This window comes from Artibeus jamaicensis, unplaced genomic scaffold, assembly GCF_021234435.1.
Source record: "Artibeus jamaicensis isolate MK-2021 breed Jamaican fruit bat unplaced genomic scaffold, CSHL_Jam_final contig_1015, whole genome shotgun sequence".
NCBI classification, from domain to species: Eukaryota; Metazoa; Chordata; class Mammalia; order Chiroptera; family Phyllostomidae; genus Artibeus; species Artibeus jamaicensis.
In genome coordinates, this window is record NW_026521194.1 from 20239457 (window position 1) to 20788528 (window position 549072).

A 549072-nucleotide genomic window follows, 5' to 3' on the forward strand; every position below is an offset into this window, starting at 1 on the left:
GAGACCTAGCCCAGAAGTTTCGACGGTCACTCCCGCTCACATTCCTTTGGCCAGGACTCTCATGTGGCCACATCCACGTGCCAGGGAGGCTGGGAAATCTAGACCCTGGCTCAGCAGCCATGTTCCAGCAACAGATATAACCATGAAAAGAAGGGATTTTGGTGGCCAGCTGTCCATCTCTGCCACAGAACTTGAAAACAGTTTTAAAAACATATTTAATCTTAATTCAGACTTCTCATAAAATTCAATTTTCACTCTCTTCAGTACCATAAGTGTACTTTGCAAAAATACTGTAAAATTATTTTAAGATTCTTTTTTAAAATAAATTTTGTTTGCTTTTGTTACATCCTTAAATTCTAAATATCATACCTTCAAATGGGATTTTAAATGATTCAAGAATCACAGAATTCATTTCTAGACTCTAAAACATCAAGAAACATTCAACATTGACAAAAATGGCCTCCAATATTTTTTCTAGATATAAAAACTTACTATTATATACCATGTCCACAGCATATGTTGAATGTACAGCAGGAAGAATGTCAATCAAATTCCAGTTTAATTCATATGGAACACTCACTTATTCAAACTTCTGCTCTTAACTTTCATTTAGAATTCATAATGCAGATTCATAATCAAATAATTTTCTAATAAAAAGAGTCACTTTAAACAATATTTTAAAAATCATTTAGTCAGGAATTAAAAGAGAAAGGAAAAACTCCTGAGTTGGCATTAGAAGTGAGTTCCTAAGGAGTAAAAAGTAAAGGAGAAAGGGCATCATAAATGTGTGGAGGGATACATCGGGTTTCAACTTCTTATTTTAGAAAGAGATTGAAACAACAATTTGGGTGAATCATCTGAATTTGCACATCTCGTGTGGTCATACGCACTTTTGCATTATCATCATTATTACAATTATTAGAAATAATAACCAGCAATGATTAAATAATAGCTTACTATGGGAACCTGGAACTATTCCATCTGGAATGAGACTGCTTTCTGGTGAAGTTGGACACAATTAAATCACACACACACACACACACACACACATACACTTAATCTTGTACATAATGAGAAGTGTGCATTGTGTGACTCAAAAGCAATATTCTTGTGTGGGATAAATGACATTTGCCTCTAGAATCCCCATCTCTCCCTTTTTGAAAAAGACTCATCTGAATCTTTCTGCTCGATGCAGGCCTCTCTCCACCTCATCACCCACTTCAAGAACCCAGTAGCTTTCCCTAAATTAGTCTCTTAGGTTCATTGATTAACTGGCCTATTAACCTGCTATGAATGAGTTTCTGTCAATGAATCTCTTCAACTAAGCATTTGTTTTTGTTTTTGTTTTTAATCTCTAATTGCCCATGAAAGGAGTTGTAAAGAAGAGGAATTTCAGGCATTGACAAGCAGATAAAGAGGTCTTTGTGGAGCTAAGGGTGCTCTGGAATTCCCTGCCAAGGGGATCTAACCTGTAGCCCATGGGCCACATGTGGCCCAGGATGGCTCTGAACGCAGCCCAACACAAAATCGTAAACTTATTTAAAAACTTTTTTGTTCATCAGTTTTTATTAGTGTTTTTGTATTTAAAGTGTGGCCCAAGATGATTCTTCTTCTTACAGTGTAGCCCAAAGATGCCAAAAGTTTGGACACCCATACAGAATGCTCAGTCTGAAAAAATTACTTATTTTTCTGTCTTTTAAGTGGGGATAGTCTTTTCTGGGCTGTGTCCTTCTTCCTGGCCTTGAATAAACAACAGTTTTTGACTGAGAAGAATTCCCCTGATATGCGGAGCACAGGTCTCCTCAACTATCTTACTCAATGGGCCCAACAAGGGGTCACTTCTATGTGGCCCCAAACTGGGCCAGAAACTGAGGCCTCCTGTTTATTCATATCCCTGATCAGATTTCTTGGAGGGTCAACCATCTGATCAATTGGCTGAAAAGCTCTTGGGGAAACAAAACAATCCCGGGAAACAAGTCTGAAATCAAAGAGTAAAGTCTTTTGAACAGCTAAGTGTCTTTGTATAGATGCAAAGTCAATAAGGTCAGGCTTTCTAGGAATGAGACCTCAGTAGGACCTTATATTTTGTTAAAGGCAATTCACACCCCAGGCTCCGTCCAGTGGATCAAACTCTTTCTGGGTTTGGTATGAAACCCAATAGACCAGAGCTTTCTTTAGGTGGGCCTGGAACTTTGATATCAGGAATATCAGGTCAGTGAGCACATATCTGCCTTAAACCGCAGTTCAACTCTAAAGCCACCACCATATCCAAACCATACCTGGCCTGACTTCAGGTAGACCTTTTTGCCTCTAGCTGCCTCACCTCATGCCTGTCCTCACCCTTAGATGCTACTGCTGTGTTCCAATCTGCAAAACTATGCCTGGTACATTATCCTAGCTACTTTCTTGCCAGTCAGAGAGTAGGGAGATGTCAGCAATGACTACTGCCTTACCCCTTGGATGGCTTTCTGCTCTTCTGGGAAAGAATGCTAGACTCTGGCTCCCAGAGTTCTATTCCCAGAACATAATAGGGTCATAGGAGAGAGAATCTCATTTTTACCATTAATCACCAGGATGGAGCCCAATCTGTCCTCAGGGCCCCCCTGCCTCCTGGTACTTCTCCCTGCTCCCTCCAGCTCAGCTGTGTCCTTACCTTTCAACCCCTGATACACCCCTTCCCTTCTTTTTCCCAAGATTCCCAGGTATAGATTGTGGATTCCCAGAATGTTGTCTTTAATTCCAATTAGAGTTTAATTATGTATTCAGATGACAGCTTCATTTTTTCACATGTTATATTTTCTATGCTGTTTTCTACTTTTTAGTAATAAAGGATTTAAGCAAATTTAAATGTGATTCATTTCATTTGCTAATTAATACTACATTTATAGTATTACTATATTTTTTTAAACTGAAAAAAAAAGTCTTCATAGGAGTTAGTCCTATAACATAGGCTTCATAGGTTTTGGACCTCATGACTCTCACCTTTGTAATTTGGATCAATCATTTTAATCAACTTATCAATGGGAAAATAAACCAAGACTTTCCGAGAATTCCAAAAAAAAGTAGTGTTTACTTTTTTGGTTTCGTGAACATTATTTTGGAGCTTTTTAACAATGGGATGATATTTCAAGGGGAATTTGACAATGAAAGACATAGACTTTGATACTTTTCTGACTTCTCTGGCCTCAAAACTCTCTATGCCCTAAACTAAACCCTTTGTCTTCTAGGTTCTGAGTCCAATCCTGTTCAGGACACGAGGGTTTTAAGAAGCCTTGAAAACTCAACCTGCCGGTTATGCTCTGTCTGGACACCTCCACTGGTTCTAATCCCTGAGTTTTGACCTCGTTCCCTATAACCTATCTCCCATTTCTAACTCTCCCTTCAGTAGCTAAATTCTGATCTCTACCCTTATTTTTTATGTTTCTATCCTGGTGTTTTGTGTTTTTTTTTTCTCAGTTAGGAATGTATTTGACTATAAGCAACAGAAATCCCAAGAGTGGTTTTACCAAGCAGGTGTTTCTTTCTTTCTCTCTTTCTTTCTTTTTCCTTTTTTTTTTTAACCAGAAATCTGGAGGCAGGGTATTTAGGACCGGGATAGGGCTGCACTGTGTTGAGGACCAGCCTTATTTTCTTTTCTTGTTCTACCACCCTTAGTGTGTTTGTTGCCTTTGATCACTATGTACTGAGGTAGCATGCAGCCTGCTTGTATTCAAGGTTGAAAAACAAAAAAGAGGAGAAAAGGTTCTTTCCTATAATATTTATCCCTATTTACCAGTAAAGCAAAATATTTCCTAAAAGTCTGCTCCTTACTCCCACAGACATCCCTTAATGTTAGAATTGGATCACATGGCCACCCCTGACTGCCAGGAAGGGAAGCTGGGGATGATTTTGGGTAACAAGCAGCAATATCTTTTGTAGTTCCCACTATAGTTATTCTAAGCTTGGGATCCTTCTTGCTCTTGTTCTCCTTGGAACTAAAACAGTGCTATGAAGCCCAGACCCACAACCAGAGCAATGCTACCCATTTCCAGTCCTTTCTACTGCTGACTACTGGCCCACGGTTTTCTACTCATTGCTCTGACGCGACTGCATGGCTGTTTATGCTCAGGAGACTGACTGAACAGCCCTCCATCACTTTAGCTGGTTGCATCCTCACAGCACCCACTCTGCCGGGTGCTTGGTGTGAAACTTGGAGACTCCCACCCCCACCCTTTCAGCCAAACCAGTCAGGGCTGAGCCTCCACACTCACACTCAGAGACAATTCGGCATTACCATCTCAGACTGCCTTTGCTCTTACGTTTCTGGGAGTATATGTGATTTGTGATAAGCCCTCAAAAAAGTGTTCATATTTTAATGAATGATGAATGTCTTTGTCTACCTGATCGACACTGAGTGAGAGACAGTTGGACAAAGTTAGAAATCTCGAGGGAATTATCCACGGTCATTCTTTGTTCTGTATGACACTCTGAGTACTGCTTCTATGTGACAAAAATTTGCATGTAGATGATTTGTTCTTCAGTTGCTACGCTGCTTAGAGAATGCTGGTGGAAAAATATTTCTCTCCCCTTTCTTGGAAACTTAAGGAAAGAATCAAGCACACATCCTCACATTACATTGAAGCTAATAAGTTTTTTTGTTGGCCTTCCATGCATGCAGTTTTAATGTCTCTGATGTTATGAGCCATGATATATAGACATGGATAATCGGTGGCAGATGTACATATCTTCTCTTCCAGAATAAGTTTAAGGAAATATGACCTAACTAAGGAACAGTAAAAAACGCACTGATATTTAAAGGCCACAATCCCTTTGGATAACGCTTAAATGAAAGGGAGTTTTTGTTATACAAATAAAAGCATAAAATATAAATTTAAAAGATGATAAAAATATTTAGGAAAAGCTTTTTTTCACTTAGAGTTTTGACAAATATTCTACATAGACAGACCTTCAAAGAGAAAAATGCAGAAGAGACCCTTGTGGTTTCTCATTATTTGTTGTGGTAACAGCAAAGAAGCTCTGTTAATATGTGTAGATATTACTCATCCTACAGTACCATGATATTCTAATTATAACTGTTACTTAGCATCACCATCACATGAGTACATGTATCCAGGACTGAGGCAGAGAAACAGAGAATACAAAATCTTCCGACGACATGGAAAGTCCTGTGTTTCCCTTTGTCAACTCGGGTGCTTCGAGGGATGAAAATACAACAACAATTATACAGCAAAATTTATTACCAAAATTACAAATACCGTATGTCACTGAAGAAACTGCTGGTAGTGACTTGCCTTGCTGTTTACTAAGTTATTTCAGAGGGAAAAAGTCGGTGAATGAGTTAGACAAGTACATGAAGGAATTTGATAAAAATCATCTAGCGGGCATCTTCTCGCACCTTAACTGTAATGATGTAAATTACATTCTCATCAACATTCGTGAAAGGAGAATCAGACCCTCAAAAGACAGAGTCACTAGAGAAATTTTCTAACTTTATTTACTGACCCATATTATAGGTGCTCATACTTCTAACATTTTATCTGCCGGAATTAATCTTGTATTAATAAATGTGAACTGTGGAAATAATTCCATGCGCCCATTTTCCTCATGTCTCTTGATCTTTGATTTTTTTCTTCTCAGTCAGAATTTCTGCCTGAATTTGTAGAAAAGGTTAGGTATCAAGTAGCTTACTAGAGATTGACCCTTTTGTTTTTTCGTTTGTTTTTTAGTAGTTAATACACATATGGTAAAAAATATTTTTAGTGTAGTTTTTGCATTATCATTTATCCCCCTTATACCTATCCTCCTTACACCTATGACCCTTATACTCGCTCAATCACCACACTGTTGCCCGTGTCCATGAGCTCTTTTGCAATAAAGCTTCCAGCACAAGACTCTCATCCAGCTGCAGGAGCTTGGGCAATCGGACTGTGTGGGAGGATGCTTTTTGGAGATAGGCATTTATGGGCACCTCCCGTATTTTAGTAGTCCTCATGCTTCTTTGCCTCGGGAGAGTGTTAACACGTCACAGGAGAAAAGCAGAAGTTGACTGCAGGATACTTCCCTTCTTGGTTTTTATTCCAAATCCTAAACCACCCCCACTCTCAGAAGTCTCTGCTGGATTCCCTGAAGCAAAAAGAGAACTGGGTTTGCCTCTGAGGGAAAAGGGTGCACTGTGAAGAAAATGAGAGATGTCTGTGCACTTTGCATTCTCCTGCCCTCTCTTTCCTGGTAATGACCTTGCAGACTGGCCAAGCATTTCTAGCTCAGAAAGACTTCTGTACCTACCAGTTGCATGAAAGCAGCAGGGTCCTGGACCTGAGGTAGTCGGAGAACTAAGACGGTGGGCACCTCCACAGAACCCAGAGTGGGTGGATGACTCAAGGGACCTCCCCAGTGCCTGGAGGCTACGTGAAGTCTCTGTACTTCCCTGACATGAGGTGTGGACAACAGGGGAGGGGAGCCTCAGGTATGATTGAGGTTGAGTTTCTGGTCTACCTTGTAGATGGGAGAGTCCACGTCAAAATTAATTCAAGAAAACAGGGAATGTAAGGTGTTTTGCACATTAGAGTTGGAGGATTGAGATTGATAGACAGAACAACTAAATGTAGATGCTAAAAAAACACAGACAGGATGATCTACCTCCTTCCTGTACTGAAAAAAGAGTGGTAGTCCCTTCCACCACCAACTGATATTCCTCAGGTCAAAATCCACTTTCGTTTACTACAGGGAACCACATAAAAGAACTAGCAGAGTTCATTTGAGAATGTGATCTTGAAATACATATGAAGCATTTGGTTTACCAGTGTGCATTCAAATATACATTCCTACCACGGCTCAAACCTCCCTGTTCATATAAGCCATCATTTCATTCCTCCCATTCATTCTTTCTCTGAGCTCACACACAACATTCATTTCCTGAGCATATTCCATTGCCTTTAGTATTGTAATGATACTCCGTGTCCAGCTTCTGCACCAGGCTGCACAGCCCATAAGAGAAGGGGCTTTGAAAGGAATTATTCTTTCTAAAGCATTGGTGTACCCATTATTTGTTCGAGTTCTAAAATGCAGTGTGATAACAAGAACTGGGAATAAAAATAGTAACTAGTTTCTATCCAGGATGAGCCTGCATTAATATCAATATGTTTCTCCCCTCTTAAAAGAAAGGTTAAAATGGATACTAAGTTATTGCTGAGGTAGAAAGGAAAAGAGAAAGTTTGTCACAAGTACTTTCCATTTTTTATGGAGGACAATTACATATTATTCTTAATATTGGCCTATAGTGAGTAGGCAAAGCCACAACAAAAAAAAAATCATGACTTCAACTTATTTATTTTCAATGGGACTCTGATCATTAGAGCAACAGGGCTCTCCTGGGTGTTTAAAAAAATTGGGGAGACAGTCTATTATAGAAGGATATTCATTATATGTAATATTCTTAACAAAAGGTAGCACTATAGCTGTTTTATGCTTAATTTCTTTTCCCTAATTAAAGGCTAATTCATGTGTTTGGAGACACTTTCTTAAACTTTTTTAAGGTTTTAGGTTTACAGAAAAATTGAACAGAAATTACAGTTTCTGTTCATCCCCTACACTACCACCATGTCCCCAAAGTTGCCCCCATTAGTAACTCTTGCATTAGTGTTACATTTGTTATAATTCATAAGACAGTATTGATACATTATTGTTAACTGAAGTCCATAGTTTACATTAGGATTGACTCTTTGTGTTCTATATCTATCTTATGGGATTTGACAAACCCATATATAACGGTATGTATCCATCGCTATTGTATCACATAGAATAGTTTTACTCCCCTAAAAGTGCCCCCTGCACCCCCTGCCCCCTCCTCCCCCTGGAATCACTTTCTAGCCTGGTGATAGGCATGTCCCTGGTGCTCTGTTGGTCCTGACGGACAGAACTGTACAGAACTGGGCTCTGTTTTGTGCTCAGGTTAGAATTACTGGAAGAAAGGTGTCATTGCCCAGGTATGGAACATATTTTAGTGGTTTTAGTACCTGACTTGGTCTTTAAATTTATACTTTCACTTGATGCAAAAAAAAAAAAAAAACCCAGGAGAAATAGTGTTACATCTGAACACAGATAAGTTTTCCCTTGGAAGGGAGCGGATGAATAAATCAGACAAAGGTTTTTATTTTATTCCTGTATGTATTTAGAACAAGACATTCTCCTTTCATGGAGAAAGCAATAGAAGCACCTGTATAGGTAGCTATAATATTTAAATGTCATTTAAAATATTTTTCTTCTCTGTATAAAATTTTATAATACATCCTTACAGTTAGTAAGTTTTTGTGGTCATCTTATTCAACTCCTTGCCTTTAGGTAGAAACACCCAGAAGACATTTTCAGAAGTTGTTTTTCTTTCTTTTGAGAACTACTATACATAGACATTCTACAAAGTTCCAAATTAATTTCATTGCTTGATACCCTTATGGTAAAAAAATCTATCTTAAATACACCTAAATTTCGTTATGGGATTATATGCTTATTTCTGACTTCAATCTTAATTTCCAGGGGGAAAGAACCCTATCTTCTATATAACAATTTTCACGGATGTTAAGATGGTTGATAGGTTTATTTTTTTTTCTCAAAAAAATGATCAAATGGATAAATGATTCTGGCTTCTTCATCTTCTCCCATCAGGTTTTACTTTCTATTCTTAAATTATCTTTATGGAAATGATGAGAAATGACAGCAAAGGATGCAGCATAAGAACGACAAGGAAGCATCGCGAGACTGTCCTCCAGGTCACTTCTAACGCGTGAACTCCCAAAGTGGCCACTGTGTTTTCTTCCAAGGAGGACTCTACCTCACAATCTCTGAGTTTCTGCTAAACATATAATTTAATCAATCAGCTTGAACAACTACCTCTATGAGGGCAATTTGTAAAACATGATATGGGTTTTTGTCTTATGAGACTGACCATTTATTGAGAGTGACTCAAACCATAAAAAAAGTGGAGATACTTGTTTGTAACGGGGAGACCTTGCAGATAACAGACTTTCAGAGAAGGAAGCCTTCTCTTATTGACTTGGGGGGCATTTCAGAGAGTGTCCTGGAAGTAGCTGGGAAGGTGAAACAGGACTTGGATGGGCAGGGAGGGGAAGTGAAGATAGTCCAGACAGTGAGAACAGCAAGAAAGAGCAATGCCGCAAAAGTGAATGCCATACAGCAAGGAAGGAAAGATGAAAAGGCAGCCAGAGTGAAGCAATGTTGAGAAGTGGGGGCAGAGAAGGCGGGGGCTGAGAAAAGCTCTGAAGCCAGTTAGAGGAGCTAATTTGAGACAGTAACAGACAACAGGGCATCACTGCAGGCTTTAAAACATTCCTAACTATTTTCACCCGCCTCTTACTGCAGATGATAGAAATAGCCAGTTTGGGCAGAAAGAGTAATCTTTAGGTTTATGTATCCAAACCTAGGGAAAGAAAGAAAAATAGCTGGCTGGTTCTCAGACAACCACAACCAAGGATGCAAATACCACTAGGAATCTACCCCTCTGTTTTTTTTAATCTGTACTTTGCTTTCATATTTTGTATGATATTAGAACCATAGTCACCAATATTTTATGGTTTATCTTTCCCTGAGTGTCCTGTCAGAGAAGAATTGACTCTTTCTCCTAATTCTAGTTAAAAGAAAGGAAAAACAAAATGCTGGGAATGTTTCTGGTTACCCCAGTGGGGAACACATGCTCTCAACTGTATCGGGGTGAAGAGGTACCATAGTTAGCAACAGCCCTTAGAACCACATGGATGAGCTGGAGGCTGGGCCAAGAGGAGCAATTCCAGAGGAAACATACAGTCTCCAGAAGAGAAGAGAACAGGGCAAAGGAAATAGCAAATGTCCTCTACAGTGACGTTTATTGATTCTGTTATTGTCATTCTCTATGCATAAAAAATAATGCAAAGTCATTTTTGAAGACTGGGAATATTGATTAAACACAAAGAAGTAAAAATTAAAATTGCCTAAATCTCTTAATCTAGAGAGAATCAACCTGTTACTATTTGGCATGCTATTTTCTTTCAGTTTTTCACACATTAGGACATCAAGATATCCATGTCCTAATTTCTGGAACCGTGAATATGTTACTTTATACAACCGAAGGCACTTGAAGTTGTAATTAAGTTAAGGCATTTGAGATGGAAAGGTCAAGTTGGTCCGAAGGTTGTGGGTTATTGTTAAGCTGAGATGGAAAGGTCATTCTTATTTATCTGGGCATGTCCGATATAATCATAATGGTGCCTCTAGGAGGTGGATGGGGGTTTGAGTCTGTGAGAGAGACCCGGAGGTGCTGTGCTGCTCGCTTTGCAGATGGAAGAGGGAGCCATGAGCCCAGGAATGTTGGCAATCACGAGAAGCTAGAAAAGGGTAAAAACAGATCCTCCCCAGAGCTTCCAGAAGGAACGCAGCTCTGGTGACACCTTGATTTCAGTCAGCTGAGACTGATTTTGGACTTCTGACCTTCAGAACTATTAGATAATAACTAAGTGGGTCTTTTTTTTCCCAATCCTTACCCAAGGATATGTTTGTCGATTTTAGAGAAAGAGGAAAGGGGTAGAGAGAGAGAGAGAGAGAGAGAAATACTGATGTGAGAAACATCAGTCAGTTGCCTCCTGCATGCACGCCCACCGGGGATCAAACCCACGACCTAAGTGCGCACACTGACTGGGAACTGAAACCATAGCCTTTTGCTGCATGGGACAATGTTCCAACCTACTGAGCCACCCAGCCACCGCATAACTTTGTGTTGTTTTAATTAGCTGAGTTTATGCTGATTTGTTATAGCAGCCACACGAAGCTAATGCAATGGATATAGATCTATGTTTGTGGCTTTGGGTTTGTTTTTTATTTTTTTCAACAAAATCAGGATCATACTGTATTTAATATTTTGTAATGTGTGTTTTTTCAAAATAAAAACATAGTAATTTTTTGTTTTGTTTTAAACAGAAAAATTATATGGTGAAAGTGATCCTGGGACTACGAAAAGTTGGCTAGGAATATTTTGCAGGGTATGCCAAAGGGAGAAGAGAGAGGCTAGCAGGAGATAAGCCCCCAGGCTTTTGCAAGTCCCTTGTTCCAGACGGTGAAGATCTTGAGATCAGTGGTAGCAGAGAGAGCAATGAAGGAGTGACAATAAGGAGCATTTGAAGAGCATGACTGATGGGACTCAGTGACAGCACGTTGGTGATGTCATGTTTTTGGCATACTCTCGTCTCAAAGCACATAACTGAACAGAAGTTCTAGTGATCAGCTATTCATCTGTTTACTTTGTTTTTCCATGACATATTTTTCGAATGACGTCTTGCAATCAGTTCAGAGAATCCTACAAATGGCCATGAGGCGACAAAGGGAGAGAATCATTTCTTAATTCTCTCATCAGTCCCCTAGATGAACTACAGACTTTAAAAAATATATATAATAAGAGAATCTAAAATTGTTTTTGGTAAAATAATGGACTTTGAAAGTTCTAATTGGTCTCATAAAGCACATTTTACCTATACATTGCAATATACATTCGGACCATAAAGCCTGGAAACTAGATTATGTTCTACTTTTTTATAAATTGAAAACGCTTGATTACTGATTCTTCTGGGGTATGCTAAAGAGATTCATGTTTATGCAATGAAAATCTGAGACACAAATCATCTGAAGCAAAGAATCACAGACGGCCGTGCAGGAGTCCATGGAAAGACTGCCTTAATGCACCCCCTTTGTTGCAGTTATACACAGTGCATTGAATTATATGTTGCTGATAAGGAACAGTACATTAAACATATCATGTAATGTATATGTCATTGAATATATCATGTATCATAATACCAGTAAATAATTTGTTATATATATATATAATATACGGGGTCTGGCAGAAGAAAGGCCTACTTATTACCCTGGTAGGGTAATAAGATAGGTGTAATAATTTATAGTTTTAATTTGAACATTCCACCAAAATATGATATGGTGTGCTTGAGTACGATATTGTTATGTTACAGAACTACATGCTTGTGATTTTGTAATAAAAGATGTTGTAGCTGGGATGGGAGTAAAAGACATAAAACTGTATTTGAACAATAGTTAAATTTAAAAAATTAAAAAAAGAATTGCTTATATAAAAAAGATTTTGTAATAAAAAGGGGGTGTTATTTGTGCTGGACCGTGTGTGTGTGTGTGTGTATGTGTGTGTGTGTGTGTGTGTTCAGTCTTTATGGCCACAAGGTGCGTATTTACACCTTCAGCCTTGGGTGATGTCCCTTCAATTCAACAAATATTTATTAGGCAGCTGTTATGGACTGAATTATATCCCCCTCCTGACCAATTCCTATGTTGAAGCCCTGACCATCCCTTCACTAAAGCAATACTTGATGGAAGTTCACAATCTTACCTCTTCTTTCCCATTGTAGACAGTCAATTTGGGGGATGGATAGGGTCTTTAAAGAGGCAGTTGACTTAAAATGAGATTGTTAGGGTGGGACTGAATCCAATATTAGTGGTGTCCTTATAAGAAGAGGGAATTAGGACACAGAAAGAGATGACCATGTGAAGACACAGCAAAGAGGTGGCCATCTGCAAAATAAGGAAGGGTCTCATAAGAAACCAAGCCTGTTGACACCTAGCACTCAGCCTCCTGGACCTCTAGCCTCCTCCAGATCTGTGAGAAAAAAAATAAGTATCTGGGGCCTCCCTGTCATTCAGCCCAGTGCCTTGAATGGAGGGGCACTCCATATCTGTTTGTTGATTTAGCAGTGGTATCAGTCTTCTGCTTTCAGCATTCTTTCAGCCTTGAAACCTGGACTTTCTCTCCTTCATGCCATTGTTCAGTTTGTTACCTATGCCATCAGTTTTTCCAAGTGTGTTTCAGTCCCCCTCCTTTCTCATCACTGCGTACCTGGATTAACAAAACCAGCCTTCCAGTTACTTCCCTTACTCTGACCTATTCTTCAGAATGTTGTCAGACGTTTCTTAATTTTGTCTCTTATCATCCTTTAATTTGACAAATATCACTGAACTTTGCTATGTACAAGACACCACCCATGGAGGAGTCAGACACACATACATACACACACAAAGTTATAATACCAATGTGCAAATTTAGGGGCGCACATAGGCGCAGCAAATAACTTTATCCAGAGGACCTGGGGATAAAAGAGGAGGCAGTGGAACCGTAATGTATAGGAGCAGACCAGACAGAGAAGGGCAAAGGACATGCTAGACAGAAGGAATGGTAATTGCAAAGGCTTGGAGTTGGAAAAATAGCTGGTACATTCAAGAATAAACTTCATCATGTATTCTATTGCATTGTTTCCCAAAACTACAGCTTCGCCTCCAAAGGCCTTCATAATCTTTTTTTTTCATCTCACTATTCTTCAACAGACCTCTTCAACTCTAGTAAAACCATTTTACCCATTGTTTACTAAAAGTAGCCTGCTACTTTCTGCTTGCTACATTTGCTACACTATCCCTTCTATGCCTGGCAATACCCCACTCTGAAGGAATACTTGATATAAGTTCACATTCTGTCCTGTTCTTTCCCACTGCAGACATTTTTGAGATAGGCATAACCTTTTTAGTTTCTTACTTGGCACTGAACATACGTCATTCACTTGTCCACTTAATATGTATAGCTAATGTCATTATTAGTAGTTTAGTTATTGAGTTCAAAAGCAGACTTAAAAGTAACACTCTGTAATATGTATGCAGAGGATTGCTGAGTTCTGATTGGTTAAATTCCTTCATGGTCTGATTGGGAACGTCAGAACACTCACAAGGTTGTGATAACGGCTCTTGCACAACAGTTGGTGTTTGTTCTAAGTCAATATCTGGAGATGTCCAGTTCTACAGATTTTTTTTAAAAATGCCCCCACCAAAGGCTTACTTATAAGTCATCTACTATAACTTAAAAATATATATTACAAAGAATATGTAATACTCTACTTACTACATATTTATATTACATACAGCATGCAATCCCGCTTGTGTGAAAGAAGCAGAAATACCTTTATAGTCAAAGATCAAGTGTTCTGTAGTTAAAATTCGACTGGGAGGGGTGAGGTGTGTGTAGGATGGGTCATACCAGGCCCTTGCCTCACCTTATATTACCGCACTTAACTCTATTTCTCTCCATGGCATTCAGATGCCAAGTGCCAGCTAAGTCGCATTTCTTTCATGAAGTCGCCTTAACCTGCTCCAACAAATAGTCAAATTCTCTCTTAACTCTTACTGTATTTAGTTTGTATCAGAGCCGAGTATTTTGTTGTTCTCTGGTTATTTCATGTTCCTCTACCATCAACAGTTTCTTGAATGCAGAGGTCCCTTTTTCAATTAAAATTAACTTAATTTTTTAATTAAATAATGAATGCTCTGTGTGTTGTTTTCCTCAACATTTTATTTAGAGGGTTATTTAACTACATAAATATTGATTTAGTTCATTAAATTTAATTGCCAATTAAAAAATACAAAATCATCATTTAAAAATAAAAAAAATTAAAGAATGCACCATAATCACACCACTTTGCAATAGACATGTTTGTATTCTTGTATTTCTTTCTAGATTTTCCTACATGATGTTTTTTCATGAGTTCATATTGTACATGTTTATAATTTTAAAAGATTTTATGTATTCATCTTTAGAAAGAGGGGAAGGGAGAGAGAAAGAGAGGGAGAAAAACATCAATGTCAGAGAGAAACATTGGTTGCCTCACCCACACACCCCAACCAGAAAGAACCAGAACCCAGGCATGTGCCCTGACCAGGAATTGAACTGGTGACCTTTTGCTTTGTGGGGTCGCACCCAACCAAGTGAACCACACCTGGCAGGGCATGTTTATAATTTTTTATTGGTTAACATATTATGAATATCTTTTCATATAAAAAATGATTTTCTAGAAATTATCATTTTCTTAATCTCATCGCTGTATATTTAGGGGATTTCTAATTATTTACCATCATCCCACAATATCCTAGCTAATGTTTTATTATTACTCCTTGGAATAAACTCATAGAAGAGAAATTGCCTAATCAAAGAAATGCCTATTTTTAAGGCTTAATGTCTGTTGCTAAACTCTCTTCCATGATTTATACTTCAACCTGGAGGATATGAGGTGTGTTTCCCTCCTTGCCAATAAATGGATGGGGTCATTTTTAAAAATTAGAGACTCTTTCTAAGTGATTCAACAGAACTGCAGACACAGTAGACACTAAAAACATAGTTTTGATAGATTAATTAATAAGTAGTATTCTTTCCACTATTTATGACTACTGATTTTTAAAAATATTTTATTTATTTTATTTTCAGAGAGAGGGAAAGAGAAGGAGAGAACATCGATGTGAGAGAGAAACACCCATCGCCCCGACCTGGACTGCACTCACAACCCAAGCATATGCCCCGACTGGGAATTGAACCAGTGACCATTGGCTTCATAGAATAGTGCCCGACCAACAGAGCCACATGAGTTAAAGCACTACTGATTCTTTTTAAGTTAATAATTATTCATTTAGTCAACATATTTATATTATATGTAGTGATCCTTGGTCTGCTTGCTGAAAATGAATATAGCATTTAGAAATGAAACAGATATTTTATAAATTACTGAATCATAAATTAAGACAGTGATAACTAGTTTTAAAGGTAATGTGAATAGAAGCTCTCTTAAAACGAAAGCTATAATGTAATTCTAAGAGGTCTCTTGGGAACAAACAATTTGTCTCATTTTTCTAAAAATAGGAAGTACTAAAAATTTCTCCTCTGGGGAATAGAACTATGAATTTAGGATATGAAACCTTCCCGTCCTTTAGCTGTTAGAGTATTCAAAATCTGGGAACTTGTACCAGAGATGAAGTCAAAACCGGGTGTGGATTTTCATAGTCTCAGAACATTTTATAACCTGTTTTCTCATTTTGTATGAACAGGGAAAAATCAACACTAAAATTTCTGGGAAGAGTTTTAATGTTTCTATCCATTCCTGAAAGTTTGTTTTGTTCAAAGCTACCTCAGGGCTAGGTGCCTAGATGGATGTCCCAGTCTGTTAATTTAATTTACAAGGCTCCTGTTCAATTATCAAAAGATCATACTAAGGTATTAGTGTATAAATCTTTTCACCTATGTAAATAGTATTCATTAAAAATTAGCATAGCTTCAAAAGTTACCGATTTGAAACTTCATTTAAAAGAATATATCCCATGATTCTTTTATAATGTTTTTCTCCCCATGATTACTGATGGAGTTAGAATGAGTTTGTAGCTCATAAAGCATTATGTAGTGGAAAGAGCATGTGAGTGGGGTTCGAATTTATAGATTCTAGTCCACTATCTTCCAGTAGTAGTGGCTTTTTAACTTTAGGCAGGTCATTTCATCTCCAGGGGCTGTAGTTTTCTCCTCTATAAACCAAAAATCTGGCTCAGGTCAGCATTTCTCAAAGTATATTCTGCGGAAAATGTATCTTGAAAGAAGTTCAATTAGAAAAAGCATTTCTAATTGCTTTTGGACTGGACTCCATATTGTAATAGTGACTTTCTTGTCTCCTTTATCCACTAGGCCATATGCTTTCTGAGGGCAGGAACCACCTCCCATGTCTTTCTTGTGTTTGTATTTCTAGGCCTTAGCTGGAGCTCAATAAATCCTTGTGGAATGAATGAATAATTTCATAATATAAAGGAACCAATGAGAATATGCTTAGGTACTTTCTCAATGACTACAAGTTACTTTGTTGTTTCCTTTTCTAATTAGCTTAGACTAACCTAACCACTGAGAGGCGAGAGGGTTGGCTAAGAGCTATCTAAAAATCACTGGTCTATTCTTAAAGGAGATTCAATGAAGTCAAGTTATCTTCTTTGTACTGTAGTATCACAGCCTAATAATAGCATTTGATGACAATAGGGATTTATTAGGTTTGGCACGGAGGTGTGCCTAATCTCAACAAACCTGGTCATAAAGGAAATAGGATAAAAGGCTCTAGACAGATGTGTATAATCCACTTATGAAAGTAGTTTCATTTATTAATTTAATGATATTTATTGTGCAAGGTACTATGATAAATAGTACCTTTTGGTATCATTTATGGAAGATATAAGGATGAATATATTGTATTACTTTTATTGAGGAAGCTGACAACTTACTGAAATAATTATAGTTAGAGGTAATGAATGATGAATTCCACAAGAAAGGAACAGAGGCTACGGTAATGGGTCAGCAGCATCATCTTCATATAGAAGAAATAACATTATTCTGCACAAGAATATTAAAGCACCAACCCACTTATACAAAAGTGGCTATGTTTCTTAAGTAGATAGCTCAAGTGTGAAATGTATCTCGTGACTGTATTATGTGGCTCTAAATACCAGTTTTGAAATAGACTGTACCAATTTGGAACAGATTGTGCAAAAAAAGGACCAAAACCATTTGAAAGTCCTCAAGAATATCAGAAAAAATCAATGTAATTAGCAAAACCAAGATTTGGCCTCAGGAGAGAGAAATGAACACCCTGGTTCATACAAAGAAAGCCAAGATCTCAGAAATATACATTCAATTCTTTATTTGGGAAAATTCACGATACAGGTACTTTTACTTAGCAAGCAGATGGGAAAACGTGAAAAAGGAGTACTTACTAAAACCAATTCCAGGTCACACTCCTGACTTTTCAATTGATTTAATGCTGTCAACAAAGTTGTTTTGCATGTAGTGGGACTAAGTGATTTAATTCTTCTTTCTTCCTTTAATAAACTTTAGAATAAGGTCAAAATAAAGATATATATTAATTTTTACAAGTCAAACCTGCATCAAAATAAGCAGTAATGAGTAATTTAGAGCTTGGCGATAAGGAAACATACCTACACCTTATTTCTAAAGAATTTCAGTGAGGAGGTGGCAGCTATTAAGAAAGCAAGACAAACAAATGTCAAAGTTTAAAAGTACTTCAAGATAATTGACATGTCCAATTTTTAAAAGCTTCCCAATATAGTTCATTAAACTGCAGAGAATTGTTGGCCAAAATGGAATTTCCTAAAAAAATTTAAAAGGCCTCACAGACTGCAACGACAATGGTCCTTTACGTGCCTAAGACAACATCTGCTGTGCTGCTGGAGTCCTTGAACACTCCTGTATAAAGGTGCACCCCTGTAGGTCCGGGACAGACCGCTCAAAGCCTCAGTGCGTCCCAGGGTCTTCGGAAAGAGGCTGCTGGGCCTGCTTCCGAGGGAAGGCGATTAGGGGGTGGGACAGTGCCGGGATTTTCCGTCCTCACTCATTCATTCTCTGATTCACGGGCTAGCGAGGTGACTCCCAGGGAAGCGCAGAGGAAAGGCGGAGCACCTAGGACCGCCCGGGCTGGGTGCGGTCCGGCGCCCGAGGGGAAGGTGAGCAGGCGGGGCTAGGGGCTCGGGCCGGGGGCGCGGGTAGTGGGCCGGGGCCGGGGAAGGGAGGGCGCTGCCGCCTGCGCCGGAAGTGAGTGCTTGGCGGTGGGTGGGGGCCGCGAGCGGCCGGGCACCAGTCGGTCAGCCTGAGCGCCGCCCGGCCCGCAGCCCCGCCTTCTGTGCCTCCGCCGGACGCGGCCGCACAGGGATCCGCCGCGGCTGGGCTCTGCGGCCGCCCCGCCCGGCGCGCGCTCCCGCCCCCGCCGCCGCCGCCCGGTCCGTCGGTCAGTCAGTCACGGAGCGCGCGGCGCGGGAGCTGCGGGCGCTCACGGTGTGTCTCGGGAAGGAGCGCCGCGCCTGGGGAGGAGGCGGTGGCGGCGGCTGGAGGAGCGCGAGCGGCGGCTGCCCGGCCCGGGGCCGCTACAGTAGCCGGGGCCGGCGGAGGAGCGAACGGCTGGAGCGGTGAGTGTCCAGCCTCACCCTCGGGGCTGGCGGAGGGAACCCGCCGGGCGCGGGGCTCTGAGGCACTGCCGCCGCTCCCGTCTCCATTTTCCCGGCGCCCGGCCCCGCCATCCGGGCGCGGTGCGGCTCGCCGAACCTGGGGCGGGGTCGTGGCCGGGGCTGGTTGGACCTCGCTCGGCGAGGGCAGCCGGCCGACCAGTGAACGGGAGTCGGCGGGGCCTGGGCAGCACCCTGCGCCCCTGGGGGCCGCGACAGTGGGAGACAATGAGATTTAGGGCCGCCTTGGAGGGTGCGGCTGGGCTCCTCCGAGCGGTAAGGGGAGCTGGTGGCCCGGGACCGCGGGGAGGAGAGGACTCTCCCCCGACTAGCTGCGGAAGGCGGTGATTCGGGATCCGGGGCTCCTCAGGTTGGGTGCCCCCCCCCACCCCGTCTTTCGCATTGGAGTTCAGTGCGGAGACTTAAAAAGGTGGGGCGCCTTCTATGTCTTCTTTCTAATTAGGCAGGCTGAGAAGTAATTGCTCCGTTGCTTTTGAGCCCCATTTCATCTTTCTGTGTGTATTCCCGCCGGAAATCCAAACTGCAATTCATGGGTGGGGGTGGGGGGAGAAGAGTCGGTGTGGTCGCATGGGGATACCTTCCTTCCAAGCTGGTTTGAAGATGTGGTTTTCTCATTCAGGCAGTGTCTTAGGGTGTCCCCACAGCGGGAGCTGGAAGCCGCATAAGCCTTATTGCGTGTAAGCACGAAGACGTGGGTCAGTGTGAATCAAGAGCTCTTTGGAAGACTACAGGCGTTTTATATCAGCTGTGCGCGGTGTGTGCATTTCTTACATTCTGTGGGAAGAACAGTTGGGGAAATCCGGGAGAACTGGAAGGTCTTCGCTTTGCCTCCCAGTGAGGGTTGATGTCTGCAGCGTTTCCCTGTGGAAATGTGGAGAGCTGTCTGTGTCTGTCAAGTCCACGGTAAAGGAACAAACAGTAAAGGTGACGGGTCAGGGGTGGGGCGGAATCATGTTATTAAACGGGTGGGACCGAGTCCATAGGGGTATTGCATTCAGCAAATATTTGTGAAATACCAGCTGTCTGTTAGGCAAGGAGGGGGACACAAGTTAGCAAGACCTGCGGCTCACCGTGGTGGAAGGAGCTCTTGGAAGCCGGGGAAGCCGGCGGTTGCCTGGAGCACGGTAATTGGCTTGGCAGAGTGACGTCGGATAAGCGATTGAACTCTCGACAGCGCGTTCCCCGTGGGAGCAACACCACCTGCTCCCCTCCCCAGATGGTCGTCAAGCAGATTAAACGAGATAACGTGTGCAAAGTGCCTAGCACCTTGCTTGGCACTGGGGTTTTAACAAATGTTCATTCCTTTCTTCCTTCACCCACTGCTCTTGGGATTCTCATAGGAGAAGGAGGGGGAAGAAGTAAACGTTAAGTAATTGTAATGCAGTGAATTATGTAATAAAATGTTGAATTAGAGGTGCGAAGTAGGGGAATGTAGAGAAAAGAACTTCAAGATTGGCAGCGCCGGGGGGAAATTGGTGGAAACTGCAGCATTGAAGTGGGACCTTTAAGGATGGGTAGGATTTCAGCTGATGTAGGTTTGGAGGGGGAGGACATTCCAAGCAAAGGTGGTGCTCTTCTTGAGAGACTGTCTGTGGAGGAAGAGCAATGGGAGGAGGGCAAAACAGACGCTCCAAAGGTTTTTAGCTCTTGTTGAGTCTGACCTTCAAAGATTGTCTCTGTTATTTTGCTTTTTGGGTTGTGAATTTCCCAGAAACCAGATCTAGCCTATTCACTTGAAGTACAGAGAGATGTCTACAAAGCTTACTTAGCACAAGGGGTTTTCTTTGGATTAGAGATTTTGTATTACTTGGATTACTGCTATCTTCTGTTTGGATTTAATAAAGATTTATTTGTAGATAAATCCTGTATTTGGTAGAAAAAGCATCTGGTTTTTCAGATTTTAAGATCTCACCAAGACTATATATAAATAACTGGCTGAAGGGAGTGGAGTAGTGGGCACATGTTGGGTGTGTCTCAAGCTTTTAATCCATATCACTTTTTCACAAATATTTTAACAATTTTCAACAAGGGTGTTTTTAACTTTTGTCTTTGAAAATAATTAAAATGGCTTTCTTTTGCTTTTGATACCTTTGGTTCACAGTCATGTGTAATTATTTATTAGATTAGTGTGACAGGTGACTATCTAGCTATTCATAGACTTAGACACGACTCTCATGGCTTTCCCTTCATTCTCAAGTAGTTGAATGTCAGTGTTAGTATTATTAACCCCAACCTCTTATTTTAGGAAAATTAATGTTAGTGAAACAAGATATGTGACTCTCCATTTCTTTACCTATAAAATGAGAAATATAAATTAATTAGTTAAATGATTTTCAACCTTTTTCATCTCATGGCACATATAAACTAATTACTAAAATTCTGCGGCACACCAAAAATGTGGATTTTTGCCGATCTGACAGAAAAGTTGGTATAATTTTGATTCATTCACACCAGATAGCTATCGTTGAGTTGGCTGTTGTCATTTTTTTTTTATTTGACAGTCTAAGGAAAAAGAGGTCAGTGCCCCCGATTAAATAAATAGTCAGCTATTGCATATTTTTAAAATTCTTGCAGCACACCAGTTGCAAATTGCTGGATTAGATCACTGTTTTTCAATGTGTTTTACTGAAATTTTGGAATTTTTGAGTACCTCTGAAATTCCTGTGGAATTTTGAGGACCTTCAGAAGTTCTGCAGGTGTTTGACTTAAATCTCATGAAAAATATACTTTAAACCCATAATAATCAAAAAGTCACTATTATATGACATGCACTGTTTTAAGTGCTTTGCATGTATTAACTTACTTAATTCTTGCAATAATACTAATAAATTCTGTTAATATCTAAGAAAACCGGTAAAGAATATTACAAAGTGGTAGAGCTTTATAGCATAATTCTTTTTTTTAGTTGTTCATTTTATTTTATTTTATTTTAATTTTTTTATTGATTATGCTGTTACAGTTGTTCTATTCCCCCTTTCATTCCCCTCCACCCTACCCCCCCATCCCCACCATTACCCCCTTTAGTTTATGATCATGTGTCTCAAGTCCTTTAGATTCTATATTTCCCATGTTATTCTTGCCCCCCCATCTATTTTCTATCTACTGTCTATGCTACTTATTTTCTGTACCTTCTCCCCCCTTCTCCTCCTCCCACTCCCCTGTTGCTAACCCTCCTTGAGATCTTCATTTCTATGTTTCCACTCCTGATCTAGCTGTCCTTTTAGTTTGCTTTTGTTTTAGGTGTGGTTGTTAATAACTGTGAGTTTGTTGTCCTTTCACTGTTCATGTTTCTTTAACTTCTTTTTCTTAGATAAGTCCCTTTAACATTTCATATAATAAGGGCTTGGTGATGATGAACTCCTTGAATTTGATCTTATCTGAGAAGCACCTTTATAGCATAATTCTTGAGCTTGTATATTTAACCATATTCTTACACTGCCACCATAGTAAGACAACTCACAAGTATTTTTTATTGTGGTAAAATATAATATTTACCATCTACTCAACATATTTACCATTCTAACCATTTTTAAATGTACTTAAGTGATATTAAGTATATTCACGTGGTTGTGTAACCATCATCATGATCCATTTCCAGAATTTTTCATCATCTCAAACTGAAACTCTACTCATTAACGAGCAGTTTTCTACCCACTCTCGCCTTACAGCTCCTGGTAACCACTTTTCTACTTTCTGTTTCTGTGATTTTAACTACTGTAGGTACTACTTGAGTAGAATCATGCAGTATTTGTTGTTGTTGTATCTGGCTTCTTTCATGTAGCATAATGTCTTCCAATTTCATCCATGTTGTAGCACGAATTAGAATTTCATTCCTTTTTAAGGCTGAATAATATTCCATTGTATGTATGTACCACCTTTTGTTTATTCATCTATGGGTAGACATTTGCTTGTTTCCACCTTTTAGCTATTGTCAATAACCCTGCTCTTAACATTGGTGTGTACATATCTGTTTGAACTTCTGATTTCAGTTCTTTTGGGTATATACCCAAGAGTGGAATGGCTGGATCATGTAGTAATTGTTTGATTTTTTTAGAAACTGCCATACTTTTTCTACAGCAGCAGTAGCATTTTACATTCCCATCAGCAATGCACAAGGGTTCCAATTCCTCCGCATCCTAACCAGCACTTGATATGTTCTGGGTGTGGGGGGTTTTTGTTTTGTTTTATTTTAATAATAGCCATCCTAATGAGTGGGAAGTGTTGTGTCATTGTGGTTTTGGTTTACATTTTTCTAATAATTAATGATGTTGAACATCTTTTCATGTCCTTATTGGCCATTTGTGTACCTTTGTAAAAATATCTATTCAAGCCCTTTGCCCATTTTTTAAATTGGTTAGTTTGTTTTTTATTGTTGAGTTGTAAGAATTCTTTATATATTCTGGATGTTAATCTCATATCAGATCCATGATTTACAAATATTTGCTCCCATTCTGTGGGTTACCTTTTCACTCTGTGGATAACGTCCTTTGATACTCATTTTTCATTTAATGAAGTCCACTTTATTTTTGTCTTTTGTTGCTTGTCCCTTTGGTGTCATGTCTAAGAAATCATTGCCAAATCCAATGTCATGAAACTTTTCTTCTGTGTTTTCTCATAAGAGTTTTTTATTTGGTTGGCTAAAAAGTTCATTTGATTTTTTTCCATAAGATTGTTCTAGTAGCACTTAGTTGTCTTTAAATCTCATTCGAAACAATTTTCTTAGATTATATTGTGACAGCTGTTGTATCAATGTGCATTGTTTAAAAAGTTATCAAAATTGGTGAATTTTTGTGTATACATTTTAATATTGAAGATGGAAGAAAATACCTAACATTTTTGGGTATTCTGCTTTACCCAAAAATGGGTAACATTTTGGGTAACATTTTTGGCTTACCATGCTTTATTATTTTAGGAAAGGTAAAAATAAGTGAAATGCTAAAAAAGATTTGTGCAGTGTGTAGAGAGTGTGCTGTGACTGATCAAAACTGTTAAAAGTGGTTTGCTTAATTTTATGCTGGAGATTTCTCTCTGACAGATGCTCCACAGTCCGGTAGACCTGTTGAAGTTGATAGCGATCAAGACATTAATTGAGAACAATCAATGTTCTCCTACACAGGAGCTAGCCAACATACTCAAAATATCCAAATCTATAAAGTTATTGGTGAAAATGAAAAATGTGTCTTTTATTTTACAGAAAAAACTAAACAGACTTTTTGGCTAATCCCGCAGTTTAGCCCTGAGGTCTTTGATCCATTTGAGTTACATTTACATATGAAGAGTCCAACCTCATCATTTTGCTTGTGAATATCCAGTTTTCCCAACACCATTTGTTGAAAGGACTGTACTGCAATTGAACGGTCTTGGCACCCTCATGTACATGTATATAAAAGTTTAACACATTGAAAATGATAGTGCTACATGACTATACATGGTTAATTTTTTGTGTGGAGGGAGGGCAAGCATTTCTTAGTATAAAGCTTCCCTTACTGTCTCTGCTTATTCGTGACTTTAAATGGGTTAATAATAAGGAAAGTTGTAGTTTGCAGTAGATTTTTTAGGTAGCATGTTGCCAACATTATCACAAAAAATAGCAAATTTACCCTTCTTTTCGTAAAAGATATGTGTTTAACTCACCTTGAAATTTGGCAACACTTTTTAAGTACAGTACTTTGCCATGAGACAACCAGTAAACCTGTTTGGTGTAACATACACGGTCATTCCACAACCACGTCAATAACATCCTATAGTGCTTGGCACTCTTTTTGCTTCAACTTCTGTTTGCTGCGGTAGTTACTTTTGAAATTAAACCTCACCTCCCTTGCCCTCAACTTTCTTTTGTTGAGATCAAAAGCAGCTGCTTCATGAAGGATTATATAATACAGTTTTTCCACAAAGTATTGTTCCTGTTAAGGAAATTTATTTCTTTATAACTGAGAATGTATGTTCTGTGGAACACTAGTCTCCTATACCAGGTTATTAAAAGATGAGTACTTTATTTCATTATTGAAAAAGAATCTAGCAAATGCTTTTACTCTTAGAATACTTAGAATCACTTAGTACCAGAATACATAGGTTACTGTATAGAGTGTGTGACTGTATGACAGGTGTCCATAATGAAGATGCCAGTGTCACTTTATATTACATTAAAAGTACCTGTGTATTAAGATAAAGATTAAATATAAATAGAGCTAACATGTTCTTATGTCTTGGTAGTTTCTTCAGACCTCCTAGGGTATGGTCACCTCCATTTAGGAAACCATTGTACAAGCTCTATCAATCAAATTACTGTTGTTAATAATGAGCTTTTCATAGTGTATACTGTTTTTATATGAAAATTACAACATTTGTTGTAATCATATTGAATGCCTACTTCAATATGGGGAGATTCAACATAACATTACTGCATCTTCTCATCCATTCACATGGTATGTCTGTCTGTTCATATATTTAGATATCTAATTTCAGCAATATTTTTTTTCAGTTGTCGTAGAGCATATTATATAAACACTGCATGCTGTCCTATTTGTATCATTTCTTAGAGCCAGATCATTTACACATCCTCATTTTTATAATATAAATTATGATTTGGTATGTTTCTCCATACGATATCCTTATCTAATGCATGGATGAAGGAGCCATGTCTTCTGATGTGACAGTGCTAGAAACAGAGGAGACTGAAACATGTCTTTATAAACATGAAGGCAGAAGTTTATAACTATAGTTATTGACATAACTCTTTTGCCTTGTTGGGTTGTAGATATTAATATTTCAAGAGCCTTAACTTGATTTAACATAGTCCAATATGTTTAGAATCAGAAGTAAAACAAAATCTTACCAGTTTAATCAGGGTTAAATTTATACCAGAGGATTTTGAATTTGCTTTTCATAGTTTGCCTTCTTCCCCCCTCCAACCATTTTATCAACATTAATGCAAATATGTAACCCGTAGAAATGTATAAAAGTGAAATAAAATCCTATTATCCACAAATCTTTGCAGTTAAGCTTTTGGGTATATTTTCTTATATGTGTGTGTATATGTATTTATGTAACTCATAACTCATAAGCTCATTTAAACTTACATCACTAGCATTTTCGTTTGCATTAAATGTTTTATGAATAATGTACAACATCTGCATTATAATCCAGGATAGTCATAACACACTCAAATTTATATAGTTTTTCTTGTAGAATATTTAGTTGTTTTCCCCCTCCCTGCTTTTTTTTAATGTTTGCCTTTGATGAGCATACTTGTTTACATACTTTGTCCATACTTTGAATTTATTTTTAAAATAAATTTGTTTTTAATGTAAAATTTTTTAAAGTATAAAACATGATAGACATCTACATACTCAACACCTATAATAATCAGTTCTTTACATTTTTGCTTCAAATAATTTGTTGAAGAAGTAAGGCACAATAAAAATCCTACCCCAGGTAATAATTTATGTTGTTCTAATTCATGTTTTAGTGATATATGTGTATATATCCCCATAAAATTTTCCTTATTGCTATTAGTACTTTTGACTTTTATATAAAGGATGAACTATTGAATATCCATCATTCTTTTAAACTTTGCATTTTTACCTCAACCATATGGTTCAACATTATTCATACTGGTTCTTGTAGATCTAGGTCATTCTTTTTATACAAATAGGGCAGTTTTTCTATTTCCCTTTTGAAAGGTAGATAGGATGCCACAATGAGGATGCTTTTACATTTCTCCTGGTGCTTGTCTCTTAAGTACCTGGACACTGGATGGTGGTATTGTGGGATCATAAACTGTATAATCTCCAAATGGGTCTCTAAAGCAATGAGTTATATATGTCCCTAACCACCAGTGAGCATTACTCCACATCCTCCCCAGCTTTTGGTTTTATCACACTTACTATTTTTATTTTTGCAGTCTTAATCAGGATGAAATGGATAGTATTTTTTCTTTAGTATGTATTTTAGAAATATATTTATTAGGATAAGGAATATGAGGTTCTGTAGCATATTCAGTAAAAACTTTTTATCCATGAAACTTGTATTGTTTCAAATGTCCGTTAAGAAGTGTTTTCAAATACAAATTAAAGCTTTTAAAGAATTTTGATATCAGAGAATTGCCTAAAATGCATTAACTCTTATTTTGTGGTATCTGCCTGGGTAATTTAGATTAGCGATTTTCAGCCAGTGTGCTGCAAGAGTCTTTAAAATGTGCAATAATTGACAGTTTAGTCAGGGGCACTAATATCCCTTAGGTTGTCAATGAGAAAATGACATAGCCAAACACACCAATAGCCATGTGGTGTGAATGCCCTGTCTTGAAACATAAATATATATATAGGTCATATGATAAGAGTTGCATCATGTTGGTCACTTTGCATGATAAGTTTGCCCAGAAATCCATATATACAAGTATAAGCACCTGATTTTTTAAAAAAGCATAGGTAATTACCACTATTATCAAAGTTATACCTACTTTTTTGCCAGTTGGCAAAAAATACTTTTTGGTGCATCGCAGAATTTTAATAATTACTTTATTTGTGCCATGAAATGAATAAGGTTGAAAATCACTGATTTAGATGATTATTTGGCAAACAAAACCTGCGACTGATTTTACTTCCTGTCAGCATATTTGGGGAACATTTAATTTTTTGTAATCATGTGTAATCAAGTAGAAATATACTTTATTTTAACAGTGGCAATTTGATGAGTGCTTATGATATGAATAGATATTGTTTACTCTGGGAATGGTGAATGTATCATCTTTACAAAATGTCTTCTTTAACCCCCTGACCTCTGTATGTGAGAGAGATGAAAAACACTTTAGATTCAAAATATTTTAACACATTAATTTTAAAAGTAAAGAGTAAAAAGTAAACAGTTAATTCTCTCTAAATCTAGAATTCTGCTATAGTGTTATAGCTTTAGTCTTAGTCGTCTTTGTAGAGAAGCATGCAGGTAACAGCCATCCTTAAGTGTTATTTTTATTATGGAGAAATGCAACTCTGGATTTATTTTTAATTGGAAAGGAAAGCTAACTTTTTTTTTTAAGATTTTATTTATTTATCTTTATAGCGGAAGGGAAGGAGAGAGGGAGAGAAACATCAGTGTATGGTTGCCTTTCATGCGTCCCGTGCTGGGAACTGGCCTGCAGGGAACCGGCCTGCAACCCCGGTATGTGCCCTGACTGGGAATCAAACCGCGATTGTCTGGTTTGCAGGCCCGCACTCAATCCACTGAGCTACACCAGCCAGGGCTGGAAAGCTAACTTTTTAACCTAAGAATTCATGTGGAGCCCCCTGCATAATTTAGTTGTATTTAGCCTGTGGGTGTCCAGTTTCCTCTCCATGATTTCTGATTCGACTTGTTTACAGTCTCATCTCTCTCTGTTCTTATGTCTTTTCCCCTAAACCGTATAGGCACAAAGTTCTATTTTTTATGAACCAAGGGTCTCATAAATTTAGTGACTTTATTGACAATTCAAAGGTTTACAAGGAACAGATCACATGATGTATATAGCATTTTACTATCTTACAGCCTCTGCACCTCTTCTGTATCTGCTTTCCCCAGCCAGTGCTTCAGACCTGCCACCCTTTTTGTCCTGTACATCTTTCAGAACCATAGTCTCCCCCTTTCAGTGTGTGTTTGATCAGGAGTAGCATTATGTTGCATTATCTGTTGTTGTGTAATGGATCACCCCAGAACTTAGTGGCCAAAGACAGCAACAATCATTTTATTAGTATCTTCAATGGTTGTAGTCATCCACCCAGTTTAGGGTCTAACTGGGAGTGGTTCTTGCAGTTGCAGTCAGATTTTAAGCCTTCTATTCACTCCACATGCACTGACTGCACCACTACCCTCCTGTTGATTCACTAATGTTTTGAAGTTTCTCTCCCCTCTTTGTATTCAAAATATATATCCGCCTTGCTGAGTAGCTCAGTTGATTAGAGCATTGTCTCAATAGATCAAGGTCATGGGTTTTATCCCATGTCAGAAGACATACTAGAATCAACCAATGAATGCATAAACACTGAAATTTAGAAGAAGGAATATGATAATTTTTTAGTTGCTCTGGGGCGAAAATGAGAACCGTGTCTCTTTCCAGAAGCCTGTTACCTAGTTGGGTGTGGAGGGTGATAAGGCAAGTACGTAAATAATCACCACGTAATACAAAGCTGATTAGCTATAAATGCCAAAGAGAGGTTCAAGGTTCATGGGCCTCTCAGGAAGTTCACATTCACTCTTTTACACGTGAAATTCAGTGGGTTTTAATATATTCATCATCAGGTTGTGCAACTTCACCACTATCTAATTCCAGAATAAACTTTAAAAATTTGAATGTGTTTAGCTAAGGTTTTGCCCTCTAGTTCACCGGCTCTTCTACTCCCTATTGTTTACATCTGTCTACCAGTGGCATTTGTATTGGCCACCTGACCACAGAAGGCATTTAAATTTGCTACCAAACTTAAGAGAGTTGTTTTTTTAATTTTAATTTTTATTTTTTAAACTTTTCTTAACCTTGGAAGCAAATGCCAAAAATACTTTCTGCACGCCCCTGTGGGGAATACTGGTTGCTGTTCTGCCGAACCTCCTTTATCCCACCTCTGTTCCTTTTCAGACTACTGTCTGTCTCCTTGCAGAATGGCCCCCACTTTTCCTACACCCTTTTGTGAGAGATAACTTCCCATTGCCCGCAAGAAGGCTTCCTTAGAATAAATCCAAGCTCTTTTTCTTTAGAAATATTTGCATGATCTTGCTCTCAGTTCTCATCAGATTAATCTTTCTATTCCATGGCATACCAAACTTATATCCTCTACCTGGAGTATTCTCTCTGATCTTTGCACTTCTGATTTTTTCTCATCATTCATATCTCCCTTTAAACATTCCTACTCATGGCCTGGCTGGTGTGTCTCAATGGATTGAGTGCCAGTCTGCAAACTGAAAGGTGGCCAGTTGGATTCCCAATCTGCTCACATGCCTAGGTTGCAGGCTGGGTCCCCAGTTGGCGGTATAAAAGAGTTAGCCGATTAATGTATCTCACACATCAATGTTTCTCTTCCTCTCTTTCTCTCTTCCTTTCCCCCTCTCTATAAATAAATAAATAAATACATACATACATACATACATACATACATAAATAAATAAATAAATAAATATTACTATTCAGACCTTCTCTGTTCATCAAATATAAAGCAGCTACTTGGTCTCTTTCTACGCAGTCCTCATTTAATTATCACTACACTTGTCTTGGGTCTGATTTGTTTTGTTTTTATTTAATATTTTTCTCCCTTGTTTGGCATGTAGTGTGTGCTTACTACATATTTATTGAGTAAATGTTGAATGCAAAATGCTTGCTTTGAGCTATAGCTCCTTCTCTGGTTCATCTGGTTATATAATTCTACCTTTTTCTTCCAGAAATTTACCAGAATCTCTGATGTTTTGATCCCTTTGCCATCTTCAGCTCTCCCTGCCTTTATGAGTTTATTCCCTTTTGTAATCGTTTACTGTCATTTCAATGAGGTGTTAGGGAAGGAGAGAAATGTAATCTGTCACATTTTTAACAGGCTGAGATGTTGCTCTCAGGTTGAAGACATGAACAAAGGCCTAGTTAAGAAAGCATGGGGATTCCGGCCAAGATGGAGGCTTAGGTAGAAACCTTGCGCTTCCTTCCACAGCCAAAAGGAGGCTATCAACCAATCTAAAACCAATAAACAACCAGAAGTGCCAGAAAAATCAAACTTCATGGAACTCTAACAACCAAGGAATTAAAGAAACGGACAGCACAACCAGACCAGTAAGATGGGCGGATGGAGAGAATCAGAGGTGAAGCAGCGGACCAGACTGGCTCGGCAGGCCTGGCTGAGAGAACCCAGCACAAGGCGGCAAGACTGCATAGCAGGGCTGGCTGAATGGGAAACAGACTCAGAGCTGACTGTGGACTATGGTGGGGGTTGCCACGGTAGGAGAAACTCACAGTCTCACATGAGAGTTCGTTGGAAAGGGGTTAGAGCTGAGTAACTGAGCTGCATTGTTCCCTCTCTGATCCCTACTACACAGACAGTGGCACAGCACAGCAAAAAAATTCTTCCTGCCCTGGAGAATACCTAAGGCCCTGCCCCCTTACTACTTAACAGGTGCACCAAGGCAAAGGACTAGGGCCCAAATGAAAGAACAGAACAAAACTCCAGAAAGAGCTAAGCAATGAGGAGAAAGCCAACCTCTCTGATGGAAAGTTCAAAGCCCTGGTAATCAAAATGCTCACAGAACTGATGGAGCTTGGTTGCAAAATGAAAGAACAAATGAAGGATACCCAAAGTGAAATAAAGCAAAATATTCAGGGAACCAGCAGTGACAGGAAGAAAACCAGGATTCAAAGCAGCAATTTGGAACAAAAGGAAGAAATAAACATCCAACTGGCATGGAATGAGGAAACAAGAATTCAAAAAAATGAAGAGAGGCTTAAGAACCTCTGAGACAACTTTAAACATTCCAATATCTGAGTTATAGGGGTGCCAGAAGGAGAAGAACAAGAGCAAGAAATTGAAAACTTATTTGAACAAATAATGAAGGAAAACTTCCCCAATCTGGCAAAGGAAATAGACTTCCAGGAAGTCCAGGAAGCCCAGAGGGTCCCAAAGAAGTTGGATCCAAGAGGAACATACCAAGACACATCATCATTAAGTTCCCCAAGATTAAACATAAAGAGAGAATCTTAAAAGTATCAAGAGGAAAGTAGAGAGTTACCTACAAAGGAGTTCCAAATACTGTTAGCTCATTTCTCAAAAGAAACCTTATAGGCAGGAAGGGGCCCGAAAGAAGTATTTAAAATCATGAAAGGCAAGGACCCACATCCAAGATTACTCTATCCAGCAAAGCTATTACTTAGAATGGAAGAGCAGATAAAGTGCTTCCCAGATAAGGTCAAGTTAAAGGAGTTCATCATCACCAAGCCCGTATTATAAGAAATGTTAAAGGGATTTAACCAAGAAAAAGAAGATCAAAACTTTGAACAGTAAAATGACAACAAACTCATAACCAGCAACAACCAAACCAAAAAAAAGAAAACAAAAACTAAGCACACAACTAGAACAGGGACAGGAACAGAATCAGAGAAATGGAGATCACATGGAGGGTTTTCAGTGGCATGGGGGGAGGATGGGGTGAAAAGGTACAGGGAATAAGACGCATAATTAGAAGGCATAAAATAGACAGGGAGAGGTTAAGAATGGTATAGGAAACAGAATTCAAAGAACTTACATGTACAACCTATGGACATTAACTAAGGGGGGAATGCTGGAGGGTTGGGGGGTGCAGGGTGAAGGGGTGATAAAGGGGGAGAAATTGGGAAAACTGTAATAGCATAATCAATAAAGTATACTTAAAAAAAGGAGAAGAAAGAAAAAGAAAGCATGGCTTGGCCCTGGCCAGGTAGCTCAGTTGATTACAGCATTGTTCCAATATGCCAGCAATGCAGGTTCAATCTTCAGTCAGGGCACATAAAAAGAGCAACCAGTGAATGCATAAATAAGTGGGACAGCACATATGTTTTTCTCTCTCATCAATAAATAACTTTTAATAAAATGGCTTGTTTTCTGAGCATAATAATTAGCTTTGTATATTGAAGAGTAGAAAATAAGGTTGAAAATTTAGGTTGAGGCCATGTCAGAGAGGTTCTGAAATCATTTGATAAAGAGTTTATACTTAATTCATAAGGAATCCTTTTGGGTATTTAAGCAGAATCCTGATATGAAGTGTTTTTAAGGAAGATTAAGCTGACTGTGGTAGATTAAAGAAGAGTGTTAGGAGGTTGCTAGAATAATCTTGAGTATGTTGATATAAGTATGGGTCTGAACTAAGATAGTAGTCATCAAATTGAAAAACAAAATAAGGAGTCAGAAAAATAGATGAGCTTCCTGGTACCAAAACTGATAAATTGCTCTATGTAATTACAGTTTAGCCATGTGGATTAGTTGATTGTACATGGGACTATACTGAATGTATCATCTGTCAGTAATGTGTTGTAAATGCCTTTCCTAGGATTTTACATTTACCAGATAGATGAAACAGAAAGCAGACATCCAGCTTTATTGGACAGAGGATGTTTGGTCAGCTTGGACACTTCCTTTCCAAATCCATAAATGTTGGCAAGAAGTCAGGAATATGTAATGAGTACAAGTGTTTTACTATTTAATTCCCTTTGTTCTCATATTTAGTAACAAAGTTTTAAAAATCAAAGCATCTTTAAAAACCCCAAAGCCTTATTATTTGATTAAATACTATTCTTTGTTTAGAACTGCTTTATTTCTTCACAACATACTTGTGACATTAACCTACTTTATTTTAAATTAGTTATTACTTGTTTTTTTTCATCGAAAGGTTAGAAATGATCATCTTTTGCCTCTGTGAAAGAATTATCTGATAAGTATTTTTTAAGATGTTGAGCTTTTACTTGCATTAAGTAAAATTAATTTTATGATGGCTAAAAAAGTTAACTGAGTAAGCCAGGTAAATGCAATTTAGGAAAGGTAACATAGTAACAGTCATGTGTTGGAGAAATATACCATCGTTTCCAGGGTCTTTAGGTTAAAGTGCATTATTTAATTTGTTAAAAATGTTTTTCAGCCTATATGATTTTTTCCTTAAGTTTATTTCTGAATTTTAAAGGATCTGTTAGTTGTCATACTCTGTGTCTCTAACTGAAGGACAACTTCCTGAAGGCAGAGACTGTTTTTTTTTAATCTCCCCTTTATTCCTTTCTTTCTCTTTTCCTTAATTTATTTTGTTATAATTTCAAGTTACCGAAAAGTTGTAAGAGGTGTACAATGAACTCCCATATTCCCTTTACCCAGAGTCACCTGTTGTTTATATCTTGCCTAAATATCATTCCTTTCTCCCTGTCTACATATATGCATATACTAACATATGAGAGGGACTGCAAAAAAACTGGAATTATCTTCTGGACAGCAGGCGCCTGATAGATCAGTGTTCTAGGAACCCATCTGTGTCAATGCACTAGCTGGCACTGTTGTGAGAGGCTGTGTTCGGCTTCAGTGGATTTTTTTTAAGGCTCTTTCAGTGTGTTTGCCCATTTTGTGATGGGTGATTTATGAGTGCACCTGCTCACAGCACGCTTGAATGTTCAGCAATTTTTGACCAAAACAGCATGACCACTGTGCCCTACCATCCCTGTTCACCAATCTCACCCCAAGTGACTTTTTGTTTGTTCGTTTGTTTCCCTGGGTAAAAAATAATAAATAAATAAATAAGTCCTCAAAGGGAAATGTTTTGCTGATGTGGGAAAGCACTAAAAGGCATCAAAATCAACAAGTTCAAAAACTGTTTTGAGCAATGGAAAAAAATGTCTTGATAGGTATATTACATCAAATGGCGAGTACTTTGAAGGTGACTGAAGTTCAAACATGTAAGAATAATATACAGTTTTTAATAAATAAATTCCATGAATTTTGTGGTTTCTCCCTCATCCATGTATACACATCTTTTTTTCTGAGCCATTTGAAAATAGTTGTAGGCATTGTGCCCTTTATGGCTAAGTTCTTTAATATTTGTTTCCTTAGAGCAAAGAAGTTCTGTTACATACCTGCAGTACTATTATCAAAATCAGAAAGTGTAATATTGATATAATATTGTGATCTAATCCACAGTCCATACTCAACTTTCGTCAGTTCTTCCAATATGGTCCTTTATATACTTACATATTTTCTCTGGGTTAGGATCAACCATTGCATTTATTTGTCATGTCTCTTAGGTGCCCTTTAATCTAGAACGTATCTTCAGCCTGCCTTTGGGCAGGGTGTATTCCTGACCTTTACATTTTTTAATTTTATAGGCCAATTATTTTACAAAATGTTTCCTGTGATTTGATTCAGGTTGTGTATTTTTTTGTGTGAGGAATGCCACAAAATGGTAATGTCTTCTCAGCGTATCATTACACAGAGCATAAGTCCCAATATTGATGATTTTAACTTTGATCAAGTGGTTAAGGCAGTGTCCCTCATTACTCTGTGGGGAGATATTTTAAAAATACATAGTCTCATAAAATTTTCACTCACTAATTGTAGCATCTATTGATGATTCTTACCTGAACCAGTTGTTACTACAATGGTTGCAAAAGGGTGATCATCCGTCATTTCTTCTGTATTAATTTGTTGACATTATACTGTAAGGAAGAGCTTTCTTCCTCATGTATTTATTTATATCAATATGAATTAATGGGCTCTTATTTTAGTCAGTGGGTTAGAGTTTGTTTATATGTTAAGTTATTTTGATCCTTAAATTGTCCCAGATTAGGGACCCCCTTCAAGCTTGGCTCCTATGTCCTTATGACGGTCTTTAATGAGCACTTTCTGGCGCAAGAAGATGTTGTAGGGTTTTATCTTTTTTTCCCACCTATCCCAGCCCTGAAACTATTACTCTGATGATCATTGTTACTGTTTGGGTAGAATATGTAATCAGAAAGCAGGTGTCATGGCTATGAGGTCCTTTCAGTAGTCATAACCTACAAACACACACACACACACATCTATCTTTATTTATACTCTTTCCTTTACCTCTGTTTGAAACCTTGAGTTCATACTAATGATCAAAAATTTAATTTAGATAGCTTGTATGGCACACTGCCCCCACCCTCCCCAAAACATGAGCTGCACGAGGGGCTAGATTTCCTGCTGTGCATTTGGCCATCTTGTAGGGGAATAGGGCAAAAGTGAAGAAAAGCAGTAGTCACTTGTCTGCCTAATGAGGCTTTCAAGAATTTCAAGACAGTTTCTCCTACCCAAGATAATAAAGTCAGAGCATGTACAATATCCACTGTTTTCAAAGATGTTAACTGCATACTTAGGTAAGTTCATCAGGAAAGGTCCCAAGTGTAGAGCAGAATGACCAAGATGAGCATCTCTGGAAGCAGTAGTGGAAGCTCCATTTCTACAGATACAGTGACCATATTAGTTTCCTAGAACTGCTGTAACAAACCACCACACACTGCATGGCTTAAAAAAAATTTACTCTCATAGTTTTTGAAATGAACTTGGAAGGCTAGAATAAAAACAAAGAAGTTTTACAGTTATTTTTGTTTATTTTTTAGTTGCTCAGTGATTTCAGATTATGGTTTATGATATACTGTGTAATTACTAATAATAACATGGATTATTAGACCTTATTTATAGGAGTGTTAAGAGTTTCTTTAGAGCATTGAACTAAGATTAGCTTTCTTTTTTTTTTTTGCACTTTGAGGAGTTCTTGTTTGAGGTTTAGTAGATTAAGTATTTCTATTCCAGTGTTATAGAAATCAAGTGTAAATAAAGGAATGAATATGATTCATCATTCTGTAAAAGGAGTTCCTTTACTAGGGGGTGCATTTAAGTACTCAATAAATAAAACATTATATTAACAGAATTACCTTTAATTTGATTTATAGCTCCTAGGCATCATAATCTCTTTCAGCTGTTAAAACAGTTGTTTTTATGCATCCTTATTTGATCTTTAGTTACTTAGCAGTTAATGTTCATGAGGATATGTTAGTTATGTTCTGGGTTGTCAAAAACAGAGACATACAGGAGAAGGCATAAGGGTATGAATTACCTTCTATGTCCTCTGGGTAAGGAGCCTTATATTAGGGGGGTACAGTTCCATGTGGAAATTTTACAAGAGCACCATGACGGCTAAGGGGTGGGAGAGGTTAGAGGGTAGAGTGACTGAGTAAAAAGGAAAAAGGACTTGTGGACATGGACACCAGTATGGTGACTGCAGTGGTGAGCGGGTGTAAGGGGACTAAATGGTAATGGAAAAAAATATAATAAAAACATTTTTAAGTGTTTGTTGATAGGTAAAAGAGAGAGAAAAAGAAAAGAGAAAGAAAGAAAGAGAGAGAGAAGAAAGAAAAAGAGAGAGAGAGAAAGAAAGAAAAGAAAAAAGAAACTTAGTTCATGTAAATTCCCTTATAGCCAAATTTACTGTGCTTGCTACTGCGAAGCCTTTGAATAACACAGTACATTGCCTCTTTCTTAGTCCCTTTCAATCCTTAGGAGATCATGGCTTCCTTTAAATTTGCTTCATGTGCAGGCCTACAAAAGGAAGGAACTTTGTTCTTACAGAATTTGTTAATCAAGATACTTCTGTGTTTACCATATCCCCACAGTTAGGATTAATATTCTTTGAAGTCATGGAAGGTATTTTTTGCTTCCTTTGTATCCTTCCTATTCATGTAATGCTGTTTATAGGCAAAGTATAAACCCTAAGTTTTATACTTTGAAGTATTAGACCCTAAGGAGAACTTGGGCCTTTTCTTTTGAGGGCCACAAACCTGGAGAGAATAGTGGTGTATATGTGAAAAGCCAATTTTGACATTTTTTCTTTAACTCATCTGCTTTATGAATTAATGACAGGAGCTATACAATGATGTTTTCTGATTTGGGTTTTGTTTTGTTTTTTTTTTTAAAGACCAGGCACACACTACAAGAGGATCCTCAAAAAAAGAACCCTGATGTAGGCAGAGAACAGATCTATAAATAAAAGAAATGTACCAAAGATGTAATATTTTAAATTTAGGGAAAATTCAGTTTAGGTTCTCATATTCAACATTATGTATCAAACTAAGCTACTTAAGTAGTGTACTTAATTACATAAAAGAATGAATAGTAAACTAAAAATTCACATAAATATTGATTGCTGGATAGAGAAGAATTTACTGAACTAAATAGTGTAAGAATTCAAAAGGAATAGACTTTGTATCTCTGATAACTTTAAAAAAATAAAACATTTAGCAGTGTCTTTAAAAAAAAGTTTATTTTGCAAAATAAAAGGTAAAACCTAAGGGAAATGTTGCCACATATACCACATAGGTAATATCTGAGTCTGTAAAGAGCCCGTGTAAATTCAGTTGGTTTATTAAATTCCCATTTCCCATTTGGTCAGTTTACAGATGATACCATTTAGTTCACAGCAGAACTAATGGTCCTGTGTTGTAGGTTAAAAGAGAAACATACCCCAGTGCCTTATTTAGATGAGCAGCTAATGGCCCTTCATTCCCTATAACTGTCACTTTGTTTTACATTATGTTGTGTCCATTTCTCTCCTTTTCCTTCTCAGCTCTGACTTCCTCCCTCTTCCTTTTGATGGGTTCTCTTCCTCTTTTGTGCCTTACTAAATTTAACAGAGGTTTTTCCCCCTTACTCTCTCCCCCGCCTCTTCTGATTTAGATTTCCTTCCTCTTGCTTTTATTTTGCAAGAGTTTTATCTTACACAGTTGGAGGCAGTCCTTGAACCTGGGAGTCTTCGTAGCCCCTCTTCTCTAGTGCCTGTTTTTCTTTGGAATTATTTATGGAATTAGAACACCATAGGAAGTGTTTAAAAAACCTCTTTTTGTGTGAGTGTGGTAGAGTTACTGAAACATAACTGGATGTAAGGAACTAAAACTTGTTTCTAAATGAATAATTCACAGAAGCATGGAATTATGGTTATAGAGGAGGAATAATTGCAGTATGTTAATTAGGGAATCTTCATGCTGCCTGATTGCTCCTTGGTCTTAGGTAGTACTCCTTCTAGGTTCTTCTGCCTTTAACCAAATTGTAGTTATGCAAAACTCCATCGCTTTTGTCTGGCAGGTCCTCTCAGTAACTGTAACACAACACACTACAGCAGTCTTCAGACTTAGAGAGCATAAGAAATACCTGTGGGAACTTGGTAAAAATGTCCTAGTCTTTGGAAATTAGTATTGAGTAGATCTTGAGTAGACCATTTAAAACTGACTTTAAAAGAAACACCCCAGGTAATTTTGATGCAAGTCATTAATTAGCAGACCACAATTAGAAAATCATTGCTGGCAGTATCATGGCCAAATTCTTTGGTAGGGCTTATAATTTTGCCCCTACCTTCTCTCCAGCCCCATTTTCCATAGGTCTACACCACACATGTTGCAGAGGTGCTTACACTTCATAGGCTTTTGGTGATTTAAGATACCATGGACCCAAGCACATGTGGGTTGGGCCCACACCCTGCGAGGGCAGTGGTAAATCACTGCTGCATTTTTCCCTCAATCTTATCTTTCTTACCTAAAAACCCTATAGTGAGACAGCTCACTCCTTCACAGGGTCACCAGGAGTCAGAGCCCATTTGATGGCATGTACCACCATACAACCAGTGCTTCAGAAATGTAAGGCACCTTAAGAGTTCTCATTTGTCTTACTTTCTCATACCTTTATATCCTTGCACATGCTGGACCCTGTGCTCAAAACTCTCTTCCTCTTACTTGCTTTGCATAGTCATTCTTCAGATCTTGCCTGAAGCATCATACCTTTCCTATTTTCTTCTCAAATTGAGTTAAACTACACTCATGTAACATATCTGTGTTATAGCACCTAACACAGCGTTTCATCATTGTTTGTTTTCCTTATTAGATTATATTCCTTCAGGACAGAGGCTTCATGTTCATTTCTGTTCTTCCAGGGTCTAGCACATAGTATAGATATATAGTAAATATCACAATCAAATCTTTTTTCGCCTCTTTGGGACATTGAGCATGCTAGATTTAGAGATGTGCTATAGTGGCACTCTTCCTGTATTCTGGGAGTTTTCACATGGTTTTAAGTATAGGGTACTTATTTTTACAAAAAGCAATTATTTTTGATTTATTAAGGGGACGAAAAGAGGGACGCTAGCTATACTTACTCCCCAGCTATACACCATATATTGTTCTTGTCACTCTCTCAGTATTTGATTTATGTAAGTTTATTTCCTCTCAGGACTTCAGTTTCCCCGTCCATAATATCTCTACCTAATATATACAGTGGTCTTCTCTAGTAACTCTTATACTGGCACCATGTCCTTTGAGTAAAGTGCCCCTTTCCATTTCTATGTTTGAGAATCCAGTTGTAGTGGGGGTAGGGCTTAGTTTTCATGATTCTATATGACCAGGTCCTGCCTTAGTCCTTGGCTTTTAAATCTCACTCTTGTTTGCAGTGTACTTATTCAAACTTTTAAACCCTAATGTAAGCCCAGCCTTCTTGATAAAGATTATTATTCCATCTCACAGTAAGGAAATTGAATAGTAAACAAAAATATATTCCAAGAGGAAGGTTAATAAGGAAAATATGCTCGAATAATTAACTTCATGGAAAATTTAGTGGGACTAATATTGTTTCATATTAAGGCATACTAAATAGATGGTTTCATTATGTGTAGTAGAGCTTACTAATATTATAAGCTTTAACTAATAATAAATGAAGCATGATTATTCACTATTTATGAAACCAACCAACATATAAGCAATGGTTGTATTTCCCCATTGTTTCTACTTTTACTTCATGAAATAAATGTAAATTAGTTTAAATTATTAGTTAAGTCATTATTACTATACTGTGAATTTCTGTAAAAAACATGATTTTGAAATAATATTCAAACAAACTAAACCTTCTCATTAACTTAACTCTTCCCCATTTTTTCCAGTTGGATGTTTGCCAGACATCTTCAGAACAGAGTCCACACCCAATGTGGCTGGAGTGGAGAGTAGTAGGAAGAGAGGTCAGAGAGGTTCCTAAAGGCCAGACTACACAGGCCTGTTGACCGGCCAGCAGCTTTGGATTTTAGTCTGTATTCAATATGTCTGCAACTTGGGGAGCGTAAACCTTTTCATTTATGTAGGATACACTTATTCTTTCAGGAAACTGGTATAATGGAACAGGGAATTTAAGTAAAACTTTAATATTTCCCCCAAAGTACCTAATCTAATAATCACAGAACAATAAGATTTGTTCTAGTATAATGATAGTTTCCTCAGACCTGTTTGCATACCATTAAGGAAAAACATCATATTAGAAGCTATTCATTTAAATCCACATTATTTTTTTTTTAATTTATAAGCTCTGTTTTCTTTTACTTATTCTCCCTTTTGTTTGGAGTGACAGTTGACTGACTGACTATTGTATTATGTTATTTGCATTTTATGCTGCTATCATTTCCATTAAGGGCATTATGTTGAGAAATTCAGGTTTAGTATTGTGATTTAATTGGAGGCAGGCCTCAAAATATAACAAAGAATGAATTTCCTTACTAGATTTGCTGACTTTAGACAGTGCAGAAACTATAAAAAAACTTACTGGGGGGTTCTTCACTTAGTGTGTGAAATAAACAGACATGATGCCATAGTGGAGATAAGAGAATAAAGGTCAATATCAGCTTCTAAGGAATGGAGAGTGCTGTTTTAGAGTATAGATCCTTAAATGTTGCAAAACCTAAATTTTTATTGGAAAAGTCTCTGAATAAATGTCTGAAGTTAATTTTTATAAAAGTAACTCAAGTGGTAATAGGAATTCAAGAATACTGCAATTGACAAGTTATGTAAATGGCAAGAGTTGAACAGTTGCCTCAAAATTTCCCTATTCCATAATTCTACTTGAGTCTATAGTAGTCTAGGTAAACAAAACTATTAATGAAAATATTTAAAGAGATTTTTTAATGTAAATAATTATTAGGTGTGAATTACAAGAAACTCACAAAACACAACAGACTTCCATGTGTAGTCTGTAGTTCTCTTTGGTTCTGTGGTCATTTAAAATACTAAAATTCATTTTGAACTGTGTTGTGTTTACTCTGTAAAATTATATTCCTGTTGTTTCCCTTTTTTAAAAATAGAGTCTTATAGGCAGTTACAGTGGGTGTTCAGACGGGAAGTGCAGACATAAGTATCATCCCAAAGCAGAATTCCTCCTAATATTTTAGTTTCTGGGTTATTCCACTGTGTTTAGTTTTGAAAATTGGGGAGGAAGAGGAAGTTGACCATTACTTTTCCCAGTTTGGTTGCTTGTTGGCCCACATTATGAAAACTCAGTGTTACTACTCCTAGATATTTTCAAACGAGCATCTGTTATATAAATAAGTTACCTGATCACATGAGGTTTTACTTTGCACTAATATTTTATGTTTGATGAGTAGATAATTCAACGAGGAATGATATAAATTGAGATCGATCTGTGGATTATTCAATAATGAATAAAAATCTTAGAGATAGTATTAACACAAGTGAATTTCAAAACCAAATGTCTTTAAGAGCCACATTTATGAATTGGAAGATTAGTGGATTCATTTTCATTTGTCAAGGTACAATGCCCTGATTTATACATGGTTAGAGTAGTAACATTAAGAAATTAGAACAATTATTTCTGTTAGAGATATTGATAAGCTTTTTTCCTTTGTAGTTATTAAGTTTAAGAAAATTATTTCAGTGATTAAAATGAGATATGGTCTGATTTTTAACATTGTTAGAACTAATTTTGATTGATTTTTCAACATTATTTGACCCTTTCTGCAAATTTTTATGCAGCAAAATAAGGTTTAAATTTTAACTTCAGGACATCTCATCAGCTAATTAGCTTCTTTATACATAACCACATTTAAGGATCACAGAGGTAATTTTGTTGATTGCTTCTTTGGAGGTGTAAGATAGTACAAATTCTTATTTGAGATTAAGGATATCATTAATTTCTGAAGAATTTTAAAACTATTTGATAGGTTGTATCCCAAATATTTCCTAGATCCAGTAGAACAAAATATGTGTTTCAGAAATGTGAGTCAAGAACATAGAATGCACAATGATGATATTCATTGTGTCCCTATGTTTATATGTATTACTCCAAGTTGAAGGAAAAAGATTTGTGGTCAGATGAATTTTGAATATATAGAGTATGTTGTTTTAAACAAAACTCAGCTTTACTGAAGAGTTTTCTGAGCTTTTAATATTGAAATATTTTTTAATTAGATTAATTTTACTTTAAAGACTTTATGTGTCTGGTCAGTCATTGATTTTATTTTGTGTAAACTTTTTCTCCCTTCACAAAATAATATGCAAGTTCCATGTCAGATACCACATTATTTTATTCTTTTAGAGATTTTATTTACTTCTTAGAAAGGGAAAGGGAGGGAGAAACAAAGGAACAGAAACATCGATCAGTTGCCTCTTGCCCCTCAACCAGGGAACCTGGCCCACGACCCAAACCCTGACTGGGAAATGAACCGGCAACCTTCTGGTTCCCAGGCCAAGCACTCAACCCACTGAGCAGCACCAGCCAGGGCTGTCACACTGTGTTATTAATGGGAAAAAGCAAAATACCTTTTTGTGCAAGGCACTATATACTTAAAAAGTCACTACATGTGGGAAATGTTGTATACTAAATTCTAGTTTTCTGTTTCAAATCTAGTCCCTTGGATTTTGCAGGAACAAATGGGGAAATAAGGTAAACGATAGATGGGGTAGAAAGTGAGACTAGGATAGGAGGAACTAATTCAACAAACTAGATTAGATTAAAATTTTGGTTTTGTATTTTCTCTGAAATGCTTGTTGGACTAAGTTTTTGCAAGATAAATACTTATTTGTATTTAAACAAATTTTTACAAAAAATACCTTGTTGCATTAAAGTCTTCTGGAATTGTTTCTCTGTGGCATTTGGGGTGTTATAAAATTAGTGGAGAGAACTGTTCTCATATCCTTTAATTAATGGGAGTAATCTGCAATTTTTAGATTATTTCTACTTGTGATTTTGGTCATAACCTAATACAGTTCACTTTTTCACAGTTTTCTAAAAATTTGACCCTTAATTGTTCATTTCTACTCACTTGTCAACCCTGACTCCAGAATGACTTCTAATTTTCTTTTATAATATAAACTCTGTAGTTGTGAAGATTTGACTCCACAGAGTTGCATTATATATCAGAACATACACTGCATACTTTCTGAAGATTAACCTGTAACTGTCTGTTCTACACAAATGTGTTTCAGATGGAGCAGCTGTCAGATGAAGAGATCGACCATGGTGCCGAAGAAGATAGTGACAAAGAAGATCAAGACCTGGACAAAATGTTTGGAGCTTGGCTGGGGGAGCTAGACAAACTCACTCAGGTTAGAAAATGTGCTTGAAAAACTGGTCAAGAATTTTAAGTTATGACCGTGTGCTAGAAGTTGATAAGTATATGGATAGAGGTTGCATTTCCCCCTGTAAGGGGAAATGTCCAAAGCATTAAAAAGTAAACGAACAGTGCTGTAAGACAAGATATTCTCTGGTTATTTGAAGGAGTCTAAAAAAAAAATACTTGTGACAGAGGTTCCGTTCATCTACAGGGATTAATTAAAATCTGTTTCATAAATTGAGATTGCTGGCTAAAATGTTTTAAAGCCTAAAATTTTAAAATCTAAATTTTAGCAAATCCTATTTCACAACTGAATTTGAAAACATTTTACAACATAAATAATATCTTTACATGCAAATATTTTCTATTACATGATTCCAGAATACTGACAAAATTCCATTCCCAGCTGCATTTTAAAACAGTGGCAAAGCTTTCTCATTTGGTTTTATTGTATCTTGGGGCTTATTTATCTGTTTTTAAAGAACAGTCTTACCTCTAAAACAGGTCACTTTTAGAATAAAGGGTACATTGTTACTATCCCAGTTAATACATTATGTTTAACACCTGAAAATGGTTGTATTTATTAAAACAACTTTAACTTTATGGCAATGAGAATAGTAGAACAAAAATTACTTTCATTCCTTAATATCTCTGGGAAGAACTTTTATGTAAAATTGCTTAAATATGCAATTCCTTAATTAGTAGAAAAGATGGTAAGGTATAAACTTAAAGTACTGGTTTGTTTCTTTCCATAATAGTCTATAATTAACTGATACACTCTTTACATAATTCTTAGATCATTTTGAAAAGCACACATTTCTGACCATAATCTGTTATTGCTGAATTTTGAGGAGAATGCTTTTAATTCCACAAGGATCTCATAAGAATCATTCATTTCATCTCCAATCAGGAGAAATAACATTGCTTATTGAGAGAAAGGTCTTATATTTGTAATTGTGAAACCATATCAGTTTAATTCTTAATTTTTTACAAAAGGTGATTTTGGCCTAGAGATGATGACTAGGCTATGCAATTCTATGCTGAGGAGAAAAAGGAAAGGGGAAATAAAGTAGAAGAAATAGAAAATAATGCATGAAGGAATGTATGTGAGGGTAAGCTGACATGTGTGGGGTTTCCTCAGCTGTATGGTTTCAATGGTCATACCTGGGAAGGAGGCCAAGAAGAGAAAAGACAGGTGGGTATCACTCCAGCTGCTCTAGGTGTAGTACTCCATGCTCCTCCACTGCAGATGGCATTTCTGCTGGTCCAGTACCTTGTTTTCTTCTTCATATTTTAAATCCCCTGACATCTATATGTAAAGAGCGACTCACCAAAAAAGTCAGCTCCTAAACTAGTGCTGTGACCGTTCTTTTCATTATACAAATCTGTCTTTAGAGAGAAGGAGTTTTAAAAACCATGTAATGTGGTTCACTGCTAGCAAATTGCTTTTTAGCACTTGGGAATTTTCAAAAATTTTACTAGTTAGGGGCTTTAAAACCACAGGGTTTTTGTTTATTATTTTAGTTCACTACAAAGTGTCATTTGTGCACCTATATCACACATGCAGTGTTAATAGATTTTCACTTTTATATTAAATCAGGTTTAATTTTTAAGTGGTCTGTGAATCTCCTGAAATTTTGTGTAAAATTGAGTGTGTACTTTTATCTTTTTCTGGAAGGTGCATAGCTTTTTTCAAATTCTCAGTGAAACCCCAATCCCTACCCTCCAAAAGATTAAAAACCACCCTACTAAGTTACCAGTTTCTTCGTATCAAGGAGTATTTCTTGCTCTTTCCTTTGTTGTCCCAGCACCATGAACATAGCAAATAATTATAAGTATCTGTTTAAACTGGTAAGTAGACTGACTTTTAATATGCCCTCAATTATATTCAAGTTACTTTACAGAAAGCATTATCTACCTATTAGTCTTTATTTCCACTGAGAAAAGGTTATTAAATTGCAGCAAAAGACTTAGGTTTGAGGTTCAAGGAGAATTTCCTGGCTGCTTTGTGAAATTTTGAACTAAGGCACTAAAATGGTCATAAATCTCCTTCATATGATAGTTTTAAAAACTGGATGGACACTTGCTGAATGGATTTGTTTTATCTTGAGATAAATTAAATAAAGATAATAGCAGTCTAATCTAATTCCATGATTCTACTATCTAGCATTCTTTTTTATTTGAAATCTATTTAATAATTATAGATAGGAATTCAAGTTTTGAAAGACTAATCTCAATATTTGGAAATTATTTAAATAAAAGCTAAATAACTAATGGCCCTTACTCTGAATTTCTCTGTTGTGAACATCTTACTTTCCTTATTTTAGAAAAAGTGTCATTTTAAGACACAGTGAGATAACTTACTAGATGCCCTGCCGCGAAGTGCAGTGTAGCTCTAGACTTAGCACAAACAGTGTGGCTGAGTTACAGTGTGCCCTCACAGAACGTGGAAAGAACACTGATATTCCATTATAATTGTAGCCGCTCCATTAAGATCTTGGGTCTCACTAATTCTGAGTCCAGAATTGTACCTTATTTCAGGGTACTTCATGCCAAGAGTGATGCTGTGCTGGACCAAAAACAAACTACTTTTGAGGAAAGAGATAACAGAATTATCTGCATCATTTCTTCCTATTTATCTTACCATGCTCATATTTATGTACCTAGTTTATTTTATAGTAAATTGATGTAAAATGAATTGTGGCTATATTTGATGCATTTGGAAGGATATTTACTCTTAACTATGACAGTCTCAAGTGCCTTAAGTAAGATTATTATCTAAAAAATAAAAATATACTCTCACCAAAATAATATGAAAACCAATTATACTTAAGGCTGTTACCTAGAAAAACTAAAGGTTTTATTGGCTGTTCTATAACAATTTACTTCATCATAAAACAAACTAACTTATTATATAATTGAGACATGAATATAATGACTTAACAAAATTTTCTTCTTTAAAGAGTTTGGATTCTGACAAGCCGATGGAACCAGTAAAAAGATCTCCTCTTCGCCAGGAAACAAACATTGCCAATTTTTCTTATCGCTTCTCCATATACAACTTGAATGGTAAGATGTAATTGGAAATAAAATGTAAAATTGTATACTAAGTTATATAATGTAGAATCAGTACAGCTGCAGTTTCAGATATCTCAATATAAAAATTATGTACATAACTTGACTGAGTTCTTATAGTTATTTGTGTATTTCTTTACTGATACAAATGATCACAGAAAAAAACAAACTGGAACATAGCTAAAATAGTGTTCTGGTTGAGTTATTAGTAATTGACAAGGTACATACTCAGGTGGAACCTCACAAAAAGTAATAAAAGTCCAGTGAAGTTACTTGTTAGTAATTTTATAATCAGCCCATTTGGCCTTTATTAATGTCCTCTACCTAGTTAACTTTATAGTATTTGACTGATATTCCAATCTGTAGTTGTTTTAGGCTTTACATTTCTCTTTATGCCCTCAACTCTAGGTAACATCTCTACCAGGGCACTGATCATATTAACAACTTAGAGCCTCTGGTAAAAAATTGCATTTGGGATACGGTTAAAACTAGGGACGGTGCACAGGTTTTGTATTATTTTCTCTTCTGATTGCTTAAATCTTAAAAGATGGAGTGTTTGCTTCTAAAATTTCTCTTGGAATATAAAACACAAAACTTAGAAATATTATACTTGAGAGGCTTTAGGTCCAATAAAGATGACTTTTTTGGTTTCTTCCCCTAAATTCATTAACTGATTTACAGTAAAATGTATACATTCTGATTCAGTTTTATGGAAACATGATATATGTTGTTCATTGCAGAAGCTCTGAATCAGGGAGAAACCGTGGATCTGGATGCCCTAATGGCCGATCTTTGCTCTATAGAGCAGGAGCTCAGCAGTATCAGTGCAGGAAATAGTAAGCGTCAAACCACAGAAACAAAAGCCACTCAGAAAGTACCTCCTAGCCGACATATATCGAAACATGGCACCTTGAAAGGACTGTCTTCATCAACTAATAGGATAACAAAACCATCACATGCCAACTACTCCCTGGATGACATTACTGCACAGTTAGAGCAGGCCTCCTTGAGCATGGATGAGGCTGCTCAGCAGTCTGTACTAGAAGATGCTAAGCCCTTAGTAACTAATCAGCACAGAAGAACGGCATCGGCAGGCACAGTGAGTGATGCTGAAGTACGCTCGATTAGTAACTCCTCTCGCTCTAGCGTCACTTCTGCAGCTTCCAGCATGGACTCTTTGGATATTGACAAAGTAACACGCCCTCAAGAACTGGATTTGACACATCAGGGGCAGCCAATTACTGAGGTAAGCAAATTGAATTTTTTTCCTGGTATTTTAGTATTAAAGTAGAAAACAATATTTTTTTATGTAAAGTTTTAAATAACTTTATTTTTTCTGCATTTAAAATTTATCAAGGATACCTCTGAGCAAAGCTTTACAGTCACCACAAAAATAATATATTACCAGCTATGGCAGTGTCACAAAAACGATTAAGAAAAGATTTAGGCTGCGCCAATGGTACAGAGGAGCTGTGCAAGGCTGGCACTTTCAGCCCACCCTGCTGGGTTTGGAGCCCATGTGTGGGGCTGAGACTTTGGTCCTGCTCTGCTGCAACCAGCTGCCCAGAGCTAAGATTTTCAGAGTGTGACCCCAAGGAGGCTTTGGTCTGCCGGCCAGATGGGCAAGTGCTGTGCTGTGTGGCTATACTGTGGGGATGCAAATCCAAGCTCTCCTGCAAGTTCTGTCCGCAATACCCTGTGAAGGAAAAGAAGTGCCCATCTTCTCCTACAGACTTACAGGTACCACCGCAGTGCAAGATTGTTTCAGTCGGCCTTGCCAAGTCCCAGTTACCTGTGCTGGGTGCAATTCTGTGGGTGAGAAGGGAGAGTGTCTCAGAGCAGGGACATTCAGAGTGTGAGACTCTCAGAGGCTATTCTTTGGGACTGGGACGAAGTGCTCAGTGTCTTCCTGTGGGTTGGGTTGGTATCATCTCCAATGGGAGACTATTTTGATCTATCCCCCTGAGCCCACGGTGGCTGAGCTTGCTCTTACATAGGGGACAGCTGGCTGTACTGACCCTGAATCTGCAGCAAGCCCGCCTAGGGCAAACTAGAGATGGAGACTCTGGCAGAGACTAAGGGGGGTGGCTTTGAAGCAGGGGTTGCTTTCCCTTAATTGAGTGCCTGACTGCTTGATCCCAAAGTAGGGGTCCCACAAGCCCAATCTTGGCTATCCTGGGCTCATCGTACAGTCTCTCTTTTGGAGGCTCTGTAGAAAAACCAGGCAGCCTCAGAGGAAGGCAGAGTAGATGAAAGGTGAAGGCAGACCTCAGGGCACCTTGGTCCTTTTACAGAGCCTCTCCCAGGTATGAACAGGGAGGAGCTGACTCTTTTACACAGATTGGCCCCTCACATGAACATCCATGTCCTGGAGACACAGACCAAACAGTGAACAATGTGGTAGCTACACATAGGTAGCCCAAAGCCAGTTACACACAACATATGACAATGACATGTATCTGAAGTCAACCCAAGTGGACCCAAACCAACAAAACCAGTGGTGGGGCTTCAGACCACACCAGAGCTCAACCCAGCTAGCCACACAACTGGCCCACCCAAAGGAGGACTCCTGCAGGCAACAGACCCAGCTAGGAACAGCACTGTCTCAAGGGACAGCCCTTGTACAGCTTCTCACACATGATAGTCAAGATTTAACATTACAGTCTCACAGCCTGAAGGGTTAAATCGATCCACAAAAGTGCCAACAGCATTCAAGATTCAACTACAACAGGGGTACACATAAGCCACAAGAAATACTCCTGCAGCATGGAGCTCAGGTGATCTGGAAGACTGTGCCTCTGAGCCCAAAAAGACATCTTCAGCATAAAACTATCAAAACAAATTTGGGAGACACAGTACATCTACCTAACACAGACACCAAATGGGGAGGCAAAGAAAAATGTCCTGAACAACAACAACAAAAAAAACCCAAGAGAGATCCTCAGAAAAAAGAATGAAAAGAAACAGATGAAGCAGAAGCAACCCAAATATTAGATGCAGAGTTTAAAGTTAACGGTTGTAAAGATGCTCAGGGATCTTAGGGGAAAAATGGATGATCTCAGCGAGAACATAAAGAGATAGCATTAAAAAGGACATAGAAACCACCTTCTGCAGGTGGTTCAGTTCCTTGGAGTGTCATGCTCCACTAAAACATTGCAGGTTTGATCCCCAGTTGGGGTGTGTACAGGAGGCAACTGATCGATATTTCCTCACATCAGCATTTCTCTCTCTTGCCTACTTCCTCTCTCAAAATTCAGTAAAAACATATTCTTGGGTGAGGATTTAAAAAGAAAAGGACATAAAAACCATAAAAAAAAAGAACCAGTCAGAAATCAAGAACACAATATCTGAAATGACGAATACACTGAAAAGAATTTAAGGCAGGTTATGTGAAGCTGAGAGTCAAATCAGTGAATGAGAGGACAAAGTAACAGTAAGTAACCAAGTAGAGCATCAAAAAGAAGAGAGAATTAAGAGAAATGAGGCAAGTCTAAGGATTTCTGGGACAGCGTCAAACTTAACATCTGCATCACAGGGTTACCAGAAGAGAAGGCAGTGAGTAAGGGATAGAGAACCTGTTTGAAGAAGTAATGACTGGAAACTTTCCTAACCTGGTGAAGATAAAGTTATAAAGTTCAGGACGCACAGTGTCCCAATCAAGTATGAACCCAAAGAAATCCACAGCAAGACCCATCATAATTAAAGTAGCAAAGGTTAAAGACAGAGTTTTAAAGGCAGCGAAAGAGACAGTTACCTAAGAGAGTTCCCATAAGGCAGTCAGCTGATTTCTCAACAGAAACACTTCAGGCCAGAAGGGGTTGGCATGAAGTATTCAAAGTGATGCAAAACAAAGGAACTGCAACAAAGACTAGTCTACCCAGCAAGGCTGTCATTTAAAATTGAAGGTGAAATAGCTTCCCAGACCGCAACCCCACCAAAAACAACAACAACAAAACAGCTAAAGAACTTTATTACCACCACACCAGTATTGCAAGAAATGATTAAAGGACTCCTCTAAGAAGAAGAGAGGCAGAGAAATGAACATATGTATAAAGAAAAAAATGGCAATAAATAAGTATATCAATAATAACCTTAAATGTAGATGGATTAATGCTCTAATCAAAAGATACAGGATAGCTGAATGGATAAGAAAACATGACCCATGTATATATGCTGTCTACAAGAGACCCACCTCAGAACATAAGATTCACACAGGCTGAAAGGGAAGGAATGGAAAAAATATTCCATGCAGATGGAAACTAAAAAACAAAAAAGCTAGCATGGCGCTACTTATATTTGACAAAATAGACTTTAAAACAAGGGCCGTAACAAGAGACAAAGAAGTTCACTACATAATATTAAAGGGATCAATCTAACAAGAAGATATAATCCTCTTCTACATACATGCACCCTATATAGGAGACATAAATACATAAAATCTGGGTGGACTTTATGGAAGAGATTGGTAGCATTGCAGTCATAGTAGGGGATTTTAACACCCTACTATCATCACTGGATAGATTTTCCAGACAAAAAAATCAACAAGGACACAGTGAACTTAACACAATAGATCAGATGGATTTGTAAAAAAAGAACTGATTGATTGATTTGTATAGGAATAGGAAAGGAGAGAGAGAGAAACATTGATCAGCTACTTCCCACACGCACTCCTTCCCCAGGTTGAACTCATAACCTAGGCATGTTCTTTGAATGGGAATCAAACCCCAGACCTCTTGGTGAACAGGATGATGCTTCAACCAAACTACACCAGCCAGCCAGGGCTAGATCAAATGGATTTAATTACTATTTATAGAACATTTTATCTCAAAACAGTAGAATATACATTCTTCTCAAGTGCACATAGAACTTCTCAAAGATAGACCGCATGTTAGGACACAAAATAAGTCTTAACAGATTCAAGATTAAAATCATCTCGCATCTTCTCAGATCACGATGGCATGAAACTAGAAATCAACAATAATAAAAACTCAAAAACAATCAAACAGATGAAGGCTAAATAGCATGTAATTAAACAGTAATGGATTATCAATGAGATCAAGGAAGAGATGAAAAAGTAACTGGAAACATGAACACACAGGTGTACCTCAAGAAGCAGAAAAAGATCAAACAAACAATCTAATGCTACACCTAAAGAACAAAGAACAACAAATAAAGCCTAGAGTAGGTAGAAGGAAGGAAATAATAAAGATCAGGATGGAAATAAATGACATAGAGACTAAAAACACAGTACAAAAAAATATATCAATGAAACAAAGAGCTTGTTCTTTTGGAAAGATAAACAAGATTGATGAACGAGACTCATCAAATAAAATAAAAGAGAAAGGACCCAAATAAATAAAATCAGAAATGAATGAGGAATAGTAACAACTGATATTACAGAAATACAAAGCAAAGAATTATAAGAAAATGCTATGAACAACTACATGCCAACAAATTGGACAACCCGGGCAAAATGGTTACATTTCTAGAAACATACAAACTTCCAAAACTATCAGGAAGAATCAGACCTGAATAGACATCATGGTTACAACTAATGAAATTGAAGCAGTATTTAAAACACTTTCAACAAACAAAAGTCAGACCAGGTGGCTCACAGGAGAATTTTACCATATATTCACATAAGAACTACGTGTATCCTCCTCAAGTTATTCCAGAAAATACAAGAGAAGGGAAGACTTCCAATCTCTTTTAAAAGGCCAGCATTCTCCTAATTCTAAAAGCAGATAAAGACACTACAAAGAAAGAAAATTGTAGGCCAATATGCCTGATAGACAAAGATATTAAAATCCTCAACAAAATATTAGCAAACCAGATCCAACAATATATTAATAAGATCATATATCATAATCAAGTGGGATTTATCCCAGGGATGCAAGGTTGTTGTAATATTTGCAAATCAATAAATGTGATATGTTACATAAGCAAAATGAAAGATAAAAATCATATGTTCATATCAACAGTTGTAGAAAATGCATTCAATAAAATATAGCACCCATTTATGATTAAAAATAACCTTGCAAAGTGGGAATAGAGTTATCATACCTCAACGTAATACAGGCCATATATGAAAAACCTATAGCCAGCTTTATACTCACTGGACAAAAACAAGTGTTTCCCTTAAGATCAGGGACAAGACAAGGATGTGTGCTCTCAGCACTTTTATTCAACACAGTACTGCAAGTCCTAGCCATAGCAATCAGACAAGAGGAAGAAATAAAAGGCATCCAAATTGGAAAGGAAGTAAAACTGTCATTATATGCAGATGACATGATACTGTATGTAGAGAATTCCAAAGATTCCAACAGGAAACTATTTGAACTGATAAATGAATCGGTGTTCTAAGAGAACCTAAGACAGAAGTTACTTGCAGCTGAGGTTTAGTGACACAAAAAGCAGTTAGAAAAATCAGTTTGAGATTGGTTTTATTTCTCATATTGGAGATATGGATATTCAAACTGCCCATCTACAAATAAATAATACTGGAGCTTTGCTTTCTGCCTCCGTGGCCTCTCAAAGCCAACAGGCATCGATAGGCACAGTACAGTTTCTCATGAGAGAGTACGTTTCTTTTCTCTGAGTTTCTTTTTCCTGACTCTTATTGAAATACTGTGTTCACAGGCACTTCACAGGTTATCTCACTTAAGCCTCCCAACTATCCCTTTGGTAGGGGCTTTATTCCAAAGAAGAGATTAAGTAGGTGGGAAAAACTGAGAAATCTGTATTTGAATTTCAAAACTAAACATTCGCCTTTCAATTTTTATTAATTTCTTAAAAGTAAATTGAAGCTGATTGTTAAAAACCTTTATTTTCAGAACATTAAAGAATGTTTTAGCATAAAAATATTTTCCATGGATAAACGTAAAAATAAATTGTTATTTTAGTCAGTATTCTTATGCTACCCATAGTAATGTTTATTTGCTAACTTTTTAAATTAAATTTTGTTTTACTTGAAATAAATTCTAATAGGGACTCCTTAAATCTTAACCAATGTAAAATAAATGTTGCAGATAATTTTCTGTCATCTGTGGTATTTTCATATTAACTGGATTAAAACAATTGAAACAAACTGCTGTCTTATTGAAGAGTAAGACATCAGTTTGCAAATTTAAATAGCAGTTGCATGTTATAAACTTTATATAAGATAATGTTTACCGATAAAAGTTAATGCTCAAATATACCTTCATATTTGTGTTCTGGTGGGATTTAAATTTAATAATTCGTCTGAATTTGAAATTTTATATATGAAAAGGTATTTTTAAAATGAAAATGATTTTAAAAGCTGTCACTTTAGTTTATGGCAGATTTTTTGCCTAATCTTAAGAATACTTGAGGATTGTATTATATATATAAAATAATAGGAAAATCTAAGCTACTCAGACTTTTGATATTATTGTTTTCTTCATATGTATATGCATTATTGTTAAGTAAAATCTTTCATGGATACACTGTTATAACTCATAAATATGCAACACAGAGCATCATAGCTTCAAAGTAATTCCTTCACTTCCTTCACTTTTCAGAACTATTTCAAGAATTAATGTGTTCAGAAATTTTGAGGTATTGGGAAGAAAACAGCAGTTGCATTTGTAGCATTGGTGGAAACCCCACTGGCATTGAAGCCCATTGAATTATCCTTAGCAGACAGTCCTTTGATCTGGAGTATTAACTGGGTAGGAGGGAAGCACAGGGCTTCCTAAAACTTTGTGACCTGCATATCTAAAAGATTGGAGTTATTGATTGATTTTTCAGTTGTTGCAGCTACATTTTTAAAAAATTCTAATGGCTATGTTGCTACATCTTACAGAAATTTATTTACATGTACCAACTTGGTGTTTTAATTCTAGATTTTGCAGATGTAACCTAGTTAAGTTAATAGTATAAAGAATATGTACCAAGTGAAAGAACAAGCTATAGATTTGGCAAAAGCCAAGGGAAATGTCTAGTTCTCACTCACAAACCTGTTTCAAACCCTCTGATTATCCCAATCAACTCTGGCATAAATGCTGTGATTTCTTTCTGTGTGTATTTCTTAGAAATCTGCCATTTTTCTTCTCTGAAGAGGTAAAAAAGGAACCTTCATTTGGTTTTATTTTTAGGGCTTGTTTTGTTTTTCTTTTTTGTTTTATATGTTATGTTGTGGAGGGGTAGTAAAAGACTTTTTCTTAAAACAAGAATAGAAATATATCTTTTAAAAATTAATAGACTATAAAATATAAAAGAAATAGTTTTAAAAACCCTCAAATATTCATTGACCAGTAATATATAATGTTCTGTAAAGGGAGAGGAATAAAAAGAAAAGGGGAAACAACAGCAGCTACTATATTGAGTGTTTATTCTGTGGTGAGTTTTGTGCTGTACATGTCTTAACACAGTCTGCCAGGGACCTTGTGAAATAGTAAGGTAAAAACATTGCTTCTGTTTTACAGTGGAAGAACTAAGGCAGGGAGTGACTAAATAACTTTACCAGGGATTTGAACCCAGACATTCTGATTGTCGAGCTCATACTGCAATACCATGCTGCTTCATCATGGAATTAACGGAGAATCAAGACAAAGCTAGATTGGCCAGCACTCTCAGATCCACGCTTTAGAGACAGAATGTACATGGGTGGGAGGGGAAAAAAAGGCAAAGAGATTTATATAGTAACATCCCCATCTTGTGGTGGTATTTAGTATATCTCTGAATATAGTTAAAATTTAACAACTCTAAGCTCTCATCTAAATGCATTGAAGCTTATAAAATTTAGATAAGGGCTAAAATCTTATTCTAACAGAATCCTATTTCTGGCAACCTTTGTAGATAAATGCTATTATAACCCCATTTTACAGTTGGGGAAACAGGTTAAATAAGCTCAGAGTCACATTGCCAGTAAATAGCCCAGCTGGGGCTTAAACCCTAGCACTCCAGCCCCAGGGTCAACATCCTCAACCATCATGCTATGCTTCCTTTTTTTAAATATTTGTGGAAGGCTCATACACATGTCAATAAAAAAGAAACATAAATATGCTTTTGAAACACCAATGGGTATTCCAACTTCCAGTTGTAATCTAAGGTGTTAGCTATCAAAAGGAAGTGCTTACTTTGTAACCATGACTTTGGTACAAGACTGTTTCTTGATTTATGGTTTGGCTCCTATGTTCAGATCAATGCTTTTTTATATATTCCCCTTCCCACCCCACCCCACTCCACCCCACCTAAGATTCTGGCTCATTAATCATACTTAATTTTAACATGTTTCAGATTCAGTTCAAAAAAGTAGTGATCCGTTACTTTGCAGAGATTTGTGGAGAGGTTTTTTCATAGACTGATGGAAAATTTGATAGTTTTATAACAAATGGAAGATTTAGAACTGAGAATGTTTAGAGCAAAATTTATGTGGAAAATTGACTCCCAAATTTCAATTTTATTATGTGTTTTGAGCATAGCTTTCACATTTAAAGTAGTGATGAAGAACAGATAAAAATTAGATTGGGGGAGACAGTTTTTTTGTAGGAAAGTAAATGTTTTATGGAAATGGACTCTAATTAACATTAAATAAATTGTTTTTATCATTCCACAGTCCCTTTTTCATCTTTATTAATGTAACAGCATTTAATCTTTGTTTGCATATGTACTATTTTCTATTGTTTTTGTCACTTTGCATATATATATTTATTATTGGTAAGGATGTGTTGAATTTTAATAATTGCAATATTCAATCATACTGTTTAACATGGTACACAAGCAGTTATTTCTTTTTGAACACTTCAGATTTAGATTTTTTAAAAATTAACTAATAAATATGTGAGCTTGTGTGACAATCTAGAAAGAATAGATTTTTTAAAACTTTATTTTGAAATGTCAAGCTTACAAAAACATGAAAGAATAGTACAAAGAACTCATGAAACTCATTACTCAAATTCACTAATTTATAACATTTTGCCATATTTACTTTATTACTTTTTTTACACATACATTTTTTCCTGAACTATTTGGTGATAATGCATGTATCATGCCACTTTAGCCATTGATGCGTCAGTTTTTGTTCCCTAAGAATGAGGATACTGGCAGTATAGATTTGATAGTCCTCCCAGTGATGTAGTGATTGACACAGTGCTATAGAATATGTTTAGTGAGACAATGGAGAGGCAGGAAAGCAAAAACAGTCTTCATCTGGCCAAGCAGTGGCATTAAGACCAAAAAATAGCTTATTCATATATTCCCAGATATAGCACTTAGCTCTAAGGGATAAAACGGAACATAAAACACAACGTCCTTATGAGGTTGTAATTTATTGTATGAGTAGATGGTGTCAATACAGATAAGCAAACAGGTGGTTTCAGTACAGCATGGTGTGAGCACTAATAGGAAAGACAGAAAACCTTCTTGGTTAAAAGGTCATTGGTGACTTCAAAAATGAATTACAGAATACATCACAACTACAAGGATAAAGACTTTGGAAAAAAATAGGTGTATGCTAGATTGTGGGGAATTGGGTAAATGGAGGAGGTACACTATAGCTGAATTCAAGAAATTTGACAGTGAAAATGAGAAAATAACACTTTAAGAAGAGGAGGGTACCCAGAAGACTTGATTGTTTTCTGTCCTTCCTGCCACCACCAATAAGCTGGTTTAGTTCAGTGTCAGAGACTGGGATACAAGAGGGGAAATGAGTGGGATCTGGCATATGCTTAGCTTTGGAGACATATTAGTGATGAAGATCCTCAAAATACATGGATGTGACTTGCTTACTAATGGAGGGAAGTGAGATTCTGTGAAGAGGTGGAAGGGTGAAATTAGAAGCTTGAAGAACTTGGAGACTACTTTAAACAAGCTTAGAGTGAGTGACGAGGATATACCCAGTGTGGTCCTACAGCAATTGAGGCCCAGTTGAGGTTCAGAGCATGAATTGTTAATGGACAGTGTTTCTGCATAGTTCACTCACAGAGCTCTACTGTCCAGAAATACAGTGAGGTTATCCTTAAGTTATTAAAGGCCAGGATCACCTGGCTCTTACCTTCTTTACTTTTTCATAATATGAAAGGTATGTGCAACTTTTCATTACCATTTTGTTTCAACTGTTCATCTCAGTGATCTTTTCTCTTCCTGCATGATAATGAAAACTGCCCTTTTCCACCTCCTTTACCTGTCATTTTCTTCTTCCTGCATTTTTCACAGCATGCTATTTCTCTGAGATGTCCCAGCAAGCAGGCCAAGCATCATATTGACTTCACAGAAGAACAGGCTGAGCTGACACCTGTAAGTTCTATAAACATGTCCATAGGACTATTAAATATCAGTGAAGAGAAATGCATTCTTTAGAACTTTTGATGATGAAACCCTGTCATATACCTCAATTTCTCAATTAGAAGTTAAAACAAACTTAAAAATAAATGAGCAAAAGCAAAGAAGCAACTCTGTGATATGGCACTATTGAATAGTAATACTCATGGTAAAAATGTATAGGTTATGGCATATGTAGTATAGAGAGGTTCTGTATTGGAACCTGAAACCATATGCTTTATTTTTTATCCTGAAGCTAAAGTCTTTTGTAAATTTCTTAAGATACTAACAAATATAGTTGTTTTTCAGAATGGAGATATCAAATAGAATGATTCTCTTGCACTAATACTTACCTGAAAACCTTATTTTTTTTTTTTATCAAAAATGTATCCTTTGGTCAGTAGATACCTGGTCAGTGTGTGCTTCAGAGCTACACTGTTCTATATGGTAGCCACATGTGGCTACTAAGCACTTGAAATGTGTTTAATCCAAATTGAGATGTGCTATAAAGATAAAATATATACTAGATTTCAAAGACTTGATATTTTTAAAAAATGTAAAATATCGCTAATATTTTTGTATTGATTACTTACTGAAATTATAATATTATGAATATTTTCAGGTAAATAAAAATACTGATATTAATTCACCATTTTCTTTTTACTTGTTAAAAAATGTGGTTACTAGAACATTTTAACTGCATTTGTAGCTCCTGTTATATTTACATTGGTCAGCACTGCATAGGCAAAAACGCTTCTCCAACCTCACCTGCAGCCCCTGCCCCACACTCATCACACTTACTGCAGCATTTGTTTGCATCGTCATCTCCTTGTTTCTCCCACTGAAGCAGCAGTTTTCAGTGGTTTTGGTTCCAGTACCCTCATTTTATAACTAGTAATTCATAATACTATTTTTACTGTTCCAAATGAAATTGATAGATAGTGTAACTTACATACCTATTTTTAATGAATTTAATGTCCTCGTGCCTAGTATGAAGGAAAAATAACAAAAAATTAATTTATAGTACAATAATATATCTATTTTAGTTTTCAAAATTTTTTACAGAAAATTTTTTACAGGAAAAAGAAAGCTGAAGTGTAGGGTGGACCCAGAATTAAGACTTGTTGTGATAGGTAATAGCAGGTACACAAACCATCCTAGGGTAATAGGAAGCAGTAGATAACCTTGACTGCAGTAACAGAGATAATGTGCTGAGACAGTTTATAGACTATCAAAGAAAACAAAATGGAGAAGTGCCAAATTCTTGCAAATGATCTTGCTTATAATTATATAATGACAAAAATCATTCCCTGCCTTATAACATTAGAATGAGGTAGTGATAATATGATTTCAATATTTGGTTTCTTATAATATAGATTTGTCATTGTGCTATATTTTAAATAAGAAAAGTACTATGAAATATTTTAAACAATGTTTATTAATGAAGCCCAGTGAAATTCCTGCATTTTATCTTTTTATTGATATACTAATAATTTGTTATTAATGCTGTTAAAGGGAATTTCAAGTAGATTCTGCTACAATATTTGTATCTTAGATAGAGGGAACATGGGAACCTGGCCTCCCTCCCTGCTAGTGATTAACCAGTGAATAGCTATATATGACTGTCTCAAACACAAAGTAATTTATGATCATTCCCACCTATTGTTTGTGGTTTCATTTAAAAAATTTTTTAAAAAATTTTATTTATTTTCAGAGAGAGGGGAAGGGAAGGAGAAAAAGAGGGAGGGTAACATCAATATGCGAGAGATACATCAATAGGTTGCCTCTTGCACATCCCCAACAGGGGACCTGGCCTGCAACCCAGGCACGCCCTGACTGGGAATTTAACTGGCGACCTTTAGGTTCATAGGCTGGCGCTCAGTCCACTGAGCCACACCATCCAGGGCAGTGGTCTCATTTTTTAGATGTGGCATATGTTGGTGTCACCAACTATAATGACTATATCCCTTTTTTATTTTAAGCTATGTAAACCTTGTAAAATTTTTTAATGGATAACTTCTACTTTAGAGTCTTCAAATATTCAAGTTTAAACTTGAATTTAAGATCTGGAATTATATTTACCAAGTAATAGTTTGTTCTGATAGGCTGAAGCAGATTAATATTTTAAATTTAAAATAGAATTTTCTAAACATTGATGTTTACTCATTTTGGGAATCTTTTCCTGAGGAAGAATAAGATAAATAGGAGTTTTCAATAAATTATTTTCTGTGTGTTTTACATAGTTGTATAAGGATATGTTTTTTCCCCAATTACATGTGAATAACAAAAAAAAATGAATGGGAGTAAAAGCAATAAAAGTTATAGTTGCTCTTTTTTAAAATATATTTTATTGATTATGCTATTACTGTTATCCCATTTTCCCCTCCCCTTTTCTCCCCTCTGCCCTGTAACCACTGGCCCCACCATCATTCCCCCACCTTACCGCATGGCCATGGGTCATCCATTTAAATTCTTTGGCTTCTCCATTTCCCATAGTTTTCTCCTTGGTCCTGATTTTTAACCTCAAATTAAATTAAATTTTTGGAAATTTCTGCTCACCTAGTATCTGTATCTTCAGGAGAATCATATCATGTAGGTGAATGATGACCTAGGGATAATTGTCTCTGTTTTTGTTGTCTGACCTTGTTAGTGCTAGTCTTGAAGAATATATCCAGTATTTTTTAAGATTTTATTTATGTTTTATTTTTAGAGAGGAGGAAGGGAAAGAGAAAGAAAGGGAGAGAAATATCAATGTGTAAGAGAAACATTGATTGGTAGTCTCTCACACAACCTGGCCCCTAACCCAGGCATGTACCTGATGGGGAATTGAACTGGCAACCTCTTGCTTCACAGGCTTGAGCTCAATCCACTGAACCATGCCTATATCCAGTATTTTTTAACCTTAGGTTTCTTTTTCTTTCCAGGAGGGGGTGAAAGGGGCAGGTGTTCTTGTAAGGTTCATCCTGAATTAAAACAAAACTGAAAAAAAAAAAAGGCAGTGAAATCTATATGAGAAGCCTAATTCAACATAATGAGACATGAGTAAATATTAAGTTAATATTATGTTTTGTAACTATTTCTAATCTTGAAGTAGTGTGTTTTATTATCTGTGACAAAGAACTTTATGATAGTGGATGCTGCTATAGTTTTTATGAAAGTTAAAAGAATTTCTCAAGAATAACAGTTGATACACATTTAGATTTATAAAATATAATATTAAACAGTGTTTTCTATAACTCCACTTAGCTGTGCCATGTATCGTTTTAAATGGTAGTTAGTAAGTACATAGCATTAAAATTGGAATTATTTAGGCCAGGCAAGTCTGAATTACATATATATGAAAACAGCTGTAATTTATAGTACATGAGTTTAAATGCAGTTACATAAACTTACAACATGTTACTAAGAAGTTATTAATAGGGAAAAGGATAGTTAGGGACTATGTTATTCACAGTCAATTTAGTGAAAATATCTTAATTGTTTTAATTAAGTTAACCAATTTAAGGGAACAATACTTCTTAATATTTTATTCATATTCATTTGCTATGCAAGTCCTTTACTGTGTAACATAGTTTGTTAGTATCCTAATATAAGGCATTGATAAAATTTTGCTGAAAATAGGTGACATTCACCAGGCAAAATATTTATGGACATGTTCTCTATTAGTGTGGCTGTCATTGAATTTTGGTCAGAAATACTTGCCGAAGTTTTAGAAATGATGTAGTCTTATTTTGTTTTCATGAAAATATGCTATTTAAAGCTGCGTGGGTCTTTATGTAGACTTTACAAAAGGAAGGAATATGTCATTGGTCCTCGACGCCTGTGTATTTGTGCTGTGTGCACAGCGTCCACAAACACTGCCCTGGTGGGCAGATGGCTCTGCGATCTCTGCAGTGTGCACTCCACGGTCCCCGAGTGAGGGGCAGCCTGAGTCGGCTAGGATATGCCTGTGGGCTTCAGTGGTGTCTGTACTTTCCCCTCCTTTTCTTCCTTTTTAATTTTTTTTCTTTCTTTTTTTTTGGACACATTTCAGCGAGTTTAGGGAAAAGATACAAGATTAATAACAGAAAATCATTCTTGTTTTGTATTTTAAACACAAGAAAAACCTCTATTGACTTCTATTGCCTTTTTTGTTTGTTTGTTTTTCTCTCTTTCTGCACAAGCACTCCTATCTGGACAGGGAAACCTCCCTTCTTCTGAGAAACATTGCAGGAAAACCTTCTCATTTGCTGACCAAGGTGATACTTCTTCTTTCCACCTGTATGTAAATATTTATTGCCTTGTAGGTAGAATATAATTTCTGGTTTTGATTGTGATCTCAGATTTTTAAGGTTGTACTTTTTTGTATCAGCATCTTTGTACTGAATAGAGGTATTTTTTCTCTTACCGAAGGTAATTATTTATTGACTTTAATGACTATCAGAATATATTGAGAGTAGAAAATATTTTCAGTAAATTTTCACTAGTTTTTAACTGTCATAAATACCTAACAGTCCTCCCAATTATGTTTCACTTTCTCTAGTTTAACAGTCTTTCACTTTAAAGTCTAAAAATCATTACTTTAACTTTTACTACTTATGGTTATCCATGCTGTGAGTTGCTTTTAGCAGACTTTGCTTTCTAATTCTTGTTTATATTACCAGCACCTCATTTGTATAAGCAGAATCTTACTTTACATTAGCTTCATCAGATTGAAAGAAAATGTTGAGTTTTAATTTCTCAGTTCGTCGCTTTCAGAATGGTTTGAATCAGTCCAGCTAGATTTTTAAGGGGCTGGTATTTTACATCAATTTTAAATCTTTTAGCCATTGTCATCATTAACTGAGGGTAACAGAATAAGCTGATAGGATGGCTTTCTACCTCTTCTCAAGTCATGTTTTTATTTCATTATTTAAATAATGTTAAATTCCAGAATGTCAGACTTGGTTTCTAAATGGTATGCATATTAATTATAGGTAATGTGACTAAGTTTTATTGTATCAGAAGTGTTTTTTTAATTTTTTCATTTCTTAGCTTTATAAACTTGTGAAAGAAAATGATAAATCTAAAATTAAAATCTCAATGAGAAGCAGCTCAAAGAGAAGACCCAAGAGTCAGCAGTGAAGCCCTTTCTTTTGTTCCTTAAAAGTAGTTCTGGGAGTGGGTTAGAAGTAGCCTAAAAGTCAGGGAAATGTAGAATCTAAGCAGATAAGACATGTACTTTATAACCATAGCTAAGTTCTTTCCTTTTCTTCAGCTCTGCTCTATTTACTCTCTCTCTAGCTGGAGTTCACACTTATAGCTTCAACTAACATCTCTGTTCTAGGTCATACTCTCAACCTGAGAGCAACAAATTTCCACGTAGCCAACAGGCATTTCCTGGGAGATGACCAGCAGTCTGAATCCCACAGGTCTTTAGCCTCCTTACCTTTGGGCCTCACAATTTATATTCATCTTTTTCTTTTGACATTTCTGTTTCTGTTCAGAATGCTGCCATTCTCCCAATTGCCCAGGTCTAAGCTCTTTACCATTCTTGGTACCTTTCTTTTCAGTTATGATCTCAAAACTCTGGTTTAGCTTGTGGTAATCTGCAGGATTTATTTTCACCCACCCGTTTCATCCCCATCGCCACCACCGTAAAGCAGGCTTCGATCTCTTACCAGAACCAATACACTAGTCCCTTTTTCTTTGCCTGTCCCTCCTCCAGTCCATTTTGTACACTGCTCACAGATAAAGTGTAATTTTTCCATTTCCATTGCTTATTTATTCATTCAACAAATACTTGTTGAGTCATGTACTGTGCCAGCTACTGGGATATAACACTGTATAAAATGGCCATATGCCCCCCTGCACCACGCCCCTAGGAGATCACAGTCTATTTATGAAGATAAATTTAAAACTTTGTCTACAAGCAAGCATGTAGACAAATTCTAATGTTATGTGCTATGATGGAAGGTTGCATTTCCTTTAGATGGTAAAATCAGAAAAGATCCTTCTAAGGGGGTAACACTTAATCTAAAGCTTAAAGTATGAAAAGAATCCATCTCGAGGGTGGAGGGAGTGGTCTGTGTGATGGGACCAGAGAGAACAGAGCCTGGCATGTTTGAGAAGCTGAAAAAAGGATCTGTTGCTGGAGCCACAATTATTGAAAGAAGATATGAGTGTCTGAATTTGGATTTGGAGAGGTATGCAGGAACCAAATCATTCAAGGCATGCTAAGGAGTCCCCCTACCCCCAGATACAGTGGGAAGCTGTTGAAGAGAATAATGACTCTATCCATTCAACAGATATTTACTCAGTACCTACTATGTGCTGCACAGCATTTACAATCCAATATGCTAGTGAACAAAATAGTTGATACCACAGGGAGAGTAGTTCTTTGCAAGTTTTGCATAAATGCAGTCGATAACTTCTCATCTTCCTCTGCCCAAGAGATGGTGATACCTACTGCAGCATCAGAGCCATTCCCTACTCAGATCATGCCGTCTTCTGTTACCCAAGTAATGGTGCTACTGATGTGTATAATTAACACCTGGCTATATAACAGTCTGCTTACATACAGTAAGAAATTTGAGTAGGAATGTTCATAGAACCTAAACATTCAGGGCAAAGAGGGGAATGGAATCAGGGATGAAGTGGCAGAACTTCCAAGATAACCTGAGCCATAGGGTCTCTCAATGTCAGTGTCCTCTCTTCCAGAGCATCTGGTTGTTTGGAAGCTAAAATGAGCTTATACCTCTTGGATGTCTCCTGTGTGGCAGTCTGGTTCTCTATCCAAAGAGTATGTGCCCAGGTTATTGACACACCTCTGACCAGCACTCTGTCATTCCAGAACATAGTAACACCCCATAGTTAGTACACAGCAGGATGAACACAGCAGCTGTGTTTAGGCCAGAGCAACAAAAAGTATGTGTGTGTGTTTGCTTGTTTGTTTTGTCCACCAATCCAGTTGTAACTAGACCACTGTTAATGAGATAACTATTTCACATGGAGTTCTGTGCTGGGAGACTGCAAAAAATTGTGCTAACCAGTTTCTTCCAGGGGTGGCATTAGTGTCAACACAGGACTATTTTGCCGTCAGTTAGAGCAGTGGGCAAAGGACATCGCCAATCCAGTGGCCTTAACTGTCTGGATACCATTTTAAAGGCCTCCCTGACCTCCTAGCTAGTAATGCATATTCGTCACTCTTACCCTGCTTTATTGTATTTTTCCCCCATGGGCCTTATCAATAACTAACTTATCACATGTGTATTTTGTTTTGTTTTCTCTCTTATTAAATGTACACTTACAAGCTAGGACTCTGCATCCCCTGCACTCACACCCAAGCCTGCTCAGTCTCAACAGACATCTGTCAAATGAAAGAACAGTTGTTTAGTGACTATCAGGGTTCTAAGAACTGCTGTAATGTTGATCACCATTATCCGTGTTTCATGTTTGACAAGCAGTTTTTATTAAATAACTGCTATCCCCAAAATTTATGTTACAGCTCTTAGGACAAAAGGGACTGTCTCATTGTAGTGGAAAGAGCAAGTAGTCACTTGGAGCCTGTATGATCTTAGAAAGATTAGTTTTTATGGACCTTAGTTAATCAGTACAAAGGAAATAATAATAATAATAGCTACATTATTAAAAATTAAATGAGATGCTGTGTGTAGCATGCCAATTAGTGTGTGACTTGTTTTAGGTTGTTCAGTTAATGTTAGTTCTCTTCTCAGTGAGAGTCTATCAATTTCATGATTACTTTAAGGGAAGTAAACTAGTTGTTCCTATTATTATTTTCGCTCCAAGCAGTTTTATTGAATGGACCATTTCATGGATATTAAATTGCTCATAATTCCAAGTTTTCTTTGAATTCTTTTAATTCCCTAACTTTTTTATTGTTGTAATCTGTGAAATAAACTAGATCCCAAAGAAACTAGGTACTCTTTAGCCCCTTAATTTCAACTGAATTTGTTCTGACCCCACAAAGCCTTAATAATTTGTAGTTGAAGGAATTCCCTAGCCATCTCTTAGCAACTGCAACTCCTTCTCTAAGTATTCTGATTTTTACACTGAAGACAATGTTGTAACATTTTGTAGCCACAGCATTGGCTTTCATTTAATCATAAGATCTTCACCAAGTTTTTGTCTTTTATGTAAATTTGAGGAGGCTTGGCATTTGATGATTATTGATAGCCACACAGGAGTTTTTCAGGTAGAAAATGGGTTGTCTCTTGCTCTTTTAAGAGAAGGGGTAGGAGAGAAAGTTAAGTTGTTATATGTGTGAGGTATCTTTTACTTATATTTAGGATAGTTGTGGGACAAACAGCATGAAGAAAGGGATAGTCAAAAGATAAGGGGCAGAAGATTTAAGACCTGAGTTTGTCAGCTTTAACCAAAAGAGAACAGGAGATGAATAAAGCTTTGTTCTTTGTATTAAGTTTGGGCTGCAGCCATTAAACATAGAATTGCGTTTCCTTTATAAATAAACTATGAGATATCTTCTAAGTGTACGAACTAAATGTATCAGTAAAGATTTATTGATCTTCCCTATATTGGATAATACTCTATAAGCTTACAACTGTTTTTTCCTCTCTTAGATTGTTATGGTTGAAAGATATGATTATGGCTTATATATAGTAGGTGAAAATCAAACTTTCTGAGGAAGAGCTTTTATTCTCCACCAGAAGAATAAAATAGTGTGAATTTTGCAGTTTGATGTAAATCTTTTATTTCCACTTTGCTCTAGCAATGATACTCAGACCCTAACAGAGGTATCTTTATCAATCGTTTCTTTTAAAAATCTCCTGGCAAGGATATCCTTGTTAATAAACTGGAGAAGAATGAACTACAAATTGCCAAGGTTGAAATAAAGCATATAGCTCTTGAATTTGAATTTGATACAGTTTTAAACAGACCAATTTATATAAAGAGTAGTATTTTAAGCAAATGGAAGAATTGCTGACTTTGGATGTTTAAATAGCCCCCACCTCACTGTTTTACCTAAAAATGGTTTCTTATTGATGGCTAGGAAACCTAATTGGTTTAGTGTATGTTTACTGGTTGCATGTATCTCCTGTTTCTTTTTCTGTTTTTAACTGAGTTTATTGGGGTTTCTTGTTTCTTTAAACCTTTCTTCCACTGTTAGCTTTTTTCCTGTTAGCCTGTGGAGCAGAAACTGATTTGGGGGCTTAAGCTAATCTTCCAATTGAATGACTTTTTATGGCAGTTCTTCCAAAGATAGCATTGATTGTGTTTTCAGTAATATACTAAAATAAGAGTTATGAAAATAAATTGTTGTAATAAAATTTATAACCAATATCAGATGTAATATTTAAATTCTTCGACTCCTTTTTTGAATAGACTTTATATTTTATAGCAGTTTTAGGTTCACAGTAAAATTAAAGGAAGGTGAAGGGAAGTCCCATGTGCCACTTACCCCCACAGGTACATGGCCTGTGTTATCACCATCCCCCCAGAATGGTCTGTTCATTACAATCGATTAGCTTGTATTATCACCCAGAGATGGCTATGTTATTAGCTATCATAATCACCCACAGTCCATAATTTAGGGTTCACTCTTGGTGTTGCACATTCTATAAGTTTGGACAAATGTATAACGACACATATCTACCATTACAGTATCATACAGCATAGTTTCACTCCCACAAAAATTGTCCGGGCTTCACCTGTTCATCTCTCCCTCACGCAACCCCTGACAACCAGTAATCTTTTTACTGTAGTCATGGTTTTGCCTTTTTAAGAATGTCATACAGTTGGAATCACAGTATGTAGCCTTTTCAGATTGGCTTCTTTCACTGAGTAATGTTCTTTAAGTTTTCTCCATGTCTTTTCATAGCTTGATAGCTCATTTCTTTTTACAGTAGCACTGAATAGTATTTCATTGTCTGGATGCAGTGCAGTTTATCCATTCATCTACAGATGAATGTTTTGGCATTTTATGAATAAGGCTGCCATAAACATCTATGTTCAGGTTTTGGGGAGAAGGTAAGTTTTCAGCTCATTTAGGTAGATATTAAGGGGCGTGATTGGTGTGTCATATCATAAGAGCATGTTTAGTTTTATACGAAACCACCAATGTCTTCCAAAGTGGCTGTACCATTTTCCTTTCCCACCGGCAATGAATGCAAGTTCTAATTGCTCTACAACCTCACCAGCATTTGGTGTTTTCAGTGTTTTGGATTCTGGCCTTTCTAATAGATGTGCAGTAGTATCTCATTGTTTTAAATTGTAATTCCCTAATGGCATATGATCTTTGAGCATTTATTTCATAGTTTAATTTGACATCTGTGTATCTTCTTTGGTGAGTTGTCTGTTAAGGTCTATTGCCCGTTTTTAAATTGGGTTGTGCACTTTCTTGTTGGTTTTAAGAATTCTTTGTATAGTTCAAATAAGTCTTTTATCAAATGTCTGATAAATATTTTGCAAATATTTTTTCTAGTTTATGACTTGCTTGTCATCTCATTCCCTTGAATGTATTTTTTTCCTGAAAATGTTTTATGGCTTTGAGGACATAAAAGTTTTTTGTTTACTTCTCCATTTTAATTATAAAATATGAATTTGGCCTTTTAGAAATTCATGTTCATATTCCAAGTACACAAAGCATTAATTCTATATATCAGTTTTTTCTCATCAGATTTTGAGATTTAATTGATAGTAATTTAGTTTTCTCACTTTATAACGTGCCATAAAAAATAATTATGTTAAAATACACAGTCAACATATTTATAATTCTGTTACTGTGTACTTGCATAAAGGGGGACTAGGATGATGTGATCTTTTTAATCAAATGAATATATCTGTAATAGTCTAAAAATCAAGTCTTATCTGACTCCCTTCCATTGTTAAAATAAAGTTCTTTGTTCTCTGTCTAATTGGGTGTACAGATAGTATTTCCAGACCTTGGTTATTATGTTAATTCCCTGGCTCCTTTCATTGAAAAGGATCAGATTTCTGACAAACAAGTTTACTGTCTTCCCTAACCACTGTTTGCTTCTCTGTGCCACGGAGTCGTAAATACTAAGCTTGAAATGAAGGGGACAGTCTAGAAAGCGAAGTGGAAAGAGAAGCGGTTCAGAAACAGGAGAGGCAATGAAATTTAGAAAACAAGGAATAACTTTATTAATGAATTGAGTTTTTGGTGTATATGCCCTGAATTCATTAGGTTTTTAATGAATTGTGGTTTTTAGTCGGAATCCAGAGCAGATTAAGTGGCTGATATAATTAGGTTTTTCTTTTGTCTTCATCTCTTTTTTAGTTTTATATTAAAGAAATCTACAAGATGGCAATTTATATTTTCTTAGTTATTTTTCAAAGAAATAAAAGTTTAGAGTTAGAAAGTAATCCTTTATAGGCAAAGGTTTACTTACATGATTTTTCCAACTGGAGATTAATGCTGCAGTGTACTATGGCCTATTGCTGGAAAGTGCAAGTAAGTACTGGTATCATAGTACTACATGTTTTAGGAAAAATAGGCAAATGGTTTAAGTATAGTTTTAGTTCTTGATAATTTTATTACTACTTACCTAAGTTTTATAAAATTGAAGTTACTAGAAATTAAATATATGGAAAATTATATTTGACTTTGTAAAAATTTATCAGTGAATTAATGGAAATAAATTTGAGTTTATTGACATGAGACATTAATTACATTGTGTTGTTTTCCAAAGCAGAGTAGAAACCTAGATTATAACACAGCTTCCTCTGTTTGTATTGGTATGTTAATGAAGTTGTACCTGTATTTTTTATTGAGGAGTTTTATGTGGTTGTAAACAAATCAGTGCTGGGGTTGTTTGTTTGGTTTTGTTTTTACTATTTTTATGATGATGATACATTTTCAGTGTACCATAACAAAACATTATTAGTACGCAAAAGATTGCCCATGCTTTGGAAAGGGGGTATAAATTCAGAGTTAGGGATCGTACAGGTATAATAAATTGGCAGGCCCATAATAAGCTCATACACACTCAGTGTTTCCCGAACCCTAGAACCTGAAATCCATATGCTTCAGATTGACAAAATCAAACTCGTAATTTACTAAATCGCCAACTTCTTTTTCTCTAGAATATGGAATCTGGTCTTATAAAGAGATCTTTAAGTCTGCATCTGTAAAAAAGTGTTTTTTGTAATATGCAAGCTCTTTGTGAACAGGGTTACTTTTTAAATATGCTCTATATAAATGCGTGCAGTCATATCCTTCCTGAAACTCAATGCTAGTAGCAATATCCTTGAGAATAAAAAGACTTCTGAAATATTCCCATGATTTTAGCACTAGTTTATCTGAAGTGCTTTTGTTCACAGGAAGAACAAGCTGCAAAATTGAAAGCTGAGAAGATCAGAATTGCCCTGGAGAAAATTAAAGAGGCACAAGTGAAAAAGGTAATATTTGGGCTTTTTTCTGGTCTGGGAGTTTTATCAGTTTTACGGATTTATAAAGAATTGGCCTTGTGTATATAATGTATCTAAGATATGGAGAGGTAGAAGGTTATTTCTTCCTAATATATTTTCACATGTATTTTTTATGAATAAAATGCATTTAAAAGAACTAACTTTCTGGTTTTACATGATTCTAACAGAGTACAACAAAATACTGGTATTATAATCTTACCTGGTATTATAATTTTAAGAAGGCTTTAAATTCGTTAAGGTATGTTATTTGATACCTAATTTTAAAAGTATTTTTACATAATAAAGTTGTTTAATTTATATTTAACTAAGAATATTACTGACAACATTGCCCAATATTTAGAGGATTTTCTAAAATGTCTCATTTTTTATTTGTGTTTAATTTTCTTTTTGCCTGTTGTAGCTGGTGATTAGAGTCCACATGTCTGATGATAGCTCTAAAACAATGATGGTGGATGAGAGGCAGACAGTGAGACAAGTGCTGGACAACCTGATGGACAAATCCCACTGCGGTTACAGTTCAGACTGGTCACTGGTGGAAACCATCTCTGAGTTACAGATGGGTTAGTAATCCCATTGCTTCAGTTACTTTTTAATTTCTATGTAATTCCAGCAGTTTTTGTGTTGACCAAAGCACCTTGAGACACACACACATATATATATATATTCCCTATAATAATATAACTGTGGCTTTTTACATTATCTTTTTTTCAAGTATTTTGAGATTCTTTGGAATATGAGATTTCTAGTTCACTCCAGATTTTTTTTTTTTTACATAAAATGTTTGACATTTTTAATAGAGACAAATATTTCAAACACAGGGAAAAAAAGGAGTAAGATAAAAGATTTTTGTATTACATCCAAGTCCATGAACTTTTTTACCAAACAGGAAAACATTTAGGGATTACTAAGGAAGCTATGATTTAAAAGTTTATGGAATATTGCATCAATATTTAAATCAACAAAAAAAATAACATGTAACTCAAGGAAACACACTGATATATGAGTAAAACTCGTTTTTTTTTTCTTTTCTTTTTTGTCTTTAGTAAAATCTCACTATAACAAACTTTTTTTTAAGGTAACAAAATAGTATTTCCCTTCAAATAAGAACTACATAGATTAGCACACTTACTAAAGCCCAGTTTATTATTCCCATTTTTATTGAAGTCTTTATACCAGCATTTGACTCTCATGGGAAACAAAAAGCACAAATTTCTTATTTTTGGCTAGGTGTACTAAGTCTTAGTTTCTTAAGATATGGTGTTCGTTAAGGTGTTTTCTAATTATAAACATTCTAATTTTTTATATCATCAGTAACTTTTAAAATGTGTTTTATGATTACAGAAACCTAGCAATAATTATTTTATTACACTTTATTGAATCCATTATTAATTTTAACTTGCTGTTTTATTTAAAATATTTATTTGTATTTCTCATTACTTATTATTTTTAAATATTCAAAGCAATTTCCAGAGAAATAAAAATTGAATTATTAACCCATTCTCTCAGAACATATGTACACAACTCCCAAAACGAAATCAGAAGTTATTAGAACTTCATTAACATGTATAAAAATATATTCTCAATATTCATATTTGTTCTTAATAAACTAGAAAATTTGTTTAGTTCACAAAGGTAGTAGTATCATGATACACTGAAAATGTGTGTATTTCCATGGCCAGAGCTTGAAAACTTATATTTCTGTATTACCTTTTATATAATTGACCATGGTGTCTTATTTAATCATATGTGCCACAGTACTTCAAGTACAGCATGCGGTCAACTCATAGACACAGAGATAAATCTGATTGGTTGCTAGAGACGAGGGGTATACAGGGTAAAGGGATTAAGAACTATAAATTAGTAGTCACAAAATATGTAGTCACGGGGATGTGAAGTACAGCATAGGGGATATAGTCAATTAACATTGTAACAGGTCTGTACAGAGCCAGGCGAGTACTTAAATTATCAGGGGGACCACACTGTAAAGTATTTGGTTGTGGATCCACTATGCTGTGTACCTGAAACTAATAAATAATAATAATAATAAATGTAAACTAAATTGAAAAATAAAAAAATTATAGTATGTGGTTATTCAGAATTTGTTGAATGAAATAAAAGAAAACAAGGGACTACTAAAGAGCCCGAAATAAGATGGTGTAAACACATTATACATGTAAACTACCCAATTAAACAACAGAGATTATTAGAAAGGATGAGTAAACAAAATGCAGTTGTTTGCTGTTCAGACAAGACCTATTACCTAAAGACACATAAAGGTTGAAAATAAAAGGAATGTGAAAAGACACTAACCAAAAGAAAGATAATTAACTATATTAATATCAGATAAAATAGACTTCAAGCAAAATGCATTACTAGAGATGAAGAAAACACACATATTCACCAAAAAGAGACCATCTTCTAAGTTTTAGCTAATAGTACTAAAATGTATAAAGCAAAAATTGATGACTAGCAGGAGAAATTCACAAGTCAGCCTTCGTAGTAGAACCTTTTCAGTGATAAGGATAATCAAGCAGACAGAAAAAGATATAGGAGATTTGAAAAGTAATTTTTTTATCTACCAATGTTTAGATCAATAACAGAAAAATACATATTCTGTTCAAACAGAAATGGAATATTCCAAAAATTAAGTATGAGGCCATAAACAACTCTCAAGAAATTTCAAAGAATTGTCTAGAATATGTTCTTTGAATATATGTTCAGTCTAAAGGACTTGTACTTTGACTCCTATTTCCAAATTAGAAAATATGTCTATGTTTAAAATTAAACAAAACCCATGGATCAAAAATGTAATCTTGAAAGTTTTAAAAATTAATAAGAACTGAACACTATCGGAAATGCTTAACATCAGAATTTATGAAAATGCAATCAACTTTTTTTTTAAACAATGGAATGGGAAAAGGCTGAAAGCTGAAGGAAACCTAGAAGTTAGAAGACCTAGCTCTAGTCCTCATTCTGCGTAGCAGCTGTGTGACCTTGCTGAAGTCATTTACCACTGTTAGGACATGTTCCCTTCTTTGAAAATAGATGGAAAACCAAGGACTTCTAAGGGCCCAAGGTTGTGGTGTCAGTAAAGATTCTATATTTCTGCTGTGAATCACTTTCCAAGGATTCATATCTTTGATGCAGTTCTGGTAAATACTAACAAAATATTGATATTTTATTTTGGGACAGAGAGAATCTTTGAAGACCATGAAAACTTGGTTGAAAATCTTCTTAATTGGACAAGAGATAGTCAAAACAAGCTTATATTTATGGAGCGTATAGAAAAATATGCACTTTTCAAAAACCCACAGGTAAGACTCAGTAACTTGTAGAGGTTGGGATTATTTTTTTAATCCTCACCTGAGGGTATGTTTATTGATCTTAGAGAGAGAGGAAGAGAGAAAGAGAAACATCAACATAATTGAGAAACATTGATCGGTTGCCTCCCATATGTGCCCCAACTGGGGATCAAACCCACAACCTAGTTATTATGCCCTGACCTGGGATTGAACCTGCAACCCTTTGGTCTACAGGACAATGCTCCAACCAACTGAGCCACCCAGCCAGGACGAGGTTAGGGTTCTTAACCTCCTATTGTTGTATTACTTCTTAGTACTATTCTTGTATTACTCTATTACTGCTAAGTTAATAGAGTTAAAAGACTGGAATCCACCTGATTGGAACACTGTGGTTGTAAACCCCCATGGGAGTACTCACTACTGCTGAGGAGGAAGGACTTCTGGGCCCAGGTGTCAAGGCTCAGAGAAGTTACCAACCCAAAGAGCCAGATAGGGTTGGAGAAATGGAAGTAACTCCGGAGAGTTACCAGGTTTCTGCTCTCTCTGATCCAGATCTGTGTTCAGTAGCTGTTCGTTTGGTTTGTTTCTCATCCATCAAAGAAAAGTACTTACATATTACATATTTAAGTTTTTCTACTTAAGCCATTTATCCAGGTTACACTTTCTTTGATTTCTTATTTTTTTTGGTCACGGCAACCTTGATGATAAATAGTTCCACATTCTGGTATATGTTACCTCGATTTATTTGGCATCTTTGTTTATTCTAGGATAACATTTGAGTTAATACTTCTATTGCCCACATATTTTATAAAAAGGTGAGAGAACAACCCCCATTATAAAAAGTAGTAATGAGGAAAAATAGTAGCAGTGTTAAAGGTACACAGTAGTTATCTTTCAGGTGGATATGTAACCATGTGACATCCCCACTGGATATTTTAATGGAGATTACACATCTGGGAATACCAACAGATCTTTATTATGGATGATTGTGAAAATTTTTCATAAGGCTTATCATAAGGCTTTATAGTTTAGTTGAGTGACCCAAATGAGATTATGATAGCCTCAGAGAATTTTGGTTTTCTTCTGTAAAAGCCAAGAACATAGACTAAATTTTCTGCATTTGGATCAGTTAAGCTCAGCATATTTTAAGGAAATTTGCCACCTTTGTTATACTTAATAATTTGTGAACCTGTCAGGTCTTATACAAGTAGCTTTCATTAGACACATGGAAACACATTTACCAGCTGTTGCACGTACTGTCACCTCAGGGTTTGAGGCAGAGGAGTTTATAGAGTAGTTCAAGGTACGTAGATAGAGGTGAGGAGGAGGCCAATGCTAACCATTCAGTGGTGATGTCCACACACAGGTTGCTTTTCAAAGAGTGTTCCTTCTCATTCTGCACAGGTGGAAGTTGACGCACAGTTACTATGTCTCTAGAAGAAATCACATATGCACTTGTGCCAAGAGAATAATAGAATGCATGTATCCTTTAACCTTCATTTATTCATTCTTCCAGAACTATCTTCTGGGGAAAAAGGAAACCGCTGAGATGGCTGACAGAAATAAAGAAGTGCTGTTGGAGGTACAATTCTCCACTCCCCCATCATTCTTTTTCTTTGCACTTTACCATATTAAAATATTAAGCACACTTTTTTTGAAATATGTCAGTGCAGTATATTTATTTTTGCAGTTGTAGCTAGAGAACACTATATTCTTCTATAGCCTCGTGGACAGGGTTCAACTGTATGAATGTTGGGCCACTGAAGAAGCTTTTAAAGACTCTTATTTTGCCATGCAGTGTACGGGTGTACTAAAAGGAGCAGGAGCTGTCGGGCCGGCGAGTGAGAGAAAAGGTTGATCAGTGAAGCACGTGATGGTGCTGTTTTATGGTGCTGTAAATGTAATTAGCTGTTTACAAAATATTTCAAGCCTTAGTCTTATATTACTGAATTTTTTAAAACAATCATTTCTAAAAATACATACATTTTCTCATTTTGAAAAGCAATAACACAAATTCAAATATAATTAAATTTTTGGCTTTTTAGCTTTTGCTGATACAAGGGAATGTTTGAAAATCTGAATAAATTTCTTTCTTAGCAACAAGGCAATTAGGAAAACGAAGATCATCACTCAGCTTTTCATATGCACACTATAATTAAGAAAAATCCTCTATAATTCGTAATTTTTCAATTACGAATTACTTTCCTCCGAGTACTTTGGGGAGAGAAATTAATTTAGGCTCAAAATATGTTATATTAATGTTTAGTGGACATTTCTAAAAATCTTTTACCAAATACATGATTGCTTTTTATTTTAAAATTAAAATTGTTTCTAAGTATAAGCAGAATTCAAAATTTTGAGTTTGTTTACATTTATTTTAATTTAATATTTTTAAAAATATTTTATTTATTTATTTTTAGAGAGGAAGGAAAAGAGGGAGAAAGACAGGGAGAGAAATATCAATGTGTGGTTGCCTCTCTCTGCCCCCTACTGAGGGACCCAGTCTGCAACCCAGGCATATGCTCTGACCTGGATTAGAACTGGCAACTCTGGTTTGCAGGCTGGCACTCAGTCAACTGAGCCACACCAGCCAGGGCTCGTTGAGTATTAAATATTTTTAAACTAAATGCCCTTTTTGTTTTAGAGTGACATAAATTGACAGAGTTTTTAAATTCTGAAAATTTAATCATTAACTTAGCATGTTGCTTTCTTTTAAAGTATATTCCTACTTAGCTTGACAGCTAATTTGAATGTGTTAATAATTTAATGAAAAACAAAGTTCAGTGCTTATGTTAGCTCTGACACTTTTATTAAATTTATTACAAGTATGTCGTTTACAAATTCATTTAAATGCTATTGTATTCAACTCAGTTAACATTTCATCTCAGTTTCTTCAAAAAAGTTTTTAGGCCCTGGCTGGTGTAGCTCAGTGGATTGAGCGAGGGCCTGTGAACCAGAGGATTGCAGTTCAATTCCCAGTCAGGGCACATGCCTGGGTTGCAGGCCAGTTCCCAGCAGGGGATGCGCAAGAGACAACCATGCATTGATATTTCTCTCCCTCTCTCCTTCCCTTCCCCTCTAAAGATAAATAAATAAAATCTTTAAAAAGAATTTTTAGGTAAAAGTTCATAGGGATTGCCATAGTAGTTCCACAATAAATCCATATTATGTTTAGAATAGAAAATTCTAACTGAGGTAAAATTAGCATTGCGGTTTTATTACAAAGTTATTTTGGTTTAATTACATTGTCATGCATTTCACAGGTGTAAACACAACTTTGTTATGAGAATCCAAGGATCATATAAGCCTTTCTAACTTATTTTCATATTTTAGGAATGTTTTTGTGGAAGTTCTGTAACTGTACCAGAAATTGAAGGAGTCCTTTGGTTGAAAGATGATGGCAAGAAGTCCTGGAAAAAACGTTATTTTCTCTTACGAGCGTCTGGTATTTACTATGTCCCTAAAGGAAAAGCAAAGGTGTGTCCCCCTTCTTCTGGCTTTTGAGTTTCTTCATTATGCTAGTTGATTTTAATTTGTAGTGAGTGTGTTGACAAGGCGAATCTAGACTTTGATTTGTTTCAAATACTGTAGGACACATAAAACATTGCTTTGCTTTTCTGATATGTTATAAAGAAGAAGAAACCTGAAAACGTTCTCTCTGTGGTCAGTCATTTGGCCCATCTTGATCCACTTGCCAAATTTGAACCATACTTTTACTTATTATTTTTTGGAACTTCTAGGAGAGTGGTTTTTTGCTTGTTGTTGTTTGGGGAGAATAGCTGTGTGGGATTATAGCTGTTTCAGCCTTGCTTGGGGAATATGCTTCTTCCGAGGGTCCCCTTGGTACCTGTTACTTCTGTGCTCACTGAGGGCCAGCACTGTTTAAACTCCTTACAGTATCACTTCTTCCAACCTGTATTGCCATCCTGAGAGGTTGACCCTATTTAACTGGTGAGGAAACCCTGACTTGAGAAATGCTGTACTCGGTATATGGGTGTACAGACACTGAACTACGTTCTTTTCTTGCTCTTTCCAAAGAGCTCTATTATACTGTATTGTATATAATATACTATCCAGCGGTCCCTAACCTTTTTGGCACCAGGGACTGGTTTTGTGGAAAACAGTGTTTCTAGGAATGGAGGGTTTGGGGGGAGGGTTTCAGGATGGATTCTATGGCATTACGTTCAACCTCACCTCCTGTTGTGCAGCATAGTTCCTAACAGGCATGGACTGGTGTTGGTCCATGGCCTGGAGTTTGGGACCCCTGTTATACCATATGAGGGGGCACCCCCCAGAACTGGAATTATCTTTGGGGGGGCGGGCCCTTGTAGTACAGGCTTCTCCCACCAGGTGATCTAGGAACACATCTGTATCAGTGTACCAGCTGATATTGTTGTGAGGGGCTGCATTTGGCTTCGATGATTTTTTTTAGAAGGGACTTTCAGTGAGTTTGCCCATTTCTTGATGGGTGATGTACAAGCACACATCCCACACTGCACCAAGTGTGCCCCACCCTCCCGATTCATGTAGTCTCACCTGAAGTGACTTTTTTTTTTTTGTTTCCCTGGATGAAAAAGTCCTCAAACAAAAACGTTTTACCATCATGGACAAGGGGAAACAAAAAAATGGCAGAAGCACTGAAATGCATCAAAATTGACAAGTTCAAAAGCTTTTTTAAGCAGTGGGAAAACGTCTCAATAGGTGTATTACATCAAATGGAGAGTACTTGTGAAAGTGACTGAAGTTTAAAGATGTAACAATAAATACAATTTTTTAATAAATAAATTCTGTTCTCTTTTGGGGTCCCCCCGTACTTAAAGTTTCTTTAAAATGCCACTTTTTTCCCAAGCAAGTCAGTGTTCATTATAAACGGCAAGATGGCCTTTTTTGTTGCGTTATGGATTAAAAAAGAAACATTTCTAGGAAATCTCACTATCTTCTGCAAAAGAGCAGTAATTTCTACTTGGTAAAGTTTTGATTTTTCTACTAGAAACTGTTACTAGTTATGATATTTGCTTGCTTACACATTATTGTTAAATCTCCCATCTGGGTGTTTTTTATCTTAGGTCTCTCGGGAGCTGGTCTGCTTTCTCCAGCTGGATCATGTGAATGTTTATTACGGACAGGACTATCGGAACAAATACAAAGCCCCCACAGACTACTGTCTGGTGCTAAAGGTAAACATGTATCTCTTTTTAGTAATTTTAATACGATGTTAGACATAGAGCAGGTTATTGGACACATTTTAGAGTAGTTTGGATCTTCAGTGAGTATATTGTTCTTGCTTTTTTTCCTATAGATTTTTAAAGGAATGGTGAAGGATAATGAAAAGAATTGTGTGCTATATACCACAGCTGGCTGGCCCTTACCTAAGTAGCCTTTATTAGATTGATGTTGCTAAGAAATGAATGCTAGGTTGTAAGCTTCAAGCCATAACATATAAAATAGATTGGATTATAAAATTGAGACTTTCATTGAATAACAGGCTTAATTTAGGAAATCTTAGATCAGAGCCAAATGTGAGACACAGGAATTTTGTGTGCTTTAGTTTTTCTCCTGTACTCTCACTCAGAACCATCAGAGGGTACTGTGCCCAAGGTCAGAGTGGACTGGTTCTCATCTGGTCCAGTAATAGTTTTTGTCTCCCAACCCCCAAATACTACCCTGATAACTCGTGCATGTCTGAACTGATTTTAGGGATTTTTTTTTTCCTTCTTAATCCAAATATGTGCGCTCAAAGCAGTTATACCTGTACTTTGAGAACTGACATTTTTAATGAACTTTTAGTGATCTTTTGGGACACTGATAAAAACAACTTTTAGCCCTAGCTGGTGCAGCTCAGTGGATTGAGCACTGGCCTGCAGACTGAAAGGTCACTGGTTTGATTCCTGGTCAGGGCACAGGCCTGGGTTGCGGGCCAGGTCCCCTATTGGGGTGTGCAAGAGTTAACCAATCACGCATTGTGTTTCTCTTCCTTTCTCCATCCCTTCCCTTCTCTCTCAAAATAAATAAATAAAATCTTTTGTTTTTTAAATCCAACTTTTAAAAATCCAGGATAATTACAGAGATGGTTATGTCTTTCTCATTGGCTCCGTCATAGTAACCCCATGGTATCTATTTAGGCTCCTTGTTCATGTCATTGTTTGCTTCTGCTTTCCTGGGAATTAGCAGTTGGGTTTGGGGCAGCAGTGTTTTAGGGCTTGGGGATAGAATTTTTACTGCTTTGATAAAATTAGGTGTATTATAATGATAACCCCTTATTAGGTGTATTATAATGATAACCCCTTCTCTAAGAAAGGTAATCCTTTCTTAGAGAATACCATCACATCATTTAAATTACAGCAACAAATAATTTTTTTAAAGTCAGTAGAAATTAGCTTAATTCAGTAGTTTCAAAATGAGACCCAACATCCTTGGGGAGTCCCTGGGAACCTATAAAGGGGTCCATGATGTCAAAATCACTCTTTAGATGATGCTAAGATTTGCCTTTTAGACTCTCATTCTCTCACAAATGTATAATGGAGTTTTCAAAGAGGTTACATGACATGTGATGATATCTTTGCTCTCTTGGGTAGTGGAATGTATATTTGCATATTCTTATCTTTTAATTTTTTCTAAGTTTTAATTTCTTATAAGGTAAATATCAGTAAACAGAGCCCCTATAAATGTAAGCTATTTGGGGATCTCATAACATGAGGACAATAAGAGTTGTTTATTGTAATGGCTCAAGATTGTCAGAGAACCCAAATTCTTTCCATTGTTCCCTATTCCATCCGGTGCATGTCACAGACGGCCACTGCAGTTCCAGGCATCACGTGGGGACCTAGAAAATCCACTTATCTGTCGATGAACACTTAGGTTGTTCCATATCTCGGCTACTGTAAAAAAGTGCTACAGCGAACATAGGGGTGCATACATCTTTTAAAATTAGTGTTTTCATGCTCTTCTAGAAATACCCACCAGAGGGATTGCTGGATCACATGATAGTTCTATCCTTAAATTTTTGAGGAACCTCCATACTGTTTTCCATAATGGCTACACCAATATACAATCCAACCAACAATATATAAGGATTCCTTTTTTCCACATCATCGCCAACACTTGTTATTTCTTGCAGTATTGTGTTAATCCCTTTTGCAGCATACATAAAATTCCTAGGTTAAGAATATATTTCTTCTAAGGGTCTTTTTTTGAGGTTTAGAAAGATCAAAAGTTTTTGAGTGGGTGCAGTGTTACATATTTTTATTTTTTAACTTCTTGCAAATTACTTGAGGGAACTAATTTTAAAGCCTTTATATGTTTGCAAAGTAATAAATGTTAGTATACATGTTGTGGTTTTTCATTAGCACTTGGACTGTGATTTTAGAGCATCACTTTTAGTTATAAAGTTTTAGAAAGTATCAGTCTCATCTAATTTTTGACATAAACAGAGAAAAATCACCTAATAGCACAATAGTAATCCAGAATTTCGTGATCTGGCCAAGATGAAGACATAGGCAGAAACACTTCATTTACTTGTACAGCCAAAAGGACAACAACCAATTTTAAAACAACCAGAATTGCCAGAAAATTAAACTCCATGGAAGTCCAACAACCAAGGAGTTAAAGAAGAGACTTTCATCCAGACTGGTAGGAGCGGCAGAGACGGGCAGCTGGGACGGAGAGGATGCAAGGCAAGGTGGCAGCTAGTGGATAAACGGGGAGGAACAACTGCGGAGCAAGACAGACTGTACAACCCAGGGTTCCAGCACAGGGAAATAAAGCCTCAAAACCTGCGCCTGTAAAAGTCTCTGAAGATTGTGGCAGTGGGAGAAGCTCCCAGTCTCACAGGAGAGTCTGTTGGAGACTCTCACAGCATCCTAGAATGTATACAAGCCACCACCTGGGATCAGCACCTGAAAGGGCATAATCCACTTGTGGGAAGTGATGGAAAGTGGGGAGAGGGCTGAGAAGCTAGCAAGTGGCATTGTTCCCTCTCTGACCCCTCCCCCACAGACAGCACCACAACCCAGCAAAATGGGTTGCCCCTCTCTGAGGAGTACCTAAGGCTCTGGTCCTTGTAACATAACAAGTGCACCAAGACAAAGAAATATGGCTCAAATGAAAGAACAGATCAAAACTCCAGAAAAAGAACTACGTGACAAGGAGATAGCCAACCTATCAGATGCAGAGTTCAAAACACTGTTAAATCAGGATGGTCACAGAAACAATTGAGTTCAGTCACAAAATGGAGGAAGAAATGAAGACTATACAAAGTAAAATAAAGGGAAATATACAGAGAACCAATAGTGAAGGGAAGGAAACTGGGACTCAAATCAAGATTTTGATCAAAAGGAAGAAGTAAACATCCAACTGGAATAGAACAAAGAAACAAGTCAGAAAAAATTAGGAGAGGCTTAGGGCAAGTTGTCTGGCACAACTTTAAACATTCCAACATCCAAATCATAGGGTGCCAGTAGGAGAAGAGGAAGACCAGGAAATTGAAAACTTCTTTGAAAATATGATGGAGGAAAACTTCCCCAGTCTGGCGAAGGAACTAGACGTGCAAGTCCAGGAAGCCCAGACAGTCCCAAAGTTGGATCCAAGAAGAAACACACCAAGACACATCATAATTAAGTTACCCAAGATTAAATATAAGGAGAGAATCTTAAAAGCAGTAAGAGAAAAGGAGAGTTACTTACAAAGGACTGTCAGCTGATTTCTCAAAAGAAACCTTACAGGCAAGAAGGGCTGCAAAGACATTCTCAGTCATGTAAGACAAGGACCTGCACCCAAGATTACTCTATCCAGCAAAGGTATCATTTAGAATGGGGGGGGGGGGGCAGAAAAAGTGTTTCCCAGATAAGGTCAAGTTCAAGGAGTTCACAATTACCAAGCCCTTATTATATGAAATGTTAAAGGAACTTATCTAAGAAAAAGAAGATCAAAGCTGTGAACAGTAAAAATGACAACAAACTCACAACTACTAACAACTGAACCTAAAAACAAAACCAGAAAAACTAAGTAAATAACTAGAACAGGAACAGAATCGCAGGAATGGAGATCACATGGAGGGATATCAGTGGGGAGGGTAAGAATGGGCAGAAAAGGTACAGGGAATAAGAAGCATAATTGGTAGGCACAAAATAGACAAGGGGAAGGTTAAAAATAGTATAGGAAATAGAGAAGCCAAAGAACTTACAAGTACAACCCATGGACATGAACCTTTAAGGCCTTGGGAGGAAGGCTGGAGGGTGGGAGGATGCAGGATGGAGGGGGATAAAGGGGAGGAAAATTTAGAAAACTTTCCTCCCCTTGCAATAGCATTATCAATAAAATATACTTAAAAATAGTAATCAAGAATTTCATATTCTTAAATGCTTTTATTCTCAAAACTTTTGCCTTTATTATTAAACAATACAAACTTTCCAAATCAACTAAATCATTTTAGGAATGAAATAATAGCCTTTCTGTATAGCTCTTCATTTGTTTTGGAGGGCAGTTCCATTATATATTCTCTTTGGAGTGTTTAAGAATTTAATGCAAAGCTTCTAATTTTAGCAAGAACATCTCCTCTATACTTGTTTTTATCTCATGTGTGATTTTATTTATTTTTTAATATAGTTTATTGATTATGCTATTACAGTTGTCCCATTTCCCCCCTTCACTCCCCTCTGCCCCACACACCCCCTCCCACCCACATCCCCCCCCTTTAGTTCATGTCCATGGGTTATACATAAAAGTTCCTCAGCTTCTACATTTCTTATATTATTCTTACTCTCCCCCTATTTCCTACCTACCATTTATTCTGCTTATTCTTTGTGCCTTCCCCCCCTACCCCTCCCACCCCCCTGTTCCTAACCCTCCATGTGATCTCAACCTCTGTGGTTCTGTTCCTGTTCTAGTTGTTTGCTTAGTTTGCTTTTGTTTTTGTTTTAGGTGTGGTTGTTAATGATTGTGAGTTTGCTGTCATTTTACTATTCATATTTTTTATCTTCATTTTCTTACATAAGTCCCTTTAACATTTCATATAATAAGGGCTTGGTGATGATGAACTCCTTGAACTTGACCTTATCTGAGAAGCGCTTTATCTGCCCTTCCATTCTAAATGAAAGCTTTGCTGGATAGAGTAATCTTGGATGTAGTTCCTTGCCTTTCATGACTTGGAATACTTCTTTCCAGCCCCTTCTTGGCAGCAAGGTCTCTTGAGAAATCACCTGACAATCTGATGGGAACTCCTTCGTAGGTAACTGTCTCCTTTTCTCTTGCTGCTTCTAAGATTCTCCTTATTTTCAATCTTGGGTAATGTAATTATGATGTGCCTTGGTGTGTGCTTCTTTGGATCTAGCTTCTTTGGGGCTCTCTGAGCTTCCTGGATTTCCTGAAAGTCTATTTCCTTTGCCAGATTGGGGGAGTTCTCCTTCATTATTCAAATACATTTTCAATTTGTGGCTCTTTTTTTCTCCTTCTGGTTCCCGTATAATTCGAATGTTGGAACATTTAAAGATGTCCTGGAGGTTCCTAAGCCTCTCCTCAATTTTTTGAATTCTTGTTTCTTGATTCTTTTCTGGCTGGATGTTTCTTTCTTCCTTCTGGTCCACACCATTGATTTGAGTCTCAGTTTCCTTCCCATCACTGTTGGTTCCTGTACATTTCCCTTTATTTATCTTGGCATAGCCTTCATTTTTTCATCTAATATGTGACCATACTCAACCAATTCTGTGAGCATCCTGATTACCAGTGTTTTGAACTGTGCATCTGATAGGTTGACTATCTCTTCATCGCTTAATTGTATTTTTTCTGGAGCTTTGATCTGGTTTTTTTTTTGGGGGGGGGGCTTTATTTTTGTCCTGGAATGCCTGTCACCCCTGTGGCATGCCAGGTGTGGAGCCTTAGGTATTCACCGTGGCAGGGTGATCCTCGTCACTGCATTGTTGTGCTGTATGTGGGGAAGGGGTCTGAGAGGGAACAATGGCACTTGTTCAATTCTCTGCCAGATTTCAGTCACTTCCCCTGCTACCCACGAGCAAAGTGAACCCTTCTGGTGCTAAATCCCGGGTGGGTGGGTTTGTGTATGTTCTAGGACCCTGTGGGTCTCTCCAACAAACTCACATGTGAGGCTGGGAGTTTGTCCCACTGCCGCCCCAACCCCCACAGGTATTTTCAATCAGGTTTTGAGGCTTTATTTCCCTGCACTGGAACCCTGGGTTGTGTGGTCTGTCTCACTCCCCAGTTGTTCCCCCTGGTTTGTCCACGTGCAAATGTGGGACCTGTTCCACCAGCCACTGCCTCACAGGTCCACCAGCTGCCACATGTCCTCTCCACCTGGCTGCCAGTCTCTGCCCCTCCTACCGGTCTGGATGGATGTTTCTTCTTTAACTCCTTGGCTGTCGGGCTTCCATACAGTTCCGGTTGTTCCATGTCAGTTCTGGTTGTTTTTTGTTTTTAAATTGTTGTCCTTCTTTTGGTTGTGTGAGGAGGCAGTGTGTCTACCTACACCTCCATCTTGGCCAGAAGTCCTGCTTCGTGTGTGATTTTAAAAGTGGTGGAATAATATTTGGCTAACAGAGAAGAGAGGCAGTAAATTTGAAAGACGATTTTACACTTACAAGGCAATAATATGACACAGTATTTGACAGCATGGGCCCTGAAATGAGATCACATTATGTCAAGTCCTGGTTCTATCACTTGTTGACCAGTAACTTCAAAAACAGTATGAACTTCTCTGTGCTTCCATTTCTTCTCAGATCGTGGGAGTAGTAATATGTAGCTCATAGGATTTGATGGCATGAGCTAATACATGTGAACATACTAAGTGCTCAAAAAATGCCAATTTTAATAAAATAACAGGATATCAGCAGAACAGGCATTCTCCTGAGGTGTTGGCACAGAGCCTAAATGACCATAATGAAGGCTATAAAATGAATGTTTTTATTATGTGGGAGGTTGAAAAAAGAATCTTGGGGGTCCTAAAATGAAAAATTTAAACTAGCAGGTAATCTGCAAATACTCAAATAGTGGTATCATAGTACTCTTTGGGGTGGTGTTTGGAATCTCAGGTTAGAGAGAGATAAGAGAAGGTTAAAAGTTAATTTCTCTTTGATTTTCTTTGATGCTGTATTGACTGAAAAAATACTCCCTTGTGTAGAGGTGTCTCTCTCTCTCTCTCTCTTTCTCAGGCAGGGTCACTGCTACAGTTGAACACGTATTCTGGTAACCCTTAAAATATAAGAAATCAGCCAGAAATAGTTTATAAATCACTGTAAAGGAAGGTGTGGTGATAAGAGCTGAGAGCCATCCTGTAGCCCCTTGTTCATGTGTCTGAACCGCATCCAGTGGGCAGTGTTTCAAGAAGCAGGAGGTGGAGAAGAGCTCTTCTGCCCTAACTGGCGATGCTGAAGAGCGCTCTTCTTCAGTCAGCCCATTCGATCTTCTGCTCAGCCCGGGTGTGGCCCCTTCTGTTTTGTTAACGTGGTATCACAAGAGCTGCTTGAAGCAGCTGGCAAATAGTTCTTACTCAACAATAATTTGTCATGAATGAATGCAGTAAAATCCCTCTCTCTCTTACAGAACAATACATACTCCTCTGTCTGTCCTCCTTTGCTCTTTCAGGATTGCCATGGTGGTTTATTGTGTGGTTTAATGAGGACAAGGGCATATATTCCAAGAGAAGGCTGTGGAGCCTATATTATCAGGAGAAAAAATCATTTGGTATTATTTTGCTAACCTCTTATTGTGGAGTTGTGGTTAAAACTGATTGTAGCTCTCAACACCAAAATTGGTTTTGTATTAAATGTTTTATCATAGGAGCTGAGCTCTGTAAAGCAATATATAGAGTAGGGTAAGTAAATGAATTTACATTTCTCTCATTGTAACGCAGTGAGATCGATCTTTAATTTACATAATTTATAATGGTGGCCACCTATTCCTGCTACATCGAGAATGTATTCATATTGTTTATTGATTTCATGGGTTTCCACAACAAATGAATATGGTTAAAAAAGTTTTAAGCCTCTTACAAGATTGGATATAAATTTAAATACTTCAGGTAAAGTATAGCCATTAAAAAATGTATTTTTAGAATAACTAAAAAGAGAAGTAGTAATTAACAATCATTACACCCCAAAACAACTGTGAGTTAGAGTTTTTCTTCCCAGGGAACGAGTGGCGATGGCCCAGTAGAGTTAAAATGTCTTGAGTCTATAGCCCTGGCTGGGTCTTTCAGTTGGTCGGAGAGGTTGCAGTTTTGATTTCTGGTCAGGGCACCTCCCGAGGTTGCAGGGTCAATCCCTGATGGGGGTGTGTAGGGGAGGCAATGGATTGATGTTTCTGTCTCTTCCCCTCTCCCCTGCCTCCCTCCCTCCCTTCCTCTCTTTCTAAAATCAGTAAACAAATCCTCAGGTGAGGATTAAAAAAATACCTTGAGTCTGTGGAAGTGGAATACACTTCCACTTTGGTACTCAAGGTCAAGTCAGTCATCTCCCATCCAGCTCTCAACTAAGCACATTGGGTCGTGAAAACTAAATTAGGTGAGGCTGTTGATAAGCTGCTCATTCCCTGGAAGGGCTGTGCTGCGTGGGGGTGCAGGGGCCTGTGGAGCAGGGCTTGGTCCACAGAGAGCGCCCTGCAGTGGTGGGAGTACCCCTCATGCCCCAGGGGCTGTGCCCACCCCCCCCAGTTGTTCACCTCCAGAAGAGCACTGGAAGCTTTCCCCAAGACTCCAGTTTGGAGTCTTCTGAGTGCTTTTTTGTGGGTCCAAAGTAAAATCGAACATTATTTTCTTGTTTCATAGTCTTACAGATAAAGAATTCTGATGACTTTGTTCATGGACATTGTTTTTTCGAAATGTAGAAGGGGTATTTGGGAATTTTCCATATGTGAAGGTATTTTTTTAATTTGGATATCTTGACTAAAATTCAGCATGTTTTTCTCATTTATTTTGTAAATATATTTATGGGCCATTTTATTTGGCCTATGGCCATATGAGAGATATAAATTACTAGGTCATTACTCTGATGCCCTGTAATTTGTCAGGATATATTGAAACTTTGGTAGAGTTTATTTTTCTTTAGTTCTCCAGCAGACTTCACTGGACTTTGCCTTTAATCTTCCAGCACCCACAGATCCAGAAGAAATCTCAGTACATCAAGTATCTTTGTTGTGATGATGTGAGGACCCTGCACCAGTGGATCAATGGTATACGCATCGCCAAGGTACATGTTCTCTGGGTTTGATAGCAGAATAATGAGGTAGTTAATGATAAGGTTGTGACTGTCATGACAGTTACTCTGGTTGTTTCATGTTCGTGATTTTGCCAATGTCTAGTTTTCTCAGGCCTTATGTTTTAATTTTAAATGTCTTTTTCTTTGGTCATAAGCATATACTTTTAACAGGTGCTATTTATGGAGTAATACTGCTGGTAAAAGCTTGTGTAACATCAAAGTGATTATTTTGGCTTTGGAGTGCTATATCACGCTCACATAGCAGAGTTTGAAAATTAAGTTGCCTTGAGGTAGGGGAACGATGAATAAGCAGAGTACAGGATTTTTAGGGCAGTGAAAATATTCATAATCTGTATGATACTGTAATAGTGGATACATATTATTATTCATGTGTCTACATCCATAGAATACATAACACCAAGAGTGAACCGCTGATAAACTGCGAGCTTTGGGTAACGCTGACATGTTAATGCAGGTTCACTGACTGTAACGACAGACGGACCTACCGCTCCGGTGGGTGACGCTGGTCACGGAGGAAGCTGTGCATGTTTGCAAGCTGGTGGTGTCTCCTGACCTTCCTTATAATTCCGCTGTGAACCTAAAACTGCTCTGTAAAAAAGCAAGTCTTAAAAAACATATTTTAAAGGACATCTTAAAGATGACTGTACAAAATACTTGAAGAAATATTTATGCCAAGAATTAGAAATAAAATTTCATTATAGATAGCTATAAAATCAAAGGGGCTTGAGGAATAACTGGAAAAAAATCTTTATGTTGATAATGAACCCAATCAAGTGTTAACTTCTTGCTGCCTTTGTAAAAATGGGGGAAAATAAGGGTAGATTATAATTTACTGGTGTTAAAATAACTTTTGAAGGATCGTGGGTATTAATTTTAATACAAACTATGAATCAGAAAACAGAAAGGTATCAGTCACCCTTTCCTACCTCACCGATCGTGTCATGCCCTATAAGGCTCAGATGTCATCATTTACTGCCTTCTGTTTAGTATGGGAAGCAGCTCTACGTGAACTATCAAGAAGCCTTGAAGAGGACAGAGTCTGCTTATGATTGGACTTCCTTATCCAGCTCCAGCATTAAGTCAGGATCCAGTTCTTCCAGCATCCCAGGTAGTTTGAAATGCCCAAAGCACTGTTTACTAGCAATATGAATGTGTCTCTACAGGCTGCTAGTGGACCTGGTTACTTCAGCATGATTCTTAAAAATCAGAGCAATCCCTAATTTCTGAATTATATTCAGTAGGTATATGAGCTTTTTTTATTGCTAGAGGGCACAATATCTTGGGCAATCTAATAATACCCATCTCTCACAGAGTGATTGGATAGAACTAACTTTAACACTTAAGCCTCCCCCAGATGTCAGGCATTAGACTAGGTGCTTCTGCATGACTCTCCTACCTGACTTGGAGTCCAGTGAAGTGACCTTCCTGGTTCCCTCACTTTGGGGGTCAAATTACACCCTATCCTCAGCCATTCCCTGCTCCCTTAAAGGCTTGTCTTCATGCCTTGCCCAGGAGGCCAGGCTCAACAGAGCAGCGGCTGCCTTGTGATGCCTGAATCTCTAGGAAACACACTTCTCACTTGGGGGGCAGATTCTGAGTCCTGTTCACTGCTGGGAAGAGGATGCAGTCATCATGTGTGAAGAGGATGCAGTCATCATGTGTATATCCGAACTCATAAGTGAGAGCTCTGTGGGATGGCCCGGAGCAGTGATATGTAAAAAGGTTTAATCTCAATGTAATGAAGACACAATTGAAAAAAATTCACTCCTTTATTGTTGGTTCATTAATTTTTTTATTTGCCATGAGTTCTTCCAAGACAGATTATCGGGATACCAATATGTATGTGAACCTCTCATTGTAATTATCATTCTCTCATGGTGAATGAACTGTTTTAAATGAATCAAGATTTCCTATTAGCTCCTAAGGCAAGGGAATTTTCCTAGTGGAATATACAGGCTGTGCTTTATATGAAATGAGTAAAGGTAACTTGTTGCTGTTCTGTATAGCACTTAGTTTTTGTAAAAGATCTACCTGAACATAAATAGTTATACTGTCAGAACACTGACTTGTGTGACCTTGTTTTTGAAAATTTATTTCGAACAGAGTCTCAGTCAAACCACTCGAATCAGTCTGACAGCGGAGTGTCCGACACCCAGCCGGCAGGGCACGCCCGCTCCCAGAGCATCGTGAGCTCCATCTTCTCTGAAGCCTGGAAGCGAGGCACTCAGCTGGAGGAGTGCAGCAAGGTAACACACTTGTGATCATCGCTAGAGAGAAATCTGGGGCGTTCTGTGGGGTAGCTTGTTGCTCTTCCATTCCTTTATTAGGGATCTTTCTTGGCTGTATTTCTTTATTCTTTGATTTCTCCTCAGAAATGAGTATTTGTGAATGTGCTGTAGTGACCTAAGATCTCAAAAAGCAAGCAAACAAACACAAAACCCTGGCAGTGTAACTCTTTTTTGGTGGCTCAGATTTTTAAGAAGTAACAGTTTTCTTCCTCCTCCTTAATCAGTTTGGATGGAGCAAGACCACTTAGTGCCAGTGCTCAAATTCTGTCCCAGAAAAGCTGCTAGTGGCTGATTATTTCTTTGCTATTAATTTATTCAGACTCCTTCCTTTATCTTTTCTTGTATGCCTCTTGGTATTTCTCTGAGCATTGATGAATTTTTTCAAATTAAGGCCTATAGGGAAGGTTACATTCAAATTTATCCCCTTAAAGTTTTGGATCCCTGAGCCTTGCTTAGTAGCTTCTTCAGTGACACTGAGGACAAGTGTAATTATTGCTGGACTATTTAGAAACGTGGAGCGGTTCTTTAGACAGTTGGGAAACACCATCTGGCTTTCTGTGGGTGAAGGAGCTTCCCAGCTGCACTCACCCCTCAGGAGGTGAGCACGCGCCCATCCCTGAGGACCATTTCGTTTTTACTCGACAACCGTTTTTATTTATTTATTTTTCTTCCTTTGGTCTTAATCACTTAGGCAAGTATATTCTTCAGTGGGAATTAAGTGGATATTTTCCTTGCTTTATTACTTGATTTGCATATCTAGTTAACTGGCCCTCAGGAGGGTGGAGGGATAGTAACCCAATGTGGGGGTCTCTTAGAAGTAAATACTTGAAAATTGGTTCTAATGACCTGAATTCTCAAAACACTGATAGTTTGCTTAACTCCCTACGTAATTTAGGTGGAGCACCCCCCCCCCCCGTGTCTGGTACTAATAACTCGATGTACATGGTAGAGAAGCAGGTTGACACAATTCAGACACGTGAAGAAAAGCCTTTCCCTTACTGAATTTTTCATGGTGTTTTCTACGTGCATTTTACATGAAAGGCCAAGGAAAACAAAGGTTTCCATGCTCTGGTTAAACAGAGTAGTCCCACTGCAGTTTCAGAAAGAGCGGGAGCCCTGCCGTGCAGCAGTGACTGTGTCTGAGTCTTGACCCCTGTGTGTTTCTTGTGTTACCTCAGTCTCAGGTGCCAAATGAGAAGGCCAGCACAGCTAAGCTCTGCACCCCTGCAGCATCCAAGACAGGGTCAAGTTAAGGTCAGGGGCTGTTCTGTGGAAACAAATTAACCTGGGTGACTCCTGTAACCAAGTCTTGCAGACTAATGCTTTTACTTTGATGTGTAGTTTTTAAAGAAACATTCCAGTGTCCTAATGAGCATTAGAATTCAGCCCTGTAATGAGTCTTCTAGTTCACTAACCTAAGTTTTCTCCATGCTAATTAGATGTCATTCATAATTGGAAACAAATGGTTTTATCTCGGATCCTCATAGGATGTTCAAAAGACCTAAAAGATGCACCCTGAGTTACTAAGCCAAGGGTTCTTCTTTGCTCTTTTCAAAAGTGCTCGAGTCACATCCACGCATGAGGAGTTCCATGAGGTGCACGGCCAGGTGTGGTCTGGGCAGCACTGAGAGGTGCTCGGCGGGTTGTTGGCCAACTCGAGCTCCCCTTTCTGGATACGTTTCCTTTGTCCTACCTAGACTTCTAGTTTCCTCTCGCTTTCTTTTGGCTTTTTCTGTATGATATTGTTATGACCTTTTGCTTTAATGTTTATGAAGCATTTCTTTATGTATTTTCCAGTAAAACAAATGTAAAGAATGCCCCCTCTTTACCTGCATTGCTGGACTTCTGTGCATGTTGGATGCAAGTGTCTCATACGGACACAAGTGTGTGTGTCAAGCTCATTCATTCCTGTGTGACTGTGCACGCCTGCTAAACACTCTCATACTCTCATGTGGAGGCTTACTAGCACCAAAAAGCCATCCTCACTCCTCAGGAGGCCCCCCACCAGCACCCTACACCAGTTACAGCATCTGCCCGAGGCAGATGCATCATGGACTGAAATTTGAACTTGAGCCACCACATGTCCCCTTGCCACAGAGTCAGGGTGGGTCCAGTGCCCGGAGGCTCTCCCACAGAGGGCTCCCGTGTGGCACAGCCCGGCACCATTCACACGGCTTTTGCTACGGGAAATTGTTTCTAGGTTATCAGGCAGTCCGTTTATTTCAAAATATCACCAGGTAAACAAATTTCCCCTGTGCCAGTGCTCTCCAGGGCGCCCCCTTCCCGCCATTGTCCGTCACTGCGATCACCAGCTTCTGCATCTTTCCGTGCATGTCCCTGAGTCTTCGCTTTTACTTTCACCCACTCAGAGTTCACTTCTGTAATTGTTTTAATTGTGTTTTCTCTCCCCCCCTGCCACCTTTTATACTCCTTCTAGGCCAGAATGGACTCTCTGAATCGATCCTACACCTCACTTATGCCCCCTTTATCCCCACAACCTAAATTAGTCAGTCCCTACACTGCCTCCCAGCCCTCGCCTCCTCTACCGCCCCCGCCCCCACCCCCTCCTCCGCCACCCCCTCCTCCGCCCCCACCTCCCCCTCCCCTGCCCAGCCAGTCTGCACCTTCTGGGGGCTCAGCAGCCACAATGTTTGTCAAGTACAGCACGATAACCAGGCTGCAAAACGCTTCTCAGCATTCAGGACCCCTATTTAAACCTCCACCACCCTCAGTGATGCAGCCTCTGTCTACGACCTCACAGCCAGCAAAGCCTCAGGTCCCCGTGCCCCCCAATGGAGTGGTGCCCCCACCCCCTCCCCCACCTCCCGCCCCCACTCCTGGCTCAGCTATGGCCCAGCTAAAACCTGCACCTTGCACCCAGTCCCTTCCACAGTTCAGTCCCCCTCCTCCCCCACTGAAAATTCATCATGTTCAGCATGTTATTCAAGCAGCTCCTCCAACACCCCCACCCCCTCCCCCTGTCCCTCCCCAAGCCCCTCCCAAACCTCTTGTGACCATGCCAACCAGCACCAAAACTGTGCCTGCCATTGGGACACAGGCTGTGCCACCTACACCTATTCCTCCAGTCCCCCCAGCAAAAAAGCAGCCGGCTTTTCCTCCCATTCCACCTTCCCCCGCTGCTCCTCCTGGTCCAGTCCCCCCACCCACGTTACCTAAGCATCAGAGTTTCAGCGTCAAGCCACCTCCCTCTCCTCTATCTCCAGTGCCCTCGGTAGTGAAGCAGATAGCCAGCCAGTTCCCCCCACCTCCAACCCCTCCTCCTGTGGAGTCACAGCCCTTAAAGCCAGTCACAGCAAATGTAGCCCCGCAGTCCCCTCCTGCTGTGAAAGCAAAACCCAAGTGGCAGCCCAGCTCCATCCCCGTCCCTTCTCCAGATTTCCCTCCCCCTCCCCCTGAAAGCAGCCTGGCCTTTCCTCCTCCTCCTCCTCCTCCTCCACCGCCGCCTGTCCCAGCCCCGCCACCGCTGCCAGCCACTCCCACAGCTTCTCCTGCCCCTGACAGAAGTGGCTCTCCAGGCAAAAAGACGAGTAAGACAGCCAGCCCCGGGGGGAAGAAACCTCCCCCGACCCCACAGCGCAACTCCAGCATCAAGTCCAGCAGTTGTGCGGAGCACCCTGAGCCTAAGAGGCCCTCGGTGGACAGCCTGGTCAGCAAGTTCGCGGCGCCAGCCGAACCCTCTGGGTCTCCGAACAAGGAGACCGCACCACCTCCTGCAGCGCCCCCCAAACCTGGAAAACTAAACCTTTCTGGAGTTAACCTTCCTGGAGTTCTCCAACAGGGGGGCGTGGCAGCAAAAGCATCTGTCCTGAGTGGGCGTGGAAAGGACTCCGTGGCAGAATTTCCTTCTCCTCCATCGGACTCGGACTTTCCACCCCCTCCACCTGAAATAGAGCTTCCTCCGCCCCCCGTAGAGATCCCAGCAGCGTTCTTGGGAAACGTTTCTCCGAAAGTGGCAGTTGTCAGTCCTCAGCCACAGCAGTGGTCCAGAACATCCGTGAAGAAGGCCCCTCCGCCCACACGCCCCAAACGGAATGACAGCACGCGCCTCACTCAGGCGGAGGCCTCTGAGCAGCCAGCCGCACCCACAGTTGTGCCACAAGTGCCCACCTCTCCCAAGACCAGCCTTAGTGTCCAGCCCGGGTTCCTGGCAGACCTCAACAGGACACTGCAGCGGAAGTCCATCACCCGGCATGGCTCGCTCTCCTCCTCCCGCATGTCCAGAGCAGAACCCACAGCCACCATGGATGACATGGCATTGCCCCCGCCGCCCCCCGAATTGCTCTCTGATCAACAGAAAGCTGGTTATGGAGGAAGTCATATATCGGGCTACGCGACGTTACGGAGAGGACCTCCCCCGGCTCCTCCCAAGAGAGACCAGAACACCAAGCTCTCAAGAGACTGGTAGTTAACATAGGACTTTATTTTTGTGGTATCTGTGATGAGTTCTACAATCAGCTCACCTGATCATCCCCGAATTCAGGTGTTCAGAGCCTTCTGGTATGTTATTCAGGTAGTGTCCAGCTGTGTGTGTGTGTGTGTACACGTGTACACAGTTATATTGTGTATATGTATATATGTATACATGTATGTGTGTATGTACATATATAACTGGGAATGATTGTTTATTCCTTATTTCTTCTAGTCTGAAAGTGGATTCTGTGTATTTTGGGCAGAAGAGGCACAGGAGGGGGCGTGTCCTGTCCCTCATGATACCTGGTATCTGTCATGTGGGTTGGACCCAAACAACTTCTGATGACGTAGTTAGAAGGTATTTTAGTACAGTCTCCAGATGCGGCCTCTCTGTGCATGTTGTGTGTTATATATTAAGGAGTAGATGTCTGATGGCTGTTTCTCAGTTTGAGAAGACAACCGGAATGTTTGGTGTCATCTGTAGGGCTTGTGTTTCTTACCCCAGTCGGCTGAAGTCAGAGCTGTTTGACACTTCATTACTGTACGTGAAGGAGCACTTTAATCAGGAAAGTCTCTCAGCTTCACTGAATGGGTGAATAGGGCGCTAGGGGGAGTTTCAGACACTGTCTGCACGCAGTTTTGTGTCTGAGGTCAACCGACAGCATCACGCTGGCTGCAGTGACCACCTGTATCTAGGGCGCGCTGCCCCAGGTAAGCTCTTTGCCTACAATACGTGGACAATTTAGTACTATAACCTTGGATGGTTCTTTTAATCCTGCTGGAATCTTTCCATGGGCTTTGTGAAGCTTCATCAACCTTGGCTTCACAGTCCTTGCTTTGACTTTAAGAGAATATCCAACACAGTATCCTGGAATGTTTAGTCCCAGTATGTTTTTGGGTCACGAGTTACCTTCTTTTAAGTGTGTGCTTTAGGTAGATGTTGATCCTAGGTATCTAGACAGTTGCTATATCAAACATACCCGTCCTGTTGTCTAATAAGCTGCATCATTATGAAAAACAAAGTCCCCTTCTGAAATGTCTTCGTGTCTTCATCTCTGGGAGGTTGGAGTGACTACAAAAGTGACCAAAGTGGCCCCTGTGCAGGTGTCATTCATCAGGTTGCATGTGGACTGTACCGTGTAATACCAACAACTTCCTTTCGGCGCAGGGCTGTCACAGAGGGGAGAACAAAGGAGGTTCTGGCGCGGCAGCACGCTCGGGTCCTCGGTCCTTGCAGCCTGCTTGTGGGGCCCGGTCTGGGGGTCTGGGAGCGTGGTGCGGTCCAAGGACAGTGAGTGGCATCACATGTTGTGCACGTGCAGTTTGGCATCACATGAAATCATCACGCTATTGGCACAGTTGCCCCACACTGCAATTAATATGTTTTTTCCCTGTAAATTTTCCTTTATTACTGAAATAATGTGATGATAAACTGACCATTAGGAATAAAATGCAGTCTCAGAGCTGCTCTTAAATGAAACAAAAGAAAACAAGCCATCCCAAGAGTGATAAATGAGCACATCTTATAATGAAAGTCTCTGCCTGTGGAGACTGAGGATTCCCAGTGCAGACTGCAGACGTCTGTGACGCTGCCCCACAGGAGAAGATGTGAGGTGTGCGCCTGATGTCCACGTAACCGACTCTCCAACAGCGTCGCATCCCAGAAAGAAGAGGCGCATTGCTCAGTGTACTCGTGCGGTTGTAGAGCAGTAGGAACACACATACCATGGTGCATTTTTGTAAAGCCCTGCTTCTTTAAAAGATAACTTTTTGGATCTTTTCAGTTGTCCACAAGGTTTGTGTGCATTGATATGCTTATGAGGTGGCCTTGAACACATCTGCATTGTTAATTTAAGCACACGCAGCAATCTGTGTAACATATAGGTACAGGTTGCCAAGCTCCAGTGTGAATTATGAGTGAAGTGATCATCCCACAGTCTCTGCCTAGTTTTACATTCCAAGAATCGCCCTTATTTGTGAGGCAAAGAGTTGAGAATATGAATCCAGTGATACATCTGTCACTAGGGTTTTTTGTTGTGATGGTTGTCTCTTTTTACAACTTCATCTTTAAATCACCTACCCTCAACCTTCCTTCACCCATGATTTGAACCCGAAGATACAGCCTGGTTTTTCAGTGTGGGCTTTCCTGGGACTTCTGGCTGTGTCCGTCCTGAGGACAGCCACCCTGGACTGGCGCTTCTGAAGGAGCAGACATCTTTTAGAGCAACACTAGGGACACCAAGAAGAGAGCTGGCTCCGAGAAGGAGCTCACATTTTAACCCAGCCCACTGGCTTGTCTGACAACAGTTGTTTTTGGAAAAGGCTGTTAATCGATTTTTATTTTATGTGTAAAACAACTAAATTTTTTTTAAAAGAATGATACTTTAAATTATGACACCCTAGTGGGTTTTTGTTGGCATGTAGCTTAGTGGGGCTTGGGGAGGTGGCTTTTTTTTGTTTTTTTTGAGATTACTCGTTTTTGTAATTGTTCCTTTCCCCTGGTGTGTTAATGGTGAGCACCGACTGCCAGATGACACCAGCTCTGTGCCTTCTCCACTGCCTTCTGCTGAGCAGCTCTAAGTCAACCGAGCATCTTCAAGTCGAAGAACACCTGGACTGTTGACTTGGCTGTACTGACAAGTGCACGGCGTGGAGGCGCACATCCTGCTGTCCGGGGCGGTGTGGACAGGTGCCTGTCGGAGCTAGTGACACCCTGATCCATGGATGATTGCCAAGTTGGTCACCCTCTGCCTAAAGGAAGTTCTGGCACCAACCGGGAAGGTCAGCAACAAGTACGTCAGGTTTATAGGTATATATATTATATATAAACGTCAGGCTATTCTCTATTGAAATTTTATCAGCTTTGCTTTTACTACTTGAATAAATACATGCATTTTTTTCCCTTGGTTACTGTAACTCTCACTTGGGAAAAGTAAATATTCTTAAGGTCTTTACCTTAAATTTTTAAAATTTGAGACTTTTTAAAATGAGAAAGATTGTGGACTCCTGAAAGTTATAGGACACCATTTTCATTAGATTTCAAACCAAGTAATGCAGACATGGTGTTTTCCAGTCCTCTGAAATCACGGTGCTCTGGCCACTGATGGCATCTTCTGCTAAGGGCTGTGAACTCTTTGAGAAATCCCTTCTCCCTGTAAGTTGAATTGCCACTGAAAAGAATGCTGAGTTTATCCAGAAAGTTTAAACAAAGTTAGGGGATTGTGAATGATTCTAGTAGAGTGACAACTCAGATCAAGGTTAATAGGAGCTGTGCATCCAATTAAGAGTTTCAAAAGCTGCTATTCTGGGAAAATATAGTTGTTAATAAGCTTGTGTCAAAAATGTAAAGCTGTAAATTAGCATGAGAAGAATTGTCAGGTAATGCTGTGGACTGGTTTCATTTGACTGTCAGGTCTCCAGTGGAACCTTGTGTCACCTTTTCCCTCTGCTGCTAAAAGCAATTTTGTGTTATTCCAAACACAAGGTAATTTTAAACAAAACTGTTTTCCTAGTTTTAGATATTACCAAATGTTTTAATATGAAGAGCTAACAAATTATAACTAATGTCATCTCACATATTTTATTCAAGCATAGACCAATTAAACCTAAATGACCCAGACTTGCTTTCAATGAAGTAGGAGTAATAATTTGGGTTTATACACTTGATAAGAGGATTCTGTCTCTTTACTAAAAATCACTTTAGGTTGTAAGTCCCTTTTGGCACTTTGAGTTTTATTTTATATACTTTACATCATGTGTATAAAGCAGGATATCCCTAATCCTGCAAGAATACATGACACTCAAAGTTGAGATTTGATCCACAGAGAGATGCAAGTAGAGCAGAATAAAATACCCCACTACCTTTTAACATTTATTTTCCTTTAAAAATCAAGAGAACAGCATTTCTACACCTTACCAGTCTGTCCCCCAAACTACACAAGTGCTCTGTTATTGTTATACCCTTGGAAGGTCTATATTGTGTGTAAAAGAAATCTGACATTTAGTTGTAAAATAAACTTGCTAAATAAAAATCAGCCAACAATATACTAGATAAGCAATTGAAGGACAAAATAAAATCTCCACTTGGTTTGCTCTTTGCTTGTTGAAATAATAAAACCATTTTGAGGAGAAAACAGGATCTGCTACAATCCCCAGTGCCTTGAACTCTTGGAGGAAGAGCATAAAAAAAAAATCTAACAAGCAAACTTTGAGGTGCTAATGAAAGAGAAGGAAGGTGAGTATTTCTAGTTTACGCAAAAATAGAAAAAGTGACTATCTCCCAAGAGATGGCTTCATCTACCTAAACGGGGACTGGCTGCTTTCTACCAAAGACATTGAGAGAAGCGAGTTGAGTCAGGGTAACAGTAAACACGACACAGTTAAAAAGATGGTGACGTGCAGAAGTGAGATGCTGATCACAGGTGGCTGTGAACACCAAGCTCCAAGTGTTGAAGCCTCAGCCTCCTCACAGGTAGAATATACTTGCAGCACTCAAAGGGAAAAAATCTTTGTATTTTGGGAATGTCCATTGTTTGTTAAATGTATTGTAACCTAATACCAAAAACTGCCATTTTCCACAATTGCCGTCTCCTATATTTTTTCTCTACTTGTAAATAATCTCTCCTAGAAAATATGCATTAACTGGAACGTTTCGAATGATTTTGCTTAATTTTATTATCAGCCACTAGTGAACTTTTATAGAAATGTACATGTAAAACAAAATATCATTAGCTTGTGTTAAATGGTGTAAAAACATTGTTTACTATTTTAAAGGAAAATTGCACATTATATTTTACTGGGATTGCTCCTTCTCTTCACATTTCTTCAAAAAAAATTGAGTCAATGCTCACACTGACGTGTAGGCTGTGAGAGCTTTGCTATAAATACGTGAATAGATACAATGTAGGAATATACTTTTTTAAAGCATGAAAAAGAAGGCAAAAGGAGCTGCATTATAAAGTACCCGATAGAGGACACTATTCAAATGATTGTGCACAGCTCGGTAAAGATGAAGTTACCATTTTTCTTTCACCGTTCTTTTCTTCTGCTTAAATGTACGCTCTCATTTCATTATGTGCCTTGCTCCCTGATTGTGCAAACCTATATATATATATAGATAGAGATATATGAGAGAGATCTATTCAGTACTACTGAGGATGTTTTTTGTTCTACTGCTGGATTAAGTTATTTTACAAGTTACTCTTGCCAGTTACTGTCAGTGAACTATTGTAATGGCTTAGGACAGTAGTCATACAGTCAGTGTAAATTTGTTTCTCAATTACATGTTTTCACTATGTCAGCTTACCCAATCCTTAATAAAAAAGAATAGATTTCATTTAAATATGGAGGTTTTACTTGACTGTGGACTGGCACCATTAAAGAACCTGGTTTTGCTATTTATGTTGGGGTATCCAACAACAGGTAAGCGTTCCTTTTTGTATTAAAAGAATTACATGTATTTGGAGGGAGTGATGAAAACTTCTATCCCTATTTTTGCAAGTAAACCTAACTATTTAGAACCGCTGTCTTCAAATTCCACAGAGATGAAAACTATCTTAAGGCAACATTTAAAATATTTCAAATTCTTAAGCCTTAATAGGAGCTGCCTTGTTTAGAGCAACAGGAAAGGATTTTTCTTCCACACTTAAACTTACCACCTTAGAAAGAAAACAGGTTACTTGCATAAATATATTCACAAGACACTTACACTTCATGGGACTTTATTTAGGTCAAGGTCTTAGTACATAGCAACAATTCCACATACAATTTCAAAATTAAAAAGTGAATGCTCCCCCACGCATGGAGGTGGTTTAATGGCACACACAAGACACATTCCTGGCAACAGACTGCTCCCTCAGGTTTTCTTGCATGTTTTTTGGTTGGACCACCAATCCTCACTCCTGGGAGCTAAAAAGTACACCTGGCCAGATCACAAATTGTTTATGTTCTCTTTGTAAACCACCCTGTTGTGAAGGAGAAAGATGCATGGACACAAAATATGATAAAAACTGCTTTATCATAGAATTCTGAAGTTGCAAAGGTGTTTTTATTTTAATGTGAAAAGAAGGTTTTTGGCTTTGGTGGGGTTGTTTTGTTTTTGTAAAACAAAACAAAACAAAAACCTCAGGATACTTAGCAAGGATTATCATACACAAGCTAGGCCCTGTCGTTTCATTTGTCAGTTTTTTTCAAAGAACTATGCGACTGTCAATGAGCAATAGGAACGAAGAGCAGCATAAAGGAAACTTATGTAATGAGTGTGATGCCCCAGTGTAACAAAAGAAATGCTTTATAAGGCTCACAAATAAGGCTGTTTGCTGTGCTCCTGCCAGTGCTGAAATGTTTCTGTTACATACACCTAATGGAAAAGAACATTCGTATTGTGTGTAGTTTTGGAAGGGTTAAAATGAAGATTTCCCTAATTAAGGTTGCACTTAGTATACTCCTTTAAACCAATTTGAATACTCCGGTGGTATTTATTGGAACATAGCATATCTTTTCAAGTATCTTCCTGAGGACATCAAGTATTAACAAATTTTAAAGAAACATACGGCACATTTAATTAAGACAATTGTAGAAAGAGTACCAAGTGGCACTGAGTCATAAACTTGACCATTATTAGCTGTTACCTGAAATAAAACATCTACATCATCAGTAAAGTGAGATTGAACTAAAACCTCATCTAGCGCTAAAATTCTATGATTCTAAGTAAATCCTGTGAGGGAACTCATCACCGTGACATCACTCGAGAGTTCCTAGCCAAAACAGCTGTGAATTCAGATCCCCATTCTTTCAAAAACCTGTCATTTCCTCCATCAAATGCTTTTCAACAGGAAAGGTGGCCTTGCTCTCCACCGAGCAGAAATGGTAAGAAAAATAAAAGAACAGTTCCTAATGCAGAAGGGTCACCTACTAAAAGAAAATGAACACAAAAGGATAAAACCAAACTATCATCACTTTGATGCCCCTCAGACAACTCAAGTAAATCATCTTCAATCAACCTAAGACTGCCAAGGAGCAGCTACTTTACAGAAATCACTGAAGGCGAGTAAAATTCTAGTTGGGTAATAAAACAGAAGCAGGAGGGGGGAAAGGAGAGAGAAAACATCTCACCTGGTGAGTTCCAGGAACCCTGCAAAAGTACCAGACTGCTGCCAACCCTCACGTGCCCCTGAGGGAGATAGAAGCCAACAGCCAACAGGTGGAAAATACTGAGCCACAAAAGCTTCGTACTTCTAACAGCAGGCTGGATCTCTCCGGTCTCGGTTTTGACAAGTTGACACTTTCTGGTTTACTGCCTTGGCCATAAGGTCAATGGCAACAAATATATTTTCATTCATACCACCATGGCCTTTCAAACAGTAATAGAAAAAAAGGAACAACTGTTGGGTCACTCCTTTTTACATTTTATTTTTTTTAAAGGAAATAGGGAGTGAACAGCAAGTCAAAAAGACATTTCAGAAGGAAAAATAAATCCCTCTCCCATTAGATTCTCTCTATCCTGATAGTATGGTTGCTTGGCGGTCAGCACATTTTAAACTTAGATGGCCTTTGCCACAATACTATGTAGCATGTAAGATTTCCACATTCATTTGGAATTCCTACTGCCCACCGTTTCATCTGGTTTATAAAAAGATAAATGGGGAAACTTACACTAAAACAAGAAATACTACCCTCACAGACTATTAGTAGCATGCAATCTATGAAATATTACACACATAAAAGTCTCCAATCACTGTAGGCCTGGCCCATCATTACATAGTATCCTTCCAAGACTATACAGAATTCAAAACTGTACAAAAATTTGAAGTATGTGGAAAATCCAACATATATTTTTTTAAAACAAAAAATCACACATTAGTACTAAATAATATAGAAAAAATCAGCTGACCCGTGGGTCCCCCGCTGCAGGTTTCCAGCACGAAGGACGTGAGCGGTGTCTTCCACGCTCCGCAGTCCAGCCGCCCGACAGGCGGCCGACCACCACCGACTCCTGCACGGTCACCTGCTGGCGGTGTGAGCTGTGGAACTATTTGTTGGGTTCCAGAATCCCTCTGCCTTATTAAATCCACTAAGCTTTCTCAGCAAAAGGTATTTAAATAAATAATTGGAACATCTAATTTTAAATTTCCTAAATACTCCAACAATAAGAGTTTAATCTATATACACATAGGCTAGGGCTGGGTCCATAATGAAGCTGAAGGTTCGGAGGACACTCAGGGCTTTTACTTTAAAGAACAGAACAATGGATGTTGAGGTGACACAAAAGCACAGAGGCAAAGGTAAAGTGTTGAAGAGACCTAAAGGCAAAATCTCTGACATGTGCGCGTGTGTGTGTGTGTGCTGGGTTGGGGAGGGCAGACTGCAACTTCACAACAAAGTCTTGATAAGGGAGCTCTGTATCTGGGTTTCAGTTAAATAAATGGTGATGAAGTTTTGTGCTCAGATTCACAAGTAGAATATTAACTTCTGCCTTCATCGACTGAATTCCCTCACACACTGCTGCACACATTCATTTTTTGTCAAGTTCCTCTATCTGCACTATCTCACGTGCAAGGCCTGCATGTGCATTACAGTTGATCTTTGAACAACACAGGAATTAGGGGCACTGAGACCTGTGCAACTGAAAATCCACCTATAACTTGACTCTCCCAAACTCAACTATAGTCAGTCCTCTGTATCCATAGGGGATTGGTCCAGACCCAATACCTCACCTCCCCCACCCCACAGATACCAAAAACCCTGGACGCTCAAGTCCCTTATACAAAATGACATAAAATAATTCTGTATAGTTGGTCCTCCACATCTTTGGGTTCCCAACTGCAGATTGAAAATACTGTTTTTAATAGTAACTGGTTGAATCTGCAGATGCAAAACCCAGAGGTTTGGAGTGACTGTATTGATTGATTTAAAAGTCCACATGTAAGTGGACCTGTGCAATTCAAACCCATGTTGTTCAAGGGTCAACTGTATAGGCAGCTATTGCCTCTTCCCTTTGACCCAGCACAGGGAAGTCACCTGACAGAGCTCTCTGCAGGATAAGTCACTGGGACAGCGGTGGGCCTGACCATGAGCTAGTTCATCACCAGGTGTTCACCTGCTGAGCAGCAAAGCCCTCCTGGATTTTTTTCAGTATTTCTTATACTGATTACAGAAATGATTAAAGCCATCAACCTACCATCTGCACTGAACTTGAAGCTATAATGGGGCAGATTAAAAAATACTGTTTCTTTCAAAGTTGTATCAGTTTTTAATCTATGTAATTGGATAAGTATTTAGCCTTATCCCACTATTCTTAGTCTGAGAAACCAGGTTCAAATTCTTACTAAAGGAAGCTACTTCAAAAACCAACCACAAAATCAGGAGAGTATTTACCTTTTCTAGAGTTAAGTGAGTAAACAACTCAGCAGCAGCTAACACTGGCCATTAATAACATTCCAAGATTACAGTAGCAAGCCTTTTATACCCAGTGACTATCAAGAAACGAAAATAACTATTTTCGTAAAAAGAACGTTTTTCTAAATAGTGAAAGTAAAGAGATAGTTGGTTTGACTTTCAAAATCCTATTCCTCAAACCAACCCGAGGCAAGGATTTAGGATGCCTACTGGGCAGCACATTTGTACAGTTCAACCTCTTCTGGAACGTTAAGAACCTTCCTGTCTAGCTTCGAAGGCCTACTTCAGCACATGAACCAGGCTCCCAAGCTTCACTCATCTGGGTGCACTGGCCATTAGTGGCAATGCAGTCTCATGCAACAGCAGCACATTAAACTGAAACTGGCAATTCAACCACCCTCAGAATGTTTGGAGACTCATTTCATCAAAATCCACAAACTGAGAAACATGAAGGGATGCAAATCAGTTCAGCATTAACCCTGATGCACCCAAGTGCTGAGAGAATGCAGAATTTACAGTGTTAAAATGAGCCACCTGAAACAACTACAAATGGTTAAGTACGGTATTCAAATATCGGTTCCCTCCTCACAGAAGTGGAAGAGAGTGCAGGGGACGCAGTAGCCACAGGGCTGGCTAACCCTTTAGCACAGGCACTGAAGAACATCCAATGCAATGCTGGGTTCTGCAGGAGGAGAAATCCCACAGGTGTACAGTATTCCTGAGAAAGATCCCAGATTTTTGTTCTGAATCAGTCTTAACCTGATTTGTTTTACATAGTTTTGCTGTTATACCTCCCACATATTCAGAAATCGTCACTTTATTTCAATCCAGACAGCTTAGCATAGTACAAATGATGTCAGAAAAATTAATTTGTTCACACTCAGCTTGCTTTGTTGTTTTAATACTGGGGGATAAATGGAGTAAAAAACACGTAAGTAGTTTTTATCATTCGTATCCTTCATTCACTTCACTGGAGGGAATCCCAGGGCCTTGGGGTGACCTGGGAAGTCCCGACTATTTCTGTGAGGGAAACAGCCCTGCTGAGCTTTACTCGGAGTAATGCATGATAGACTCAACATAGTTCCCAGGGAAGAGCCCAGTCACTCCATTCATAACTCCCTCATACCAACCATCGTCGTTCTTCTTGATGACATAAATAATGGCTCCTTCCTGAAAAGACAGCTCATCTTCCTTGTCTTTTGTATAATCATAAATTGCCACAACTAGAGGGGAAAAAAAATAGGATGTGAAAAGGGTAATATTCCTACAAAGACAGAACCAAAAGAATATCCGTCCTTTCCAAAATTCTGTAGCAATGCAAATACAGTGACTTTCTGAGCACAGACTAAAAAAATTTTTTCCTAGTACCCAGTCTTATACAATGCGACTCCATCTTCTTGGGGAGGTTAGGTTCCAAACCACATAAATGGCAAAGAAAAATTGCAGTCAAATTACCCTTCAACAGCCTATGGGAAAATACCTCATGGAAGGGAGACACCATCCCAGACCTGGGAAAGACAACTGTTCAGCTGAACCTGCACTGGAGCGCTGTGCGGTGTAGAAACACGCATCTTCAAACGTCAGAATCACACTAGTGCACTGAGGTCCACCATGAGAAGTGAGAAAGTGAGATGGGCCAAAGGAACAGCAAGCAGATTTATGTCTCTCTGCTTTCTGGAGCCCCCATGTCCAGTCACTGACTAGGATAATGGTTGAATTCCCACAGGGTTTTTCTTTTTAAGATTATTTTTTTTAAATGTTTTATTTACTTTTTAGAGAGAGGGGAAGGGAGGGAGAAACACTGCCCCCACCTGGGGACCTGGCCTATAACCCAGGCATGTGCCTTGACCAAGAATCAAACTGGTGACGTTCTGGTTTGCAGGGCAGCCCTCAACCCACTGAGCCACACCAGTCAGGGCTGAATTCCCACATGTTTTATGTGCAAATGATGGGAGTCCACTAAACACAGTCTTTCAAAATACATGCTGTATTATGCTACCAATTTAACATCCCCCCATAATAGACTAAACATGTTATGAAAACCAAGATGCCCATAAGGTCTCCTAAGATTTTTATTGCTTAAATAATTTGGTAACTGGGGCCTTTCAAAGATATCTGGGACAATCTCCTGTTCCTAGGTATTACATCTACCTGAACAGTTTAGTTAACTTGGCAGAGCCTGTAGCTTGCTCGAATCCACTTGAAGATTTACCTTTCTTCACAAAAAGATCTTATGTATTTTTTTATCACTTTGAGTTTCACTCCATAACAATCTCCTATACTGAGAAGCCTATACTGACTGTTAATGTCTCATGCAACTTTAATTCTCATATTAGTAAGTAAGAAACAATTTACAGTAGGAATTTTTTAATGCAGTGCAACTTGCCCCAGTTAACATCTGTTTCTGGTCTGCTTTAGTATAATTAAATGGCTTTCTTAAACTTTGAATGTTTGCTGTTATAGCAACCTGTAAATACTTCAGAGGAGCCTAGGAAGAGTTTAGTGCGTATTTCTCAAAGTACAACCAAACCCCTAAACATAAATACATAATTAAATGACAAACTAGTTCAAGAATAAATGTAAAGCAAGATATTTACTATTTCTAGCCAACCTAATACTTTTTTAGCATCCTTCTTAGTTAATAACATTCTTGATGCTTACAGAAAAGAGACACCCATTGAAAAGTAATTCACAAGAGAAAACCCCTGAGTACTGTTACCCCACCCCGGGGGCTCTCCAATCCAGCGCTTCCCCATCATCAAGGTCCCCGCCCCCAGGCCAGTGCAGCAGCCTTTAAACTGGAATACACACACCGCTGGGGGGACCTGAGGGTTTCCCATGCAGTTGGGGGAGACTAAATACTGCTTCCAAAAACTGATGTGTTTGAGATGATACCTTCAGTCAGGCATCGGTCATAAATGTTCTCGTTTCCTGTTTATCATTCTCCTACTTAAAGTTCAGTGGAGCACCGTCTCAACACAAATCACCTCTGGGTGCCAAAGAAACAATTCAAAATATTGGTGTGGTTTTGTATAAGTGGCTCCCTTCCATTACTTTGAACAAAAACTAAGGTTTTCTTGGAGATATCATAGAACATTTTCAAAAACAGAACATTACTTGACTTTTGGCAAATAACCCTGAAGGAGTTGAAAGCACTGAGCCACAGCACCACGTGAAAAACACTTCTGCCTGCATCTGCTTACTACCGTGAACTAGGTCTGCAGCAGCCCCACCGCCTCAGTTGAAGCCCATCTCTCCCTTAGAAAGGTATCCAACCTGGTCTTCCCAACTCCTATTTTCCTTTTTAATGTACTCTACACTATTATTATCAGGTAGCTTTTAAAAAGTTACAATGTGTGTACATGGGAATTTACCATTGACCCTGCTTTAAAATCTGCCATGATTTTCTTCTACCATCAGATTTTTTAAAAAGGAAAAAGATACAACAAACATCTCGGCATGGTATTCAAGGCCGTCCATCACTAATTCTGACTTCCAACACTCACGCCCCAGCCACTCTCCCCACAGGAATCCCCCTCCTTGCAGACAGCACCCCTCACCAGGCCCCAAGAGGCCCCTTCACTCGGAGGACCACCCCCTGACACCGGGATGGCCCTTCCTAGCTCTCTTCCCTGCCTGAGAAATTCCACTCAGCAGTCAAGGCACATCACAAATGCCACGTCCTCTGCAAAGCTTTCTGGACAGAATTAATGCAACTATTCTTTTTTTTTTTTTTTTGAATTACTAATGAAGAATCCATGCTGATTTTTAGAGAAACAAAGATGAACAGGATAAGTTGTTGTCATCTTGTGAGGACGGAAATGTTGTCTGATAAACTACCACACATTGTTGATATTTATTCCAGGAAGTTACATCACAAGCTGAAAGAACAGAAGAACAGGTGGCTTGACAGAATTTAACGATGTAAACTGCAGGGCCGAGACTCCATCAACCCCACGTCTGCCAGAGCTCCAGCTTTGGGCGATGGTTAATAATGTGGGCTCTGGAGTTATAAAGCCTAGTTCAAATCCCAGCTCTACCAGTTATTAGTTCACAAAGCACAATTTCTTTTTACTCAACTGTATAGTGGGAACTAACTTTTTACTTAGCTGCAGAGTAGAAACTATAATAGTGCCAACACTTCAAAGCACTGTTCTATTAAATGAGGTAATATACAGACAATACACAGTAGAGGGTAAACAGTCCGTATAAATGTTAGCTTCTTTTATTATTATTCATAACTATTATGATATACTGCCTATTCTGCAACACTAACATATTCTGTTACATTCTGTAACAAATTATTTTGAACCTGATTTCCTAGCTTTGCAAGATGGGGAAACTGTCTTACATATGTAGTAAGTCTTATACTGTAATAAGTCTTACATTATATTATGCCAGGCACAAAATAAATACATGAAAATATGTTTTCTACCCAAGTTAAATCAAGATACATATATATATTATCTTCTCTTGACTAGTATGGGCAGTAATCAATGGTTAAAATAAACCTTCCCTTTGGGCAGTAGTTTTCAGTCTTGGAACTGAGGGACTTTTACAAATTCTGACACAATCCCACAACCAGATTCTCATTTAACAGGTCTGGAGGTGCAGACATGAACCCTCTCTAGGTGACTCTGATGTGCAGGCAGGATTAAGAACCAAGTCCTAAATTCTGCCCTGGCCAGTGTAGCTCAGTGGATTGAGTGCTGGCCTGTGAACCAAAGGGTCACCAGTTCAATTCCTAGTCAGGGCACATGCCTGGGTTGTGCATGAGGCAACAGATCGATGTATCTCTCATACATTGATGTTTCTCTCCCTCTCTTTCTCCCTCCCCTTCCCTCTCTCTAAAAATAAATAAATATTCTTTTCTAAATAAGAACCAACTCCTAAGGTCTAAGATAGCAACATGAGTCATTAGGCAACAGCCTTAACATTTACACACACACAAACCAAAAAGCAATCATAAGCTGAACACAGTTGGTTGTTTCTGTTTTGCCAGAAAGAGTTAAGGAAGAGCTTATTTGGTGTTCATGTTTTAAGACCTGAATTTCAAGGAAATAAACTAAACCTTGAAAAACATCTTAGGAAACAATTTAGGCATATTCTTTTAAACTTTAAAGTTATCTGGACTAAAAACAAACTTTCCTCTTAGAAATCAAATCTCTCCATATTTTTATAACACGTTCACTGAAGAATCAATTTTTAGAAAGCAAAACTTACTGTGCTTTTCACTTAATAATGGAGCTAGTTTTGCACAGCTGAAAACTTACCACTTGGTCTAGGACAGCGTTAGAATCAGCTAAGCTGTTTGTAAAACAAGTCAATGCCCAAGGCCACACCCCAGTATACTACCTTGGGCTCCTCTTCCCCCTAAATACAACTCTAGTGAGGTATGATTTAGACACAAAACACAGCATTTAAATGTTGAGTTCAATGAGTGTTGACAAACATATGCACCTGTCTACACGATAAATGTATAAAGACTACCAAGTGATCACATACAACATGCTATCACCCCCAAACTTCCTCATGCCCCCATGTCACCTCCTTTACCCACCAGTACTGGTCCCTGAAAATCACTTATCTAGAGTCACTGAGATGGAATCATAAAGTCTGACTTTTGTGTCAGGTTCCATGTTGTTGCTTGTAACAGAACTTTGGTTCCTTTCCACTGCTGAACAGTATTTCACTGACTAGATGGGTATTGGAGAATTAGTTTATTCATCAGTTGAAGAAACTCATGCTGTTTCCACGTTTTGGCTACTATGAATAAAGCAGCTAGGGGCATTCAGGTCTGTGTGAACACACATCCTCATTCCTCTTAAGTAAACACCATAGGAAGGGACTGCCAAATCAGAAGGTCGGTGTATGTCTAACTTCATAAGAAACTACCAACTGTTTTCCAAAGCGGCTGAAACACGTTGCAATCCTATTAGAAATGTGTAAGAGGAGCTCCAGTTTCTCCCCACTTTCTCCAACACTTGATATTATCAGTGTTTTTAATTGTAGCCATTCTAGAGGGTGTGTAGTGGTACTGAGTTTTTCCTCAGTGTCTTTAATTTACATTTCCCTAATGACTAATAATACTGAGCATCTTTCATGTGCTTCTTTGCAATTCATATATCTGGTAAAATGTAGTCCTACAAATTATTTTTCATATTAACATATTACTTTGCAAATATGTGAAGAAAAGTTTAATTTACCAATTTTTTTCTTTTAAGCTTCATATTTTTTCTGTGCTTTCTACAAGATATTTTTTCCCAACCCAGAACATAAGAAATTGCATATGGTTATCCAATCGTTCCATCACTACCTGTTGAAAACAGGTGTGATGTTCTTCCTCATCAAATTACCTTGGCAACTTTATCAAACAATTCGTGTGGGTCATATTTCTGGATTCTACATCCTATCCCACTGACTTCTATTCCTACACTTACATCAGTACGACACTGTCTGGAACACTGTAGCTTCTCACTAGAACTCTGAAATCAAGCAGTTGAAATCCTCCAACATTAGACTTCTTTTCCAAATTGTTTTGACTATATTAAGGAGTTGGGTTTTTTTGTATTTCCATATAACTTTTAGAAAACCCTTGTCAATTTCTATAAGATTGACTTCTGGAATTTTTATTGGGAATGCATTCAACTTATAGATGAATTTGGGGAAAACGGATCTCTTAATAATAATGATCAAGGAGCATAATTTATCTCTCAATATAAGGCCTTTATTAATTTCTCTTAATGTTTTAGTTTTCATCATGCAGTTCATTAATATATTCCATTAAATTTATCCCTAGGAATTTCATATTTTACATTATTACAAAAGTTGTTGTTTTAGAAGTTTCTATCTCCAACTACTTGTTGCTAGTATATAAAAATGTAATTAATTATGCACACTGACCTTGTGGCTTCAACCTTGCAAAGTTCAGTTTTTAGTTCTACCTGCTTTTGGTAGATTCCTTAAGATTTTCTACATGCTATCACATCTTCTGCAAAAAAAGACTATTTGATACCATCCCACATATCTGTTGTTCTGTTTTTAGTTTCTGTTTTTTCCCATGCTTCATTTTGCAGTTTCTACTGTCATATCATCAAGGTTGCTGATCTTTTCTTCCAAAGTATCACTTGAGATACTATATTTTTCACATCCAGAAATTCAGTGTGGACTTTTAAAATGTATGTATATTCCAATTCTCTCTGGTGTTCACGTTTCCTTTGCCTTCTTGAACCTATGTGGCATTTACAGCAATTATGTCACACTCCTGCCTGGTAATTCTACCACCTTAGTCATTTCTGGGGCTGTTTCTACTGACTGACTTTTCTTTTACTTATGAGTTATATTTTCCTGTTTTACATGCCTTGTAATTTTTGATTGGCTGCTGGACACTGTGATTCTGACTTTTTGGTGCAGTGGATTTTGTTGAACAGTGCTGAGTTTGTCCTGGAGCTCAGTTAGGTTACTTGCATCAGTTGGATGCTTTCAAGCTTTGCATTTAAGCATTTGTTAGGGCAGTCCAGAGCAAACTTGAGTCTAGGGCTAAGGGGGCCCAGTCCTAAACTTTTGAGGCCTCTTCTCAATGCCTTGTATATTACAAGTTTTTCTACTCTAACTGGTTTGGGAGCATGAACTCATTCCAGGCCTGTCATTTCCAGTAGTTTTTCTGCCTACTGCTTTCTAGTTTTCTTTCTCCAGTACCAGCAGTTTATTCACACACACACACAACCCAGTACTCAGTCGAAGACTCAAGGGCACCCTTCTACAGATCTCCAGAGCTCTGTCCTCTCAGTGTAGCTACCGTGTCCCTGTGGCCTCCCAAAACTCCGCCTTCTATCTTCTCTATGCAGTGAAACCCCCAGGCTCTGTTTCTCCATTTGGTTTCCACTTCCTCCCACTACGGCCTGTAAACTGCATCAAGGTACCAAGCCAGGACAACCAAAGGCTCGCCCCGAGTTCCTGCTCTCTGGGGTCATCATCTACCACTGCCTGTTGTCCAATGTCTCAAACCCATTATTTTTTTGTATTTCTTTCTGGATTCCTGTTTTAGGAAAGGGGATATATTTGATAGCTGTTGCTCTATTTTGACCAAAGGTGGCAGTCCATAATTTCTTAACATACGTTCCCCAGATGATTCAAAATGTGGGGTCAGTTTTAAGACCTAGTGAGTAGCTTTAATTTCCTTAACAAAAAACTACCTGGAAGATGACACACTTTTTCCCTGAGCTGATCAGCCCTGATAAGATTTGGAAGCTTGTATCACATAAGTGCCATGCCATAGTTAGCTAATGTATTCAGAGAAATTTTTCAATAAAAGAAACACCCAACAAAACTCTGTAAAGAAACTAACAAACCATTATTCTTTGGAAGGAAGTTTGATATGGAGATATTTAAACTAAAACATCTAATGTAAGATGTCACAAAAGAATGCTTTGTAAACCATCAGGGTAGGAATAACTAATAATTTGGAAAAATCATCCTTTTCCTAAGGCATCCTAAAAAAGCCCTCCTTTTACTTTTGTCTTACAGAAACCACTCATAAAAAGCATGTTGAACAGAAAAAATACACAAACATCAATAAAAAACAAAGTCACAGAATTTTACTAGCATGGCTTTCAAAACCATTTAAAACTTGTAAATTAAATAAGAACATGTACTAAAAGAAAAATTTTACTTATCATTAAAAAATAAGTAAACAAAGTCCTCTTCAATACCAGTAAATTTCATTTCTACGTACAGATTTCTTCCCATCCCTCCTGATATCCCTCTGAAACTTACCCTTCTCCAAATATGACCTTGGGGCCCACGGCGGGTCCTCTTCAGCATAAGGATCACTATACTCAACCACGGCGGCCTCCTCCTCTTCATAATCTTCTGGGGGAGGAGGTGGAGGGGGGGATTCATCGAAGACTGGTTCTTCCACAGGTGGCGGTGGTGGTGGCGTATCTGAAACTAAGAATGTACAAGCTGATACAACTACACCTAATGCAAAGTTCAGTATTTCCTATCTAAGCTTCTATGTTCATGGACCATAAACCTGGACTTGAAAATAACAATCTCTCAAAAAATGAGTGGGCAAAAGAACTCCCCCACCAACCATAATGTTCCCAGTCTCCAAGCATGACTTTCTCCTCCCAATGGGCTAGGATTATGGATGCTGAATAAAGTTTGACCAAAGTAAGTATTAACCAAGCCTCTGGAACCTGTTTAGGCTAATACATAATCCTCTTTTCAGAGATCAATACAATATAGTTTGGTTTTAGATGGTATCCAACAATGAGTGGTTATCAGAAATATTAATAATTTAGATATTTATATCTATACTTGATTTATAAAAAGCTAGAATGAGTCCAGTGAATGGTCAAATTTTTAAATCTACCTCCTCTTAATGAATTTTTTAATTAGCATTTTACCAAATTAACAGCGCAGAAATCACAAGCAAATTTGGATAACTTTTATTTTTTTTTATATACAGAATTTCAACTAATTCAGACCAATTTATGATACAGAATTTCTCCAAGGTAAATATACAAGAATTAAAATATTTAAAATGTCTATTTAATGAGATCTGCTTCCACAGCTCAAGTATCAACAAAGAAATGTCTAAAATATTATCTATAAACTCAGGAACTCAAAGCTTCTTAAATGCTTGGTACATACTTGAGCACAGTTCAACAAAATAGACTGAGTAAAGAATGATGAACCCTGAGCGGGTAGCTCAGCTGGTTGGAGCATCATCCTGAATTGCTAAGAATAAGGCTTCAATCCCTGGTCTAGGCACATACAAGAATCAACCAATGAATGCATAAATAAGTAGAACAACTAAATGGGTGTTTTGTTTTCCACTCCTCTTCTTCCCTCTCTGGAAAACCAATAAATTTATTTTTAAAAATTAAATAAGCTGCATGTATCAGTTGTCCAATTTTAATGGACAGCACAAATTCTTTTTTTAAAAAGAATTTTATTTATTTATTTAAGAGAGATGGTGAGGGATGGAGAAAGAAAGGAAGAGAAACATCGATGAGCAAGAGATACATCATTGGTTGCCTCTCACATGCGCCCAAATCCAGGCATGTTCCCTGATCAGGAATCAAACCTGTGATGTTTTGGTTCACAGGCCGGCGCTCAGTCCACAAATTCCTATTTATCAGACACCAGTACTGTTTCCGTGAAATTCTCTAAGCCATCTGTTTATTTCCCATTTTTTATCTAACCCCGCAGAGGGAATCAAAGGGATTTCAGAAGACTGCTAGTGCCCGGTGAGCACCAGTCACCTCAGCTGCACACCCCGCGCCATTCCAGTCTCTTCCCGTCTGCTGTGCCACTCTGCACTCAGCAGTGTACCCACTCTACGTACTTTGAAACTTTACCCATTAACAAATAGTTCTTGTGGTCCTAATGCGTTTGTAATGAACAAAATGGATAGCTATGTGACTTTGGCATATACTTTATGACAAATTATATATGGTTGTAGTAAGAATCAACAATATATCCTATTTATATTTATAAGGTAGACTGCTTTTAAACAATTCCAAAAAATATACATCCAAAGGAACTTGTCTTTCAAAACAATCACCTTGACAAATTATGTGATACAATTATTCAAAGATGCTGCCGCTGCTTGTTTTTGCATTTTCAAATAACTGTCTGAGAGCCAGTTGAATAAGACTAACAAAAGGCTACCATTTTTTTACTTAAAATATTCCAATTATTCAGCTAACATTTTAGAATACATTATTTCATTTAACCTTTACCTTGGGAGGTGGTGTTTTTAATCTTCATTTTTATGGATATGGAAGCTGGCTTTTCAAGATTAAAGTAGCCCACAGTACGTGGAAGAGCAGAAACTGGAAAACCAATGTTCATTATCTACACTACCTTTAAAGTAATGTTTCATTATTATTCACTCAATAAATATCCACTGAAAGCCTACTCTGGGTAGGCACTACGCTCAGCACTGGGAATGGCACAGTGGGCAAAATCCTGGAGACATAACAACCAAACTTTCATTTTGATTAAGTGCAGCAGGTGCTTTAAGTCATTAAGGAAAATACAGAAGGAGACCAAACCTCTTACATGGGTTTCTGAAACCTGAAAGATGAGTAAAAGTTAATGGCCAGGGGGTGGGATGGAGTGGAGGTGGACATTTCATATCAGATGTAAAGAAAAAAACAAAGGCAAAGTAAGAAAGCAGGACTCCTTCAAAGAACTGACCAAAGTGCAGCAGAAAGAGACCTGAGGAGCTGAAGAGGACTAAGCAGGAAGGGCCTTGCAACAGTCTGAACTCAATTCAAGGAGTGATGGGGAGCCATAGAAGGTTTTGGGGAAGAATTATGGGATCATAGCTATACTACTTAGCACAGTATAACTGGTTCCAAATAATTCCAGACTTCTTCCAAACATCAATCTTAATGCAGAGTGATTATCTGCTATCATACAGTACCTTCAAAATAATGTATTTGAAAGCTATGAAGATAATCCCAGAAGACATATCTTTCCAAGGTGAATGTTTTGAACAGGACAACATTCATTTGAATGTATTAAGTCCTACTATGTCTTTAAAATCAGCCACAGCACACCTCATACAGTTCCTTATTTTATACATTTTGTAGGTGAGAAATGTTTATGGCTATGGAAAGAAATGAGAAAATATAACCCAAAAGGCAATCAAACTGTGGTAAACATTGGAGGTGGCTATTTTCAGAAATGAGCAAATAGAGATGCAATGGCCCCTGAAAGAGGGACTGAGCCCTCAGTCCAGTAAGACTGGATTATAATCAGTTAAAATACAAGAAAGAAATGTGTCAATAAAAAGAGGGCATACAGTCAGCTAGGGAAGCACAAAAAGGAGGGACCAAAAGTGTCTGCTATGTGTTGAATGCTTTCCTAAGTGCTGGGGAAACAGCCTGTGAACAAAACAGGCAAAAATCCCTACTCTCCCAGAGCTTACAATCTTGTATTGGCAATCCCCATCTCTGAAGGAGCAAGAATCCTAAGCAACAGAGTGCAATCATCTGTATCCCGTTGGTGAGGCCCCCTTTATTATGAGATGCGTACACTGGGCTACTTCAGCCTGGTAACATTAAACCTTTCATTAAAGTCATTCCCTTGCTCAGATTCCATGCCCATCAAGCAACTTTATGATGATATAGTTCCTCATGTAGACGGCTTACAAGAGAATTCATCCACTGTATAGACTGTTCACTGGTGTCTGTGACAGCCATTTGTCAGTGAATGTTGACACAGGCCTCCTCCTATGCAGACATCAGTCTCCTGAACATCCTTAATACGTCCACAGGAGAAGACGTATTTATTGTCAATAAAATTAGTTATGTGATCCTGCATGGCTCAACACCAGACCATATGTCAACGTGAATTCATTGCCAATCTATGAGTCCTCTTGGGAAACAGTGGCAATTTGGTGCCCTGGGGCCTACCTTGACATTTTTATAACTGGAATCACAGGACCAGAGAAAGATTCTCAGCCCAGCCACAAAACCTAAAAAGTCCAGTGACAGGAAACTGGACTATACTTGTCTGAGCATCCCAGAGGTGGGACAGCTGGTGACTAAAGAGCATATCCTCAGATGTGATCTTTCTTTTCTTACATGTGCCTCATGTTATTTTGTCTCCTCTTCAGTACAAGATTTTCAGTTATCTGAAAGCAGACAATTTCATCTTTATTATCTTATCCCTACCAGCTGTTCATATAGTGACTTGTTCATAATGTTCAATGCTTGAAGTATCAGTGAAAGAATGACTATTTAGCCAATCATCTATAATGACATTTTATGCCTACAATCTGATCTACAGCATAAAGAAGATATAAACTTACTATTTTCTTGGACTCTGGCCACAAATCCCATTAAAGGTAACTGAGGAGTTACCTGTAGGATGGAGGGAGGAGGAGGAGCAAGAGATACTGTAAAAACAAAAAAGGTGTGGAGGATAAGGGGTAAGGGCAAGTTACATTAAAAGAAAAGGATAATACAATAAAACATGTAAGGAGGGAAACTACTATGCACAAACATTTATCAGATGTAGTAAGGATCCTCTTTTGAGGGATAATTCATTACACACAAAACAATGTATTAGAGGAGTTTCAAGAAAGTTTTTAAAATTACAACAGGAAGCATTCATCATATACAGGTTTCCCTAATATAAAATGTCAAATTGATTTTTTCATATCAATAACAACATATCTTCTAAAAGAATTTCTTCAGACTACCATAAATAATTTGGGTTTTTAAATTTTACCCTGATGGTTACAAGTTTAAATAATTGTCAGTACAAGAGAAAAAAACCACTATATCCCAACATCCTAATTTAGACTTTCTATTACAGTAACAGGCTAGTTAACTGGTTCTTCATTCATTAATTAAATAAATGTTTACTGACTTCCTACTAAGTGGCAAGAAGCACTCTGCTGAGACCAATATCAAAACCATTCTCTGACCATCGGATCTGTGTTATTACAATTTTTCATAATCCCAATTTAGACCACCTGCTCAAGCAGGTTCACTTTCTCTATGACCCCACACTAAAATGCTGGCCTCATTCTAATCATCCTCCTCTCCTCCTCAAGTCTTAATAGACGGTACCTTTCCGTCTATTTCTAACACCAGGTACAATGTCTAGTGTTAGTAAGCCTTCAACAATTGTTTAATGTATGTGAGTAGACAAGCCAGGTATGTGCCAAACAATTTCCCAAGATTAACTCTACAGTTACAGTTTCCTTCAGGATGGATATAAAGTATGGCATGTATCTTCTTATAAAGACAGAACACCTTCATTAGCTCCAAACTATAATTAAGACTAATAGAACTAAAACAACAAATAAGAGTCTCTACTTCTCAAAGTGATCACATTCTAGCTGGAAATATTAAACAAAACAGTAACATTAGCCCAGCAATATCTGTAGCAATGCCCCGGAGGTAGGAATGGTACGGTGTGGTGGTGGCAGTGTTAGTGGGAATGGTAACAGTGAGGAAAACTACACAGACATGACTTGAAGAAATGGAGTCTGATCAAGAGAAAGACAAGCTGAGAACCGAGTGAGGAGAGAGACTCAGCAGTGACCAGCTCACAGGACTAGAAATGTTTCCTATGTCTAGCATAAGGCACCCCAGAGAGAGAAGTACAGAACCCAGAAAGGTGAGTGGGTGGGTAAATAGGGACGGTTCTTACACTTAGGTGAAAGAGTACTTACTGGAAAGAGACTGGACTTTTTAGTCAGCCACCATCAAATAACCTGATTCATTATTTTTTTGATGTTGGAACAACTTAACTTCTTTGTGCCTACTCCAGTACCATAAATGTGATATAAGAAAAGAGATAATGCAACCTACTTTACAGACTTGTTGCAAATTAAAAAGGACAAAAACCCCACAATGCATGCAAAAAGCCTAAGCCAGGGCCTAGCACAAAAAAATGAAGGCAGTAGAAAGAGCAAGAAAACAATTTAGTAACTGTGAGAAAAGAGTACTTCGTAACTAAGTATTTGGCCAATACATGAAGGAGAGCAAGAGCTACAGATAATTCTTCGATTTTTAGTTTTCATAACTATGAAAGTGGAAGTGCCATTAACCACATTAACCTTGGTAGGTAATACAAGGAAACAAGCTGCTGAATGGCAAGGCAGGGGGAAAGAACGATACAATAAACAGGATGTATGAAAGTGACTTAGGCATAAACCTGGGAGGCAACTGGAAAGTTTGGGTTAAGTCTGTGAGAAAACCTGAAAGGTACAGAGCTAGTAATGATCAGTAGAGAGGTAACAGCTGTGTTGTGAGTAAAAGCAGGGAGAAGATCTATAACGAGTAGATAAGAGTTAAGCAGATAACCCTGAAGAATATCTAGATTTAAGGGACAGAGAAGAATAAGCCTAAAAATTGACATCTTCCTTCAAAAGACACATTTTGGTGAGGCTTTTCCCAAAAGTCATACGTGTTGGTAATAAATCCTTAGGGTTGTATGTCTGTCTCCTACTCATTGAAGCCTGAAATAATTGTTGATATGTTCACGATACCGTTTCCCAACTGGGGTAAGAAGAAGACTGAACGAACAGAGAAGGGAGCACAGACAAAGTAGATCAAACTGAGAAGCAGCAGAAGACGGCAAATGGCAATAGGAAAGTGGCAATGCCACGAATGTTCATTACGGAACAAGATGAAAAGCTCCTCTTCTGTTGGCAGCCATCCGAACCTCCCCTGTAACAGAAAAGCAGACACTGCCCACTTCAGTCATTATTTCTCATCCATACTTTTTTTAAAAAGAAGGCTCCTGATAATCCAATAAATGAATGATTAGGTGCCTTAACTTAAAGGAGTCTTTTTGAAATAATTGTAATAAATATGTTTAGTGCCAGGTGAGTACTTGAATTATCAGGGGGAACACTTTGTAAATTATATAAATGTCTAATCACCACACTGTACACCTGAAACTAATATAAAAATAATATTGAATGACAACTGCCCCCTCAAAGTCTTTTTGTAGGTAGGCTGTTTATTATTTTTTTTAAAAGATGAGTATATGTTTTATTTCTTTTCTAGTTCTGAAAGTGAAAATACGAAATCATGGGAATTTTAAGAAGGCAGAGATTGCTGGAAAGCAAGGGGCCCCATTCAGACAGAGGACCCTGAGTCCGGCACAGAAGCTCTCCTCATCGTGCCTGGGAAGGCTGGGGGACAGGGAGAGCTGCCAAGGCGGCAGATGACAAGCACCATGCCTTGTCCAAGGCAGGGAGGAGCCAACAGAGAAGAAGGCGCAGTGCTCAAAGCACACTGCCTAACAAACGTGATACAACCAGCTATGCCTACCCAGCAGGGGCTGCCAGAGAAGACTCTTGGTTAGTAGTCTTGCAGGAGTTGGGGCAAAGGCAAACATGGCCAACATTAGCCCTCCTTTGTTGGAAAACTGGACACTCCCACTGGCTTCTGGATCACGTGGGATTCCTAGAGAAAGGATCTTTCAAAAAGGACACCGGGAGAAGCTAACTTGCTCTCTGGGCTCTCTCTTGGCTCTTGGCGCTCTGGCTTGGGGCTTTTGGTTGCAGGTGAGCTTGGATGCTCTGGGTCTGTGGCCCTTGCCTCCTGCAAGGACAGAGCAGTTATATGATGGGTGGGCGAATGCTGGGCCCACCAGGGGCTTAGGCCCCACATGACTGGAAGCCCACTCACTCCTAGAGGCAGAGTCCCGCTCTGGGCTGTGTGCCTCAATGGGCTCCAGCATCTGGGTCACTACGATGCAGTGCAGCATGGCACACAGGTCCTGGACTGCTACTTGGAAACAGATCAGTGCACCCAGATCCTGAAGGAGAGCTGCTGCAAGAAGACAGCAACTCTGAAACCCATGAACGCACATTCCAGAAGGGATGGAGATCTATCTGTGTGGCCAGCTTCAGCTCTAGAAAGGACAGATGAGGAAATGGGAAACTTCCAGGTATGGTTTTGGCTTGTAACTTTTGGGAGAGCAAGTTCTGGGTCTCATAAGAGAGAAGGACTCAGAGCAGGAGTGCTCTCAGTACCGCCCACCAAACTGGAACCTTGTTAATAAAAACCAGTTTCCTTCAATACATTACTTCAATTTTCAAGTAATGTATCAAGGCAACTAGAGGCTGAACACCATGGTGCGTGGTTACAGCAACCCCAGATTTTCCTTAAAAAGAATTATTTTATAACAAAACAATTTACGAGTTTTTTTTTTTCAGAGCCAGCCCCAGGGCATGTTTAAAATTAAATTCCAATGGAGTTTACAAAGATCGCCTGAAATTCTGCTTTTTTTGCCCAGCACCAAACCTTTTCCATGACAGTTCATATCAATTCAGATACTATAGCATTTTCTCTCTGGACCATCTAAGTAAGAATTCAGCTGACCAGAACTCTTGTGAACCAAAACATCCTACTTGAGAACAGATTTACCTTCTTTAGAGTTTAGCTGACAATAAACTATTCTAGCAGTATTTAAGCAGAATTATAATGCAAAGATTTATTTGCTATATTCAGTTTTAGTCAGGCATTTCATTAATAGGCAAAAACAGGAAGTAACTACAAATTGTTTTCACTTCATTTAGCTAAGATGATTCCTCATAGTAAAAGATCCTTTCCCTATGACCACTAAAAGATCTCCAAATATAGATTCAGTAATATTATGTTCACAGTACACAATTATAAAGTTAATATGAAGATACAAGCTCACCAAGTGACTGAAGTTTACACAGATATCTTAAGTAGAACAGCTGTAAGAACTATAGCTTATCTGTATAAAGAAACATGTAGGTACAGAAACAGTAAAAGGTTTTGCAAGCAAACCAAACTTAGAAGATGAGTTTGTGCTGAAAAAAAATAGTCTTTCCAAGCATGACCTTCCTGGTTATTTATAAAATCCTGTATAGCATAACCTTTGAGACTTAAGTATTTTAAAATGTCCAGTTCACAGTTTTGAAAACAGGCTTTTGTATTTTATTTTTACAGTTTTAGAAATGCTGAGTCAATTAAACAAAACAAACATTCTAAATACTACTTCTAAAACTATTAATCACTTTTAGAATATTACTGTTAAGAGGCCATGTAGATTTGATAGCCCATTCAAATTTAGTTGCTTATATTTTATACTCCAGTGAAGAAAATAATTAGAGCAATTTACTTTAAGAGTGACGTATTTTTTAAACATGAATAGGAACTTAGAACAAGGAGTATTTAAAAGTGAACTTAGTTAATCATACTCAGTAAGGGGGACTTTTCTGGTGAAAAAGAATATGGTTCCCAAATATCATCGGTACTGTCACTCCAGAAGGGTTAAAAGAACTGGAGCATTTTTGTTATTCCTTTTCAACTAAAATAAAAGTCACCATATACTGTTATGCCACGAAAAGTAGCAAATTAGGACACAGTTTAGAAACACAGCTTATGTTTGATAATCAGTGTAAAGGCTCTATCTGGTTTATTCGATCATTTAGAAATCTACTGACACCTTTCAGTTGCTATCTTGCTCTTTTGTTCTCCTTAACCGTTTTCTAACAAACCCTAAAGAATGGCCAAAATGAGGATTTAAAAATAGCTTTTTACTACTGCTCTTAACTCATACTGTGCTTAAGCCCTTCCACATCTGTATTCTTCTTTATATTTTTTAATGTATTTTATTGATTATGCCATTACAGTTGTTCTATTCCCCCCTTCATTCCCTTCCACCCTGCACATCCCTCCCCCACCATTCCCCCCTTTAGTTTATGACCATGTGTCTCAAGTTCTTTAGATTCCATATCTCCCCTACTATTCTTGCCCTTCCCCTATCTATTTTCTACCTACCATCTATGCTACTTATTTTCTGTACCTTCTCCCCCCTTCTCCCACTCCCCTGTTGCTAACCCTCCATGAGATCTTCATTTCTATGATTCTGCTCCTGATCTAGCTGTCCTTTTAGTTTGCTTTTGTTTTAGGTGTGGTTGTTAATAACTCTGAGTTTGCTGTCCTTTCACTGTTCATCTTTTTTCTCTTCTTTTTCTTAGATAAGTCCCTTTAACATTTCATATAATAAGGGCTTGGTGATGATGAACTCCTTGAACTTGATTTTATCTGAGAAACACTTTATCTGTCCTTCCACTCTAAATGAAAGCTTTGCTGGATAGATCAATCTTGGTTGTAGGTCTTTCGTTTTTATGGTTTGGAATACTTCTTTCCAGCCCCTTCTTGCCTGTAAGGTCTCTTTTGAGAAATCAACTGGCAGTCTGATGGGAACTCCTTTGTAGGTGACTGTCCCCTTATCTCTTGCTGCTTCTAGGATTCTCTCCTTCATTTTAATCTTGGCTAATGTAATGATGATGTGTCTTGCTGTGTTTCTTCTTGGGTCCAACTTCTTTGGGACTCTCTGAGCTTCCTGGATTTCCTGGAAGTCTATTTCCTTTGCCAGATTGGGGAAGTTCTCCTTTATTATTTGTTCAAATAAGTTTTCCACTGGTGGCTGTTCCTCTTCCCCTTCTGGTACCCCTATAATTTGGATGTTGGAGCATTTAAAGATGTCCTGAAGGTTCCTAAGCGTCTCCTCATTTTTTTGGACTTTTGTTTCTTCATCCTTTTCTGTTTGGTCATTTTTTTTCTTCCTTCTGGTCCACTCCCTTGATTTGAGTCCCAGTTTCCTTTCCATCACTATTGCTTTCCTGTGCATTTCCCTTCGTTTCAATTAGTTTGGCCTTCATATGTTCCTCTAATTTGTAGCCAAAATCAACCAGTTCTGTGAGTATCCTGATCACCAGTGTTTTGAACTGTGCCTCTGATAGGTTGGCAATTTCTTGTTCGCTTAGATTTATTGGCTCTGGGGCTCTGAGTTGTTCTTGAGCCATGTTTTGATCTGTTCAGGCCTGTTACGCATGAGGAGAGGAGCCTTAGATGTTCAACAGGGCAGGGCCACCCAGGTGGCTGGTTTGTGACACTGTATGAGGGCAGGGTCAGAGAGGGAGCAATAGTGATCCCCTCTGCTGCTTCCTGCTGCTGGGGCCTGCGGGGTCTGTCTCACTGCTCGCTCCTTCACTGGTTTATCTGTGCTGGAATGTGTGACCGCAGTCAGCCTGCTGCCTTGCACCTTCACTGGGTCCACCCATTGCTACCCCACACCTGGGATCCTCCCTCGGCTGCCTGTGCCTGGGTCAGGGGATCTTTTTTGCCCGACCCGCTCCACTGCTGGCTTCGCCCCTCTTACCGTCTGGCTGAATGGTTCGTTGTTGTCGGATTTCTGTATAGATCAATTTTCTGTAGTTTGGCTGCATTTTTTGTTGCTAAAACTTTGTTGTTTTTAAACTTGGTTGTACAAGAAGGTACAGTGTTTCCACCTATGCCTCCATCTTGGCAGAAGTCCTCTTCTTGATATTTTTGATAATTCTGTAACTTAACTATCATTTTAATGTGATATGGCTTTTCTTTTGCAATTTTACCAACCCAATATTGTTTTTCACTGTTTTTTAATTTTTAGTTGTTTTTAATAATATTCGGGGGTTATAGCATGACATTTTCCCTGTGTTAAAATAACATTCAGAAATTTCTCTATCTCATATAACTGTATACAGTCACAGTTCTTGGAACCAACATTCTACTTTATGAATTACAAGGTTTTTTTGAGGTTTTGTTGTTAGAAAATATGAACAATAAAATATAGAATATCTTTTACCAAAGCCTTACTATTTAAATACCACATAATTGATTCTTTACAATTATAGACTGAAGGTTTGCGTCTTCCCAAAATTCATATGCTTGAAATCTTAATTCCCAATGTGTTGGTATAGGAGGTAGGGCCTTGGGGAGGGGATTAGCCCATGAGGGTGGAGCTCTCATGAAAGGGATCAGTGCCCTTGTAAAAGAAACCCCACAGAGCTCGCTCTCTCTTCTTCTACCATGTGAGGCCTCAACATGAAGGTGGTAGTTTGCAGCCCAGAAATGGGTTCTCACCAGAACTCGGACCATGTTAACACACTGATCTCCGACTTCCAGGCTCCAGAACTGTGAGATGTTTCTGTTGTTTATCAGCATCCAGTCTGTGGAACTTTGTTATAGAAGCCCAACTGAGACACTTACCAAACTAGGTTTATATATGTATTATTTGTGTGTGTGTATTCTTTTTTCACTGCCAAGGTGCTTCGTATTTATATTTAAACACTGTTAACTTGTGATTAGTCCTATGTTTTGATGACCCTCCTCTTAGTGTTGACAAGATGAATGATAAACTGATGCTGTAATTTCTTTGGCTGGATTAGGTTAAGAAACAATAAGAACCAAAGTGTTCCTTTCATCATTGTGCTCCCAGGACTTGGCTCTAGACACCTGTGTTCTGCATTTTACTTCCTATGTTATAATAGCCTTTCAAACTCAAACCAGGTCTAGCAACAGTGCGGCTAGATTTACGTCTCAAAGAAACCCCAAGTGAACTACATCCAGATGAATCTCAGCCTGTTAGCTCACTTCTTCAGAAGCACACATCCATGTCAAGCCCCCAACTGCCAAAAATATGCTCATAAAGCATACCTGGGGTCATTTTGTTAAATCAGGTTATTAGCTACTTGAAAATGCACAAATTTTCTCACTTTAAATATGAAAAAACAGGGACCACTGTAAGACCAGTGGAGTAATACATGAGGCTTATATGATATTATAAAGCAAATAAAATAAAGGTGCATTTAATAGCTTTAATATACTGATTTGTAAGGCATTAAGTCTTGTAAAAGAAGAAAAAACTTCAAAGAACATGTTTTAGTAAAAAACATTTTTAGTTTAGAACAAGCACTCTGATTAATCAACTAAAAAGGCTGCAGTTACACTCTATAAGCAAGCAGTTACCAAATCCCTGGAGTGGAAAAGCAGAACTTAATAGACAGGAACGAACGAACACACACACACACACACACACACACACACACACACACACACACACTAAACACCTAACTAAACTGCCTCACACATTACATTGAAGGCTCACAATTTCAATTCACTGTACTTTCATGAGCATAAAAAATACTTTTACTAAAATGATTCCAAAGAGTAAGATATTTTTCTACTTTAATATATACTTTCAAGTATGTTAAAATTAGATTTATAAAGAAAGAAGTACTGAAATAAGTATTAAAACATTTAAATATGTGCCTAAACAGCCTTCAAATAATTTCCACTAACCGGGTTCTCATAAGATCAATACTTTGTACATGTACATGGCATGAAGTGTCCTTGAATACATTGAGTTAGCCAAAAAGTTCATTTAGTTTTTTCTGCATGATGGCTCTAGTAGTGTTTAGTTGTCTTTAAACTTCATTTGAAACAATTTTGTTATACTGTATTGTGACAGCTGTCATAGCAGCATGCACTTTAGAAAACTTACCAAAATTGGTGGATTTTTGTGTAGCCATTTTAATATTGAAGACAGAAGATGACAGGCAACATTTTCAGCGTCTTATGCTTTATTATTTCAAGAAAGGTGAAAATGCAACTGAAATGCAGAACAAGATTTGTGCAGTATATGGAGAAGGTGCTGTGACTGATCGAACATGTGAAAAGTGGTTTATGAAGTTTCTTGGTACTATTGACATTTTGGCCAAATAATTCTTTTCTGTGGGGCTGTCTTATTCATTGGAAGATGTTTAGCAGCACCCCTGGCCTCTACTCACTAGAAGCCAATAGTGGGAGACAGCTGACATACTCAAAATATTCCAATCAGCAATTGCATTGGTGAAATGGAAAAATGTGTCTTTTACACAAAAAACTAAATGGACTTTGTGGCCAACTCATTATGTTCTGTATATTATGTAGAGTTGGTCCCAAGCTGTAACAGTGAAGCATCTCAACTCCAGAACCACCCCATTTGGGGTTGACATCATTCTTCCAACATTCTTCCAAAGATAAGAAAGGGCATAAGGGCCCTAAGCTATAACTATCTAGATTTCCAAGATGGCCAGAGAGAGAGAACTATGAAATAATCCATATATAACAAACAGAAATTTAAAAATAAAAATGCATTTAGGTACAAGATAACTCCTATTCAAATATGGGTTTGGAACACATGATTTAATAGAAAGAATAAAAAGGCAGATTTGTCAAAATTACGCTCAAAATGAGTTAAAAAGAATGGCACAGCCAACATTACTAAGTGTGATCAAAGATAGCAGGAAGAAATATATTTCAAGTAAGGCATGACAGGGTGCACTGAATAGAATATAAATCCAGCATTTAATTTGAAGAGAGACCCAAAACACTGAAGGGATCTGAATAAAGGAAAAAGGGGTTCATTCCATATTCAACAAATAGTTATTGAGCACAATTCCCAAATTATAACTGTGTAAATGAATGGCAATGTCTCAGGGGCTCATGCACTTTACCATCCAATGTGGACTTCCTCCTCCCAACAAAACAGAACACATGAGAGAATAAGAAAAATACATATTTTTTAAATGTGAAGGTAGGTAACAAAGTATAATAGAAAGAATATGAAGTCAGATAACCTAAGTTCAAATCCTAATTTGACCATCACCTCAGTCTCAGTTTCCTGAGTCTCAGTTTCCTCACCCATAAAATACAGATGAAAATGATCACATAATTGTAAGAATCAAATAAGATAATAAATATAAACGCATTCTTTAAACTGTGTTCAAGAAAAGGGTTCAGCCCTGGCTGGTGTGGCTCAGTGGACTGAGTGCCGGTCTGCAAACCAAAGGGTTGCTAGTTTAATTCCCAGTCAGGGCACATGCCTGGCACATGCGGGCCAGGTCCCCAGCTGGGGGCGTGTGAGAGGCAACCCATCGATATATCTCTCGTATATCAGTGTTTCTCTCTCTCTCTTTCTCCCTCTTCTCCCTCTCTCTATATAAGTAAAATCTTTAAAAAAAAGAGTTCAAATTTCTTCTACACAATTCCAAAGAATAAAACAAGGTCTCACCAAAAGGTAGCAGCCACAGCATACAGATTCGAACTCCATAAAATTAAGGGTATATCAAATATAAAATGGGCTATCTCCTAATATTACAGGCAATCACATACAAACTTACTGGCCTCTTGACAAAAATCCAGAAAAACATAGTAAGTTGGCATACCATATCTACAATAATATCATATCTACATAAATTCTAAGGTTTTTCTCTTACCCTTTCTGGAAAATCAAAAATATTATATAATAAATATGTGCCAGATTAAGTTTTCTGTATGCATGATGCAACTGAATGATGTTATATCTGAAACAATCTGTTCAAGTCCCAGTATTCCCATCACAGGTTTGGTATTTTCATTAAATAAGATAGTATAACTCCCTAGCACAAAGCAACTTCAAAAATGTCCCCTTTACTTTGCTACTTATAAACTCTGGTCATATATATTTGATTGTCATTATTTGCTATTCATAGAGTAAGTATATCTGATTAAATAGGAAGAAAATATTGTTTAACACAATATACTATTTTTAAAAGCAAATAATCACTAGCATATTCAAAAAGATTCTATTCAGGAAAATTAAGTTCTACAACTTTATATAAAAACCATATATTGATGTTTTTTAAAAAAGAAAAAGAACTGGAAAATACAGTATTAGGAACCTTGTATTCATTCTTCCATTTATTAAAAAAATATAGTACTGACCACCTATCATGTGCTAATTAATCATTTGTAATTAAAGGGTTTTTTTCCTTTGTCACTGAAGGATATTAACCAGGTACATTCCATAGAATGCAATAAATATCTAACCTGGATTCTGGCTATAAAAAGGTCCTCCATTCATCTGATTCTGAAGGCTTGTTTGTGAAGTTATAGAAGGAGGGCGTCTATAGGGCAATGAGCCCCCTACTGTTGGGGGAGTGTGGCGAGAGGCAGGTCTATTCATGCTGTAGAACTGAACAGGATGACCTGGAAGAGGAAGCAAACATAAATTTGCCATTAAAAGAAAATTATCTCAGACAATGAAATACTTTGGGTACAAAGCCTAAATCTTAATAAGATTATGAAAAATGACAATGTTAGCTAATTAAATTAGTTATCAGGCAAAACATGATGCAAGGTGACAATTATCGCTCAGCAGACATTATATTCAATATAAAAACAGAAAAACAGATTCATGATTAGGTCTAGAAAAGCTACATCTAAATAGACTACTAATTAATATTAAGATTTTAGTATGTAAATAATCTGATAGGCTTTCCAAATCATCACAATTAGCGAGGACTCACTTCCCCAGCTCCACCCCACAAACTCACTAACCACTAAAAGTAAACTAAACAAGTAAGAATGACATTTGGGAGAGTAAAAGAAGAAAATGTTTGCTATACAGCCTTATTCCAAATTAATACTAATAATAGTAAACTTAAGGTAGCAAAGCAACTTAAAAACTATTTCCAGCAAAAGGTCAAGTGAGATAAGTCAAACATATCTTTATTGGATCAAAGATATCTATCTCTAAAACCAGGTTATTTTGTCTTAAAATTAGAGTTCAAGAAATTTACAATTATGAAAAAAGCTACGACACAAAAAGTGAATCAAAATATATCTTATTTTAAGTATCATCCCTGAATCTGTATACACTTATCAGCCATTCACTGTGTTCTGATCACTGGGAGTACTTCACTAACTAATACCAACTGAAAACACTATTTCTTAACTATCCAATTCTTAAATTTTATCTTAATTCCACTCCCACTCAAAATCATTCCACTGGGGGCCTACTGTTACAATCAGACAAAGCACTAGGCAGGGGTGTCCAACCTTTTGGTGTCTCTGGGCCACACTGAAAGAAGAGTTGTCTTGGGCCACACATTAAATACATTGCAACATATAATCACACAAAAAAAATCTCATAATGTATTAGTAAATTTACGATTTTGTGTTGGGCCACATTCACAGCCATCCTGAGCTGCATGCGGTCTGTGGGCTACAAGTTGGATGCCCCTGCAAGAGCATCCCAGAGAACACTTCAGCAGGCAGGAGAGGAAGAGAGGGAAAGGAAGAGGAGGGAGAAGACAGAGGGAGAGAAGGAGTAAAGAAAAGTATCAGGGGAAGAAAAGAGGAGAGAAGGAGGAAGGATAAGGTGAAAGGGAGGATAAGGTGAAAGGGAGGAAGGAAAAGGAAATGAGAAAGGGCAAAAGAGGAAGGAAGGAAAGGTGAGAGGAGGAAAAAGAGAACTTGTAACATTTTTCATGTTATTCATGACTAAAATTGGTCTTCAGGAACTTCGATAAACTTATCAAACCTTGACTTCTACAAAGATTATAAAAGCACTCAAGAACCACCATATCATTTTATCTTCTTGTATATAACAATATCAAAACCTAAACAGCAATTCTGTTATATACAAATCTTAAGTAGTAAAGCTTACACATAATCCACTGTCAAGACATTATAATCATGGTTGAAAATATAAAAACAGTTCCAGCCAAGATAGAGGCAAAGATAGATACCTTTGCTTCCTCACACAACCAAAAGAAGTATAACGACCAATTTAAAATAAAAAAACAACCCAAACTGCCAGAAAAATCAAACTGTATGAAGTCCAACAACCAAGGAGTTAAAGACAAAACATTCATCCAAACTGGTAAGAGGAGAGGAGACAGGCAGCTGGGGCAGAGAGGACACACAGCAAGGCAGTGGCCGGAGGACCAGGTGGACAGGCTGGAGACTGGCAGACCAGGCAATCTCACTTTCACACGTGGATAAATCAGGAGGAACAACTGGGAAGTGAGACAGACCTTGCAATCCAGGGTTCCAGCACTAGAAATGAAACCTCAAAACCTCAGGCTATGAAAATCTGTGGGGGTGGCGGTAGCAAAAGAAACCCCCAGTCTCACAGGAGAGTCTTTTGGAGGGGTCCACTGTGTACAAGAACGTACATAAACCCACCCACCCAGGAATCAGCAACAGGGCAGCACCTGGAAGGGTGCTGCTTCTCACAACAAATTCAGTTGTGGGAAGCAGGGGAAGTGACTGAAAGCAGGGTGAGAGCCAAACAAGCAGCATTGTTCCCTCTCTGAACCCTCCCCACATGCAGCGCCACAACCCAGCAAAGTAGGTGCCCCACCCTGCAGAATGCCTAGGCTCCACCCCTTACTATGTAACAGATGTGCAAAGACAAAGAAATATGAGCCAATTGAAAGAATAAAGCAAAACTCCAGAAAAAGAATTGACAAGGAAGTAGCCAAACTATCACATGCACAGTATAAAACACTGCTAATCAAAATACTCACAGAAATGACTGAATTCAATCACTAAACAAAGGAAGAAATAAAGGCTATACAAAGTGAAATAAAAGAAAATATACAGGGAATCAACAGTGAAGGGAAGGAAACCAGCACTCAAATCAATGATTTGGAGCAGATGTAAGAAATAAACATTCAACCAGAACAGAATAAAGAAACAAAAATTCAGAAAAATGAGGAGAGGTTTAGGAACCTCTGAGACAACTTTAAATGTTCCAACATCCAAATCATAGGGGTGCCAGAAGGAGAAGAGGAAGAGCAAGAAATTGAAAACTTATGTGAAAAAATAATGAAGAAAAACTTCCCCAATCTAGCAAAGGAAATTGATATGCAAGTCCAGGAAGCACAGAGAGTCCCAAAGAAGTTGGATCCAAGGAGGAACACACCAAGACATATTATAAAAAGAAAAGAAGCGAGTTCCAATAAGACTATCAGCTGATTTCTCAAAGGAAACATTGCAGGCAAGAAGCAGCTGGAAAGAAGTATTTCAAGTCATGAAAGGCAAGGCCTACATCTAAGACTGCTCTATCCAGCAAAGCTTTCATTTAGAATGGAAGGACAGATAAAGTGCTTCCCAGATAAGGTCAAGTTAAAGAATTTCATCATCACTAAGCCCTTATTATATGAAATGTTAAAGGGAATTACCTAAGAAAAAGAAGATAAAAAAGATGAACAGTAAAATGACAACAAACTCACAACTATCAATGACTGAACCTAAAACAAACAAAACTAAGCAAGTAACTAGAACAGGAACAGAATCACAGAAGTGGAGATCACATGTAAGGTTATCAGCGGGGAGGAGGAAGAGAAAGAATGGAAGAAAAGGTACAGGGACTAAGAAGCATAAATGGTAGGAAGAAAATAGACAGGGGCAGGTTGAGAATAGTATAAGAAATGGAGGACTTCCGCCAAGATGGAGGCATAGGTGGAGACGCCGTGCTTTCTCCCACAACCAAGTTGAGAGACAACAAAATATTAGCAACAGAAAACACAGCCAGAACACAGAAAATTGAACTTTTCGGAAGTCTGATAACAACGAATACTTCAGCCTGACCGGTAAGAGAGGCGAAACCAGCAGCTGGTGGAGCAGGGTTGCACAGGAAAACTTGGTCAGATGGACTCAGGCGCAGGGATCCCAGGCGTGGGGCTGCAAAGGGCAGACCCAGTGAGTGACCCAGTGAGCTACCAATGGATCCGGCGAGGGTGAAGGTCTGTGGGTTGACTGTGCTGGCGCATTCCTGCACAGATAGACCAGTGAGGGAGTGGGCAGTGAGAAGGGACCAAGCGGGTCCCAGCGACGGGAGGCAGCAGAGAGGGCCATTTCCCAATTCTGACCCCGCCCCCACATAGAGTGTCACAACCCAGCGACCCTGCCCTGGAGGCCCTGCCCCTAAGGCTCCGCTCCTCACACTTAATGGGTGGGAACAGACTATAAATGGCTCAAGATCTAAAAGCCCCAGAGCCCCTAAATCTAAGTGACGAAGAAATAGCCAAACTTTCAGATGCACAGTTCAAAACACTGCTGATCAGGATGCTCACAGAACTGGTTGATTTTAGTCACAAATTAGAGGAACATATGAAGGCTAAACTAATTGAAATGAATGGCAATGCACAGGAAAGCAATAGTGATGGAAAGGAAACTGGGACTCAAATCAAAGGAGTGGACCAGAAGGAGGAAAAAAATGACCAACCAGAAAAGAATGAAGAAACAAGAATTCAAAAAAAATGAGGAGAGACTTAGGAACCTCCAGGACATCTTTAAATGCTCCAACATCCAAATTATAGGGGTACCAGAAGGGGGAAAGGAACAGCCAGACACCAGTGGAAAACTTATTTGAACAAATAATAATGAAGGACTTCCCCAATCTGGCAAAGGAAATAGACTTCCAGGAAATCCAAAAAGCTCAGAGAGTCCCAAAGAAGTTGGACCCAAGAAGGAACACACCAAGGCACATCATCATTACATTAGCCAAGATTAAAATGAAGGAGAGAATCCTAGAAGCAGCAAGAGCTAAGGGGACAGTCACCTACAAAGGAGTTCCCATCAGACTTCCAGTTGATTTCTCAAAAGAGACCTTACAGGCAAGAAGGGGCTGGAAAGAAGTATTCCAAACCATAAAAACGAAAGACCTACAACCAAGATTGATCTATCCAGCAAAGCTTTCATTTAGAGTGGAAGGACAGATAAAGTGTTTCTCAGATAAGATCAAATTCAAGGAGTTCATCATCACCAAGCTCTTATTATATGAAATGTTAAAGGGACTTACCCAAGAAAAAGAAGATAAAAAAGATGAACAGTGAAAGGACAGCAAACTCACAGTTATTAACAACCATACCTAAAACAAAAGCAAACTAAAAGGACAGCTAGATCAGGAGCAGAACCATAGAAATGAAGATCTCATGGAGGGTTAGCAACAGGAGAGTGGGAGAAGGAGAAGGGGGGAGAAGGTACAGAAAATAAGTAGCATAGACGGTAGGTAGAAAATAGATGGGGGGCAAGAATAGTAGGGGAAATACAGAATCTAAAGAACTTGAGACACATGGTCATAAACTAAAGGGGGGGAATTGTAGGGGTGGGGGGTGCAGGGTGGAGGGGAAGAGGGGACTAGAACAACTATAATGGTATAATCAATAAAATAAAAATAAAAATTAAAAAAGAAATAGAGAAGCCAAAGAACTTATATGTACAACCCATGGACATGAATTAAGTTGGGAGGAATGCTGGAGGGAATAGGGGTACTGGGCAGAGGGTGATAAAGGGGAGAAAGAATGGGACAACTGAAATAGTATAATAAAATATACTTAAAAATATAAAAACACAAGCTATCATTTAAAAGGTGTATCTTGTCATTTAAATCACCAGATCCAGCCCTAGCTGGTGTGGCTCAGTTAACTGCAGCATCATCCCACAGACCAAGGGGTCACAGGTTCTATTCCTGGTCAGGGCACATGCCTAGGTTTCAGATTGGTGCCTGACCAGAGCACATGCAGGAGGCAACCAATAGATGTTTCTCACATCTGTGTTGCTCTCCCTCTCCACTCCCTCCCTTCCCCACTCTATAAAATAAATAAACGTGTCCTCGGGTGAGGATTAAAAAAAAAAAGATAAATCACTAGATACAAATAAATTATTGGCATTTTAGTAATAAATTAAATTTGTCTTAACAAAGTTAACAAATTTAATTTGTTACTCTGTAACAAATTAAAACAAACCAAGGATCATCAAGTTAAAAACATGTGATAATTAACAGCATTGTGAATTTTATATAGTTAGATCTAGTCTAAAATCTCACATGTAAGTCCTCAGTGATTCAGAGACACTACATAAAAGAAACAGACTATTCTTATCATTAATAAGGCATTTACTTTGCATTTGGTTGAAAACCAAAACAAAACTAGTTTCACTATCACATATCTAATTATAAAACCTAAAATAAATAACTTCTAGAAGAAAACAGGACAAAATCTTTATGACCATATGCAAGGCAAAGAGCTTGTAAATATGACACCAAAATCACAATCCACAAAAGAAATAAAATCAATGAACTATCCAAATTCTGAAATGAAAACCTAAACCTACACAAAAGTCTGTGTACAAATGTTTATGGTAGTTTAGTCATAACCACCCCATAAAGGAAATAATCCAAATGTCCCTCCCCTGGGAAAGTGACAAACAAACTGTGTATATCCATACAGAACACTACTCAGAATAATAAAAAGGAACAAAATAATGAAACATGAAACAACACAGATAAATATCCAATGCATCATGCTAAAAGACTATACACCATATTCTTCCATTTGCATGATAGTCTCACAAAGGCAAAACTTAAAAGACTAACACCAGACTTGCCAGGGGCTAGGAGTGAAAGGCAGGACTGCCTACAAAGGAAGCTGGGAGGCAGTTGGGGGACGTTAAGACTGTTACAGGTCTTGACTGTAGCTGTCATGACATCACTGTATAAAATTCAAAACTCAAAGTAATACACATTAAAAAGGGTAAATTTTACCGTACATAAATTATACCTTAATAAAAAGAAAAATACATGGTGATTCAAAGACAATGTATAAAAAAGATTATGTCCACGTAAATTGTTACTGAGGCATTCACTGACTTGCTTTTTGTTTAAAAAACCTAACTATAATTATCCACTCATACAATAAATGTTTATTCAGTGTTTATGAACCAGCACTTGTTATTAAATTATAAAAATGCTGACTTGCACATGGGGGTGATTTGTCCTTTGTGGACTTAAAATGATTTCAAGATGTATCCTTTACTGACACAGGAGCGTAGCAAAATTCCTTTATTTAACTAGTCTGGCCAAACAGAGCTGCATGGAGATCAAAGAACAGCCCATGTTTACATTTACCCACTGTAGAAAGCTTTTCTTAAAAAGTGCTTTTATAGAAGCTATCCCATAAAACACCATCCCAAATCCTATTACATAAAAGTGTCTTTTAATACCTTTCAATGTCTGGTTATATAGCAGGAGTGCTGAATATAAATTCTAGGATGTATTTGGGAAGCTATGATGATGTGTGTCCAAAAATACACATTTTCATAATAGACAACTTATTTACTAACCAGCATCACTATTATCTTTGCAAATATATTTTGTGGCAATTGAACCTTTTTCTCCTTCCCCATCAAAAAAATAAATTTTAGGCTATAATTTCAGTCAACCTTAAATAACAAGTAAATCTGAAATTCTTTAAAAATCCATTCATTGTCTATGTGTTTCCAGTGCTGCTATAGCAAACAACAGGTTCCATTAAAATATAGAGACTTTTAAACAGCTATATCAGATATTTCCTATAAAATATACCTTAGAATTAGTCAGACTTTTCATTAATAACCTGTAACAAACATTTCTAATGACAAATTTTCAAAACTATATAAAGAAAGCGCCACATTAAATTCACAAACCTCTAGTAAATGAAATCCAAGCAATAAAAAAAAATATATTTGTGTTGCTCTATTGGAAAAATGTATGAGAAACTTCACCCTGATTTCCTCAGTATATTTTAGTTTGATCACATGTCATTTTCCAGTTAGTAAATTATTCTTCATATTTATATATACATACATACACACACACACACACACACAAAGCACAAATAAACAAAAATCATAAAGCCAGAGTTCCAGGTAATAGAAGAGCCAGATGACTGGATTTTGCCTGCCAAGGAATAAGCCAATACTCACCTGTAGGGGGAGTAGAAGAAACAACAGGGGGAGTTGGAGAAGTGAAGCCATCAGCAAGGGTCTGGGCGCCCCCAGCAGCTGCTTCAGGGGCAGTGGAAGAAGGGACAGTAGCAGGAACTAGAGGGGCAGGGGCAGATGCAGAAGTAGCAGGAAGGGGAGGAGTACCAGCAGAGCCAGCAGGGGCTGAGGGGAAAGAGGAGTGAGAGGCAGCATTAACGAGGCAATCCCAGTAGGCAGGACTAGAAAAGGCATTAGAGAAGTTAATGTTAGATATGCAGTGCTCAACACTAACCAAAGAATAGAAGAGAGTGGTAAAAAGCAAAAAAAAAAAAAGCTTATGTTAAGGGATTATTAGGTGTAAAGCAAATAATTCAAGATGCCAGGGTAGAGATTTTTTAATTCACTAAAAACAAGCATTCTTTTTTATCTGAAAGCCACTATTCTGTAAGAAAAGTACCCCATTTATATTATAATCTTTAGCATAACACTTTGTAAATAATATACAAAAGTAGGTCTTGGCTGGGTACTCGGATGGTTAAAGCATTGTCCTGATATGCCAAGATTGAAGGTTCAATCCCCAGCCATAGAAGAATCGACCAATGAATGCATAAATAAGTGGAACAACAAACTGATGTTTCTCTCTAATTAATTAATTACAAAACTAAACACTGGAAAACAACACCATTCCATTCTGAAATACACAAATCAGAAAAAAAGCATATACGTTCCAGCCATAAATATCTTACTAGGTAGAAAAAACATTAGGCAAAATACAAATCTTCTCTTTTCAATGATTTTTGAAGAGGTACTATCTGTTTATTAGAATAAATAAAGTATGTAATATCTATCCCTTTGTCTTTTGTGTCCTGCTTTTAAAACTAAATTTTAACTTTGGTATCCTCAGATTAAATAAATACATTTTTCTGTATCAGAGAGAAGAGGATAGCATTTCAGAGACTATTAGGCTCCGACAGTCCATTAAACTGAACAGTGAGAACTACTGTAATACTGTCTTTTAACACACTTAAACATTTAACACGTTTGTCCAATCCTTTGTTATACATATAATTTTTACACTGAGTGCCCTGTCTGTCCCAAGGCATGCACTGTCGTACCGTTAGCTGGAATTAAACATACCGCATAACAGTGCGGTACCTGAAACCTCAAAGCATCAACAGCTACAGCATCGAAAACATAAACCAAATTATAGAGAAGTGTGTGAGCATAAACTTACAAATCAGTTGGTTAAAAATCACAAATGCATAATAAAGATTTCCCAACATATATGGAGACCTAAAGGAAAATAAATCCTGATCATGAAGAAAGCCCGCTGTAATTAAATCAGAAATTGAATTCAAATTCAGAAAGGACAAGTGAAGGTGAAGCAGCATTCATGATTTACCTGGGAAGACACTGGGAGGAGAGGGAGTAGGAACAGCAATGGGAACTCCCACACTCCCACTTCCACTGTTCTCACGACTGCTGCTCCGACTACTTGGGTGGCTTCCTCCACTACTCCCACTGCTGCTAAAGAAACAGGAACCACCAAAACATGAGTATTATATACAGTAAGATCTCCAGCATTCCCCAACATTTTCCAAAATGAATATAGCTAAAATAAAGACAATTCAAGCCATGCACTTCAAATATGAATATATTAGTAGGGGGAAAAGCTGACTTGAAGAACCTTGTTTTGACCACATTTTAATAAGCCTATATTAAAGAAATTAAGAAAGAAAAAAATTGATGAACATAAATGATAAATGATGGGCTCAACACATAAAAATAATACTACTTTCTTTTACTTCAGTTTAATACTTGTCTGAAGAAACTCCTTTTATGATAAAACATAGTTTTCCTGAACAGATTAATTTTATTTATAATATTCTGATATACTATCCCATATCAATGTTTTATTGCATATAGTTTTTCATCTGTAAAGTTCCACCAAAAAACAACTTGAAATTTCCCATATCTGGTCCACAATTTTTTTAAGGTCAACTATAACTTAATTTTGCAGAGAAGTTTGTACTTGAACATGTCTTTTTCCCCCAGCTTCCTGACTGCTCAGAGTTGTATCAGAACAGGAGGAGAGAGAGGTGGAATCAGATGAGGTTTGGGAGAGTAGAGTGAGGAAAAGAACTTAGTGCTTGGAAAATGAGAGAAATTTAACTGAAGTTATCTGAACAAATTATGGTACTATGACCATCACATTTTGCACTGAGGCAGAGAAAATACCTGTAAGTTCGATTTCTTTGATTCACAGAAGCTGTCCTCACAGGGCTCTGCTGCGAGGGAGCCATATTACGGGTTGGGCTAGGTACGTAATCATTTGGTACCACTGGAGGACGCACTGGCTCCAGTGTGCGATAGGGGGAGTGCCGCCTACAAAAAGAAGAGCGTATGTATTGTGTGATTAGCAAGTTCCGGCACAATCAATTCAAAGAGTTGCCAGTAGTGAAATACGATTTGTACTCAGAGATAGAAAGATGTGTTTTTATATAACCCAGTTACCAATTTCAGTCTTTCCTTAAGTATCATTCTCTGTCATTAGGGTTTTTGATGAGTTATTTTTTTAGTGTCCAACCTCATTTCCCTGTGCAAATGCAATTTTGTTCATTCAATCTCATTGAACATAAAAATTCTCCCACCAGGTAAGCCGATGTTTCCCAGACTCTTTTTTTTTTGGTTGAGTTCAAGTTGTTTTAGTACCATGTCAAAGTCTCCCAACTGCATTCCATAAATGCACTAATTATCTTCCTCACCCCTCTCTCCCTAACCAAAGATACTCAAAGACAGGCTCCACAACCCCCACACTGAAGATCATAGCAATGATAACCCTGTAATTCTTTTTCTACATACTAAATACATAAAAATTAAACTATATCCACACAAAAATAATTTAATCTCATCTTCCATGCTCACCTTACTTCCTCCTTTAACTTTCACCTTGATCTCTCTTGCCTTTTACCCTCCCTCAGAGTTCAACATTTAAAAGAAAAATAAGACAAAGACCACCTAAGTCTTTCTAAATGAGGTTTTATTAACTTATTTCTTTTTTGTTCAAATTTCCTTTTAAAGGAAGAGAACAAGAGTTAGAAAGAAAATATGGTTTCCAAATTCTTTTTTTGTGTGTTAACATTTAGATAATTTTAAATTTTTATTTATTTTTTTTCAATTAGTTTACATTCAGTGTTATTTTGTATTAGTTTCAGGTGTACAACACATGGTTTCCAGATTCTTTATGACAGTAATAAACACTGAACTGACATTTTGTAGATGAGAGTCTGGTTTTTAAAAGAATAAAAATTGGGGTCTCATATTGTGAAATTAAAAAGCTTTCTTTTCCTGAAATGATACTGTTCACTTAACTTCAAATTTCTCAATAACTCACTCCCTCAAAGCTTCCAAGTTTTCTTTAAATACTACTCTACTGGGTTATTCAAATTATGGTTCACCAATTTTGGGTGAGATCACTTTGCATGGACTCATCCACTCTACTACCCTCAAAATCTCCTTGCGTAAATACATATATACATTAGTAATTACGAACAGCCCTGGCTGGTGTGGCTCAGTGGATTGAGCGCTGGCCCACAAATGGAAGAGTCACTGGTTCCATCCTCAGTCGAAGCACAGGCCTAGGTTGCGGGCTGGGTCCCCAGTGGAGGGTATACAAGAGGCAACCAATCATGTATCTCTTTGCACACTGATGTTTCTCTCCCTTTCTTCCCTTCTTTCCTCTGAGTCAATAAATAAAATCTTTAAAAATAACTAAATAAACAAATGAATAAATAAATAAGGGGCACTAGATGAGACACTGGGCAAAGGAAGAAGGAGGAATGACAGGACGCTGCATTTAAAACACTAAAAAGAAGTTTTGGCATCTCTGAAACTATGACGTAAATATTAAAAAAAAACATAAAATAGAAACCAATTAATTTTCTAAACATCTGCTTTCCAGACAATTCTTCCCAGACAACAAAAATATTCTGTGTTTCAATGTTCTGTTTCAAGCCAAGAAAAAACCCTTTGCTGGCTGAGAACTATACAGTGAGGAAAATGATAAATATAAGGTAAAAAATAAGGGACACAGTAACAAAATATGGTGGCTAGGCAGAAACTGCAAAAAAGGCCAGGCTATGATCATCAACCAGCATGTGGTACTCAGAGACTCTGAGGACCCTGCAAAACCCTTGCTACTACACAAGGAAAACAAATACTGGTATATGAGGAAATCTTCAAAATTTGAGAGTAATGGAAAGTTTTATTTTATTAGAGACTACAGTGGGTTAGCTTGCTAACAACCCTGATTTAAGAATCCATTAGGTATGATATATAATAAAATTATAGATGTTTCCAGGAAAAGAAGGCAAATTCTTCCTCTTAATCTCTCTACTCTTACTGCTGCAAAATTATAGCCTACCACGTCATCTATATTCTACCCTGAAGTTTAAATTTTATTTGATTTACTATATTCATTCCTCTCTAAGCAGAAATATTTTGTCCACCCCAAATAAAATCCTATTCCTGGCTGGAATTCATTTTTATTCTTTTGTTTCCCACTGCCTTTACTATACATCCTCTTCCAACATTATCCTCCTTTTTACCCCTACTCATCTTTGTCTTGTTCTGATCCACAGCACTTGATTAGGTTTTTTTGTTTTCATTTATATCTGATTTTTTTTTTTTTGGTGAGGGGGCCAAAAACAAGTTTGTCAATTAGAAATTTCTAAGCATAAATCATAAAGCCAATGGTTGTTCCAGCATTTTGTCTTTGTTTTATACATTTTTTTAAAAATCCAATTCATGGTAGTGACTCTGAAAAGTTGATAGATGACAGATATTACCCCCTTTTACAGATGAAAAAACCGAACTGCTAAGAGGCTGACTATGTAAGACCAAAGAACGGGAGCAGAGCTGGACCACAATCTGGCCATCTAGCTTCTGGGGTACATTATGCCCATCTGATCACAAATCTCCACGATCAACCCAGTTTTTATATTAAAATGCTACAGAAGAAAAGGCAATCTTTTCTATTAATTGACCATTTCTGCCAAAAGTCAAATCCAGAGCCCACTCCTGTAGATCCAAATTAAGGCTCATATTTTCTTAAAGTGAAATTACCAAATTTTGTAATCTATACAATGCTCTTCAGAGGAAGTCTAAATAATGGCCAACTATAATACAAAAGACTAAAACTTTCATAAAAATAAAAATTAAGAGTACCATTTATATAAACCATGACCTTGGACTAGTATTTTACCTTAAATGTAAAATTCAGTAGAAAAATATTTTCTAAACAAAATCTTTTTAAAGTATAAAAATGTTTCCCAGGAAAAGGGAAAATTACACACAAAAAAGATAATCCTAGGAAGAAAATGTTCTCTTTTCAAATATTAAAAAATAATTTAACTATAAGTAGTGTTTAGTTTTCAATAACATTACATGAAATGGTTTCCAGTTATTACTTAGTTATATACTCACCCAAGGGTCCCTTTCCCTGACATAGGGGGGCTGGGGGGTTTCTGAGTTGGAGGAGTTGTACGCGGCAGCCCACCCATCTTCATATTCTGGGTACTCACCTAAAAAATTGTTAAGGAAAACTCAACTTGTATGCAGTGAAACAAAGTGCCACTCTGGGGAAATAACACTGTGCTATTCAACAAAGAAAGGGAAGGTTTAAACAGGAAGAAAACTAGAGGCCATGCATTTCATATGCAGTATCTACTCTATATTATTCTACAGTTGTACTCAAAGGACTCTTCCTAACATGAAATTTCAAATAATTATAAACTTGTATGCAAAGACTTTATTTGCCATTAGGCCATCACACCAACAGATCACTGGTTGGACTATTTGATACTATATTCAACTGAAATTAAATAGGACAACTATAAAATCCTTAAATAATAAACTTAATCAGACTCAATGATGCCCTTAAGCAAGTCCTTGTCTTTTTAGATAGTAAGTATATCATACAAAACAAAATACATGTTTCTCAAATAAAATAAGCAATTATGGTGTTGCTCCACTGTAACTAGAGAATAAAAATAAAGTTAAATTGCATGATATGCCTATAAAATTTTAGTTTTTTAAATAGCAAATCAGCCTTACAATTCAGATTTCTTTAATGTTCTAGGATGAAGGAATCACCTACCTGTAAACTGCCAGAAGTTAAGTCCTGTTCCTATAAACATCTGCACTGGAAGGTTATGGCTGAGCTATCCGAGCTATCCCATTCACCTGTGAACAGTACAGGGACCACAGGCAATGTCCTAGTTCCAATGGGATTAAACCCATTTTGGCCCCAAATGAAGATTCATTCAATCACAGGAAAGGTATAAGCAACAAATCAGAGCTGGGCCTTACTTCTCACTACTCTAACCCCAACTGAAAGTGCAAATGTAGAAAAGTTGGGAGATAGGGAACAACGGATGCCACAAAAGAAGTATGTCAGCACTTACGCTGAAAGCCCTAAAAATCTGGATATTTTAAGGAGCTATGAAAAGTCTTTCACAAAGAAAATTCAAATGCAATCTCAAATTGTTTGAGATTACCAATGGGTTAGAGTTAATGTTCACCATCTAGGTTTATACCTGACTGTATTTTCAGCCCCTCATATTTCGGAATGTCAAACACGTCAAAAAAAATCTTAACTTTTGTAATAAGAATGTGTACTGTATTCAAATTATACTTGTAAAATGAAATTTCAAGACAGTGCACCAATGAAATCAGAATACATTTCTATATGTAATTTCAAAAATAAAACTTCAAGAAAACAAATCATAATTGTATACAGAATACTGAGACTATCAAAACCAAACTGAATTTTTTAAATCCTAAAATATTACTTGTCATCTGAATAGGTAAGAAATAATGATATTAAGAAACAAACTCTTCAAGTGAACAGCCCAGTGAGCAAGTTGTGTGTGATGATAAAACAATTTTTAATGACAAATGATACCTTTGAAATGTCAGTATTTTTCAAGCAAAACATTTATTGGTAGCCCTTTTGTTGTTGCTTTTTAGCAACAAATATAAAACAAACTGGTTATCAAGTAAGAATAAAGATTAACTTATCCTTGATCTCCCCCTCATTTATAAGCAGAGAGGTATACTAATCATATCTTAAAATGAAAATGTCAGAAGATTTTTTAAAAAATCAATCCACATTTGGGGAAAATTTTAGGAGTAATATGACAAATAACCAATAGCTTTTAAAATGATAATTTTAATTTATGACAACAGAAGATTTTTTAAATTAGTAACCAAAGTCCTTTAAGCTCAACCTTAAACAATATAAATTCCAAGGTTACTTCAAGTGATGAAGGGAGAAGTAGGTGAATCAAACACTAAACTACATCAATTTGCTATAAAGGAAGGAAGAGGATCAGGAATAGAAAAAAAGTAGAAGAGAATTTTATTCTATACGTGGAATAGCTAAAATACTTGAAAACAGCTTTCCAACTCTGATTTAAGGTTTTGGTATATAAGGTGTTTTTGTTTAAATTGCAGTATCTTCTTTTTTAAGTCTTTTAATCTAACCCTCAAAATATAACATACACAATTTATAAATTAAAATATGGTGGACATTTCTATAAATAAAACTTGCTGCATTTTGTATCTGTAGAATCATTATATGACTGTATTTGTTTGGTAAATGAGGTTTGGATGAATAACTTAAATCACTGAAGAAACCAGAGTCCCTATAGAAGGTTGAGAAAAATCTATAATTATACTTCACGAATACTGTGCTACCTTTATATTAAGCAAAAAGGTTTTTTCACTAATTCTTAAATAGCTTCCTTTTGTGTAAACTGCTTCTATGGTAAGTAAAATAATAAATATGCTACACAGAATGTAACCTGCCATCTAGTTTGAGGAAAAGGGAAGAGAATAGGAATAATTTCCAAACAAAATTTAATTTTTTTAATCAGAGGTGGAATTTGTATTAAAATCAAAGAAACTATATTTTAAGTCTAAAATATTTTTATAAAAATATTTCCTGGATAGTCATCATGGTTCTAAAAACTATTTTGAGAAAAATTTATAGAGGAAAATAATATTTCCTAACAAGTAGCAAAACACACAACTAAATTGCGTGTGTGGTGAAGAGGAACAGAGAGGAATGAAGAGGGAGAAAGACGTGGGAGGAAAGAGGGAGGGGGAGAAACGTCTGGGGGGAGGGAGGAAAGAAGAAACAATGAGAGGGAATAAGAACACATGTACCATAAACACAGAAGAAAACAAAATAATTCTGCACTTAGCTCAGTAAAGCAATTCCACATGAAACTTAAAAAATTACAAACATAAGCAGAACTATCTATCTGGCACTTAAATGTGTAGTTAATAGTCCTGAATCATGAGTGCAAGTGCCCATTACAATCTTTACAGTTTTATTTGAGAATTGAAAGAATGAAACTTTGGTAGCTGATTACAACAATAATTTGATTATGTGGGTATTTTTTGATTCCATAAAGGGGAAAGTCATCACTAAGAGCTAAGTAAAGCAGGTGCCTGGGGTTTTTTTCCCTACTGGAGAGAAACCCTCAAAACAGAAAAAATACTCATTTAGGTGATGAAGATTAATGCACGGCCACAGCTCAAATACTTTCCCACTAGCCCATGACTAAGGAGTACATATAATACAGAAGGTAGCAGCAATTTCTTTATGATCCAAGAATGGTCTGGTCTCCCAGGCTTTGGAAAGAAATCTCTACACCTAGCACTAACCATCAGGCCTTACTATTTTTTCTACAGTGCCCCTCCCTTTCCTGCTCTAACCTTTTTTGGGGGTACATTCAATACCTCCTTGAACCCTGACATGTAATACAATGCTCATTACAAACCTCAGTGCTTTCAAGTACCCTGCGAACTTCAGAATTTCTTATAAAGCTGGCCAGCCAGGTTCAATAAGGACATCACCTCTGCTACCAAAAACAAAAACAAAACACAACAATGACAAAAAACAAACAAACAAATCCCCTCTCTGACAGGTGACCTGCTGTGATGTTAACAGTGGCACACACATTTTTAATGATACCTGTGGTATATCCCTCATTTTTCCATCATGTACCCCCTACCAGATGACTCGGTACAGGGGTAAGTGATTATTAAAAATAAGTGGGACATTAGAGGGAACACAAAGGTCTATAAAATGATTTCTCTACTTCTAAAAAACTTATAATATTTTGAAATTTGTGACTCATATGTTTCAAATGAAAAGGACTGTCTACAAATTATATAGAAATCCCCCCCAAAAGTATCAATGTGAGGAGAAATAGCTACAGAAGGTTTCATAGGGAAAAATCTGAGTGGGACTACTAAATAAAAAAGAACAGGATTTAATGTATAAAGAGGAGTCTTCGCCTACAGAGGAGTGTGTCTGGATGTGGAGTGGTGAAGATGGGCAGAAGGAAGCTATGGTCAAGCACCCCTGACCTTCATCACTGTCTGGTATTATTTCCCTTTAGTCCCACCCAGGAACAGAATCTCTATCCCTCTCCTCAGAGAATGTATGTTCCTACTTCAATTCTCATGGCTGGCAGGAAAAAGGCCAGGAGATCCTCTACAGGAAATTAACACTGAAATCAGGAATTCGAGTATGAATTCCGGAGAGAGGTAAAATCTTTACTGAGTTAGACAAAAAGTCTAAGGTGACAAGACTCCAGAAATAACCCAAGATAGAGATGAGAATAAGAGATCAGGAGTAAAGATGGACAAACTCCTGCTTGACTTTGAAAATTGTTTCTGACAACTGACTTTTGCCAAATAGAATTGGTGGCTCACGACTGGAACAGACAAAACCAGATAGGTCTACCAGGGGTTGTTGTTAATACAGTTTTTCTTCCAAATGTTGTACTAAATAAATCTTGTTATCTGAAAACTAGAAATATAAGGAGCATTTTATCATCATCTGTAGGTAATAACCAACACTTGCTAAAAAACTACACTCAAGTGAAAACTAAACCCGTATTTTACACAGAGTTAAGTTATGGACCTTCAATATGCCAAGAAAAATTTTCAAGTGTTATATTCTTAACATGTTAGTTATAAAATAAACCTGTAACCACTTCCTTGTTAATTATGTAGAATTGGCTTGTGCAATGTTCAACTGAAATACTACATTAACAGATAAGTCTTTACTATTTTTGATTAAACTAATACGCTTAAAAGGTACTTAAGTTTAGCTTCATTGACAACTTTACTGCTTTCAAAAGCAGAAAAATCCATTTGAAATACATTAGTGACAGAGTCTTAAAATTCTTTTTACTATAAAAATAAAGGGTAGCCCTGCCTGGTGTGGCTCAGTAGCTTGAGTGCTGGCGTGTGAACTGAAGGGTTGCTGGTTCAATTCCCAGTAAGGACATGTGCCTGGATAGCACATGCCAGGTCCCCATGTGGGCGTGCTCAAGAGGCAACTGATTGATGTTTCTCTCCCTCTCTTCCTCCCTCCCCTCTCTAAAAATAAACAAATAAAATATTTAAAAAATAAAAATAAAGGGGGGAAATGGGACAACTGTAATAACACAATCAATAAAATATATTAAAAAACAAAACAAATAAAGTAAATTAAAGGGTAGGGAAAGGGTACCCACTTCAAGGTACATTACATTTTAACATGGCCTCTGGTACCTATTAAAACATTTCCAATATGGCATTCTATCCGTTGGCTTTTTAGGCCTGTTGTAAAAATATCACCACATTGTGTTCAAAGGTCTTATGAATTAAACTCTACAATTTGTTTTCCTTGGTCAACTCAAGAAAAAACAACCCAAATATCAGATTAAAAAAACCATTAAACACCACCAGAATATGAGGTATAAAATGTTAGAAATTCAACTTTTAAGCATGGAGGTCTCTTCTGAGTCAACTCTCATATGTCTGATCCTAAAGTAAAAACTTTGTTTAGTGTCTGTCCCAAAGGCATCAAATCTGACAGCAATGAGAGCAAAAGCAAAGCTCATTGAGGAAATCAAAGTAGCAGAAAACCCTACCAAACATCAGGCGGCTTCTAGGGCACCTGATGTAGTAATCTACAGGTCACCAGGAAGCTCAGTTGAAAAACTACTGGACTAGTTTGTTATTTGCAGTCCCTGACGACTTTAACTTTTTTTTCTTTAGTTCTATTTTATACCTTAATATATTCAATCATTCCATTAATCACCCTTGCCAAACCACTAATCTTTTTTTCCCAGCATAAAAGGAGAAATGATTTGCTATATGTGGACTAGTTTTTTCACTCTACTTTGTTCTGATTTATCCCAAATTATGAATGTGCCCCAAGTTTATAGAGAGACAGACAAATTCACAAAGAGAAACAGGAAGGAAGGAAGGAAGGAAGGAAGGAAGGAAGGAAGGAAGGAAGGAAGGAAGGAAGGAAGGAAGGAAGACAGAGCATTGGCACAGTTTAGCTTCTAGGATGAACTCGGGGTACCCTTCCCACCCTGTCCACTCCACTCAGGTATAGCAGAAACACCTACACTGGACAGAGCCACTCTACTCAAGAATAGAGCTTGGTACACAGAGTAAAGATGTTAAGTAGTCTTATCCCAGATCTTTCTTTCGAGGACCCTGCCACTTCCCACTCCTTTTGGCCTATCTCCTACATGGAGATCCTGAATCCAGGATGATCAAGAAGGAATCATAGCAGGATTTGGAGGAAATTAGCATAGAATAGTAGTAGCTTAGGCAAGCTGGTCTAAACTTTCAGGGAAAAGAACTGGTCCATTTTTGTGCTTTTCCTTCAGTTAATCTCTGTGTACTTCATTCACTTTGGAGGTAACCCATAATTTGGCTAACCACATCAATAGCCATAATTTGAATATAGGCTTTAGAGGAAAAGAGCCAAGGCAGCCACACAGTTTTAGGTTTAGTTTTACCTATTTTATGCAAAAGGAACATCCTCACTATTCCACACGCTTCATTCACCAAAAGTAGGGCATTGAGCCAATACTCTTCCAGGTGTGTCCAACCTTTTGGCATCTCTGGGCCACACTGGAAGAAGAACTGTCGTCTTGGGTCACACATTAAATACACTGTGACATGCAATCACAAAAAAAATCTCACAATGTTTTAAGTAAATGTATGATTTTGTGTTGGGCCAAATTCATAACCACCCTGGGCTGCATATGGCCCGCAGGCCATGGTTGGACACCCCTGGGAGAATCAATCACACAAGAAGGGCATTAGCCTGGGCTTCTCTAGTCATGTCTCCCTGCCACAGAAATTTCTGTGACCCCATGGTTAGTAGCTAGTTATAATTCAGATCTCAGTTATCCTGTCTTCTTGTTATCACTTTCTACATTGAAGACATGGCAAACAACTGAATACTAAAAAGGCATTGTATTTAAAAAGAAATCATAAAATTCACCTAAGGGGGGAAAAAACCCAAAAAGGAAATGTAGGGTCAGTTTGGTGAAAATTTTAGTGACATACTATTTGACAGATTTCTTGAATATACTATAATGTCTTTTACTGTTAAACCTCCAAAATATTACAATAAAATGTTACTGAAACAAATAACAAAAGGAAATTATTTCTCTAATTCTTAACTTGTATTTTGTGAAACATTATCAAGTTTTGATGTTTTGCATATAATACTCAGTTTGAAAACTATTAAAGTGATTTTACACTGAACCACATATTTTATATGGCAATTTGAGAAAAAAGACTAATTTTGTTTTTTTCAAAATACATGATACTGCAACTTAAAAAAAAAATTCTGTAACAATATTTTCTGCTTCTCAATTTCTTTACATTAAGAGTCAAGAGATAATGATATAATGGCCACAAGATATATAATGAAGCACACCATTTATAGAATAAAAAAGCTATTACACAGGGGGAGGGTTAAATAAAGCACATTCGTTGGCTCTCCAATACATAGCAAAGTGTCTACGTTTACAAAATCCAGCTAATTTTATTTCATAATGACATTTTATGATAGGATAACTTACATTTCAGCTTTGAAAAATATATTAGCATTGCAGAATAACCACTTATTGAATAAATATTTGCTAAGCACCTAATGAACAGTCAGGCACTGTTCAAGGCACACACGATGGGGCAGTGAACAGACAAAGTAATAGCCCTCACGGAACATGAAGACACCACAAAACTGCACAACAAGAATAAAAAATAAATAGAGAGAGGAATTACCCTTTGGTTTTAAAAGGCCAACTGCCAAATATCTCTATACTCCCCATATGTAATATTCTACATAAGAACAAAGAATGGAAATCCAGCCCTGGAATCTCTTACCTTAAATCTAAGCAACCACTTAATGCATAAATGGAGCAAATAAAAGAGGTAAGGAAAAAAAGCATTGAAAGGTTAGTTGGAACTTCAGGATGTGAAGAGAAAGGAAAAAAAGAAAAAACAAGTTTAGCATTCAGCATTAAAAAATAATGTTTCAGTAGATCATAGAAAGAGTGGTTAAAGCAGAATGTGTCATGAACAAGAGTTTTTTGATGAAATTATATGACATTGTTTTATTCAAAAACTTAACTTTATCAAAGATTTCTTCAAATTAGTGACCTCTAAACACTAAAAGTTCAAACAATGAAAAGGACTACAGAGTCCCAAAACAATAACATTTTACTTGAGAATTAAATAAGAATTGGAATGGAAAAATCACCTTTTTTAATTTTATGTAATTTAAGAGGGGAAGCACAGATATGATGTGTGCTTTCCCTCTTACACATTCTAAGTGCCTCTTAGTCATTAGATTCCGGCAGTACCCTAAAATTTTCTATTAGCAGTTGCTAGCCTTGAATAAATTTCAAAAGGTTTTCCAAGTTAGAATAAATTTCGGTTATTAATTATCCATCTAATTACACATCTTATTTTAACATGCTTTAATACAGTAATCTAAATGCATGTAGGTGTTCATTATAAAATTAAATATCAAATTCCAGTTAATAGTGACTTATCAAAACTCTGAGGAAAAAAATATTTTTAAAAACTTTACACTGTACATTTTCATTCACCTAAATCTAAATTAAAGTTAGATTTAACTGATATTTAGCCATATTAGTGTAGGATATTTTTTCAATTTAAATTTGCTTACAGAGTTATAAATCAACTGCATAAACTAGTTTCACTTATAAGCATATATATTTACTCAAAGTCACATTTGATAAGTCATTTTATTATCTTTAAAATCATTGATGAAATGCAAACATTTAAGTAACTTAATACTTAACTGAAATACCAAATACTTTATTAAGTACAAATACCAATTTAAATAAAATTTGTATGCCCATCAAATTTTGATCATGGTATTTTGTATACATAGCAGGCACTCAAATACATCTTAGAAGATAGTCAAAAAGTATAATGACTATATATGCAAGAGCAGCAGGAATATTAATTCACATACTACTTTTATCTACACTATTTTTACTCAAAATATTAAAATTATTTTAGAAAAATCAAAGTACATTTTTATTTAATTATGTTCTTTCTGAAAACTAATGCCAAAAGTTTGCTGACAAACTAAGATAAATACTTGAATAACACACTGAATGACTTTTAATCAATTATATTAAAAAATTAGAAAGATTATATCTCACTTATCATATATGTGAGGTGTTATCATAAATAATTAAGCAAATGCAATTCATTCAAAGATAACTATTTAAAACTGGAGAACACAGCACTAAGCAGCAGCAACTAAAGATAAAACCAGTTTATAGCAGTAGGGAATCTTCAGAACCATAACTGGGCCAAGACTTGGCTCTCTAGGGAAGGAAAGATAATAGCTTAATTTTCTAAAAAGTTAGTTCCAATTTGGGCTATTGTTTTAAACAACCTGACAAAAATTATACTTACCTTTACTCCATGTCCAATATCATCTAGAATTGTATAGTCAATAGGTTTTCTAATATAACGAACTGGTCGTTCAAGGTTGGCTGGAGCAATAATCTTATGTGTCCTTGAAGTGTTTTTATTGGTAGTCAAAATACCAATTTCTCTTCGTGCAACTTTCTCTTTATGAATATCAACAGTCTGAAAAATATAAACATAACACAAAAATGTATACCCACATTTTCCTGAATATTTTCTAATATCCAGAAAAATCAAGATATAAATGTTCAACATATTTAACATCATTATTCATATTCTTAACCACAACTGCTCAGTCTTCTCCTTTTTGGCCCATTACCAACTTTCTCTAATTTTAGACTAAAACAAGGGTTGGCAAACCATGGCTGGCAGATGAAGTATGGCCCACCACCTGTTTTTCACAACCCAAAAGCTCAAAGTCATGTTTACATTTGTAATGGCTGAAAAAATAGAAAAAAAAATAATGCTGTTACGTGTAAAAATTACATGGAATTCAAATTTCATATGGAAGCTAAACTAATTGAAATGAATGGAAATACACAGGAAACCTTCCTTTCTGGAAAGGAAAACTGGGACTCAAGTCAAAGGAGTGGACCTGAAGGAGAAAAAAAATGACCAACCAGAAAAGAATGAAGAAACAAGAATTCAAAAAAATGAGGAGAGGCTTAGGAACCTTCAGGACATCTTTAAACATTCCAACATCTGAATTATAGGGGTACCAGAAGGGGAAGAGAAAGAGGGACAAGTGGAAAACTTATTTGAACAAATAATAAAGGAGAACCTCCCCAATCTAGCAAAGGAAATAGACGTCAAGGAAATCCAGGAAGTTCAGAGAGTCCCAAAGAAGTTGGACCCAGGAAGGAACACACCAAGGCACATCATCATTACATTAGCCAAGATTAAAATGAAGGAGAGAATCCTAGAAGCAGCAAGAGATAAGGGGACAGTCACCTACAAAGGAGTTCCCATCAAACTGTCAGCTGACTTCTCAAAAGAGACCTTACAGGCAAGAAGGGGCTGGAAAGAAGTATTCCAAGTCATGAAATCCAAAGACCTACATCCAAGATTGCTCTATTTAGCAAAGCTTTCATTTAAAATGGAAGGACAGTTAAAGTGGTTTGCAGATAAGATCAAACTCAAGGAGTTCATCATCACCAAGCCCTTATTATATGAAATGTTAAAGGGACTTATCTAAGAAAAAGAAGATAAAAAATATGAACAGTGAAATGACAGTAAACTCACAGTTATTAACAACCACACCTAAAACAAAAGAAAACTAAGAGGACAGCTAGATCAGGAGCAGAACCATAGAAATGAAGATCACATGGAGGGTTAGCAACAGGGGAATGGGAGGAGGAGAAGGGGGGAGAAGGTACAGAAAATAAGTAGCATAGATGGTAGGTAGAAAGTAGATAGGGGGGAGGGCAAGAATAGTAGGGAAAATATAGAATCTAAAGAACTTGAGACACGTGGTCATAAACTAAAGGGGGGATGGTGGGGGAGCGGGTGTGCAGGGTGGAGAGGAATGAAGGGGGGAAATAGAACAACTGTAATGGCATAATTAATAAAATATATATTAAAAATAAAAAAGAACTAATAAATATCTAAATAAAGCATCAAATCAACCACTAGCTGAGGTAGTATAACCTTATCACTTTAAGTATTTCTTTTTAAGACAAAAATAACCTGAGCTTTTTCTGTGCATGTTGGGTAAATTATGAAATCTGCTTTCTTTTTCAATGACTTGGGGGAGCTATAACAGAGAAAAGAAGTATGAGTTATCAGTGACAATACTGGAATTTACTTATTTTTATCTTCAGAGAAATGGAAAGAAATCTCATTCTGAATTAATTTTTAATGAGTTATCCTGAATCATTAACAATATAGACTGGGAAGACTTTATACTTAAGTATGCTTCAAAATAAACAAAAAACAAATAAAATATGCACTTATTTTTATGAAACTGGTCTTTGTCATATTAATAAAAGATTATCAGAATGCAGTCCTTGAAACACTGTTTCTACTACACTTAATTTTTAGAAATGTAATTATCTTATTTACAAATAAAAACATAAGAATGGAAACCCAAAGAACCATAATAAAACTCTTGAGATTATAGCAAATTGGAACTTTAATTTCAAATTCTTATGCTGGAAATATTAATAAATCTCTGGAAAATTAAAAGGAAGCAGCAACTTTCCACTTATTGCTTACACCAATACACAGGTAGCCCCAAACAACAGACCTTTACGGTAAAAATAAAAGTAGGACCAACATAGCAAAGGAGAAGATCTCAAAACTATAAGCCTAAGTAAGGGATAGCTACTATAATAGGGCATAAGACTGGCCTCTTAGCTTCCTGGGAGAGAAAGCAAAGTAGAAACATGAGTTGCAAGAAAATATACCCCTTTATCAAGAAACTGAAAGTTTTTCAGCATTAAACTCTAAAAGGAAATGGCTGAAGGAACTACAAGGAGAAAAATGTTCTTTGCTGCTTATATTAATTCTCAGTAAAAAAAAAAAATGAAGGCATATTTTAAAATAATTCTCAAGACGTATGTCTACAGAAAGTCAAAATATGTTAGTTTGGCTATATAATGTTTCTAGCTGTCTACTTTAGAAGAGTAACTACATATTTAAAAAATTAGAGTAAGATTTCTGGACATAGACATTACTGACATTTTGGGACATAAATTCTTTGTTGTGGGGGGCTGGGAATGAAACAGCATCCCAGTAAATACCTCTAGTACGCCCCCGCTCCAAGTTGTGAACAAGCAACTGACACTGCCAAATGTTCCCCTGGAGGTAAAATTGCCCTGGTTGAGAGACAATGAACTAGAGGATGGACTAATTTGCTGGGCCCCTATGTTATCATTTTTAACTCTCAAATATCAATTGTTTCCAAACTTTGAACAAGCACTGACTCAAGATTAATGCATATAATGAATGCCTAAGTACAGATATTTGGTGTCATTAACTTTTAAAAAATATCTACAGTAATAAAAATAATGTATGATTAAGAAAATCAAAGAATGTAATTTGTATTCTTGCCATCCCACTAATACACTGGGTTAAACTATAGGATTTCCTTGGATAGAATCAACATGCCTTTAGAAAATAGCTACAGTTTTAGTCTACAGCCATACCACCCTGAATGCACCCGATCTCGTCGGATCTTTGAAGCTAAGCAGGATAGGGCCTGGTTAGTACTTGGATGGGAGAAAATAGCTATGGTTTTATTTGGAGTCTGAATAACAACTTAATGGAGAATAAATCTAGTCCATAAATAAGAAGAAAGTTTGGTCTAGAAGTTTCTGAAGTTTTTAGCAATCACCTGTGTCAAATTTTTCAAAGCCTTCTCTTGCGTAAAATATTGAGTCAGCCAATAAGTTCATTTGGTTTTTACTGTAAGATGGCTCTAGTAGTGCATAGTTGTCTTTAACTTCATTTGAAATAATTTTCTTTGGTTGTATTGTGACAGCTGTCAAAGCAGCATGTATTTAAAAACAACTTATCAAAATTGATGAATTTTTGTATAGTGATTTTAATACTGAAGATAGAATACACATTTTGGCATATTAACTTTTATTTCAAGACACGTGAAAAAGCAACTGACACACACACACACACACACACACACACACACACACACAAGATTTGTGCAGTGCTGTGACTAATCAAACGTGTCAAAAGTGGTTTGTGAACTTTCAGGCTGGAGATTCCTTGCCAGACGATGCTCCCCAGTCAAACAGACCAGCTGAAGTTGACAGTGATCAAATTGAGACATTAATTGAGAACAATCAACATGGGAGCTAGCCAACATACTCAAAATATCCAAATCAATAGTTATTGGTGAAAATAAAAAATGTGTCTTTTATTTTACAGGAAAAAATTACAGACTTTTTGGCCAATGCAATAAGCGTATTCAAATTAGACAGAATAATATAATGAACACCCCAACATTTACCTAAAATCCTGCTTTAACATTCATGAACTCAGGACGGTTAGTTTTAAAAGACCTTTTGTAGAGCTCCTACAATGTATATTTAACAAAAATGTGATTACTATGTTTTTCCAAAATCAAACTCATAGCTTTCAGTAATCATTGTTTTTGCCTTTAATAATATTTGACATTACTCTAAAATGCATTAAGTTAAATTCAACACTGATACTTATAGAGAATTTTAATAAGAAAAAAGTATTTCAATTTCATCCTGGTTTTCTTTTTTTCCCCCTTTTCATCCTGGTTTTCTAAAGTTACTACAGGCATACTTTGGTTTATTACACTTAGCTTTATCGTGCTTCACAGGTGTTGGCGTTTTTTTATACATACTGAAGGCAAGACACTCCACCACCAGCAAAAAGATTACATAACCAGCTTTACTGCAGTGGTCTGTAACCAAAACCATAAAATTGCCAAGGTATGACTGCAGTTATATGACAATAAACTTACTTTTATTTAGAAGAGGCTCAATTATAGCACCCACCTATGGCAAGTAAAAAACGTGTTTAGCTAGCAAAGAAGATCAAACTAATGCAAGTATACTGCTATTAATGCTATTATTGTTTGCCACTTGTTAAGCAACTGTGCAGGACTTAAACATCTATTATTATGAACACAGACTTAATTTGCTTCTCCATCCTTCTCACTGCTATTGCCAAGCTGGTCTTGCATGCTGTGCTGCAGGCTCCCCCCATGACACATCAGCAACACAGAGCCAAACCCAGGTTCCTCCAGGATACCTTTTATTACCTTGAGCTAATCTACTGAGTCCCAATTCCCTTGCAAGCCTGAGACCCAACCCCACATCTCCATCCTGGGATCCAAGCATGTGCTCAGGCCACAGCAGATGACGGGAGGGTACTAGACAGTATTTTGTTTTAGGTTTACCCACGCATTGTTGTTTCCCATTACCACAGACAATCGAGAGCTGAGTGTACTGGACAGCACTACCTCAGTTAGCTGCCCATCAGTGTGGGAAAACACCTGCAATCATACGGTTACAGTTGATTAACTCAACTGAGCTGGGTGTTTTTAAATATATCTCAATGTTTTCATCAGTAAGTTAATGTTTTGAATAAGCATTTAATCATTCAAATTACAGCATGCTTTAAATTATTCTCCTTTCATGAAACAAATCAGTAACAAACTGAACTAGGTAATTTTCAGTTATTCATTTTTTATGAAATGATATAAACTATACATATGAAATTCATTAGGAACTACAGAAATCCTCCTTTCCATGCATAATTACAAATTGATAACCTTTGGTGGGATTTCCTTAATTTGGAAATTTTTAAACAAAGATATACGTGTGTGTGTATATGTATGCATATATGTGAAGATATATATACAAGATAGACAGATCTCAAAGATTTTTTTCAAAACAAAAAATTATCTTACATATTAAGTTTCTCAGAGTTTAGATTTTCCACTTTTAATACCTAACTCTTCAGAAGAATTACTTCCATTCTTCTATTATTTTATAATCATTCTTTTGTATCTCCTTTACTTGCTACCTGCTAACTACCTGAACACCTGGCCCAATCTAGCCAGCACTTAGGAGGATGGGAGAAACACTACCCTTTCTTCCTACTGCCTTTTGACCTCTCATGATCTTCTGCATCATGATAAACTAAACAGGCAGTACTGACTGTTTTCAGTAGTTGAGAAAAGAGATGGGACTAGCTTTAACAAATTTTATTTTACAAATGTATTAAGAATTTTAGTTTGAAGGATGTTTTATAAGCCTTGTTTTAAACTTACCATAAAGGGACACAAACTTATGGACACAGTAAATAGCATTCATTCTTACACATAATGATATACTGACTAAAAAGTTGTTATGTATGCTTGTACAAGTATTCAGTAAAATTAAACATGTGCTCTGATAACTACATTTTCTTGAAAATATTTAATATTAATTTAACTTCTAATCTCAGTTGAAGATTAAAATTTCAGTTAACTTTTTAAAATATGCTTCTAAAGAACTGATGTAACAGCAAGAAAGCTAGAGACAGAATTTCTTTAAAATAATGACCCTTAAAATATCCAAAGGAAACCACCTCAAGAACCTGTCCTGATACAGGCACACCTCAGAGACATTGCAGGTTCAGTTCCAGACCAGCGCAAAAAGCGAATTTATAATAAAGCGAGTCACATGAATTTTTTGGTTTCCCAGTGCATATATAAAGTTATGTTTACACTATACTGCAGTCTATTAAATGTGTGACAGCATTATGTCTACAAACAATGTACATACCTTAGTTAAAAAAACACTGTATTACTTTAAAAAATACTAGTAATCATCTGAGCCTACTGGAAAAATAACACCAATAGACTTGCATGATACAAGTTTGCCACAGACCTTCAATTTTTTAAGTAATAAAAATGCAATAAAATAAGATATGCCTGTAATTCTTTATGGATATGATGAGAATGGTATAAATTAGTACAATACTAATTACTATTGTACTAGTAATTTAATACTATATTGTTCTTTTGGGAAAAAAGTATCTTATACTAAATACTCATAATCAACTGTCTTGTATTTCAAAATTCTGACATTTGGAGAATGGTCTATTACTTTGTTGGTTTTTTTGAAGTATTTCCTCCTAATACCTAGCTGATAAAGTCATGAAATTCCCATCCTTAGATTCAAATTCAGGGAAACAGTTCTGTTACAGCATAATGATAGATGGTTGAGGTCAGGGGGGCACAGACTGAAGTGAAGAGCGGAGCCAACAGAGCAGGAAGAAAAAAAGTAAATTCGAATCAAGTATTATTTTTGGCAATCTCAGAAGAATAAAGATTCAAGATAGAAGATAGCTCAGAAACCATCTAATCAGTCCTATCATTTTACAGATAAGTGAAGTTCAAAGAAGCCAAATGTCACCCAAGTCAGCTGAAGAACCAAGGTGAAACCTAGATCCCCCACCTTCCTCCCTCCCAGTCCTACTCAGTGTTCATTTCCCCTACAATGGAGAAAAGAGCTAGAGCACTAGGAGGCTGAAATGTGATCAGGTCTTAACCCAGCAGATGGGAAGAGGATACTGAGGAGAAAAGGAATCAAATAGCTCAGATATATAATATTGACTGGTCCTGAACCAGTCTTCCAGACAAACATTATGGTAACTCTTGATACCTACTACCACTCCAAAAAGCATGTGATCTTATCTTTGACCTGACTGAACCTCCACTCCTTTGTTTCTTCAATTCGATCTCCTCTCCAAATTCTCCTAATTTAGTACTTTTGCCCAAATTGAAAAAAAAAAAAAAGCTAACCTCAAGATATCTTAAGAACCTTCTGGATCCCACTAAATACGTAATAATATTTTTTAATAAAGTATAATAATAATAAATTTTTAATACCAAGCATTTGGGAACAAGACAGTATTTTAAAGCAAGAACCTGCTAACTACAGCCTACATGCCGAATCTGGCCCAAGCCTGCTTTTATATAGCCCACAAGCCAAGAATGGTTTTTAAACAGTTGTTTAAAAACATATACATACAAAGAACAATATGTGACCCAGAAAGCCTAAAATATTATCTGTGCCTTTATTTTTTTTAAGATTTTAACTTATTTATTTTAGAGAGAGGGGAAGAGAGAGAGAAAGGAAAAAAACATCAGTGTGTGAAACATGGATCAGTTGCTTCTCACATGCCCCCACCAGGGACCTGGCCTACAACCTTGGCATATGCCCTGACTGAAAATAAAACCAGTGACCTTTCGGTTTGCAGGACAACACCCAATCCCCTCAGCCATACCAGGAAGGGCTTATCTGTCCCTTTACAGAAAAAGTTTTCCAATCCTTGCTTTAGAGTATTTATTGAGTATTTGCTTTATAAACAGAAAATATTTTCTCTTAAACTATAGAATAATCTTTCATTCTAAAAAGCACCAAATAGTTTTGATGTTCAATTGACTTTTAAAACAAAGAACTTGCCCTGGCTAGGTGGCTTGGTGGGTTGGGCGTCATCCTGCAAACCAAGGAGTCTCCATCACCAGTTTGATTCCCATTCAGGGCATATGCCTGGGTTGCAGGCCAGGTCCCCATTAGGCATGTGCAAGAGGCAGCAGATCAATGTTTCTCTCACATATCGATTTTTCTTTTTCTTTTTCCTTCCCTTCCCCTCTCTATAAAAAATAAAACTTTAAAAAATCTTTAAAAATAAAACAACTATCTGTGCATTAAATATAATTGAAAATTCTCAATCATTAAGACAAATGCTAAAAATACATGTTTTAAAAATTTACTCTTTATTTCATAAATGTAGCCTTCATCTGCTCATTTTCCCTATTCAGTCCCTCACCCAACATACTGTTTTGCATAAACTTAACAGCTGTCGTACAATTACAGATCTCTCACCTCTTCAGACACTGCCTTCCCAACACTCAGTGCAGAGGAAGATGGTTCAACATACATGTATACTTGCCAGCTCTAAGGCCCCTGTTATTTCTGACCTACTAATCCCTATGCATTCATCTCTACTATGCTTTATTTATTCCCTTACAATAGCTTTACAAGCTAGTATTCATTAAACCATGCAAATTATAAATTTATGATACTCAAAACAAAAATTCTCATTTAATGAACAGACAAAATTACAACCTAAAGTAGACTTATTCACCGTCCTCCTTAACGCTGCTACACTTCTCTACCAAAGAACTACAGAATTCTAATCAGAAAATACACAATTATCTTTCATTGTCATTTGCTTGTTGTCATCATCCACCCTCACAATCTCTCCTACTCCTACAAAGTATAAAAAGTTGCCCCTCCATTTTAGAAACTATTATATATTATTTCTCTTCTGCATTTGCAGTTCCTTCTTATTATCTTTTTGGGTCCTCTGACTTTAAACATGCAGAAACTTTAAGTTTCTGAAGTATAACTTAAAATTCTATATCAAATTATCAATCAACATCCCTCCTTCTATAGAAAAACATTTAATAATATTCTTAATCATTTAAAATTCCACTTATTATTTCCACTAGAAGGTCTTTTCAGAATGAATTTTACCTGTGATTAACACTCACCAATTCTTTGTTGTTGTTTTCTGGGTTTTGTTTTGCATTGTTTCATTTCAGTGACACAGCAATACAACATGCAATAAATCACTCAATGTCTACGGAAGTTTATATGGGACAGAAGACACCCTTATAGTGGCAACTTCAGATTTAAGGTTAAATAATATTCAATAGGAAATTCCTCTAAATCAATCTGATGAATTTTCTAATAACAGAAATATAACTGAAATCTCTAACAGATTCGATTATCTGGCTTCTTTTTTCTAAGACTTTATTTATTTATTTTTAGAGAGACAGGAAGGGAGGGAGAAAGAGAGGGAGAGAAATATCAATGTGTGGTTGCCTTTAGTGTGCCCCCTACTGGGGACTTGGCCAGCAACCCAGGCATGTGACCTAGACTAGGAATGGAACTGGCAACCTTTTGGTTTGCAGGCCAGCACTCAATCCACTGAGCCACACCAGCCAGGGCCAATTATCTGGCTTCTAGTTGATTTAATTTCAGAAATTAAACTTTAGAATCTGAAAACTTGTTGGATTAGTCAATGTCAGAAGCACCTTAAACTCTATGTATTTTAAAAGATATTTAAAAGATAATATGCCCATTTTAGAACTTCTGGGTCTAAAAAGGGTGCTGGCCCTGGCCCGGTGGCTAGGTTGCTTGGAACACCATCTTCTACACCAAAAGATTGCAGGTTCAATTCTTGGTCAGGGCACATACCTAGACTGCAAGTACTGGAGACAACTGATCGATGTCTGTCTGCCTCTCTCTTTCTCCCCCCTACTTCACCCCTTTCCTCTCTCTAAAAAAAAAATTACTAAAAACATATCCTTGGGTGAGGATTATAAAGGGTGTTGAATACTACCCACATTATTCAAATGACGAGTGCTAAAATAGAAAAGCTGAAAAGATCCCATAAAAGAGAAGCAGACAGGTCAAAATCTTTATTTTCTGAATGTTATGAAAAGTGCATTTTGCAATTATAAATTTGCTTTTGATTGTGAAATTATTTTAAATGGTCTCCAAATATAGAAATGGTTAGCAAAGCTATATATACATGCAACAGTAGACAGCCACCGAAAATATTTATGAAGAGCTTACGAAATCATAGAAAGATGTCCATTGTAAAAGACCAGAACCCAAAATTCTACACATAACATAATCACAACTACACTTTAAAAACTATTTTTAAAAAAAGTACTGGAAAAAATCTATCAAAACAGTTATAGTGAAAAGCTTGAGCAGTAAGGAAATGGTTTGTTTTTCCATCTATTTCTCTTTCTATACTCATGAGCATGACTTTTACAATAAAAATGTAGAGTACTGATTTTTTTTAAGTTCTATGTAAAAATAATTTTATAAGGTCACTGATTATTTTAGGTATGGTACCATGCTCGTAAACAAAAATCCTACTAACAGGTATCACATTTATATTTTTAAAAAGATAATAAAAAGTGCAATTGGCTAAAAGTCAGAAGAAACAAGAAAAATCTTCCTCCCAGAGCTGATTTTTTTAATTCCCACTTAAAGATATGTTCATTGATTTTTAGAAAGGGGGAGAAAGAGAAACATCTATTGATTGCCTCCCATATGCACCCCGACCGGGGATGGAACATGCAACCTAGGTATGTGCCCTGACTAGGAATCCAACCTGCCACCTTTTGTTGTACAGGACAACACTCCAAACAAGTGAATCACCCAGCTAAGCTGATTATTTTAGCAGGATACCTGGTAATAGAAACCATTAAAATTTACTTCCCTATCAAAATCCGAGAAGATAATCACTCCACAAAAAGATAAAATTTAAAAAAACACCGATTTTGTAATACTGAGCTTGTATTTTCCAGCTCATACATGAGTTAACTCACATAATAAAGACTGCCAGCATCACAGATTGCCTGTGTTTATTAAGTGTTTTCCCAAAACAAAGTAGGAAAATAGTGTGGTCTCACTTGTGAAATATGATTGATTGATGATTCCATCCTTCGTAGCTGGGATGCCTGGATATCCAGCATCTGCAGTACATTGTTGGCCAAGGTGTTTATCAGATAGGCAACACTTGCTAAGGACTGGGTGGTATAGGCTTTGGTTTCTTCTAGGGCTCGCTGCTTATCTGCTGACTAGGAGAAAAAAAACAATCATTAATTAAAAAATAACCCATTCTATCAAACTAATCAACAATCATACTCATAAAAACAATTCTACTATTGAACCTACACACACTAGCTAAAAATGTTCTGAAAACTAATTATCAGTATGATGTAAATCCAACAACTAAACGGTTCACTAATGTTTTCATGTTGAATAAATACATCTTCCACATTGAAGATACACCTATCTGTACAGATGCAAGTAAAATCATGAAGCAATTACTTAAAATACAAGATCCAATGGATACTTTGAGCGATGACAGCTAGTATATATAGCTTCTCAATGCTACCACTGTTTAGAAAGGTGCTAGCATTGATCTGAATGTATAAATTCAGGCCTACTTTTTTTATCTTCCTGAATTCCTCCTTTCCTTCCATTCTAATATGTGAAATGTGAAATTGGCTTTAATGTAATGTCTGATTAAAATAAAAATGATATAGCCCTTGCTGATATGGCTCAATAGATTGAGTGCAGACCTGTGAACCAAATGGTCACTAGTCTGATTCTCAGTCAGGGCACATGCCTAAGTGGCAGGCCAGGTCCCCAGCTAGGGGCGTGCAAGAGGCAACCAACTGATGTCTCTCTTTGCACAACAGTGTTTCTCTCCCTCTCTTTCTCCCTCCCTTCCCCCCCTCTCTCTAAAGAAATACATAACATCTTTTAAAAAATAATAAGATAATGATGATAAACAAAAATGATAAAGTACATTAAAATGGCAATAACCATAATAAAAATTAAAATAATGAAAGGACCCATTCTTCCAAAGCATTTTAAGTGTTATGACACTATGGGAGATAAACTGCCAAGTCTCTAAAATCTACTTGGAAAACCAGAGAGTACGCAGTAAAAAGTGGTTACTTCCAAAGTTACAATTCAAAGCAATGGTAAAGACATATGCTATGCTGCTAACACCAGCTTCTTGCCCTAGAGTTCTGTAGAAAGCTACGGTTCAGCAGAACGTACACAAGCCTCTGAACCAGAAATCTTTTTTCTTAATGGCAGCTCTACTATTTACTAAAACATGTCAACTTGGCCCTGGCTCATGTGGTAAGTAGATAGAATGCAGCCTGCAAACCAAGGGGTTGCTGGTTTGATTCCCAGGCAGGGCACCCACCTGGGTTGCAGGCCAGAGCCCCAGTAAAAGGTGCACAAGGGGTAACCACACAATGATGTTTCTCTCCCTCCCTTCCCCTCTCTAAAAATAAATATTAAAATCTTAAAACACTAAAAATAAAAAAAAAATGTCTATGCAGACAACAGTTTCTCATTTGTCTCAAGAGCAAACCTCTGTATCAATCATTCTAAGTAGCTGTGAAACTCTAAGATAATGAATATAAACCCACTTTCTAAAACTACAAATCATTATCTGTAACAAGTCATTATCTCTCTGAGTGGTTATTAACTATTCAAAGTCCAGCCCGTCCCAGTTTCCTCTCTCCCACACACTTCAGAAGTCAGAATCAACAACCCTAGATAACAAGTTTTTCCAGGGGGAGAAAAACTGAAGAAGCAGCAGTTAACAAAATGGTCAAATAATATCACTTTAATTTGAAAAGAGTTAAGAATCACTGTATTAGCTTTTTATCTTTTCTCTTCTAATCCTCCATAACCTCAGTCTTATCAAAGCTCAAATTAACCATAGAGTTGAAACCAAATTTGGTTGAAGATAAACACTTTCAAAAAACACTATACAGACTTTCAGTCTCTGGTTATGTATATAGGGAGCTGGGAAGCTGGCACTCCATCATCACAGGTAAAAAGCTAAACACACTGGAAACGATCAACAACTTTTCTTAAATTCACAGTACAAAATAGTAATTCATTAACATTTTGTACACATTATTCTAAATCAGAGTATTTATTATACAGAATAATCTAAAATTAAAACAATTTATTAGTATGCTTCAAGGGATCAAAGGGACGAATATCTGGACAGATAGAATTATTTTCAATGTGTCCTTTTTTATATTGGCAGTACTTCAGATTGTTTGAAAACCAAACATTAATATTAATCCCTTCATACTATGCCATCCTCCCACTTGCCTGTTGCTAACCCTCTGTGTGATCTCAACTTCTGTGGTTCTGTTCCTGTTCTACCTGTTTATTTAGTTTGTTTTTGTTTTTGTTTTAGGTGTGATTGTTAATAATCGTGAGTTTGCTGTCATTTTAATGTGCATTTTTTTTATCTTCTTTTTCTTAAATAAGTCTCTTTAACATTTCATATAATAAGGGCTGGGTGATGATGAACTCCTTTAACTTGACCTTATCTGGGAAGCACTTTATTTGCCCTTCCATTCTAAATGAAAGCTCTGCTGGATAGAACAATCTTGGATGTAGGTCCCTGCCTTTCATGACTTGGAATACTTCTTTCCAGCTCCTTCTTGCCTGCAAGGCCTCTTTTGAGAAATCAGCTGACAGTGTTATGGAACTCCTTTGTAGGTAACTGTCTCCTCTTCTCTTGCTGCTCCTAAGATTCTCTCCTTATCTTTATTCTTGGATAAAGTAATTATGATGTACCTTGGTGTGTTCCTATTTGGGTCCACCTTCTTTGGGACTCTCTGAGCTTCCTAGACTTCCTGAAAGTCTATTTCCTTTGCCAGATTGGGGAAGTTCTCTTTTATTATTTGTTCAAATAACTTTTCCACCTGTTGCTCTTCCTCTTCCCCTCTGGTACCCCTATAATTCGGATGTTGGAACATTTAAAGATGTTCTGGAGGTTCCTAAGCCTCTCCTCATTTTTTTGAATTCCTGTTTCTTCCTCCTTTTCTCTTTGGTTGTTTCTTTCTTCTTTCTGGTCCACATCATTGATTTCAGTCCCAATTTTCTTTCCATCACTATTGGTTCCCTGTACATTTTCTTTCATTTCGCTTAGTGTAGCCTTCATTTTTTCATCTAATTTGTGACCAAATTCAACCAAGTCTGTGAGCAACATAATCACCAGTGTTTTGAACTGTGCATCTGATAAGCTGGCTATCTCTTCGTTGCTTAGTTGTATTTGCTCTGGAGCTTTGATCTGTTCTTCTGTTTGGGCCATTTTTCATTTGTTTGTTTTGATGGGCCTGTTATGTAGTGAGGGGCAGAGCCTTAGGTGTTCACTAGGGCGGGGCAACCCAGTCCCGCTGGATTGTGATGCTGTATATGGGAGCAGGGTCTGAGAGGGAACAATGGCGCTTGCTCCACTCTCTATGGGATTTCAGTCCCTTCTGCCACTTTCCCCAGGCAAACTGGGCCTTTCTGGTGCTGATTCCCGTGTGGCTGGTTTGTGTACATTCTAGGACCCTGTGGGTCTGTCTACCAAACTATCTTATGAGGCTGGGAGTCTCACCCAGCATCTCAGCCCTCACAGGAGTTTTCAACCGATGTTTTGAGGCTTTATTTCCCTGCACTTGAACTCTGGGTTGTGCACTCTGTCTCACTCCCCAGTTTCACCAGCCTTATCTGCACGTGAATATGCAAACGCCCAGTCAGCCACCCACCCTGCGCACTGTGGCCCAACTCACAGTCGCTGCCTCACTGGGTCTGCTCATTGCAACCCCACACCCGGTGTTTGTCAGCTGCTTCCTTGTGCACCCAGTGCCTCCGCTTTTATTTTTGGCCTCCGCTTTATTTTTTTGGCTGTGACCCCTCTCAGCCCAGCCACCCGACTCCACCCCTCCTACCAGTCTGGATGAATATATCTATTTTAACTTCTTGGTAGTTGGACTTCCATACAGTTCAATTTTCTGTCAATTCTGATTGCTATTTTGTTCCTAAATTGTTGTTGTCCTTATTTTGGTTGTGTGAGGAGGTACAGTATGTCAACCGACACCTTCATCTTGGTCAGAAGTCCTTCCTCACAGTTTTCCACCACACAATGTGATTGATTTGGAGAGGCTTTACTAATAAATTTAAGATGTCGCTCATAGAAAGTCAAGTGAAAATGTAATAAAAGAAAATTCATCTTCTAACTTGAGAATCTGAAGATGTTATAAGCTTATTTGGAACTGAGGGAAATATAAAGCCATATGTAAAAAGACTGATAGTGATCTTTACAAAAATTATTTTACCTGACATACTAGATCACATTTTTATCTGAGAAGCATTCCTTCATTTTGATTAAAAAGAGAAAATAAACAACGCTTCCCCACCACACACCCAACATCTGACCTACACTAGGCCAATTCTGACACTTTTGCCCACTCTACGCCACAGTGAGTTTGTTCAAGAAACAGGACCATGACACAGAAACCTCCCTGGACTTTTCAAACTAATTCCAAAAGAGAGAACTTTCTTTTTCTCTTATCTCAAATATATGAAGTCTGAAACACATGTAAGTTTGTCACAGAGCATGGAGTATGCCTATATGGAAGGATGAAGCCAGCATGTGGAAAGAAGCAGAAATGAGAGTCCTCAATTCCAGTCATTCCTGATTTTTTACATGGTTTAATTAGTACTAGTAAATTCACATTTTTGTTAAGTTTGTTCAAATTGAGTTTTTGTCATTTGAAGTCAAAAAATCCTAAAACACTTAAAAGTGTTCCTTCTAATAGCTTAATGTATACTAACTTCAGTTCTCAATAACATGGCACCTTTAAAATAGTCAAGGTGCTATGTCATCTGCCTAGACAAACCATGTATAGGCTAACTACAGACAACCGAGGCAAGTAAACTTGACAGTCGCCTCCACAACTAAAGCATCAGAGGAAAGCCAGAGAAGGTTACTTTAGATATAAGACAAGCGATCACAGACTAATTTGTTTAAGATTCTGAAAATAAAATTATTTGCTGAGACTATGGCTAACTACTTTGGGAGAACATACAACTAAAGACAAAGAGGAGTTTTTAGAAAATAATGAGAATAGAAAAGATAGAGCATTTGAGTTCTTCTTCAAGCTCTGCTCCTATATCACTGTCAATAAATCAGATACTCTCAAGGACTCATTTACTACTTGTTACTTTGAAAAGACTAGATATGATGTCAGTTTCAGCTATTAAAACACCATGATTCTCTTTTGGAACATATTTGGAAGTAGGTCATTTTAGACTGAACTACATACATGCTTATCTAAAAAGTGACAGATCACAAGTTTTATGATAGTATTGATTTTAGATTAGGAAAAAATTAAGTCTGTATGTCATGAAATTTGCTTTTTAAAAATAGACGAGCTCACCTTTACTCATTTGCCTTTTAAAAACATTCCAGATGCCTGCTCCTCCCCCAAAAGACAGGCAGAATGTAATCATAGAAAGTAGTGCTATCCTACTACCTGACAAAAAAAGATTAGAATTTTTAAAAATAATTATATTTTAAAATATGTTATAAAACATAGATTAATCACAGCTGTGCTTAGGTTAACCCCCTCCAGCCCCATTAAATAACAATAAAGAGACACTTTAAAAGAAAACAAAACCACAAAAAAAAACTTTTAGAGGCTCAATCCAAATCTGACTAATAAAAATACAAGATAAAACAGAACAGAAACAACCAAGAAAAAATTACAAGTTAATTTTCCAGAGCTAAAGTGTATAAAGAGTACTAAATGTACTCATCAAACGGTTACTAGTACAATTAATGAAAAAGAGACCCATAGCAAAGAATAACATGAGGAGTACATGATTCTACAAGGCTTCCAGAGAAGAAAAGGGGGGAAAAATAATATAGAAAAATCTGGAATCAAAATGGCACTTGACTTTTCAAAAGCAACACCAAAAGCTAGTAGAAAATGAGGAAATTTGAAGAATGCCTTGACAATATGAGAGAATTATTTCCAACATATATCTAGTCAAACTATTCATCTGGTGAAAGTTGAATAAGATTTTCAGCACACAAAAGGTCAATTTTTAAAAACTATCAATGTATTTTTTTTCCTCAGGAAGTACTAGAGGATGTGCATACTCAAAATAGAAAGCTAAGGAAAAAGGAAGCATGGGAAACAGAAAGAAAGGATCTACATCAAAGAATCAGAGGGAAGGGAAAATCTGAAAGCACAGGAAATTTCTGAATTAACAGCTGTGCTGCAGGACTAAAATGTTAGTAATCCAGATTGGAGAAGATGGCAAAAAACTCCAAGAAATATTTCTTCTGGAGGTAGAAAAGAAACTAATATTGAGACAATTCTCCATGGGTGTTTTGCATTTCTGTACATGTGGAAGCAGAGGCACTGGTTGCCTTGTGCCACCAAGTGCCTTGTGCTATCTGTTCAAGGATGTCTGCACAGAAAACAGCCTTAGAAGACAGAAAGTTCACGTCTCTCTGGAGCAAAGGGAAGGCATGCTTACTAACCAAACTAAAAGATACAGGTCCCCTAAAGTCAGGTTTCCTCCCAATCCCAATATATATGTAAGTACCACCCAGCACCCTTTCATATCACACTGAAAATTGGGACTGGGGGTACTCTTAAAGTGCAAGAAAATGCTGGTATTCTGGCTAATACAATTCCAGTGAGTAATAAAGTCCTATATCTCTGAGCCAGGTGTCTCGTGTCTTCTGCCACACCAGCCATAAAACTGTGGCTAACCTGTTAGTCCCAGACAGGGTCCAATCTCACTCTTCACAGTTCCTGACAACTGATAGATTATTGATATGTTTTAGTATGTTGGCATAAGATTTATACATCCAAGAGGAAGTTTAGAGATTTATTACAGATATAGACATAATTAATTAAGCCAGCCAATACTGAGGTAATTATTAGCTCTTAAGAGAAAAAAACCTTGATTAAGAAGTATAATCACAGTCCACTGGATGCTTCATTTGTGAATATTTACATGCATATAATGAACACACTTAAATACAAAATTGGTAAAAGTTATGTTGAAGATGAGAAGTGTAAGAAAGCAAAGTCACCATTTATCATAGTAGTAATATCCAAAAAATTTGGACATGAGCATGAACATGAGATAAACATCACAAGAGATACAAGGTGAAAGTGCTTCTGGACATCCAGAAGTAATGAAGTAAAGGGGTACTCCTGAGAAAGGCTTTTTTTTTAATTGGACAGCCAACAGAACTGCAATGTTAGAAAAAATCAAATCTGTGCTATCCAACATGATAGTCACTAAGCACATGTAGGCATGGAGCAGGTGAAAAGTAGGTAGAAGAAATATAACACTGAATTTTAAATTTAATTTCAATTAATTTAAATTTAAGTAAACAGTCCCAGCCACTGTGGCTCAGTTGATTGGGCATTATGCCCAAAACCAAAAGGTCACCAATCAGAGAAATATTAATTCTGATCAATGTTTCTCTCTCACATCAATGTTCCTCTCCCTTCCTTCCCCTCTCTCTAAAAAATAAATAAAATTTTAAAAATTAAGTAAATTTAGGTAACTATATGAAATCAATATACAAAATCAACTATATTTTAATAAAATAGCAATAAAAGTCCATAAACTAAATTAAGAATCAACTCTATTCACAATATAGTAAAAAAATAAAATACTTAAGAATAATTTTTAGAATAGAATTGTAGGACTTATACACTGAAAATTATAAATCATTACAAGAAATTAATGATCTGATTAAATGGAAAGACACACCATGTTCGGGGACCAGAAAACTTAGTATCTGATGGATCCCAAGTTTATCTACAGAGTCAACACAATCCCTATCAAAATTCCAGCAGCTTTCTGGTCAGAAATTAACAAGTGATCCTAAAATTCATAGAGATTCCAGGAATTCAGAGTAGCCAAAATAATCTTGAGGAAAAAACAATGTTGAAGGATATATAAATTTTAAAATTACGTAAGTGCAGTAATCAAAACTTTGTACTACTGGCATAAGAACAGACATAAGAATCTATGGAATAGGACTTCAGCCAAGATGGAGGTGTGGGCAGATACACCTCTGTCTCCTCACACAACCAAAAAGGACAACAACAAATTTAAAAATGAAAAACAACCAGAACTACCAGAAAATTGAACTGTATGGAAGTCCAACCACCAAGCAGTTAAAGAGGAAACATTCATCTAGACCAATAGGAGGGGCTGAAATGGGTAGCCCAGGTGAAGAGCATGCACGGTAAGGCCACAGACTAGGTGGGCGAGGCATGGCTGGCAGATGGGTGGCCCCATAAAAAACAACTGAGGAGTAAAACAGACTGCACAACCCAGGGTTCCAACGTGGAAAACTAAAGCCTCAAAACCCCTGGCTATTAAAACCTGTGGGGATTGTGGCAGTGGGAGAAACTGCCAGTCTCACAGGAGAGCTCACTGGAGAGACCCACAGGGTCCTAGAATGACCACAAACCCACTCACCCAGGAATCAGCACCAGAAGGGCCCAATTTGCTTGTGACTAGCAGAAGTGACTGAAAGTGGGGGAGGGAGGGAGCCAAAGAAACAACATTGTTCCTTCTCTGACCCCTTCTCCACAAACAGCACCACAAACTAGTGATGTGGGTTGCCCAGTGCTGCCAAATATCTAAGGCTCTACCCCTTACAATGTAGTAAGTGCACCGAGACAAAGAAATATGGCACAAATAAAAGAAGAGATCAAAACTCCAGAAAAAGAATTAACTGACAACCTAGCAGATGCAGAGTTCAAAACACTGGTAATCAGGATGCTCACAGAAATGATTGAGTACAGCCGCAAAATAAAGGAAGAAGTAAAGTTTATACAAAGTGAAATAAAGGAAAATATACACGTAGCCAACAATTAAGGGAAGGAAGCTAGGATTGAAATCAATGATTTGGACTTCCGCCAAGATGGAGGATTAAGGTGGATGTGCCTGCCTCCTCTCACAACCAAGTTTAAGGACAACTAAATATTAGCATCAGAAAACACAACCAGAACACGGAAAACTGAACTTTTCGGAAGTCCGCAAACAACAAATTCTCCGGCCCGGCCGGTAAGAGGCAAACCGGCGGCGGCGGGTTGAGGAGTTACAAAGGAGAACTCGTTCGACCCGGGCGCGGGCGCGGGACCCAGACGCGCGACTTTTCGGAAGTCCGCAAACAGCAAATTCTCCGGCCCGGCCGGTAAGAGGCAAACCCGCGGCCGGCGGGTGGAGGAGTTACAAAGGAGAACTCGTTCGACCCGGGCGCGGGCGCGGGACCCAGACGCGCGACTTTTCGGAAGTCCGCAAACAGCAAATTCTCCGGCCCGGCCGGTAAGAGGCAAACCGGCGGCGGCGGGCTGAGGAGTTACAAAGGAGAACTCGTTCGACCCGGGCGCGGGCGCGGGACCCAGACGCGCGACTTTTCGGAAGTCCGCAAACAGCAAATTCTCCGGCCCGGCCGGTAAGAGGCAAACCGGCGGCGGCGGGCTGAGGAGTTACAAAGGAGAACTCGTTCGACCCGGGCGCGGGCGCGGGACCCAGACGCGCGACTTTTCGGAAGTCCGCAAACAGCAAATTCTCCGGCCCAGCCGGTAAGAGGCAAAACGGCGGCGGCGGGTTGAGGAGTTACAAAGGAGAACTTGTTCGACCCGGGCGCGGGCGCGGAACCCAAACGCGCGAATCCAGACGCACGGGTTCCAAACCCAGGATTGGACCTAGTGAGCAGCCCACCGGGTGAGTGACTACGGAGGAGTCAGTGGGGAGGCAGTGGCAGCGAGTTGACTGTGGGTGCCCGGTTACGCGCGGGTGAGGGAGTGAGCGGGGGACCGGCGGCGGCGCCATTTCCCCCCCCCCCCCCCCGCTCTGACCACGCCCCCACATACAGCGTCACAACCAAGCGACCTGGGACTCCAAGGCGCCGCTTCTCTCACTTAAAGGGCCAGAACAGACCAAAAATGTCGCAGGGGGACCTCAAAGTCCCGGAGATAAATCTAAGTGACGAAGAAATAGCAAATCTCTCAGACGCACAGTTTAAAACACTGGTCGTCAGCTTCCTCACAGATCTGGTGGACTATAGCCACAAATTAGAGAAACATATGAAGGCTAAATTAAGGGAAATGAATGGAATTCCACAGGAAACCCATAGAGATGAAAAAAAAACTGGGACTCAACTCAATGGAGTAAACCAGAAGGAAGAAAAAAAATGATCAATCAGAAAGGAATGAAGAAATAAGAATTCAGAAAAAATGAGGAGAAGCTTAGGAACTTCCAGGACATCTATAAACGCTCCAATATCCGAATTATAGGGGTACCAGAAGGGGGAAAGACACAACCACCAGTGGAAAAATTATTTGAACAAATAATAAAAGAAAATTTCCCCAATCTGGCAAAGGAAACAGACTTCCAAGAAATCCAAGAAGCCCAGAGAGTACCAAAAAAAGTTGGACTCAAGAAGGAACACACCAAGGCATATCATAATTACATTAGCCAAAATTAAAACGAAGGAGAGAATCCTGGAAGCAGCAAGAGCTAAGGGGACAATCACCTACAAAGGAGTCCCCATCAGGCTATCAGCAGATTTCTCAAAAGAGACCTTACAGGCAAGAAGGGGCTGGAAAGAAATATTCCAAGTCATGAAAACTAAAGACCTACAACCAAGATTGCTCTACCCAGCAAAACTTTCATTTAGAACGGAAGGTCAGATAAGGTGCTTCTCAGATAAGACCAAATTCAAGGAGTTCATCATCACCAAGCCCTTATTATATGAAATGTTAAAGGGACTTATCTAAGAAAAAGAAGTTAAAGAAACATGAACAGTGAAAGGACAACAAGCTCACAGTTATCAACAACCACACCTAAAACGAAAGCAAACTAAAAGGACAGCTAGATCAGGAGTGGAAACATAGAAATGAAGAGCTCAAGTAGGGTTAGCAACAGGGGAGTGGGAGTAGAAGACGGGGAGAGAAGGTACAGAAAACAAGTAGCATAGACAGTAGATAGAAAATAGATGGGGGGGGAAGAATAGTATGGGAAATACAGAACCTAAAGGACTTGAGACACATGGACATAAGCTAAAGGGGGGGTAATCGGGGGCTCGGGGGGGCAGGGTGGAGGGGAATGAAGGGGGAATAGAACAACTGTAACAGCATAAACAATTCAAAATAAAATAAAAAAAAAAAAAAAAAAAAAGAAAAAAAAAAAAAAAAGAAATCAATGATTTGGAGAAGGAAAAAATAAACATTCGACCAGAACATAAAGAAGAAACAAGAATTTTTTTAAAATGAGGAGAGGCTTAGGAACCTCAAGGACAACTTTAAACAAACATTCCAACATCCAAATCATAGGGGTGCCAGAAGGAGAGTAAGTAGAACAACAAATTGAAAACTTATTTGAACAAATAATGAAGAGAAACTTCCCCACATAAACCTCCCCTTTGGTTACTGTCAGATTGTTCTTAATTTCAATGTCTCTGGTTATGTCTGGCTTGCTTTTTTCTTCTGTTGATTATGTTCCTGTTAAAGGTGAGAGCATATGGTATTTGTCCCTCACCACCTGGCTTATTTCACTCAGCATAATGTTGTCTAGTTCCACCAATGCTTTTGCAAATGGTAGGAGCTCCTTCTTTCTCTCTGCTGCATAGTATTCCATTGTGTGAATGTAACGTGGTTTTTTGATCCACTCATTTAATGATGGGCACTTAGGGTTACTTCCAGCACTTGGCTATTATAAATTGTGCTGCTATGAACATTGAGGTGCATAGGTTCTTTTGGATTGGTGTTGCAGGATATAATCCCAGCAATGGAACTGTTTGGTCAAAAGGTAGTTCCATTTTTAGTTTTCTGGGGAAATTCCACACTGTTTTCCACAGTGGCTGCATCAGTCTGCATTCCCACCAAGAGTGTACTAGGGTTCCCCTTTCTCCACATCCTCTCCAACACTTGTTGTTTGTTGATTTGTTTATGATGGCCATTCTAACCAGTGTGAAGTGGTGTCTCATTGTGGTTGTAATTGGCATCTCTCTGATGGCTAGTGATACTAAGCATCTTTTCATATGTCTCTGGGTCTTCTGTATGTCCCCCTCGGAGAAATGTCTGTTCAAGTCTTTTGCCCATTTTTTAAATGGGTTTTTTGTCTTCCTGGAGTGAAGTCTTATAAGTTCTTTATATATTTTGGAGATCAATAAAATGTATTTAAAACCAAAGAATTTAACTTAAACTAAGACAAAAAAAAGGAGACAGGAATCAAAGACTTTAAAAATTAAGAAAATAAAAAATATGTGATTATGATTAAACAGCTCCAATAATGTATAAACCTGAAATATGGCAGATTACTGTTTCTGAATTCCTTGCTTTGCTTGTTATAGCTGATATTTTCCATTCAGCCAGTAACATGGTATCATACACACTGGGCGAAGACATGCTTACTAGTCTCTATTTCCACAAACTGAAATATTTTCCTGAAAGATACAAGCAAGTATCCTTTTTTTATTAGCACAAACCTGAAAAAGATGCCAAATACAAAAATAACATTTGGCAGATTGCTCTGAGTTGATCATGCCAGCAACACTAAATTTCTCAAAGATTTAAGTAGTTGGAAAAGAATTTATTCTGAAATCTTATTTGAAAAAGTCCATACATAGTTATATTACAAGCAAACTTACCACAAGCAATCCCCTCTCATTAAAACAGAAAATTATAAAAAATTATATTGTTCTTTTGTTTTCATTGGAATACAGTTTTACTATTTAAAAGCAATTACTGGCATAGTTAGATGTTTTAATTATCACTGAAGATTAAGTTCACTTTCTCTGAATGTTAATATAAACAGCAGTCTTAACTTGTGAATACAAGATGATAACTTTATGCTCCTAGGTAAGATTCATTCTAAACAAACCTTAAGCACATCTGGAAAAGTATGAATCAACAGTAACATTTGGCATTTCAAAACACAGGAAATTAAAAATACCTCTACATTCTTGACTTTATTTGTAGATTAACAAAAACCTGCTCTTCCCATAGCAACCTGAGGAGACCTCTGAATATGGTCCTGACCCAGAAAACAAAACTCCCAAAAAACCATGCAAATCAAAAAGGTTCAAACCTTTGTGTTCACTTTAAGAACAACTGTGAAACTGCCCAAGCCATCAGGGTATGCAAATCCAAACAGCCACCAAGTACCTGAAGGTTGTCATTTTACAAAAGCAATGTGTGCCATTCCGTCCTTACAATGGTGGCGAGTTTGGCAGGTGTGCCTAGGCCAAACAGTGGGACTGGTCACAGGGTCAGTGGCCCAAAAACAGTGCTGAATTTCTGCTGCACATGCTTAAAAATGCAGAGAGTAATACTGACCATGATGGTTTAGATGTACATTCTCTCGTCCTTGAGCACATCCAAGTGAAAAAGCTCCCAAGATGCACCTCAAAACTTACAGAGCCATGAGCAGACAGACTTAGCCACTCATGAGCCCTCCCTGCCACTCTGAGATGACCCTACCAAGGAAGAGCAGACTGTTCCTAACCTGGAAAAGGAGGTTGCAGAGAAGAAAAAGATATCCCATAAGAAACAGAAAAAACAAAAATTTAGGGCCCAGAAGAAAATTTAGCATCAAATAGATGCTAATAAAAGCAGGAAAAAAATCTGAAAATATTAAACTCTGAAATCTTAACAAATTAAGGCCAGGAATCTGTGTTTTCTCCACAATTCTGAAATAATTTTAACTATACCTACAAACACTGGAAAAGCTACTTATAGACTGACATCCCTTTCCAATTTATATTTTTCTCCATATAAGTAAAGCATAATGAGGAAAAGTGTTAAAGCACAGATGGTCATACATGTAAATAAAAATTCAAGTTAGAAATCCCAACAGGCTAGGTAAGAGATCAGAGGGGCCTTTTGACTATGTTCCTACACCTCTGCCTTATAGAGGAAAGAAACCAAATGACAGTATAATTCACGGGCATGAGATACTGGAGTTTTAATAAGCAGCAGCACATATAACTCATGATGATGTACAAAAGTACACAGCATGGCAACTATAGTTAATAATACTGTACTACCTATATGAAAGTTGCTAAAACAGTAGGTCTTAAAACTTCTTATTTCAAGAGGCCCTAGCCAGGTACCTAAGTTGGTTAGAGTGTTGTCCTGATACGCCGAAATTGCAGGTTGCATCTCTGGTCAGGGCATGTAAGAAAATACACCGATGAATGTGTGAATGAGTGGAGCAGCAAATCAATGTCTGTCTGTCTGTCTGTCTGTCTCTCCCTGCCCCTTCTCGATAACCAATAAATTTTAAAAAAATAATTTAAAAATTTAAAAACTCTTATCACAAGAAAAATTCTATAACTGTGTGGTGACACACATTAATTAATTTCTCATAGTGATAATTTTGCAATATATACAAATATCAAGTCACTATGTTGTACACCTGAAGTACCATAATATTGTGTCAATTATACTTCAATAAAAAAATGAGCAGTAGTACATAAAGTATCATAGCTTCTCTCTATACCCAAATGGCTTAACAGTAACATAAGAATTACAACATGTGCAAAGCCAAGGATAAAAACACAACAAAGAGTCAATCAAATGATGTAACATACTATGCTAATAGTTCCCTTGGGGACCAGGGTGCACTAGTCAAAATTCAGTAATAAAAAATAGTGCCACATTTTTGACAGAAATAAAAAAGCCTGTAATTTTCATGAAACCATAAAAGACCCCAAAAACCATATCCAAGGAAGGACAAAGATGATGCTATCACACCTCATGATTTTAAGCTGCATTACAAAGCCATAGTAATTAAAACAGTATGGAATTTTAGAAGGCAGACAATGGAACAGAATTACAACCAGTTCATAAATAAATCTTCACATATATTCAACTATTATTTGACAAGGGAGTCAAGAATACTCAGTGAGGAGAAGACAGTCTCTCCCATAAATACTGCTGAGAAAACTGAATAATCACATGCAGAAGAATAAAACTGGACCCCTATCTCACACCATTCACAAAAATTAACTCAAAATTGATTAGATTAGAGACTTAAGCATAAGACCTGAAACCATAAAATTCCCAGGAAAAATCACAGGCAAAAAACTCCTTGATGCAGGTTTTAACAACTATTTTTAGACAGGCACCAAAAGCACAAGCTATAAAAGCAAAAACAAACAAGTGAGACTACATCAAATTAAAAATCTACACAGCAAAAGAAACCATCAACAAAATGAAAAGACAACCTTACAGAAGAAAATATATGCAAACCATATTTAAGGAACTTGTCTAACTTAAGAGCAAAATAAAAATATCTAGATTAAAAAAATGGGCAGAGGAATTGAATATACATTTTTCCAAAGATACACAAATAGCCAACAGGTACATGAAAAGGTACTCAACATCATTAAGTATCAGGAAAATGCAAATCAAACCGCAATGAGATATCACCTCACACCTGTTAGAAGGCTATCATCAAAAAGAAAGGAAATCACAAGTGCTGGTGCAGTTGTGGAGAAAAGGAAATCTTGTGCACGGTTGGTGGGAATGTAAATTCGTATAGCCACTGAGGAAAACAGGATAGATGTTCCTCAAAAAGTTAAAAAGAGAACTACCATACAATCCAGCAATCCCACTTCTGGATATATATCCAAAGGAAACAAAATCCTATTTCAAAGAAATCACTGCAGCATTATTCACAACAGCCAAGATATGGAAACGACCTAAACGTCCATCTACAGATGAGTGAAAAATAGTATGTGACATGGAGGTATATACATACACACGCCAACAGAATGTTACTCAGCCATGAGAATGAAGGAAATCCTCCCGTTTGCAACAACATGGAGTGCATTATGCTAAGTGAAATAAGCCAGACGCAGAAAAACAAATACTGTGTGATCTAAAAAAGCCAAACTTGTAAAACACAAAACGGTGGTGGTCAGGGGCTAGGGGAGGGGGCTGGAGGAAATGGAAAGATGTTGGTCAAAGAGTACAAACTTCCAGTTATAAGTAAGTGCTGGTAATCTGTGTACACCATGTTGACTAAAGTTAAAATACTGTAGTATATGCTTGAAAGTTGCTAAGAAAATAAATCTTAAATGTTCTGTGTACCCTCCAAAAATAAGTATTTTGTGAAGTGATGGAGGTGTTACCTAACGCTATTGTAGTAATAATTTCATACATACATGTATCAAATTATCAAGTTATAAACCTTAAACTTACACAGTGTTACAAATCAATTACCTATCTCTCAGTAAAGCTGGGAAAAAATAAGCTACTGCCACACGCACTTTGAAAATTTATACAAGGCACTGAGTATTTACCCAGGAAACACCAGAGGATTAAGCTCTAAGATTTGCCTCCAAAGAGCATGTCCATAACAAAATCACAGAATTGGTCCATCAGTAGCAGAATCAGAGCAGTGGGGAACACTCACAAGGCAACCACTGTAACTCTTAATATGAGAAATGTACTACTGTATTATGCTGTAATCAGGAAATTGCCACATAATTACTACTAGTCCTAGAACCTACCATGCCAAGAAAATGTACATCATCTAAAAAATACATGTGCCACATCTCAGCACTCACAAAGCTAGTAACTGGACAGTGCTACACTACCACAGAAAAACTCAATGTTTCCACACTATTCCAGCCAGCATAAACCACAGCTAGAGCAGATATGCAATCTCCCACTCATTTCCCCCTCCAAATGACAAAGAAGCACATCAAGAAATGAGATAGCACCCTGGCTGGTATAGCTCAAGTGGATTGAGCACAGGCCTGTGAAGCAAAGGGTTGCCGGTTCGATTTCCAGTCAGGGCACATGCCTGGGTTGCAGGCCAGGTCCCCAGTACGGGACACATCAGAGGCAACCACATAATGATGTTTCTCTCCCCCTCTTTTTCCTTCCCTTCCCCTCTCTCTAAAAATAAATAAATAAAATATTTAAAATGAAAAAAAAGAAGAAATGAGATAGTTAGAAAATCATCACTTTACAACCACCACAGCAATAACTGTTTCAGGCAAAAATCATAAATAGATATGAAAATCAATGTGAGAAAATTAATCATTATAAAAAGGAGAAATGTTCTTTATATAACAGAAATGTGGCAAACACTATTTGAAACAAGTAGTCAAACTTAGTATCACGAATGATGGGACACACTCCTAATATGATGCACTGCACTAAGAATGTATCACTTGTTTCCTGCCAAACATGCAAAATTGCATAAACTAAATATAATCATAAGGAAACTATCAGAAACTCAAATTAAGAAATATTCTAAAGGAAAAAGCAAACAAAACACATAAATTCTTTAAAGTATCAGTATAATGGAAAATTTTTTAAAGCTAAGGAATTGTTCTAAAAGTGGCATGATAAATAAGTGCAATAATCCTGAATTGGAAGGAGAAAAAATTCTACTAAAAAGAGTATTATTATGATACAGTTGGCAGGGATTAGAGTTCAGAAGTCAGAGGTAAGAGGCTGAGAAGACCAAGCCCATCACAGTTCCCAAAGCATCAGAAAGTTGCAGAGAGAGAGAAATCCAGAGATTTGCGAGTCTCCCTTTAATACTGAGCAGAGTATTGATCAGTGCATGCATACGAGAAAACTACCCAAGGATGGGGAAAGAGTCACCCAAGAGGATTATAAAGAAGAGTGCCTGATGCTCATACAGGACAGGGAATGGTGCATGTTTCTAACAGAGAAATGGAAAACCTCACCACTCATGAGGCACTGGTTAGATTACACAGAAGGGTCTTACCTTCTGATCAGTGGAGAATAACACTCCACTGGCCCACCAAACAAACCTTAAAAGACTCCAACAGTTTCCAAATAACTTAATTGCATTCAAGAACAAACCTCAGAACATTAATAAAAATATTTTTAAAAATCCAGCACCCAGTTAAGTAGTAATCACAGTGACAAGTATTCATCCAATCAAAGATTACCAGTCATGCAACCAACTGTATGGGAAAACATATTTGCCAATGATACCTCAGACAAAGGTTTAATCTCCAAAATATACAAAGAACTTACACGACTCCACTCTAGGAAGACATCGAACCCAATTAAAAAATGGGAAAAGGACTTGAACAGACACTTCTCTAAAGAGGACATACAGAATATCCAGAGACACATGAAGAGATGCTCAATATCGTTAGCTATCAGAGAGATGCAAATTAAAACCACAATGAGATACCACTTTACACCAGTCAGGATGGCTATAATAGACAAAGCAACAAACAACAAATGCTGGAGAGGGTGTGGGGAAAAGGGGACCTTAGTTCACTGTTGGTGGGATTGCAGACTGGTACAACCATTATGGAAAACAGTATGGAATTTTCTCAGAAAAATAAAAATTGACCTGCCTTTCGACCCAGCAATTCCACTGCTAGGATTATACCCCAAGAATCCTAAAACATCAATTTCAAAGAACCTATGCACCACAATGTTCATAGCAGCACAATTTACAATAGCCAAGAGTTGGAAGCAACCTAGGTGCCCATCAGTAAACGAATGGATCAAAAAATTGTGGTACATATACACCATGGAATTCTATGCAGCAGAGAGAAAGAAGGAGCTACTACCCTTTGCAACAACATGGATGGAACTGGAAAGCATTATGCTGAGTGAAATAGGCCAGGCATTGAAGGACAAATACCATATGATCTCACCTTTGACAGGAAGCTAAAGAATAAAACAAACAAGCAAACAGAATAAAAACAAAGACGCTGAAATAGAAAACAAGGGGGCAGCGACCAGAGGGGAGAGGGAAGGGAACTTAAGGGGAAAAAGGGGGAGGGATTTTGAGGAACAAGTATGAAAGACACAGAGATGAGGACTGGGGGGGGAATGGGAGGGAGGGGGGAGACCGGGTGGGGGGGTGGGGTGGGATGGGAGAAATAGATTAAAAAAAAAATGTACTTGAAAAGTAACTAAATAAAATTTAATATTAAAAAAAATAAATAAATAAATAAAATAAAAATAAATTATGCATTAAAAAAAAAGATTACCAGTCATGTAAAGAAAGAAAAAAATATCACCAATAATGAAAAGAAAAATTCATTGAAACACAACAAGAGTATATATAAATGTTAAAATTAACAATGGCATTAAAATGTTATTATAATAGTATTTCTGTGCATATACAAAGTTAAGTAGACTCCCAGATGACATAAAAAAAACCTATATATAACTCCTAGGGATGAAATCTATAATGTCTGAGATAAAGAATATAGCAAGTGGAATTAATAAAAGAAAACATTACAAAAATCAAGAAGACAAAAGAACATAATTTCTCCAAAATGAAATGAAGAGAAAAAAGAGATTTTTAAAAATGAGAAGCTGTGGCCCTGGCTGGTGTGGCTCAGTGGACTGAATGCCGGCCTGTGAACCAAAAGGTTCCTGGTTCCATTCCCAGTCAGGGCACATGCCTGGGTTGCGGGCCAGGTCCCGAGTTGGGGGCATGGCGAAAGGCAACCTATCAATGTACCTCTCACACACTGATGTTTCCCCCCTCCTTTCCCCACTCTCTAAAAGGAAATAAATAAAGTCTAATTTAAAAACAATGAGAAGCTGTGGAACTTCAAGTGCCATAATATACAGGTTATTGAGGTTTCAAAGGGGTTTCAATAGAAAAAATATTTGACAAAATAATGCATGAAAATTTTTCAAATTTGACAAAAGATCATTACATTCACAGATCAAAGAAATCCAATGAGCCCAGACCAGTGTAGCTCAGTTGGTTGGGCATCATCTAGCAAAGTGAAAGGTTGCAGGTTCAATTCCCAGTCAAGGCACGTGCCTGAGTTGTGGGCCATGTGTAAGAAGACAACAGACTGATGTTTCTCTCTCCCTCTTTCTCCCTGCCTTCCTCTCTACCCAAGAATAAACAGAAAGATCATTAAAAAAAATGTTTAAGGAAGAACAATGAAACCCAAACACAAAGCAAGAAAAAAACTACACAAGGCATATCAAAATCAAATAGCTAAAAAAATAAAAAAGAAAGAAAAAGAAGCAGTGATGGAAAGGAAATCTTCCAAGCAACTTTTCACTTGAACAATGTAAACCAGAGAATAGTAAGGAACCATCTTTAAAATACTGAAAGTAAAAAACTATATACCAAGAAAGCTATACCCAACAAAATAATTATCTTTCTCTTTTTTACTTTTTTAGTGATTTATTTATTTTTAGAGAGACAGGAAGGGAGAGAGAAAGAGATACATCAATTGGTTGCCTCTCACATGTCCCCAACTGGGGACCTGTTCCAAAACCCAGGCTCGTGCCCTGACCCAGAATCAAACCGGCAACCTTTCATTTCACAGGCCCACTCAGTACTGAGCCACAGCAGCCAGGGCCAAATTACCTTTCAAAACAAGGACAAAGAAAAGATATCTCCAAATATACACAAGTTAAAAGAAAAACTTATCACCGACATATCTGCACAAGATTGTTAAAGGAAGTCCTACAGACAGAAGAAAAACAACAGAAAAAAATACAGGTCTACACAAAGGAATGAAAAATACCAGTAGTGGTAATTATATGGGTAAATATACGATTTTTAACATTATTCAATTTTTTAAAAAAGATAACTAGCTGTTTAAACAACAATGAAAAAGAATACATTGCAGGATTTATAACACATATATACATAAAATGTATGACAATAATAGTGTAAGGATGAAAAGGGAGACATGGAAGTATAAAACTGTAAGGTTCACATACTACGCAAAAAGTGGTGACCTGGCTGGTGTGGCTCAGTGAACTGAGTGCCGGCCTACCAACCAAAGGGTTACCAGTTCAATTCCCAGTAAGGGCACACACCTGGATTTCAGGCCAGGTCCCCAGTAGGGGGCACATGAAAGGCAACCACACACTGATGTTTCTCTCCCTCCCTACTCCTCTTTAAAAATAAAATTTTGAAAAATCTTTTAAAAGAAAGTGGTATATTTGAAAGATTTGAGATAAACCTTAAAGCAACCATTAAAATTACAAAACAAAGTTGTATCTAATAAGCCAAAGGAAATATACTAGAAATATGAGAGCTACTCACACCAAAAGAAGGTAGAAAAGGGGAATAAAGATGGACGAGGCAGAAAATAGTAAGATGACAGCATTAAATCTAAACATATTAATAATCATACAAAATGTAAATAATCTAAACATGACAACAAAAAGAAAAAGGTTGTTAGAGCATAATCATATATATGTACATCCCTTAGAAATATGCTTTACAGACATAAAGATACAACTAGAATAAAAGAAAAACAGATATATTTGCTAAAACTAATCAAAAGAAAACAAAACTGATTATATATCAAAGTAGACTGTAGAGGAAAAATAGAACTACTGTATTTTTTGGACTATAAGACACATCTTTCCCCCCAAAATTTAGGAGGAACATGGGAGTGTGTCTTATAGTCCGAATGCAGCTTACCTGGCTACAGGTAGGTGCCCCTACTACCTGGCAGTGGCGGACAGGGGTGGAACAGGGTTATTAAATATTTTACCACATTTCTTGCTTCAAAAATTCTTTTGTATTTCCCTCCTCTAAACCTAAATACGTCTTATAGTCCTAAAAATGTAGTAGTTATTTCAAAAAGATGGTTTTTAAAGATGCCAATTCATAAAAAATAAATAACTGTAAACATTTAAATACTAATAACAGAGCTGCAAAATACATGATGTAAAATCTGAAAAAATTACAAGATATAGGTAAATTCAATGGTATACTCAAGTATAATAATATCCTCTCTTAATAACTGATAGACAGAAAGTAACACCACCATTAACCACTTTGAACTAATTGGTATTTAAAGAACACTCTACCCAAGAGCAGAAGATACGTCCAAGAGCACAGAAAATATTTACCAAATTAAACCCTACTACAGACCTTTAAACGTCTCAAAAAATACCTTAAAAATTCAAGTCAAAGTATGTTTTCTAAAAACAGTAACATCAGAATAGAAGTCAATTATCAAAAAGAGCCATGAAAAATCTCCAAACTGGAAATATTTCCAAACAACCCACTGCTTAAAACAGAAACAAAAAACCATTAAAAGATAAGTTAGAAAGTGTTCTGAAATGTATAAAAATAAAAACTGAATTGTGAGATGTCACTAAAGCAGCTACGTAAGAGAAACTTTATAACACTAAATGTCTATTAGAATATCACCTTATACTTCAAAGAAAAAAAAGCACAAATTAAATCCAAAAAAGCAGAAAAAAATGTGTGAGCCCAAATCAATTTAAAAAACTAACTGAAGAAAATACCTGAAAATCAAGTTACTTCTTTGAGATCAATAAAACTAATAACCTCCTAGCCAGAACTAATCAGTATAAAAAGAGTATATACAATGTAACTAGTATCAAGATCTAGAAAGGTAAAATCACTAAAGAGTCTATAAACATTTAAAAGATATTAATGTCAGACTTCCAGCCAAGATGGAGGCATAGGTGGACACACTGTGCCTCCTCACACAACCAAAAGGAGGACAACAACAATTTAAAAACAAAAAACAATTAGAACTGACAGAGGAAAAAAAACAAAAACTGTATGGAAGCCTGACAACCAAGGAGTTAAAAAAGAAACATTCATCCAGACCAGTAGGAGGGGCAGAGACCAGCAGCTGGGTGGAGAGAATACGTGGCTTGAAGACCCAGTGAGGCGATGGATTGTGGAGCTGGATTGTGGAGCGGGCAAGCAAGACTGCAGCTGGCCAGCAGGACAGAAGCTGGTGAACTGGCCAGGCAGCTGGTAGTCCCACATCTGAGGTCTCACATTTGCATGCAGATAAACCAGGAAGAACAACTGGGGAGCAAGACAGACCGCTCAAACCAGGGTTCCAGCATGGGAAACTAAAGCCTCAGACCTCTAAGCAAAATACCAGTGGGGGTTGGGGTGCCAGCAGGAGAAACTCCAGCATCAGAAGAGAGTTCATTGGAGAAACCCACAGAGTCCTAGAACATACACAAACCAACCCACCCACCCAGGAATCAGCACCAGAAAGGCCCAATTTGTTTGTGGGAAGCAGGGGAAGTGACTGAAAACCAAGAGCAGAGCAAACCCCACTGTTCCCTCTTGGACCCCTCCCTCACATACAGCATCACAACCCAACAATGTGGGTTGCCCCACCCTGGTGAACACCTAAGGCTCCACCCCTTTCTACATAACTAGTATGCTGAGACCAAAAAAAAAAAAAAGGCCCAAATGAAAGAACAGATCAAAGCTCCAGAAAAAATACAACTAAGTGACGAAGAGATAGTCAACCTATCAGATGCACAGTTCAAAACACTGGTGAACGGATCTGGTTGAGCATGGTCACAAAATAGAGGAAGAAGTGAAGGCTATGAAATGCAAAATGAAGGAAAACGTACTGGGAACCAACACTGAAGAGAAGTAAACTGGGACTCAAATTAGCAATTTGGAGCAGAAGGAAGAAATAAATGTTCAACCAGAACAGAATGAAGAAACAAGAATTCAAAAAAATGAGGAGAGGCTTAGGAACCTCCAGGACACCTTTAAACGTTCCAACATCTGAATCATAGGGATACCAGAAGGGGCAGAGGAAGAGCAACAAATTGAAAACTTATTTGAAAACATAATGAAGGAGAACTTCCCCAATCTGGTAAAGGAAATAGACTTCCAGGAAGTCCAGGAAGCTCAGAGAATCCCAAAGTTGGACCCAAATAGGAACACACCAAGGTACATCATAATTACATTAGCCAAGATTAAAGATAAGGAGAGAATCTTCGGAGCAGCAAGAGAAAAGGAGACAGTTACCTACAAAGGAGTTCCATAACACCGTCAGCTGATTTCTCAAAAGAGACTTTGCAGGCAAGAAGGAGCTGGAAAGAAGTATTCCAAGTCATGAAAGGCAGGGACCTATATCCAAGATTGTTCTATCCAGCAGAACTTTCATTTAGAATGGAAGGGCAGATAAAGTGCTTCCCAGATAAGGTCAAGTTAAAGGAGTTCATCATCACCAAGCCCTTGTAATATGAAATGTTAAAGGGATTTATCTAAGAAAAAGAAGATAAAAAATAGGAACAGTAGCCCTGGCTGGTGTAGCTCAGTGGACTGAGCACGGGCCTGTGAATCAAAGGATCAAGGTTCGATTTCCAGTCAGGGCACATGCCTGGGCTTCAGGCCAGTTCCCAGCAGGGAACACACAAGAGGCAACCATACATTGATATTTCTCTCCCTCTCTCCTTCCCTTCCCCTCTAAAAATAAATAAATAAAATCTTTTAAAAAACATGAACAATAAATAAATAAAATAAAAAATATTAACAGCACTGTAGAAAGCTGCAAATAAATGAGATAACTTAGACGAAGTCTGAATAACCATGTCTATTAAAGAAATTAAAATTTTTGTTTAAAACAACCTCACAAAGAATAATTAGGTTCAGATAGTACCACTGGTAAATTCTACAAGTAAGAAATACCAATTCTATATAAACTCTTCCACAAAACTTGAAAAGAAATGCTTCTCAAGTCATCCTATTCTATTCCTTCCAACATTTCTCTAACTATGAACCCAAAGACATAAGAGAACTACAAACCAATATCCCTTACCACAAAATCCTCTGTAAAATACTAGCCAGCCAAATCTAGCATCATACTAAAAGGATTATAACCTGTGACAAGTGGGATTTATCCCAGGAATGTAAGAATGGTTCAACATAGGAAAATCAATCAATGTATCAATCTATTAACACATCATATTAACAGAATAAAGGGGAAAAACACATGACCAGCTCAACAAATATAGAGAAGTGATTTGACAAATTCACTACCCTTTCATTATAAAAACACAAAGTAAGAACGGAAGGGAATATGCTCATCCTGGTAAAGGACACCTATGATGAAACCCACAGCTAACATCATGCAGGCACACCTTGGAGATAACAGCAGGGCTGGTCCAGACCATCATAACAAAGCAAGTATCTCAAAGCAGCAAATCAAACTGGAGGGTGTGGCCTTCAGGTTTTCAGGTTGTAAAAAACATGAAGTGTGAAACACAGTAAAGTGAAGCATAATAAAACGAGGTGTGCCTGTACTTAATGGTAAAAAGACTAAAAGCTTTTCCCCTAACATCAGAAACAAACAAAGATAAGTAATTCAAATTCATTCTGTGAACATGGCCTGCTCTTCCATATTTGGAATAAAAACTTTCAAGGGAGAAGAAAAAGTATCGTTATTCAAGATCTATCTTCTGGTTGAAGACTTGGGGGACGAAGTGTTGGGAAAGGCTGGCATCCCTTGTTGGCTTCCCCTATTTAATCTTGTTCTGCAGTTTCTGGAAGTTCCTAACAATGCATCTATTCACCTCCATCCAAAGTTGTCCACAGACAAACAGACACAGCCAAATAATGGTCAGCAAAACAACAAAAGAAAAATCGTCCCATGTTATAGTCAGTTCAAACCCAACTAATTCACAATTTACAAAAGAGGCTCACCACAGGAATTAAGATGATTAATAGAACTAGACAGTTAAATCCATGAGTTACCACTGATTCCCGGCATAGACAAAAGCTCAATAAATATTTTTTGAATGAATAAGAAAAAATATATACTAAAAAATTTTTTAAAGCGTGAGTCCTAAGCTCAATCGTTTTACTCAACAAAACACAGAGGACACAGGGGAGAAGACCACTACTGCTATGTTAACTGAATTTTAGTTTACAGAATCAAAGGTTAAGTTTGAGTTTACTTACCTGGTTTTTTAAATATAGGAGTATCTCCCTTGATTATTTCCCAAGAAGCTATAGATCAGCTCAGACAATTCATGAGCATCCACTATAAAATAAGCCCTGAGCTAAGTGAAAGTAACTGAACTGCTGAATTTACTCAGCAGTTCAGTTCCAAAGCACGTGCCATGTCTGAAATAGCACTGTTGATTGTCCATCACACCTACATCGAATATGCTGAACTAATGAAAACTATTCAACAACTTCATTTACCTGCACATAAATCTACAAACTCTCCAACCTTGGAAAACTATTTCACAGCTCTCAAACAGGTATTTTCTACTGCTTACTAGGAAAGACCTAATTTATTCATTTAACAAATATTTACTGAATACCTATTTTGTCCCAGGCACTGTTCCAGATGCTGACAATGAAAGAGACAAAACTCCCTGCCCTCATGGGCTCACATACCAGGGGAGGCAGACAGGCATAGAAATAAATAAGATACGTCATGTTACATGAGTAAGGTTAAGAAAAATAAAGCCTGGAAAGAAAAGTACAAGCGGAGAGTGAACACAGGGCAGGAGTATGTTATAATTTTATACAGATCAAAAAGGGGTTATCAAGAAGATGACATTTGAGCAAAAGCCTGAAGAATGTAAAAGATTCAGTCATACAACTACTTACTATCTGGGGGATGAGAACTCCTGGCAGAAGGCATAGTAAATGTAAAGTAACCAGGTTCCAAGGCAGAAGTATGCCTGGTATGTTCAAGAAAAGTGGCTGCAGTAGAGTGAGCACTGGGGAGGAAAGGAGTGTAACAGGAGATGATTCAAGACTAATTTGCAGTCTATAGGTAATTTTAAAGACTAGTTCTTACACTGAGTGAGATGGGAAATCTGAGTGTTATGAACAGAGGAGTGACATGATCTGATTTACCTATATTTTTAAGATTACTCTGGCTGCCGTTCTAAGACTAGCTAAAAGGTTAATGCCACAATCCATATGGCAATATAGGGGCAATAGAGGGATGGTGGTGGCTTGGACTAGGTTGGTAACAGGGGTGGGTGGTGGTGACTCAGATCCAGACATGTGAAGATAAAGCCTTTTATTATCCAATAGAGTCAATGATGGTACCAAGGGTTTTGGCTTAAGTATCAAGGAGGTTAGAGCTGCCACTTACTGATATAGCAACGACTACAGGAAAAGCTATGCCCAGGTACGATGGCAGGCTTAAGGGAGGTCCCCCACTCTCACAAATGATTACATCCTATGCCTGCAAACTGTGCGTATGTTACCTCACATGGCAAAAGAAACCGCAGATGTGATAAAGATCCTGAGATGGGGAGATTATCCAAGTGGGCCCAATAAAATCAATCCTAAGGGTCTTTATGAGAGACAGAGTGTCAGAGTCAGAGATGGCAATGTGACAACAGAAGCAGGAGAGAAGAGGATGTGATGACAGAAGCAGAGGGACAGAAAGAGAAGTGAAAACAGAAGAAACCAGGGTGATGCCTCTGCTGGCTTAGAAGTTGAAAGAGGACCATGAGCTAAAGAATGTTGAAGTGGCCTATAGAAGCTGGAAAAGGCAAAGAAACTGATTTTCCCCTAGAGGCTCCAGAGAGAACACAGTTGTGTGGCTCCTTTTTGTCTTCTAACCTTCAGAACAGTAAAATGATTATAAGGTCATGTTGACTTAAGATGCTAAATTTGTGGTAATGTTACAATAGCAATGGAAAAATAACATAGAAAATAACAGACTGAATATTTACAAATTAAGAAGTAAATACATCAGAGTTTTGTATTCTTACAAAATCTCCTTCTGGATTTGAAAATAACACCATCAAGACTATAAGGTTGTATATGCAAAAGGTACTGTGTCAGTTTAAACAAATGGCTTAGCATTTTAAATAATTTCCTTATATATAGAGTTCAAAATGGAAGCTAAAGTAGTCATAAGGTTAATGATAATATTTGGTCACATGTGATCTGAAGACTTATCTCTAAACCTCTGGACTCTGCAGATTCTGTCACCCTAATAGATATAAACTCTAGCAGACCTACCCCATGTAAGTCCTTCCATCTTGGCAAACTGTTGGAAAGGGTGAAAGTTATAGTGCCTATGGCCAAAGTCAACACAGAACCATAAAATGGAAATAATAGCACTGGGTAAATTGGTTTTTACATTTATCATAAGAGGGACTGAAGTATAAAAAGTTAAGAAATATCAGGCCAAAGTTTCAGGATAAAGCCCAACCCGAACCCAGGATATCCATAATTAGTATGTCGCTATTTGTAAAAAATTAAAATACAACTCTGCATGTCTGTGAATTACAGTCTGTGAGTAAAAGAGAATTTTCCCAACCTGACAAAAGGCATTCAAAAAAAAAACCTACAGCCAATTCATACTCAATGGTGAAAGACTACCTGTTTTCCTAAAACTGAGAACAAGTGAAGGACACAGGCTCTCGCCACTCCTACCCAACATCATGTTGGAGGTTCTAGTTAGTGTCATAAGGCAAGAAAGGGAAATAAAAAGAAAAAATACTAGAAAGGATGAAATAAAACCATCTTTATTTGCTGATGACATGATTGTTTACACTTAAAATCCAAAAATATCTTCAAAAAACACTACTGTGTTTGATACATATGTAGCAAGGTCACATATTAAAGAGTCAATATGTAAAAGTCAATTCTTTTGGTACCCTAGTAATGAACAAATGGAAACTGCTGTCAAAAATGATTAAATAATTAGGGATAAATATAAAATGTGCAAAATTTGTGTGTATTCTAAGGACTACAATAACAGGAGACATCAAAGATAACCTAAATAAACAGAGAGAAGTAGCAAACCCATAGATTAGAACACTCTATATTTTACAAATGTCAATTTGTCCCCAAATGATCTACGGATTCAATGCCATTTCCCAGAAAGTCTGCAGAAATTAACAAGCCAACAACAAAAAAGCAAAGGACCTAGAATAGCCAAAACAATTCTGACAAAGAGCAAGGTAAAAGATGCACACTACTTTGACTTCAAGACTTACTGTAACACTACCGCATGGTAAGGGCAAAGAGTACCTACATACACATCAAAGAAACAAAAGACAGACCAAAACAGACCCAAACACATTGGTCAATTGATTTTCAGCCAAGGGAATTCAATGGAGGAAGGAGTCTTGCCTACAAATGGATAACAATCAAATAGTCATTTGCAAAACAAAACAAAAACAACCTTGACCCATACCTTCACACCATGTAGAAAAATTATTTCTAAATGGATCATAGACTTAACTGTAATCCTAAAACTATAAAAATGTCTAAAAGAAAAAACAGAACATCTTTGTGACTTTAGGTTAAATATTTCTTAGCTATAACACCAAAAATATGAACAAAAAGGAAAAAGATATATTAGACTCCGTAAAAACTTAAAACTTCTGCTCTGTGAAAGGAATCTTAAAATGTAAAGACAAATCACATACTGGGAGAAAATATTCATGAAATATATATCTAAAAAGTTATTTGTATTCAGAATATACAAAAAACTAGAAATGCAACAATAAGCAAACAATTTTTTAAAATGCACAAAGGAGCCCTGGCTGATGTGGCTCAGTGGACTGAGCACTGGCCTGCAAACCAAAGTGTCATTGGTTTGATTCCCAGTCAGAGCATATGCCTGGGTTGCCATCCAGGTCAGGTCCCCAATATAGGGCATGGGAGTGGCGACCACACACTGATATTTCTCTCCATCTCCTTTCCCCTCTGTCTAAAATAAATAAATAAAATATTTTAAAATAATGCACAAAAGGTCAAACAAGCTTCACCAAAGAGGATAGGGAGATGGCAAATAAACATATAAACAAACATGCTTAAATTCATTAGTCATTAAAAAATGCAAAACAAAACCAGTGAGAGATCACTAATGTCTATCAAAATTGCTAAAAGCTTAAAACCTGACAAAACCAAGTGCTGACAAGGATGAAGAGCAACTGGAACTTTGCTGCTGGGAACATAAAATAGTACCATCATTTCAGGAAAAAGGTTCAGCACTTCCTATAACCCACGTAACCCAATGACCCTATTGTTAAATATATATTGTCAATGCAAAGATAAGGCAAGACCTAACACCTTTGCTCAAGCTCTAACAGAAAGTCTACTATTCAGAGAGCTAAAGGAAGGACTAAAAGCTGAGGCCCCGGTGCAGAGAAATACCAAAATAAAAGGTGCCATATGATTGCAACAAGGATGTTTAACGCTCTGCTGAGGAGTCAATGCCACATAGCAGCTAAACCCTAAAAGGGTACAACAGAAGGTCACACATCATCAGAAGCAGGAGGTGATGATAAAATGTATCGTCTCCTTTGTAAACAGGGAAGTCAATGAGAAAAAGCCTTATAATGGCTCCTCATATAACCTCATATTCCAAGAGAATCACAAGTGTTCTGCCAAGACTCTGATCACCTGCAGTTCAAGCCTTGCCTATGTGTTCTATATGAATACATGCAACATAATCACGTTGAGGTACCTTGATTACCTATCACTTTACCAAGTGAGGTCCCACCAACATTTATTTGCAAATGTTCACAGGTATATTCATCATTAGCTAAAACTAGAAAGTTTTATATTATGGTGGTTAAATAACAGAATAAATTTGTCAAAAATCATAGACCTAAAAAGGGTGACCTGTATTATATGTGTATTATACCTCAATAAACCTGACTACAAAAATCAAAGGAGAAAAAAAAATCTGTGTTGTAACATAAACTGTTCTGTGGTCCAAAATTTCTACATCAAAGTCTATTACTTGCATTAAAAATAAAATAAAATAAAAAGTACCCTGGTGAGGTGACTCAGTTGTTGGGAACATTCACCAAAAGAATGCAGGTTCGATCCCCAGTCAAGGCACATACAGGAGGCAAAATTAATGTTTCTCTCTCTCTCTTAAATCAATAAACAAATCTTCAGGTGAGGATTAAAAGTAAAAGAAATAAAAAGTAAAATTCTGTTCCTGGCAAAGTAATGATTGCAATATGAATGATGCTTTCTATATCATAAGAAAGGAAAAGCTTGCAAAGGAAATTTAGAGGTAATTACATCCAGTCTATAAAATAATTCAGTGCACTGTCTCAAATAAGTCAAGAATGTATTTCTGACATTCAGCAACTACTTAATTAGTGTCTACTATATGCACAACATCATATGCCTAATGGATATTAAAAATTTTAAGATATGACTCTTATCTTCTACCAGTTTTGTATGTGGAAAAGGAATACCAAGTAAATGAAAAATTCAAAGTAGCAGGTGTTGGCCCACATACTACTTCAAAAAGCCAATCTATTAAAGTCCCATAAAAATTAAATCATAAGCTATCAAAAGTCTATAAATAGTATAATATAACTTTCAGGATACTTCCATTCATCCACCAAAAGATCATACTTATACTTACTTCCACTTAGTCTATTAAAATTCCTTGAGTTTTAAAAGGAAAATAATGCCAAAGGATCTCATTCTTTAAAATATCTGAAATACATATCCTACACATGAGAAAACCAATTTGGTTATAAACCATTCTTTGGGAGAAAATAGGCCACCCTGAATAAAGGAAACCTATCACACATTCATACATTAATCAAACCAAGCTAAGAAGACAAAGAAAGAGTTCATGACCTGTTTGACTAAAGGGCAATTTCTAAACAAGCTTTTCAAAGTAGGGCAAAAAAGAAGTGCAGCTGAAGTCCTTGGATCAATGAAGGGAATTAAGAGGCCAATTAAGTACCTTGGAGAAGGTGTAGAAAATGCACAATGACAAAATTACAAAAAATATTTTTATTTTTTAAAGATTTTATTTATTTATTTTTAGATTGGGGAAGGGAGGGAAAAAAAGAGGGAGAGATACATCGATGTGTGGTTGCCTCTAATGTGCCCCCTACTGGGGTCCTGGCCTGCAACACAAGCATGTGCCCTAGATAGGGAGGGAATTGAACTGGCAACCATTTGGTTCACAGGCTGGCACTCAATCCACGGAGCCACACCAGCCAGAGCCAAAAATTATTTTTAAAATTAAATTTAAATGTTTTAATTATAAAAAGAATAGGCTCAGAATATAATTTAGTATGTTTTCCAATCTTGTCAAATTTCTTGATATTGACTGGTTTGTCTTTTTCACTGAAAATCCAAACACCAAATGTCTCTGCTGGGAAGTCAGGACCAATTTTGTTAAGGATGATAAACCTTGATCAAATCCTGGTAAATTAAATCACCTCAATCTATAGAAATTGAGTTTCCCTAATTCAGTCCACATATGTGGTTTACTCTTGTCTGTGGAAGTAAAAGACAAAAATCACAGGGAAGGACCTTAAGTTTCTACTCTCAAATGATGGATGTTCTTTCTTTCTTTTGTGATTCTAGGTACTTGTAATACTCTTCTATTTGTGAGAACAGACAGAACTCAAACACATTAACACGAACCTCCTTTCTATATATTCTATGACACCCATAATAAGCCTAATACCATTAAGTTTCTTTTTAAAGAATGGCAGAAAGGTACTACAGAGTAGGAACCCACTTTTGTAAAAAAATATGATATACTATATGTTACTTATATCAAAAAGATTTAAAAGTATAAATACTAGATATACGTTCAAAATTATTAGACAATTTGTATTTTCTAATAATCTTCAACAATAAGTATGCATTCTATGGCTTTTATTAAATAAGAATTTCAAATATCTGTATCTTTTAGTAATTACTTTTTTATGAAATTGCCTGGGAAAAAGACATAATTTTATTATCTCTTTATAAACATTTCATGCAATTTTTAATGAACTTGGAGTATCCTTGTTACTAAAAAGAAAAAAAGGAGAGCTTTTAACGATAGCTCTCCTGTTATTAAAAAGAGAATTCAAATAAAATATTAAGATAAATTCATAATTTCTGTTCTTCTGAGCAAATTCATTTTATTGGATACTTTTGTTCCACATCCAAATAATGAACAATGATAAATATCAGCAAATTGCAATTATAACTTTCTATCATCACATTTTAGAAAAATTTTCTAGAGGCTGAAGTAATAAAACAAAAATCATCTAAAATCTTACTACAGATTATTTTTAAATGTCTGTTTCACTGCATTAGTAACATAGAAAACTACTACTTATAACCCTGCCCTGCTCTACCTGTGGATTTTGTTGGTGTTCACTTCTAATGCTGATAATATATCTGAAGGATACTTTTATAACAGAAATAATTTAAAGAGTACAACTGTTTTCAGGACAACACAATAATTTTCCCTCCTTTGTCAATTTCACACATTAGAAGTTACATTTAGAATGTTCCTACTTACCTTAAATTTTTGGATATTCCTATGCATAAAACCAGCTATTTAAGAACACTGAGGCCCTGGCTGGTGTGGCTTTGTGAACGGAGTGCCAGCCTGCAAACCAAAGGGTCAAGGGTTCGATTCCCAGTCAGAACATATGCCTGGGTTGTGGGCCAGGTCCCCAGTAGGGAGTGTGCAAGAGGCAACCACACACTGATGTTCCTCTCCCTCTTTCTTCCTCCCTTCCCCTCTCTAAAAATAAATAAAATCTTAAAAAAAAACACTGAGGGAAAAAAACACCTTACCTTTTGTTACATATGATCAACAGATCTGTCCTTTTTCTGCTTTACAAGCAAAAATTACATTTTCACACAAAATTGAGTGTTCAGTTAGTTAGCTTGAGCTAGTGTTTCGGGCGTGATGCTATAATAAAGCTAAATTGACCATTTGGTCACTGATCCCACCAATTAACTTTTATCTATTGCAGGGCCAGAGGCAGCATCAAAACCCCTGCTGGTCAATTCTTTGGATTGCAAGGAGAGCCTGCGGACTGTGGAGCTAGGTCAGCACAAATCACTATCACCACATTCTATTTATCAACTTTACTACAGACAAATCGTGTAAGAGGAGAACACCAAAAATATACCCAGTGGATCCTCAAACTGATGATAATCTAAGTTAAAAAAATACAATCTGTTTTGTTTTAGATGCTAAACTGAATCCATTTCTATTAATCAGTATTTATTCTTTGAATTTCAAAATGCCACCACTAAATTGAGACCCGCTGCTACGACAGTGTGTAAATATATTAAAAAAAACAACAATCACTGATCCCTTTAACCTCTCAGCTTTATTAATCCATGTACTTTCACCTTTATGTAACATTATAATCTAAGGAGTACTATACCTTGAAATTACAATAACAATTCCAAAGAGAGACAAATCTGTTTGTTTTCTTTACTCCCTGGTAGTAAGTGCAACATAATCATTTGTTCACCCTCAATTTCTCTTCTGACCTGTAACTCTCTTCTGACCTGTAACTGCACAAGGCAATAAAATTACTACTTCAGTCCTTCAGCTGCCCCTCCTAGAGAAGGTGAACTCCCTGAGATAGCACAGCTGCTTCCAGTCCTTCCCACCTGAAGTCCATTACACAGTATAAATTGACACAGTATATATTATCATTGGCTCACAGAGCACTTCCTAGTAACTGCACTATGAAATTCTGTAGATACTAGATGGATATTATCAAACCTTGACACAGTATGAGGATATAGGCCACAAAAGACTTTTGAATGTACTTAGTGGAAAATTGAGCAAGTGAACCTTTCAATCTCTCCTATCCCACGCAGTGTCAGAAAAGCATCCCACAGCCCTGGCCAAGGTGCTCAGTTGGCTGGAGCCACGTCCCCTACTCCCAAGGCTGTAGGATCCGTCAGAGCAAATACAAGAATCAACCAATGAATACATAAATCAGTGGGACAACAAGTCGATATTTCTCTTTCCTCCCTCCTTTCCTTCTTTTCTCTCTCCCCTTGCCCTCCCTCCCTTCCTCTCTCTCTAAAATCAATCGATAAATAAATAACTTTTTAGAAAAAGAAAGGCACCCTACAAATATGGACAACTATATTTTTGCACAAAATCTTTGACCCAAGACAGTCTTTCTTTTCCTACCAGCCATATACTTTTAACTGCCTCTTTGGAGAGAAAAGCCTTGGATTATATCTGGTTCATTCTCCACTACAAATATTCCCTACAAGATAATAAATAGTTCAATATATATCAAATCAAGTAAAATATAACAATACCATCCTTGACTAACTATGTGCTCCTTACAAAATTTATGAACCTATACATTTTAATACCCTTTTTTTAGTTTAAACTATGACTTGAGAATGCTCCCCAATACCCGATGTTAAGAAGGATGCCTGACAGATAGATATGGGAGCAGAAGAAAAAAAGACCCTAGTGAAGGAACAATTTAACATACTTCTTCCATTTCCACCTTTATCCCAAGAGAATTCAAATGATAAGAGAAAAAAAATGGAGGTAGGACCTGTGATTCGGAATCAGCCATAAGAAAACAAAACATGCTGAATTTGCAAACTGCGTTTTAACTTATTCTTTCAAACAATTTTTTAAAGAAGAATTGTTTAACCAACAAAATCTTTCGCTTCACCCAGGCGCAGCTGAATCTCATCTCATCCAATATCCCGCGCCTCCATACACATATACCCAGCACTACCACTTTGAGTCCCTGTGCCAAACCAACCATCACGGGAAAAAGTAAACCATGAGGATCATTTCCTAATGTTCTCTAAAAAATAGTCACAACTGTTTTTCCCACGGGAAAATAAATCATTTATTATATCGGGTTGGGAGAGGGGAAAGCTTATTATCATGCAGCTTTTCATTCTCCATAGAGAGGAAAACAGCAGTAACTTCCAAAAAGAGACAACTGCATGTATCCCCAGTTAGAATCTAAAACACCAGCCAAAAAACAAAAACACCCACACACTCAAGTAACAGACTCCTGAGGCATTCACATGAATAGAAACTGAGGCACTTCACTTTGCAGCAACACTGTCCCTTAAACAAAAATCCCCCAGAGCGTGGGGGAAGGGGATGATCCATGCTTCCCCTACGCCCCTGCCACACAGGGGGAGCATGATTCTGTCAAACAGAAAACGCCACTCTCCACCTCCCCCGCCATCCAGAACACTGACTGGCACCGGGAGCGGGGGCGACCGAGGGCAGGAGAAGCGAAGAGGCGGGGACACCACACACCGCCTGATTCACGGCTTTTAAAGATGTTTTAAAGCTACGATTTCCTCCGCCCGGAGAATTCTCATCCATTCACCATCCCCAACTCCCACCCTGCCCCACCCCCAACCGCGGGCGCCGCAGGGCCGGTCACGGCCGGGCCTCAGCCCCAGCGCCCAGCGCCCCCAGCCCGCGGTGGGGGTCCCACGCGCGCCGCTCACCACCCCGAAGCCCCGCGCGCCGGGGCCAGGAGACGCGTCTCACCTGGATGTAGTTGTTCTCGCAGTAATCGGCCACCCGTTCCAGATTCGTGTAGCTGTCGAAGAGAGCCCGGCGCCCCCCCGGGATTTCCTCCTCGAGCAGCATCTGCAGCTCCGCCATCTTCACATCCTCCTCCTCCTCCTCCTCATACAGTCCGCAGAGGCAGCGGCGGCCGCGGCGCCAGGGAAACCCAAGCTCGGGAGAGGAGGAGTAGCGGCCACGGCGGCCGCAACTCGGAAGGAGCGAGAAACACCCCCGCGCGCGACAGGGGAGGGGTCAGCAGGGACGGGGGCGGGGCGCGAGCCGATGGACTCGAGGACAGTCACCGCGGCGACAGCCGGCCAGGCGCGCGCACGCGCGCTCCTCTCCCTCCCTCCGCCCAGGGCGCTCGAGAGCGATTCCCACCCTCCGCCCCGCGCTCGCCCCTCCCCCACTTCCGGCGTCTCCAAGCGACGAACCGAGTGGGGGCCGGGATGCGCGCGGGAGTCGGGCGCGCAGTTAACCCTTCGGACCCCGCCGGCTGCGCGTTGTGGGAAATCCCACCCCCGGCGGCCTTTGTTAGTCCGACGTCGCCGCTCAGGCCCCGGCGTCTTCCCGCCCGCGCCCCCCGCGATGCCCCCGCCGCGTGATGCTCAGCCTGGGGTCCAAGGCCTTGCTGTGGTCATTGGCCTGAGGGACATGTCAGCCCAAGGAAACTTCCATGCAGCTTTAAGTGCCGCGTTACTTTTCATTTTTCTCTTCATCTTGGACCACATCAGTACATTCCAGTTTCCTGATCCTCAATTTCCTGCACCCTGGCTTTTTTTTTTTTTTGCATTGACTTGCCCCGTTCCCTGGACCTCAGCTTGATGTGCCTGCCCCGCTTCCTCACTGACAACCTTTTCTGTCATTTCTCTGGCTATATCGTCTTCGCTATCTTTTCTTCGTGATTCAGTAAAGTTTCTGAAACGATTTTGCTGGTACTAATTTCCTTCCCTACAGGGCTGTTACATGGGGAAAATAAAAGTTTATGTGAGGGCACCTTCAGAAATGTTAAATTCAAGGTAGAGCATTTTGATCTTGCAATTCTGTTCTTATTCCCCAAATGTATCTTTTTGCTAGATGTGACTGTTCCACACAATGTAATCTTAAAAAACCAAGACCCCTGACACCCGCTGAGATACAGTCTGTGACCTTTTCTGTACTGTGATAGTTAAAGTTGGCTACATTTGTAGTTTAGAACAGGATCCATTATTTCAACTTGTTCTTGCTTTTGTGATCTCTTGTTCCTCCTACAGTGATTCTCTGCCCCCCCTTTCCCAAATGATAAGAAAACTATATTATACTTTCTCAAAAAAATCATTTCGATGCTGTTCCATTACAAATTTCTGGAGCAATCTCTGATGTTATGACATTGATTTTATGATAAGCGTATTAGCAAATTGTTTTGAGTCTTTACTGTGGAACCTAAATAAAAAGACATTGAAAATGTTGGTCCAGTTCAACCAGTTTTACTCTTAACCACTTTAAACATCTATATTAGTGATTCTCAAACTTACGTGTGATGAGCTTGTTAAAAAAAAATGAATGCTTCAGGGTCACTCCAGAGATTAATTAGAGACCAGCAGTGATGGAATGGGGTAGTAGTTATATGGCTCGTAAAACTTGCCTCAGGGAATAAGACATTTATAATCAAGTGATTAATACATATTAGATGCAGCAAACTTTTGTTTTAGACTGAAGTTCAATGTATCAAAGGGCTAGTGTTGATTTGCAAGAAGCAAACCGGAGAGTTAAATGGTAGGCTCTTCTCCCGTTACACTATTCTCACCTAGCATTCTTTGGAATACTGCTTAGCGATTATCCTCTATAAACACATCTCCCTATGGGGTGATTCATCAACCTAGGAATCGCTCTGTGAGGATTCCAGCATTGTACTTTCTCAAATCAATTTGTGACATTCCATATGGATCTTAACTTCCTTATCTGAAAAAGCAAAGCATTAAACTCAGGTCAGTTCTCAAACTTCAGTGTGGATTGGAGTTATCTGGAGGGCTTGTTAAAACACAGATTGTTAGGTCCCACCCCCAGATATTCTCATTCAGATAGTCTAGTCCAATTTATAGTTCTAGGGAGTGTCCAGGTGATGTAGATGAAACTGCCTCTCTGGCTCTGAAGGTCCATGATTTCAATGTCTGAAGCTGGGAATCTCCTCTAAGAGGAGCTTTAATACTCAGCAGAACCTAAGGACTCCAAGACATAAATACTTCTCCTGCCTCGGAGGTAATTTAAGCAAAAAGGAAGACAACTAACTACAAGAGCTCTAAGAATACATGTGATTTGAGTGGTGAGATTGCAGGGCTTTTTGGGGTTACTAACCCTAATTTTATAAAATGAACATGGATTATTTTTCCAAGAATCCAATGAGACTATTGTCTCCCAAAATCAGAGAGAATACTTTCATTAATGCTGCCCCAGGTGACTTTTTAAAGCAATTTTACCATCAACCTGATTCAAAGTGAGCATTAAAAACTCCTAATTTTTTATATATTAGCTGCCATGCCAAGTACAGTTTATTTTTTTAAGTGTAATTGCAATTCTTTATATTTATTTCCAATAAATTACACTTTGGCTTTGTCCCAAGTTTGAGTAAGCATGTTGAATAAGTCAAGGTAAGCCTCACCCAATTGTTAAGAGCCACTATTAATATACCAGTACCTACTTCCGGCCAAGATGGAGGTGTAGGTGGAAACACTGCACCTCTTTGCACAACCAAGTTTAAAGACAACAAACTTAATAACAAAAACACAGCCAAAACACAGAAAATTGAACTATACAGAAGTCCAACAACGAACTATTTAGCCAGACCAGTTAGAGGGGCAGAGTCAGTGGCGGAGCAAGGTCAGGCAGGAAAGATCACTGGACCGACCCAGGAGCATAAGCGGATTGGCGGTTGGCGGATCCCAGGCATAGGGTGGCAACAGGTGGATCCAGTGAGGGCACAGGGCGGCTGGCTGGCTGCCTACAGTCAGACATTTGAGCGCAGATAAACCAAGCAAAGAGGCAAAAGAAAGACAGACCGCTCAGGCCAGGGCCCCAGTGACAGGAATTAGAGCCTGAAAGCACCAATTGGAAAGACTTTTGGGGTCAAGGTACCGGAAGAGTTTGTTGGAGAGACTGACAGGGTCCTGGAGGGTACACAAGCCCACAAACCCGGGAACCAGCACCAGAAGGGCCCAATTTGCTTGTGGGAAGCAGCAGAGGGGACAGAAATCTGAGAGAGAGCAGAACAAACACCATTGCCCCTCTCTGACCCTGCCCCCACATACAGCGTCACAAACCAGCAAACTGGGTAGCCCTACCCTGGTGAACATCTAAGGCTCTGCCCCTCATATATAACAGGTGTGAACAGACCAAAACATTATGGCTCAAGAATAGCTCAAAGCCCCAGAGCCAATAATTTTAAGCAACCTAGAGATAGCCAAACTTTCAGATGCACAGTTCAAAACACTGGTGATCAGGATGCTCACAGAACTGGTTGATTTTAGTCACAAATTAGAGAAACAAATGAAGGCTAACCTAACTGAAATGAAGGGAAGTGCACAGGAAACCAATAGTAATGGAAATGAAACTAGGACTCAAATCAAGGGAGTGGACCAGAAGGGAGAAAGAAACAACCAAACAGAAAAGAATGAAGAAACAAGAATTCAAAAAAATGAGGAGAGGCTTAGGAACCTCCAGGACATCTTTAAATGTTCCAACATCCAAATTATAGGGGTACCAGAAGGGGAAGAGGAAGAGGGACAAGTGGAAAACTTATTTGAACAAATAATAAAGGAGAATTTCCCCAATCTGGCAAGGAAATAGACTTCCAGGAAATCCAGGAAGCTCAGAGAGTCCCAAAGAAGTTGGACCCAAGAAGGAACACACCAAGGCACATCATCATTACATTAGCCAAGATTAAAATGAAGGAGAGAATCCTAGAAGCAGCAAGAGCTAAGGGGACAGTCACCTACAAAGGAGTTCCCATCAGACTGTCAGCTGATTTCTCAAAAGAGACCTTACAGGTAAGAAGGGGCTGGAAAGAGGTATTCCAAGTCATGAAATCCAAAGACCTACAACCAAGATTGCTCTATCCAGCAAAACTTTCATTTAGAATAGAAGGACAGATAAAGTGCTTCTCAGATAAGATCAAATTCAAGGAGTTCATCATCACCAAGCCCTTATTATATGAAATGTTAAAGGGACTTATCTAAGAAAAAGAAGTTAAAAAATATGAACAGTGAAATGATAACAGTGAAATAAAAACAGTGAAATGATATATCAGGCAATACCAAATTGGGTATATATGTATATAATTTTATATACACATAAAATATATTTCAATGAATGAATATGTATGTGAATATATATTTCCACGAAATTTAAAAGAACTCTTTTTTGCACAGTTAAGTTCCCTATTAGAAATATCATACAGTACTCAGGAGAAATGCAAGCAGAGCTTCTTATTCAAACAATGAAATGGTTAACTGGCTTCCCATTCTCACTCCAAACAAGAAAAACAATTATCAGTGATTCATATTTTATAGTATTTATACACATTTGTGGGTTTTAGTCAGATTTAAGATAATCAGGAAATTTAAATATCCAGTGCATATAGTTAGAACACACTAAGTCTTTGAAAAACAAAAATGTTCTGTCTGTGATCAAAAGATAAATTCCTGGAGCCCTGGCTGAGTGGCGCAGGTGATTGGAGACTGGTCCTGTGCACCGAAAGCTTGCTGTCTCCATTCCAGGTCAGGGTGCATACCTAGATTGCAGGTTGGATCTCCAACGGGTCAGATGCATCGGGAGGCAGCTGATTGATGTGTGTCTCTCTCTCCCTTCCCCTCCCTCTGAAATCAGTTTCCATGTACTTGGATGAGGATTAAAAGAAAAGATAAATGGCTGGAATCTAAGATTTATATTTTTGGGCAAGCTTTATCATCTGAAACTTTGGTTTCGGTTTTAATAATATAAACTTTGGTCTCAATTTTAGGGATATTTATTTAATGGCTAAAAATGTACCAAACTATTTTTTAAAAGGCTTTTCGTACAATAGAGCGTTCCATGCTATATAGCTATATGAATATAGAATACACATTTTTAGGAAATAAGTTAAGATTTTAGTCTCTATTATGGAAATTACAAACATACAGTATGGACAATGATACAATGAATACACAAAATACTCATTGATTAGATGTAACAATAGCTTCTACTTTACATTATTTTCTCATATTAGTATTATGCTAAAGATTTTTAAGGAAGATTATACTAATCATGACATTTAACCTCTAAATACTTTTGGATATATCTCTAAAAAATAAGGACATTTTTGCCACATAAGCATAATATTGTTAGCACATCCAACAAAATCAACCATAATCCCTTTATACTATCCAATATCCAATAAAATCACTCTTCAAGAAGAAATTACTCTTATGAAGAGAGGAAATACCATATACCCAACCTACAACCTGGAGGAATTATATTTACTTATTTAGTAATATGTAATAGTTTCCTGTGAGAGACAACAAAATAGCTCCCTTTCTTGAAAATGAAAAGAAACAAGTTTTTCCATTAAACCATGAAAGTGAACAATAAAAACCTGAAATTATTCATGATAATATATCAGTGTGTAAAGGTATAACAATGGGATAGACATATGCCTTGAAAGGTATGTGATTTTTAAGAATAATAATTCTTTAGTTCCCACTAAAATTGGCTTTACACATTCCTCCCTCCAAAAAACACTGAGTTTCAGAACTAATGAATAAAACAGATAATGGTTTCCACACAGCAGACAGGTCACCAATCAGTTCGCAAAAACTGGATTTCTCAACTCAGCTACTTTTGTTTTAAATTATGTTAAAGATTTTATAAAACTTCAAGCCTCAAAATGTATTAACTAGACTTTTATTACTGAAAACCATACTGACCTTCATTTAATAACAGGAATTACTAAGTTTGAAATGCATCAGTTTTTTCTGAGTGTGCATTAATGCCATTAGAATTTACATGCTGAATATTAACTTACAGCACGCATAATTTCCAAAGCTGCCAACTTTTTAAAAAATTAACCCTCGCCCAAGAATATGTTTATTGATTTTTAGAGAGAGGAGAAGGGGGAGAGAGAGGGAGAAACATCGACTGGTTGCCTCCCATAAGTGCCCCGGCAGGAGATGAAAGCACAAGCTAGACACATGCCCTGACCGGGGATCCAATGGCAACCTTTTGGTGTACAGGAGACTGCTCCAAGCAACTGAGCCACCCTTCCAGGGCCTGCCAACTTTTTTTTTTCATAATAATCTGTTTCTTGCCACTTTGGGTAATATTGCAAAAAGGTTACACTTGGACAAGATGGCTAACTAAACCCCATAGTGCATGGTAATAAGTTTCACTTGTGTATTAAATACAAGGTTGATAAGAATAAGTATACTGGTTGCTATGTTCATGAAATGAAACACAGGAGAGGTTATTAGAAAAAAAGATTCATGATTTTCTTTGTCAAAGTCATTTTATGTGGCGTCTTGGAAAGAAAGGAGCAGAACAGAATAATTTTGGTTATTTAAAAATGGCAGGGAACACTGAATTTAACTACACTTAAAAATACATCTGTAGGATATCTTCCTTCCTCCTCCACAGGAATTAACAATATATTTCTCACAGATTTCTGTTAGCTACTTCTATTAGCTAAATGTCTACCCAGATGAATAAGTAAATGACTCATATCACTGAAATATTTCATAAGATTTTATGATGATATTTCAGGGGAAAGTACCATTTTACCTTCCAGTGGAAAAATATTTGGGTATTAGGATTAAAATACAGGAAAGTAAAAGTCCGTCCGATCAGTGAAATAGGGACTAGGATGAGATTTTGAGTGTACTAGAGCACTTTTGCAACTTTAATAAATCTGTGTACTGTGAAATAGCTTTTATTTTTTAAAAAAGCTTGGCATCTACTTACTATCTCATAAATAATTTTAAGATATCCTGGAGAGGTTTAAACAACTAAATGATAAATCATATATAAGACATTAGCAGGAAGTATAGCCCTCCAAACCACTGAGGCATAGCACCACGCCAAGTAAGGTAAGATGCATTCCAAAGCCATCTTCGTGGGTTGCAGCCAGTGCAACTCCAGAGAGACTCGCTGCTCAGGAGGGCCCTATGCTAGGGGATTAATGCTGTGAGGACAACATAGTAAATTCTTCAAAATTTTAGTTTTGCATTTGTGTTTTGCAACTGAATTCCAGCGGGACCATGGAGCATACACTAGGGGCTTGGAGCCTATTTCCTTGCCTTGCACACAGTTTCCCAGCGACCAGCTCCTCCCTCCTGGTGCCCCAGCTGGCCTTCCTCTCCCCACCCCTGAAGGTGACCACTGCTGTGTTCTTCCTAGGGCAGCAATAGGACTACATTAGCAGGGAGTTGGTGACTGTCAGTTGGAGCACATTTTCACTTTCTACTGGGCTCCATAAATTATGTAGTCAGAGCTGATTGTGCCTCCTCCAAAAAACTCAAAAATGTTTATAAACATCATAGCATAGTCTACGGGACATCTTTTTTCAAGCACTTGTTTTTAGGAGACTATTATCCTATCTCTATAGTATACTAATTTAGCCAGAAGGTTTTGTTTATTTGTGTTTTGTTTTTTGTTTTTACTTAAGGGGTCCTTTCTTTGTTTTAAATTTTTCCTCTAGAGAATAAGATGAAATCAAAAGGAAATCACATTCTGAACAAGTTTTAAAAAAAAGAACTGTATGAATCTGAGCACGTCCCCATACAAAACAAAGTCTTCCAGTATAAATTTCACTTATATAAGGGGATTGGATTAGAAAGTATCCATAGGTTTCTTAAATGTAACATAGTATTCCAAAATCTACTAACACTAAAGTAAACCGAAGCTAATAAATGAATAGATCATATTTCTGACTTCAACTTAGTTAATTAACTGTCTTCAGGGGTTCTTAAGTTATTATAAAACATTAATTTTTAAAGACCGCACCATAGTGCAGTTGAAGGTATCAAGTGTAAATAATTGGTATCATGAGATTTCTGGCCAACATGGAGGCATAGGTAGATACACTTTGTCTCCTCACACAATCAAAAGAAGGACAACAAAATTCAAAAACAAATATAACCAGAACTGCCAGGAAATCAAACCATATGAAATTCCAACAACCAAGGAGTTAAAGAAGAAACATTCATCCAGACCAGCAGGAGGTGCAGAGACAGACAGCCGCAGAGGAGAGGACTCTCGGCAAGGTGGCAGCTGAGAGACTGGGTGGTCCCACATTTGCATGTGGTTAAACTGGGAGGAACAACAGGGGATGAAACAGACCACACAAACCCAGGGTTCCCACCATGGGGAAATAAAGCTTTAAAACCTCTAGTGTTAAAAATCTGTGGGGGTTGTGAGAGCAGGAAAACTCCAGCCTCACAGGAGAGTTCACTGGAGAGACACACAGGGTCCTAGAATGCACACAAATCCACCCACCCAGGAATCAGGACCAGAAGGACCCAATTTGCTTATGTGTTGTGAGGGAGGTGACTGAAAGCTGAGAGCAAGCAAGCGGCACTATTCCCTCTCAGACCCCTCTGCCACCTACAATGCCGATGCTGCCCTGCCCTGGTGAAGATCTAAGGCTCCGCCCCTTACAGTAACAGGTGTACTGAGAAAAAAAAAAAAATATATGGCCCTAAGGAAAGAACAGATCAAAGTTCCAAAAATAGAACTAAACAATGAAGAGATGCCCAACCTATCAGATGCAGAGTTCCAAACTCTGGTAATCAGGATGCTCACAGAAATGGTTGAATATGGTCACAAAATAGAGGAAAAAGTGAAGGCTAGGAAAAGGGAAATAAAGAAAAATATACAGGGAACCAACAGTGAAGGGAAGTAAACTGGGACTCAAATCGGCAATTTGGAGCAGAAGGAAGAAATAAATGTTCAACCAGAACAGAATGAAGAAACAAAAATTCAAAAAAATTAGGAGAGGTTTAGAAACCTCCAGGACAACTTTAAATGTTCCAACACCCAAATTAGAGGGAGTGCTCAAAGGAAAAGAGGAAGAGGAAGAAATTGAAAACTTATTTGAAACAATAAATGTAGGAGAACTTCCCCAATCTAGCAAAGGAAACAGACTTCCAGGAAGTCCAGGAAGCTCAGAAAGTCCCAAAGAAGATGGACTCAAGGAAGCACACACCAAGGCACAACATAATCACATTAGCCAAGATTAAAGATATGGAGAGAATCATAAAAGTAGCAAGAGAAGAGGAGACAGCACCTCTAAAGGAGTTCCCATAAGACTGTCATCAACTGATTTCTCAAAAGAAACCTTACAGGCAAGAAGGGACTGGAAAGATGTATTCAAAGTCATGAAAGGCAAGGACCTACATCCAAGATTGTTCTATCCAGCAAAACTTTTATTTAGAATGGAAGGGCAGATAAAGTGCTTCTCAAATAAGGTCAAGTTCAAGGAGTTCATCACCAAGCCCTTATTATATGAAATGTTAAAGGAACGTATTTAAGAAAAAGAATATGATCAAAACTATGAATAGTAAAATGACAACAAACACAACTATCTACAACTAAACCTAAAAAAACACAAAAAACAAAAATAAGAACAAACTAAGCAAACAACTAGAACAGGAATAGAATCACAGAAATGGAGATCACATGGAGGATTATCAGTGGGGAAGTAGAGGAGTGAGAATGGGGTAAAAAGTACAAGGAATAAGAAGCATAAATAGTAGGTACAAAATAAACAGGGTGAGGTTAAGAGTGATATAGGAAGTATAGAGGCAAAGAACTTATATGTATAACCCATGGACATGAACCAAGGGGCAGGAATGTAGGTGAGGGGGAGTGCAGGGCAGAGGGGAATAAAGGGGGGGATGGGACAACTATAATAGCATAATCAATAAAATATATTAATAAAAATCATAAAAACTGCACTACAAAGGAACTGAAATATAAAACACAAACACCACTTTTTAACAAGCATCTCAAAATTTTAGGCACCCATGGTCTTAAGTAAAAGTCATGGGTACTATTACTAAAAGGTACCAGTGCTAAATAAATTCGTATTTCCAGAATTGAGGACGAGGGTTCCTTCATTGCAAACTTTGGGTCTCCCAAATCCTGGCCCCTGATATGCAAAACAGAGGTTGGTAGACAAGGGTATCTGAAGTCGGGTGAAAGAAGAAGTCTGGGGATGCTCTCACTTCAGTGTTGCTGGATTGGAGTTCAGGCTACGTGCACCTGCCGGGCCATCATAGAGAACGTTAGATTAGTTTTAGATGACCCTGGGGCGGCTGGATCAGTCTGGGGGCTGACCGAGAGATTTGACCTAGAATTTCCCAAATTTCCTATAGCCCTCCTGTAATTCCTCTGAATAAGAAAAAAACAGAAACTCAGAACAAACTCATGGTTCTACTTCTATCTAAAATTTCATCTGGGGTTTGAAATCAGATCACTTTCTCATCATGGAGGAAACAAAGTGACGTTTATCTTGGTGGAATCACTGTGCTATATAGAGCTGCCCTACTGCTTGATTTGCATTTTCTGAAGTGATTTAATTCCAACAGGGCACCATGCAGATAGAAATATGAGTATACCACAGTGCCCAGTTCTTGTGATTAAACTCTGTATTGGGAAAGATGAAAACCTCAGAGACAGACATAAAATTTATACACACATTAAGAAGGTTGTCATGGCAACTTTGCTTGCAGTTATGTATTTTTAAATCTAAGTAAATTTAACATTCAAAACACATTTGCATCTCCCTCAAAGGTTCTGTATCAAGAATATATATATATTTTTTTAATTTCCCAACTCCTTCTGAATCTACATCTTCTTGAAAGCTTAACAAAAATCCTATGAATATAATAGCAACATAGACTTAAACACATATTTTCGGAAGGACATGAGAAAAATCAAAGGGAAACCCTAATAACATTACTACTCCCAGAAGTCCTAGGCTTCTCTAAATTTTTAGATAGCTAGCAGGCCATACCATATAATCTTTACCTGGTCCTTTTAAGCTTTAAAAATCAATTATTTACCAGCTGATGACCTTGCCAACACAAAGTAACAAAACATAAAAGTTGAGCACCCCTAGTGTTGCTGTATAATTAAGCAACAATTCATACAAATGACAGTAACAAACACTGCTCTTTAACACAGTAAACCAATTCTTAGTTTTATTTCTTCTCGCTCTGAAAGTTCTCCAATATTCTACTTAGTGTCAACGTTGACAGTTATCCTTGATAAGATACCTAGTTTAACTCTCTTGCTCATACACTAAAAATAACACAAATAATGGTTCTTCTGCTTCTTCCCCCACTACCGCCTATAACAGAAGCCTCCGTGTTCTTTGTGGTGTAGTCAACTACAAGTCCTTCCTTACTGGCCACTAACCTAAAGGGTCTTTGAGCTGTTTCCAAACCCCAGACCGAAAGAGCTCCAAGTGCTATTAAGCTTCAGGACATGAAAATTTCTAGGTCTCCCTCCTGGTGAAGCTCACCCAGAAGATGTAGATGGTACTTGTGTTTTAGACCAGTGATTTTCAATCTTTTTCATCAATCGTATATACAAACAAACTAATTATTAAAATTCTGAAGCACACCAAAACATGTATTTTTTTTTTTTGCCAATCTGACAAAAATAGGTAAAATTTTGATTCATTCACACTGACAGCTATTGTGCTGGCTGTTGTCTTTTTATTTGACAGTCTAATGGAAAAGAGGCCCCTGACTAAATAGTCAGTTATTGCACGGTTTAAAAATTCTTGCAGCACATGGGTTGAAAACTGCTGTGCTAGAACATTACTTCTATGAGATACTGGTTGTGTAATAGGTATGCCTGGGAGAGGGGATACTTTCATCAAATACATTTGGAACATTAAGTGTTAGACCAAGGTAAAATAGGTTCTTTAGAGTAGAACTTCTCAGCACTTCCACTGTATTAACATGTATTACATATATATGAGAAAGAACTTAGTATGGAGAATCTGAGTATGAATGAATATGATCCAGCAATCTTTTTCTCAGAGTACCCCACAGGGTAGTTTTCCATGAGACACAATGTGGGAAAGAATGTTCTCGCTAATGTAATAAAAAGACTCAGATCCTTAAACTTTTCCTGGTTTAATAATGATCTCATGATACAGAAGGAACAAAGGAGTGCTTATTACCAACTATTTTGGTTGATATTTTATGGAAGTACTGGCTATTATAAACCTATGTTCACACCTAATACAGGCATCACTGAAAGGCATCCATACATCTTCTTAAAAACTTCCAGTAACAAGGTGCTTAGCATGTCACAAAATACTATTAGCATTAGAGGTAGTTTGGCTACCTGGAAAGCTTTCAACTATTTAGTAACTTCAATAATTTCCTTTACTTTATTCTACATGCACAGAAAACCTCAATGAAGATTTCATTAATTTACATTCATTTACTCAAACATATTTATTGCCCTTTTGGAGACTGGAACTTTACAATTTTATCTATTTATAGTTACAATGGGGAGGTAGCACGGTTTCATTCACTATTATCATGTGTTAAAAATTGAAACAAGAATTTGCAAGTATTTTATTTTATTTTAAAGATTTTACTCTTTTCCTAGAGAGGAAAAAGAAGGGAGAAGGAGAGGGAGAGAAACATCTATTGGTTGTCTCTCACATTCCCCCCACTGGGGACCTGGCTCACAACCCAGGCATGTGCCCTGACTGGGAATCAAACCAGGACCTTTTGGTTTGCAGGCCAGTGTTCAATCCACTGAGTCACACCAGCCAGGTCTGAAAGTGTTTTAAATGTAAATAAATGTGTGTCTTTTGTAATTACTCAACAAGATATATTTGTGACTTATTTGCTCATGGCATTTTATCACATGCTCTAACAAGATCCACTCCCAATCTCTGGAAGGACAGCCACCAAACTGTAAACCCATTAATTGGAGAGTGCAACTAGAAAAAGAAATATCATTTTCCAGCTTTTGTTTATTGCCTGGATATTTTACAAAATGGCTCCCAATTCAAATTTTACAATTATCTATTCATTCAGTGTCATAAAATTCTATAAATCAAACATTAAATTGATTTCAATTTTAAAAGTCTATTCATGCCCCCCAAAAACATCTATTCCCTGAAGCCCTTACAAAAAAGTAACAAAAGAAAATGGTTAAAATTCATTAAGTGAAAAGGAACCACATTGTTATAATTGCAATAGGTAAAAATACATGTGTAAGCAGGAAAAAATTTAAACAGTTGTATAGATGGTTGACAGCATTAGTTCACTTTTTAATGACTTCTTTTAATACTGCTGTTACAATACTACTAATAATTTTCTTTAGCTATTATGAACAGTATATCATGTGAAACTATTGTTTGATTCCCTTTTAAATAAGAAGAAACATACCAATAAACCCCACTGAAGACATTAAGATAATTTAAAGTTTAGGTCTTTTACTTGCTGTTTCTTAGCATCTACTATCTTCAATTATTCTAGCAGGAGTGAAAAACTATTTTAGTCTGACACTGAACCTACTGTTACGCTCTAAGGACTAAATGAGATAGGTATATAAAGTACGCACTTGGTTTGTAACAAATGCCCGTGCCAGTCCCTTGTTCTACTTTCAGCTGAACTGTTACTGCAAGTTTCAGTCTCACTCCTTTTTATCACTGCAGGTCACTCACAACAGTTCAAAACAACATTGTATTATTCAGCCTTTTTGGCTGTGCTGATTTCCTCTGACTTTTGTAGTAACAGTAACTGCTTTGTTGTCATATCCTCCCTCCCCAACTCCTCCCCTTCTACCTCAATCATTGGTTTTAGAAACTTAGGAAACGGGCAGAGGACTGGCTGAGAAGAAAAATAAGGTCACTGGTATCAATTTGTTGACACTGTATAAAACCTGACCTTGAAAATAGTGTCCATGTCTCACAGCCATCTTCTCGAGGCTGCTAAACTACTCCTTGATGCTACTGGTCCTGTCCTCAGTCTCACACATGGTAGAATCGTGTTTTTAGGTGGTTTTCAATCTGTCAATATATTCACATGGGGAAAAAATTTATAGGTTAACAGTGCTTTTAATGGATCTGGAGAAAAAAAATAAAGATGCCTTCAGGGAAGAATCTTAATTTGTTTGCCCCAGAATCCAGAAACAATAAGAAAGATTCTTAAGATTTCCTCTTAAAAGTTGAAATGCCATGTCAATTTGAACTTAATGATATTGAAGATTTCCTTCAGGATAGTAATTTCTTTTTTTAATTGTTCATTTTACACTGTTCTATAACTTTAGCAACCTAGATGTACAAATATATAACTGTTTTATTAGCACAGATGGAGAAATAAGAATATTTTTAAAGTTGAAAAGAATAAAAAGATTAGCTGTGAAGGGAGAGAAAAGAATGCCAAAAATCTGGGCTTACTTTCTCTGTGAGAAGAATACTAATGTTCTAGTTGTAGAAAATGCTATTGTTCATAATATACTAAATGAAGAGAACAGTATATATAGTGTGTCTATAGAAATATGTGCATACAAAATACAGAAGGATTTATCTCAAAGCTTAACACTGACTAACTTTAAGTAGTGGGACTATCATTGACTAAGTTTGCTATTTTTGTATTTCTATTATTTCCTAGATTTTTCTACAACAAACTTATATAACTTTCATAATAAAAAACAGAATGCTTGTTTTTAAGAATATAAACTATTTTAAGATAAATAAAACAAATTTTGACATAGGATCTATAATTGAAATATAATCTATATATATAAAAATGAAACTGCACATCTGTGGGCCAAATAAACACCATATGAGGTTTTTATTTTTCCCAAACACATGTACAGAATTAATTTGGACTTGAATTTTATGAGCACATATGGAAAAGCCTTTTCATTCCATAAAAATGTGTTGTGCTGATGTTTTTAACAATAAACTGCTGAACTATCTATCAAAAAGAATGCACATCACAATCAGTGAACAAATAGTTTTAAAAAACCCAAAAGCTACAAAACTTAAGAGCCCTGCTAGAGTTATGCTACAAACCATCAGTGACACTGTGGCTGCTAAAATATCAGTCATTTGATAAACACAAAGGGCCAAGTAAGAATAACAGGGAATGAACAACTTATTTTATACGTAATTAATAGTATTTTATCTTTTAAATCCTTTTGAAGATGATCTTTTAATGTTTTAAGTTAGTCATGTAACTATGAATAAAATGTGCTGGTTTAGTTGATTCTTCTGGCCTCTGCCTCCTTGATTCCAATCATCATTAGAACTGTACAGGGAAGGCCTTACTTGTTGGCAACATGCCAGCTCTTTCTCGGCCGCCCTGTTTCTGCCTTGACCATGGCTGACAAGGTCTCACTTACTTTGAAATCTCACCTGATTTTACTAACACTTGGTTTACGTATCAATTGCCTACTCTCTACTTTTACTGCCAATTTCCAAACCACTGAAGGTACTTGGACAACAAAAGAAGATGTGCTACAACCACAAAACCATGATACCTGGGTGGGAATAAATGTAACAATTTATATTGAACCATACCTTTTAGAAACAACATGATGCTGGGAACTATGAATACATTTGACTTAAAGTTTCTGAATATAAATTATTCCATAAGTTAAATATTTTTGTCAGAAATAAAGCCAGCATCTAATTAAATTCTAAGTTAACCACTCATAACGAGGTCTAAAATGTTAGCTCTTTAAGCACAAACACAGCATAAAAGAATAATTAAGAACTAGGGTACATTCTTGAAATTAAATTTACAAGTTAAATTCACAAATTAAATTCAGCAGCTTCAAAAATAAGCTCACTTGCAACATTTTTCATTTTTCTCCCTTTCCTCTCTATCTGCACTTGGCATTATTTCCCTCAGCTGTAGTGTTTAAAAAATGTATTTTTAAAAAAGAAGTCTTTAAGAACAGCATAACCAAAAAAAAAAAAGTGAACTAAAATACAGTGCTTCAATAAAAAAGTATTAAATACAAAACTTATCAGTACTAAAATGTGACTGTTATAAGCTACTTAAAATATTTTTAAATAGCCCCAATATTTTTTTTGCTTACTAGTGAGACTGACCATTTTTTCTGGAAGTTTACTAGTTATGTTCTCCTGTAAAAGCTGCTATTCATGTCTTTTATTCATTTATCAATTGTATGTTTTCATACCAATATGTATGAGCTCTTTATACATAATATGGTTATTAAACCTTTCTGTCCAATATTTTGCAATTATTTTCACCCATCTTTGTTTTCTTTTTAATTTGGGGATTTGGGGTTTTTTTGGGGGGGATTGGTTAGTGCTTTCTCATTTCTTAATAATAAATTCAGCCCTGGCTGGTGTGACTCAGTGGATTGAGTGCCACCCTGAGAACCAAGGGGTCACTGGTTTGATTCCCAGTCAGTGCACATGCTTGGGTTGTGGGCCAGGTCCCCAGCAGCGGGTAGAGGCAATGACACATCGATGTTTCTCTCTCTCTCTTTCTCCCTCACTACCCCTCTCACTAAAAATAAGAAAATCTTCAAAAAAATAAATTCATTATGTTAACTATATGACATAATAAATAAATTTAGGGATTCTGTTTTTTCCACAATGAGAATTAGTGGAATAATTTAGTGCTAATATGATTTGCAGCAAAACAGAAGGACCAAAAAGACTCAATTTTATTTTCTCTCTTCGGCATTAAAAACCAACTGTATTATTTTCCAAATGATCAGAACATTTCAACAAGACAAGACTTGTGTAATTCACGAAATGAACACTATTGTCTGGGGAGGCATAAAAATAGCAAATATAAGACAGGCTACCCATTGAATTATGAAATCCAATAGTAATGATTAAACACAAAGTAATTTATACTCAGAAAATAAAAATATTAATCCAAGAAATAAAATTCTGAAAAATCCTTTTTCCCTCCCTTTAAGGTGATTTATTGGAAGTATGAAAACAAATAGGCTTTTGTTTCTCTTTTATGAATATTCAGAAAAAACATGTTCTCCAAATTCTACGCAATAAGTTCTCTTTTCAAGAATATTAATTTTAGAGATAAACTAAGAAAAGTATATGCAAAGAATGGCATAGAAAGAGATAAGACAAATGTACATCATACATTAAGAAAATCTAATATACAAAACTCCAAATTTACTTACTAAAGTACTAATATGTGTTTACACTACACAGTTAGGTTTATAAAAGGATTCAATACAGATTTCTTAAATGGCCGTTTTCCTCAACAAAGGCAAATGTAAAACATGTTAATGTCTCTTTGAGACACTGATCCACGCTTCTTCCTTGGCGGATGTCACCAGTTCATACTTGGCTTCAACAGCCTGCCCCTCCACAGGGAGGAGGTGCAGGCTCCTCACCAACACACTCAGCAGTACTGTGCTCACCGTGTATGCAAACCTAGTCGGGAAGAGAGTTGACTGGTCACTAAAGATGAACAATCGCACTTTACTTATGCAGACTGCTCGTTCCTCATCAGCTTTATCAGTATGAGGTCTGACGCCTCTCCTTTCACTTCACTCGCTCTATCATCTCACCTCAACTCGGGGCACTCCTGTGTGCCTGAGAACCCAAGCAAGGAGAAAGTTTTCCTTATCGATGCATCATCAAATCGGTCTGGATCAAACCTAAAAAGAAGATTGGGATTTAGTTTTCAAAAAGTCACCTCAATATATCTAATTCATTAATTTATTTTATTTTATTTATTTATTTTTAGAGAGAGGGGAAGGGAAGGAGAAAGAGTGGGAGAGAAACATCAATGTGTGGTTGCCTCTCACACATCCCCCACTGGGGACCTGGCCTGCAACGCAGGCATGTGCCCTGACTGGGAATCGAACCAGCCACCCTTTGCTTCACAGGCCCGTGCTCAATGCACTGAGCTACACCAGCCAGGGCAATATATTTAATGTATTAAAAAAAGAAGTTTGACAAGGGGACAGTGACCAGAGGGGAGAGGGAAGGGAATTTAAGGGGAAAAAGGGGGAAGGATTTGGAGGAACAAATAGGAAGGACACAGGGATGAGAACTAAGGGGGGTGGAAATGGGAGGAAGGTGGGGAGCATGGGGCGGGGGGGGGGCTGGGATGGGAAAAATAGACAAAAAACTGTACTTGAAAAATAACTAAATAAAATTAAAAAATATATATTCTGGCATAACAAATTTAAACAATGTGAAACACAAGAGATTAAAAATGTGGTGCAGTCATATCACCAACCTCGTCTGGCACTGAAAATGCAGATGTTAGAGGAAACGCTAGAAAGTATTCCATTTGAATATAACAGCTCTGAATTTTTCTCATGTATCTTTGTTCTAACTCTCACAATATTCATATGCCAATGAGATCTTTGTGATTTTTATTTTTGGAGTTATTAACTTGTCAGATTGCACTGCTTTTTTCTAGGTCTAAAATCATAACTTCTGTTTTAGAAGAATACAAGAGTTACTGTTTTGTGATTAAAATCACCACTTTCAAATTAAAAAAAAAAGTTTGAGGGCTAATCACAATAGAGCTCCATTGGTGATTTACATATTTACACTGTAAGAACACAGGAATGCAATAAACTTTAAAATCTACTTAAAATAAAAACTGCTGTCGCATTACACTTATATTTTACTTATTATTATGTTCCCAAATTATTCAACATAGTCTCTTTCTGTTTATTTTATTAGCCTAAATAATAGATGCAAAATACATTTCTCTAGAACTAGCAATGAATAAAATTTTAACACGGTTTATACATCATTATATGAGACATAAGGATAAATCATACAAAAGCATGTAATAAATATTTAAATTTAAGTGTTCAAAATATCTGTTACATGAAACCATCTGATCAATATGCAAGGCATTCTACATTGCCTCATCAATTAAATTTATTTCCTAAAATCAAAGACACCTGGCTTAAAATTATATTCATCTATTACATTACATGAAAATTTGCTAATAAGTGACAAAAATAAAGAAACAAAGTTTTTTTATTGTACAGAACTTCCTCCTGTAAAACACTGCAGAAAAAAGAATATATTAAAACAAAACAAATAAACCACCCGCTATGAAGCATAAAATTTCACCTCCAAAACAGTTGTTTCTTTGAAAAGATAAACCAAATTGATAAACATTTAACCAGACTCATCAAGAAAAGAAGAGAGAGGACCATAATAAATGAAATCAGAAATAAAGCTACTTGCTCCCCAAACCTGGACTGGTCTCCGACTGCTAAATCCGAGAGCAATCAACTTGAAGAACCAGCAGAGGGTGAGTGACAGCACATGTCAGTGTGTACCTGGATGAGAAACCAGGGAATGTGTGTGAGCGGGCAAGAGCCTGGCCGACTGTCTGCAGGGCACTTGTGAGCAGGAGGCCCTGGTTCTTCTAGTGGAGCAACTGCCCCTGCCACTGCGCAACCCAGCTCCTCTGGTTGTGCAGATTCGGGGCAACTGTGGATGGGCTCAGGAGCCAGGAGCTCCAGGGGCAGAGAGAGAGAGAGAGAGCGCACGGCTGAGGAGGTGCTGAATGCAAAAACAGCACAGCGAGAGCAGGCCCACCCAAGGCTGAGAATCACTGGAGGGAGCAAGCAGAGCACCCTGCCACTGTCCTGTGTTATAGCATTGCTGCGGGACTATAACTCACCATGCCAGCCAGGAGAGATCCAGAGAGAAGCCTTACCTGAAACTGTCGGAGGCTCTGGAAGGCTGTGGGCAACTGAGAGAGACTGAGAGAGACTTTGTGATTTGGGGGAAGGAGGAGCACATGGAAAGCAGGTCCCCCAGGGCTAGGTGGTGCAGCGTGGGGGGGTCACACAGCAACTGTTTGAAAAGAGGAGCTGAAGCAAGACTCGAGACTCGGCAGGGACCCAGAGATCATGTGTGTGTATGTGTGCACAGAGCGCATGTGTATACACAGAGGTTCTGACAACAAAGAACTCAGAGGGACAGTCATAGAGTCAAGCTGGAGGGACTGTGGGACCCAACCCAGCATGGATAGTGTGCAGGCGACTATACAGAGGGTAGAGTCTGGGGACTGGATGTATGGGAGCTGAATGCCTGAGATACACTGCAGCCAGACAGGTCCCCTCACAGGCAGCCAAACCCAACAGGCACCTGTGGGATTATAGGCTCTGCAGATCAGCGAGGCTAGGCTCAGGAGGCCCCTGCTGGGTGCATTTCCAACGGGGAAAGACACAAAAGCTGTGGAAGGGCTCTTTTTACCAGACCCTAAGAGCTACACTGTTCCTTGGGCTCTGATCCACTGAAACCACAGAGCAGAGAGATCAAAGACAGCTGCAACAAGGGGTGTTCAGGGCCCTGCCCAGCATCCGCACCTAGACAGAGCTGTTGCCAGCCCCAAGCAGGAAAGAGAAACCCCTTTTACAGACTGGTCCCTCACAGGAAATGGACAGCTAATTCACCAGAAACCATACATTATTGGAAAGAATCTGGGACAGACCAAGATGTATGGCAAGAGAATGGGGAAATACTCCCACCATCTTCCTTGAAGACTGAACGGTGTGCCCCAGGGGTGACTCAGGGTTCCCAACTGCCTGATCGCACCTGAGGCCCTCTCTAGGGGCAAATGGAGAAGGTACTGGCAGTCCTCGTGGGTCATTAAATGAAGGAATGCCGGCAAGGCAGAACAGTGGTAACCAGCCAAATCTGAAGGAGACAACCACAGACCGTGGATTGCTCGTAGTTGAAGAGGATGCCTAGAGCCAGACTGGGACACCATCTAACAGGGGCAGATCCAGAAAGAGAAGACAGTGGTAAACACGAGATTCTACTGAGATAGAGTCCGCCATGGTCTTCTTCATTATTTGCATTATTTTTTCTACTGTGTAGCTTTTTTAACATTCATTCCTTTTCCTTCAAGTTTGTGCCTATTATTTTACAAAATTTTATATTTTACTTTAATTCAAATCTCATACATTGTTCCTCCCTCCTCTTATTCTATTTTTACCTTCTTCCTTCCTCTTCTTATTTTGATTTAATTTTTTTCTCTTGCTACAAACTGTTTCTATTCTGCACTCTTACTGTTTCTCCTTCTTCCAACCTTCATTTTTCATGTCATTAGTCATCTCACACCCCAGTTTTAAAATATCCTTATTCTCTCACCACCTTTATCAATCTTTACTTCTTTGTTGTTGCATGATAGTTGTTGTTGCATTTTTTAAACTTTATTTCTAGATCTTCCCTATTTTTGTATTTCAAATCTCAAATTTTACCATTCCCCTCTCCAAATCTATTTGCCTTCCTTCTGCCATTTCTTTTTTTTGTTTTAAATTTTAATTTTTTCCTGTCTTAGCCTGTTTTCATTCTTCATTCTTAATATTTCTTCTCTCTCTAACCTCTCAAAATATTTTTTCTTTCCTTTAGAAGTCTCTTAAGCTTTTCTTTCTTCCTTTTTTCCTTTTTACTCCCATTTCACCTATATTAATGTTTGATCATTTGTTGTTGATATTACTGAGGTGGCTTTAATTTGGTTCCTGTTTTTTGCACTATATATTTTCTAAATTTTTGTTTAAACCTCATACTATGCTCTTCACTTTTCTTACTTTTTATTTTCTTTCCTTCTTCGCCTTATTTCTATTCCCTACTCTTATTATATTTCCTCTCTCTACCCTCTCAAAATCATTTTTCTTTGTTAGTCATCTCATATTCATTTTTCCTTTCTTATAATAGTCTTAATCTCTTTACACCTTTATTAGAATTTGCTCATTTGCTGTTAGTGTGATTGTGGGTGGGGGTTCTTTTCACCGGTGTGGGTTTGTTTCCTGGGTTGTTCAGTTTAGTCTAGAAGCACCTGTACAACAGCATTCAAGATGTGGTAGGCAGTGTGACTCTCAGTCGGCCAGCCAGAGGGAAGGACCCGTCAATGAACATCCCAACAATCAAACCCAATTAAAACTGGAAACCTCAAAAATGGCATAAGGGACATTCCAAGGGCATCCAGCTAAGGAGATCAAGGAGACTGCATCACTGAGTCCCACAGGTCTCCTACGACAGAAAGTCACACCATAAAGATAAGAAGTCAAAGCAGATCAACCTAAGAAGCAAAAACAAACAAGAAGAGTCACCTAAAATGGGCAGACAAAGAAATAACACCCCAGAAAGAGCGCTAAATGAAATTGAGGCAAGAAAACTAGCAGACACTTAATTCAAAATAATGGTTATAAGAATGTTCAAGGAGCTTAGTGAAAACTACAAGGAACTTACTAGGAACTATACCAGCATGAAAAAGGACACAGAAACTATCTATGCGAGCCAGAAGGAAATGAAGAATATAATATCTGAAATGAAGAATATATAAGAAAGAATTAAAAGCAGTCAAGATGAAGCAGAAGACTGAATCAGCAAGCTAGGGTACAAGGTAGGAAAAAACTCCCAGACAGAGCAACAAAATGAAAAAAGACTCAAAAAGAATGAAGAGGAAGATACAATAAATGGAAGTATATACTGTGTTCGTGGATTGAAAGCATTAACATCATTAAAATGTCCATACTACCCAAAGCAATCTACAGATTCAACACAATCCCTATTAAAATACCAATGACATATTTCACAGATCTCTAACAAATATTTAAAAAATTTGTATGGAACCAAAAACTATTCCAAAAAGCCTCAGCAATCTTGAGAAAGAAGAACTAGGAGGGATCACAATACCTGATATCAAACTATACTACAAGGCCACTGTAATCAAAACAGCATGGTACTGGCATAAAAACAGACATATTGCTCAATGGAATAGAATAGAGAGCCCAGAAATAAACCCACACCTATACTGTCAATTAATATTTGACAAAGGAGGCAAGAACATCAATGGGGTAAAGATAGTCTATTGAATAAATGGTGTTGGGAAAATTGGACAGATACATGCAAGAAAATGAAACTAGATCACCTTCTTATACCATACATTAAAGACTTAAATGTAAGAAAACATAGTAAAATCTCTGAAATTTCTCTTAGCAATATTTTTTCTGACATATCTCCTTGGATAAGGAGAAAAAAGAAAAAAAACAAACAAATGAGACTACATCAAACTAAAAAGTTTTTGAAAGCAAAGGAAAACCATCAACAGAACAAAAAGACAACATACTGAATGAAAGAAGATATTCACCAATGATACATCTGATAAAGGGTTAATATCTAAAATTTATGAAGAACTCATAATATAACACTGAAAACAAAACAAAACAAATAATCCAATTTAAAAAATGGTCAGTGGACCCCAACAGACACTTCTCCATAGAGGACACACAGAGGGCCAGTAGACATATCAAAAGATGCTCAATGTTACCAGTCATACAAGGAGTGCAAACTGTTTGGTATGTTTTAATATTTCCTCTTTATTGAAATTCTCACTTTGTTCATGGACTGCTCTCCTGATCTCCTGAGCATCATTATGATTATTATATTGAATTCTCTATTGTATAGATCACTTATATCCATTTCCTTAAGATCAGTTTCTGAGGATTTATCTTGCTCTTTTCTTTGGAATGTATTCCCTTGTTTCTTCATTTTGGATGGCTTTCCGTGTTGGTTCCTTCACATTACATAAGACAGCCACCTCTTCCAGTCCTGACAGAAGTCTTGTGTAGGAGATAAATCTAACTAATTAGCGCAGCCTGAGCTCCTGACTGCCTGTCAAACTTCTGTGATTATTCAAGTTGCTGTCTTCATTTTGTAGTAGCTCCCAGTAGTTGAGGGCACACCAAGTCCTGTCTGTGTCTAAATGAAGAGGGCCACAGTCAGCACCTAGATGCAGACTGATTCTGGACCATCAGACAGCAGCTGAGAGAGTATGTAGCCAAACTTCTTCCAAGGAGAAATTGGGATATAGGAATTTTTGTCTGTTTTCTCTGTGTGGGACTCAGGGGTATAGCCACAGGGGTGCTCCTGTACCCATTTAAAAATGGTTTCTTTCTTTGCTATATAGTCTTGTGGGACTTATGAATGCCAAGTCCCACTGGCTAACTAGCTAGTAATAAAGGCCTATCCGTAAAAGCTGAACTGCTAGATGTGCGGACAAGTTCCTTCTTGGAGATATTGGCAAGTTGGCTTTATTGTTGTAGCAAGAAGACAGCAGAAGTGCCCATCAGCTATTTCAAGCATGAGGGAAGATGACAGTTAGCACCTAGATGTGTAGTGATTAGAGGCCAGACCCTCAGCCAGCAGCTTGTGAGGTATGCAGTCTAATCTCCTCCAGAGAAAGACGGGGGAGATGGCCATTTTTGCCTGTTCCTTCTGCATGAACCTTGGGGGCGAGACACTGCAAGTACCTGCATGCATGTTAACACTGCTTCTTTGTTTGCTATAGTCCTGTGAGACTCATGAACACAAGCCCCAGTCAGTAGCTATCAGAGCTAAGTGATTTGTGGCATGACCCTCAGATAGCAGCTGGAAAAGCTGGGGAACTAGATGTGCACACAAAGGAGACGCTGGTGACTCAGTTTTGCTGTTGGAGTGAGCCAGGGGAAGAAGCTGCCCACTGGCTCCTTCCAGCTCAGAGATCACAGCCAGTAATTAGATGTGTGCTAATTAGAAGCTGGACTCTCAGGCAGCAGCTTGTAAAGTATGCAGTCAACCTTCTTCCAGGGAAAGAAAGACTGGCATGGATGTTTTCGCCTTTTCTCTCTGCACCGAACCTGGGGCACAGCTCGGTGAGTGCTTTCATCGTGCCTTCACTAAGAACTGCTGCTGTTTGCTACAGTCCTGTGGCACTCCCACACAATACCGACAGCTTTCAGAGCCAGGTGTTTTGGGAGCCCATCTCTCAGAGGCGAGAGTCTTCAAAGTTGGGGCACTAAATGTACGGTCCAAACCCTTTTCCTCAGGAAAAAGCTGGGAATTGAGGGTTGCTGACTAATTGTATGGCCCTGTACTATGGTGGGATTTATGGCAAGATTTGTCTTAGCTTTTCCTACGTGTTTCAATGAGGGCATTTTCTCACTTGTCCACTGTATAGAAGTCACTCAGCTACTTTGTGGATTTCTCTAAGAAGGAACTGCTTGTGCACAGCTGTACATCCAGTGTGTCAGGGGGAAGAGACTCAGGAGCCTGCTGTGCACGTCACCACCTTGTCCCAGTCCACTCTGAGAGGTTTCTCACGTTGCCTTCATTCTTTTCAGTTGAGAATTTTAGTTTATTTGGTTTTTTAAAGATTTTATTTATTTATTTTTAGACAGAGGGGAAGGGAGGGAGAAAGAGAGGGAGAGAAACATCAATGGGTTGCCTCTGTTTGCACCCCAAAGAAATGAAACCCTGTGTTCACATAAAATCTGCACATGAATAATCATAGAAATTTCATTCTGAATAGCAAAATCCTAGAAAGAACCCACACGCCCTTCAGTGGGTGAAAGGATGAACAAACCCTGGTGCATACATACAAGAGAATACCACTCAGCCGTAAAAAGATATGCAACACCTACGCTGCCCTCAGGAGCATTAAGTTTAGTAAAAAAGTCAATCTCTTCATTCTCCTCTGTGTGACAAATATATTTAAACTGTAATTAGTTGTCTCCACAAGGTCTATCTCAGTCCCATGTACATTTTTGTTAGTGTGAATTGTCTCTCAGGATCATCTCAAAGTGCTGATAAGAATGAAACTCTAGATCTTCTAAAAGGGATGGGAAAGGAGGTACCTAACTTCAGAAAGCTTTTCCATATCATACAACATAATTACTAATACGTTCTAAATTTGATTACATTTGGTTCCTAAAAATGATTTCCACATTTTAACATATATTCTTTTCAGATTTTTCAACTTGCAACCTAAATTTTCTGATCCACAAATGCCTATCTTTAATTGTGCTATAAAAGCTACCTGCAATATAAATATACTCAATTTTCACTTATAACATATTTTGAAGGATTGCTATTTCATTTATGAATAGACTTCCTTTACTATCATTACAATATTAAAAGCTAAAATGACAGGCACACTTAATAGGTCCCATGCTTATCCTCCAGAAGTAGGTTTCTAGCACCTCAGCCACGCCACTAGCCCTGCCCCCTGCATTATACGTGGCTGTCCTACCCTTAATCAACTCAATGCATAACCTTCTTCCAGGACAGTACATCTTAATCCATGTCCCTAAGATGTTACTAGATGCTTACCTAGGAGGCAAACAAAAGCAGCTCTGTTCTTCAATTTTTTTCCCTCCTTGCCATTCTCACACACAACACTTATACACACAAAACCTACTGTATGAATTTGATTAAAGCACTTAATAATTGAAACCAATAGTAGGAAAACAAAGAAACTATGTAAGTTATATCTATTTAACCCTCCCAAAAAAAGAATTCCAAAATTCCACTAAAATTAAAAAGTAGTTGTAGAGATCAGGTAGTTAAACAGACCTTGGGTTAGAAGCAGTAATAAGAGAGACAAAGAGGAGCAGACAGCAGGTTCATAGAAAAAGGAGTGAGAAGATTTAAAGGGAAGATACAACTGTACCTTTGACACATATTAAACTTTCTCCTCAAAACTTAGAAAAGGAATGCAAAACATAAAACACATAAGAATCAATAATCACAATGACAGTGATGGATATTTCATACTTGTATGGTGATGGCCAAGTACTGGGGTCCTGAAGTACCACACCAAGGGCGTAAAGAACAAGGGTCTGCAAAACAATAAGTACTCTAGTTAGTGAAGGCCTCACAGACACAAAATGACTCCAGAAAGTCAGCTCATCCTAAACGCTCATTTCATATAAAAATATATACAAAGTAAAAATATAAAATAATAAAAGAAGACAGAGGCTTATTATTTTGGTAATCTTGTAGTGGGGAAGGCATCTGTGAGCATATCACAAAAGCCATAAAGTAATAGCAGAATAAACTACACAAAAATTTAAAAAACTGCATCTAGTTAAAACAAAACAAAACATACCATAAACATCAGTAAGAGTAAATAATATCAAGAAAAATATTTGCCATATAACTGACAGTATGTGTAATATGTAAAAAGACCTATAAGTTCACTAGAAAGAATAGTGACTTAGAAGCAGATAATTCACAAAGGAAAAAAGAAAAAATACAAACTGGTAATACAGATATAAAAAGCTGCTCGATCTCTCCAATGATTAGGGAGTAGCAAATTAAAATCATAAGACAGTTTTATATAAACTTCACAAAACATGTAATAAGGTTCATAAAGCTAGTGGTGAGGATATGGAGAGAAAGTTCACACATTATTGATAAAAATAAAAAATGCCTATTAGATGATAATTTATTTATTTTTTAAATATATTTTATTGATTATGCCATTACAGTTGTCCCATTTCCCCCCTTCATTCCCCTCTACCCTGCACACACCCTTCCCCACAATTCGCCCCCTTTAGTTCATGTCCATGGGTCATACATACAAGTTCCCTAGCTTCTACATTTCCTATATTATTCTTACTCTCTCCCTATCTATTTTCTACCTACCATTCCCTCCCCTCCTCTCCCACTCCCCTGTTGCTAACCCTCCAGGTGATCTTCATTTCTGTGGTTCTGTTCCTGTTCTAGTTGTTTGCTTAGTTTGCTTTTACACTAAACTATTTTTTAAAGATTTTATTTATTTATTTTAGATAGATGGGAAAAGAGAGAGAAAGAAAGGGGGAAAATATTGATATGTGAGAGAGGTACATCAATTGGTTGCCTCTTAAAGGCCCAACTGGGGACCTGGCCCACAACTCAGGCACGTGCCCTGACCAGGAATCAAACCTGTGATGTTTTGGTTCACAGGCCAGCACTCAATCCACTAAGCCACACCAGCCAGGGCAACACTAAATTATTAAGAGCAGTACGCATGGGAAAGGGGGTTTTCCTTTATATTGAACATTAAAACAAGCATAAGAGGTATGTCTAAAAAAAGTCCAGCCATTATTAATATACCATATTTTGCCATGTATAATGTGTACTTTTTGCCCAAATTTTTTAGGGAAAAATAAGAATGCACATTATACATGGATAGTACTAATTCCAAATCTATATAAATATTTTTAATTCATTTATTTATGCTTATGTGTTAAAAGTGTAACTCTAGAAAGCAATAACGATATCCATATGCAAAACAATACCCTGGAATATGATAACTGGTTTTGTTTCTAAATATAAATAAATAAATAATTGAATTAAAAAATTAAAACAAAGGTTTTTTTTTCTTGAAAGTTTGGCCAAAAACATGGGTGCACATTAAACATGGCAAAATATAGTAACAAGAATGGTTTGCACAACATTGATATAACCTGGCAGCCAAGGGGAGTGGACTGGGATGAGCATGAATGAACAATGATGACTTCACTGTACTAGTCGGTGGAGGCAGCAGACACCATTGAGTGAACACGTGTACTGTGTGGCAATCGCATTCAGAATAATCAAGCAAGTAGAGAAACAAATCTGCATCAAATTTTGCATTAAGCTTGAACATTCCTCCAAGGAAACTATTTGGATAATTCAGAAAGCTGCGACTGTGGGCTACTGGTGATTGGCAGCTTCATCATGAAAACACACCTGCTCATGCATCACATCTCATGCAGAGTTTTTTAGCTAAACATCAAATCACCCAGGTGACTCAGCCCCAGAACACCCCAGATCTGGCACCCTGCAACTTCTGTTTTTTTCCAAAATTAATCACCTTTAAAAGGGAAGAGATTTCAGACCATCAGTGAAATTCAGCAAAATACAACAGAGAAGCTGATGGAGATTGGGAGAACTGTGTGAAGTCCCAAGGTGCCTACTCTGAAGGGGACAGAGGCATCATTATCCTATTGTACAATCCTTCTTGTGTCTTCTTCAGTAAATGTCTCTTATTTTTCATATTATATACCTGGATACTTCTAAACAGACCTTGTATATTATTTTGTCATTTAAAATTATTGTTTTTCTTTGCCTCCTCACACAACCAAAATAAGGACAACAACAAATTTGAAAAAAGAAACAAAAACTGCCAGAAAAATCAAACTGTATGGAAGTCCGACAATCAAAAAGTTAAAGAAACATCCATCTAGACCAGTATGAGGGGTGGAGACAGGCAGCCGGGGTGGAGAGGACTTGCTGCAAGGCTGTGGCTGTAGGACCAGGGCGGGGAAGGCAGCAGCTGGCAGAGTGGGTGAGGCTGGGGCTGGTGGAGCAGGCAGTCCCACATGTGCATGCAGATAAATTGAGAGGAACAACTAGGGAATGCGACAGACCATGGGCTCCAGTGCAGGGAAAGAAAGCCTCAAAACCTTTGACTAAAAAATATCTGTGGGGGTTGAGACAGCAGGAGATACTCCCAGCCTCACAGGAAAGTTCACTGGAGAGATCCACAGGGTCCTAGAAAGTATACAAAACCACTCACCTGGGAATCAGCACCAGAAAGGCCCAATTTGCTAGCGGGTAGCAGAGGAAGTGACTGAAAAGTGGCAGAGAGCTGAGCAAGTGGCATTGTTTGCTCTCAAACCCCTCCCCCACTTACAGCACCACAGCACATCAATGTGGTTTGCTCCACTCTGGCAAATACCTAAAGCTCCGCCCCTTAATACATAACAGGTGCACCGAGACAAAATAATATGGCCCAAATGAAAGAACAGATCAAAATTCTAGAAAAAATACAACTAAGTGATGAAGAGATGCCCAACCTATCAGATGCAGAGTTCAAAATACTGGAAATGAGAATGCTCACAGAAATGGTTGAGTATGGTCGTAAAATAGAGGCAAAAGTGAAGGTTATGCAAAGTGAAATAAAGAAAAATATACAGAGAACCAACAGTGAAGGGAAGGAAACCAGGACTCAAATCAACGATTTGGAGCAGAAGGAAAAAATAAACATCCAACCAGAACAGAATGAAGAAACAAGAATTCAGAAAAATGAGGAGAGGCTTAGGAGCCTCCAGGACAACTTTAAACATTCCAACATCCGAATCAGAGGGGTGCCAGAAGGAAAAGAGGAAGAACAACAAATTAAAAACTTATTTGAAAACATAATAAAGGAGAACTTCCCTAATCTGGCAAAGAAAATAGACTTCTAGGAAGTCCAGGAAGCTCAGAGAGTCCCAAAGAAGGTGGACACAAGGAAGAACACACCAAGCTATATCATAATTACATTAGCCAAGATTAAAATGAAGGAGAGAATTCTAGAAGCGGCAAGAGAGAAGAAGAGGGTTACCTACAAAGGAGTTTCCATAAAACTATCAGCTGATTTCTCAAAAGAAATCTTACAGGAAAAAAGAGGCTAGAAAGAAGTATTCCAAGTCATGAAAGGCAAGGACCTACATCCAAGATTACTCTATCCAGCAAAGCTTTCATTTAGAATAAAAGGACAGATAAAGTGCTTCCTAGATAAGGTCAAGTTAAAGGATTTCATCATCACTAAGCCCTTATTATATGAAATGTTAAAGGGAATTACCTAAGAAAAAGTAGATAATCAAAACTATGAACAGTAAAATGACAACAAACTCGCAACTATCAACAACTGAACTAAAACAAAAACAAAAACTAATCAAACAACTAGAACAGGAAATGGAGATCACATGGGGATTATCAGCTTGGAAGAGGGGGGATAATGGGGAAAAGGTACAGGGTAATAAGCAGCATAATGGGTAGGTACAAAATAGACACAGGAAGGTTAAGAACAGTATGGGAAATGGAGAAGCCAAAGAAATTCTGTGTATAAACCACTGACATGAACTAAGGTAGGGAATCCTGGTGGGAGGGGGATACGAAGCTGAAGGGAATATAGTGGAGGAGAAAATGGGACAACTGTAATAGCATAATTAATAATATGTATTTAAAAATAAAATGACTGTGTCTTAGATTTAATAATAGGTAGCATTCACTGGACACTTTATTTTATTTATTTTTTTTTCAGTGTTAAATTTGTCTACATGCTCATTTCAGGTCAGACACATGATCAACATTACAATACTGGACACTTTAAAAAATAAAATTTAAAAATATAGACTAAATAAATTGAAGAGAATAACTGAATGAGTTAAGTATATCAAATGTTTCCTACCTCTCTAGGAATAACAAATTTGTCAATCTTTCCTTCAGTTACTTGAAGCCGGGCAGAAACTGGAGTCAGTTTGGCAGTTCGAACAGTTTCACAAAGTACCTGCCGACAATATCTGTTTAAAAAAATTTTATTTGAAGATTTACTTTGGGAGAAGCCATTTGAAAGGTACGTACATTGCAAAATGTTATTCAACAACTTTCGTAACCTTCCTAATTTGAAACAGTCACATGATAATTCTTTCTTGTTTGAAGATATGCTATACATTAGAAGTACATTAAGTCTAGCTGAGTAAAGATTTAAACAAATAAAAACATCTTTAAAAGTACCAGAAGAGCCCTGGCTGGTGTGGCTCAGTGGATTGAGTGCTGGCCTATGAACCAAAGTGTGGCTGGTTCGATTCCCAACCAGGGTACATGCCTGGGTTGTGGACCAGGTCAGGTCCCCAGTGTGGGGTACACGGAAGGCCCCCACACACTGATGTTTCTCTCCCTTTCTTTCTCCCTCCCTTCCACTCTGCCTAAAATAAATAAATGAAATCTTTTTTAAAAAGCACTAGAAGAAAACTCAAAACAACATTTATATAATTTTTGAGTAGAAAAGTCCTTTATTTTTAATATGGGATTTAGTAAAAATTTTTATAAAGGACTCTTCTAATCAAAAATTATATAAATATTGATACAATGATAGAAAACAAAGAAAAATACAGACAATCTGATTATGGAATTATAAAAAATATATTTTGCAATCATATGTAAAATTAAAAAACAACTAGAAAAAATATTTACAATAAATATTTAATGTAGCAAAGCTCTTTAAAAACCCATAATTAAAATAATCAAACATTCCAACAGATATATGGACAGAGAAAAAGCAATTAACAAAATAATACAAATGGCCTACAAACATACGAAATGATACTCAACCTCACTAACAATGGAAAGACTGCCAATCAAAGCATTGTTTTTACTTGCTGGATTAAGAAAGATGAAAAAGAATGACAATAGACAACACTTCCCCATATTTAATAAAAAATGGGGAAAAAGCCCTGGCTGGTGTGGCTCAGTAGATTGAGCGTGGGCCTCTGAACCAAAGGGTAGCTGGTTCGATTCCCAGCCGGGGCACATGCCTGGGTTGTTTCTCTCCCTCTCTTTCTCCTTACCTTCTCCTTTCTAAAAATAAATAAATAAAATCTTTTTTTAAATGGGAAAAAATACATACATAGTGAATGTATGCAATACATTCATATTTAGAAATATAAATTGGTATAATCTTTCTGAAGGGTAATTTGGCGATTTATAGTATAAAAATACTAAGTATGCATCACAAGTGAAGAATAAAACTAAAATATATTGAAATCTTGCCATAAGCCAGTTCTGTCAGTTTCCATGCAGTATCTTTTTTAATCCTTAAAAGAACCTCATAGATCTTATTATTTTAATTTTACAGATTAAAAAATGAGGAATTATAGTATTGCATATATCCTTAAATAACAACCTCATTATTATTTATTAATAGAAACAATTACTGTATTTTGTTGTGTATAATGTGCTCCCATGTATAATACATAGCCACGTTCTGTGTGCGTTATACACAGGATTATTATACCCATGGTATGTAATCAGACCCATGTATAATGTGCATACTTATTTTTCCCTAAAAAATTCGGCCAAAAAAGTGTGCATTATACATGGCAAAATACGGTAGAAATGTTAGCAAAGATGCAAGCATAGGAATACTGATTGTTTATAATATCTAAAAACAACAAAAACCAAACAGGAAATATTCTTCCTTTACTCATTGAACAAATATTTATTAAGTATGTACTACATTAGGACCACTGTGTTAGATACTCAGCCACGGCAATGAACAAGACAGATACCCTCAAAGGAAGTCAAAGTCTAGTTGACAGGGAGGGGAGAAAAGCAAGAAAATCAAGGACAAACAATTACCAAAGCACAGTAACTGTTACAATACAGAAAGTTCTAGTAGGAACCACATGGAAGGAGCACCTAACTAGAGAAAGAACTATGCAGAAAAATAAACACTTAGACTGAGACCTGCAGAAAAAAAGGGAGGAAAAGAGAATCTAGACAAAGAAATAGTTTGCCAAAGCCAGAAGATATAAGAGTATTTGGAGAAACAAAAGAATTTCAGTAGAGCTGAATCCAAGGCTATGAACAGGCATGAGTAAGAAGAAATAAAATAGGAGAAGAATGCAAAGCTTAGCTGTTGAAATGCCTGCCTCATAAGCTATGTTAGTTTAAGATTATCTTAATGGCAACCAGAAGTCACTGAAGGGTTTTAAGCTGGAAAGTTATCTAATCAGATGTGACTCCCAGATATATAAAGATTACTCCAGCATAGTGACTCTCAACTTTGGCTACATAGTAGAATCATCTGGGAAGCTTTTGAAAACCTCCGATGCTACAAATTATTGGTTTGGGATTGCTCCCAGGTTATCTGTATTTTTAAAGCACCTGAAGTGATAACAGTATACAGTCACAGGCTCCAGTAGCAATTTGGAGAAATGAACTGGAAGGGAGCAAGATGCAAAACTGTTGAAGTATCCCAGACAAGATGATTGTGGTCTGAATAAAACGGGCACAACGGAAAGAACTAAAATAAACTTCCCACTAAAAGTTGTTTAGAAAGTAGAATCAACAAAACTAGATCATTGACTGGTTGTGCTGGAATTACTACTTATACGAATACTGTCCATAAAATATTTAGGAAAAATGGAATTCACAAGAGAGTTATATATTACATATTTTTGGTAATGTTTTTAAATTTTTTGTTGCAAATATATATGTGTATATGCACAGAAAAATCTGGAAAAGTAGTAAAATAGTTAACAATTTTTATCCCTAAGGGTACATGTACCTCTGCTTTGGCTGGGTGGCTCATTTGGTTGGAGCATGGTCCTGTCCACCAAAAAGTTGTGGGATCGATCCCTGGTCAGGGCACATATCTAGGCTGTGGGTTCGATCCCAGGTCAGGGTGCATACGGGAGGCAACCAATCAATTTCTCATTCTCGTATCGATCTTTTTCTCTCTCTTTCTCTAGCTTCCTCTTTCTCCAAAGTCAATAAACACATTCTTGGGTGTGGATTAAATAAATTTTTTTTAAAGAACAAATAATGTACCTTCTACACCTTCTACTTCATACAATTCTGTATTATAAAAATTTCAAAGAACAACTATGTACTACTTTTAAAATTAAAGGTAGTTATATTAATATAATAAACAACACTTCCAACCTTTTGAAAAATTTGCAACAGAAGCCTCCCATGAAACCCATGGCTTCAAGTTTTTTCCAATGGCTATATCCCGATCTTCATTTTTTGTAGTTGAAAGATGCTCCAAATTAGGGTTGCTTGTTACCCAGTCTCAGGCTCCAATTTGCTAAGCAGTCACAGCTGCTATTTTAAAAAATCTTTTCAAATATTACTTACATATAAAAAGTCATCTATATTTTAGCCCTGGCTGGTGGGGATCGGTGGATCGAGTGCCAGCCTGTAAACCAAAGAGTCACTGGTTCAATTCCCAGTCAGGGCACATGCCTGGGTTGCAGGCCAGGTCCCCCGTAGGAGGCATGCAAGAGGCAACCACATTAATATTTTTCTCACTCTCTTTCTCCTTCCCTATCCCTCTCTTTAAAAATAAGTAAAATTTTTTTTAAAAGTCATCTAGTACTTCAAAATAATTTTTATTTTTAAATTATAGTTGACATACAGCATTGTTAGTTTCTGGTTTCACATATATGTGAAGTCTTTAAAAATTCATTTATTTTAGCTGTATATTTTATACTTCTTAGTAATTGCACACAATTGTGTAACCACTAAACAAGAAAGACATAGAAGAACACTCCCTCATCCTGAACCTTTACTCGTGCCCCTTTGTAGTTGACCCCTCTGCATTCCTTGCCCCCGAGAAGCACTGATCTGCTTTCTGTCACAAGTTCTGCCTCTTCTATCATCTCACCCAAACAGAATCACAGTGTAGGCAATCTCTGTGTCTGACTTCTTCCTCTTAGCACGAGATTTTCCATGTTGTTGTGTGTATTGATAACACTCTGTTTTTTATTTTAAAAACATTATTTTCCTTACATCATTTAAGAAAAGTAATTCTATGTTGTACTCAACTACATTATAAGTAGATTTAATGGAGAAGTATTATTTTATGGCCTTTTGCCTATAAATATAAAAATAAGACAACAATGTAAGTCATACATTTCTTCAAGGTGACCCCTCCGTCTGTTTTCGGCAGTTAGAGGAGGGGAGGGCAGGCTTCTCTGTGCCTCCCCTGGTGTTTCTTGAGCCCTGGCAGCGATGTTTTCTGTAATTGGTTTTCCACATTTGCCAAGAGTCTGTTCCGTCAACATTCAACATGTTTATCAGAAGTCTTGTAATAGTTCCAAAACTAATAAAACAGGTCCCAAGCATAAAAATGACAGACACAAAACACACTGGGTTTTTTTTTTGTTGTTGTGGCTTTGGTTCTTTTAAACAGATTTTTTAAATCTTTTATTTAAAAAAGTTTTTTTAAAGATTTTGTTTATTTATCTCTAGAGGGGAAGGAGAGAGGGAGAGAAACATCAGTGTATGGTTGCCTCTGGTGAGCCCCCTGCTGGGAACTGGCCCACAACCCAGGCATATGCCCTGACTGGGAATTGAACCGTGATCCTGTGGTTCACAGGCCCGCGCTCAATCCACTGAGCTACACCAGCCAGGGTAAAAAAAATTTTATTGATTGATTTTAGAGAGGGTGAGGAGGAGAGAGAGAAACATTGATTTGTTGTTTTACTTATTTATACACTCACTGGTTGCTACTTGTTTGGCCCCTGACTGGGGATCAAACCTGCAACCTTGGTGTATCTGGATGACACTCTAACCAACTGAGCTACATAGCCAGGGCTCCTTTAATAATTTTTAATGTCAAATCATGTGGCAGAAATAAATTTTTCTTCATAGTAATAAAACCCACTAAAGGAATGCAGTCAATGCCTCATGCAGAGGGTGAGAACCATCTGCAGGGGCCAGCGCAAGACAGTGGCCACCTCAAGGGACAAGACCTTGCATCAGTGGTGAGTGAGAGGTTTGGTTAACATCAATACTGCATCCTCAGGAGGACAAAAGCTCACTGAAGGCATGTGCTTCGACATAGTGTCTGTAAGGCTGTTCTTCATCTGATGAAATCCACTTCTCACGTTGTCAAACACTGACATGAAATGGCAACACTAGGTTTCATTTTATCCAAACCTCCCATCAGTCTAAGACAGTAAAGTGTCCCAACAATTGATTTCCCTGCTTTAATAATTACATGTTTGACAAGTGAAACATTTACACTTCTTTTTTAAAATTTATTATTTTAGAGAGAGAGAGGAAGGGAGAAAGAGAGAGAAACATTGATTTATTCTTCCACTTATTTATGCATTCGTTGGTTGATTCTTGTACGTGCCCTGACCAGATTGAACCTGCAAACTCTGGCGTATTGGGAGAATGCTCTAACCCAGCAGACCTCAACCTTTTTGGCACCAGGGACCAGTTTTGTGGAAGATGGGGTGGAAGGTGGGGGGAGACAGGAGGTCAAGCTCAGGCGAGCCGCACTCATGGCCCAGGGGTTGGGGCCCCTTCCTCTAATCAACTGAACTACCTGGCCAGGGCTCAGACTTCCTTTTTCACTACTATAATACAATTTGTTTATTCACCAGTTGATAAATACCTGGACTGCTTCCAGTTTTTTTGCTGTTAGAAATAATATTGCTGTTCACATTTGCATACAGGTTTGTGTGACCATTTGTTTTTATTTCTCTTGGATGATACATAGGAATAAAATTGCTGGGTCATATCATATGGCAGGTGTATGTTTACCTTCACACATTCCTGCCACACTGTGTTCCTACAGGACTGTACCACATGCCATTCCCGCCATCAAGGTGTGAATGTTCCACTTACATAGCATCACTGATACTGTTTTACACAGGCTAATGTGAGGCTTTCCCAGAACTACCATATGGTTCTAAAAAGTGAATTAAGTTATCTATTAAAATCTTAAGTAAATGTTTTAAGTCCTATATGGTTGTATAGCTTTCCTAGATATTAGCATTAGTTTTAAATGACACAGTCAAACCAGTTCAAATGTACCTTTTAATGATTTTCTTTTGTTTTTCTTGTATTCTTACCTGAGCTGCTCAATTTTCTCTGGGGTAACAGGATCCTTCCCCAAAACTTGGTCTATCTCTTCACACAGTTTTTTCTGTACTTCTTCAGAGGTGGTTAAAAAACAGATTGCCCAGGTGCACACTAAGTGAAAATTTATATTAATAACAATGAAAATAGCTAATTCATGGTTTGGGTACAGAACAAGAGAAAAACTTGTGTTTTCTTATTTCCTTTTTTTCTGATACAAAAGATAAAGGCTACCAAAGAATAAAACAAAGTGTTCACAAGATTTATATTTCATTGATGAGAACAAAAATATTTACAGAACACCCCCCAAAAAGATGGTACAGTCTAGAAGATTCCTTCTTCCTTGGTTTCTCTATATCCCTGCCCTCACTCCTTTCCCCTCTCTCTTTCTTAATCCTCACCTAAGGATATGTTTATATTTTTTATAGAAAGAGGAAGGAAGAGAGAGAGCAACACTGATGTGAGAGAGAAACATCGATCGATTGCCTCCCATACACGCCCCAACCAGGGATGGACCCTCAACCTAAGTATGTGCCTTGATGGGGAATCAAATTTGCACTCCACTCCTTCTCTGTACGGGACAACATGCCAACCACCTGAGCCACCTGGCCAGGGCTGGAAGATTTATTTCTTAAAATGGCAAGTAATTGAAGCAACTTAAGGCATTATACCTGGATAAAATAGTAATGATAAATATACTTCACATCTGGGGGAATGTTGATAACTTTGATGGATTGTCTAGTTCACTCAATCTTATAAAATCAAAAACTGAGTTATCAGATCACTCAGGAGCCCAAAGAAAATGATTCATACGAATCAAAGTGGCAGGAGATTTACCTACAAATCAATGTTTTAAATTTTTACTTGTAATGGTAGATACACTGGCTCAGTGACTGGAACTGGTTCCATTGCTTAGGACAGTGGTTCTCAAAAATCACCTGGAAGTTGGTTGATGGAACAATCTCACATCTAAAGATCCTGATTTATTGGGTTTAAGGTAGGATCTAAGCATCTGTACTTATAACAAATACCACAATTATTTTGATAAATAACAAAATGCAAAGTCACCAGCTTATGGTTTACTTTTGATTAAAACTGCTTATGGATTATATTCACTATGGAAATGAAAAGGTAAGAAAATTACATGATAAGCTTAAAAGAGAGAAAATAAAGTAGTTACATGTCCTTTAGCAATCCAATGGAATTGCAACTATTCAAAGAATTAAACCATCCACATGTATATAATATTTTACCATGTATCATGCACCCTTTTTTCCCCAAATTTTTGAGGGAAAAATAAAGGAGCACATTATACATAAGTAGTACTAATTCTGTATCTATATAAATGTTTTTAATTCTTTCATTTATGCTTATATGTTAAAAATACAAATCTAGAAAGCAATAATGATATTTGTGTGCAAAATAATAATGAAATATGATAATGAGTTTTGTTTATAAATATAATAAATAATTGAATTAAAATTAAAACAACCTCTGGCTGGTGTGACTCAGTGAATTGAGTGCCATAATGCAAACCAAAGGGTCTCCGTTTTGATTCCCAGTAAGGACACATGTCTGGGTTGCAGGCCAGCTCCTCAATAGAGTTAGCTACACACTGATGTTTCTCTCCCTCTCTTTCTCCCTCCCTTCCCCTCTCTCTAAAAAAAAAGGTAAATATAAACTTTAAAATTAAAACAAGAGATTTTTTTCCTAAAACTTTGGGCCAAAATCGCGGGTACACAGTATACATGTGAGTGCATTATACATGGCAAAATACAGTAGTACATCTTTCCCTAGATTATGCTTGAGATGACTATCTGCAGGTACTTTTTCTATGTCAAGTACTTTAAAAAATGTTTACTAATTTCTACCTCTGCTTATAATCTCCTTCCTGAGCTAATAAGGGCTGATGTAAATTTGTCTCAAAGTTAATTTTTTTCCTTGACAATTTCACAGATAGAAGATTTTTTTAAAATATTTGATTTATTTTTAGAGAGAAAGGAAGGGAGGGAGAAAGAGGACAGAAACATCAATACCTGGTTGCCTCTCATACGCCCTCTACTGGGGACCTGGCCTGCAACCCAGGCATGTGCCCCAACTAGGAATCAAACTGGAGACCCTTTGCTTTTCAGTCCGGCACTCAATCCATTGAACCACACCAGTGAGGGCTCAAAGTTAAATTTTTTAAATATTTACCTAACTCACGTATTATCCAATTCCTAAAGATATAATTCACAGTCTACATTAAATATTATTAATACAATCAATAGCTTCCTGGTTCTCAATTATTTTGATGATTTACTGACATCTAGAGTTCAACAAAGGCACATGATGAGTAACTACATGTCCTTAACTTTTTCCTACATGTTTCTTTAATATGGCTTTTTAGTGAACTGCACAATTTTTGTTAAATGAACAAATAAAACAGAAACAGACTCAAGGGGCGAGAACATTTTGACAACTGCCAGAAGGAAAAGGGGTTGGGGGGTAGATGAAAAAGTAGAAGGGATTAAGAACAATTGGTTGTCTCAGAATAGTCACAGGGATGTAAAGAACAGCATAGGAAACACAGTCAATAATATTCTAATAACTATGTATGGTATCAGATGGGTTTAAGATTTATCAAAACAATCACTTAGTAAGTTATGTCATATCTAATTACTAGGGTATATACCTGAAACTAATATAATAATGCCTGTCAACTTTAACTGAAAAACAAAAATGATTTTAAAAAGAAAAAAGTGACATGAAAACAAGTACAGAGACTATACAAATGTATATATAGGCAATGTATACAATACTGAAAGAGGAAACACAAAGATTTGAATATAGTAGGTATTTGTATACCTGCTTGACCAAATAATCACTTAAAATTAATGAAGAGTAAGCTTAATAATCTCAAACACTGGGAACTTCCAGCCAAGATGGAGGCTTAGGTACATATACTTTGCCTCCTTGCACAACCAAAAGAAGGACAACAACAAATTTAAAAACAAAAAAAAAACCAGAACTGCCCCCAAATCAAACTGTATGGAGGTCTGACAACCAAGGGGTTGAAGAAGAAACATTCATTCAGACAGGTAGGAGGGGTGGAGATGGGCACCCAGGGTGGAGAGAATATGTGGCAAGGCAGCAGCTGGCAGACTGAAGGAGCAAGGTAATGGTTGGCAGACTGGGTGGTCCCACATTTGCAGACAGATAACCGGGAGGAATAACAGAGGAGCTAGACAGACTGCATAGCCTAGGGTTCCAGTATGGGGGAAATAAAGCATCAAAATCTCCGGTGGTAAAGACCTGTGGTAGTTGCAGTGGAGGGAGAGACTCCCAGCCCCACAGGAGAGTTTGTTGGAGAGACCCACAGGGTCCAAGAATGACCACAAACACACCCACCTGGGAATTAGCACCAGAAGGGCCCAATTTGCTAGTGGGTAGTGGGGGAATGACTGAAAGCTGACAGAAAGATGAGCAAGTGCCATTGTTCCCTCTCAGACCCCTTTCCCACATACAGCACCACCACGCAGCAATGTGGGTGCCCTGCCCTGCCAAACACCTAAGGCTCCACCACTTACAACATAATAGGTGTGCCCAGACAAAAAAAAATATGGCCCAAATGAAAAAACAGATAAAAGCTCTAGAAAAAATACAAATAAACAACAAAGAGATAGCCAACCTATCAGATGCACAGTTCAAAACTCTGGTAATCAGGATGCTCACAGAAATGGTTGAGTATGGTCACAAAATAGAGGAAAAAGTGAAGGCTATGCAAAGTGAAATAAAGAAAAATATACAGGGAACCAACAGTGAAGAGAAGGAAACCAGGGCTCAAGTCAATGATTTGGAGCAGAAGGAAGAAATAAACATCCAACCAGAACAAAATGAAGAAACAAGAATTCAGAAAAATGAGGAGAGGCTTAGAAACCTCCAGGACATCTTTAAATGTTCCAACATCTGAATCATAGGGGTACCAGAAAGAGAAGAGGAAGAACAACAAATTGAAAACTTATTTGAAAATATAATGAAGGAAAACTTCCCTAATCTGGCACAGAAAATAGACTTCTAGGAAGTCCAGGAAGCTGAGAGAGTCCCAAAGAAGTTGGACCTAGGGAAGTACACACCAAGGTACATCATAATTACATTAGCCAAGATTAAAGATAAGAGGAGAATCTTAAAAGCAGCAAAAAAAAAAAAGGACAGTTACCTACAAAGGAGTTCCCATAAAACTAGCAGCTGATTTCTCAAAAGGGATTTGTAGGCCAGAAGGGGCTGGAAAGAAGTATTTCAAGTCATGAAAGGAAAGGACCTTCATCCAAGATTACTCTGTCCAGAAAACCTATCATTTAGAATGGAAGGGCAGATAAAATTCTTTCCAGATAAGGTAAAGTTAAAGGAGTTCATCATCACTAAGCCCTTATTATATGAAATGTTAAAAGGACTTACCTAAGAAAAAGTAGATGATCAAAACTATGAACCATAAAATGACAACAAACTCACAACTATCAATAACTGAACAAAAACTAAAACAAAAACTAATTAAACAACTAGAACAGGAACAGCCTAACAGAAATGGAGATCACATTGGGGGTTATCAGCTTGGAAGAGGAGGAGGTAATGGGGGAAAGGTATAGGGGAACAAGAAGCACAAATGATAGGTACAAAATAGACAGGGGGATGTTAAAAATAGTATAGGAAATGCAGAAAACAAAGAACTTATATGTATGACCCATGAACAAGAACTAAGGGGGGCAATGCTGGTGGAAGAGGGGTGCAGGACAGAGGGGAATAAAGGGAGAGATGGAAATGGAACAACTGTAATAGCATAATCAATAAAATATATTTTTAAAAATCTCAAACACTGGTTCTTTTGTAGAACTCTATTAAAAATAAAGTATGACTGGGGATAACTTTAAATTGTTATTTTAAGCCACTGAACGTTCTTTAATTACACTATTAAACTAAGATACAATTGTCCTGCTGGAAGATACCATGGAGGTTATCTTCAGCTAAATCCTTATTTTAGAAAAGGAGAAAATGCAGAGGTAAGTACCTTGTTCAAGGCTAATTAGCGGTGGGGGAGGAACTTTAATTAAGGTTTCCTACCTATCTTACCTCTCAAAAACTTCAGAGATGACAAAAAATAACCAATCAACATGCAAAGAAATAATGATACTCTGAAAAGTTCCCCTGAAAACAGCAAATTAGATTAAAATATTGACTCAACCTTGGAAAATGGTTACCTTTTGTGTTATCTAGAGCATGACTGATTCAGATTTTTTTGAAGGTCTTTATCAAAAATACATTTTAATGTAATAAATAAAGTTTTAAAACAAGTTAAGCATTTAAAAAAAAGATTTGATACATTATGTTTGACACATGTTTACTGAAATTCCATTTAATTTATAATATCTGGACATCTCTGTCAAAAATTTTACAACAAGCCCTGGCTGGTGTGGCTCAGTGGATTGAGCACCAGCCTGCGAAGTGAAAGGTCACTGGGTTGATTCCCAGTCAGGGCACATGCCTGGGTTGTGGGCCAGGTCCCCTGCTGGGGGCATATGAAAGGCAACCGATAGGTTTATCTCTTGCACATTGATGTTTCTCTCACTCTCTTTTTTCCTCCCTTTCCCTCTCTTTAAAAGTAAATAAATAATATATTTTTTAAAAATTTACAACAAGAAAAATTTACAGAAATTTTACATTCATAATCATTGTTTTTAAGAAAATTTCCTTCAACAGAAATATCTGTAAATGAAATCCTTCAGGTGAACATACATTTTTTAGATTTTAAACTGATGTTTTAATACTTTCTTTGGTATTCCTTTAGTATATTTTTATAGATACACATAAATTTCTGTAAATACTGTATGAATGAATGGTAACTCTGCTAAACTCAAAACCAGTAAGGAAACTAAGTAACATATCACACATTTTAGATTTTTAAATAAAAATTACCTCCAATACCAACAAAAGAGTTCTTTTAAATCATAGTCTCTGTGGCCTATCTCTTCTGTTGGCAGACCTTAATAATAGCGGACTCAATTGGAGTCAAAGTGAACTGTCTCAGCAGAAATTGAAAAGCTCATTGCTTGGTTGGAAAGGTGTCACTAACAGTTCATTTTAAAAGCACTAACTAGAATTCACAATCCACAAACTGTGTCAAAAATTTTATGGCAATGCTCAGAGGTGGCACAGAACACCTGAGGTTAAAAAAAGAAAAAAGTATCTGTGTGAATGAAGCCTTTCAAACAAGAGTTAAAAAGAGGGAATGGAAATCATAAAAATTTACAAACTGTGTTCCCTTTATTTCAGAAGAGCTTTACCTTAGTATATTTTATACTCTTTCTCAAGAAGGAATTCAAGTTATACTTACATTTTGCAGTTATTATGCAACTGGCCAGAGAAAATATCATGCTGTCTTCTAGGATCTAGAAAGCAAAACTAAGTTTAGAAAGTATGAAATGCAAGGTGGCCTGTATCCCCTACTAAAATAACCTAGAGTATGGAATTGAGAGTCAAGGAAAGAAGAAAAAGTATGTTATTTGTTAGTTTCACTTAAAAAAATCTATATAATGTAAACACCAACTAAATTACAGTACTGCCGGCGGTGAAGCACGAGTCCAGGCCAGCCGGAGGGGACGCTAAAAAAAAAAAAAAAATTACATTATCTTTTTTCTTTTGGTAAATATTTATCAATAATATTACTGGCTCATGATACATTTCTGCAAACAAACTGGCTCAGTCCTGTCTTTCTGGCTTGGCCTGGTGCAGCAGTGAAGCCTCAGGAACAGTGGGAAGAGCCTGCCACTCACTGTCCAGGATTCAATCTCTGCACTCACACACACACCAGGAAACCACTTCTGTCTACAAAGACGTTCACATGTAGAATGGGGCTGAGGATTCCTACTATAAAAGAGTGTGGCAATAACAGGTTTACTCTCCGTTGCCTGACCACACCGCACAGGGGTGTGCTGTGGGGAAACAGACACGCACTAGTACAAGCCATGCTGCCACAGCTGGTCACATGGGCAGAGCAGCTTAGTCGATGAAGACCTACAGAAGTCCTCCTATTTTATGATCAGAGAATTTGGGCTCAATATTTGCTTACCCAAATACTAAATAATGTACAGCTGCTTCAAAGAGCTAAATAATAGGAGACTAAATACTTACATTGTTTATGAATAATGTACATTAAAGAAAAGAAAGCCATTGAATTTTGAAGGAATTTTGAGTTAAATTGATAAAAAAACACACTCTATATATGTGTGATTATCTTTTATTTGATAAATATTTGACAATTATTTTACCTGTTGGTCATTAAGGTTCCCCTGTACTAAGGAGTCAATGAAAATATATTGACTGAAGTTCCTTCCTTTTCGTTCTTTTATGATTTTCTTCAAAATAGATTCCAGTTGCATAAGGGCTTAGAGTAGAAAAACAAAAAAGATTTTAGAATATAAACATGTATAAAAATTAAACTTTTAAAATATTTCTGTACAATGCTACCACTGCAGAATCAAATTTCAAAGGTAAAATAGTAAACAATAACTTTTTAAAAAGCTAATTTATGTTTAAATTCATCTACTTTCATTTCCTTCTTTTTACTAACTTCTGTGTATGTACAAAAAAGTATATAGAGATATATATATATATATATATATATATATATATATATATATATACAGTCTAAGAAGTAATTGTAAAGCAAACACTTATGATGTCACCACCCAGGCAAAGAAGTAGAACAATACCAGCACCTTCAGGGCCTCCACACACATATTACTCTCCCCTGATATTATCCACCTTCTTTCCAAATTTTATCCTCTTAACTTCATTCTTCTCTGAAATCAGGCATCACTCATTTAGGGACAGAAACAGATGTGAATTAAGCATAAAAGTAAATTTCTATAATTTAAAAGATACAGAATAAATAACTGATACCCAACAATCAACAAAATGATCCAAAGGTCATTTCTCAGTCCCCATCTTACTTGCCCTATCACAGCATTTGATGATGTTGGTCGCTGACTCTCCAGGAAACATTTTCTCATTTAGCTTCCAGATTTCAACACTCTCCTGACTGCACACTTTGCCCCCACCTTACTACCTGTTCATTCATGGTATCCTTTGTTGATTCCCTCTCATCTCTAGAATTGTTTCACAACAGAAGGTCCAAGGTCAGGACTCAGTGTTTGGACCACTTCTCTTTTTCTATGTACATTCATTAGACTAGTGATCACCAGTCTCAAGGCTTTAAATACAATTTCTGTAGTTAATACTCCCAAGTTTATTATCTCCAGCCAGGACCTCTTTCCCCCTGAACTCCAGACTCATATATTTTATAACCATCTCAGCATCTCCACTTGGATGCCTGAAGCATATTAAACATACATATCCAATACCGAATTCCTAATCTTTCTCCCCAAAGTTGGATCTTCCTAGTCTGTCCTATATTAACCCCAAGACTTTATTTTCCAGTACTCAGGTATAGAACCTTGGTGTCTCACTCCCTCTTATACCACACATCTAATCTTTCAGCCAGTGCTGGTGGCTCTATCTTCAGAATACAGAATTATTTTACTCTACTTTTTTTTTCGTTCTATGTTTTCTGCTGCCTGTCACCTAGTCCCTACCACATTATTCCTGTTGCTTGGTTCACTGTAACGGCTCCATAAGTAGTCTTCCCACTTCTGCTCTGGACACCTATGATCTACCACAGCAGCCAGAGTGATCCTTTGAAAACATAACGCAGATCACAGCTTTGTTCAAAACCTTACGGTGGCTTCTATCTCATAGTAACAACCAATTCACACAATGATCTATCAACCAGACAAAATCTGTCCCTCTCCCCAGTCTTTCTGGCCTCATCTCCTTCTCCTCTCTGATTCACTTGACTCCAGCCATAACCTGTTATACTTCAAATGCATCAGGGAGAATCCCACCTCGAGGACTTTGTAGTTACTTTTCCTCTACATGGACTATCTTTCCCTTGGACATGAGGATATCCACATGCTCTGCACTGACTTGTTGCCTTATCTCTTAGAAGTATTTGCTCAAAAGTCACCTAATCTTGGTGAGGCCATTTCTAATAACCTTATTTAAAACTGCAGTCTCCCCAATTCTCGCACCCCCTACTCACCCTCCTGATTTAATATTCTCCACAGCACTTTTCATATTTTAACATACTATTCAGTTTACTATTTTGATTATCACCTGCCTCTTCCCAGTAGAATGTACTGCCACAAGAACAGAAATTTTTTATTTGTTTTATAATTTTATTTAAAATAGAAAATTATAAATTACTAATTTTTAGTCATAGTAATTGAACCAATTTTTGTGAACTACGATTGTTATTAAGGGAATTACTCTAAATGCATCCATGAAGATAGTCAGAATGGGCCCTGGCTGGTGCAGCTCAGTGGAATGAGTACTGGCCTGCAAACCGAAGGGTTGCCGGTTCCATTCCCACTTGGGGCACATGCCTGGGTTGTGGGCCATGTCCCTGCTGGGGGTGTGTGCAAGAGGCAACCAATCGATGTTTTGCTCCCTCTCCTTCTCCCCCATTCCCCTCTCTCTAAAAGTAAATAAATCTTTTTTTTTTTAAAGATAATCAGAATGGTAACAAAAAAACAGATAGCTTAAAATGTGTCAGTTAAATTGGCTTTGCTGGACTTACGCTGGACATCAAGGGAATCACCAGAATGGTATGCCCCGTGAGGACAGGGACTGTTGTCTTCTATACAGAGAAGAATGCCTAGCACATATGGGCCCGAAGAAATATTTGTTGAAATAACTGAGGAAGAGAATCCTGGGAAGCAATACTATTATATATGGGAAATAATTCAATGTATTACTTCAATGTATTTTATGTATTTTAATTTACCCAGCCTACTTCTAAAAAACAAAATGAAGCAGCTCAGAATAAAGGTATTAAAGCATTACATTCATTAAACTACTGACAAATACATAGAATAAAATAACAAAGGAGAGAATAATTGGGAAGCCGTCTTAAACTAAAATCGCTATTTTTCTGTGTAGAGTTTACAAAGTTTTAATCAATGCCAAACAATTTTGAAAATATTTTCACTCAGTATTATAATGGTAAGAATCTTCTATGTTGCTACATTCTTTACAAATATCTACAAAATATTGAATCATGGTGATATTATTTCCTTAGCAGTTCCTATATTGTTGGACATTTAGACTCTTTCTGGTTTTCTACTTGCAGAAATAGTAGGAACAGAAATACTGAGGGAATATTTTTCTTCTGGGTAACTTCAGCCATCGTTTACAACTCAACACGGGTCATCAAATTGCCTTCCCAGGGCTGTGCTTTCCATGAATCCTACAGGCTATGCCAACTCTACCGAGTTCTCATTCTGCAGTGTGCTGGAGTTTCATTTACTAATTCACTGCCTTTTCCTTTTTTGTCTAAGAAGAACTTTCATTACAGGAAATGTAGAAAAAAACAAAGAGAGAAACAAATACATGACAAAAAAGAGCACATATCTTTTTGTTCTAACTAAAAATTAAAAGTGGCAAAACTTACCATCTTCATATTGTTTTTTCCGAGTTGTACTTTTATCAAGTGATCCATCTAGAAACCCTTTTCCAATCTCTGACCAAACCTGAAAATAGGAAGACATACCTATTATCTAATAAGGAGATTTTCTAAACAATCCCAAGCAATCTAAGCTAATAATTAAGAAACTCCTGTCTGACTAACCAAACTGATAATTAAGCTCTCCCTTTTAAATTAGCTACATAATCATTTATTCCATGGTCTCTGAAAATAGAGCAAATATATTTTAACAATTTCAGTCAAGACATTTTCAAACTAATTATAACTGAAAAGTCAAAAGTTCCTTTTCTCTAAAAGGTGTATGTATGGGGAGTAAAAGAATATGGCAGTAGAGTCAATTCTCAATTTTTTATTATAATGGTACTAGTGGATAAATAAATGCATAGGGAAATTCATTGGAAATTCCAACTTTTACTTCACCTGGGATATTGATAAGACTGAGATCCAGAAAAAGGTTAAAAGTAGTCTAAAATTTGAAGACAGCAAACAACAGAAAAGGCTTCCAATTATTTCAAAATTGGTTAATTAATCCCTGAAAAAACTTCAACTTGTTTATAATTCAAAAGTTCTTAAAGAACTTACGGGGAAAACACACCACTTATATTAATCAGTACTAAATATTTAGAGTTAAGAGTTCTCAACTATAACCTTAAAAGACACACCTTACAGGTTATTTAAATGTAAAAAATTAAACTATTAAAAGCATTATAAAGATATATAGTAAATTTTTACATTAGGAATACCCTTAAAGTGAGAAAGGAATTTTCTAAGCATGACACAGAGAACAGAGCAAAACTTTATCATGAAAGAGTTAAATTCATTTAGCTACTCCATCCCAACAACCAAAAGCTGAAGAGACAGAAAAATCAACAACTCTTCTTGGATCCCTAAGACACAGGAAGATACAGGGCAAACTGAGGCCTCCAAGATTAGAGACAAACGAAAATTGGAAGTCACATCTTACTGAACAGAATCACAAGTAGAAACCACCCCAGGAGCCAGTGCAAAGGTAGGGAAACTGTTAATTACCGGAACTGTAATTGACAAACTGCTTGAGGTTCAATATATACAACTCTGAGAGTTAAAAAATCTCATGGGAGACTCGCAAAATATTGTGAGATTTACCTCTAGAAGCTTGGTCAGGTTCCCACAGTAAATGCTGCTAAAAACCTCCTTGGGCTCCCAGCCGGGAGCAACCAAATCTGAAATAAGCCAGAGCACTCCATTCATCTTAATGAGGCCTATTCTCTTATGAAACTACTCAGTCTAACCTAGTCGGGTATTATCAAGAGCCTAACTGACCTGGGGAAGGGAAATACCCAAATCCAGTCAGAGCTAAGCTTCCACATGGGAGAAGGGAAATACCAAACTCCAGCCCACTATGGCCTTCCTGTTCCACCTAAAGGGGGAGAAAAAAACTGAAAAACACTTGTGAAGTTCACAGCACAGAGGAACAGGCTCACTAAAAGACTGTTAAGACCTAATTATAGAACTATAGAATGCTTCCCCTTTCCCCACATCTCACCAAAGTCCTATTTACACAAGTGTCTTTTAAACAGTATATCGTGTCTAGCTACCAAAAAAAATATTACAAAAGGCAAAAACACAATTTGAACAAACAGAACAAGCATCAGAACAACTATGGCAGGGATGTTGGAATCATCAGACCAGGAATTTAAAATAACTATGATTAATATGCCAAGGGCTCTAAAGGATAATATCCAAAAATGCTCTAAAAGATCCTCAGGCAAAGGATAAAGTATACAGCATGCAAGACAAGACAGTCAGTGTAAGCAGAGATGGAAATCCTAAGAAAGAACTGAAAAGAAGTGCTAGAGATCAAACACACTGTAACAGAAATGAAGAACCCCTTTGCTAGACTTATTAGTACACTGGTCACAGCTTAGAAACAGTCTCTGAGCTATAGGATATATCAACAGAATCCTAAAAAGCAGTTTGTTATAAAACAAGACATAATCTTCTTATATAATCCATCAATCCCAACCTTTAGTACTTACCCAAAGGAGCTGGAAACATGCCCACACAAAACCTGCACACAGATGTTTATAGCAGCTTTATTCACAATTGGCAAAACTTGGAAACACCAAAATGTGCTTTAGTAGGTAAATGGATAAACTGATACATCCAGACAATGGAATAGTATCCAAGGCTAAAAGAAATGAGCTACGAAGCCATGAAAAAACAAGGAGGAAGATCAAATGCCAATTTCTAAGTGAAAGAAGTCAATCTGAGAAGGCTACATACGGCATAATTCCAACTATGTGGCATTCTGGAAAAGTCAAAAGTGTGGATACAGTAAAAAGATCAGTGGTTGTCAGAAGCTGGGAGAGGAGGGGAAAGATGAAAAGGCAGAGCACAGAGCATTTATTAAGGAAGTGAGATACTCTGCATGACGTGATAATGGATTAATGTCATTATACATTTGTTAAAAAGCCATTAATATACAACACTGAGCCTAAATCCTTAGGTCAACGTCGGGTGATTATAATGTGTCAATATAGGTTCATTGCTGGCAAAAAAAGTATCCTTCCAGCGAGTGATGTTGATGATGGGCGAGGCTGTGCAGGTGCAGAAGCAAAGGGTGTAAGGGCAATCTCTGTACTTGCCTCTCATTTTATTATAAACCTAAAAATTATTTTAAAAGTAAAGGCTTTTTTTAAAAGCACTATAAATAAAAGTAAAAGCAAAAGAAAACTGAGAAAAGAATAAAGAGCTCTTTCAGATTAAAAAAAAAAGAAACATATCAGTAGAAATATGGGCAGAGTATATGAGAAAGAATCCCACAAAAGAAGGAACACAAGCTTTCAACAAAATATTAAATAATGCTTAACCTCCCAAATAATAAATTATACATTTTAATCATGAAATATCATTTTTGAATGATTAGGTAGGCAAATATTTGAAGGACAAATAATTCTAAATGTCGAAAGCACAAAGAAAGAGCACACTGATGTTGGTGAGAAAATAACTGGGGTGATGTGTTTATGCAACTGAATGTGAAGTGCACATTTTTACATCCTATGTAAAACCCTATTTTTACATCCCATTTTCACAGATGTTAATCCGCTTCTTACAACTGATGGTCTCTCCCAGCTGTCATCAGTCAATTGGTTATTATTCCTTATGACCTAAATCCCTTTTAATGTGTCTCAGACATTAACAGATCACTTGAGGAAGACTTCAATATATGTTTATAGTCTAAAAACTTTCCTTTGACAATTTCTAGTAATGTTAAAAAATATCAGATTCCTTCTAAAACACATAACTTGAATCTGCTCAAATCCAAATTGAGGAACATTCGACATAATAATTGGCCTGTATTTTTTAAAGTGTCCACGTCAAAGAAAACAAAGAAAAAACTGAGAAACTGTTTCACATGAAAGAGGTTTGACCACTAAAGTGAAGAAATTTGAATATAGGCTGTGGTTAATAGTATTGTACAGTATGAATGTTAAATTTCCCAAGTTTGAAAACTATGTTTTCCCTATATAAGAGAGTATCCTTGTCTTTAGGAAATCCAACCCAAAGAATTTAGGGAGAAAGAAGCAAAATGTCTACTTGACACTCCAATGGTTCTGGTAAGGGGGTGGAATGAATTGGTAGATAGATAGATAGATAGATAGATAGACAGATAGATAGATGCAATCACAAATATGGCAAAATGCAAACCACTGGTGAACCTGAATAAATAATACATTGGAGTTCTTTGTACTAACTGCAACTTTTCAGTAGGTTTGAAATTATTTCTACTTTGAAATTATGCCAGTACAAAAACATGCAGAATGGGTTAGAAGAAAATCCTAGAAATAACAGTGGAGTTTCTTTTTAAAAATATTTTCTAGTCAATATGCAAAAAATCAGACAGCCCTGGCAGGTGTGACTCAATTGGTTGGGCATTGTCCTGCAAACTGAAAGGTCGCAGGTTTGATTCCTGGTCAGGGCACATGCCTGTGTTGTGGGTACAATCCCCTGTCTGAGTGTGTGTAAAAGGCAACTGATGTTTCTCCCTCACTTCGATGTTTCTCCCTCACTTCGATGTTTCTCTCTCTTTCTCCCTCCATCCTCGTCTTGCTAGAATCAATAAAAGAAACATTAAAAAAAAATAAACCTCCCATTAAAAAAAAACAGACAAAAACTGAGTAAAAAATTCATTCTTCATTAAAATATGAAAACATTTTAGGAATTCCTTAACTAATTTACTTTGCCTGGGTACACAGAGTAGTTTACTCTATCTAGAAAGTGAAATTTAGAGTGATTTTCCCATTTCTAATGCTCTGGAATGTTTTATTTAAAAAAGTGTGTTTTTAGCCCTGGCTGGTGTAGCTCAGTGGTTTGAGTGTGGGCCTGAGAACCAAAGGATCCTGGTTCGCTTCCCAGTCAGGGCACATGCCTGGGTTACAGCCCAGTCCCCTGCAAGGGACTCACAAGAGGCAACCATACATTGATGTTTCTCTCCTTCTCTCCTTCCCCTCTAAAGATAAATAAATAAAAAAATAAAAAAAAATTTTAAGTGTGTTTTTTAATCTTCAAACAAAAGTAATAGGACTTCAGCCAAGATGGAGGTGTAGGTGGAAGCACTGTAGCTTCTCACACAACCAAGTTGAAAAACAAAGTTTTAGCAACAAAAACACAGCCAAACCACAGAAAATTGAACTATACGGAAATCTGACAACAATGAACCCTTCAGCCAAACCGGTAAGAGGGGCAGAGCCAGCAGCAGAGCAGGGTCGGGCAGGAAAGATCCACCAGACCAACTGGGGCGCGTGACCCAGGTGCGCCAGCAGCTGTGAACGGATCCCAGGTTTGGAGTAGCGGGCGGACCCACTGAGGGCTGGACCACAGTCACACATTCGAGCGCAGATAAACTGGTGAAGGAGCGAAGAAGTGAGACAGACTGTGCAGGCCCCAGTGGCGGAAAGTGGCAGAGGAGACCGCCATTGTCCCTCTCTGACCCTGCCCCCACATACAGCGTCACAAACCTGCAACCTGGGTGGCCCCACCCTGGTGAATACCTCCTCGTACCTAACAGCCACAAACAGATCAAAACATGGGTCAAACATGGATCAAAACATGGATCAAACTTTCAGATGCACAGTTCAAAACACTGGTGATCAGGATGCTCACAGAACTGGTTGATTTTAGTCACAAATTAGAGGAACATATGAAGGCTAAACTAATTGAAATGAAGGGAAATGCACAGGAAACCAATAGTAATGGAAATGAAACTGGGACTCAAATCAAAGGAGTGGACCAGAAGGAGGGAAAAAAATGACCAAACAGAAAAGGATGAAGAAACAAGAATTCAAAAAAAAAAAAAAAAAAAAAAAGAGAGAGGAGAGGCTTAGGAACCTCCAGGACATCTTTAAACCTTCCAACATCTGAATTATAGGGGTACCAGAAGGGGCAGAGGAACAGCCACAAGTGGAAAACTTATTTGAACAAACAATAAAGGAGAACTTCCCCAATCTGGCAAAGGAAATAGACTTCCAGGAAATCCAGGAAGCACAGAGAGTCCCAAAGAAGTTGGACCAAGATGGAACATACCAAGGCACATCATAATTACATTAGCCAAGATTAAAATGAAAGAGAGAATTCTAGAAGCAGCAAGAGATAAGGGGACAGTCACCTACAAAGGAGTTCCCATCAGACTGTCAGAGGATTTCTCAAAAGAGACCTTACAAGCAAGAAGGGGCTGGAAAGAAGTATTCCAAGTCATGAAATCCAAAGACCTACATCCAAGATTGCTCTATGCAGCAAAACTTTCACTTAGAATGGAAGGACAGATAAAGTGCTGCTCAGATAAGGTCAAGTTAAAGGAGTTCATCATCACCAAGCCCTTATTACATGAAATGTTAAAGGGACTTACCTAAGAAAAAGAACATAAAAAAGATGAACAGTGAAAGGACAGCAAACTCACAGTTACTAAGAACCACACCTAAAACAAAAACAAACTAAGAGGACAGCTAGATCAGGAGCAGAACCATAGAAATGAAGATCACATGGAGGGTTAGCAACAGGGGAGTGGGAGAAGGAGAAGGGGAGAGAAGGTACAAAAAATAAGTAGCATAGATGGTAGGTAGAAAATAGATGGGGGAAGGGTAAGAATAGTAGGGGAAATATAGAATCTAAAGAACTTGAGACACGTGGTCATAAACTAAAGGGGGGATGGTGGGGGAGGGGGTGTGTAGGGTGGAGGGGAATGAAGGGGGAAATAGAACAGTAATGGCATAATCAATAAAATATATTTAAAAAAAATAAAGAAAACAAAAGTAATAAAACTATTTTAATGTAAAAAGTGCAACACTAAATAGTGAGAAACTGTTAAGCATAGTTACTAGTGATTATTGTTTTAAACACATTATCTTGATTATATAACCAGTTTTATAGATTTGAAAACAATAAGGAATAATCTCTCAGATATCCAACATGCTATAAATGACCTAAATATAATTTGAACCAAAAAAATTAATGTTGAGTTTGATAAAAGAGATTATTTATTCTAGTTCAGTGATGAATGCTATACAGATGGCCACCAGATATATGAAAAGATGTTCAACATCACTAATCATCAGGGAAATGCAAATGAAAAAAAACACAATGAGATACCATCTCATTCCCATCAGAATGGCTATTATCAAAAAGTCAACAAATAAAGTGTTAGCAAGGACGTGGAGAAAAGGGAACCCATGTGCACTGTTGGTGAGATGGTAAATTAGTGCGGCCACTATAGAAAACAGTATGGAGATTCATGAAAAAATAAAAAATAGGTTGCCATATGGCCTATATTTATCTGAAGAAAATCGGAACAAGAGAATGAGAAAATGAGAAAGTTATAAAAGATATACAAGCCCTAATGGGTAGCTCAGTTGATTAGAGCATTGTCCTGATATACCAAGATTGCAGGTTTGATCCCCAGTCATGGCACATATAAGAATCAACCATGAATGAATAAATAAGTAGAATAAATATGTAGAACAACAAAATTGACATTTCTTTCTGTCAGTTTCTCTCTCTCCCTCTCTCTTTTTCCTTTCCTCCCCTTTTCTCTTTTTCTAAAATCAATAGATTAAAAAAGAAAAAAGATATATGCACTCCTAAGTTCAGTGTAGCATTATTTATAATAGCTAAGATATGAAAGCAACCTAAGTGTCTATCAGTAGGTGAATGAAAAAGAAAATGTAGTATAAATATACAATGGATCACTGAGCAATAAAAAAGAATTTGCGACAACATGAATGGACCTCTAGAGGGTATTTTGCTAAGTGAAATGGGTCAGAGAGAGACAGACAAATACATGATTTCACTTACATGTAGATTCTAAAAAAATAAGCAAAACAAACAAATAAGCAAAATGGAGCAAAAACAGACCCAAAGATACAAAGATCAAACAGATGGCTGCTGGAGGAGAAGTGGGTGGGAGGACGGATGAAAAGGTGAAGGTGAATAGGAGGTACGAACTTCCAGTTATAAAATAAATAAGCCATAGGGATGCAGAGTACAGCCCAGGGAACATGTCAATGATATCATAGAACTTTGCACAATGGCAGATGGTTACTAGACTCATTGTGGTGATTGCACTGGCAGGGATGTCCAACCTTTGGGCATCTCTGGGCCACACTGGGAGAAGATTTGTCTTGGGCCACACCAACAAAAACAAAAAAAGCTCATAACGTTTTAAGCAAATTTATGAATGTTGTGTTGGGCCGCATTCATAGCCGTCCTGGACTGCATGTGGCCCACAGGCTGCAGGTTGGACACTCCCGCAAGTATATAAATGTTAAATCACTATGCTGTACATGAAACTAATATAACATTGTATATCAACTACACTTTAACAAAATATATATTTTTTTAAATAGAGAAAAATCAATTCTCTATTTGGATCTAAAAGGGCAAACAGGAAATCAATTTTAAGGTGAATTAGCCTTTCTTCAAATCACATTCATCTCATTACATTTTAATGCTCAGGGGCTTTGACTACTTTCTTTCTTTTTTTTTTTTAATAAAGAGAGGGAGAGAAACATCAGTGTGTGCCTCCCACCGGGGACCTGGCCTGCAACCCAGGCACACGCCCCGACCAGGAACTGAACCAGTGACCCCCTGCTTCAAAGTCCAGTGCTCAATCCACTGAGCCACACCAGCCAGGGCTGACTATTTTCTATATAAGACATCGTATAGTTCTATTAAATACACTTTTTCTCTCTATCCTAGATCCAGTATTATTTTATTACATACTTGGTACGTATTAAAAGAAAATTTCTTTAGTTACCTAATTTTTAAATTTCAAAAAGTAATTGCAAGCAAAAAGTAATTCTTAAATTAAAAAAAAAATACAACAATTATCTTTGCTTACAGTGTTGTTTCTGGCCCAAAACAAGGAAATTCTATACTATAGACTCTTAAACCTTATTCTTGAGATGCAAAATCTACATTATTTAACTATTCAATTTGATGAAAGAATCATTTAAATTTGGTCCTAGACTTACTATGCCGTGATTCTTCTGGAAGCGAATGACTTCCTGGTCGTCTTCAAACGTACTCCCCATGACCATCCGTGTAACAGACTTCATAGCAAAACCAAGCATGTGCTGGCAAAGGGGCACGTGCTGTGACTCTGGGTAGGAGAGCCATTTATCCAACAATTCTTTGGAAAGCTGAGAGAGAACAGAAAATCACCATGATTTACTGTTTCCTCTTGCAAACCTTAGAAAAATTCATCAAGTAGGTTCATTCCACAGAGGACACAGCTCAACTCTAATCGAGTAAGCATTCGGGGGATTAGTTGATCTGCCAGGCTAACCCTGGCTCCACCTAACATTATACGCTCAGTGGTTCAGATTCAGATGCCATCCAAGGGTTGAGCTGCAAAACAGAACAGAAATGCCACCACCATCACAACAGAATATATCATTTAAAAGTTCAACGGCTGGTAACACCTTAAAAATAATGAAAATTAAGAGACTAAAAATCTTAGTATCTCATTAAAAATAATAAAGGTTCACCACAGACTATCTGTGATGTATAGTAAACTATCAATAAATACATGAATATGTAAAAGTCCTAGTCGTGCTCCCATAACAGAAAACTCTCAGAGTCTCTTTGTCATTTCTTAATTCAAGTATTTATTAAATCCCTTGGGGAATAAAAACATGTATAGGAAGAAGATCAGAGCTCTGAAGTCAGAAAAACCTTGGTTTTATTTTTGGTTCTCACTTAGAAGTAATGTGACTTTGAGCAATTTGCTTAATTTTTCCGATGTTCAGATGTTTCAATGGTTCAACAGGAACATCTCCTACCTCGCACAGTTGCTGCGACTGGGATAATTATATGCATGTCACATAAGGTGGTAATGGCTTTGTGTGATGATAGATATAAAGCCCATTTCAGATTAGGAACTCAAATTTAAGCTCTTTTCCCATTGCATCTCCATAAAAATTTTGTCACAGTATAAAGGATTAAAATCAATTTTCTGAGAAACAGACAAATATTCAAAATGAAAAGATATGCATGACAAAGGTTTACACCTACTCGAAGAGGACTATATGGAATATAATATTGTTTTTGGAAGAAGGAGAGGGAGGCCTTCGTGATTCTATAGTATCAAGATTAAATGAATTGAGCCGGGTAATACATTTTACTTTTTATTTTTTGGTAATATATTTTAAAAGAACTCTTTGAGACTTAGATGAAGTATAAAGAAAATAGGAAAATAATAATTAAAATAGAATATAACAATATAATTGAAAGTAACTTTCATATTACTAATGACATAACTCCACGTACTTTAAAAAGTTAGAATTCAGTAGTTATTACCAAGATCACATAGCTTCCTTTATACTAAAAAGTAAATAAAGATTTTGCAAACAAACCATGCTGGTTTTAAGTGAAAACAGAAGAGCTCACATAAATATGACATATAGCTAATGACAGAAGCTCCAACTGGAAAGGTAAACACTGGGGAAGAAAGCTTTCTTATAAAAGAAATAATAAAACCTATTATTAGATGTAAGATAAATCCATAAGATTTATTTTTTTAAGCACCACAGTTCATTTGCTTTAGAAAATATTATATTTCGTAGTAAGTATGGGGATTTTTGCCTCAAAACAATTCTAGGAAAAGCATGTGACTTGAAAACATCTCGCTTTGTGAACAGATGGCAAGTTAACTGGGTGTCAGTGTTCATCCACTTAGATACCCAACTGTCAAACCTTACCTTCTTCATCACTCAATCTACTCCTGAATGTCTAACCCTAAATTATCAGGCCCCACCCATGTGACAAAACTACACACTCAGACTTACGGCCTTTGTGTTGACCCATTGGTCAAGCACCACATGTCAGTGCTGACCCTTTATTTTATATACATGGAGGATTAAATGAGCTTATTGAGCTACTGAACCAATGAACTCAATAATTTTGGCTATTAATATTATTACTAAGCTGTCAATTAAAAGGATAGTCATAAATTTGAAAACCCATACTTGTTATATCAGGATTGAGACCCAAAGTCACAGGATAATATTCGCCTGAAGCACAAAGAAGAAAGAATGACTCACAGAATAAAAGCGGAGGTTCCCACTCAGCCTTGGAGCAGAGGCGTCAGGGCAGGAAGGAGTCAGAGCACACAGGATGAGGTCTGAGAGGGTTAGAGAAGAGTCAGAACACAGAACTTAGGTCTGGACCAAAAAAAAGAAAGCCAAAAGGTTTAGTGTGTCAGTATGAAACAGACAACTTAATTTGCAGTGACAACTCTGGTAAAGAGTTATTCTCTTAAAAAATACCACTGGGAGTTCCTGCCAAGATGGAGGAGTAGGTAGAAACCCTTTGCTTCCGTGCACAACCAAAAGGAGAATAACGACCAATCTAACATCAATAATCCACCAAAAGTTTCAGAAAATCAAACTCCGTGGAACTCTGACAACCAAGGAATTAAAGAAAAAATCAACCAGAACAACCAGAGCAGTGAGGTGGTGGACCACTCTGGCCGACTGAGAAAAACCACGGAGAGGCAGTAAACCAGGCGGGCAGGGCGGCTGTGGCCAGGTGGTGGCTGCATGGGTGGGGCTGACTGAAGGGGAATCACAGACTCAGAGCTGACTGTGGACTACAGCGGTTTGAGCGGTGGGAGAAGCTCCCAGTCTCACACAAGAGTTTGTTGAAAAGTGCACGAGAGATAAGCAGGTGAGCTGCACTGTTCCCTCTCTGACCCCTCCCCCACAGACAGTGCCACAACCAGGGAGGAGAGTTGCCCTGCCTGGGTAAATATCTAAGGCACGACCCCCTTACAGCCTATCAGCTGTGCCAACACAAAGAAATATGGCCCAAATGAAAGAACAGAGCAAAGCCTCAGAAAGAGAACTAAGCAATGAGGAGCTAGCCAACCAATCTGATGGAGAATTTAAAGCCCTGGTAATTAAAACACTCACAGAACTGACTGCACTTGGTTGAAAATAAAAAAACAAAGGAAGGATACTGAAAATGAAATAAACCAAAATATTAAGGGAACCAACAGTGACAGGAAGGAAACCAGTATTCAAAGCAACAATTTGGAACAAAAGGAAAAAATAAACTGGAACAAAATGAAGAAACAAGAATTCAAAAAAGTAAAGAGACTCTTACAAACCTCTGGGACAACCTGAAATTTTCCAATATCTGAATTATAGGGGTGGCAAAAGAAGAACAAGAGCAAGAAACTGAAAACTTATTTAAACAAATAATGAAGGAAAACTTCCCCAATCTGGCAAAAGAAATAGACTTCCGGGAAGTCCAGGAAGCTCAGAGAGTCCCAAAGAAGCTGAAACAGGAACCCACCAAGGCACATCATCATTAAGTTACCCAAGATTAAAGATAAAATCTTAAAAGCAATAAGAGGAAAGGAGAGAGTTACTTACAAAGGAGTGTTCATAAGGCCATCAGCTGATTTCTCAAAAGAAACCTTGCAGGCAAGAATGGGCTGGAAAGAAGTATTTGAAGTCATGAAAGGCAAGGACCTACATCCAAGACTGTTCTATCCAGCAAAGCTTTCATTTAGAATGGAAGGGCAGAGAAAGAGCTTCTCAGATAAGGTCAAGTTAAAGGAGTTAATCATCACCAAGCCATTATTACATGAAATGTTAAAGGAACTTATCTAAGAAAAAGAAGATCAAACATATGAACACTAAAGTAACAACAAACCCACAACTATCAACAAATGAACCTGAAAGAAAACAATGAAAATAAAACCTAAGCAAACAACCAGAACAGGAACAGAATCAGAGAAATGGACATCACACAGAGGGATTTCAGTGGGGAAGGGAGGAATGGGGGGGAAAGGTACAGGGAAGAAGAACCATAATTAGTAGGCATAAAATAGATGGGGAGGGATAAAAAATGGTATAGGAAACAGAGGACTCAAAGAACTATGTACAACCCACAGACATTCACTAAGGGGGGAGGATGCTGGAGGGTTGGGGGAGCAGGGGGGCGGGGGGATAAAGGGGGAAAAATTGGGTAAACTATAATAGCATCATCAATAAAAATACTTAAAAAAAGAATACCACTGGTAGAGAGACAGCAGTACTCTTCAATCAAGTGTTCTCTGATTAAACATTTAATTGGTATTTCTGACTAATACCTAAGCTAAGTTACTGGCTTGTGCTATGGGATTTACAATAAAAATCTGAAACACATTTCTCACATATGGTCCTAGTCTGGACCAAAGTTTAAAAATATGAAGACAAAAACATGAAAATTGAGAAATAATTTTCCACCTTAATTTGCATTTGATCAAGCAAGAGGAGAAGAAAAATGGAATACAGAACAACAAAAAAAATAGAAAGTTTAGGAAATAGTCTATGATAAAAGATTAAAGAAGTTAAAAATACTTACTTTGCAGCAGAGAAGAAAGAATAATGAATGCTTTAAACAATAAATATGGCTGAAAAGAAAATGGCATGATAGCAAAGCAAAGAGAAATGGGTAAAATTCCCTGGAGACATATAACCAAATACAAGAAGATTCTTACTAACAGCTCTGGCTGGTGTAGCTCAGTGGATTGAGTGTGGGCCTGTGAATTAAATAACCATGGTTTGATTCCCAGTCAGGGCACATGACTGGGTTGCAGGCCGGTTCCCAGCAAGGGACGCACAAGAGGCAACCAGGCATTGATGTTTCTCTCCCTCTCTTCTTCCCTTCCATTCCCTTCCCCTCTAAAGATAAATAAATAAAATCTTAAAAAAAGATTCTTACTAACAAAGTTAATGTGTTTTAACAAAACAGAAAGGAAGATTTTGACTGGTGAATGCTTAGAGATGGGCAACCTAGCTGCTTCCAGAGAGGACAATGAGGGGTGGCAGGCGCAGCTATGACAACCAAGCAGGCAGCCTGAGAGATCCAGAGAACACGGAGTGAGCGTGGCCAATGCAAAACCTTGAGATACAAAACATGAATGATAACAGTAAGAGGGTGGAGATTTGGTATACAAGTCTCCTGATGGCCCTCTGCATGATGGCTGCAAGTTAGAAATTGGAACTGGAAAGGAGAGAGAAAGCAGCAGCCAGCCATGGTTAAAGGCCTTGTCTGGTCTGTTTTCAGAAGCAAAACTAGGCAGAGAGGAGCCAATTATTGTTTCTGATAGACTCAGCAAGCAAGTGTGAAGTCTTAAATGGAAAGTGTGAGTTTCAAATAGAAGTCCAATAAGGAAAACAGGGCATTAACCATTTACCGAATGTAATTTTTAAAAACTGGATACTGTAGGATAACAGTCAATATGGCATCCCCTTAAGAGCTATCAGGTATTCTTTAACTCAAAAAAGTTAAAGCCCTGGCTGGTGTAGCTCAGTGGATTGAGCTTGGGCCTGCAAACCAGACGATCTCAGTCCAATTCCCAGTCAGGGCACATACCGGGGTTGTAGGACGGTTCCCTGCAGGCCAGTTCCCAGCAGGGGATGCATGAAAGGCAACCATACATTGATGTTTCTCTCCCTCTCTCCTTCCCCCCTTCCCCTCTAAAGATAAATAAATAAAATCTTTAAAAAAAGTTATAAAATTGCTTAAAATGTGTGGTCAGAACATTTTTAGGAGGAATGAACAAAGTTATAAAAGAAGGACCAAGTAGCTATTATATGCTAAACCCTGTTCAGCACTTTAAGAAGCATGTCCTCATTGGTATGATGTCTAGAATTTGCTTTAAAACAACCAAGAGAGAGGACAGAGGGGGTATTTCAATAAGTAGAGGTATAGATAAAATAAAACTGAGTCTAATTTGAGAACTGTTAAAATTTGGTGACAAAGATATGGTTGGTCATTATACTCTTCCATTTTTGTTTCTTTAAATTTTTCATGATTAAAAAAATATTTACTCTGTATCATGAGAGAGTAAATGGGGGGTGTTCACTTCTAAGTGAAAGTGGGTTTGCTCTCTATACACTAGAAAGGACTTCTATGTAACTCTCCAAATGAGACAGTTACAGGCCTTCAACTATAAAACCCTCATGACAAAAGGAATGAAGTAGCCAAGTTGCAAATATTAATATGAAGGTGCAGTTTCAGAGAAGCTGGAAAAATATAAGCAAGAAGAAAGGTTAAAGGAATAGAAGAATGTGCATGAAAAACAGGAAACAAAAGACAGGAAAATCTATTTCTCAAGCAAAGGAGAAGGAAAGGTATTTCTTGAGTAGTTAATGTGTTCTAAGACCTGTTGTTAGGCATTTTACAGCATTATCTCATATAATCCTCACAGCAAATCTGTAATGTAGGTATTATTATCCTCAATTCAAGATAAGAAAATAAAAGCTCACAAAAGCCACATAACACACAAAGGATCATACAGATACTAAATGACAGCAGCAAGACTTAAAGCTTCTTGCCCAGGCTTAATAATCTACTCCCCAAGGAGCTATGTTAAACATACAACAAATAAATAGCTTTGTTTAAAGTATGTAGATTACAGAAAAAGGGAAGGAAAACACAATTTAAGAAGGAAGAAAGATAAAAAAATGTATTTAGCTTTGTTTTGTAAGCATATCCAGGTTGTTATGGTAGTTTAGAAAGGGTGCGTGGGGAAATGAATATAACTAAACTGGGGGCTGGAGTAGGAGTTAGCAGGGCAAGGTGGGAAAAATGTTTCCAGGGAGAAAACAGCAAGCATAGAGCCACAGAGGTTAAGAGAGACACTGCATTAAAGAACTTTAAAGCTGATCGGTATTCATTCAGTCAAATATTTATTGACTTAATAAATATTGTCAAATATTTATTGACTTAATAAATATGTACTGAAGGCCTATTTTACGCCAAGAGCCAAATGAACAGTACCAATCAAAATAGAAGAACTGCTCCTTCATGGTACATACAGTTTAGAAGACAAACAATCAAAGAATTAGACAAAATATAATTACAAACTGGGAAGTGTCACGAAGGAAAAGCGCATGAAGCTTGTGAAGACAGCATCCAAAGGGGGACTTACTAGGAACCGTGAGATGATCAGAGATGGCTTCCCTGGGGAAGTGACATTTAAACTAAGAGCTAAGAATGAACATGCACTGACTAAATGAGTGGATGGCTAGGGAAGACCATTAAGGCAATGGGAATAGAATATAGAAGCCCTGAGATTGGACAGAACAAGGTACAGTACAGAACTAAAGAAACCAGTACACCTAGAGTGTGAGCCCAGATGAGAATGTGGGACATGAGGCTGGAGAAGTAGGCAGGCTATACATCATACGTGGTCTTTAAGAATGCTCGTGCAAATGGAATTCTATGCAGCAGAGAGAAATAAGGAGCTACTACCCTTTGCAACAACATGGATGGAACTGGAAAGCATTATGCTGAGTGAAATAGGCCAGGCATTGAAGGAGAAATACCATATGATCTCACCTTTAACAGGAAGCTAAACAACAAAACAAACAAGCAAACAGAATAAAAACAAAGACACTGAAATAGAGAACAAGTGGGCAGTGACCAGAGGGGAGAGGGAAGGGAATTTAAGGGGAGAAACGAGGAGGGATTTTGAAGAACAAGTATGAAAGACACAGGGATGAGGTCTTTGGGGAGGGAGGGGATGGGAGGGAGGTGGGGACACGGGGCGGAGGGGGGGTTGGGATGGGAGAAATTGACAAAAGAAAACTGTACTTGAAAAATAACTCAATAAATTTAAAAAAAAATCAGAAAATCAGAAAAGACCAGAAAAAAAAAAAAAAAGAATGCTCGTGCACTTGGAGTTTGTCCCAGGAGCAAAGAGAAGCCAGTCAAAGTTTTTGATCTAAGAAGTGATTAAATAAGAATTACATTTTAAAACTGTCTATTCTCAGGTGTTCTTAACTTCAAGTCCACAGACACTAAAGGGTCTGTGCATAAAGTCTAGGAGTCCATGAACTTGGATTAAGGGGCTAATAAAATCTTTATTTTTCACTAACCTCTAAATAAAATTTAGCACTTCCTTCAATTATGAATATAGGCCCTTTCACATCATATTACAGTCATTACAAAAATCTCAAAAAAATAGTTTTGTCCCTCATAACATCATGACTTTAAAATCATGAAAGTTCTGGACTTCCACCAAGATGGAGGCGTAGGTGGAAACACTTTGCTTCTTCGCACAACCAAATCTAAAAACAACAAAGTTTTAACAACAATAAATGCAACCAAACCACAGAAAATCGAACAATACAGAGTCTGAAAATAACGAACCCCTCAGCTAAACCGGTGACAGGGACGAAGCCAGCAGCAGAGTGGGTTGGGCAAAAACAATCCCCCGACCTGGGCAGAGTGCAAGCAGCCGAGGGCATGGATCCCAGGTACAGGGTAGCTACGAGGAGGCGCGGCACAGCTGGCTGTCTGAGGTCACGCATTTGCGCACAGATAAACCAGGGAAGAGACGTGCATTGAGAGAGACGGCAAAGGCTCCAGCGCAGGGCAGTGGGCTTGCAAAATTGCGCTCAGATAAACAGGCCAGGGCAAGTGGTGAGGCAGCCTGGGCGAGCAGAGAGGACTGCCATTGCTCCCTCTCTTACCCCGCCCCCACATACAGCGTCACAAACCAGCAACCTGGGTGGCCCCGCCCTGGTGAACAACTAAGGCACCGCTCCTCATACGTAACAGGAACAAACAGATCAAAACATGGCTCAAGAACAACTCAGAGCCCCAGAGCCGATAAATCTAAGTGATGAAAAAATAGCCAAACTTTCAGATGCACAGTTCAAAACACTGGTGATCAGGACGCTCACAGAACTGGTTGATTTTAGTCACAAATTAGAGGAACATATGAAGGCTAAACTAATTGAAATGAATGGAAATGCACAGGAAACCAATAGTAATGGAAAGGAAACTGGGACTCAAATCAAAGGAGTGGACCAGAAGGAGGAAAAAAAATGACCAAACAGAAAAGGATGAAGAAACAAGAATTCAAAAAAAGAAGGAGAGGCTTAGGAACCTTCAGGACATCTTTAAACCTTCCAACATCTGAATTATAGGGGTACCAGAAGGGGAAGAGGAACAGCCACCAGTGGAAAACTTATTTGAACAAATAATAAAGGAGAACTTCCCCAATCTGGCAAAGACAATAGACTTCCAGGAAATCCAGGAAGCTCAGAGAGTCCCAAAGAAGTTGGACCCAAGAAGGAACACACCAAGGCACATCATCATTACATTAGCCAAGATTAAAATGAAGGAGAGAATCCTAGAAGCAGCAAAAGATAAGGGGACAGTCACCTACAAAGGAGTTCCCATCAGACTGTCAGCTGATTTCTCAAAAGAGACCTTACAGGCAAGAAGGGGCTGGAAAGAAGTATTCCAAGTCATGAAATCCAAAGACCTACAACCAAGATTGATCTATCCAGCAAAGCTTTCATTTAAAATGGAAGGACAGATAAAGTGCTTCTCAGATAAGATCAAATTCAAGCAGTTCATCATCACCAAGCCCTTATTATATGAAATGTTAAAGGGACTTACCTAAGAAAAAGAAGATAAAAAAGATGAACAGTGAAAGGACGGCAAACTCACAGTTATTAACAACCACACCTAAAACAAAAGCAAACTAAGAGGACAGCTAGATCAGGAGCAGAACCATAGAAATGAGGATCACATGGAGGGTTAGCAACAGGGAGTGGGAGGAGGAGAAGGGGGGAGAAGGTACAGAAAATAAGTAGCATAGACAGTAGATAGAAAATAGATAGGGGGAGGGCAAGAATAGTAGGGGAAATATAGAATCTAAAGAACTTGAGACAAGTGTTCATGAACTAAAGGGGTGGGGGAGGGGTGTGCAGGGTGGAGGGGAATGAAGGGGGAAATAGAACAAATGTAATGGCATAATCAATAAAATAAAACATATATTAAAAAAATAAAACAAAAAAATCATGAAAGTTCTGAAAGTATTGCTTGATCTTGCTATGTAATGTGTTAATATTGAAGCACATATATTACATTATTACAAATTTTTAAAAAATAATACTTTGATAACTTTCTTGGTCTCCTTTGTAGGTACACATATTAAAATGTCATTCTCAGAAGGAGTCCACAGTTTCACCAAGATTCCCAGGGGTACATATCAAAAATAAGTTTAACAATCCCCACAATAAGCAGAAAACAAACAGATGCAGGGAAACAGAGAGAAGATGGAGAAACAAGCAATCAAGTAAGATGAAGGAAGTTTAAACCAAGATGATGGCATTGCTGGTGGAGAGAAGACCAATTTGAAAGATATTTAGGAGATAAAATTGACATTAGAAATGCTTTTCAAACATAATTTTCAAAGAATACTTTCTGTTATAAAAATGCTAATAATATAATGATAAGTGAAAAATGCAGTTTAACACTACCCATCTCCTCTGACACTGATTAAAATTCTACTGTGCACTGAAAAGACTGGGATGACATAAAAGCATTTTGATATATTGAACATGATTTTCAGTGGGTAATAAATAGTATTAAAAATGTTATTTCTCCTTAGAACTTTTCCAAATTTTTCTATATTTTATAAAATGACTATCAGAAAAAAGCCTAATTTTAGTTATTATTGAAAATTTTTAATGACAGTAAAATGTTTATAATCTGTATTAATGTGAAAAGTATATAAAACTGCGCATACAGTATAATCGCAACCATATGTATATCTTTAGGGAACTTATGGATGATTTCTTTATACTGTTAGATTTTCCATATTTACTAAAGCAAGCACATATTGTACTATAAATTATAATATATTTGAAGGGCACAAATGGATGGATTAGCTTTGGACAGAAGAAAGGGTTCTTTAAGATTTAACATGAAATGAACAAGGACTGAGATGGACAGAGTTTGTTGGTGGGGAAATAGGACAATGAGAGAGTTCACATATGAGGGACTCTAGTCAGCAAAGCAGAAGGCGAGGACATGTATAGTAAGCAAAAAGGGTGGGAAGGACTAGCAATACTGCATTCTGAGAGAAGGTTTGGAACAATCCTGTGGGGACACAGAGAACTGTCAGAAAGCACATGGCTCAACTAAAGTTCTTTTTTAAAAAATATTTTTAATTTATTTTTAGAGAGAGGGGAAGGGGGGGAGAGAAACATCAATGTGTGGTTGCCTCTCCCATGCCCCCCACTAGGGACCTGGCCCACAACCCAGGCATGTGCCCTAACTAGGAATCCAACCAGTGATCCTTTGGTTCACAGGCTGGTACTTAGTCCACTGAGCCACACAAGCCAGGGCTCAACTACGATTCTTTAGGGACAAAAAGGGAATGGTATTAATCAGTATTATTTTCAAATTTGTAAATCATTCATGGAGCTTCTTAAAAATGTCAGATTCCCCTCCCAGTGACCCAGGTAATCCAAATAGAGTCTAAGCAATCTACATTTTCAACAGGAGAGTGTTGTAGGTGAGCATTTCAGGTGAACTCCGACTACATTCTAGGAAATAGTAGTTCTGAGTCTCGCCTGAAAACAAAAGATAAATTTACAGATCTAGAAAATATTTTCAGGTTCTCTCTACTCCCATAATTTTAATTTATACAGGAATCTAGGTGTTAAGTTTTTGTTTGTTTGTTTTGTTTTACAATTTTAGGAGAAAAAGAATCAGCTTAGAAAGACAGGTGAGAAAAGAGTAGCAAAGGCAAGACACAAAATAGTAAAAAAAATATACTCTTATCTGTACTGCAGAACTCCAGGACAAACTACTTATCACCTTACCTTTAACAGAAGAGCAAAGTTACTCTTCAGAGAATTAGCCACACCATTTTCATACAGTTTTTTTCTCGTGAAGTTTTCACTCACATTCCCATCACCAGATTGATACCTTAATAATGACTTTAGCATGGTTTCAAAAGGGTCCGCTGAAAAATACAAATTAAACATTTTTAAGTCAAAGTAATCACTCAAAAAAAACCCACAAAAAAACAAAAAAAAACGCTCCAGCAAAAGGACATAGAGATCAGGGAAGTATGGAATTGTAACTGAAAGCAACTTTTTTTTACAACTCCCTTAAATGTCTTTCCTAAATACGAAAAGTTCAAGAGGCAATAAAAATTGGCAAAAGTACAATATCCTGACTGGGAATTTCACTATAAACAATTAATACTTGCATAAATTTTCTTCCTACATAACAATATAATTGACTTTCTAAAAATACCTCATCCACTGATTTTAAAGAAAAATCGATGACATATGTAATTGTCAAGTATTACAGTCAAAATCACTTAGCTAAGTTAAAAATTTTCTTTTCCCTTTTATTCATTATTTGAAGTGTTTTCTTAATGACTTTGTTTTCACACATACAAAAATACATTCTCGTGGTAAACAATTAAAGCACAGTAAAATACAATGAAGAAAGTAAAATACATCTAAATCTCACCACAGAGATTCTCACTGTTAAAAATTGTAGAGATTTTTTTAGAGCTGTTAACATTTCTTCACAGAGATAAACAGAAAAATCTGCCAGATTTCACAAAGAACTACAGTCCCTACTCTCAAAGCACTTGTCTCAGTTCATTAGCGTGATCATTTCAATGCTTTTTACATTCTTTTCCTACTCCCCAGCACTAAATTATAAACTCCACAGGAGCAGAGACCACACCTGGTCTTACTCAGCATTGTATTTCCTGACAGAGCCATCTTTCTGTCCTGGAAATTGAGCACCAATTCAGGCCAGACTGCCCAGCTTCCAGTCTCAGCTCCATCACTAATTAGTGGTATGACCTTGGGCAAATGACTTAACCTCTCAACCTCAATTTTGTCTTCTGTTAAATGGGAATAACCAACAATACGACTGCATAAAGTTGTTCTGAGGATTAAATGAGTTAATATTTATGAAGGTTTATAAAAACAGTGCTGGCACACAGCAATTGCTATACAAGTATTTGATAAATAAAATAAAATAAATATGTATCATTATATTAAGGCCTAAAAGTAGTATTACAAGTATTCTTTTATGCTTGATAAGTATAATCATGTAGATCGATAAGTATTTATTTGCTTCTTATTTATATTATAAATAATGCTAAATAGGTCTTATTTAATTATCAATTCATGCTAAATTCCTGAAGATTATTGCTGCTAAATCAAATATCACTGCCAACCTTGTCTCTAGAAAGTCTGTAAAACATTTATACTCCATGTTTCTCCATTCCCGCAGCAACAATGAGTTTTGTCAATATTTTTCATATCTTTGGTCAGATGGGGAAAACCTCGTTTTTATTTGCATAACACTGATCATTAGTGAGGTTGGAATATTTTCCTTTGCTTATTGGATGTAATATTTCTTCTTTCTTAATTACCTTGTTTTTACCCATTTTTCTACAGTTTAATTTTATTTTTTTCTTATTAGTTTTTATTTACTTTGTAAATACATATGTGGGAAATAGTTTTTCCATTTAAGCTTTTTCATAACTTTTTATTTTACAAGCATATAGTTATCAATTAATACACATGTATAGTAATGAGTAGCCAACATTTTCCCATTTTCCTCTTTTTCATCCTTTTTCAAGGCATTTCTATTGCACTAATGTTTTTCATTTTTATGTAGACAGATTTATCTGTCTTGTGCTTGATGGCCCCTGGATCTCATGTCCTGGTAAGAAAGGGTTTGTCAACACTCCCCTAAAAAATTTAATATCTATGTTTTCTTCTGTTACTTTTATGGTACTATATTTTAATTATTTGGAATTTTTTTTGATACAAAGAATAAGGCAGGGATTCAAATTTTTCCCAAATAGATAACCAGTTTTTTCAATCCCACTTATTAGCTTTCCCCTTTATCATAAAATGCTAGCTTTATCATTTATACTTGGTTTATCTACTGGACCATTTACTTGATTCCATTAGTCTATCTAGTCCTATCACAGTACCAGACTCTTTAAACTAATCTAGCTTTAAAATACACTGTCCTATCTGATGGTAGAGGTATTCCTCTCACTAATGTTCTTTTCTAGATGTTTCTTGGCTGCTCATGTATATTTACTCTTTCACATGTATTCTAAAATTATTTTTTCAGGTTCCCTCAAAAATTTACATTGGGATTTTTTAATGCACACACACACACACACACACACACACACACACACACACCCTATAGTAAGGGGGACTCCTAAAAAACCAGAATTATCTTTTGGAGGGTGGGCCCCTTGTAGTACAGGCTTCCCCTGCTAGGCAAGTGTTCTAGGAACCCATCTGTAAAAGTGCACCACCTGGCATTGTTGTCAGAGGATACACTTGGCTTCGGTGAATTTTTTTTGAAGACTCTTTCAACACTGCCCACTTCATAATGGGTGATGCAGGAGTGCACCTGCCCACATTGCATAGAGTGTTCAGCAGTTTTTGAGCAAAAACAGCGTAACCATGCCCCCCCACTTCACCCAATCTCATCCCCAGTGACCTTTTTTGGTAACCCCAGATAAAAATTTTTTGGTAACCCCAGATAAAAAAAGTCCTCAAAGGGAAACACTTTGCTGATGTGGAACAGGTGAAACGAAGTGGGCAGGAGACTAAAAGGCATCAAAATAGATGAGTTCAAAAACTGTTTTGAGCAGTGGAAAAAAACATCTCAATAGGTTATTGTATCAAACAAAGAATACTTTGAAGGTGACTGAAGTTTAAACATGTAAGAATAAATGCACAACTTTTTATAAATAAATTCTGGTTTTGTGGGAGTCCCCCCTCTTATATATGAAAAAATAATCATTTTACAATACTGTTTCCTAAACGAGGTACATAGTATAGAGCACTCAATAAATGTTGCTATTCCTATCCGAGAACAATAGTAGTTCTTTATAGACCTTTCTTCTTTAAAGATAAGGACCAGTTAATTAGAAAGAAAATTAAACTTACAGGTCTGATTGGGGTTGATATGCTGCTTCAGCACATCAACAGTGCCCAAACTAACCACGAGGCGCCTGCCAAACCAGAAGGAGACTACAGGCCCATGTCTCTCGTGCAAATGAACCAGGAATTCATGCAAACTTCCGCTGTTCACAATATCTGGAAGATTACCATCTCTGAGAAAAGAACATTTGACAAAATAATCAATTTACTTTGAATAATCAGAAGTGCAACAACTAATTACAAATTAACTGTGTAGAGACATGAGACCAAAGGTACATGAATTTCAATTACTGTAAAACCCAAAACTCAATCATATTTGACACTACAGATATATTTAGATATAGATTTATCTGATATTTTGAGAGTTCATAAAACTTCAAAACAAATAAGAAAGGTACACAAGAAACATCTGACTAAGACACTGGAAAACAACCCAATTTTTGCAGCATCTCATTCTGAGATAGCAATGAACATCACCACAGGCCGATAAAAAACATTAGATCATCTATGGCAATTTTTTTCTTTGTTCCTTCCATTCTAGTCCTGACTATTTTCAACTTTCTCTGGGTAGGGGAAATGAAACCAATTGAAGGTTTTGACTTACACAGCCTTCGTTTCTGTTGTTAATGAAGTTTATGTTGTATGCCAAGAGGCAAGTTAAGAGGAAATGAAGGAATTAAATAAGCTGATTAATCTAAAATTTAGTTTAGTTTCAATACCAAAAATTACCAAAATACCAAAAGAGTTGACTCTGTTTGATTCCAAAAAAATAATTACTCACTTTTCTTCAGTTGGAGTAATCCCCGGAATTCCTGCAGCTTGTCTGGAAGCCTTAAGGAACAATTTTAAAATAGTTTATTTAGTACAGTGAATTATCAACATCATGTAAGTGAGGTGTGTTTTGCCATGATATTGCAGAACCTTCAATGGTGGCTTCCCAATTAGGTTAAATCTCAGATATTATTTCTATTAAATACAAAAACTGGGTTCTTTGTAGTTAAAAGAATTATCTTAATATTTCTCCTCTGTGTCAATTAAACTAAGGTATTTGAAGAACTTAACATACGTTCTACATAAATACACAATCAAGCACAGTTTTCTTTGTTCAATGTCTATATATGGTCCCATCTGACTTGACTTAAAAAATAAATCAATGTCATGCTTATAATACTTTCATTCCTAAATAGTTCTCCTCTTTCTAGTCAAAGAAGTTACCAAAATACAACATGACATTCACCTTTTGCTTTAATAGTTATTATTGTCAGGGTCATACATCATGGAGGTGTCTGGTACAGAAATAAATAGCAAAATGATTCAAAGCAAAGTGTTCAAATGACAGACTTTAAGAAATGAACTGGGGAGAAGTTTGGGGAATTTCTGTAAGTTTGTAGCAGGTTTATGGTTTGAGGTCAGTATTATTTTCAATTAAGCATATAACTTATTTTGTTAGCTATTTTTTAAATTATATTTTATTGATTATGCTATTACAGTTATCTCAATTTTTCCTCCTTTGCCAACCTCCACCCACCACCCCTGACTCTTTTGGGCAATCCCCTCACCATTGTTTATGTCCATGGGTCATGCGTGTAAGTTCTTTGGCTACTCCATTTCCTGTGCTGTACTTTATATCCCCATGGCTATTCTGTAACTATCTGTTTGTACTTCCAAATCCCCTCACCTCTTCACTCACTCCCCACACCGACCTCCCAACTGGCAATCATCAAAATAATCTCCATATCCATGATTCTGTCTCTGTTCATGTTTGCTTAGTTTGTTTTTCAGATTCAATTTTTTATAGATATGTATTTATTGCCATTGTTCATAGTTTTGATGTTCTTTTTTAAAAATAAGTCCTTTTAACATTTCATACAATAATGGTTTGGGGGTGAACTCCTTTAGTTTTTTCTTATCTGGGAAGCTCTTTATCTGCTCAATTCTAAATGATAGCTTTGCTGGGTAGAGCAATCTTGGCTATAGGTCCCTGCTTTTCATGACTTGGAACATTTCTTGCCTGCAAGAAGTTTCTAGCCTGCAAAGAAGTTTCTAGCCTGCAAAGAAGTTTCTAGCCTACTAGAAGTTTCTTCCCTTCTAGCCTGCAACGTTTCTTTTGAGAAATCAGCTGACAGTCTTATAGGAACTCCTCTTTAGGTAACTATTTTTCTCTTGCTGCTTTTAATATTCTCTTTATCTTTAACCTTTGGCATTTTAATTAGCTGTGTCTTGGAGTGGGCCTCTTTGCGTCCATCTTGTTTGGGACTCTCCTGCTTCCTGGATTTGCACATCTGTTTCCTTCACCAAATTAGGGAAGTTTTCTTTCATTATTTTTTCAAATAGATTTCATATTTCTTGCTCCTTCTCTTCTCCTTCTGGCACCCCTACAATGCAAATGTTGGAATATTTAAAGTTGTCCTAGAGGTTCCTTACGTTATCCTCATTTTTTTTATTCTTTTTTTCTTCTTGTTCTGATTGGCTGCTATATGCTTGCTTATTTTCCAAATCATTGATTTGATCCTCAGCTTCATCTACTTTACTGTTGTTTCCTTATAAACTGTTATTTTAATTAGCATAATCTTCGTTTCTGACTGGATCTTTTTTATGCTGTTGAGGTCCTCACTAAGTTCCTTGAGCATCCTTATACACAGTGTTTTGAACTCTGTATCTGATAGATTGCTTATCTCCATTTTGTTTAGTTCTTTTTCTGGAGTTTTGATCTCATCTTTCATTTGAGCCATGTTTCTTTGTCTCCTCATTTTGGCAGCCTCCCTGTGTTTGTTTCTAGACTACCTGTCCTGGTAGCATGACCTAATCTAGTGGATGTCCTGTAGGGTCCAGTGGCACAGCCTCCCCATCACCCAAGCTCACTACTCAAGATGCACCCTTTGTGTGGGCTGAGCACACTCTCCTCTTGTAGTTGAGCCTTGATTACTTTTGGCAGGTCAATGGGAGGGACTTACTCAGGCCAATCAGCTGCAAGGACTGGTTGCGAACACTAATTACCAACCTCCACCCTCCATGGAGGTTCAGCTGTGCAGGGGCAGGGTGGTGGAGCTCCACTGTTGTCTGTAGCTGTCCACTGTGTGCACAGGTTCTGGGGTTTCCTGGGTGATGCAGGCCAAGATCAGCCCACACCTGTGTTCTGCCTGGGGCCACTCTGTTATGAGGTATAAAGCAATCTGAGATGGCTGCTACTTGTTCTGGGCTTGGAGATTCCCAAGCAAAGCCAAGCTGTGAATCTAGGCTGGCTGCTGCTAGTGCCAGGCCTGGGGCCACTTTGCTTTTGGGGGCATTTAGGAAGTTTTGAAGCTTGAGCCAAGGCCAGCCATTCACATGGAAAAGTCATGGTGAACAGGCGGGGTGGGCCTGTAAGTTGGGTGGGACAGAGTCTCAAGGGATCTCCAGGGTGAGGCATACATTGTTAGCCAGGTTGATGGAGTCTCAGATATTGCACCTGCCTGCTGGTTCTGTGGGAGGAGGGTTCAGAAAAAGGCACCTGCCTACTCTCTGTCTGTAAGAAAGCTGTCCCCCGGTTCCTTCCTTGATGCCAGAAACTTCAGTTCCTCCTGTATGCCACTGGTGCTTTCAAGCTGCTACCCTACTGCTGGAGCTCAGAGAGAGTGAGTCTGAGTAAGTCCACCTGTGGGTTCTTTAAGGGAAACTGCTCCGGACTGCAGAAGTTTCTTCCGCTGACTTAGTCCCCACTGGTTTTTGAAGCCTGGAGTATGGAGACTTATCTTCTTGGCACTGGAAACTTGGTCTGGGATGCTTGTTGTGGGAATGGGACTCCTTACTCCTGAGACATGCCTCCTGAATTTTTAACCACCACGTGTGGATGTGGGACTAGCCCTTTCAGAGTCTGCACCCCACCTACCAGCCTGGATGGATGTGGTTTCCTCAATTCTGTAGTTGTCAGACTTCCATTCAACTCAATTTCTGACCATTCTGAGTATAAGTCATTCTACATGTTTATGTCATTGTGCAAGGAGGTGAGCCGTGCTTACCTATGCCACTATCTTGACCAAAGTGCATACAACTTTTATATAAGACTCTCATAAAATAATTTTTAGCCCTGACCAGTGTGCTCAGTTGGTTGGGGGTCATTCAGCGAAGCTAAAGTAGCTGGTCTGATTCCCAGTCAGGGCACATGCCTGGGCTATGAGTCTGGTCCGTGGTTGGGGCATGTGCAGGAGGCAACTAGTTGAAGTTTCTCTCTCACATCTATGTTTCTCTCTCTCTCTCTCTTTTTCTCTCCCTTCCTCTTTTTCTAAAAATAAATAAATAAAATTTTGAACAAAATAATTTTTAAATAAACTAAACAGTTATAGAAAAAATAACCTAAAATATTCAATTCTGGAATCAATTCTGAATTTTGTCAATATTATTGACTAATACTAATCAGAGTGTATCTGATTAATATAACATTATATAAATAAAGGGCTCTTCTCCTGGCTAGTGTAGCTCAGTGGATTGAGCGCGGGTCTGCGGACCAAACAACCACGGTTCGATTCCCAGTCAGTGCACATGCCTGGGTTGCAGGCCAGTTCCCAGCAGGGGACGCATGAGAAGCAACCACACATTGGTATTTCTCTTTCTCTCTCCTTCCCTTCCCCTCTAAAGACAAATAAAGAAAATCTTTAAAAAAATAAACAGATCTTATTTATTTGAACATTTAAAGCCTAAACTATGTTCTAGCATGTTATGTTCTTTCTTTTGTTATTTTTCATTACTATAAATTGTGCTATAAAAAGCTTTGTATAACTTTTATTTTGTTCTCCTTTGGGGTATGTATGCCAAAAGAGAAATCTAGGTTTTACTGAAGAATTTTACAGTTTCTTCTAATTACTACAAAAATGCTATCTAGAATAGGACATGTAACTTGCATTTAACAGATAATAATGAAACCTACAATGCACACTTTAGTTCTACAGACTCATCAATAATGAATATTTTTCCAGTTTAATGCAATAAATAGTGGGGGAAAGAATGGAAGAAATCCCATAAAGTGAAAAAGATAAAGTCAGTGGCATAAAACATCCTGTTTTTATTTTCTAGGCTGAAATTATTAATGACTGAAAACACATTTCTTGATTTCTCTTGTTTTTAAAAGTGTTAAGCTGTTGGAGCAGTGATTAATTGACATAGTTTGAGGTCACATCTGGGGGGCAGAGGAGGATTCCTACAAGAAGCAACCTGAACGCATTCTTTCACCAGAAAAGCATGATAAGACACAGACTTTAACAATCAGTAAAAAGTCAGGCCCTGGCCTGGGTTGCTCAAAAGGTTATGGGCTCAATCCCGGCTCGGGCACATACCTGGGCTGCAGGTTTGATCCCTAGTTACGGTGCATGTGGGAGGCAAGCAGCTGATGTTTCTCTTTGTCTCTCAAATCAGTACACGTCCTTGGTAAGAACTAAAAGAAGGTCAAAGTCGGCGTACAGAAACCTTAGACACAAGCCTCGGTGTGCTTCTCCATTCCTGTGATTACCATCCTTCTGGAAGGAGACCTCCATTCCAGATTCAAGGATAACAGTCTGGGGAGGGGGAGGCCCTATAATTCTAAAGGAAGATTATTTCAAACCCAGAATTTATATCAAGCCTAATTATTATTGGAATATGAAGCTAGAACAAAAGATTATCAAACAATCAAGGTCTCATAAAATGTATTTTCCATGCATACTTTTTAAAAAAGATTTTATTTATTTATTTTTAGAGAGAGGGGAAGGGAAGGAGAAAGTTAGAGAAACATCAATGTGTGGTTGCCTCTCACGTGGCCCCCACTGGGAACCTGGCCTGCAACCCAGGCATGTGTTCTGACTGGGAATCAAACTGGTGACCCTTTGGTTCACAGCCCGCATTCAATCCACTGAGCTGCACCAGCCAAGGCTCCATGCATACTTTTTTAGGAAGCTATTGGAAAATGGTGTTCTACAGCAAATAAAAGAAGTAAAAAGAGAGACAGCATGACAGCGAATCAAGTGGCATCTAGGAAACAGGGTATCCAATACAGGTGAAGAGAATACCTACAACAATAATAAAAGAGCAAGAGCTATGCAGCCCAATGAGATAGCTGGCAAGCAGTACTGACTGGGGAAAGATGATGAAGGGGTCCAGAAAGGGTATCTTCACGGGACAGAACATACAACTGATGTCTTTAAATATTTGGACAATATCACAGAATAGTTTTATGCTGAAATGTTGAAATATTTGGAAAAAACTACCGATAGGCAAAAGAATAAATTCTAACAATGTGCAAATATAAACACAATCGCTCCCCACCACCCTAATACTGGCTTCCACAGTTTTATCAACAGGCACAGAGAGGGAGCCTCAGAAGGCTGGGTACTCTGGATAAGGTGGCTTCTACACCAACCTTCACACTTCATTAGCAGAAATGAAGTATGAGCTCTGGAGCACCAGGTGAAAGGCTGTCCTGCACTTCACTACAGCCACATCTCTCAAACAGCTATGACGATGAGACAGATCTCAAATCTGGCATGCACCTGGCTGGGCCCAGCAGAACTTCAACCTCCCTGATAATGCCTTACTGCTACCATCTGCCTTGAGACCATACACAACAGCAATGTGGCTTTTTTCCCTTACTCACGTTAGATACTACACGAGGCCCAGGATTACCATTCCCAAGTCTGCCCTCATCCCCCAGATTCCCATTCCTACAGGTTTATCCTCTTTCCTGAACCATCTCTCTGCCATGCAAACCTCTATCCTACTTCTGTCACTAATTCCATGGCCATACAGTAGATCTCAACATCACCAGTAACTTCAGCATCTCCAGAATTTAAGCATCTGAATCTCCCAGCATCTATCTTTTCTCCTTAACATTTAATTTTTTAAAATTTATTGACTTCAGAGAGAGAGAAACATTTATTTGTTGTTCCACTTATTTATGCATTTACTGGCTGATTCTTGTATGTCCCCTGACTGGACATCAAACGCACGACCTTAGCGTAGCAGGATGACACTTGAACCAACTGAGCTTCCCTGCCAGGGCTCTTCTCACTATTTTTAATATCTTGATTTGCAAAACTACTTTTACTCCAAAGGACTTTTAACCCTCTCGCTCATATGCTCATTTCCCACTCTAACCAGTCAGTATAACCACTCCTTTGAATACACCCTTATCTCCTTTATCCTCTATCCTTTCATCACAACCACCTAACAAAACACCTAATTTTGATAAAATCCAATGTTCTGCCTCTGAACCCACACAGCTGAGGAAAAACAGTTGGAAAGAAACACAGCCGCACTGACTAGTCTCATTTTAACTTCATGAACTTCAAGTGAGCTACCTAGAAATCACACATTTCCCTAGTCTCAGGTAATGACATGTAAAAGACTGGTGTGAAGAGAGCGCGACACACACACACAGACACACATACTCCTGGGAGAAACCTCCGGGAAGGACCAAGGAGTGGCGCACCCAGGAGTTTCCTCCCAGACACACCGGAAAATGAAGTTTGGGTTTGGCAGTTACTGCCAAACAGCCACCCAAAGTACTTGAGACCCGCCCAGTAAAGCGCTTGGGGAGGCCGTACCGGAGTACTGGCCCTGAGTACCGGAGTACTGGCCCTCAGCCCCGCCTCGGCCACGCGGGCTTTTCCCGGGCTCCCCTGGGTCCGGCCACGCCCGCGCCTGCGCAGTTGAGCCAGGAGCCGCTGTCCCAGCACGGGTTGCTCCCATCCAGTCCTCCCAGCGCTGTCCCTGAGCTTGGGCGGGGATAGGACCTGGAGCCATGCCCCCTCGGCCCGCCCCCTGAGGCCGCTGCGGGTAGAAAGACGTGGATAGGGCCACACGGGGCCTGAGACAGCAGCCAGACCCCCAGAGGGCCAAATCCGTGGTTACCGGGTAGAGGTAGAGCACAGCTGCCACCAACGCCAGCAAGAAGGTAATGGCGAAGATCGCGAAATCCAACATGGTCCTCCGCTCGGGAGCCGCTTCTCGGATCCACAGCTCGGACGGCTGTGCCTCGGCCTGGCGGGACCTGAGGAATGAGCTGCTGGGCGCGGCGCTCCGCTGGACCTGCGAGCAAATGGGTCTCGGGGGGCGTGGCCAAGGCCAACCGGGCTGGCGGGAAGAGCAATAGACTGCGGAGGGGTGGCAGGGACTAGGCTTCAGGGCACGCCCATGGCTTGGCCACCCAGTTGCTGGGGACATCGGAGGCCAGGCTTCTAAGAAACTTTAGGAGTTGTCATAGTTGTACCCCAACCAACACTTTTTCCAGTGGATTTAAGATTAAAGCCTCTAAAACAATGATTCCTACAGTGCGGTTTCGGGACTGGCAGCAACAGCAGCATTGCAGGGTAACTCGCTAGAAATGCAGATTCTCCGTGCCATCCCGAACCTGCTGAATCAATGGGGAGGGAGCGGCTCCCAGCCATCCGTATTTTAACAAAGCTGTTAAAACGCACTGAAAGCCAGTATCTAAGGTAATCTGAACGGGGGCAAGTCAGAGTAAAGCACCTTTAGAGGTTTCCCGTTTGCAAAAGAATTTGAAGTGGTAGGAAACGTGCACATTCGTGACAGTATTTCGTTCGACACCGGCCCTGCAAAAAAAGTGTTATCTACTTTAGCATTTTTAGATCAGTTATTCAAAGCTAGGATTCCTCTTCCTCTATTTCACATAAGTTTTGACATAAATAATGGAAGGCAAAGCCTGCTATGTACTGCTGTTCCATTTAGTGAAAGGGCCCTACAAGTGTTTATAGATTTTATAGCTTTAATAATACAAAGTGACCAAAGGGGTGGGGGGAGCAGTTTTTGCTTAATTAAGCAAAATAAATCATTCCATCTTGCATTTCAGAGCTTCTATGATAATTTGCTTATTTTTTTTTAAAGATTGTATTTATTTTTAGAGACGGAGGGGATGGAGAAAGAGAAGGTGAGAAACATCAATGTATGAGAGATACATCCACCAGTTGCTTCTCAGAGGCTCCCAACCAGGGGCCCTGCCTGCAAAGCAGGCATGTGCCCTGACTGGGAATGGAACAGGTGACCCCCAGTATGCAGGCCGGTGCTCAGTCCACTAAGGCCCACCAGCCAGGGCATAATTTACATATTTTATGACTATATACTAAACATGACATTGAAAATGGCAATATTTTTGGCATTTATAGCAAATGGAACAAAACGTTGCTGAGATTTAATTCTGCAGAAATTCTTTGAACTCCAGTTGTCTGAATACAAATGTATTTCAAAAGTTCATTTTTCAACCTCTTCTTTGCAATTTTTAAGACATTTCCTAACGAAAACATGTTCTAAATAGGTCTTCAAAACAGTAAACATCAGATTTCTAAATGTATAATGTTGCAACATAACAGTGACCTTAGCCCCAGGCACCAATCCTCCAGAATATCTGGATTCACTTCCCTTTTAGTCCTAAATTGACCCTTCTAGTCCTAAAAAACCTGAGACTGGACTTTGAGGGTCCGTGAAAAAGAGACAGAAATTACAGAGGTGGAGCAAAGGCACAGTGTTTTAAACTATACATCCTCCTCTTGTGTTCTTCAAACTTCTGCCAAAGTGATTCCTAAAAGGATTTTTGAAAAACTGTATCTATGGTATATATTTTCACACATTTTTGTGTTGACATCTAAAATTTTTATCTTCATTTTAAGGGTTTAAATTTCTTATAATAATATTGTCTCATTGTAAATATTCATTTTGAAATTATCTTTTAAATGTATAAAAATGACTTTAAATGCAATAGTGATGTCTTGACTATATCATCAACCGTTTTTTAAAATTGAAGAGCTGGAACTCTTGCTGTGTCATCTGTGCCCCTTTCGGGACTAGGACTTCTAATCACAAAGAGCCCAGAGACTGTGGAAATGGGAAGCACAAAGTCTCCCAGTGGATCATTAGGAGTGCAAGTCAGAGACGTACTGCTCCTGCTTTCACTCCCAAATCTATGTATTATTCTAATTGCAGCCATGAAAGCATGTAAAAGGCTTTTAGTGAGAATAGTAAATCCTTAAGGATAGGAACCCCATCCTTACAGAGTAATTGCCTCTGACCTGATGTTTCGTTGACCTATTCCAATGCTCTATCAGGATGGCCACCTGTGGATGATACATGTCAGATGATCAGTGGATCCCATTGTCATGGGCTTCCTCCAACACTATGTGGTATAAAGTGGATACTTGGTCTGATGTGATGTTACATGGGATACCTTGCCCGTGAATCAAATACTCCAGAGCCCTTAACATAATGGTGCTGGCTGAGGCCCTATAGACAGAAAGGCAAACCTACGGAAAATACATGTTTATTCTCATGAGAACGAACCTCTAGCCCTTCCAGAATAAAAGGGGCCCAAAATAGCGAACTTTCCAGCAAGTTGCCCATTGGTCTTGTTGTGGATGCTATATTGATGCTAAGTATTGCTTTTTGCCACTGGTAAGATGGACATTTAGGGTTGAGAGTAGCTACAAGCTGCTTTGGTGAGTAGTGCGTTCATGCTGTTGCGTCCACGTAGTCCATTGTTCCAGCCCTGGAGTGGCCAGTGCAAGGACTACCTGATCTAAACTGGATTGATTTTTCCACTTGACTATTTAGTGCCTCTTTCATGGTGGCTATTCTCTGTTGGCTGTTAATATATAACTAAAAGATTACCACACTTCCACTGCCATATGTTTGTTCATTTGTATACCTCTGTCCCAGACCTTTTCATCCCCAATCTTAGTTTTTTTCCATTCATGCCCCCTGACTGTTTGGCCAGGCCTTTCAACAGTGCCCATAATTCCATACATATTCTCACCCTGGGCCTCTTCTCTTTTTACCCTAGGTGAATGACACGGTGCACCACTAGACATCTGCCCGTTGAAATCGTTTTTCCCTTGCCACCTTCTTTGAAGACTGCCCATAAATAAGGCTTCTGAAGTTCAGTTCCTATTCTTAGCTTTACACACATACTGAGCCACCCCATTTGTAAATCAAGTGTGAGCTTTTTTTCTCCTCCTCCATCTGCTCATACAGGATCACCCACAAAACCAAACGTGTTAGCTAAGGAAAGAGCACTGGTGTAACAGTGGTTGAAACCTTGGGAATCTGGCTTACTTCCTCATACTTGCCTCTGCTCTGTTGTCCTTAAGACGTGGTCCAGCAAGACCTAGCTGACGATCGACAGGCCGTGGTGGAAAACTGAGTCTAAGTAAGGTATTAATTGCCATTTTGTTCTGGACATCCTTTAAAAGGATTTTGTACAGAACCTTGGAAGATAAAGATAGGTTCTCTCTAGAACAGAAGGAAAGTTGCTTACCTATTCATATAAAAACAGCTCCCTCCAGGGCAAGGATCAGACAGGTTTGATTGCAGCCCATTATACAAGATTCAACTTTCCTGAACTCAGATTCTTCAGCTGTGACATAAGATTGTGAAAGGCATTCTTGTGGTTTCTTCCAGAAGTTTGTAGGTTTTAGAGTAGTAGGTTTTACATTTAGGTCTATACATGACTTCAAGTCAGTTCGCAAGGTGAAGGTGAGACATCATTTTTTGCCATGTGGATAATGAGTTCTAGCACCATTTGTTGAAAAAAACTACTGTTCTTTTCCCATTGAATTATGTTGGCACATTTGTAGACAATCAGTTCACTATGTATGTATGGATAGATCTAAAGGGCTTCTACCTTCTTCCATAGAGCTACATGTCTCTCCTTGTATCTGGATTACTATAGCTGTATAGTAAGTCTTAAAATCAGAGAGTTTGAGCCTTCCAACTCTGTTTTTCTTTTCAAATTGTTTTGGTTAGTCTAGAGCCTTTACATTTCCATACAAAGTTTGGAATCAGCTTTTCAATTTCTTCAAATCTTTAGATTTTCTTCAAATTTTCTCAACAATATTTTGTAGTTTTCAGCATGCATGTCCTACAAATATTTTATTTACTCCTGTTTTGAATATTTTACTAGTACATAGGACTATAACTTTTTTAAAAAATATATATTTTTAGAGAGAGAAGGGGAAGGCAAGGGAGGGGAGAGGAGAAAACACCAATTTGTTGTTCCAGTCATTGGTTGATTCTAGTGTGTACCCTGACTGGGGACTGAACCCACGACCTTGGTGTATTGGGATTATATTCTAACCAACCGAACTACCTGACCAGAGTAGAACTATGACTTTTTTTGTATACTGATCTTGAATCCTGTGACTATGCTAGGCTCATTTTTCAGTTCCAGTAATGTGTGTTTGTGGGTATCGTAGGACATTCTACATACACATCATGTTATGTGTATGTAGATAAAGGACACTCATTTCTTTTCCAATACGTATGTTTGTTTTTGCCTTATTGCACTAGCTAGGACCTACAACGGGAGTAGTGTAAGTATCCTTGCCATATTCCTTGTCTTAGGAAGATACAGTTCAGTCTTATACCATTAAATATTATGTTAGCTACAGGTTATTCTTAAATACCCTTCATTACATTAAGTAAGTTCCCTTTCACATCATGTTTGCTGAGAACTTTGTATCTTGAACAGATGACTTTGTCAATTGACCTGACTGCATATATTAAGATGACTATATGGCTTTTCTTCTGTTAATATGGTGAATTACATGCCTTGATTTTTAAATAGTAACCCAATCTTAAATTCTTGAAAATCTTATAGGATGAACCACATTTGCTCATTGTGCATTATCCTTTCTACATACGGTGAGAATTGATTTGTTAATATCCTCTTAAGGATTTTTGTGTCTTTGATCATGATAACAGAATATAGTTTTGTATTTTGTTTTGCAGGGGTGAGGGGTAGGATTATATGTCTTTCAATATTTCTATTGCCGGCAGAATTTTAAATTCTAGATTTTCCCCACTTTTCTTTTCTCCCTCACCACCCAGTCTCCAAAGTGACTGCACTTCTACTCTCTTCCCAAGCAGCAATGCCTTCTGAGATTCCCACATGAATGGTACACACCAAGTCCATTCTCCATATACAGTACTCTGATCCACCCAAACTTTTTCAATATTTTTGCATGTAAGATAGGCTTTCTCTGGAAGTCTTTTTTCTTTTTGGTTCAATCTTATCTACTCAACTCCTCTTTCTCAATGTTCCTGGACTTTCCTTGCTCTCTACAAAGGCTTACTGTAAAAACGAGATAGCTCTGCTGGAATTTGTTTTTTATATTCCTAAGTAATTTGAAGTTTTTGTGTTATCTGTCTTCTAGATATCTTAAAGTTATGGGACTTTTTTCTCAGGTTGTATTCTTGTTTTTATGTACAGTTTTTCAGAAGACATGAAGAGAAATTCAAATATAGATAACTACCATCATCTAGGCACCCCGTAAATAATCCAGGTTCATCCATTTGGGATCTGTTTCACCATTCACTCATTAATTTTCCACCTTCCAATATGCTTATCTTTTCTATTTTCCATATTCTTGTAGGTTTATGCTTTTGTCCTTGCAGGTTTATGTCTTCATTGTTGTTCTGATAGAATTTTAATATGAAGCAAAACTAAATACAGTACTTTTATATTCAATCTGTTATCCTTGGAGAACAGTCTTTTTTCAAAGATCTGGGCAAACAGAATCAACTGTGGCAAATATCAAGTGGTAATAGCTCCTTATAGTTGATCATTTTTTACTTAACTTTAAAATTCCAAAGATGCAGAAGTAAAATATTTAATATGTTTTAAAATACCCTACAACATTAAATTTTTTGGATAATGACCGAACTCATATTTTCCTTTAACAAACACCTTTTCATGCTGGTTAACTTACTGGCTTACTAGTTAAAAGCAGAATGTTTCCTAAAACACATATTCCCATTTCAAACCTCCATGCAACTTTACTGCGTAAGATCTGTGAGCCTTAATTGTAACGTGATACTAGCTAGTTATATCATTTGAGATAAGAATAGGCTCAGGCAGCAAAAGAGAAAATAATGCATAACTGGTATACATAATTGGTTGTTCACATTCACTGCTATGTTAGGCTGAATAAGGCACCCAAATATGTACATATCCTAAGCCCTGGAATTTGTGAATGTTACACCTTACATGGTAAAATAAACTTTACAAAGTAGTAGTTAAGCTAAGGATCTTGAGATGGGAAGATAAACCTGGATTATCCATGTGGGCCCACGATAATCACTAGGCTGAGTAAGAGGGACACAGGAAGAGTCAGAGGCAGAGCAGGCAATGGATGGTGGAAGCAGAGATTAAAGTGACAGGGTCTGAGTTGGGTGGCCATAGGCCAAAAAACACCACCACTAGAAGCTGAAAAAAGAAATGGATTATCCTCACAGAGCATCCAGAAGAAATCACCCCTGACGACACTTTGACTTTAGCCCATTGAAACTGATTTCACATTTCTGACCTCCAGAATTTTAAGAGTAAATTTATGTTGTTTTTAGCCACTAAATCTGTGGCAATGTACAGCAGCAACAGGAACATATATGATCACTTGTAAATGCAGTGTACCTTAAAGGGAGACGAGGCAAAATATCTAAAGTTACAATCAATACCATCCATCAGTTAACTACTGTCCTTTATAGTACAGGTAATTAGATTTCAGGTATAAGCAGTCACTTCAAAGAAATTTATTTTGCCTCTCTTATTAAAAGATTACCCCTTGCCAGGGAAGTACAGATTTCACGTCTGTGAAAGGTGATCTAAGCACTGAGTTCCTCGAATAAGATCTGTCCCTTTATTTTAAAATCTGTGTGGCTTAACATATTATGTACTGTATATCCCCTTGCTTAATTAATTTACAATTTATTAGTAACCTTTCTGTGCATTATGATGGAACTCCATACTTGTTACCGAGTATTTAAACATACATAGCAAGCCAATGACATGGCAATAGTCCCACCTTCATTAAAGTGAAAATTGTTTATAATGATGCTGTACTTCTCACCTCTGATCCTTCACTTCCACGTCCTCTTCCAACCATGTTGTCTGACAAGGTCCGGGCATGGAGGACTCGAGTTCAAGGAATTCGTCTCCCCAGAAGAGAACGTGGCATCCAAAATGGGTTAACAATTGGCTGTTTTATTTTAATTATTTTACTCTTGCTACTGAATATAGGCATTGTACTGTACTTACTTATTCCTGTGAAAATCACCCAGGAGGAAGGGACAGTTCAGAGGAAAACATTACTATTCCCCACGGAACTGCCTGAAAGGATGGAAAAATCCCCACAGATTCTCCTCTCCCTTATACAGGGGAGTACAACAGCCAGGGTGATATAATTGTTAACCATAAGGGAAAACCTATCAAGTTGTATAAATTACCCTGGTTTGAGCAACTTAAAGCAATCAGGACTGCCATGGTGTACCAGAAATAAGAAAAATAAGTTAGATCTCTTAAATCATTAAAGGCCAGTTAATAAAGAACCAGGTTGTTGTTGCAAGCACAAGTTGTGCTGTCAACAGTTGAGGGAATGGAAGAACAGATTAGAAAGACTTTCCCACGACTGTTCCTCACCCACAGATACAAAGGTTCTTCCAAGAAGACAAGTAAAAACTATACAGACCCCTACCCACAGCCCTGGGATACGGTCAGGACTGTTGAGATGCATCTGCAAGGCAGAGGCAACTGTGGCTGCATTTCCTGTCTATCTCTCCTTACATGTTTGTTTGGGTGATCGAAAGGTGGTGGGATTGTTAGACACTTGTATTTCAGGTTCACTGATTAGCATAATTCCAATGAAGTTGTACAAAATAATTTCTTGACCAGAGAACAAAGTCCCTGTATGTCTAAAATGTAATACAGGGAGTAATAATGAAGTAATAGCCCCTCCTTTACCTTGAATAGGAATATATATCAATTAGACAGGCAAAGAAATAACAGAAGCTGGTTAGTTATTACAAACTAAACACGTAGAAAGTTACTAGGGAGTCAGAGTTTATAGTACAGAGAAACATTTTAGACAAAAGGCTAGATAGCTAAGTTAGACATCACAAAGGCCTTATAATAAGTTTCCTATTACTGTTATAGGAAAACGAAGCAACCAGACACCGAGGGATTCTGGAGTACAAGGTCTATTAATAACATGCACGGGACCAGAGGAGTCAGTCTCGAAATTCTGAGCCCCGAACAAAGGATTCTTGGGGGGTTATATAGCTTAGGGGTCTTCCTGTCTACGTGACAAAAGCGGGATACAGAAGCAGAATGTGATAATTGGTTCTATCAGCGGGGGTGCTAGTCCCAGTCCTACTGGCTATCCAGCTGTTTGCTTTCTCAGACGGCCTTGTCATTCTCCTATGGCGCCTGGGGTCTTGGGTGAACAAAGGTTTTCTAAAGCTTCGCACATTGTTACCTCTACTTAATCTAGCGTATCCTTTTGCCCCATGACAATTTCTGAGAAACTTTAATAAACATTAAGACATTCAAACTCTATATATACAGCTACTTCTAATTGTCTGATTTATGGCTCTCCTGGTCAAAACAATCTTTGTTTAATATAACTGAATCTATGGGAACTTTCGTACTTTTCCTGGTTACCTTTGTATTGATTTTTTCTGCTTAACTGATCATGCTATGCTGCAAATGTTAATCACTACCTAAAATGAAAATATAAAAACCTGTTTGTACTTGCAATAAATGGAACAGAGCTTCACTGTCCTTTGAGGCGTGTTGTCGTCTGTTATCCATCGCCGTCACCTTACCCGCCTTTCAGGAAACAAACCCTGGACCCTGCTGCGGCTGGACTGCGGCACTTTACCATTATTTCATTTGATCCCTCAGCCATCATAAACTTTGCTATGTTATAGATGAAGTGGAACCAGGTGGCTTACGTGTATTATTCAAAGTCACTGTGCTAGTAATAGTACAAACGTAACTTGAAGCCAGATCTTTGGCCCTGGGTGCATGGCCTTTCCACTCTATCACATTCTATTAGAGATTATGACAGCGTCTTAAAGTCTTGCCCAATAATGTTGCCCATAGATCAAAATTGATATTTTCCCCTGTTTCAATACATTTAAAATGGAGTAGTGACCTTAGTATACTGGGATCTATTGTAGTTAGTACATAAGACAGCTGTGAGAAATAAAATGAAGGTTGTGTTCTGTACCATCAATTAGTACATTTACACTGTGCATGCATGCACGTGTGTGTATATGTGTCACTCTCATGAACTTGCACTAATTTGCATGCTCAAGCTTCTCTTTAGGATACTAATAGGGCTAGATCCTAAACCATGTCAAGTTCATCAAGGAAGTGACATACTGAGAAAGCCTGTACCTGCGTACATCTCTCTGCATCACTATGGCTCTAATTAATAATACTATTAATATAACCACTAATTTAATCAATGTGGAAAAATCACAGCATCTGCATACAACCCAACTGTTTGCATTAAAATAATTTTCACTTTTAATATAAATTTAGATTTTCTCAAACAAAAGTTCCTCAAAGTGTTATACCTCAAACAAAAGTTCCAAATGATCCGCATATTTCCTTTCAGATGTAAAATTTGATGAGCACTGTTTTAGGATGTCAATGTTTCTTTCCAATCTCTTTGACACTGTTTAAGCTCTCGCATAAGCCAAGTTAGCATATGTTTTCCAATCTGTAAATGCCTCTGTGATGTTTCTTAAAAAAAATACTTAAAAAGGATTCTAAAAGTATTGTTGTTCTCAGCTGAATTAAAACCACCTTCACCTACCTTCTCTTTAATCATCGCACCATCACACGTCCGCACGTGAGGGACCTGGCACACTACTGTTCTTCTGAAAATAATGATATGTTAAAGGATTTGGGCTATAGTTAAAGTTGAATAATATAAGCAGGCACCCACTTTCAAAAAGAATTTTAGATCACTAGAGCATGTGTTACTGAGACCTGAGTAAGGGGACTCTCCCTCTTCGGTTCTTGCCTTGCTTGTAAGAGAAGAATTCAGATGAGAGACAAACATGTAGAGTGGAAATGAGACAGCAAGTTTATTTACGAAACATACTCGAGCATAAAACTACAGGCAGGCACCCGACTAGTCTGAATGCCTCACATATAGAGGAAATAAAGCTGTTAGTAAGTTTGTTATCTACACACTTGAGCCCCTGGCTACAAGTGAGCACCTACCTAATCTGAGTGCACCAACTATTGGGATTCAGGGTTATATACTTAGCCAGTATATGGCCAGTTTCTGCACTATATAGCCAGTTTCTAGGTTCCCCCTCGTCCTCTCCCTTCCAGACCTTGGGACAATTACAAAGGCTTTCTTTCCCCGCTAGTGGAGATGATACGCACAGAATTTCAAGGGCTCCCCTCCTCCTGCACTATCATAATTTTGTGATGTTTGGAACACCTGGCAATCTTATCAGGCCGAGGCTCAGGACTCCTGGGTCAGCAGGTGACACATCACTCCCTTTTGTTTCTAGCCTCCTGCTCTAAGTCTTTTATTAGACTGCACTGGGTGGGTACCCTTCTTTATTTCCTCTCAGGCCACTCATTCCTAGCTGCTGCCTAACTAATAGATAAAGGAAATCCACTATTTCTCAGTAGCCTTCCCCTAATTCTTCCAATCTCTGCAAAATTACGACTGAATTACTTTTGAATGGATACAACTTTAGAAAATGCACCAACAGTATGTAAGGAGTTTTATATGAATTGAATAGACTCAAAATCATAAAAATTCAATAGTAGAAAAAGTTAAAAATCATTAAAAATGTCATAAGTTTTTAAAAATCATTTAATCATTAACTGAATGATATATAGTGAAACATACAAGCTCCAGTTTTCTGTGTAAAACGTACACATTTATTTGATGCTTAGTATGGTGTTACGGATGTATTTCATATGACAAAGGCAAGGCTGTCTTAACTGAGCCTGTAACTGACCTGGCTTGTACTGTCCTGTGACCAGGCAATTTCACCAGCTGAATTAATGCAGTGAGTTTCCAATTCTAGCAAAGCGTCTTCAATTAAAGTGTCGAACAGTGCTAGGTTAAAAATAAGTTAATGTTCCTTTCTATTGTCCTATTACTGTGGCTCTAGAGACAAAAGTACTAGCAAGAACCTGAAACAGAACTTGGGTTCTGTCTTATTATGGGCTAAGTTCAATTACCTTAACAAAAACAGAAGGGTTAGGTCAACACTTAGACTGCCAAAAGTTGATGAATACAATTTTTAATTACGAAAGAAAGTAAAAGCAAAATAAAATACTAACCTAAGTAGTGTTGTCTAACCACAAATGGAGACTTGTGGCTTATTAACATTTCCCGGGGCAGGGGGTGGGGAAGGGAGGGAAGAATACAACCATGTTTCTGAGGTGGCTTTTAAAACAAAAGGCTTAAAGCTGCCATTCTGTATCATGAAAATTGGTCAATTAACATATAGACACCCAGGACTACAGAAGAAATTCTGCTCATTAACAGAAAGAAGCAGTGATCAATTTGCTAATTAACAAATACTGTATTCAATTCCTTAACTTAGTCAAGGTCAAGATGTAATCAGACTCTATGAATGGAGAATTTAAAAATCAACTGAAGAAAGAAACATCATTTTTTAATTTGATCGAAACCCATTTTCATGTACAAAGCTAATTTATTATGTACAAAATGTACATTCTCAAAAACTTGAAAATACAAATTTTGAAAGGACTAAAAAAGTGCAAAATTTTCTATTATTATCTTCAATCATGCTATACAGAAACAAATAAAACATTAGCTCATATACACACATTGAAAAATTTTAAAACAGCACTCAGTGTAACAAAACAAAACATACATCTTATAGATTTCATTGCAAAAGGGTGAAGAAGGGAAGAATGTATTGCACCAAATTAACAGTAACTTCATTATAGTGAGAATATTAATCAAAATTATTTACACATGTTTATAGTTTAAACCTTTCTCAACTTCAAAACCTTTTTTGGCATACAAATATTCACTGAGTCACAGTTTGCACCGTCAATAATTAGATATAAATAAGGCTTAATATTCTTTTCCATGGTCCATTCCAGTAGGAAAAATGAGAAAGAATGTTTATAACTATATAACTTCTTCAATTAAATATTTAAGTAGCAGCACAATTTGCAAGTTTTTTAACATGTAATTCCAAATTTTCAGCTCTCCTCCTCTGAAATGATTATGTGCATGTGTGTGTGTGTGTACAGATATATATTCAAGTCACTGTCACATCCCCAAAAAGCTGACATAAAAGACTAAGCATTTATATGATATTCTTCTGTCTTAATGATGCATGTCTACAACAATGCATCTGACAGAAAAATCACTGTCTGGCTAGCTCTTGATTACTTTTAAATTTTTCCTCCAAGTCTTTACAAGCAAACAGTTGGGGAAAGAAAAGCCATACCTGTTAGGAGTTTCTCAAGAGAACAGAACAGCCAAATGGTTTTCTAATAATTTTTGTTATATAAAGCTAACTATAAAACTAACACTAGCCACAAAAAAACTTGGTTATGGTATTTAGGAATCACAGAAAGCAGTAAAAAAATGATAAAAGGAAAAACAATCTAAAATATAAAGAATTTTTAACAGTAAGATCTACTGTAATATACCATAATTTTGGGAGAAGTATAGAAAGTATTATAATTAAACAATGTAAAAGTTACCCAAGAAAAGGAATCAAAATCCCAAAGGAATAAACAAAGTTATCCTCTTTAATCCCTGTACAACAAACTAAGAGGTTGAGATTCTTTTCAGTTAAGTCTGACAACTGACATTTCCTCACCAAAACAAGTTTCTACAGTGTTTGTTATATAATTTTAGTGTTCTGAAGAACAAAATAATATCTATCATCAAGTTTTTTTTCCCTTCAAAGTGCAAAAGAAGTACCTGTTGAATTTGTAGGTTGAGCCCAGTAAATCTTAAAACACATGGCTTATAGAATATGAGAAAATGTTTCCAAGAGAAAAAACATCAAAATAGCATTTTAACATTAATTAGACAATACACTGGCTACTATAGAACCTCTAAATTTAATACATATTAAACTGAACTATGTTATCTCCAAATAAAATTTTAATAGGTCAATTAGATTAAGACTTTTAAAAAGTTACATTTTAATTAATAAAATATCATTTTATCCAATCTTACCTAAATCCTAACTTGTTTTCCTACTCTCAAATTATAACATGACATTGAAACAGTATTACAAATAGCTAATCACTTTGTATACTTAAATATAGTTATAAGTTAAAATAATGAGACAGCTATATTATAAGTGAACATACACACAAAACCCCATTAACAGTCAACTGGGGAAAATGAATGGTCAGTTCTTTCAGTGACCAAACCGTGTTGTTGTGATTGTTATTATTACGATAATATTTGCAACATCTTGAATTAGTGACTTTCTACTTGTTCTCTCCCTTGAAGTTCAGTTCACAAAATGACAGGCACTAGGACAAAGGAAATACAATTATGTCTTGTCTTTTTTCACTAAAGCTATTAGCTTCATAAATCAGAGTCCTGTACTGTATTTAGAAATCACCCACATATGACAAATGTCACTGAGATGATGCCAGAAGATGTGTCTGAAGATTCAGTGCAATGGGCCAGAAAAGTATTTGATAACACAGCCACTTTTACACAAGATTCTTATATTGAAAAAAATAACTTAAATCCTATAATTAAGTATGGCCTGATATTATTAATGTAGAAAATGAAATCATTTCCAACACAGGCCTAAATATCTTAAATGTTAATGCTTTATTTTTGTAATACTAGGACTCTGCATGTAAAAAATTGAAGATTATTTCCACAGAGGAGCCCTACTTACCAAAGTCATCAGAAGTGGAAGGAAGGGCTTTATCCAATGCTTTTTATATGGAAATTCTATTGATTAGAGAGCTTCAAGATTATAGAGCTCTAATTTTATTTTTTAAATCTAGCATTTTGTTACTTGTGCTTTTTACTAATACTTTTAAATGTTACCAAATTCAACATGCAAATACTCACTGACAATCACTAGGATTAAAAAGCAAACATATACTTGAGGGCAAATATTAGTTACAAGTTTCAAATATGAAAGGTCTGAAGAGGGTTTATGATGATAATGCAACTGAAAAGGAAATTTAGATGTTTCTATACCATGAAACACAAAGAACTCATTTAAAGAAAATTTTATATAAAATATCTCCAAAGATAATGATTAAAACTATTTTTAAATAAACCTGTGGATATTAAGTCTGATTTATAAAAATGAATGAATTTCTATAGCATAAAACAGTTTAAGATTTAATGTACTAATCCTGAGGCATAATTTATTTTATATCAACATCTAGTAAAGCCATTCAGAAAGTCCAGAGTACTGCCCCGACCTCTGCATATTCAAAGAACTTTAATAAGTCTGATCTGCAATCTCAATTAAGAAAAACTGGCCTAGAAAATGCTGGATTCAAATTAAAGTAGAAAGGTTGTAGCCCACATTTTAATCACATTGAAATGATGACTGCTAACAATTTGCTGCTATTGCCTAATGTCATCAGAGTATCATCAGGACTCTGATGAAGGAAAACTCTCCAGAACAATGTTACACATGTGGTCAAGTGCAAAACAAATCAAATGTTGAGTATATATGATAAATGAATTAGGCAAAAAAATACCGAGAATTAATATTTGTTGAGAGACTGGTCACTTACTGGAAGAGAACAGTTCAGTTGATGACAAACAGTAATTAGGGCAAGCTATGTGTCTGGCTGATAAAGGAAAACAGATCAGATTTAGAAAAGAAAGAATATATTTCCTGTCTTATATGTCTGAAAAACCATATCCTAAAGGTAGGTTTAAGAACTTATTTATGGAAGTTTAATGGTATATTTGAAGAGACGAACCTTCACCCCCAAGCTGTTACATAATATATTATTTAATATTTATATAATATTGTCCATGTACTTGCATCTTTTCCTTGGAAAGGTAATAAAACAATGCTACTCATTTTTAAAATATAAATATATAAAAGGAGCTAACCTCTTTAAAGTCAATTAAAATATTTCCATTAGTGATTTCTTCAATAATAATATAAAATATACTTAAAGGCAAAGACCGTGAGTCAGTCTATCATTATATAAAAATCTGTTATTCAAGTTAAAATTTTTCTTTGCCTATTCCTATTCAAAACATAAAAAGTCTTAGGTTAAGATTCAACTTTCAAGTCTAAATTCTAATTAAGTATGAAGGCACACTTATTCCTTCAGAAGCATAAAGCTGATTTTCAACAACAGTTCTTAAGAATAATTTTGTATTACTTACACAGAAAAAAAGCCTTACTGATATTCCTTGCTAATGACAAATGAATGCTTGGCATTTTCTCTCCTAGAAAAGCATGTATCCTAAAAAAGGAATCTGACCTAAAGAAAATAGAAATATTCATAGCTGGCATGAGCTTTACAAACTTAAAATATTTTAAACCATCCATCTAAACTTCATTTTCATGTACTTTCCTAATTTTCATGCCAGGATCTATTTTATCTTCTGTTCCCCAATTTTAATTAAGAACAGGACAGAATACTGACTGGGGAAAGTTGAAAAAAGGCTTGCAAGGCTTCTTTATTCTCTAAGTGAGGACAGCTCTTACAGGTTTTCATACTTGACCTCACTTTCTAAAAGTAAAATCATCTTATTATAAATCTCTCTTCTTCAACAGGAAGCTGAGCTTTTTATTTCCATCATCACCAGTGTCAGGAAACAAAAGCAAATGAGAAGTTCTGCAAAGACTTTATAACAGGCAAATTGTTATATTCATTAACTGAAATATCCACCTGTTATTCTATTCTAAATATTGTTAATATCTATACACAATACAGAAATAATTTCTATGGATACCATCTCAATACACCAGAATCTCCCAAAGTATATTCTTCCAGTGATTTTATCTAGTGATTTTTAATTCAGTGGGCTAAACTGTTTGAAGAGAAATATATGATTCAGCTAATAGTCTCAAAATATTTGCTTATTTAATAAATAAACTTTAAGATCTGTTTATCTAGAATGTTGCCAGTATTCTCAAAGATTTTCCTTAAAATTCTATATTTTGGGTTTTCACTTCTTAGAGAGAGTAATGCAAGGTATAATTCCACTTCTCTGCCCATCTACTGTTAGTGTAGGGCATCTATTTTACTGTGAACAAAGCTGCCTGCCTGTGCTACAACATGAAAACTACTTCTTCAGTTCCTCCATCTAAAAAGCAGCAAAGCAAAGCACCCCACATGTAGGAATTTTCCCTTGGTAATCTAAGTTAAACTTTTTGTAACTTTTAAGCCTCCAAAATAATTTCCAAAACCATATTAAGTGACCTTAAAAATAAAGAAGGCATCCTTGTACCAAAATATCTGGAAAAATAAATAAAAGAAAACTTTGTGAAGTTTTGATTTAGAAAGCTTTTTTACAAGTCTACATTTAAAATATCAAAAATATTGTTATTCTGCCAACTTAAAACCTCCTAAAAACTAGATAAAAAGTTAAAATAGAATGAAATAAAAAGAAGCAATCAATCTCAATAAATCATAATTATCCCTATTGACTTGTTTTGAGACATTTTCACCACAAATTTCTTAAGTTCTCAAAAAGGAAACCCTCACATTTACATATGTTCTATTTTACAGTTGCTATACCAATTTATTTTAATGTTATTTACCTAAAACATGGCTGATTTTTTACTGAATAAAAGGATTTAAAGTAATTTGGAAGAAAATTCTTTTAGCTTATAACCTTTTATTAGTCCAGACTCAAATCAAATCTATTGAAAAAAACTTCCCTATATGAAATCCTTCACTACTTACAATTTTTTACTTACAGGGTCATAAAGAAAAAGGCAGTAGATAATGTGGGCAACAGGAGAGAAGATTTGCCAAGGAAAAATTTTTCCAAGGTTCAATTGAGATGATAATTGGACATGAGGAATCTATGATTTGTGGAATGAAAAAGAATATTATTTTAAGAAGCTGTTAATGTGGAAAACACTCATTTTTCCTGATCAAAGACCCCTTTAAGAAAGCTGTGCAACCATTCATTCCTTTAAAAAATGCAATTAACAAAATCTTCACACAATTTCAGGAGATTCATACAAACCACAAAAAACATATAATCTCAAATTAAGAACACGTGTTGTGAACACTCTCTTGACCAAACTCAAAAAATGACCTTATAAAATCACTAGGTTTAACACTCTTTCTGAATTCCAAAATATATGTATCTAACTTTTACTATAAAATCTTGAGTAATAAAACACAATGTAACATCTAGCTATGTACAATAAAATTAATTGTAATCCTCAAAGTTTTATATAACATTAAAAATGTGGCTTTAAAAATTAGTATATCTAGATGGCTAGTATAAGTCACACATGTCTTTTCTATTCATTCACCTTTCACATGGAAGTCCTACTGAAAAATGTGATACATTTGGGTATCACTCCTAAGTCTTCTCATTACCGAGGGAAAACAGAGTATTTGCTTAATAAAGAAAAAGTCAAGAAATTTTGCACTTTGGAAATAAAAATTGTGCTGCAAATGCTACAGAAAGGACCCAACTGTCAAAATCACAATCAGCATTTTGTATCTCTAGTTTCTCTTATTCTTACTCAACATTTATTATTTAAGAATAAGAATACATTTCAATACATTTCCACTAGTAATGTGCAAGGAGTACTGGAATGAGCCAATGTACAGTTTTAACCGTCTTATTTTCAACTTATTGTGAAAACCTGGAATTTTATACTGAGTTTTGAAAATCCAAATATGCAACAGATACCTTTAAATATTATCTCCAATCAGGAGTTTTACAAGTAAACTGATTTTTTAAAACATATAGTGGTCAATAAATAAAAAAAAGATTAACTAAAGAACAACATATTAAGAGCCATGTCTCCCAAATGTCTTATTATCTGTTCTTTTTTTAGGTATACCTTAAATACCTGGCAAATATTGTTGTTTAGAATAATAAGCATATCAAATCTAACTTTGTCACTTTTAGAAGTTCATTTTTAAAAATGGATCTAATGATCATTAGAAATGGATCGCTAAATCTAATTAAATATATTTTCTCAATTCTTAGTGCAGACCGAGCATTAGTTAAGAAGACTGAATTCACTTATGTTAATGGGAAATTTTTAAAGTGAGTAATAATATAATCTACTTTTTTATATACACATCACACCAAACTCTGGTAATCCCTCAATGCTTTTCAGGAAAAAAAGCCCTGAAAGATTTCAGATTCTTGAGACATGTGGTTAAAGTGACAAAACAGTAAATCAAGTTTCAGTTACCCAGGACAGAAGACAGAAATAACAATCACTTGGGATCCTGAGTATTATATTCAGTTTCTCCAGAGGAAATCTGGCTGAGCCGCTTGCTAGATCCCCAAAATTTTCGAGAAAGTTGACCGGAACGCATCTGTTTAAAATAAACCAGAGAGATGTTATTAAGGAAAAAAAGAAAGAATAAATGAACTTGATAAGATGACATTAATTTAGTAGAATGCAGAAAATGTAAGTTTGGGTAGCAGAATCATTTTAATGATTCTTCGTTAATAATAAGAAAAGAAAAATTCTCTACATTGAATGTCATTCAGTTGAGAATAGTCTAATGCCAGTGTGTAAACCGTCCCAGTTATGGCAAAATTACCAGACTCCCTTACTTCATGTATTAAAAAATTTTTTCACTTCATTCAAATGATCTCTTCAAATTATATTTTATCTAGCTAAGGAGATACAAAAGTTGGGGATTTTTCTCCTCTTGTATGAAGTTCTATTAATGCCAATCATAAGGATAAGAAGTAACATAATTTGATGAAAATAAATTTGATATAAAATTTGATATAAAATTTGATATAAAAATTTCAAAAAATAACAATAAAAAGTAATTTAGAAAACAAGAATGGCATAAATTTTTTGATGGTAAGAATAACATTTTGTCTACCATTAGATTTGTACCAACTAGCCCACTTCTCAGCAAATAAATATTATTAACTGCATCAATGAATAACTTCCCTCTAAAAATCCTCACACTTCTCAGTGGGGGGGGAACCCACATGGAAAACACTTCTCCCATCCAAGTTTCTGAGATCATATGAGATTGGGCGCGTTTAGGACGGTATAGCCTTAGATGAAAACATTTCTCAATCTAACGATATGATTTGTTGTAATTACTTTCCCAAATGCAATCTACTTTTAAATGGTATTTTGTCTGCCATCCTTTTTACATGGCTAGTTTTCTTAGGTATGTTTACTGGAGTGATAAAAGACAAGCCTAATGCAAAGACACTATGGCAAACTTATTTTGCAATTTTGTCCCATTGTATTCCCAGAAATGTATTTCCATTCATCTATTACTACTTTACCACCTGATTTATAAACATGCATGTCATACTGACAGTATAATATATAAAACTGATGCATGTATTAAAAATACACATTAATCAAGATTTTGACCTTTTAGATAAAACTAGATCTTAAAAAAGTATTTTTCATAATGATCTATTTAATTTCTACAGTATCATATAGCAAGATTCAAATTATTAAATTTGATTATTTACTAAAGTAGATCCATAATTCAACGGATACATACAAAAATATAAAAAGATAAAAATACTTTTATTCAACATCTACACACAAGTCATATTATTCTTTGTGTTGTAGACTATATAAATATTTCAACAAAAACAAAAACTTACTTGGTAAATATTACATAACACTGATTTAGGCCTATAAAATGAAGTTGGTTAGGCACCTTTCCCCCAATCAACTCTTAAAATAAGGTCATTTCATTTTTAAAACCAGTAAAATCAAAAACTGACAATTTTTTTTAAAAGGCACTTGGATACACCACAGAAAGTGAAGCATACTCGAAGAGTCCAGTCTAAGCAGAGTTAAGGAATCTCATTAGAAGAGAACAGGAAGGAACTATTTACCTAAGAAATTTATTTTTAAAATTATTTATTTATTTATTTTTAAAGAGATGGGAAGAGAGGGAGAGAAACAACCATGTGCGAGAGATACATCACTGGTTGCCTCTCACATGCCCCCAACCAGGGACCTGGCCTGCAACCCAGGTATGTGCTATGACTGGGAATCAAACCAGCAACCTTTCGGTTCTCAAGCTAGCACTCAATCCACCAGCCAGGGCCAGAAATCATATTTTAGATTTCTCATAAAAGACCAATTATATGAATAAAAATTCATAGTGCTTAATTTGATATGATTTAACAATAAATTTTCCAGCATAATCACTAAATTACTGGGAGTAGCTGCAATTTTTTAAAATTATTTTTTTATTTTTAAAAGATTTTATTTATTTATTTATTTATTTTTAGTGGGGATGGGAAGGAGATAGGGAAAGAAATATCAATGTCTGGTTGCCTCTCCTGCGTCCCCTGCTGGGAACTGGCCTGCAACCTAGGCATGTGCCCTGACTGGGAATTGAACAGCGATACTCTAGTTCACAGGTCCACACTCAATCCACTAAGCTACACCAGTCAGGGCTTAAGATATTAGAATATTTAGTAACTGATAAACTACTGGCAAATGAATTCAGTGACTATGGGAAATCCATTGAGAATTAGCACATTATATGGGATATTTGTGGTTCCAAATAAAAAATGATGCTTTTATAAGAGGACAACTGATATACAATCATGTTGGGTATTTGCTAAAATACAGTTTTATACAGATTTGTTTTACATGTTCTTGCACTTTGTATAAATGGAATCATTCAGTACATGTTCTTTTATATCTTCCTTCTTTCAATAAGCATACTAAATTTTAAATTTATATTGTTATATGTTTCACTAATTTGTTGGTGGGAAGTATTACATTGTACAATTATCCTGAACTTATTTATTTATTTTCCTGTTAACAGACATTTTCAATACCCAATTTGAGATGATTATAAATAAAGCTAATATAAAAAAATAAAGTAGCTTTATTGTTTGCATCTATATTTCATTTTTTTAATCGCTTTTATTAGACATCTCAGTTCTGTGGCCACAGGCATGGACAGAAGAAGATGGCAGATGGTGGGGCCAGTTGAAATTCTTCAGGGTATGTCCTGCTGGTACAGAGACAGGCCCCACATGTTATTTTTTATAAAGGCTTTTATATACTGAAAATCCAAGAAGTAGTCTCGAACCTAGATTTAGAAAGAGAGAATAGAAGACCATTCATATTCACACAGAGTGACAGATGGAAACCACCATATGTGGGCTTTTAATGATAATACTGGCATCATTCTTGAATGCTGAATTTATTGCCTTTGAAAAATCAAATTTTTAAAATTTGTTTATCCATAACAGATATTCTTGATTCAGTAGGAACAAAGAAGAACCAAAGGAATACAACGCAGTACAGGAAATGAATTTCTTCACTAGGTTTTACCTCTGCTGGCTTGCCAACACCCACTACAATCAATTTTCCATCTTCTAATCCTACAAGAATATGGCTGTATTCTTTGGTTACACAAACACAATGGATAGGCAATCGCATAGCTAATGGGGTGATGCTGAGATTCAAACTAGAAGAGAAAAAACACGCACATGATTAATGGACATATAATAGATTCTTAGAATCTTATACCTGGAAATTAACTTAATCATAATCAAGTTCTGCATTCTGATTTTACAGATGTAGGATTTAGCTTCAGAAAGTCTGCATGCCTCACACAAGGTCTGCATTTATGCATTACTTAAATACTTCTTTATTCTCAACATCTGTTGTTCTTCTGACCATATATATGAGTTCTTATGAAATGATTTTTATCTTGTTGATTACAAGTTAAAGTTGGATAAAAAGGTGTAAAAGCTCAACAAGTACATGTATAGGGGGATAAGGTCAATAAAATTGATTTATTTACTTTGTCTTAAAAAAGACGTAACACATCAAAATAACAACTGAACTATAAAACCACCATCATTCAGACCCATCAGAAATTGAGCTGAATGGAAGTCCTAAAACTATGTAATTAAAGAAGAAACCACATCAAGACTGTAGGAGGGGAAGGGACGCAGAATGGGCTAGTTCCACACCTACATGTGGTGAATAAAAATTGGGAGAGATACCTCAGGAGCAAAGAGTCCCAACCCCTTACCAGGCCCCCCAGCCCAGGGTTCCAGTGCCAGGAAGAGAAGTTGCTATAACTCTGGCCATAAAAACCAACAGGGATTGAGGCTATGGAAGACAGAAACCACTGGCGCTCAGGCAGTTCCTCTTAAAGAAACCATGCACAGACTTACACAGATTCACTCCCTCTGAGCCCCAACATGGAGGCAGCAGACTAAAAGGCACCAGAGACAAATGGGGAGGAACTGAATTGTTCAGCATCAGGGCAAGAGCTGGGAGGCAGCTTTCTCTCAGATAGAAGCACTGGCAGAGCCCACTGTTCCTTTTCTAGGCATCCCCCAAGAGAACCACAGAGGTGGCAGGTGAGTGCCATATCTGACACTCCATCATCCTGGCTCACACTGTTTGCCCCACAAAGGTGATTCTCTGAGGCCCTGCCCCACCCAACTTCCAAGCCCACCGAAGCTGTTTCCAGTGGCCTTTCCATACAAATGGCTTGTCTTGACACATGATTCAAATTTTTCTAAATTCTCTCAAACAAGCAGCCTGGCTTCACTACCTCTCACTAAGTTGTTCCAGGACCAGCAGTAGCAGCAGTCAGCCTTGGGTTCACCTGGGCACCGTTAAGCCATCTGTAGATTGCTTTGTACCTTATGCTGTGTGACCCCCGCAGAACACAGGTGGTGGCTGACCTTGGATATGCCAACAGCAATAAAGGCTCCACTACAACAGGAAAGTGTACACAGCCCACACAGCGGGCACACCTTGAGTACCCAGCTTGATGAATAGGAAAGACTGTACCACTGGGTCCTACAGGACACCTACTACATTAGGCCACTCTACCAAGCCTGGGAGACACAGCAGCTCTACATAATACATAGAAACAAACACAGGGAGACTGCCAAATGAGGAGATAGGGGGCCCAAAAGAAAGAAGAGATCAAAACTCCAAAAAAAGAACTAAACAAAATGGAGATATGCAATCTATCAAAGGCAGAGTTCAAAACACTGGTTATAAGGATGTCCTAGGAACTTAGGACGTCAACGGCACAAAAAAGATCCTGTCAGAATCTTTAACCAGATACACTGATAAAAGTAAAAAAAGATTTACAAGCATCAACAGTAGAGTAGATGAAGTGAAGATTCAAATCGGCAATCTGAAATAGGAGGAAGCAAACAACAACAAAAAAACAAATCAGAATAACAAGGAAAAGAGCAAACTAAAAAAATGAGGAAAATGTAAAAAGCCTCTGGAACAACTTCATCAACATCTGCATCATGGAGGTGCTAGAATGAGAAGAGAGCAAGAAATTGAAAACCTATTTGAAAAAATGACAGAAAATTTCCCTAACCTGGTGAAGGAATGGACATACAAATCCAGGAAGTGCAGTGAGTCCCAAACAAGATGAACCCAGAGAGCCCCTCAGCAAGACAATCATAACTAAAATGCCAAAGGTTAAAGGCAAAAGGAGAATCTTTTAAAAAATTTTTAAAGGATTTTATTTATTTATCTTTAAAGGGGAAGGGAAGGAGAAAGGGAGAGAAACATCAATGTAGGGTTGCCTCTCATGCGCCCCCCGCTGGGAACTGGCCTGCAACCCAGGCATGTGCCCTATCTAGGAATAGAACCACGGTTGTTTGGTTCAGAGGCCTGGGCTCAATCCACTGAGCTATACCAGCGCCAGAGCACAACAAGAGAATCTTAAAAGCAACAAGAGAAAAGCAGTTAATTCCCTACAAGGGAGCTCCCATAATACTGACAATTGATTTCTCAAAAGAAACTCTGCAGGCTAGAAGGGATTGGCAAAAAAATATTCAAAGTGATGAAAAACCAAGGAGCTACAATCAAGATTATTCTATCTAACAAAGCTATCGTTTAGAATCAAATGAGATGAAGAGACTTCTAGCCAAAATGGAGTCGTAAATACACTTTACCTCCCAGCACAACCAAACAAGGACAACAACAAATTTAAAACAAAACCCAACCAGAACTACCAGAAAATCAAACTGTATGGAAGTCCAACATCCAAGGAGTTAAAGAAGAAAAATTCATACAGAATGGTAGGAGGGACAGAGACACGCAGTGGGGGCAGAGAGGACAAGCAGCAAGGCAATGGCTGGAGGACTGCAAGTGGGTGAGGCGGCAGCTGGTGAACGGGGTAGTCCCACATTTGAGTGCAGATAAACAGGGAAGAATAACTAGGGAGCGAGCGCATGAAACTAAAGCCTCAATACCTCTGGCTGCAAAAATTTGTGGGGGTTGTGGCATTGGGAGAAACTCCCAGCCTCACAGGAGAGTTAGTTGGAGAGACCCACAGGGTCCTAGAATGTATACAAACCCACCCACCTGGGAATCAGCACCAGAAGGGCCCAATTTGCTTGTGAGTAGCTGGGGAAGTGACTGAAATCTGGCAGAGAGCATACCAAGTGGCACTGTTCCCTCTTTGACCCCTCTCCCACATAGTCACAACACAGTGATATGGGTTGCCCCATCCTGGTGAACACCTAAGGCTCTGCCCCTTACTATGTAACAGGCATGCCGAGATAAAAACAAAGGCCCAAATGAAAAAACAGATCAAAGCTCCAGAAGAAACACAACTAAGCAATGAAGAGATAGCCAACCTATCAGATGTATAGTTCAAAACTCTGGTAATCAGGATGCTCACAGAAATGGTTGAGTATGGTCATAAAATAGAGGAAAAAGTGAAGGCTATGCAAAGTGAAATATAGAAAAATATACAGAAAACCAACAGCGAAGGGAAAGAAACCAGGACTCAAACCAATGATTTGGAACAGAAGGAAGAAATAAACATCCAACCATAACAGAATGAAGAAACAAGAATTCAGAAAAATGAGGAGAGGCTTAGGAACCTACAGGACATCTTTAAACATTCGAACATCTGAATCAGAGGGGTGCCAGAAGGAAAAGAGGAAGAGCAACAAACTGAAAACTTATTTGAAAACATAATGAAGGAGAACTTCCCTAATTTGGCAAAATAAATAAGACTTGCAGGAAGTCCAGGAAGCTCAGAGAGCCCCAAAGAAGTTGGACTCAAGGAAGCACACACCAAGGCACATCATAAGAAAATTACCCAAGATTAAAGATAAGGACAGAATCTTCAAAGCAGCAAGAGGAGACAGTTACCTACAAAGGAGTTCCCATAAGATTGTCAGCTGATTTCTCAAAAGAAACCTTGCAGGCAAGAGGGGCTGGGAAAAAGTATTCAAAGTCATGAAAGGCAAGGACCTACGTCCAAGATTACTCTATCCAGCAAAGCTTTCACTTAGAATGAAAGGGCAGATAATGGGCTTCACAGATAAGGTCAAGTTCAAGGAGTTCATCATCACAACACCCTTACTATATGAAATGTTGAAGTGACTTATCTAAAGAAAAGACCAAAAACTATGAACAGTAAAATGACAATAAACTCACAACTATCAACAACTGAACCTAAAAGAACAAAAACAAAGCAAGCAAACAACTAGAAAAGGTACAGAATCACGGAAATGAAGATCACATTGGGGGTTATCAGCAAGGAGTGGGGAGAGTGGGGGAAAAGGTTTAGGGATAAGAAGCGTAAATGGTAAGTACAAAATAGACAGGGAGAGGTTAAGAACAATATAGGAAAGGAGAAGCCAAAGAACTTATATGTACGACCCATGGACATGAACTAAGTGGTGGAGGAATGCTCTTGGGAGGGCTGTGCAGGGCACAGGGGAATAAGGGGGGAGAAAAAAAGGACAACTGTAATAGCATAATCAATAAAATCTACTTTTAAAAAAAGGACAGATGAAGAACTTCCCAGACAAGAAAAGCTAAAGTTCAACCATCACTAAACCAGTGGTCTGTGAAATGCTAAAAGGTCTTCTTTAAAAAGGAGGAAAAATGTGAGAATAAAATCACAATAAATACATATCTATTAACAAATAAATCTAAAAATCTAAACAAAATAAATAAGCAGAACAGAAACATAATCACAGACACAGAGAATGATTTTGATGGTTGGCTGCCAAATGGAAAGAGGAGGGAATGATGAGAAAGGTAAAGGGATAAAGAATCACAAATTGGTAGTTACAGAATAGTCATGGGGATGTAAAGCATAGGGAAGACAGTAAGCAAAGAACGCATATGCAGTGATTCCTAGACATGGACAACGGTGTGGGGATCACCTGAAGGAGATGAGCAGGTCTGGGTGGAAAGGGGCAATGGCAGAAAAAATTGGGACAGCAGTAACAGCATAATCAATAAAATATAATTTTAAAAAGATGCAACATATAACACATACAAATAGAATATAAAATAATATACAGAGTCTGGCAGAGGTAATGTGTGCTTGAGTGTGGTTGGCAGGGTAGTAATACAGGTGTAATAATTTAGACTTTTAATTTGAACTTTTCACCTAAAATGTCATATGGTGTGCTTGAATGTGATACTGTTATACTACAGAATTACATGCTTAAGATTTTGTAATAAAAAGGGGCATTATTTGTGCCCCTATATATTTAAAATATGATATGAAATATAATACATCATTAAAAAATATTCACAGCTTTTATAATTAGGGAATAAAAAATTCTATGATGCAATTAACATGTTCTACACTAACCTGCTAAAATATCCCACTGATTTTTCTAATTTGGAATTTTCTTATTAACAATACCCTGAAATTAGAGTTGTAAAACAAAATTCTGGATCAATATAATTGGAATCATGTCTCAATGCTCTACCAAAGAAGAAAGGTAAAATAGAGAAGAAAACTACAAAAATAGAAAAGAGGTGTTGATATAGAAGAGATTCTTATTTGATGCAATAAGGTAGAACATCTTGGATCAGGAAATATTTTATAAAAAAGGTTTTTGGAAAGGCCAAGATAAATTTGAGGAATATAAATAAGCCACAATAAATTTTTTATAAAGAGAAAAAAGAATGTGCGTGTGCATATAGGAAACATGAAACATATGTACTATTCAAACATTGGTGACATCCTTCTTTGCTGCATTAAATAACAAGATTCTCTACCAATTTTATGCATACAGTACACTCAATTTTAAACAAATCCGTTAATCTTATATTTTTTAGGGTTTTTTTTTTACCACAATTAAAAAACATTTTTTAAATCCTAACTTTAGTTTGTAAAAATTCAAACTGTAATTGGAACAATTTCGAAATCTATAATCCAGGCATAGTACTTCCTGGCCATTTAAAAAAGATTTTATTTTTTTTATTTTTAGAGAAAAGGGAAGGGAGGGAGAAAGAGAGTAAGAGAAATGTCAATGTGTGGCTGATTGTCATGTGGCCCCCACTGGGGACCTGGCCCACAACCCTGGCACATGCCCCGACTAGGAATCAAACCAGTGACCCCTTGGTTTGTAGCCCATGCCCAATCCATTGAGCTACACCAGCCAGGGCTAAAAACATTTTTAAAAACTGGGGTGAAATATACATAGCATAAACTTTTCTACATTTAAAGACTTACATTGGTATTTCATTTATTAATCTGGGAATACATTAGCTTCCCCATTTTTTCCAAAAATGTGGAAGTTGCCAAAAAAAATGTGATCATAATAAATGATAGATCAAAAGATTAGAGACCTTAGATTGCTGATTTTTACTCTAGGGTGAAAAAACTACCACATTTATTTATTTATTTTTAGAGCAAGGAGAAGGCAGGGAGAAAGAGGGAGAGAAACATCAATGTGTGGCTGCCTCTCACACGCCCCCTACTGGGGAACTGGCCAGCAACCCAGGCATGTGCCCTGACTGGGAATTGAACCAGCAACCCTTTGGTTCACAGGCCAGCACTCAATCCACTGAGCCACAGCAGCCAGAGCTGAAAGTACTACAACCTTTTAAAAACACCCTTTTAAGGTGTTACTTCAATAATTCTTACTATTTACCTGTGGAGGTCTCTTATGGACAGGAACCCCTGTAAACTGCCCATGACAATGTGTTCTTCAATTATGCATATATCTGATACTTGTTCCTTTAGGACTTGAGACCCTAGATACTTTCCATTTACAGAAAACAGATGCAATGCATTCGTATCCTGAAAAGATTAGATAAAGGAAATTTAATGATCTCAATTTAGAACTCAGTTTCAACACTATTAATTAAAACTATGACTATAAGAGTGATTATTGGGTTTAAAATGCTGGAGTAAACACTGGTTATAGTTAAAAAGAGAGTGTGTAAGCAATATTACTGATGTGATTTCAAATCAGATTGCCAAACAAATAAATATTAAATAAGAACTTACTCCTCTGAAAGAAATCTCATCCAGTCCCTCCACAAAGAAACATCGTCTATATTATTAAAACAGATTCTTAAATTCTCTTAATTTTTAAAAAGTTATCAGTGAAAAGAAAAATAAACATAAAATATTCATGGCTTGTTTATGCATACCATACCTTGTATACATAAAGAATTTATAATTTTCACTTAAGCTTATGAAGTCCCACATAATCAGAAATTATTAAAATTACATATTATATACGCCAATAGAAATCCTTAAAAAAATACAAACATGTAGCCAAGATTGTGATAGGGTAAGGTAATGGTAAAAAGTGAACAAATCGAATGATGAAAGAAAAATACCCTTTTTCAAACTTGGTTTTCTTTCCTTCCTAAAAATACTTCATATATAATTTGGGAAGGAAAACACAAGCTTATAGTCTAGCCCTACTGCATGTAACTGTTAGATACCTTGAGGGTGGTCTTTTCTTCAATGCTGGAGTAGATGACAATATGTCCTTCCCGAGATATAGCCAAATTGGGGATGGTCAGGAGCAGAGAACTCTCACAAGGTGGTCGTAAAGTCCTCATGTACTGACCTTTCTGAATAGTATGTATAATCACAGTGCCATCCTACACATAGAAAATATTAGAAAATGAAACAAAGAAAAAATTTAAAAAACAGTGGGTTGGAAAAAGAAATGTGGGAAAGTTTTGGAGAAAATGTTTATTCTACCATGAACACATGTACTTTAGGAAAAATTCAGATCTTGAAATTTCAAATAGTAAATTATTTCATAAAATGCCCTGTTAATCTTAACCAGTAAGACCAGCAAATTCCCAAAATATAATTGTCTTTTTAAGTTTGTACTTCCTGCAGTTTTCTACTTTTGCAAAGTCCTACACATAGTATAAAATTTCTATACTTTTACAAATTCCTCTACCAAAAAATATAGCTATAAACATTATCTCTAAATTTATAGAAAAAATAACATTTTTTAAACCCTTACCCAAGAACATGCTTATTGACTTTAGAGAAGGGGGGAGGCAGTAAGGAGGAGAGAAACACTGATTGGTTGCCTCCTGCACATGCCCTGACAGAGAACTGAACCTGCAACATATATAACGAGCCCCGACAGGGAATTGAACCCCCTCTCAGTTTACAAAAGGATGCTTCAACCAACTGAGCCACACCAGCAAAGGCAAAATAGCACTTCTTAAAGATGAAATCTTACCCTCGATCCTGACACTGCCATGTCGAGCTCAGTGCTGATGCCGACACTCAATACCTCATCAGTGTGTCCATACAGAATCTGAAGGGGTTTAGATGCTAAGCCCGCAGGAACACCTCCCTAGTATTAGAACAGAAAAGCAAAGGTCATTTTCTCGTAGGCTATTTCTATTAAAAAGTTTGCTGTATTTAAACTGTCTAATTACAAACCAACACTGCATCTAGTTCTTACCACTGATTCTGTTCAAAATACTCATTCTTGTTGTCTCAATCTTTGGTAGCTAAAAAACTTAATCTGAATAATTTTGAGGTTGATTATTTTGGATTAATTTTTAACAGGTGTATTGTTTGCCCTTTCCATCTAGATATTTATTGTCTCTTCACTTTGAAGAAACATTTTGCATTACATTTCTGAATGCTTTCTCTTTTTCATTTATTGGAGTACATCAATTTCAGGGACATCAATTATCTTTATGCTAACTTGTCTGATTTCTATAGCAGTCATTCTCTTTCTAATTGCTTTAATAATTTTGTTTTTATATTTGTATTCTCCTTGATTACTACATTAATTCTATCTTCCATGCCAATAATTTTATTTTTAGCCACATCAAATCTGTCCCTTACTGTTCAGCTTTGGACTTACTATGTTTGTAATGGCATTGGTCTGAATCTCAGTTTGATTCTTCTGCAATCTCCCTTTTCATCCTAAAATGCATTTTATAATTTCATTTTTGAGGTCCTATTTTACTGAATCAGTATTCTTATTATGTTCCTCTAACACCATAATATTATTGCTGGAATTTCCCTGTACTTGAGTTGTTTCCTTTCAGAAGATTTCTTCATCTGCTTTTGACATGCTTTGTCTGTATATGAGTCTCGCTTCCTGTGATATAGATGCTTGAGTAGTTACCATGATATCGGTGTTATGATTATCCTGGATAACTCTGTCCACATCTTCTACCAGCACTACATGATGTGGATGATGTCCCCTTTACACTCTATCACCCAGGACATATTTGTCTTCCTGTAAGGGTGTCTGAGTGCTTAGCACACTCTATGTAGTTTTTAAAAATCAGGTCATTCCTATATTATTTAAGCAACTGAAGTTACAAAGAAAGATGAACACTTCTCAAATTCATCTTATAAAGGCTATATATCCCAATATTAAACATGGTAGAGAAAAAAATAAAAATAGATTTTGCTCACAACTAGAGAATTAAAGCACTAGTAAATAAAATCCTATAGTAAAATATAATACATCACAAAATATATGGATTTATCATATGAATTCAAGGATAGTTCAACCTAAGACATGTCTCAAAATAATACAATGAGAAAAAGAAAGAGGGAAACTATAAATAAAAAAAGAAAGAGACACTGGGAAAAATAGCTGCAAAGGACACTACTGGGACTACGTACAAAACCAGAACATGAACCACAGGCTAGATAATGGTGTTGCAGTAGTGATAGTCAGTTAGAAATAAAAATGATTTTAAAAAGCCCACCAAAAAATAATAAACATAATTAGAAGTAAGTATAACAAAGTACAGGACTTAAATTTAAAAAATTATCAAAAAACATTTATGCTGTTATAAATGACCTTCCACCCAGAAGTAAAAAAAATCATGTATATTATTATAGAATACAGAATATGTATTTTGTGTATAGAATACAGAATCTAGGATATAAATATATGCATATGTTACATATAACATAAAAAACTACCAATGATTTAAAGAATAAAATGTAAAACAATAAAATCAGAAGAGTATTACGAAAGAATTTTTAGTTAATATTTAATAAATTTGGAATGGGAGAAAGCCTGTTAAACAAGGTAAAAAAATCCAGAAGCTATAAATAAAAAAGATACTTCCCTGAACTAACATTATTATGAGAGTACAATAAGGTTGATGAAAATTATAAATCTGTAATTTCTAGTAGTCCTACTGAAAGGAAAATAGAAGTATTATGTTAACAGGATAAGAAAAATAATTGTTTTCCTAGAAGTTAACAAAGAGGAGTTTCTGGCAAGTGATAGGACAAAAGGTCAAGAATCAGTCAATAAACCTTGGGCAAATGTGGTGATTTAGGACAGGGCACAATGGGGAGTAAAAGAATGCAAAGGAGCTCAAATAATCATTCAACGCAAGAGAACAATTCACCAACATCTGAAGAGTATTCCCAGGGTAAATCTCTAATTGAAGCTGAGTATTTAAGTGCATAATTACCTGCTGTGTTATTTGCCATATCATACAGGTAGTATCTCTGGAACCAGAAATCAAATGTATTCCACAGTAGTCGGTAGCTAAACAAGTCACAATATCTGTAAGGAAATAAATAAATAAACAAACCAAAATGACTTGGCTTTGCTGGAACTAAGAGCAATTTTAGTTTATGGTCAAACTACACTAAACCAGTTGTTTTAATGGAGAAATGTAGCACTGGCATTGCAAAAGCATTGAGAAAGAGTGACTCAGAAAAGCAGCAGTATTAAAAGCATGTAAAAGAACTTTCTTTGAGGCCACTCCTTTTTAAAAAATATATTTTATTGATTATGCCATTACAGTTGTTCTATTTCCCCCCTTGATTCCCCTCCACCCTGCACACCGCCTCCCCCACCATTCCCCCCTTTAGTTTATGACCACATGTCTCAAGTTCTTTAGATTCTATATTTCCCATACTACTCTTGCCCTCCCCCTATCTATTTTCTACCTACCATCTGTGCCACTTATTTCCTGTACCTTCTCCACCCTTCTCCTCCTCCCACTCCTCTGTTGCTAACCCTCCATGTGATCTTCATTTCTATGGTTCTGCTCCTCATCTAGCTGTCCTCTTAGTTTGCTTTTGTTTTAGGTGCGGTTGTTAATAACTGTGAGTTTGCTGTCCTTTCACTGTTCATCTTTTTTCTCTTCTTTTTCTTAGGTAAGTCCCTTTAACATTTCATATAATAAAAGCTTAGTGATGATGAACTCCTTGAATTTGATCTTATCTGAGAAGCACTTTATCTGTCCTTCCATTCTAAATGAAAGCTTTGCTGGACAGAGCAATCTTGGTTATAGGTCTTTGGACTTCATGACTTGGAATACTTCTTTCCATCCCCTTCTTGCCTGTCAGGTCTCTTTGAAGAAATCAGCTGACAGTCTGATGGGAACTCCTTTGTAGGTGACTGTCCCCTTAGCTCTTGCTGCTTCTAGGATTCTCTCCTTCATTTTAATCTAGGCTAAGTTAATTATGATGTGCCTTGGTGTGTTCCTTCTTGGGTCCAACTTCTCTGGGACTCTCTGAGCTTCCTGGATTTCCTGGAAGTCTATTTCCTTTGCCAGATTGGGGAAGTTCTCCTTTATTATTTGTTCAAATAAGTTTTCCACTTGTCGCTCTTCCTCTTCCCCTTCTGGTACCCCTATAATTTGGATGTTGGAGCATTTAAAGATGTCCTGGAGGTTTCTAAGCCTCTCCTCATTTTTTTGAATTCTCGTTTCTTCATATTTTTCTGTTTGGTCACTTTTTTCTTCCTTCGGGTCCACTCCATTGACTTGAGACCCAGTTTTCCTTCCATCACTATTAGTTCCCTGTGCATTTTCCTTCATTTCCCTTAGTGTAGCCTTCATATGTTCCTCTAATTTGTGACTATAATCAACCAGTTCTGTGAGCATCCTGATCACCAGTGTTTTGAACTGTGCATCTGAAAATTTGGCTATCTCTTGGTCACTTAGAATTATTGGCTCTGGGGCTTTGAGCTGTTCTTCTGCTTGAGCCATAATGTTTTGGTCTGTTCACACCTGTTATGTATGAGGGGCGGAGCCTTAGGTGTTCACCAGGTTGACGCCACCCAGGTCACTGGGTTGTGACGCTGTATGTGGGGGCGGGGTCAGAAAGGGAGCAATAGCAGTCCCCTCTGCTGCTTCCCTCCCGCTGGCGCCTGTGCCGTCTGTCTCACTGCTCGCTCCTTCACTGGTTTATCTGCGCGCGAATGTGTGAATGCGGTCAGCCTGCTGCCTTGCGCCCTCAGTGGGTCTGCCTGCTACTCCACACCTGGGATCCGCACACAGCTGCCTGCGCGCCTGGGTCAGTCCAGTGGATCTTTCCTGCCTGACCCCGTTCCGTTGCTGGCTTTGCCCCTCTTACCAGTCTGGCAGAAAAGTTCGTTGCTGTCGACTTCTGTACAGTTCAATTTTCTGTGTTTTGGCTGCGTATTCTGTTACTAAAACTTGTTGTCTTTAAACTTGGTTGTGTGAGAAGGCACAGTGTTTCCACCTATGCCTCCATCTTGGTGGAAGTCTGAAGCCACCCTTCTGTTGGGAACCATCCTGCCTGGTTTCGGGAAGCTGTAACCCCACTGACAAGTGAAAAGGCCCCACACCTAGGGGTCCTTGGGACATAAGCCACTAAGGAGACAAAACTTATCCTCCCAGCAGGGGTACAGCCCTCTGCCCCATCTACTTCACCCTGCTTGGCTCCTGGAGGGTGGCTGGATAGTCAGTGACAAGTGAGATGCCTCAAGGAATAAACAACCTAAGACAGGCATAGTCACAAAGGGGCCATCAGGGAAGGATTAGGGGATTGTGGAAGAAGGACAAAAGATCTTCACCCCTTGGCTTTATCATAGCCTGAGTCCTCAATCTATCTACAAAAATCTCCTAATCTCTTAGCTGTCTCGCTTCCCCTGCGTGATTTAGGTTTAAAACAATGCCAAAGGGAGGTGTGGTCCTGTGCCAGAATATGCAGTTCCCAGCACGGGGGGTGGGGGCCGTGGGGGGTGATCAGGCCTAAGAAAAAATTCATAAAGTCCTTTGAAATCTGCTTTGCTAAGAATGTGCTCAATTTAAATGTTAAGGGTCCAAGCACAAAATAAGTTTGTTTCCCCAGGTTTTACAGCTGATTGGTGTCACCCTGTCTACCAGACCCTGACTCAAAAAGGACCCCCAAACCCAGAAATGTTATCTGTAAACCATACCTCCTTTCTTTGACATGCATCCCTATGCAAGCTACACTCAACAGAAGCCCACTGTGAGAGAGCCTAAACATCTTTCTCCTCTGAGAGACTGGTCAGCCTTTCCTCCCCAAGCAGATCATGTCTTACTAGACTTATTCTCATCCGAAGCAGCAAGGGGAGCTCTATGGGAAAAAGCTCCCCCACAGCCTTCATGGGTGAAGTGCAGACACTGGGCTGCAGAATGCCAGCCAAAATATTGGCAGGAAGTCTACTAGCTTGAAACAAAGGCCCAATAAATTTTGATACACTTCTCTGCTCTCTCATCCCCATTCACCTTACTCCCACTAGAACTGCAACCCTATATAATATGTGACTTACAAAATTACACCATAAATTCGCAATGTAAAATATATTTTTCCTAAATTGTAAAATCCTGAGCTAAGTGGCATATTTGAAGTTACTGGTACAGAAGTAGTGGAAGACTCCATTCCCTTTCCTATTAGGTTTACTGAGGAAAAATCTACTCATTTCATTCTTGTACTGATGACTGAGACACTAAGAAATATCAGGTTAAAGAACATTCAACAATTTCACTTCTTTCATGTTTCACTACTAACATATAATAGGACAGTTTATGTATTAATCAATTATAACAAATTTTTAAAGATATTTTGTCTCAAAAATTCTCATTTCTATCAACCAATTTTTAAAAAAAGACTTAGTCTAACATCTTTAAAATGCTATAAAGCTGTATTTAGTTTATATGGTACTTAATATACACAAAATATATTAGACACTCTTAAATAAAGCATGCAATGTTCATTTCATAACACTGTTCTATCAGAAACTTTACTCAGCCTCAATGGTAAAATGTAATATTTTTTTCTAAGGAATATGTACTACTTTTATAGTTAGGAAGAAAAACAGAAAAATTGTGTGTTTTGGGAGGAAAAAAGTTAATGCTTACCCATATGTCTGATATTGTGTGAAATAATTTTGCCTTTTGTAAGTGACATCACTTGAATGCTATTATCCCAATGTCCAGCACTGAAAAGTAACTTCGCATCATGTGACACTATAAACAATTTAGAAGTGATCTCCAGCCCTGGAGCAAAAGGACCATTCAGACTACGCTGAGTTCTGCAAACACAAGTAAATATTAGACTTTTCCTTGAAAGAACATTTAGACTTAACTATTTTTAACTTCTCTAAAAAAGAAATGAAAAATAAGTCTGTTCAACCTTCAATCTGAAATGTTTCCTAACAAATGATACCTTCAGAAAATACATCCTTACTCCTATTTTCATGAAATAAAATTGTATATAACAAAGCCTCAAAGGTTATGCATTAAGAAACTAAGATTAACTGAGATTGGTGAAGGTGTGAAAAAATTTAAATCTTGCTTTTCAAAGCCAATTAATAAGATTGTAAAGTCTGTAAATAGCAGGCTCAAAGTATAGGGTAGGCAAAAGTGAACTTACAGTTGTTAATAATAAGTAATAATAAATAAATAATAATGCAAGAATAAACTGTGTATTGCGTACTGACAACTATAAACCTACTCTTGCCACCCCTGTATAAAGACAAGATAGTATGTACCAGGACCAGGAAAACTGGAAATAAACTGAAACTAGGGGTCTACTACACAGGCAGATAAATGTGTACCTGACGATACTCATGAAGATCATTTTCTATTCCAACCAAAGAAAGCATATGGGTTTTACCTGCTTCCCACTAAAATACCTGTGCACTTAGCTGATCTAAATTCTTCAGAAAGACACAAAAAGTGATTATACTTCAGTGCGTGTTATAGAAAATGAGAACCAATTCTGACACTTCGGCTCTAGACTTTCATTATTCAACATTAATTTGCTGAAGGTACACTTTCAGCAAAGCACAATGTACTGAAAATCCTATAGGATAAGTTCCTATGGAATAAGAAGGGAAAAATATCACCCTTTATATAGCTAAAACAACTCAAGAGTAAGGGAATCATCACCTAAACTTAGAATGTAACTTTTGGATACATTCTAAGTCTTATTAGATAAAACACACTGAGTCTTATTTGTAGATAATACTGTAGAACAAGCTGTGGCTGGTGTGGCTGAGTTGGCTGGAGCGTCATGACCAGAGCGCCCTATACCAGAAAGTTTGGGAGTTCAATTCCTGGTCATGGTGCATGTGGGAAGCAATCAATCAATGTTTCTTTCTTTAAAATTAATAAACATATTTTTAAATATTATATAATAAAAATGCAATTAAGCCTAAAACTACTCCTAGTAATTTTTCCTTCCATAATGGTATGATAGAAATTGTTTTCTCTTTAAACCAGTATCAAGTCAGGGGAATGGAAGGAAGAAAAAAATGAAAGAGGAAAGAAGGGAAGGAAGAAAGAAAAGGGAAGAGGAGGAAAGGAAAAAAGAAAGAAAATCTGGATGTCTACAATATTACTTTAGAAATGAAACCAATCAACCTAGCTGTTTTTCTTGGCAATAAGGTACTGTACTTCCTTTGCTTGAAATGTTCATTTACTTACTTTGGGTTTGTCACAGTTTGATCCCTGATGAATGTAAAGTAATTAGAAATGTTTCTGTCATAAGGCAACCATCCATGGGTTCCAATAACATAATTCATGCTTACTGTTACCTGGAAACAACATGAAGATGAAAATTAAATGAAAGATTAAACAAAGCAATACATAATAATCAAATGCTCGCATGTTAGCATTTATCATTTAGGGGAAATGAAGGACTGTGTGCTTAAAACATAAAACTTATTAAGAAAGGCTAAATAATTTAAATGAAAAATGCTCTTTGTTTTATTTAAAGAAAAGGTGTCCCATGTATCTTTCTTTAGTGAGATTCTTTTCCTCATAATCTCTCAGTTTATTAGTATCCATTAGTTGGCAGCCAGAAGTAATTAAGGGCCAACTCTTATCATAAAGTTTGATGTATATCATTTAGAACATGAATGAGTAGAACTTATGATGAATTGTTAAGCTCTCCCTTTAAGTGACAGTCATAGTGAACATTTTCTATTTATTTATTTTTAACTATTTTATTGTTCAGTTACAGTGAATATTTTCTTTTAAAAATGAAAAGATTTCTACCTTATGATTATAAAAGTAGATTACCAAAAAGAAAAATTTGATACTTTTTTAAAATATAGGTATTAAATCTGAAAAACCACAAGAATTCTACCACTCAAAAAGTACTGTTACTATTTTTGTATCTTTCTCAACCTTTTTTTTCTGAGTAAACACACAATATGCCTAATTAGGAAAAAGGTCTAATTCTGGAATCTCTACTGTTCACTCTGCTAGACTCCATTTCTATGATTTCTAAGTGATCGAACTGGAATAAGACAGACCTAGTTTGGGTCCATGCGCCAGGGTCCCGGGTCCCTTACTTGCTAGCTCGGTAACTATGAGCAAGTTACTTTTGAATTTTAAAATTTCTCGTCTACAGAAGAAAATAATAATACTGCATACTCACAGGATATCTAGATGGATTACATGACAAAATTCATGCAAAGCACTCACATGCATGCCCTGCATGTAAACCATAATCAATTCTGTATTATTTCTCATTTTCATAATTATTCCTGCTGTATAATAAATTTAATATGTAATAAGATGGGCTTTAAAAATACTTCACTTTTGATTTGAGACAAAAGGTAAAGGAGGGAGAAAGAAAGAGTGAGAAACATCAATGTGAGAGAGAAACATCAACTGGCTGCCCTGCACAGAGGCCCCAGGGGACCAACCCTGCAACCCAGGCCTGAGCCATATTGGCTAGGGCCTAATAGGATGTTATATCTTATTTTTTCTGTACAAAATTTCCTTGCATTTTCACATATTTACTATCCCAGATAAAGTTTTAAATTAGTTTTAAACTGTAATTTTAAACTACTTAAAATAAAAGCTGTAAATGGAAAATAAATGTAAATGGAAAATACATTTTTATTCTTGGTCTAATTCTATGCAAGTTTTTCTCTATTTTTCTAAAAAGCTTTAAATATTTTTTATTTTCTCAATTTTTTTGTAAGTTGTTATATATATGGCAGTGTGAAAAAGGGATAATCAACTTACCAGTAACTCAGGACTGCCTTGAGACATAAAAGAACGAGACTGATTTCTGGGGACAATGGCCTTTATTAGTGGAATACCATCACTAATTCCCTATAAAATAAAAGACAGAAGTTTAGTGGCTGATTCTACTTATCTTTAGTAGGCACAAACTATTCAAAACTTCTGTTTCTTTAACAAGAATGAACACCCTGTGATACAGCATTTTACTCTATCAAAACATATCACTGTTAAATTAAAATGTAAGAAAGAACCATGTTTGAATGGCATACTTGCAACTTCTGAAACCCATCACCTTCCTGTATTCCACCATTCTGCCATTAAAAAGAGATGTAAATTTCAAGGAGCATCAATCATTTAGGACCTTTCCCTTTCACTAGCCATACCGATATGAACATAAGTAGAAAAATACAGACTATATTAGGGTATACTTCTCAAATAAGTCAAATGGGAAAACTGGTTATATTTTAAAGAGATTTCCTCTGGATTTACCTTTATATTTTTTTAAGTGTAACTGCCACCTTTAGATTTTTAAGACCACTTTATTAAGGTATAATACATAAAAAACTGCACATACTGTATTTTGCCAAGTAGGATGTGCTCCTATGTATAATGCAGGCCCACATTTTCGGCCCAAAGTTTCAGAAATCAAGTGTTTCATTTTAATTTTTGAATTCAATTTTTATTTATTTATATTTAGATACTTATTTTTTGTAATATAAAGGAATTTTAGCATTTATTTTTGAACATATTATGGTACAGGAAATTTTATGCAACAAATCATTATAAAACATAAGAACAGATACAAGATATTTCAGGCACTACCCATTTATCATGAGCATCCTTTTTCTCCCCTCAAAAATTTGGGCAAAAAAGTGCACATTATAGTGCACACCAGCAAAATATGGTATTTAATGTATATAATTTGATAAGTTAGGATTCTATTTTTTTAAATATTTTATTTATTTTTTGAGAGAGGGGAAGGGAAGGAGAAAGAGTGGGAGAGAAATAGCAATGTATGGTTGCCTCTTATTTGTCCCCTGCTGGGAACTGGCCTGCAACCCAGGCACGTGCCCTGACTAGGAATCGAACCGCGATACTCTGGTTCGCAGGCCCGCGCTCAATCCACTGAGCTATGCCAGCCAGGGCCCAGGATTCTATTTTATATTCAGGCCTTTTTGCCTTCTGCATTAAATGTTAAATGCAAATCTTTTTTTAATGAATATTTTTTGAAAAGTTCATTTTTTAATTGAATTTTTCCATTACCATTTACATCCCCTATAGCCTCTTACCTACCCTGCAATAACCACACGATTGTACGTCAGTAGGTCCTTCTTTTTTCTCAATCCCTCACCCCTGACCCCTGTCAGTCTACTCTCTATCTATGAGTCTGTTTCTATTTTGCTTGTTAGTTTAATACATTTCTCAAATAAGTCAAATAGGAAAACCGGTTATACTCTAAAGAAATTTCCTTCTGGGTTTAACTTTGAACAAATAGATCTATTCCATTTACTAAGGCAGTCCCTGAAAGCTGCAATAGGACCAGAAAATAAAGATAGCCCTCGGAAAACATCTAAACACCTGCCATTATCTTATTACAATGTGAAGGAGAAGAACAATTGGTATTAAGGCTCTTGCTGTGACAATAGTTCACTACTGGGTACATATTATATGCCAGGTGCTATTCTAAGAGCTTTATATGAACTAAATAAAGAATTATAAACCGCATGAAGTCATAAATGATTAGACAGGATGAAATGAATTTTATCAGCATTATATAGTAAATGTAGTAATCAGGTTATGGGTTAAATGGGGTGTTATGGGTTGCCCTATGTGCAGTAAAGAGTTAACATAGCAGGACTGAGGTAACTCTCCTTGGAAAGGCCAGCCTTGCAGGCTGGCCCTTTCCTGCCATCTGCTAACTCCATGGGCAAAGAGTTCCTTACACTGATTTAAAACTTGTCTTCAATGAGAAGGGTGGCTATGCCTAGACAAAGAATATGGTTTATGCTTAACACCTGTTTTTCTTCTGAAAGCCTAAAATTTTGGCATGGTATGAAGAGGGTACCTATGTGACCAACCTCTAATAAAAACCTTGGGTACTGAATCTCTCTAATGAGATTCCCTGGCAGACCAAAAAACATGGTTTCTCATTTCATTACTGGAAGAATTAAGTATTTCCTATGCGACACCACCAGGAGAAGACTCTTTTCAATTGGTTTCCCCAGACTTTGCCCCATGTGCCTTTGCCTTTGCTGATGTTGCTTTCTATTGTCTCAATGAAATAAATCTTAGCTGTGAATACAACCATATGTTGAATCTGAGTTCTTCTAGAAAACCACCAAACCGGGGGTGGTCTTAGAAACCCAGAACACATCCTAGAAATTAGTCATTACTTCCAAACATTTTTTCCTATCTGTTCCAGGCAAATAAATGACTGAGATACTTTTAAAAAACAACCAGTTTTGCAGAACTTTGTCGGTTAAACATTAAATAACTATGTCAAGAAATGTGCATCTAGGAAAAGAATGACAAAAATTAATTTTGAACTGTTTTCACAAACATGTGAAAACATATTTAAATTAAAGCTATAATTTAAAGCTATATCAAAAATTATATAGTAAATTATGAAAAATTCTGTAAAGATTTCCCGTGATATTGAACCTAAGCAACACATTACAATCATGCCATCCCTGATGCAGAATATGACAAACTAGGCCTGCAGGACTCATCCAGCCTACTACCTGTTTTGGAGGTTGTAGGTAAGCTAAGAATGGTTTTACATTTTTAAATAGTTATTATACAAATATGCAAATACATATACACACACATACCTATACACACACAAACACCTAATAGTATCCTTGATTTTGTCTTTGACCACAAAATCCAAAATGTTTACTATATGACCCTTTAAGAAAAAGTTTACCAACTTCTGCTGTATTGCATGAGAATTAATGCTTTTCCTATGTATATCTCCAAACTATTCTTAGTAACTTTTTTGCCAAGAATGACTATTATCTGTCCAAACCAAATTCAAAGGTATAAATGCATTTCATATGCACATTCTGAATGATTCAAAATAATTCGGTACATACATTTAAACACTTAAATTGAAGGTACTCTCTTTTTTCAATTGTTCAAGTACCGTTGTCTCCATTTCCCCCCACTACTCCCCACAACCCCAGCCATCCCCACCTCCCACCCTCAATCCTATCCGCTTTGGCTTTGTCCATGGATCCTTCATACATGTTCCTTGACAACCCTTTCCACTTCCCCACCATTTTCCCATCCCCCCACTACTCTGGTTACTATCAGTTTGTTCTTTATTTCATTGTCTCTGGTTATATTTTGCTTGCTTGTTTGTTTTGTTGATTAGGTTCCACTTAAAGGTAAGATCATATGGTATTTGTCTTTCAACATCTGGCTTACTTAACTTAGCATAATGCTCTCTAGATGTTCACAGCAGCACAATATACAATAGCCAAGTGATAAGAGCAACCTAAGTGCCCATCAGTAAATGAGTGGATCAAAAAACTATGGTACATTTACACAATGGAATACTATGCAGCAGAAAGAAGGAGCTCTTACTCTTCACAACAGCATGGATGGATCTGGAGAGCATTATACTAAGTGCATAATAAGCCAGGCAGTGAAAGACAAATACCATTCATCTCACCTATAAGTGGAACCTAATCAACAAAACAAATAAGCAAGCAAAATCCATCCAGAGACACTGAAATAAAGAACAAAGTGACAGTAACCAGAGAAGAGGAGAGAGGAAAATAATATGGGAAAGAAGGGAAAAGGATGTAAGTGAACTTGAGGGACCCATGGACGAAGCCAAGGCAGGGTGGGATTGAGGGTGAGAGGAGGATGTGGGTAGGGTGGGAGAAAGTGGTGGTGGGAAAATGGACACAACGGTATTCAACCATAAATTAAAAAGTAAAAAAAATTAATATAAAAAAAAACCTATGGTACATTTACACAATACTATGCAGCAGAAGGAAAGAAGGAGCTCCTATCCCTCATGACAGCATAGATAATGGATCTGGAAGGTACCCTCTTTTTAAAAAATTGCTTTTTATTGATTTGAGAGAGACACATACACACATCGATTTGTTGTTCCACTTACCTATGCATTCATTGGATGATTCTTGTATGTGCCCTGACCAGAGACTGAACCTGCAACCTTGATATATAGGGAAAACGCTCTAACCAACTGACCTGCTCAGCCAGAGCACAAGGAACTCTTTTAATTACAGCATTAACTATCTTTGTTTTACCTGAGTACTCCTGATATTAGCAATTAACAATCTGACTTACTGGGCCACATTTTATACATGAGCAGACATTACAATTGAGTTATTTTAGACTCCTTCTACATATCTCAACTGTCACAAAAAGCAATTTAAATAAAATTATTTATTAAATGTGAAACAAGAAAGAAAGCTACTCAGTAGCAAATAAAAGCTTTGAATAAAATTGTTTTAAAAATTCAAGAACAGGTAATTATTTACTATTTTGGATTAAATATTAAAATCCACCCCCTATACTGAAGAGTAAAAGAAATGCTGAAGTGTATAGAATTCAGAGAGAGAGAGAGAGAGAAACTTTCTGCTATTACCAAGTTGGGTATTACCTCTATAAAAAATGACTTCAGTTCAGGGAGGTGCTGAAATAGGTTTAGGGTTGAAGTCTCAGTTCTGGTCTGCTTCTGTACTGCTTCCTCTGCTGATAATCTAGGAGGGTGTGGTTCCTTTAAAATAATTTTAAAATAATAATTTCATAATTATATTAAACATATCTCACTGTATTCCTCCATATATATTGGACTCTAGCTACAATGGATTACATATCATGCACTATTGTTCTATTCTCTCAGCAGAGTTCCTACCATCTTCATTTCTTGAGAAACCCTATTTCTATTTTAAAGTTTTTCTTACTGGTGGTACCTTCCTAAATATCAAAGTAACAATTACTCTCATACTATTTTCCTGAGCCCACTGCTTTAATATTTTATTTAGCACTTATTTCTTTCTATGTTGGATTACATATAGTACTTATTTATGGTCTCTGTTTTCCTATCAGAAAATAGGTATCATAAAGTAAGAAAACAAGTCTTATTCATTTGTGGATTTTCAACACCTAGAATAATATCTTAAAGCATCATAGTAGATGTTTAATAACTGCTTGGTAAAATTAAACATATTATTCAAAAGTCAAAAGTTGCAATATGGGTGAAACTTTAATTCTTGAAATAAGATAAAAATGCCAATATTAACAGAATCAAATTAGAGATGTGGCTGAATTTTTTCAAATAAATTATTCTTTCTTAACTTTAATGCCAGAGACATAGAACAGTATCTTTATAAATAAAAAGAAAGTAACAAATCAAGTTAACACTGCAAATGAACTGTTAAAATGTAGAACAGAATCTTATCTCAAAGGGATTCTTCTACTTGGACTTCCATTCAGCATGGCAACATGGTAAATAAGCTCACCTCCTCACACAACCACATAAAAATTACAACTCGACTACAGAACAAACACTATGCATAACCACCAAAACTAGAGCTGAATGAAGTCCTACAAATACAGAATTAAAGGACAAACCACATCAAAACTGGTAAAAGATGCAGAACGGGCTGGTCTCACACCAACATGTGGCAGATAATATCAGGAGGGATATCTTGGGAACAGCTGGTCCCACACTAGGCACCCCCAGCCCAGGATTTTAGTGCCAGGAATATAAGTCCCCTTAACCTCTGGCTGTAAAAACCAGCAGATATTGAGGCTATGGAAGAAGACAGAAACTTCCAGAGTCCCAGGCAGTCCTCTTAAAGGGCCTGTGCTGGGATTTCCTCAGACTCACTCCCTCTGAGCACCAGCGTGGGAACAGCATATCTGGAGGCACAAGAGGCATACAAAAAGGAAATGAAGAGTCTGGCATCAGGGTGAGAGCTGGGGGAGCTCTGTCCCAAAGAGAAGTGATGGAAAAAGCTATTTTTCCTTTTCTGAGCCCACTGCCCACATAGTGGACAGACAGGTGCAATGTGTGAGACTCCATCAACCTGGCTCACACTGTTTGCCCCACCCTTGTGATTCCCTGAGGCTCCACCCACCCTAGTTTTTTCCAGGGGCTTTTCCGTATGAATGGCTTATCTTGGCTCATACTTCAGATTTTCCTAAATTCTCTCATGCAAGCAGCTTCTGGCCTCAGCATGCCACATGCCTATTGCTAAGTGGTCTCAGGCCTGGCACTAGCAGCAGCTACTCTTGGCTCACAGCTTGGACTTGTTTAAGCACCTCCAAACCCAGTGCAGGTAGTAGTCAACTGCACATGGCTTTGTAGCTTATGTTGGGTAGCCCTGGTCAAAACACAGGTGGTGGCATTAAAAATAAACTGGCAGTATTACCCAGCGATTCCACTTCTAGGAATGTATCTGAAGAAAACCAAAACATTAATTCTAAAAAAATATTAAGCACCCCGACATTCACTGCTGCATTATTTACAATCAAGATATGGAAGCAGCTCAACTGTCCATTAGTAGATGAGTAGATAAAACAACTATGGACATTTACACAGTGGAATACTACTGGGGTGTAAAAAAAGAAAATTTTACGCTTTGCAACAGCATGGATGGACCTGAAGATCATCATGCTAAGTGAAATAGGCAAGTCAAAGAAAAACAAATACCATATGATTTCACTCACATGTGGAATATAATGAACAAACTGAACTAATAAGCAAAACAGAGACAGACAAATAAATGGAGACAAGGTTGACAGCTCTGGGCAGGGGGTAGGGAGTGGAGGGATCAAACAAAAAAGAAAAAGGGCTCAGGGACACAGACAACAGTGTGGTGATTGTCGGGGAGGGGATGAGTGGCTGGAGATGGAAATGGGTGTAAGGGGGATAATGGTAATAGAAAAAATACAATAAAAAATAAACTATTGCCCTAGCTGGCATGACTCAGTGGATGGAGCACTGACCAGCAAACTAAAGGGTTGCTGGTTCAATTCCCAGTCAGGGCACATGCCTGGGTTGCCATCCAGGTCAGGTCCCCCGGAGGGGGCACACAACAGGCAACCACACATTGATGTTCCACTCCCTCCCATCCCCTCTGCCTAAAATAAATAAAATTTGTAAAATAAATAAAATATTTAAAAGAGTAATTATATATGTACATTTCAGACTATGATATTTTGTTATTTCAAAACAGAAACATTTAAATCTATTTTTTATTAAGTGACAGAATATTTTTCTCAAATCCATTTTCCACATTATCTAAATAATTCTCAAATAAGGTTTTAAATCACTAAAATCCTTGGAGGTAGGTAGAAACCCTGTGCCTTCTTGCACAACCAAGTTTAAAAACAACAAAGTTTTTGCAACAAAAACGCAGCCAAACCACAGAAAATTGAACTATACGGAAGTCTGACAGAAATATGAACTATACAGAAGTCTGACAACAATGAACCTTTCAGCCAGACCCAGCCAGACCAGTAAGAGGGGCGAAGCCAGCAGCGGAGCAGGGGGTCTGGCAGGAAAGATCCACTGGACTGACCCAAGGCATGAGACCCAGCCCACAGGCAGACATGGGCGGATCCCAGGTGTGGAGTAGTGGCAGGTGGACCCACTGAGGGCGCAAGGGGGCAGACCCACTGAGGGCTGACCGTGGTCACACATTCACACGCAGATAAACTGGTAAAAGAGCGAGCAGTGAGACAGACGGCGCAGGCCCCAGTGGTGGGAAGCAGCACAGGGGACGGCCATTATCCCTCTCTGACCTCGCCCCCACAGACAATGTCACAACCCAGTGACCAGGGTGGCCCCGCCCTGGTGAACACCTAAGGCTCCACTCCTCATATGTAACAGGCGCAAACAGACCAAAACATGGCTCAAGAAAAACTCAAAGCCCCAGAGCCCATAACTCTAAGCGACCAAGAAATAGCCAAACTTTCAGATGCACAGTTCAAAACACTGCTGATCAGGATGCTCACAGAATTGGTTGATTTTAGTCACAAATTAGAGGAACAACTGAAGGCTAAACTAATTGAAATGATGGGAAATGCACAGGAAACCAATAGTAATGGAAAGGAAACTGGGACTCAAATCAAGGGAGTGAAACAGAAGGAAGGAAATAATGGCCAAACAGAAAAATATGAAGAAACAAAAATTCAAAAAAATGAGGAGAGGATTAGGAACCTCCAGGACATCTTTAAACGCTCCAACATCTGAATTATAGGGGTACCAGAAGGGGAAGAGGAACAGCCACCAGTGGAAAACTTATTTGAACAAATAATAAAGGAGAATTTCCCCAATCTGGCAAGGAAATAGACTTCCAGGAAGTCCAGGAAGCTCAGAGAGTCCCAAGGAAGTTGGACCCAAGAAGAAACACACCAAGGCACATCATCATTACATTAGCCAAGATTAAAATGAAGGAGAGAATCCTAGAAGCAGCAAGAGATAAGGGGACAGTCACCTACAAAGGAGTTCCCATCAGACTGTCAGCAGATTTCTCAAAAGAGACCTTACAAGCAAGAAGGAGCTGGAAAGAAGTATTCCAAGTCATGAAATCCAAAGACCTACAACCAAGATTGCTCTGCCCAGCAAAGCTTTCATTTAGAATGGAAGGGCAGATAAAGTGCTTCTCAGATAAGATCACAATCAACGAGTTCATCATCACCAAGCCCTTATTATATGAAATGTTAAAGGGACTTATCTAAGAAAAAGAAGATAAAAAATAGGAACAGTGAAAGGACAGCAAACTCACAGTTACTAACAACCACACCAAAACAAGAGCAAACTAAGAGGACAGCTAGATGAGGAACAGAACCATAGAAATGAAGATCACATGGAGAGTTAGCTACAGGGGAGTGGGAGAAGGAGAAGGGGGGAGAAGGTACAGAAAATAAGTAGCAGAGATGGTAGGTAGAAAATAGATAGGGGGGAGGGCAAGAATAGTATGGGAAATACAGAATCTAAAGAACTTGAGACACATGGTCATAAACTAAAGGGGGGAATGGGGGAGGTGGTGTGCAGGGGGGAAGGCGGTGTGCAAGGTGCAGGGGAATGAAGGGGGGGAAACAGAACAACTGTAATGACATAATCAATAAAATATATGTTAAAAAATCCTTGGAAATACTGGTACTATTCCACAGCAATTATATTCTAGACTTATATAATCAATAACTTTTATGATTTACCTTTAACAGTTGACAAGGTGTTTGCCCAAAATTATTAATCATCCCTTCTAAGGCTTTCCTTTCCTTTTCATCTGTTAAGGCATCCAGATCCACAGCTCCTAAAATCAGCAGTAGTCAACTCACTATACAGTGAAAAATAAACCAGCAAGCCAAACAACTGATTGATATGTCAGAGACTGATTAGTACACTTTCATGAAAATATTATTACATTTTTTAATTTACAAAAACATTTTAGAGAGGTAATATTTTCAAAAATAGTAAAAGATCAAAATTAAATGTGTAAACAAAATTTTATCTACTAGATATAACTAAAATATTTTAAACAAATTTAACAGGCAGTCTATAAGTTTCTCCTAGAAAAATGCAAACTCTACTCAGAGAATACTTAATTGTTTTCCTCATGAGAGTCAAGTTCAACAAGAGTAAGAACCACACAAAAATACGGCCATAAATTACTGTTTATCTAATAAATGCTAGGGAAGGTATTATTAGGGGTAAATGATTATACTCAGCCATACGTAATATGAATCCTTACATGGCTAATAATTGGCTAAAGTAGGCCAGTGTGATTCCAAACTCTATGCTTGTAACCACCATGCATACTACCTCCCAACAAACTTTTATAGAAGGAAAAAATACTTGTCTATTTACAAAACATCACATGTGCTCTGCTAAAATTCATATAACTTCATACTATTCACAATCTTCACAACTGAAGGATTAGAAAAGGAAGAATTGCTTCTATTTCAAAGCCTTCAAAATTGTTCTTGATCCTGAGCTACTAAACATTAGAACGTCATCTTTATCATTTAAAGAATTGTTATTTGTAATTCTAAAGGTCTTCTTTCAAAGTCTACTAAGACTTTAATACTAAATATTTAATGTAGGGCCTGACTGAATAGGACACATATGGCCAGGGATCAAAAACTAATATGCCACCAGTAATTGACACTTATAATTAGATTTGCACATATATATTCTCATAACTACTTTTTTTTTTTACAAAAATAGGTCTCTTATCTTTCAAATAGAAAAGATCACTAAACTATTTTTAAATGTAGTTTCACATATTAAATAGTTATATCTAAAACACCATGTTATAAACTCATATTAAATAATACTTTTTATCAATATAATGAAAAAAAGTATATCGGCTTATACCTTCATAAGTGCAGTAATAGAAAACATTGAGTGCCTCCACTGCAGCTGGCCCCCTCTGTTTATAGCCAAAAATCAGATCTATCCATTCATGAAGATGAGCAGAAACATATTCAGACTCCTAGTAAAGAATAAGTAATAATTAATATGAAGATACCTTCTAACTGCAATGTAGAGATGGGCCCTTTAAAAAAGTAGGAGCAAAGTAAACATTTCCACATAAAATCTTACCACTGTAAGTAAAATTATCTCAAAATCAAGTTATTTATTCATTGTGTACTACATATATTGACTATATTCTATCTTATACACTGTAGGCATCATATTTATTAACACTACATATGCATCTCCTAATTAATGAGTGAAAAAAACACATTTTCAAATAGCCCAAGTATTAATGACAAAAATTAATGAGAGCTCTGAAATGCATCTTTGTTGTAAAATTTCCATTGAAATAATTGTTTAGAAATTCAACTCAAAGAAACACATGACGGGATAGAAGAAAGATTCTGCAAACCATTCCCTCACCCCATCCCACCAAGAGGTAGACTGGGGGTGGGCAGAGGCGTGGACTTCTGGGAGCCTCCACGATGGTTTAAAACCATAAGGAAATTGTTATTAGAGATAGGAGGAAAGGGGACTCAATGTTTTAGTCACATGAAAAAATAGAAAGGATAGATAATGAACTCATGGATCTAGAGATGGAGATTTCCAGGCAGAATATTTTAAAATGCTAATTAGTTTCTTTTTAGCTGCCTGTGATAAAGTGTTGGAGGAGTAAGATGAGTTAGGAAAAAAATAACTGAGTTTTAAGCATAATTTTTTAAAAATATAAAGGTGTCAAGTCTTGCTGGGTTCAAAATAAAATTATTTCTTATTTCCAGGATGACTAGAGAGTACAGACTCCTAAACTCACAAATGGCCCAAGTCACTCAATAATCAAAACAGTGTCACCAGTAAAATACGGCCTCAGGCAAAAGTTTTGTTCAGGAGTATGGCTGTCAATCTGTTGAGAGCCTTTTCCCTCACTGACACACTAAAAACAACAGAGCATATCTTAAGAATATTAAAGAAAAAAATGACAATGCAAAAATGGAGTCACTTGTGCAAACCAAGACTTAATATCTAACCTCGTTGCAATTTCAGTCTATCCCAGGAATATGACCTTTAACCAATCTAGAATTACCCAATCAGTACTAATGAGGTAATCTGAATGACAGGCCCCAGCCTTTCCCGCAAAGGAAGGTGACCTGCCTGAAACAATCCACTCTGTCAGACTTCCTTTTCCTGCCCTGTTCTGCCTACAGACCCTTCCATTTTGCACAGTATCTGGGAGCTCCTTTCTATATGGTAGATGGCACGCTGCGTGAATCATGAATCACTGAACAAAGCCAATTAGATCTTCGAATCTACTGAACTGAATTTTGTTTTTAAACAACAATCTTAAGAGCTTTTTCCCATAGTAGCCCCCCACTCAGGCCCAAAGAGATATGGGGCTGTTCTGTAAATTAATATGGAAGGTTTTTGTCCAACAGACTGGATGCATAAGAAACCCACAAAATTTTACATGAAACTGTATTAGTTCATCAGTCTGAAAGATGTCGAAACTGTTCAAAAAAGGAAGCAGACCTTTGGCTTCCAAGTTACTATGGTTACGAGGCTGCCCAAAACAGTCATGGACCCTCTTTGTCAAAGGCACTCTTTTCATTACAAAAAAATTTATTTTATTTTTTTAATTTTATTTATAAAATAGCCATGGAAAAGTGTGGAAGCTTCCACTTTTGCACTCTTGGGGAGCCCTGAGCCACCACGGAAGAAGCCTGACTACTCAGGTAGCGAGCACAGGAGGAGGAGCCATCCGGAGACTAGATGGAGAGGGAGGAAAGTCCAGCAGGTCGGTGTCTCGGTGAAGCCAACATGACTTTAGCCTCAGCTGTCATTTAAGTCCAGGGGCATGAGAACCTCAATCAAGGCCAGGAGAATTATTCAACTGAGACCAGTCAATTCACAGAACTGTGACAGATCATAAAATGGCTATAGTTTAAAGCCACTAACTACATTTTGGAATACAGTGGAACTTCGGTTCTCAAACATAATTCATTCCAGAAAACTATGCAAGGAGTGATCTGTTCAAAAACTGAATCTCCTTTGTTGCCTGAAAGATGCATAACTGATGATACCAGTATCAGCATGAAAAGGTTGTCACGCCGAGAACTGAAGTTCTGTTCAACAACCAAGACTTTTATCTGTCAACAACTTGGTGGAAAACCAAACTGTTCGAGATGGGAGGCATTTGAGAACTAAGATTTGACTATAGTTTGTTACACAGAAGTTCGTATCTGAAATACAGACTTCTAACATCTTATTAATAAGTAACATGCTCTCCTGAAATCCTGGACCCCCGCTGCATGCCATAGGTAATACAGAGAAAAGCATCTGAGAAGCTCCTAGTTACCTATAAAAAACATGATGTTTGGGAATTGCTTTATTCATTAATAGGATCATGGCTTACCAATATTATAATCTTCTCCTGAATATTGTAAATTTAACTAAATACTACTGATGAGGAATGTTTCCAAGTATTGGCCTAATCAGTTTTAGAGTCTGCAACATTTCAGTTTATATAGAAAACTAAGTAGGCTACTGCAGAGCAAAAAAAATACATTACCTGCAAGATAAAAATACTGCAATACAATATCAACATTAACCTAATTTTTCGATTCCAAACAGAAAATTTAGCTAAAAAACTAGTAATATTCTTTCAGGGGCATTTAGGGTTTTGTTGTCTTAGTAAAAACTTACTGAAATCCTTCAGAGAAAACAAAAGCCCACTTATCCTTATATTAGATTTAAAACAAATGTATAAACTACAAAACATCAAACTACACCCTGCCAGGTGACTGAAATAGTTTCACATACAACAGGCAGATTCCTTATAGACCTGAAATTCTTTTGCTATTTATCCATAGAACTTTACTATACTTTTACTATATCAGAAGATTCATTACCTTGAAATAAATCACTACACTACACTTTCTAAAACATCATATATGAGATTACAAATTAATCTAGAAAAATAATAGTCAGATATACTGAATTTCATCCTCTGGAAAACACATTTTTATCTTAATCTCTCTAATAACTAAACACGAAAGTCTTACCAGAGCTTTCCTATGTTTATAGATGAAATCTTCAGCTGACTTGGCCCATTTGGGGAGAATGACATCATTTACTTGTTCTTTAGAAACTTGCAGACGACCCAAGTTAAATTCTAAGACATGTAAAAGATAAATGTATCAAGTCATTTTAGCTTTAAATAAATCAAGCAGAATAAATATGAGGGCACATTCTTTAGCAAACCTGGAGGCTTTTTTCTTCAAGAGTGAAATGTGAGAATTAAGTTCCTTTTTCTTTCTAATCCCCACACAAGGATATGTTTTTCAATAGAGAGGGGAAAAAAATCAACGTGAGAGAGAAACATCAATTGGTTGCCTCCCCATACTCAGTCCAACCCGAACCTGCAACCCAGGCATGTGCCCTGACTGGGGATCCGAACCACAAACTTTTGGTGTACAGGACAATGCTCCGCCAACTTAGCCATCCAGCCAGAGCTCAAGTTCCTTTCTTGACCTAAATTTACAGAACCACCCTGACCTTGCTGGGTGTTTCAGGTGGCTGGAGCATCACCCTTACGTCAAAAGGTTGTGGGTTAGATCCCTGGGTTGGGGTGTGCAGGGAGGCAGCCTAGAGATATTTCTCTCTCACATCGATGTCTCTCTCTCCCCTTTCCTCTCTCTCTAAAATGAATTAAAAAAATATCCTCGGGTGAGGATTAAATTCACTGGATAAGAATAATTCTTATATATTGGAATACATTTATCAGTTGATTAAAAAGGTAAATGAAAATATATTGGGTTGGCAAAAAAATCTGTATGCCTTTTTCCATAAAAGACACATTTTCATTTTCACCAGTAACTTCACTGATTTAGATATTTTGAGTATGTTGGCTATCTCCCATGTGATATAACATTGACTGTTCTCAGTTAATGTCTCAGTTTGATCACTATCAACTTTAACTGGTCTACCCGACCATGAAGCATCACCTAGAGAGAAATCTCCAGCAAGAAACTTAGCAAACCACTTCTCACACATTCGATCAGATTCAGCAACTTCTTCATACATGACACATTTTTTTGCATTTGTTTCATTTTTACCTTTCTTGAAATAATAAAGCATAATATGCTGAAAATGTATACTTTCTTCCATCTTTAATATTAAAATGGCTACACAAAAATCCACTGATTTTGATTAGCTTTTAAAAATACACGCTGATATGACAGATGTCACAATAGAATCTAATGACATTGTTTCAAATGAAGTTAAAGACAACTAAGCATTACTAAAGCTATCTTATTAAAAAAAAACCCAAACAAACTTTTTGGCCAACCCAATAGTTTTTTTTTAAGGTTTTTATTTATTTTAGACAGAGGGGAAGGGAAGGTGAAAGAGAGGGAGAGAAACATCAGTGTGTGGTTGCCTCTCATGTGCCCCCTACTGAGTTCCTGGCCTGCAACCCAGGCATGTGCCCTGACTGGGAATCAAACTAGTGACCCTTTGGTTTACAGACTGGTGCTCAACCCACTGAGCCTCACCAGCCAAGGCCAAATAGTTTTAAATTGGCTGTTAAAAGGTAAATCAAATTAATAGTTGATATTTTTTGAGAAAACGGAGGGAAGCTACAGCTATGACCAAAACCTTAATCTGAACAAAAATGCAAGATTAAGTATTCATTTTAAATTAAAAAATAATTAACATACATAATCCCTTTAATGGTTAATTTACAAAATATAACTCCTTAAAGCTTTCTAGATTAATTCATACCTTAAACTCACTTTAACATTTCTGTTTGCCTTATGGAAGAACAATATGTTTATTAACATATACCACTATTCTAAATAGATACTGACATAAAGATTTACTCATATAGCTAAAACCCAAAGATGAAGTTTTCTTGTTCATACAGTGTGGGAAGGGAAAAGTGTTAACACAAAAGACCTTCATAAAAAGAGCTGCCTTAAAATATCAGTGTGACTCAAAGTAGGAGGTTTAATGTCACAGGATGACAGGACAGCGTCAGTAGCTTTGTTAACTCAACCACTGTGTAGCAGACATTGTTTGTCGGCTGCCTGATAGCCATTCCCTGCTTTGCAGCAGAACCTTGATTTTATGCAAGTTGTCTATCCCACCCTGTAATTCATGCCTGTTTAGGTGACTGGTGTAGAGGCTGGTATGACCCAGCCCCGGGGAATGGGAGGAAGTTATGAGAAAGAGTTTCTCACTCTTAAGAAGTAACAAAAGAAATCAACATTCTCACTTTTTTCTAAGACACTAAGATATCTGCCTATGATACCTAGTACTGAATTAGCCATTTGTAACCATCAGAGGAACTATCTAAAGACAAAGCCAAACACTTAGAACAGCAGAGTAAAAACATAGAGAACTTGGATGCTATCATGAAGCCACCCGAGGTTTTTATGGGGGAAAGGTTTTTACCTCAAGGTTTTTATGAGGGAAAATACTAAAATCTTCTTGCTTACACAATTTTGAGGTGTTTTAAATTAATATCTATTTTACTAATACAATACTAATATTAATATCTGTTGGCATTCTAACTAATATACTTTGCCTTTGCTCACCTACTTCATTTCAAACAAAGAGGCAATGTACAGTTAGAAATGGAGGCCACCAGAACAATAGTGCGGGAGGGCAAACTGGCTCTAGTGAATGTCAGAAATTGTCGAGCTGTGAGTACCTTAAATTCTGCATCCAAATGTAGTCTGCACAATCTGCCTATCCCAGATATCCTACTTTAGGAGACTCCAGTCCTGTGACTGACTGAGAGTCTAGGACCAGACTCAGTCAATAGAATCACTTGATTTTCTGGAAGGGACCAATTCTAACTACCTTACTGGAGAATCAGACGCCCTGCCTCCCACAGCCTGGCCCAGTGTGCCTGAACAAAGGACATGAAGCCCCAAGTACGTTCTCTCCTGCCTGACAAGTAATACTACTGAGCAAGCAAAAGGTCCAACATTAGCATGACATGCTAGGGGAAGAAAGAAGAAGCTGGTAACGGTCCTTTGGAACTGCGAAATTTTCCCAAAGAACACCAGTGGTAACAGTCTTGCTGATTTCCTTATCTGTACTTAAACTAAATCAAACACTACCCCATAGAAAGTTTTTGGATATTTTTAAAGATTATAATTAGCTTCATGAGTCTCTCCTTCAAAAACATGATTTTTCAAATACTATGGTACCTTATGCCATCATTAAGTTCAATCTGCCTCCTGTCTTCTGCTTTAAATCAGGACAAACTTTTAAAATAAAGGGTCAAATAAATATTTCTGGCTTTGTGATCCCCATGGTCTCTGTTGCAACTACTCAAATCTGCTGTTATACTGTGAAAGCAGTCACAGTCTGTATGTAAATGAATTGGCTGGCTGAGTTCCAACACAATTTTATTTATAAACATCTGCCTACAGATCTAGCCCATGGACCTACAGTTTGCTGATCCCTGGTCTCAATCCTCATCTTATCTAATTCAAACACTTCTAACCTAAGTGGCTATACAGCTGAAATGGTGTAGGGTCATTTTTTGCTTCTCTAGTAAATGCTGTATTTTGACAAATTCTTTCACCAACTTACATCTTGATCATTTATCTTACTTCACTGGGGCACTTCCCTGGAAGGTGAGATGAGTACCTGGACATAGAGAAGCCCTGTCTCTGAGTAATACACAGACAGAATGAATCTTAAATAATCTGTAGGGCATCACAAAGTAGAGCATTATGCTAAGTGAAATAAGCCAGATGGTGAAAGACAAATACCATATGATCTCACCATTAATAGGAACCTACTCAACAAAACAAGCAAGCAAAGTATAGCCAAAGACATTGAAATTGAGAATAGGCTGACAGTGATCAGAGGGGAGAGGGGAGCAGATAATGGGGAAAAGGGTGAAGGGTCTACAGAAACAATTATAAAAAACATATGGACAATAACGAGGAGGGTGTGGAAACAACGAGGGAGGTGGGAAGGGCTGGGGCGGTGGGGAGGGGTGGGGGGAAAGGCAGAAAACTGTACTTAAACAATAAATAAATGACCTGAATAAATAAAAAGATTTAACATATTAAAACAAAACAAAACAAAAATATCCTGAAAGATATTTTTCAGGCTCCTCCACTGGGACCAGTTGAGTCAAAATTTTAATCTTCTATATCTTACGATTTTGATTTTCCAAGAACTCTGGGAAATAGAAGAACTCAGGAATAAGTTCCTTCACATCATTTGGACTGTCCATGAGAGTCTGCCAGGTGGCAGGGATGGAGTGGAATTGCCGATCTGCACAATCGAATCTGCATGCGGAGATTGAGAGAGAACAGTGAATGCTGAATGAAAGCGACAACATGCATGCAATAAACCTTTAAACTCAAGTTTCCTAATGCTTAGTCTCTCTTTTCTTAATATTTCTATTTAATGTCTAAACACACAATTTGCTCTCCTTCTTATACTATCTTTCATACTTTGCTGTCAGGAACTAAATACCATCCTTTTAAACACTAGCATCATTTTAGTTAAAATAGCTGAAAACCAAATAACGCTGGAGAAAAATTTTAAGCAATGAAATATAAACTGAAATAAAAGCCTAAGACACCTTAAAAATAGCACTTTTAAAAAAATTACAGTTTACATTCAATACTATTTTGCACTAGTTTCAGGTAGACGAACTTACTGGTCAGTCACATACCCTCCGAAGTGCTCCCCCTGCTGTAAGCACCCGCCTGGCACCGTGTGTGCTAACCACACCATCACTGACTGCATTCCCCAAGCTGTACTTGACATCCCCATGCCTGTTATGTAACTACTCATTTTACTTCTTAATCCCTTTAAAAAATGGCACAATTTTTGCTCAGTAAAATTTATTACAGAATGTGAATAAATATTATTTGGATATTTTAAAATCACAGAGTTTAAATATCAAAGTATAGTATTAATATATGTGGTAAACAGATCTTTAAAAATGCTGCTGACTTAACCCTTGATACATAAATATCTTTATAAACTCTTCCATTAAAAATCAGAGGGTGATTGAGAGAAATAGCTCTGTGGCTAAAACTCTTGTATTTTACTTGCATATAATATTATCTTATTTTAACCTTATTTTTTAAGGATTTTATTTATTTATTTTTAGAGAGAAGGGAAGGGAAGAAGAAAGAGAGTTAGAGAAACATCAATGTGTGGTTGCCTCTCACATGGCCCCCACTGGGGACCTGGCCCGCAACCCAGGTATGTGCCCTGACTGGGAATTGAACTGGCGACCCTTTGGTTCGCAGCCTGTGTTCAACCCACTGAGCTACACCATCCAGGGCTTAACTTTATTTTTAAGTCCCATCATGGCTGTGTGGTAGTTGAAAAAAGTTCAAGCGGTCATGCTGTAATTTTACTATGCTTTCTCTTACCTCAAAAAGCATAAACTCCTTGTTTTTTCTCCTTTGATATTGTTTTCCTGGACTTATTTAGTAATGACTTACAAAGTGACACTGATGACTAATTTGACTCTTTTTACGCCTACAAATCTTGGCTTGAGGTTAAGCTAAACTTAGCAGAACTCTGAATTTAATTATTGTCAATGATTGGTTCGTCAATACAGTCTAATGATGATATATCTGAATTCAAGAAGAAGTACAGCCTTTTTTTTTTCCTTGATTACATTTCCTCCCTTGTACAATTTCTTTTTTTTTTTAAATATTAAATTTTATTTAGTTACTTTTCAAGTACATTTTTTTTTCTCTTCCCCCCCCCCCCGCCCGGTCTCCCTCCTCCCTCCCATTCCCCCCCCCCCCAGTCCTCATCTCTGTGTCTTTCATACTTGTTCCTCAAAATCCCTCCCCCTTTTTCCCCTTAAGTTCCCTTCCCTCTCCCCTCTGGTCACTGCCCACTTGTTCTCTATTTCAGCGTCTTTGTTTTTATTCTGTTTGCTTGTTTGTTTTATTCTTTAGCTTCCTGTCAAAGGTGAGCCTTTAATGGTAGAATCTTTTTGTTTGTGTGGGAGAGAACAGCTTTACTGAGATATTAATAACATACATATAATTCACTCTTTTTAGGTAGAAAATTCAGGAGTTTAAGGTTTTCAGTATATATACAGTTGTACATCCACCACAATAAGTTTTATGACATTTTCATCACTCCAAAAAGAAAAGTTGTGTCTGTTAGCTGTCACTGTTCCTTCCCCTACTTCTACCCCTGATCTACTTTCTATCTCTGTGAATTCGCCTATTTTGGACATCTCATATAAATCATACAAGATGTGGCCATTGTGCCTGGCTTATTTCATTTAGTATATTGTTTTCATGGTTCATCCATGTCACAGCATGTATCAAACTTTCACTCCTTTTATTCAGTCATGACCAAATAAGATTCCATTATATGGGTATATATTTTATTTATTCCTAATCAGCTGACAGACATTTGGGTGTTCCCATTTTTGACTATTACATATCATACTGCTATACATGTTTGTGTACGAGTTTCCACATGAGCATGTTTTTAATTAACTTGGGCATATATACTCAGGAGTGGAATTACTATATACTCAGGAGTGGAATTACTAAGTCACATGGTAATTCCACATTTAACCCTTTGAAGAACTGTCAGACTGTCTTCCATGATGCAGCCTGTGGAAAACAGTAGATAAGGGTTCCAATTTCTCAGCATACTCATTGACATTAGGTATTATCTCTCGATTATACCCATCCTGGTGGATGTAAAGAGGTATTTCGATTTAGATTTAAATTTCCCTGATGGCAAATAATGCTGTGCATCTTTTCATGTTTATTGGACATTTGTAGATCTTCTTTGGTAAAATGTCTCTTCAAATCCTGTGTGTCCAGTAGTTAATTCGTTCATTTGTCCTTTTATTATTGTGTTGTAAGGGTTTCTAGTTACAAGTCCCTTATCAGCTACACAATTTGCAAATATTATCTCCCACTGAATGGGCTGTCTTTTCACTTTCTTAATATTCTGTGAAGTACAAACAGGATCTATTTTTGAAGCTCTAAAAATAATTTATTCATAAAATCATTAAAAGCTGGGAAAAAACAGTTATACTTCACTAGAGGGGAAATTACTTGCTGTCATGGTAAATGTAACATTTGGAGATGTATAGTGATCTTGAGGACAGAGTCTCTTCTTGGAAACCAGCTTAATGTTCTAAAATCAGGAATAAGGGACCCGTGCTAATTTTGAGAGAGAAAAACTACATGTAGCCCTGGACAGTGTGGCTCAGTTGGTTGGAGCACTGTCCCATAAACTGAAGGGTCACAGGTTTGCTTCCCAGTCAGGGCACATACCTGGGTTATAGGTTCAGTCCTGGTTGGGGCACATATGAAAGGCAACTGATCGATGTTTCTCTCCCTCTCCCTCCCCAACCTTTCCCTTCTCTCTGCAATCAGTAAACATATCTGTGGGTGAGGATAAAAAATAAATAAATAAAATAAAAAGCCATATATAAAGACAGTAGAATAGGCAATGTTTCTATAGCTCTTAATTGTGTAGGAAAGGCAAACGGTAATGTTAAAGAATAAGCCAACATGGAGACTAAATGTGAATCAGTACAGAACTATCTACAGGATACACTGAGGAATGGTGGATTCATAAACAAACTTTTCTTTAGGATCATTAGGAAAATCTGTAACAGGTAAGTTTTAATACTGACAGATATATGATATAATGACATCACAGACCTGTTTGAGCTGCTACACCTAATATAAAAGCGCTCATTCCTCCTCCTTTTTATTCCTTTTGATTAATAAATATTTTTAGGAAGACTACATAGGCATTGGTTAGATATGAATCTCTGGTAGATGTCTTAGATCTAACTCTAAATCAGTTCTAACTTTAAGTCCAGGGTGAGTTGCTAAAACCAGTAAGAATCACAAAGATACACTGGGTAACAGTAAAAAGGAATTCTCCTTAAAATCATTTGTGGCTCTGACTGGTGTGGCTCAGTTGGTAGGGCATCTCCCCGCAAAGTAAAAGGTTGCCAGTTCAATTCCTAGTCCTGGCACATGCCTGGGTTGTGAGTTCAGTCTCCAGTTGGGGCACCTAGGAGAAGCAACAGATCCATGTTTCTCTCTCACATTCTTTCTCCCTCCCTTCCCCTCTCTCTAAATTTAATAAATAAAACCTCTAAAAGAATTCATTTGTGTAAGTCACTTTGACCTATCCTCAAACTAGTTTGGCTGTTTATCTAGAGGCTATCAAAACCTAATAAAGGAAAATAAAAAAAATATGGCTCTGTTATATAGTACATGACATGAAGGCAAAAAGTTTTAAACACTAACATATAGTCTTAAGAAAACAGTGTATTTATCCAAAACATACCTTCCACTTTGAAGCTGGATGTGGAGAGTAGTGAATGGTTCTATACGAATAAGATAATGCATAACCCCGGCAGAATTTGAATAGTGAGTACCATAATGAAATTTATCAATAGTTCCCAGAGGATCCTCAAAATTTTCATATCTAAAAAAAGAAACTAAAGTTTGGTGACCACAATAGTAAAATTAAATTAGGAAGACAAAAGCTTGTATTGCATTGCTAAAAATAGTTTTTAAGAAGTCCTTATTAATAAGTTTCATGATTAATGTATCTGTAACATCATACTACGTAAATAAATGCAAAAAATTTTATTCAGTAATACTTTTTTTCTGAAAAACAAAATATCAGTAATACTGAATTCTGGAACAGGTTTGTATTATGTAATAATATTATACACATTCATCGTAAATTAGAAAACACAGACATCTAAAAAAAAGTGAGAAAAAACTTTTAAGTCAGCTATTACATTAACATTTTGGTGAATATTAGTCAATATTTAATGTATAAATTAATACATATCTATATTTTAACATAAAAGTGCTATACATAATATACTGTTTCAATTTATCATTTACTGTCTTCTATAAACATCTTTCCAAATGACTAAGTAACCTATTTTTAATAATACGTGTTATTTGTAACAGGTACATGTATAGACATATTAAAATATATAACTATTTCTTACTTTCAGATATTTATGTTGTTTCTATATTTTTGCTGTCGTAAGCAATGTAATAATTGGAGATTCTACTGTGGCCAAGTTAACAGAAAAAAACATGGTGAATGAGTCAAGAATTGTGGACTCCTGAGAATCTAACGGTAAAAGATGAAGGAAGGAAATAGTGGATAGAGAGAAGGGCTCAATCATACAGTGATTCTGCAAGTACTATCGCTGACACTTAGAGGTGTGACTGTTTTAAGTAGTGGTTTGAGTGGTACCATCTGAATTAGTGGGTATAAAATTTGAACATGAATGAACATTTTTTTGAAGCAATAAACACTGACATCTTTAGGCCAAAATACTAATCAGTTCCTCAAGCTGAAGTCAATTTCTTTTATATAGAAATCATTAATATTTTGGGAAATAAAATAGTTTTCAGGTCAAAGTCATCTGTACCAATGTAAAAAATACATTACTGAAATTTAAAACAACCTGTATCTTTGATTATCAACAAATTATTCTATAAGTATTACTTGTGACAGTGTTAAAAAAAAACTTTTAGCCAGTTGACAAAGACAAACATGATCTCACATGTGGAATATATTGAACAAAAGAAACCGACAAACAAAATAGGAACAGAGGCATGGGTACATGGAACAGACTAACAGCTGTTAGAGTAAGGGGGTGTATATCTATGTGTTATATATATATATAACACATATATATATAATATATATAATATATATATATATAATATATATATATATATATATAACACATATATATATATATATAATATATATATATATAACACATAGATAAAGACAAAAGTGATAGCCAGAGGGAAAAGGGGTGTGGGATTACCGGCAGTGGTCGAAGGGGGAATAAACGGGGACAGAATGAGACTTTGCTGGGGGCGATGGGCACACAACACAGGATGTGGATGATGTTTTGCCAAGTTTTATTGTGCACTGGAAATCTGTACGATGGTGTGAACCAATGTCACCCCAATAAATTCAATTAAAAAATAAACCTCTTATTATTGTCAGAAAAAATGTTTGACTAATAGTGGTGAGGTAATACACACACAGCCAAATTCCACTAGTAAATAAAATCAAATATTAAACACTACAGGAAGTCCCAGGGAGGATTTGTAAAAAAAAAAAAAAAAAGAACAAAGAATAATGTAGAATCTACTCCCAAATAAATCTACAGGTGAGTTTAGTGACAAAACAGTTCTTTGTCCTTATTGTTGGAAGTGATAACTGATATAAGTCATCTCTTTGAAAAATAAATTATGACAGGTTTACAGGGTAGATCGTAAGTATACAGAACTAAAAAACTTCCTTATCAAAATGATACTTAAAATTTCCACACATTCCACTGTTCTTCATTCATTTTACCTGTGAATAACAGGTGAGTACTATTGATTTTATACCTACTAAAATATCATCTTAGATTGATATTTACATGTTAGATTATAGGTTAAGTCTGTAATACTTGGGCAGAAAAATTTCAAGAACTTACTCTTTTCACACATACTTATTACAAAGTAAAGAGAAATTCTAAGCAATATTAATTTAAATTTGGCAAAGAAGGGAAATAGACTATAGTTAGGACATATAAGGGACAACTTTTATATTTTCAAGAAAACTTAGCGAAGGAATTATCAGACTGATTATCAAAAGTAGTTGTGCATTTAACTAGAGTAATACTTGGCCACAGAAAACAACACAAATTCAAACTAGCAAAAGGTATCTTTCAAAATGATAAGATTCTTACTTTTCTCGCACAGCTTTGGCATTTTTATCATTAACTACCCCAATAGGTTTGGAAAGATCTCGAAAAACAGATGGGTTATTCAAGTCCAACTCTTCTGAAGTATAGTCTTGTAAAATCCAGGGAAACTAAAACACACAATATATAATTTAGACATCCCTTCCTACAGAAGCTACTATCTCTTTCTAAATAATATCAAATGCTTATCTAAAGACAAAAAAGAAAGTTTTTCAAAATATTTCTCTCTGTTAGAAATGTTTATGTATCATTATTTCAATAACCAGAGAAGCATTATTTCCTATAATTCCAATGAAATATTTTCAATGAAGCGAAAGAAAAAACCTTTTACTTTTTAGTTATTTTTCGTGTTTATATTTCTTCTCGAGAACAGCGGGGTAGAAAATATACAGAAAGGCAAAAACAAATTTTATATACTTTTAAAAATAAAAAATAGCCATCATGTGCATATATTTTTATATATTCTACAACTGGAAGGCAATTACATATTTATGACAGTTGTATGAAACTTACCACAGGATACTGTGCAAGGTCATTATAAGTTCGCCCTGCCATTGTATTTATTTGAATGAGGTAGTCAAAATTTGATATCTCTCTATTCACCCATTTCTAGATGACACAGAAAAAGAAAAACAAAATTAATCCATCTTTCTTAGAAACCAGTAACTATTACTGATTACTAATCTTTATCACCTTTAAAGATTATAATCTTTATCATCTTTCTGATAAAAGGAATGGACTTTAAAAAGCTTAACAGTGACATAAAATCAATGTACTATTCCTAAATTCATTTCCTTTTAAAAATTGGTCTCTAGAAAAGGAACAGAAACTTCCACAAAAATTTAATGCTACATTCTAAAAGATCTTAATATGAATACTTCACTTCAATGAAATATTTTATTGGCTGTCTTAAAATTTTTAAGTCTAGGAGGACCATCCAACTTTGATGGTTTTATTTTTAAATGAAATTTTCCTAAGTGCACATATTTAAAAAACCAGTACCTTAGTTTACTAAAATGATCTACAAATTTCATATAAACATCATCTTTTATAGAGCAATGGTGGAATGATTTTATTACATAGGATGTGAGATTTTCTAAAGAAAGACAAATTTTTTTCTTTTAATCACCTTCTTGTATATAGCCTGCTAATTACACAGTGTGGATATGCTAGAGAATTTTGCTGACAGTTTAACATTCAAATTTAAGTATACTGTCTATCTTAAGCAAGAGATGTACTTAATGGGGAATGGTGAGAAATTATGTATATAGATTTTATTAAAAGCCCTATTATAATTGTTCTTGAGTGTCAAAGAATCAGTACTTTATTGAATAAAGTTTATTCCACAGAAAACAGGGAATGTATTTTATTAAATAGAGCTTATTCCATAAGCATTAGGAAAGAACTGCTGATGGCTTTTTGAACAAGAACAACTCTTTGGATTATGATTAAAGTATAGCATAGAGAATACAGTCAATAATATGGTAATAATTATGTAGAGTACTAGGCTGATACTAGAATTAATGGGGGAATCACTTTGTAAATTACATAATTGTTTAAGCACTCTGCTATACACCTGAAACTTATATAAAAATAATACTGAATGTCAACTGTAATTGAAAAATTAAATTTAAAAAAGATTAATGCACACACAGGAGGAAGGAGAAAGCCAAGGCCGAAAACCTAATTAGGAAACTACTAATAGTTCCAGAAAGCAATGGCCTTTCCTTGGCAGTAGAAATTAAAAAGCTGTTGGGATACAAGTGAGGGTAAAATACACAACAGCATCAGCTAGCTTTGGCTGTGAGAAGAAATGACCCTTTTATTAAAACCTTTTTTCCATATCTTTTGTATTTTCCCATTTTTGACCTTGTGCATGGGTTATTTTTATTATTAAGAACTCACATTATATTTTAAAAAGAGAAAATTAGTGGGAAAGAGGAATTCATAAGACTTGCCTATAAACTGAATGATATGGGAACTGGAAGACGGGCACTATACGTATGAAGGAACCAAAGATCCAAAGGTAATTTAAAATATCAATCTGACCAGAGGAATAGCAGTTGTAATAATCAGAAAGTTTTATCTTCAAGCAAAACTCTGAGGTATAAAATGAACACCAGAAAAGTGACTGTTAAAATCTCCTACCTGTGTCAATCCTGATGCTTTAAATAACTCCTGTGGTGATCTGGTTCCGTAACTATTTGGAGAATGAAATGACAACAGCCTGCTATATACTTTGTTTCTAACCTATAAAAAACAGCATTTCATAGTTTAAAAATTGATCAAGACAAACTAGGATTATGGCTTTTACAATAGCTTTATTGAGATCATTCCCATCCCATAAAACTCACCATTTAAGTATACAAAATTCAATGGGCTTTTCTGTGTATTTTGAGTTGTGCAACCACCAACATTATCTAATTCTGAAACCTTTTCATCCTCCCCAGGGGCAACTTTACTCACTATGGCTCCCCAATCCCCACTGTCTCCCATCCCCTGACAACCACCAATCTATTTTCTCTCTCTATGGATTTGCCTACATTGGACATCTCAAATAAATAGAGAATTATGGTTTTAACTTCTCTATGATGCTAGGCTCAGTGAAGTCAATACATGTATTTTTTGAGAAAGTTATAATGTATAATGGGATGATCATCAGACATTGAATCAGAAAACTAATTCAAGTCTACTGCAAATTTAGTTGTCTTTTACTAATCATCTTGGCAAATCAATTAATTTACTGAGTCTCACTTATACATTAAGCATAATAATCTCTACTCTTAATAGACTTGCAAATTATTCAGGGCTATACAAATGTAAAGTAATAAAATTCATCTTTGAACTTTAGTGTCTTCATCTATAAAAAAGGAACAATGAAATTTTCTGTATCTAATCTGAAGGCTGTTATTAGATACTATATACAACTGTGCTTTAAAACTATAAAATTATACAAATACATAGTATTCAATAGGAACACACTTGGCATAATTACATAATATAGCTTTCTAAAAATATATATGTTTTGTTTTTTCCTATAAGGTAAAATTAATTTTTAAAGATTTTATTTATTTATTTTTAGAGAGAGAGGAAGAGAAGGAGAAAGAATGGGAGAGAAACATCAGTGTGTGGTTGCCTCTCATGCACCCTATTGGGGAGCTGGCCTGCAACCCAGGCATGTGTCCTGACTGGGAATTGAACCAGCAACCCTTTGTCACAGGCCAGTACTCAATCCACTGAGCCACACCAGTCAGGTCAGACAACTGATTTTTAATAGTAAAAAAGTATTCTTTTGTAAAAACAAAAAAATGCTTTTTAAATGTCCAAATCAAATCATCTGAATAATCCTCAATCCCACAAAAGAACAGGAATATAGTTTTTGTGCTAATCCAGGTCACCTGAGAAGCAGGTGCTAAGACAGACTTGAACATAAAATTTTACTAAGAGAAATGCCTGCGAAAAGGAGAGAGAACTAAGCAAGGTAGGGACAGATGTCAGAATGTGATGGATGCAAGTGTGACTACAAGTGAATGGCAGAGGGAAGGAAGCACGGTGCGCAAATAACATAACGAAGGTCATGCAGCTAATGGTGGAGCTAATACTTAGACCCAAGGAACCTGGTTTCAGTGGCAATCTATTAACCACTTACACTGTACTCCAGATGAAATGCGTGCCCTATGATTGTTGAAGTGAACCCAACCTAATCTCATAAATCCAATTAGTTTATATATATATATATATATATTGCATATTATTTTACAGTTGGATACTGTGATGTACCTATTGGCTAACACTCAATATTCTACTACCTGTCCATATATAATAACTGAAAACAAGCACTCTCTAAACATTCAAACATAAATTCCAACAAAATTCATATACTGCTTGGCCTCCAAGTATAGGGTGAGGCAAAAAAGTAGGTTTACAATTTTAAGTACAAAAAACAAAGTTTATTATTATATTATTATGTATTATTTTCCATAAGAACTATAAATCTACTTTTGCCCAACCCTGTATCTACTTTTTCCTCTAATATTCTGACTTGATAAAAGAATAGAATCTAAAATTTCATTATAGCTCACTAACTGGAAAATAATCTCAAGCCAATACTTTGGGGCTCCCAGAAAGGTCATGTGTCACATACCTCTTTTTTGAAATTGAGAAAATAGTTGGACTGGTCAACATGGAAAATCTCAAGGGCTGACCTTCTTAAGTTGTAACGCCGCAGGTGAATCTCCTGAACTTGAGAATGAGGCCATTTGAAATCAAAGCCTACTCCTTAAAAAAGAAGAAATCTTGTGACTATGGTATCCTATAAAGTTACTCATTCTATGCAGAAAATACCTCCTAGTTACTGACAAAAGTAGCACTTAGGAAAAAGAAATTCAATTTCTATATCAAAAATCCATTTGTTAAATTTATTGGAAGTTTAAATTGTTTCTCTTAAAACTATTTAAAAATTCTATAGCTACTCTATTTCCTTTCCATTGGAATAAAGAGTAACCCTGAATATTACATCATGGAAATATTTACCTCTATGCTGACATCTTAGATTTAAGTACCTTTTTATTTTTAGGTAAAGGATTAGAAACCTACAAAAATAAGGGGACATTCAAATAAAATTAAGACTGCATTTTATAACTTAAATTTAAGCAATCCTCTCAACCAAATCCTTTGAAAACATTAATAAAAAAGCCATTCCTTCAATACACTGTTAAATATAAACTTAATCCCATACTGACTTTCCATTTCTCCTTTTACATGACATGTTACAATTCCACAGACCTATCTTACTGTTTTTTTCGTATTAATGATCGATAAACTGGATACTTAACTACTGAACAACAAATTATTCCCCCAGAACTCCTCACCATCTTCCTTTTCAATGCTGCCATCATAGAAGTATATGTGTTGAGTAGTAATTTCTAATCTGCCAGGAATTATGTCAATTATTGTAACAAGTTCACAATCTACTGACAACACCAATTTTTCTTTTTGATCCTGTTCTTTCTTCTCATCACTGCAAAACAAAAACCAACCAAACACCTAACAATGTATTTTGTGTAAATGGAAAAGAATATATCATATTCAATATAAATCTCATGTCTATAAAATCAATATCCAATAGAATATTTAATTATATAAAAAACATATTCTACTGCACATTAAATTACTTAAATATTGTCCAAATATTCTTACTACCCAATAACTCAGTTTCAAAAAACAAAATACAATGAATCTTTAACAATACTGGCAGAGGTCCTTTCAAACATGCAGCAATACTGGTCATGTCATTTAGTTACATTTAGGAGACATGAACTGATTCAGGGAATATATGAATTTGTAAATGAAGGACTGCTTTATTAGTGGCTTCATTAAGTATTATTAGAAGTACTAATTGTGATTAATTCTTAAACTGTAAAATGAGACTTTTCAAGAGCAAATCAAACTCTGCATCACAGAGCATCATCATCTTAGTGGCCCCTGACAAGAAAGGAGACAGTGCTTGCACTTCTCATCCCATACCTTACTTAAAGGGAAGTCATCTTGATTTGGATGACTGATATAATTTATATTTATCGAAGGGTGTAACTGGGGAAGTGACTTTTTACTGACGAGTATAGAAATGGGGACTCCTACCATTCACAGAATATTCAAGTACACCCTTCAAGCTACCTGCTCGCTGGTCCTAGATATTTCACGTCTGTCTCATTTCCAGGAGAGCAATGGCTAAATCTAATTTTGTTTCCAATGGATTTTCATGAGGAGTCTTTACGTACCTGAAATATTGCAACCTTTAAGATAAACTTTATCCTTAAGATAAACTTTTAAAAAATTAAAAACTATGAATGTTTTCTTAACCAGTGAAATTACAGTATTTACTATAATGAAATGGAGAAATAAGGGACCTAAGAGTGTTAATAGTCTAAGTGTTATTACAGTTTAAAATAGTTAAAATAGTAAATTTTGTTATGTGACCCTCAGTTTTCAAAAACTCTATCTCTCAATTCTTTAAAAAGCAGCCAAAATGAAGGCAAAATAAAGACCTTCAGAGATAACACAGACTGAGAGAATTTGTAATTTTCAGAGCTTCCTTACAAGAAATACTAAATGAAGTCCTTCAGGCTGAAAAGAAATGATACCAGATGACAATCTGAATGTATACAAAGAAATAAAGTGTAGAAGTATGGTAATCACGTAGGCAAATGTAAAAAACATATAGTTATTTAGTTTTTTCCTTTCTTCCCTTAATGATTTAAGGACAATTATGTATAACAGTAACTACAAAACTGTACTGTTGGGTTTAAAATATATAAAGTTCTAATATTGATGATATTAGCATAAAGAGATGAGGAAATGAAAATGTATTTGCTTTGAGGAAGTTTTTAAACTACAAATCCAAAATTAGACATACGAGGTCTGTCCAGAAAAGGTTCAACCACTGTTAATATAACAAGAACAGTATGCAAGACATCGATGTAACGTCCTTGGCAGCCACGGAGAGTGGACTGGAATGTGTTGATGACTTCACTGTACTAGTCAGTGGGGGCAGTAGATGTCATTGAGTGAGCATGTGTACTGTGCAGCCGACACATTCAAAATGACTGAGTACAGCAACAAATCTGCATCAAATTTTGCATTAAGTTGAATATTCCTCCATGAAAACTATTCAGATGATTTAGAAGGCCACAGCTATAGACAACTGGTGATTGGCAGTTTCATCACGACAACAGGAGGGTTCATAAATCAATGTCTCACATGCAGTTTTTTTCTCACATGGAGAAAGACCAAATCACCCAGGTAACTCAGTCCCCCTACGGCCCAGATTTGGCACTCTGTGACTTCTGGCTTTTCCCAAAACTAAAATCACCTTTGAAAGGGAAGAGATTTCAGACCATCTATGAGATTCCAAAAAATACATCAAGGCAGCTAGCTGATGGAGTTTGGGAGAACTATGTGAGGTCCCAAGGTGTCTACTTTGAAGGGGACTGAGGTGTTATTGTCCCACATACTATGTCTTTTGTATCTTGTATCTATCTTCTTAAATAATGTCTGTATTTTCCATATTACATAGCTAGATACTCTCTGGACAGACCTCATATATCTAAGGCTATTCAAATAACATATTTCTTCCTAAGTGAGATTTGGTCATTTGTAACTTTTAAGTATTGATCCATTTCATGTAAGTTCTCAAATTTATGGGCATAAAGTTATTGTTGGTATTTCTTTTTAATCATTTTAATACTTGTAGCATCATCTTCTCTTTCATTCCTGTTACTGGTAATTTACATTGTTTTTCTTTCTCTCCTAACCAGTCCAGCTACAGGTTTATTGCTTTGTTATGTTTTTTTTATAACTAGCTTTAGATTTCTTTTTTTGTTTGTTTTCCTTTTTCATGAATTTCTGCTTTTATCTTTATAATTTCTACCTTTTGGTTAAGAGTTATATTTAATGCTGCACTTTCCATCTAAACATAGCCTATCTATACATCATAAATGTGATGTTATAGTCTTATTATCATTCAAATCAAATACTTTCTAAATTTAAGGTCCAGCTGCAGGTTATGCCAGTTCTAAGAAGCCTTCCTCGATAATCTCGGTTAACACTGATACACTCCTAATAGCTGATAACAGCAAATTGACAATCACATACGTCAGAACAAAATAATTTTAAGTTCTTTCAAGTACATACACATACATATTTGTTCTGGCTATTATTTCCTCTTCAGAAAGGTCTAACTTATCTTCTTCCATATCACTAACTTTTACTTGTTTCACTACTTCCAAAAGCAATGAATCACTGGAAGGCTCTGAGTGTTGGACACCTGTTTAAAAACACAATATTTATTAAACACCAAGTAAAAAAAATCATATTACACCTCTTTTGTAATTTCTGACTGTTAATTACATGACAATGTGTTACATGATATAGAGGGTACTTAGTTTTCTTGATTTTATGGCATCAATTCTACTGACCAACATATCAGTGCAACTTAAAAAAAATTAAAAGCTAGTACTAATTTCACCTGTAACTTAGTCACTGAACCCAAGAGAACACAATGTCCATTGGAACACAGGTGGCTATGTGTTGTAACTACAATCTAGTATACACATATGACTCTTAACAATCAATATTTTGAGGTTCTTACAGACCTCTCTTCATAAAAGGAAGAAACACCAAGTCAGATGGTTAGAAAAGAATGGCTTCCTAAAGAATTATGGAAATTCTTTCAAATCTGCTTCGAATCACTGCTAGGCTATGTATTTTAAAGCACTTTTTCCTAGAAAAAGACACTGGCTCCCCTAAGATACTAAGTATCCCGAGTTCTGTAAGAACACACTGTAAAAGAAAGGCCTAGAGTTACTAAGAATTCTAGACATATTTAACATCAGTCTCAGTCTTGGTAAGCAGAACTAAGGGGAAAGGACCATTATTTCACTGTACCATAATGAATATTAGAGAACACATTTCACATGAATGACAGTATAATTTTACTGTTTTAAATTATGTTGTTTGAAAAATTACAACTAATTGAAACAGAGAGCCAAAGTAGGTTTAGGCCAAAGGTAACAACATGTAAAATATACAAAAGTTTAAATATCAATTCTAAAATGTCACCCTTCCTTCATGAATAAATAATTTTGAAACAATAAAAACAACAACCAACCCCATCAATACCCTTAATATCTTCCACAAATACATAGCCATTGCAACTCACCTAGATTATCTCTCAAAGCACTAGCTTCCTCATGGGTTTTGAAGTTATAGTTTGGTACCAATTTAAGTCTCATACGGGAATAATTTTCTACATTAGCTAGTTTCCAGTGAATTGGATTTTGTTTTCTGTGAATATTCGTAAGTAAAAAAAACACAATTATTTAGCTTAAAGTTGCAAAGACTGACATAGAATAAGAACATATCCAGTATTTTACATATGTTTAACACCATTTTATTAAAATTCACATTCGCTAACTCAATTGACTCAGAAACAATTCTGAGAGAAAACCAATGTGAGTATACACAGCTACAATTTACACATGAGGTATCTACGGCAGGCTAATTTTTTTCCCTAAAAGGCCATGTGGTTTATAGATAGCAGAAATAAGACCTGAACATAAATCTTCAGATGTATAATTGGACATCTTTTAACTCTTTCACTGTTATATGGGAGGTTTTAACTAGCTGTACGAGTTTATTTCAAATACAGTTTTCAAAATAAAATAATTGTATTATAAACATAACATAATTGCAAATGAATCAAAGATCTAAATATATATAAGAGTTAAAACTCTAGAAAAAAAGATGGGATAAATCTTTAAGACCTTAGAGTCAGGAATGCTTTCTCAGATATGATATCAAAAACACAAGCAACAAAAGAAAGAAATAGACATACTGGACTTCAAAATTCAAAACTTTTTTGTGCACTAAAGGGTGCTATCAAGAAAGTGAAAAGACAGTCTATGTAGTATTTAAAAATAATGTATCTAATGAGGGTCTATTATTGAGAATATAAAGAGAACTCTTACAACTCAAGCACAAAAAGTCAAACAGTCCAATATAAAAATAGGCAAAGGACTTGAACAGAGATTTCTCCGAAGACGACACATACAACTGGCCAACAAGTACCCAAAAAGACACTCGGTGTCATTAGTCATTAGGTGAATGTAACAACATCATAATTTAGTCATAATTTAAAAATCAAAAAATGACAAACACTAGTAAAGTGGTAGAGAATTGGAATCCTCGAGTGTATCTAATGGAAATGCAAATGGTGGAGCTGCTGTAAAAAGAAGTCTGGCAATTCCTCAGTAAGTTCATCACAGAGTGATCATATTACCCAACAAATCTGCTCATAGGTAGATACCCAAAAGAATTAGAAACAGGCAATGAAACAAACACTTGTTCACAAATGTCCCATTGTTCACAAGGAAAACAATCCATTAACTGATGAATAGACAAAAAAAACATACAATGTAATATTATTTGGCTATAAAAAAGAAGTACTGCTACAAACTACAATATAATGAAAACATTATGCTAAGTGAAAGAATCCAGACACAAAAGGCCACATATTACATGATTTCATTTATGTAAAATATTCACAACAGGCAAATCCGTAGTCAGAAAGCAGACTGATGGTTGCCTGGGGCTAGGAGAAGGGCTAATAGGCAGTGACCACTTAAAGGGTCCAGGGTTTCTTTCTGATGTGATGAAGATATTCTAAAGCTGGACAGTGGTGATGAATACACAATATGATAAGTATACTTAATGCCACTAAAGTGTACATTTTTATAAATTAAAATTTTATGGTGTATTTTAAAATAAAAAGGACTATAAAATATATACATATATAATACAATATTTTGTGACATTACTTAGAATCAAGTAAAAAATTGTAAAATCTTCAAGCACAAAGCATCACTAACTATAGATCAAAAAGGCAGTGTCAGGAAGACAGAAGTAAACTGATTCAAAAGAAACTATCACGGGGTAAAAGGAAAGGAAATAAATCCATGGCTGAAAAAATATAAATATAAATCTCAAAAAATATCACAGCTATAATTTACAAAAGATAATCAAATAAATAAAATTATTTTTATAATCTTTTTTTTGTTTTTGAGGAGGGATAAAGAGAGAAGTACAACAATCTTTGCTCTTAAGGAGCAGAGTTTGGAAGATAAAACCTACACACGACCCACACACAATTCAGAAAACAAAGAACTCTAATGGTAGAGATAAAAACCAATTCAGGTATGTGTCTTAATTATCATTTTCATCAATATCCCCAATGTGTACGTGACAGCACTGAGGTTCAAAATGGATACTTCCCTACGGTCACGTAGTTTATAAATATCAGAGTTGGGACTTGAACCCAGGGGCTCTGACTTCAGTAGCTCATTTGCTCCAACACTGGGGTCCTACTTTTCTCAGGCTTCTTTCTCAGGGACAAAAACTGTTATCTGCAGATCCTGTGCCTGGATTTCTCCTTTCAGACTGATGCTAACTGTGGACTTCTTGCTTACTGCGAGTCTTATGCCCCTGGCACCACCTTACTAGCAAGACTTACTCCACGCTGTTGGCATCTGTCAATGAGTTGGACTGGCTCTTTATTCTCCTGAAACCACACACACAGTTGATAGGCTTCCCATGGCAGCTGGAGATCCCAGTGGCTGCTGCCACAGGGACCTTCACTTTCTTATGCTAGAGCTCAGATGCAGGCCATGCGTTTTCTTCTTCAGCACCAGGACAGAGGACAGCTCCAATAAATTCTGCACTGGGGAAATTCCACTCAATATTTCATCTGAAATCGCTCTTTCAGGTACTGTAGTATAATGGTCAATTTTACATTTTTGGTTGTAAGGAAACAAACTCAAATTGCTTATAAGCACATAGGATATATACAAGCTCTCATAACTTGCAAGTCTAGGAGTGTACTTGGTCTGGATGGAGCCAGAGGCTTCAGTAATGCCACTAGGGATAAGATGGCCAGCCACAGCCCAAGACTCACATTCTCTTAGCTTAGTGATCCCAAAAGACACAACCTTCCCTGACAGCACCAGCAGTAAAGTCTCAGGGAAGAGTAATTGGTTGACTTGAGCCTCTGGCACCTTTTTGATAAGGTGAGTTGGGAGGTGCCATATGGTTTTTTTTGGGGGGGTCCTCAAAAAAAGGAGGGGCGTTAGTACCAGGAGAAGGAAAAGATGCTAGAGAGACAAAAAATTAACAAGGGTCCCTGTAGGTGGCATCCTCAAGGGAACTCCCACAACCCACAAATAATCCGAGGCCTGTTGTGATAGAATAATCATTCCCCTTAGTAGCACCTGAACTCAGCTTTCCAGAAGACTCAGCAAAGGTTCCAAATTATAATTCACATACCTCCTCACTGTCCCTTCTCCAAATAACAGGTCCAGAGACACATTTGTGAACTAGCTCCAAGAATAGGCTGGGGCGCCTGAAAATACCTCACAATTTATATGCAAATAAAATCCTAACACCCAATCCAGGCTACATTTATAACCTTATCTCAGCACTGTGGCACTATACCATGGTTACGGTGCCACAGTGCTGCCTGTTCTCTAATGGATTCTCAGAACGTGTAGTAAATGAGTATTTTTAAAGGAAAACTTAAATGTGATAAAAAGAGCACTTCCCTTATTTTGCAACAAATAAGATCTTCTCATTCACCTGGGAAGTGAATGACAAGATCCATCTGTGAGGAAGTCCTTTGTGTTTCACTGCCCAAGACACTAATTTCCCTTCTTCTTAAATTTTATGTTTTTAATTTCTTTGTCCTTCCATCATTTTCATTCCCATCCCCCAGCCCACATTCTCTCTGGCAAGCGTCAGCTTCTTCTCTATGTCTATGTATCTTTTTCTATTTTGTTTTATTAATTTGTACTGCTCTTTTTAGATTCCCATAAGTGAAATCACAGTATTTGTCATTCTTTATATCACATTTCACTTAGCATAATACCCTCCACACTGTCACAACTGACAAGGCTTCATTCTTTTATTGCCAAATAATATTCCGTAATAAATAAATATATATATTTATATCTATAAATCTATCTCACATCTTCTTTATCCATTCATCTATTGATGGACATCGTTTGCTTCCATGTTTCCAATATTATAATACCAATAATGCTGCAGTGAATATACAGGTGCCTGCAATCTTTTCAAATCAGTGTTTTCGGGGGTTTTTTTGGATAAATTCCTGAAGTGGAATTGCCAAACTGTATGGAAGCTCTATTTTTAATGTTTTTGATGAATATCCTATCATTTTCCATTGTGAATGTATTAATTTACAATCCACCAACAGTATACAAAGCTTCCCTTTTCTCCATATCCTCATTAGTACTTGCTATATTTGATATACTGATGAGAGCCACTTTAACAAGTGTGAGATGATCTCTTACTGTGGTTTTAATTTGCACTTCTCCAGAAGATTACTAATATTCAGCATCTTTCAATATGTCTGTTAGCCATCTATATGCCTTCTTTGGAGAAATGTCTGTTCAGGTCCTCTGCCCATTTTTTTAATTGGAGAATTTGGGGGTTTTGGTATTAAGTTGTATGAGTTCCTAATATATTTTAAATGTTGTGTATTTAAAACAATATACAAATTCAATGCAATCCCTATTAAATACCAGCTGTGGCTGGTATGGCTCAGTGGATTGCGTGCAGGCCTGTGAAACCAAAGAGTTTCTCCTATTCCCAGTCTGGACACAGGCCTGGTTGTGGGCCAGGTCCCCAGATGAGGGTGTATGAGAGGCAACCATACATTGATGTTTCTTTCCCTCTATTTCTCCCTTCCTTCCCTTCTTTCTTAAAAAAATAAATAAATAAAAGACCAATGGCATTCTTCTCAGAATTAGAACAAATCCCAAAATTCATATGAAACCACGATACCCCAAATAGTGAAAGAAATTGTGAGAAACTACAAAGTGGAAGGTATTGTTCTCCCTGATTTCAAACTATATTATAAAACTATAATAACAAACAGTATAGTACTGATGTAAAAAATATATATAGATCAAGAGAATAGAATAAACAGCCCAGAAGTTAATTTTCACTTATACAGCCAACTTAGGAAAAAGGAGGCAAGAATATACAATGGGAACAGTTTGTTCAATAAGTAGTGTTGGGAAAGCTGGGCAGATACATGCAAAAAAAACGAAATTGGGCCCTGGCTGGTGTGGCTCAGTGGATTGAGTGCCGGACTGTGAAGCAAAGAGTCACCAGTTTGATTCCCAGTCAGGGCACATGCCTGGGTTGCAGGTCAGGTCCCCAGTAAAGGGCGCACGAGGGGCAACACGGGTAGATATTTCTCTCCCTCTGTCCTTTCCCCTTTCTCTAAAAATAAATAACATCTTTAAAAAAATGAAATTGGACCACTTTTTTTTACAACATATGCACAAATAAATTCTAAATGGACTTATATGTAAGAGCTGAAACTATAATACTCCTAGAAAAAAACATAGGCAGTAACCTCTTTGACACTGCTCTTAGCAATATCTTTTTGGATACATCTCCTCAGGCAAGGGAAATAAAAGCAAAAATAAACAAATGGGATTATTTAAAACTAAAGTTTTGTAAATCTTAAGAATCCAACAAAACAAAAAGACCACATACTTAATGGAGAGATGATATTCACAAATGATACATCTGATACATGATTAATATCCAAAATATATGAGAAACTCAGTATCTATTTTAACTTGGGATTCTGAAATTCATACCCTTTCTAATATTCGTTATGTAACCAATGAGTACGTGACTTGTGACTGCAATCCCTGCCAGCAATTTCTTTGTTCCATTTTTGTTTGTTTTCCAAAGGTCATCAATGACAACAGTTGAGTGTGTTTGTTTTGGTTTTAACCTCTGTATTTTACATACCTTGAAGATAACCCATAGTTTTGAATCTTTTAAAAGTTTAATATGACTGCATTAACATTTTCTAGGTCTTTAAAAACTATAAGCCTAATTCTAATGCATGCATCATATTCCAGAGAGAGGACATACAACTTCACAATTCATTTTTTAAAAAAATAAATGTGTATCTCCTTCTCTGATCTCCTATATTCCTTTATTTTTTTTTAATTTTTATGTACTGACTTCAAAAAGAGAGAGAGCAACATCTATTTGTTGTTCCACTTATTTATGCGTCCATTGGTTGCTTCTTGTATGTGCTATATGAGCCCTGACTGGGAATCAAACCCTCAGCCTTAGCATATTAGGGTGATGCTCTAACCAACTAAACTACCTGGCCAGGGCTCCCTGGTTTTTTAAATTGAACATTTTTTTATACTGGATTGGAGAAACCATTGGTTTAAAAAGTTCTACACTAGAACTAGAGGAAAAAAGTTATTTAATAAATGATATACTCATACCTTTCAGCCCAAGGTCCCCTTTCACATGTAAGATAGACCTGTATTGCCTTCCAGCGTCTCAGAGTGGCTAATTGTTGACCGCTAAGTTGTTTAAGCATATTATTATACCTCAAGTTCTCTTGGTATGCTTTTCGATTAAATGGCTCCACAAAATTTTTCTTAAAAAAAAAAAGGCAATAAATAATACCACTGAATCACACTTTTACAGGTAAATTTCAATGCCATAACTTCAAAAATGTGACCCAACAGAATCTTACAGTGAAAGAAAGAAGCTGGTAATCAACAGGATTTTTACTCTACTAGAATCATTTTCTTTAATGAAGCACAATATAATTCTAGCCATAATCCATTTATATTTTTTAAAACTTACTAATCAACAAAGAGCCAGTGTTATGAAATAAACATGTGTTTTTATTTGGCTTCTTTAATTTGTTTCATCAGTATTTTATCATTTTTAGCCCATCAATCATGTACATATTTTATTAAATTCATACCTAAGTATTCCATTTTTTAAGATACTCTAAATAGTATTTTTTTAAATTTCAGTTTCCAATTTTTTATTGCTTAACATGCAGAAATATGATTAAATTTTGTGTGCTGATCTTGAGTCCTGCAATCTTGCTAAACTCAATAGTAGGAAATTTTTTGGTAAGATTCCTTAGAATTTTCTATACAGATAATCGTGTTATCTGCAAATAATTTTATTTCTTCCTTCCTAATGTAAATGTCTTTTATTTCTTTTTCTGTTCTTATTGCATTTGCTAGGACTTATAGAACAATAGTAACTGGGAGTGGTGAGAGGAGACATTCCTGCCTAGTTCTCTACCTTCTCTATTCTACCGGAAAGCACTCAATTTTACACCTTCAAATACCAAGTTCACTGTAAGATTTTTGTAGAGATTCCCCTCTATTTCTAGTTTGCTGAGAACTCTGGTCATAAATGGATGTTGAACTTTGTCAAATATTTTTTTCTATCTATTAATATGATCATGTATTTTTGATAAGTTTACTAATGTGGACCTTTATATATATATATTGATTATCAAGTGTTGAATCAGCCTTGTGTTCCAAAGATAAACTCTCCTGGTTGTGATATATTATTTTTTCATATATTGCTGGATTTGGTTTGCACCTATGTTCCTGAGGGATCTTGGTCTGTGGTTTTCTTGTACTATTTCACATGATTTGAACATGAGGGTAGCATTGCCCTTATGTAACAAATTCAAAAGTGATCTCACTTTTCTATTTTCTGAAGAAATTGTGAGGAATTGGTGTAATTTCTCTATTAAATATTTGATAAAATTTGCCAGTGAAACAACCTGCATCTGAAGTTTGCCCTTTCGGAAGGTTTTTATTACATTAAATTCAATTTCTTTAACAGAGAACTACCCAGGTTATTCACTTATTATTGAATTAGTTTTAAAAATTTGTATTTGTCATGAAATTGATTCACTTTATTTACGTCATTTCATAGACTGGTTTGTAGTAGTCTTTTACTACTATGTTGATGTTTGTGAAGTCAGTGGTGACACTTCCCCTTTCCTTTCAGGTATTACTAATTTTTTTACTTTGTTTGCTTTGTCAATCTGACTAGAAACTTATCCATTTTACTGATATTTTGAATAACTAAAATTTTGGTTTCATTGATTTTTCTCTATTGTTTTTTCTGCTTCCAATTTCATTGATTTAGAAACTAAGACTACTTTCTTTTTTCTAGTTTATTCAGGTGAAACTTAAATTATTAATTTGAGGCCTTTTTCTTCTAATATAAATATTTCATCCTATACATTGCCCACTAAGCACTGATTTATACCCAGACTCCGTAGAGAAACCTATTAGCTTAATAGGCTTTTTACATAATCAGAACATACAAAACATTCTGATATTAAATTTTTATTAATCATAGCTCTTCTTTCAATTCTGAATCAACTTTCAGTCAGAAATACTATTTGTTTTCAAAGTTAAGACTTGTTAGTCACTTGAATATTAAATGCCTGAAATCAACATAAAAAACTAGATACCAAAAGCGCTTAACAATTTTTACCTGGAACTTGAGTTTGCTTTCTCCTCCTTCCCGGTCTCTTTTATGCATATTCACCATTAAGGCTTCATAACAATTCTTCCAATAAAGTGCCATGTTCTCATGACCATCATAAAATGTATGGGTTTCATACTGCTTCATATAAGGTATAATCTTATAAAAATATATATACAAAATTTAATATCTACTTCTATAAAATAATAACAGTAGAAAAATCTCACTCAAAAAATATAAAACTTACATATTTTTCAATGTAAACTTGCCATTCATTTGAACTGCAATATTCTTGAAAATCTTCAAAAAACGAGGAACTACCATTGGTAAAAGGTAAAGAAGGCAGGTGCAAGTTCATGAAGAGAAGTTCATAAATTTTGGAAACCAGGGTACGAACAAGGGGAATCAGAAATGAGTAGATTTCCGTCTGTTCCTTGATGGACTGACTTAGAACATGTTCTAGCTTCCCTAAAATATAACAAGCTTCTTCCTGATTTTCAATCACTTTGGTCTGCAGAAGGGTGTTTAGCTTAGCTGATGCCATAGCACAAACCTGGAGGAAAATAGGTGAGAAAAAGCAGAATAAAGTAGACACTTAGTGATAGCAAAAGTTTTTTTACTCTTCTTGAAGTTTAAGAAATTATAAATGTATCACATGTTTAATCTGGAGTACACAGTAATGTTGTGGTACATAACTAAGCACCCAACATCCATTCTACTCCTTTTAAAGTCTGCAAGGATAGGGGGATGATGCCATCTCTAGTTCTAAAAATAGGTCCTAAAGGATAAAAGGCAAAGAGAATAGTCAACCCCTAGCTGCAGTGACTAGTTCATTCAACTCATATCATTGTCTGTTACAGAGATTCATTCAGGGACAGCCTTATCAGCCCAAATTCAGAACTTTCACATAACAACTGTTAAGGAATGTGAAGGGTCTCAGAATTTATTTCACCTCCAAGCTAAAAAGTTAGCCTACTACAGTTTCACAGACACTGGCAGAAGACATCAGAATCCTGGAAACAAAGATCAACAGTCTTAGCAACAGCCACAATATCAGTGTTTACGTTGGTCCCCATACTGCAATTCCCATGGTGAGAGAGAAACAGGAGTACATGATGCCTGCACACACAGTGGTTGCATTATAGGAGAGGAACCCTGAGCACACGGAACCCAAACCTTTTATATGAAGCAGTAAGTATGCGTAAACTTTCCCTGGGAGGGAGGCAGTATCTTTATTATGCTGGAGAATAAACAAACCTGCCTTTTGCTCTCAAGGGAAGACATGATCTGTGTCTTCCAAAGTTGTGCACTATACATGCACCCTCCAAAAGACCATACGAAGCATCCAGCATCTCTATTCATAAGCTATGCAGAGATCCATGAGGAACTGTCTTACCAACAGTGACTGTAGGAAGGACTCTCCTTCTCTGGATATGAATAAGGCAGCACGTAGCCCCTATAGCTGTTGGCAGTCATTTTGTGACAATAAGAGCAGCCAAGTTTAAGACAGCTTGACACACACTGGAGAGCAGTGCTGCAAGAACAGCAAATAAATGGAACTGGAGCCTTGATTGCATCATGCCTTAAACTCAACTATGAAATTTTAAATTACATGGTGCAATGAGTCTTAAGAAGTTGAACTTGATGCTTCTGTTACCTGGAATCAAAGCATTCTGATATGTAAAGAATACATACACAGGAGACCAAGTCCTTGATCAGAAATCTAATTATCCTTGAACTTCCCAAGGAAAATATATATTCCGGGTACAAATCCATTCAAAGGAATATTCTGTATTACTATTAAACTGTGACCTTAAACCTCAAAATAGAGGGGTAAATGAGATCACAAAGGGGACTCCTTTTGTCTACAACTAAGATCTAAGACTTAAATCCATATCAGGACAAATGATATAAAGTGTCTCCTCTCTTAATCCTAAATCCCAATTTTGAATCTTATTATTTTCAAAATTTAAAAAAGCAAGAAAACCTCCCAGAAAGTATTAGAACCTGACATCACTTCAAGAATGCATCTGTGTCCAAGAAGGCTGAAAAGAAGCAAACAGCATCGGAGGAAACAACCTCTAAGAAGGCTCAAAACTTTTACTTTTCTATTTTTACCTTCAACTTCTACTAATCAACCCTCTCTGTCCTCCTCAGATTTTCTCTAAACCTCTTCATTTTAATCTTTGGGTCTGACGTAAGCAGATTAATTCTAATACAAGCCAGCAAATGTAAGGGAGAAAGTCACATGTTTTTCCATCACCAAGAAAATGCCAGTGCTAATATTCTAAGATTTTATGTTAGGTGTTTTTTAAAATACAGCTTATATAAAAAGTAGAATATTCAGTACTTTGCTTTTAACTTAATATTATGATATAAAACAAATAAAAGTTTATAAATTTATTTAAAAGTTTAAGGAGACTTTGAATAAATACAAAATAATTTAGTTGACCACTGCCTTAATTTTTAATATAAACACATCCTACATACATGTAATCTCCTCATCATAAACAGTACTGCCTTAAGGTCACCTGAGAAAATACAAAAAATACTGATGCCCTAGTTCCCTATTTCTGATTTAATTACTATGGGAAATGCTCTCCACAGATTTAGAAAAAGCTCCTCCACCAGTGGCTGTAAGACAACTGGGAGAGTAGAGACCCGGACAAATCAGAGACCATACACTCCATCTAAATAGATGCAGCATTTCTAAAGAACCACTCGGGCTCACTTTAGACTCAAGCTGGAAATCTTGGTGTTCAGGTAAAATTTCCTAATACTTAACTGTTGGCAATTAGCTAATATGTACATGTCATGCAAAAGAAGTTTGCTAGCCACATTCATTTTGCAGGCAGCTCTATCAAAACTGCTTTAAAGGAAGAGATTCATTTCCTAGCCTTTTAACATGCACAACTTCAGAAACATAATCTTTCACTTCCGAAAGAATGAAATTAACTGGCTAGTGGGAAAATGACGTAAATCACTAACTTCTGGTAGATAGGACCAGTCTTATTTGTAGGTGCTGTACTCATTTATTTTATATATATATTTTATTGATTATGTTATTACAGATGTCCCATTCTTTCCTCCCCTTTATTCCCCCGTCCTGCACGACCCCACCCACCAGCATTCCCCCACCTTAGTTCATGTCCTTGGGTAGTACACGTAAATTCTTTGGCTTCTCCATTTCCTATACTATTCTTAACCTCCCTGTATATTTTGTACCTACCATTTCTGCTTCTTATTTCCTGTACCTTTTCCCCCATCTTCCTTCCTCCACCTCCCCGCTGATAACCCTCCATGTGGTCTCCATTTCTGTGATTCTGTTTCTGTTCGGGTTCTTTGCTTAGTTGCTTTTTTTTTTTTTAACGTTCAGTTGTTGATAGTTGTGAGTTTGTTATCATTTTACTGCTCATATTTTTTAAATCTTTTTCTTAGATAAGTCCCTCTAATGTTTCATATAATAAGGGCTTGGTCATGATGTACTCCTTTAACTTGATCTTATCTGAGAAGCACATTGTCTGGATAGAGTAATCTTAGATGTAGGTTCTTGCCTTTCATCACTTTGAATACTTTCTAGCCCCTTCTTTCCTGCAAGATTTCTTTTGAGAAATCAGCTGATAGTCTAATGGGAACTCCTTTGTAGGTAGCTATCTCCTTTTCTCTTGCTGCTTTTAAGAGTCTCTCCTTATCTTTAACGTTGAATAATTTAATTATGATGTGCCTTGGTGTGTGCTTCCTTGGGTCCAACTTCTTTGGGACTCCCTGAGCTTCCTGGACTTCCCGGAAGTCTATTTCCTTTACCAGATTAGGGTAGTTATCCTTCATTATTTTTTTCAAATAAGTTTTTGATTTCTTGCTCTTCCTCTTCTTCTAGCACCCCTATGATTTAGGTGTTGGAAAGTTTAAAGTTGTCCCACAGGTTCCTAAGCTTCTCTTCAGTTTTTGAATTCTTATTTCTTATTTCTGTACTGGTTGGATGTTTATGTCTTCCTTCTGGTCCAAACCGTTGATTTGAGTCCTAGTTTTCCTTCACTGTTGGGTTCCCTGTGTACATTTTCCTTTACTTAATTTTGCAGAACCTTCACTTCTTCCTCTATTTTGCCACCATATTCAACCAATTCTGTGAGCATCCTGATTACCAGTGTTTTGAACTCTGCATCTGAGAAGTTCATTATCTCTTTGTTACTTAGTTCTATTTCTAGAGCTTTGATCTGTTCTTTCATTTGGGCCATATTTCTTTGTCTTGGTGCACCTGTTTCACAGTAAGGGGCACAGCCTTATGTGTTCACCAGGGCGGGGCAACCCACATCACTGTGTCATGATGCTGTATGTGGGTTGGGGTCTCAGAGGAAACAATGCCACTTGCTCAACTCTCAGCCAACTTTCAGTCACTTCCCCCACTACCCACAAGCAAACTAGGCCCTTCTGGTGCTGATTCCCAGGTGGGTGGGTTTGTGTACCTTCTAGGACCCTGTAAGTCTCTTCAACAAACTCTCCTGTGAGGCTGGGAGTTTCTCCAGTGCTCCTCACTGCCGTTACCCTCACAGGTTTTTTTAGTCAGAGGTTTTGAGGCTTTATTTCCCTACAATGGAACCCTGGGTTACACCATCTGTCTCACTCCCCAGTTGTTCTTCCCAGTTTATCTGCATGCAAATGCGGAACTGCCCAGTCTGCCACCAGCTGCCTTACCCAGCCCCATCCTCCAGCTGTCTCCTTGCCACAAGTCCTCTCCACCTCAGCTGCCTGCCTATCTCTGCTCCTCCTACCAGTCTGAATGAATGTTTCTTTAACTCCTTGGTTGTAGGACTTCCATACAGTTAGATTTTCTGGCAGTTCTGGTTATTTTTTGTTTTTAAACTTGTTGCTTAAAAATGTGGTTTTTGCAAGGAGGCAAAGTGTATCTACCTGTACTCATTTATTTAACACGTATTTATAGAGCCCTACTATGGGACGGACATTGGATAATTGGTGCTGAACAATTTAACAGACATTTTATTTGGTGAAATTTCATCAAGGAGAAAAACAGAGAGTGACTATGAGTGGAACAAAATGGAGTTCAGTATCTAAAGTAAATAACCACCCAGCAAGCTGTTGCAACGGCTTTAACAGCCATCAGGTTAATATTAATGAAAAAGCCAAAAAAGCTATTTCCACTCTACTTCTAGGTAGAGGAAAAGAGAATACTACAATGACTGTCTATGGGTGCAAAGACTGTTGGTATTTCAGACTACTACCTTAGGGTACAGTTTCAGAGCAGAATTACTAAACTACGAGTATAAAAACTTTTTACAGTTCCTAGTTCATATATTTTCAAACTGCATATAAAAGGCTGTATGTACCATTCAAACTTTCACCATCCCTATATCACAATGTCCATTTTCTGGTTTAGCTTTTTTGTAATTTCCATGGTTTTACAATGAATATGTGCTACTCTTATACTATTAAAAAAAACTATCTTTAAAAAGTTAGTAACATGGGGAAATGAGTTTGATATAATTTTAAGAAAAAGTATAAATTTATCAAACTACTGATGATTTCTTTTTTTTTAAACTACTGATGATTTCAATCATCTGAAAAAATACATGCATAGAAAAAATACTAAAATAGCTATTTTCTTTTAGGCCATAAGATAATAAATAAGTTACATATTTTTTCTTCTTTATGCTTTTGTGTATTTTCCACAAGAGCTTGTGTTACTCTTATGATCAGAAAAATATATCTATTGAGAAATCTGGCCTTTTTAAAATAGAGCAACCTTATACATTTTTAATCTCCTCATGTTCTTATCAATACCGTATCAAAATTATGTATATCACAAACCATCTTTACCCAGATGTCCTTAACTTCAAGTACTTAAAATCCTAATATCAAAAGAAAAGAAAAAGGGTCAGGTAAGGAGTTATGGGATACCTGTCATGACTAATCCAACCTAGGTAATCATAAGCATACAATGTAAATACAAAGATGATGGATTAACATTCTTATGGGCCTTTACCAACCTTTAAAATTTTTAATTTAAAATACAAATAATAAATATTTCTTGGGTCTGTATTTTGTTTATTCTGGACACAGCACAATACTAATACTTGGTAGACAGTAGGTGTTTGATGAATGAAAAAAATATTAAATACAATGTAAAACTGGATTACTGGAGTAGTAAACCAATAGGATATGATTTTGAAATGAACTACTTAAAAATAATTTTCCTGAAGTATAAGCCTTAAACTGCACATGTATAATCTTTGCAAGCAGGATAACTCCTACCTGTACTAAATATAAATATGAGTAATGTCTTCTACTATAAGCTATGTATAAACACTTTAAAGGAAATTTTTAAATTATGCTAATAAACCCAAGAAGAAATAATTAGCTGTCAAGCTGCTTTCTAATCTCATAGAACTGAACCTAGAATGAAGTCATAAATATTACTGGAACTAATAAAAAAATTAAAACACTAAAAACACATGATCGTTTAGTTAGCACACAAATGATTCCTATACTGCTTGAGAGCACAGAAAATAGTGTAAAAATTTTTAACAAACCTGTAAATTACCCTTTCCAATGAATCCTAGAAGCAGCTGGATTTGCATCTGAGAGAGTTTTACCCACACTGGACTTTCAGAATACCAAACCGAGAGAGAGTCGAAGAGCAGCATCATATCCTCTAAAAGCTATTGCAAAGGAAAAATTCAAAAAGAAAAACATTCAATTATTTAATCTACTGATGATGAGTTTTCCCCAACACTAATACCAAGTAAAAACATTCCAAACCTAGTTCAATGTATAGTTAGTAAAAGCCAAATGACTTATCTTAGTAATAAGCTAATAAAATCTGTGACTATCATACCTTATCCATGGCTTATTGCATCTTATAAAATATTAATACTCTGAAAAGAGGGAATACAAAATTTGGTTATTTTTTAAGATCTTATTTATTTTTAGATGGGAAGGAAGGAAGAGAGGGATAGAAACATCAATGTGTGGTTGCCTCCCACATGCCCCCTACTGGGGACCTAGCCCACAACCCAGGCATGTGCCCTGACTGGGAATTGAACTGGCAGCACTTTGCTTCACAGGCCAGCACTCAACCCACTGAGCCACACCACTCAGGGCAAATTTGTTTGTCTAAGTAAGTCCTTAATTATCAAAGAAATAATTTCAAAGACATTACTGCACCTTCTCAGTCCATGTATTTGCATTAGCTAGTTCCTCTGACTGCAGAAAGTCCTGTATTATCAGCATGAGTCGAAAGGCATTTTCAGCAGTTACTGGATTAGTTTTTGCTTCTCTGTTTTCTGCGACTGCCCATTCTAACATCTTCTGCAGCAAACTAAGTGTAAAATAAAGTTCTCTTAAAATGTTTTTAAACTTAGAAAAATAGTAGAATATAAAAAAAACCAAGTTATTATTTCATAAGACTGTATCTCCAGAGATACACCATCTCTGGCAGGCATCATAAAACACTTGGAGAATTTAATAACAATGAAGCAATTTTTAATCTTTAGAATATCTATTTTTAATACACCTAACGCTAAACTGTGAAATAAAAGTTACCTGTTGACCTAATAAAAAGCCATGAAAATAATTCACATTCAAGTCTCCATGAAATATTTAAAAGTTTCTCTAAAGCTGAAATTGGAAAAGTTAGAAAAGAAAGACTTATTATGCCTTATTGTGGGTCAAGCTCTGTGGAAAATAAAGAAGTAATTCTCCCCTAGTGTGCTACCGTTAGTGTTCTATCATAAGCAGGGAACTTGATGCTTTAGGTAAGTAATTTTCATGAAAACACTACTACCTTCCCTTATTATGGTAACACCCAAATTTGGGCAAGACCATAGAACAGAAGCACCAAACACTTAGATATTGCAGAAAACAATTTAAACGACAGGAATATATAATGACTTAAAACCCAAATCAATTTAAGATTTAAATCTCTTCACATTGGAGCTGGTTTTTGGACTTCTCTCTAGATCCCAAGAGAATGGTGACAGAAAAGGAGCTGAAAACAAAGTCTCTCCTTTTCTCTACATCCATAATGGATGAATGTTCAATAAAATATCTTATGCTCCTGTGCACTCCAATGAGAGAAGGGAAGTCACCAACCAAATACTTACATTAGTTTTATTTCATCTGATGGTCGAAGTAGCTCACTGGATATTCCTGATTTAGTTAGTGCCACAAACACTTGTCCCCGTTCAAGCCAAGTATCTTCATCCGACTTTTCTAGTCCTTTACACATTACATAGTTCAAAATATTTGTCAGTAATTGAAGAAGCTCCTCCTCACATCTCTATAAAAACAAAGTAATATCAAATTATTGGAGGGAAGGGATGTTAATTAAAGCACATAAGATCCATCACATACACTGACTATAGTCCTGTAACATATCATTATTAAATTGTCTAAATGAACCTGGAACTTTACCAGTAAGTCCTAGAAATACAAGGATGAATAATATACTCACTTTGTTGTCAAAACATGCATAATTTAACGACATAAGCTTTTAATATCTCAGATCACGAGACTTAGAAATAATATATAATGAAATTGTTAACAATTATACATTTCTAAGAATCAGAAGTATACAATAGACATATATAAATAAAAACAGCATTTGGACAAATAAGGTATTTTACCTCTTGGCTTTCAAGTAAAGAGAAGTCATCACTAAAGCCCACGTCACTTGCGATGCTGCTTTCCTTGTCGGACTGCACAGAAAATGATTTAGTGGACTCTACTGGGGATGGCGTGCTAGGTAAGCTATCTGGCATCTGACTTCCACTGTCGCTCAGTTCACATGAATCAATGCCACTGAGACCTAAACTTAAATGGGAAGGGTTATTATGCCAGAATTCTTCCTGATTCTCTGATTTGAAAGACAATTCTCCCACAGAGCTATCTTCTTGAAATAATGGTGTGTTTGAATCTAGAGACTGTCTATCCTCCAAACTCCAGGGGTCTGAAGGCACATCGGCTGAGGCAACAGAGTTCATTTTTTCATCATCTGTCTTTTCATCAAAGTTCCTCTTAATATCTTCGGATGATATATTTTTATCATTGTCTTTCATTAAAATAGTCCTATTGTGCTTATGAGGAGTATTTCCATTTTCAAAATTTGCTTTAAAAAAAAGCCTAACTAAAGTGTCTTGCCAACCCACTTGTTGAGATATTTGATGTGCTGCATCTGGCTGGGACTGTAGAATCTGTAAAATCTGCAAAGATATTAAGAACACAAAGTTTGTCAAAACATACACAGTACTTCACATCAAAAACAATTTCTTTTCAGTTATTTTAATGATGAAGTGACTTAATGAGACACTTTCAGAAGGTATACTTCCAAAAAATTATGTTTACAACTAGATTAGAAACTATTTGGAGGGCAGACATTGTTTGTAACTAATCCACTTATTTCATTATGGAATGGGAATGTACTAAAAAATTTGCTGAGAGATAAAAGAAAAAAGATTAACAATCCTCCACATGTCAACACCCTCATGTTATTAATTTAATTTGGTCAGAGAGAAAATATAAGCAGAGTGAAGGTATATTTAAAACATAATAAAGTTATATCCTCTTAACTAAAGACTTCCCACAGCCCATTTGTTTAGCTAATACTGAACATTCACTACGTGGCAGGCACAGGTCTGGTACTAGGGTCAGGAGAGTAGAAAGGACACATGAGAGACTCATAGAACTTAACTGCTAAGTGCTCCAAGAATAATGTTTTCCCACTTCATGTTTTTCCTGGCAAAATTAATGGCTGTTTTTGCAAAAACATTTTTTTCATTCACTCTATATTACATTTAAAAAACCCCACACCAAATAATTCCAAAAAAACTAATTCCAATAAAATGGAAGCTGCTATTTAACTAGAATGAGAAATTAAAATTAAGGAGTAGACACTGACATAGTAATGTGCATGACCTCCTATATCCAACTGACTTCATTTATTTTTTTAAATTAATTAATTTATTTTTAGAAAAAGGAAGGGAGGGAAAAAGAGAGGGAGATTCCCCCAACTAGGGACCTGGCCTGTAACCCAGTCCTGTGCCCTGACTGGGAATTGAACCGATGACCTTTCAGTTTGCAGGCCAGTGCTCAATCCACTGAGTAACATCAGCCTGGGTTGATTTCACTGTTTTTGTGGAATGAAAACAAGTTCTCAGAAATTCAGTTACAGGTACCTCTTTCATCAGAATTTCTAACTGTGACAAGTTTACGACAGAAGATGAATACTGTTGGCAGGGACTTTGATATTAACAGTTCTAATGTACACTGATGCTGATATAGAAAGTAACGAGGCACAGTGACATGTGAAGTTTCTTTCTTCATTAATACTATCAATCAGTGAGCTACCATTACTCCATAGGTGCAGTATACCAATTCTTTTTTCTTCCAGATTAAGCTTTTCTCAGATAAACACTAGGTTACACTGATAGCTGTTCTTTTTTTTTTTTTTTTTTTAAATTTATTTATTTATCTTTAGAGGGAAAGGAAAGGAGAAAGGGAGAGAAACATCAATGTATGGTTGCACTTTGCGCATCCCCTGCTGGGAACTGGCCTGCAGGGAACCGGCCTGCAACCCAGGCATGTGCCCTGACTGGGAATCGAACCTCGATTGTCTGGTTCGCAGGCCCGAGCTCAATCCACTGAGCTACACCAGCCAGGGCTGATAGCTGTTCTTAACTGCACACTGAAAGGAAAGGCTTCAAGGACAATATGGCAAAATCCATCAAAATGTAAACTGTAAATACTCTTTGACACAGGATTTCCATTCATGGAGTATGTCTCACAGATGCATTAACACAAAAAGGTAAAAGTATATGCAAAAAATACTCTTAAAAAAGTTTATTAACATGAAAAAAGAGGAAAAACAACCTAAATATCCATCAACAAGAAACCGGATAATACTTTCTAAAATAGCCATAAGATGAAAAACTATGCAGCCATTAAAGAGAAAAAGATATATCCACATTACTGATGGAAAAATTAAATTAAATTAAATACTAGAGAGGTCAGTGGTTACCAGTGGAATCTCTATTAATCAGAAAGAATCAAAGAAGATAACTGATGGCTGACTTAGTTCAAGGTTAAATGTGTGCACTAAAGGCAAATCACTGTTAGAATAGTCAAACAAATTATAGAAAATTCTTCTCACGAAGTTCAAAAGATTCAGGAACTCAAAAATACAGTAAATGAATTATAAACAGTCATAAATCACTGAAAGTTCTTTTTTTTTTTAAAGTTCTTAATAAAGAAACTATTCTGTAGTAATAAATTTTTGACACTAGAAAGGGTATATGTACTTTCAGGAGCCCATCTAGGTAGTGGTAACAAAAAGAAATTTAAATGCTGATTGTGAGGACATAAAAATTAATCTCAAAAAAGGAAACTACAAAATTATGCTATTTATAAAATAAATATTAAAACATGTCTGGTAAAAATACTCAATCTAAAAGTTATTCAGAGTATAATGACATTGCTATTTTTAAAGTGTATCTTAAAAGTTTACTAACCTTTCTGCAGATGACCACCCTGACATTTATATACGTTCTGTGAGATATATATACCACAGATAACAGATCTTTGAAATTAACTGCAGTATCTATGGTAGGGGAAAAACAAAAAATTAAAATTAAATTCCAGAGATAACCAAAGAAAGAACTGTAGGCAATAGTTATATAAATGCTGAAATAATTGCTTCATTTTTTTACTTTTTCTTTTGCTGTCAATAGATGCCACATTTTCCCCAGCTTTATTAAAATATAATTAACATTAAAAAATTGTGTAAGTTGAAGGAATATAACATGATGATTTGAATATATTGTGAAATGATTACCACAATAAGGTTAGTTAATACATCCAACAACTCACATAGTTAACATTATTTTTTGTAGTAAAAACATTTAAGATCTGCTCTCTTAGTAACTCTCAATTACACAACACAATAATGTTAACACAGTCACCATGCTATATAACGGATACTCAGAACCTACTCATCTATCACTAAAAGTCTGTACCCTTTGGCCACTTTCACCCATTTTCTCCATTCCTTTAGCCCTAATAACCACCAGCCCTGATAGAATCTACAGTTTCTATTATTTTTTTTGGATTTCATACATAAGTGAGATCATACCGTATCTGTCCTCTGACTTATTTCACTTAGCAAAATGCTTCGGAGATTTTTCCATGTTGTCATAAATGGCAAGATTTCCTTCCTTTATATGGCTAATATCCCACTATATATATTTATACAGACCATGCCTTCTTTACCCATTCATCTGTCAACAGACACTTAGGTTGTTTCCACATCTGGGCTGTTGTGAATAATGGTGCAATGAACATGGGAGTATAAACCTCTTAAAGATGATAATTTCATTTCTTTTGGATATATACCCAGAAGTGGGACTGCTGAATTATATGGTAGTTCCATCTTTAATTTTTTGAAGAACCTCCATACCATTTACATCATAGTGGTTGCACCAGTTTACATGAGCACCAACAGTGAGTGCACAAGGGTTCCCTTTTCTCCACATCTTCACCAGGACTTCTCTCATCTTTTTGATATTTGCCATCTTAAAAGGTATGAAGTGATATCTCCTGGCCGTGACTTGCATTTCACTGATAATTAAGGATTTTAGCACCTTTTTCATGTACCCATTAGCCATTTGTACATGATCTTTGGAAAAATATCTATTCAGGACCTTTGTTCACTTTTTAATTGGATTTTTTTGCTGTTGAGTTGTTTGATTTTCTTATATATATATTTTCAATATTAACCCTTTATCAGATTTTCACTTGCAAATAGATTGTCTCACTCTGTACTTCGCCTTCTTATTTTGTGGATGGTTTCTTTTGTTGTGCAGAAGCTCTTGTGTGCTATAGTCCCACTTCTTTTGACTTTTTTCTGCTGGTGCTTTTGGTATCATATCCAAAATCTCACTGTCAAGACCTATGTCAGGGAAATTTTCCCTATGCTGTCTTCTAGTAGTTTTACAGCTCAGGTCTTACACTGAAATCTTTAATCCACATGGGTTAATTTTTTGTGAGTGGTAGAAGGTAGAGAGGGGTCCGTTGTTATTCTCCTGTATGTAGATGATCAGTTTTCTGGACACCATTTATTGACCAGACTCTTTTCCCCACTGCATATTATTAGATCCCTTGCAAATATTAGTTAATCGTACATGTACAGGTTTATTTCTGGGTTCTTGATTCTGTTTCACTGGTCTGTGTGTCTGTGTTGATACTTACAGCACACTGTTTTGATTTTTTTTATTGTTATTTTTTATTTAATTATTTTTCAACTACAGTATTCTGTCCTTTACTCCCATCCCAGCCCACCCCCCCATGCCCCGTTTTGATTTTTTATAGCTTTGTATCATAGATTAAAATCAGTAAGTTTGATGCCTCCAACTTTCTTCTTCTTTCTCAAGTTTTTTCTCAAAGAAAGAATTGTTGGTAATAGTTATATAAATGCTGAAACTGTTGTTTTTTTAAATAGAAATTACAGACATTTAAATTTTACCAGACAATAGGTTTAGAATGCTTGATATCTTCTGAGTAAACTGTAAATAATTATTCTTTTGATTGTGTGAACATACTATCAATAATACTTGGTCTTTACACTGTTATCTTTTTAAGTAAATGCTTTGTCTTATCAACAAGATGGTAAACCACTCAAAACAAAGACCTTACTGTTACCTTTTGAACTCCCAACACCTGATTTAAATTTTATAGTTTTTAGTATGGACTAGAAAAAGGTTTATAAAAAATCTGAAATTAGTTTTTATTTTGCCTTTAAGAATTTAAGCTCCATAAAGAAAAAAGATAAAGTATTTTGTACATATTTTCTCTAGTGTCCTTTTCTTGAAATAGACATTCAATTATCTATTTACTAATCAGTCAGCCAATAATCGTTAATCCAAGGCCTACCAAATACGGCACTATGTTATGTCTTAGGAAGAAAAGGAAAGGTAAATAAGAAACAGCACCCAAGGAAAGCCTCATTGATCAAATAACAGATCATTTTAAAAGCAACCTAAGGAAGGATGAAAAAAGAACCTCAGGAAAAAAATAATTGAGAACTGTCAAACAGAAGCACATTACTATGGAGAACATTTCTTAAAAGCCATCAGTGTCATTAGCCTTAATCATACCTGTATTTATAATCTGATTGGTGAGGTTTTTAATGAGAGAAGTATTAACAGGTGCTTCATTCAGAAGGAGTCCCAATCCTGAATAGCCAACTTCTCTGAGTCGAATACGTTGTTTACTTCGTTCATAAACATTTGTGCATTTCAACATCTGCTCCATAACCTGGTCACAACAATACAGTCTTCTCAATATAGAGAACTAAGAACAGTTTGTCACTTAGGTTAATATTCAATTACAATATTGATTTAGAAGGTTTTTGAAGCATAATTTTATTCCTGAGATACAAAAGAATAACCAGCACTAATAAGAAAGGTGGAATGGGTGGCTTTAGCCAAGGTTCAGAGCTTGGCACAGTCTAGATAGTTTAAAATATGTTCTAGACCCGGCTGGGTAGTTCAGTGGTTGGAGCATCATCCCCATACACCAAGGTTGCAGATTTCATCTCCCATTAGGGCACGTGCAAAAATCAAGCAATGAATACATACATAAGTGAAACAATAAATCAATGTTTCTATTTGCCCCTCTTTGTCTCTCTCTAGCTATCTCCCCATAAAGCAATTTTTTAATTTTTTTTAATTTTTAATTAATTTTATTTAGTTATTTTTCAAGTACAGTTTTTTGTCTTTTTCCCATCCCAGCCTCCCCCGCCCCTTGCTCCCACCTCCCTCCCATTTCCACCCCCCTTAGTTCTCGTCCCTGTGTCCTTCCTATTTGTTCCTCCAAATCCCTCCCCCCTTTTTCCCCTTAACTTCCCTTCCCTCTCCCCTCTGGTCACTGTCCCCTTGTTCTCTATTTCAGTGTCTTTGTTTTTTTTTCTGCTTGCTTTTTTGTTTTGTTGTTTAGCTTCCTGTTAAAGGTGAGATCATATGGTATTTTTCTTTCAGCACCTGGCCTATTTCACTCAGCATAATGCTTTCCAGTGCAATTTTTAAAAATTTTTTAAATAAATAAAATAAAATGTGTTTTATATCCTTTGACAAGTTGCAAACTTTTCTGCCTCAGTTTCTTCATCTGTAAAGTGGGGATGAAATAATATCCACTTAATAAAGTTATTGCCAGTGCCTGACAAACAATGAGTGCTACATAAGGTTAGTTACAATTCTCCTGTGTAGACTCACATAAGTCAAAATGGAGATGAGAAGTTTTATATTGAGGATGGTATGACAAAGTACATTTTCCACTGAAATGACTGGTAAGATTACAACATAATTAGCTTTTAAATATGTCAACAAAAACATGAAAAATATATATTAAAACAAATGTAACAACTTAAAATTACAAGTAGATATGAATATATACATTCATAAAATGTATATATTCCAAGTAAATTTATCCACCATAACTTCCCCAAAATATAAAGACACATAAAAAATGTTTTTACCTTAAAAATGATTTCTCTTAGTTTGTCAGAGTACTTCTGATTTAAGAGCAAGGCATAAAGTATGTCAGCATTTCCTGGTTCAAACAGCAGTAAGAAAAGCTGACCTCTAGTTGGACTGGCACGCAGGAGACTAAAGAGTATATCCAAAATTCCAAAGAGCTTTTAAAATTAAATAATACAAAACAAATAACCACACTCATATATGGAAGCCAAATACAATCATAAACCACAGTTATTTAACTAAATCTCACATACCCTAATGTTCTAGCTTAATTGAACTATCTGATATCTTCTGAACCTCACCTTTCACTCCATTATGCTTTTGGTTTATTCCATTTTCTTTTGTATATCTTCTCACTACTATATGTAGGTACATATGCTGCTATGCTGCTCTGTCCATATGTAAAGCCATCTCTTCATAAAGTCTTTCCTGGTCTCCTCAACATGTAATACTGCCCTATGAAAACCTCATAGGACTTTGTATCTCTCTTATAAATGTTATCATACTCTTTTTTGTTACATAATTATTTACAAACCTCTCTTATTCACCCCTGTCTCCATTAGGCTACAAGTAAAAATGGTAATTGATTCATCATTATAAACCTACAATGGCTAGTATTACATATATAAATAGCTATAGATAGATATATAGATACATTTTCAATAATTCTTTAAAGTGACCAAGAAAATATCACTAGCAATGAATCATTGCGGGTGACAATAGAGCTGTCATAAAATAAAATGGCTACTCATTATTCTCAAACAATGAGGAACTTTTGAAGTAGTCCAACCTTACATGGAAGTTGCCAAAATTAACTTATCTATATAATGCAAATTATAAAGTCATGTAACTACAGAGTAAACAATAAATATTTCATGATACAGGAAAAAGTATTTGAGTCAATATAAATTAAAGCTGCTCAAATTTGGTGTTGAGAGTAATACGAAGAAAGAGCACGGAAACAGCAGTAAATACACGCAGTTTTTCTAGTCCCAGGTTTACAGCTGTGTGACTTTTTAAGTTGTCACCAAATATTTCTGAAGATATATTTTCAAATGCACAAGTGGGAAGAGTAACTCCCAGTCTGTATATTTTATGCCAGTGTTTCTCAAATTCTGCCATGTACCACAGTCATCTGGAGGGGCTGATTCAGCATTATATTTTCATTTCTACAGAGTTCCCAGGTGAGGCTGGTCAGAAACTATACACTAAGAATTACTGTGTTGAAGAGTAGTTCTGAGCTGCAAATAATGTATATAGAACTACTTAAAAACACGCCCTGGCTGGTGTAGCTCAGGGGATTGAGCATGGGCCTGCTAACCAGACGATTGCAGTTCAATTCCCAGTCAGGGCACATGCCTGGGTTGCAGGCCAGTTCCCAGCAGGGGAAGCACGGGAGGAAACCACACGTTGACATTTCTCTCCCTCTCTCATTCCCTTCTCCTCTAAAGATAAATGAATAAAATCTTTAAAAAAATACAAATACACTTCTAATTTATTGTATGCAAAACTTTTAGAAACCCATGTTATATTCAAATTCATGTTGGAAATCTGCAGGCGTTCCAGTGGTGCAATTGGTTAGCGTGTGGTACGTATAAGAAATGTGTCCAGTAACTCTGATGATACATCAATATACATTACGTGACCTATGAAAATAGGCTCAGAATTGCCAGATAAAGCAACTATTTCCACATTCTCCTTTCTACTTTCTACTTCATTAAAATATTTTATTATACTGCCATCTACTTTATTAAACTTTCCGTTAGGAGAAAAAATTTATTTCTTTAATGGAATAATCTCATATGTGAAACTATAAACATTTCATTCTTCAAATATGTTTATTAGACATGCATTAAGTATAAAAGAAGATGACATAGCAACTTCGATGTTAAAAATTAGATTATCTTGAGCCTAATACCTGTTCTTCTTCATTAATAGCAGCTATGTAACCCATGATACTTTGTATCTCTTCATGAGTTCCACCTTTGCACAGAAAGTATTTAATCAGGCCATACAAAGAAGTCCTAATTGTTCGGATATCATCTAGAGACAGCTCACTATATTTACAATCAGTTCTGAAAGAGAAAGTAAAAGTGCAAGAATTGATATTTAAAATTTTTATATTTGTTACTTGTTAAATAAAAAAATTATAATTAAAAAAGATGTTTCCATGTAATTATTAGAATTCATAATATAATATTATTAATCAATGTTACCTCAAAACTTTATTTTAAAATAAGTATTCATTTAGCTTCTTTTTCTAAATAGAAAATCTTTTGAAGTTAGGAGTTTCAATGATAAAGATAAATTTATATTTCATACTTATGTAACACTCACTATGTGGCAGACACTGTTCAAAGTGCTTTATACATTATTAACTCATTTAATTTAATGATCAACACAACCATGGAGTGTCTCAGTTTTATCTCCTTGTTCCAGAACAGAAAACCTCAGCACAAAAAAGCTAACTGAGTTACCAAGGGTTAGTTAATTAATGAAACATAGGATCAAACTCAAAGTATATGATCCACTGTTCATCCTTTCAACCTCCACACTTTCCTGCTAGAAAAATAAACAGTCTAGACATTCCAATCAAGAAGCAGACAGAAAATAGCAAACTGAGGAGTAAGAACATCATACCCATAATAAATCCTAAGTGAATCTAGGAGAAACTGTACACCATACTTCTTTCGGAAAACTCTCCTGCTGTCTTTGATAATGGTGGAAAGATACTGTATATGACCTAAAAGAGAAAGTTCACTCTTAAATGATATACCTAAAATAAAGTCATCTATGTAGTTATAAATTTATAAACAACTATAAGATTTTATCTAAGAGCCTGTTCTCACCAATTCGAAAGGGAAAATCTCCATGGTTCCAAATACGGAAATCAAAGAGTAAATACTGATACATTTGTTGCAGGAGCTGCGTATTTTTCTCTAATGATACCTGTTCAATTAGTAATTGAATTGCCATCAATACATTAACATCCATTAAGGTGTTGGGCACCTAAAATCCAAACAGAGTAAGGGTCCTGTAAAATTCAGCTTAAATAATTGTTATTAAGCTATAATTTCAAACAATTTATTTAGAACATCTACTAAATATAAAACTCTTCATTAAAAAATATATAAACTTAAAACATTATTTTTTCTGAAGTAATGCTAGAAGATATTTTCCTAATGTTATAAATTGATCAAGTATCCCAAATAACAAAGCTAACAAACAAGGTCCTGTTACACAAGATAAGTAATTCTTATATAAGATGATTCAATAGTTCCTAAATCTACTTATGAAGTAAACTATATCCACTAATACAACAAGCTACACTAGTGTAACAGTGTGGTTTTTTAAAAAATACTTACTTAGGAGGAAGAAAAACCCCAACACTATCTGCTAATTATAATCATCAGCCACATCTTACGTTAGACTAGCTCACCTTCTGAAGGAGGGCACCAAGAGTGGCAACTCCATGGGAGTGAATAAGATTGTCCTGGTTAATAGGATGTCTTTGAATAAAGTGTTTCACAATCAAGATAAATGTCGCAACTAAACTTCTCTCTAGTCTTGACTCTGTGGAATCGTGAACATGGTATTAGTTATCATAATTACTCCAATTACTTTTATATCATATTTTCTATATCATAATGAATATTCTAACATACAAAGAATGTGGCTAAGGAATATGCCTCCAAAGGTCACTTGTAGAACAAAAATATGAGAGAAATCAGCAATTCCATGTTTTATACTTACATACACATGTAAGTATTTTCTCTACCATAAATTTAATAATGTCATATTTTCACTAAGAGTACAAACTAAGGATAAGAGTAAAACCAAGATACGTTTTTGACCAAAGTACTGTAAATTTTCTAAAGTACACTATTAATAAATTAGGGATGGGCTACTTGGCCTACAAATGGTTAAGTTTCTTCCTAATGGTATCAAGATATTTTAATCTATTTTTCCATTAACTCACAAATTGTTTTAATTTCATCTTAATACCTGATGTCTTTGTGGGGGTCGATACCGCCCTATCTCCTTCTATAGGTGTTAATAATTCAGAAACTGTTCTTTCATTCACTCCTTCAGGAATTTGTCCTTCACTAATATGGCTAATTTGTTCCAATAGTGGAAAGAGTACATTTAATCCACCTATGCAGTTTATGATGTCCTGAAAAAGAACAATTTTTTCATCTTTAAAACAAGGGCAATTTTGTCATTTAACATCTACAGAGTATGTATGAAGTTACAATTTACTAAATCTTTAGGCAATGTATGGTACAGTCTACACCGATGGAATTCTTGTATGGGCATATGCTGTAAAGAGCAGCCTCCACAGTCACCATAACCAATCCTCAACAGAGAATGAGCCAGACCATTTTTTAACGCAGCTCTGTTTTCCAAAGTTCAGGAATTCCAAACACAGGCAATCTAAACATGACCCCGTGAGTTCACTTTATAATGTAACACTAATGATGTAACAGGAAATTGTCATGCAGCAATTAGGCAATTAGGATAGTAAATCATAAGGAAAAAAACAATGTATTTGGCAGGAGAAATATGACTGACTTCTAATTTTAGTTAACAAAAAAGGTGGAGTGGGTGGCTTCAACCAAAGATCAAAGTGACTATTTCGAATAGTTTAACAAAATATATTTAGTATCCCTTGACATGTTACTAATTTCTCTGCCTCAGTTTCCTTATCTCTAAAGGAAATACCATTAGGGATACTAATTCCCACTTGGTGAAGTTGTTAAAAGAACTAAGTAAGCTAATATACTAAAAGCGCTTGGTGCCTGACAGAATAATAGCTATATAACATTAGCTATTATTAAGTGCTAAGATGTTCTAAACTGCCATGTAGACCTAGCTTAAGTTTATACACAACCTTTCCATATTTACAAGCCTATAAAACCAATCTTACAAGTGACAGCAAATGTTAACTTACAAATTGGTAAACACATCATAAATCTTATTACCCTAACAGATAAAAAATATTGTCTTCAAGTGAAAGATTTATACCACACAAATAACATGAAATTAATTTTAACTGATGGATTCATTTTTACACAAGAATCATTCTAATGATTTGTTCCACTGAAAGAATAAGTAAATTCAACTGGTGTTAAGTTACTAGTAGGGGCTGAAATCTGCCACATACTTTTAGGGATTAAATACATTAACAGGGAGTACAATTAAGACAACATATGAGGGAGGACGCCCCAGTATTTATAAAAATCAGTATTTAAAAAAATCTGTGTATTTATTCTTACATGTTTAAACTCAGTCACCTTCAAACTACTCTCCACCTGAAATATCAAAACTTTTTTTCCACTGCTCAAAACAGTGTTTGAACTCATTGATTTTGATGCCTTTTGGTGCTTCTGATGTTTTTTGTTTCACCTCTTCCACATCAGCAAAATGTTTCCCTCTGAGGATTTTCATTGGGGACACATAAAAAAGTCCCTAGGGGTGAGGAGGTAGGGTGAATAGGGAGGCACGGCACAGAAGTCACTCCATTTTTGGTCAAAAACTCCTGAACACTCAGTATGGTGTGGGAAGGTGCACTTGTAAATAACATATCATGAAATGTACAAATGTATTGAAAGAGTATTCAAAATAAATTCACTGAAGCCAAATGCAGCCTCTCACAACAATACCAGCTGGTACACTGATACAGATGGGTTCTTAGAACACTCATGTGGTGTGGAGACCCAAGCTACAAGGGCTCTGACCTCTAGAAGATAATTCCACTTTGTCTGGGAGTTTTTTGGTTCCCCCCTTGTATTTTTCTCCTAAAAATTGTTAAGCTGATAGCATGTTTAAAAAGTAAATTTCTGGCAAATCAGTCTTTCACTACTTATTTGTTCATCCTTCAAACTGTATATCTTGCCTGCAAACTTTTTAATGGTGACATTATTCAGACCTGATGGTGCTCAAAAGATAAACCATTGTAAAGGATCAGTAAACTTACATAATGCATTGCCTGCCATTTATCATTAACATACCTTAATATCCCAGTTTACTACTTTGTTTCCTGTTAACCTTCCATGCAAACAGTTAGTAGATAAATCAAGACAGATTGAATTTTTGCAGGCCTAAGAATAAAAATAAAAAACCAAAGGAAAAAAACAAGTTAAACAGCTAGGCGCAATAAAGACAAAACATTAATTACAGATAGAACATTTCACCATAATTTAAAAAAGTATATAGCATAGTTAATAAGATGCCTACAATATTAAGTTTAGTATTAGTATTCTCTAATTATTTCTTAAAAGAATCAAGGGCTAGATTCTAAAGTACTCATTCATCAAATGCAGGTCACTGTTGCTTATTACCTGATAATTTAACTGCTGCTAGAACCATTCACCAACCACATAGTTTTAAATTTTTCCTCTTTTATAAACCAATGTATACAAGGAGATTTTCTTGACTTAAAAAAAATTCAATGGTTTATTCCCATTAGTACTTCCCTAGGCACAATTTCATGGTCCATAAAAAAGTGGACTAAAGCTCTGGCTGGGTGGCTTAGGTGGCTGGAACACTGCCCTGTACACCAAAAGGCTGCATGTTTGATTCCCAATCAGGGCACACACGGGAGATAACCGATTGATGTTTTTCTACCACATCGATGTTTCTCTTGGCTGAGGTTTTTTTTTTCTCAAGTGTGACTGAAGGATGATATAAAAATCACAGAACAATATATTACAATATGAAAATCCAACCACATGCATAAAATACTATTTTCCCTCATTGTACTGACTGATTCTAGTTGTATTCAGATTAGGAGCTTAGTCTGAAACTCTAGAAAGTGTTGAAGTAATTTGTCAACTTCCATAAAGGTTTCTAAAGCACGTAACTTCATATTCAATCTGTGAATTTTCAAGTAATGAAGCATCCTCGAATCTAATCCCTACTCAAAAAAGAAACCTACAAATGTCAACACAGATGATGCAGCTACTGCCTCCCTCTTAAGGCAGCTGAGAAAAACTGCTTTAGTGAGACAAATGTAAACTGACTTTACATTAACTCAGTGTAAACTGTATTTCTGTCAGAGACAGAAATGTCTTTCTCCCGTTACTACCTTACTTTCAGTACCTGTGTACCTATGACCTAATTTCATAATTATATGACTGCCTCCAGTCTCCCATACCTCCAAGTTGATTTCCACATTGCAACATGAGACCTTCTTCTCAAAGCAAACTTTGAATTACACTTCTGCTTAAAAATCCTACCCGATGCCTACTATTTAGCCTAGTACAGGTTTGCCACGATCTGGCCTCTACCTGCCCTCTAATTTCATTTTCTGCCGTCGCCTCTTCCTGCTTCGTGCATTATACTCAAATACATGCAGAACACAGTTTTACGTTCTATGCCTTTGTACGTGCCGCTTGCTGTGACTTCCACATCCCTCCTCAAGTTTGTGTTTAAAAACACAAGTCAAACCAAGTTTTCTATGATATCTAACCTCCTGGAAAAACAAACCATTGTTCCTTTGTACCTGCACTGTATTTTGTATGTAATTCCAACACAGACATATTATATAATGGATAAGGATATGAATTAAACCAGCTGGCCATTCACTAGAATTATGAGGTGAGGCAAGTTACTTATCTTTACTCAGTCTCAGAAAAACTAGAGCTTAGAAAAGATAGATACCACGAGCCCCCTCAGAACTTTTGTGAAGATTAAATGAGACAATACATATAAAGCATTTAGCATAGAGCATAATGTTATAAACATCTAACAAGAGGTAGCTAAACAGAAAAATGCTCATAAAATTACACTGCCCTTAATTTTTTTACACATTAACGTAACTTTACATTTTAAGCTTCTGATAAGGCCACGGGCTTTAACTGATTCATCTTTGTATCCTAGAAGTTCAGACAATTCTTGGCACAGAGTAGACACTCAAATTTTAAGCAAACAGATGGCTAAACACCTCCTAAAAATGAATACAAAAATAACAAATAACAAACTGTTGACCGTCAAGAATCTTCTATAGCAGCTTTTCCCAAACTAGCATTTATTACTGAGATAAAATACAAAATGTGTTCTCTGTTCAAATAACTGGTGCAAAGGGAGGATAAAACAAAAGTAAATTAGTTTTTTTACAGCAGAATTTTCAAGCATAATTTTACTCTCCAAGAGGGATATACAAAATGCATCCCCCCAGACTCATGTAACCAGAAAATCCATGTAGCATGCCATATCACCATATGCGAGAAACATTCCATCAATAAACGGTTTTACTGCATATACTTAAAATGTTTTGGTTTCAAAAAAGAATAGTGACTATATTTTTAGTATGTCGGAAATTTTATTTCCAATGGTAAAAATTCAACCTTTAATTCTTAAAAATCACTTAAAAAATATGGCAACTATAATATCAAAAAAACACACTTAGCCTTCACATACCTAGATATATAATATACCAAATACATTAGGTGAGATTAAGTCTAATTATTTCCTATCTATACTAGATAGTTGTAATGAAAATAAGTATAAGATATAGCCTCTGACAAGAAAAAACTTAAATCTAGTTTGGTAAACAAACATGTATCTTTGGAAAAAAGTTAAAAGGGAAACAAAAAAAATAAGAGACTCAGAGACACTATAACCAATGCAACTCATGAACCTGACAGATCCAAGGTTAAACTTTTTAAAGTAATTTTTTAAAATCCTCACCCAAGGGCATGTTCATTGATTTTAGAGAGAGAGGAAGGGAGGATGGAGGGAGGCAGTGGGAGGGGTGGTGAGAAAGAAACAGACAGACACATCAATCAGTTGCCTCCTGTATGTGCCTCAATCAGGGACCCAACCTGAAGCCTACACATGTGCCCTGATCAGAGTCAAACCTGCAACCCTTTTTGGTGTATGGGACGATGCTCCAACGAACTGAGCCACCCACCCAGGGCCTCCAGAGTTAAATTATTAAAAGACTAAGCAAGTATTTTAAGGAAAACTGGGAAAATTTGAATATGGGTTATATAGTATTTGAATTATTGATTTTTTTAGATAGGATAATGATTATGTGTAGGGAAAAGTCAGGATTAAAGTGTTTTTATAGGTATGTCAATCTGCTTTCACAAATGATTTGAGACAGACTGACAAAGAAAACTGTGGCAAAATGTGGTAACTGGGAAATTTAGGTGAACAGTATATAAGATTCCGCCTTACCATTCTTTCAACTTCTCTCTACATTTGAAATTAATCAAAATAAAAAGTTAGGGGAAAATACCAAGTAATAAGTAAATTTTATTAGACTAGATTTAACAAATGAGTATTCGATGTAAGAAATTATGGCCATACACTAGCAGGCTAAACTAAAAAAAAAATCTACAATGTATAATCTCACGCAGCAAAAGCATTTTCTATGTCAATGTCAAACTGAATACAATGAAAGCAATTGATAAAGTTTGTTTATGCTTCTTCTCCCTTTTCTTCTTTCCAGTTCTACCTTTGATCTTCTTTCGCTCAGTCCTTGCTGACCTTTTTGTCCAAGGGAAAAGGACCAAGCATAGGTTTCTTTTTCTCTTTCTAAGTAAATGTTTTTTTTTCAGACTAACATATTTTAAAAGTTACAAAGCAAATGTTGAGCAAATTGTTTTCTCTCTCCTCCCCCAAAAGTAGGAGTAAAACTTTTAAACTGTTTCATTAACTGAAGTCAATTCATTAGTAGAAACTCCTACTACAGCTGTTGCCATTCATACTGTTGGGATGACTAATGATCGCATTTGAACCAGAGTTGAGGCACACCTTTATTTTTAATGCTTTTCTGCTTCCTTCAAAAAGTAATAATTTTAAACATAATTCAAACCCTTCCTTCTCAATTACCCACTGAAATGACAAAATTTAAAAAGGAATTCTACTTCATTGATAGCAGAGTTGCAACTAAATGAACAATCCATGCATTTACTCCGACCTTTGCAGTGTAGTGAAGAAGGACGTTTCCAGGCAGGTCAGCCAGGTCAGACTCTTGAAATTTCCAAGGGCTTAAACAGTTTGGACCTGAAAATTATTTATATACATACACACATATCAGTGAATAGACACAGCCTCTTTGGTTCTATGTAATTGGAACAAAATTCAAAATTGAGCTCTTTGAAGCTCCTAACACAGTTAAAACACACTAGCCAAAATGTACTTTATTTTTATAACACTTCCAATTCATCCAAAGCCTGAAAAAGTTGGCAGGATGAATCAATCTCTACTACAAAAAGGAAATTAATAAAATATTAAATATAACAAAGTTTATCTATTAACTTATTTAATGTAAACCAATTAAAATTTATATGACAAAATAGCAATATAATCAATGATTATATCACAGAAATGAGATAAAAATGAATAGGAAAAAATTCTTGACTTTACAAAAAAAATCAAAGAAATACAATTAAAACTGGTTCAATTTTACATCAAAAATGGAGGAAATAGTATTCACCATTCCACCTTAATGAGGCTGTGATGAACCTGGTATACTTATGTATTACTGGTAGGGACTGTCGATTGATATATCCCTTTGGGAAGCTGATTGGGTAACATATTTTGAAAGCCAAAAAAATATTCATCACTTTAAATATTCATCCTGAAAATTTACCATAAATAAATCTATCAAAATAAGAAAAAAATAAGTACAACGGTTCATCATATTTAATATTTAAAGTTTACATCAATATTAAATATTATATTTTGGAGATTAAACCCTTGTCTGAGGTATCACTGGCAAATATGTTTCCCATATGGTTGGTTCTCTTTTTATTTTAATACTGTTTTCTTTAGCTGTGCAGAAGTTTTTTATTTTGATTAGATCCTATTTTTTATTCTTTCCTTTATATCTCTTGCTCTAGGGGACATATCAGTGAAAATACAGCTCTGTGAAATATCTAAGATTTTCCTGCCTATGTTCATAGCAGCACAATTTACAATAGCCAAGTGCTGGAAGCAACCTAGGTGCCCATCAGTAAATGAATGGATCAAAAAACTACGGTACATTTACACAACGGAATTCTATGCAGCAGAAAGAAAGAAGGAGCTCCTACCCTTTGTGAAAGCACGTAAGGAACTGGAAAACATGATGCTAAGTGAAATAAGCCAGGTGGTGAGGGACAAATACCATATGATCTCACCTTTAACAGGAACATAATCAACAAAAGAAAAAAGCAAACAAAATATAACCAGAAACAATGAAATTAAGAACAATCTAACAACAGCCAGAAGGGGGGGGAACTGTGGGGAGAAGGGTTTTCAGGAACTACTATAAAGGACACACAGACAAAACCAAGGGGGAGGGTGGAAGCAAGGGAGGGAAGTGGATTTGGCTGGGCTGGCAGGGAGTGGTGAGGAGAAAATGCAGACAACTGTAATTGAACAACAATTAAGAAGTAAATAAATAGAAATAAAAATATTAAATATTATAAACAAGTAAATTATAAATTATGAATCCAAATATGCAGCCATTAAAACAGTCATTATGAGCACTATATAACAAATAATTATTATTTATAAGAGTAGACTTATAAGTAGAAACAACTGTAAGAACAAAATCCAAACTACACAGATGTGATGATTACACTAAATTATTTATTAATTTGGAATTTTTTGGATTCTAAAGCTCAACTTCAAATATTTTGGTGAGTTTAAAAGTAATGAAAAGATTCTAAACTTTGAAAGTTTGGACATTCTCATTTATCTCAAAGCTCCCATGTAATCTAAAAAAGGAATTTTGACAAATAATAAGCAATTCTTCAGTTAATATACATGACTACTTAAAGGCTTAACTCCTGAATAATCTATGAAAAATAGATATAATTTTAAAAATAATTATGATCCAATACTAATCTGTGCACATTTTAAATCACAGCTGAAAGAAAAAGCCAAAATAAGAACAGCTCATAATTTTATCTAATGACTCATAATTCTACTGTCTTCATGAATTCTTCAGCTATATTAACACATGAATTATAAAAATGACAAGTTTTGAAAACTCACGATTTTAGAACCAATCATGTAATTTCTTATGAAGGCAGACTTATATTGTGTTTCATTTTATTAAAATCTCTCAAAAACATTATGGACTGAATTATGTACCCACACAATTCATATGTTGAAGGTATGATCCCCAAATAACTGTATTTGGAGATAAGGTCTTTAAAGAGGTAATTATGATTAACTGATATCCTGAGGGTCAGACCCTAATCCAACAGGGACACTTATAGGAGGACAAGACACCACAGATACTCTCTGCACATATACAGAGAGGAGACTCCATGTGAGCACATAGCCTAGAAGGCAGTCACCTACCAGCCAGGAATGGAGGCCTCACCTGAAATCAAGCCTGACAGAAAACTGATCTTGAAATTCTACCTTCCACAATTATAATAAAATAGTATTTAAGCCATGCAATGTGTGGTATTTTGTTATGGCAGTCCTAACAAACAAATAGTACACAGTTTTATGGATGACATTTGAAATATTTTCCAAAATTCTGCTCTATTTAGCCTATCAAAAAGAGTATGGTGTACTATAATTAATAATACTGTATAACATACTTAAAAGTTGTTAAGAAAGTAGATCTTTGAGAGGTGGAGGAAGGTATGGGGGGATAAATGGTGATGGAAAGAGACTTGTCTTGGGGTGGTGAATACACAATACAGTGTACGGATGATGTGTTGTGGAATCATATGCCCGAACCCTGTTATAATTTTGTTGTTGGGGTGACCAGTGTCACTGGTGTCACTGGTCACCCCAATAAACAATAAAAAGGAAAAAATAAAGATCTTAAATATTATTAACACATATTAAAATGGTAATTACGTGAGGGGATAGAGATGTTAACTATTATGGCAATCATTTTGATATATATATATATTAAAAATCTTCGTTTCGTATACTTTAAACATACATATATATCAGTAACATCTCAATAATACCAAGAGGGGAAAAAGTATGGTATGTGATGGGGGTTTTTTTCCCTTTAAGTTTCAACTAAAATAAATATACTCTTCAGCCCAGGCCAGTGTAGTCAGTTAGTTGGAGTGTCGTCCCATAAACCAGAAGGTTTCGGGTTCAATTCCCAGTCAAGGCACATGCCTAGGTTGCAGGTTTAGTACCCAATCGGGGCAGGTACAAGAGAAAACCAATCAATGTTTCTCTCCCTCTCTTCCCCTCCTTCTAAAACTCAATAAGCATGTCTGCCCTCAGATGAGAATTTAAAAAAAAAAATACACTTTTCAGGTTTAGGCAACAAAAAAACACACTAAGTTTAATTAAACAATATGAATGTAAATATACTCACCTGCTAAATATAACGCCTTCACCTGGGGAGGTTGTAGTGCTTCATAGAAGATGATAACAGACCCTAGTTGGCCCTCCAGAGATGTGGGACACCCCCACTCACTGTCCTGGGTTCCTGCTGATATCAATTTGGTAACTGATTTTGATTTTTCAATTGTTCCTCCCCAGGAGGCTGATGACAGAATTCCACCAAAGGATGTCCGATGAGGGGTAATGGGAGAAGAAAAAGGTGGATCTGGGATTTGGGATGGCGGTGGAGTGGTGGTTCTTTGCCCAGCTGAACCAATGCAGCATGAAATAAAAGGCTAAAAATTAAGAAACAAACAAAACAAATCACACAAGTTTAATTAAATTTCTATCATCGCATTTAAAATGAAACAGTTCATAAACTTAAGTACATCTGCCAGATGATACATATGTGCATGTGCACACTTAAGCTCACATTACGGATGTTACCTTTGGCCTACCTGACTTGGATACATTACTTTTATAACTCATATCCTTTTTCAAAGTTTAAATTTCTAATGAGTGTATAGTAACAAAAAAGTGTTTTAAAAACTTTACTATATTCTACAATAGAGAAAAGTCCTTCTCCCCTTCAAAATTATAAACAGAGAATTAAACATCAGTATAATAATGCTAATTATAGGTTATCCTGAAATGGTCATTGACATAAATATCGACAAGAAATACCAGAATCTAAAATGAGGGAAGTAATCTAATCCATCCTTTTACCTTCACAAAAGGTCCTTTCAAAATCATCCAAATACTCTGAAAGAACTTTTACACTAATGTTCTTTAAGAATCACCCTAGAAAATAAATCATATCTTATACCTAACTATAATACAATGTAAAGATTTAAAGTTTCTTCATTGCTGTTTCAACTTCAATGGAGAAGGAAACGAGTCCACCATAATGATTTATAACTGTTCCTATACTTGGTGAGTTTATTAAATGATCCTTTGCTCTGCTTTATTCAATTTCTTTGGTTTCCATTTGGCTGTTTTAAGTCTTTTCTTCTAAGCTTTTAATTACATTTGTTTCTTCTTTGAATTGTTTTTCTTTATTACATGTTGTCTGACTTCAAATAATGATGACAGGCTAACTGAATTAAATATTAACTTACTGTATCTTAGTGTAGAGAAAAATTAAAACTTATAGCCACGTACTTAGAACAAGGAGAACTTTCTACACTAAACTAAAATTTTTCAAAAGTTCTCAATGAACTGATCCTATGAACAGTAACTTAGCTGTGCTCACTTCATTCATGGCAGGAAACCGGAGCGGGGCAGAGGCCTTCTGCTGCCCATTGTCGTAGATGTAGACAAGACTCTGCCCAAAGGGCCTTTTTCCAGGCATATGAACAATGGTTATGTTGTGCTGGCAAAGTAAGACATGTTTGAAAGGAGAAAAATCATATTAAGTTCTTGGAACGTTTTCAGGATATTACTCTATAACTAGTTTGTGTGAAAAGCGCACATTAAGCATAACTAAATGTTGAGTAAAATGATCTTCAAGTAACATTTTTTGTAGTACTATGAAAACATGACTATTCTAGAAAATCTACACGTAACTGTAACACAGTATATTTTCCAAGTCTGTGAGTAGTTTTTAGAACCAATTTTTTTCTAATGAGAACCATTTCATATTTTAAGATAAGCAACAGAAATGAAGTTTTTAACAATTTATGTTCTCATTCCAAGTCAAATTTAATTTTAGAACACTTGAAAGAAATATTTTAATTTTTAGTAGAAAAATGATTACTACTAAATTTACAATAATAATGATAAATGGCATTAACCTCCTTATAGATAAACTTCCACATGAATACAAAGTGAAAATTAATCTACTCAAAAAAACATACTTAAAAGTTGTTAAGAAAGTAATCTTAACAACTGATATACATGCAACAAAGGTGTGGTTTTTATTTCTTTTTAAGATTTTTTTTTTGAGAGAGAGAAGAAGGGAGGGAGAAAGAGATGGAAAGAGGTATAGATGTGAGAAAGAAACATCAACTGGTTGTCTTTTATAGTACATATTCCAACCTGGCACCAAACGTGCAATCCAAGCATGTGCCCCGACCAGGAATCAAATCGGTAACCATTCCCTTTGTGAGATGGTGCCCAAACAATGGAGCTACACCAGTCAGGGCAAATGAGTGCTTGTTAAAGGAAAGAATCAAAAAGTTAAATGTGATGCCCTAAAGCCTTACCCAGAGAGAATCACAGAAACTGTGGTCAGGAAGCATAACTGTTGCATATTCTCTTTTCGTGCACACTGCCACAACCAACATACCTGAATGGGTAATAAAAGCTTCAAAACCCATGCCACTTCCTGTAAAAAAGCTAACAAAAATACATATTATCACAACTTTTGAAGTCAGTTATTCAGTTTATCTGAAGCATACAAAACCATAATAAAGGTCATCATGAATATTTTCATCTAAGACATTGTGGCTTACATTCTATTGCCACACATCAGTCCGACTTTGGATCAGAGATGATTTTTAAATCCTTTTTGGGCATTAAGAGTTAATTATAAAAGGTAGTCTTACAAGTGGAATTCCATTAGTAAACTATAGTAAACATATACATTTTCAAATCTTAAAAATTTGCCTCAGATTCAAAAAAGATGAATAAAGGTCTTAACAATCAAAGGTATATTAAAACCTACTGAAGTAACTAATTTTGGATGTATATATATAGGTTTTCTGATCCTTCACATAATTATATAGCACCTTCCGTGGGACAGATTCAATTTCAAGTTTATTATTCCTTTGTTCTCCATTTTTATAATATTTTTAAGATGGGACTTGTTTCCAAACTAAACTCAGAACTAGCAAAATATTTGAGATACACAATTATTATGAAAGCAACAAAGCATCTATAATTAAACTGTGCGTATAACTTGTACATTTGAAAACTAGATTCCTGAGCTGCATTTCTGCTTTTGAGCTCAACAATTTATATACCACCGTGGGGGAAAGGACTGCTGCTACTTTCATTACAGTTACCTGAGAAATAAAAATGAAAATACATAAAGTAAAAACTAAATGCTTGGAAAAGCTTTTTCCTTTTTAAGAATCACAGCATATACCCGATGACAGTATTCACTTGTATTTTATAACTTGTACCAGTACCTGTACAACTGTTTTCTTTTTCCTCCTTTGTTAGCATTGCCAAGCGCCAACTGATCCTGATCTAAGCAAAACCAAGCACTGAAGGAAAAGGCAGATCCTGGCCATTTCTGTATGGAAGGCACAGAAATTCCTGCCATACTATGTGACAAGTTGAAATACTGCAGTGCACTCTCTAGACTCTGTTTTCGAGCCATTGTCAGGATTGCTCGAGTCACAGGAGTAGTATAAGGGTGAAAACACTCAGATTCATCCACTCTTAGCAATCTTAGTAGTCGACGGATTTCTTCTGAGCTCACTGACTGACTCCCCAAGGAACCATGGAGAGCAATCAGGTTCTCAGCACAAGTTCGATGGAGTGCAGGATGGGAATCAAGAGTTTCGATGATTCTAATTCCCATGTTTGCATTGACACAAGTGGTTCGACTCTGCCTATTAATACAACAAATTCTTTTCAGCCAATCAGAGATGAAGATCTGTAGGTCTTGGGATTCTAGCTCAGGAAGCCACTGGATAAGAAGTAAGAGAGGCTGGACATTACTAATGCCCAAAATTCCAACTGAAGTGTGGTCACCCTCTACAGCCTGTAAAGCAACGTAAGAGATAAAAAGTTAGTTACCATTTTTATAGAGAAATAACACAACTTCTAACAAAGCTAAAAAACCTCACCATATTCATAAGTTCTTTAAGTAGTTCCAGTGACGGCTGACCCAGGGATTTTAATACTTCAAACATATGTGTATAACCAATTCTTTCTTTAAATACTTCCTAAGGGAGAGAAAATCAACATATCAAAGCACATTTTCAAAGACCAGATTTGCTGGAAAATATTTTTAAATGTTGTATAACATCCATTTAAGCTAATTAACGTTAAGGATTATAAACTCAACATTTCTGTTTTCTCAAACCACGTATCTTCATCTTAAAATGAACTCCATATACATTCTAAAATATAATTTATAATAATCTACTAAAATATATAATAAATGAAATTAGCAATAGTTGCATATTATAAAATTATTTTACAGGTTAGGTAACATGACACTTTACTTTCTTTGATTTATAATTATAGCAGTATTACATTAAACTAAAACAAAAATGGAGAAAAAATAAGGAAAATATGGGAATAACAGGAATCAGAGAGCAGCCTCAAAGGACTAATGAGTCCTGGCAATTTTGAGTAGTGACAAAAAAAGAAAGAAAAAAAACCTGGGTAATTTTCTTTTGACTCTTTGTATCTAAATGGTCTGAACTAGCTAGAGCACAAAGATCACCTTAGTAAGATCTAATCACATATTTTTGAAATAGTGAGACACAAAACCAATACGTAAAATATGAAGACAACCAAAAAACCGAGCAACAGTTAACTGGTTCAGTAAAGGAGGCAGAACTATACACACTCATCGTAAAAATTAAAAGATTTAAACAAGATGAGTAAGACTGGTTGTCTCTGAGAAAGGGAACTAGTTGACTATGAACAAAGAGTAGGAAAAAATCTTTTCAAAAGGTATATTTTAAATGATCTTTTCATTTAAATAGTATTTTTAAATTTTTAACCATGCAAGGCATTATACACTATAAAAAACTGATGCTGCAAAAAGCTTTGAACACCATTTTAGGTTTGAATTTCCTAATACAGTATAAGCAATCCCTTATACTGCATTACTACAGAAGCCAAATTACTTAGAACTTAAAATGATCTTTATCTTTATAGAAACTGTTTTAAATGATTAAATAGATTCTCAAGCCAGCCTGTAAACAATTGTAAAAGCCTATTTAACAGAAATCCAACCAAGAGTTATATGAAGCAACAACACAGGGCAAAAGTTCATTTCCTAAGAAAAATCAACAAAGAGTGGAATAAAACTAATGGCTTGGCTTAGGAAGCAAGGAGGAATTCATTCATTTCCGGTACCAGAAAGGTAATTAAGGCATGAAACATATTAAAGGTGATGGATAAAAAGGTAAATGTTAACAATAGTAGTAGTATTTTAAGCATTTACCATGTGCCTGGCACTATGCTTATCACTTTATACAGATGTTCTCACTAACCCCCAAAACTACTCAATGAGGAAACTACTAGCCCAAAATCAGCATAAGTGGACAGCAAGAAAGAGCCAGTGGTTGCGAAAGAAAGAAAAGGGAAAGAAAATCCTGAAGGTGACTACAAACAAAGAAGCAGAATTTCCATGGCCAAATGAAAAAACAAGTCCCAAACTGGTAGAGCTGTTGACATATGAAAAATGTTCATGTTCTCAGCAGTCATAAACCAACCACATAGTGAAAGACTGATTATTTTACTAATGAAGAAAAACTAGGATATAAAATTTAATTCTCTAAACACACTATCATAGAATCACTTAAAATAATCATTTCAACACCAGTGGTCTCTTCCCAAGTGTTTACTGTCAGGGTGTTTAACCTGTGGCCTGCAGGCCATATGCAACCCAGGCAGGACGGCTATGAATGAGGCCCAAACCCAAGTCATAAATTTACTTAAAACATTAGATTTATTACTAAGTTTCATACTAAGTTTCATTACTGAGATATGAACATTCTCTGTACTAGTAATCACAAACTTTGGGACCTGCTCAACAATTTTAAAACATTATTGAAGGGGCTGCTGCATAATTAGGGTTATTATGGGAGGACTTTTTTGCTTGTCTGTGGTGGTGGATATCATGAAAATTATGCACAGGCCTTTTTTTTGCTCATCAGTTTTCCTTAGTGTTTGTGTATTCAGTGTGTGGCCCAAGACAACTCTTCTTCTTCCAGTGTGGCCCAGAGACTCCAAAAGGTTGGATGCCCCTACTGTAAATCTGTACTGGCCTGCAGTTTAGTCATCAATGTCTTAATCCCAAAGCAGTGTCCACAGGCATCAGTCTTTAAAATAATCAGAAAAATGATTCCTATACTAAGATATTTTGTGAACTATCATATTTTGCTGTGTATAATAAGCACCCACATTTTTGGCCCAAATTTTCAGGAAAAAAACTTTTATTCTAATTTTTAATTCAATTATTTATTTATTTATATTTAGATCCTTGTTTTTTGTATTATAAAGGAATTTTAGTATTTATTTTTGAACATATATTATGATACAAGAAATTTTATGTAACAAATAATTACAAAACACAAGAACAGATACAACCTATTTCAGGTACTTCCCATGTATAAAGTGCATCCTTATTTTTCCCACAAAAATTTGGGCAAAAAGGTACACATTATACATGGCAAAATATAGTATTTCATTTTAGGCATGAAACCATATGCATTATACATTTTCGTACATGACTTTGGGAATTACATAATAAAAACTGGTACAGTGGTACCTTGGCACTCATCATTAATTTGTTCCACAACTCACAAGGAGTGCCAAAACTGACGAGTACCTAATGATGAAGCATTTTCTCTTGCAGGGCAGTGTTGTGGCTCATATAAGTTCTAATAAGTGTGATGCTCTAGTAGTCCTGAGCAAGTAGTAAGCGCTGAAACATTTTTTTCCTGTCAAAATGTGACGAGCTCAGGGTTTGATGAGTTCTGAAGCCGATGGGTACTGAGATATGACTGTATATCTAAAATAACATTTTGGAGATTGGGGATATATGTTTCACCTTAGCAGCTGGAGATTTGTTCATTACTGCTGTCAAAGCCTGAATGGTTGATACAGCCAAACAATCCAAATGTCCCTGAAATGCCTACCAGAGGAGGAAAAAAACAAGAAATTACCAAAAGTAATCGAGATTTGTTAGTTAGGAAACCTCTGTTTCTGAAAACCTGAAGAAATAATTACTTAACATGCAATACATTCCTCTTCCAATGAAATGGATTTCTGAAACACTACAACCTGCAAGGAAAGTTACCTACTTGACAGAAAATAAGCCACATGTCAAGAAGGATATGGTTACATTCACTCATTACATTAAAATTTGGGGGAAAAGAAAACCACAAAACACCAAGCTTAATTCATGCTTTTTTTTTTTAATGGACCATCTCAAGAGGAAGGGAGGGAGGTCTATCATTGGAAATTCTATTTTTTATTTTCCTTAAAAATACACATGAACATCCTAGCTTAATATTTTATTAAGCATATATAATGTCTAAAATAGTCTTGGCTACTTAGTTTTCAAACCCTGAAATGGTATATGTGCATATACCAATCAATTAATCACACTTCCAAATAATAAAGTGTATCTATTTTTATATAATATGCAGAATTTAAAGCAGAAAATGAAAGATGCATCTATGAGCAATGTCATGTTTTTGAGAAGGTAACCTTTAATGCTAAAAGTAGTAAAAAAAGGTAAACAGTTTTGCCAGTTTTTGTTTAATCTTCAACATAAAAAAAAAGGTTAAATTTCAGGTCACTTCATTTATAGCAAAAATAAAAACAAAAAAATACATAACCTCAACAATACTGAAAAAACTGAACATGACTCATATCATTAAGCTTAGTCAACCATGAAACTGTAGCATAAAGACAAGAAAGTTGTAAAAATAGTCCCAAAAACTGGCTTTTGGGAATATATTACTATGACTTAAAGGTAGTCACTCCAAAAATAGGATTTTCTTCCCTTCCCACTAAAAAAGATTTGAATAAAAGGGAACTGATTTGATCTTTGTTATTTTAAGCCAAGCAGCTACCACTTTCAGGCAAGTTATTTAAATTGATATCTTGGCTTCTGTTCATGTTCTTTGTTTATTAAACATTATATAAGCATCACATAAGTAACAAACAATATGCATTAAACATTCTGTGTACAGAATTTCATACAAATAAGATCTTTCCTAGACTTTAAGAGGACTAGGCATCACAGAACCTAAAATTAGAAATACTAACATAAACTCTAAGAAGAAGCCTATTATAACTATTTTATGAATCTATAGGAGTGCCTTAAAAGGGACTAATACTTAGAGATATCTAAAACAGTACTCTGAAAATTGATGTTGCACATCAAGAATAGAAAACTGATTACCATGTCTCTTTCTATACCACAGCTCTATTTATAAACCTGAACATCAAGATAATGTGAATTAGGACATCATGTAAGCTTATCAAAATGTGAAAACAAACATTTTTGGAAAGAAAAAAACAAAGCAATTCTGTAGGTGGTCTATCCAAACTAAATGACCTATTTATTACAAAAAGCAACAAATTATATATTTCTACCTATCCCCATATAGAGTTGAATATTTAGAAAAAAAAGTTAAGTTTTATTCTAAATTAAGACTCAAAGGGTTCAGCATCTTCTTCCCTTCCTCCAAGATTCAGGTTGTCCACTGAATTACAATCATTATTTGAAATCAAGAAGCAAAGAATCAAGATATTAAAAGTGACCATACATATTCACAAAGCCCTGACGTCCCAATACACCACAATGCTTAGGAAAAGAAGCCCCAAAATTATGAAATCACCACCAGGTGGACAGCACTGATACTGGGATCCCGTTCCTGTACTTTATATCTTCCTCACACTGGAAAGAATGCACACAGACACAAATGAAATACTGTTGATCATTTATCTCAACCACCAAAATTTTAATCTATTCATCTTTCAAATAAAATAATTAAAATTACTTTTAGCAATATTTAATTATTGCTAAAATAGTTTTAATATATCTTAAAAATATTTTATGAAGATTAGAATTAGATAATGTTTGTGTGTTTAAGACAAAAGAAGAAAAGTACAGGAACAGTTGCTCCCACTGACTGATTTTGGACTTCAGCTGAAACAAGATGCAGGCTTTGTAGATACCTGGTCCTCATTTATTTCTGTCAGTAATTTGTTGGCAAGGTCTTTCTCGTTCTTGTCTGCCACCTTATTGTTAGCATTTAAAAATAGCTGTTAAAAACAGAGACAAGAATAATGGAGAAAAAAACATTAAACTGTTACCTATAAGGAGAAATGAAGCTTAAATGGGATTCCATGTCTCTTGAAAATAAATCCAAGAATCCACTTATGAAGTATACCACATTTACACTGACAATCAACTATTCATTTTTATAACAAATATTAAGTTCATATTATTTATTCTCTCTTGGAACTCAAAGAACTAAAATAAAAAAACAGCAATAATTAAATTAGTTAATATGCCTAAATTCTTAAAGAACCAGGAGAGAGAATGTTTCACAGAAAAGAAAATGTGCTACTGATACAGACTAACCTGTGGTAATGATGCACAGTGAGGGTTCCGTAGTCATGTATGTTTGTGAAATGCTATTCAACTACCTTTAAAAAGGGTCTTGGGTTCTTTGCAGAAATACTTTTTAAAGTCTCAAATATGCTGATATGTAGTTTGACAAAGGAAGTCAATGTGTAGCATTTTCCAAATTTATCTGACCACACATTTCGTTAAAACAGTTTTGCAAACACAAATCAACAGTATCAAGAGTTGAGCGTAAGCAAGTTTGTATACTAAAAAGGAATCAAGTCTTTCAGTTTAAGTATATAAACTCAGCATCCCATAATGTCTCAGTCATAGTCTGGGTAAAAAGAAAGAGTTGAAGTGAGAGTGAAGAGAGAGAGAAAGTTAGACTTATAAGGGATTTATCAAGAGCACCCTAAGAATAAAGTTCTTAGGAAGTTCTATCATTTCAGAAATGAGAAAAGTCTAGTAATGTGCTGAAATAATGCAACATAAAGTGGATAAAGGTATGTAGCCTGATGTGGTAAATAAAGCTTAATCTAAGAATAAATTAGTGTTCATAATATAGGCTTTGGAATTAGAATCCTGGATGTGAATCTTGGTTCCACTATTAACTGTCTAAGGAAAAAAACAAAAAGCAAAAACACCACTTCTCCAAGGTTATTTTCTCAAAAAGCAAAAGATTATTATCTCATGAAATAAGAATGCAGATTAAATGAGATAATCCATGCTAGATTATCAGCACAGTATCTGGCACAAAATAAGGGCTTGATAAATGAAAGCTGGTATTATAATTATCACAAATTTTTTCTAAAATAGTACTATTTCATACTATCTAGTTTAAGGGATACTGACTGCTCAAAACTGATGAAAGCAAAAATGAGTCAAGTCTCTCTAGAAAGCAATCTATATCAAGAACCTTTTTAAAAGTTCTTATTCTTTAAACTAGTATTTTTATTTCTATATATTTACCCTAAGAAACAGAAACTTTATGCCATAATTTTAGAAGAGATGTTTACTTCAGCCTTATTTATTGTATAATAGTAAAAAGTAAGAAACCACCCAAACACCCAACAATAGTAGAATAGTTCAATAAATTACAGTTCATCCATAGGCTGAAAGAGAAATCCTCAAACTTTCTTGTCACAGGACCCCTTCACCACTTAAAAATTATTGTGAGAGCCCCAAAGAACAGTTATGTGGGTTACAGCTATCAGTATTTACCATATTAGAAATTAAAATCAAGACATTAAAAATATGTTTATTCATTCAAAAATAACAATAAATCCATATATGTTGACATAACATTTTTATGAAAAGTAACTGTTACTATCCAAAATACACCTTATACTCACATTTGTGAGAATGGCACTGCTTCTATATTTTTACAATTTTTTAAATGTCTGACTTAATAGAAAATAGATGAACTCTCATACCTGCTATTTCATTCAGATCATTATGATAATGCTGTTTGGTTAATGTTTATGAAGAAAATCTAGCCTCAAAGAGAAACATTAAGATTTGATTTTGCAGACTCCCTAAAATCATCTTGGAAACCTCATGCTTTGAGAACTACTGGATTGAAATATTTGTTTATCTGGGACAGGCAGTTGGAACCTGTCCCAGAGATGACAGGCAGGTGGGAATCTGTCCCACCATCCAGGGTAGCTGTGGCGATGGAGCCAGTGGCATCATGGTGATTGAGTAGCTTTTATTCAGGTAGGGAAACTGCTCCCTCAGGTCCTCCGACAGTCATTAAAAACAAGGTTTTGAAAAATATATGATGACAAGGCAATTCTACTGCTGGGATTATGTCCTAAGAACCCTGAATCACCAATACAAAAGAACCTATGCACCCCAATGTTCATAGTAGCACAATTTATAACAGTAATGTGCTGGAAGCAACCTGAGTGCCCATTAGTAAATGAATGGATCAAAAAACTATGGTACATTTACACAATGGAATACTACACAGCACAAAGAAAGAAAGGGTAGGTCCCTTCCTACCCTTTGTGACAGTATGGATGAACTGGAACGCATTATGCTGAGTGAAATAAGCCAGGTGGTGAAAGACAAATACCATATGATCTCACCTTCAACTAGAACCTAATCAACAAACAAGCAAACAAGCAAAAATAACCAGAGACATTAAAATTAAGAACAACTGACAGTAACCAGAGGGGAGGTGGGAGGGAATAATGTGGGGAAAGGGAGGAAGGGTTTTCAGGAACTATAAAGGACACATGAACAAAACTAAGGGGGGCGGTGAAAACGGGAGGAAGGTGGGGATGACTGGGGTGGAGGAAGTAGTGAGGGATAAAAGCAGACAACTGTAATTGAACAACAAAAAAATAATTTAAAAATAAAAATTTTTTAAAAAGAAAAAATATATGATGACATATATTTTAGAGAAGGGAAGACTCATTTTGGTTTGGGCATATTCTTGATATCACACCATTTAAAAGCAGGATACAAAAATATTCAGTAGGGCCCTGGCTGGTGTAGCCCAGTGAATTGAGCACGGGCCTGTGAACTAAAGGATCACGATCACGGTTCGATTCCCAGTCAGGGCACATGCCTGGGTTGCAGGCCAGTTCCCAGCAGGGAAGGCACGAGAAGCAACCATACATTGATAAAAAAAAAAAAAAAAAGAAAAGAAAAGAAATTCAGTAGTAACAAATATATTCACATTAAAAATATATACACAAATATTGTTCCACATATTTTGACACAATTTTAAATTTTAAAGGTTATAAATATACTGTGTAAAAAGATTAAGAAAAATCTTTCATAATTCTTTTTTCCTTCATTATATTAATTTTGATTGTATAGTCCTCTAAAATTTAAACAAAGTTCTATTAAAAAAAAGTTGCTCATGGTAACTAAAACTCAAGGTCACATCCAGGTAGGTGTGATTCCCAAAGTAAGTATACCATTCTATCCACTCCCAACACTCTTTTCCATAGAACATCCTTTAGTTGATTCTTTCATAAATTCTCATTCCTAAGACAGCCTTGATACATTTTTGTTGTAGTTGATTTTAAGAGGTAGATGTTAAGAAACAATCCAATCCTACTCCCTAGCCCAGTTTTTGCCCATGGGTCCCTTACACAAGTTCCTTGACTTGACCCTTTGTCTTCTTTCCCCCTTATCCCCTACCCAGCTACCCTCTGGAAATTGTCACTATTTTGCTTGTTTGTTTTGTTGATTAGGTGTTTTAAAATGCATTATTCCTATCATAAAATTCAAAGAAGTGATTCCATGGATTTGTAAGCACTTTACAGTATGCTGACACTCATTTTGGCAAGCCCTGAAGTCTTTACGCAAATACTTAAGGACATTAATGCGTACTTAAACTGGCTGGTGAATCTCATACACACAAAAAGCATAAAAACTGCAGCAGTCAACCTACAGTTTTCCAGGTAATTCATAAATTATTTATGTCACTTAAAGCTTTGGTTGACAATGTTTCCAATAGGTCTGAATATTTAAATAACAAATATTTTTATTCTCTATTATTATAAACTAAAATAAATGATTCCTTCCTTACTAACAAAAAAGTTTAAACAGAAATCAATCACAGACACCTGTAGTAGCATCTTGTAATACACTTAGAAACTTGAATTTTTATATATTCAGGAATCATATCACCTACCTCTATCAAATATGTGTGTTCATCAGTAAAACCTGTAATTCTCCTATATTTAAATCACAAAAAATACTTTTTCTTACAGACTAAACAGTGAGCACTAATACACTTACAAAACTATATGCATCAATAAACTTAAGGTCAGAAGACACACCTGGATAAGATACCCTTCCTCCATCAGGTGTTAGTATTGAGCTAATCATTAAATAAATCTTAGGACATATTTCCTTATTTGTATAATAAAACAGGCAACTTATTTCAAAGATTCCCCCTTTTTATAAGACTTAATGACTAATGTTTGATGATGAATCTACAGTGATTCTGACTAGGATATTCTGGAAATAAAGACCACTGCCAGGTGGGAAGGCCACTGAGAAGGCCAGGTCCCAAAGCCTTGCTTTCCCTTCTGAAATAGGTTTCTTTCTTCTCCAGTATTCCTTGTTTCGAAATAAAATGTGGTAACTGGTATCAAATAATTAAGTTTTAAAGTACTATGACTATCAGCAAATTTACAGACCTATTATAAGGAGCTTTGGACTATCCCATGATAGAAAGAGCAAATACTATCTACACATCATGACAAATATTTCAAACAAATTTTTAATTTTTAAAAAGATGTTGACCATGACATGATAGAGTTTTAAAATCATACGAGTCTCATATATTGAAGAAAGTCACCAACTAATAAAATGTAGTTCTTACTGCATTTTAATGTAGTAAGTTCATACTATTAAATTTTAGTTTTTACTACATTTTATGATTTACCCTTCTATATAATGTGTAACTGGCAAGCTCTCTACACATGTGAGATTCTGTCTTCATCATTGAAATTGTCTTTATAGCTGAAAAAGCCAAATGACTTTTTTACAACAAAAGGTTTTATAAACATTTCTCTTATGCTGCTTTCATTGTCCCAAATTTCTTTCCCAAGAATAAACAATTTTTAAAAGGTGAGGGAAGGCATATCAAATCTCCAGGGGTAATCTGGTATTTACACTGACTTCATAGATATTCACTTCTATTACTTAATATATTTTTTACTGTTTTACTGTCAATTAAGCATCATAGTTACATAAATGCTTTCAGGGATACTCCTTCTAACACTATAGAAAAATTCAAGGAGCTGGTATTAAAATTCTTATTTTAAAGTATTCTCACAGAATCAGAATAAACCCCTGGTACTTTTCAGCAGGGATTCCATGAAAGGAATAGCTCAAATAGAAAGGTAAAAGCTCTGTGAAGCAGTTTCATTTTCAAAGGCTTCTCCAGAAGCTCTCTAAAATAATTCTGATACCATCTTAAATTTATGGAAATACATAATGAACAGAGGTACTAGTTATATACTCACACACAAATCTGCTAAAAGTATAAACTAGTGAAAAATAATTTGTAAATGGACAGTGTATATCAAGAACATCAATAATATTTCTATTTTTCTACACTTCCAATTATTTAAGTTGTTTTAATATTAATACAATGTTCCCTAACCTTAAAAAAAGTTTATACTCTTTGACATACTAATTCTGATAGAAATAAAATTCTATTTGATGAAACTTGAAAGTTATGTAACAGCAAAAAAACTGGAGACAAATTAATTATCAATAAGGAATAGTTGAGTACATTATGGTATATCCACTTATTGTTGTGCAGATATTATAGACATAACAAAAATACTAATGAAATAAATGAAACAAAAGCACAAAATTATATGCATCAGATGCTGTCACCAAATTTTAACAATGCATAAGAAAAAAATACTTTAAAACTCAACAACAAAATAAATGAACAATCCAATTTTAAAATGAGCAAAGGTCTTAAACAGACATTTCTCCAAAGAAGATAAATGACCAAAAAGCCCATGAAAAGATGCTATCACTAATCATTAGAAAAAGGCAAATCAAAACATGAGATACCACTTCACAACCATTAAGATAACAATTATCAAAAATGTTTTTACTTTAAAAAGAAGAAAATAACAACTCTTGATGAGGATGTAGAGAAACTGTAGCCCTTGTACCACTGTGCATTATTGGTAGGAATGTAAAATGGTGCAACCACTAGGAAAACACTATGGTGGTTCCTCAAAAAATTAAAAATTGAATTAATATATGATCCCACAATCCCAATTCTGGATATACACTCAAAAGAATTAAAAGTAAGGTCTTGAAGAGACATCTGTATACGCATACTCATGGCAAAATTATCCGTGACAGTCAAAAGGTAAAATCAATATAGGGGTCCATAGACAGATGAATAAATTAAATGTGGTATGCACACACACACATTATTTGGCCTTAAAAAGGAAGAAAATTCTGCTAAATGATACAACATGGATGACTCTTGGGGACATTAAACTAAATAAAATAAGTCACACACACATAAAAAACCCCTGTATGATTCCACTTACATGAGGTACATAAAATTGTCAAAACCATTCAGAAAGTAAAATGGTGGTTGGTGAAGAGAAGGGAAAATGTGGAGTTGTTTAATGGGTATAAACTTTCACTTTTATCAGATGAAAAGAAATAGGGAATAAATGGTAGCGATGGCCGCACAACTACATGATGTGAATGTACTTAATAATGTGTACTATACACCTAAATATGGTTAAGACAGTACATTTTACATGTGCACTTTACCTAACAAAATATGGTGATAATAATTTGCTCAAACTTGAATCAAAACATAAAATAACAACTTCTTAAAAATCAAAGAATAGTAATAGAAAAATACCTTGCAATTCTGTAGCAGTCGTATGAGATGTTCAAAGCAATTACTGTTAAGAAAAATGGCCTGAAGAACAGGCCTATCTGTGCAGTTGAACATGGCTGTAATGGTATCTAGGAAAATAAAAATAAAATCACCCATTTATAAGGTAGAAAATTTTGGATCATAGAAATATTTACTCAAGCCATATTTTAAATTTAGGCTTTTCAGATAACAGATATAAATTAATTAGAAATAATAGGGGTGAGTAGTTGAAAAAAGAATCTGTATTTCTTACTTGATAAAAAAAGTGAACATTTCTATACTTTATTATTAAAAATATTTAATTTTTCATATGAGTGATATGTATTTCCCAGAGTTTACTTGATTGTTCTTCCATACTAATGCTCAAGTGTTAACCAACTGAGGTTCCAACTTGCTGTTATTAAACAACATGTGGTTGTATTTGGCAACACTGTCTCATTTATCTATATTAACTAACAAAAGGCCTTTATGAAAAAGAGACTCAGTCAATCCATTTGTGATGATGCTTTGCTCTTTTTTCCTACTGAAGGAATACCTGCATTCAGAAGTAAAAGAACATTTGGTGTAGATAATATATATAGTTTCCAATAAAAAGTTCATTCAATATAGCCTCAAGCTTCCTTATAAACTCACAATGTTTAATAATTATAAAACACAACATGTTACAGCATATAAAAGGACAGACACAGCCCTGGCCAGGCAGTTCGGTTGGTTAAAGTAGTCCCAATACACCAAAGCTGTGGCCTCAATCCCCAGTATCAGGGCACATACAAGAAACAACCAATGAGGCCCTGGCTGGTGTAGCTCAGTGGATTGAGCACGGGCCTGGGAATCAAAGGATCGCGGTTCGATTCCCAGTCAGGGCACATGCCTGGGTTGCAGGCTGGTTCCCTGCAGGCCAGTTCCCAGCAGGGAATGCACAAGAGGCAACCATACATTGATGTTTCTCTACCTCTCTCCTTCCCTTCCCCTCTAAAGATAAATAAATAAAATCTTAAAAAAAAAAGAAACAACCAATGAATGCATAAATAAGTAGAACAAATCAATGTTTTTTTTATCCTTCTGTCAAATCAATAATTTTTTAATAAAAAAAATTAAAAGAATAAAACACATAAAATATAGATCTTATTTCCCTACAGAATCACTACTGTAGTGGCTCATTAAGTTTCACCAAAATTTTGATATCCAATATTTTTAAATTAAATACTACATACCCACCCACATAAGCATTTTTTAAGTCTGTAGAGCTACACAACAAACCATTAATATTCGTTATATCTGGATGATAGGATATAAAAAACTTATGTCGTTTTACTTATCTGAATTTCCTAGTTTAACTGTAATAAAAATATTTTAATTCTATAAAAAGGAACTCTTAATTAGTAATATTTTAATCTATCAGTCTAACAAAGGAATACAATAAGAAATCACATATTGGTGAAGGAGCTTACAGAGAGAGATAAATAAGCACAGAATGACACATAATAACCAACACAAAGAGAAACCAGACAGACACACACAGAGGCAGAGGTTCTGAGGACAAGGAAACAAAAACAGAGGGTTCTCTGGAGGAAGGACAGATGTGGAAGTAGGCTACAGAGATGCTACAGAAGTATATACAAAACTGGTTGTATGTGACTCTTGCTATAGGTTAGAAACTACAAATAGCACTTTCTAAAAATTTACTTATCCTAGAATTTCAAAATCATAGCTGACTTTCTTTTTAACATTGATGCTTTTAAAAAATAATACTTTCAAAAGAGAATTTTGAAGCTCCACTTTTGTCACTATTAAATAAAGATGTATACACAAATTTCCCTATTAATAATCTTGAAATCAAAATTTAAATAGTCTCACAATATCTGAATTAAACAATCAGTACTTTCTATACAATGGCTTTGTATTTCAAATGAAGTGGAAAATATAAAAGTAACAAAAGGACTCAGAGAAACTTTATGCAATACTTACTCAGCATTTTTATCTGTAGAGTTATGAACCAGCTTTCCCACTCTCTGGACCGCCTTTGTTTTGGTAAAGCTGAGTGATCTGAATTTAGCAATTTAAAATAGTTCTCCAGAATAGCGCTGGTTTCCACCTGACGCTGGTCAGAGCTGCTAGTGAGAAGAATATGCACCACTTCTGTAAGGCACTTCAGAGTCAGTTCTACCTTCCTACCCACTTCGTCAGGATTTCTGTCCTCCCAGGAATCACAATCTGCCAACACTCTCATAAGAACTTCCATGGTGGCTGGAGAAATTGCTTGCAAAGCATTCTTCTGAAATATGACAAACAGCAAAAGTAAAACCCCCAAATCTGAAGTTTTGTATGCTTGGAGAAAAAAAAAAGCTGTGGCCAGGTGGTTCAGCTGGTTGGACAGTTGTCCCATACAACTAAAGGTGGCAGGTTGAGTCCCAGGTTGGGGCATGTGCAGGAGGCATCAGACCACTGTTTCTCTCTCACACCGATGTCTGTCTGTCTGTCTCTCTCTCTCTCCCCCCTCCGCCTTCACCCTTCTTCTCTCTCTAAAATCAATACACATATCTTCAGGTGAGGATTTTTTTTAAATAGCTTTAAAAAAAGCAATTTAACAAATCTTCAGACTTTTTATTTTAGTAAATCAACATAAAAAGAATTTTAATCAGATACTTTGACACTGCTGGTATTTTATCTGCCTTCATTTCCTCACTAACAGAATTCTGATTTTCTTCACACAGCAATCTTCTCACATAGAAAACTCACCACACCACCTTGCATCTAGGAATAGCCATGTGACATAGTTTTGGTCAAGGGTATATGCCAGCAGACTATGAAGAAGCTATCACTTCACAAATAAAAAGAAAGAACCCTCTGCTCTTGGCCTTTTCACCCATTCCCTGCCTGAAATGCAGGCATAAGGCCTGGAGGCACCTTTATATCACAAGGAAATAAACTCAGGAATTTAAATAAGGAGGCTGGCCCTGGCCAGTGTGGCTCACTTAGCTGGAACATCATCCAGTAACCAAAAGGTTGTGAGTTTGATTCTGACCAGGTCACATGAACACAGTTAGGCAAAATCATCTGAAAGTAACAGCAGTGAAGCTATTAGGACTTGTTATTATCAACCTAATATTACTGATGGAGTTTAGCAGACGAGATAAAACGACATCAAATGTCAGCTTTTCAGTATCTCATTTAAAGGTAGCTGGCATTTGCCATTTGTCTTCATCTCCCTCTCCACCTTTGTGCCTAAAATGCAGACAAAAGAGAGCCAGAACTCTAGAAGCTATCTCGAAGCACAAGAAACAAACAGTAAGTAAAAACAGACTGACAATCAAAGGAACCTGAATACCTGAGGATCCTAGAGCTACCAGATTAACTCTGGACTGCTTACTGTTGTTTTCTTTTTTTAATGACAGAAAAAAGTGAACATCTAATTTAAGCAGTTATAATTTTAGTATTTACAGGAAATCATGAAAGTTGAACTAATACACCTGTGAGTTACTTAGTACTTATAAGCACATGTACTTTGTTAAGTGTTTTACATATACATTATTTGGTCCTTATGACTACCCTATACATGTTACTATTTCCACATTATAAAAGAAACTAAAACACATGTAAATAGTTTATCCAAGGTCATACTTACAGATAGATATAGGATCTAAACCTATGTCAATCCGGCTCACAAACCCCTGTGTTAACATAACACGAAACAGAACAAATACGCCAATGGTAAGCCCAGGCATGATGCTTTGGGAAGGGAGAATAGTCATCGGACTTCAATTTTTCTGCTCTTTATGACAAGGCCATTCATACACATGTAGATATTCAATTCATCTAAATCCTCTTTCACTGATGCTATCATCAACAAACAACGTTCTGACTTCAACACAGCAGTTACTTAAGCTATAACTTGATTATAAGGATTGAGTATTTTAAGTACATAAAATAATAAGTTGGCCTTTTAGTATCTGCTTGATTTCTGTTAGTTTTAACTACTGGAAGTCTCTCAGGGCACTATTACCCTTGGGCATTAACAAAAAATCTGTGTTCAAAAAGGGAATGGGATCCAACCAGCTTCTCCATTAGCAATGGAGAAATGCAAAAGCAATGTTGTTTCCAATTTTATTCACATACACTTGTTAGCTCTTATTTTTAGTACAGTATTGGAGAAATGATGGACATTGGGAGACACTGAAATAAAAGATAGCAGCTAATAAAGGTAGGTGATAAAGCAACAAATTAAAAAATACAATGTTGGTCACCAGTCCTCCTACTACAAAGACACTCCCCTTTTACTAGAGTGAAGAGATGAAGGCAAAGTAGCCCACGAGGAAACCCAAGTAATATTACTAGCTATACCTGTGATTTTTGTAACCAACAGAATCATATAAATTTCCTTATATTACTGTTGTTGCAGTGTCTTAAAACTCATTTATCCTTATCTCTTCTTCTAAATTTTCATTAGTTATTAGACTTCCTAGTATCTCTTTTATTTAATGTGTTATAAAGCATATTACTTTGCTACAAATTTTATTAATATTTTAATAACAGTATTTTAGTAAAATTAGTTTCCTTTGTGATATGTATTTAATTATAGGCATTCGAAAACATGCTAATAAGCGGCTCTATTGAGCTGCCAAAAGAGTATGTGATACAAAAAGTGTTAGAAACCTCTAAACTGTGTGCATAAAGAAAATAGGCAGAATGTCCTTTTTGAACTATAATCCTCTTTCAACTAGTAATTATACTCAAAAGTTCACCACAGACAGCTTTGAAGATACTCAACTTAAAAAAAAATTACAAAATAAAGAATACTTTTCTTAAGGGTTTGTTAAAAACCTCGTTTACATGCACTTGGTAATTTTAAGTCAACAGAAGAGTGACTAAATTCATGTATCTTGGGAAATCAAACTGCTAGAGCTCCATTTCATCAAGTGGACTAATACAGCTGACTACCCTCTATACTCTAAAGTAAGAACCAGCAGCTGAAAAGCCAACTAAAGTAAGGACTTATGAGACCAAAAACTGTTAAATCTAGTTATGCATTAATATCATTTTTAGTACTAAAATTATTATTTAGGTTTCTAGGAAGTTAACAAAATAAAGAAGTAGACTAGTTTTAAACAAGATATAAACTTAGAAAAATATCTGTATGTTTCATTAAATTATAAGAAGAAATTAATACATTAAATAATCCACGGAAAGCTTTTTGCACTGGTAACTATCATTTTGTGTATTAACATTCAATACATTCCTCACCTGCCCACCGGCTATAATGGCTCCAAAAAGATGCAATAAGCAACACTTAAGGCTTTCCTTGAGATGTTCACTTTCCTGAAAACACTCTGTGAATATAACACACAAATAAACAAATAAATAAAATTGCTCTTTCACGGTATTATTTATGTCCAAGGAATGTCTGACATTGAAACATTAAGAACTATTTGTGAATAGGCTAAAATCTGTTAAAAGGCAAGGTTCATATGTATTTTTTCACAGGAAAGAAAAAGAGAAACCACCTATCAGGTAGTATTTTAGATACTTTATGCCATCTCATTTAATTCTCATAATATTCCAGATGAGGATGATATTTTTGCCCCCATTTATGAGTGAACAAATGGAAGGTCCCAGGGCTACTAAGTAACATCAAAATCAAAGTAAGAGAAATTAGAGCTGTTACTTACGATAAAAGAAAGGGACAAATTCCACAGTGAGAGACGCTGGTTTGTATTTCTGTCTGCTCTTTTCCACCGTACTAAGGATTCGTCTACCATCAAAAAGAAGTTAATACCAAATTATATCACGGACAAGTAGAGATAGTACAAAATAATTTGTAAAATTGTTTTTACAATTAGTAAAAATAATAAAATAATTTTTATTGTTTTTACTAATTGTAAAAATAATTTTATAATTGTAAAATAAATTTAATATTTTATTTTTGATTTGTGTACTGAATAATACATCTCCAGGACTGATATAATCTTAAAGAGGAAGTCTAGTCAATAACTTAAATGTTCACCAATGAAAAGGTTTCTTTTTTAGAAGCAAGCAAAAAATTTGAAAATGCTTAATGGTGAAACATAGCAGCCAGGTAAAATCTCCAAACCAGAAAAAGAAAAAGGAAATAGCTATTTAAAATTTCCAATCTGTAAAGGAAGTTGTTTAGCAGTTCTGCTGATTTGATATCTAAGGTAATAGTTTATTACTACAGTACCACTGACATTCATCAGTAATCAGGGTACTCTGTGCCACTGTATGAAATTTCACCTGAACACAAAGAGTCCATATTACTTGCCTCTTCCATCTTAAGGATATAGCTCCAACATGGGCTGAGATAAATTTTGTTTTTAATGACAATGCCAGTAGCTTTGATGGCTGAAATATTTCCACAGACTTTCGTAGGGCCAACACAAATAGCATATACTTTTACCAACTACATTTCAATTCAACGCAAATGAGTCTTTACATGCATATGGTGGTGTGGGGAATTGGGAAAGAAAGGTTACTGTTATAATGATAGACAGGTAGACTGATGAAAATTTTAAAAAATTACAGACATTGGTTCATGCCCTGAAAAGCTCTTAATGTTGTTAGATAAAGCCAACAGAAATGAAAAATACTCAAAGAAATACCACATAGAAATTCCATATATCTAAATATAATCTACTAATAAAGTATTGAATTAAGATGTCTTCTTAATAACTATAATTGAAATATTAAAATTAATTTCCTTATAATTATTCAAAGCTAGAAAGAAAAGCCAATTGACCATAGAATAAGCCAAACAGGATAGGCACAGCTGGACTCAGTAATGACAGAATAAATAGATCTATGATCCAGACTCACTAGAAATCATATCAGACACCATTTGCTACTGAATGCTTTCTAAATCTATGACCATTTCTACTGCAAGGAGGCATAAGAATTACCATTCTGTCTGTTTTTATTATAATGTCAAACATAACATCCTAGGATACTATTAGATCTTCCTAGTTATTAAGACCATTATCAAAGATTCTATGTCTTTACAACTGTCCTTACAATTACAGTATTACTGGAATTTCAAATAAAAAATACACTCATGCCTTTAAAAAATTTAGTCATGTTAAAAAATTAATTAAAAAAATGAAACTTATTTATATTTTAGTTACATTTTTCCATGAGATTATTTACCTCTTACACTTATATCAATTATAGCATTAATAGATTAGATATATCTTACCCAAACATCCTGTGCTACAAACAACAATAAACATTCTCGCTTAACATAATGAAAATGTACTCCTGCGATTTGTGATTAATGACTCGTTCTAAAGGCCCTGTATTAATGAAACAGACGGAGAGCTGTTGGGGGGCGTGTATAAAAGATGAAAGGATTAGCCAAAAAACACATACGTAGCACACAGACACAGAAAACAGCATGGTGATAGCCAGAGGGAAAAGGGAGTAGGGGTTAGGCGGAGGTGGGCAAAGGTAGGAGGGAAGGGGGACAACAAAAGACTTTCCTTGGGGCAACGGGAGCACAATACAGGGTGCAGATGGTGTTTTATTGAGTTGTTCACTTGAAACCTATATGGTTTTGCAAACCAATGTCACCCCAATAATTTCAATAATAAAAAAGCCCTGTACTAGATGTAACATATAAGCATAACTTCCATTATTAATGTGGGAACATTTAATATACCAACATAAATAAAGAGGAGAAATCATTATACATAACACAAACAATAAAGCATAAGTAGCCCTGGCCAGTGTGGCTCAGTTGTTTGGAGCACCAGCCTATAAACTGAAAGGTCACGGGTTCAACTGCTGGTCAGGGCACATACCTAGGTTATGGGTTTGGTCCTCGGTTGGGAAGCATACAAGAGTCAACCAATGGATGTTTCTCCCCCACATGGATGTATGTATCTCTCCCTCTCTCTCCCCCTACCTTTCCTCCTCTCTAAAATCAGTAAGTATGTCCTCAGATGAGGATAAAAATAAAACTAAGATAAAATAAAACAAAATAAAATAAAGCATAAGTAGTTTACATTGCATGCTTTCAATCGGTTAAGATAGAGCAGCTAAAAATGAACTTAATCTTGTACCATTTTTGGAACACAGCATACTTGGTTCCTCCACTATCATATATAATATTAGGGTCAAGTATCTCACATTTAACAGACGCTAATACATACCAACAAGTTACTGAGAGTAATGCAAAACGTTCGTCTGACCCGAAAATGTACTGAAAATTTCAGTACATTTAACATTAACACATCTATTCCACCTACCATTCATAATCCAGTTTTGTCAACTGACCCAATAATGTCCTCTACAGCATCCCCTAACCCCCACCCCAGTAGAGCTTCCTGTCCAGGGTTAGGTCTTTCATCAAGCTGTCATGTCTCTTCAGCTTCCTTTAATCTGAAACATTTCCACCACCTTTCTTTCTGACACTTTTAAAGAACACTGTCCCCACCCTTTTTATTCATTAAAATGTTCTTCATTTTCGGTTTGCTTAACGTTTCCATATAACTAGATGCAGATTATGCAGAACTGGCTGGAATACTATACGAGCAATGATGAGTCCTGCTTTGACTTGTCACAGCTAGAGGCACAAAATGTCCATCTGCTTCTTGTTGATGTTAGTTTTGATTACCTAGTCAACACACTATCAGTACTATATAAAATAATTAATTTTTCCTTTGCAACAAATTTGTAATCCGTGGGGAAACATTTTAAAACCATGCAAAAGTAAGTCCTTATCAAAACTTTTGTCATCCTGGAGGAAGTTTTGGATGAGATTAACCCTTAAACTGGTGAACTCTGGGTAAAGGAAATTGCCGTCCAGAAAGTGCCTCATCCAATCAGTTAAAAGCCTGAGTAAAGAAAAAGACTGGCCTCTCCACCAGTAAGTTGCCTTCTGATTTCATCTGCATCAACAGGTCTGGGTGTTCAGCCAGACTGCCTTTGGACTGCGACTGGAACATTAGCTCTCTACCCACCAGCCTTCACTATAACTGCACCACTGACTTTCCTGGGGCACAAGCCCAATCCACATGAAAGATTTGGATTACAAGCCTCTATTATCATATGAGGCAGTGGCTTATAATAAACTCTTTCTAAACACACACCCCTAATGGTTTTATTGCTATGGAGAACCCTAACTTTATAATAAAGACAGTTTCTCTCGAGGCATAAAGTAAATGTATAAATAAGCAGATAAGATTATTATATTTAAGCTGGAGTATGTGTTTATAGTATTCTACTTCTTGCTTTAAGTAAAGGATGTGTTATTTAAATAAAATATCACTATATAGATCATAAAATTATTACCATATAATCTATGTAAACATTCTCTCATAATTTTTCACCCTCATTTAATGCTGGCTGTTCAAAGTGAGGGTATACTATCCTAAAACCCTGAGATCTATAAAAACCAAACATTTCAGTAATGACATGTAATAGGAAGTGGGAATTGTTTATAGGTGGGTCAGGTTAAATGGAATATGAAAATGAAAAAATCTTGAGATTGAAAATACAGCAGATTTGGGACATCTGAAAAAGAGGTCTTATTGTAGATGATGATACAAATCTTATTCTGTGCCCACAGGTTAAGAATGACATATGACTCTAAAACTCTTCTCTTTAAGCTCTGTACTGGTAATTATGCTATTATCACTAAACTCCAAATCCATCATCCTATATTCTATCTGCTTTGTGATTCTGGGACAGGCACTCTGCAAACTCTATTTCTCTTTTCCCAGCCACCGTACTGTTGGTTTAGAGAATAGTGAGTACTAAATGGAGCCCAGAAGATAGAGCAAAAAATGAACTGATTCCTTATTCCTTACTTTTTACCAGCCAATAGTTCTGAACTGTAGTATTCACAGTTGGTTCCTATCTTCAGCTTATTTTTGGCAATCTCAGAACTAGACTCTTCATGGCTATTCAGCAATATCCACACTGGCTAAGCAATACTCCTTCCTCAGAGGTCTAAGCCCCAGCACCGCAGGGCTGAACATTCCACTTTCTGGTAACTCCTGTCTTTTCCCTTTGTTCCCACAGCCCCAGGGAAGTAGCTGCTTTCAGAAGTCACTGTGTTTGTATTACATCAGTGTCCCCTATGCTTTTTAAGCTCTTTAATACCTATTAAACAATTTCCTTGTATTGACTAGTTATAAAAAATACAATAAAAAATGAAATAAAAAATATAACAAGAAATAATTAAGATATAAAAATAACTCTGTTTCCCATATTCACAACTGTAAACTTACTTACTTTTGCCTCACCATGTATTCTCTCTTTTTAAATAAAATTATAGTATGGTTTCTGTTTTCCTTACTAGACCTTGACTGACATAAGCTCCACAAATAAAAATAAATGGATAAAATATTGTTACAGTTCATTTTTTAATTATGAAATATGGATTAAAAACGAAGACCTTTCCTCGAAAAATATGACTGTGCTTTGAAATTTCCCTACCCAATTATTAGCACTTAATTGAATTACAAATAAAAGTGCAGGGAAAAACTGATTCTCTGGAAGTGGCATTTATCATGAATTCATTACCTCAAATATAGTTCTCTACTTTAGAGACAGAGATGGGGGTTGTCTTAGGCACATCTTACCAACTGCTTTCAAAGAGACTTGCTTTGAAGAATTGTATATATTATGACATTAAGGTTAAAATGAAAACTGTGATTTACAACACATACCCTGATATTCTGTGTCTCCAATTCCGATATGGATCATATAAACTTTCACAAAATGCCAATGCATGGATCACAAATTCTTCAATAGATGTCTGATCTGCCAATTCCTTCTCTTTTTTTTTGCTTTTTAACTGAGAATAAAATTAATCATAAAATTATGTCTAGTTAAAAATATTAAATTGTACATCACTCTTACCTACATCATTAAAGAACTACGTTTCATTCATCATCTAATAATAAATTGTCTTTATTCAAGTAAAAGCCTAAGTTCTATTTGAATCTAAAGATAGTCAATTAATTAGATGAACTGAACATAACTTCTCAAATTTTATTAATTTCCTAGAAAGGGTTTCCAATAAATAACCAAAGACTGTTCCAAAAAAAAACAATGTGTTCAACAAGAGATGTTTGATGAATACATAAAATTATAAATTGTGATTTAAAAAAGTCATTTATAAAATATTTTAATTTTTAATTAAAATAAAATATATTAATAAAGGTTTTCCTACTTTTAGATAATATGTAGAAGATGCCCAAAATATACTGTACCAATGATAATTTTAATTCTATTCTCTATTACTATGTCCTCTGAAAATATTTAACTTTATTACTATATTACTAAAAAAAGTAAAACCTAGTTACTCTCAGCAAAGCAGCAAAACAGAATATATTAATTCACACCTACTTGCTGGATATAAAGTGTTGTCATAGTGATGACATGATTAATGTAAGAGCAAGTGCCAATTTCTTCCACATTAGATAGATTTCTGTGAGGAAAGAAGTACATATATACTTGTTACATGTGAGAAAAGTGTATGCTCATGTATTAAGGTTGGATTTTGAAAACACATTGGCATATTTATTTAACAAATAAACACATTTATTAAAGCTTAAAATCAATAGTTACATAACTGCTTTCTCACTGAAACTGAAATACACTTCAAGCAGCATATAACTATTATAAACAAAGAAATATTTAATAAGTACATGATTAACATTCATTATAAAAAAAACTAGAAAGATTATGAAATAAAAACAAAAGAAGAAAAATATCACAAATATTCTTGCAAGCCAAACATTAGCAACTACATACATTCTGAATTATTTCTTTTCAGTGTTTTTTTTCCACTGCAGATTCTTAATTTGGGTTTTGTACATATTATAGTCATTTTAACACATTTGCAGTTCTATAGTTTTCACTTTGCTTTTTGAAATTATAGTTACTTTTTTAGAATTGAAGGAACAGTACATTTCCTGTTTAAAGCAGTGGGTCAAGACTTCCGGTCAAGATGGAGGCGTAGGTAAATAAGCCTCGCCTCCTTGCACAACTACAGCAAAAATTACAACTAGACTACAAAACAAATATCCTCCAGAAACACCAGAAAATTAAGATGTATAGAAGTCAAACAACCAAGAAGTTAAAGAAACTACATTCATCCAGAGAGGCAGGAGGGGCAGAGGTGAGCAAAGAGGTGCAGAGAGGTGGAGAGCCATGGACAGGCACAAGAGACGTGGAGAGTCATGAAGACACAGAGCGGCACAGAAGGGTGCAGAGATGCAGAACAGGCGATACCACATCCACAGGTGGTGAATAAAAATTGTGAGGGACACCTCAAGCACCAGGGATCCCAGCCCCAGACCAGACCACCCAACCCAGGGTTCCAGTACCAGGAAGATAAGTCCCCATTACTTCTGGCTGTAAAAACCAGTGGGGGTTCAGGTGAAGGAAGAAATGGCAGGATTCTCAGCAGACCCCTCAAAAAGGGCAAGCAATAGATTTAGAACTGACACAGACTCACCCCTTAGGGACTGAGCACCAGGGCAATAGTTGGAAGGGCACCAGTGGAATTCAGGGAGAGACAGCTTCCTCCCAGGCAAATCTCCAGAGACCAGGCAGAGGCACTGTCCCCTCTCTGAGCCCTCTCCCACAGACAGCCACAGAGCAGTGACACAAGTTGCCCCACCCTGGCAATTACCTAAGGCTCCACCCCATACAACTTACAGGTACACTTTTCTATAATAGGCCATGCTACTAAGTCAGGGAGTCAAAGCAGCTCTACCTAATACACAGAAACAAACACAGCGAGGTTGATAAAATGAGGAGACAAAGAAATATGAACAAAATGAAAAGAACAGAACAAAACTCCAGGAAAAGACCTAAACTAAATGGAGATAAGCAGCCTAGCAGATGCAGAGTTCAAAACACTAGTTATCAGGATGCTCAAGGAACTCATTGGGTACTTCAACAGCATAGAAAAGACCCAGGCAAAAATGAAGGTTATATTCAGTGAAATAATGAATAATCTATAGGGAACCAACAGTGGAAGGGATGAAACCAAGAATCAAATCAACGACTTGGAACACAAGAAAGAAAAAAAACATTCATCAGAACAGCAAGAAGAAAAAAGAATTTTAAAAAATGAGGACAGGTTTAAGGAGCCTCTGGTACATCTTCAAACGTATCAACATTCAAATCCTAGCGATGCCAGAAGAAGAGGAGGAAGAGCAAGAAATCGAAAACTTATTTGAAAAAATAATGAAAGAAAAATTCCCTAATTTGGAGAAGGAAATAGACAAATAAGTCCAGGAAGCATGGAGAGTCCCAAAGAAGATGGACCCAAAGAGGACCACATCAAAACACATAATTAAGATGCCAAAAGTTAATTAAAGAGAGAATCTTAACAGCAGCAAGAGAAAGGCAGAGAGTTACCTACAAAGGAGTTCCCAAAATACTCTCAGCTAATTCTCAAAAGAAATTTTGCAGGCAAGGGACTAGCAAGAAGTATTCAAAGTGATGAAAGGCAAGGACCTACAAACTAGATTACTCTAGTAATGGCAGCGAAGCTACCATTTAGAATGGAAGGGCCAATAAAGCGATTTCCAGACAAGGCAGAAGTAAAGGAGTTCATCATCACCAAGCTATTATTATAGAAATTGTAAAGGGACTTATCTAAGAAAAAGAAGGTCAAAACTATGAACATGAAAATGGCAATAAATTCATATCTATCAAAACCTGAATCTAAAAAACAAACTAAGCAAACAGGAACAGAACCATAGACATGGATATGGAGAATTATCAGCTGGGGAGGGGAGGGGAGGGAAGGGGAGGGGAGGGAGAGGGGAAGGGGGAGGGGAGGGGAAGAATGGGGGAAAAGGTTTAGGGATTAAGAAGTACAAGTTGGTAGGCACAAAATAGACAGAGGGATGGATGATAAGAACAGTATAGGAACTGGAGTAGCCAAAGAACTGACATGCATGAGCCACAGACATGGACTAAGGAGGAGATTGCTGGAAGGAATAAGGGTACCATATGGAGAGGGACAAAGGGGGAAAAATTGGGACAAGTATAACAGCACAATCAATAAAATATAGTTTAAAAAATAAAAATAAAAGGCAGTAGGTTGATAATGCTTGGAAATTAACTAATATATGGCCCTCGTTTTTATTCCATTTTTAAATACTGAGGTAAGACACAGAAAATGCTAACATTTCCTGTATCTAACATCACCACTCTTTTTCTTGGTATAACAAAACAAACTCTTAATTTTCTCTTTTGAGACACTGTGACATTGAAAAATATCTTGTATCTTGAAATCCAGTATATGCTAAACAATCAGAAAAAACTGAATTAGTAGATTTCTTAATATAAGAAGTCAGATTAGTGCAACATCTTTGAGAAACAGAGTAAAGGAGAGGTAAAATTCAAAGACTGTGCAGAGGATCCTGGGAAAATGATCGACTAGAAATGACCAGGAATCTGTCTCCACATCCACAAAACAACTGCCCTTGTAGAACTGGTCTGTTATAACTATTTGGAACTCTAGTCTACTCAAGGTTCGTGGCCGACTTGGACAGTAAATTGCAGTTAATGTTGGTTAATTTTGATCAACTCTAGCTAACAGCAGAGGTAGTAATTACCCAGCCCCCTAACCCAGCCATGAGAGAGTCAGCTAAGCAAACATTCCTGGAACAATTTGCTAATAGCTTAAAAACTAGCACGGGCAAAAAGGACCTTATCCTCCAAATACCAGGGGTTTGTGCTCTTTTACTGATTGCTGCTTTTTGTCGCAGAGGTGCAGACAAAGAGGCAGGGCAGCCATTGTTGTTGCACCTATCCCTACTGTTGCAAGTCCCTCTCCCTCTGCTGAAGTAAGTTCCAGGGAATTTAAAGGGTCACCATGGAACGATCTCAACATAATAAAAGCCATATATGAAAAATTCACTGCAAACATCATACTCAATGGTGAAGACTGAAAGTTTTTCCTCTAAGAACAGGTATAAGGCAAGGATGGTTACTTTTACTGCTTCTATTCAACCTAGAGCTTCCGCTTCCCCAGTAGGGAACCTCTAGCCAAAACAATTAGGCAAAAAAAGGAAGGAAGGAAGGAAGAAAAGGAAGAAGGGAGGAAGGGAGGGAAGGAAGGGAAGGAAGGAGGGAAGACAGGAAGGAGGGAGGGAGTGAAGAAGTAAAAAGCATCCAAATTGGAAAGGAAGAAGTAAAATTATCTGTTTGCAAATTACATAATATTATAGGTAGAAAACTCTAAAAAGTCCACCCCCCCAAAAAAAAACTGTTAGAACTAGTAGATGTAATAGGATAACTATAATAGCATAATCGATAAAGTATAATAGAAGAACTAGTAAATGAGTTCAGCAAAGTAGTAGGATATAAAGTTAACACATAAAAGTTCATTGCATTCGTTTAACACACAGAATAATCTGAAAAGGAAATCATGAAAAGAATTCCATTTACATTACCATCAAAAGGAATAAAATAGTTAGGAATAACCAAAGTTGTAAAAGACTCGTACATTGAAAACCAAAAAACATTGCTGAAAGCAATTAAAGAAAATATAAATAAATAAAAACATTGTTCATGGGTTGGAAAACTTACTATTATTAACATGTCAATATTAATGAAAGTAATCTACAGATTCAGTGCAATCTCAATCAAAATCCCAATGATGTTCTTTGCAGAAATAGAAAAAAATCCATTCTAAAATTTATAAGGAATCCCAAGGGACCCCAAATAGCCAAAGTAATCCCGAAAAAAATAAAAATAAAAAACAATAAAATGGAGGCCTCACATTTCCAGATTTTATCTTAATACAAAGCAACAATAACTAAAACAGTATGGTACTGGCATGTAAAACAGACATGTAGACCAATGGTACAGAACAGAGAGCCCAGAAGTAAGTCCTCACTTACGTAGTCAAAGTATTTTTTGACAAGGGTGACAAGATCATTCAATGGGAAAAGACAGTCTTTACAAAAATGTTGCTGGAAAAATTGGATATTCAAATGCAAAGAATGAAGTTGTATCCTCACTTTATACCATATACAAAAACTAATTCCAAATGGATCAAGGACCTAAGGGTAAGACCTAAAACAATGAAAGTCTTAGAAGAAAACAGGATGACAGCTTTATGACATTAGACTCGGTAATAGTATCTTGGCTATAACACCAGAGGTATAGGAAACAACAAAAGACCAACTGGACTTCATGAAAATTTAAAATTTTTGTGCATCAAAAGACACTATTAAATAGGCAAACAGAACGGGAAAAAATATTTGCAAATCATATGTCCAACACCCATAATATATAAAGAACTCCTAAAACTCAATATTGAAAAATAATTTAGCCTCTTAGAGAGACTAAATTAGTGGAGGAATGTTTTAACAACTTTTGCTTAACCTTTCCATGATCTCTGCAATCAAAGGCAAGAAACAATTAAGTAAAACATATATAATAAGTAAATTAAGTTTCTATTTGTCTACTAATTACTATAAAATATTTATGAAATAAATAAATAGTATATATAACAGAAAATGCCTTCGAACAAACAGATTTTTAAGAACAGACACACAGATCAATGGAACAGAATAGAGAGGACAAGAAATAAATGTCTTTATGGTCAACTGATATTTGACAAGGCAAGAGCATACAATGGAATAAATAGACAGTCTCTTCAATAAATACTGTTGGGAGAACTGGACTGGTACATGCAAAAAAATGAAACCAGACCACCATCTTACACCATACACCAGAATAAACTCAAAATAGATAAAAGATTTAAATATAAGTGGTAATACCATGAAAATCCTAGAGGAAAATATAGGTGGTAAAGTTTCAGATATCTTGCATAGCAATATTTTTACAAATACATCCCCTAGGGCAAGGGGAATAAAAGAAAAAATAAACAAATGGGACTGCATCAAATTAAAAACTTTCTGCATGGCTAAAGAAACCATCATCAAAATAAAAAGGGAACCGACTGCATGAGAGACAATATTAGCCCATGATGCACTGGACAAGGGTTTAATCTCCAAAATATATAAAGAGTTTATCCGACTCAACATCAGGAAAACAAACAACCCAATTAAAAAATGGGCAAATGACATCAACAGACACTTCTCTAAAGAAGACATACAGAGGGCCCTAAGATATAGGAAAGGATGCTCAACATCACTGGTCATCAGAGAGATGCAAATTAAAACCACAGTGAGATACCACTTCATACCTGCCAAAATGGCTATCGTTAATATAACAACAAACAATAAGTGCTGACAAAGATGTGGAGAAGAGAGAATTCCAGTACACTGTTAGTGCGAATGCAGAATAATACAGCCACTGTGGAAAACAGTATGGAATTTCCTCAAAAAACGAAAAATGGCACTGCCTTTTCAACCAGTGATTCTACTCCTGGGAATATATCCTAAGAATTCCGAAACACCAATTCAAAAGAACTTATGCACCCTTATGACCACAGCAGCATTATTTAAAATAGCCAAGATTTGGAAACAGCCTAAGTGCCCATCAGTAGATGAGTATATAAAAAAACTGTGGTACATCTACACAATAGAATACCATGCGGCAAAAAGAAAGAATTCCCATCATTAATGACAGCATCAATGGAACTGGAAACTATTATGCTAAGTGAAATAAGCCAGGCAGTGAAAGACAAACACCATATGATCTCACTAATAAGAGAAATCTAATGAACAAAATAAAACTGATGAGCAAAACAGAACCAGACACATGAAAACATGGAATAGACTGACAGCGGCCCTAGGGGCAGGAGGAAGGGGATAATGGTGGAAAAAGAAGGGGAAGGGATCAAAGAACATGTATGAATGACCCATGGACATGGACAAGATGTGGGAACCGACTGTGGGAGTCGGGGGTGGGCTGGACAGAGGACAAAGGGAAAAATTGGGACAACTGTAGCAAAACAAAAAAAAAAACTGTGGTACATTTACACAATGACTACACAGCAGAAAGAAAGAAGGAACTCCTACCTTTTGTGACAGCATGTATGGAACTGGAAACTATTATGCTAAGTGAAACAAGCCAGTCAATGAAAGATAAATACCATATTATCTCACTTATAAGAGGAATCTAACAAACAAAATAAACTAATGAGCAAAACAGATCCAGAGACATACAACCATGGAACAGACTGACAGCTCTAAGAGGGGAGGGGGGAAGTAGTGACTGATTGAAAGGTGAAGAGAGTAGTCAAAGAACATATACGAAGGACCCATGGTCATAGACAACGGTATGGTAATTGACTATGTAAGTGGGGGCGCAGGCTGGGTGGAGGGGGCAAAGGGGAAAAATTGGGATAACTACAATAGCATATACAATAAAATATTTGAAAATAAAAATAAAAAACCAGATTTTTGAGAGATATGTGATGGCCCAACACAACAGTTCTGATATGCATATTATCTTGGAGTTTGTGAAAAATCAAAATGCCCAAGCGCTTTTGTATCAGAAATTCTGCAGGGATCAAGCTCTGTATTTCTATTAAGTTTCCCAGTTGCTACTTAGGCATATCAAAATTTAAGTACCACAGACCTAATTATTTATAAATCTGGAAGATATAAGCTGTAGAATAATTATATTTTCTTGGTACAGTTGTAAAATATTAGAACGATGCACTTCAAAAATGCAATTCACAGTACTAAAAATGAATATATGTCTATATGTGAGGACCACAAAGAAAATAGTGCAATAAACTCTTGGTTAGGAAAACTTCTGTTGCTGTCTCTACTCTAAAGCCATTTTTAAAAAATCTTGGCTGAATTTCTCTATAACTAGGTATAGTAACTAAAAGGCTTTCCAATATAATAACAAAAAGCAAGCCTATTGCAAAAGGTGCTCTCATTCTTTAACATTCTGTATGGAAAAAACACCAATAATAATCAATAAATGCACTACCATTTTAGCAATATTTACTTAAAATAAATAACTAGTTTATTTGTACCAGATACCTGCAAAGAATAATGAAGAATTTGACAAGCAAAATTGATAAGGCTTGCTGTTGTTCCTCTAACCCATCTGCCATTTTCTGAACACAGTGTAATAGCTGGATCCTCAGAACCTGCAGAATATTGTCAGGAAGGAGAGATATTCCTGGAGGCACGTCATCTACCCTACAATATAAGGGGAACAAAATAAGAGTTTAAATACAGGAAGAAAATATTTCACACATTAGAGGAATTGCATATTCAGCTCAAATCCTAAAGAAGCTCTTTTATTTCAGATATTCTGTGCCTTCTCTGCAAGACACCACCAAATGACAAGTGACACTTTAGAAGATTTTTAGAGAGAAGAGGCTAGTCTTACTTCAGCAGAGGCTTACTGAAAAGAGAAAAAGACAGAGAGGCTTTTTATATTTTAAATTTTGCTATTTTTAGAGAAAATGTTTAGAACATAAATTAGTTCATTTTCTATTTAGAAATGTAATATATCTATGCATGTGCACGTACCATTTCTAAAAAAATAACTAGCAAGTAGAAATAGGTATTGTTTAGTACCTATACTAAACAGTATTCACCTACCTATAGGTTACCAAGCCATGTGATCAGAAGAGGGAGAGAAGAGGGTCAGCAAAAGGAAAACAAAATGATAAAGAGGTGAATGTGAAACCTCAGTACGAGCATCAATATATTTTTTAAGTAATATTTCACTATTTTTGACAACTGGTTTCTGTGCAAGAAGACGATATTGTTAGCCCTGGCCAGGTAACTCAGCCGATTAGAGATCTGTCTTGATACAAAAGGCTGTGGGTTCCACCCCTGGGCAGGGACCAACCAATGAATAAATGAATGGGTGGAACAGCAAATCAAGGTTTCTCTCTTTCTCCCTTCCTATCTCCCTAAAAAATAAATTAATTTAAAAAAATTTTTTTAAAGACTATATTGTTCTTCAAGGGCAAAAGCCAACACGAGATGTGGCTGGCTCCTCTGTGTGTCTCTTAAAATTAAAAGTCCCTAGATTCTAAGTCATAAGACCCACATACTAAATTCCACCTCTGTAACATGAAGCACTTCATTTAATCTCTAAAGTTCCCTAGTCAATAAAACTATAGTGCCAATCTGCCTTATTTCTGGCTCTGAAACCAGAAAATCAATGTGCATTTTCAGCTTTGAAATATGTAAAAAACTCCAAAAAATGTAATTTATTTTCCATATTTTGTACCATCACTAAAGCCTTTTCACAAGTCACTTTTTTCTCTTTCTCTATTCAGAAAAATGCCCAAATCTCAAAGAAGCACCCTAAAAAAACTCCTACTGTTAAATAACAATTATACCTTATCTGCCGATAATGCTTAGTATAAAGTATTACTATTCTTACACTGAATGAAAGGCTACTCTGTTCACTGTGGACAGAAAAATTTAAAGCACATTACTAGTAGTCACATAAAAATATATGGTGCTTATTATTAGCCTCTTTCTGAATCACACTGCAATGTACAGTGTTTTATAAAATAAACACCTTACTTTAACTAAATTACACAGAAAATAAATCACAGGGTACATTACCAAGACTGTCAAATTCTATAACCATGTTACGAAAATACATGTTTCATTTTAGTGAAGTTAGGAGTAAACTATATCTCTGGTATTGAAGAGGTAAACATGTTCAGAAACCAAGGAACAGCGATCCACTTTAACAAGCCTAAAGTTCAGGCATCTCAGGGCAGCGAACACTTTCACCACAGGCCACCCTGCGACAAAGCCGCTGACAGCACTGCTACCCAGCATCTGAAATCAGCGTGGTGCAGACAGTCTGACTAGTTTAAGGAAGACTCACTGAGGCTCTGCCCAAACAATCTGTGGATGGAAAAGCATCACTTGCTACAGGAGAGGATGGTGATGATGAAATTCCAGATCTTGTGGAGAATTCTGATGAGGCTTCCAAGAATGAAGCAAACTGAACTGAGTTAACTTCTGAAGATGAACTTGAAGAAGTTACTGGAAGCTGCTGTTTTAAATTATGACTGCTTTCACAAATTTTGTTTATGGATCTGATAAAATCTAGATCTCTAATATTTTTAAGCCCTACCCCCTTGGACACTGCAGCACTTTCCAATTTTTGCTTCTATACAAATCATTTTTTGCAGCTAATTAAGCTAAAGAAGCCTGGGAATAAAGTTTGAAAACAAACTTTATTATTATTATTAAAAAATAATAATAATAAGTCTGGGCATAGCTTTACTTATAGCTGTGGAATCTTTCTTTCTCTCTTATTTATAGATGGTACTAGAAAAGTCTCATTTTTATATATACTTTTTTCTTGTCTAAAAGCTAAAATAGAGGTAATCAGAATAACCAGAGCAACTTCAAAATAAAAAACAAAGATTTAAACATAACTTATTTTCAAGATTAAGCTGAACTATTCCTCCTTACTTTTCCAAAAACATAAACAAGAAAGACAACATCATGTTCTTAATATCCAATCCTAGTTACTTAAGGGATTGGTCCCTTTTATCTTTAGGTATCCCATTCTCTACCTGTACATGCTTTTTACCTTACTAGACAGAAAAAGAAACAGCTTCTAAAAGAGAAACCTATACTTAATTTTTTCCCCCTAATCTCATTATAAAACTGGGGCTTGGTTAGAACATGATGTACAGACAAAGTTAAAATTTCTAGCCGTGTTCCTAATATGATGACGATTTAAGAATGTAGAAACATTTTACTCTAGGACTTTATTGCCCAAAATTCTATGTTCCCAAATCTGTTCCAGAAATCTGTTTCACTCCTCTGTTTGGCTACCGAATGTCTGTACTAAAGAGCTGATAATGTTGTCTCAATCTATCACAGAAAGAAGTCCAGCTTACATTTCAAGGCTTTAAATTCTAGTAAAAACAATCCTTGCCTTGTGTTATGAATTCTCTAACTTGTAAATTCTATAAAGTCAGTTTACTTTAAATGATCACATGAGCTTTCCTTATTTTTAGGGTTGACTAAATTAATTTCACACATCTTGGACATAACATTCACTTGAAAAATTTAAAGCTTACTAGTAGTAAAATCTAAATTTATCATTTTTATCAGTTTTCTGACAAAGATACGAAATACAATTTTAAATAAGCCAACAAAATCACAAAGCAATGATCCTGGCATGCTTTCACTTACTTTTAATACAGTAGTGGTGATATATGTTTACATAATGTTTTTAGAAATTATGCCCCCCCAAAAGAGACATTAATAATGTCAAGATGATAACAAGTGCTGCTTAGTAAACCCCAACCATTCGAAGGCCCAAATCTTAGCTCCATAAAAATCTCTTAGGCTCATGATTTGCAATGTTGCAATGTTTGTAAGTTATTTAAGAAGCACTCCTAATCACAAACTACAATCACTTGATGAGTAGAAAAGCAGTAACATATCATCTTATTCTGAGTTAAAGACTTAATACTGTATAAACCTGTTACAAATACTCAATCTAATAAAGAACAACTCTGAAACCGTACTTACAAATAATGAAGCACTACTGCTTTTGGAGCATAACCACATCCTCTCTTTAGTTCAATGCACTGGTTTAAAACTCTACTAAGTTCTTTCTCTAAATTATTACAATCATGTCTTAACTAGGCTTCTTGCCTTCAGTCTCAACCTTTTTCAATCCAACCTCCAAATGTCACCAAAGCAACTTTAAAAACAACTTGATTATGACACTCTTGGGCAGAAAAGTCTTTACTAGAGACTTCTATAACAAAAAAATTGAAGCCCATTAACAGCGCACACCTGGCAATTCACAATCTGGCCTCCCACTTGATTCTCAAGATTCAACTCATCTGTGCCTACCCTCTTACTGCCTACCTCCATCCCCAAACTGCAGATGCTTTCCTCCTCGAAGATTTCTAATTCTCCAGATATTCTTTCTCATCATCAAATACGACCCATTTCTCCTCTCCCCCTCAACACATCTCTCTAAATTGGGTTTCTTTTGTAGCTAAAGTGTCTACTCATTTCTCCAGCTTTTTAACCCAGACAACCTAAACTCTGTTACCTGACTTACAAGTAGCAGCCCTTCAAGATGGCCTGAGATAGAACTTTACCTGAGAAGTGCGTCTGGGAATTGTGAGAGTTGGGAAATGGTGGTAGAAAGAAGAATGGGAGAAAAAATTCGTATTTGCACTTTGCCATAAGATTTGAATTTCCGTCCATTTATTGATGTTCAAATGTAGCTTTTAAAAATATAAATACTTCACCTCCTCTCAGAAGTTCTTCTAAGGCCCTACTTTACGGCCAGGAATAAATGTAAGTTTCAACTCAAATGCCTGTGGTATAATAAAGAAACTGTATGCAAATGAAGTGGCTCACAGTGGACCCTCAGACAGTTCTGAGAGGAGCTAGCAGAATCGCAAAGACCCCTCTTCCCCCCTACTTTCTGGGAGAGAGAACCTGGTGACTGAGTTCAACCATATGGTCAATGAGGTAATAAGACCCAATAAAACTCTGGATACCCAAAGCTCAAAGAGTTTCCTTAGTCGAACACACTGATGTTCAGGGAGGGCAACATGCCCTGACTCCATAGGGATAGAGTACGGAAGCCCGGCATGAAAACCTTTCCAGGCGCTGTCCTACATGAATCCTTTATGGTAAAACCATAACCACAAGCACAGTGCTTTCAGTTCTATGAATTGTTCTAGTAAATTGATGAACCTGAGGAAGTCGTGAGAACTCCCAAATTCATGGCTAGTTGGTGAGAAGTGTGCAAAGCTCCTAAGACTTGCAAACAGTGTTTGAAGTAAAGGTTGTCTAATGCAGTACTTTGCCCTTAAGTTGCAGTTTCTGGCACTAACTCCACGTAGTGTCAGAACTGAACTGCAGGACACCCAGCTGCCAGGGGCTGACCAAAATGGAAAAGGGACTTCCAGAAGCCAAGTCTAGTATCAGCAAAAAAAGACTGCTGTGTTCAATTAGCAATATCTACCATGACAGCAGGGTTATATAATATAGAGTATCATTGTGTGCCACATAATTGCTATCCTTTATATGTCACCAATGAAGTCTTTGTGCCAAAAATTAACAAACTCACCCAACAGTAAGATTATTAAGTGTTTCTACATACCTGGTAGGCAGCTTTTCAAAGTCAACATCTAAGAATTGTTCATAGCTGGAAACAAAATTTTCTAACCATAGCTTCAGGTAATCTGGATCTTTCTGAAATAAAAACATTTGCATATTAAGCCTATCTGTAGGGGGGGTAAGTTTTTACTCCTAGTAAGCAACTGTAAGTGAATAAATCTATAGAAGAAATAAAGCCCTGGTCAGTGTGGCTCAGAGGACTGAGTGCCAGCCTGGGAATCGAAGGGGTGCCGATTCGATTCCCAGTCAGAGCACACTTCTGGGTTGTGGGCCAAGTCCCCAGTAGAGGATGTGTGAGAGGCAACGGATCAATGTATCTCTCACACATCAATCTCTCCCTTTCTCACTCTATTCTCTAAATAAATAAATAAATAAATAAATAAATAAATAAATAGAATGTTTTTAAAAAGAAGAAATAAAATGAAATTTCTAAGTGATACTCAGGAAGACATATGTTCTAAGTACAGTCAAACCTCCGTTCTGAAACAATTTGGTTCTTGACCAGGTTGTTCATTAAAAAAAAAAAAAGGCTCAGTTGTCCTGACTGGTGTGGCTCAGTTGGTTGGGTGTCATCCGAGTTCAGGCACATCCCTGGGTTGCTGTTGAGTCCTGGTTGGGGTGCGCACAAGAGGCAACTGATGGATGTTTCTCTCCCTCTGTTTCTCCCTCCCTTCCCCTCTCTCTAAAATAATTTTTTTTAAAATGTCTCAGTTGTCTAACTTCAGGTCTCAATTCTCTACCTCACAACCCTCTCACGCTTATACCTGTATGATCAGTCATGCATCTTTCATGTGACAAACAAAGGAGATTGTGTTTTTGAACAAATTGTTTGCCAACAATTTTCTGGAACAAATGAAGGTTGAGAATGAAGGTTCCACTGTACAGCAAACCCTGAAATGGCTTTTCGTGTCACACACAGAGTCACAGTCTTAATATCCCACAAGACTGTTAAAAATGTGCCCTCCCCTCTCTAACCTCATCCATCGTTACCCTACACTGCACTGGCCTGCTGGCTGTCACAGGGACATGCCAGCCATGCCCCAACCTCAACGCCTTTGTAACGGCTGTTTTCTCTCCCCAGAACACTCCTCCCTCAGGTGGCTGAATGGCTAACTCCCTCATTCTCTTCAAGTCACTCTTTAAATAACATTTTCAATGAAACATAATTTTACCACCCTTTCTTAAAACTGCAAATGATTTAAAAAAATTTTTTTAAAGATTTTACTTATTTATTTCTAGAGAGTAGAAGGGAGGGAAAAGAGAGGGAGAGAAACATCAATGCACAATTGCCTCTCACACACCCCCAACTGGGGACCTGGCCTACAACCCAGGCATACGCCCTAGACTGGGAATCGAACCGGCGACCCTTTAGTTTACAGGCCAGTACTCAATGCACTGAGCCACACCAGCCAGGGCAAATTGCAAACCTTCTTACTCACCTTTACCTTTCCCCTTTCTGTTGCCCCACTTCATGTTTCTTTCTCACCTTCTAACATACTCTGTAATTTACTTATTAATTTGTCTGTCACTTCCCATAAAGTGTAGGTTTCACAGTGCAGGGACTGTATCTAGGGCTCACCGTGACTGACCTCTTTTTGTTTACTAACAGATACCAAGTACCTAAAACAGTGCCTAGCATGACCAGGTACTCAATGAATACTTGTTAAATGAATTAATGAGAAATATAAAATGCATAAGTAAAACCAAATTGAAAATGTATCATTAATCTAAACATAAAAATGAAAACTAAAATCATCTAAAAGACAATACTTTTGTAACCTTGGGGTAGACAAAAAACTTTTTATCTGGGACACAAAATCACAAACCATAAAAAAGAAGAAAAAATTTTAATGGTTTTACTCAAAATTAAAAAACTTCCACTCATCAAAAGACATCATTAGGAAAACTGAAAGGCTGCCCTGGCTGGTGTAGCTCAGTGGATTGAACGCGGGCCTGCAAACCAAAGGGTCACCATTTCAATCCCCCCCAGTCAGGGCACATACCTGGGTTGCAGGCCAGGTTCCCAGCTGGGGGCATGCAAGAAGCAACCAACCACACATTGATGTTTCTCTCCCTCTCTTCCTCCCTCCCTTCCCCCCTCTCTAAAAATAAATAAATGTTGAGGGGAAAAAAAAAAGAAAATTAAAAGGCCATATATCAGCTGAAAATATTCTCAGAACATGTATCTGACAGAACTTGCATCAAGAACTTACAAACTAATAATTCAATTTAAAAATGGGCAAAAGACTTAAAACACTTTACAACAGGGGATATACAAACAGCTAAATAGTTCACAAAAGCATGCTCAACACCATTAGTTATTCAGGGAAATGTAAATTGAAATCAAAAAAGCATGATTTATTAACCACTAGAATGGCTAAAATTAGAGAATCTAATCATATCAAGTATACATAAAGATGCAGAGCTACTGGAACTCACATTTCTGGTGGGAGTATAAAATAGTATAATCCCTTGGAAAATAATTTGGCATTTACATTTACTACATAGCCTATCCTTTTTCTCCTGTGAGGAGTGAAAACATATCAACAAAACATTTGTACAAAAATGTTCATGGAATGTTAGACTTGAAACCATAAAAGCCCTAGAAGAAAACAGAGGCATTAAAATCTCAGACATTTCTCATAACAACATTTTTTCTGCTATATGCCCCTGGGCAAGGGAAACAAAAGAAAAAATAAATAAATGGGACTACATCAAACTAAAAAGTTTTTGCACGGCAAAGACGACCATCAACAAAATAAAAAGACTACCCACTGAATGGGATAACATGTTCACTGATACATCTGATAAGCAGGTAATATCCAAAATTTATAAAAACACCGAAAAAAGAATCCAGTTAAAAATGGGCAAAGGACCCAAAAAGACACTGCTCTAAAGAGGACAAAGAGATGGCCAATAGACATATGAAAAGATGTCCTTAATCATTAGAGAAATGCAAATTAAAACCACAATGAGAATCACCTCACACCTGTCAGAATGACTATCATCAATAATCAACAAACAGCAAGTCCTGAGGAGGATGTGAAAGGGAATGGGAGTTCCGGTGATGGGAATGCAGACTGGTGCAACTACTGTGGAAAGCAGTATGCAGCTATCTCAAAAAATTAAAAATGGAATTGCTAAAACATAATGATTCCACGTCTGGAAATATATCCAAAGAATCACAAAATTCTTATTTGAAAGGATATATGCACCCCTATGTTCACTGCAGCATTATTTACAATAGCCAAGATTTGGAAGCAGCCCAAGTGTCCATCAGTAGATGAGAGGATTAAAAAGCTGTGATACATTTACACAATGGAATACTATTTGACAGTACAAAAAAGGAGGAAATCTTACCCCTTGCGACAGCATGAATGGGCCTCATGCTAAGTGAAATTAGCCAGTCAGAGAAAGACAAGTACCATATGATTTCACTCATATGTGGAATATAATGAAAAAAATAAAATAAACTAACAAAACATAAACAGACTCAAGAAGAAAAGACTGACAGCTGTCAGAGGCAAGGAGGGTTATGGGACAGGAGAACAAGTGAAGGGATAAAGAAATAAAAAAATGAAGCCACAGACAACAGTATGATGATTACCAGAGACAAATGGGGGTTGGAGGAGGTAGAAGAGGGTACATGGGGGATAAGTGGTGACGGAAGGAGATTTGGAGTGTTGAACACAAAATACAGTATACAGATGTTTTCTTATACAACTATACACCTGAAATCTATATAATTTTATTAACCAGAACTACCCCAATAAAGTCAGTAAGAAAAAAATAAAATATTCATAGTGTTCTAAAAAATGTTCATAGAATTATTTTTAATAGCCCAAAGCTATAAACAAACCAAAATCCATCAACAGGTTAAATGATAAAAATTGTGCTATATTCGGCCCTGGCTGGTGTAGCTCAGTGGCTTGAGCACGGGCCTGCAAACCAGACAATCGCGGTTCGATTCCCAGTCAGGGCACATGCCTGGGTTGCAGACCAGTTCCCTGCAGGCCAATTCCCAGCAGGGGACGCATGAAAGGCAACCATACATTGATGTTTCTCTCCCTCTCTCCTTCCCTTCCCCTCTAAGATAAATAAATAAAACCTTAAAAAAAATTGTGCTATATTCGCACAGTAGAATGATATTCCCTAATAATGAATGAACTATTGATAAAACAAAAAGAAATTTTAAAACCATGTTCAGCAAAAGATGGCAGGAATTCAAGTATATACACTGTATAATTTCATTTACACAAAGTTTTAGCTTGGCTGGTGTGGGTTGAGTGCTGGCCTGTGAACCAAAGGTTGCTGGTTCGATTCCCAGTCAGGGCACATGCCTGGGTTGCAGGGCAGCATCCCTAGTGGGGGCCACGTGAGAGGCAGCCACACACTGATGTTTCTCTCCCTCTCTTTCTCCCCTCTTCCCCTCTCTCTAAAAATATAAAGAAATAAATCGTTTAAAAAATTTCAAGAGCAGGGTTATAGAAATTAGACCACTGGCTGTCTTTCAGAACACTAAAGAGGCACAAAAAGGGTACTTTCCTCGGTGCCAGAAATTTTCTATTTTTTTTATTAGGGTAGTAGCTATATTAATGTGTGCTTATATCAAGATTCATCAAATTTGACATTTATAATCTGGTATTTGTGGTAAGTTATATCTCAAAGCTGATTTGAAAAATAATTCATCAGAAAAATGTCTATTTAAATATAACATTATTAAATATTATGTTCAAATTTATTTCCTTCCCCTCCTAAACATTTCTTTATTCAATTTCAAAATGATAGTCAGAAGCTATTAGTTACTTAGTCATTAGTTATTTCCCTAAAATAAAAGCATTACGCTACAAATCTGAATTCCTAAAAGAATGTTCTCAGAATATGCAGACTGCTGACCTTTTGTGTATTTGTTTTTCTATTAATATTCTGTTCCAAAATCAGATCATAAATTGCCACTATCTACATCATCACTGAGAAATAAGATGGAAATGTTTCAGAAAAAAAACTCATGAGAAATTTTCTCAAGGATTTCATTACTTGTTTTTCATTTCCAAGTAGCATGTCCTTCATTTATTCATTCATTTATTTACCCATTCAAGATAGGGCTCCAGAAATGCAAGTAGCTGGAGTTTTCCTTATCATTGTTCCTTTTTAATAAAGCAGAGGAGTCTCTCTTAGTAAAAGTTAGAAACAAAATAGTCTCATAATGTCATAAAGAATTAATGCATTTCTCCCTCATAGTTTATTTAGGAACTCTACAGTATCTGGTTCAAAGTCTAAAGGTCAGAACTACCAAGTGCTTAACAAGCACAGAGTTTTCCTAGGATGTTGAGCAACTATAAGAAAAGAAATGGTACTTAAATTTGCAAATGTTTCATTTAATGAGAAGTAAAGCGATTAGTTTTTTTTAGTTTTTTGAGCATCTGCCATATGCTAAGTACTAGAGCAAACAAAGTATATACACATATATGTATATATATCATCCAATTTATTTCTTACAACTATCCAGAGGTCTCATTTCCCCTATTTTAAGTCAGAATACAGAAGTTCTAAGGATATGCAACTTGTCCACAGTCACACAGTTAATAATCAATAGGACTAGTTTTAACATGAAAGGCTATATGAATCCAACTATACTCTTCCCACTGCACTACCCTGTCTTTGAATCATGAACAGGAACAAAATGGAGTTCAGTGGGCAAAAATAGGAGAATTTAATCAGAATCAATAAACTCGAAGCCAAAAACAATTGAACACAAAAATCATCCACATTCCACACAGCCTGAGTAAAGCCTTTGAGGATCTTTACTTTACTGCCAAAGGCATAAAAAGACAGATCTCCACACACCCAGAAATAGTAAGTGAATCTCAAGCTTCATCACTTTCATGGTTAAGTGGAATCTGGTATATTGAAAACACCATAGGCTCTATCTCCATATGTGTACAATATTAATGAACACAGCACATAAATTTAGTAAGTACTGCAGGACCACTGAGGCCAAATTATGTAGGCCCTAAATCCCGCTCTGTCACTTTCTTGAACAAGTCACCCTATGACTGATTGCACATCAGTTTCTTCTTCTGTAAGAATGAGGATAACAAAAGTACCTTTCTTTACAGGGCTAGTGTGAAAATTAAGTCACCTGAAAGGCGTCAGAGACTTAGAACATAATGCCTACCACATAGTATATGCTCAATCTAAGTATTACTTAGTATTATTGTTATAACCTACTATGTACCAAAATCAGTACGCTCCCACAAAACAAAAACGCTCCACGCTATACATAACACATTTAAATATTTCATGATCCTGTTTGCCACATGATTTTAATTGTATTCTTTTCAAATCCTTTTGCATTGACTATCTCTGCTACTGTTTTTCATCTGTAAAATGAATACTTCCTACCTCATAGGACTAGGAGCACTACATGATATAAATAATAAATTTAAGGCCTGACATTTAGCAAATGCTCAAAACATGTTGGCTACCATTATTAAGATATAGACTCTGGGACTTCTGCCAAGAGGGAGGCATAGGTGGAGAGCTGTGCTTCCTCACACAGCCAAGTTTAGAGATAACTGAATATTAGCAACAGAAAACACAGCCAGAACACAGAAAAATTGAACTTTTCGGAAGTCTGATAACAACAAATTCTTCAGCCTGACCAGTAAGAGGGGCGAAACCAGCAGCTGGCAGAGCGGGGTAGCACAGGAAAACTCGGTCAGACAGACTCAGGCGCGCAGAATCCAGGCACAGGGTTGGACCTGGTGGGCAACTCAGCGAGCAACTGTGGGGAAACAGCGAGGGAGCAGGGCTGCGGGTTGACTGTGGTCGCGCATTCGGGCGCAGATAGACCAGCGAGGGAGTGGGAGATTGCACAGGACCCGGCAGACCCCAGTGGCGAGTGGCAGCGGAAGGCGCCGCCATTTCCCTGCTCTGACCCCGCCTCCACATACAGCGTCATAACCCAGCGACCTAAGTGGCCCTGCCCTGGTGAACAACCTAGCCCCATCAGCGCAAAACAGCAGAGTGGGCCGCCATTTCCCCCGCTCTGACCACGCCCCCACACAGAGCATCACAACCCAGCGACCTGGGAGTCCAAGGCTCTGCTCCTTGTACTTAACGGGCGCAAACAGACCAAAAATGGCTCAAGAAGATCGCAAAGCCCCAGAGCCTATAAATCTAAGCGATGAAGAAATAGCAAAACTCTCAGATGCACAGTTTAAAACACTGGTCATCAGGATCCTCACAGAACTGGTTGATTATAGCCACAAATTAGACAAACATATGAAGGCGAAACTAATTGAAATGAATGGAATTGCACAGGAAATCAATAGCGATGAAAAGGAAACTGGGACTCAAATCAATGGAGTGGACCAGAAGAAAGCAAATAATGGCCAAACAGAAAAGAGTAAAGAAGCAAGAATTCAAAAAAAGGAGGAGAGTCTTAGGAACCTCCAGGACATCTTTAAACGCTCCAACATCCGAATTATAGGGGTACCTGAAGTGGGAAAGGAACAGCCACCAGTGGAAAACTTATTTGAACAAATAATAAAGGAGAACTTCCCCCATCTGGCAAAGGAAATAGACTTTCAGGAAATCCAGGAAGCTCAGAGAGTCCCAAAGAAGTTGGACCCAAGAAGGAACACACCAAGGCACATCATCATTATATTAGCCAAGATTAAAATGAAGGAGACAATCCTAGAAGCAGCAAGAGATAAGGGGACAGTCACCTGCAAAGGAGTTCCCATCAGACTGTCAGCGCATTTCTCAAAAGAGACCTTACAGGCAAGAAGGGGCTGGAAAGAGGTATTCCAAGTCATGAAAACCGAAGACCTAAAACCAAGATTGCTCTATCCAGCAAAACTTTCATTTAGAATGGAAGGACAGATAAAGTGCTTCTCAGATAAGATCAAATTCAAGGAGTTCATCATCACCAAGCTCTTATTATATAAAATGTTAAAGGGACTTACCTAAGAAAAAGAAGTTAAAAAACATGAACAGTGAAAAGGACAGCAAACTCACAGTTATTAACAACCACACCTAAAACAAAAGCAAACTAAAAGGACAGCTAGATCAGGAGTGGAAACATAGAAATGAAGATCTCAAGGAGGGTTAGCAACAGGGGAGTGGGGGGAGAAGGTACAGAAAATAAGTAGCATAGACAGTGGATAGAAAATAGATGGGGGGGGCAAGAATAGTATGGGAAATATAGAATCTAAAGAACTTGAGACACATGGTCATAAACTAAAGGGGGGGTAATGGTGGGGACCGGGAGGGGTAGGGTGGAGGGGAATGAAGGGGGGAATAGAACAACTGTAATGGCATAATCAATTAAAAAAAAAGATATAGACTCTGTTATTAAATTGGTCATGGTCCAATGTAATAAAATAAGCAATTATGAAATTACAAAATCAACTTTACCGATTTTGCACTCAAATTTTCACCCAATCATCTGCTATTGTATAAGATAAATATACTCTTTCATTTGAGCTGTTATGTAGCTTCCTACTGGTCTCAGTAGCTTCAATTTCTCCCACCTATACATAGCTACTAATGGGATTTGTTAAATTAAAATGTAATCATCTCATCTCTCCTGTTCCAATAACTGCAATGACTCCCCATTACCATAAAACAAAATCCAACACTTAGAGATGTGCTGTCCAATACAGTGACCACTGGTTAAATGGGATTATTTAAATTACATTAAAGCACAAGAGGCTTTTATCTTCTCATAACATCCATTCCTCTGCTGGAAGGCTTTATCGAGTAATGGAATTAAGGAATCCATACAATTTCACCTAGTTCTTAACTGTAGTTACAGGTAAGAATAGGGGAAACATCTTGCTTCCTCTTCACAATATTTGGGCTCTAGTAGTCTTTAAAGTTTCAGAACTATGAATTTTTACAAAAATATACATATTTCAACCATAAGTTGGGCAGCTCCCAACTTACATATGAGGTGGATTTTAAAAGGTTATTTAAGTGAGTTAGTCATAGAGTGGGATAAAGTAGCTTTGTAGTTGTTCATATGGAAAATAATTTATTAATAAATAATAATACAAAAATAAACTTTCACATACAACTGTAAACTGACTTTTGCCCCACCCTGTATTCGTAATGTATTTTCTAACATTCTACCAAAAGAAGATACATGCCCTCCATAGAAATTATTATTAATGGTGATTAGTCTCTAAAGCTAGCCCTCAAGTTTTTCTGACAGAACCTAGTTACTTAAAAAAAAAACATTTAATAAGTATATGCCAAGGACAGTGCCAGACTCTGGCACTCTTGGATATGAGACAAATAAATCAATCTTATGTCAGTTATACCTTAATTTAAAAAAAACACACACATAACCTTGCCTCAAAGCACCCTTTTTTCCCCCATAGAAAAGATAGGCATAAGATTATAAGTTGGTATAGCTACTATGGAAGACAGTATGGAGGTTCCTCGAAATTTTAAAATAGAACTACATGACTGAGCAATTCCACTTCTCAGCAATTATCTGAAGAAATCCAAAACACTAATTCAAAAGGTTATATGTACCCCTATGTTTCCCCCATGTTCACTTCAGCATTACTTACAAGAGCCAGTTATTAAAACCCTCAGAGGAGTGTAAAGTATAGCATCAGTATAGCCAATAACATTGCAATTACTATGAATGGTGACATATCGGTATTAGACTTATCAGACCGGTCATTTATATAAATGTCTAATCACTATGCAGCACACCCAAATTAATATAATATTGTAGGGCCATACCCACAATTGAACAATAAATTTTTAAGAGGCATAAACAAATAAACACAAAACAGCATGAGAAGTAAAACAGTGTGACTAGTTTTAAAACAATACAAAGAAAGAAGTTACTCAGTCAAGATAGGAAGTAATTAACAGAAGCACTCAAAAGTTTTCATAGATTATAAGTGGATATTTTTAAGGAGGGAGGAGAGAAGAGAGGAATTCCAGACAGAGAGACAATAGCAAGATATGTTCAAAGATGTACAATATCTGGTATTGTTCCACTATGGAAATGACAGAAAGCAGCGGAACAGAAATTTTTTTTTAAAGATTTTATTTATTTAGACTCCTGGGACTTGCGGCCAAGATGGAGGCATAGGTGGGTACACTCTACCTCCTCACACAACCAAAAGAAGGACAACAAATTTAAAAACAAACAACCAGAACTGACAGAAAATTGAACTGTATGGAAAGCCGACAACCAAGGAGTTAAAGAAGACACATTCATCCAGGCTGGTAGGAGGGTGGAGCAGGGCAGCCAGGTGGAGAGGATTCACACCAAGGCAGCGGCTGGAGGACTGGGTGGTCCCACATCTGCGTGCAGATATACCAGGAGGAACAACTGGGAAGAGAGACAGACCACACAACCCAGGGTTCCAGGGCAGAAAACTAAAACCTCAAAACATGACTGAAAAAACCTGTGCATGTTGCAGCAGTGGGAGTAATTCCAAGTCTCACAGGAGAGTTCACTGGAGACCCACAGGCTCCTAGAATGTACACAAACCCACCCACCCAGGATTTGGCACCAGAAGGGCCATTTGCTTGTGAGTAGCTGAGGAAATGACTGAAAGCCAAGGGCTGAGCAAGTGGCATTGTTCCCTCTCAGACCCCTCCTCCACATACAGCGCCACAAAGCAGGCATGTGGATTACCCCATCCAGGTGAGTACCTAAGGCTCTCCCCTTACAACATAACAGGTGCACCAAGACAAAAAAATATAACCCAAATGAAAGAACAGATCAAAGCTTCAGAAAAAATTCAACTAAGCAACAAAGACAGAGCCAACCTATCAGACGCATAGTTCAAAACACTGGTAATCAGGATGCTCACAGAAAAGTCTAAGTATGGTCACAAAATAGAGGAAAAAGTGAAGGCTATGAAAAGTGAAATAAAGGAATATGCATAGGGCACCAACAGTGAGAGAAAGGAAACCAAGACTGAAATCAAGATTTGGAACAGAAGGAAGAAACAAGAATTCAAAAAAATGAGGAAAGGCTTAGGAACCTCCAGAACTTTAAACATTCCAACATTGGAATCATAGGGGTGCCATAGGAGAAAGGAAGAGCAATAAATTACAAAATTGTCTTTTTTTTTTTTAAACGCAGAAGAACTTCCCTAATCTGGCAAAGAAAACAGACTTCCAGGAAGTCCAGGAAGCCCAGAGAGGCCAAAGAAGTTGGATCCAAGGCACATCATCATTACATTACCCAAGATTAAAGACAAGGAGAGAATCTTAAAAGCAAGAAGAGAAACTGAGATAGTTACCTACAAACCAGTTCCCATAAGACTATCAGCTCATTTCTCAAAAGAAACCTTGCAGGCAAGAAGGAGCTGGAAAGAAGTATTTCAAGGCATGAAAGGCAAGGACCTACATCCAAGATTGTTCTATCTGGCAAAGCTTTCATTTAGGATGGAAAGGCAGACAAAGTGCTTCCCAGATAAGGTCACGTTAAAGGAGTTCATCACCAACAAGCCCTTACTATATGAAATGTTAAAGCAACTTTTCTAAAAAAAAGAATGTGATAAAAAATATGAACTATAAAATGACAATAAACTCACAACTATCAACAATCAAACCTAAAAAAAAACAAAAACAAATTAAGCAAACAACTAGGACAGGAACAGAATCACAGAAATGGAGATCACATGGAGGGTTATTGGCAGGCAGGTGGAGGGGAGAGAACCGGGGAACTGGTACAGGTATAAGAAGCATAAATGGTAGCTACAAAATAGACAAGGGGAGGTTAAGAATAGTATAGGAAATGCAGAAGCCAAAGAACTTACATGTATAACCCATGGACATGAACTAAGTGGAGGAAATGCAGGTGGGAGGCAGAGTGCATGGCACAGGGGAATAAGGTGGGGGGATGGGACAACTGTAATATCATAATCAATAAAATATATTAAAAAATAAAGATTTTATTTATTTTTAGAGAAGGAAAGGGAGGGGAAAAGAGAGGGAGAGAAACATTATGTATGGTTGACTCTCAAGCACCTCCTACTGGGGACCTGGCCCTCAACCCAGGCATGTGCCCTGACTGGGAATTGAACCTGCAATGCTCTAGTTCACAGACAGACCATCCTGTGAGCCACACCAGCCAGGGCTGATTTGAAAGTTCTGAAAAAGAAAAGATGGCTGTGATTAATCAAGTTTGAGACACCCTTATTAAACAAAGTCAAATGAGATTGTTAATAATATATTATCTTTGAGATGAAATATGCCTTGTGGGTGGTATTAGAAGGGCTGGACATATCTGAGCTTTCCAAAATAAATATAACCACAAACCTTATCTTCCTAATTTCATTAGTTTTATCAAAGAACAAACTTTTTATTTGGTTGCTCCTTTCCATATGTTCATTATTCCATTGATTTCTACAACTTCTAAAAGCATTTTATTAAACAAAAATTAAAACCTACATAAAAGTAGAGACAATGGTATAATGACTCTACTTCAACAATGATCAAATTATGCATAATCAATCTTCTTTCACATATATGCCCATTCTCAAGTGGAATATCATATCATTTCATCCACAGATATTTCAATATATACCCCTATAGGTATCTTTTAAAACATGACAATACCATCACACCAAAAAAAATCAGCAGTTTCTTAATATCAGTGTTCACACTTTCCTCATTCACTTATAAATGCCTTTGGTAGGATCAGGTCCCAAATAAAGTCCATAAATGACAATTGGTTGATATATCCTTTAAGTCTTTTTAAAGCTATTACATTTCTTTCTTTAGCCTAAACTATGTGTTGAAGGCATTACGTCATTTGTGGTGTGGTATTTCTCATACTGGGGATTCTGTTGACTGCATATGCTTACGTCACTTAATATGTTCCTCAGCTTTCTGTATTTCCTATGAATTAGTAGATCTAGAGACTGTAAGATTTAGGTTCTTCTCACAAAAATAGTACATAGGTCCTTCAAAAGGTATATAATCTGGTTATTTCTTTTGTAATATTAGAAGCTACTGATCACTATCTCCTAGATCCACTATTTGGATTTTTATTAATAAACCTTACAATTTCCTAATGATACCACCATGACTACCAGAAACATTTGCAGAGAAAGGGAATATTAATTTACTCTCAATCTTACTCCCAGATTCTCAAAATTATATCTAGATACAGACTGTATTTATGCTATTTACCCCCAAATGTTACATAATGAATGATTTATCAATATTAAACATATTCCTCATTATGTCAACTTTCTTACAACTTTCCTGCAACAACTGAAAAATAAACATGATAAATTTAAGGATTTTAAAGGATTTTAGAGGAAAAAAAGTCATACATTTCCTTTACTTTCTTCGGGTTTGTTCTTTTAGTCTTCTTGAAATGGATATATTAATAATCTATTCCTGCAAACAAATTAAACTAATTAAAATTTAAGAGCTTAAACAACAATTATAATCTTAGTTTTTTAGGATCAGGAATTCAAAAGCAGCTTAGATGCGTGGTCCTGGCTCACAATGTCTCATGAGCCAACAATGAAGATGTCAACTAAAGCTTCAGTCATAGCAAAGTCTGATTCGCTTGGAGGAACTACTTTCGACTTCATTCACATGGTAGTTGGCAAGGTTTTACTTCTTCACAACATGGGCTCCACAGCACTGCTCACAACATAGCAGCTGGCTTCCCCCAGAGCAAATGATCCAAGGTTAAAAAAGGAGTAACTGAGATGAACACAACAGTATCTCTTCTTATTTTAGAAATGACATACCATCACTTTTGCCAAATTCTATTGGTCACAGATAAGCCCTCGTACAATGTGAATACCAGGAGGTAGGGATCTTGAAGGATGGCTACTATAAATGACTAGTTCATTAATAATTTTGAGTCTTTTCTTTTTTCTCACTTAAAGCCATTTTCACAAATAATTCTCTAGCTGCCCCCATCAAATTCTAAAATGCAGTATATTTATCGTTCAGTTCCAAGAAACTTCTAGTTTTCCTTTATTACTTATGCTTTAATAAAAGATTTACTTAAAAGTATATTTCATGGCTTCCAAACATTTTAAAACATCTTTTACTGCCAATTTCTTCCTTAACTACATATTCATCAGAAAACATACTCTATTATTTCAATCATTTGAAATCTGTTAAAACTTGCCTGAAGGTCTGTTACATCATCATTTTTGTAACTTTGTATGTACTTGAATGTATACTGTATATGGTGGTCTACATAAATGCCTTACATTAAATTTGTCAATCCTCTTGTTTAAATATTCTATATATTTACTGAGTTTGTCTATTCACTCTATCAATTCCTGAGAAAAGTGCATTTCTTAAAAACTACTAAAGCATGTTAAATTTCTTATACACCAACTAAGATCATGTTCATTTCTCTGTTTTGTCAATGCTTGCTTTATTTTCTGATCGTTACAATGTACACACAAACTTAAAACTGTTATATTTTCCTGGTGAACTGAACTATTTTTGTTTTGCTAAAAATGGCTTATTTCATTTTTCTCTTTGAAAAGAATTTCACTTAGTTAAATTACAGACTGGTGAATTTCTTCTTTAAAGATGTCAATCCATTATCTTTTCCCTTTCATCATTATTACTGAAAGGTTGGCTATAAATCTGTCATGAGTTGAATGATACTTTTTTCTCCTCTGGCAGCTTTTAAGAGTTTTTCACTCTCTCTTTGGTTTCCCTCAAAAAACAGTATTGTTTTACAATGTGTCTTATTTTGGAATTTTATTTATTGTTCTTGAGATTACTGGATTTTTATCATCCTGGAAAGCTCTCTCTATACTCTCTTCAAACATTAACATTTGTTTCATTTTTTCCTCTCCTCTCCAGTCCAATAAAACATGTGTCAAACCTTTCGACACTATTCTCCATATCTCTTAACTTGCCTTCAATACTTTCCATCTCTTTGACTTCCTGGGATATATTTTAAGAATTCTTGTGATCTCCCATCCAATTCTCATTGTCTAATATAATTGTCAATTATCACTACCGGATTATTTTCTATTTCTAGACATTTTATTTCTTTTAAAAACTGCCAGGTCACTTTTATATAGTATTTATCTGATTCTAAGATATGTGTTTTTACATTTAGGGATCTTAGAAATTAACATGCAGTTTTCAACCACTCTCAGAGAGGCTGCTGTTATTGACATACTTGTCACTGCCTGTGCAGATTTGGTAAAAGGCATTACTATGGTCTTTTGCTAGATTTACATGCAGAGTTGGTTCTATAACATGATGAGTTTAACTGCCCTTCAAAATGTCTTAAATTACACTATAATTAGGCAATAAAATGAAGTTACTGTATATACATAAAGGCATGAAAACAGCAGCAGTATATAATGATAATGATGCAAATATTCATTATTGTAGAAATGATCACAACTCCTTCAAAGCAACAGCTAAGTGCTTTACAAACTTGAGAATGAGATACCCTCAAATAGATTAAACTCAAATTCAGGCAGAAAGAAATTATCTACCGCATGCCAATCAATGCATATAAAGACAAGAGAATCTGTCAAATTCCTTATAAAGGTAACGGAAATTTCAGAACAACGGGAGTATGGTATGGCCAATTCATACATCATGAATTAAGGCATTAAACTGAAATTTGAAAAAATATTTGAGAAGAGAGGACTTCCAGTCAAGATGGAGGCATAAGTACACATAGCTTGCCTCTTCACACAACCACAGCAAAATTACAGCTAAACTACAGAACAAATATCACTCAGGACCATCAGAAAATCGAGCTGAATGGAAATCTGACAACTAAGGAATTAAAGAAACCACATTCAGCCCTGACCGAATGTGGTTCAGTGGATTTAGCGCCAGCCTGCAAACCAAAGGGTAGCTGGTTTGATTCCCAGTCCAGGCACACCCCTGGGTTGAGGGCCAGCAGGTGGCATGCAAGAGACACTCAACATTAATATTTCCTTCTCTTTCTCCCTCCCTTCCCCTCTCTCTAAAAATAAATACATTAAATCTTTTTTAAAAGGACTGCCAGCTGATTTCTCACAAGAAACTTTGCAGGCTAGAAGGGACTGGCAAGATGTATTCAGAGTGATGAAAAGCAAGGACCTACAACCTAGATTACTCTCTCCAGCAAAGCTATCAGTTAGAATTGAATGACAGATGAAGTGCTTTCCAGACCAGGTATAACTAAAGGAGTTCATCATCACCAAGTCATTAGTATATGAAATGTTAAAGGGAATCATATAAGAAAAAGATAATCAAAACTATGAACATGAAAATGGCAATAAATTCACAACTATCAACAAATGAATCTAAAACAGGAAAAGAATCAAAGATCATTAAGAGAGTCATGAGTTGGGAAGGGGAGGGTGAGAATGGGGGAAAGGTGCAGGTATTAAGAAGTAAAAAATGGTAAGTACAAAAAAGACGGGGGGATGTTAAGAACAGTACAGGATATGGAGAGGCCATAGAACGTATATGGATAACTCACGGACATAAAGTGGATGGACTGCTGGAGGGACTGGAGATATCAGGTGGACGGGGCAAAGAGAGTAAAATTGGGACAACTGTAATAGTATAATCAATAAAATATATATTTTTTAAAGTTGAGACAAAAAAATTAGTATGTATCTCTCCTACTATTCAAATGTTCAATGTCAAAGATTATATAGTGGTTAAATTAAATGCATCAAACAAAACGACATTTTTTACTGAGGGAACCTGTTTTGAAATGCTTAAATGACTTTTGTATGAGATGCATCAATCAGTTAATGCTCTGATTCAACCTGAGGGTAAACTCTGCTAGTCTAAATCTAACTCACAGACAGAAATTAAAAGAAAATGTTTATATTCCTTAGACATAAATGTTACTTTCACTATTTTAAAAGATAGCACTGGTTTACATAAACTATTTTTAAGAATAGAATCCCCCATTTCCCTTAGTGACACACTGTAAGATGAATTCCACTTATTTTAATAAAAGTTCAGAGGGAGATGAGGAAACCAATGCTGCTAACTCTTGACTAAATTCTGACATCTTCAATGAAGTTCATTTAGAGTTATAGCAGACTTTAGTCATTTCACACAGTTCCTTACATCTTAATAGAGTTTGAATAACCAAAATAAAATCGTCACAAAAAATTAAAAGGAAAAATTTTAATTCTCACCTGAGGACATCTCACCACTTTTTAGAGACAGGGAGAGAGAGAAACAGCAATGCAAGAGAGAAATGTCAATTGTCTGTCTCCCAACCACACCCAGACCAGGGATTAAACCCACAAGCAATTTAGGCACATGTCCTGACTGAGAATCGAACCCAAAACCCTTTGGCCACTGGATGACACTGCAACCAACTAAGCCACAACGACCAGAGCATAAAATGAATTCTATCTGCACAAAATGAAATTTTTTTGTCAAAGCCTCTAAGTATAAACAGAGAAAAGGCAAGCTAGGCAGCCCTAATACTTAGACACTAGAAAAAGCTAAATTATAAGCACTTTACATTTTTAAAAATGAAGGACTATCATAATTAAGTGCAGTACCTGACTTCCAACTGGATCTACTTAAAATCCACAATGATGATTCTTATAATGGAGATTTAAAATGGCAACTACTAAATATCAATAATTAAAGCAAGTAATGATTCTTTTCGATTACACTGTCTTAATATTTTTCTGAAGCATAAGAATAGTCTAATTATACACATCTTAACATACACACACAAAAACTATTCTTGGTAGCTGTCAATATATTCTAAGTGGCAAACATGAAATATTAGCAATGTCACTGGCATACTTATGAAGAAATGAGTAAGGAAATAAAATGCCTACCACTTATCTAACATATACTGACTTATGAGTTAAAAGGGTTTTTATATACACAGATACATTTCTCAGCCCCAAAGTCTGAAGATAACCTAATAAGAAACTTCAGTCCTTTTCCTGCTAAAATGAGGAGCAAGACAAGCATGTCTCTTATTTCAAATACTATAGAATGTCATGCTGGAGTTTTTAGACAATGCAGGTCGACAACAGATAACTGGTGGAAGAAGAGCCATCTCCATTTTCTGTGGGGAATTTTCTACATGCAAGAAGACAGATAAGGGAGCTGTTGAGTCACAATAACATATACAGTCACCAATGTCCATTTCAGGTGTAGTTAAAAAAAAACACAACACTCTCCAAGAGCATGGAGTCAACAGTGGCCTGTGCAGCTACTCCCAAGAAACAGAAACAGCCTCAAATAAATAATGGAACATTCCTTCTGAGGGTAGTGGGGACCAGGCAACACTTGCTCAGTTTTCAGAATCACTATGGACCAATGCCCACTAAGTACCTCCCATTCTTCTCTTTTTTCAAGAGTGTTTATCATGGCATTCATATATCAGTTTCACCACTGTATGTTGGGTTGGTGGGGACCAGATTATCAAGTGTCTTCTGAGGTCACAGGTCTCAGTATGACGAGAATCACACTTGGACCTGATGTATATCACCAGATCTTGGGATTAAGACAAATATCATGACTGGATGAGACTTCGGAGTTCTTAAGATAGACATGAAGTAGACATTGCATATGGGAGAAATATGAATAACTGTAACCAAGAAATATGACTGTAGTAGATTGGATTCTTAGTCCCAATTTTTCACTCCTCTGTAGTAAATTTACCATGTAATTTTGCAATGGGAAAAGTAAGCTGCAGAAAGGGAAAGTTGCAGCAGTTAGATATTAATTCAGGCTTGTTTCTGACACTGGGTTGCAACAACACTGGGGGTAACTAGAAATATTTTCCAAGTGCATAAATTCCATTATAAGAACTTTAAAAGTTTGCATATTTGCATTCATTTTTTTAATTAATCTAAGCATATTACAGCTGACTACCTTGTAATTAGTACTACTGCTCAATTTCAGTGATCACATATGCTTTGGTACCAAGCAATCATCAGCGACTTTAATTTGTAGAGTGGTATTTTTCAAATTACAGATGGATTCCAGGCAATCTGAAAATTTTCAGATGTTGTCGAGTCATGCCATACAAAGTGTGGTACACAGACCAATAAAGGTACTTGGTCAGTAAAGTACAAAAATCAAGAGTAAACATTTAAACAGTTTAATAGCAAGATCTGGCAATAAAGTCCGTAGAATTTAATTTAAAAATTAATAAAATGGGAACTTGTACAACATCTTTTCCCCCCACTCTTTTTAGAACTACTTTGCTAAAGCCTCCAATAATCCCTTAACTGACAAACTTAATACATACGCCATAATGCTTTTCTTCACTGCTTTGTTTAATTTTACACTACTGACTACTCCCTTCTTTAAAACATCCCTGATTTCTGAAGCAACCACTCACTCCTGGCTTTTCTCTTTCAAACTCCTTACAAACTCATCTTCTTCTATTTCTCTTCTTAAATGATAATGTTCTTCAAGACTCCCTGACTTTGACCCTTTTCTCTTTTTTTTTTTTTTAAAGATTTTATTTCTTTATCTTTAGAGGGGAAGGGAAAGACAGAGGGAGAGTATGGGTGACTCTTGTGTGTCCCCTGCTGGGAATTGGCCTACCCTGACTGGGAATTGAACCGGCAACCCTTTGCTTCACAGGCCTGCACTCAATCCACTGAGCTACACCAGCCAGGGCCTTTTTCTCTTTCTTATTCTGATATAATTAATCAATAATTGACAATATGATTAATTCTCAAATTTTTATTTCTGGCACAGACCACCCTTCTGGACTCCAGACTATCTCTCTACCTAGGTGAGGTATTGTGAACTCATGTGTTTACCTGAAAACCTAGTGAACCTGTGCTAGCTAATTTGGTGAATCAGGAATGACCAAGCACTAATTTCCAAAAAAAACCCCAGAAAATTATTTTAAGACTGTTCCTTTTCTCTCATGTTCCACATCTACACATTTAAGTACTATCAATTCTACCTTCCACCAGGAAAATTTTAAATTGGTATTCAAAAAAAAAAGAATAAGAAATGTTCACGCATCTTAGCAACTTTTCATAGTGCATAGGCTCAAGTCAAACCACAAAGATAATAGTTCTTTCTTAAAAGCTACTCCCATGTCTGTAGATATAAAATATTCATTTCTTGCTTTTACATCTAACTTCCTAAAATAAAGATGTAATTGGTAAACACTACTACTGAACTGCTAATGATTTTGGTTTGTTTTACTTAAAGTCAAACATTACTTTTCTTACATACGAAGTCATGATTAAGCCACATAAAATTAAGAGCCATTTCTACACTCTGCATATACCAATACTTACTCAATACAGATTAAAGTATAAGGTTTGATATATATTAGTGTATATTAGAAAAAGTTACATTTAGGATTATAACCAAAATTGACAAATAAATTTTAATTTTCTTAAAAGTGTATCTGTCCATTCCACTTTTCCCAACTCTATATATATAAAGAGGTACTTGCTTTTTTAACAGAATGAAACACCCCTATAATCTATTTTCTTTATGAAATAAACTTTTATTCTGAAAAGGAAGTTCACTCTGAGCTCATTGCAAAACTATCTATTTCAGTCATATTCCAGATTTAGCAGGACAAAGGGCAACAGCAGGAAATGGAGCATCATCAAGGTCCAAAACAAACTTGGTTCAGAGGGAATAAAACCCCTCAAATCATTAGGATAATTGTTTATACGCACAAATACAGATTAAAAATTAAGACTTTCATGAGCACAGCCTCATCACCACCGATAAAAAGACAAGAAAATATTGCCCCCTATATAGGTACACAATGTAAAGGCACAATGGAAGTAGTTCTGATATACTACTTTCATGCTCATATGTGTATTTCTAAAATAGTAATACAGATTACATCTAAAAAGACTACATTTTTATATTCTTACACTTACAGTATATTTAAGTACAATCAATCCATTTATTTCTCAACAACTCTGAAAAATACGCATAACAGGGGTTTTTTTCCATTTGACAGATGAGAAAACTGAAAATATAAATTTGGTGACCTGTTTTTAGGTCCTTAAGATCAGAAGCAGATGTAGACTAATCTTGGCTCTAATTCTGTAGCATCGCAAATACTTTTCTGTGTAAACTGAATTACCAAAAAATAAACCAGCTAACGACAAAATTTAACTATGAATTTCAACCCATACTGCCACATTTTAAAATGTCAAGCTTTTGAGTTACTTTGTATCCTTTACTGAATTAATACATTTGATACTTTCCACAAGAACAAAAATAACTTAATCTTATCAAAGAATTTGATAAGCCTCTCAAGGCTCAGTTTCTCTTCTGCAGATTATGGTGACCAACTACAGCACTACCAAAAGGCTAAATGTCAAACAGAAATATACTCTTACTCCTAGTCAAAGAGAGCAGTTGGGATAGGGACTTTATGATACATATATGTCTTATTCTATGCAACAGATGAATTCTAAAAAGTGGTATGAGACCAAAACTGTTCTCAGCACCCTCTCTTTTACCACAAGCACATTAAGCGAATCAATGTTGAAAGATGCAAGGCATAAGGTGCCTAATACAGAGAACATAAACTAAAATCTTTGGATATTAAAAAGTAAATCAATTTGCCTTCTACACTTAAGAAAAATATGCTCAGACAAGAAGTAGTTAACTACTTAACCAAAATCCAGATATATTAACTGTGTTCAAATTAATGTTTAACTTACAAGAACTATATGAAATGCACTGTTAATAAAAATCCCTGAACCTGGGTGGGGATGACCATTTAGAGGCAAGAAAAGTTCAGACTATGTCATTTGAATTACTCTCATACACTGGTGAAAGAACCTGCAGAAAGCATGAATGTTGGGTGATAAGAAATTTTCCTGCATATATTACATGATGATAATTATATGCATTTAACAAATAACCTACCAGAAGATGTTTCTAAGAATGCAATTAAATCTTACACCTAGGAGGAGAAAATGAAACGTTGAACCTATAGTTTGGTTGAAAAAACAAACTGCAGCCTTGGCCGGGTGGGTCAGTGGGATGGAGCTTTCTCCTGAATGCCAAAAGGTTGTGGGTTCGATCCCTGGTCAGGGCTCCTACAGGACACAACCAGTTGATGGATCCTTCTTTTCTTTCTCTTTCTTCTTGCTCTTTCTTTCTCTTCATCACTGCGTTCCTCTTTAAAATCAGTTTAAAAAAATTTATCCCCAGGATTAAAAAAAGAAGTTGTTTAGAAATGTCTTCAGCCTAAATGCGCCAACATGAAAATAACATAGACACCAGCCAACAATAACTCAAAGCCGCTTCCATTAAGAAATTGGCCTTTGCTTTAAAAAAAACTGCAATTTTTTCACCCAAATTACTGAGTTTAATATGTGGATACCCATCTGCAAAAAACTGAAACCAATTATTTATTTTAGTTCAATTTAAATGACTTTAATCATACTATATAGGCTTGCAAAATGTACCCAAATATAAAAAAGAGATATTTGTACACTCTCTTTGTACTCCTTTGATTGAATAATATCACCAAAGTGTTGTTTCTAACATAATCCTACCTATGTTACATACCTACTAACCTTTTAATTTTTTTTAAATTTCACTTATTTATTTTAGAGAGGGGAAGAAAGGGAGAGAGGGAAAGAAACACTGATGTTCGAGAGATACATCAATACGTTGCCTCTTGCACACCCCCAGATGGGGACATGGCCCACAACCCAGGCATGTGCCCCAACTAGGAAGTAAACCAGCATCTGTTCAATTCACAGGCCAGCCCTCAATCCACTGAACCACACCAGCCAGAGCCCTATGAAAGTTTTATAATGCTCCAATGGCAACTTTTAAAACATCACATTACACCCTGGCTGGTATAGCTCAGTGGATTGAGCACGGGCCTCTGAACCAAAAGATCGAGGTTCAATTCCCAGTCAGGGCACATACCTGGGTTGCAGGCCAGTTCCCGGCAGGGGACACAAGAGAGGCAACCACACATTGATATTTCTCTCCTTCTCTTTCCCTTCCCATCTAAAGATAAATAAATAAAAATTTTTTAATAAAATAAAACATCACATTACATACAAACAGGGTGATGGTACCTTAATATTAATCCACTGTTAATACAGGGCAGAATACCTGTGCTAAGGTTAGCACTGTTACAAATAAAAAGTATGTCTTAACCTTAATGCCCTGAAAGATGACCTTCAAAAGTCTTCAAAGTCATCTTCTTTAATCAGGTGTGTATATAATGTTTGGTATGAATAGCATACCAACTAGGGCAGCAAAATAATAAACCATGTTTACATTTCACCATTAAAGATAAACTCGATAATTAAGAAAAAATGGTCACTTTAGAAGGGCTGGTAAATCAAGTCACTGTAAATACAAAGAGAAAAACCAAACAGTTATTCAGCCTGCGTTCCCTTTAAGAATTGTCATCAAGCCCTGCCTGGTATGGCTCGGTGGACTGAGTGATAGTTTGTGAACCAAAGTGTAGCAGTTCAATTCTCAATCAGGGAACATGCCTGGGTTGCAGGCCGGGTACCCGTTTGGGGGCAAACAAGAGGCACCAAACAGATCGTTGTTTCCCTCACACACTGATGTTTCTCTTCCTCTCTTTCTCCCACCCTTCTCCTCTCTCCAAGAATAAAACTAAGTTAAAAAAAAAAAAAAGAACTGTCATCAAATGACTGATGAGGGGACATTTCTCTATATATGTTCTACTAGTATATAAAGAAATATATAAAGAAATGATAGGATTGAATATCAAGTTTTGCAAACTCCTAATGAAACAATTAATTCATATATACAAAATCCAATAGCCGAGACACTCCCAAGATATTCTAGCCTCACTATGCCAAATAGAATGTGAATCAATCAAGCCTCTAGATATTCCAAGTTTGCAGACACCAGTGGGGAGGAACAAATAATTTACATCAAGGGAATTCAACTAGCAAAACCCAGACGGGGAAAACTCTAATGTTAAAACCTGGTTTCTTCAACATATAAAAGGAATTAAAAAGTGTGGTGAAGGGCAACACAGATTAAAAACTTAAGATATTTTCAACAAAATAGGTGCTTTGTTTAAATACGGAGTCAAACAGCAGAAAAATAAAAACATTTATGGTACTACCAGGAAAATCTGAACACCAACCAGATATTTGATTTTTTAAAGAATTACCATATTGCAATTATTTTAAAGAAGTTATTATTTATACATATATTTTAAAATCTTTATGGATAAGATAATATGCTGTCCAGAACTTGCTTCAAAATAATTCAGGGGTAGAGATGGTGTAGTGTAGGCTTATAGATGAAACATTACTGAAAAGAAATTGATAATTATTAGAGTAGGTGACAGACACAAAAAGAGTTCATTGTAGTATCTTCTCTATTTGTGCCTCCTTGAAATTTTCCATAACAAAGTTTAAAAAGGAAAGATGAACTATAGGGTTCTACATGAACATCCATAAAATACGGACAAAAGAACTCCATGTCCTTCAGAGGTCAAAACAAATGAACTAAAATCTTAATGGTGAATTAGACAAACACTCTCCCTGCACATACACACCATCACTACCTGACAAGTGAGAAAACTGAGACCCAAAGAGGTAAGTCTTACTCAAGGTCACAAGACAAAATACCAGCAAAGCCAAAACTAGACTCCACAATTGCAAGCCCAAGTTGGAGCTAAATTAAAAGAAGATCTAAGTAGTCCTGAAGTCTGAAAGCCCAAGGTGTAAAAAAAATCTTCAAAGTCAGTCAGGTGAAAAGAAAAACAGTCAGGTAGCCTGAAGGGCTGTGTGCTCCAGTGAGGGCAAAAAAGCTAGAGAGAAAGCACAGAGAACTGAGTGTTTGGTAACCCTCCTCACTAGGGAGATCTGTTAAATCTATGATGTATCTATGTAAGCCACTTGAATTCAAGGTGTTTGTGGGAAAGTTGTCTCGCTTACAAGCAGCATATTCATGAACAGGTGAAACATAAAATCATCATATTAAATAACAATGTTTTGAAAACGGTTGAAAAAAGTTTAAATCTTAAATGCACAAGTGATTTAAATCTTACACATAAAATAGGACTTATCTCCTGTCCAAGAAGAGCCTTCAAAATCTGACTATAAAGGGCCTTCATGGGAGTAAAAAACAGAAAACTATACTTGAACAGTAATTAAATAAATTTTAAAACAAAACAAAAAAAAGGGGCCATCACTATTTGCTTAGATTTTAATGAACAGAAGGATTCACGTTTACATTAAATGTCATTAAGAATAAAATCTTGTGTATGGCAATGAATCATACTATCTTTTCAATAAAACTGTCATTTAAATAAAACATGAACTCAACCTAGAAACAACATAACTTATTAATCAGACAATGTAACCCCATTTACCTTTTGTCACCCAGAAAACAATAAAACCTAGTAAGTTTGATGTATTCTTAAAATAAATACTTTTAAAACTATTATGCATTCATAGTAAAATATGTTTTAATTTTTGACTCACATGTGTTAGTGACTATTTTCAAAAGTGTCTGGTGATTTGGATTCTTTTTTTATTGGAAGAGTGGTCTATTTTTAAAAAGACATTTCTGGCATTAAATTACAGAAGACTAAAAGCTATTTTAAAAATCCATATTAAACATTTCGCAGTATACATCTTCCCTTAATTGTAAGAAATACCAAACCAGAAAATCAAAGAACATTCCAGTGTGACTGCTAAAATTTAATATTACAAATAAATGCCAAACACTCGTTAAAGAATAACTTGTTCTTTAAAGAGCTGAAAGTATAGAAAAGGAACCAGAAAGGATAATGCAGAAATGGAAGCTGAGACTGGAAAATTTCACCACACACCTAAAGTAACTTAAGGAGACTGAAGATGTTTCTCTGACCCTTGCTAATATCTTCAAAGTAGTAACATAGCTCCTCACTTGAAAAAGATGTTTTTAGTAGTAGCCTTCTCCTCCAACAATCAAAAATTAAAGCTAACATGTAAAAATTCACAGAAAGGTAAAGAAAGAAAATTATTTTTGAATGACAAAATCAAAAATATTAAAAAGTCATAATGGATAAGACCATGGACTTCAATTAGTTTCCTGCTCAGTTCTGCTACTGCTGGCCCCTTATCCTCTGCAAGGGTGAAAAGGGGCAATTACAATGCCCATCTCACAGAACTGTTCTGAGGATCACATGAAACAACACCCGTTAATGCTAATATCACAGCAAGCTTAGAGTAACCATTTCGATAACCTTTTTATATAATCACTAACCTTTTTTACACAATTTAAAAGGTTAACCATAAAAAAATGCTTAATGCCCTTCTTGTAAAAACATTTCTATTCTCCCACTCGTGAGAGGAAAAGCACAAACAAAAATTAAAATATTTTATTTTTCACTTGAGGTAATAATTTTACTTACACGATTTGGGGATCACTGAAGATAAATATCGAATAAAAAAATCACACCCTACAGTTTTTAATAGTATGCCAACACTGTGCATATGTTCAAACCGGAAAAAAATGGAAAACAGCAAATCCTGTGTTTTTAAATTCTGGGTCATTGCTATCAATAAATACACTATTACTCATTAAATAAAGTGAGTATAAGGCCAGTCACAAAATTTTATAACGAAGTATTTTAAAACTTAGAAGTAAAAAAGAAAGCAGTTACCTTTGTACAATAAAGCATCCAAAGTTCAAAGAGCCTCTCTCTGGATGCCATTCTGGCTTTCACTCGCCGTTTAATTTTTCCTCAAAAAAAAAAAAATTATGTTCAAGACCACAGCATGTTCATTTTATTTTCCAAGTTTTTCAGCTGTTAACAGTAAAGCTCAAAGCAGTAGGGAAAACAAAAAGATGTGAAATAAATCGGCTTCTGGTCAATAAAATTCAGTTTCAGCAGTTACTCCAACTTATCTTCATCAGTGGTAGCTGGGCAATTAAATAAACCTGTGAAAGTGTAAAATATGCAAATATTTGCCAGAAAAAGGTCGTATTAAAAATTTTATATTTTATCAGAACTAGAGATTTTATCTACTTCACTTCCCACGTGAACAGGCTAGTAAGCTTTTATTTGCACTTGTTAGATAAGATTTCACAGAAACTTGTAGTTCAGGAAAACATTATACCTAAAAGTATTTTAACATGAAGTAAAGTCAGAAACCTTTAGGTCGTGCTCATAACCAAAAATGCGTCCACTGATAATAAACAGCAACACGATGTTAAAAAGAAAAAGCACACTTATTTCTGACATACAGAATTCCTTACAATTTTCTAGTCTGCTTCTTAAACTTGGGAGTGTTTGCCGTTGCGTTGCAGGGCAGGGCGCGGGGTGCAGGGTGAGGAATTCCTGGTTTGTTTGTTTAACACTCCTCGGAGAGTGAAAATCAACCTGCCCACCTTGCCTGTCTACCTTTTCCCATCCAGGAAGAAAAGAGTGCTCGCGCCCGCAAGAAAAATAGCCCGGGAAAGCCTCCGAGCTTTTTCCGGAGATCTTTAAACTTCCCCCTCGCATCCCAGACAACCAAAACAGAGGCAAACTTAAGGTGTGCCAAGCTGCCAAGAAAAGCTTTGGAAATGGGGCACTGATTGCTCTCCGTCTCCCACCAGCCCTCCACGCCCGTCCCACCGCGCCAGGACACACCCAAGTAAACCTCGCCCCCTCACTGCCGCCCCCCCATTCTACACCCCGCTCACGACCCAGCACCCGGGGCCCTCCCATTTCTGCCACGCAAACCCCTCTTCCCTACCACCCGCTCCCTCACCGCGCTCACGTTAGGGGGTCGCGCCGTCGCCGCACTCAGTCCAACTTGCTTCCCTTGCCCCCTAACCAACCCGAAGCCCCGAGTCGCCCCGTGTCACCCCGCAGCTAGGGGGCGGGCAGGGGAGGGAGGCGGGGCCCGATGGCCGGGAGGAGCGGGGGCGGGGCTGTCCCCTCGGCTAATCATTCCGGCCTCTGAAAATTTATCCGGCCCCAGGGCACTCAATGTTCATTGGTCACCCATGCTGGCATGGGGCGGGGCTTCAGGCGGGGTGACCTGGAGCCCCGCCCCAGCATACTTGCGCAGTCTCAGTTTCTCCTGCTCCTCAAAACTTGGCGCCTGGCGCCAGCTAGGGCTCGCCGGTCTTCCCCGAGTCAGGGCCGTGTATTGGGGGGGCCGGCGTGCTGACGTCCACACCCGGGCACTGCTTGAGTCCTTCAGACGTAGCGTTCGGCTGATAGCGTCATTTCCGGGAATAATCGAAGGGCGGGGAGTAATACACTGAGAGCTAGTGTGTATTGTGTTGAGTTCTTGTTATAAAAGTGGGCTTGGTTTTGATAGTATATAACGATGTGAAAACAGACAACTGCCCCACGCCCCCACGCAAAAAAAATCCTTTTCCTTAAACGTGTTCATGCCTCGTTGAGTGTTAAGTCCAAAAGGCTTATTTTACTATTAAAGGTTTCAAAAATGGTTTTGCTCTTTCAGAAAAAGAAACAAAAGGGAAATGGCTGCATTTGCGACATACAACTTTCGGGGCGAGGGGTTTAAAGGGAGAGAGGAAGATCCATAAGGTTAATCAACTTTGGTACAACTACGCATTTAACAAACTTTTTGTTGTGAAAAATGTCAAGCATACAAAAGGAAACTAGTGTAATGAAACCCCACATACATATCAACTAGTCCCATCTTGTTTCATATACACCAGCAGTCAGCAAACTGTAAAAAGCCAGACAGTACATATTTAGGTCTTTCAGACAACTTACTTAACAAAATCAAAATAAGAATAATTCATGATATGTGAAAATTAGGTGAAATTCAAGTTTCGGTGTTGTAAAGATTGTTGGGACGCAGCCATGCCCATACCTTTACTATTAATGGCGACTTCACTCCAAGATGACACAGGTGAGAGTCATTTAGAGCAGTTCTTCGCAAATCATGCCTTTTCGCCATCTCTCCTTGATTGTCTAGCAGGCATGTGAAAACTTCAGGAGGAGGGTGAGGAATCCCGTTTATGATACTCAGGAGTACTATTCTTCCATCTGGCAGGCGAAGAACCTAGAGAGTATCCTTGCCATCTATCACATATACCTCACATTCAATCTAATTCTTTAAGCTGTAACTTCTAAATCGTTTCTGGTATATTGTAAAGCCTTCCAGTTTTTCTTTCTGCTTCCACCCATGCACACTCCCCACCTGTGGATGGTTTACAACATTGCAACAAAAGTGATCTTTTAACATAGAAACCTTTCCAATGGCTTCCCATCCTATTTGAAAGGGCCAGCATGGACCTGTGCTTTGCTTCCACATTTCCCTAATTTCTCTAGTACCCTGGTCTTCCCTTATTTCATTATAGACACATGGCTTCCTTGCTGCTCCTCAAATACACAAAGCACACTCCTCTCTCAGGGATTTTAAATAAACTGTCCCTCAACCTGAAATGCCCTTTCCCCTGATGTCCACACACAATCCCCAAGTCTCTGCTCAAGCATCCCCTTTTCCATTGCTGCAGTCTGGAAGATTTTGTACTCCAAATTTCATCTGTTGGCATCCTAACCCCTGAGATGATGGTATTAGGGGCTGGGGACCTTTGCAAGATACTTAGGTCTTGAGGGAGGAGCTCTCATGAATGGGATTATTGCTTTTATGAAATACATCTCACAGAGAACACACTAACCCTCTCTGCCTGTGAGTACACAAGGAGAAGCCTGGGAGTTGGAAGAGGGCATTCATCTAACCATGCTAGCATGCTAGGACTTCAGTCTCCAGAACTGTGAAAATTAATTTCCGTTAGAAACAATCCAGTGTGGTATTTTTTATAGCAGCCTAAATAGAATAAGACATCAGTGAAACATTCATTCCCTGACCCTTTAAAAATGGTATGCCTTTTCCTCCCTTTATTTTTCTCTGTAGCACTTGCCAGCTGACATGACTTCTTTGTTTATTATGAGTTCCCCCTAATAAAATGTAAGAACCCAGAAAACAGGGACTTTATTCACTGCTATAGTTTCAGGTCCTTGAATAATGTCTTAAACACAATAGGAGCTCAATAAATATTTGAAGACTGTATAATGAAAGAAATAAATTACCTCTTCCACTATATATCTGTACTATTCAACCTTTGATTTTGCTCCCACTACAAACTGTTACTTTACAGCATGTTGGACACATCATAAGAATAGCACTATAAAATATAAATGTAATCAATTTGTAAATGATAGCAAAAATATGTTCATAAACAAAGTTGATAGTATTGTTGTACACATTGTTTCTCAATGTTTCCCTCAGAAACTTTCAGGTGCATGCCAATCGTCCAGGAATCTTGGTAACATGCTGATTTTGATTCAGTAGTTCTAGAATTCATACATGGGTCAGCATTCTACCCAGCTCCCAGCTAATGCCAATGCTACTGATCCATAGCCTACACTTTGAGTATTAACATTTCCACTGTTAATACAAGATGAATTTGGCTTTGGAGTGGTACTGATAGATTTGCATCCATCTACTCCCATTTTCTTCACCTTCCTTCCCCTTTGTGTCTAGTGACAAAGATATTAGAGACATAGTTTGTGAAACAAAACCAAATCAATGGCTACATGTAGGCATTGAATCTTCAAACATGACATCATTGCAGTTATGTCTAGAGAGAAATACATCATCTGGTGTGACAAGTAGATGTTCCTGTTGGGACACAGAGGATGGCAGTACTTTGTTTTTCACATCCACATCATAGCACCAATCAGGCCTCAGCTTTGTCACCAGTAGGAAAACTCCAGGACTCTGACTTAACCTAGTTAGCTCACAAAAGATGAGTGCGTGTAACCTGTGTGGCAGGTCCTTTCTGTCCCACAGGAGGTCTCTAGCTATGCACTAAAGAGGAGAAGGTCAGGGAACTTACAATTTACACTGTCTCTGAAGAACTTGCTAGTTAATTCTCCATCTAATGATTCTAATAGTGAGATAGGCTAGTTACCATTAAAGTTCTGTGAGCAAGGATTATCCCATTTTAATGTCTCCTTTCCATTTTCACTCAGATGAATTACATGCTGGATTGCAGCAAAGGACTAAGCAGTTCTTATGCTGAAGACTTGAAGTCTCCCAAAGATTACTGGACACTGCCAATTCCCTTAGCTCTCCCAATTCTCATCAGTTTTCCATGTGACCCTCCTCAAAGTCCTACCTTTCGATTGTTCTCTTCCAATGTCTTCATTATCCTTGTAGAGTAGCGAGTGTGGGCCTCAGCCCATTCTTGAGTCTGTCAAATTCTGCTGATGGCATCTGGGTTTCAGCTAGTTGCCAACAGTCTTCCTCTGCTGAGGCTTCTGACATCTCCCAAGAGAGGGAATAAGCTTTGCTTTTATGATTTCAGTATAACAACCACTAGTCATATGTAATTCTTGAACAATTTACATGTGACTTCTACAACTGAGAAGTGAATTTTAGTTTCCTTTAACTTAAATAGTCACATGAGGTTACTGTACTAGACAGTGCAGTTCTAGAGCTAATTTGAATTGTAGGAAACAGAGGACACAGGAACAAGTTAAATGATAATTTATTAAAAATTACATCAAGGTATAAAGGAGTTGACTTGCCCTGTACTGCATTGCTTGTTGTTAACAGAACTGGAACTTTAACCCAAGACTCCTTAAGCCTAGGCTTTAAAAAAACAAACAAACAAAAAACATCTATATTGTGCTGACTTTTTAAAGTCTACAGTAGAATGAATTTAGAGCAGCATTTCTCAACTTCAGCATTATTAACATTTTGGACTGAATAATTTTTTGTTTGGGGGAGTTGTCCTGTGTGTTGTAGAATGTTTAACAGCATCCCTGGTATCTGCCCAGTAAAAGTCAATAGTACCTTCCAGTTGTGGCAACCAAAAATGTCTTCAGGCAAGGCAGAATATGCCATTTTTGCTGGTGGCAGAACCAGGAGCAAAACTGTCCCCAGTTGAGAATCTCTGGTTCTCAGGATTTTCTAATCACATAAAATATTCTTCAGGACTCTCATGACAGGCAAGGTAAATCCAACTTACTTACTGCAATGAAAACTTCAAGACTGTGATCTTGTTTTAAAAGTGAGAATTAATTCAAGACAGGGCTGCGTATTGGTGGCTGTCACTAGAATGAAGACTAAAAATTAAGCATGCACAACATCATTTGTTGAGCACCTACTATGTACATAGTACTATGCATTTTACATCTTTTTAAATATATATATTTATTTAGTTTTAGAGAGAAGGGAGAAAAAGAGGGAAAGAAACACTGATGTCTGAGAGAAACAGCCCCCAACTAGGGACCTGGCCCGCAATGCAGGCATGTGCCCTGACTGGGAATTGAACCAGTGACCTTTCAGTTCACAGGCCCCCACTCAGCCCACTCAACCACACCAGCCAGGGCTTACTGCACATCTTTTATCTCTAAGTCTCTAACTAACATTGCAAGGCAGATTGAATTCTTCTCATCTTACAGACTATGGATCAGAAAGTTTAAGAAACTAGCACAAGGTCACAAGGCTGGCTAGCAAAAGGAGAGGCAAGATTCATACGAATTAGGCATATCTGAATTTGATGCCCATGTATTTTCTACTTGGATACCCATCTCTCTAAAAACCTCTTTAACACTCAGGACTGAAAAGCCAGATCTGAAGTATTAGATTGAAAAAAGAATAGAAACAACACACAGAATTTGTAGCAAGCTGAAGGTACATTCAGTAGGGAGAGTTGTAGGAGACAATCACCACATAATTACTATGGTTAAGGCAGGCTCCCAGCACAGAGTGCTACCTGAACAAGACCTTGAAGACATGTTAAAATCTGGGTGTCCAGAAAGAAGAGGCAAACTAGGTAAAGGCTTAACTCCTCAGGAAGTTCTCCTCCAAATTTTGAGGAGAATACAAGCAATCTAGCTGGAGTGGAAAAAGGAAAAAGATGAGGTTGGGAAGATATGGGTTTAGTCCTGATTACTGACTCAATGATTTAGATTTCATTCTGTACAAAATTAGAGGTTTTTAAGTAGGGACATGGCAAGATTAAAACAATATTTGTTGTTCTAGACCTTTGATAGCTTTCCCAAGGCAACGTGTAATCATATACTCCCTGCAGCATATAAAATATAGTAATTAAAATTCAGTTGAAACATGAAAGAAAACCACTTTGCTTTCATATATAATGAACTTTCTGCAGTGGCTGAAAAGCTAATTGAAAGTTAAGACTTCTGCAGTCTACAATAGGAAAAAATTCTTTAATCAAAAAGAAAAAGGAAATTAAAGAAATTTTAAATTTAAAAATTAGCATTTTTTCTTTTTAAATTCTTATTTCCTGTGAAGAAAAGAAAATTTTCAAACTGGGAGAGATTTCTTATTTTAAGAGAGCAGTTTTCATGAACTTCAGTTGCTCTAATTCAAATTCATGTTAATCAATATCTGAGATTTCTTGTTATGTAACAGAAATATTTCTTTCTTAGAGCAACAGAATACTATAAGAATTAAAAAGAAAAACATTTGTGTAATCTCTACCCCTGTGTCTATTGTATTACCACACATCTCTGCCCCACATTTTACACATTTGGGGACTCCCCAAAACAGAATTTATTTATAAAAAATTGATGTATTTATTCTTACATGTTTAAACTTTAGTCACCCACCTTCAAAGTATTCTCAATTTGATGCAATACACCTAACAAGATGTTTTTTCCACTGCTCAAAATGGTTTTCGAACCTATAGATTTTGATGCCTTTTAGTACTTTGGCTGTTTTTTGCCTCTCCTCTTTCATACAGGTAAAATGTTTCCCTTTGAGGACTTTTTTCATCCAGGGAAACAAAAAAATATATATATCTCGGGGTAAGATATTGAATAGAGAAGGTGGATCATGGGAGTCATGCTGTTTTTGGTCAACAAATGCTGAACACTCAGCACAGTGTGGGAAGATGTGCTAGCAAATCACCCAAGAAATGGGTAAATGTGTTAAGTCTTCAAAAAAAAAAAATCACTGAAAACCAATGATGCAGCCTCTCACAACAACACCAGCTGGTACATTGATACAGATGGGTTCCTAGATCACTCACCTAGTGGGGGAAGCCTAAACTAAAGGGGCCCACCCCTCAGAAAATAATTCTGGTTTTGGGGGGGTGCCCCTCATATCTCTGGCATTAATCTAAATTGGCATTCCTAGTAACTATATTTGGCATTGTTTTCAGCTTTTTGAATGATATCTTTAACTTGTATATTCATTTGGTTTATTGGTTTGTTCTAGTTTTTATGTTTGAATGATAAGATGGATTAATAATTCAGCTTATTTGGAAATAAATTTATGAGTTCTAGAGTTCTAGTGGTAAATCACTGTAACTATGACTCACAGGGCCTTACTTTTTCATATAACACCAAAATTGTAACAGTAATCAAGTAGGAAACACTTAGAGAAACAGATCTCAGGTCAGAGAGTTCCTACTTGTGTGGGCGCTATGATACATAATAAAGGCAGTGAACTCAACAATGATTAAATCTAAAAGTGCTTCACTGTCTTTCAAAGACATTTCTCAAAAAAATCATTTCGCTTTTCCTTTTTTATTATAATGGATTTAATAAAAGGGGGTAGATCTCTGTTTACTGAGTATTCCATTCTCATATGTATTTCCTGCCAAAAAGATCATTAGCTTTTGTTTAGCACATGACTCATCATAATTAAACACATTAGTAGATCAAGAAGATTATGGTTCCCAGCTGTGGAAAATGGTGACCTAAAGAAATAAGTATGAATAAAACATAAGCTTGTTTCAGTACAAATTAAGAGGGAAAATAGATGATTAAAGATAATGTTTTTCAATTTAGTTTTTTGTTTTGTTTTGCTTTGGCTTGTGGTTTTTAACTTTCCAAATGAGAAATCAGCAGTCCCTGTAAGGAATATTCCCTCAGTTGATAATTTTACAGACAGAAATGGCATCACAAAAGCCACATTTTCTAATTTTCCTAATTACATTTTCTTATTGTTTGTAGTTACCCACTCAGTCCCATTAAAAACTTTAAGCAGTTATTCCACTTGACTAGATTATGGTAAAAAGGCAAGAAATTCTAAAAGCCAAATTAGACATTTTCTGTAATATTTTATGCATTATAAGTTTTATTTCTCATTATTCGGTTATCACAGTTATTAAAATAACAGAAACTATGGAAGCAATTATAAATTGCAGATACTGGAGTGACCAGTAACTGATCAGCTCAGTCACCATATAGCAGTAGATACCATAAACAGCAACTTCCTTTTCTTTTTAGTTTCCTTATCCTCCCCTTTTTACAGCTTTTGCTTTAAAGTGATGGTTTGGTCATTGCCAGCCTTGCCCACTTCCTGGCTGTGCCCCTAGGAATCTTGTGGGAGCATTGGTGGTTCAGTGGTAGAATTCTTGCCTCCTTAGGAATCCTGTTACCTATCTATCTCTTCATTTCTGTTCTTAACCACCTGTATAAATTAAGGAGTGAATTAAGCTAATGTAACAGAGATACCATGAAATACAGTGGATTAAATAGGACAAAATTTTAAGTCTTTCTCTTATAACAACTTAAAGGTAGGTAAGCTATGCAGGCAGTAGGGCAGCTCAGTTGCACAATGAGATTTAAGGATCCCCATTCTCCCCTTCTCATTGTTCTTCCAACCCCTGAAATGCTGACCAGTGCAACCAGCTCTCAGGAAGGGAGAGAAAGGGGAAATGAAGCGCCATGTCCTTTTAAGTAAGTGCTGTGGAAGTTGCACATCACTGCTCATATTCCATGGGCTGGACTTCAGTCAATGGCTAAATCCAGCTGGAAAGGATACAGGAAAACACTATTCCTCATATGGAGAAATTTCTATGCCAGGTACTATGGAAACACCAATCTGGGGGGAGGAAGGAGGAAAGTTGCAGTCTGCTACACTACCTTACTCCCACTATCATCGGGATGATTGGGCTTGGTTTGTTTGATTCTCTTATAATACCAATATTTCCAGAGGCTAAAAACTATTAAATTGTATCTGCATAACATTCTGCTAAAAGGTTCCTATAAGTCTTCTTATTCCACAATTCTTGTATAACATACCACCTCAAAACTTAATGGTATAAAATATTTTGTTGTGCTCAAATCTTCTATGCACCAGGAATTTGGGCAGACCAAAGAAGGGATGGTTTATCTCTACCTCACAATGTCTGGAGTCTCAGCTGGGAGACTCAAAGGCTAGGAGTGAATACATGGCTGAGGACAGAGACAATCTGGAGACATCTTCATTTACATGTCTGAGAGTTGGTGCTGGCTGTTGGGTCAGGACTTCAGCTGAAATGTCAACATAACACCAACCTGTAGACTTTACATTTAGTCTATTCACACGGGCTACTTTAGGCTTTCTCACAGTGATTTCTTAAACAAGAAACAAAAAGCACTAGTCATGAGGGGGAAAATTGATATAACTTCATTAGGCTTAAGAAAACCTGTTTCTCAAAAGCACCACAGAAAGAGAGTGAAATGATATTTTCCCTGGAATGAGAAAAATATTTGCAACACATACATTGATAAAACTCTTATGTAAAGTTTCTAAAAATTTTTAAATGGGCAAAATATTTGAAATGGCCATTCACAGGAAGAAAAATACAAATGATGAACAAATATTACAAAGTATTCAAACTCAGTTGTAATTAAGGAAATGCAAATTAAAGCCACGATTAAAAACCACTATATACTTATCATTTTTGCAAAAATTAGGAAGCCTGACAATAAAAAGTATTGTTAAAGATATGGAATTATCATACATTGTTAGTGAGAGTATACATTGGTATAATCAGTTTGGAAATCAGTTTGGCACTATCTGGTAAAGCTAAAGATGCGAATATCCAATAACCCAACCAACCACTACCCTATATATGGGCTGGAGAAACTATGCATATGTGTATCAGAATATATGTACCACATGTACATATCTGTACATACTTGGACATCAATCTATGTATTTCACCAACTTAACAGATTGCGGGAAAAAGACCACAAAATCATTTCAGTAGATGCAGTATGTGACAAAATTCAACATCAATTCAAAATATAAACTCTTGGCAAACTAAGGAGATCTGAAATACAAAGGGCTCTAAGTGTATATGAACTACAGACTGTAATGCTTGCTTTCTAATTTAAATTTCCTCTGCTCTACTTGGTATACAAAATCTAAGATAGTATCTCAGGGACAATGTTCCTTAAAGATTTTGTTTCTATTTATTACAACTATATAACATTAAATACTTTTACAGGGGTTTCAAAGGTCAAGGTGGTTGAAAATAAAATTAAAGGTTTACTACTATGTTGGAAAAAATATGGTTACCACATTAATACATTAATACATATTCTAAAGTACTTTATCTGAAGGATCACCTTTTAATTTATACGTGAGAATTCTTTACGTTGGCAGGTAGCATACTTTCCTTATGGTAATTTTGATAGTTCATGAATTGATTAATTTAGAGTCAAATCTGGTTATAACACAAGCCCTGGCCAGGTAGCTCAGTTGGTTAGAGCATCATTCAGATATGCCAAGGTTGTGGGTTCGATCCCCAGTCAGGGTACACACAGGAATCAACCAATGAATGAATAAACAAGTGAAAAAACAAATCAATGTTAATGTTTCTCTCTCTCTCACTCTCTCTTTCTCCCATCAATGAATAAAAAAAAATTTTAATCTGGTTATAACACAGACTTTGGAGTAAAATAAATCTTGGTTTTAGATATTTGATTCTTGTTTTCCTAGTTATAAAACTGTGGGTAAGGTATATAATCTCTCTGAGTTTGTTTTTCGTCCATAAAATTGAGATAATAATACCCAGTTAAGTTGTGAGGATTAACTGATAATTAAAAAGCACCTGGCACTCAATAAATATTATGCATTATTATATTTTGGAGCTAAGTTAAGTAAATATATGTTAAATGAATAACACCTTTACTTTCCATCATTGCTGATAGTCCAAATGATACATAGCTTGAGGAAGGGTAGGGCAGGCAAATTAAAAAGAAAAGTACATGTTGCTAGGTAGCTACATGTTGCTAAGTCATTATGTAATTCACGCTTTTAAATGATTTAAATATATATTTAAGTCATTTAAATATATATGACTTAAATATATATTCTGTTGATGTTAGAGATAAAGAAAGAGAGAGAGAAACATCAGTGTGGGAGAGAAACATCCATCTGTTGCCTCCCACACACACCCTGGCCAGGGATCAAACCACAACCGAGGCCATGGGCCCTGACTTGAAATCGAACCTACAGTCTTTTGGTGTAGAGGGCAACACTCCAACCAAGCTGCCCAGCCAGGGCTAAAATGACTTTTTGAAACACTAAGGCTTGTACTGTACATTCCGTGTACAATCATTCAAAAAACAAGTGATTAAACATGCCATTCACTGTGTTTTTAACTTTGTACCTATGTACAAAGTACATACAGTTCTTCACAAGTGAATATAATTCCTCTTTTATAATAAGTGATTCAGTTGTTCTGTTAATTTTTTCTTTAAAATAAGTCCATTCAGGCTTGCTTTATGAGCAAAAATACTACAAAGCTAGGGAAAGTAAAGAAATTTGAGAATTCTGAGATTTAATGGTATCAGAAGACTACTTTAAATGATTATGTCTATATAACTGCAGTTCCAAATGATTTGACCTGTAATAAACATGCCATTTATTCCCTGCAATTTAGTGTTCTCAGCTATAAAATAGGAAAATAATACTTATATTATGTTCTATCACAGAAATTTTATAAAGAAAAGTTAAACAGCATGTAAAAGTACTTGGAAATAAAGTGACTAACAAATCCTACCTGCATCATGAGGGAAATAGGAAGATGAAATGAAATACTGTACATTCAGTGTTTTTTTTTCCTACTAACTATACATCACTTCACAAGGTACTTTTATGGTTGGGATCATTATTACTGTAAAGAATACAATAGTACCAAGGGGAAAATTAGTGTAGAAAATCACAGTCTAGAGCAAATTTTTATAATAAATTCAGTAGTACATTTAGCAACTGTAGTTATGTAAATATAGTAAGTGCTGATATATTTCACAAAATGCTATCTTATTCACTTGTTTTATACTTATGAAACTTTAACTACTTGATTCACATTCAGTGATCTAAATAATTTTGCTCCTTCTTTTCAATAAAATACTCTAATGTTTCAAATATAAATGTTTCTGAAAGTGTCCTAACATTGAGAGTTGAGAAGAGGGGAAAAAAGAAGAAAAGATACCTCTATACGAAAGGTTTTTAACAAGTAGCTGACTTCCTCTTAGAGTTCATGACCCGTGGGTACTGCTATTAAACAAACGACTCCGTGCTGCTCACCCATGTGATGCCACTTTATCACAAATCAACTTCTCTGTGACCTTGAAGTTTCTGTGACTTCAGTTTTGGATTCCTAGTTTATTTTACACATACACATATTTATATATATAGTATATAGATATTTTTAATATACCATAAAACTGCCAACCTGAATGACTATTTTAATCTTTATTGTATTTTTTTCCATTACCATTTAGTCCCCTCACAGCCCCTTCCCCCAGCAATCACCACACTGTTGTTCATGTCCATGAGTCCCTTTTCCTATTTGCTCAATCACTCCACCCACTAACCTTGCTCCTACCCTACTAGCTGTCATCTGCCTAACTCAATGCAATAAAAAGATTTTAATTTAGTGGATAATGAATACACTGAACATTTTCAAGTACACCTGGGTTATAGCTTTAAATTTGACATTAACTGTATGACTCTGGGAAAATTTTTTATCCCCTCTGAGCCAAATTTACTGATATGCTTCTTTTATTAAAGCACAGGATCTGATTTCCAAGGTGTGTTTTAGGTCTAAATATGTTACAATCTAGATACAGAAAGCAGACTGGTGGTCAACACAGGGAAAGGGGGGTTCGGAGATTGGGTGAAAGAGGTGAAGAGATTACAAAGTATAAATTAGTAGTTACAAAGTAGTTATGGGTATGTAAGTAAACCATGGGAAATATAGTCAGTAATATTGTGATAACTATGTATGGTCCAGTTGGGGTACAGGAAATATCAAGGGGAACACTAGGTAAAGTATACGATTGTCTATCCACTAAGATGCATACCTGAAACCAATACAAAATAAAAGTGAAAGTAAAAACAGTTATAATCCACTATTACTTATTGATACCCCTGATAAAGTATAAGTCTCTTCCATATACTCTAGTCTGATGATTTATGCAAATACAATGGATTAGTTCCAGAATATTAGTAAACTTGAGGAGGGTTGGATTAGAATTTTAGGGTCAACTTTATTGACCATCAGCTATTGTACAATTGTACAACCTGATGCCAGGGATAATAGCTAACTCATCATCACAAAACAAGAAAACTGAAAACCAAGTGCCTAAAGTATAAAAATCTCCCTGAGCTAATTATTAATATCAATTTCCAAAACTGTTCCTTCTACATATCAAAACATTTTTTGATTTAGAAACTCTTTGAATAAAATAAAGTAAATGCCATGAAATTAGTAATACTTTAAAATTACTACATGTTTTTATTAATGCAGTTGGGCAAATAATTATATATATGCAAGTCATATTATTTGGTTAAAGACAATGCTAGCCCTGGCTGGTGTGGCTCAGTGGACTGAGTGCTGCCTGAGAACCAAAGAGTCACAGTCCAATTCCCAGTCAGGGCACATACCTGGGTTTGGGGCCAGGATCCCAGTAGGGGGGCATGTGAGAGGCAAACACACACTGATGTTTCTCTCCCTCTCTTTCTCCTTCCCTTCCCATCTCTCTCTTAAAAAAAAAACAAAAAAAAAAAAAACACAATGCTAGATTCTCAGATCCCTCTGATTAATGTACAACCCTTCCAGAGTCTAAGCCAACTGGTAGGGAACTACAGATAAAGACAACTAACAAATATACACAGAAAGAAGCTATATCTTAATTTACACTAAAAGTTCAAAGTAATATTTCAAATTGTACCTTCAAATGTTGACTGGCATTTGACAGAATTTTTCTCCTTCAAGTCTCAATTTCTCTTTTATAAAATAAGAACAGTAATTACAGCTTATAGGACTGCTATAAAGAGTGAGAGATAATTATGTAAAAACACAATATATATTATATAGTAGATCTTCAAATAATATCAGTTCTTTTCCCTATGCCCTATGCATTCTGAAAATCACCATGGTCAAACAGGAACAGAACCTGCCAAGCTTATGTGTCAGGAAACGTGATGATACAGAATGAGAAAAGAAATAAAATTTTTCCAAACTACAAAATCTGCATCAGACCCATTTAGTGAACAAACTGTTCCATTACACAGCTTTTTACCACTAGTCTGCATCCAGTCCCTGTTGACAGGTTTTCCCACATAATTAGAAGTATTATCAACACTGGGGCCCACGTAGGTAGTTTCCACAAGTCATGGGCTGTATAGAGGCAAGATATTAAAAGAGCCACTGTATTATAGCACTCATCCTCACTCTCTCAGGTTGCAGATGAAGAAACTGAGGACCAGCGAAATAAAGTGACTCACCCAACATCACTCAGCTAAGTGGCAGAACTAGTTCTCTGCTCCTACTCTTTCACAGCAATTTCACATATCTTACAAACTACTTGTCTGACCAGCACCCACTGCTAAGTTTCTATTATAGTTTACTTCCTGTAAAACACTTTTAACCAAAGGGTATAGACGAAAATAGAAGAATTAATTGGAGATAAAATTGCAGAGCGAGTTTAGGTGAAATTAGACATAATCAATTACAGCTACATGAAATTCTTGATCATTTTAAACTACTTTTCCTCCTTTATATATATATTTTTTAATTTTATTTAGTTACTTTTCAAGTACATTTTTTTTTCTCTTCCCCCCCCCGCCCGGTTTCCCCCTCCTTTATATTTTTTAAACTAGAAATGAGTGAAGCACTAGTTTCTGTGCTTACTACTACAGAGTTAAAAATCTATGGAACTGTAAACTCTAGTGTAATTAAAAATTAAAATGACTTCAGTGTTTCCATGGAAATAAAGACCTCATGAATAAACAATTACTACAATGCAACTGATACAGAAGTCCGTAACTCTGAAAGCCACACATTATTTTTACAGTTACTACAAACTAATGTTTTTGTTTTGTTTTGGTCTTGCCTATAAACCTTGGTTAAATTCTTCTTGAAGGTCTAAATATACCCATAGTTTTTATTAATATAAGACTGATAAATATTACAATCTATTTCAAGTCTTAATCAGATCTAAAAAGAGAGGAAAGATCTTCTCAAGGCAGTTGATATATTTATATAACTCAAGTCATTTTTTTTTACTTTTTTAATGTCAAGATCTAATTGGCTTTATTAAGTGACTCATGAATGGGGCAGCGCCCCTTCTGCCAACTACAAGGATGCTCTGGCCACCTTTTTAAAGCCAGAATTTACACTGCCATTTAACCATATTTTAGATAAAAGAAAAATAAGTGAAAAGTTAGTTTATTAAATCAAAAATTGAATAATGTATAAAAAGATTTAAAAAATGACAGCTTAAGGTAGTTAGTTAAAAAAGAAAAAGACTAGAAAGCAGAAAGAATTTCCAAAATATTTTGTAATCATGTTTAGAAATCTGATGCCCCTTACTTGGAGAGGGGTGTTATATGTAAATATGGTATAGTAAGGGACATTTAGACTGGAGTTGCCTTATATTGTGATATCTCTTGGAGATCTCTGTTTATAACACTGAATATGTTTTGTTTTGTTTTTTACTGAAAGACTGAAAGATTTGTTTCAAATAGCACCTAATCTGAAATACTTAGTACCCCGACAGTTCCTCATAGGTTCCAAAGTGGACTTAATTGATCAGTCTGAAGCAAGCTTGGTGTTCCTTTTAAATATTTGGCCAATTTTCCTGCTCTAGCTAAATAAATGTTGGAGGGCCTCAGGGCTAGATTCTTAACATTCTTCTCTTATCTATGCTTTATTCTCAGATGATATGTCTGTTTTCTCGTTTTAAATACCTCCCATATGTCGATAAATCGCAGAAATGTTTCTCTCCAATTCTGATCTCTAGACTTCTATCACTAGGTACCTACTTAATATTTCCATTCAGAAGTAAATTAGCCGGGTCCAAAAGATAGCTCTTGCTTTTCCCTTCCAGATCTATTTGCTCATCAGTTTTCCTCAACTCAGTAAAACTCTCCACCATTCATACAGTTGCTCTCAAGCTAACAGTGTAGGGTCCATTCTTCATTCCTCCCCTTCCTTCATAACACCATCCCTACACCTGCTCCCCAACAGCCAACCAATCAGCAAGTCCTGCTGTTTCTACGTCCAAAATATATCCTGAATTTGTCCATTTCTCTTTGTCTCCTGCATCACTATCACTCTACCTCCAAATTACATAAGTTCTCACCTGTACAATTGCAATAACCACCTAAGTTTGCTCTCGTTTTCCATTTATGTCCCTCTATAATACATTCTCCTACAACATAAAAACCACGGTATATCACTGCTCCTCCAAATCCTCTGATGGTTTCTGTTGTGTTTAGAATGAAAATGGCCCTAGCTAGTGTGGATCAGTGAATTGTCAGCCTGAGAACCAAAAGGGTCGCCGGTTCGATTCCCAGTCAGGGCACATTCCTGGGTTGTGGGCCAGGCCCCCAGTGGGGGGTGCATGAGAAGCAACCACACATTGATGTTTCTCTTCCTCTTTTTCTCCCTCCCTTCCCCTCTAAAAACAAAATCTTTATAGAATGAAACTGAGCCTATGATTACTATGGGCTCAACGCCTTCTGCACCTCTCTGATCTGATCTCATCTCATCTTCTCTCTTGCTCTGCAAACTTATGCCACACTGCCTTCTTTCTGCTTTTTTTTTTTCACCTCAAGGCTCTTGCATTTTCTACTCCCTTGAAACTCTTCTCCCTGCATTTTGAATGATGGGTCCTTTTCACCTGTTGAGTGCTGCTCTCTTCCTGAAAATATTGCCAAAATAAGCTGTTGATAAAGCAAAACTAAGTTTTCTGCTTACTGCAGTAAGGAAAAATACGACCTTGACAGATCTTAACAGTGTCACTAAGGGGGAAGGGCAATGATGAGAGGCTTATGCAATTTGGGAGGTGTAATTTGACTTTTTAATGTGAAGACCTGATTGGTGTTGGATCAAGCCTGCAAAGCTGATGGGGAAATCTCGAGTCAGGCACCCATCAGACTCCTTCTCACAGAAATGGGCCTGTCTTATATCTTTGCCATGCTCAGCCATTGGCTGGGAGCAGCCTGTGAGAAGCGTAGTTCTTGCACAAGCACCATGGTAGATCCAGAGGACGAAAACTGACCCATTTGTCAACTACTCCACCTATAGTAAGAGCTCTGAGTAGCTCATTTTCACACCTGCCGTAGCCCACCCATTCACTGAACAAATTTATCTCTTCCCACAGGTTCAGGATGCAGGTCTTCCATGGTTTTTGTGAGCCTATCTTCCTGAGGGGTATCTCAGGAGAGATCTCCACCACTGCAGTTGGTCTTTGTGGAGTTACAACTGGTACTCACGTCCTACCTCTTCCAGTAGCTATTCTAATTTCCCTCACCGTCAGCTCTGACCTCACCAGGGCCTGGTGGCTCACTGGAGGCATGACTCAAATGTCAACTCCTGAAGGAAGGGTCTGAGTCATCATATTGTTCCTATGCTGACATCACTGCATGTGTCCACAATAGCGGCTGGAGTACACAAATGGATCATCTGGGCTCCGCCTGTACTCCTACTTCCTCCTACTGAAAATGTCACTCACCCCTGCAAGAATGCTGATGCTGCTTCTTACCTGCTGGTGTCTGAATAAAAGGGCTTCAAAGTGCACTGACAGCAGCCATATCTTGTTGTTCAAAAACAAACAAACAGCCCTGACTAGTGTTGCTCAGTGGACTGAGTGTCCCCCTGCAAACCAAAAGGTTGCCTGTTTGATCCCGTCAGGGCACATGCCTGGGTTGTGGCAAGTGCCAGGTCAGGCAGCGTTCAAGAGGCAACCTATTGATTTTTCTCTAGCACACTGATGTTTCTCTTCCTCTTTCTCCTTTCCCCCTCTCTAAAAATAAAATCCTTTTTAAAAATCTTCAAAAATCTGTATCAAATGTTGCATTAAGCTTGAATATTCCTCCATAGAAACTACTATGGGCAACTGGTGATTGGCAGATTCTTCACAACAATACACCAGCTCATACATCACAGCTTGTGCAGAGGTTTATGGCAAAACATTAAAAAACGCGGGTGACTCAGCCCTGCTACAGCCCAGATTTGCTGCTCACAACTTCTGGCTTGTCCCAAAACTAAAATCACCTTTGAAAGGGAAGAATTTCAGACTGTTGATGAAATTCAGGAAAATATAACAAGGCAGCTGATGGCAACTAGAAATGTGTGAGGTCCCAAGGTACCTACTCTGAAGGGGATTGAGGTGTCATTGCCCTATGTACAGTTTTTCATATTTCTATCTTCTTCAATAAGCATGTCCATGTTTCATTCAGCGTGGATGGACACTTTCTGGACAGGCCTTGTGAGGCCAGGCCACTCCACTTCTAGATGTTTGCCCAACAGACATGAAAGCTCATGTCTATACACAGGCTTTTACACAAATACAGCAGCTTTATTTGTAGTAGCCAAGAATTGTAAAGGACCCAGATGCCCATCAACAGGTGAATGAATAAACAAATTATGGTACTGTCATACAATAGGATACTACTGAGAAGTAAAATGGAATGAATTGTTTATCCTGTGACATAGATAAATCTCAAAATAACTATGCTGACAAGTCAGATAAAAAATATTCATACTATATGATTTAATTTTATGAAAATTTTAAACAAATTGATCTTCAGTGACAAAAGGCAGAACCATGTGTTTGGGGATGGTGGGGTGGGCTTTGGAAGAAGGGAGAAGTGGGGATGATTATAGGAATCTTTTGGGGGTGATGGATATGTTCATTATCTTAATTGTGGCAATGGCTGAATGTATGTATACATATATCAAAACTCATCAAATTGTACATTTAAATATGTGCGTTTTATTTTATGTCAATTACACCTCAGTAAAGATATTTAAAATAAAAACTGCTGGTACTGCCTCCCACTCTCCCCTCTGGTTTTAGAATTTATTTTTTTAGATATAATTAACATATAATATTGTTTAAGTTTAAGGTGTACCATATATATTGATTGATTTAAAGAGAGAAGAGGAAGAGAGAGATTAATTTGTTGTCTCATTTAATTAATGCATTCATTGATTGTTTCTAGTATGTGCTCTGATTAGGAATCGAATCCACAACCTTGGTGTATCAGGACGACACTCTAACCAACTGAGCTACCGGGCCAAGGCTAAGGTATACAGTATACTGGTTTTATAATTTGTGCATTACAATATGATTACCATCATAGTGCTCACTAACACCTCAATCTCATCACATAATTATTTTTTTCATGGTGAGAACAATTAAGACCTAACGTTTGACAATTTTTGAAATTTATAATACAGAATTGTTGACTGTAGTCACTATGCTGCACATTAGATCATCAGGAATTTGGTTGTAAGTTTTCACCCTTAGAGAGTATCTCTCCTGCACTCATATCCATATCACATTCTCAAAGGTTTTCCGTAATACCACAGAATGTATTTAGTGTTCTCATTAATCAGTATAGGACCCATTAATAACTAAGATTTTTTTAAATTCTGATTTTATTCCTGAAGTTTTAAGAATTAACTGAGCAACAAGTATTTCCATTATTTAACAATAGAATTCATAGCTAACATGTATGTGGCAAAAGAACAATAAGGTTTTGTCACTGTGACTACATTAACTAAGCTGAACTGCAGACATTTAGATATCCAAACGATATACTATTTAAAATGTCTGAAGCCTAAATGAGCTGATGGAGTAGAGTAAATGCAAGTCCCCCCCTTCTGGAGGGAGAAAGATTTTATATGGTCCCAAAAAACAGGCAGAAGGGAATTTGAAAAAAAAATAAAAAAGAGAGGAAGACAATTAATGATCCCTCTTTTTAACATACTCCTGTCATTACTCCAAAAATATAAAGCTGTACTTGAAAATGTCACAGTACCAAAATGTGGGGGGAAAGACTTACTTAGCCCTCTCTTCACACATTGTTTTAAAATGTTGATGGTGGGCTGAGTTGAGAATGCTAAATGCATATATACCCCCAAATGTATTGATAACAGGAGTTACTGGTAGTTGTGCTTAAAAACTTTCAGGTTCCAAAGTGAACATAAAATGTACAGTCAAAATTTTCAGATATTAGAGTATTTATTCAACATCTTCAAGATGAACAAAACCACTACTATCCCCCAGGAAAGTATAAAAAGAAAACTAAAAAGTTTAAGGGGGAAAAAACACTGTATTTTAATGAAAAAAAAATTATAACAAGGACACTATACATTAAATTACTATATATACATACACACACACTTTAAAAACCTTTTAAAAAATTCTGGTACAAATTAAATAACATCTTTCTCATACTCACATGATTAAGTAGGTATTTTGACAGAATATAAAGGTGAAATACAAGCTGGCAGGCCTCAAAATTAGAAACTTCAGTGCTAGGACAGATCCCAAAATCTGATTTCTATCACTTTCATGACTTTTAGAAAATATTTACATAGTATAAGACTTACAAGCTTTTTCTTTTAAGTATGTTAACTGCTTACACAGAATATTAGTGCTCAGGAAAATGCCCACATGACAGTGTTTATCTATAATTCATTGTAGTATACATAAAGTTCACTGGGAGACTTGGAACATAAAAACTACAATGAAGAAGCAGGCTCATCTGTAATTATGAATTTCTAAGTGCTTATTTTGAATGTCCAACCGACTGGACATTACAAGGTCCATCACACCTTGTAATACATAATAAAAAAGAGCACTTCTCAGACTTTGCTGTAGAGCTGTTAGGAGAATGCTGAATATAGATACTGAAAATTTTATGCACTTGCATTAAGTACCCTATACATTTTAAAAATAACTAAATATTTAAAATATGTAAACATACGTTTTAAACAGTGATGCCAAGCACCTTTAAAATGCAATACTGATACATTGTGACTGAACATGCATTTAGAGGACAAATGAACTTTTAAAAACTAATTTACAAACCATTTTTAAAGAGCTACTCACTGAAATACTTACATGAAAATATTGATAGTTCCAGTTTCTACCTAAAAACCAAAAGAGTATATAATTAGGGATTTAAACTTCCTTCATGCTTTTTTGTTTGTTTTTTATCTGTGAGGAGGATGCATAGTGACTTTTTGTGCTCATGTTAAAAAAAAAAGACCAGTATCAGAAGAGACACTCATGGAGAATAATGTGAGAGGAATATTTTTAAACTATGTTTTGTTCCTGGTCAAGTGCCAAAGTCTGAATCTTTGGGCATGTCTCATCCTTATCTGAAACGGACTAAAGTTTGTATCTCAACAAGCATTTCTCCTTAGCAACTCAACATCAAAAAATAAAGGAATGTTTCTAAAGAAATACAGTTCAATTGGTAAAATATTTAATAATCAATTATTTTCATTAATGAGAGGTGAAGGTCTATTATATAAAATCTTTTAAAAGTTTCCATAAAAACTAGAAATAACAAATAAAAAACATTACCTATAATGCAACACTAAACTATAAATTAATTTGGACTTATTCCCTTTAAGTACACACAGACTAAGAGAAATCTGCGTTTGAGGTAATTAATAGTTGTGTTTAACTTAGCATAACATAACAGATTTGGCAGCCTAACTCTATAAATGCCCGCAGCAAATATTTTCATTTCTTAGGAAAATGATAAGCAAGTCTTATTAAAAATTATATATGTAACTGAATATTAACTTTGCATTAAATGTTTAAATAATAAATTTTATATTAAGTAGGATATATATCTAAAGGGCAAAGAATTTTTAAATTCCACCCACTTCTAATATAACAGTGTTTTATAATGATACATATTGTAAACTGGAAACTATTAAAGTGAATTTAGAACGGGAGATTAGACTTATAAAAGCCAAAAAACTCATATTTGTGTAAAGTATTATTGTTAAATTTCATATTATATTCCACATGCTTTGAATATTAAACATTAAAATCCATTTGAAATCCTTGTTACTTTTAAATATATCCACAGATGGTCTCCGGGGGACAGGTGCGGGGAGGAGGTCTTTAGGTTGATTTCTTGACAGTTATAATTGATGTTTCTAGTTTACCAACCTTCTAGAAAACAGAAGCTGATATTCAGTATTTGAAGTAAATATACTTACTCAACAAGCAAATATATATAACACATCAGTTGTTATAAGTTTTAATATAAACTAAATTTTAAAATGTAAGTACTTACCTTGAAGTACTATAAATTCTAATACCATCATTTCAGTAAGAACTCTGGCATAAAAAAATAAATACAACTCAAATTCTTTTTTAACCAGGGCTGAATCTTCAATATAAAATAGGAAAAAAGTTCTCTGCTGATATCAAAAAATTCCCTAAATTATCTGTAAACACCCTGAAATGTTATTATTCTTTCAGAATTCTCTCAATTTCTACTATATTTTTCTACCCATAAGTAGAATTGTACTATAATACTGCATAATCCATGCGATATATATTTATTTCTGTTGGTTATTTGATTAATTTGAGTAAAATTCTCAGTACTTACCAAGATCCTTTACATTTCTACTAGATGACCATTAGTAAGCTAATGGTTTGTAGTTGCAAGGATAAAGATCAGAATGGAAGAAACTAAAATGCAACAACAGTTTCCACAGATGTCAATGCTGGGCTTTGTATTATGAAGTGAAATCTATTGTTTTATCTTTCCAAATGAGACAGATTACAAATCTTCTCTCACCTGTCTGCCAATGTAAAAAGATTTTTCACAACTTCAAATACGGAATAAGTTCTTTTAGAAATGAAAAAAAAAAGTCATCACACACACACATACACAGTTTGGGGGGGTTGTTTTGGTTTTTTTTTTTCATTTTTTAAGAGCCAAAATGGGTTAGTTCCAGGGGATAAGTTCGATAACTATTGGTGTTCAGGCTCTATTATCAGGGATAAGTTCAGAGGATCTTTTGAAATACTGGCCTTGCCAGGCACTCAAAAAGCATAAGAATTATACAAAAAGGTGTAAAATATCTCTTAAGGTAAAAATATGGGATTGGCAACAAATATATCAGTTTTAAATCAAAGTTGCTTATTGAACCAGTCTTCTGTCCACTTATCACACTGCTGAGTTTAACAATATTCACCTTCTTTTCTATGACATCAGAAGTCACCAGAGTTGTACAATTATGAAAAGCTTCAATAATTTATGTAGCAGATAATTTCTTACAGTCCAAACGTTTTTTTGCTTCCATAGACAATGCTGGTTCTTTGGGTTCTTGCTTAACTTGATTCACAGAAATGGTACCTTCTGGATTTTCTTCAACTTTAAAACCAAACATAAAAGAAAAACCAAGAAGGTTAATGTAAACTGTAACACTGGGATCTTCAGAATTATATGAATTTAAAAGCAAAGCATAAAACAGTCATTTGGAAAAAAGGACCAACTAATTTAGAAAAGCAGTTGATGTTTTTGGGAATTTAGTGCCTCTAACATCTTAATAGTCATTCATGTTAAATTCCTCCAATATGATGCTAGCAACAAACAGATGACACAAGAAAACTATGTAAGTTATTCTCCTCTAAAAAAACTTTGACAAAAAGCAGTCTATAATTTTATAAAATTAGAGGAATAACAAAAATTTAAACATACTTGTCTTTAAAAGCATGTGTAAATAAAAGTCAAGAAGTCTCCCATTATTTAAAAATGATTTGTTTCACAAACAGCAGACACAGGTATCACACGCTCATAGATGTGTTATCATTCCTACATGGTTTCCACATATGGCCAAATATTAAGAAAAATGTCCCCTCCTTAAAGAAACTTCACTACTTAAGTACTTAGAAAAATATACCACATCTTACATGATAGCTCTGCACAAGCTATGTGTTTGCTTATCTAAAATATTTCTGAATGGCCCTGGCTGGTGTAGCTCAGTGGATTGAGCAAGGGTCTGCGAACCAAAAGACCGCAGTTCGATTCCCTGTCAGGGCACATGCCTGGGTTGCAGGCCAGTTCCCTGCAGGGGCCTGTTCCCAGCAGGGCATGCACCAGAAGCAACCACACATTGATATTTCTCTCCTTCCCTTCCCATCTAAAGATAAATAAATAAAATTTTTAAAAAATTAAAAAATAAAATAAAATATTTCTGAATGCACTTACCACTCTGATTTCAAAGAACTTATGACCAAATTAACCTAAGTGTAGCACAGAGGTGGAGTATCTAAGATAAAATCTTTCTCTCTCCTTCTCAGGAATGTCAGATTTGCAGCTGCCATAGGGAGTTGAAGTTAAAGGGGCTATATCTGCTCAGAGTAGTGGTGTTAAACACACCTAAGGCTTGTCACATATAGGTGTGTTGGAGTTTAGCCCAAGCCAAAGGGAAAACCAGTAGAGGGTGAATTTAAATGACCTTGAGAATATTCTGGTGAAACTGTCCCTCATATAACGAGCTAACTTGACAAATCATGCAAGTTTAGATTCATAGAGGGTTTCCTTTAAAGCAATCTGAATTAGAGATCCCAAAAGTACTTTGGCACAATTCAGAGGGAAAAAGCACCTTAGAACAGAAAAAGCTTCAGAGACAGATAGATCTGAGTTTAAATTCCTTACTTGTCTGTTACTTAATATATGTGATCTTTAGGCAATCACTTTAATTCTTTGAGCCTTGGTTTTCCCATCTGTAGAATGGGGACACCATCAACTATTTTTATGGAGTTGTGGGATTAATTCGAGTATATTCCTTTTCTGTCTCTTCTACTAAAGTTCCTTGGTAGTGACAACTGCCACAGCCCTCTGGATAAATTTTCCTAGGAGGAATACTTCCAGTAAGTTTAAAAGATGATGAATCTTTTCTGGAAGGAACTATCTCACACTTTTCCTTACCCAGAAGACGAGGAAAGATATGTATTCTAAGGATAATTGCTATGAAGATTTTGCTTTTAAAGCAAACTGCAAGTCTTTTTCCACAAAAGTGCCCAATCCAGAGTAATTGGTAGGGAAAGAAGTGACACAGGTCAAGTAGTAGTTAGCAATGTGTCACTATGTTGACTGGGTTAATTACAAAGTGAAGGTAAGTAACAAAGTCATGTATTAAACTCAAGTCCCCAATTCTTACTAGTTCCCTTTTAATTTCCATGGAACTCAACACTTAAGTCAGTAACTTAAAATTTTTCTTCTAATCTTTATATCTGCCCACTTCATTCTATTTTCATTATGTGTATATTAATTTTTCCATAATATTCTTTATACTAAAAAGTTTCTCTTTTCTTTCATTTTCTCATGCATTCTAAAATGATCTTTCTGATCTGACATCACCACAGATTTTCTGTGTAAAATTAGGTACAGAATAAATAATTACAACAGATAAAAAATTAAGTTTATAAGTTATTAAAATTTATGCTCATGAAAAATTCCCTTTTTCTCACAGTTTTACTTGGCTTATTAAAAATTTATGAACCCACTGAGTAGAAATGATAGTTTTTTTCCATAGTGTAATAGTGATGATGGTCCATAAAGTTTTTTTAAAAATCATAACGATTTTAACTTACTAAGAGCTGGGTGGTTGTCTATAATCTGTATTGGAATGGTCTGCCCATTCCCCAACAGAATCCGATGAACACTTCCTTCCAGATTCTCTGCATCCTCAACATCTCCAACGTCCACCAGCTGATCCACTGCAACTAGATTTTGATCTGGTCCTGAAAGGTTCCCCCCAGTAGAGGCAGTACTGTTTTGGGTTAGGCATGTATCTGTTTGAAGGTTCTGACTTTGACCAAGCTGTAGAGAATTATTATTCATTATAGCACTTCCTATTGAATCCAGAAGTCTTGAAGGACTGGAGGAGGGGTGGTTATTTACTGGTATCAGAGCCGGTGATCCATCAGGAGAAGCGAATCTTGGTTGCAACTGTAAACCCTTTTAAAGCAAAAAGAATTACATCAAAATGTTTGAATTTACTATGTAAATTCTCACAGAATACATTATTCTTTTGATAAAAAATCAGAATAAAATATAGGAGTATAGTTAGTAACAAGTATTTAGTGAGGACAGAAACAAGAACCAAAGGAAAAGTAATACAACTAAATTTTATTGCATGCATAGTCAACTCAAACATTTTCAAAACATGTTGTTTAAATTATTATGTTAAATCAAGATACAAAAAGCTAGGATATTAATAATGAAAATATATTTGATCGTTATTATAATTCTATAATAATTTTGTAAGATCCCTAAGAGAAGAAGAAGGGAGATGGAAGAAGAAAGAAAAGGGCCTCAAATTTGGCTATTATACTGGATTTCTACCTGTAGTTGTGTGAATATTTTTGGCTGAAATGAAGAAAGTGAGGAGAGCAAGTGGGCTGGTTCTGGTGACAAATAATTCCTTTTCCGATTTGTTTCCTCTTTAGTGGTAGTTGATTCTCCTGGTGAATTTCCTAAATTATATAAAAAATAAACTATTAAAACAAAAAATGTTATTATTTCAAGGATACTACACTTTATTAAAGCCCTATGAGAATCAGAATAAAAAAATAAGGTCAAATGTTTGAAAAGACATTAAGAAGTTACCTATCCACTATTTCCAGAACTTGGTATATAATCAGAATCACTATAGGAACTCTAAAAAAATATAAAATCTTAGGTTCAACCTCCACTAAATTTAATATATATATAAGGATATATATTAAATTCAGTATATATAGGATGGAGTATGAAATAATTTTTTTTCATTGAAAGACTCTACATCTATAACTGTAATCAAGTCCATTTTCCATGCCATGATTCTGGATTATACCTAAACTTCTCTAGGATGGATTTAAGCACTGGCTTTTTTCTATAACTTTCAACATGCTATTTAACACAATTTTTAAATTTCAGTTTCCTCATCTGTAAAATGAGGACAATAAGAGACTCTTCCTCAAAAGACTACTGAGGAGATTAAACATTACTCTCACATTTCTTTGCTTCTTCATTTCTAATTGTCCTTCTACTTCACTCTGCTACTATTACCATGGTCATACCGTGGACTATTCTACATCTAAAATCTCCAATTCAAACATCCCATTCTCTGCTCACCACCTCTTAGTATCCTAGGCATTTTGCTCAGGTACTCCACTACAATTGTTCTTCAGCCTCATGTAAACTTCCAGTCAATTTCTTAAGATAAAATTCTTTCCCCATCTAGCTTGTAAATTGTAATTTTAGTCACATTCTTGCAAATATCCCAATCTCGATCGCCTCTCTGTCCTTTGGTCATACCTACCTACCTGGTGAAATCCTGACTCTGGATGAAAATGGCTTCCACTTGCCTGTACATGTGAAGCCAAACGCCACTGAAGAAACTCACTGCTACTAACACCAATCCATGATCATGGACATTAACCTGACTGTCACCTATATCTGACAACCTTACAATGTTTCCCTTACTTTATATTAGGGATGATATCTAATCTCCATTTTCCTAAACTCTTGGCCACCCTTCCTGAGATCTCTCACTCTCAGCACTCCTACTTATAAAAAGAAGCTATCAGATAGAAATCTCCTCAGTTTCCCATCACCAAGGCTATCAAGTACCCTCATCTTCAGCTATTTCTCAGATTGCTCCTGTCTTACATCTTCCCTCAACCTCATATTTCCTTCACAGTAAACTTCTTGAAAAAGTGGTCCACACTGCCCTGGCTGTGTGGCTCAGTTGGCTGGAGCAACACCTTGTACCAAAAGGCTGCAGATTCAATTCCCAGTCAGAGCACATACCTAGGTTGCAGGTTCAATCCTCAGTTGGGGTGTGGGAGGCAAGAGATCAATGTTTCTCTCTCACATCAATGCTTCTCTTTCTCTCTCTCTTCCCCTGCCCTCCTCCCTCCCTCCCTTTGTCCCTAAAATCAATAAACATAACCTCTGGTAAGGATTTTTTAAAAAGAGTGGTCCAAAAAATAAATAATAAATAAAATAAAATAAATAAACTAAACTAAAATAAAAAAATAAAGAGTGGTCTACATTGTCTCGACTTCTTCATTCACCTCCCATTTGCTCCTCAACCACCTCATATGGCTTCTTTCCAATCCACTCTATTGAAAGGGCTCTGATATGCAAGCTTTCCAAACCTGACCTCAAGATCTTTTTTACTCTGCCCTGTGGCCACCAATACCTAGTCTGATGTCAGTGTTGCTAAGCTCAGTAAACATCACTGTCAGTCAGTTGCTCGTGGAAGAAATTCAAGAGTCATTCTATATCATTCCCACTCTTTACCTCTTGTATCTATTCAGTCAGTAACCAAGGCCCTTGAGTTCTTTTTACAGTAACTCTTAATTAAATCTTTCCAACTCCAATATAAATGCTACCACTGTAGTTAAACCACTGTTGCCTTTCAAATGGACAGCTCCTCAATCTGTTTTGCTTATCCAGTCTTATCTCTAAGTTCCCTGAATATGACAAACTTTTTCTTGTTTAGCCTTAGAACATGCTACTCTTCTGACTGTCAAATTCCTATTTTTCAGTTCTTAGTTTAAAAGTCACTTTTTCAAGTGTCACTTTCCTAGTCCCTGAATTAAGTTTTCACAATTTTGCTATTCCCACACAATTTTGCAAAACTATGTCATGGCACTTTTCCTAATAATAATTAATTAGACTATATTTATTTACTGTCTTTTCCTCTTGCTAAACTTGAAAATTAAATGAAGAAATATATGTTTTCTTTTTTATGCCCGGTATTTATCACAGTGAGTGAAGTATGTGCAGAACAAATGAATAATGCTAAAGAATTTGAAAGTTATTCTGTAGGCAGTGACTCAAAGGTTAATAAGCCTAAGAATAAAGAAATTATTGCATTGCATGTAGTTCTTGATAAACTTATTCTAAAGCATTTATTTAGGTATCAACTTTTTAGCAAGTATTATGCTATGAATTAGGTGTATTAATTTGAATAAAATATAATCCTTGCCCCCGAGAAGCTCAAATCATAATAAAAGATACAGATGTGTAAAAAAAAGAATACCATGTAAAATGAAGGAGTAAATACAAAAGAGTGAATACCTAACTTTATACAAGGGGTAAAGTTAAGAGTGCACTTAAAGCCGAAGAGATTGTTATCTGAGCAGTGAGTGAAATCTGCCACACAGAAGAGGAGAAGAGACATTTCCAGAAGAGAGAACAAAAGAAGAGAGAAATGAGATTGGGCTTTGAGAGAACACAGGAACACAGGAGTAAGAACATAGGAGTAAGAACACATGAGAAAAAGCAAACAACAGAAAAGGAATAATAATTCCTGATCACAGTATTTTAGGGTTAGTACTATTGGAACTAGCCTAACTTTAGTAAACTGTGCTAATAATCAGACTCAAAATTCCATCATAAAGAAGCATTATGGCTAATTATAAGAGGAAATTTAAATAGCTGGAATTATTTTGATAAGTTCCAACACAGTTGCTCTTGTCTCTATTATCCATAAAATTTGATGAGATAGTATTTTAAATGTCTTCCAACTTTAACATTGTTTGATTTTATATTTTAAAGGTATTTAAGATAACCTACCTTCTGCAAATGTAACTGTCACAGTCTCTCTGAGAATATTCCCACTGTCTGAAGTCCACTGGAGCTAAAAAGGGAACATTCACTTCAGTAAAATACTGGAAAATATTTTAAACCATCAATACAACTGTCATATTTTATTTTCATAGTATAATTATATTTTTTCTATAATTACTCTCTTCAGTTGTTCATATTCTCAATGCACAAGTATACTTCACTATTCAAATACATTAGTTTCCTAAGTTCAGATAGCAAGACTTTGACTAGCAAGTGAAAGTGGCAAGGACCATTGCTTACTAAACCAATTTTCGTTCCTGAAGTTTGGATAGCGAATAATTAAGAGTTCTGGATAGCCCTGGCTGGTGTGGCTCAGTGGACTGAGTGCCAGCCTGTGAACCAAAGGGTTGCCTGTTTGATTCTCAGTCAGGACACATACTTGGGTTGCAGGCCAGGGCCCCAGTAGGGGGTGCAAGAGACACAACCACACATTGATATTTCTCTTCCTTTCTTTCTCCCTCCCTTCCCCTCTCTCTAAACATGAATAAATAAAATCTTTAAAATATATATACTGGAGAGCAAAGAATAGTAGCTCTAGCATAATATATATCTAAATCTATTCAGCTACTGAATTTAGATAGTAAAAATGTGGAAAGCAAAATATATTGCTGCTGAGATTTTAATGCCGTAACACTGCCTGCATTACAATTAGTATTTTCTGGGTAATTATAATAATCTCTTCAGAGTAGGAAAAATTCTCAAAGAAATGACGAATACTCAGGGGGAAAAATACCACAGTATGAGATAACACTAATATCCATAGATGGCATATAGAACTAACATTATTAATTTGTTTATTCAAGTCTAAACTATTCTTCTTAAATGTACATATCTACTTAAAGAGGACAAGATAGACACAGCATGTAATCAATAAATGCCTATTAAGTGAATAGGATATACTTTTTATAGAGATAAACTATGTTGATTTTTAAATAAAGATTACCATTGTTATTATAAGTCAGAGTTGGAAACCTACTGGTTTTTCTTGTGAGGATAATTAAAAAAATTTAGTCAAATCATCATTTAAGAATTCATAGTATTTACATTTTAGGAAAAAATACCCCTATTTTTCTTACATCATAGTTATTTTCATAGCCTAGCAGCAAACCAGCACTATCATATTAGTCCAAATAGTAATAGGAGTTAAAAAGATTTGATACTAAAACATACCGTTGCTGGAATAATCTCTGAGTTGTAAACATTATCTCCATTTCTCAAAGATTTCTGTACTTCATGGATGTGATTTTTTATATCATTTACAGTTGGAAAAAAGGATAAATTATGTCTTTCAGGTACCTCATCAGGTTTGAACAGCTCCCTTTCCACAAATTTTCTGTGCAGAATATGAAATGGAACAAAACATAAGTAAATCTAGCAATTTACTTTAGATCACATGAGAGATGGTTCTCTTTTAGCATAAACTTGTGTAAACATGGTTTACACCTTTACAAGTGGTTTATATATTTCAGTTTTTAATTTTTGTCCATACATTAAATCATAGGATTCATGCAGATTAAAGAAATGTAGTATTTACATTGGTTAAACAACTGTGTATCTTAGAATGAGCTTTAGATTTTTATGAATTTAAAGGAATCACTATTTTCCCTTTTTTTATTCTTACTCGACATTTTTTCATTGCTGTCAGAGAGGAAGGGACAGAGAGGAACATCAATACAAGAGAGAAGCATCAATTAGTTGCCTTCAGAACACTCCGGACTAGAGATCACACAAGCCTGGCCAGAGGATGGTACTCGCCTGGACCAGGGATTGAACCTGTAACCCTTTGGTTAACAGACGATGCTCCAACCAACTGAGCCACACCAGCCAGGGCAAAGGAATCATTATTTTCAACTTAAGCATAGTTTTGAATGTTTACTAGGTCAGGCACTATAAATCAAGTATTTCCTTTAAGCCTTACTATAATCCTTGGAGGTACAATTAGCATTCTCACTTTACAGATAAGAGAACTGAGTACTGCCACAGTTCTGTAATTTGCCCAAAATTATATGCCCACTTAGTAAGTAAAAGAGCTTGGGCCTACACTCAGGTTATCTGCGTAAATATTGTTATATTCCTTCCAAAAGGCATCAATTAATACCACATAAAGTCTAATCTGCTTACCCTGGCCAGGTGGTTCAGTTGGCTGGAGTGTCATCCCCTATACCAAATGGTTGCGCTTCTGAGCCCTAGTGGAGCATGTATGGGAGACAACTGATTGATGTTATTCTCTCACATCAGTGTTCCCCCCTCCCCCAACTCCCTCTCTCTTTCTCTCTCTCTCTAAAATCAATAAAAACATATCCTTAGGTGAGGATTAAAATTTTTTTTGAGGCAGGGGAGAGCAATCGGGGAAAATTGGGACATCTGCAATAAAACAATAATTTTTTAAAAAAACAAAAAAAGAATTTAAAAAGTAAAGATTTTATTTTACCTTAAATTTTTTTTGAAAAATATGATCTGCTTGCACTTTACAAGCATACAAAAGATAGAAATAGAAGGCAGCGTTGCCACATAACTGTATAAAAATGGATACATAAAAGAAATGATCAAGTTATATATATAAATAGATTATATATACTATATATATAACATTATGTTCAGTAGACTGTAGAACAGAGCTATAACATACCCTAGTTCTTAAGGTTCAGGTTTTGTAAATAGTGGATGGTTTTGCCAAGTTCTAGTTCTATTCTAACAATGTCTCGATGGAAATATAAAATGTTTAAGAAATCTGCTAAATAAAAAAGTAGTGTATTAATTAAGAAATAATTCATGAAGCCCTAGCTAGTGTGGCTCAGTTGTTTGGAGCAACGTCCTGTAAACTGAAAAGTCTTGGGTTCGATTTCTGGTCAGGCACATGCCTAGGTTGCGGGTTCAGTCCCCAGTCAGGGCACATATGACAGGCAACCAATCAATGTTTCTCTCTGGCATCCATGTTTCTCTCCTCTCTCTCTCTCTCTCTCCTTTCCCCTCTCTATAAAATCAGTAAGCATGTCCTTGAGTGAGATTTAAAGAAAAAAAAAAAAGAAAAAGAATTCATGGAAATACTCACTGTGTTATTCAGATCAGATCATGCAATAACCAGTACAAACAAGGTCAGTTAGGTTCCAGAAATACCAGCAATGAGCACAAGCTGTAGAGTCAGACCTAAATTTCGGTTCTGCCTCTACTTCTTAAGCTAGTTAACCTCTCTGAGTCTCCCTTTTCTCATCTGCAGGTCAGGGACAAATATACGAACTTTATAGTCCTAAGAATAAATGAGGTCATGCATAGAAGGTGCCTAGCACAATACCTGGTACACACTGACTACATGACAATAATAGTTAATTATTATATCCTGAGTATCAATAAAATTAGTCAGGACTGCTACATAAGAGCTTTCATAGACAAAGAACTATCTATATTCTTTTGTTGTAACAAAATTTAATTTTATTTCAAATAGCTTCTAATACCTTGGCCTAGAGATTTTAAAATCTTTGATTCTGCATAGATGTTTTTCTGCAAAGGCATTTATTACATAATTCAATTCATATACCATTTAGAAATAGTTCAATCTGGCAAACCTGTATATGGAATATCTTAAATGATATTCCATATCATTTAAGATAAGTAAGTCAAATCATTATATGGCTTGCCAAGCATCTGCTGGAAAATGATCAGCTAATATTAAGATTTTTAAAAATACTTTATTTATTTTTAGAGAGAAGGGAAGGGAGGGGGAAAGAGAGGGAGAGAAACATCCATGTGCAAGAGAAACATCAATCAGCTGCCTCTCACACACCCCAACAGGGTTTTGCATGCCCCCAAAGGGTCACCTGTCCCGAACCCAGGCATGTTCCCTGACTGGGAATCGAACCAACTTTCAGTATGTGGGGTAATGCCCAACCCACTGAGTCACACCAGTCCGGGCAATAAGATTTTAATAAATTAATATATATTCCTTATCTACTTTAATTGCATATATCCCAGGAATATTTATAATGTTAATATTTAAAGTAACAAAAATGGAAAACATTGTTTCTACTGTACCTTAGCTGTTTCCTTACTGCATACACTTGTTCTATTCCCTGTGATACTAATTCTTGAATCTTCTGTGCTACTTGAGGATGCAGACGTGAGGGTAATGTACAGTTCTCATCTCTAACTGTAGTTTCCTCTTCTTCAAGAGACGGCACAGGAAAAGGGGAGGGTGACAAAGGGAGGGAGGGAGTCTCTAATTCATGATACTGATGAGCTTGCTGTGTAGGTAACTGTACATACCACCTGACAAGAGAAAATATTTAAAATTATATTACTAGTCAAAGGCAAGAATCATAATTACCTATGTTAATACTCATTAAGAGAAGGAATACTCTTTTAAGAAAAAATTTATATCATATCATATAGAATACAAATTCAAAATGTACTCTGCTTAACTCTTCTAAGATTGGCTTTAAACCCAATTAATACAAATTTTGTTTTGCTTTGTTTTTTTTACAGACTTTTTACTATGGCCCAAACATTAAAGAGGGTAGAGGATTTAAGTATATATGGAAATGGTATTTTAAATCTCATATTAAGTAAATTTCACCTCAGAATAATGACTTTTTACATCATCTTTTTAAATGTACATTTTCCCATTTTTCTACCACTTTGTTTCCAGATTACAACTTCTGTGTTTTACCTATTATCCTTCCAACCAAAGAAGGGATATAATTCAGTATATCGAAACTGAGCTACGTGGGAGAATCTTCTCTGACAGGAGCCCCGTGAACTGTCACTAGAGCAAGCACTGCAGCTCCTGTTATCCCAATGAGCAAGACAATGAACTAAAAGGCAAATACAGGTCTCTCGTACAGTAGGGCACTGCAAAAACACTAATGCTAAGAAAATAAATTGACCTACTAGGATGCTGTTTTAATATACTTAGGCAAGATGCTTGCAATGACTGATATTGCATGAAATGGAGCCTACATAAAAATCATCCGCAATGTTCTCCAAACTAAATGATCTCATTATTGACTCGACTCATTTTTCACCTATATGAAAGTTTTTTTTTAAGATTACACACAAACTATGGTCCATACTCTTAACCATACACAATTGCAAATTGTGCAATTGTAAATTTTTCACCTGGGCTGGCATATAAAAGAAAATAAGAAAGAAAGCTAGTATTACTTCTTAAGACCTCAGGGAGACAAATATATGGTGATGGAAGACAATTTGACTTTGGGTGGTAGGCATACAATGCAAAATACAGATCACATATCACAGAAATCTACACTTGAAACCTATATAATCTTATTCACCAATGTCACCCCGATAAATTTAATTAAAAAATTAAATTAAATTAAATATTTTAAATGACTGTAGTATAAAAGATATAAAATAAAATTTTATGTAGGGGTTCAATTTCATTTCTGGCTGCCACAAGTAGTCCAAGCTGGGTTAAAAAATATTCAGGTAACTGCAAATATGGCTCCTAGTAAATGTCTGAAACAAAGTACTAAATATATAGTGAAATGTGTTGCTAAGAAAGTATTTGTCATTTTGGAAAAGAAAATTCTATATGACACACAGAATTCTTTGGTCAAACGCAGCCAAGACATCTGTCTGATAAACTCAATGGCCTATACAGTGGTAAATTACTTTAATACCTAGGGAACTACTAGTGAGAGATCCACCTTATAAAAACCACCTTTAAACATTTTTTCACTGTATTTTTTCATTACCATTTAACCCCGTTATACCACCCTTCCCCTATAAAATCAATTTCTTAAAATAAATTAGAAACCATAATTATAATTTTTCTTACAGAAGAAATTCTTGCAAATGGAGCTAATTAATTTATAAAATAAAAGAACTATATAAATGTCCTACCTAAGAACACCACCAGCATCTACCAAGTTCTTCTTTAGCATGTTAAAGGCTTTCTCTTGCTCCATTCGGATTATTTTCTTATCAACTTTGGGGTCTGTGGGAACTCTATATTCAGGAAACTTTTGTACCTTTTTAATGTAAATTCTTTTTATAAGGGAAAAAAAGAATTTTTCATTATATTGTAATCTTAAAAGAACCTAATTTATCAAACAGAACTTTATTGGAAGCATTAATATTCAGAAAAAATTCCATTAATCTAGAAAGCATTCAGAAGATTACATAAAAGATATGCTACACTCTCAGTGCATCATAATACTTAACAAGTTAAAAATGATCATGACTTCAGTAAAAATATCTAAACATTTCTGGATATTAGCATTTTTTTCTAGATTTGCCACTTCTCTATTCTCCTGAAAACCATGAACACCTCATACCTGGGCTATTTTAATAGCCTACTTCTGGGCCTCTAGACATCCGATCTCAATACTAAAATCCACTTAATACATCAATGCCACAGTGATTCTTCACATATGTACTACTCTACTAAAGAATCTATCTGTCCTTTAATCAAGTAAAATTTCTTGGCAGCATTCAAGGCATTCCATGTGATTCTAGCTTATTTACCTAATCTTAATTTCAATTACTTTAAATATAAAATTGCTTTTCCTATGAAATTTATCATCTTAATGAAAGAAACATCCTTCCTTCTCTGATACCAAATATATAATCATGCCATATCTTCATGTATATAGTTCTCCTCGCCTATACTATTTTTCCTTTAATTCCCTATGTATCCAAATTCAATCTAAACTTCAGCATCCAGGCTTTCTTAGCTAAGTATTTTCTTTGCTATTAATGAGTTTGCATGGATATATTCCCTCTGAAGACAGGTAATCCATAATATACTATCACGTTCTCAGAAAGTTTTTGTTTACTGATCTACCCCAACAACATTTTAAGTTCCTCATGTTTAAATAAAATCTAACACCTTTTTTAGCCGCCCTCTTTCCCATGGCACCCAATATAGTTGCAGGGTACAGAGTAGATACTCATAAAGTACTTATAGAATAAAATAGAATAAAATGGTTTCTTCACATACAGAGCTTTTCTCCCAAGTCACATGTAAAGTTTTAGATTTATTACCATATGTAAAAATCAGCTGAAACCTCTGTTTCATGGTCAAGTTTAAATACGACCTAAAGCTAACTTGATCAGATTAAACATGAAAAGTCTTCTGAACTGGACTCAAAAACTTGAGAATGCTGAGGTTTGTGATATAAGATATGATGTTAAAATGTTTCAAATATCAACCAAGTCCAACATTTACATTATCTTTTAAAAATTTTATTGAACCTGATAATATAAAACATTTTCAATGTCTGAAAAAAGAATATTATATAAGACATTATAAAAATATTTTATTGGTTCACATTTTTCATTCTCACCCACAGCAATAATAACTCCATAGTCCTACTGTACCTAAAACTTACTATGTTGGTCTCATACATTGCTGCTATGACCACAATTGGTAAAAATTTCTCTAAAAAGCAACTTTTTTTTCAAATGTCAAATTTTTTAAAAAACCACCATCTTTTCCCTAGCAATAACATTTCAAGGAATTTATCCTAGTGATATAGCTGCACAAGCATATAAAGAGGTACAAAGTTATTGGGCTGGCTAAACAGTTGATTTAGTTTCTTCCATACGATGGCTCTAGTAGCACGTTTTTTCTGTACAATAGCTCCAGTGGTGCTTAGTTGTCGTTAACTCGTTTGATACAATTTTGTTAAACTGTATTGTGACAGCTGTCATGTCAGTCTGCATTTTTAAAAAAACTTATCAAAATTGGTGAATTTGTGTGCAGCCACTTTAATATTGAAGATGGAAGAAAATATACAAATTTTCAGCATATCATGCTTTATTATTTCAAGAAAGGTAAAAACACAACTGAAACTAAAAAAAAAAAGATTTGTGTCATGTATGGAGAACGCATTGTGACTGACTGAACGTGTCAAAAGTGTTTTGCAAAATTTCTTAGTACTGTTGGCATTTTAGCCAAATAATTTTTTCCCATGGGGCTGTATTAGGCATTGGAAGGCGTTTAGCAGAACCTCTGGCCTCTACCCACTAGAAGCCAATAGCGGGAAACAGTCAACATAATCAAAATATCCAAATCAATAAAGTTACTGGTAAAAATGAAAAATGTGTCTTTTATTTTACAGAAAAAACTAAACAGACTTTTTGGCCAACCCAATATTAACTGCAGCAATAATAAAGAAATAAAGCATACAGGTCCATCATTATGGGCCTAATTAAGTAAATGATAATTTGTCCATAAATAGACTATTATATAACTATTAATAAGAAGGAACCATGAAACTAATATCTTGTATGTTAACTATATTTCAATTTTTAAAATATTTTTAAAAAGAAATGAGTGATTTTATGTACTCATTATGGCAACTTTGGCAACTTTGAGATAGATTTGGAATGAATTAAGGCAAAGTATACAGTAGTATATGTTATTACATTCAAACTACTATGAAGCTTAATAGCTGTGCAGTAAATAATCAAAATAGGCATTCAGAATGAAAATAAATCAATGTGAATTCATAGCGCAAAAAATGGTACACTACTACCTAAACTTTAAGGAAAGGAAACATTAATAAGCTTTACTAAGATCTTTTACATTTATGAGGGTAAAGGAGAATATATGTGTGTGTGTGTGTGTGTGTGTGTGTGTGTGTGTGTGTGTGTGTACGCATATACACAGAATATCTATGTAGGGTAACTCAAGAAACTGGTAAGAGTTGTTGCCTTAAAGAAGAAGTAGGGGTAAGAGGAAGCTCAGATTTCACTGTGTATTTTTCTGGAGCTGCTTAAACTTCAAAAAGTGTATATTAGCTATTCAAAAATAAGTACTTAATAAAAAAATAAAAGAAAGCTTACCGGGCTGGACAAGTGGCTTTGTAGAGCTGACAAGACCTGCTTTCCTGCTCATTGATTTTTTTTAACTGGAAACCTTTTCTCCTTGGCCCATACTGACACTCCATTACCACGGCTCTACTCCCTGTGGGCCAAAACCAACTATTGATATTAAATCAAGTATCCATCTGTTCTGGATACTAGATTAAAAATAACTTGGTGGTAGCAATGTCAAAATCTGTATTGTCATTAAAGCACTTTAGAGAAAGAACACAGCAATAAATCTTACTAAAATAAAATGTACAAACAAGCCCCAATTGGTATGGCTCAGTGGGTTGGGCACTGTCCTGCAAACTGAAACGTTGCCAGTTTGATTCCCAGTCAGGGCACATGCCTGGGTTGTGGCCTGGCTCTGGTTGTGGCACATGGTGATAAACAACCAATCAGTGTTTCTCTCATACACTGATGCTGCTCTCCCTCTCTTGCTTCCTCCCTTCCCCACTCTCTAAAGCTAACTAAATAAAATCTTTTAAAAATAAAGTTAATTGTAATATTTACCAAATATACCACATGTTAAAGAAACAAGTAACATTCAGTAACTACATTAACTGAATGTCAACTGGTATTTACATACATGATTTTAATAACAAAACTTACCATTTTATACATAGAAATTAACACATGCTACATTTGTTAATAAATATTAGTATCATTTAAAATTTTATTTCCTTTTATAATGATTTCCTTTTTCCTATTTGGGCTGTTAGGACAATATGATAACCGGTCACTAAGATGGCCCCCAATGATCCCTGCCTCCTAGTACTCATGTCCTCGTGTACTTCCCTTCCCTTGAACATGGCTAGACTTATTCACTTACTTCTAATGAATATAACTGAATTGATAGAATGTTATTTTTGATAACAGATTATTTTAAAAGTCTGTGACTTCCATCTTAGGTACTCTCTTGTCCTTGCTTGATTGTTCTGAGAAAAATCACCTGTCACATAGTAAGTCAGCCCAGTGCAGAGATCCACGTGGCAAAGAGTAAAATCTGCCAACAGCACCATAAATGCGCTTGGAAGCAGATCCACCCCTGTCCAGCTCACACGTTAGTTGCAGTCTTGTGAGCCTCTTGTGAACCTGAGGCAGATAATCCTCTCTTGGATTCCTAATGCACAAAAACTATGAGGTAATGTTTGTTGTTTTCAGCCACCAAGTTTGGGGTAATTTGTTATGCAGCAAGAGATAATACAAATAAATAGAAGTAAAAACTATGCAGTTTAGATTTTAAGTTGAATATTTTATACTAGGGTACAGCAATCTTCAAAAATATAAAATTGAAAGTGCAAATCATAACTTAAAATGTTGATAAAGCTGATGTTAAAATGTAAAACTTGTGCCCTGGTTGGTGTGGCTCAATGGATTGAGTGCCAGCCCGTGAACTGAAAGGTCACCAGTTCTATTACCAGTCTGGGCACACGCTACAGTTGCCAGTCAGACCCCCAGTTGGGAGCATATGAGAGGCAACTGATCAATGTAGCTCTCAAACATCAACACTTCTCTCCCTCTCTTTCTGCCTCCCTTCTCCTCTCTCTAAAAATAAATGAAATCTTTACTTTAAAAAAGTGTAAGACTTGTATTTAAAAGATACCATAAATACAAATGAAAATAGCAGTTTGAAAAACAGTATTTTATAATACACATATAAAAGATTAAAAGAAACACAAATGATTTTTTTAAAAAATAAAGAAACAACCAAACAGAAAAATGGGCAAGGGCTATGAACAAGCAATTCAGAAAGAAAAAATGGATGATAAGTGAAAAAATAAATAGTTGTTCAACTTCACTAGTAAAGAAGGAAATATAAATCAAAACAATAGTAAAACACTATTTCACAATCTTCAGATTGGCAAAAATAAAAATAACTGACATACTCTACAACAACTGACCCCACTGATCAATCTTAACATCATTAAAAGGTGTTACATATAGATAGCAATAAAAAGTACACAGAACCTATGAGGTATTCCTGCAAAATACTTTTATGAAGATTGGATCTTCATTTAGTCAAGCCTCTTAGATTTAGCAGTTTACAGAAAGTAGAGGAGATAAAAGAGCATGTTAACCTACATGACAGAGCTGGAATCAGCAAAATGCAGAATATGGCAAACTCTATATAACAAACTAGCTGAAGAAAATAGGACAGAAATTTTTAGATTAAAATAGAGTTAAGAGATATATTAACCAAATATAATTTGTGAACTTCCTTTGGATGTAAATTTGAACAAACCTATAAAAAAAGAATTATGAGATAAGTGGAGGAATGTGAACATTAGACATTTTGACATTAAGAAATTACTGTTAATTCTTTTAAAATATGATAATGGGATTCTCATTATATTCTGTGTGTGTGTGTATATATATATATATATATATATATACATAGAGACAGACAGACAGAGACAGAGTCCTCATCTCTTTAGTAGTAGATTAAGTGACATATCTGGAATTTAATGTAAAATCATCTTGGGAGTGGGGAATGAGGAAGTGGGCTGGGGTGTAGATGAGACAGTATTTACCACACACTGATAGTTGTTGAAACTAGATGATAGATACCTGGAGTCATAGGATTTCAAGTATTATTACTATTACTTTGATATGCATATGAAAATATAAAGATTTTTAAAAGAATGACAATGCTAAGTCATACAGTGAAAGTGGGAAAGGGAAATTTTCATGCACAGCTGAAGGAAATAAAAACTGGTACAGGTCATCAATTCTTTGTGTAAATTTCTGAATCTAAAAAGCTCAAAAAACAAAAATTTTTCGAACTCATTTACCTGTAAATCCTGACCTGAAGTTTAAGAGGTCATTTATACTCTTAATTTATTCCTTAGTGTTGACTACCCATAAAATATTACTTGTCTGATCATATGTTACTTTCTGTAGAGTATGCGCTAGAAGTATTTTATAATATTACCTTATTACAGTCCAAAAATACAGAATTCTAAAACACATCTGTACAAAAAATTTTGGAGAAAGGAGTTTTGAACCTGCACAACCACCTCTGAACTATTTGAAAGAATCTTACAAGGATGAAATAGGCATGATTCATAACACATTAATTCCATCTTAACACATATACATTAAAAAAAAACGAATTACATATTTTCAACAGAAAATGTATATTGTGGACCTCTGACTATAGCATTCTTTGTGATACTGAAAAGTTGGAGACAACCTAAATGATTATTTATAAAAAAAAATTGTGGTTTGGTCATATGCTGGACTGTTACATAATTAAATTGAGTTAACTGGGAGTGAGTGAAATTTTATATAATAATGTCTACAGTTTGCTACTTATATATATTTTTAAATATGCAATAAACGAAATATATTATTAAAAATATAAATATGTATGGGAATGTATAGAAACAGACTAGAAAAATACACACCAAATTCACATAGTGGCTGCTTGTGAAGAGGTAAGAGAGGGATTAGAACTAGGGAGGTGAAAAATGTTCCATTTCTTTTATAGAATATGGATAAACCTGAGAAGAAGTTACATTTATCTTTCTCTACTCTCTCTACCCTCAGAGGTCCAAGATTCCAGTTGAATAACCCTGAAATAAATCACTTATTTCTAGGTTCAGTGGGGACTGACTAGTCCTAGGGTGAATCTCCAGGAATTCTTTGAAACTATATTGCTTTAGTAAACATCAGTGTTTGAGAATACTGTATATAATACACCCGATGCTTGAGAACCCTAATATTAAAATTCTAAGTAATTCCTGATTGTATGCAAATTCTATAAAGTAACTTAAGAATTATAAGCTATATAAAATGGACACAAATTTGTACCACAAGATAAATGAAGAGAGAAGGATAGTCTATCTAGATTGGATGAAAAAACAAAAACAAAACCCAAGAGATGTACATACTTCAAATAATAAAATTACTTATTATTTAAATTTGTATTAAATAGTTCTACCTAGGATTTCAATATTTTTATTTTCTATTTTCGGCATAATATCTAGAGGAAGCATGATTTATTTAATAAAATAAATGCAATTTTACAACATAAAAATTGGTTTATTATATTTTCTTTTTTGTTTAATATACCTTTTATCAATTAACAATTATCATCTACCAAAATGAAAATGAATCACCTTAGGAAAACCACAGTTTCATAATGGATCATTGCTACTGCTAACCTTTTAAAATATTTATTTTAAAATGTACCTGCATTGACAAATGGAATTCCATCATATGGGACATACTGGGATTTCCACATCAAACGTGAGGCTGGCTTGGCTGGGCTTGGAGATTGGCGGGTCCCCCAGACGCTCTGTGTTTGCTGTTTGTGAAATGTTAAAACACTTTCTAATTCAGTCTCACTTACACAGTAGCCCCGGTATGAATCTCCAATTTTCTGCAAGTAGTAAAAATTAAATAACAAAATTGTTAGCAAATATGTTTCATTGTACAAAAAATTTAATGAAGTGATTGTCCTAGATGAAAGACTCCTCAACTCTCAAAAGAGAATGTCATTTCTCCCCTCAGATCAATGATCTATTACAACCAGTGGATCTGATCTGAATTCAACCAGCTTCATCAAATAGATATTGTCTAGGTATTTGTTTGGGAATGCCAAACTCATTGTCACAATGACTTCATCAAAATCTTGTTTGAGACTAATAATGCTTAGGGAAGATAGCTTGAAGAACATATCATATCCCTTCTTCCAGATACTTAAAATTCTACCCCTATATCTAACCAAATAAGCATAAAACTAGCCACAATGTACTGGTTCCCTGTGGGCATTCTTTACTGAAACTGATTTTGTAGGATGCCATCCATCTATTTTGAAAACCTATGAAAATTGTAGTGTTTCTCATATAAAGATTATATAAAATAATTTGTTCATTATATCAACCTTGTTTTCATGAAGATCCTTCTCTGAGAGAAATTCCTGTCTGACCTTAGCATCAAAAATAGATAATGGAATTTTTTTTGGTAGCTTAGGAAAATCAGCATAATTACCATATTTACTGTGTATAATGCACACTTTTTTCCACGTTTGAGGAAAAAATAAGGATGTGCATTATACATGGGCATAAAATACAATGGGTATAACAATCTCATTTATAATGTGCACAGAAATGTGGGTGCACATTATACACAGCAAAATATAGTACTTGTACCTAGTAGACACAAAATTTACTAATTAACTAGGTTTTCCTTTTTGAATGTTAATTCTGTCTCTCCCTCTCTCCCAAAGGAGTCTGAATCTTATCTCTCCCCATAGACTGAAAATTGTGAATCCCACCCGTCTTCCTTCAGAATCTTCAGATGGTGTTACAATTTTACCCCTGAGCTCCAGCGGAGGGAGAGCAAAGCAGACTAGAGCTGCATGAAGAGAGTCTGGGGCTGGAGGCTGGGTGGAGACAGCTGAAGAGTCAGCTGCCACATCCCTGTGCTCAGTCATTCCCTGTACTGAAGAAGCCACCTTTCTCCTGAATGCAGATGCTCAGATTGTAGACATGTGGCATGTGTCTGTGTGTGCATACATATACACATAGACATGCACACAGACATGCATGTAGTTCATTAAGATACACATTTCTTACTTCCATTTTATGACTTCATTCTTGTTTTTCTTTATTCTTTAGCTCCACTTTTAATTTCTATCTTGCTAATACACTTTATGTATTTTTCTTTTAAATTATTTAAAAAATTTTTCCCAATTGCAGTTTATATTTGATATTATTTTCTATTAGTTTCATGTATACAGCACAGTGGTGAGACAATCATATACTCTACTAAATGTTTCCCCTGACAGTTCCAGTGCCCACCTGGCACCATACATAGTTACTACAATAATATTGACCATATTTCCCATGCTTTACTTTGCATCCCCGTGACTATTTTGTACTACCAATCTGCACTTCTTTCACCATTTTTTTACCCAGTCCCCCAACCTCCCTCTCTTATGGCAACCATCAGTCTCTTCCCTACATCTTTTTGTGTTTCTGTTTTGTTTGTTCATTTACATTGTCTTTTAGATTACACATATAATTGAAATCATGTAATATTTGTCTTTCTGTGACTGGCTTATTTCACTTAGCATCCATCCATGCTGTTGCAAATGGTATGATTTCATTCTTTTTTATGGCTGAGTACTATTCCATAGTATATATATGTACCACCACTTTTTTATCCACTTGTCCATTGATAGGCAACTTGTCCATTTCTATAACTGGCTATTGTAAATAATGCTGCACAGAACATAGGGATGTAATATATTCTTTACAATGAATGTTTTGGGTTTCTTCAGATACACACTGAGAAGTGGAATGACTGGGTCATAACGCAGTTTCCATTTCTAATTTTTTGAGGAACTTCCACAAGTTTTTCCACAGTGACTGTACCAATCTCCAAAGAGGACATACAAATGGCCAAAAGACATATGCAAAGGTGCTCAATGTCTTTGAGTACTCAAAGGTGCCCCATAATTAAAACATTATGGGGGCAGGGGGTGGGTAGAGGTTGAAAAGGGTATGGGAGGATACATGGTGATAAAAATAATGTTTTTAAAAACCACAATGAAATATCATATCACACAAGCCAGAATGGCTATCATCAATAAATTGACAAACATGTATTGGTGAGGATGGAGAGAAAAGGGAACCTTCCTGCACTGTTGGTGGGAATGCAGACTGGTGCAGCCACTGCAGAAAGCAGTAAGGAGTTACCTCCGAAAATTTTAAATGGATATGCCTAGTGACCTATCAATTCCACTTCTCAGAATATGTCCGAAGAAACATGAAACACTAATTTGAGGAATCTATGCATACCTATCTTCATTGCAGCATTATTTACAATAGCCAAGATTTGGAAGCAGCTCAAGTGCCCAACAGTCAACAAGTAGATAAAAAACTGCAGTACATTTACACAATGCAATACAATTCCGCCTTTAAAAAGAAGGAAATATCAGCTTTTGTGACAGCATAGACAAACATGGACAGTATTACACTAAGTGAAATAAGCCAATCAGAGAAAGACAAGTACCATATAATTTTATTTACATGTGGAATCTAATGAACAAAATAAACTAACAAAATAAAAACAGGTTCATAGATAAAGAGAACAACCAACAACTGTCAGATGAAGGGGGATTAAGAAGCTGGATGAAAAAGGTGAAGGAATTAAGCTAATAATTCATAGACATAGAAAATAGAATGGTGATTACCAGAGAGAAAGGGGATGGGGGGAGAAGGAGAAGTAAGGTAGAAGAAGGTAAAGGGGGGACATGGAGATGGAAGGAGATTTGACTTGGGGTGGTGAACAAAAATACAATATACAGATAATGTATTACAGAATTGTCCATCTGAAAAATTATATAATTTTATTCACCAGTGTCACCCCAATAAATTCAAACATTTTTTAAAAACAAAAGAAAGAACTGGTGATACAGATTTGGGGATCATTTTTATAAAAGTGATAGTGGAAAGCCAAAAAAGTTAATGAGCTCTCCAAAAGATAAAATGTGGAGAAATAAAAAAAGGTTAAACAGTGAAATCTGAAGAATTTCCACTGTGAATATGCAAATAAATAGGTGCAAGCAAAGAAAGAATGGTCAAAAAATAAAAAGTAGAGAAACACGATAGCAAAGTTTCATGGAAGACAAGGGAAGAAATGATAGTGAGGTGAGAAGATTCATATGATCTCTGCTTTAACAGAACTCACAATTGCTAACAAATAAAAGACTAGATGAGATCAGATATAGAATAAACATGAACAAAATAGTACAGGTAGAGCCTCTGTTAGTCATATTAAAAGTGGACATTTTGGGATGAACTGTAGTTCATTAAGTGAAGCTGGGTAAGGATTATTTTTAACTTACCTCACAGCTCCTAAGACGGCAGGCCCACATAGGTGTGTTAGAAGAAAGTGGCTGGAGAGGGGCCAGAAATGGCTCTTCAAGCATTCTGGGACGAGGGGAAATAGATATAAAGACATATTAGAAGTTACACACACAGACATTCACATGGCATTCAACTGCTTTATTCTCTTTGCTGGTATCAAAGACAAAAGACTGAGATCATCAATAAGAAACTATAATAATGATGACAGATTGATCTGATAAGAATATTCATTATAATTTTATTTAATCATGACTATTTACTAACTGCTAATGAAAAGGCCCAGTTTAGCTCTTCCAACAAGTTCAAGTATTTTATCTCTCTCTAAAAGCTTATTTTATATTCTTATTATTATATAATTATTTTCATTTATCAAAAAATGAGCTAATAAAACATCTTCAGATGACTTGTCAAGAATTGCATGATATTATGTCAAGTTCAGTCTTAGAACTTGGGTCATAAGTATTATATTAATTTTAAAATATTTTCATAGAACAATTAAAAGAATATTAATAATACAGCCCTGGCTGGTGTGGCTCAGTGGATTCAGTGCCAGTCTGAGAACCAAAAGGTTGCCAGTTCTATTCCCAGTCAGGACACATGTCTGGGTTATGGGCCAAATCCCCAGTTTGGGGAGTATGGGAGGCAAATGATTGCTCTCTATCTCTCACACATCAATGTTTCCCTCCCTCCTTTCTCCTCTCTCTAAAAATAAAATAAGTGAAATCTTTTCAAAAAAGAATATTAATATAAAAACCATTATCTTTATTTCCCTAAATTAGTGTAAAGTGTTATTTTAAAGCAAAAGTAAAAGCTGAAATAAATGTTAACAAAACACATTTTAAATACTTTACCACAGAGGAATTAAACAAATAAAAATGTGATGAAACCATTAAAAATTTTAGGATTTTTATTCACCAGTGTCACCTGTGAATAGCATCTGGAAATGCTATCTAGAATAGCATTTTTTTAATTCTAAAAACTGTTAGTATCAGATGTTTTCAGGTTGCTCCAAAACATCACAGGAACGGTTTACTAAGTAAAAGCAGCACTTTGGATAGTCATACTTTCTAGAGTAGTCTCTTGTTGCCAAGATGACATTAAAATATATATTTGATGACAGTTTATTCTATTTCCTGGATTTCTGATTTTTTTCGATAGTAAGCCAGCTTTAGATGGAATAACTTAAAAACATTTCCATGGTGATAACAAAAGATAAGTTCCTCTTTCCTGCTGACTCACCTGGTCACTGTCGTCGTGGGCAATGTGAGGGATGCTTGTGGATGAAGTATATAAGCACTATTATTTTCTGCTAAAGCATCCACTCTCACAGTTGGTAAGTTTCTGTTGCTGGGTTTCTCTTCAGAGGCGTCTTAACCACAATAACAAGAACAAAGCAACATCAGTATCTTGAATAAGAGCCTGAGAATGTAACTAACTATAATTTACATATTTGAAATAGGACAGGGAAGATATGCTCTGAAACTAAAAATCATAAAACTTACAATGCTTTACTGGGAATCTCTCTGATAAACTTGTTTACTTTCCAATTATAATACTGACTACTAAAATAATGTAATTAAGAGTGGTACTTACATTGAACAGCTAAGATATGAGTGGTACAAGTAATTGTTATATGTATTAAGAGTTTCACAGTATAATAGGAAAATGTAAAACTGACTCTTATTTCTATACCATGTTTATTATATTTTCTTCAAACTATGCTTTTTTTCTTACATTTTAGTGACTATTAACAAAGACAAAAAGTCATAACACCAAGGTAAAAATATCTACCCTAAATCATTAACTGTGAATAGTGACAAAACAACATAACTATGATGTTAGACAAAATTCAAATAGATGAAAAAGCAAGGGAAGGGAAAGGAAGAGATTGGTGATATCATTAAATAGGTAAAGAAAAATAAAAAGAAACTAAAAATGTGAGTCTCATTTCTGAATTTGAAAGAACAAGAGGAAAAGAGCAAAGAGGATGCAAGTACCCTTAAAAAAAAGTACTAAGTCACACAGCTAACAACAACATTGATATAAATACAAATGTAAAATCTCCAATAGCTATTAGCCCATATTCTTGTTATTGTTGTTGTTATTATTACTGTTGTTATAATTAAGAAGAATTTATTTTACACTCACTGATCATTTGAGAGGAAGCAAGAGTCAACCAGCTTCATAGAATTCCAAAACGGAATACATAGCTAACGTAGATAGGAGTTGAAAATCAACTTGAAATTTACTTGGGCTATAAAACTTTTTCTACTTATTCAGTTCACAATTTTGCCCAAATAAATAAATTTTGCACTGACTTTGATAAGATGATTTTCCTAAATATACATTTCTTTTTTAAAAACATTCTAAAATCCCCTATGTCCAATTAGTACTCACCCTGAGGACTATTCATATCCACAAGCTGCCCCTGAGGTATAATCACTTGTGCCATTCCTGTCTGGGTAGATGGAATTACACGAAGCACCTGTCCATTTTCTAATGAGCTGGCAACAATCATCTTGGAAGCATTAAAAAAGAAATCAAATGCATAAGCCTACAGTAATTTAACAAAGTTATTAATTAAATTATTAAAGACATGCCTACCTCTTTGGTCAATACTATCACAGATGAAATCATCATTATGTAGATGAAAACACTGAGATACATAAAAACTTTTTCCAGTCTCACAACCGGTAGGTGGTAGAACTAGGATGAAGACAGGCAGTTGGACCGTATGTCCTAGGATCTGAACCACCTATGTCTCATTCATTACACAGGGGCAAGACCTAATGACTTAGTAATCTGAACAAGGCTCTAATTGAACTGAATATATTAACTTTTTTATATTTATTGTACTACCCAACAATGTTTGACCTATTTGTGTAGTAATCACCTAGATGATTTTAGTTCATTAGTTTAAAAACAATAACTTGTTATATATCTACTTAAAACAGCATTTGTTTTTTATATCTCTGTATTTATATATATCCTTTCTAGGTCCACAGGAAATACTACAGAGTCCCCAAAAGTCTAAAAACATAGAGAAAAGAGTATATTTATAATACTTTCTTTTCAGTTTAATACCTGAACCCATTGCCAGAAATTTAGAAGAATGTCAACTAAAAAAGAACCTGAAGTTTAAAAAACATTTGAAGATATAACTAATAAATTCATATTTGAAATAAGTTTATCCTATAGTTCTAGATTTTTTAGCAGCCTATAAACTTTATTACCTAACATACTACTTTCTGCAGACACAATTTTACTATTTTACCTCTACCTAGTGCAATTAACTCTCCTTATTCATTTCTGTTCCACTTTCCCTTCTTCCTTTTTTTTCCAGACTTCCTTTTTGCTAGGTGAAAATGTGAAAGCATTGATGATGCATGCCTGATAGAGACTGCATTCCTCCTTTTAAGGGAGTCATTTGAAAAAAATTAAATTAATAAAAACCCGCCTCAATAAATATAATCATAAACATTTTTCAGAAACTAAGAGAGGGGAGGAGAAGGTGCAGAGAATAAGTAGCATAGACAGTAGGTAGAAAATAGATGGGGAAGGCAAGAATAGTACAGGAAATGTAGAAACTAAAGAACTTGTGACACATGGACATGAACTAAAGGAGGGGAATGTGGAGGAGGGGGTGTGCAGGGTGGAGGGGAATGAAAGGGGGAATGGAACAACTGTAATGGCATAATCAATAAAATGTATTTAAAAAATTAAAAAAAAAGAAGAGCCATGGAGAGGTAGGGTACAGCATAGGAAATGGAGTAGCCAAAGAACTTACACGCATGACCAATGGACATGAACAATGGTATGGGGATTGCCTGAGGGAGTGAATGGTGCTGGGTGGAGACAGGCGAAGGGGTAAAAAGTGGCACAACTGTAATAGCATAATCAATAAATACAATTAAAAAATAAAAAATTAGAGGGACTTCCGCCAAGATGGAGGCATAGGTGGAAGCACTTCGCCTTCTCACATAACCAAGTTTAAAAACAACAAAGTTTTAGCAACAAAAACGCAGCCAAACCACAGAAAATTGAACTACACATAAGTCTGACAACAACGAACCCTTCAGCCAAACCAGTAAGAGGGGCAGAGCCAGCAGCAGAGCGGGGTTGAGCAGGAAAGATCCACCAGACTGACCCAGGCACTCGACCCAGGTGTGCCATCAGCCATGGACAAATCCCAGGTATGGAGAAGCGGGTGGACCCACTGAGGGCAAACCGTGGTCACACATTCGAGTGCAGATAAACTGGTGAAGGAGCTAGCGGTGATGAGACGAACTGCGCAGGCCCCAGTGGTGCAAAGCGGCAGAGAGAACCGCCATTGTCCCTCTCTGACCTTGCCCCCCACATACAGCATCACAAACCAGCGACCTGGAGGGCCCCTCTCTGACCACACCCCCACATACAGCATCACAAACCAGCGACCTGGGTGGCCCCACCCTGGTGAACAACTAAGGCTCCGCTCCTCATACATAACAGGCACAAACAGATAAAAACATGGCTCAAGAACAACTCAGAGCCCCAGAGCCGATAAATCTAAGCGATGAAGAAATAGCCAAACTTTCAGATGCACAGTTCAAAACACTGGTGATCAGGATGCTCACAGAACTGGTTGATTTTAGTCACAAATTAGAGGAACATATGGAAGCTAAACTAATTGAAATGAATAGAAATACACAGGAAACCAATAGTAATGGAAAGGAAACTGGGACTCAAATCAAAAGAGTGGACCAGAAGGAGGAAAAAAATGACCAAACAGAAAAGGATGAAGAAACAAGAATTCAAAAAATGGAGGAGAGGCTTAGGAACCTTCAGGACATCTTTAAACGTTCCAACATCCAAATTGCAGGGGTACCAGAAGGGGAAGAGGAACAGCAACAAGTGAAAGACTTATTTGAACAAATAGTAAAGGAGAACTTCCCCAATCTGGCAAAGGAAATAGACTTTCAGAAAATCCAGGAAGCTCAGAGAGTCCCAAAGAAGTTGGACCCAAGAAGGAACATACCAAGGCACATCATCATTACATTAGCCAAGATTAAAATGAAGGAGAGAATCCTAGAAGCAGCAAGAGATAAGGGGACAGTCACCTACAAAAGAGACCTTACAGGCAAGAAGGGGCTGGAAAGAAGTATTCCAAGTCATGAAATCCAAAGACCTACATCCAAGATTGATCTATCCAGCAAAGCTTTCATTTAGAATGGAAGGGCAGATAAAGTGCTTCTCAGATAAGATCAAATTCAAGGAGTTCATCATCACCAAGCCCTTATTATATGAAATGTTAAAGGGACTTACCTAAGAAAAAGAAGATAAAAAAGATGAACAGTGAAAGGACAGCAAACTCACAGTAATTAAGAACCAAACCTAAAACAAAAGCAAATTAAGAGGACAGCTAGATCAGGAGCAGAACCACAGAAATGAAGATCACATGGAGGGAGTGGAAGAAGGAGAAGGGGGGAGAAGGTACAGAAAATAAGTAGCATAGATGGTAGGTAGAAAATAGGGTAGAGGGCAAGAATAGTATGGGAAATATAGAATCTAAAGAACTTGAGACATGTGGTCATAAACTAAAGGGGGAGAATGGTGGGGAAGGGGGTGTGCAGGGTGGAGGGGAAAGAAGGCGGGAAATAGAACTGTAATGGCATAATTAATAAAATATATTGAAAAAAGAGAAACTAATAACAATTTGTGGAATTTATTAATATTCAAATAAACTATGTTTTAAATTATGACATTATGAGATTAACTAGAAATTTTAAACTGAATGGATAATTGATAAAATTAAGGGATTGAAGTTAAATTTATATGTAAATTGGTATTATGGATATGTGTTTTTAAAAGACTCCTTAGCTCTTAAAGTACACTTTTAGGTGTTTACCTGGTAAATGATATTAGAGCTGTCTGGAGAAAGTCTGGCCATTGTTAATATAATGAGAACAGTTTGTGCAACATTGATGTAAGCTAGCAGCCAAGGAGAGTGGAATGTGCATGCATAAACAATGATGACTTCATTGTACTAGTCAGTGGTAGCAGGAGACACCACTGAGTTAAGTAAGCATGTGTACTCTGTGGCCATCGCATTCAAAATGACTGAGAAAGTAGAGCAACAAATCTGCATCAAATTTTGTGTTAAGCTTGAACATTCCTCTGCAGAAACCATTCAGATGATTCAGAAGGTTTCGGGGGATGATGCAAGGAGTGAAGTACAAATAAAAGTGTGGCACAAATGCTTCAAAGATGGTAGAGGATCTCTTGAAAGTGACCCATGTTCTAGAAGGCCTGCAACAAGCAGAATATCTGAGAATGTTGAACATATATGGGTTACAATCAACAAAAATTGGTGACTGACAAGTGTGAGAGCTAGAAGCTGATCTGAGGATTCAAATAGTGTCCAAAATTTTGGGAAAAAAAAAAAAAATAAAAAATAAATAAAAACATCTTTTTTAGGAAAGGGATTATGGGTGAAATCCTAACACTTCATACATTTAGACTGCTTGATCTTTCTCTCAGAACGTGCAGACTTGCTAAATGTTCTAAGACCAAATAGAGTAAATGTCAAATAACAGTATAAATTACAGAAGTATTTCATACTAGACATGACATATTAAAATGTAGTTGGTTCACATCTAAATTATTTATTGCATATTAACCTCTGCTGGTGATGCGTGCAGTATGGCTTCAGAAGCTTACTCTTACTTTGCATTTCAGTCCTTAAGTAGATCAAGAAATTTGTTGAGTCTGAATATACACAAAAAGTGCTTGCCTACACTTAGCCACCTCTCAACCAATGACTCTCAACCCCAGAATTCAGCTCGATTATATGGGAACAAATGCACAGAGATTAACTCTGTAATGCCCTAGACTAAAAACAATAGAGACAAGGATTAATTTCATATAAAATGGTTGATCACTTGCAATAATTTATAATCAAAGTTCTGGTTTAAAAAATAATTTTTGAGAGCTTCTGGTCAAGATGGCAGCGCAGGCAGACATGGCTCACCTTTTTGCACAACCACATCAAAATTACAACTAAAATATAGAACCACCATCACTTAGCGCTGTCAGAAACTGAGTTAAATGGAAGTCTGACAACTACAGAATTAAAGAAACCACATCCATCCAGACTGGTAGGAGGGGCACAGATACAGAATGGGCTGATTCCAATGTAAGTTAGTAGTGTAAAGAAATTGACTGGGTGAAGAAGGTGAAGCGATTAAGAACTACACATTGATAGTTACAGAACAGTCACAGGGATGTAAAGTACAGCATAGAGACTATAGTCAATAATACTGTGATAACCATATATGGTGCTAGATGGGTACTGGAAATATCAGGGGAACACTTTGTAAATGATTATCTAATCACTATGCTGTACTCCTGAAACTGACACAAAATAATACTGAAAGTAAATAGTAACTGAAAAATTAAACAATAGAATAAAGATATCAGGTCATATACTAATATAATTTAATAAACAGCATAAAACTGGTTATTTATAAAATATACTCACCATTTGTGCATTAGAATCCCCCAATGACTGAAGTTCATATTGAACAGGTTGCCCATTTTGGTCCACTAGGTGAAATTTCTCTGTAGAAAGAGTCTGTGCTTGAGTCAGGGGCCCTGGTATATTCTGTGATGTGAGTGAATTATCTGCTTCATGAGTAGTGATGGGTAAAACTCTATCAGAATTATTTTGTCCAATGGAAGGATCCCTGGAGTCCATACAGGTTGGATGCTTTGCAAAATAATAATAATGAAAAAAATAAACAATCATTGAGGTGTTTGTAAAATATAAACAAAATAACCTTTAAATAATATTTATAATAAAAATGAAATGTCATTCATTTTTCAGTTAATTATCTACTTTACACTTGGCAAGAGTTGTCAGTTCACAGACTGATACAGACAGAAAGCAGTTCTTAAATAAATTGTTGATTTTTATTATATTTTATTTCAACCTTATTAAAATAAAACTGTCCACAGAAATGCAACCTGAAATTATAAAATGTAATTCAACATAAGAAGCTTTCTTGTATATAAAACTTATGAGTATACATAACCAAATGTGATAGAACTATGGATAATAAAATGTTAAAATTCTCAAATACATTAAGTATAACATATTCCTTAAGCATAAAAAGTTGTTAAATGGCGTGTTGTTCTTTAGAATGGGAAAAAGTTCCCAGTTGACTCCCTACCTCAAATTACCTGAGAATGTGTTTTTGAATCTTCGGAATCATTATGATTGGCTGTTAATGAATCATTAGGCTGTTCCATGCTGACACCATATTCAATTCCATTTTCTTCTATTACTAAATAGCTGAAAGAGTTCAAATAGCTGATCAGCTAAAGCTCCTAACATTTTTTTAAATCTCACTTACTCTATTACAGCTGTCCCAATTTCCCCCCTTTGCCCTCCTCTGACCAGCCCACCCACTGCTCACCCAGTCAATTCCCACACTGCCGTCCATGTCAATCATGTATGTTCTTTGATCCCTCCCCCTCCTTTCCACCATCGTCCACCACTCTCCTCCCTGCTGGGAGCTGTCAGTCTGTCATGTTTCCATGTTGTGTTTTGCTCTTTAGTTTATTTTGCTCATTAGATTCCTCTTATAAGTGAGATCATATGGTATTTTTCTTTCACTGACTTATTTCACTTAGCATAATAGTCTCCAATTCCATTCATGCTGTAGCAAAAGGTAGATTATATATACAGATCTGTTACCATAATGTACAATCATTCCCCTCAATAACTGCTTGACAAGCTTTGAAAATAAACAAACATGTATTCCAATAAGTGTGAGCCACTAAGGCCTAGTACAGTGATTTGCAACTGTGGCGATTCTGTCTTCTCACACATTCTTCTACCCTGAAGTATATTCAGCAATTTCTGAAAACATTTTTGGATGTACGGAGGCATGGGAGGGTTGCTACTGACATCTAATGGAGTATTGCTAAAAATCTTCAAATGCACAGGACAGCTGCCATTAACAAAGATGTTAATGTTACTGAGGTTTACTAATCCTGGCCTACTATACTGTAGTAAGTATAAAGTACTGAATTATCTTTAAAAAAAGTTTTGTCTTAAAACTGTAGTGAGGTCAAAATGAAACTGGTAAAGACTACCACTGAACATGTATGTAATAAACTGCATAGAACCTTTGAAAAACCTATCCCTGTATTTTTCAAAATACAGCATACATATTTTTTCATTTTAAAAATTTTATTTTTTAAATTAACATGCATTAAATTAAACTTTCTTGTATATGAACAGTTCTATGAATTTTAACATACATTTCTATGTAACCACCATCGCAACAATCAGGATATATAATAATTCTAATTACCCTTAACCCTAATTTAAAGTTATATCTTGTACTTCAGACTTATTTAGTTATATATTTGAATACACTGAAAACTTATTTTTCTTTGATAGTATACTCACATATAAACTTATAAAATTAACCATTTCATAAAATCTATAAGGTTTGGCATTGTTTATCCCCAAAATATTTTAACCATTTGAACTCAAATATAATTGGCTGTAAATCATTCTTATTTTTAATATGTAACTATAAAATATCTTAAAACTGCTTCTCCTTTAAGAATTTAAATTATCACTTGTTATTCTAATCTAACTTGTCACAAAAATTCCAAAAGCCTATAGTTACTTCTCGAGCTATAAGAGAGCAATTTTATAACTTCCTGTTTTGTCTTGAAGTTTTTACACCATATATATTACTTAAGAACAGTATTTTTTTAGAAAGGGTTTAAAAAATAAAGGTGATTCCACTAAAGACAATATTGCATATTAGATACAATAAAAGGCTCACTTGCTAGAAAACAAATAATAGGAAATTGATCTAAAACAAAATCTAAGAAGTTAGTTACATAAAGGGCAGTTCCCATAAAACTGTCCGCTGATCTCTCAAAGGAAACTTCACAGGCTAGAAGGGACTGGAAGGAAGTATTCAATGTGATGAAAAGCAAGGATCTACAACCCAGATTACTCTTTACAGCAAAGCTTTCATTTAGAATGGAAGGGCAGATAAAGTGCTTCCCAGATAAAGTTAAAAGAGTTCATCATCACCAAACCCTTATTATATGAAATGTTAAATGGACTTATTTAAGAAACAAGAAGGTCAAATCTATGAACATTAAGATTATAACAAACTCACAACTATGAACAACTGAATCTAAAAAACAAAAACATAGTAAGCAAATGACTAGAACAGGAACAGAATCACAGAAATGGAGATCACATGGAGGGTTATCATCGGGAAGGAGCGAGGGGGAGGATTTAAGAAGCATAATTGGTAGGTACAAAATAGACAGGGGGATGTTAAGAATAGTATAGGAAATGGAGAAGCCAAAGAACTGCTATGTTCGACCCATGGACATGAACTAAGAAGGGGGGATTGCTGGAGGAAGTGGGATACCAGCAGGCACAGGAGGACAAAGGGGAAAAACACCAGGCAACGGTAATATCATAATCAATAAAATATACTTGAAAAATAAAATGCAGCAGAGAGATAAGATCAGTTATAGAGTATTGACATTAGATATACAGCAGACTACTCAAAAGAAACAATGATGGTATAAGTCACAGGAATAATAAAAAAAGAAAGTGCTGATATACAATTGCATATATTCAAAACTATTTTCTTCACAAAACAGGATGAAAGACACTTTAAGATTTAAAAAAACTGAAAATTAATAATCTACAGATCCTACATGAAATTTCTAGAAATACTGAAAAGTGATACCAGATGTAAGTCCTAATTCTAGAAAAATAGTAAGCAAATTAATAATTCTATGAAAAATCTAAATAAATGATGCCTTATAAATAATATTATTATAATTTTGTATATGTGCATTATAAACATAGAATAAAATACTGGAGAACTAAATAAAATACACATAACTCAGGAGGGGTGGTAAGAAACACAATATATTAAAACTTACGGAATTCAGGGAAAACACTGCTCAGGGAAGTTTAAAGCAATAATGCCTTAATTTTTTAAAAATCTCCATCTTGATATCTTAAAAAATGGAAAAAAAAAGAGCAAACTAAATGAAATCTAGCAAAAGGAAGGGAAGAAAAAAACAGAGGGGAAATAAGCAAATTCAAGAACAGAAAAACAATAGATAGTACCAACAAATCTAAAAGTTGGTCCTTTAAAGATTGACAAAATTGACAAACCTTTAGCTAGAGTGACAATAAAAAAGAAAAAGATGCAAATAACTAAACTCAGAAATAAAAGGGAGGACATCACCACCAACCTTACAGAAATTAAAAGGATAATGAGAGAATCCTAAGAACAATTGTACAAACTATCTCTATTCACAGACAATAATCTTACACACAGAAAATCCTAAAGAATCCACAAAAAAGAATGATTAAACAAATTCTACAAACTTGCAGAATTTTGACAAGATATTTCTACAAGATAAGCAAGTTGTATTTCTCTAAAACAGCAATGAACAATCCAATAAATTCAATAATCCATTTCAAATACTATCAACGATGAAATACTAGTGACTTTAACCAAGGAAATATGAGTCATACACTGAGATTACAAAATATTGCAGGAAAAAAATTAAAGAAGACCTAAATGAATACAAAGACATACTGTGCTCATGTAACTGGAAGACATGAAAATTATTAAAATGGCAATACTACCCAAAGCAATCCATTGCATTTTCTTTCAGTTATAGAAAAGCCAGCCCTAAGACTCAGATGGAATTGCAAGGGACCTGAATGGCCAAAACAATCTTGAAAAAGAATGTTTGTAGACTCTTTCTTCCCAATTTCAAAACTTACTACAAAATTATAGTACTCAAAATAATGTAATACTGATAGTAAGATGAGACATGTAAATCAATGGAATAGAATTGAGAGTCCAAAAATAAATGCATACATCTATGGTGAAATAATCTTCAACAGGGGTGCCAAAATCATTCAGTGGGGAATGAACAGTCTTACAAAAAATGGTGCTGAGGCAACTGAATATTCACATACAGAAGAATAAAGATGGACACTTACCTTACACTACATACAAAAAAATAACCCAAAATGGATCAAAGACTTAAATATAGGAGCTACAACCATAAGGTTCTTAGAAGAAAACATAAAAGTAAGTCTTTATGGCTTTGTTTGACGATGATTCCTTAAATATGACACCACAAGGACAAGTACCAAAAGAAAAATAGACATATTGGACATCATCAGAAGAAAAATATTTGTGCAATGGACACCATGACAAGCCACAGATGGGGGAAGGTATTTGCAATTCAAATATCTGAAAGGGGTCTAAAATATATAAATAACTCCTATCATTCGACCACAAAATAATAACCCAAAACAACCTAATTAAAAAATGGGCAAAGGGCCCTGACCAAGGGGTTCAGTTGGTCAGAGTGTCATTCCATGCACAGAAAGGTTGCCAGTTCTATTCCAGTCAGAGCACATACCTAGGTTACAGGTTTGATCCCAGTTGGGGTGCACACCAGAGGCAACCAATTGATGTTTCTTTCTCACATTGATATTTCTCTTTCTCTCTCCCACCGCCCAACCCTGTCTCAAATCAATGGGTATACACCAATGGGTGTACATGGAAACATGTACTTGGGTGAGTATTTAAAAAAAAAAAAGGGCAAAGGAGTTGAATAGACATTTCTCCAAAGAAGACATACAAATGGAATGGCAACAAACATAAAAAAGATGCTCAAGATCATTAGTCATTAGCAAAATGCAAATCAAAACAACGAGATAAGTTCATACCCACTAGGACGGTTATATTTGGAAAAAAAGAAAGTGCCCTGGCTGGTGTAGCTCAGTGGATTGAGTGCGGGCCTGTGAACCAGAGTATCACGGTTCAATTCCCAGTCAGGGCACATGCCTGGGTTGCAGGCCAGTTCCCAGCAGGGGACGCATAAGAAGCAACCATACACTGATATTTATTTCTCACTCTTTCTCCTTCCCTTCCCCTCTCTCGAAAAATAAATAAACAAAATATTTTTAAAAAAAAGAAAGTAAGGGATTGCAAGGACATGGAGAAAAGGAATCCTCATGCATCATACATACTGCTGGGTATGTAAAATGCTGCAGGTGCTGTGAACAACATTTTGGTAGTTCCTTAAGAAGAAAAACAGAATTACCATAAGAAAACAATTACACTCTTAAGTATGTGCCCCCTAAAATTGAAAACGTGTTCAAATAAAACTTGTACACAAATTTTGATAGCAGCACTATTTATAACAGCCTAAGTGGAAACAACCCTAACGTTCATCAGCTTATGAGTGAATAAACAATATGTGGTATAGCCATATAAAGGAACAGTATTCCTCCATGGAAAGGAAATACTGATACAAGCTACAACACAGATGAACCTCAAAAGCCTTATTAGGCTAAGTGATAGAAGCCAGACCAAAAAGTTACATATTACATGGTTCCGTTTATATAAAACATCCAGAACAGGTAAATCCATGCAGACAGAAAGCAGATTGGTGAATGAATGCCAAGGGCTTGGGAGAGGGGAGAACAAGGAGTAACTGCCAACTGAGTACAATATTTTATTTGGGGGAAATAATATTTTAATTAGATAAAGGTAGTACATATGCAATAAAGAAAATATTTTATGTGTACTTATTTTTGTGTGTGATTTACATAAGGATAGCTTTCTTCCTTTAAAATAAGTTAAAAACAGTACCCAGAAAAGTTTAATTTAGAGATGAGAAAGCAAGTAGAGTGGAGGCTCAGAGCACTCACAAGGCACTGAGCAGGCCTGACTGAGCCGGATGCTGCAGTGCAGACCTGGGGCAGGAAGACAGCCCCAGCAAGTGCACTAACGAAGGGGTGGGGAGGACATTAACACGGGGAAGAGTGCCAAGCAGAAACTACTTTCTTCAGAGCTTTGCCTGGACTAGGAATATTGTCAATGGAAGAAAGGTAACTTATTTTTCTAAAGTCTTTTGGAAACTCAAAACTCAAAACTTTTCTTTCAGTATGTACTACAACTATACTATCAGTAAACATAATATACCCACACTCTTGTGATTACACCTGAAAAGTAATCGAAGTAGTTCCTATACACACAAGTGGGTTTTCAATACCTATGGACCTAACCCATTGCTGAATTGTAGGTTAAAAGTACATGTTTAAGATACAGACACCCTTTTACAAAATAATTTGAATGCAGTGAAAAGAATTACTCCTTTCTTCCCTAATCCTTCTACCAATTTGAATTGCCTTTTACTATATCAAAGTATTTTTTAAGAATAATATATTAATATTAAATAACTAGGTATAAAATATTTTTTCCAACAGGCAGCCACAAACAGAACAAAGTATTATATACAAAGTGTAATTTGACTTTTTCCTGAATTTGTAATGGACAATAATTAACTTTTACATAGCTATTGCTTTCAATTAAAAATAAATTACCTTCAGGCAGTAGCTCAAGTTTATATTCCAGGCCTTAAGCATTCTACTACCCCCCAAAATGCCCTCTTGTCCACTGAAGTTTTCCTTTCTGCGGCACTAAAATCATGATAGTAGTAGCTTCATTTGTGTGAAAGTTATAAACACATCTTCATAGCAGCATATTTTTCTGTAATGAAAAGATATTCAATGTATATTTTATGTTCCTACAGATAAAGAAAAATACTAGATTTTGTTATGCAGGTTTTACTACAAAACAGTCATTCCAATATCATGGAATCATCAGTTGACTCAACTGAGGGAACTAAAGACCAGAACTGACTTCACATATAACTGCCCTTGACTCTCAGGAGATGACTTAACCTTTCTTATCCAAAGTTAATATTTGGACTTTTTTGTTGTTTCAATTTTTCTTACATTCCAGGTATACTGAAACAAAGACCTCTGCAGTGAACTACATTTTTTTCCACAATGAAAACATTTACTAATAGAGCATCTTTTGGAAGCTTCAGAATAAAGGCCTCCTCCCCAAACCCTACCACTATAAAATCCTGGAATTGATTTGACAAGCTTATTTCTTTTTCTTTCCTTTTTTTAAAAAATATTTTTTTAATTTATTTTTAGAGAGAGGTGAAGGGAAGGAGAAAGAGTGGAAGAGAAACATCAATGTGTGGTTGCCTCTCATGTGTCCCCTAATGGGGACCTGGCCTGCAACCCAGGCATGTGCCCTGACTGGGAATCGAACCAGCAACACTTTGCTTCACAGGCCCATGCTCAAGCCACTGAGCTACACAGCCAGGGCTGACATGCTTATTTCTTAAGCAAGTAGTGTTGGGGTTGGATAAGAAACCGGAAAGGAGAAACTATTAAATATATGGTCTACCAGGGGTGTCCAACCTTTTGGTGTCTCTGCAATACACTGGAAGAAGAGCTGTCTTATGCCACACATTAAATACATTGCGACACATAATCACACAAAAAAATCTCATAATTTTCAGGTTGGGCAACCCTGGACAGTTAATGACTGGACTTCAAAACACACACTAAAGCATTAAATTTCGCTGGCAAATTGCTTTCTAGAATGTTTCAGGTAACATTTAAAAACTGGATTTTACCTATAGTCAAAGCAAAGATTAGGAAAAAAGTGTTAATTTGGAAGCTTATTTTTATTTACAGGGAAAAAGCCCTTTTTATTGCTTATTCATATGTAATACACGGCAGAGGAGAAGAGAGTCTTCAGGTTGTAGTCACTCATACCTCCCTGGGCCATGCTTGGGTTGCTGCTGTTTTGATTTTATTCAACAGCATTTCTATTTGCTCAAAAATTTAGAGGCAATTCTCAGCTGAAATTTCTAAAGACCTATCTTAATATCTGATTATTTCATTTTCTACCTATAGACTTTTGGGTAATAAAATTTATCCATTAAAGTCAGTAGTCTGAAAATAAATCCCCAGACAGAAGAGCTAAAGAATAAAGCCACCTGAGGTTTAGTCTTAGAATTTCTCTTAATTCTATGTAACTTGATTACTGTCTCAAGATTTAAAGTATCTTGAAATCAGTATCAGGTCTTATTAACTGTATCAAAAAAAATCTTGCTCAAAAGTACTTTAGAAATAAAATGTCTTTCATCTTTCCGGTAGGTAAATGACATCTTTTAGGGTAGGTACCTTTAATGAAGTATACAAAATGGATATGAATCAGTGGTTTCAAATTAAATCAAGACTACTAGTTCACAAATATTTTATAGAGCCATTTATTTTTTAAGGATGGGTTTTGAAAGTTGTAGCATTCTAAATCAACACCAAAATTTTAAATGTATGCACATTTATATAGAAAAAATAACCTATTTTTCAGTGAAAAAAATTTAAGACTAGTGTTCAGTATCTCTTTTACATAAGGTTTGTCCTCCCTATAAATTTCCCTGTAATCTTGGTTTCTACCCATTTCTTACCCTGTATATACACACCTCTTTTTATCTCTTTGCTCTTTGAAAACTTCACAAATTATTTTCTGTAATCCTCCCGAAGACTCAGGTAGATCGTATCATCTCTATTTATAGATAAGAAATTCAAAGTTGTCAATTAACTTCCTTAACATTATAGAGAGCATTAGAGCTCAGATTCAAACTAAGTAGGGGAAAAAACCCCAAAACCCAAATAATTAGGGGTCCAAAGCCCATGCACCATCTTATACCACACCACACTATGCAATCATATATCAAAAAAAAAAACTATCATGAAAAAATATTTTTCAAGTTGTTGCTCTCAAGATAACAGTGTGCCTTCATAAGGACCACAGTAAATGAATTGTGTAGAAAATCATTAAGAAGCAAAGCTTGCAGTTAATGTTCTAAGTAAACTTAAAAACACTCAAAGTAAAAGCACTAACTACCCTAGGTTTCACATGGAGACAATACCAAAATTAAAGCCATGTCACTGTTGATAACACACCAAATCTATCATATGGGGTATTCAGTTACTTTGGAACACTTCTTAACTAGTTTTTCTGTAACTTAGTACTCAAATAAAAAGTGTATTTTATTGAATTCAACATTTCAGCATTTTCTGCATTGCCAATTAAGTTTTATCTTATTGAGCATTTAGGTTCTGTATCTTACTGATATTTTTCAATTCAAATTAATGTCAACTTATATTGACTTATCAGGTACTGTATTTTTTTATTTTGATAAATCTCAAATTAATTACTTAAAAATGTAATAATCTACTGATTATGTATTTTTTAAAGATGAGATACAATTTTTAAAAAAATTATCTGAAAACGAACTTAAGTATTTAAAGATTTATTTCAAATTCAATGAAATTTAATTCAGGCAATTTTACTGCTGTAACTTAAAAATCAGTAATGATTAAAGAAGAACCATGTTTAAAGCTGTCAAAAGTCATCCTGACCGATGATGTGGCTCAGTTGCTTGGAGCGTCCTCACTTAAACTGAAAGATCATGGGCTGATTCCCAGACAGGGCACATACCTAGGTTGATCCAGGTCAGGGGCAGGTATCGGAGTCAACGGATCCACCTTTCTCTCTCACATCGATTTTTTTTCCTCTCTCCCTTCCTTTCTCTCTAAAAATCAATAAATATATGTATTTTTAAAACTGTCAGATTTCTCTCCCCTTCTACCAAATTAAAAAATATATATGGATTAAATAGGGAGACTTCAATTAGGCAGCTGTTAAAAGCCTCGTGTGGTCTAACTTCATTAATGAATGCAATTCTCACCATTACAATGAATCACATGATTAAATGACCACATTTATCTGCCAGCCGAGTCCTTTCTTAGGACTTCAGAAAGGAAGTCCTAAGAAAAACTGTAAAACTCTGTGACACAGAGTTTTATAATTTTATTCCTCTAACCATGAGGCTATTCTTCCTTATTTGATCACATTGGCAAAGCCAGTTTAACTGACAGCTAAACTACAATGATGGTAATAATAGCTAACATCTACTAGGTAGTATTTAACTCTCACACCGACTCAAGTGTGAAAGAGAAGTTAATAGAGGGGGCTGGCAAAAGTAGGTTTACAATTGTGGGCAAGGAAAAAGACATGCAAGTAATGATGATCACAACAGCTTTATTAACTCTTTCACGTACTCACAACTGTAAACCTCCTTTTGCCTACCCAGTCTGCAGGCGAGGGAGCATTGGAACCCAGGCATTTGGTTCCAGGGTACGAATTCTAAAAATTGAAAATAGTCCTAGTTTCATCATCATTACTCTCTAATAAGATTGGTTTTCGCTTACAATTGTTTAAATCACTTCTTATATTCTATGGTTGATTGAAATATCGGGTGTCTGCCTAATTAATCTTTAAGGACTTGTTAAAAAAAAAGGGGGGGTGGGGAAACTTTAGTTGTCTTCACCTGTACACATACCGCTCTGCCCACAAATTTTGCAATCCAGTTCTCCCTGATTCTAAACTGCTTTCTCTTGAAGTCCCCCTCTTGGAGCTTTTTTTGGTGAACGCCTTAAAAAATGACTCTGAAATCTGGATAGCATCTCTCCATCCATCCTCCCTCAGAAAAACAACGTAACTACAATAATTCTCGGTCTTCGAGAGTAAGACATACGCCTTTGGGCAACTTCAAGACCCCAAAAAGTCAAAAAGCAGAGGAGGTGGTGTGCGAGGACACCTTCCCTGTTTTAAACATACAAAGGGGCTCCTAAAGAGCGAGGGACGTAAAAAATGGACTCGGGTCAGCGCGGAAGACCACACTCTGGGCTTCCCCGCCCAAGGGGTCCGGCTACTTCTCCGTGGCTGGGCTCAGCGACCCTCCTCAAGACACCTAACCTCCACATTTTGCTGAATGCCTCTCCGGGACACGCGAGCCCCGTCCGGGGCGAGGAGTAGTAGGCCCCGCCAAGTAAGGCCCCAGAAAGGACCCGAGGCAGGGTGCAGACGGCGCCACCACGGCCCAGCTGCAGCAGGGGGCGGGGGCCGGCGGCCGGCGGTTGCTTACGGACCGACGGGTCAGGAGGTGATGGGAGGAGGAGGAGGCAGGAGGAATAAAGGGGCGTTGAGAGAGAGCGTGGTCCGTCGGTGCAGACAGTTCTGCCAAACCTCCGACTGTCCTAGTCCCGCTGCCGCCGAGAGCTCTACAGGCAGATAAGGGAAGTCCACAGAGTGCTGGAGCAGAGGGGAGAAAATTCAAAACGAGTCTACTCAACCTCGTCTTGGCTCCGAGGCCCCGCCATGGAGACTAGCACAATGCGCAGGCGCATCCCATCCAGGATCGAGCTGCGCGATAGTATGAGATAAGACCACTATCGGCCACCGTGGTTAGTTTCCATTTTGATTCTTGACTTTTTCCTCCACACTTCTTCTATAGATTTAAAGCGTGAAGCTAGAGGGGAGACCCCACAAAGAATCTCTGTAGAGAGAGGTTCTCGTGAGTATGCATGATAAAATAAACCTGGAATGGCTTTAGTAAATTAAAGCTAAAGAGAAAGGAAATTTAATGAACATCTGGTTGGAATCGGGATGGTTTAATGCAGATAATTTATCCTGAAAAAACAGCGTGGCAAAAAGACTACAGTTCCCAGTGCATCTAGCGTCCGAGAAGCGGTGCTTTCTGGGGCTTGTATTATGTAGGAGCTGTACTCAAGTATCGGATCTAAAGGTAGACTTTCACATTTAAAAATAGAAGAAGCGAGAGAAAATCAGGTTTGAATTGAGTCTTTCTGTATTTTCATATCCCACCACAGGCCTAAACATATGAAAAAGAAACAAAAAGGTTAGAGGGACACGCCATCTTTAAGACTTTGCTTTCCTAATCGATGATTCCTAAATCTAGGAATAGGTAGTTGATGTTTGTGGGCTGGGCATCTGTGGAAGGGCCACCTCGTGGTCTGTTCTGGCTGAGGAGGCCGGGACGAAAGAAGGCGGAATTCCAGCTCTGGATTGCAGTTTTTTCTTCCCTGTGCAGTCTAATTTAGAGCTGCCTCTCTTTGTAGTCCGAAGGGACCAGAGCGCGCGTTGTCTGTTACCCCACACGTTGCTGTGGGCGAGTTTTGTGCCTACTTCTCGCGATGGCTCAGCTCCAGACACGCTTCTTCACTGACAACAAGAAGTAAGTAAGCTCCTCTCCTCTCCCGTGTCAGGGACCCCTTCGGTATAAGCTTGTGGATCCCTGTCTTTGCTGTATTCACTTGTACACAGCCCCCCTTCCTTTTTCTTTTTAGGCGTATTTTCCGCTCAAGCGGAAATCCTAGAGGATTTCTCAGGGTAAGACCTCTAATGTCACCTCAATACTGTCGGGCTTTCAGACTCTATATAATTTAAACTGTGAATGTGGAGGGGCCGGAGGGCATCGAGCTTGCTTTTTGAGTTAAGCACATTATGTAATTAAACAATTGACCAAGTGTAGTGGTGTTTGTTTCTGAAACACGACTTCATTTTCTTAAGTAGATGGCAGATGATGATTTCCTACACCAGGCTAGAAAGTGGAGCTCCGAAGAGGGGGTTGGTAGAACTGTTTTTTGATAGGAGTATGAAGTCAAAACACTTACAGATTTGTGTGTGCGCGTGTATGTACATATCTAGGTATACGTATGTGTATATACGAGGTATGTAGCTGTGTGTATACATAATATGTAAACATTTTCAACATTAGTTCCCAGGTCCGTAGCATTCATTTGAAACCTAATTACATTCTGCCTCATGGGGTGTTCGTAGTTTTATGAGTTGACCTGGTGAATCATAGTCACTCCTTGCGTTGTTGCTTACGGTATACATAAATTGTATTATCAGTGTACATGAGTGTGTATACTTAAGTGTCAACACCTCTCAAGTAATGTGATGATGCAATAGCATAGCCACTGTACCTTTTCTAATTGAATTTTTTATTATTATTGATTCACATGAAATCTTAAGAAATAAATGTATCACTGTATTTTAACCCCTGAGATAAACTAATGTGTGTGTGTGTGTGTGTGTGTGTGTGTGTGTGTGTGTAGATTCTGGAAAAATATGTAATATGTTCTGGTCAGATGAAGGGATAAAACCGTTTTATTCACCTATATGTATATAGTTTACATATATATACTCTGTATATTTATAATGTGCATATGAATTTTGCTATTCCTTCTATCCCACCCCCATTTTACTGACCAACGTGGTAAGTGAAAGGAAGAATGAAAAGTTTTCATTTCTATAAATAAATAAATATTGTTACCTTTTGGAAAGTCTAACTAACTGCTTACTACTCTTGGCATGATCAATATATAACTATAGCTGTACTACTCAGTGTAGTTTGAGAACTGTCATCATCAGCATAACTTGGGAGCTTGTTAGAAAAAGCAGAATCTCAGCCTCCACCCCAGACCTCCTTGTTTAGAATCTACTTATTGACAAGCTCTGAAGCCCCATTGTGACAAAAAGAGGCTTACTGTAGCATTTCTTGAAGGGCCCTGTAGGTTCTACCTTAATATCTTTGGAAACTTTTCCATTCCCCACAAATGCAGCCTTAAATTTGGCCTTGTAGAGATTTCTTTTTTCATTAATTGTCCTTTTATTTTTTTAAAGATTTTATTTATTTATCTTTAGAGGGGAAGGGAAGGAGAGAGGGAGAGAAATATCAATGTATGGTTGCCTCTCATGCATTCCCTGCTGGGAACTGACCCAGGTATATACCCTGTCTGGGAATCAAACTGCCATCTTTTGGTTCGCAGGCCCGAGCTCAATCTACTGAGCTACACCAGCCAGGGCCTGTCCTTTTATTTTTTTTTATAAAAACTTTGAGATGTAATTCACATACAACAGAATTCACAACATTTAAAGTGTTCAATTCACTGGTTTTGCAGAATTATTCAACCATCACTACAGTAAATTTTAGAACATTTTTCACTACCCAGTCCTTTCACTCCCCCAGCCCTAATCAATAATTTAATCTATTTTCTGTCTGTATAGATTTGTGTGTTCTGGACATCTCATATAAGGGGAACTATATAACATGTGGTCTTTGGTGACTGGCTTGAAGAGTCTTCCATGTTGTAGCATGTATCAGTACTTCATTCCTTTTTATGGTCAAATAATATTCCATTATACAGATAACACCACATTTTGTTTCCATTGTTTAGTTGATGGTCATTTGGGTTGTTTCTACCTTTTAGCTATTATGAATAGTGATGGTGTGAACATTTGTGTACAAGTTTTTGTATGTACATGTATTTTCATTTCTCTTGGGTAATACATACTTAGGAGTGGAGTTGATGGGTCAAATGTAAGTTCATGTTTACCACTAACTTTTTCAGGCACTACAAGATGTTTCCAAAGCAGCTGCACTGTTTTACCTTTCCCACGTGCAGTGAATAAAGGTTTAATTTCTCTACATTCCCACTGACACTTAACCTTTCTTTTCTTTGGTCACTATTTATCACACTTACTTGAATAGTCTGGGTGAGCAATTTAATAACTCTTAGCTATTGTTTATCTGCTCTCCTTGCACTCCTGCTTTTTGTCTCTCCCTCTTTCACTCTGCATGCTTTCAGACTCTGCTCTCCCATCCTCCTTTTCTCTAGGAGGAAATGACCTATGGCTTCTTTGTTCCTCCATTTTATATGTTATGTATGACACCATTCTTATGTAGTTTATTGTATTTGGGTACCAGATATTAACCCTTTCTGAGAACAGAGATGACGTCTTAATTAATTTTGTTAACCCCATGTAGCAAAATGACGTGTATTAGACACTAAATAAATGTTTGTTGAACAAATAAATGCACATTCATTAAAATAATCTTTGTAAAATCATCTGTTAAGTGGACTTAATCTTGATGTGTTATTTCTTTTTTATAGATATGCAGTGGATGATGTTCCCTTCTCAATCCCTGCAGCTTCTGAAATTGCTGACCTTAGTAACATTATTAATAAATTGCTGGAGGCCAAAAATGGTGGGTATATATGTTCTGAAAAGTTAGGATGGCACAATATGACTAGTTACAATAAATTCCATCACATTTTATTTTTTTAAAGATTTTATTTATTTTTAGAGAGGGGAAGGGAAGGAGAGGAGAGGGAAACATCAACATGTGGTTGCCTCTTATTCCCCCCCTACTGGGAACCTGGCCCGTGCCCTGACTAGGAATTTAACCCGTGGCCCTTTGGTTCACAGGTTGGTGCTCAATCCACTGAGCCACACCAGCCAGGGCAATTCCATCATATTTTAACACTTCCTTTTTTGGCCTTATGTTATAATACTGCATGCATTTTATAATGGTAAAATTTATAAATTATAATGTGAGTTTCTCTGGTTTGAAATAAAAGTATTCAGAAAATAATATTTCGGTTTAATCTGTTTTTTAAGACTTGAGATTTAGGGTAAAGATTTTAGTATAATGTTTATGATATAGATGTAATCAAGACATTTTGAGTATGCTGAAGATATTTTTTAAGGATTTTTTAAAGTGTTTGGGATTCATAAAATGAATGTATAAAACAAACATGTAAGAATATCAAGTAAAATATTTATCAAGATACAAATAGTAAAAATCTAAGTGTGAATATAAGTTATTAGCCCATAAAATCAATATAAACAATTTGTACAAAAATATTGATTAAAAAACATTGACCCTAAATTGATCATTTGAGTTTCACGATAAGTATATGAAGGTTATTATTATAAAGTTTATTCTCCATTTTTGCATATGTTTGAAATTTTTTATAATAAGATGGTTTTTAAAAAGCAAAATCATACCCTTCCCAGGTGGCTCAGTTAGTTGGAGCATTGACTCATACAGCAAAAGTTTCCGGGTTCGATTCCTAGTCAGAGCACACACCTAGGTTGAGGGTTTGATCCCTCATCCCAGGATATGTTTTTATTATTTACTTATTTGTTAAGATTTATTTTTTAGAGCGAGGGGAAGGAAAGGAGAAAGAGAGGGAGAGAAACATCAGTGTGTGGTTGCCACTCGCATGTCACCTATGGGGCACCTGGCCCTCAACCCAGACATGTGCCCTGACTGGGAATCGAACCTTCGACCCTTTGGTCTGCAGCCCATGCTCAATCCACTGAGCTACACCAGCCTGGGTGGATATGTTTTTATTGATTTTAGAGAGAAAGGAGGGGAGGGAGAGAGAAATAATGTGAGAGAGAAACATCGATTGGTTGCCTCCTACTCACACCCCAACCAGGGATGGAACCAAAACCTAGGTATGAGCCTTGACCAGGAATCCAACCCGAAAACTTTTGGTATAAGGAGGATGCTCCAACCAACTGAGCCACCTGGCCAGGGCTATTTTTTTACTTTTTATCCTCACCTGAGGGCATGCTTAAAGAGGAGAAGCAATGGGGAGGAGCAGGGCGGAGAGAAACATTCATTGGTTGCCTCTTGTAGGCACCTGGACCAGGGATCTAACTATGTACCCGCACTGGGAATGGAATACATGACCCTTCTGTCCATGGGATGACATTCCTACCAACCAAGCCATACAGGCCAAGGCCAGATTTCAGATTTTTAAAAAGTAACAATCCAAATAGTTCTTTCAGAAAGATTATCTGTAATAAATGCAAAAGAATAAAGAATTTTTAGCATATTGTAACTCTAAATGAAATAATGGATTTAAGTAGTGATTTTCAGTAGCTGCTAAAATCATTAATTAGGTAAAAGGTTGATAGAGAACTTGATGAGTGGGATCATGCTGACATCATCCTAGCCCAGAGGTGAGTGCAATATCATAAAAAGAGCAGATCTGAAATCTAATCAGAATTGTTAAAAGTCTGCCTCATGTACAGGATATATAGGTGGTAGTGGAACATGTTAAATGACACCACACAAATGTAATCAGCCCAACCCAGATGTAAGAAATACTGAAAGACAGATGACCCAGTTTCTTCAACAAATAAATGAATGCCCAGGGAAATAAGGAAACTCTTAAAGATTATTGTTATAAAATATATTAATCAAATATAATTTGTGGGCTTTAGATGCTGATTCTAAAAAGCTCACTGTAAAAATATTTATGATATAAGGAAACATGAATATTGAGTATTTGATACTCAGGAGTAATTATAGAATATTTTAATGTGACTTTTCAAAAGCCTTTATAGTATACAGGTACATATTAAAGATTGACAGATGAAATGATACCATATCGGAAGTTTGCTTTTAAAATAAAGCAGTGGGTATGTAGAGGGAGAAGTATAGGTAATTGTCTGTGAGTTGGTAATTGCCAAAGTGTATAATGGGGATGGGGATTCATACGTTATTTCTACTTTATATATATTTGAAATTTTTCATAGACTAAAACATTTTTTAAAAACCTAAAAATTGTACCATCAAGAACAAAACAGTTTTACCAACAGAATGAACTATTTTTGTTCTTAAAAATCACTTAGTATATAGGGACCCGTGACCTGATTACACCATGGAGAAATTCAGAGGCCACACTGGAATAATAGGAATCCATTTGTTTTGGGGTCTCTTACATACCTCTGTCAATGTCACTTCAGGTCCTAAGAATGATAATTTCATTAACATATTTTCTCCAGAGGTCCACAAACACGTGGAGTTTGACTTCCTTATCAAAGGCCAGTTTCTGCGAATGCCCTTGGTCAAACACATGGAACTGGAAAACATCTCATCTGTAAGTTCAAATGCTACCTGCTCTGTTTTACTTATTATCAGGTAAATTTCATTTAGAATCAGCCAGAATCTTCAGTAACTAAGATCCTTTTCACTAATTTTTTTCCTCAAAATTTGAATTTCAGTTTCTATATGTTCAAATTTTAAATCCTCTCTTGGAATATATTATTTAAGAAATGCAGATGAATGAATATGTGAAGATATCTTCATACTTGCAGAAGAACTGTCACGAAAGGGAATAGCAAATAGTGTTTGCTACACATAAAGGTGTACAAAGTGATTGTGCACGTGTAACAACATACAGGTTGCATTACTGTGATTTAGAATAATTTTTCTTCCTTTGCTCTAATTTTCAAACTTTTGCTTTTATATTGGGTTGGCCAGAAAGTGCATATGTTTTTTTCTGTAAAAGACACATTTTTTATTTTCACCAATAACTTTATTGCATTGTGTATTTCAAGTATGTCGGCTATCTCCCATGTGGTATAATGTTGATTGTTCTCAATGTCTTGACTGCTATCAACTTCAACTGGCCTACCCATCCGTGGGAGCATTGTCCAGTGGGAAATCTCCAACATGAAACTAGGCAAACCACTTTTGACACATTCAGTCAGTCACAGCATCTGCATACACTGCACAAATCTTTTTTGTGTGTTTCAGTTGCATTTTGAACTTTCTTGAAATAATAAAGCATAATATGCCAAAAATGTGCTTATATTCTTCCATGTTCAATATTAAAATGGTTACACAAAAATTCACTAATTTTGTTTTTTTCTAAATGCATGCTGATATACAGCTGTTATAATACAATGCAATATTCTCGAATGAAGCTAAAAACAACTAAGCACTGCTAGAGCCATCTTACAGGGGGGAAATGAACTTTTTGGCTAACTCAATACATAAAATATATCATTTTAACCATTTTTAAATACACAATTCAGTGGCATTAACTACATTCACAATGTTATGCAACCATCATCCTCTCCATTTTGGGTACTTTTTTATCATCCTAAACAGAAGCTCTGTACCTATTTAACAATATGGTTTTGTGATTTTATAAATTAAATTTTCTTATATTTCTTTTTTCCTCATGTTTAGCATAAGATTTCTAAGGTCATTAACATTTCTTAGTAGTACTCATAATATACTGTCGGATCAAATAGTTTTTCACTTTTGTATGGCTCCAAATTTTCTGGCTTATGAAGGGGGCAGACATACCAGAGATTATTAAACTTGGGTCCTATGTCATTATAATGTACCATTTTAAGACTACACCACCTGATTTCTGCTTTCTCTCTGACTAGGAAGAGGTTGTGGAACTAGAATATGTGGAGAAATATACTGCACCTCAGCCAGAGCAATGCTTATTCCATGATGACTGGATCAGTTCAATCAAAGGGACAGAGGAATGGTACTGCCAGATGCATGTTCTGTATCCTTCTCATGCCACCCCCTTCAGTGTTTATGATGGGAATTTTCTCCTCTGATTTCTCTGTTCTCTATAAATGTAATTTGTGATATATGTATCAGTGACCATACCAAAGATTTTTACATTCACTGTAAGTTAAGAAGAAACATTTATTAGTAAGTTTTCTTTGTGAAGATGTAGTGACATTTGCATTCTGAATAGGTCAGGTGTCAGGGCATTTGTTTGAGTATGTTGCTTTTAAGACCAAGGATATAATTTATTTAATAGAGGAGGAAAATTATTTTTATAGTTATAAATCTCCTGGCCTGCTATGATGAAGATGCATGCCATGCTATTTTAGAGTTAAAATTGGCAAACTGGAATCAAGAAGTTATATATGGCTCCGAGCAAACCCCAGCCTGGCCTTACTTGTGAAAAAATACCTCAAGAGTGGTGTGTAGTGGTAGCTTACATTCACAGAACGTCTCCCAGAGTTGTTATACAAGGTTAATGTTTTTACTGGTTTATTCTAAGTGGTTTTACTGTTTTTCTATTTAATGGTTGTCACTAGTTAAATACAGAGTACAGCCAACTTGCTTAGCTTTCCCAAGAGTTGTATTTACAATAGTATAAATGAAATGTAGAATTTGTCAGTTGTGTTTTTATTTTTAGTAGATCAGGAAAAGCATAACGTAACACCTTCTGATCTATCTACTCTAGTATGTTTTGAAATCTTAATCTTCATATTAAAGGAGAGTTTAAAAGAATTATCCTTAAGGTTGACTTTGTCCTTACCTTAGAAATATAATTGATTTCAGGGTTTGAAAACTGCTTTTTGTATTTCATAGGATTTTTTTTCTCCTTGCAGGATCTTAACTGGTTCTTATGATAAGACTTCTCGGATCTGGTCCTTGGAAGGAAAATCAATAATGACAATTGTGGGACATACAGATGTTGTAAAAGATGTGGCCTGGGTGAAAAAAGGTAAGGTTTCTGCTTAAACTGAGAGGAATCCTGGATAGAGATTGGAAGTAAGCCATTTTCAGTGCTGGCTTACTTCCATTTTCAGTGCATATTCTACGCCATATTCTGCTGGCGTAGAATATGGACAAGGTAGGAAATGTCTCCTGGCTCAGTTATTGTGAGGTCTTTGAAAAATACAGTGTTCAAGAAGAAAGGAATATATAAACAATTCATGTTAATAGAAGTGAATCTTACTAAAAATATATCAGATAACATATTTTTAAGGAAAGATTGTGTTAAACTCACTTTATTTTCAAAAGTTTTACTTACTGGTTTTAGAGAAATAGTGATTTGCTATTCCACTTATTTATGTATTCATTGGTGGTTTTTTACATGTGCCCTGACCAGAGATCAAACTGCAACCGTGGCATATTGGGACAGTGCTCTAACCAACTGAGTTACCCAGGCAGGGCTTAAACTCATTTCTTTTATAATATTTTTACCATAAGTTAGCCTCTTTTTCAAAGCTGGACAAAATGGCCTTTTTATCTTTTTAATGTTTTTCCTCAACAACATCCTGAATTTGGTTTCAGAACACAGTGTATTTTAAACTTTTGTACTAACTTGTTTCTTACCCTTGTGCTATCCTTTCTTCAGACAACTTGTCTTGCCTACTGCTGAGTGCCTCTATGGATCAGACTGTTCTCTTATGGGAGTGGAATGTAGAGAGAAACAAAGTGAAAGCCCTGCACTGCTGCAGAGGTCATGCTGGAAGTGTGGATTCTATTGCTGTTGATAGCACAGGAACTAAAGTAAGTAGCTGTGGTGTTAGCAGTACTGTTTAGACTTTGAATTTATGGAAAGGAAATTTCTACATATATTCATTATGATCGGCCTATTTTCATAACAATTGCTGACTAAAGAATATGATTTCAAACCAAAAAGTAAATACTCATATGATAAAAGATGCAAAAATGGACTTCTTCAGTCTCAGTGTATCTCTGGTTTAAAACTTAAATAAACTGCAGAAATTTTAAGAAACCAGGTAAACAAGCAATTTGTTTAACCTTAAATCATAATGACATTTTAAACCTTTCAGATACTCACAATGCTGTTACTAGTTGAAAATATCTACTTGAATAACTAAAAGCCTTAGCATACACTAAGGTTATTGTTACTAGAGGTTGTTTTAATATTCTTGCTGATCTCTTTATCATGACAAAGTGCATGAAGGTTAGTTAAAAGGAAATAAACCTGAAGGCAATACTGCATTGACTTAGGAAGAATTACAAACTCTCTTACCATTTGAAAGTTCCATGTGCCACTTTTTATGAGTGTTTCTTCAGCATTTTTTGCCAGTTAATATATTAGAGTTAAAGATTTATGATTGTTCATACTTGAACCATCAAGAAGGTTTACAAGTCCAAGTGAATTCATTGTACCTTGTCATGTGGCTGTAGAAGACAGGAGCTCATCTGGAATTTTTTCAGCTTAAAGATCATGAGATCCAAGGGCAGAGCAAACACCACATTATGAGCAGGGTGATGATGCACTTGGGTCTCAGGAACCAAGGAGTGAAGGCTTGAATGTGGCCAGCACACTCTCCCTTTTGTCTCCCCAACTTGACTTTATGCTCTCTTACCTCAAATTGATTTTTCCACTTGGCAGTAAAGCCTGGCCTTCAGTATTCTCAGGTTTTACATTTTGTACCAGCTATTCCTGGAAAAAGACTAAACTACACTCTCTGGAATACAAACTTTCAAAAAAAAAGTCCTCAAGGATAAAGACCTGTAGATATAGTGGAGGTCAGTTGTCCACCCTGATCTAAGCAACCATGGCGAGGGCACTGGGCCAAGTAAGAACGGCAGCTTCTTCAGTTGCCAAAAATTGAAGATACAACTTTTAGGAGGCCTAGAAAGACAGGCAGATAATACCATAGTAGTAAGGATTTCAGAGGAAAGTAAAGGTTTTAAGTTAAATAGGGGAAAAAAGCAGATAATATGGGTTATAGTTATAAATTTTTTCCCCTTCATATATATCTGTTTAGTTTTGCAGTGGCTCTTGGGATAAGATGCTGAAGATCTGGTCTACAGGTAAATCAAATCTTTCTTCTATTTTGATTAATGATATTTTAAGAATTTCAGTGAAAGAGTTCTTTTTAACCTGTATTTTACCATAAAAAAATGGACCAGGACTTTATAGGATACAAAGGAGCATAGTAGACAGAAAAAATAGCATGTTTCTCTATGTTTCAAAATGTTTTTATACCCCATGATCACTTTGTTTATTGGACAGTGTCATTGAGTGGCTGGAAGTGTCAGCAACATGTTTGGTGCCATGTGGGATGCAGCTGCCTGAGTTCTCTCATTCAGGAATCTGGAAATAAACCAGAATACCTTCTGAGTAATTTCAATATACTTTACTGTTAGAGAAATTTTCTTAGTTAAGCTGGTTTGCTTGGGAAAAAAAACCAAATAAACTTTTAATACAGTTTTACCAAACTTGTTACTTTGAAAACAATACATTAGAAGGAACAAATAGAGGAAGTGGAAGAGGGGGAAGGAGGACTCTCAGAGGAAGGTGCCTTCATAGGAGTAAGAAGACACTGAAAGAAGATGGGGAAAACAGATCGTTTAAATTTTAAAAGTAGTAGTCTAGAACTGTTTATGGTACAGGTAAACAGATCAGAATACCTCTGATACAAGTAGACTTCGGGGGAATAGGAAAAGCTTAAAGATTTTTTGGTAACTATGTATAAGATGGCAGGAAATATACAATCCATTTTAGTAGATATCCCAAAAATGCTTACAATAAACAGTTTTGAAGCAGAAAGTGATTTGTTTAGGAAATTTCCCTATTCAATATTTTATTTTTTGCTGGTTCTGGGTAAATGAGACGTATATAAGTTATGTTTAAGACACTTAATAGTCTAACTTGTAAAAAACTTTCATATTCATAAAATACAATTATAAAACATAAAATATGTGGTTTTCCATCTGGAAGTTTGCTACCTGGCCAAATGATGTGTAACAAATATTTTTTAAAAATCAAAAATACCTATAAAACACTTAAGTTCATTGTTAGAAAAGTAAAATAATAATAATAAACATAGCTGGAATGTATGTCCTTTTAATGTGTTTATCTTGTGGCATTACCTTTGTCATGTAAATGCAGTATGGCCAGAACTGTCCTGCAACTATTAGTAAGCAGTTTTCATAGATACAGTAGAGTAATGAATACTTATAATAATCTTAAAGACATAGCAAGATACCAAACTGGTTAGCTTCTAGGATTTTAATGTGCTTTACTTTTTACTTTATCCTTTTGGAAGATTGGTGACACGGATATTGTTTTTATGTATAATTTTCTTTAACCAAAATAAGTAGGAATATCTTATCTATTCCCTAGCCACTAAGATAATGTGGAGAAAGTATATACTCAGAAATGTAAGAATTCCTTTAGACTGTTTGCAATTAATGTTTACCATAAATTTTTAAAATATCAAATCTAATTCTCTATGATACAGTCCCTACGGATGAAGAAGAAGAAATGGAAGAACCCACAAATCGACCAAGAAAGAAGCAGAAAACAGAGCAGTTGGGACTAACAAGGGTAAGTTTTGGTGAGAACTGCTCTACTTAAGTTTGTGTCGACAGATACGGTAACTTAATAAAATTTTTCCTAAGTTTCCCTTTGTCTTGCTTGGCTGCTTCAGCCATAATTAAGCTTTCAGTAGATTTGTAAATACTTACTAGAAATACTCCAGCTGCATTTATCTGAGTCATTGACTGTGTAGTAGCATTGAGTTGGGCTTACCAATTGGTAGGCTGATTATTTAGATGTTATATTTAATCTCATGGTGGATTTTGAAGTAGGATCTTTCCAAAGCTTGCACTAAAGTGAAGCGTCTCATTACCTGTTTAATCATGATTTTTTCATACACTGAGGATGTAATTCTCACGAAGGGATGCTTGTGGTATCTTCTGAATCATTAGAAACCAAGAGTTTAATTGAGGTTTTGGTTCTGTCATTTAGATTCAAGTAAATCAAAATGAGAAATTCATCTGTATTCTTATTCTTTTAAGTTACGGAGGTATTTGTCATAGTATGATCTGACCTACATTAATATACCTAATGTGAAGGACAATACTGAGTCCGGTTTAGAAAAACATTTTTCATTCATTTTCTCACAGCTGTGATGAATGTGCAGTAAGTGAAGCACACATTATTTCTTATAGTCACTAATAAGATACAGAAATCATTGAAAGGGAGAGTAAAGTGTGATCATACATGATTCATCAAACTCATAAAATGCAGTGAACAGCAGCACTTGCTGGTTCCAACTGAAAGTAGTGATCTATAGTTCAATACATTTTAATCATGGACTGCTGAATTGCAAGAGGAATGATCTGGCAGCAACTTAGCTTCCTTATCACTTCGTCCGGTGGGACAAATTAGAACTTTAAATGTCTTGCCAATTTGGATATTGTGTCAGTTGTAATTTATTGATGCATATCCCTGATCAGTCTCCGAAGAATATATTTGATTATAGTATAATTTCTTTTTTTTGTATTATTTCTTGAATTATAAAAATTCCTCATAGAATGTAGCTTTGTTTCTTTCTACTTTTCTTATTTTTAAAGAGAGGAAACTTATTTTATTTTTAAATATTTATATTTTTTTAGAGAGGGGATGGGAGGGAGAAAGAGGGGGAGAAAGAAACATTGATGTGTAGTTGCCTCTCATACACCCCCAACTGTGATCTTGGCCTACATCCCAGACATGTGCCCTGACTAGGAATCGAACCGCTGACCCTTTGTTTTGCACAAATCAAGCACTCAATTCCCTGAGCCACAACAGCCAGGACTACCTTTCTTTTAACTGAAGTTTGGTATGCATATATTTAAATGTATAGGTCAATGAATTTTAGTAATGTATAGTATTCCTTTACATAACTATACCAGGATTTATTCATTCTTCTTCTGACAGACAGGTAGGTTGTTTCCAGTTTTGGCCATCATAAATAAAGTTGCCAAAGAAAATTCTTCCACTTGTCTTTTGGTGTATATGTACAGTCATTTCTGCATATGTGGAATGGCTGGATCATAGGGTATGCACATGTTCAGGTTTTTGAATGTGAGATACTGCCAAATAGTTTTTCAAACTATACCAGTTTATACTTTCACTGGCAGGGTATGAGATTCAGTGTTACTCCACATCCTTACCAGTACTGGTTGATATTTTTAATACCATAACTGATTTTACTTTACCATATAACATATGTTTAATTTACTTACTGTTACAAAGTGTGTCATTTTGTCTATTCCTGGTAGTGTGTAGTGGTATTTAAGTCCCAGCCCTTTGACACCTAATTGTGAAGTGTATGCTTGTGTTTTTAGCCCAGTTTTTAAAAGTGTTGCTTATCTTCTTACTGATTTATAGGAGTTCTTCATGTATTCTGGTTTCAAAGTCTTAGTTGGATATATGTATTATAGGTATTTTCTCCCAGTAAGTACCTTGCTGAAACTTTTGTTTTTAGATATGTACTTTTATAAGCTTGTATTCATTGTTCATTTTATTTGAGAAATCATAATGTATTCACTTTTTCATAGGTTATGCTGGAATCCTTTGAAGTAAAAATTGTGCTAGAATTGGGGGGGAGGTGGATTTTTAAGACTATAAAATAAGACAAATATCAAAAATGTTATCTTCTTATTCTTTCTAGTACCTAATTTGTATTAATACGAGTAAAATGCTACTACTCAGTTAACTTGGCATTTGTTTCATACATGAATATACAGTAAGTTGTTTTCCTCATTTTTCTCTCACAGTTGCTTTTTTCACTCCAGTACTATCTTACTGGAGTTTGTAGTGATGGTGCCAAAGTTGACTTTCCTTTTTTTTTTTTTTTAAACCAACATCTCATTTTTAAAAAATCCTCACCCAGGATGTGTTTATTGATTTTCAAGAGAGAGGACAGGGTGGGGAGAGAGAAAGAGAGAGAAACATCGATTTGTTTGCCTCTTGTATATGACCCAACTGTGGATCAAACTTGCAACCTAGGCATGTTCCGTGATCAGGAATCTAACCTAGTATAGAGAGCAATGCTCCAATCACTGAGCCATCCAGCCAGGACAACTTTTCTGTCTTCAAAAAGAAACAAATTTACATATAGAAAAATGTACTCTCTTTGGTAAAAAGTTTCTGAATTTTGATAAATGTGTAGAATATTCAACCACGTAATAATCAGATACAGAACAGTTTGTTATCCCCTGAAACTCTTGCTGTGCACTGATAGTCAGCCTTTCCCTCCACCTCTGTCCTCTGCAGCCATTGATGTGGTCTTCATTCCTGCCATTTTCCTTTTTGCAGAATGTCATATAAATGGAATCACACAGTATATAGACTTTGCATCTAGATAAACTCGAGTTATTGGAAGTCATGACTTTTAAAAGCTGTATAATACTCTTTTTGTATGGACATACAACAGTTTGTTTAATCATTCACCAGTTGAAGGTTCCTTTAGGTTGTTTCTAGTTTGATGGTCATAAATAAAATTGCAATAAAAATTTGTGGATAGTTTTTTGTGTCAGGTTCCCTTACTTTATTCAGGAAAATTTTAGAGATGGAAAGAGAGAACTTTGGGATCATGTGGTCCAAGAGTTAACAAAGTACAGCCCAACAGCCAATTTGTCTGTGTCCTAATTTTTGTACTACTAAGTCTGATTTTAAAGAGGTTTTAAAGACAAACCAAGAATATGAGACAGAAATTATATGTGACCTGGAAAAGCTAAAAAAATTATTTCTGGACTTTACAAAAAACGTAGCTGACCTCTGATTCAGTATAACTCCCTAGTATTATAGAAGAGGTAATACTATTGAAGGAGGCTGAATGTATCAAAGTTGCAAAATTAGATTAACTGTCTTATTTCAGAATTTTCCTCTTTCACATGTTCTTTATATTTTAAGATAGACACTATATCTAATTTGGGGATTTTAATTTGAGATGGTAAGTAGAGGTTTTATAATATTATAATAAGCCATAAACATATTTAAAGGTTGGATGCTATGGAAATAAAGGAGGTAAGAATAACTTATTTAGATTAATTTAATATGGAAGAATCATGTAGAAAATGGCAGCACCTTCACTCAAACCTAGATCTGACCCCAGAGCTTTCTCTGTTGTCTTCTATATATAGTATATTTGACGATCGAAAGAAGTTAGTGTTAATATTAATAGTTCTCAAAATGAAAAGTAGCTCTGGCTGGTGTAACTCAGTGGATTGAGTGCCAGCCTGCAAACCAAAATGTCACCAGTTCTATTCCCGGTCTAGGGCACATGCTTGGGTTGTGGGCCAGGTCCCCATTTGTGGGCCTGTGAGAAGCAACCGCACATTGGTATTTCTCTTCTCCTCTTTTTCCCTCCTGTTCCCCTCTAAAAAATAAAATATTTTTTAAAAAAGTGAAAAGTAGAATAGATGGGAAGGCGGCAGAGTATAGGGAAAAGACTCCAAACTTTGGAGTAATACCTGGGTTGGAATTTAAATCCTTATAAACTGTATGATCTTGGGTAAGTTACCTTTTAGCTTTAGTCTCTCTATAAAATTATCGGTCTTGGAGGATTGTGGTAAAGAAGAAATAAGGCAGGATGTGAAAGCCAAAGCACATGATGAAATATCTGTAATATGGACTTCAGAAATACTAACTACTATTACTGTTTCAATTACTCTGAACTGAAAATGCTTTCCCTTTTGGGTATCTTTCATTTCTAGACACCCATAGTGACCCTCTCTGGCCACAAGGAGGCAATTTCCTCGGTTCTATGGTCAGATGCTGAAGAAATCTGCAGTGCATCCTGGGACCACACAATTAGAGTGTGGGATGTTGAGTCTGGCAGTCTTAAATCAACTTTGGTGAGACATAAATTCAGTGGTACTCTGATTAACTTTGAGCTTTTAAGTGGTAAGCTTCTAGAGATGATTACTTTTAAACCACCAAGGTTAAGTATCCTTTCCTCTTTTTCTTTTCAGACAGGAAATAAAGTATTTAATTGTATCTCCTATTCTCCACTGTGTAAACGTTTAGCATCTGGAAGTACAGATAGGCATATCAGACTGTGGGATCCCCGAACTAAAGGTGAGTCATGTAAACCACTGGAGGAAAAATGCATGTAAATACCATCACTTTTTCTTCTCACTAGAGGTGTATATAAAAAGATAATTTTCTACATTAAAAAATATTTTATTTATTTATTTTAGAGAGGGAAAGGGAGGGAGAAAGAGAGAGAAGCATGTGTATTTTTGCCTCTCATGCATGCCCTAGTGGGGACCTGGCTCACAACCCAGTCACATGCCCTGACTGGGAATTGAACCGGCGACCCTTTGGTTTGCAGGCTGGCACTCAGTCCACTGACCCACACCAGCCAGAGCTCTACATATAATTTTTTAGATTTGTTCTGCCTGCTTCTAAAATTCAATAATTGTTACCTTTTTTTATTTTGTTCAGATGGTTCTTTGGTGGCACTGTCCCTAACCTCACATACAGGCTGGGTCACAGCCATAAAGTGGTCTCCTACCCATGAGCAGCAGCTGATTTCAGGTTCTTTAGATAATATTGTCAAGCTGTGGGATACAAGAAGGTAAATCCTATTTATGATCCACAAAAGAAATATATCAATTGCCTGTCGTATACAGAGAAAATGCAATGATAAATATATCAAAAGGGACACAACTGGAAGGCCTCTCTCTGAAGGTGGAATTCTAATAGTGAATTGAACAATGTGTAGGTATGAGCCATGCACAGATCATAGCAGAGGCAAAAGTAGATAAAGTGGGGAAAATCTGTGCATATTGACGAAATAGCAAGAGAGCCAGTGTTGATGGAATAATCAGAATGGCAGTACATGAGGCAGGAAGTGGTTATATTGGGCGGGACCTTGTAGGTCTCAGTAAGGAATTTGGGTGTCATTCTAAGTGCAGGCTTTAGAGGTTTTTGGAGCAGGGGAGCAAGAATAGAAGCAGAGAGGCTAATATAATTCAAGAGACAGAATGGCGATTTGGACTATGGGGGTAGCATTTGAGATTTTAGGTATATTTTGGAGATAGCCGTTTGGCAGCATTGACTTATATAGAGGTAGGAATTTAGGATAATGCCTGCATTTCCTACTCAGCAATTGGGTGATTGATTATTGGTGCCACTTGCTATAATGGGGAAGAGGAGAAAAAGCAGTTTATGAAGGAAAATCAAGAACTTTTGCTTGTTTTAAATTTGTAGTGCCCATAAGACAATCTGCCTTCCGTCAGTTGGGATATACATATGACTCAGTGGAGAAGTTTGGCCAATACATAAATTTGGGAGTTATGAGCTTATAGATGGATAGATAAAGGGTATATAAGACCATGATTTGGAGGTAAAAGTGAAATAGTCAAGCAAATGTAAAAATGGGCTTAGACATAAGTTTTTATAAATAAATAACATTTTTTCCTGAATATATTTGTTATAGTAAATCTTGGCCATTGCTAATTATACAGGAAAATCAGGAGAGGTGGTTAAGTAAATACCCAGAATTTTAATACTAAATGTTATAGAGGCTAGGATGATGAACTCTAAAGTTTTCAGGAAAGTATAGGTGATTGTTCATATGTTTGTATGTTTGTTTGTTTGTTTGTTTTAATACCATCAAAAGCATATAACATGTCAGCATTTTCATCTTTTAGTTGTAAGGCTCCTCTCTATGATTTGGCTGCTCATGAAGACAAAGTTCTGAGTGTAGACTGGACAGACACAGGGGTAAGACATTATGAGTTATTTGGTGAAGAAGAAACTACATAAAAATAAATGTGGTGCTTGTGTTTACAGATTTAATAGTTTCAATATATCTGATATTTATAATTCTGTATTCTAAGTTTCCATTAACATTATTCGTAAAATCTCATATCTCATTCAAAGAAGAAACAAATTTATCCTTTAATATTAAGTATATTAAAATTTGAAGTTTTTGAGGCAGATTTTTTTCTTATGAGCATGTTGACAAAATTTTGAAGCAAGTTTTTTTCATTTAATGAAGTGTTTCAAGTCAGTAAACTTGGTACTTTAAAATGGATTGAAATATTTCCCATTTAGAAAAATCTTATGTAATAAATCTAGACTTAAAATTTATTTAAAGAATTTACAATCAAATGTTTATGTATACATGTAAGATCTTATTGCCTAAGAATTCTTTTCAAATCTATAGGCATTAGGGCTTACTTGAATAATTTATAATAGTCATTTACCTGTAAACAATGTGCTGTCCTTTAAAAACTTAATTTCGTAAATGAGAAAAACTATATTACACTTCAAACTTTTTACATTTGTTAGGAAATGCTTCATACAAAGTACAGTAGCATATTATTACACCTTAACCAAATTTAAATGATCACTTTAAAAGTTTTAATATGTTGTATTATAATGTAGTATTAAAATTGAGGTATCAGTACATTTAAGTGTTGTTTCTTAATGCAAGTTAACTGCTCATCTTAATTGCTCTGTAATCAAAATCACCATTATTAGGTTTACCATCATATGAAATAACTTTCTTCCGTTTGTGGTTTTTTTCTTTTTCTCTCCTTTTATGCAGTTACTTCTGAGTGGAGGAGCGGACAATAAATTGTATTCCTACAGATACTCACCTACCACATCCCATGTTGGGGCATAAATAAATCTGACCAAGAGATTCTTCCTATAAATGTGATTGATAGAGGATATTCAGATTACATTAATGCAGATCATCCTTGATAATAGTTGTTATTATCTTTTTATTTTGTATTTATTATGTAACAGTTTGCATTTATAAAATATAAAATGTGGCCTGCATTCTCTACCTTGTGTAAACTCTTGAAATTAAACTGAGTTTATTTCTTTTTAAAGGTATTGGTTTGAATTAAGATTTGCTTTTGAAATGCTATAACAGTGCTTATTAAAAATACAGTACTTGTCCTGTTTTTTTGTTTTTGTTTTTGTTTTCATTTTTATCTATTTGTAGAGAGGGGAAGGGAGGGAGGAAAAGGGAGAGAAACATCAATGTGTGGTTGCCTCTTACATGGCCCCCACTGGGGACCTGGCCTGCAACCCAGGCATGTGCCCTGACTGGGAATCAAACCTGCAACCCCTTGGTTCACAGGCCTGTGCTCAATCCACTGAGCTATACCAGCCAGGCAAATTTTTTTTTCATTTCTGATGAAGAAACTTTAAAGTTAGCTGTTTTAAAAAGCATCAAAAAAAACTAATGTATTTTGAAAATCCTATAGGCTCCACCAAAAAACTGTTAGACCTAATAAGTGAATTTGGCAAAACAGCAGGGTACAAAGTCAATATTCAGAAATCAAAGGCATCTTTGTACACCAACGGTGAAATACCAGAAACAGAAAAAAAATCCTATTTGATACATCAACGAGAAAAATAAAGTACCTAGGAATAAACCTAACCAAGGAGGTAAAAGACCTCTACTCAGAAAACTACACAACATTGAAGAAAGAAATTAAGGAAGACACAAACAAATGGAAGCATTTACCTATAGATTGGAAGAATTAACATCAAAATGTCCGTATTATCCCAAAGCAATTTATAGATTCAGTGCAATCCCTATTAAAGTACCAGTGGCATATTTCACAGGTAGAGAACAAACATTTCAAAAACTTATTTGGAACCATAAACAACCCGAATAGCTGCAGCCGTTTTGAGAAGAACAGGTAGGAAGGATCACAATACTTGATACCAAATTATACTGTAAGACTGCTGTAATCAAAACAGCCTGGTACTGGCACAAGAACAGACAAACAATGGAACAGATTGGAGAGCCCAGAAATAAGTTCAAGTGTCTATGGTCAATTAATATTTGACAAAGATGGCACAAGCATACAATGTGAATAAAGATAGCCTCTTCAACAAATGGTGTTGGGAGATCTGGACAGCTACATGGCAAAAAATATGAAGCTTGGCAACCAACTTACACCATAAACAAAAGTAAATTCAAGGTGGATAAGATTTAAATATAAGTTGACACCATAAAAGTCCTAGAGAAGATAGGCAAGAAAATCTCAGATATTCCATGTAACAATATTTTCACTGATACGTCCACCAGAACAAGGGGCATAAAGAAAAGAATAAACTAGTGGTATCTCATCAAAATAAAAATGTGCACAGCTAAAGAAAACAATGTTAAGATGAAAACAGAACCAACCACGTGGTAAAACATTTCCCAGTAATAGACAAGGGTTTGATCTCCAAAATCTCACAACTCAATACCAGGAAGACACAACCCAATTAAAAAACGAGCAAAGAACTTGAACAGACACTTCTCCAAGGAGGACATACAGAGGGCCCAGAAACATATGAAAAGATGCTCGGCATTACTAGCTGTCAGAGAGATGCAACCCAAAACCACAATGAGCTACCACTTCACACCATTGAGAATGGCTATCATAAAGCAACAAACAAGTGTTGGAGAGGATTTGGTATCAAGAAAAGGGACCCCTAGTGTACTGTTGGTGGGAATGCAGGCTGGGGCAGCCTTCTACTGTGGAAAACAGTATGGAATTTCCTCAGAAAGCTAAAAATGGAACTGCCTTTTGATCCAGTGATTCCACTGCTGAGATTATACCCTAAGAACCCTGAATCACCAATCCAAAAGAACCTCTGTAACCCAATGTTCATAGCAGCACAATTTACAATAGCCAAGTGCTGGAAGCAACCTAAGTGCCCATTGGTAAATGAATGGATCAAAAAACTATGGTACATTTACACAATAAAATTCTATGCAGCAGAAAGAAGGAAGGAACGCCTACCCTTTGTGACAGCATAAATGGAACTGGAGAGCATTATGCTAAGTGAAATAAGCCAGGCAGTGACGGACAAATACCATCTGATCTCACTTGTAACGGGAACCTAGTCAACAAAACAAGCAAAATAATAACCAGAGACATTGAAATTAAGAACAAACTGACAGTAACCAGTGAGGAAGTGAGAGGGAATATTGGGTATAAAAGGGGAAAGGTTTTCAGGAACATGTGTAAAGGACACATGGATAAAACCATTTCATCAGGTGTGTGACATAGCCCCCTATCTTGTTTCAGAGCTTCTTGCCGGGTATAATGGCGATCTCGCACACACTCTTGTTTGTGTGGAAGTCATTGCCCAGGCATGTGTAGTACTTCTCGATGATGATCCAGGCCACCTTCTTCACAGTCTTGGTGTGAACGTGGCCCATCTTGACAGGTCCCTCCATCATTTCTTAATGACAGTACATTTTAATGTCTAAAAAGTGAATAAAGGTAACTCGAAAACTCATACCCAAAGTTTTTCTCACGTAGTTCAAATTGGTATAAATTTCTTCATTATCTGTAGTTCCTGGAAATCTTAATTTTCATGGGACAGAAAGAAATTTATATTTCTATTTCGGATGGTCCCTGAATGTGCCTTATAGGCAGAATTACTGAAAATATTTTTACTCACCCAACCTGGGTTGTTCAAATGTAGTATGCATACATTAGGTGGTCAAAGTAAAAGTAAAGGGGCCTAAAGAGACAGGGGAAAGAAGGAAGTGGCAGCAAGGACTACAGGTCCATTACCTACTCTTGATCTTGGTTCTAAGGCAGAATATAATGCTGGATCAGGCATTGTTGCTTGGGATGGATATAACACTAGCTACCAAGTCTCTTGGAGAAGAACTATTTGATCTCTGCCGAACTCTCACCTTGTGTAACTCAAGGGGTTAGATTCATTTCACAACAGGAAGAACATGAGGCCTACAGAAGCCTAGAAGACTTAGTCCTCTCAAAACTTTCTCCTACTTCTCATGTTCCACCTTTTCTTCAAAACTAAGCCTCCTTGTCAATTGTCCATTTTCCTTCATTTAATTACACCAGAGATAGGGCATTAAGTGGACTAATTTATCCTAAGACTCGGAGAAAAGAGTGAAGCTGATATCCCAGTACTGGGTTAAGTTAGGAACCAGACAGTGTATTGTCTAGGACCTGCAGGACTTTACAGTGCTATTTATGCCATCTTGCCATAGTAATACAGTTCATAAACATTGGTATTTGCTCTTACTTCAAATAGAGCTTAAAGAAATTCCTTTTCTTACCATTTAATAAAAAATGCCCTAATTTAAAATTAGGCTCAAAGTTTATCTCATTGCCGAATAAGTCAGTTCAAAGAAAAAGGCTGAACTTCTACCATGTACCAGGGTTTGAGCCAGAATGGAGGAAAGGGGGAAGAAAACCACAAGACATAGACACCGCCTTCAAATAGAGTGCCTTCACACTCACATGGGAGATACTGACTTAATAATTAGTTACAACTCTGACCAGGTAGATCAGTTGGTTACAGCATTTTCCTAATACCACAAGGTTGTGGGTTTGATCCTCGGTTAGGGCACATACAGGAATCAACCAATGAATTTGTAAATGAGTGGAACAATTAACTGTATCTCTCTCAAATTAATGAGTTTTGTTTTTTTTTTAATAGAAAAAAGCCCTGTCTCAGTGCATTGAGCACCACCTGTGAATCCAAAGGTCCAAGGTTTGATCCCAGGTCAGAGCACATGCCTGGGTTGCTGGCCAAGTGCCCAGTTGGGGATGTGCAAGAGGCAGCCAATCAGTTTCTATCCATCTCTAAAAAGAAATAATTCTTTAAAAAAATTAATTAGAACAATGTTTTAACTGCAAAGAAAAATGTAAATGTAAGGTAGAAGGATAGTATAGAGAGGGGAGCTATTAGCTTTGAGGGCAGCAAGCTGGTTGTCAAAAAAAGGCATTGTAAAGTGACATTTGAGTCAGAAGTGGACAGATAATTGGTTGGGGGGTGGAGATGCAGGTTATTTCTGGCAAGGGAACAGCAGCACAGAAGGAGCAGAAATGAGAGCTGAAAAGTATTGTGAGAACGGAAGTAGAGCATAATATTTCCTCATATGCTAAGAATTTTATTTTTGTCTTCCTTTTTAAAATAAAGCTGCCTTCCAGCCCTGGTGTAGCTCAGTGGATTGATCACAGGCTGTGAACAAAAGTGACGCTAGTTCAATTTCCAGTCAGGGCACATGCCTGGGTTGCAGGCCAGGTCCCCAGTGGGGTCAACGTGAGAGGCAAACACACATTGATGTTTCTCTCCCTCTCTTCCTCCCTCCCTTCCCCTCTCTAAAAATAAATAAATACAGTCTTAAAAAATAAAAATAAAGCTGCCTTTCAGAACTTATCTAAGACATGATGTTCTTTTTATATTGGAAACTATAAAACCTGACTGTGATGACTACCTAGAGATTATTAGAGAAGAAACTTCAGTTGTTTATTCTATGTAGAATGTAGAAAAACATTATAGTAGCTTTTCTATGAGTAGATGACCAGTATTTGCTTTGTCATATCCTTTTTGTTTGTCATCCCATTTTGGAATGACCATTTTGGAACTACTGTCAACAATGCATAGTAATATACAAGGGGGGACCGGAGAAATGAAATTACATTCTGGAGGGTTGGCCTCTTGTAGTGCAGGCTTCCCCTGCTAGGTGAGTGTTCTAAGAACCCATCTGTATCAGTGGACCAACTAGCGTTGTTGTGAGAAGCTGCATTCGGCTTCAGTGAATTTTTCTGAAGAGTCTTTCAATGCAGTTGCCCACTTCATGATGGGTGATTTATGAGTGTACCTGCCCACACTGCATTGAGTGTCCAGCAGTTTTTGACCAAAAACAGCAGGACCCCTATGCTCCACCCTCTCTATTCACCCAATCTCACCTCAGGCAACCTTTTTTGTTTGTTCATTTGTTTGTTAGTTTCCCCAGTAGAAAAGAGTCCTCAAAGAGAGACATTTTGCCTAAGTGGAAGAGGTGAAACCAAAAAACGACAGAAGCACTAAAAGCCATCAAAATCTATGAGTTCAAAACCTGTTTTGAACAGTGGAAAAAACATCTCTATAGGTGTGTTGTATCAAATAATACTTGAAAGGCAACTGAAGTTTAAATATGTAAGAAAAAATATACAATTTTTTATAAATAAATTCCAGATTTTGGGGGTTCACCCCTCTTATTGAAATGCTTCCTAGCATTATCAGGAGGAAGACAAATGAAAGTTTAAATTAATACAAAATACACATAGTTAAACAACCCTGCAAAACAAAACAAATATAATCTGGGAATTTGTGATAACTTTTAAATCTGTTCACAAAATTTTTTTGATGTATTCTACTTTTGAAAAGGAATTTATATAGGGCAAATATAAAGAAAAATATTAGTCTTTGATATATACTATCATAGCTTCCATTCTTAAGGGAAGAAAAATGAGATTTTAAGACTATGCTTATGCAAGAGATATTCATTAATATCTTTTTTATTTTAAAAAGCCACTAATTCGAATCAGATTTCATTAGGTAAGTGATATTCAAAAGTTGCTAATTAGAAACTACCAGGTTTCTAAAAACAGCCAGAACAAATTTTAGTCACTTTAATACATTTTTTTACTATAATTGGCTTCTATTATCAAACATATTAACAATGTTAATTATTATTTTGTTATATGAAACAAAATATCTTTAGAAAAGGTATTTTGCCCTGGCCAGTGTGGCTCAGTTTGTTGGAGACCCATCCCATAAACTGAAAAGTCATGGTTCAATTGCTGGTCAGGGCACATATTGGGTTGTGAGTGCCATCCCCAGTCGGAGCACATACAAGAGGCAACTGAATACTGTTTCTCTTTCACACTGATGATTCTCTCCCTTTCTCCTTCCCTTCCCCTCTCTCTAAATTCAATAAGCATATCCTCTGGGAAGTTTTTTTTTTTTAGTTTTTGTTTGTTTAATAGAATTAGATTGGCTTTGCTACAGTATTAGTTTTACTGATTTGCAGGTTTGAGGACATAAATTTTTTGGCTGTATTTATAAAAATGGCAAAAAACTATCCCCCCATAACAAGTTATTCGAGCTGACCTCATGCAGCCAGTAAACAATCAGGATTTGAATTTGAATTTATCTGAGTCTAGTGCTGAAGCAACTAGTATGCAACTAGTATGTATTTTGCCAATTCTGAAAGTCATGAAAAGAATACTTTTTTTATAAATTCAAATAATAGGTTTGAGCAACCTATGAAAATGTCTTCACCTACATGAAAGAAAAGTTATATATAAGTTAACGTGGCATTTACTGGTACCAAATTACCATAATGTTATGTCAGCCTTGCATGTGTTTGCCTTTGTAATAAATTTTAGTATACCACTAAATGTATTAGTATAATGTATAAATGTATAGTTTAGAGATCCATTTCTGTATTTTTACATAGGAACTGTATATGAGCAAAAAGAAACTTGTTATTCATATCACTCGAACTGTATTATTTGTGTTATGGAAGGAAACCACAACCCAGACAGGTTAAATACCTAGAGTGAAGGTACACAATTAGTGAAGGAGACAGGGAGACTCACTGCTAAGTGATAAAGACTACGGATACTGATAGAAAGTTTAGAAACATGTCAAATAATTCTATGTATAGTTAGTAAAAGTATAAAGAACATGCCTGAGACTTAATAATACCAAGTTAAGTTCAATGGTTGTTTCAGGGGGTGGAAATACTTTTTTTAATATGTCTGTAACATTTCACATTAAAAATTCATTTTAATAGCACTGTCTCCAACCTAGCCTTACTTGAATAAACAAAACTGAAGTATGGGAGAGAGAGCATGTTTACCTTGCCATGTGTAAACCACTACTAGTGTGGGCATCTGGGAAGGTAACTCTCCATGCGTAACCTATATGCGTGAATGCATAACGGGACTGCCACTGACCCATTACTTCTGACTTCCTTGATAAAATCAAACAGAATGAAAAAAAAATGGAACACCCGGAAGAAATGGAACTATCTCCATGATATTGGATCCAGTAGACTCCCTAATCCTTATAAAAATAAGACAGTGCAAAAGAGTAGAAATATTAATAATTGATGTTTTATAACATCAATTGAGGTTTTATTTGGGAAGTTAATCAGAGGTTTGCTTGATAGTACAAAAATAAAAGTAAAGATCACTGCTCCCTAAGGACATTAGGACTCAACCTACAGTCCTAATGTCCTTGGTGGAGCCCTACATTCCGAGCCATCCAGTGGTCTTCTTGTCTAGTTAGCATACAGAAGGCTACAATGGAGGAAAACACTTTATAGTAGAAAAAATCTGTTACTATGCTGACAGAAAATTAAGTAACAGTTCTATAAATGTTTATACTTCTAAATAAAATTAAATCCATATAAAAGTATTTATGTGGTGTTAAATACTTTTGTTTTCTAAAACAGGTTTTTTATGAAACACTAAATTTTAACTATTCTGACTGCCTCATACAATAAGGGACTAGTAGTACAAGCTATTTAAATATTTCCTTATCAATCCAACGAACATTTATCAAATACCACAAGTAAGAAGACCTGATTCCTACCCAGGAGAAGTGTCAGTAGCTCCACCTTGTTTCCTGAAACCATTTCTATACTGTGTCCCAACTTGCACATTTTTCTTAGTGACCTGCTTATACAGGATAGTAAGAAGCTAGGAAAATTCCTGGGCAAGTGGAATGGGAAACTCAGACAATAATATCAAACAAGACCTAACAGTTTGAGCAACATACAGCCAGCTGGTGAATTGCAAGACCTTATCTTCTTTAACCAAGGACACTTGAGAGCAAATGGTTTATACCTCTCCTCCTTAATCACAGAATACATAGCCTCCCTGGCCATAAACCACAGGTGTCCTGGGAAGAAAGGAATGCTAACGCAAATTCAGGTAACACTAGAACGAAGGGAACTACTTGGGGAAGAAGCTGTGCGACTCCCCTGCCGGCTGTCCTCCCAAGAGAAACCACATGTCTGCACATATGTGCTTCCCTTAGGAATTTCCTCCTCCCAAATTCCCACGTTTTCCCATATAAATTTGCTTCTAAGAGCTCAAGGGAAGATGGTCTGTTTATGTACATAACGCGCTGCCTTCTCAGATTGCCAGCCATACAAATGAATAAAGTGCTCATAAAAATTGAATCCCTGTCTCTGCTTATTGGTTCTGGGAGTGACAGGCAACATGAATACAGACTTTTTTCAATTTCACTGTGAAGGAAAAGGGATTCTGTGTAAATGCTACATTTTATGGTGACTTGGAAACATTGTGTATCTTTTGGTAATTTTCCCAGTTAAGTGAGCATAACTAACAGACCTGTCCCAGAGTCACTGCCCTTTGTGGTATTGCTTTCTGGGCCTTTCTCGGCTTCAGATTGAGCTGACGAAGCTATTTGTTTCATATTCTCTTGAGTTAAACTTCATCCCGTTGAAACAAACATTTTCTAAAATGTCTCAAGAAACTTTATACTGTCTCCTTCAGTTGTCAATTACTGTCTTTGTTTCTGTTCATTTATTGATGTAATAAACATTCACTCCCAATCTAGTATGTATTAGGCACTGGGTTAGATAAGGCTACAGAAATGCATACAGTTTTCACTACGGAGGTGCTCAGTCACTAACAGGAACACAGGTGGGTGAATAATTACAACGCAGGACAGCTGTTGAGAGGAGGGAGCTGCCCTTGGGAGGGAGGCCAGATTTAGCAGGAATAAGTCGGGAAAGATCCAAAGAAGAAGAACAATCATCATATTTTCCAAATGCAAATTCTTACCTTTTTAAGGAGATTCTGAAGGAAGCTGTGGATTCTTTAAAAAACAAACAAAACCCAAAACTTTGCATATGCAATTATCTACCCATTCCTTGAAATCCCATATATCTCAGGGTAAGAATTCCTAATATAAAGACATTTTAATATTTTCGGTCCAAATAATTCTGTGGTATAAATAGCCGAAACATTTCTTATTCTAAAACATGTTTTTCAGGTTTTTAAGGTAAGTACTTTGTAATAATATTCTAAATGACACCCTATCTTGTCTATAATGATGTTACAGACTTCAGTTATACAAGCTTTATTCCATTGCTAGCCTATATGTCATAGTTGTAATTAACTCATATTTTGTAATATGAATTAATTACACCACACATTACTGCCAGTATCATACTCAATGTGCAAAAACTAAAAGCTTTTCCCTTCAGATCAGGAACAAGACAAGGGTGTCCATTCTCACCATTCTCAGTCAACATAGTACCAGAAATTCTAGCCACAGCCATCAGACAAGAAAAAAGAAATAAAAGGCATTCCAATTTGGAAGAAGTAAAACTGTCATTATTTGCAGACAACATGATGTGTACATAGAAAACCCTATACTCTCCACTAAAAAAAAACTTCTTGACCTAATAGATGACTTTGGCAAAGTAGCAGGGTACAAAGTCAATATTCAGAAATAGATGGCATTTCTGTACACCAATGAACTATCAGAAAGAGAAACTAGGGGAAAAAATACCACTTACTATAGCAACAAGAAAAATAAAGTACCTAGGAATAAAGTTAACCAAGGAAGTAAAAGACCTATGCTTGGAAAACTATAGATCACTGAAGAGAAACATTGAGGAAGTAAAAATAAATGGCAGTATATATACCCTGTTTATGGATTAGAAGAATTAACATTATTAAAATGCCCATATACCCAAAGCAATCCATAGATTCAACACAATCCCTATTAATATACCCCTGGCATATTTCACAGATCTTAAACAAATATCCCAGCCCTGGCTGGTGTGGCTCAGTGGACTGAGCACCGGACTGCAAACCAAAGCATCAAGGTTTGATTCCCAGTCAGAGCACATACCTGGATTGCAGGCCAGGTCCCCAGTGGTGGGGAAGTGAGAAGCAACCACACACTGATGTTTTTCTACCTCTCCTTCTCCCTCCTTTACCCTCTCTAAAAATAAATAAATAAAATCTTTTAAAAAGTACTCAAAAAAATTTTTATGGAACCAAAAAGACCCCTAATAGCCACAGAAATCTGGAGAAAGAAGAGCAAAGTTGGAGGAATCACAATACTTAATTAAAAACAAAACTACACCACAAGACCACTGTAATCAAAACACTGGTACTGGCATAAGAACAGGCACAAAGATCAATGGAACAGATAGAGAGCCCAAAAATAAACCTATGTCTCTATGGTCAATTAATATTTGACAAAGAAGGCATGAGCATGCAATGGAGTAAAAATAGTTGCTTCAATAAATGGTGTTAGGAGAACTGGACTGGTACATGCAAAAAAGTGAAACTAGACCACCAACTTAAACCGTACACCAGAATAAACTCAAAATGAATAAAAGACTTAAATATAAGTTGTTATACCATAAAAATCTGAGGAGAAAACATAGGCAGTAAAATTTTAGATATCCCACATAGCAATATTTTTGCTAATATTTTATCTCCTAGGGCTAGGGAAATAAATGAAAAAATTAACAAATGGGACTACATCTAATTAAAAGGCTTCTGCATGGCAAAAGAAACCATCATCAAAATGAAAAGGGAACTCACTGTATGGGAGAACATATTTGCCAATGACACATCAGACAAGGGTTTGATCTCCAAAAATATATAAAGAACTCATACATTCAATATCAATTAAGGAAGACAATCCACTTAAAAAGTGGTCAAAGGACCTGAATAGATACTTCTCCAAGGAAGACATATAGAGAGCCCACGGATGTATGAAAAGATACTCAACATCACTAACCATCAGAGAGAATCAAATTAAAACCACAATGAGCCCTGGTTGGTGTAGCTCAGTGGACTGAGCACAGGCTTGCAAACCAAAGGGTAACTGGTTCGATTCCCAATCAGGGCATGGTGCCTGGGTTTCGGGCCAGGCCCCCAGTAGGGGGCATCCCAAAAGGCAACCACGCAAACTGATGTTTCTCTCCCTCTATTTCTCCTTCCCTACCCCTCTCTCTAAAAAATAAATAAAATCTTTAAAAAAAAAACCCACAATGAGATCTCACCTCACATTTGTCAGAATGGCCATCATCAATAAATCAACAAACAACACATGTTGGAGAGGATGAGGAGAAAAGGGAACCCTAGTGCACTGTTGGTGGAAATGCAGACTGGTGCAGCCACTGTGGAAAACGGTATGAAATTTCCTTGAAAAACTAAAAATGGAACTGGCTTTTGACCCATTGATTCCACTGCTGGGAATATACCCTAAGAATCCTGAAACATCAATTAAAAAGAACCTATGCACCCCAATAGCAGCACAAGCAATTAGGTTGCTTGCAACCTAAGTGCCCATTAGGAAATGAGTAGATCAAAAACAGATGGTATATTTATACAATGGAATACTACACAGCAGAAAGAAAGAAGGAGCTCCTACCTGTAGCAACAGTATGGATGGTCCTGGAGAGCATTATGCTAAGTGAAATAAACTAGTCTGTGAGGGACAAATACCATATGGTCTTACTTATAAGTGGAATCTAATGAACAAAATAAACTAAGGAGCAACATAGAACCAGAGACACTGGAAACATGAAACAGACTGACAGCCAGAGAAGAGAAGAGGGATAAGGGTGGAAAGAAGGGGAAGGGACTAGCCACAGAGCATGTGTGAAAGGTGTGGGGACTGACTGTGGGCCGAGTGGAGGAGGCGGAAAGGAGAAGAATTTGGACAACCGTAATAGACTAACAATAAAAAAT

At 36.5% G+C, this 549072-nt stretch overlaps 6 protein-coding genes, 1 non-coding gene and 1 pseudogene across 60 annotated transcripts; 3 read left to right on the top strand and 5 right to left on the bottom strand.

The window, feature by feature from the left end:
• The first annotated feature begins 18290 nt into the window (after nucleotides 1-18290).
• RAPH1 (Ras association (RalGDS/AF-6) and pleckstrin homology domains 1) lies at nucleotides 18291-98754 on the top strand. Of its 9 annotated transcripts, XM_053657724.1 has the most exons (17): nucleotides 18504-18819; nucleotides 43646-43765; nucleotides 46737-46842; nucleotides 47589-48094; nucleotides 58027-58107; nucleotides 62295-62369; nucleotides 70411-70488; nucleotides 70919-71078; nucleotides 73711-73832; nucleotides 75337-75402; nucleotides 77154-77297; nucleotides 78887-78997; nucleotides 87914-88012; nucleotides 89030-89150; nucleotides 90146-90288; nucleotides 91509-91584; nucleotides 92768-92825. In XM_053657724.1, the coding sequence occupies exons 2-16, from the start codon at nucleotides 43646-43648 to the stop codon at nucleotides 91581-91583; spliced, it is 2007 nt and encodes a 668-aa protein (XP_053513699.1). In that variant the 5' UTR covers nucleotides 18504-18819; the 3' UTR covers nucleotide 91584; nucleotides 92768-92825. The 9 variants fall into 9 exon arrangements, with proteins under 9 accessions (XP_037021788.2, XP_037021785.2, XP_053513633.1 ...); XM_037165893.2 differs by lacking the exons at nucleotides 18504-18819; nucleotides 91509-91584 and adding an exon at nucleotides 18291-18360 and having other exon boundaries at nucleotides 92768-98754; XM_037165890.2 differs by lacking the exon at nucleotides 91509-91584 and having other exon boundaries at nucleotides 18500-18819; nucleotides 92768-98754.
• Nucleotides 98755-100464: 1710 nt separating this feature from the next.
• ABI2 (abl interactor 2) lies at nucleotides 100465-198199 on the bottom strand. Of its 28 annotated transcripts, none has more exons than XM_037165908.2 (12): nucleotides 197889-198198; nucleotides 161899-162066; nucleotides 150900-151076; nucleotides 149328-149345; nucleotides 141549-141646; nucleotides 138303-138449; nucleotides 137467-137588; nucleotides 136065-136247; nucleotides 128358-128516; nucleotides 116990-117076; nucleotides 112933-113106; nucleotides 100465-105380 (listed from the first exon to the last, which is right to left on the bottom strand). In XM_037165908.2, the coding sequence occupies exons 1-12, from the start codon at nucleotides 198003-198005 to the stop codon at nucleotides 105205-105207; spliced, it is 1626 nt and encodes a 541-aa protein (XP_037021803.1). In that variant the 5' UTR covers nucleotides 198006-198198; the 3' UTR covers nucleotides 100465-105204. The 28 variants fall into 28 exon arrangements, with proteins under 28 accessions (XP_037021803.1, XP_037021802.1, XP_053514475.1 ...); XM_037165907.2 differs by having other exon boundaries at nucleotides 137467-137591; nucleotides 197889-198196; XM_053658500.1 differs by lacking the exon at nucleotides 138303-138449 and having other exon boundaries at nucleotides 197889-198199.
• A 9310-nt stretch (nucleotides 198200-207509) lies between these two features.
• Nucleotides 207510-284162, bottom strand: LOC119064359 (cytochrome P450 20A1). Of its 3 annotated transcripts, none has more exons than XM_037166012.2 (13): nucleotides 283830-284162; nucleotides 269753-269802; nucleotides 268978-269144; nucleotides 265846-265988; nucleotides 254191-254358; nucleotides 245651-245729; nucleotides 242409-242524; nucleotides 241475-241529; nucleotides 235101-235221; nucleotides 228920-229031; nucleotides 224494-224558; nucleotides 215478-215567; nucleotides 207510-215340 (listed from the first exon to the last, which is right to left on the bottom strand). In XM_037166012.2, exons 1-13 carry the CDS (start codon nucleotides 283863-283865, stop codon nucleotides 215190-215192), a joined length of 1353 nt encoding a protein of 450 aa, XP_037021907.2. In that variant the 5' UTR covers nucleotides 283866-284162; the 3' UTR covers nucleotides 207510-215189. The 3 variants fall into 3 exon arrangements, with proteins under 3 accessions (XP_037021907.2, XP_037021906.2, XP_037021908.2); XM_037166011.2 differs by lacking the exon at nucleotides 283830-284162 and adding an exon at nucleotides 276829-277019 and having other exon boundaries at nucleotides 207512-215340; XM_037166013.2 differs by lacking the exon at nucleotides 283830-284162 and adding an exon at nucleotides 276829-277020 and having other exon boundaries at nucleotides 207515-211959.
• LOC119064399 (small nucleolar RNA SNORD78) lies at nucleotides 228765-228826 on the bottom strand. Its single transcript, XR_005085397.1, has one exon. It is a non-coding gene; the product is annotated as a small nucleolar RNA SNORD78 (small nucleolar RNA).
• A 3521-nt stretch (nucleotides 284163-287683) lies between the features above and the next one.
• Nucleotides 287684-453023, bottom strand: NBEAL1 (neurobeachin like 1). 7 transcript variants are annotated; one of them, XM_053658795.1, is made up of 57 exons: nucleotides 452906-453023; nucleotides 451804-452081; nucleotides 425182-425273; nucleotides 420087-420248; nucleotides 412495-412576; nucleotides 411813-411940; nucleotides 406797-406879; nucleotides 406372-406457; nucleotides 403099-403405; nucleotides 401113-401219; nucleotides 394340-394426; nucleotides 392199-392282; nucleotides 389254-389352; nucleotides 388588-389168; nucleotides 387661-387793; nucleotides 386709-386828; nucleotides 385449-385752; nucleotides 382077-382162; nucleotides 378160-378249; nucleotides 376154-376322; nucleotides 375588-375721; nucleotides 374998-375157; nucleotides 374789-374891; nucleotides 374067-374223; nucleotides 372148-372306; nucleotides 370769-370928; nucleotides 368129-368217; nucleotides 365249-365824; nucleotides 364727-364902; nucleotides 363789-363942; nucleotides 363155-363283; nucleotides 356857-357162; nucleotides 356619-356768; nucleotides 354575-354732; nucleotides 348400-348524; nucleotides 347373-347505; nucleotides 344552-344700; nucleotides 343825-343958; nucleotides 341829-341930; nucleotides 340194-340289; nucleotides 339666-339790; nucleotides 337226-337366; nucleotides 333068-333198; nucleotides 328945-329054; nucleotides 325787-325904; nucleotides 324625-324722; nucleotides 320054-320170; nucleotides 315415-315504; nucleotides 313861-313970; nucleotides 312292-312464; nucleotides 308620-308714; nucleotides 306396-306512; nucleotides 305632-305793; nucleotides 304827-304975; nucleotides 298249-298384; nucleotides 295144-295270; nucleotides 287684-290278 (listed from the first exon to the last, which is right to left on the bottom strand). In XM_053658795.1, the coding sequence occupies exons 2-56, from the start codon at nucleotides 451852-451854 to the stop codon at nucleotides 295169-295171; spliced, it is 8175 nt and encodes a 2724-aa protein (XP_053514770.1). In that variant the 5' UTR covers nucleotides 451855-452081; nucleotides 452906-453023; the 3' UTR covers nucleotides 287684-290278; nucleotides 295144-295168. The 7 variants fall into 7 exon arrangements, with proteins under 7 accessions (XP_053514770.1, XP_053514799.1, XP_053514699.1 ...); XM_053658824.1 differs by lacking the exon at nucleotides 287684-290278 and having other exon boundaries at nucleotides 290592-295270; nucleotides 347379-347505; XM_053658724.1 differs by lacking the exon at nucleotides 287684-290278 and having other exon boundaries at nucleotides 290592-295270.
• Nucleotides 421737-422035, top strand: LOC119064371 (transcription factor BTF3-like; annotated as a pseudogene).
• Nucleotides 453024-472516: 19493 nt separating the features above from the next.
• On the bottom strand, nucleotides 472517-517780 carry CARF (calcium responsive transcription factor). 9 transcript variants are annotated; one of them, XR_005085370.2, is made up of 19 exons: nucleotides 516901-517533; nucleotides 515997-516090; nucleotides 514975-515057; nucleotides 513011-513176; nucleotides 506773-506884; nucleotides 506072-506299; nucleotides 500953-501073; nucleotides 499795-499924; nucleotides 498534-498618; nucleotides 494870-495059; nucleotides 490652-490772; nucleotides 487703-487846; nucleotides 485873-486106; nucleotides 483014-483176; nucleotides 481790-481853; nucleotides 478565-478695; nucleotides 477811-478177; nucleotides 475407-475585; nucleotides 472517-475010 (listed from the first exon to the last, which is right to left on the bottom strand). XR_005085370.2 is itself a non-coding variant. In XM_053659238.1 (19 exons), the coding sequence occupies exons 5-19, from the start codon at nucleotides 506839-506841 to the stop codon at nucleotides 473230-473232; spliced, it is 2244 nt and encodes a 747-aa protein (XP_053515213.1). In that variant the 5' UTR covers nucleotides 506842-506884; nucleotides 513011-513176; nucleotides 514975-515057; nucleotides 515997-516090; nucleotides 516901-517533; the 3' UTR covers nucleotides 472517-473229. The 9 variants fall into 9 exon arrangements, 7 of the variants coding, with proteins under 7 accessions (XP_053515213.1, XP_037021869.2, XP_053515069.1 ...); XR_005085369.2 differs by having other exon boundaries at nucleotides 472517-474372; nucleotides 474815-475585; XM_053659238.1 differs by having other exon boundaries at nucleotides 472517-473330; nucleotides 475490-475585.
• Nucleotides 517685-537445, top strand: WDR12 (WD repeat domain 12). 3 transcript variants are annotated; one of them, XM_053659320.1, is made up of 14 exons: nucleotides 517685-517804; nucleotides 518480-518595; nucleotides 521321-521415; nucleotides 524013-524107; nucleotides 525411-525517; nucleotides 526383-526498; nucleotides 527135-527289; nucleotides 528525-528570; nucleotides 530004-530089; nucleotides 534250-534390; nucleotides 534508-534613; nucleotides 534983-535115; nucleotides 536194-536266; nucleotides 537096-537445. In XM_053659320.1, exons 2-14 carry the CDS (start codon nucleotides 518555-518557, stop codon nucleotides 537171-537173), a joined length of 1272 nt encoding a protein of 423 aa, XP_053515295.1. In that variant the 5' UTR covers nucleotides 517685-517804; nucleotides 518480-518554; the 3' UTR covers nucleotides 537174-537445. The 3 variants fall into 3 exon arrangements, with proteins under 3 accessions (XP_053515295.1, XP_053515326.1, XP_053515252.1); XM_053659351.1 differs by lacking the exon at nucleotides 517685-517804 and adding an exon at nucleotides 517823-517914; XM_053659277.1 differs by lacking the exon at nucleotides 517685-517804 and having other exon boundaries at nucleotides 518216-518595.
• The last annotated feature ends 11627 nt before the right edge of the window (nucleotides 537446-549072 follow it).

Bases quoted from the DNA above. Each gene is read 5' to 3' on its own strand.
- RAPH1 (XM_037165893.2), top strand. From the start codon at position 43,646: ATGGAGCAGCTGTCAGATGAAGAGATCGACCATGGTGCCGAAGAAGAT. The intron at 73,833-75,336 runs GTAAGACTCAGT...TCATTCTTCCAG, and splicing joins CACTTTTCAAAAACCCACAG to AACTATCTTCTGGGGAAAAA. The intron at 89,151-90,145 runs GTAGTTTGAAAT...TATTTCGAACAG, and splicing joins CAGTTCTTCCAGCATCCCAG to AGTCTCAGTCAAACCACTCG.
- ABI2 (XM_037165907.2), bottom strand. From the start codon at position 198,005: ATGGCGGAGCTGCAGATGCTGCTCGAGGAGGAAATCCCGGGGGGGCGC. The intron at 138,450-141,548 runs GTGAGTATATAA...TTCTTTTTGTAG, and splicing joins TCAGGGAAAGGGACCCTTGG to GCGGCACTCCCCCTATCGCA. The intron at 105,381-112,932 runs GTAAGTTTCAGA...TTTCCCCTCTAG, and splicing joins AAGGTCATATTTGGAGAAGG to TTGTGGCAATTTATGATTAT.
- LOC119064359 (XM_037166011.2), bottom strand. From the start codon at position 276,900: ATGTTGGATTTCGCGATCTTCGCCATTACCTTCTTGCTGGCGTTGGTG. The intron at 254,359-265,845 runs GTAAGGTGATAA...GTTCTCTCTCAG, and splicing joins ACTTTGCTCTTCTGTTAAAG to CTTTCCAAAGAATTGTTGGA. The intron at 245,730-254,190 runs GTAAGTCTAGGA...TCCTATTTTCAG, and splicing joins TCCAGAAGAATCACGGCATA to GTTTGGTCAGAGATTGGAAA.
- NBEAL1 (XM_053658795.1), bottom strand. From the start codon at position 451,854: ATGGCATCCAGAGAGAGGCTCTTTGAACTTTGGATGCTTTATTGTACA. The intron at 389,353-392,198 runs GTGAAACATATA...TCTCTCCCTTAG, and splicing joins ACAAATCTCCAGCTGCTAAG to GAAGTATTTAAAGAAAGAAT. The intron at 375,158-375,587 runs GTGAGCTAGTCT...TTTGGATTTTAG, and splicing joins TTGGTGCCCTCCTTCAGAAG to GTGCCCAACACCTTAATGGA.
- CARF (XM_053659238.1), bottom strand. From the start codon at position 506,841: ATGGAACAGCCTAATGATTCATTAACAGCCAATCATAATGATTCCGAA. The intron at 478,178-478,564 runs GTAGAAATCCAG...TTGCTTTAAAAG, and splicing joins AAATATTCACACAACTACAG to GGTTTACAGTTGCAACCAAG. The intron at 473,331-475,489 runs GTAAGAAATTAT...TTTGGTTTTTAG, and splicing joins AGCAAAAAAACGTTTGGACT to GTAGAAACTGGAACTATCAA.
- WDR12 (XM_053659320.1), top strand. From the start codon at position 518,555: ATGGCTCAGCTCCAGACACGCTTCTTCACTGACAACAAGAA. The intron at 521,416-524,012 runs GTGGGTATATAT...TATTTTCTCCAG, and splicing joins ATTGCTGGAGGCCAAAAATG to AGGTCCACAAACACGTGGAG. The intron at 535,116-536,193 runs GTAAATCCTATT...TTCATCTTTTAG, and splicing joins AAGCTGTGGGATACAAGAAG to TTGTAAGGCTCCTCTCTATG.